At 40.0% G+C, this 576,716-nt stretch overlaps 1 protein-coding gene and 2 pseudogenes across 1 annotated transcript; 1 reads left to right on the top strand and 2 right to left on the bottom strand.

Moving 5' to 3' along the window:
• Positions 1 to 169,723: 169,723 nt before the first annotated feature.
• On the top strand, positions 169,724 to 499,042 carry CPA6 (carboxypeptidase A6). The gene is made up of 11 exons (XM_033202682.1): positions 169,724 to 170,092; positions 289,984 to 290,059; positions 394,030 to 394,154; positions 400,701 to 400,815; positions 402,713 to 402,814; positions 405,419 to 405,520; positions 430,401 to 430,511; positions 431,022 to 431,112; positions 486,865 to 487,067; positions 493,111 to 493,195; positions 498,523 to 499,042. Exons 1-11 carry the CDS (start codon positions 169,977 to 169,979, stop codon positions 498,708 to 498,710), a joined length of 1,314 nt encoding a protein of 437 aa, XP_033058573.1. The 5' UTR covers positions 169,724 to 169,976; the 3' UTR covers positions 498,711 to 499,042.
• Positions 342,313 to 343,877, bottom strand: LOC117079036 (annotated as a pseudogene).
• A 15,599-nt stretch (positions 499,043 to 514,641) lies between the features above and the next one.
• On the bottom strand, positions 514,642 to 515,187 carry LOC117079627 (annotated as a pseudogene).
• Between the last annotated feature and the right edge of the window lie 61,529 nt (positions 515,188 to 576,716).

Genomic DNA, 576,716 nt, shown 5'->3' with positions numbered 1-576,716 from the left:
GTGATAAAATAGAAGCAGGGAACATAGAGGATGTTTTGTTAAGTTTGGCTGTGAAAAGTCAGACAAACATACAAAGGTTGCAGGAAGGGAGTGTGGAGCTGAGGTGTTTTGGTTCTTTTTTAATAGGAAAGGTTAGAGCATATTTAAATGCTGATGGGATGGGTCAAAACTGAAAATATAAGAGAAGGAGGAAACAATGCATATAATAAATTGTTTTAGAAGGTGAGAGAGGATGGTATCCCAACCACACATGGAGGTGCCCTGATGAGAAAAGGAGCACGAGGACAGGAGAGGCTGCAGGCAGAGGCAGATGGGTCTGTTGCTGGTAGAGGGAAAGCAGCAAGTTTCCTCAGGTAGCTTCTGCTTTTTAATCAGGAAAGTGGAGAGTATATCTGTCAAGAATACAGGAGCTAGAAGAGAATTAATTGTTTATTTTATTTATTCTTTATCACTGATTATCCCGACTATGTGCAGATTCCAACAATTAACTGTGCTATTTAATAACATTTCCTGGTGATGCTTTAGTGAAATTTTTGTATTCTTTTCTCTCTCTCTCTCTCTTTTTTTTTCCAAATGGATAAATCTTAAAATAGGGAGACTAGAAACTATGTTTGAAATAGCTCATTCTGCCTTATGAATAGATTTACTAACAGAGTCTAACTTCCAAGTCAAAAATTCAGACAGGGATCTTCAAAATAAATGGTGGGTTAGTTAAGAAAAGAGAATGTCCATTTGTTTGTGTCCTCTTTGATTTCACTGAGCAGTGGTTTGTAGTTCTCCTTGAAGAGGTCCTTTACATCCCTTGTAAGCTGGATTCCTAGGTATTTTATTCTCTTTGAAGCAATTGTGAATGGAAGTTGATTCCTGATTTGGCTCTCTGCTTGTCTGTTACTGGTGTATAAGAATGCTTGGGATTTTTGCACATTAATTTTGTATCCTGAGACTTTGCTGAAGTTGCTTATCAGCTTAAGGAGATTTTGGGCTGAGACAATATCAAACACCGCATGTTCTCACTTATAGGTGGGAACTGAACGATGAGATCACTTGGACTCGGGAAGGGGAACATCACACACTGGGGCCTATCAGGGGGAGGGGGGAGGAGGGAGGGATTGCATTGGGGAGTTATACATGATATAAACGTTATGCACATGTACCCTAGAACTTAAAGTATAATTAAAAAAAAATAATAAATAAAAAAATTAAAAAAAAGAAAAAAAAAACAAAAAAGAAAAAAAAAAAAAAGAAAAGAGAATGTCAATTAGCATAGACTTGGCCTGATAAATGCAGTGAGAAGAATCAGATCATTAAAAGAACATTCTGTAACACAGAAGATATAGAAAAGTAAAATTATGCCTTCTGTTTTTTTTTTTTTTTTAAATCAGCAAATGTCAACAGACATGAGTTACATTATGGAGACCGATTTGATCAGAAGCAGAGGGAAGCAATGTTAACTTTGGAAAATCTCTGAACTAGCACAGAGGAACCTTTTAAATTAATCTATGACAGTCAACAGAAAAAGAAAAAAGTCTAGTGAAAAAAAAATGACAGTAAAGAATAAGAAGTAGGAAAAGGAAATCGCCCATCAGTTAAGGTATAATTTTGTTCTCTGTTATGAGGGCTAGCTGCCAAGAGATGAAATTTCTAGCTGAGAAAAAGAGAAACTAGATAATAAACAGGTAGAGAACAAAACATATGTATGCAAACATATACATATACAAATAATTATATATATGAGAAGAAAAAATATAAAACTATATATAGTATGGAGTGGACAGAGGAACAAATCTAACACACATGTGTTATACAACACCAGTGTTTTTAAGTGATACTAAACATCATCACAAATAAGGAAACAATACACATTGTGCATAATAGAATCAGATTTTTCAAAAGCCTTATTTAATAAGGAACTGGTTTCATTTTTCAAAACATGGAAACTCACACACAAAAAAATACCATTCATTAGATGTCATTAATTTCACACGAAGTTTCCTGAAAGTAACTAAAGGAAAACCAAGCTGTGGCTTATATTGAACATGCTTAGGTTAAAATAATGAGAAAAAACAGCCACTAAAGAAAAAGAAAAGATACACTCAAATATTTGTCATGTTAGCTATGTGTTGTTACAGGTGTAATCTACACATCAGTTGTGTTCTCCTGCACTCTTGAAATCTCAGCTGGTCTAGACTTGAACTCTCAGTTTGCACAGTATGGAAATCCAAAGCCTTCTCATCCTTGAGGTCCAATCTGTTTCTGGGTTTATACCTCTGGGTGTATACCTGATGTCTCTATTTAACATTAAGTTAATTAAGATGTAAAAATCATATCTGCCTTCAAGTCCACTTGCACATATATTTGTGAGTGTGATATACTTTGGCATTTGGTACTGGATGGGCCATCTCACTGTAGCCACTGAGTGTTCAACAGCCCTCCTTGGAAACCTTTCAGTCACCCCATATTTTCCACTGGCTGCTCTGCTTCCGGTCATCCAGCATGTCAGAATTTCCTTTTTATAACCCCTTCTCTCCTCTTTCTCCTCTTGGCTTCCCTCTCTACTCTACCCCTCCTTCTCAGAAACAAAAGAAATTCCTTTATAATTCTGATAGGAGCAATTTGACCATTCTCTTTTGTGGCTTTGGCTTTGTCAAACATCACACCCGACAGGGTCCCACCTTCTACCTAGTGTCTAATCAAGACATTTCCTCAAACAAAAATAGTTGCCTCCCCAAAAGCCATTCTGGTGCCAATTGTCAAAAAAAAAAAAAAATACATTCAATACCTAAATTACACAAATGCTTTAAAGAGTAGATTTAGCACAAGAGAAAACAATATATTGATTGAAAAATCCATTTCATGTTATAGTAATGTACAATGTTACCTGCAATTATTGAGACTAAAATCTTTCCTAGAATAGGTAGTGCCTATAAGAATTTTTCTGTTTTAGGAAATTCTCAGTGAGATTGGCAGTCATGTACAAGAAAGCGTTCAAAAAATTACATGAAACTTGAGGGAAGACTCCATGTTGTGAGTGGGGCTAACTTCCATTGAGCATACACTTCTGTCAGCTAGGAGTCCTCCTCCATCTGCCTCAGTAGAGCTTCAGAAACAAACAGCAACTTCCCCCACACCTGTGGGCTAAGGCAGGACCATAGCAAATTGCCTACCTTCCTGTTGTGGTGAGTTCTTCATGCCTTTTAATCCTGTTTGTCTCAGGTTTCCCAGCAGTCAAGGCACCTGACTCACTCCACATCCTGGCTTTGCTTGCTACATAATCAGGGCTTTCTCTTCGTCCCCTGGGTCAGCTCTCCCCCGTAAGAGATGTGTTCTTCCCTAGATCCCAAGGCTTTCTAATGCTGTTTATAGTTTCCATGAATGCCACTCTGAGTCTAGCTTTTGTATATGACCGGATTTTTCTCTCTAGAATCATCTGGGATGATGATGATGATGATGATGATTTTTCGGGAGGTGGAGGGACCTTATTTGCCTTTCTTTTCATTTGTCTGGCTGTACATCCAGTGGGTCATTTTAATCTACAAACTCATGACCTTTAATCCTAGGAATTTTTAAATGTTATTTCCTTCACATATTCTTTTCTCTGTTTTCTTTCTGGGACTATTATTATTTAGAAGATGGATATCCTACCCTGATCTTCGAAAATGGTTTTACCTTTCTTCTCTTATTTTCCGTTTCTTTTCCATCCATTTTCAGAATTTTCTTGACTTTACCTTTCAGTGCTCCTGTTGATTCTTTTAGTTCCCCTTCAGTTTGACTGTCCAAGAACCCACTCTTGTGCTTTGATAATTCACTTTTTTTATCACATTCTATTCTTGTTTTGTGGGTGTGATATCTCCTAACTCTTTGAGAATATTATTAAAAGATTTTTGGAGTTTATTGCTCTTGTAGTTTCTATTTTCTCTGAGTTTTTATGTGTTTTTCTTTCTGTATTTTATGTGAAAAGCTCTATTTGCATGAAGAGGATTTGTCAATGGCAAATATCACTTGATGGTAAGCTAGCTTTTTCATTAGGGATAAGCAAATATCCCAATCTTTTTGTCTTTTCCACAGATCAGTCAGTTTTTCCTGAAAGGCATCTTCTGTTCTTCAACCTGGGTAGTATAAATGAGGCTGGAAGTATTCTCATTATTGTTTGGTAGAGAAATTTAACCTTTCGAGAGAGTAAAATTCCAGCCTTCTGTGGCGTGAAGATGGGCTACCCACTGGCTGAAGATTGGAGGACAAGATGCAAAGACCTGTTCATAGACACATTTTCACGGGTCTGGTACCCTGATACCATCAGTTTTCAAGTCCTTCCAGGGTTCTGAGACATAAATCATCTTTCTTTTTCTCTACCTGCCCATAACACTACAGTCTTCCCTTTTACCTTTTTCTAGACTGCTAATTAGTTACCCCTGGTCCCTTCATTTTCCATCTTTCAAAAGCTTGTTGAAATCTCTCATCTACTGTTCTCTTCCACTCAGTTCTTGTGAGCTCCTGCATTCGTCCCTTAAAAAAAAAACCCTCCATTACTTTTTTTTTTTTTTTTTTTTTTTGAGATGGATTCTCACTCTCTCGCCCAGGCTGGAGTGCAGTGGTACAATCTTGGCTCACTGCAAGCTCCACCTCCCAGGTTCACGCCATTCTCCTGCCTTAGCCTCCCGAGTAGCTGGGACTACAGGTGCCCACCACCACACCCAACTAATGTTTTGTATTTTTAGTAGAGACAAGGTTTCACCGTGTTAGCCAGGATGGTCTCGATCTCCTGACCTTGTGATCTGCCTGCCTCAGCCTCCCAAAGTGCTGGGATTACAGGCATGAGCCACCATGCCCAGCCAGTTACTGTCTTTTCAATGGTATTATGAAAGGAATCTGAAGTGACCACTTGTACTCAATATACCTTGTTAATCAGAAGTACAATTCTCTCTTTAATTTTTATAATCTGGCTTCTATTCTTACCACTTCAGTGAAATTACTCCTGCCAAGGTCACAACCAAGTTCCTTATTGCTAAATACATTGGAAATTGCCTTGATCCCATCCTTCTTGATGTTTTAGCATTTAATCAACTGATGACTTCTTGAAACTCTTTTTGGGGGTTGACTGATGCTTTCCTCTGACGTCATCCTCTGATCCTCAGTCTTCTTTGCTAGATCTTCCTCTTTTGTCTTCTCTTAAATGTCTTAAGTTCCTAAAATTTGTTCCTGGACTCCCTGTACATATTTTCCTCTGCTCTCTTCTTAAGATGTCTCATGTTGACCCTTTGCTTTCAGTACCATTTATTAGGCTGATGATTCCCAAATGTGTAGGTCCACTTCAGCCTGCCTCATGGGCTCCAACTCATGTAGAACAATAGACACCACAACTAATGACTACTGTATATTTGCTATATATCAAGCACTGTTCTGATGTTTTATGAGCTATTTTAGTTGATTCTATCAATGACTTGATTTTGAAGTTCTTATTAATATCCTCATTTTAGTAGATGGGGAAACAAGACATGAGGAGGTTCAATAAATGCCCATGGTAGTTGAGTCAATGTTCAACTTCAGAAAGTCTGACCCTGAAATTACCTCATTGTAACTATACTCTGCTGCCTAACAGTTCTCTCCAACTGCCTGGTTAACAGGCATCCAAAGTGTATCTACTAAAAGTTAACCTCCTCATGCCCCCCTCTCTAAATAACTCTCTACTGCTGTTCTCTACCTTGTAGTAGTGGTTCATGCTAAAAACCTAAGAGCCTTTTCTAATTTCTCCCTTCTTTGTCTTCATTTCCACTGAATCCATCATACAAGTCCTACTGATTATATTCTTCAAAATGCCTCATATTGGCTCCCTCCTTTGTTTCCATAGTCATAACACACATCCATCTACCCTGCTGCCATAGTCTTCTGACAAGTTTCTTCTCCTGCGTTCTTAAATTTATTCTCTATACAACCTACAGAATTATCTTTACAATCCCAAATTAAATCACACTTCAGCTTTCCAGCGCCTTCCCAGTGCTTATAATAAAATCCCAAGCCATTATCATGACCTACAGCACTCTACACAGTCTGATTTCCACCTATATTAGAACCCTAACTGATGCAATTGTCCTTCCTTCTGGTTCACCATGGTGTAGTCACATAGCCCTTCCTCAAGTAAGCTCACTCACTACTTTACATGCTTTCTTTCCCTTACCAGCTAATCTAGTTTCCCCCCTTACCCACCCTGCCCACTTCACTTTTCTAATATTTTATTAACAGTAATTACAAATAGTAATTATCTCATTCAGTTGCTTGATTACTTGACTGTCTTCCCCCACAAGAATGTAAGGTCTATGAGGAAAGAATTTTAATTTTTTTTAAAAAAAAGACTGTTAGAATAAAAATGGACACTTTAATAAAATAGCATATGAGTTTATTCTTGGGATGCCAAAGGGTGTATCTCAGAGAGGCTAGAATGAGAGTTAAAGTTTTCAAATTACATATTTGAAGGCAATCAAAACCTGAGGAAAGAGACTTTGTCTGTGCCACTCAGTCAATTCTAGAAATTGCCCTAGACTGTGTCTAGGAATATCCTAGACCATGACAAAACAAGATTCATTAGATTTTGTAGAAGTCCTCTTATCTAATATGAACTATACCAGTACATGCAAAACTAACAGATGTTTTTATATAGATACAAAAATATTTGTTATAAGCAATGTGTTTATATAATTATGAAGGCTGAGATATCCCAAGATCTGCAATTGGCAAGCTGAAGACCCAGGAGAACTGATGATGTAGTTCCAATCCAAAAATCAGCAGAGTTCTATTGTTTCCCCTGGAGTCCAAAGGCAGGAAAAAACCAATGTCCCAGCTCAGTCAGGCAAGAGGAGTCTCCTCTTACTCACAGAAGAGTCAGCCTTTATGTTCTATTCAAACCTTGAATAAGGCCACACACATTAGGAAAGGCAATTTACTCAGTTTGATTCAGATATTCATCTCGTCTAAAAACACCCTCACCAAAACACCCAGAATAATGTTTGACCAAATATCTGGGCACCCCAAAACTCAGTCAATTTGACACATAAAATCAACCATCGGCCGGGCGCGGTGGTTCAAGCCTGTAATCCCAGCACTTTGGGAGGCCGAGACGGGCGGATCACGAGGTCAGGAGATCGAGACCATCCTGGCTAACACAGTGAAACCCCGTCTCTACTAAAAATACAAAAAACTAGCCGGGCGAGGTGGCGGGCGCCTGTAGTCCCAGCTACTCGGGAGGCTGAGGCAGGAGAATGGCGTAAACCCGGGAGGCGGAGCTTGCAGTGAGCTGAGGTCCGGCCACTGTACTCCAGCCTGGGCGAGAGAGCGAGACTCTGTCTCAAAAAAAAAAAAAAAAAAAAAAAAAATCAACCATCACAGTTGGTTAATCAAAAAATGTCCATCATATTAGACAATCATGAAAGAGACACATAGAGAACTTTAACTTTTTATTTTACTTCAAACATTTAAATGCAAATTCATTTTCCAGTCATTTATAGCAGGCCCAAAGCCTTTTCTTTGAGCATGAATCTAGTAATTGGAGTTCCAGATCGTCTTGCCACAAAACTATACTCGTAATTCATCTTCTACATTTCTAGTGTCTGTTTCCTTACATGAAAAAAGAACTTAGAGACAATTATAATACAATCTAAGAGCACAAGTCGATCTAGGTTTTTAAAGTTATTTTTTTCCAATTTCTTAATAGTTATTTGATTTGATTTCATTTTTAAAACACAATTTGCTTTCTCAAGTATTTAATTTGGTTTTCACAGTGACAGCATTTTAAAAAACTTGACATAGTAGGTAGTTGTTAAATTATTATAAGGACAAAGTTTGGGGTCAAACATGGCTGAATCTAGGGAATCATACAACTCAGCTTGTGGGAGCACAGCGCATGCGCAGAATAGGGAATTAGTGTACAATGGTGAAGGTTCAGTTTTCTGTGGGGAAAAACAGTTATGATTCACAGAGAGATGGGGTCGAGTCAGTTAGTCAGGACAATCAGCTCAGTGGAGCCTGCTCAAAGAGTTGCTCCCAATAATAGCCAAGCTAAAAGGATGTTAAATATTAACATCTGTTTGCCTCAAATTTATTCAGGAGTCCCCAAAGGACGCAGATTATCATGAAAACTAAAATAAACAAGAAGAGGAAGAGAAGAACCTTCTAGAGGCTTTCTCTGTTCTATTTGGCTATATTTGCCACTTCCTATTTCCATGATTGCCTTCCAGTATGTAATTTGAAAACTTTAACTCTCATTCTAGCCTCTCTGAGATATACCTTTTGGCATCCCAAGAATAAACTCATATGTTATTTTATTAAAGTATCCATTTTTATTCTAACAGTCTTTTAAAAAAATTAAAATTCTCCTTTACTTAGATGATAAAATAATCTGTGCTGCTGTGTGAAAACAATTTATAAATGACCTGTTTGGTTAATAACATCATGCCAAGGCAAGTCCCATTTTTCACTTCTCTGTAATGATAAAATGTAATTTAACAATTTCATGTAATGAGATGATACTATAAAGAAATTTTATTACTTTTGTTAATTACCTCCATGACTTATTTGTAAATGTAAGTGACAAAAGCCTGTAAAAATTAAACTTCAAGAGACGTAAAAACTGATTATTTAGTAACTTTATTTCTGAATAACTAAAAAGATAATAATGGTCTGCCATTATTATCTAACCCAAGCCATCAGGGACTGCACTAAATGCTCTAATGACCAAGCAGTAACATTTGTGCTGGGTAATTTGTTGCATTTTCCTTTGGAAGTTGTAGTGCATTGGAGGCAAAATAATGTGCTGTCTATGAAAGGGCTCTAGGGCCAAATTACCTGGGTTTGAATTTCAACTCTGCTTCTTCATATTTCAATATGTGGAAATTATTTATTTAAGTTCCATAGGTATGTCTTGTCAAATGCTGGATCCTTGAAAATATCACTAGAATAATGTATTTATAAGGTAAATCTGAGTTTATTGTTTACCTCAGTAAGGCAGAATGCTACTTTGACAATGAATTAGTGGCATCTTGGAAAGAAGACAGGAAAGTTGTGATATTTATATGGTTTTGGGGTTTAAGACAGGTCTTTCAATGCAAGGGGTATATGGGCTTGTTGGGAATTGAGTAAAAATCATGATAGAATGCTTTAGGATTGGTGGGTGCTACAAAATGAGGGCTTGGAGGTGAGGGTATGGAAGAGTCTTAGAGAGTACAGAGTAGTTTGATCGTATTTGTTGAAAAGTCAGCCAGGCGTGGTGGCTCATACCTACAATCCCAGCACTTTGGGAGCTGATGTGGGACGATCACTTGAACCCAGGAGTTCGAGACCAGGCTGGGTAACATGGAGAGATCCAATCTCTACAAAAAAATACAAATATTAGCCAGACATGGTTGTGTGCCCCTGTAGTCCCAGCTACTCGGGGGGTTGAGGTGGGAGGATTGCCTGAGCCCAGGAGGTGGAGGCTGCAGTGAGCTGTGATTGTGCCACCGCATTCCGGCCTGGGTGACAGAGTGAAACCCTTTCTCAAAGAAGAAAAAAAAGAGAAAAGTCAACCAGTCCTGTGTTCATTAAAAATGATTTTTTTTCAGATGTTCCTGAAAGGAACATTAAAGTTATTTTTAGTTTTTATCTCCCTGGACAAATACTTCCTGGAATAGGAAAGTCATAGCAGTGAAGATAGTGGTGGAATACAATCATGATAATGTGGACAGTGAGCTCTGCTTGTTGGGGGAGAGGGAGGGGGAGATGATTTTGATTCTCTGTTTCTCATTTGCAAATGGGAATAATACCAGTGCATTTATGGGTGATGGTACTAATAGAGAAGTACTAGCAAACCTTACAGAAGGAAAGTACATACAGTGGAAGGAGCAAGGGTTTGGAGTCAGTCAAATCTAAATATAAATCAGAGCTACAACTCAGCCACAAAGAAGAATGAAATCGTGTCTTTTGCAGCAATATGGATGAAACTGGAGGTGATTATCCTAAGTGAAATGATTGATAGACGCAGAAAGTGAAATATTGCATGTTCTCACTTGTAAGTGGTAACCACATAATATGTGCATATGAACATAGAAAGTAGAATAATAGACACTGGAGACTCAGAAAGATGGGGTTGGAAAGGGGGTGAGAGATGAGAAATTACCTTTTGGGTCCAATGTACATTATTCAGATGATGATTACACTGAAAGCCCAGACTTCACTATTATGCAATATATCCATGTAATAAAATTGTACTCGTACCCCCTTAAATCTATACAAATTAAAAATAAAAAAATAAATCTGAGCTACAATTTTTTAGTAAGTATCTTCCTGTTTTGTGACCTCTAGAATGAGAGCTCTTTCACAGGGGTACTGCGAAAATTAATAAAATAGTGAATGAGAAAATAATCTATGGGAGATACGTGTTTCAGCAAGATACCTACAGCTCATTCCAATGGGGGACTTGAAGAGGGTTTGAGGAAGGGACTAATTGCATAGGTTAAGGAACCAACAGAGAGGATGCGGAGGCGAAGCAGGAAGACCTGTTACTATTCCTAGGCCAGAAGGAGCAAGGGAAGGAACTGTCCGGGAGCCTGGTAAGAGCTGTAACACTGGATGGGAAGCCACTTGACTACCTGACAAAACCCGAGATCACAGGTAAAGGAATGTGCACACTGCCAAACCAGGAAGGGAGCAGCAGGAATAAATACCCTGGCCTCTTCCTCCTCCTGCTTTCCAATCGCCTGCATTGCGTTTATCAAACCCAACTAAAAGCTGAGGGCAGATGAGCCTGGGTGACACACTCCTTCCGGATCAGCCTCCTGGGGCGGGGAGAATCACAAAGAGTACATCAGGAGACACACACTGAGGATGACCCCATCTCATAAGTACTTTTAAAGTCTTAGTTGCCTACTGTGATTAATTCAAGAATGAGGATACAGCTGAAATAGAGTATGCCAGTATAGTGCTGAGGACACCTCTATATGTCTTTTTGGAGGTGGAAGGCAGGGGGTTTTTAAGCACTAACCACGTAGAGTCTGTGGTGTAATAAGAGTGGCTAATGCAAGAATGTTGACTAACTGGGCTTGTTCACTCTAAAAGAGCACCAACATTATATCTGCTTCTTAGCATATTAGGATGTAAGAATATACAATGCCCGTTAGGTTCAGAAACACAAAGTCCATTCATAATGTCCATTCAGTTCTAGAAACTCCCCTTAACAAAATATGCAGATGTTTCTTTTCACTTGGAACAAAAATGAATTGGTTGAATAGAAGGTAACTCACATTGTGGAATAAATTATATGTTTATGTATAATTTTTATATATAATTTTATTAGCTATAATATATAATTTTATTATATGTGATTTATATTATATTATATATGTAAATATATATATAATTTAAGTAATCTATGAGTACTTCTATACATGGCAGTGATGTTAACCACCAATCTGTCATCATAGGACAAGCTGAAAGGCTTGGCCAGAAGCAGAGTAGAGGGCCTTTCTGGAGCCTCTTCCTTATGTCCGGGTTCTGTGGTAGCCTCAATCTCATTTATTTTGAACTTTAACCTGGTTCCCATTGAGTGGCCTTTTACTGATGCCAATGCTTATGTTTGAATGCAGGTCCTTCTCAAAGACATGGAGTGGATAAGCCTTACTTCTCTTGCCATCTAAATTTCTTTTGAATGTCCTAGAATGCTCACAAATGTCTTCCCCGTATGCTTGTTTTTGCCGGATAGCAAAGTATTAGACCACTACTCACTCCCACCACCCTGACAGCTTTAAGCAGGGAGAGGAATATCTTCCAGAATGAGTCCTATCTGATGGCCTTTCCCCTGTTATTAAAATTTGCTTCCTTTTGTGGTTGGCTGTTTCTCATTGCAGAAATATCCCACACTCTGGGATCAGAGCTTGACCTAACCCTCTGAACTGGGATGTTACTAATCAAATGCTCCCCTTGAATCAGCTATTATTAACCTTGTGATTGTCTCACATAGAAAATGTTGAATGGAGGATGTTCCCTATTAAGTAGATGATGGAATGGGTTCCTTATGGATTATCACCCCTTTCAGAAACCAATCATGTACTTTTAGGGCATTTTACATCCCAGTGCTTCTCAGTGATACCTTTCCCATTACTTTATCCTCGAAACTCATTCTTTAATTAAACAACTTTTGAAAAATGACAATGAGTACTTTCCAGGGAACCCCTTTAAAAAGACAATACCAATTTGGGTGTGTAATTTCAGGTATGCTTATTTTAAAGAACAAGTCCTATTTCTTTACAGTACTCCTGAGTTTCATATCCTGCACTCTCTTTTCCACAGATCTATTCATCTTCTCTAAAGGATTGCAAACTCCTTCAAGCCTGGGGCTATACCTCATTTATTCCTTTTATTCTACCAATGTATTCCTTTCCTTAATAACTTTAATTGATTTGCAAAATGCTGCCGCCAAGTGAAGAGTCATTAAATGGGGAAAAAATTCCATTAAATTTAATGGGAAAAACTGTGGTGCTTGTCATCAGAGCCCAAGATACCCAGACAATTTTCTTAGACAGAAAAATATATGAATTGGACAATAAAAACAAAGCCTTGCAATTAATAAATATTTTAAAGTAAATAAATACACATTGCATTTAAAATGTGGTGAAGGTTATTTGCTGATATGGTTTAACTGTGTCCCCACCCAAATCTCATCTTGAATTGTAATAATCCCTACTTGTCAAGGGCAGGGCCAGGTGGAGATAATTGAATCATGGGAATAATTTCCCTCATACTGTTCCTGTGGTAGTGAATAAGTCTCACAAGATCTGATGGTTTTATAAATGGGGAGTTCCCCTGCCCAAGCTCTCTTCCCTGCCACCATGTAAGTCGTGACTTTGCTCCTCCTTTGCCTTCCACCATGCTTGTGAGGCCTCCCCAGTCATGTGGAACTGTGAGTCAATTAAACCTCTCTCCTTTATAAATTACCCAGTCTTGGGTCTGTCTTTATTAGCAGTGTGAAAACAGACTAATACATTTGCCAAAGAAGATAAAAGACTTACAGTGGGTGGCAGGGTGGTGAAGGAGGGGTGTCAGAAAGATATTCTTTGGAGGATGAATTCTTACTTGTGTATCATTCTCTTCACCAATTTTTCAGCATTATCCAGGCTCATGGTTGCCTTGCGTTCAAGTCTACACTTATAATTAGTTACAGCACAGAAACATATCTTTAGTGCAAACTAAAGTCTAACTAACCATGACAATGCTTTAAAATACTTCAAAGTAGCCCACACAAACAACATGCTGAAGAAGCTGCCTTCCCATCCCGTTTACTTGTCTCATGTACACAAAGGAAAACATTTTGGGTGCATCCATCGTGGTGTGCAAAGTAAATTTGTTCCATATGCTATTTACTGACTAAAATGTTGTTCTGAATGAATTTTAAATGTGTTATTGCCTGAAATTATAATGTTGAAATACCACTTATAGCATATTTATTCATTTTGCTTCAGGGTAAAAATCTCTTTATCCTGGAAAAAATAAAGTCATCGTCTGAAAAGTAGTATAACTTTTCAAGACACTTTTTGTTGAAAAGTCACTAAGCACTCATTAGGTAAACTAAGTTGTAGCATATTACAAGCCAGATACTCAAATCGATGAATGGATGAATCAAGAATAAAACACCATTATTTTAGTTTTTTTTTTTCTAAGACATCTTGTTATAGCATAAAACACTATTCTTCTAATAACCTTATTAGAAGATCATTTAAATCAATGGCTTAACTAGTCAGTTGCCTGTAATGAAGAAGTTGTTTTGGCTGCAACCGTCAAAATGTCTTCAAAATTTTTGACTTGCTATGTAGGCTATTTATCCCCATGAATTGAGGTGTTTTAGATTTCTAAGACTAGAGTGGAGCCCTCACATTGGTTTTCAGCAATTTTGAAGCAGAAACTAGAGCAGCATAACATGAATACTTATAGATTTTGGAGAGTGAGGAGGGTCCTTATTTTATGAAGAAGTCAGGGCAAAGAAACAGCCTTGAAGAGCAAAAGACCCTCATAATCCAGCACACCACCATGCTCTGGCCACTTGAAATCATGTGAGAAGGGCACCAGCACCCACTCCCACCCATTCCATGTCAATCTTTGAAGAGCCCCTACTTTTTTGTACTCATTTATCTTTCTTTAGCTGTCCTTCTTTTATGCTCACCTGTTGTGCTGAACTAGAAGTCACCAGGTTCAAGAGACAGAAGAGACCCAGAGCCAGCAAACAAAACATGGGGTTTCACTGGGAACTTACATACAGAGGAGAGAGTCCAGTGGCGGTGAGCTGGACAAGATACCGTCACACCCAGTGGTGGCAAGCTGGGCAGGAAAACCACACCTGCATACAGTTTACGTGGCATTTTTACTTACCAGCCTCCTCTTAATGACCTCCACCTGGCAACCTTCATTTGACCCAAAACACATTTGACTCATCTGCTATACAGCCTGAGTTCCACGGGACAAGCTGGGGGCTAAGATGCTCATCATAGACAAGGAACAAATCTCTAGGCTGGTCACTCCCAGATTCCCTAGCTCAGAGCACACATTCAGGTGCATCGACCATACAGAGTTATTCTCAGGCCATGCTTAAATTATTGCTATCAGGTGCGTTTACTTCATCACCCTAGCTGTTTTCCTCCTAACACTAATCAAAGTCACCTTCCTTTATGTATGCTCGCCTAATTTCTCACATCATCAGTACTTTATTCTACTTGGCAGGTCTCTCTTCCTTTCTTTCCTTCAGGCCCTCGTCATGCCCCTTTCCAAGACCATGGCAGGAAGACAAGCCTGTGAGACTACCTGGCATTGTGACATGCCTATATGTGTTTCTCTGCATACACTTTTATCTCTAATGTACCACTTTGTATTTATGAGGCCTTTATGTGATCACTCAGACCTGAACTTATAGATTCTTATTTCCAGCAAGAACGTTATTGCAAATGGCAAATAAGGATTTGTTAGCACCAAGAAGCACAGTCCCAGAGATTTTTTGAATGTCTGATCAATTGCCATGTAGACCGAGAAAAACTTTAGCTATTGGCTATTTCTTACTACTTCTCCCACTTCCATAACCTTCCTTATCCTCCCCCAAGGTTATGATTACAAGACAAATTGAAACAAAGAAATCCAAGGATTTCAAATTTCCCTGAGGAAAGGCATTATAGATTTATGAAGGTTTAATCCTAATCTGAATGGTCATCCAAACACAAAGTAGTTATTTGAAAGTAGTAGATCCTGTCACTGATTTCATACAGAAAAAAAGGAAGAAAAGTTGATCTAAGATTTTTGCCTCCATGAGAGCTATTGTATTTTATGAATATTGACTTGTTAACAAAGACAATAAACTTTAGAATCTAATAAAAGCATAAATAAACATTTGTAAAGGGATTTAAAATTTTTCCTGTAGAATAACTTACATGAGGTTGATAGAAACCTTCTATCATCCCAAGTACCCTCTAGTGTGCATATCTTAATCAGCTGTCGTATCAACAGGGCTCAAGTGAACCTTCTATGCCTCTTTCAGATAAGTCTCTTTTAAGAACAGAAACCTACTAAACAAAGAATAAAATACTTCTTTCCTCTCCTGGTTCTTATAAAGTACTGATGTTTCTATTTTGCCTATTGCAATCACTCTTGCTAGGTGTGGTGGCTCATGCCTGTAATCCCAGTACTTTGAGGGGGCGATGTGGGTAGATCACTTGAGGTCAGGAGTTCAAGACCAGCCTAGGCAACATGGCAAAACCCCATCTCTACAAAAAATACAAAAATTTGCTGGGCATGGTGGTGCATGCCTGTAGTCTTAGCTACTCCAGAGGCTGAGGTGGGAGGATGGCTTGAGCCTGGGAGATGGAGGCTGCAATAAGCTGAGATTGCACCACTGCACTCCAGCCTGGGCGACAGAATGAGACCCTGTCTCAAAAAAAAAAAAAAAAAATCACTCTCAAATTATTTTTCTGAGAATAGATACTCATTTCTGCTAGGCTTTAACTAAAACTCAAACCCACTTTTCAAATCCTGCTAGTCTACTTGGTATAGGTGAATGAAGTCACCTATTTATCTAGTACTTACTGCCATTTTACCCATTTTCAAGTGTACAATTCAGTGGTATTAACTACATCCATGATGTTGTGCAACCATCACCATTATCACTGTATTTCCAAACATTTTCTTTACTCCAAACAGAGATTCTGTAACCATTAGGTAATAACTCCCCATTTTTCACTCATACCAGCTCCTGGTAACCTCTAATTTACTTTCTGTCTCAAAGAATTTGCCTATTCTAGATATTTCATGTAAGTGGAATATTTAGCTTTTTGAGAAATCATCAAACTCTTTTCCACAAAAGCTATGCCATTTTACATTCTTATTAGCAACATAGGGTTCCAATTGTTTCACATGCTTGTCAACACTTATAATTTTCCATTTCTTTGAAGTTATAGCCATCCTGGTAGGTATGAATTGGCATCACAAGGTGGTTTTGATTTTATATTTTTCTAATAATTGGTGATGTTGAGGGTCTTTTTATGTGCTTATTTCCCATTTGTATATATTATTTCAAGAAATGTCTATTCAAGTCCTTCATCCATTTTTAATTGGGTTGTCTTCCCATCATTGAGTTTTGGGAGTTCTTTACATATTCTAGATATTAAACCCTTATAAGATAAATAATTTGAAAATATTTTCTCCCATTCTGTAGGTTATAGTTTCACTTTTTTGATAATGACTTTTGATGCACAAAAGTTTTAAATGTATCTATTTTTTTCTTGCTTATGCTGTTAATGTCAGATCTAAAAATCCATTGTCAAAATCTAAGGTCATGACGATTTATTTACTCCTATGTTTTCTTCTAAGAGTTTCTGATTTTAGCTGTTATATTACCATTGTTGGTCCACTGTTTGTTAACTTCATGTAAGTTGACAATAATGAGTTATTGTTTTTTAATAGACAGGGTTTCACTCTCATCCAGGCTGGAGTGCAGTGGTACAATCACAACTCACTGCAACCTCACAGTGATCCTCTGCCTCAGTGTCCTGAGTAGCGAGGACTACAGGTCAACAACATCACACCTGACTAATTTTTAGAAGAAAAATTTTTTTAGAGATGAAATTTGCTATATTGTCCAGGCTGGCCTCAAACTCCAGGCCTCAAGTGATCCTTCTACCTCAGCTTCCCAAAGGACTGAGATTACAGGAATGAGCCATCATGTACATTCAGCTGTTTTGAGTTAATTTTTGTATATGTTATGAATTGCCTATTTATTTTTGAAGATCATGTCTTAATATAGGTGGCTTGCTGACATGTGGAATATTGTAAGAATCTTCCAAACACATACAAATTTATCTCCATTCAGTGGAGTATCAATGTTTGCTCTGAATAGGAATAATAAAAGAAGTAGAGAACAAAATTAGTATTTCTTTTAATGTTTTAATGCAGAATACTAGATTCCTATGTAAAATAAGAAAAAACATGGAAGTTTCAATCAGGTAAAATTTGTATTCCCTGTCATCTACAACACACTGCTTCTCCATATATAAAATGCTTCCAGCTGGATAAAGGAAGAGAATTAGAGACGAGAGTTTAGATAAGACAGACTCTAGAGAAAAATCTATGCTTACTTCCCAGACAGATTCATATCAAGAGGAAGAGAGGAAGAGATAGAATCCCATATTTAGGGGATCTGAAAGCAGAGGGGTGACTGTTATGCTTTTTACCTGGCTATACACGGAGGCTGTAAACCCCACTGACCAGTCCCTGCATCCTTGTGATGAAAAATGCTGGTGGAACTGGCCCCATAAGGCACCATATATATAGCCATATAGAGACAAATGAGCCAGAGAGGAACCTCAGAAATATTTGCATCATTTTACTCCCAGTGCTTGAGGAGCTGCCAAACTTCTCATATGAAACATTGTAAATTGCCCTAAGACTAGAGAGTTTCTGCTGCCATGACTTTAAAATCAAGGTCAAATCATAGTCAATTATATCTAGTACAATTATATATATCCAACAGAGAGATAATATATTTTGCAGGAATAAAGAAGACACGGTGAGGCCTATGTTCAGCCCTGCCTCACCTTACGGCTCACCAAAATTCACCACTCCACCAGAATTTGGGGGATTTTCCAATTTAAATAATTCTGTAGCAACTAGCAACTACATACAGTTGGATTTGTTTATAGGAAGTTGTATCAAGATGTTTTAAAAGAACACCAATATTTTATATGCTGCTTTTAGGAAGCTTTAAAATGATCATTTGAGACACTGTTGCATGCAGATAAATTCTCTAGTCTGCTTGTGTATCTCCAGTGCAATTTAAAACACAGATGCAGGCAAGAGAGAAGGGCTGGAGGCTAACAGAATTTGGCAGCAGCCATAAGTCTCTCTTTTCCTGTAATAGCTTTGTAGATGTCAGCATGAAAGGACAAGACCTGGTCTCTGCTCTCACTTCAAAGGAGTCTAGGCATTAAATCTCCAAAAGTCTCATGCCTTTAGCAGAAGGCTTGTGAAGACAGGGGCAACTGATGTGAATCCCTGGGGAGGAAAAGGTGATTTTCTAACAGACAAACACAAATCATCCCGATGGATCCTAATAAGTTAAGTATGAGGGGAAAGATGCTAAGATAATGTAGAAAATGCTACAACATATTGAGAAGGAGAATGGAATGTGGAGTTCAGTATTCCCTTTGGATGGAACTCCAGGGAAAACTCATAGGTAATATTTGTTTCTGTGCACAGAGCCTAGAGTTATACTTTTAGGTTCAAAGACTCAGTTGACTAATCTTAAATCATTAATGGTTGCCTTTTTTAAAAGTACAGAAAATTACACAGTATTATAATAGTATTTGTTGGCAGTCAAGAAAAGGCAAAAGAGCTAAAGCAATCTCCACTGGTAGACTCTCACTTGAGCTTCCCCATTGAATAGTCAGCAATGGAGAAAGCAGTTGACATTCAGCTCAATGAACACACATTGAGTATGTAGCATGATCTAGGCACTGATTAGTTTCTTTGAAAGGGAAGGGACCTACATATCCATAAAACACAGACCTTCCCCCAAGTGACAAATCAAGAAGTCTAGAAGCATCTTAGACTTATGAGTACTTGTAAGTAAAGTTCCACAAGGCTGTTGGGGAGTCCTCAACCAAAGTCACCCATCAGAGGAGTCCCACATGTCCCAGGAATGTGGGATTTCTTATCATACCCAGTCTCTGATGGAGAGCAGCACATGGGAAGTGTGGCTGTTGTGCAAATGTGGTGATGGATTTCGGAGCCAGGTAGAAGGTATCTTGGTCAATTACACTCCCTGCTCTGACAGGCAAGTTCCCATCATGGCCTCACCAGTGAGTCAGCTCCCTGGAAATGTCAGTATAACACATGTATGTTGGTGCATCATTTAGTATTATAAATTTGTTTGTTTAAATAAGAAGAAAATTAGTTCATATATTTACTTGATAGAGAAATGAATGTTTTCGACCTCAAAAAGATGAAGTAATTTATTACTCAGAGAATCTTTGCACCTACTGGACTCCTTTAACAACCACTGGATGGCTTTTAGTTCACAGAAAGCTGCCACTTCTCGGAAAATGGTAAAGGGGGAGAGAAAGATTTGCTGTTGTACTAATACAAAGAAGTAGCAGCTCTGTTTATTTCTTTTAATTTTCTCTGAAGTGAGCTTTTCTTCTTCATGGCAAATGATTGTTCTGCCTGAAGCTATTTGACACTAGGATGGGAACAGAAGGGTGGAGTAGCCATGTATGCAATATTCTTAGCATCTCTTTATTATAGTCTAATTCTTCACATCTGTCTCCTACAGAGAAACCTCTCCTTAAAATGGTAGCATCCACTTTACAAGTTAGGAAGAGTAAGAAGTGAGCAACACTTGGCATTCTATTACGGCTTTGCAAGTTGCGGCAATGATTTCTTTGCTGTCTTGATATCAAAATTTCACTCTGTCATGGTATAAACTGATCTTATCATTGTGACCCATGAACTCTTACTGAATATTTATGATATGTTTACCAATGAGCATGCAAAGAGGTCTCAGACTCTTTATCTCAAGAGACTTATCTATTTAGGGGGAAAACGCATGTGTATGAAAGCTCTCCAGATAGTATAGTCTATCAAGCCTGGATTTTATTTATTTCACTTATAAGCTATAGAATTAACCTGTAATGCTTTACTTGAAGCGTAGCAGAAGACACAAGATCCCAGGTCAGAAATGAAGGACTTTGTGATTTACAGCACAGCAAGCAGCAGTGGAGCTTGGGGAACCCACTGCTTTTCCCACAAGCAGAAAGTTAGCCTGATCTTTGTTGAAGGCGGATACATTACCTCATCTTGCAGGTAACCAGCTGCATAAATGAATATGAGAAATGACCTGAGTATCAGGGCCTTGCAGCCTTGGCTTACCCAGCAGGACGTGGAGGAACTCAAGAAGCATAAGGAAGGCTGCCTCCTCCAACACAGGCAGAAAGTCAAATAACCAATACCAGTGACAGCACCACTGAAGTTTGGAAATCAGAAATAACAGGATGCTCATGACATAGGAGAAATGGATGGTTTTGTTGGTGAATATAAACCAAAAATAAAATTCTAAGCCCCTCAACCATCTGAATGGACCCCCTCCTTTTGACCAGAGCACTCCAAAGTTAATCTGAAAAACTAATTCAGGTCATGATAGGAAGTGGAGGTCAGACATGCCTCATTAAACTCTCCTCCCTTTTGGAATTCAGGAAAAACTGGACCAGCATTAACATCAACACAGACCTTAAGTCTGATAAACATTTACAGTCTGTTCTCTCTGAAGCCCTACTACCTGGAGGCTTCATCTGTATAGTAAAACCTTGATCTCAACAACCCCTTATCATAACCCAGACATTCCTTTCTATTGATAATAATTCTTTCAACCAATTGCCAATCAGAAAATTTAAAAATCTCTCCAGGATCTGGAACCCCCACCGCCACCTCCTCATGCTTTGAGTTGTCCTACCTTTCCAGGTCAAACCAATGTACATCTTACATGTATTGATTGATGACTTGTGTCTCCCTAAAATGCACAAAAGCAAGCTGTACCCTTACCATCTTGGGCACATGTCATCAGGACCTCCTGAGGTTGTGTCACAGTTGCATCCTTAACCTTGGCAAAATAAACTTTCTAAATTGATTGAGACCTGCCTCAGATACTTTTGGGTTCACGCTACAAAAAAGAAGAAAAGATTACTGCCTATAGTAAAATATTTGTTATTAACTTTCCTCAATAGGCAGCAGTGGTTTGCTTATAAAAAAGAAAACACTAGGGTAGAAAGAGAGGGAACAGGCCTTTGGGAGTTTTAATACTTATTAACAATGATGAGGCCGGGCGCGGTGGCTCAAGCCTGTAATCCCAGCACTTTGGGAGGCCGAGACGGGCGGATCACGAGGTCAGGAGATCGAGACCATCCTGGCGAACACAGTGAAACCCCGTCTCTACTAAAAATACAAAAAACTAGCCGGGCGAGATGGCGGGCGCCTGTAGTCCCAGCTACTCGGGAGGCTGAGGCAGGAGAATGGCGTAAACCCGGGAGGCGGAGCTTGCAGTGAGCTGAGATCCGGCCACTGCACTCCAGCCTGGGCGACAGAGCAAGACTCCGTCTCAACAAAAAAAAAAAAAAAAAAAAAAAAAAAAAAAAAAAACAATGATGAGACTGGATGAACTGCATTGCAAAGCACAATGTAAAACTATCATTCATTGTCAATGATTTTTTTTTTTTTTTTTTTTTTTTTTTTTTTTTTTGAGACGGAGTCTCGCTCTGTCGCCCAGGCTGGAGTGCAGTGGCCGGATCTCAGCTCACTACAAGCTCCGCCTCCGGGTTCACGCCATTCTCCTGCCTCAGCCTCCCGAGTAGCTGGGACTACAGGCGCCCGCCACCTCGCCCGGCTAGTTTTTTTGTATTTTTTAGTAGAGACGGGGTTTCACCGTGTTAGCCAGGATGGTCTCGATCTCCTGACCTCGTGATCCGCCCGTCTCGGCCTCCCAAAGTGCTGGGATTACAGGCTTGAGCCACCGCGCCCGGCCATTGTCAATGATTTAAGGAAGGAATGTTAGATGCAGGAATCTGATTATAATCAAGTGAATTGAAATGTTATCTCCACCCAGAAATTTCTACATGTTTTCTATTGAATGCCCCTCCTAAGCCACAATAGAAATAGTAGAAACAATGCCCAGCATTTTAAGCTTCAATTAGCTGCATAGTGGTTGATGGGAGTATGGGGATTTAAAATCCTTTATGCTTCCATTAGATAAAAATCTGTGACATGTAAATCATGATTATTCATCAGCATGGGGCCAAGCCCTGCTCCACACCCTTGTCTGCTTGGCCCATTTTCCTTCATGAGCTCCAGAGCCACACAAGAGGTTGTACAGCCAATAGTGACCTTTTGTACCAGAAGCTTCACTGATTCTAGCAGGAAACTGAATTTCCTCCACTTGGTTCCAGAGGACACTGTACATGACCTTGAAGTATTTTGTGATCCTATTGTGTGGCCAACAGCAATGAAGCAGCAACATTTCCCAGAACGAAAGTAGATGACCTCAGGCAGAAACAAGACTGATGGGCAGTTGGGAAGCGGGCCTGGCCTCCCTGCTTTAGAGAAGAGAAATGGAGCCATTATTACAGACACAGACTCTCTAAACTTATCAATTCCTGGAAAAAGAACATTAAAAAGTAGAAGTTATTGGCTAGCCCTGAAGTACTATTTAATATGGAAAAGAGGCCCAAGTAAAATATGTAAAAGTCAATGTTTTTTTCAAAGGTAGTGTCAGTCAACTTTCTTATTCATAGTTTACTTACAGTGTCTTTGATTATGAAAAAGGCTCTGTGCATGTGTGTGTGTGTGCGTGTGTATGTAATTCTAGAATCCATTTGTAACTTTTTACATTAAAATCCCATTTTAGGAGGAGAAAATATAAACTTTCTTCTCCATACAAAAGAAAAGAGCTTTGGGAGATCTCTGTTACTTAATTTGAGTAGATTTTTTCCATTCTCTAAAATTGCCTCTTCCTTCCTCATATTTTCTCTAATTATCCCGGTTCCTGGTTTACAACCTGTGCTAGCTTACCTAAACACCTTCTTCTTCAGGGATTTGCAAGTATCTAATGATAAAATATTGTGACCCCTCTCAGCCACATTTACACTTTAAAAGGGAAATTTTGTTTTCAAAATACAAAGGGGTCTATTATTAACAGTGGATTTTTTAGGAATGAATGGATGACATTTTCAGCAACCTAGATGAGATTGGAGAATATTTTTCTAAGTGAAGTAACTCAAGAATGGAAAACCAAACATTGTATGTTCTCACTCATAAGTAGGAGCTAAGCTATGAGGATGCAAAGGCATAAGAATGATACAATGGACTTTGGGGACTCAGGGGAAAAGGGTGGGAAGGGGGTGATGGATAAAAGACTACAAATTGGGTTCAATATACACGCTCAGGTGACAGGTGCACCAAAATCTCACAAATCACCACTAAAGAACTTACTCATGTTACCAACCACCATCTTTTCCTCAATAACCTATGGAAATAAAAAATTTAAAATAAAAATAAAAGCTGTCCTTCCCAGGTTAAAACACACACACATGCGCATGCACACACACACACACACACACACACACACACCAAAAAAACCCCAAACAAACAAACAAAAACCAGTGGATTATTTTAAGGGTTATCTTTTGGGACAAAGAGAATGTTCTCCCATTTCTGGGGCTACAAAACATTTAACAAAATATCTAGTTTGCTTCTGTGTAAGTCTATCTCTGGTTCCCTTCACCAAACAAAGTATTTCTATGTCCAAACTCAGACTGTATTCTTGACTTTAGGCCTATTTGTGGACAACGCTAAATGCCCAGTGAGCAGTTTCCAGTCTCAGCAATAAACCAGATGTTTTGTCTGATATCAAACAACCAGAATTTATGTGAGAACACATAGATGTTTGATTGAATTTTTCATTTGTCATCCAGATATTTGGCACTAAATACAAACAGTCTTTAGAAATCACAGAAGGAATTCATCCCCAGGCATTTCATATAATCTGCCCTACAATGTCGTCTTTCTGTTCTAAAAGAGTTTCTATGTCCATCGAAAGTGTCAGTAGCGTGGAGATCTGTCATAGTAGAGGCATTAGATATTTGGAAGGCTGCTTTGCTCTTTTGGGAAGTCAGTGCCAGTCAGGAGCTGGAGTTGCTCACTGCGCCACTCAGGGTAGGCTAGGTTGGCAGTGGTCACCAAAAATGTCCCAAATCTTAGTGGCTGAAGCAGTAAGGGTTTATTTTTCACTTATGTTCCTGTCTGATGTGGGTATGGGGTAGTAGTAGGTAGGATGGAGGGATGGAGGGTGAGTCTCTGCTCAGTAGTTACTCTGGAACCCAGACTGAAGAAGCTTTGCTCTCAGCATAAATGGATTTCTGCATTTGCCCAGCAGGGGAAGAGCAGAGCTGGTGGGTGTCCTTCAGGCATTTTGTAAAACCTTGAGTTGGAAAGTTTTCTCACCAGAGCTAGTCACATGGACACATCTAACTTCAAGCAGTCAGGACAGCACCGTCCCCCAGAGTGTGCCCCAGCAGGGGAATGGGGACCAAAGAGGGGTACACAGCAGTAATGTCTATCACACACCCATGCATGTCTCAAGAGGAGAAAGCCACCAAAACAGAATTTCCTCAAAGCTAGGTTTCTTCTTAGGGCAAAATCAAACATTCCTTGGTTTACTCAGCCTAAATACAGGGTCAAAATTTTTTTTTTTTTTTTTTTTTTTTTTTTTGAGACGGAGTCTCACTCTAGCCCGGGCTGGAGTGCAGTGGCCGGATCTCAGCTCACTGCAAGCTCCGCCTCCCGGGTTTACGCCATTCTCCTGCCTCAGCCTCCGGAGTAGCTGGGACTACAGGCGCCCGCCACCTCGCCCGGCTAGTTTTTTGTATTTTTTAGTAGAGACGGGGTTTCACCGTGTTAGCCAGGATGGTCTCGATCTCCTGACCTCGTGATCCGCCCGTCTTGGCCTCCCAAAGTGCTGGGATTACAGGCTTGAGCCACCGCGCCCGGCCAAAATTTATTAATATTTTATTATATGTAATTATCTATGTTTTCACATTACATACATTTTATTATTACATTGCTAGAGTCACTGAAAGTATGTGCTTTTTTTTTTTTTTTTTTTTGGAATTTAAAAGTTTATTATCTCCTTCCCTTTGGGAAAAGCAAATACCTAAAGTTAAGGTGTCCCAGAAAGTTCTGCAAAATAGACACAGAGACAAATAAGTAACATGTATAGTTGATACACAAACTCCATGAGAGAAGAAACAATATTTATTTTGTTTACCTCACACTGAGGTTTATAATGCCCACCCCTCAGAGGTCCACACAATGCCAGTAACCCACATGCAATAAATATTTGTTATATATGAAACAATATATATTAAATCAAATAAAATGGAGATCTGTAATAAACAAGACAATGATTTAGGTCCCAGGACACCAGACAGAGGGTCTACCCAACACATCAACCGTACAATTTGAGGGGTGACAATTTCATGTCTTCCAAAACATTTCCCCACAAATAACTACTGATAAAGTATTCATCTTTCACTAGACCTAAAATTTTCAACTGTTAGTACAATTCCCATGAATTTGATAACAAAGATGGGGAAATCATCTGCATTCTACGTTGGCTTGAAATATTTATTAGTTTAAAAAAATACCTAAAAAATACTGGCTGCATAAGTGTTCTAACAGTAACAAATACTTCTGCGGTACGGATTTTGTGCAATGCACTCTTCTGAATACTTAACCTTACCCTACGTTAAATACTTTGAGACATCAGAACCCTTTGAGGTAAGTACTATTATTATTATTTTCATTTTAAAGATAAGGAAGCCGAGACAAGTGAGTGCAATTAACTTGTCCAGGATCACACAGCTAAGATGTGATGCAGTGATGCAGCTCTGATTAGAACCCAGACCCTCCAACTTCAAACTAAACTGTTGCCCTCGATTCTGTGTGGTGGCAATAAAGATGAAAAAGATCCTACCCTTGTCTCTGGAATAAACTCACATTAGAGCCATGGTGTGCAGGAACAAAACAAAGGTGCCTGCTTTTGTCACTTCCATTCAGCATAGTGTTGGAAATTCTAGAGAGGGTGGTAAGCACTAGACTCTCCCCCACACTGATCCCACGCTATTACCCATCTTGTCCCCTAAATTTTTTCCCAACCTGTCCTCCACATGATTCACACATATGGTCCCCTACACTGTCTCCCCCACTCTCCCCTACAATGTGACTCCACACTGTCCCCTACTTTGTGTAACCAATCTCCAGAACTCCTTTTATCTTGCAAATCTGAAACTCCTTGTCTATTTGGTTCTTTTTATCCTTTCCATTTCTCTATTGACTTTGTTCATTTATTCTGAACGTGTTTTCCTTGACCCCCATGAACATATTTATAATAGCTGCTTTCAAAGCTTTGTCTGCTAATTACAACATCTTGGAACGTTTTGAGATTAGTTTCTACTGCCTGCTTACTGTCTTGTGTATGGATTACATTTTCCTGTAGCTTCATACATCTCCTGATATTTATTTATTTATTTATTTATTTTTATTTATTTATTTTTGAGATGGAGTCTTGCTCTGTCGCCCAGGCTGGAGTGCAGTGGCGCGATCTCGGCTCACTGCAAGCTCCGCCTCTTGGGTTCAAGCCATTCTCCTGCCTCAGCCTCCTGGGTAGCTGGGACTACAGGTGCCCACCACCACCACGCCTGGCTAAGTTTTTTGTATTTTTAGTAGAGACAGGGTTTCACCATGTTAGCCAGGATGGTCTGTATCTTCCGACCTCTTGATCTGCCCGCCTCAGCCTCCCAAAGTGCTGGAATTACAGGCGTGAGCAACCGCGCCCGGCCACATCTCCTGATTTTTTTAAGTGTGTGCTAGACCCTATGAATGACAGCTACAGAGACTGGATTCTGTTGTATTTTTTTGAATAGGGTTGATTTTTTCTAACAGTGAATTAACTTGGCTGGACTCAAACCCCAATCTCCAGCTTTCCTACAGTGGGCACAACTGAAATCCGCATTCGGTTCATTCAGAGTCCAACGATTGTTTTTATGCTTGTCCCCTGGGTTCTGCCCTGGATATATGTAGCTCAAAGATTCATCAATCATTTGCAGGCAGCTTAACATACATATTTTGGGATTCACCCCTTCGTGTTTCCCTCCCCTCCAAAATATCTCCCCTAAACCTCCAGCAAGACCCAAAAATCCTCTGACACAACAAGTAAGACTCTGGTTTTCTGCCTTCCTGGACCACATACAGATTGTCAAGTATTTTGAAGCAAAAATTCAAATTTGTAAATATTTTCTGTTCTAATTCTCATCTCTCAAGGTTAGACTCCTTCACAATTTTATTTGTTTTTTGGAGATCAAAAAGCAATGATATATTGTATATATAAATTATATTTAATATAAAACAGAATCATAATATATAATTATATAAATTATATATAATATGTAATTTCATATATAATATATGCAAGATAGAATTTCATATATATAATATATACAGATACATCTCTGCATAGATACACAGAATGACTACAGATACAGACATATTATTTGTCAACATTTTATCACCGTTATCTGTAGGAGTGTTAGTTCATCAAGCTACATCACCATTGTTGTGTTCAACAGGACACCACAACCTGTTTCCTTTGATTTCTGGATTTTACATAATTTGAATTATGTAATAAGTATACTTTTGCATCTGGCTTTATTTACACATTATGTTTGTGATAGTCATCAATGACACTAATGTAGGTATTGTTTGATCATTTTAATTGCTGCATAGTATTCTATTATATGAACGTACTACACTTTATTCATTCTACTCTTGATAATCATCATTTGGATGCTTTAAATTAATAGGTTACTTTTAGAGCACTTTTAGATTTACAGAAAAAATGAGTGGAAAGTACAAAGGGTTCTCATATGCTTCTTCTCATTCCTCCTGTGGGTTCACTGTCATTAACATCTTGCAAAATATAGTAGATTTGTTACAGCTGATTAACAAATGTTAATGCATTATTATTAACCAAAACCCATGGTTTACATTAGAGTTCACTCCTTGCATTGTACATTCTACGAACTTTGAAAAATGTGCAATGACATGTATCCACCATTGCAGTATCATACAATATAGTTCCACTGATTTAAATGTCCTGCGTGCTCCACCATTGGTCTTTCTTTTCCTCCCTCCGAACTTCTGGCAACCACTGATCTTTTTACCATCTCCATAGTTTTGCCTTTTACAAAATATCAAATAGTTGGAATTATATACTATATAGCTTGTCCAGGTTTGGGTAAATACTGAGGAGTACAGCTGCTGGATCATATGATGAGAATATAGTTACTTTTGTAAGAAACTGCCAAACTGTCCTCCAAGTGGGTATACCATTTTTGTATTCCCATCAGTAATACATGAGAGTTCCTGTTGTTCCACATACTTGCCAACATTTAGTGTTGTCAGTGCTTTGGATTTTACCCATTTTCATAAGCACATGGTGATAGCTCATTGTTGTTTTAATTTGCAATTCCCTAGTGACATACCACCTTGAGCATTTTCATACATTGATTTGTCATCCATATGTCTTTGGTGAGGTATTAGTTCAGAACTTCTGTTCATTTTATAATTGGGTTTTCAATTTTCTTTTTCTTTTTTTTTTTTTGGAGATGAAGTCTTGCTCTGCTACCCAGGCTGGAGTGCAGTTGCATGATCTCTGCTCACTGCAACCTCTGCCTCCCAGGTTCAAGCGATTCTCCTGCCTCAGCCTCCCAAGTAACTGAGATTACAGGCATGTGCCATCACACCTGGCTAATTTTTGTATTTTTAGTAGAGACAGGGTTTCACCATGTTGACCAGGCTGGTCTCGAACTCCTGACCTCAGGTAATCTGCCCACCTCAGCCTCCCAAAGTGTTGGGATTACCGAAGTGAGCCACTGCGCCCTGCCCCATTTTCTTATTGTTTCATTTTAACAGTTCTTTGTATATTTTGGATCCTGGTCTGTCTTATCAGTTTGGACTATAATAAACATACCAGGTCAATAAGCATTTATTTCTAACAGTTCTGGATACTGGGAAGTCCAAGATCAAGGAGTCAGCAGAGCTAGTGTCTGGCAAGAGCCTGCTTCCTGGTTTGCAGTTAACTGTCTTCTTTTGGCAGATAGCAGAGAGAGAAAAATGCATACTCTTGTGTCTCTTCTTATAATGGCACTAATCTCTCTTCATGAGGGCTCCATCCTCATGACCTAAGAACCCCACCAAAAGCTCCTCGCCTAAAACCATCACAGTGGGATGAAGACTTCAACATACGAACTTTTGAAGGACACAAACATTCAGTCTACAACATTCCACCTCTAGCCCTCCAAAATTCATGACTTTCTCACTTTTAAAATACATTCTTTCCATCCCAACAACCCCAAAAGTCTTAATTCATTTCAACATCAACTCTAAATTGCAAAGTCGATTGTAAATATCATCTAAACTAGAGATTTGTGATACTTAAGCTACACTCATCCTGTTGCAAAATTCCTCTCCATCTGTGGACCTGTGAAACCAAACAAGTTATGTGCCTCCAAGATACAGTGATGAGACAGGCATAGAATAAACATTCCATTCTCATTCTCATTTCAAAATGGAAAAATATGAAAGAAGGAAGTAGTGACAGGTCCCAAGCAAATCCAAAACCTACCAAGGCAAATCCCATGAGATCTTAAAAAAAAAGTCAAGAATAATTCTCTTTGGCTCAATACTCTGCCCTCCAAGCCTAGTAGGACAGTGATCCTGCCCCCAGAGACCCACTGGGACAGCAGTAACACCCCATGGCTCTGTCAGGTGCCCTCATGACTCTCTTAGGTCGCAGTGCCACTCTTGGAAACCAAGGTGGATACAGCCTATTTCCATAGATCCACGCATTCTGGACTTGTGGTGGGAGTGGCAGCCCCATTGACCCCTGAATTACCTTGGAGGTTCTTTTTTAAAAAATTACAGATTCAAGGAGTACATATGCAAGTTTGTTACATAGGTATATTGCAGAACACTGGGATTTGGACTTCTAATCAATGCATTACCCAAATAGTGAAAAGAGTACCCAATAGGTAGTTTTTCAACCCTTGCCATTCTCCCATCCTTCCCCCTTTTTGGAGGCTCCAGCGTCTATTATTTCTATCTTTATTACCATATGTACTCATTGTTTAGCTCCCACTTATAAGTGAGAACATTCAGTATTTGATTTTCAGTTTCTGAGTCATTTCATTTAGGATAATGGCCTCCAGCTTCATCTGTGTTGCTGTGAATGATGTTATCTCTTCCTTTCTTTATATACATTTTTTTCAACTTTTATTTTAGAATTTTATTACCTATGTAATAAACGTAGGTATGTTGTGTGATGTTAAGTCTGGAGTATGAATGCATCCATCACCTAGGTTGTGAGCATAGTACCTGATAGTTTCTTTCAACCGATATCCTCCTTCCTCCCTCCTCCTTCTTGTATTCCCCAGTGTCTGTTGTTCCTATTTTTATGACCATGTGTACCTAATGTTTAGCTCCCACTTATAAGTGAGAACACGCAGTGTTTGGTTTTCTGTTTCTGTGTTAGTTTGCTTAGCATAATGGTTTCCAGCTGCATTCACGTTGCTGCAAAGGACATAATTTCATACTTTTGTTGCTGCATAGTATTCCATGGTGCAATGAAAGGAAAATGAAGTCTCAGGACCCCAATTTACTATGCCTACAGAAAAAAATTAAGCTGAAAGATGAATCATGCAAGAGACTGCCTTTCCTTTTGTTCTTAAGAAGATAACTGCAGATAAAAGGCCAGATGCATTTTCTTAAAGGTCAGATACATGCTTATACCTAGGCAGATACCTACAGGTAAAAGGTCAGATACAGATATGTTCATTTTACCTTATGTGAAGTGCCAATTTACTGAGCATGAGATGAATACATAACTGACTATTCCCCTACCTTCTTTTCTCTTGCAACATGTGGATTCAGTAATGTGACCCTACCCTCCTCTTTCCCCTCTACCCTGATTTTCCTCTTGAAATACTGAAGCTCTCAAATCATCCTTGGAAAAAGGCATGGACCACAGACTGGTCCTGTGGTTTTATGTTCCTTTTTTTTTTGGAAGAGGGGAGGGGGGTAATGTCCTTAACTTTGGCTAAATAAACCTCTAACTTGATCGAGAACTGTTCCATATACTTTTTAGTTTACAGTGTATATATAACTCGTTTTCTTTATCCAGTCCACCATGGATGGGCACCTGGATTGATTCCATGACTTCTCTATTGTGAATAGTGCTGCAATAAACATGAGTGCCAGTGTCTTTTATAAAATTATTTCTTTTCCTTTGGGTAGATACCCAGTAGTGGGATTGCTGGATTGAATGGCAGTTCTATTTTTAGTTCTTTGAAAAATCCCCAAACAGTTTTCCACTGTGGTTGAACTAATTTACATTCCCACCAACAGTGTATAAGTGTTCCTTTTTCTCTGCAGCCTTGCTACCATCTGTTGTTTTTTGACTTTTTAATAAAAGCCATTCTCACTGGTGTGAGATGGTATCTCAGTGTGGTTTTAATTTGCATTTCTCTGATGATTAGTGATTCTGAGCATTTTTTCAAATGTTTGTTGGCTGCTTGTATGTCTTCTTTTATTAAGTGTCTGTTTGCGTCCTTTGCCCACTTTTTAATGGGGTTATTTTGTTTTATTTCCTGTTGATTTGTTTAAGTTTCTTGTAGATTCTGGGTATTAGTCACTTGTGAGATGCATAGTTTGCATATATTCTCTCCTATTCTGTAGCTTGTCTGTCTACCCTTCTTGGTTGTTCTTTTTGCTATGCAGAAGCTATTTAGTTTAATGAAGTCTTATTTTTCTATTTTTTGTTTTGTTACAATTGCTTTTGAGGTGTTAATCACAAATTTTTTATCTAGGCCAATGTCTGGAGATTTTTCCCAGGTTTTCTTCTAGGACTTTTATAATTTCTGGTCTTACAGTTAAACCTTTAATCCATATTGAGTTAATTTTTATATGTTGAAAGTAAGGGGTCCAGTTTCATTCTTCTGTGTATAGCTAGCCAGTTTTCCCAGCAACATTCATTGAATATGGTGTCCTTTCCCCACTGTTTCTTTTGACTTTGTTGATGATCAGTTGGTTGTACAACTGTGGTTTTATTTCTGACTTCTCTACTCTGTTCCATTGATCTATGTGTCTGTTTTTGTACCATGCTGTTTGGGTTACTATAGCCTTGAAGTGTAGTTTGAAGTTGGGTGATGTGATGCCTTTGACTTCGTTTTTTGTGCTTAGGATTGCTCTGTCTGTTCTGACTCTTAGTTTGAGGTTGGGTAATGCATACCTCTGGCTTTGTTCTTTGTGCTTAGGATTGCTCTCCCTGTTCTGGCTCTCTTTTTATTCCATGTACATTTTAGAATGGTTTTTCTAATTCCGTGGAAAGTGATGTTGGTGATTTGATAGAATTTTCATTGAAGTTGTAGATTGCTTTGGGAAGTATAGTCATTTTAATTATATTAATTCTTCCTATCCATGAACATGGTATGTTTTTCCATTCATTTGTGTCATCTACATCAGTATTTTGTAGTTCTCCTTGTAGAGCTCTTTCACCTTCTCAGTTAAATATATTCCCAGGGTTTTTTATTTGTGTGTGTGACAATTGTAAATGGGGTTGAGTTCTTGATTTCATTCTTAGAGGGTTGTTGGTATATAAAAATGCAACTGATTTTTGTGCAGTAATTTTGAATCCTGAAACTTTACTCAAGTTGTGAGGGTTCTTCTTCTCTGTCCTTTAAGGGTAGTTCACATTCACATCCTTCCTTCATTCCATCCCATTTTCTCTCTTTCCTTTAGTCCCAGCTTACAGTCTTTCTTCTGGCATACTTCCATCTCTATTTCTGACTTCTGTTGCAATGGCTGATTAAGTTCATGGTTCACAGATATGCTAATTGTATCAAATCATTGATCATCTTGGTGTTCCCTTCCAAACACACTTCCTTTTTTTTTTTTTTTTTTTTTTTTTTTTTTTGATGGAGTTTCACTCTTGTTGCCCAGGCTGGAGTGCAATGGCACAATCTCAGTTCACTACAACCTCCACCTCCCGGGTTCAAGCAATTCTCTAGCCTCTGCCTCCCGAGTAGCTGGGATTACAGGCACCTGCCACCACACCCAGTTAATTTTTGTGTTTTTAGTAGACACAGGGTTTCACCACGTTGGCCAAGCTAGTCTTGAACTCCTGACTTCAGGTGATCTGCCTGCCTCGGCCTCCCAAAATGCTGGGAATACAGGCATAAGCCACAGCACCTGGCCCCAAACACATTTTTAAAATTTTTTCTTTCTTTTTTTTGCAATATGAACATGGTGAAAATTTGCTTAATTTTTAAGTTCTACTTCCTTTGCTTTAGCAATTTTGTCTTCAATTCATGTATCTTTTCTCACATTTTACTACAAGTAGCCAGGAGAAACTAAGCCACTCTTGCAACACTTTGCTTATAAATCTCCTTAGCTAAATGTCCAATTTCATCACTCAAAAATTCTACTTTCCTCAAAACACTAGAACATGAAGCCAATTTAACCAAGTGTTTGCCAGTTTATGACAAGGGTCATCTTTTTTCCATTATCCAATAATATGTTCTTCATTGATTGATGAGTTCCATGTGAGACCTCATCAGAATCACCCTTAATGTTCATATTTCTGCCAACATTCTGTACATGATTATCTATGTATTCTCTAAGTACCCATTTTCCCACCAATAAGTGTGATGTTAGCTGAAGTCTTTTTGTAGACATTCTTTATGACATTGAGGAAATTTTCCTTTTATTTCTTATTTGATGAAAGCCTTTTTAAATCATAAATCCGGGTTGAATTTTGTCAAACACTTTTTCTGCATCTATTGATGTGATTGTGTGATTTTCTTCGTTAGCCTATTGATATTATGGGTTACATTAATTGATTTTTGAATAATGATTCAGCCTTGTAGGCCTGAGATAAACCCCAACTGGTGTTGGCGTATAAGTCTTTTTATACATTGTTGGATTTAATTTGCTGTAATAATATTTTGTTGAGGATTTTTGTATCTGTGTTCATGAAAGGCACTGGTCTGTACTTTTTTATGATATCATCTTTGTCTAATTTTGGTATTGGTATAATGCTCCCCTCATTGAATGAGTTAGAAAGTGTTTACTTTGCTTTTGTTTTCTGGCAGAGATTGTTGAGAATTCAGATAATTTCTTCCTGAAATGTCTGGTAAAATTCACCAATGAACCCATGTGGGGCTTGTGTTTTTTATTTGGGAAGGGTATTAATTTGATTTCTTTCATAGACACAGGTCTATTCAGGTTATCTATTTCTTCTGATGTGAATTTTGGTAGATTATGTTGTTCAAATAATTGATCGATTTCAGATAGTTATCAATTTTTTTATCCTTTTAACATCCATGGGATTAGCAGTAATCGTTTCTTTTTCATTTCTGACCTTGGTATTTGTGTCTTTTCTCTTTTTTTAGTTATCCTGATTAGAAGTTTATCAACTTTATTAATATTTTCAAAGAGTCAGCTTTTGCTTTCCTTGATTTTTAATTTCCTATTTTCAATTTTACTGATGACTGCTCTAATTTTTATTATTTATTTTCTTCTGTTTATTTTGGTTTTAACTTGCTCTTCTTTTTCTAGTTTCTTGAGGTAGAAGGCTAGATTATCGATTTTAGATTCTTTTCTAATATATGCTTTCAATGTGATGTACTTTCATTTTCATCTAGTTCAAGATAATTTTTAATTCTTCTTGATACTTCTTTGATCCATGTGTTATTTATGAGATCTCAAGTATCTGAGGATTTTCCAGCTCTCTTTCTGTTTTTTAATATCTACTTCAATTTCATTGAGATCTGAGAGTATATCTTGTATGCTTACTATTTGTTTAAATTTGTTGGCCAGATGCAGTGCCTCATGCCTGTAATCCCAGCACTTTGGGAAGCCAAGGCAGGTGGATTACCTGAGATCAGGAGTTCACGACCAGCCCAGTCAACATGGTAAAACTAGTCTCTACTGAAAATACAGAAATTAGCAGAAGAATTGCTTGAACCTGGGAGGCAGTGGGAGAAACTGCCTCTTATGTGGACACATAAAAATGAGCCAAATGGTGTTGCCAGTACAGATGCAGCATAAGCTACATCTTCTTCCCTCATGGGGCCTAAAACCTAATTCAGGATTAACTGAAAAAAAAATCAGTGGGACAAGACAGTGCCTAATCAAGTAGGCCCAAAACATGTGCAAAGAAGGGGAAATCACAGAAGTAAACAAATGAGAACCTAGTGGATGAATAAGATTTAGTAGAGCAGAGGACATGATGGCACCCCAACCATGGCAGGGCAATGAGCAGAGTCAATCAGAGACACTAGTGAGTTCATTCTAGACTTCACTCATGTTCATAATTTTGAACTATCACTCTGATGTTGGCAGAAATTGAGCTAAGATAGGGCACATGACTTATTTAAAAAATCAGTATGCTATAGTAACTCTGTAAAAGTATTTGATAGCACAACAGGGTGACTATAGTCAATAATTTAATTGTACATTTTAAAATAATTTAAAGAGTATAATTGGATTGTTTGTACCTCAAAGGATAAATGCTTGAGGGGATGGATACCCCATTCTCTATGATATGCTTATTTTACATCGCATGCCTGTATCAAAACATCTCACATACGCCATAAATACATACACCTATGTACCCAAAATTTTTTTAACTTTAAAAATAAAAGACTAATATTGCACTAGGTAGTGTACCCTAAAGTGTAAAAAATTACCTTCCATCAACTTATTTATGGGTTGTTTAGCAGTCATACATTTTATATAGAAACAATGTTCATCAGAGTATTGGATTTAGAAATTCAGATTAGGCCAAATAAAGAGATCAGGCTGTCATGTAATGGAAACACAGCACTCTGTTACCACAGAACTTTCCCACCACATAGAGTGGGACCATTTTGGAAAGGTATGTTCTGACCTTGGAGTCTAGATAGCTGCACTAGAGACTTTCCCTCACTTTGACTTCTTAGCCAGGGCTCTCTCTCTGTCTAAGGCCAAGAGTGGTGAATTTTTACCATGGCTGCCCTTCATTGTAAAATTTGGCTGGTAAAGATTTATTAGCTCATTTCCTGGGAGGACTAGTGGGAAAAAAAAAAAAAGAGTTCTTTACTGCAGAACTGAACTCATTTGCAATAAGTAAACTTCCCCATTATTGACAGGTTCACAGCAGATTGTTCTAGACCCTAAGACTACAATAGCAAAGCACCCCAGGGCAATGATTCAGAAGTTGTTCTTACTACAAAAGGATTCCATAATACTGTGAAAGCCACCCAGGTGGAGTGGCTCACACCAGTGCTTCAGGAGGCTGAGGCAGGAGGATTGCTTGAGACCAGGTGTTTGAGATGAGCTTGGACAACATAGCAAGACCCCAACTCTAAAAAAAAAAAAAAAAATTTTAATTAGCCAGGCTTGGTGGTGCAAGCCTGTAGTCCTAGCTACCCAGAAGGCTGGGGCAGATGGATTGCTTGAGCCCAGGAGGTCAGGCTGCAATGAATTATGATTGGGTCACTGCACTCCAGCCTGGGTGACAAAGTGAGACCCTGTCTCTTAAAAGAAAAAAGTAGACTTAGTATATGTCATAGGTATGACTAAGAAATGGAGGCAGAGAATGCAAATTGTCATATGGGAACTCTTGGGAACAGAGCTCAGTTAAAACCTGGGTCTCCTGATTTCAAGATGTTAATCTTTCTTGGCATGGTATTGCCAATGAAGAGGCTGATTCAAGGCCCCCGATTAGTTTTGAAAAAGAGAGGGATGCTCCTTTCTTTATATCACTCATTTTTCCTGTCCGGCTTCATTCTGCAGCACTTTCACATCACCGCATATACCACTCCCCAACTGAACTACTTTTTTAGTTTTTCAAATAATTCATGCTTTGTCTCCCTGGAAACATCCCACATGTTACCTCAGCATGACTTTCTTGCTCCTGACCTCTGTCCTTCACCACCACTCCCCACACACCAGAAATACAGACTTCAAATATATCATTCATGCTCCAAACTGATGGGGCAGCAGAACTGCTCTGCAAGACCACACTATTATTTCCTAAACAGTCCTCAAATAGCTGTGCCTACACTGGACTGGATGGCTGAGAGGAAGGGAGACAGAACAGTTTCTGCTGTTATGGACTGAAAGTTTGTGTCTCCCCAAAATTCATATCTTGAAACCCCAACCCCCAGGGTTGATGTATTTAAAAATGGAGCCTCAAAGGGAGTAATTAAAGTTAAATGAGGTCATAAGGCTGGTGCTCAATCCCATAGGGTTGGTATCTTTATTAGAAGAGATATCAGGGACCTCTTGCTCACTGCCCCCACCGCCCCACATTCACTGAGCAAAGGCCACATGAAGACATAGTGAGAAGGCAGCCATCAGCTCACCAGGAACCTACTCTGCAGTACTTTGATCTGGAACTTTTAGCCTCCAGAACTGTGAGAAATACATTTCCATTCTTTAAGCAACCCAGCCTCTAGTATTTTGTTATGGCAGCCCAAGTAGACTAATACTCCTGCTAAAATTAAAATTTGTTTTCTTCTTAATTTATTCTCCCACAGTTTCCAGGGAAAGAGGAACTTATGAATGCTGACCTGTGCTGGACTCCAGTATAAATGGGTATGTAATTTAACTGCAACAAAAACAAAAGCTAATCATTTAGTTATTTTAGTACCTATTAAGACCAGTATTTTCAGGTGACCAAAAAGGACTAGCATGAATTTTAAGAATTATTTGACTGCTTGAGAACATATTCCTTCTACTCACTGATCTCTGAAGAGGGTAAATTTCTCACTGAGGGTGGGGAAATTCAAAGCTCTAGCATCAGTTATGCATCTTGTACCCTGAAAACCCTAAGAGCTGCTCTTAACATAATCTGCAGTGGGACCTTCTCTGTGTGTTTCTTCTTTTCATTAACCAACTTCACTACATCAATTTCTTATTAGACAATAAAATAAATGTGAAATAATAACTATGGCACCATTAACACAGTGGCTGTTAAATGAAAGACAGTCAATAGTTTCTTTTCCTTGTTTTGAACTCAGCTGACTATTAAGCAGGCATAGTTTGGGAGAGTTTGTTAACTGAGATTATCACTCCAACATGAGGAATCAGAGCTATGGAGCAGCTAATGCCACCTGCATTTGGCCTGAGCTCATTCACCATTATGATGATTATGTTTCTGTAAATCTATTTAGTATTTCATGTGTGTAATGCCCTTAATACCGGGTTTGGCTGCAACAGTGGTTAGCCACATTAATTAGCTGAATTCAGAGAAGAGCACTTGGAGTGAGTTGTTTGAGGTTTATATGTAAATTAGTGCAAAGTGTATGTAAGCAGGTTTCTAATCCCAAATGCAGCCTCTTGAAAAAAAGTCCACAACACAACTATGTGATCCCCACATTCACTGCTCTGACCATTTAATGACATTTGCACATGGAGACACCATTAATCATTACAGATCGAAGCACTGCTGCTATGAGGGCACACACAGGGTCTCCCATGTGGCAAACATGCTCAGTCACGTGCTTCTAAAGGGAATGGAAGCTCTGACAACAATGGCAGGGTAGGGAGAAAAAAACAGGAGTCTGGCTGTTTCCTCAGCAACCCAACACCCATCCAACCTCTAGTCCCTAGTGCCAGTCAGAGAGGGAGAAACCCAACCTGTCCTAGATAAGGACCTACACCCACGTTGAGCCCTGGGGAAAGCTGCCACTTGGGTGAGGCTTCATCTGGAGACCATTATCCCAACTGCCATGTGCAAGATGTTAATGATTTAAATCAGGTTGCAGGAAATGAAAAGTGGCTCTTTCAAAAAATTGGAGGGGGTGGTGCACCAGCTTCAGAATCTGTATGATCATTCTGTCAGGAATATATAAAATGTCTTTTCAGTTGCCAGCACAGTAAGATGGGCTTACTTTGGGACTAAGCCCTGAATCTAGTGAGCTACACATCAGAAGAAATGGGAGGCAGAGTAAGCTCACCACTGAGAGTCACAAGAAAATAATACTGTACTTGATAATCTCAGATCATTCCCCTTTGGTTGTTCATTTATATTAGGATGAGTTAGGAGATAGGAAATTATGTCAAAAAATGTGAATGTGTAACCAGTCATAATGCATTACCAAATTGCCTTTAAAAACCTTGTCCTTATGAATGTTCCTATTGGTATATGAGAAGTATTGAGAAGGCATTTCTCTCATTTCCTCACTGACACTGGGTATTGTGAGTTTTAAAAAAATCTTTGCTAATTTCATGCTTAAAAATGTATATTTTGTGGTCATTACTTTCTTTGTTGTGTTAAAAGAGAAATGAAAGCATGTGAAAATGTTAGAGTTTATTAGAGCAAACTCTTCATGAATCAGGCAGCACAACACTGCAGGCGGTTCAGGGTTCCAATGAAAGGGTGGGGGCCAGGGGGCTTTTTTGGGGTGAATGCAGAAGCAAGGTAAAGAAAATATTTGATTGATTGAAGAGAAGTAGTGGCCTTATTTAGTAAAGTCCCTGGTTAGGGGTTAGTTGGTAATTTCTAATTGGCCTAGAATATGACGATTTACTGAGTTGGGTTCGGTTTGCTTACCTAGGAACCCAGGGTGCTGGAGGACCCCTCAGCCTGATGGCATCCCAATTAATTTTTTAAAAATATTAGTGATGTTTAGGATCTTTAATAATAAAAGATGAATAAAATCTTTAATCTAATAAAAATATATTAGACATTTGTACTTCTTTTTGTAAATTGCCTATTCTTGACATTTTACGACTAGGATGTTCCTTGTTTTCTTACTAACTTGTCCATCACATGTATTGCAAATATTGGTTGATTTGTCTTTTATCCTTGCTTACAGTGTTTAATAATTAAAGAAAAGTAACCATTTAAAAAATTGTATTGCAAAGCACAAATCATGGCACCTTTCTAAGCAAGTGGACAATTTTTTCATGGCTATCCTGAAAATGTATGCAAAATAGTTCTCCCTGATACTCACTTTTCAGGAAGCTCTTGCTTGAGTTGTAGGAGTGCTGCACCTATAATAAGCTATAAGAGGAGTTCCTGCCCTTCAGCAACTGTGGTATCCTTTGTAGTCTTAAAGCTTGGAGCCTGGACACAGCCAAAACCAGCCCTGCACACAGTAGGCAGGCCAAGCAGTTGGAACTATTCTAGTCCCTGCCTGCTGCTGGATGACAGAGAAGATGTAGCACTCAGCAAACCCACTAGGTGTACTCAGCATCAGGGAGCAAAAAAATTAGTAACATATTACTCTGAAAGTTTCCTTAGCTTTGATATTCAACCTGGAAACAGATTTGCTTCAAGTGCTCCGGCATCTAGTATATCAGCAATTTCTCTTCCGTTCGCCTGAGGAAAGCAAAACATTTAAAAAGCATCCACCGGACCTGCCATCTTACAAGGAGATGAGATATCCAAAAGGAACTGCTATGTTATATATCAGTGGAGAAATCAGGCAACATTTCTTCCCCTCAATTATTCCTAAAAAAATGTAGTGATCACCAGGTAAGGGAAGAGAAAGGTAGAATAGAGTATGTATTAGTTAGTAAAGAGGAAAAAAATCCCAGAAGTAAAGTGTCAACCAGTTTCAAGCAGGCATAATGTATGCATTATCCGTGCTCTTTTCTGAATAATTTTACAGCCCTGTACAATAGGAGCTGCTGTCATTGCAGAACGAGGGTCAGCTGTGGAAAGTCCTTGGTGCAGCCAGCTTCCTCCCAGCTCTTCCCTAAGGCCCAGCAGTAATTAGCCCTTCTTCCACTGGGTCATTGTACTCTGCCTTCTCATTTGACTGGCAGAAAAATCCTGGTAAGATTCCAGGTGGTAGCTGTTTTCCATCGTGGATGTTTGTATCTTAATAGGAACTCATTATGAATAGTCTCCAAGACTTAAAAGGATAAGTCTCTAATGGTATAATCTGGGTATGAGGAAAGCAGTAACAGGTATTTTCAGCATCTCTAAAATCACAATGCGAAAATAGCCTCATCTTCATAAGGCCAGCCCTTGGTATCTCTATTGTGCAAAGTAGGGTAAGTCCAAGATGGCATAAAAGATGGTTTATATGCAACACTATCTTCAGTTCAACTGCCTCACTTTAAGTGACCCAGTGAGTCTTTAAAATAAGTATAGAACACAGAAAAGGAAAAAAAAATTATCAGATACAAAATTTTACAGATCAGAGGAAAATCTTCTAGAATTTTCACATCTTATATGTCCTGTTCTATTTATATGGCTATGTTATCAGCACTTCTATAATAAAGTTAATTTCCAGCTTGAAAACCTTCAGCTACTTACATAAACAAGCAAATTCTAGAAACAGAATTTATTTTTAGCTGATAAAAGTAATAACACATCAATGGCTTCCAAGGGAAAAGCTTTCAAACAAACCATTTTGGGTTGAGATTATAGAAGATGGTAGGTATCACCCTGAAATAGTAGAACTAATCCAGAACACTCCAGACTTTGATGAATGATATAGGAGTTTAATCAGATGCCCAGGAATCAAACTCCCATCATCATCCCTGGAAGCATTTCTGAAACTTTCCCTTTGGACACCAAATGCCAGGCAAAAAATAAAAAATAAACAGCAGAGAAAGATTAATCCTGCTTGGGCAGACACTTAAAGCAAATTAGTGCCCATACCTCACATCTCTCAGAGCCGTACTATGAAGTTTTCACCAGAACCTTCCTTTGTCCCACTCAACAGGAGCCTTCTCCTTACTCCCCACCTCATTAAAACAAAAATGAAACAGCCCAAGGACAGAGAAAGAATCAATGTGAAAACTTTAGTTCCTCATTTAAAACATGTAAAGGATTTAACTGGAAATTCAAACAAATACACTTACCTCCTGGTAAAAACACTATGCTTAAGAGAACATGCTCTATGCTTTATAGTCTCGTCACCAGCAAGAGCCATTGTTTAATGTGGTATATAATCACTTTTCCTATACCTACATAAGCATTATTTGTTTTATAAAATATAAATTATATTCTATATTTTCTACCCTACTTTTAAAATTATGTTATTATAATTATTTAACAATTCTTTGAAATAATTTTGATGGCTACAAAATATTAAATGAAACAAACATATGATTTATTTCACCATTTTCCTTTTGGACATTTTAGTTATTCCCATGTAAGTTTACATTTATACAACTATTTGATGAATGTTTGTTTACCTCACCAGATTGCAAACCTTTTGTGTGTGTGGTCACCATTATATTCTCATTCCATAGGAGTACTTGAAGTAGTCAGTAAGATATAGCGTCAGCATCTGTAGAACAGATGCATTCTTGGCTCAAATCAGCCTCATCCACAAAACACTTGTAACCTCAGCCATACATAGTACTTCTTCTGTCTTCTAAAATTTCACTCTAATTCTTTTATTTACAACTCCTTTACTGGAAAAGAGGAAACAAAATATTTATTGAGCACTTTTTTTTTTTTAGCTTTTAAATTTATACTAAATTTATTAAAGTATTAAACCCGAAATCTTGTTTTTCTTAAGCTTTTAATTTTCTTTGTTTGTTTATTTATTTATTTATTTTCCCATCAATTCATCATTTATATCAGGTATAACTCCCAATGCAATCCCTCCCCCCGGCCCCCTCCCCATGATAGGCCCCGATGTGTGATGTTCCCCTTCCCGAGTCCAAGTGATCTCATTGTTCAGTTCCCACCTATGAGTGAGAACATGCGGTGTTTGGTTTTCTCTTCTTGTGATAGTTTGCTAAGAATGATCGTTTCCAGCTGCATCCATGTCCCTACAAAGGACGCAAACTCATCCATTTTTATGGCTGCATAGTATTCCATGGTGTATATGTGCCACATTTTCTTAATCCAGTCTGTCACAGATGGGCATTTGGGTTGATTCCAAGTCTTTGCTATTGTGAATAATGCCGCAGTAAACATACGTGTGCATGTGTCTTTATAGCAGCATGATTTATAATCCTTTGGGTATATACCCAGTAGTGGGATGGCTGGGTCATATGGTACATCTAGATCTAGATCCTTGAGGAATCACCATACTGTTTTCCATAATGGTTGAACTAGTTTACAATCCCACCAACAGTGTAAAAGTGTTCCTATTTCTCCACATCCTCTCCAACACCTGTTGTTTCCTGACTTTTGAATGATTGCCATTCTAACTGGTGTGAGATGGTATCTCATTATGGTTTTGATTTGCATTTCTCTGATGGCCAGTGATGATGAGCATTTTTTCATGTGTCTGTTGGCTGTATGAATGTCTTCTTTTGAGAAATGTCTGTTCATATTCTTTGCCCACTTTTTGATGGGGTTGTTTGTTTTTTTTCTTATAAATTTGTTTGAGTTCTTTGTAGATTCTGGATATTAGCCCTTTGTCAGATGAGTAGATTGCAAAAATTTTCTCCCATTCTGTAGGTTGCCTGTTCACTCTGATGGTAGTTTCTTTTGCTGTGCAGAAGCTCTTTAGTTTAATTAGATCCCATTTGTCAATTTTGGCTTTTGCTGCCGTTGCTTTTGGTGTTTTAGACATGAAGTCCTTGCCCATGCCTATGTCCTGAATGGTGCTACCTAGGTTTTCTTCTAGGGTTTTTATGGTATTAGGTCTAACATTTAAGTGTCTAATCCATCTTGGATAAATTTTCGTATAAGGAGTAAGGAAAGGATCCAGTTTCAGCTTTCTACTTATGGCTAGCCAATTTTCCCAGCACCATTTATTAAATAGGGAGTCCTTTCCCCATTTCTTGTTTCTCTCAGGTTTGTCAAAGATCAGATGGCTGTAGATGTGTGGTATTATTTCTGAGGACTCTGTTCTGTTCCATTGGTCTATATCTCTGTTTTAGTACCAGTACCATGCTGTTTTGGTTACTGTAGCCTTGTAGTATAGTTTGAAGTCAGGTAACGTGATGCCTCTAGCTTTGTTCTTTTGACTTAGGATTGTCTTGGCAATGCGGGCTCTTTTTTGGTTCCATGTGAACTTTAAAGCCATTTTTTCCAATTCTGTGAAGAAAGTCATTGGTAGCTTGATGGGGATGGCATTGAATCTATAAATAACCTTGGCCATTTTCACGATATTGATTCTTCCTATTCATGAGCATGGTATGTTCTTCCATTTGTTTGTGTCCTCTTTGATTTCACTGAGCAGTGGTTTGTAGTTCTCCTTGAAGAGGTCCTTGACATCCCTTGTAAGTTGGATTCCTAGGTATTTTATTCTCTTTGAAGCAATTGTGAATGGAAGTTCATTCCTGATTTGGCTGTCTGTTTGTCTGTTACTGGTATATAAGAATGCTTGTGATTTTTGCACATTAATTTTGTATCCTGAGACTTTGCTGAAGTTGCTTATCAGCTTAAGGAGATTTTGGGCTGAGACAATGGGGTTTTCTAAATATACAATCATGTCATCTGCAAACAGGGACAATTTGACTTCTTCTTTTCCTAACTGAATACCCTTGATTTCTTTCTCTTGCCTGATTGCCCTAGCCAGAACTTCCAACACTATGTTGAATAGGAGTGGTGAGAGAGGGCATCCCTGTCTTGTGCCAGTTTTCAAAGGGAATTTTTCCAGTTTTTGCCCATTCAGTATGATATTGGCTGTGGGTTTGTCATAAATAGCTCTTATTATTTTGAGGTACGTTCCATCAATACCGAATTTATTGAGCGTTTTTAGCATGAAGGGCTGTTGAATTGTGTCAAAAGCCTTTTCTGCATCTATTGAGATAATCATGTGGCTCTTGTCTTTGGTTCTGTTTACATGCTGGATTACGTTTATTGATTTGCGAACGTTGAACCAGCCTTGCATCCCAGGGATGAAGCCCACTTGATCATGGTGGATAAGCTTTTTGCTGTGCTGCTGAATCCGGTTTGCCAGTATTTTATTGAGGATTTTTGCATCGATGTTCATCAGGGATATTGGTCTAAAATTCTGTTTTTTTGTTGTGTCTCTGCCAGGCTTTGGTATCAGGATGATTTTGGCCTCATAAAATGAGTTAGGGAGGATTCCCTCTTTTTCTATTGATTGGAATAGTTTCAGAAGGAATGGTACCAGCTCCTCCTTGTACCTCTGGTAGAATTCAGCTGTGAATCCATCTGGTCCTGGACTTTTTTTGGTTGGTAGGCTATTAATTGTTGCCTCAATTTCAGAGCCTGCTATTGGTCTATTCCGGGATTCAACTTCTTCCTGGTTTAGTCTTGGAAGAGTGTAAATGTCCAGGAAATTATCCATTTCTTCTAGATTTTCTAGTTGATTTGCGTAGAGGTTTTATAGTATTCTCTGATGGTAGTTTGTATTTCTGTGGGGTCGGTGGTGATATCCCCTTTATCATTTTTTATTGCATCTATTTGATTCCTCTCTCTTTTCTTCTTTATTAGTCTTGCTAGCGGTCTGTCAATTTTGTTGATCTTTTCAAAAAACCAACTCCTGGATTCATTGATTTTTTGGAGTGTTTTTTGTGTCTCTATCTCCTTCAGTTCTGCTCTGATCTTAGTTATTTCTTGCCTTCTGCTAGCTTTTGAATGTATTTGCTCTTGCTTCTCTAGTTCTTTTAATTGTGATGTTAGAGTGTCAATTTTAGATCTTTCCTGCTTTCTCTTGTGGACATTTAGTGCTATAAATTTCCCTTTACACACTGCTTTAAATGTGTCCCAGAAATTCTGGTATGTTGTATCTTTGTTCTCATTGGTTTCAAAGAACATCTTTATTTCTGCCTCCATTTCGTTATGTACCCAGTAGTCATTCAGGAGCAGGTTATTCAGTTTCCATGTAGTTGAGCTGTTTTGATTGAGTTTCTTAGTCCTGAGTTCTAGTTTGATTGCACTGTGGTCTGAGAGACAGTTTGTTATAATTTCTGTTCTTTGACATTTGCTAAGGAGTGCTTTACTTCCAATTATGTGGTCAATTTTGGAATAAGTGCGATGTGGTGCTGAGAAGAATGTATATTCTGTTGATTTGGGGTGGAGAGTTCTATAGATGTCTATTAGGTCCGCTTTGTGCAGAGATGAGTTCAATTCCTGGATATCCTTGTTAACTTTCTGTCTCGTCGATCTGTCTAATGTTGACAGTGGAGTGTTGAAGTCTCCCATTATTATTGTATGGGAGTCTAAGTCTCTTTGTAAGTCTCTAAGGACATGCTTTATGAATCTGGGTGCTCCTGTATTGGGTGCATATATATTTAGGATAGTTAGCTCTTCCTGTTGAATTGATCCCTTTACCATTATGTACTGGCCTTCTTTGTCTCTTTTGATCTTTGATGGTTTAAAGTCTGTTTTATCAGAGACTAGGATTGCAACCCCTGCTTTTTTTTTTGTTCTCCATTTGCTTGATAGATCTTCCTCCATCCCTTTATTTTGAGCCTATGTATGTCTCTGCATGTGAGATGGGTCTCCTGAATACAGCAGACTGATGGGTCTTGACTCTTTATCCAGTTTGCCAGTCTGTGTCTTTTAATTGGAGCATTTAGTCCATTAACATTTAAGGTTAATATTGTTATGTGTGAACTTGATCCTGTCATTATGATATTAACTGGTTATTTTGCTCGTTAGTTGATGCAGTTTCTTCCTAGCCTCGATGGTCTTTACATTTTGGCATGTTTTTGCAATGGCTGGTACCGGTTGTTCCTTTCCATGTTTAGGGCTTCCTTCAGGGTCTCTTGTAAGGCAGGCCTGGTAGTGACAAAATCTCTAAGCATTTGCTTATCTGTAAAGGATTTTATTTCTCCTTCACTGATGAAATTTGGTTTGGCTGGATATGAAATTCTGGGTTGAAAATTCTTTTCTCTAAGAATGTTGGATATTGGCCCCCACTCTCTTCTGGCTTGTAGAGTTTCTGCTGAGAGGTCTGCTGTTAGTCTGATGGGCTTCCCTTTGTGGGTAACCCAACCTTTCTCTCCGGCTGCCCTTAAGATTCTTTCCTTCATTTCAACTTTGGTGAATCTGGCAATTATGTGTCTTGGAGTTGCACTTCTCGAGGAGTATCTTTGTGGCATTCTCTGTATTTCCTGAATTTGAATGTTGGCCTGCCCTCCTAGGTTGGGGAAGTTCTCCTGGATGATATCCTGAAGAGTGTTTTCCAACTTGGTTCCATTTTCCCCCTCACTTTCAGGCACCCCAATCAGACGTAGATTTGGTCTTTTTACATAATCCCATACTTCTTGCAGGCTTTGTTCATTTCTTTTTCTTCTTTTTTCTTTTAGTTTCTCTTCTTGCTTCATTTCATTCATTTGATCCTCAATCGCTGATACTCTTTCTTCCAGTTGATCAAGTCGGTTACTGAAGCTTGTGGATTTGTCACGTATTTCTCGTGTCATGGTTTTCATCTCTGTCATTTCATTTATGACCTTCTCTGCATTAATTATTCTAGCTATCAATTCTTCCACTCTTTTTTCAAGATTTTTAGTTTCTTTGCACTGGGTAAGTAATTCCTCCTTTAGCTCTGAGAAGTTTGATGGACTGAAGCCTTCTTCTCTCATCTCGTCAAAGTCATTCTCTGACCAGCTTTGATCCGTTGCTGGCGATGGGCTGTGCTCCTTTGCGGGGGGAGATGCGCTCTTATTTTTTGAATTTCCAGCTTTTCTGCCCTGCTTCTTCCCCATCTTTGTGGTTTTATCTGCCTCTGGTCTTTGATGATGGTGACGTACTGATGGGGTTTTGGTATAGGTGTTCTTCCTGTTTGGTAGTTTTCCTTCTAATAGTCAGGACTCTCAGCTGTAGGTCTGTTGGAGATTGCTTGAGGTCCACTCCAGACCCTGTTTGCCTGGGTATCAGCAGCAGAGGTTGCAGAAGATAGAATATTGCTGAACAGCAAGTGTACCTGTCTGATTCTTCCTTTGGAAGCTTCCTCTCAGGGGTGTACTCCACCCTGTGAGGTGTGGGGTGTCAGACTGCCCCTAGTGGGGGATGTCTCCCAGTTAGGCTACTCAGGGGTCAGGGACCCACTTGAGCAGGCAGTCTGTCCGTTCTCAGATCTCAACCTCCATGTTGGGAGATCCACTGCTCTCTTCAATCTATCAGACAGAGTCATTCGGGTCTGCACAGGCCTCTGCTGCTTCCCCTGTTGTTTTTTATCTGTGCCCTGTCCCCAGAGGTGGAGTTTACAGAGACAAGCAGGTTTCCTTGAGCTGCTGTGAGCTCCACCCAGTTGGAGCTTCCCAGTGGCTTTTTTTTACCTACTTAAGCCTCAGCAATGGCAGGCGCCCCTCCCCCAGCCTTGCTGCTGCCTTGCGGTTAGATCGCAGACTGCTGTGCTAGCAATGAGGGAGGCTCCGTGGCCGTAAGACCCTCCCGGCCAGGTGTGGGTATAATCTCCTGTTGTGCCCGTTTGCTTAAAGCGCAGTATTGGGGTGGGAATTACCCTATTTTCCAGGTGTTGTGTGTCTCAGTTCGCCTGGCTAGGAAAGGGGATTCCCTTCCCCCTTGCACTTCCCAGGTGAGGCAATGCCTCACCCTCCTTCAGCTCTCGCTGGTCGGGCTGCAGCAGCTGACGAGCACCGATTGTCCGTCACTCCCTAGTGAGACGACCCCAGTACCTCAGTTGAAAATGCAGAAATCACCGGTCTTCTGTGTTGCTCGCACCGAGAGTTGGAGACTGGAGCTGTTCCTATTCGGCCATCTTGCTCCGCCCTCCTATTGAGCACTCTTATGTGCCAGGCACTGTGCTAAACATATTCGAGAAAAAGTCCACACCAAAAAGGTGTACTTCAACTTTAAAGGATATAAGAAATTTCATGCCATGAAATTTTCAATCAAGAAACCTTTCAGAACTCTTCAGTAACCTCACTAATCTGGAAAGAGCTTCAGATTCCCGCCCCCCAAAAAAGTATCTCAGCCTCTATACCTGGGGACTGTCTGAGAGGACAGAAGCACCGAACATACTGCAGCTTGGAGGACCTGACATACAGGCTGATCCCGGCACAGAAGGTGTGACCCAGCAGCTCAGGAGTTAGTGCCCTAAAGTGAATTGTGAAGAGTTCTGATTATCAAAGAGGGTGTCACCAGGACTTTATGACATTATCTGCAAAGAGATGGGGAAAAAGTGTAAAGGAGAAAGCCTAAAGGATAAGCCATTAACTCATTCTGAAACTAATGAGGAAGGGAAAAGGAAGTAACATTGTAAGATGTTCCTGCCTTGTTAACCTATTGCACTTATTTTCTGAGATTCATATCTAAAATAAAGACATCATTCCCCTAAACTCTCAAATTGCAAGCCAGAAATAAAAGTGTAAATAATCATTTGCTCAAGTAAACAGAGGTCTCTATTTTCTTCTCTTTTGAATGATACTTTAAAAACTAATGAATGTCTCAGAAAGATTTTTACCTCCCTTATGGGAGACACAAAAACTGCAATCCTTCAACCTTAAGAGTTAAAAAAAATAATGTAAAACATTTACCCTCCTTCCCACCATAAATTTTGAGTAGCTCTATTTTTTGAGTATCATAACACACATGTTTAAGCAACTGAGCAGGTGTTTAATTAATCTTTACTAATGACTCCAGGTAAATGCAACGTCACTTTCTAAGGATAAGTGAATGTGTCTGAGGGATTTAGAGAGTGAGGGAGGAAAGCATGGTATCTGAGGTTCCAACATCCAATCAGATTTGATTTTAGAGACAACATAACCTTTCAAAAGTTAAGCAATTTATGGGCTGGGAGAGGTGGTTCATGCCTGTAATCCCAGCACTTTGGGAGGCCAAGGCGGGTAGGTAAGTTCAAGACCACCCTGGCCAACATGGTGAAACCCTGTCTCTACTAAAAGCAATAAAAAATACAAAAGTTAGCCAGGCATGGTGGCATGCACCTGTAATCCCAGCTACTTAGGAGGCTGAGGCAGGAGAATCGCTTGAACCCGGGAGTCAGAGGTTGCAGTGAATGGAGATCACGCCACTGCACTCCAGCCTGGGCGACGAGAGCAAAACTCTGCCTCTAATAATAAAAAAAGGTAATCAATTTATATGATACGTTACTATATGGATGAAAATGTGATACTAGGATATAAGCTAAACAAGGCAGGGACATAGCCAAATGGAGGTGAAATAGATACAACAAATCTTAGTACATTTTGCTCTCTATTCATTCCCCTATCTGAATACTCTCACCCCATCCTCCCTGCTCTGGTCTAACCTCCTCTCCTACAAGGCATAGAGGCCATGGTCAATGCTGCTTGGAGAGAAAAATAAATATAAGAACTACTCTCTTCAACACATCCCACATGCCAACCCCATCTCTCTTCTCAATCAGTTTTTTTCCCTCTTCGTACATCTGAGTCCTACCCATCCTGGTAGATGTACCTTAAAGGTAACTTCTACAGACAATGCAAGAACACACTCAAACTGAATGCACTATCCTACATGATCTGTGAAGACTCTTCTACATATAGGATTTTAAATGTATATGATCATCATAAAAACTACAAATCAAATAGCTTTTAACACTTGGGAGATATATATTGACGTCAGGGTAGCAACTGGGGCAATTGCCACTTTGTACAGTGACTCAAGGGCAGAGGCTCTATGGAATCAGGAGAAATCTATTACTTTCTTTCCTTTTGATGTCCATGAGTAAGTCAGTTCCTCTCTGAATGACCAGCACTGATGATCCTGGCATTTGTAATGTAAATGAGAGATGACACTTACGTAGCTTTCACTTTAAAACTTCAGCTCCCTTCTTTTGACTCTACAATCCAAAATTCTGAGAAGGCACAATTTTCTCAAGTGTCAAGGGACCAAAATAGGTCAAATTCTTTTCCAACCAACCTCTTCTATCTCAATCAAGAATTCCTGTTTTCTCCCAATCAATAGCCCAGCAATAAAGATAGCTGTTACCTTTAATATCCATGTGAGTCATTGTACTGCCTTAAGAGGTTAAAAGAATACAAAGAAATCAGAGAAGAAAAAGGCACATGCTTTTTTTAGCTACAGCATGAAGCTGATACTTTGAAGAGCTGGAGGGCTTACAATTCCCAGCACAGAACAGATGAGTAAGTTAAAAGTTAAACAGATGGCTTAAGTTAAAGGTCAACTAGAAAACTTTTACTCTCCATTTTTGCATCTTCCCATCAGCATATCTGCAACTGCCTCTTTCTAGCCTGCCTCTGGCTTGCGTTGATCTCTGGGAAGAATCAACATAACTTCAGGGAGAGTTGGACCTATTAAACCAACCAGGCAGCATCCATGCTACATAAGTGCTGACATGGCATTTCTGAGCACTAGTTTCTCAAGATACCCAGGTGAAAACCTGCTCAAACCTTCCAGAAAACTGTGGACTTTGTGCCTTCTTACTATTCACAATGGATACATGTATTTTCTGTATTAATTTGACCTTGGGATCTATTTATCAAGCTGCACTAATTAATATCCCAAGCATTTGAGTTCTACAGAGCATTTTCTGACAAACACTGCTTTCTGCCTCTGTTGGCTGCCAACAGCCCAGAACATATTTCTTCTGCCCTACTTTCCAGATGAAAGGAATGCTGTTTTTGTCATATACACAGCTCTTTGTTCATTGCTGAAATGTACTCCTGAAATGTATATTCTACTGTCTTTCTCAGTGCCAGGTCACTAAAGATCTGCCTCACTCTTATCCTTTCTTGGCCAGCCAACTTCCACTTATCCATTAAGACCATTCAATTATCACTTTCTTTAGTGATACTTTCCACCGTCTACTTTCCACCAACCTAACCTCCCTCCTCTCCAGGCTGGATTAAGTGCCCCTCCTATTTACATATCACCACTAGTCATCAAATTAAAGAAATACATCTTTGTCGTTGGCTTGGTGCTAAGCACTTAAAGGTGCTCAATAAATACTTGTGAATAAATCTCCAACTAGTATATTTGCTCCTTGAAGACAAGTATTATAGTTTACCCACCTTTCTGGCTCTAGCACCATGCAAGCAGATAGTGGCTGCCAATAAATACATTTGTTTGACAAACATTTATTATTCATATTATACACTCATACAGCTCCTAACATCTCAAGAGTCAAAATACTGACTACTTGAATAAATTAATTTGTTCATTAATAGAAAAGGATTGGAATAAGGAAAAGAACTCTTCCAGTTTAGTGGGTAGAGATGAACAAGAGATGCCCATTCTGAAGACATTGCTCTGTGTTTGCTATTTAACTCTTAAGAATTTTTGACACGAGGTAGGAGAGGAGTGAAGAGGCCACTTTGCTAGCCACCATCCTCTGGTTTATATTTAAATTGGGTTCCTTCTAAAGCTGTAATACTAGAGGGGTCAAGGTGTGTGCCAAAGACCTACAGACACCAAAATCCAGGCTATATAGTATTAACATATAACGTTCCATTCACCAGTAGCATTTTCAGCACTCTGGACAGCATCATTTTTCTTTCATGTTTTTGAGATAGAATTTGTACTTCAGAACTATGACCTGATTATGCAGAGAAGGACTTAGGGGACAGCACACAAAGTAATTCACAAGGACCAAGGAAAAGTTCTACACAAAGCAGTTGGTTGTGTCATCTCTTTTATGACTTTGAATTATCCATTTAACAGTCACAGTAAACCAACCTCAAAAGGATGCATAAACAAAACAAAACAAAAATAGGACTCTAGGGGCCCATACACCTGAACCAAGGGAGGTCTGATAGCACTGAGGTTGAGAGCACAAGCTCACAACATAAGCTCTGCCATTCACCAGTTCAGTGATTTTCAACAAGCTCCTTAACCTCCCTCACCATTCATTTTCAAATCTGTTAAGCGGCCTTGTGTGACTAAACATAAGCAGAATGGTATAGAAAGACTTTGGCCAGTAGTAGATGCTAGTTTGTTGGTTTTAATATCATTGTGATAAAGCCAGCTGAAGGGAGTGACAACCTTATGTTCCCTATGATCAACATAAATAAGAACCATTCAAATCAATAATTACCTCCCACAATCCACATTAAATATAGCTCAGAAAATAAGATATTAAATACTTCCCCATTAAAATTTTTATTGTGTTTATTTCTACAGAACCACCTCCCTCCCCAACAAACATGGAATAAAAGAAAGAGAGGATCAGAGTATGGGAGAAGTGCCTCAGGAAATAGTCTATTCTCTTTCAGTTTCACCCAGGCTGGAGTGGAGGGGTGAGCCTGTACTTTCTAGCAAGCCTCTCCTCATGTCTCCCATGTGGCTCGTGGCACTCTTTTAAACTTAAACCCCCAGTTATTTTGGACACAATGCTATTGAATGCCATGGGGATGCCAAATACTTTGAACCCGTGGAGGGAATGCCACAACAGTTTGCACACCATCATCCTCCACTGCTGGGATCCTCTTGGCCGGGCATGCCATGCACACACAGCTGATGGACTTCCTGCACAGCTCTTTTCCACGTTTGTCTCCATCCAGCACTTGGCCCTTCTAGACTTTGTGGAACAGTCTCAGAGCCTAGATGCATTCTGCTGACTTGTGTTAATGATCTGCACAGCCCCCATTTTTGAAGTGCCAGGCCATCTTTACCTTGATAAAGATACTCTTGCTGTCTTGAGGAGCTGGTCATGGCCAATATGGGTCTCCTCCTGAGCAGAGATGGCTGGGAGGCCCTGCAGCATGGTGAACTTACTGCTAACAATACTAACAAACTAACAAAAGAAGAAAATGAGAACAAAGAACAAAGAAAAAAGTGAGAAAACAAAAGAAAAGAAAAAATATGAAAAAGATAAACTGAGAAAAAAAGAATAAAGAAAAAAATGAGTAGGCATTTGTATTCAATGACATGAGTAGGGTGGTCAAGTTTCAGGGAATGGTGCTAGTACTTCAAGGAGGGAACAGAGAAGCCTTTCAGTTATTCCTCCTCTAACACTCGTTCTTTCTTTATGTAAATCCAAATTTCTGGCCTACGTCACTTTCCTCCCTCTCGGAAGAACTTTTTTTAACCTTTTTTATTTGTGACGCAGATTGGTGGGTGACATATTCCCCTACTATTTCTTTGTCTAGGAAAGTTTTTATATCTTGTTCACTTTTGAAGCATAATTTTGCTGGATACAGAATTCTAGGTTGGTGGATTTTTTTTCTTGCTTGTCTGCATGGATTCAGAAAAAAGTCTGATATAATTCTTATCTTTGCCCCTGTACAGGTGAAGTATTTTTTCCTCCCTCTGGTTTCTTTCAAGATTTTCTCTTGAAAGAAAATCTTTCAATTTTCAATCAAAGAAAATTTCTTTGATTTTCTGTACTTTGACTGTGACTAACTGTAGAGTGTTTTAGTATTTTCCGGTTTAATGTTCTTTCAGATTCCTGGGCCTGTGATTTTGTGTCTGTCATTAATTCTAGAACATTGTAGCCATTGTTACTTCAAATAATTCTTCTGTTTCTTTCTCTCTTCTGCTTTTAATATTGTCATTATGAATATGTTACACCTTTAAAATTGTCCCACATTTCTTGGATATTCTGTTCTGTCTCTTCCATTCTTCTTTCTCTTTGCTTTTCAATTTGGGGAAGTTCCTATTGATGTATCTTTGAGCTCACTAATTCTTTCCTCAGCTGTGTTCCATCTACTCATGAACCCATTAAAGGCATTCTTCGTTTCTGTTACACTGTTTTTGGTTTCTACCATTTCCTTTTGGTGCTTTCTTGGAGTTTCCGTCTCTCTGTTTACATTATTTATCTGTTTTTGCATGTTGTGCACTTTTTCCTTTCAAGCCCTTAGTATATTAATCACAGCTATTTTAAATTCTCAGCCTGATAATTCCAAAATTACAGCTATGTCTGAGTCTGATTCTGATTTCTCTGTCTTGTTGAGCTGTGTTTTTGCCTTGGATATTTTTGTTGAAAGCTGTTCATGACATACTATTTTATGCTTCTTCAGCTAGGAGTTAAACTGTGTTGATTCTTTGTCATAACTATGAATGTTAAAGACCAGCATTTTCTTTGGTGTCCTTATTTTTTCCTCCTCTGTTGTCTTTGGGTTCTCCCTTGAGACTTCTTAAATAAGGACTGAGGCTTGCAGTTCTTTCAGTTCAATCTGCTATTATACAGAAGCCCTATTGATGTGGTAGAAGGGTGAGGGGGAGGGAAAGCGTGATGCCGTCCTATGATTAGGTTTCAGTCTTTTATGGAGCCTGTGTCCCTGTGACCTGCACAAATGCTTTATAGTCATGCTGTACTCTTACAACAAGGCTTAGGTGAGACAGGAAGGCTAGAAGGGACTGGAGTTGGATGTTTTCTCTTCCTTTCTCTTTCTGTTAGGTTCTGATAAAACCCAAGGTGGTTAGGCTCTGCTAAAGTGGTTTTCCTTAAGGGCACATTTTTGTTAAACTGAACATCGGATGTATTTCGGAATGGTTACTTTTTTTTATTTCCTGCAGGAAGCAAGAGGGAGTTTTCCTTTGATCTTTACCCTGAGCATCTGATGGGGCTGTTGGTGATAAAACTCATGAAAGTATGGGGCCCCCAAAGACTGGGCATACCCACCTCCCTGAATTTCCAACTCTCAAGCTTAGGCACACTGAGCTCTAGCAATCTATTGATTGCTAGTTAAGCTTTTATACCCTAGTACCAGCTCCAGTAGTGGTTTTTGCTCCTGGGCTTACATTCCTAGTAAACTATGATTCTCTGTACTCACCCATCTCTCTGATTTTGGGGGCAGTGGTTTGCCTTGTGACCTCAATCCTCTGATGGAGCTGAGAAAAGATGTTGGCTTTCAGTTTGTTCATCATTTTTCTTGTTCTAAGAATGGGAATGATTACTTCCAAGCTGGAAACCAGAAGTCTCATACAGATTTCTTCAAGGTTTTTTTTTTTCTATGAAAAATAACAATGCTTCACACATTCTTTTATGTCTTTTGCTGTACATATACATGCATTTCAGTTACACCAAGAGTTAAATATCTGGGTCCTAGGATATGCTAATTTTTAGATCTAGTGTACAATACCAAACAAAATATACTCCCTTCTACAGTAAATGACAGCTCTCATTGCTCTATATCTTCACCAACACTTGGTATTGTCAGACTTTTAAGTTTTAGCTATTCTGTTCCATGTATGGTGGTATCTTATTGTGATTTTAATTTGCATTGGCATGATTATTAATGAAGTTGAAAACCATTTGGAGATCTTCTTTTGTAAATTACCTGTTCAAGTCTTCTACCTATTTTCTGTAGATATCTTTTGCTAATTGATTTATAGAAGTTCTTTACATATTCTGAATGTGAGCCCTTTACTTTTGTAACCAAATTATATATTTTTATGCCCCAAATTGCAAGAAGACAAGTCAGAGAAAGTGACAGGTAAATTTCTCGATGTATCCACATCAAGAGCCACAGATTCACCAGAAACTTGTAAACATCAATTCACCTAGTTGACTTGAAATAACTACTGGAAAAGGGCTTTAAGTTGCTCATTGGTTTATTTTACGTATCAGTACACTGTAGAATCACTTACCACACTCTGATGATAATTGACATTATTATTTTTAAATATGAGGACAGATTGCCACAATGAGAGTGAATATGCCTTTAGAAAATCTACTTCAGTCTTACAAATTAATAGTATGACAAATGTTTTCATTTCATTTCATAATGAATGTGTGATCCTGAGGCTGAATTCAATAACCAAAGCATGCCTGAAGTTGCTCAGACACTTCACTACACCTGTTTTAACAGTGAGATAAATCTAATATAGCTGACTCCATCTTGCTTCTAACCTTACAAGCTGTCTTTGCTCATTCCTGCACATAGGCCAAGGTAAGAATTCAGTTTACCATGTAACTTTAAAGCAAGGATAAAAATAGTTGCTTCCCAAAACTAACCCCCAGGAGATAAGGAAGTATGCCCACAAATAACTGTGCTATCTTAAAGATTTATAGGAACAAGGTGGATCTGAAAAACAGTTAACCACAAACAAAGAAGTTCTGCAACCTCCTCAGATCCTTGCTGATGCCCAGATGGGTGTGGTCACCAGTCACCTATGGACCTTAACCCCTCTCTGTTTTCCCTTCCCCTGACATAAAAGGAGCCTAAAATCCTATCAACTTAAGTTGGTTCTTTAGGACTTTAGTTTGCCATCTTCTTGGTTTGCTGGCTCCCTGAAATAAAGATGCCATCCTTTCCTTAACACCTTATCTGTTGACTTATGAGAGCCCTCATGCAGTGAGCAATATGAGCTTTGGACTCAATAACACTGTAAGTCAATCAATGTCTAAGGTTGAACTATCCATCAGACAATGGAACATATGGGTGGCTTCTAGGTGAATGTGACTATTGGTTCATTTTCCAGGGAAAGAGAAGGTCAGAAGTGCCTTCCTCCTGGCGAAACTGCCCAAATATCACAGGGCACTCACATTCACTATTGGAGATTATAATACCATCTAAATTGGGAACAGTTAGGGGGTGTGTGTGTTTGTGTGTGTGTGTGCGTGTGTTGACTAATTCTGTGGAAAAATGGTTGTGGGGCCAACGATGCGGGGATAATTTGGTGGAGGCAGCAGAATATACACATTGTGTCAGAATACAGAAGCAGAGTTGGATGATAGCTCAAAGGCTGTAATTCCATCTCCCGTTGTATTTATTAATTAATATATTTTATTATTTTTTAAAATTTTGTGGGTACATAGTAGGTTTACATATTTATGGGGTACATGAGATATTTTGATACAGACACGCAATGTGAAATAAGCACATCATGGGGAATGGGGCATCCATACCCTGAAACATGTATACTTTGAGTTACAAACAATCCAATTACATTGTTTGAGTTATTTAACCATATACAATTAAGTTACTATTGACTATTGTCACCCTATTGCGCTATCAAATAATAGGTCTTATTCATTCTTTCTATTCTTTTGGTACCCATTAACCATCCTCACCTTCCCCTGAACCCTCCACTACCCTTCCCAGCCTCTGGTAACCATCCTTCTGCTGCATCTCCCATTTTAAATAAGGTGATAGTGCATGAATAGAAACTGTTCAGGTGGGGTCCAAGGTTTGACTTTTGGGCGTAGTATCCTTTTGATTTCAAGATTAACGTGGTCTTCATCAGTTGTCCCTGATGCTCATTTGATGCTCTGGGTAATGGAATCTCCCCATAGGAATCTAAGCCATTGCTAGTTTTAAGGGATGAGCAGTAGATGTGGAGTAATATCTGCCATGCTTTCCAGAGATCTCCTGCTGAGGCTCCACTGCTTGAAGCACACCCTCCCTGGTGCCAAGTAACAACAGGATGGAGCATCCATTCACGGGCCTGTACTTTGGGTGTTTTAATGGGTCACGAAAAAACTGTTTTGTGAGCAGAAATCAATCTGCTACAAAAAAAAGTAAGTCAAAGCTGGAAGCAGGGCGTGTCCTTTCATGCTAGTCTGGGGCTGAATAACTGGGAAGGACACAGGCTGAGTCTTTTGTTATGGAAACTGGTAACTACTCAGGCTTATAGGGCCTGAGGCTTCATCATACACCATGGGGTTTACAAAAGCTTGACATCAAACCTAATAATAAAGATGTGGACTGCTAGTTATTTGCTGGTTTTTTTTTTTTTTTAATCTTTTTATTCAGGGGAAATGACAGTGTGGGGAGGAGGAAAAGGAAGAAACCCCAATGGGCAACAAGACCATTTGTTATTAAAAGCATTCTTATGGCATTATTCTGACTCACAGCTTGCTTGAAGTTGGAGTTAAATTGCCTTTTTGTTTGTTTGTTTGAGACAGGGTCTCACTCTATCCCCCAGGCTGGAATGCAGTGGCACAGTAACAGCTCGCTGAAGCCTCGACCTCCTGAGCTCAAGCAGTGCTCCTACCTCAGCCTCCTGAGTGGCTGGGACTACAGCCACACAGCACCATACCCAGCTATTTTTTTTTTTTTTTTTTTTTTTGTAGAGATGGAGTCTCACTATGTTGCCTAGGCTGTTCTCAAACTCCTGGCCTCAATTGATCCCCCAACCTTGGCTTCCTCAAACACTGGGATTACAGGAATGAGCCACTACATCCAACCAAATTGCCATTTGTAATGTTCAAATTACTTATTTGGTTGCAAAAAGTCTTTCATTTATACTTCATTTAGAAAACATTGAGGCAGGGTTTTAAGACTTAGTTTTAACCCCTGAATCTACCCCTTGCCCTACTCTTCATCATCCTAAAAACATGGGAAACCGAAGTCAATAGAGTACATACTATTTAAGTTCCATGAGAGCAGAGACTACATTTCCCTTGTTCACTGCTATATTTCCAGGGCTTAGTGCAGTGTCTCACACATAGTTGGTTCTTGATAAACATCAACTGAATAAATTTCTATTTTCCCTATTCCCTTATGTCAAACTTCTAAAACAAAGTAATACTAATAGCTTCTAAATAACTACAGATTCTGGTAAGCTTCGTGCCCATTTCCCTTGCAATGTTACATATTTGCTTATAAAGCAGCAACTCATCTGTTTAGATTAAGGAAAACAAATGAAAATTATCTGCTGTGGGCCTATTTATTCATGTTCCAATGATATCAGACATCCTTATTTTGTAATCATAAATAATTCCGATAAAAGACACAGGGGCAGTATAGTCAGAGGCATGTGAACCAGAGCAACTCCATCTTGAATAGGGGACTGAAATAAAGCTGAGACCTGTTGGGTCATATTCCTAGGAGGTTAGACGTTCTTAGTTACAGCATGAGACAGGAGGTTGGCAGGAGTGGTATCACAAGCTACAGGTCATAAAGACCCTGCTGATAAAATAGGATGCAGTAAAGAAGCTAGCCAAAACCCACCAAAACCAAGATGGCCACAAAAGTGACATCTGGTCATCCTCACTGCTCATTATATGTTAATTATAATGCATTGGCATGCTAAAAGACACTCCCACAAGCACCATAACAGTTTACAAACACCATAGTAATGTGGGGAAGTTACCCTATATGATCTAAAAAGGGGAGGAACCCTCAGTTCCTGAGTAGAAATGAGTGTACTCAGTCCAGCAGCCCATGCTGCTACTCTGACTATGGAGTAGCAATTCCTTTGTTTCTTTACTTTCTTTATAAACTTGTTTTCACTTTATAGATTCACTCCAAATTCTTTCTTGCATAAGATCTAAGAACCCTCTCTTGGGTCTGGATGTGTTTGTTAATGCAGCCTTTAAAGATTTAACCAAAACATTTGTAGTGGGTCAAAAGGAACAAACCAGAGACCAAGTTTCTGAATATTGGGGTTATGATGTGCTTCAGAGACCTAGATCAGAGTGGGCTTTAAAAAGAAAACTCCTTGGAAAGGTCCACCTAACCTTTCAGGCTTCACTTTCTGCTTCTTGAATCAGGGAGGAGTGCCCAGTGGTGTGACTTGCATGCATTCTACCCACACAGGCCTTCTAAGAAGGTGGACCATGTCTTCTCACCATCCTGGCTCAAGGAGGAGGTGCTTGCTTCAAGGACAGCTAATTTGTAAGGGGGTCACCATCTTAGCACGTGGACTAGGGTCAGATCTCTGCCTGCCAGGAAGGAGATTAACTGTCTGAAAACTTCAGAGCCTATCTTTGTAGAGGTTTGAAATCAAGACCTAGAGAGACCATCAGCAGTTGCTGGTCTGGGCAGAGAATAAGCAGGCAGACAGAATAATGGCAGAAGTAATGAGTCAAGACAAGCCATGAACAAGCAGAGGCTGGAGTAGCCCATTTTCCATAACAGCAGCCTTAGTTCCAGAAGTAGTCAATGTCTACTCATAAGGAGACAGCTAGGAGTTGTTCAATCACAGAGCTGCTGTCAGAATGCTGGACCCAGGTCTCCTTGAATGATCTTCCTTTAAGGCCCCAGAAGGTCTGATAAGGAGTATTCCTGTTCTTTTCCCCTCCTATCTCTTTAGCTAACCTTGAAGAGCCTAAGTAACACTTGTATAAGTGGGGATCTCTTCTGGCTTTAATATTCTAGAATTGCACTGAGTACAGTAAAAAACTCATTAATTGAGATGGCACAGTACGAATTCCTAATTAGTCTATTTGGACCAAGCTGAAGTTTACTTTTTGCTCAGCAAAATTGTATTAAGTTAGTTCAAACGACAAAGAAAGGGGTAGAGAAATTGTTTAGAATGATTAATTTGCTGGTTTAAAATTATTTTATCTTTTTATTAAAAATGTATGACCCCAGGAACTTTAATTGGGTAGAACAAATAAATATTCTTAACCTTCATGCTTTGTTCCAAATATTTATTGAACCTCTCTGTGGGCCAGACACTGTGCTAAGTTACCAGAGCATAGAAATATGGAATCAATTATATATGGCATGCTATTGTATGTTAATTTTAAAAATAAAGTAAAAGGGCGACAGAAGAAATATCTTGGAATGTTGGTATTTGCCACCCACCAAATTGTGTGTGTATGTGTGTGTAATGGGCTTTGTCCTCAAGCAGCTTAGAGACTAGTGGGAATGCAGAAAAACCAATACATTCGTGTGATAAATGCTGAGACAGGGGTACATACATGGTGTGTTAACAAGCATAGATGATGACTATTTCAGTCACCCTCATGGTGGGGGCACAGAGAAATTTCCTGGGGATGACTGGGGCTGAGACTTGAAGGATGAAGAGGAGAAAGCATCTCAGGAAAAGCATTTTCAGGCAACTACAAATAGGTCCATGAGGCTAAAACCTGTGCTGCAGGAAGCACAGTGAACTCTCATTATTCATGGTAGCTACATCTTATAAACTTGCCGTGAGCACTAGGTGATCAGATACTGAACCATTGCTCCCAGAGGCCATGCAGCATTAGATTCCTATAAGCCTCTGGTTACAGCTTTATTAATCAAAATACCATGTGTGTTTTATAGGCTACTTTGCCAGAGTCCTTGAAAAAAAGCCAGTCTCATCAGTATTGCAAACCTGTTCCACATGACACTTAGCAGTATTTTTAAAAGGCTTCTGCAGCCTCCTGATTCCTTTGGCCAAACTTACATCTGATGTGTATAACATGGAAATGGTATTCTATTTAACACAGTGCTGGAAGTCCTAGCCAGAGCAACTAAGCAAGAAAAAGAAATAAAAGGATCCAAATTGGAAAGGAATAAGTAAAATTATGTGTGCCCAGATAACATGACTTTATATATGTATAGAAAATGCTAAAAGTCTCACAAAAAAAATTAGAAATAAAAAACAAATTCAGCCATGTTACAAGTTACAAAATTAACATGAAAAAGTTATTTGCAGTTTTATATACTAATAATGAACAATCCAGGAAGGAAATTAAGAAACAATCCTACTTAAAATAGCATCATAAAAATAAAATACTTAGGAATAATGTTAATTAAGGAGATAAAAGACTTCTACACTGAAAACTACAAAATGTTGTTGGAAAAAAATAAAGAGGACATAAATAAATGGAAAAATAACCGGTGTTCATGGATTGAACAGCTTAATATTTGTAAGATGTCAATACTACCCAAAGTGATCTACAAATTTAATGCAATCCCTATAAAATCCCAATGACAATTTTTTGCAGAAATAGAAAAATCCATTCTAAATTTATGTGGAATCTCAAAAGACCCTAAATGGTCAAAACACTCTTGAAAAAGAACACAGTTGGAGGTCTTACAATTCCTAATTTCAAAACTTATTACAACTCTACAGTAATCAAAATAGTGTCATACCGGTATAAAGATAGACATATCGACCAACAGAATAGAATAGAAAACCTGGAAATAAGTGTCACATATATGGTCAAATGATTTTTGACAGGGGAGCCAAGACTATTCAATGGGAAAACATTCTGCAAACATGGATGAATCTTGAAGACATTATGCTCACTAAGCCAGTCACAAAAGGACAAATATTGTATGTTTCTACTTATAGGGGGTACCTAGAATAGCCAAATTCATAGAGATGGAAAGTGGAATAGTAGTTACCAGGGGCTAGGGGGAAAGGGGATGGTTATTGCTTAATGAGTACAACATTTCAGTTTTGGATGATGAAAAAGTACTGGAGATGGATGGATAGTGGTGATGGTTGCACAGTATGAATGTACTTAATTCCACTGAACCTCTTAAAAGTGGTTAAAATGGTAAGTGTTATGTTATACATATTTTGCCACAATAAACAAACAAACAAATAAAAGACAATTGTCCATGTACATGATAGCGGCTCTCAAAGAATATTATTAATCAGAATTTATGTGTACACAGGTCCTTTCATTAATACCGTGTGGGATGGTTAGTTCTGGGTGTCAACTTAGCTGGATACCTAAGTAGCTGGTAAAGCACTATTTCTTACTAATACACCACATAATGCTTTTTGCTACAGGAAAAGAGTATCATGAAATCCAAAGTTATGTTTTATTTATGTATTTATTGATTTATTTATTTTAGGATGAAGCAAACCTTTACTTTTACACACTTTGACAAATAGCTTTCATTAAACAATCTTTCCAGTAGAGAATAGAGAACATGAAATTTAGCCTCCAGACATCAGCAGTGGCTCTGCTCAGGGCCTAGGATCCCCCTTGCCCAAGCAGTGAGGGGGAAGGGTGTACTTCCCTTCCTTTATTAGCTTATCCCACAACTTCTTTATGGCTCTCACACGTCCCATCATTTTCTGCTGAAGCATGCACTCTATGAAATCATCAGATTCTGTCTCACATTCTTTCTCTTCTCCGATACTACCTATTCCATGTTCACATTCTATCCATTTTTTTTCCCAAAAACATGGCACTGAGCAGGAATCTTTCAGGGTTTTGGATTTTCACCCATGGATCTATGCCAAGGCCCATCCTTTTTTGCACATCAAAGAAAGGCATGGTGTTCCACCGCAGTGCCCTTCATTCTTCTCTGGTTGCTGCTTCAGGATGACTCCAAAGCTATATTTTAGAATCTTCTATTTCTTTGTTTTAAAAAAATGAGTATTTTATACTTTAGTTTTTTTCCCCAGAAATTCCAAACTTTTAAGATAGTAAACCTTTATACAATATAAAATTCCCATACAAATAGATTTTAAAAACTAAAATATATAGTATGTATGTAAATATATTTAAAAGGTAAATATTTACCTCCCTTCCCACCATTGAAGTCTTTATCCACCCTATTTGTAGATGTCTAAACAGTCCTCACATTCACTGGAAAAGTAAAAATCAATATGAATATTTTTCCTCCTGCTGGATCCAGAATTGAAATTCATTTTCTTTTTTCTGTAATATGATAGAAAACTCTCACTAGCACACAAAGCTACAATGGAAGTTCATTGAAATGATAATCCCCTCTTAAGACATCAGAATAAGAAACCACCTCAAAATTCAACTCAAAATCAAAATATCCTGTTGTGCCAAACCCAAACTATACCGAGAAGGATGTTCAAAAGTTTAGATGATGTTCTATAGTCTTATTTTTATGTTCTTTGGTTATTGCTATTTTTACTCTGTGAGAGCTATTTTTCTGTACTCCCACACAGTTCAATTTTCAGCGACATTTCTAATCAAACCAAACTCAAGACAGGAAAACTTATATTAAGGTGTTCATTCTTGGGACTCCACACTACAAACCAAAATGGAGAACTAAATAAATAACAGAAAGTTGGTTCTAACTCATGCAAGCCAACTGGGCTTTAAAACATTTGGATTTCCTTGAATATTTGCACTGAGCATGAGTTAGATACTGAAATAATTAATTAGTAGGAAAGGGCAGCAATACAGAGTTAACCATTTCTACTTTATATAGAAAAGTATGAGTCAGAGGAGCTGCCACACAACTTTCTTAATATCTTAACAGCATAATAATAGATGCAATCATCTCTGTAAACTGTCATCCTTAGATAACCCAAATAAGTTATTTCCCAGACATCTTTTTTCTTCACTTATTTCTGGAGCTCATCAAATGTGCAAAAAAAAAAAATAAGGGTGTGCATCATAGGCTGGGTGCAGTGGCTTATATCTGTAATCCCACCACTTTGGGAGGCCAAGGTGGGTAGACTGCTTGAGGCCAGGGGATCAAGACCAGTCTGGCCAATATGGCGAAATCCTGTCTCTACTAGAAATACAAAAATTAGCCAGGCACAGTGGTGCACACTTGTAATCCCAACTACTCAGGAGTTTGAGGCATGAGAACTGTTTGAACCTGGAAGGCTGAGTTTGCAGCGAGCCAAGATCATGCCACTGCATCTAGCCTGGGTGACAGAGCGAGACTTTGTTAAAAAAAAAAAAAAAAGCAGGCATCAAAATGATTACTCATTTAAGACAATTTAGGAAAAAAGTATAGGTTCTTCTTCATACTGTGCAAGATTAATTGATCATAAGTGAAAGAGTTAAAGCTAAAATGAAATTATAGGGCCGGGCACGGTGGCTCACGCCTGTAATTCCTGCACTTTGGGAGGCCAAGGTGGGTGGATCACGAGGTCAGGAGATCGAGACCATCCTGGCTAACACGGTGAAACCCCATCTCTACGAAAAGTACAAAAACTTAGCCAGGCGTGGTGGCAGGTGCCTGTAGTCCCAGCTACTCAGGAGGCTGAGGCAGAAGAATGGTGTGAACCCAGGAGGCGGAGCTTGCAGTGAGCCAAGATTGTGCCACTGCACTCGAGCCTGGGCGAGACTCCGTCTCAAAAAAAAAAAAAAATGAAATTACAAAGGCACTATAGGACAACAAATACTCATGCATTGAGAACTGGCTAAGTATTGAAAGCAGAAATTTAAAACCACCACCACAACAACAAAATCATAGATTTTTACTAGGAAGCACTAAAGTTAAAAAAAATAAATAACAACAAAAAAATATAAACAGTGACCTTTGTGGGCTAAGCCCAGAGGAGGAAAAGGGTGCTGAGATTGTGGCTTGTAACCAAAATTTCTAGAGTCAGTTCCTGAAGTACTCACATTAAAATGTTTTAAATGCTATTACTCAGAAATTTTACCTTATGCTCAGAAAAATATTCATTCAAGAAAAATTTATTACATGCTAATTACATGCCAGACACTTGTGATAGACACAGAGTTGAGCTGCCAAGATGCCCCTGCAGGAGAGGACTTGTTGCCTCCAGCTGTCAGCCCCTGCAGGGGTGGCCTCAGCTGTAGAGCCACCCTGCCCAGCTCAGGCGACCTCAATATCTGATATAGGTGGGTGGGAAACTTCTGAACACTCATGCAGGATGATGCTGCCATGTTATTTTATGTCAAGAGCTAAGGCACTGAGGTAAGCACTGCAGCTCCACTCCTGACTTGGCTTGATTTTGCTTTTGCCTCTTCCCTTCCACTGGTGTTGATCCAAAGGGCTTGATCTACTGAGCAACCTGCACAGAAACTCCCTCCAGCATCTGCTCCCTGACAACCCTGCTAGCAACAGTTCCATTCTAGATGTTGGGGATGCTATAGTGAACAAGATAAAGACCTCTCATCTTAAGCACTTACACCTGGTGTAGAGGAAACATAAAATAAAAAAATGGACAAGAAAAATGAACAGAATCATTGCAGAGAGTAATTGTATAGAGAAGAAAATAAAAGAGCATAATTCGAGAGAATAGCTAGGATTATATGGGGACTATTTTTTTATTGAGAGGCCAGATAAGGAGGTAACATTTGAACCGAAAGCTGATGGGAAAGAAAGAGTCAGCCAGGAAGAGATACAGCGGCAATATTAGAGGAAGTTGTAAGGACAAAGACACTACCATCCAAAAAACTAAAAATTTAAAGTTATTGGGAGAAAATGTCAAAAAATGTCTGTATGACCTTGAAATTGGAAAGGATGTTTTTAAACAAGTAATAAAAATTTTAAACCACACACAAAAAAATTAACTGCATTAAATTTTAAAACATCTTGTGAACCCCAAATATCTGAGACAGGTCTCAGTTAATTTAGAAAGTTTATTCTGCCAAGGTTGAGGACAAGCACCCTTCACACAGCTTCAGGAGGTCCTGATGACATGTGCCCAAGGTGATCAGAGCACAATTTGGTTTTATACATTTGAAGGAGACATGAGACATCAATCAATATATGTCATATGTCCATTGGTTCCTGGAAAGGTGGGACAACTCAATCAGGTGACAGGTAGGTGACAGACAAACAGTTGCATTCTTTTGAGTTTTTGATTAGAATTTCCAAAACAGGAAATCAGATATTCAGTTAGTTCAGTGAGCAAAGGGATGACTTTGAGTAGAATGGGAGGCAGGTTTGCCCTAAGCAGTTCCCAGCTTGACTTTTCTCTTTAGCTTAGTGATTTGGGGGCTCCTAGATTTTCCTTTCACATTTCCCCCCTTTTCTTTTTAAAAATTCTTTTGGAGAAAGCATTTTAGAAGAAAATGAGTCTCTGATCTCAGGTTTCATCTGATCCTTTATGGCTAGGATGAGTTATTCCTAGATGGGTAGATCCTGAGTTACTAGGAAAGCTCATTTTTAGCAAGTTGAGAAATCTCATGTCCTGTGAAGAGAAAACAGGGGAATAAAGGGAGAACAACAACAACAAACAAAAGAATAATCCTGGAAAATCAATACAGGCCACGTTACTCTGAACTCCATACATCAGTAGGCAGGTTCAAAAGTGGCCCATGTATGTAAATAGGTTGCTGTCATTTTCTTCTGAAGTTTGAGTTGTCTAGATTTAGTTTGCAGGGGAAAAAAGGAAAAGGAACAAGAAAAAAAAAGTGAAAACATTACTTTGAAAACCTGTAGCCAGGAAAAATTAGAATTCAGTGCAAACCATAGAAAATAATAAAAACTGAAAATATTAGGCCAAACTAGAATCTAAAAATAGGTATACTGTACTTTTGGAAACATAATTTTTCTCTCTCCAGTTTCCCATTTTTACTAAAGACACATCATGATAGACTGATTTGCTTTATTATACTTGGCCAGATTATTTGTATAAAGTGCAGCAAGAATAATTATTTTTCACATAGGCTTTATAAAGTGGCTTTGATGGAACTTTGTTCCATAAAAGAAATCTCAGATAAGACTCTTCAAAAGCCAAGCCCAGCTATGGATTTGTTACCATCAAATACCAGGGAGTTTGGTGAATTCTTCTCAAGATAACTTGGAGTTCCTGCACTTGTCAGGAAGTGATATTCTTTGCTTACTACAGGTCAGGAACCCTGTACAGAGACTGTATAGACAAGGTATGAGGCCAGTTTTCCTACTTATTGGCTCTATAAGTCAGGTTTGATTCCTTAAAGGAAAGCACGTCATTCCAGTCAAAGTCTTGGTAAAATAACCAGTTTCTCCAACTGTGTCATGTTACAAATGAAAACAGATTCCTATTGCACTTATGCAAATAACTATATTGCCATAAATTAAGAATATTCACAAATAATTTCCAAATTCTGGAGAAATCAGGTAGAGAGAAACAAATATGCTCCAAATTTTGCTCATAGGAGCATACTTAATTGTTAAAAAGCTGTTAATAGCTCAAAAAAAAAGTTTCCTTCACTCTAAAAAACAAAACAAAGGATCAGCAACGTTTTAAGCAAAAAGTCAAAAAGATCACTTCAATCTTCTATTAGTTCAGTCCATGAAGCTAATTACTGTTCTGATATTCATGAACATTTCAGCTGTCCATGAATCCTGAAACTTTTTTCCTCTATTCTGCCATCACAATTTCCAAAGTTATCAGAAACCTGCATTCAAGAGCACCTGTTAGGGTTTTATACCGTATGTAAGATCATCTTCTAAACAGGACCAAAACAAGACAACAATTTTCTGTGGATGACAAAACGTTTTAGACACAATTGACAAGGAGATTTGTTACCTCTGTGGCACACAATAATTTAACATAACAATTATAATTTTTACTGATAATGTACACTAAGTCATATCAGAATTATAGGAGTTTACCATAATTTTAGAAAACATACCAAATAACATATGTATTTAAATACAGCCCAAAGAAAACCAAACACCATTTCATGTTTGACAATGCTTCCTGTATAACTTTTATCCCAAATAAGCCAAATATGTCATCTTTGGACTATAGGAAACCGATTAATAATATCTTAAAGGATTAATTAGGTCAGGAAAAGACATAATTTATCATTTGATTTTGGAACATTTGTCAAATATCAAAGGTTTATCATACTTGATGTCACAAAATAGGATCACAGATCATTGTAAAATAAACCATTCACTTAACCAAAGTGATAACTCAAGGATTTCAAAAAAAGATGAAAACCTTCATTCTTTGAAAAGACAGACTTAATTTTCCAAACAATAAGCCCTAAAAAATGTATAAAGCCAATTAAATTTTTTTCCAGAATTGTATAAACAATTTATAAAATTTTAATCTTGATCATAAGATATAACTTTCATAACCTTTATTAAGGAGTCAGTTAATGCTTCGAGACACCTTGTTAATCTAATACAGGGGTCCATATGCTTGTCTTGCATCGGTGTGTTTTTGACATTAATGGTTAATTTATAAAGAAACTGAACTTGCTTTATCTTTAAAAACATGCCCTTTCAATCTCACATGCACAATAGTCCCTGGGCCTGAGGAGTTGAATAGCTTTAATTTCTGGCCCTGTGTCTCAGGAATGCAGTTTATTTTGATTGGCATCTTCTACCAGGCCTGAAGATGAAGCTTTAATTACTGTCAGTGTTTAAGATTTAGCAGGACTTGGTGTCCTTTATAGACGTAGGAGTCAAAGCCCTGCAACTTAGTGTCACAAGGACTTTACAGGAAGATACAAAGATGTAATAACCTTAATTTTTAAAAAAAGGTTTTGTTGTTGTTGTTGTTTTGTGTTTTTTTGAGATGGAGTTTCACTCTTTCTGTCCAGGCTGGAGTGCAATGGTGGACTCTTGGCTCACTGCGACCTCCGCCTCCCAGGTTCAAATGATTCTCCTACCTCAGCCTCCCAAGTAGCTGGGATTACAGGCAAAATAAAATCTTTTTTCATCTCTGTTTTTTCTAAGCAATGCAAGCTTAATAATAATGGCATAGGAATTATTTTTGATAGAATGTAAAACCTGTTAGGCCAGTTACCAAAAGGCAAAAGAAAAGACCTTCTGCAGTGCACAGAATATTATGTCAGAAGAAAGTATTTCCTTTAGACCCTCAAGAAAACATTGCTAGCATCAGGCCACAACAAACAGAACCTGAGAAAAAAAAACGTGTGTGAGCTGAAAATTAGTTAAAGGAGAGCATTACTATTTCATGCCTTTTAAAAGGGAAAAGAAAACCGATGCTTCTAATCCCAACACTTTGGGAGACCGAGGGAGGTGGACTCCTTGAGCTCAGGAGTTCAAAATCAGCCTGGGCAACATGGTGAAACCCTGTCTCTATCAAAAGAGAAAAGTCAGGCATGGCAGCGTGTGCCTGTATTCCCAGCTACTTGGGAGGCTGAGGCAGGAGGATAACTTGAGCCCAGGAGGTTGAGGCTGCAGTGAGTCATGATTGTGCCACTACACTCCAGCCTGGGTGACAGAGAGAGAGAGAAACAAACAAACAAACTCCCTGAAATAACTTTTTACTTACAAAGTTCTGCATGATATCATTTCAGAAGAATAAATATGCCACTAGGAGAATATTATGGCATATTTTGACAATATTATAAGAATTTTGAGTATAAAAATTATATTTTATTGTTTAATGTTATTCATTTAAATGTTAATCTGTTTCTTCTCTGTTTGAATAGCATTAAAAATAAAATTTACCTCCTACATTCTCTGCTGAGCAGATCTTTTAGAGCCACTTTTTCACCTCCTCCATTCAAACATGATTCAATCCATTTCCTGAAATTGAAAATGGCTTCCAAATACCACTATCATTTCCCTAGTCTAATTTTCATAGGCACTTCACAGAATGCTAATTAAGTCCCACTTACAATTTTTGTATTTATTTCATTCATTAAGGCAGCCATACAATTTGTATTTGACCAAGTAACTGACAGACAAGAAGAGATGATTTCTTTTTTTTTTTTTTTTTTTTTTTTTTTGAGACGGAGTCTCGCTCTGCCGCCCAGGCTGGAGTGCAGTGGCCGGGTCTCAGCTCACTGCAAGCTCCGCCTCCTGGGTTTACGCCATTCTCCTGCCTCAGCCTCCCAAGCAGCTGGGACTACAGGCGCCCACCATGTCGCCCGGCTAGTTTTTTGTATTTTTTTTTTTTAGTAGAGACGGGGTTTCACCATGTTAGCCAGGATGGTCTCGATCTCCTGACCTCGTGATCCGCCCGTCTCGGCCTCCCAAAGTGCTGGGATTACAGGCTTGAGCCACCGCGCCCTGCCTTTTTTTTTTTTATACTTTAAGTTCTAGGGTACATGTGCATGACGTTTATATCATGTATAACTCCCCAATGCAATCCCTCCCTCCTCCCCCCTCCCCATGATAGGCCCCAGTGTGTGATGTTCCCCTTCCCGAGTCCAAGTGATCTCATTGTTCAGTTCCCACCTATGAGTGAGAACATGCGGTGTTTGGTTTTCTCTTCTTGTGATAGTTTGCTAAGAATGATGGTTTCCAGCTGCATCCATGTCCCTACAAAGGACGCAATCTCATCCTTTTTTATGGCTGCATAGTATTCCATGGTGTATATGTGCCACATTTTCTTAATCCAGTCTGTCACAGATGGACATTTGGGTTGATTCCAAGTCTTTGCTATTGTGAATAGTGCCGCAATAAACATACGTGTGCATGTGTCTTTGTAGTAGAGTAATTTATAATCCTTTGGGTATATACCCAGTAGTGGGATGGCTGGGTCATATGGTACATCTAGTTCTAGATCCTTGAGGAATCGCCATACTGTTTTCCATAATGGTTGAACTAGTTTACAATCCCACCAACAGTGTAAAAGTGTTCCTATTTCTCCACATCCTCTCCAACACCTGTTGTTTCCTGACTTCTTAATGATTGCCATTCTAACTGGTGTGAGATGGTATCTCATTGTGGTTTTGATTTGCATTTCTCTGATGGCGAGTGATGATGAGCATTTTTTCATGTGTCTGTTGGCTGTATGGATGTCTTCTTTTGAGAAATGTCTGTTCATATCCTTTGCCCACTTTTTGATGGGGTTGTTTGTTTTTTTCTTGTATATTTGTTTGAGTTCTTTGTAGATTCTGGATATTAGCCCTTTGTCAGATGAGTAGGTTGCAAAAATTTTTTCCCATTCTGTAGGTTGCCTGTTCACTCTGATGGTAGTTTCTTTAGCTGTGCAAAAGCTCTTTAGTTTAATTAGATCCCATGAGATGATTTCTTAATATATTATACCACAAATGTTTTTGTGAATTTTACTTTTTTATAATGATGGAAAGTTATTTCTGTGAAGTTCAGAAATTTGATAACAGTCATATTTGAAAATACATAAATGAATTATCTATGTGATGGGTGGGGGTGTTTTAGTGGCCAAGTTTTATACCACTGCTAAATCCTAACTGAATACATTATACATTATCATGTTGGGTTGCCTAACATCAACCCCTCTATCCTTCTGGTGAAGCAGAATTGATGAATCTATCAAGACAAGATGCTTTGCCCTTCTCAACTTGTTATATTCTGAATATTTGTGTCCCTGCCCCCAAATTTATTTGTTGAAACTTAATCACCAATGTGATAGTATTAAGAGGTGAGGCCTTTAGAAACTGGTGACTTCATTAAAGAGCTGTGCCCTTCCTGCCATGCAAGAGTGCAGTATGAGGTACCATGTCTGGTGAGCACCCCTCACCAGACACTAAATGTGCTGGTGCCTTGACCTTGGACTTCCCAGCCTCTAGAACTATGAGCAAGAAGTTTCTATTATTTATGAACTACCCGGTCTAAGATATTTTGTTATAGCCACAGAAACAGACTAAGACACTGCCCAAGGCTTTTTATTTCCTAGGACTTCACATTTTTAGTAGAGAGACAAAAGGATTTGAAAAACTGTGGCTCTGACTTACTGAAATAATAGATGAGTCACTGCTACTAGATGCCCAGAGCATCCCTACTTCCTGCCCTTTCCGGCCCAGCTCTTCAGCAAAGCTTTTGTTTAGTAAGTCATGCCAGATCCTTCCAAAGGTTAACTTTTCTTTATCAAAGTCAGTTTTTCCTGCTTTCCACCAAAAGCCCTAACTGGCACATACGTTTCAACATGAGTGAGCTATCTAGGGTTACATAAAATGTCACCACTCCCTAAATAACCACAGTAGTCTTTGAGGGTGGGAATGGTGTTTCTCATTCATGTATACTTAGTGCCTGAAACAAACTCCTGGAACCTCTATAATTTATTTTTTCCAGATTTCCATGCCGACCTTCTGGCTTCTCTCAATTAAAGGTGATACATGTCTCCCACCTCCACCCTACCTTCATGCTTCAACTTCCCTGAATTCAGCAATTTTTAAACTGAGAAGTTTAAGAACCCAGACTGTTTCTCAGCAAATATTTGTTCATCAAAATTATTCTATGGGGGCCATATTAAACTTATGGCCTTGTATTAATAAAATACATACCAACTAATTGAAAGAAAGTTGTCCCAGAAGAAAAACGTGTGCCAAAGTTCTTTTCACCTAGGATGGAAATCTATACAGAATGATAAATATTGACCTAGACAAAGAAAAGTGAGTCTTTCTTAAATCTAAGCTAGCTTAAAAGAAAGTAAGAGGATTATTCTAAAATCATCATGGGTATTGTCCACTACCAAAACAGCTTGAACAAGATTTAGGAATAAATTGTTTCTTTAAGAGAATATATTATTTATCTGCAAAGTAAAAGTAAATATTCAGATGCAACATAAAGAAAAAAACAAAATTTCTCAACACCCCAAATAAGGAAAATAAGTCATCAGTATCATCTTGGAGAACTGAAAACAATTTTGCAACATTTATTGGGGAGTGGGGATGGGATTTTGTTTGTGGTCATTATATTCATTATAGAAAAAAATGAAAAATATAGTAAAATACTAAGGACATAATCATCCATGATTCGTAAATGGTTAAGACTCTCTTTCTACTGCAGGCAGCCGTAAAACCCAATTCAAATTGCTTTAGCATGAAGGGAATCTCTTGGCTCCTAGAACTGAAAAGAGCAGGTTTTGAACTAACTTCAGGTGCCACTTGATCTGAGGTCAAATGGTGTCACCAGCTCCAGATTTCTATCTTGCCTCCTCTGACTCTGATGTCCATGAGGCTGGTTCCATTCCCAGTCAGACTGTTTCTTCAGGGTGGCTGGGCTCAGGACACATTAACCCAAAATATGGCACATTGGCATTTGAGAAAACAGCAGAAGCAGAAAGGTTTCTTTCATTTTCCCCTTGTTCTTCTCCTCTGAAGCAGATCATAAGACCCTCATTCTAGGGTTGCCCTCCCTATACCTGGAGGAAACACACATCCTCACCTCTGAAGACATAGGGACACAAAGAAGAATCTGAGTAAGCAGGCCTTGCTAAGTCCCCCCAGTTTATTACCATTAGATCACATTTCGTTGATCCACTCATACTTCACCACTGTGCACCTCTTTATTCAACCAAAGCATAAAAATACACAGGTTTTCCTAACTCTTTGTGTCTTCATTTCTAAATGTTCTCATAAAGCTTATATTAAATAAATTTGTACGCTTTTCTCTTGTTAATCTTTTTTATAGGTGCCTCATCCGTGAACCTAGTAATGGGTGAGGAAAGAAATATTTTCTCCCTGACAGAGACTACAGTGTGACTCTACTGCAACAATGCCAGTACTGCCTTACCTCCAGCTCCACATCCCATGGGAAAGGCTCTACAGCCTTGATGGCTGAAACCAAAGCTTTGGCAATGAGATATGTTGGTTCAGGGCCTGGCCCTGAATCCTCCCCTAGCTCAGTATGCCAACAACACACTGGGGGATCTGGGGGTGGAACCCACATCCCAGACCACAAGGGCTGTAAGTAGTGGAGACCTTGATACCATTAGTGAGACTGGGGGCTAAAACCTGAAGGAGAAGGAATGGGGATGGGAGCCAAACCACAAATGTCTGCTACTATACCACCATCACTGGAGGATAACAACCATTGACATGTTGTTACATGTATGTGCATAAGAAATTAGAGCATTTATGTGCCCACCAAAAATGTACAACTATGGCATATCAATTTTAAAATGTTTGAAAGAAATTAGAGCATTTAAAAATGGATGTACAGTCTTCTCCTTTTACTTTATAATGTGCAAAAGCCATCATTATGTGAGAAGAAAGTACCTTTAATTTGACAATTAGCACATAGTCCAAATTTCATAGATTCAGTAGAGCTAAGTTAAAATTTAAAATCAAGGTTGGGAACATGTGAAAGACTTAGGAAAAAAAGTTTAAAAAAAGAATTCGAGTTCACGAATTTTGCATCTGAGAGTCAGAGCTACTAATCTATCAAATACTTTGTTTATAGCATCGGAGCAAACTGTTCATGAGTAATTTTAACAAGTTTTTCTTCATTCAAGGGGTCAGTATAATGAAAACTAAAGTAGGGTTACAGACAGGCCAGAATGGAATGACAGAATGAGCGTGATAAGTTATCTGTATTCATTTTACATGACTGATACATTGAAAATTTTCCTCAGTCAAAAACAAATTCCATATGATATCATACTGGTCAGGGATGGTGGCAACCGCTACTAAGTATTACAGGAAACAAGTTGGTTAGAAAAGTCAGTTTCACATTAAAATGGCAGTGTAGCAAACATACATGCATCTGGTTAAGATTTATTAAGAATAAAATATCTAACATAAGAGGAAGTTTCCACCACTGCTATTAACTATGCATATTTGATTTCATCTTCAATGCCATGACTGTCACACTGCATTTATTACTTAGAGGATCTCATTATTTTTTCTACACTTCCTTCCTTTAATTGAATTTTGTGATCTTATAACCCATGACATGTAGCACTCACACCATACTACAGTGATATGTGCTAGACATATATGTATGACAAAGCTCTGTGATCAAAGAATAACAAGATCTGTCATCCTCTAGATACTGCAGTCAGGGTCAGTTCTCAACTGTTTCTCCTTGGGAACAGGGGTATGTTTACTGTTGCTATTACTAAGTGTTTATGTGACAAATGAGATGCTCAAAAGTCTCCAAATTTTTTGTGTCATCTTCTCAAAGGCTTGCCTTGATGGAATGCATTCCTATGCACATTTTGCAAAAGGACGGCTAAGTCAACATCAATGGGCACATCAAAACCAGGAGGCAGCCATGACTTCAGGAGAAGGATCATGATTCCTTCCAAGAAATAGAAAACCATTGTGGACTTTGAGCAGGAGAGGGAGTTCTTAGCAGAAAACATGTTTGTTTTTGTTTCTGTTTTCTTTTAGAGAGATAACTTTGACAAAGTATCAGGGTGAATAGGTGTGTGAAGAGAGTAGATATAAACAAAGCAGACAAAACAGTTGGCGTGAACTACAATAGGTTAGGTTTGAGGGGACAAGGGCCAGATAACGGATTTAGCATTTGCAAGTATAGATGTAAAGCAAAATGGTGAAGAGAAACATGGTCTGGAAGCATCAATGTACACAAAGGTTTGAGCCTCTTCTTCCTGCCCAGTGAATCAGGGCAAGAGTCGCAACTGAGTGGGACAAAGCAATGGCATCACCATGGGGAAGCCAGGATTCAGGTATGGGGATGGGGAATGAGGTCAAGAGCTTGAACATCTTATTTCAATAGATTGGATAGAACAGAAAAGTCAAGGTCTGGAGCTAGAAATACCTACTTGGTGGCCAGACCGACTTTCCAAAATGGTAGTAAGTTTATTTAGGTAGATGGATTCCAGACAAGGTAATGACAATCAACAGATGGAAAGCTAGGCCAGGAGCTGACATTAGGCTGGCCTAAAGAAGTAAAAGAATATTATCAAAATTGGATGACCCAAAGGGCGAATGTGAGCCAGCAATCTGTAGAGATCCAGGCAACAGACAGCATTATGCACATCTGATGTTGCCCCTTCCAAGGAGTGAGAATTGACCGGGATGAGGCATAACCTGTTCCAGGTGACCAGCACATTAGACAGGTATTTGATACAGGGGCTCCAGCAAGAGGAACGGGTCATGAGGCTGCTGGAATGAGAGGACAAACAGAGAGCTGGGTATTAACGCCCAACTATGAAAATTTAGACACAAAGTCAGAGTGAGGTTGACGTAGAGCAGAAGCACTTGAATATTGAAGACTAAGGACAAAAATTGGCCACAGTCTCCAGAGCCAGTGGTCTCTTCCATGGAGCGAGAAAGTAGTACAAAGCTAAAGAGACGCTAGGGTGTTTTTTGAAGTATTTGAAGGAGTAGTTAAGATAAAGTATAGTTTGTTCAAGACGGATTGGGCCTCCTAGGCACACTGAAAAGAATCAGATGTGACAAATGTCTACAGAGTAATTTGTGAAGAAAATATCATTTTCCCAATAGACACCTAAAAAGAAACTTCTCTTTTTCCCTTGGTCCATAATATAGCAAGCAAAAATAAGAAAGGAAGGAAGGAAGGGAGGGAGGAAGGAAGGCAAAAGGGGAGGAAGGGAGGAGAGGAGGAAGGGAGGAAGGAAGGAATGGAGGTAGGGAGGAAAGAAGGGAGGGAAAGAAAAGAAGAGAAGAGAGGGGAGGAGAGGGGAGGAAGGGAGAAGAGAGAAAAAAAGGAGGGGAGGGGAGGGGAGGAAAGGGATTCTCCAAGTAAGAGGCTCAAGGAACTTCATCCTTGACGTTATTATGTTATTACAATTATTGGTAGTAGTATATGGTGTCATTGGTATCATATTATTTTTCCTTATCACCAGGATTGCCCAGTTTTTTAATTGTACAATTGTTGTCATGTATAATCTTCTTGAAGACACTCATTAAAAGTTTCCATTTTAATTTGGACCAGTGATTTCCAGGCTTGCTGCACAGTAGCTGTCCTCCTAGCTTTCTTTTTGTTGTACTTCTGGCTTACACCCAGTAACTTGGATCCCTTGTCTTTTTTTTTTTTTTTTTTTGCATACATTTTTCATTTTTCTGGTAAATATCACTTTTCTAAGAGTAGGTGTATCAGTACTAAATTCTGAATTATTACAAATACAAAACTGTTTCATTTTGCCCTCACCTTTGATTGGTGATTTGGTTAGAAACAAAAGATGGTATTAAAATAATTTCCCCTTGGCATTTGCATGGCATTACTACATGTTTTTAGTGTCACTAGTTCTTTCCAACAGGTCTCACTTTGAAGATATTACTCCATTTTCTATAGAATCTAGTGGTAATGATGACAAGTTTGATGCTGATATGATTCTTGTTCCTTTATAAATCACGTGTGTTTTGCTCCAAAACCTTTCATATGTTCATTTTACATTTCATGTGCTGGAATTTCACAAGGGTGGAGTTGAATGTGGCTCCTTCAAAATAATTATTATTATTTGTATTATTCATTCTTCCTGATGTTCAGGGGGTCCTTTCCACCTGCATGTGGGTCTTCATCTCTTGGAACGCATGCTCCTATAATTTATTTGAATTTTCTCTCCTTTTTCTGGAACTAATTAAATGGATTATTTAGACTCAACCACTTTCTCATCTTTTCTCTCTCATTTTCTATCACTTGGTCATTTTGCTCTAAAATCTGAGATTTTCTAGACTTTTTCTGATGGTTCTTTGTGGTAATTTGTGTCTTTCTTATCTTTCTTTTAAGAAATAATTTCAAACTTAACAGAAAAGTTTGCGAGAACAGTATAAAAAACACCTGCCTGTCCTTTATCCAGCTTCACCAATTGTTAACATTTTGTCCCATTTGTTTTATCATTTGCATGTATGGACACTTGGTCTCTGTGTGCATGTATACATGTATGTATAAGTCAAGGAGAAAAGCCTGGGATACAGATCTTTCCCCGACAGCTCTCCAAAGGAACCAAGCTTACCCACACTTTGATCTTGGACTTCCTGCCTCCAGAACTGTGAGAAAGTAAATTTCTGTTGTTTACATCACCTAGTTTGTGGTACTTTGTTACAGCAGCCCCCACAAACTGACAAAGCACTCAGTGCTCATTTGCCCTTCTATGGTAGTCACTTTTGATCAAAAGTAATCAAAAGTGGAGATATATGGGTTCTTCACTGTATAATCTCTGTTTCTCTCTGGCAACTAATAAGCCACATGTGGGGAGATAAATTTAACATCACATAAGCATCCTGTTCTTTGTTACAGCTGCATAGTACTCCACAGTGTTTATTCAAACAATCTTCTACGTTTAGAATGCAAAGAATTCTCAATATTTACTGGAATTTTTTTGGTTATCCACTCACATGCAATTTGACAACCATAATATTCTCTGTCACCTTGAAATGCTGAAATTATGAGTCTGTGTGATTTTATTTATTTTCATTGTTGATTTTATGTCATCTAGGGAAGGTATGGGAAAATTCAAAATTGGGTGGCCACACTTTAAAAACACACTAGTTGTGTTTTTAAATTTCAAATTTTTTTTAAAATTCTTTTTTATAAAACCTATTCCTATTTTAAGGATCAATATCTCTCCAAGTCTCTCAGAAGATATTACTAGCATATATGTTTTAATTTCCCTTCTGATTCTTTAATCCCATTTTCTCCAGGGTCAATTATCTTTTCCTTTTGTACCTTTTTTTGCCCTTGAAAAAGGATGGTTGTTGATTGTCCATTCCCATTCGTAGATAAAGGACTGAGTTGCTTAATGGGTATATGGCCTGGATGTCCTATGAATACATAAAGTCTCATTTCCCTACTAAGTCCCTCATCTGAATGGAAAGGTTGGCTGTAGTTTCTGTGTACATGGTGCACCCATCAACTGGCAAGGCCTGCTTTAGGGTACACAGTGGCCACCCCAACTCCTATCCCTACCAACTCTAACAAAGAGGGTTTTCTTTAGGGGGGGTGCCATACCCACACTCTGAACCCTAGGATTCCTCACTTATATTAGCTGACCTATTTTAGAGGCCATTGCTCCAGTTTTATCCTAGAAATAAACATCATAATTCATTGAGGAGAAGATGGTGAGGGGTGGGAGTGAGAGCCCAAGCTCAAAACCAGTCTAGAAACACTGTCTAGATAACTCCTGAGTTAATCACCTACCAATTCTTATTCTCTATTCTCATCACTCTTAGTCTGTAGTCTTCCTATGATCATGTCACCAGCTTCTGCTTCCACTGTAGACACTTTGATGACGATTCTTTTGGAATTTGGCTCCTGCTTTAGTTTATCTTTCAGTATTGTCCATTTGGTTTTCCATCTTCAGGAAACTGGTTGCAATCTCTGATCTCCACTATTCTCACATCTCAGGGCTATCATGATTAATTCTGCTTTAAATTTCCTTGTAATCATTTCAGTGGAACATGTGAAGGGAGGAGAAGTCAATGTGGATATTCAGTTAGACAAGTTTGACTAATGCTCTTTGTTAGAGCATGGATAGCACCATGAACTCCACATAGATTGTATAGGGTGAGACTGAACTGCATATGGCAAGGGTTAAAAAGTATGAGGTTTGCACCCTGGGTAGGAACTGTGGTCAGTTGCCCTGGTCAGTCCAGAGGATCCCAGTGAAACGTTTTGCATTCCAGCAAATTTACCCTATGCATATTACAACGATTAAAAACCACCATCCTAGAACAATAAAGGCTTAATATAATGATAGATCCGTAAGTAGATAAAAGGAAATCAGTCTGCTAATCTTCTCATTTTCTGATGCTTCAGTACACAGAGAACATCTGAAAATCTGCTTATCTCACTACACTAATAATATCCATCCTCCATCCTTGACCATTTCAGACACAGAGTCACCTGGACTGAATCAGCCTCAGGATTTATATACCAGGAAACACTAGGCTGCCTCTCCTATTTCTATACTACTTCTGCACATTTATTTTATAACAGTAGCAATACTAATCCACTTTTAACATCTTTATTAGGTTAAAGAGAAGGCTATTTCTCAAAGAGCATTCATGGTAATGGCATTCTACTTTTTGAAGTAAACTTTAAGGATTTCACCTGAAATCACTTCCACTTTTCAGCATTAGCTGTGAAAACAGAAAGATCCTAGAAGATGAATGTTGTTTTTCTTAACACACCCAGAAAGGCAAGGAATTTTAACATTTGATAATGACCAACATTCATTTCATTACTGAACTTTCTTGCATTCATTCTACAAAAAGAACTGGAGAGACTGATCCCTCCTCCTCAGGTTCTCCCGCAGGATTTTTGACTCTCCCTGTTGCATTGTGCCTATTATAGTGATTGATCACCAATATTTTTCATTCTCTAGTTCACATTTTCATTTTCATATCCCTATATGAAGTTTCTAACTATTCGGTTCATTTTCTCCTTTCTTCCTGAAGCTGGCCTTCTCTTGCTTTATAGATTTCTCATTAATGATCACATGTAAAAAGTTTGCTGCAGGGAATCTGAGCTCAGATTAAGGATGATTTTCTTTCTCACGAATCTGGTTCACATTCTCCTTAGCTGATGTCTTCTTTTTGATCTGTGATGTGTCATGTATTAACTTGGATTCACATTCATAGAGAAAAGACTTGTCACTATCATCATCATGCTTTCAAAAATATGCAAAGGGAAGGAAATCAAGCATGGGTTTCTAATGCCATCTAAAATTCTGTCTGATTTCTCAGCTCTCTTGTCTTGCATACCTGTTCATCTGTCAGAGAGCATACTTTAAAGGTAAGTTTTCAAAAAGGCTTAAAGAACAGATTTAGAGATAAAGTTGATGGGAGCTTGCCAAACCCCAGCAAAGACTTTGATATAAATAGAGTTTTCAAAATAATAAGAAAGGGTATTTAGAATTTCAACAGCAAAGTCTTATCACCATATCCCTAGAAGTAAAATCAAAGATTAAAAAAGTAGTAGCTCATGACGATGAAGACTTTTAAGAAGATTACTTTATTGAGTCTAGAGCCACCCACTCATTCTATTTGCACTCAATTTTATACTAGAGTGGTTAAGAATGTGGGTTTTATATTCAGAGAAACTTGATTTCAAATACACCTCTAACACACTAATTATATGATTTGTAGCATGTTAATATTTCTGAGCTTCATTTTTCTAAGGTATAAAAGGGGGATGATAATATCTACTTCATGGAGTGGATACAATGATTGAATTAGATAACTATGCAAAGTGCTTAGCAGAGAGTCTGACCTATAGGAAATAGAGAAAAATATTAGAAGGTGCAAAGAAATACTGTTTGAATAGTATTTCTATCATATTACAAAATATAACTTGGAAATTGCTACCCTTATTATTTGCCATTGCAACATCTTTATTTTATGAATGGAATGTATACCCTCCCCTAATGTAACTTCCTTTTTTTTTTTTTTTTTTTTTTGAGACGGTATCTCGCTCTGTTGCCCAGGCTGGAGTGTGGTGGTGTGATCTCTGCTCACTGCAAGCTCCGTCTCCCGGGTTCAAGTCATTCTCCTGCCTCAGCCTCCCAAGTAGCTGGGACTACAGGCACCCGCCACCACGCCTGGCTAATTTTTTGTATTTTTAGTAGAGACGGGGTTTCACCATGTTAGCCAGGATGGTCTCCATCTCCTGACCTCGTGATCTGCCCGCCTAGGCCTCCCAAAGTGCTGGGATTACAGGCGTGAGTCACCGCACCTGGCCCCCTAATGTAACTTCTAAAAATTATGTCTATTTGCCCTTTTGAAAGATTGACTATGCCTGTGAGAAAGTGTGGGGGGACATCTCAGAGAAGAGGAGCAAAGCGGAAGCATGTGAGGAGAAGAGCGAGTGAGCCCGAAATCTGCAGAATGCTCTGGCATTGCCCCCACCCTTCTGAAGCCTGGAGTGTCAGTACACAGGGAGTCCAGGGACAAAGCCTTGGGCCTTTGTAGAGAAGGGAGCTGGATCAAAGTTCATCTCACTTAATGTCAGGATCTTGGAGAAACATTCTCTCAGAAACAGGGCAAACTAGGAAAATAATATCCTTTCCACAAAAGCAGTTGGCAAGAAAATTTTCTGTGTTGGCCTTGCTTCGAGGTAGAGGTTAAAAGACAAATCTTTCCTGAGTGTTCTTGATTACCAGCCAGATCTCCTGTGGGTGTAGAACCTGATTTACAGTATTTTCATGGCCCTAAAAACTACAAGCCAAAAATTATAAAGTTTATAATGTTTGCAAGTTTATAATGCCCCCAGGTACTGGTAGGAGTAAAAATAAATACTCCCTGACCTTTCCCACATGTTCGTGCCCAGATTTAAAGACTTCTCAGAAACATTTCCAACAAATATAAATTCACAATAAAAATAATAATAAAATACACAAGAAAATATATCACTACAAGTGAGGGATAGAAAAAACAACCAGCAACAGAATCGGACACCCAGAAACCTAAGACACTATAATTTCCAGGTGCAGAATATAAAATACAAAATAATAATATATATATATATATATATCATATATATCTATAAAACAGGAGCAAGAGATTATAAAAAATGAACTGGCAAATTTTTTTAAAGAACCAAAGAGATGTTTTAGATATATATAACATAATAATGTAAATTTTAGAACTATTTGGAATGGTTAAACAGCATACATAAGAATGAGTACATTTCAAGATGTTGGACAAAACTACACAGCATGCAGAAAACACAGAAAGTAAATAAATGGAAAATACTAAAGGTATTGGATTGGTGCAAAAGTAATTGCGGTTTTGGCTATTTTTTTTTTAATGGCCAAAATCGCAATTACTTTTTTGTTGTTGTTTTTTGTTTTTTGAGATGGAGTCTTGCTGTCACCGAGGCTGGAGTGCAGTGGGATGATCTCGGCTCACTGCAAGCTCCACCCCCCGGGTTCATGCCCTTCTCCTGCCTCAGCCTCCCAAGTAGCTGGGACTGCAGGTGCCCACCACCATGCTCAGCTAATTTTTTTGTATTTTTAGTAGAGACGGGGTTTCACCATGTTAGCCAGGATCGTCTTGATCCCCTGACCTCAAAACTGCAATTACTTTTGCACCAACCTGATAGGTACCTAGGAATTGGAAACCTAGCAAGCAGATATAATATTTATATCATTTGCACTACTCTTCCCATTACGTTCCAACTTTGATACAGAAGCAACTTCTTGCTGGTGCTCGGTGCTACGTTGCCATCCTCCCTACAGCTTAGCATTCCATCACTTCTGTAACCAATTCCCTATATTAAATTCTTTGTAGTAAAAGATTAAAAGTGATTTCTTTTTTCCTTGTTGGACCCAGAATGATTAAAATGGCATTTTTATTTTAATTTTCAAATTTTAACTTTCTATATTAAGTATGTCTATTATAGAAGTTTAAGAGCAAGTGGAAGGAAGGAAATAAATAGCTCCCAATCAATTGAAAAAATGGGCAAGCAATGTAGAGAAAAAAGAAACAGAAATACCAAAATACAATAAAAATCACAAAATAAAATGGTAGGGATAAATAAGTATATATTAAGTATTTTCAATAAATTGAAGTAGATTAATGGAAATAGTTGAAATCTTCAGTTAAATGGCACAAATGTTCATAAGGGTGTCAGAATTCAGCTACATGCAAAGAGGAAGAGATACATAAGGTACCCCAAAAAGGGTTTTAAAAAAAAAAGATGGAAGTAGCTATAAAAGTCAAATGCCAGCCAAAAGAAAATTTGGGTATACCAAACTAACATCATACAAAACAGAAATTAAGGCAAAAATACTTTTACTCTTTATGATAAAAGTCTCAGCTCACTGGAAAGATGAAACAATTCTAAATTTACGTATTTGTACTTAGTAGCACAACTTGAAAAATATAAGCAGAAAATGACAGGAGAAACAGGCAAATTCACCATCACAGAAGGAAATGTATTGACAAATCTTTCCTAATGGATAGAACCAGAAGATTTTTCAAAAGGTAAAAATCACCATTGACCATCATGATTAACAAGCATAACCTCATAGATGTACACAGAACCTTAAACCAGTAAGTGTATAATATTCTTTTCTTTCAAATATACATCAAACATTCCCAAAACTCCTACTAATAGAGAACTCTTCCTTGAGTTGTTATGTTGCAGCAGAAACACAGCTCTGGCCAGGATCCTATGGTTTCTACCAGCTTGCCTAGCTACTCTTGTACTCTGCAGACTGAAATGGCAATGCCACCCTGGAGCAGTCTAACTCGTTGAGCGTTTTTCAAAACTGTTATTCATATCTATTTTCCCTGGGTCTCTGGTGTTCTCACAGGTGCCAAACAAAGCCTGCATCTGCCCCTGCATCCTCAAATCTCCGCTTCAGAAAAGGCTAAAATTGCCCATTGTAGGAGATACCCAGGTGTCCTGGCCAGTGATCTCTTAATCATGGCAGACATTTCTAGAATGTGTCTACTTGTCCTTAAAATCATTTAAATTCCCTAACTTAAAAGTTCAGTGGGAAAATAAGTTAAAGTCTGGTTTTCTGGTTAGTAATTTACTTTTCATACTGTCTCTAAAAATGTTTGCAAGCAGCAAATGAGGTTTTCTCTTTAAAAATTTAAATACATATGGTATTAGGTCTAACATTTAAGTCTCTAATCCATCTTGAATTAATCTTCGTATAAGGAGTAAGGAAAGGATCCAGTTTCAGCTTTCTACTTATGGCTAGCCAATTTTCCCAGCACCATTTATTAAATAGGGAATCCTTTCCCCATTTCTTGTTTCTCTCAGGTTTGTCAAAGATCAGATGGCTGTAGATGTGTGGTATTATTTCTGAGGACTCTGTTCTGTTCCATTGGTCTATATCTCTGTTTTGGTACCAGTACCATGCTGTTTTGGTTACTGTAGCTTGTAGTATAGTTTGAAGTCAGGTAGCGTGACGCCTCCAGCTTTGTCCTTTTGACTTAGGATTGTCTTGGCAATGCGGGCTCTTTTTGGTTCCATATGAACTTTAAAGCAGTTTTTTCCAATTCTGTGAAGAAACTCATTGGTAGCTTGATGGGGATGGCATTGAATCTATAAATCACCTTGGGCAGTATGGCCATTTTCACAATATTGATTCCTCCTATCCATGAGCATGGTATGTTCTTCCATTTGTTTGTGTCCTCTTTGATTTCACTGAGCAGTGGTTTGTAGTTCTCCTTGAAGAGGGAACTTACATCCCTTGTAAGTTGGATTCCTAGGTATTTTATTCTCTTTGAAGCAATTGTGAATGGAAGTTCATTCCTGATTTGGCTGTCTGTTTGTCTGTTACTGGTATATAAGAATGCTTGTGATTTTTGCACATTAATTTTGTATCCTGAGACTTTGCTGAAGTTGCTTATCAGCTTAAGGAGATTTTGGGCTGAGACAATGGGGTTTTCTAAATATACAATCATGTCATCTGCAAACAGGGACAATTTGACTTCTTCTTTTCCTATCTGGATACCCTTGATTTCTTTCTCTTGCCTGATTGCCCTAGCCAGAACTTCCAACACTATGTTGAATAGGAGTGGTGAGAGAGGGCATCCCTGTCTTGTGCCAGTTTTCAAAGGGAATTTTTCCAGTTTTTGCCCATTCAGTATGATATTAGCTGTGGGTTTGTCATAAATAGCTCCCTAGAAGAAAATCTAGGTAGTACCATTCGGGACATAGGCATGGGCAAGGACTTCATGTCTAAAACACCAAAGCAACGGCAGCAAAAGCCAAAATTGACAAATGGGATCTAATTAAACTAAAGAGCTTCTGCACAGCAAAGAAATACCATCAGAGTGAACAGGCAACTACAGAATGGGAGAAAATTTTTGCAACCTACTCATCTGACAAAGGGCTAATATCCAGAATCTACAAAGAACTCAAACAAATATACAAGAAAAAAACAAACAACCCCATCAAAAAGTGGGCAAAGGATATGAACAGACATTTCTCAAAAGAAGACATTCATACAGCCAACAGACACATGAAAAAATGCTCATCATCACTCGCCATCAGAGAAATGCAAATCAAAACCACAATGAGATACCATCTCACACCAGTTAGATTGGCAATCATTAAGAAGTCAGGAAACAACAGGGTTGGACAGGATGTGGAGAAATAGGAACACTTTTACACTGTTGGTGGGATTGTAAACTAGTTCAACCATTATGGAAAACAGTATGGCAATTCCTCAAGGATCTAGAACTAAATGTACCATATGACCCAGCCATCCCACTACTGGGTATTACCCAAAGGATTATAAATTATTCTACTACAAAGACACATGCACACATATGTTTATTGCGGCACTATTCACAATAGCAAAGACTTGGAATCAACCCAAATGTCCATCTGTGACAGACTGGATTAAGAAAATGTGGCACATATACACCATGGAATACTATGCAGCCATAAAAAAGGATGAGTTTGCGTCCTTTGTAGGGACATGGATGCAGCTGGAAACCATCATTCTTAGCAAACTATCACAAGAACAGAAAACCAAACACCGCATGTTCTCACTCATAGGTGGGAACTGAACAATGAGATCACTTGGACTCGGGAAGGGGAACATCACACACTGGGGCCTATCATGGGGAGGGGGGAGGAGGGAGGGATTGCATTGGAGAGTTATACATGATGTAAATGATGAGTTGATGGGTGCTGACGAGTTGACAGGTGCAGCACACCAACATGGTATAAGTATACATATGTAACAAACCTGCACGTTATGCACATGTACCCTAGAACTTAAAGTATAATTTAAAAAAAAGAAAAAGAAAAAGAAAAAAAAAATTTAAATACATAAAGGCATGCAGTGCATTTTAAATTGTTTTAAAGACTACAAAAATGTCCATATACTACCTGATGTTACAAGACATAAAAAGCCCTCCCAAGGATACTATGATCTGCTTGTGTGAATCAGGTTTTCATGGTCAAGGAAGTGATAAAGCCAAGAGCTTATTATAAAATGACAGACAATGTTGAACTTCACCTGATCCCTCACCTTATGGAAAATAATTGAGACAGTTGAGAAACGCTCCACCCTTTGTGATCCTTTTATGTTGTTAGAAACAGCAAAATGATTAAGCAGCTGACCAGCCAACTCCAAAGAGCCACCATGTCCTCATGTATTTCTGGATTAGACTTAACCTCCACTCCACTCTTCCTCAATGACTCCATTTCATAAAACCCCAAGTTTTCTTTCTCTTCTTTGACACAGTCATCATGAATCAATGTTTTCCCTGTTGCAATAGCCTGAGTGAAATCATTCTTTAAATTGTCTAGTGCATTTTGTCTTTCACGGTTTGGTGCCATGACTCAGATAGGATTGGTCCTCGCCTTCAGATCTCTGTCTGCTCTCACCAGGAAATAAGGTTTTTAAGAGCCCTGTGTGCTCTGTTCCTGAGTGGTGATCCAGGGACCCCAAAGTGAGTGAAGCTCTTGGTCCTGTCTTCTGAACTCTTGTCCATCTGTAGCATTACAAGAATTCAATTTAACTCCTCTTGAGTATTCATTTTAAATCTGGTGCCAGCTTCTTTAGCATTGTGATCACTTGGTGATTTCTATAAATGTATTAATCATTTATAGGGATCCTGTTTCTCTTGGTTGAAAGGCAACAGAGAATCTCGTTTGTTAACTTTTTCTGTTTATCTTTTTGTCTGTTAGAGCTCAAATTAAGAATTTGTAGCCAGTGGGAAAAAACAGCTCAACAGATATGGACAAGTAAGATGTGTACTTTTGTGTTTATACTTGACAGATGACTAAATTTTAAAAAATAAAGCTATAAACTTTCTATTTGTGTCGTCTGCATGTTTATGTCTGTCATTCAGTAAGGCTGTTGTGTCTCATTGCACAAGTATGTAATATTTTATTCATCTGATGGTAATAAATTAGACTATAAACTCTTGAAAGAGCCCTATTCTAATTAACTTAAAGATTTAAAAAACACTTATTAATGGGACATTCCTAAAATTACCATAAATTAAGAAAATTCACCCTCAAATATTTTCAGTGTAAATAAAAAAGAACTGAAATTCCAGCTACTCCAGAGGCTGAGATGGGGGATTGCTTGAGTCCAGGAGTTCAAGACCAGTCTGGGCAACAGAGTGAGACCCCATCTCTCTATAAAAAAGAAAAGAAATGAAGTATCCTTATAAAAATGAACTCAGAAATTTTTTAAGAATTCAAATTCATATAATTCACATAAATATTTGGCAAACAAGACTGCTTTAATTGTTTTGAGTTAATTAAAAACAGCTGTATATTATCCAATAGACCAGGTCGAAGGATAATATACATGCAGACCCTTGTCTACTTAGGTATGTTTTTCCAAAACATGTAGTTTACTGATTGAATAATGTAGCATTACTTCTACTGAATGTTTAGGATTAAAAAATGTAAACTGAATCACTATTTTGACAGATTGTATTTCAACAGTGTTGTGGACACACTGCAGGACACCCACCCAAAATGTGGTTCAGATCGCAGACTGATGATGTCACACAAACACCAAGAAGGTATCAGAAGGTTTATTACTCATATAAAGAGGCTTTCTGGAGACAACAAGGAGGGAAGCCCTTCCAAATAGGCCTAAACTGACTTGGCAGAGGGCAAGGAAAGGAGACCAGTTTGAGGTTTTGATGGTGGTTAGGGGGTGGGCATGGAGCGATGTTTCCCATTTGCAAGCAGGGGCTTCCTGGGCTTGAACTTCCCATCAGCGCCAAGGAAGGAAGAACACAAGTTTTCTCTTCAGTTTGCTCACATGTGAGACAGAAGAGGGAAAGGTGAGGCTTAAAAGCTGTCAGCTGACCAGGTGCAGTGGCTCATCCCTGTAATCCCAGCAGGACTTTGGGTGGCCAAGGTGGGTGGATCACTTGAGGTCAGGAGTTCAAGACCAGCCCGGCCAACATGGTGAAACACCATCTCTGCTACAAATACAAAAATTAGCCGGGTGTGGTGGCGGGTGCCTGTCATCCCAGCTACTCAGGAGGCTGAGGCAGGAGAATTGCTTGAACCCAGGAGGCAGAAGTTATAATGAGCCAAGGCCATGCCACTGCACTCCAGCCTGGGGGCAGAAAAAAAAAGAAAAGCTGTCAGCAGTCAAATATTAATGTAGGCAGTCTCTTTATTACAAATAGCACTATGTTTTGTAGTATGTCAACTTGAAGATGATTTCCAAGGTGTTTAGGTAACAAAATTTTGCATTGATACTACATTGAGTTAATCAATATTCACTAGAAGCCTAGGTCATTTTTAAGTAAGATAAAATGCTGAAATGTTAGTTACTAAGCACAATTTAAATGTATGTATTTTTGTCTCTTATTTTTGTGATACATAAAGGGTATGTATTTGGATCTATTAAAGAGAAGGTTCATTTTTGCTACTTTGAGAAGTTGTAGTGTAAGAGATACATTTGTGTTAAGGAAATGAGCATGGTTCTGTCCTAAGTTCTGTTCAAGAAATGACCGGCTAATAGCAGAGGGCCACCCTGTGCTTGCAGGGTTAGAGATAGGACCTACTTCCTCCTTTCCTCAATGACTCCCTTGTTTTATAAAATTCAAAGTTCTTTCTCTCTTCTGTGAGGTGTTCATTACTGAACATTCTCCCTGGTGCAATAGCCTGAGTAAAGCATTTCCTTAATGTCTAGTACATTTTATCCTTCAGAAAAACAAAGTCATCCTGTAATTACTTGTTTTCTCAACTAACATTTGCTTCACTTGAAACCACTGCTCCTCAAGAGCTTTGTTAGTATTCTGGAGCATGAGGTCTGGTGTGAGCCTCAAACTCTGGCTCTACTGTTCATACTGTGTAACCATGGGCAAGGGATATGACCTCTTTGTCTTAACCCACTCACCTATAAATGGGAATGATGGTGCTGGTGGTGGTGGAGACTACATCAGAGGGTTGTTATGTAAAATTCATAACAAGTGCCCCATTGTTATTATTTGAAAAACACCTTAGGCTCATCAAGTCCTGATATTCTGAAGAGAGTTTATTTCTTATTCCATATCTCTAAACTGAAATTTCACACTCATTTTTTTAACCCCAGAGCTTGCACAATGGCATACATCCTTGACCAATAATAAATATTGAACAAATCAATGGATAGATGCATGAATAGATGGATGGATGGATAGATGGATGGATGGATGGATGGATGGATAGATGGATGAAGGAAGAAACTTTGGGAGAGGAGGCAACCATTATTATAAGCAAAAAAAAAAAAAAGAAAGATTGTTTTTAATCAAAGGTAGAATTTCCTTCCACAGTTAAATGAACAAGTTGAATTCCAAGATGTATCTCACAGATGTTCATTAATAGTCAGACATCAAATCAAATACATTTTATTAGGTATGTGTGATAGCACTACACTGGCAGCTGATGTGATCCAGAACATTGCATCCAGTGTTCTGTGGTTAAGGAATGTGAGGCAGTGTGATCTAACTTCAATCAGTGACAGCTATCTCTGGAAACTTGGTTTCTTTCCTTGGGGAAATAGAGTACAAATTAAACTCTAGCCAGATTGAAATGCATCACTGTTCAACCAAGTGCAGAAACTTGAATTCACACTTTTTGATTTGTCAGTAAGACAGAAACACTTTCAACATACAATCAGCTCCATCATGCCTCACAGCAAATGGAAACACATAGACTTATCCAGACACTAAATGTGAGAAATCTTTTTAAACTTTAAAACAGACAGTAGAACTGTATGTCACTTTTAAAAATTAAGCTGTAATGTGATATTGGGCTTATGTTCTGAAACAAATCAGTATTTCAGGCAACCAGCCATAATTCTTACGATATACTGCCCTCCAGTGGACTCCTGTCAGACATAACCTCTGAAAATTATTTTAAATAACCTTTACCTAAGCTTTCTTTTAGCTGTGATATTTAATCTTTGACATAAACTTTAAAAATCCGCTTGCAAATACTAAGCAATAATCTTCAAATCTTTTTTTCAAGAACAGTTTTGCATTTAAATTACCAGATGTCAAGTGGAATAACAGACACTGGAGACTCGAAAAGTGGAAGGGAGGTGAGAGATGAAAAATTGCCTACTGGGTGCAATGTTCACTATTCAGGTGATGAGAGTGCACTAAAAGCCCAGACTTCACCACGATGCAATATATGCATGTAAGAAATTGGCACTTCTACCCTCTAAATCTATCAAAATAAAAAATAAAATAAAATAAATTCCCTCATGTTAAGGTAAAATACCTTGTTAATTTCCCCCACAGCTTGACTCCCTCATTAGCTTGCCATAGTGCGTTTTTGTTTGTTTACTTGCTTGCTTGCTTGTTTTTGCACCCCTCTCATCAGTGGATTCAGAGCCTATGACTACTTTTTCTTCTTCTTTTTTTTTTTTTTTTTTTTTTTTTGACATGGTCTCACTTTGTCGTCCAGGCTGTAATGCATTGGCAGTCTTGGCTCACTGCAACCTCTGCCTCCCAGGCTCAGGTGATCCCACCTTAGCCCCCTAAGTAGCTGAGATTACAAGTGCATGGCACCACACCTGGCTAATTTTTGTTTGCTTGTTTGTTTGGTTTGGTTTTTTGTTTTTGAGATGGAGTCTTGCTCCATCCCCCAGGGGGGAATACAATGAGGAGATCTTGGCTCACTGTAGTCTCCACCTCCTGGGTTTAAGGGATTCTCCTGCCTCAGCCTCCCCAGTAGCTGGGATTACAGGCGCGTGCCATCATGCCTGGCTAATTTTTGTATTTTTGTAGAGATGGGGTCTCACCATGTTGCCCAGGCTGGTCTCAAACTTCTGACCTCAAGTGATCTTCCCGCCTTGGCTGCCCAAAGTGCTGGGATTACAGGCCTGAGCCACCATGCCCTGCCTGGAGCCTACTGCTACTTCTAACTAAATTCACTGTGTAAGAGAGAAATAATTTTGTGCCTCTACTGCCTTTCTTATTAGAAGAAACTCAAATAGCTTCTTTAAGTGCTACCTTGATACTCCAAGGTAAGCAAACAACAATTTCTTCTCATTTGATAAATGACAGTCACAGATCAATGGTAAAGTTTAGAGCAAAACTTAGATGTTCCTATTTCTGGTAAGCCCTAGATATGTAAGTTTCTGTGAACAGCAAGATGACTTCTGGCACACCATGATTCTGACCTGCGCTACTCAGAATTTGGTTTGGTGAATTTTTTCCTGTCTTTTGTTGTCTACCTAGTTTCTTAACACCTCCATTTTAGTATTTGAACACCACAACATTTTCTGTTGTTTTAAAGCAATACGTCTTGGCTGAACACGGTGGCTCACCCCTGTAATCCCAGCACTTTGGGAGGCTGACATGAAAGGATCACTTGACCCCAGGAGTTCTAGACAATCCTGGGCAATATGGCAAAATTCCATCTCTACAAAAAATACAAAAATTAGCCGGGCATAGTGGCACATGCCTGTAGTTCCAGCTACTTGGGAGACTGAGGTGGTAGGACCACCTGAACCCAGGAGATGAGGCTGTGGTGAGCTGTGTTCATGCCATTGCACTCCAGCCTGGGTGACAGAGTAAGACCCAGTCTCAATAAAATAAAATAAAATAAAATAGTACCTCAGTCTAGGGCTGTTCCTCCTCAGATAATTATCGTTTCCATTGTTCTCTGATGGACATTGTACGACAAACATTCCATAAGGAATTGGAAATTTAGTGCATGTGATTTTTTTTCAGGGCAAGTATTTATAATAAATACTAACCAAACAACAGAACTCTTCTAGGTAACTAATTAGATAAAAAAGAAAATGACCAGAAAGACATTTCCGGAAGAAGGTTACTGTTTTTTTCCTTAAAATAAGCATGACTGAAGTGAAGTTCAATTTAGTTCTCTTAAATGTACATATAAAGTATTAAATCATTCAGTGGAAACTAGCCTTTTCCTAGGTAGTAGAAGATATTTTTAGAAGTGGGATTTTGAAATATTGTTCTAGCAGTAATTCACCATCAGATTATTAGAAAATGAAAATGTGCTTACTAGCTAATGAAATTTTGAAGTCCTTCAGTACTTCAAGTCACACTGTTTATTTTGAATGCACTTCTAAAATATTCCCTACATAGTCACAAAAATGAACACGGGGAATTGTTCATATTTGTTCCTTCACACTCATGAAAATGAACATGGGAAATTATCTGTTTAATGTATAATAAAATTAAAATTATAAAAATATAATTTTATTATAAAATATATAATTTTTATATTATATAAATAATTATAATTATATATTGATAACATAATAATTATGGATAATATAAATATATGTAATATTATATATTATGCATAATATATAATATATAATATATATTATACAATATATAATTTTATATAATTGAAATTATAAAATTTCAATTACATTTTAAATATGCCCCAACTGAACTTTGAGATAAATCTCCTTTACAGAATGCTTTAATGAAAAAGACTAAGTTAATCAAGAGGAGCTTTAGAAAGTGATGAATTAAATTTGACTTTAGTGTAATTTTTATGTATTCAACATGTTTTCACTTATTCATTCTCTTGCTCTAAAAATATTCCTTGAGCATACCAGAAAGTATATAATATGTGATGAATTCAAACACGAACATAATAAGGTCCTGCTAAGCGTAAGTCCCACATTTAGTGGGAAAGTCAAATGAGTAGATAGATCATTAGAGGGCAGGTAAGTGTTGCAGGAAAGGCACACAGAGGTCACTGTGAGAACGTAGAAGGAGCATGTAACTGAAAGTGGGGAAGCTTCAGAGAAGTAGCATTACTCGTGTCTTAACAGATGAATGAATAACATTCCATTGTGTATATAGTCCACATTTTCTTTATCTGTTCATCTGTTGTTGGACACTTTTGAATGTTCTCAACACAAACAAATGAAAAATGTATGAGGCGGTGGGTAAGCTAACTACCCTGAATTAATCATTATACAGCATAGACTACATCGAGACATCACATTGTACCCCATAAATATATACAATTACAATGTGCCAGTTATATTTTTCTTCGTTTTTAAAGATGGAGAAAAAAAAAGATAAGTGAGTCTACTGAGTACACAAGCTACAATGAGGCTTTCTCGAATGCAGGTGCCACCAGGCACTAAAAAGGCTGGCTTGTGAGGAAAACTGCAAATCCTTTCATTTGGCCTGAGCCTGGGCAGCCTATAGAGGGAGGTGGAGCTTCCAGGGTGGGCAGGGGCCAGACGTGAAGGGTCTTAGGTGTTTCCACAGCCACTTTGGAAAGTAATAGAAACAGTTGAAGAATCTTAAGCAGGATAATGGCATGGTCAGATTTAAATTTTAGAAAGCATACTCTGATAGTAATGTGGAAAAAAAAAAAAAATGCCAGGGACATTTATTTCATTACTGGCAAGAAGCCAGTTAAGAGGCTATTGGGAGTAATCCAAGTAAAAGATGATGAGAAGTGCAAGGTCAAGAAGACAATATATGCAGTGAAATGTCTTCAGATACATACATTAAATCCCTTTCCACATATATAAATTTTCTAAAGTGTTTGTATGAATCACATCAAATTGTGTCGCAGATGAAAAATTTTGCAAAAGTGAATTTCTAATCCGAAACACAACCACACATCATTAATAGAAGCAGTTGCTACTCACATTTGCTTAATTTTTCTTTCACTTTAGAGTATCATCCTGCATACCTATTTGTTTCTGCACATGTCTCTAACTCTTCTAATCTATTATACAATCAAATCTGAATCTTGCCTTCTCAAGTATATCCCATCCCCTCCCAGGTTATTTTAGTCACTTAAAAGCATTATTCATGGGCCAAAAGTAATCTCTACAATAAAAATTAGTGAGAGAAAGAGTTGATAGAAAAAGTGACAAGCGACAATGACAGACACTTAGGATAATATGCTGGTACTTCCACAATGACTGAAGATGTTCTAGAACACAACACACTTGTTCTATATTAGACGGAGCTAATCAGAAAATCATTTATTAAAAACACCCCAATCTTGGGCCAAAAATAAAGTGAAAATGAGCCCAGTTTCAATGCTTAGATGAAGTTGTATTGAAAAAGAAAAGCCAAGCTCTTTGTGTTCTCCACCGCAGCTGAACTCCATTCTAGTGGGGGTAAAACTAAACAAGAGCACTCAGTTTACAGGAAAAAAGAGGCTACGCCTGGTTGTGTTATCATGACCTAGGTGCACTGAGGGCCTGTTTTACAGACTGGATGAGGAAGGCTGTCTATCCAGACACCCCTGGATGCAGAGTGCTGCTCAGCCACTTGCTGGCTTTGGGGACTTGGACACTACATAGCTCATCCAGGCCAAATTGCTTCATCTGTAGCAGAGCTGCTCAACCTCGGCACTATTGACATTTTGGGCTGGATAATTCTTATCATGCGGCATAATCTGGAACATAATCCCAGGTGAAGTCTATGCAGGAGATTCTCAGCATATTTTCTCTAGCGTAAGGTAAAGCTCCTGCCTGCACTCAGCCTCACCTCCACAGGTGACTGCTACACACACAGTTCCATGAAAACAAGCCAAATTTTGCAGGTAGACACCCTGCATCCAGACTACATGTGTGCCATAAAGAACAATATTTCCCAAAAAAGTAAAGTCTGCAAGAATGGCACTCTGGCCAAAACAAAAGGAATTCATATTACAAAGAGAACTTCTAGGTTTTTACTCTAAAACGTCTGCATTCAAGCCACTTCATAATTTTCCCAAAGAATAGTAGAGTGGATTATTTATATTTGTGTAACCAAAGAGTCTTATTTATTTTTGTCCACACAAAAAAGCACAGTCCGAATTCAAGCTTTTCTCTTTCACTAGACAAAACTGCTTGTCAGCAGGTTTGAAATCAGAGTTTGCCAGAGCTTCTAGTCATCAACTTTTCTCTGTGTTCATTTGGTTCATTGGTTGATTTTTAGGAACTGACTTTTCATCTGGGCATCTGACTACAAATGTGAATTTTATCTTTTTTGATTTATTTCTAAAGTATGTATTTATTCACTTATTTATTTTAATTAACAAAAATTACATGTATTTATGGTGTATAATATGTTTTAAAATACGTATACACTATGCTGAAGCCAAATCAAGCTAATTAACATATGCATTATTTCACACACTCATTTTTTGCAGCGAAAGCACAAAATCTATTCACTTAGCAATTTTCAAGAATGCAATCCGTTAACTACAGTCACCATATTGTACAATAGATCTCTGGAACTTACCTCTTAATTGCAATTTTGTGTTCTTTGTCCAATATCTCCCCATTCCCACCCCACTCCCTGCACCAGCTCCTGGCAGTCACCACTCTACTCTCTAATTGTGAGTTCAATATTTTTAGATTTCACATATAAGTAAAATCATGCAGTATTTGTCTTTCTGTGACTGGCTTGTTTTACTCAACATAATCCTCTATGTTCATCCATGTTATCACAAATGACAGCATTCCCTTCTTTTCTAAGGCTGAATAGTACTCCATTCTGTACACATACCACATTTTCTTTATCCATTCATCCTTTGATAGATACTTAGATTGATTTTATATCTTAACTATTGTGAATAATGCTGCAGTCAACAGGGGAATGCAGATATATCTTTGACATACTGATTTAATTTCCTTTAGATACATACCTAGTAGTAGGATTGCTGGATCACATGATAGTTCTATTTTTAATTTGCTGAGGAACCCCTCTACTCCTTTCCACAATGGCTGTACTAATTTATATTCCCACCAACAATGTGCCAGTGTTCCCTTTTCTCCACATCTTTGTCAACACTTGTTATGTTTCATCTTTTTGACAATAACCATTCTAGCAGGTGTGAGATGATAGTTTGTTTTAATTTACATTACCCTGATGATTAGTGATGTTTAGCATTATTTTTAATATACCTGTTGGCCATGTTTACTTCTGTTGAGATGTGTCTATTCAGGTCTTTTACCCATTTTTAATCAAGTTATTTGTTATCTTGCTATTTAGTTATTTGTGTTCCTTATGTATTTTGGATATTAACCCCTTGCCCAACATATGGTTTGCAAGTATTTTCTCCCATTCCTTATAGTTTCCTCTACAGAGCAGAGCTTTTCGTCTGATGTAATTCTATTTGTCTTTTTATTTTCTTTTTTTTTTTTTTTTTTTTTTTTTTTTGCTTTTGTTGCCTATGCTTTTGGGGTCACATACAAAAAAATCATTGCCCAGACCAGTGTAATGAATTTTTCTTTCTATGTTTTCTTCTAGTAGTTTTACAGTTTCAGCCCTTACATTAAAGTCTTTTATTCACTTCGAATTGACTTTTGTGTATCTTGAGAGATAGGGGGTCTAATTTCATTCTTCTGCATGTTGATATCCAGCTTTCCCAACACCGTTTATCAAAAAGAGTGTCTTTCCCCATTATGTGTTCTTGGCACTTCTGTTAAAAATCAATTGATCATAAGTTTGTGAATTTATGTTAGGGTTCTCTATTCTATTCTGTTGGTCTTTGTGCCTGTTTTTATGCCAGTGCCATGTTATTTTGATTACCATGATTTTGTAGTCTACTGTGAAGTCAGATAATATGATGCCTCCAGTTTAGTTCTTTTTCACAAGATTATTTTGGCTATTTGGGGTCTTTTGTGATTCCATATAAGTTTTTAGGATAGTTTTTTTCTATTTCTATGAAAAATGTCATCGAAATTTTGATAGAGATTGAATCTGTAGGTCACTTAGGGTAGCGTGAACATTTTAATAATATTACTTCTTCCAATCCATAATTATGGGATTTCTTACCATTTATTTGTGTTCTTCAGTTTCTTTCATCAATGTTTTATAATTTTCAGTGTACAGCTCTTTCACCTCCTGAGGGACTTATTCCTAAGTATCTTATTTTTTTGTAGCTATTGTAAATGGGATTGTTTTCTTGATTTCCTTCTTGGATAGAAACACTGTGGGGTGTTCTATGTTTATGTTTTCAATAACAAAATGTCTGGTTGTTTAATAAAATGTTTTTAGAAACTTACAATATAATTTTCAAAACCAAAGAATAAAAATATTAAATATATCACTTCATGGCACAGGACAACATAAATTTATTTCTGCAACACAGCAGGCAAACTTTTGTGCTAGAAACAGAGTAGAGAAAAATCTAAATTAAAGCAAAAAATCAGGAAATGAGTGTTCATAAATTTCTGGTTAACTCAGGCTCGCTGTTTATTGTAAGAAACGGGGCTTTGAACATCAGATTTTGTTTGTAAAAATAAAAACTTCCTCAAATATCAGATATTTTCATCTCAGCAAATATTTTTTCCTTTGATAATTTATAATCCTGCTGTTCATTTGACACATTTATGAATATCTGGTATGTTTATTTTATATCCTGCAAATTTACTAAATTTGTTTATTAGTTTTAACAGTTTTTTGGTGGACATTTTAGGGGTTTCTCTATATAAGATTATGTCACCTGCAAATAAAGACAATTTAACTTCTTTCTTTTCAATTTGGATGCCTTTTATATCTTCCTCTTGCCTAATTGCTCTCAATGTGACTTCCAGTACTGTGTTGAATTAACGTGGCAAGTGTGGGCATCCTTGTTTGTTCATTTTAAAATGTGAACTACTAATTTTAGCTTCTTTTTCAGTGTCGCAAGGTACAAAGCCAATTTCAATGGCCAATTGAATGTAAGAAAGCTTCAAGCTCCACTGTTAGGTGATTTGTCCCTTACAGTCATATTTATCCCACTTTTGCACAATTTGAAAACATCTTGAGCTTTTCTTTCTTTCTTTCTTTTTTTTTTTTTTTTTTTTCCAAGATGGGTTCTCACTAGGCTGGAGTGCAGTGCTGCAAGCACAGCTCACTGCAGCCTTAATATCTCAATCTCAAGCAATCCTCCCACTTCAGCCTCCCAAGCAGCTGGGACTATAGCCATGTGTCACCACACCCAGCTAATTTTTTGTGTTGTTTGTAGAGAAGAGTATCACCATATTGCCTAGGCTGGTCTTGAATTCCTGGAGTCAAGCAATCCACCCACCTTGGCCTCTCAAAGTGTTAGTATTATAGGCATGAGCCACGGTGCCTGGCTGAGCTTTTCTTTTATTAACACATCTTCTCTATCACTACCTTCCCTGGGAGAAAAGTTGAACTACTGGAGCTACAAGATAACAAGACATATCTATATATGATTTTTTATCAAGAAAATATTTTATGATTTTTAATACTTAGCAATACTCTCAATTTCCAGTGTAAATTAGTTCAACCATTGTGAAAGACAGTGTGGTGATTCCTCAAAGACCTAAAGACAGAAATACTATTCAAATCAGCAATCTCATTACCTGGTGTATACTCAAAGGAATAACTTTCTGTCATAAAGGTACATGCATGCCTATGTTCATTGCAGCACTATTCACAATAGCAAAGACATGGAATCAACCTAAATGCCCATCAATTGTAGACTGGATACAGAAAATGTGGCACATATATACCATGGAATACTATGCAGCCACAAAATAGAATGAATCATGTCCTTTGCAGGAACATGGATGAAGCTGAAGGCCATTTTCCTTAGCAAACTTAGCAAATGCAGGAACAGAAAACCAAATACCACATGTTCTCACTTACAAGTGGAAGCTAAATGATGAGAACACATAGACACACACAGGGGAATAACACACATGGGGACCTATCAGATGGTGAAGAGTGGGAAGAGGGAGAGGATCAGGAAAAGAATGGCCACTAGGCTTAAAAACTGGATGACAAAATAATCTGTACAACAAACCCCCATGACACAAGTTTGCCTATATAACAAACCTGCTCATGTACCCCTGAACTTAAAATAAAGGTTGTTACAAAACAAATAAAATGCATTTTTAAATAAAATACACAAAATTTAAAGCAAAAAAAAAATGACTTGTGTGGTCAAAAATACAGCTGAGGGATTCCAAAACTCCCCAAAAATGTTATCTGCTGTCAACTCTCAGTTTTTCAGATATTGCTTCAAGTATCAGGACAAAAGAAGTCAGCCCGAGCCCACTTAAAAAAAAGCTAAGCCATGTGGGAAGGAGGGAAGGTATTTAAACATCTCCTTTAGTGACATGCACCATTTCTCTAGGCAGAGCAACCTCAAACAGCTCCATATGGTGTAATCAATTATGTAAATAAAAATTATTCAGAGAAGAATGGCTATACTTCTATCTGTACTCATCAAGAATAACAGTATTAATAATTATAACTCAAAGCCCACTCCAAACTTCACAAAACATTCTAATAGTCTCAGTAATTGTGATAGTCTCAAGGCCAACTAATCCTTGCCTCCTTCCTTGTTCTCATAACCATGTGCTGATTTTGCCAAAAATGGAAATGCTTCTTTTCCAACAAATCTAACCAATGCCCACCTTTGTGTATGAGCAATCAGCTGCCAACATGGTAGGAATTTATGGGTACAAAGAAAAGTCTCCTCTTCCAAATCTTTCTGGTACCCTTGTCCCAGGAATTTAGGTTCTATTTCTTTGGCATAAGGGGTTTCTTCATAAACAAAGTGATGGTAACAATAGGTACTCACTCTGCCAACAAGAGAGAGTTGAGATGCATTCAGAGGAGCAGAAACTTAATGGTGCTGGCCAGTGACAAGAGAAGGAAGAATAAAACCTAAAAAGAATGTGGACAAATGTTCAAGAACAGCTTGCTCACTACACAATTTTTCCAAGGGCCAACTCGTTTCAAATCCTATAATTTACCTCTTCTTACCTATTGAAGTGAACATTGTGAGATTTTAAAAGATCTTGGATAAGTAAACAGGCCACTCACCATATTAACCATATTTACCCATCAGGTAAATTGCCAACTCTTCTATTCATTGCTTGTGAAGAATAATTAGAAAAATATTATAGCCACTAGCAGCATTAAGGGCTTGAATATTCTGCAAAAGTAAACATGCCACTTGAAATGCCATAGAGCTTGGAGTATGTGCGATACCCTGATAAGGTTTCTAAATGTCATTATTTATTACTGTTTTTCTACAAGGCAATATAGAAACAAAAAAATCCTTTTATAAATATAAATGTACTTTCTCTAGGGATTTGGTTCAGAATCTATTTCACATTGAAGCTTGATTCGGAGACAGATATTGCTTCCTAAAATTTTCAAGTAACGTGATCCCCAAATATTTTACTTTTCAATCAAAATTTCCAAAATTTACTCCTATTGTGTGTAGGAGATAAAAGACCCTAAGCCAATAAGATGGAGGATGTCAGTAGTAATGCATATCAGCATTGTTCATCTACCAAGTGCTTTGTCATCATATCTGTGGCAGAGACTTTAGTTGTTTCTAATATTCATGATATCCTTCTTATATAGTATTAATAAAATAACAAGTATTTTTAACTGAAGTCATAACTGCCCAGCAGAAGGTTATGTTTTTAAGGCTGCACTTGCAGCAAAAGTATGGGAACCTGGCTAACTTCTAGACATGGGAGCATGAATGGAAATGAGGTGTACAACTCCAGGTCTGGCCCTTAAAGGAAAAGCCACACCGCTCACTTCCCCTCATCCAGTTCCCACTGACTTGGATTTGGAAATACTCATCTTAGGCTCCATGTGGAAGCTGAATGTTGAAAACTGTCATGCAACAAGGTAGGAGTCTGGACTCTGAGGAAGGTAGACCCACCATGCCAAGCCTGAACTGCACATTAGGACTCTTGCATTACAAAGAAATCAACTTTAATCTTGCTTAAGTGGCAATTATTTTGGATCTGCCGTTAGCATTAACCCAAATTTCTCAATCCATCTTCACAGCAATCCTAAAAGGAAAATGTTATTTCCACCTTACAAATCAGGAAAAATTTAAAAGCCTGTTCTACTGCCAGAACCATTAGCTGACAATCCTAAGTTGAAAACTCAAAACCAACTTTCCACTATACCACTGAAACCTTTACTGGGCTGAAACAGTCTAAGTCTAGGCCTAGGTTTTTATGACCTGAGAACATCTGTGTTTCTCTCATTTCAGCCTCAATTTTGTCACCTGTAAAGTCTTGTGCCACTCTAGGAATTTAGAGTAAAATGGGATTAATACAGAAATGATCATTCTTACAAAAGTCTGAAAGCTCTGAAATTGCTGCCACTGGATTTTGGGTTTTAAGGTCACATCACCTTAGACGTCATCAGGAAATTGCTGCTCCTACTGTTAACCCTGCCGCCACCAAAACTTCACATCCATGGAGATGATTTGAAGGCAGCGTCCACCTAGAACTGCAGCTGCAAAAGAAGCTGGGATATGTCATTTTTACCCTTCTAACTCCTTCATACAGGCGGAGATGTACAGGGAAATGACGATGAATGTGCAGAGAGGATTGGAAAAGGCAATCTGTAAGAATCCTGGCCCCACTTCTTACTTGCTGTGTGTCCTTAAGTAAGTAACTTAACCTATCTGTGCCTCAATTTCCTCATCTAAAAATAAGGATAGTGTGGTGTGCTCCTGTAGTCCCAGCTTCTTGGAAGTCTGAGGTGGGAAGATCACCTGAGCCTGGGAGGTCAAGACTGCAGTGAGCTGTGATCGCGCTACTGCACTCCAGCCTCAGTGACAGAGTGAGAACTTGTCTCAAAATAAATAAATAAATAAGGATAATAATAGTACCTACTGCACAGGGTTGTGGTGAAGATTAAAGGAGCATAAAAATATGTGAAGTGTTTAGACAGTGACTGGCACATAGTATTACAAGTGTTATCTGTTATAATTATTATCATTAACATTATTAAGCCTCTTCTAATTCCAAAATTCTCTTTGTTTTCCAGTGAGTCCAAAGGGTGAAGTACCTAGGCGATGCACTTCAAACAACCTGAGCTAAAAGAATAAATGGCTACTGCTACATTTACCTTCAGCTGAAGAAACTGTAAGAACAATCACCCAGCATCTCCTGGGGTGTCATCTGCATAGGGAATTCTTGACTGTCGGAGGAAGTCTGTGACTTATCTCTCTTTATTTATTACCTTCTCGATGCTGAGGTTTCTAAGAGCCTCTCCGATAAAATTCACTCTCATTTTTCTAGTTATTTTTTAAATAAAATTGTGGCAGAGACTAGATAACTTTCAAGCACTAAACATTCTCTCTCTCTTTCTCCTGGTGAGAAATTCCCTGGTATTGTGGCTGGATACATGGCTGTTGAGAATGAACACTGTAGTTCCGCCTCCCCTGTAGCTAAGGTGAACGTGGGACTAAGTTTTGGCCAGTGAGGCTGAAGAGAAGTGAAATGTCATTTTGTCCTTCAACAAAAGGTTGTATCTTTTCCTTCCTGTTCTCTGTCAATATGCTGCAGCCCACTAATACTGTCTTACAAGGGACAAATGGTAAATATTCAGAAATTTTATAAGCCAGCTGTTAAACTGTTGGCAGTTTCACATCAGCCATGGCAGGAGTATTTAAAACATGAGAATCTGCAAACACTACAAATCTGGGCTTTTAAAAAATGTTCTTTTCTTTTTTTTTTTCCAGAGTCTGTTTACCAGTCCACCGTTGTCTGTACCCTCCTAGAATTGAGACTCTTGAGTGAGATGTAGGTGTCCAGGTGATGAGGGCACCTCGTACGATTTGCAAAGTAAGGAGGAGCCTGGGATCCCAGAGCACAGCAGAGCCACCAAGCCAGCTTGGACTCTCCATGTGTGAGATGTAAGTTTCTATCTAGCCCAGTGGTACTTCCATGGGGACAATTTTGCCCTCTAAGGAGCGTTTGACAATGTCAGGAGATATTTTTGGTTGTCAAAACCAGAGAGTGTGGTTGTTACTTGCATCTGTTGTCACCTCTGGAGGGTATCATTGCTTCTGGAGGGTACAGCAGCTACATACTTACATATATATACACACATATATACATATACATATATATATGGCTGCATTTAATAATAATGTATTAATACACTATTTAATAATGTATGGCTGTATTTAATAATATGTGGCTGTATTTAAAATAAAATTGGAAAGAAATCATTTATATGATGGTGTTTCTTAGCATTTTCCGACTTTTAAAGCATTCATTCCTTGGAATCTCTGAGGCACTCTTCTGGGCAGTGGTAGAGTTAATTTACCAAGTGACTTGAGGAGTCCAAAGAGTTACTGCTCCTTCAGAAAATGAGTAACTCACTCCTGCCCACCACCTAATATTGGCAGCAAGAGGTGAGAGTGTTAATATTTCCCCTCCAAGAAAGTGATGGACTTCAATTGCTCCCTGTAATTTCCTCCGAAATTATGCCGAGGGTGTTATTGAACTTGACCAACAAGAGTTTCTCTGGTAACAAAGAAATAAAAATAAATTTTGCAGAAATGTCCACTGGGGAAATACAAATGTTGACAAACAGAAGGAAGTAAATTTTAGCTATCCACGGATATTCTGTTGAAATAAAAATGAAAATGCATATTCTGAGACCACAGTAAGCCCAAGAAAGAGAAAGCAATCGTACTCTCTAGTTTTTATGTAGGAGAAATGGACAGAGTTCTGATCTCTCCAAGGTAAATGAATTATTTTAGCATTAAGTATAAACAAAAGTTTATCTCTCAGTTATTTTTATAATATATAATATGAATAATATACTTATAAATTATGTAGATATGTATGTACATGTTTGTTTATACCTACTGATGAATTCTAAAATTTTAAATGTAATTATAATAAATCAATTTAAACCTGATTTGTGTCTCTGATATTTTACCTAATCAAAGGATCATACTTTTGCACATAACAATAATTTTTCTTTCCAGCATTCCAGATTCACCCAGATTTCTAGCTCTTAAGTCTGATTTTCTTTTTCTGTCTGATTTTTTTTCTTTCTTCATCCTTTTCTTTATTTCCCTCTAAAATTCATTCAGGTTTATGACTTTGTCTACCCCTTACCTCTAGAACAATATGACTCCTGATGGTTCTCCCTTGGATTCATTCTGACATTTTATAAACACTTTATTTGTGTTCTACCAGATACTCAAAATTATCAAGAATGCTCCCCCTCAAAAAATGTTTAATATTTATCATCATGATCATTTTTAACTGGAAAACTTTTTTCCCTGCCCCTCAATTCAAATAATTTACCAATTCATCAAGTTTTAATACTATTATTAACCTAATCATCACCAAACATTTATTTGCTGAATACATTCTATATGCAACTGCTCTTGAGGAAACAAAAATGAATCAGACAGCTCCTCCCCTAAAGAGACTTACTGTCTGGTAAGGGAATATAGACATTTAAAGAAATCATATATTATTTATATTATGTTTCAAGAGGAAGTTGTTATGGTTTAATAAATCAGCGTAATATTAAAGCAACACATGTGAGTCCATTATCCCTATCATATAGTCATATATCCTCTTTTTATAGCTGAGTTCTTTTGTTGAAAGAGTTACTCATTTCTCATCTCTGTAAGTGGCTTTGTCTATGGAGACAAATCAAGCACCACTAGCAGGAAATCCCCAATTAGGGCTGCTGTTCTGCCATCCTGAAGCCCAATGGGTGTGATTAGGATGCCTTGGTCACTCAGAATCTTGCATAAAAATATAACTGGAGAGACTGATGGTGGGAGAAAAGTGTCCATGGATACAGCCTAGAGCTTCATAAAGAAGCACCTCTCCAACACTCTGATGTATCCTCCAAGGGTGCTGACTCTTCAAGGCACATCCTCTGCTCCCTCACCGCTGTTTGCATTGCCAATCCCACCTCCAGAATACCAGCTTATATTTGTGTCAGTCCCTTCTAGGGCTTCTGCAGGCTATGTGGCTCAGTCTCCACCCTCAGATGAAAGCCTCTATCTCTTCCTGGCTATTCATGCTGGGGAACATGGAATCAGATTTGTAAATTTAAAATGACATTATAGGCTGGGCGCAGTGGCTCATGCCTATAATCTCAGCACTTTGAGAGGCCAAGGTAGGCAAATCACCTGAGGTCAGGAGTTCAAGACCAGCCTGACCAACATAGTGGAACCCCATCTCTACTGAAAATACAAAAATTAGCCAGGCATTGTGGCACACACCTGTAATCCCAGCTACTTGGGAGGCTGAGGCAGGAGACTCGCTTGAACCTGGTAGGCAGAGGTTGCAGTGAGCCAAGATCATGTCACTACACTCAGCCTGGGCAACAAAGCAAGATTCCATCTCAAAAAATAAAATAAAATGACACTATAAAGTTATATCAAGTGAACATTTTATTAATAATTTGATATGTAGTATAATTGTTGTGTAGTGTGCAGTTACAACATCTAAGATCAATAACATCTATAGTTTACAAATATTCACAAAATTTGCTCAGATGGCTAACTTCTTTTAAGACCTTGTTTTCTTCACTTCTTGTCTTTAGATTCTCTTCCATAATCAAGAGTATGACTGACCATGTGAACCTAAAGCCTGCTCTGACAGTCTTGTATTTCTGAATTAAGAAATGTACATCTCAGTCACAATAGCTTTTCTCAAACTGTGAAGAATGAAATATGCATTACTTCCCTAGAACGGAAATAATCACCGCCCCCAGGTTCCCACAAATGTTCAGACTATCTTACTTTTATGGCACCACTTTATCTTTCCAGCGTTTTACATGAGAAAAAAGTTTTCTATTGCTGTAGGAAAAAAACTCTTGTGTTTTTCCCTTTCATTTTTGCATTAATTTAAAATCCTAATTGGAATTTAAAAGAAGAATATGGTTTCAATATTGAAAATTGGATTCCAAATATGGCCACTGAAAAGGTCTGGGAATTCAAGAGTAGCCCAACGTGCCAAGCCTGGATGTGGGTCAGAATCATCTAGGAGGTTGGTTAAACTGTGCCTCGTCCTCCTAGGTTCTGACTCAGTAGATTCAGGGACTGATCCAGCATCTGTCTGATAAAGGATGGTGTCCTCAGCACATACTCAGATGGCACAGTGACAGAAGAATCAGTACGGGGATCAGTGAGCCCACAGGTGGTTCAAGCCACTCACATTCAACTAGTACCCACGGTGAAAGATCACCAGCCAGTGGGATGAGTCATCTGAAGGGTGTGCACTGTAAATACATCTTTATCTGCTTCTGGAATCACTGCTATTCCATTTCCCAATTTAAATGAGGAATGAGGTCTTCATGCAGAAGAATACCGTCTTGCTATAGACCAAATGGGTTCTCGCTAAATTTGTATGTTGAAACCCTAATCCCCAATGTGATAGTATTTGGAGGTGGGATTTTGGGGGGTGTAGCTGAGGTCATGAAGGTAGAGGCTTCAGGATGGGATTAGTACCTTTATAAAAAAAAAAGAACAGAGAGCTAGCTCACTCTCTCCACCACGGGAGAACAGGGTAAGAAGGCAGACATCTGTAACCAGGAAGAGGGTTCTCACCAGAACTTGACCATGTGGGCATACTGATCTCTGACTTCCAGGCTTTAGAACTGTGAAAAATAAATGTTTCTTGTTTAAGCCACCCAGGTATCTTGTGATAATATCTCAAAATAACTAAGACACCCCTGATTGTGTCAGGGGTCTGCAGGAACCAGATGGCCACACTCAAACTGGGCAGTTGAGTTTAATAAAGGAATTATTTACAAAGGAATGGTCAGGATCTAGGGTGGTTACAAGGGATGGTGGTGAACAAAGGAACAACAAAATAATAAAGGAGAGCATGGAACTAGGTCTGTAGGGACAGGGGAGAGAGAGGTATGAAAAAGGCCACCTACTAAGAACCATGGCTTTCAGTAGAGAAATGCTACTCTCTACTGAAGGAGGGAGCCAAGGGGATCAAATCTATCTCATTCTTTGCAGAGATTATAATCCAAAAAGACTGAGATTCAATCATTAGCAAATATTTATATAGCACCAACTAGATGTCAGGCTCTGTTCTAGGTGTGTGGAAGATATTAATGAACAAAGATGACAAAGATTTATGTTCTTGGGAAGTTCAATTCTTATGAGTACAATTCATGTAAAGGTAAATGAATTTTATTATATGATAGAGGGCAATAAATGCCATAGAAAAAAGTGGACGGGACGGGCACAGTGGGTCATGCCTGTAATCCCAGCACTTTGGGAGGCCGAGGTGGGTGGATCACCTGGAGTCAGGAGTGATGACCAACCTGACCAACATGGTTAAACCCCTCTCTACAAAAAATACTAAAAAATACCACTAGGGGAAGCCGAGGCCTCTTTCTGATCTCCACTGTCACCTTCCAGAAGCCGAACCCAGCAGGAAGCCAGAGAACGAGGGAGCTCATTGATGCAGTCCACACTCATCTCATGTCCTTATCCTCAGGCAATTCCTTCATTTAATTATCAGATTTCATTCTCTCTAGTCTATCCAAGGAAATTATTTCAATAACTCTTCCATAAGTTTTTTACTCCCTCCTAGATCATCTCATGAGAAAACAAACATGAATAACTTTTCCAAGCATAAAAAATAATTTTTCTCTTGACTTACCTTCTCCCATCAGCTGCACACTACAGTTCCGTTCCCGTTTGCAGCAAAACTTTGTTGAAGAATTATCAATACCTGTTGCTTCCAATGCCTGTTCACTTTGAACCCATTTCAATCAGGCTTTTGCGTCCCATGTTTCCATTAAAGTTTCTTTTTCCAGCTGGGGGCGGTGGCGCACGCCTATAATCCCAGCACTTTGGGAGGCCAAGGAAGGTGGATCATTTGAGGTCAGGAGTTCACGACCAGCCTGGCCAACACAGTGAAACCCCATCTCTACTAAAAGTCCAAAAAATAGCTGGGCCTGGTGATGCATGCTACTCAGGAGGCTGAGGCAGGAGAATTGCTTAAACCTGGCAGATGGAGGCTGCAGTGAGCTGAGATTGCACCACTCTTTGCCAGCCTGGAAGACAGAGTGAGACTCTGTCTCAAAAAAATCAAAAATAAAAACAAAACTTCTTTTTCCATTGGCCACTGGTTTTCATCTCATGTAACCTATTAGCAGTATTTCACACAGTTGATTACTCTCATTTTTGAAACACCCTTTTTCACTCGTCTTCCAGGACATCACATTCTCTTCCTTTCTTTTCAACACCCTTGGTTGCTTCTCATTAGTCTTCTTTGCTGTTTCCGAGTCTTCTCCTTTGTCTTTTAATGGTGCAATCACCCAGGACTCAATCTTTAGTCTTCTTTTCTTCTCAGTCTGCATTTGTTTCCTTGGAGATTCCATTCAGCTTATGGTGTTCAATGCTATCTGTACGCTGAGAGTTCCCACATTCAAATTTCTCACCAGACTCCTCTTTCTAACTCCAGACTCATATATAAGACTGTGCTATAGGCATCTCAGTCTCAATATACCCCATATTGAACTTCTGATCTTCATTCTCTCAAACCTGGCACAGCATTCCATGTCTCCCTTGATAAGAATTCCATTCTTCTCATTGATCTGGACAATATTCTTAAAGCATCCTTGACTCTTTTCTTCCTTCACTCAACTGGATCTATTAAGAATTCATATTGGTTCTATCTGCAAAAATAGATATATCACTTTTCTACCTTCTCACTGCCTCCTCTGCTACCACTCTGATAAGAAACACCATAATCTCTTGCTGGATTATCCCAGTAACCTCCTAACTGGTCTCTCCCTAGACCTTATTTTATGTTATTTTATGTTTTTGGGGACAGCAGCTCACTCTGTTGCTCAGGCTGGAGTGCAGTGATACAATCAAAGCTCACTGCAGCCTTGACCTCCCAGGCTCAAGTGGTCCGACCACCTCAGCCTGCCAAGCAGCTGGGACTACAGGCATGCACCACCAAGCTCAGCTAATTTTTAAATTTCTTTGTAAAGAGGGGATCTGGTTTTATTGTTCAGGCTGCTCTCAAATTCCTGGTCTCCAGAGATCCTCCCACCTCAGCCTTTCAAAGTGCTGGGATTATAGGCGTGAGCCACGGCACCTAGCCTTCCTGTTTCTATTCTCCTGCTCTACAGTCTATCTTCAACATACTATCTAGAATGTATCTCACATCTCTGTAATATGTGTCCATTTCAAAAAACTCTTCACAGTGCCCTGCAAAACCCCAAAGAGCTACTACCCTATTCCCAACATTTCTCTTACCTCTTCCTACCAACTCCCTGCCACTCATTGGTCTCTTTGCTATTTCTCAAACAAGCCAGGCACAAACCCCGTGAGACCGTGAAGATATTAGCATCAGCTGTTCCTTCCACCTAGAATGTTCTTCCTCAGGTGTGTGCTTGGTGCCTATTTCAAGATGTTAATCAAACCTTACTTCTTCAATGAGGCCTACCCTAAATACTCATTTAATACCACAAACTGCCTCCTGTTGGCATCCCTGAACTGCTTTATCTCCCTCTACATTTTTTTTTTTTTTTTTTGAGATGGAGTTTCGCTCTTGTCACCCAGGCTCGAGTGCAGTGGTGTGATCTCGGCTCACTTCAACCTCCTGCTCCTGGGTTCCAGCAACTCTCCTGCCTCAGCCTCCCAGTAGCTGGGATAACAGGTGCTCACTACCACACCTGGTGGTATTTTTTAGGGTTTTTTTTGTAGAGACGGGTTTCACCATGTTTGTCAGGCTGGTCTTGAACTCCTGGCTCCAGGTGATCCACCCACCTCAGCCTCCCAAATTGCTGGGATTACAGACATGACCCACCGCGCCCGGCCTGTCTACTTTTTCCTATAGCATTTATTGTCCTCTATCATATAGTAGAATTCATTTACCTTTACATGAATTGTGTTCACAAGAATTTAACTTTCCAAGAATATAAATCTTTGCCATCTTTGTTAACTAATATATTCCACACACCTAGAACAGTGCCTGGCATCTAGTTGGTGCTGTGTAAATATTTGCTAACGATTGAATCTCAGTCTTTTTGGACTACAATCTCTGTAGTTAATTTAACTATTTTATACCTGGTTGGGAAAACCTGTCCCCACCTTACCAAACAATTACCAATTAATTATCACCAAAATAAAGCACCATCCTTTTTCTATTGGTTAATGTAAGCCTCTGAATTTCTTTTCTCACAAACTCGGCTTTTCAAGTTTGCAGAAGTTGGCGGCATCACATAGTATTCTAGGCCACAGGTACAACTGTTTTAGGCTTTGGAGTTCTCCTTGCATTCTCACGTGTCTCCCCAGCCTTAACTTAAAAATCCAATGTAACAACGCGTCTTCAGGTGCTTTGGGACTGTCCTAACCTAGAGTGAGAATATCATCTTCTACTTGTGAGGTATTCACATTAACATTCCTATCCAAGAATAAGTGAGGAGCAGGTGGCCTAGCAAGAAAGGCATCATCCACACCACTGGAGCCTGCCTCATATGAGCAAAATAGTCAGGAAGTTTTGCAGATGCCAAGTTCACTTGGGAAACTACAGTGGGTTTAGGGCCCAAAGCCTCAATGAAGAATCAAATGTTCCCCTGTGCATATCTTCCCTCAAGGACCCAGAAGAGGTGGCAGCAAACACTCTTGTCTCTTGATCCTGGTCACTGCCCAAAGGTGTCCTCTCTGCCTTTCTCCCCTTTTTGTTTGTTTGTTTACCTGTTTGTTTGTTTGTTTTTGAGATGGAGTCTCCCTCTGTCACCTAGGCTGGAGTGAAGTGGCGCAATCTTAGCTCACTGCAGCCTCCACCTCCAGGGTTTAAGCATTCAAGCGATTCTCCTGCCTCAGTCTCCCAAGTAGCTGGGATGACAGGCGCGCACCACCATGCCCAGCTAATTTTTGTATTTTTAGTAAAGACGGGGTTTCACCATGTTGGCCAAGCTGGTCTCAAACTCCTGAACTCAAGTGATCCACCCACCTTGGTCCCTTTTAAACCTACTAGTGCATTGAGAGGCCAGGGCAGAACCAGGGCATTCTGGATTTGGGCATTCTGGATTCTGGATTCTCTCACTCTCTTCACTTGGGTTCCCTTCGGACTTGTGCTAACACATATTACTGCACAGTTTTTGAGAGCTGAATTGGAATGAAGGTAAGAATAGGAAACTATTAGCTAATTTGGAATGTGAGATTATCTTCAGATTTCAGTAACATGTGCTTGTTCTCTCCTGTTTTTGCATTGGGCTTTACTATGGTTGGTTACAATTGGGAAATTGTATTAGACTGGTAGGGGAGAAAAAATGTTAACCATTAAAATATCTATAATTTTCTGCTGAGACAACACCAAAATCTTATTTCAGCTTTGAAAAAACAAGATCTCTAGTCCTGCCTGATACTGATCTTTCTGTTGAGAACGTAGGTTCACACAACTTACTCTGGGTCAGCCATTAATAATGTTTGTACTTATCTCCATCGACCTTTCACTTATTGTCCCCAGCAAGTTGTGACTTGGAAGCCACTAATTTCCATCTCCACCCAGTCAATAAGAACCCCACTGCCCAAAGATAAAGATTCAAAACCAGGTACTATGTCCTGTATCAAAGATGTAACCAGGGCACTCAACTTAAAAGGTTTCATGAAATATCCATGCATAAAAATGCACAGCTAAGGCTTAAAGGAATAAGGGGGGCTACTGGTATTAAAAAAACTTGTCCCCCTGGTATTAAAAACCCTAAAGGACTCCCACACAGCCAAGTTCAAGAAAGCATTTTTCAATGTGTGCTTAGTATAGAGACATTTAAAGCATCTATGTCATGCTATAATGCTCAACAGCTGCAGCAGTAACCTTCCATGTGTTCCATATGGAGCTGGGGTTATAATCAACTCCTTTTGGAAAGGCTCCCTCGGACTTCTTCTTTAATTAGGATTAAAATGTGCTGAAGGCCTACAGGAGATGCAAGAGACGCCTTTTATTTTAGTCATGATCATTTCTCTCAGGCAAGATCACCTTTCAGAAAAAGATGTTTAGACTCTCTCTAATCTTCACAAAAAGAGGTCCAGCCTGTTAAACTAATTTCCCTCTTTTTTTTTTGTCATCTGAAAATAACTTTAAGGCAGTGAACTTCAGCAGACTGGCGATTGTTCACTGCTGCACTAAAAGATAATGCTGGGATCAGTAGTGAGTGGTTTGGGGTATTTGTGAAAAAAAATCAAAGCATACTTCATTAGGAAAGGCAGACACAGGAACTTGAGAAGGAAAAGTGACAGGTCATTTTAATGAGACAATGTTCCCCCAAATGGACACAAGGCAATTATGTAAATTAATATACATTGAAGGCTTGAAAGATATCAGCAAGAAAGCTCCCAGAAATCAGGTATGCATGCAAAAGCAGAATTCATAAAAGGAACACATAGATTAATTGACTACTATATATATAAACCTTTTATATGACAGAGCACTATAAGCAAATTTATAAGGCAAACAACAAACGTGGTGGGGAGACTGCAATATACCTGTCAAACTGAGGGTTAATATTCTCAACATAGAAAAAGTTCTTAGAACTCAATAAGGAGAAAAATATATAAAACACCTCAAGGCCGGGTGCGGTGGTTCACACCTGTAATCCCAGCACTTTGGGAGGCTGACGTGGACGGATCACTTGAGGTCAGGAGTTCATGACCAGTCTGGCCATGATGGTGAAAGCTTGTCTCTACTGAAAATGCAAACATTAGCTAGGTGTGGCGGTGGGCATCTGTAATTCTATCTACTCAGGAGGCTGAGGCAGGAGAATCGCTTGAACCTGGGAGGTGGAGGTTGCAGTGAACTAAGATCACACCACTGCACTCCAGCCTGGGTGATAGAGTGAGACTTCATCTCAAAAAAATAAAGAAATAAAACACCTCAAAAGAAAACTTAGGAAAGCCAAAGAACAAAAACTTTACAAAAGAACAAACACCAATTGTATTACTCAGGGTTCCCTAGAGGAACAGAACTAATAGAATTTATATACATATATATACACACACGGGAGTATATATATATATGAGTATATATACACACACACAGGAGTGTATGTATATATATATATGGGAGTATACATATATATAGGAGTATGTATAGATATATGGGAGTGTATATATATATGAGAGTGTGCCTGTGGGTGTGTGTATGTATATATATATATATGGGAGTTTATTAAGTTTTAACTTACATGATCACAAGGTCCCACAATAGACTGTCTGCAAGCTTGAGGAGCAAGGGGAGCCAGTCCGAGTCCCAAAACTGAAGAATTTGGAGTCTGATGTTTGAGGGCAGGAAGCATCTAAGACGGGAGAAAGATGTAGGCTGGGAGGCTGGGCCCGTCTCACTTTTTCACATTTTTCTGACGATTTTATATTCGCTGGCAGCTGACTAGATGGTGCCCACCAGATTAAGGGTGAGTCTGCCTTCCCCAGCCCACTGACTCAAATGTTAATCTCCTTTGACAACATCTACACAGACACACCCAGGATCAAGAGTTTGTATCCTTCAATCCAATCAAGTTGACACTCAGTATTAACCATCACACCAATACATACAACAAAAAAGATAGACTTCATAATTAAAGAAACTCAAAGCAACAAGGAGAGATCAGTTGCTGCTATTAAATGCATGCAAAATTCAACACTTTTTTAAAATACAGATACTTTGAGAAAATTTTTTAAAGAAGAGTTACTTCCAACTTGGCAAGAGTATCAGGAAGAAAAAGTAGAGGGAAAATAAATTGTTACAAAAATGTAGAACAATCAGGCAGTAAATATTTATATGCAATAAATATTGCCAGATATCTCAAAAGTTTCACTGTTAGGAGTAATTCCCCCAGAGGTGTATTAATTCATTCATTCACCTTGCAGAGGTGAGACAGAGCTATTTTTTAAATTTTATTATTTTTTTATTATACTTTAAGTTCTAGGGTACATGTGCATAATGTGCAGGTTTGTTACATATGTATACTTGTGCCATGTTGGTGTGCTGCACCCATCAACTCGTCAGCACCCATCAATTCATCATTTATATCAGGTACAACTCCCAATGCAATCCCTCCCCCCACCCCCCTCCCCATGATAGGCCCCGATGTGTGATGTTCCCCTTCCCGAGTCCAAGTGATCTCATTGTTCAGTTCCCACGTATGAGTGAGAACATGCGGTGTTTGGTTTCTCTTCTTGTGATAGTTTGCTAAGAATGATGGTTTCCAGCTGCATCCATGTCCCTACAAAGGACACAAACTCATCCTTTTTTATGGCTGCATAGTATTCCATGGTGTATATGTGCCACATTTTCTGAATCCAGTCTGTCACAGATGGACATTTGGGTTGATTCCAAGTCTTTGCTATTGTGAATAGTGCCGCAATAAACATATATGTGCATGTGTCTTTATAGCAGCATGATTTATAATCCTTTGGTATATACCCAGTAGTGGGATGGCTGGGTCATATGGTACATCTAGTTCTAGATCCTTGAGAATTGCCATACTGTTTTCCATAATGGTTGAACTAGTTTACAATCCCACCAACAGTGTAAAAGTGTTCCTATTTCTCCACATCCTCTCCAACACCTGTTGTTTCCTGACTTTTTAATGATTGCCATTCTAACTGGTGTGAGATGATATCTCATTGTGGTTTTGATTTGCATTTCTCTAATGGCAAGTGATGATGAGCATTTTTTCATGTGTCTGTTGGCTGTATGAATGTCTTCTTTTGAGAAATGTCTGTTCATATCCTTTGCCCACTTTTTGATGGGGTTGTTTGTTTTTTTCTTGTATGTTTGTTTGAGTTCTTTGTAGATTCTGGATATTAGCCCTTTGTCAGATGAGTAGATTGCAAAAATTTTCTCCCATTCTGTAGGTTGCCTGTTCACTCTGATGGTAGTTTCTTTTGCTGTGCAGAAGCTCTTTAGTTTAATTAGATCTCATTTGTCAATTTTGGCTTTTGCTGCCGTTGCTTTTGGTGTTTTAGACATGAAGTCCTTGCCCATGCCTATGTCCTGAATGGTACTACCTAGGTTTCTTCTAGGGTTTTTATGGTATTAGGTCTAACATTTAATCTCTAATCCATCTTGAATAAATTTTCGTATAAGGAGTAAGGAAAGGATCCAGTTTCAGCTTTCTACTTATGGCTAGCCAATTTTCCCAGCACCATTTATTAAATAGGGAATCCTTTCCCCATTTCTTGTTTCTCTCAGGTTTGTCAAAGATCAGATGGCTGTAGATGTGTGGTATTATTTCTGAGGACTCTGTTCTGTTCCATTGGTCTATATCTCTGTTTTGGTACCAGTACCATGCTGTTTTGGTTACTGTAGCCTTGTAGTATAGTTTGAAGTCAGGTAGCGTGACGCCTCCAGCTTTGTCCTTTTGACTTAGGATTGTCTTGGCAATGCGGGCTCTTTTTTGGTTCCATATGAACTTTAAAGCAGTTTTTTCCAATTCTGTGAAGAAACTCATTGGTAGCTTGATGGGGATGGCATGGAATCTATAAATCACCTTGGGCAGTATGGCCATTTTCACGATATTGATTCCTCCTATCCATGAGCATGGTATGTTCTTCCATTTGTTTGTGTCCTCTTTGATTTCACTGAGCAGTGGTTTGTAGTTCTCCTTGAAGAGGTCCTTGACATCCCTTGTAAGTTGGATTCCTAGGTATTTTATTCCCTTTGAAGCAATTGTGAATGGAAGTTCATTTATGATTTGGCTCTCTGTTTGTCTGTTACTGGTGTATAAGAATGCTTGTGATTTTTGCAAATTAATTTTGTATCCTGAGACTTTGCTGAAGTTGCTTATCAGCTTAAGGAGATTTTGGGCTGAGACAATGGGGTTTTCTAAATATACAATCATGTCATCTGCAAACAGGGACAATTTGACTTCTTCTTTTCCTAACTGAATACCCTTGATTTCTTTCTCTTGTCTGATTGCCCTAGCCAGAACTTCCAACACTATGTTGAATAGGAGTGGTGAGAGAGGACATCCCTGTCTTGTGCCAGTTTTCAAAGGGAATTTTTCCAGTTTTTGCCCATTCAGTATGATATTGGCTGTGGGTTTGTCATAAATAGCTCTTATTATTTTGAGGTACGTTCCATCAATACCGAATTTATTGAGCGTTTTTAGCATGAAGGGCTGTTGAATTGTGTCAAAAGCCTTTTCTGCATCTATTGAGATAATCATGTGGCTCTTGTCTTTGGTTCTGTTTACATGCTGGATTACGTTTATTGATTTGTGAATGTTGAACCAGCCTTGCATCCCAGGGATGACGCCCACTTGATAATGGTGGATAAGCTTTTTGATGTGCTGCTGAATCTGGTTTGCCAGTATTTTATTGAGGATTTTTGCATCGATGTTCATCAGGGATATTGGTCTAAAATTCTCTTTTTGTGTTGTGTCTCTGCCAGGCTTTGGTATCAGGATGATGTTGGCCTCATAAAATGAGTTAGGGAGGATTCCCTCTTTTTCTATTGATTGGAATAGTTTCAGAAGGAATGGTACCAGGTCCTCCTTGTACCTCTGGTAGAATTCAGCTGTGAATCCATCTGGTCCTGGACTTTTTTTGGTTGGTAGGCTATTATATATTGCCTCAATTTCAGAGCCTGCTATTGGTCTATTCAGGGATTCAACCTCTTCCTGGTTTAGTCTTGGGAGAGTGTAAGTGTCCAGGAAATTATCCATTTCTTCTAGATTTTCTAGTTGATTTGTGTAGAGGTGTTTATAGTATTCTCTGATGGTAGTTTGTATTTCTGTGGGGTCCGTGGTGATATCCCCTTTATCATTTTTTATTGTGTCTATTTGATTCCTCTCTCTTTTCTTCTTTATTAGTCTTGCTAGCGGTCTGTCAATTTTGTTGATCTTTTCAAAAAACCAACTCCTGGATTCATTGATTTTTTGGAGTGTTTTTTGTGTCTCTATCTCCTTCAGTTCTGCTCTGATTTTAGTTATTTCTTGCCTTCTGCTAGCTTTTGAATGTGTTTGCTCTTGCCTCTCTAGTTCTTTTAATTGTGATGTTAGAGTGTCAATTTTAGATCTTTCCTGCTTTCTCTTGTGGACATTTAGTGCTATAAATTTCCCTCTACACACTGCTTTAAATGTGTCCCAGAGATTCTGGTATGTTGTATCTTTGTTCTCATTGGTTTCAAAGAACATCTTTATTTCTGCCTTCATTTCGTTATGTACCCAGTAGTCATTCAGGAACAGGTTGTTCAGTTTCCATGTAGTTGAGCGGTTTTGATTGAGTTTCTTAATCCTGAGTTCTAGTTTGATTGCACTGTGATCTGAGAGACAGTTTGTTTTAATTTCTGTTCTTGTACATTTGCTGAGGAGTGCTTTACTTCCAATTATGTGGTCAATTTTGGAATAAGTGTGATGTGGTGCTGAGAAGAATGTATATTCTGTTGATTTGGGGTGGAGAGTTCTATAGATGTCTATTAAGTCCGCTTGGTGCAGAGATGAGTTCAATTCCTGGATATCCTTGTTAACTTTCTGTCTCGTTGATCTGTCTAATGTTGACAGTGGAGTGTTGAAGTCTCCCATTATTATTGTATGGGAGTCTAAGTCTCTTTGTAAGTCTCTAAGGACTTGCTTTATGAATTTGGGTGCTCCTGTATTGGGTGCATATATATTTAGGAGAGTTAGCTCTTCCTGTTGAATTGATCCCTTTACCATTATGTAATGGCCTTTTTTGTCTCTTTTGATCTTTGATGGTTTAAAGTCTGTTTTATCAGAGACTAGGATTGCAACCCCTGCTTTTTTTTGTTCTCCATTTGCTTGGTAGATCTTCCTCCATCCCTTTATTTTGAGCCTATGTATGTCTCTGCATGTGAGATGGGTCTCCTGAATACAGCAGACTGATGGGTCTTGACTCTTTATCCAGTTTGCCAGTCTGTGTCTTCTAATTGGAGCATTTAGTCCATTTACATTTAAGATTAATATTGTTATGTGTGAACTTGATCCTGCCATTATGATATTAACTGGTTATTTTGCTCGTTAGTTGATGCAGTTTCTTCCTAGCCTCGATGGTCTTTACATTTTGGCATGTTTTTGCAATGGCTGGTACCAGTTGTTCCTTTCCATGTTTAGGGCTTCCTTCAGGGTCTCTTGTAAGGCAGGCCTGGTGGTGACAAAATCTCTAAGCATTTGCTTATCTGTAAAGGATTTTATTTCTCCTTCACTGATGAAACTTAGTTTGGCTGGATATGAAATTCTGGGTTGAAAATTCTTTTCTTTAAGAATGTTGAATATTGGCCCCCACTCTCTTCTGGCTTATAGAGTTTCTGCCGAGAGATCTGCTGTTAGTCTGATGGACTTCCCTTTGTGGGTAACCCGACCTTTCTCTCTGGCTGCCCTTAAGATTCTTTCCTTCATTTCAACTTTGGTGAATCTGGCAATTATGTGTCTTGGGGTAGCTCTTCTGGAGGAGTATCTTTGTGGCGTTCTCTGTATTTCCTGAATTTGAATGTTGGCCTGCCCTACTAGGTTGGGGAAGTTCTCCTGGATGATATCCTGAAGAGTGTTTTCCCACTTGGTTCCATTTTCCCCCTCACTTTCAGGCACCCCAATCAGACGTAGATTTGGTCTTTTTACATAATCCCATACTTCTTGCAGGCTTTGTTCATTTCTTTTTCTTCTTTTTTCTTTTGGTTTCTCTTCTCGCTTCATTTCATTCATTTGATCCTCAATCACTGATACTCTTTCTTCCAGTTGATCGGTCGGTTACTGAAGCTTGTGCATTTGTCACGTATTTCTCGTGTCATGGTTTTCATCTCTGTCATTTCATTTATGACCTTCTCTGCATTAATTAGTTTAGCTGTCAATTCTTCCACTCTTTTTTCAAGATTTTTAGTTTCTTTGCGCTGGGTACGTAATTCCTCCTTTAGCTCTGAGAAGTTTGATGGACTGAAGTCTTCTTCTCTCATCTCGTCAAAGTCATTCTCTGACCAGCTTTGATCCGTTGCTGGCGATGGGCTACACTCCTTTGCAGGGGGAGATGCGCTCTTATTTTTTGAATTTCCAGCTTTTCTGCCCTGCTTTTTCCCCATCTTTGTGGTTTTATCTGCCTCTGGTCTTTGATGATGGTGATGTACTGATGGGGTTTTGGTATAGGTGTCCTTCCTGTTTGATAGTTTTCCTTCTAACAGTCAGGACCCTCAGCTGTAGGTCTGTTGGAGATTGCTTGAGGTCCACTCCAGACCCTGTTTGCCTGGGTATTAGCAGCAGAGGTTGCAGAAGATAGAATATTGCTGAACAGCAAGTGTACCTGTCTGATTCTTCCTTTGGAAGCTTCCTCTCAGGGTTGTACTCCACCCTGTGAGGTGTGGGGTGTCAGACTGCCCCTAGTGGGGGATGTCTCCCAGTTAGGCTACTCAGGGGTCAGGGACCCACTTGAGCAGGCAGTCTGTCACTTCTCAGATCTCAACCTCTGTGTTGGGAGATCCACTGCTCTCTTCAAAGCTGTCAGACAGAGTCATTTGCGTCTGCAGAGGTTCCTGCTGCTTTTGTTGTTGTTGTTGTTAACTGTGCCCTGTCCCCAGAGGTGGCGTCTACAGAGACAGGCAGGTTTCCTTGAGCTGCTGTGAGCTCCACCCAGTTCGAGCTTCCCAGCAGCTTTGTTTACCTACTTAAGCCTCAGCAATGGCGGGCACCCCTCCCCCAGCCTCGCTGCTGCCTTGCGGTTAGATCGCAGACTGCTGTGTTAGCAATGAGGGAGGCTCCGTGGGCGTGAGACCCTCCTGGCCAGGTGTGGGATATATTCTCCTGGTGTGCCCGTTTGCTTAAAGCGCAGTATTGGGGTGGGAGTCACCAGATTTTCCAGGTGTTGTGTGTCTCAGTTCCCCTGGCTAGGAAAAGGGATTCCCTTCCCCCTTGTGCTTCCCAGGTGAGGCGATGCCTTGCCCTGCTTCAGCTCTCACTGGTCGGGCTGCAGCAGCTGACCAGCACCAATTGTCCAGCACTCCCTAGTGAGATGACCCCAGTACCTCAGTTGAAAATGCAGAAATCACCGGTCTTCTGTGTCGCTCTCGCTGGGAGTTGGAGACTGGAGCTGTTCCTATTCGGCCATCTTGCTCCGCCCTCCCAGAGCTATTTTTTATATGTGATGAATCCGATTTTGATTTTTTGTTTGTTTGTTTTTTGAGATGGGGTCTCCTTGTGTCACCCAGGCTGGAGTGCAGCGGCACCATCACAGCTCACTGCAACCTCCACCTCCTGGGCTCAAGCAATCCTCCCACCTCAGCCTCCTGAGTAGCTGGGACTACACGTGTGTGCCACCACTGCTGGCTAATTTTTGTACTTTTTATAGAGATGAGGTTTCACCACATTGCCCAGGCTGGTCTCAAACTCCTGGACTCAAGCAATCCACCCACTTTGGCCTCCCAAAGTGCTGGGATTACAAGTGTGGGTCAGAATTTTAATATTACATTAGCAGCAATGGAAATTTAGACACCCACATTTAAGGCATCAATAGGCAGTAAAGTAGAAAGACATGAATAATGTTTATTTATAAATATTTTGTGTAAGGATTACCCTTATTAAGTGTTTAGGATGAGGCAGGGCCTGTACTAAAAATGCAGAGAAGAAAGCACACCCTCTTACAACAAGCACCCTCAGAATCCAGGGTCATCCTTTCACAGCTGCTTGTGATGAAGGCCACAGAACATCTCTAGGTCCGTAGAGAAAGTGTAATATTCTGCAAACTCAGGAAGGTAGAAAACATCACATTTTTCCCCAACACAAAAAGTCAGAATCAGGAAGCTCTGGATTAAAGCTTCTGAGTCAGAAATATGGGTTAGGGCCCAGCAATCTGTGTTTTTACTAGTCTTCCAGGTTATTCTGATGCCCTAAAGTTTGAGAACTACTGATCTATCCCATTATAATTTTTTTCTCCATCTTCAGCTGAGTCTGAGATATGTTCACAAGGACATCATCTCACCAGCAACTTACAAAGAGCTCCCTACTTGTTTTTCTCTATTACATCTGTCTATGAGAGGCTCTATCTCACCTAAATAATATAATACGTTAAGTTACAGTAATGTTTATTCTGCCACGGTTGTGTGTGTGTGTGTGTGTGTGTGTGTGTGCGTGTCTACCCAAACATAGGGGAGTCAGCTGGAAAACTGAAGCCTGAGGCCCCTGAAATTTTAAAAGTGCCTTCTAACAACAAAAACGTGTGTTCTAATATAATGAGCATCTGATCAAGGAGTTACCACGTTGCATCAACACCATCTGTATGATTCTTCCCTACAGCTTATTCTTGTAGTCATACTTCATTCCAATTTTATAATCCCTAGTAATAATTCACGCAGCATCCATTTCTTTATATCTTTTTTTAATAGTACATAAAATGCATTCTCAAGCATTTGGTGTCAAGGTCTAGCTGCTCGATCTGGCCAGTGCTAGTCAAGCTTAGGTGTAATTTCCCAATCATCCCAAGTGTATTTATTTTTTGAGAGCCTAGTAACTAAAAGTCAGAAAGGTAAATGACCTTTGGGTCTTCATCCCACCATTGTGGCTGAATAGCATTTTCTAACGGGTTCTGCTGTAACGTTTGTATATGATACAGTCTTAGATATCCTGGCTGCCATTCAAAGCACTTTCTTTGTTCAGGGAGAAGAGCCCACATTTAATAGGAGTTGAAATAGTTTTCAAAAGGAGCTAACACCAAGACTGATACAACTTTGAGCTGCTGAAGTCTGCTTTTATCAAATGAATGCTATACAGTCTTTGCAATTACATTCACAGGAAAATGAATTTATCCATGAGGTTTTTTGCTTCCTTTCTAATGGCATTCTATCCAGTAAGCAATTTCCAATTGAGCTCCATAGCAAGTTGCCAGGGATGACATAACTCACGCCTGGGACTGTGGTGGCTGGCGCTCTGTCCTCAGCAAAGCACACACTGCTTCTTCAGCACAGGTGTGCTTTCTGTTTCAACCTAGGAGCAAAGCCTGTGTCTCTGTGTGCTTTCCTCCCCAGGTCATAGAACCCGGAGCCATGGGGCTGCTTTCCAAACAGCTCTCTCATCGCAAGAACTAAAATATTAGGCTTAAAAAATTATCCACAATCTCTAAAGAATAGAATAGAATAGAATAGAATAGACATGCTTTGCAATAATGGACCAAATAATCCATTATTCAACAGATCAGTGGCTGAATAACACAGCTCAATCTGGCAATGTCTACAGTGCAGCCACCAGGACTGCCAACAAGATGGTGGTTCAATGACTTCCATGGCTACTTGGCATCATTTGGTGGTTAAACTGCTGCACCCACGCAGTGTATTGAAATCTAGGCCATTTTCATGGTGTCCCCAGAATCCGCTATTCTTCCTCACCCCATTTCTCCGATGGTCCAGCCACATCTCGCTGAGATTCCACAGGCTGGAATTCAATGGACTGCTGCTTTCACTTCCCCAAGCCTCAGTAGTAGAATTCCACAGATCAGAGATTACATGGGAGGAAGTTCAGAGGCTGGGCTTGTTCTCTGCCCCATTTGAAGCCAGCCTGGCAATTTTCAGTGTACCCTAATGTTCAGCCTTCACCCTCTAACCTTCCCATTGACCACACAGTCACATAACAAGTAGGTGTATCTGACCCTAGGGCTTCAAATTCACAATAAAACATGGTAAGAATCTATATGCCTGAATGTGCTCCAAGTCCAGCATTTTCTTGCATATGGACTCAGTGCGCTTTGGCATTCACTGTTGTATGTGGTGTCATTACATTCCTGCTCTCGACCTACACTAAGGCATCCTCCGTGGCACTATTTTCCCACCTTTGTCACACCATGACATCTTGCCAGGTGGAGGAGGGCAGCCCAAGCCCACCTCCTAGTGGTCATTCAAGGGTCGAGCCATCTGTCCCGGCATCTTGCCTTCCACCTCCAGTTTCTTTATTTGAACACATACAATTCCAGACACCAGCTGTCCTCATCTTCTGTGGTTTTCTAACCAACCATACCGGGAGACAAAACTTGGCAAAGAAAAAAGAAAGACTTCAGGCAGAACAGGACCATATCGAGATAAAGTTGTGAGGTTGACAAGGTCTCCCTTGGCTGCCTTTGCATTTCAGAATTCTCCTTCCATCCGGGCTGCCCACACAGCCTTGTGCTATTCTCCGGTAGCTGCAGGTTACCACTGTGGGGTCCTGCCTGCACTTGGCCTTCCTGAATAGCACCTGGTTCTCTGAATAATCCTCTTGTCTTCTCATAAACACAATGAAATGTTACGCATTCTATTTCATTCTTATCCCCGAGAATCTTGGTATCTTCTAGCTTCTCTCAGAAAAAAATCTATAATGCAATTAAGAAGTATTAATGAACGAATGTTATGTCTCCCTGGAGAAGAGTTCATTTTCTTTTCCCATTTTTCTTAACTAACATCTACTAAGTACTTACTGTGAAGGAAACTCAATTTTACAAAAATGAGTAAGACAGGATCTCTGCATTTAAAGAGTTTACACTATGGCTAAAAGGAAGGGTGCTAACCAAAAACACTATTAAATAAACTGTAACACAAGGTCATTAAGTGCTGTAATAAAAGTGTACAAAAACTAATATGCAGACTCTGAACAGGAAAAAGAATGAGGAGAAGGGACAAGAGCATTTGGAAGTGAAGCTAAAAATATATATATCTAAAGAACAGTTGTAAAAATCTTTGTGTCATTCTAATAAGTTAGACCTTTCTCTCTTCCTGTGAGTGTAAAATGTAAACAATCATTTTCTGAGGATAACTTGGGCTATGAGGTGACTGTAAGAGAAAGGTTTTAGGCATCTCGCTGGTGGAGAATATGCTTTGGGTCAGGGAGTTCTGGCAGAGACCCCTATAGCACTGGTCTGGTTCCTCTACTATCCTGACACTGTTTGGGAAGGATTTTATTGTTTGGTTGGTTGTTTTTTAGAAATGGGGTCTCACTCTGACACCCAGGCTGGAGTACAGTGGCACAATCAGGTCACTGCAGCCTTGAGCTCCTGATCTCAAGTAATCCTCCCAGCTCAGTCTCCCGGTAGCTGGGACTAGAGGTGTGCACCATGGCTCCTGGCTAAATTTTTATTTTGTATTTTGTAGAGACAGAGTCTGGCTATGTTGGTCTCAAATTCCTGGCCTCAAGTGGTCCTTCCACCTTGGCCTCCCAAAGTGCTGGGATGACAGAAGGAAGTCTTTTTTTTTTCAATATCATTTTAAAATATCTTTCACTCTGTGTAGCCCTTTCCTCTCATCTGATTTTAAGAAAAAGACCAAATAAACATCAAGAAGAATGAGGGGCAATGTTATCTAAAAGAAGTTTGGGAGCACAATATTCTAACTTGTTTGGAAACAGCAATATCAAAATCCATCAATAACAATACTAAAAAAATAGAAATCTCAAATTAAATTGACAGATTATTAGCAGAGATCACATGAAAAATAATAAAAAATGCATGGAATAAAAGGTATGCAATAAAAACTATAATTTAGAAATTAGTAATAGGTCTTTCTGTTTTCTTAATATAATGCTTGGAAACCCAGCATGTAAATGCGATAAAACATAGCATTTAACATTGTACATTTCCTTGTGAATTTTTAAAACCACTACCCACAATTTTGACAACCACAGCTATGCACTATGGGAAAATCTGAGCCAAAACATATGGAAATGTGAGCCAATAAGAGGGGGACAGACACAGAGAGATTGGTGTATGTTAAAGTCGTGAAGGAAAAAAAAATTGAGGATTTTCCAAAAGTGTGGAACTAAATTCAGTCCTACAGCTACACAAGGAAACTCTTAACTATAATAGATATACCATCCGGTATTTTGAAACCCTAAGTGGCCTCTCAGCATTATTTTGCATTTAGTCTCCTTTAACTATTAATCTGGAAATACCGGCCTCTACCAATGTGCCTTACCTGTGCCCTCATTACTTTCTTTAATATACATGAATTTCAAATTTTTGCTGAATGACTTCAAGTGCATTCTAAATAGGGTTGTATGCATTTGCACACACAAGAATGCTAGTAAGCAGCCATGGACAGTTCCCAATTTAAAACATGATTGCCTCCCAAAAATGTATTTGAAAGTTGGCTAACTGGGACTCAAAAGGTATTTTCTTATGGAAATACCATTTGAGAGATCAAATTGTCATTGACAGCATTAGATACACATTTACAGTTAGTTCCAGTTATATTAGAAGCAGCTATTGCTCTAATTGCTTCTTCTGGCTTTTGAGAGATCAAATTGTCATTAAGAAAAAAAAATCAATACATTATTTGGTGCTAATGGTAAACAGTTTCCTGGACTGCCCACCAGAGTAAAGCCAGGCCACAACACACCTCAGCCATAGTTCCAACAGCACAGTCGAAATTCTGGCTCCAGGGATCAGAGCCTTTTTGGTAGAGTGGGAGGAAAGGTCTGTTGAGACAGGAAGACACGGGAAGGTCTGCTCCTCGCTCCTAGTCTCTTAAGTCTCTTATGGTATTTTGCAAAACAAAATACCATACACTGAGTGGTTTATACACAACAGAAATGTCTGTTGCACAGTTCTGGGACATCCAAAACCAAGTCACCAGCAGATTCGGTGTCTGGTGAGGGCCCTCTTCCTCACAGACAGTTACCTTCTTACTCCAACCTCACATGGTTGAAGGAACTAGGGACCTCTCTCAGGCCTCTTTTATTTATTTATTTTTACATTTATTTTTATTGCATATCTTTGAGGTGTACATGTCTTAATAAACATGCTGAAATGACTATTATAGTCAAACAAATTACATGTCCATGCCCTTCCGCAGTTACGTGTGTGTGTGTGTGTGTGTGTGTGTGTGTATCATAGGAACACCTAAAAAAAGTCTAATGTCTTCGCAAACGTTCAGTATACAATATCATTAACTATAAAGCTCATGCTGTCCATTAGATCTCTAGACTTATTCATCCCACAGATCTGCATTTATACCCTTTGATCTACTTTTCCCCATTTTCTCCCCCTGGTAGCAAACATGGTTTTATTCTGTTTCTATTTATTCCACTTTTCAAGATTCCAAATATAAGGGAAATCATACAGTATTTTTCTTTCTGTGCCTGGCTTATTTCACTTAGCATAATGTCCCCTAGATTCATTCATGTTGTCATAAATGGCAGGATCTCCATTTTTAAGGATGAATCTATTATATATATAAACATTTGTTGGCTGGGCATGGTGGCTTACGCCTGTAATCTCAACACTTTGGGAGGCCGAGGTGGGCGGATCTTTTGAGGTCAGCAGTTCAAAGTCAGCCTGGCCAACATGGTGAAAACCCGTCTCTACTAAAAATACAAAAATTAGCCAGACATGGTGGTACATGCCTCTAATCCCAGCTACTCGGAAGGCTGAGGCAGGAGAATTGTTTGAACTGGGAGGCAGAAGTTGCAGTGAGCTGAGATTGCACCACTGCACTTAGCCTGGGTGATAGAGCAAGATTCCGTCTCAAAAAAAAAATTTGTTAACCTGCTCATCTATTGATGGACACTTAGGCTGTTTCCATAACTTGGCTATTGTGAAGTACTGCAATGAATATGGGGGTGCAGCTATCTCTTCCATATGCTAATTTCATTTTCTTTGGTCATGTACCAAGCAGAAGAATTGCTGGGTTATATAACAGTTTCTATTTTTAATCTTCGAAGGAACCTCTATAGTGTTTTCCATAATGAATGCTCCAATTTACAGTCCCACTAACAGTCTACAAGTGTTCCCTTTTCTCCACACCATTGTGGACACTTGTGATCTCTTGACTTTTTGACAATAGACATTCTAACAGGTATGAAATAATATCCCATTATGGTTTTGATTTGCATTTCCATGATGACTGGTGACGTTGAGCACATTAATATAGTATGTGTTGGACATTTTTAATCTTCTGGAAAAATGTCTATTCAGGTCTTTTGCTCATTTTATTAATTGGGTTACCCATTCATGACCTTATCACCTTCCAAAGGCCTCACCTCTTATTGTAATCACCTTGGGGGTGAGGATTTCAATATGGATTTTGGAGGGACATAAACATTCAGACCATAGTATCTAGGATTCTTATATTACATATGAAATAGATTGAGTGTTTTGGCCATTCTCTTGCCTCTCATTTAGTATTCCCGCTCCTTGCTAGGGATCCTCTCCTCTGAGCCACCATGGGTCACCAGCTAGCTTCTATGGCACTCCCAGACACCCCTCCCTGCCAGAAAAGTGCTCCAAGTTTCAAAAGTACCTTCGTTGCCTTCACCCCAACCCAACCCTCTGTATGAATGCCGAGACCTTAGCAGGATCGGGGACAGCATTAGAGACACATTTACAGTTAGTTCCAGTTATATTAGGAGCAGCTATTCCTCTAATTACTTCTTCTGCCTTTTGAGACATCAAATTGTCATTAAGAAAAAAATCAATACATTATCAAGTTCTTTTCAGTAAAATGACCCTGGCAGGTGTCTAGATAGCAAAGTCCCTGTAGCCATTATTTCTTGTTCCTGTGCCACCTTTAACACTTGTAAAAGCTGTCTATGGCTTGTCTCTCCTTTTGTCTTTCCTTAAATGTTCTTCAGCATATTCTCTCTAAATACACAGTGCTTTTTAAAAATGAGATCTTCCTTCAGAGGAGGTGTCATTTGTCACTGTCCTATTCTAATCATGATGCTCATTGCATGAGTCCATGCTGCATGCTGTCCTTGAAACAGGGTCGCACTCAGGCTGGAGTACAGTGGTGTGATCACAGCTCACTGCAGCCTCCACCTCCTGGACTCAGGTGATCCTCCCACCTCAGCCTCCTGAGCAGCTGGGACTACAGGCAGGCACCACCACACCCAGCTAATTTTTTAAATTTTTTTTTTGTAGAGATGGGGTCTCACTTTGTTGCTCAGGCTGGTCTCAAACTCCTGGGTTCAAGTGGTCCTCCCACCTGATTGCATGCAGGGTGAACTTAGGTCGAGAGAAGCAGGTGAAGAACATGGATAGCAAGGAAGGCTCAGCTTAGTGGAAAGTCTGACTGATTGGTGGTGCAGGCTGGAGGATTGGCCAGCAGGTAAGACCTCACACACTCATGTGCACTCTCATTGTGCAGTCAGATGGACCTGGGTTCAAATCTGAATTTTTCCACTTACTAGCTGTGGTCTTGGGCAAGTTACTTTAACTTTAGTTTCTTTGCTTGAAAATAGAGAAAAAAATCTTCATTAAAAAATCCTTGTGAAATAAAAAGAGAATCTATGACCATAGACATGAAAAAAAATCCTTGTGATAAAGTTGACTTTTGTAAGGATATTAAAATGCCTATTAATTCTCATACCCTTCTTACACACGGTCTGCCTTTGTCTGTTCATCAGCTGAGTTCACAAGGATTGGTCCCAGCCCTTTTTTGTTGTTATTTTCTCTCAAATGTGTGACATTTTTTGTTACTTAAATTTTAACAAATGTATTTTTATCTCTACAATGATTATTTGGAGCACACCATATGTCTTTCTTTCACATAATCCCTTACTTCTAACATGGCGCTCATTGTAAAATGTCTTGAATTAAGTTTATAACAGTTTTTTGATGGGGATGGGAATGCACACATTCAGAAGATATAATGTATACCTTATCTGTACATTAAAAATTCCTAATTTTCAGAAAGGCTAAAAGTGAGATTTCTAAAACTCGAGTAAATCAATTTGTTTCTTCTCTATTTTGTTACCTATCAAGAAACAAGTTATATAAAGCAATGCAATGCTAGCCGAGTCCCTTTGCTCTTCAAATGTTTAAGTGAAACTGCAACTGCACAAATTTGAGAATTTGTACAAATCCAGATTCCCCTAAATTTTTGCAAATTCTCAACTTCGGGCTCAACAGTCCTAAGAATTCTATATGGCTTGGATCTGTGTTAGATTGTAATCCCCAATATTGAACGGAGGTGGGAACCTGATGGGAGGTGATTGGATCATGGGGGCAGTTTCTCACGAATGGTTTAGTACCATTCCTTGGTACTGCCCTCACAATAGTGAGTTCTGAGATCTGGTTGTTTGGAAGTGTGCAGCACCTCCCATCCTCACTCTTGGGTCCCATCCTCACTCTTGCTCCTGCCCTCACAATGTGATATGAAAGCTCCCGCTTTATCTTCCATCATGATTGTAAGCTTCCTGAGGCCTCTCCAACAGCACATGTCGCCATGCTTCCTGTACAGCCTGCAGAACTGTGAGCCAATTAAATCTCTTTTCTTATAAATTGCCCAGTCTCAGATCTTTCTTTATGGTCATGCAAGAACAGTCTGACACAAATTCCACTCTGCAAGCATGAGCAGCCCCCAAAGTTTCCCAAGCACATACAAAAATCATGTCACTATGCACCATAGGCATCCTTGTTTTCAAAATATCTGTCAGGCAGCCACGACTCTGGAGCTTCCCTTGTCCCAGACTTATCAACTCCACAGGCTTCCTCCTGTTCTCCCTCTCTCCTCCTCCCTTCCACCAGTGAGGCTGTAGAATTCCTGCTGAGACTCAGGAGAGCATGTCCACTCTCCTGTTCAGGCTTGGTCCTGCCATTACTGGGACTGTCCTCTGTACCCAGCTCTTATTAAGACCTTCCAAGAAAGAATGATGTGCTCCCTAAGAAGTAATGCTCCTCTTCCCAGAAGCCTCCTAACCAAAAGGCCCATTGTGCCAAGAGGTGGCCCCAGTCTTTAAAACATGATCATGAAAATTGTTCGGAGACAGTGGATTCTCAAGTCCCAGATATCTAAAAAACTTCACATATTTTGCTCTTTAAAATTGTACTGAAAATTATTCTGTCTTTTTATATATTCTAGACATTAGGTGACTCTACTTACTATGGCTATTTCAGATACAATTACATGTGAAGTTGTAGAAATGATGTGGATTTGGTCAAACCTGTGTTGGGTCCCAGTTCTGCCATTTAGCAAGTGACTCTAGTAGGTTTTTTAACTTTTTGGGGGGAGGGCTCGTTTTAAAATTATTATTCTGAGCCTGAGTTTCCTTATCTCTTAAGTGGGAATAATAAATGTGGCCTCAGGTGGGTTTTTCCCTGGTTGTTTTTATTTTTTATTTGTTTTGTTTGTGGGGAGAATGTTAGCCTTATTCCCTTGCTTCTCTCTTGTCATGTATTCTTCCCTATGTACTAAATGTAACAATATTGAAATTGTCTGTTCCTAAAGCCTAAATGGAAGCTATCAGTCCTTTTTATTTTCTAAAAAAATTAATAAAATCAACATTAAATGATAGAAAGATGACAAGCCTAGGAGCCAGACAGAGGGCCATGGGTTCTTTTTTTTCTTTAGATCTTTTTTCTTTTTGGCAAATAAAAATTGTATACATTTGTGGTATACAATGTGATATTTTGATACATGTATACATTGTGGAATGGTTAAATCAAGCTAACATATCCATCACCTCACACACTTACCATTTTTTGAGGTGAGAACATTTACAATCTACTCTCAACAGCTTTCAAAGATACAATCTTTTTAAAGATACAATCTATTATCATTACCTCTAGTCACCATGTTGGCCAGATGTGGGTTCAGAAGGTACCTTGGATAGAGTCTTCTCTCTGTCAGTTTCTCCTCTATAAGTGGGGTTGATAACAGCCCTTGCCAAGCGGGTGTAAGGAGTGGAGATGCTGACATGGAACTCCAGCACACACTGAATGACTGAGAGCCCAGAGATGGAGTGTGCCAGTCCCCAGCTCACTTCCTGTCACATTCGGATGGAATGCCAACCCCCCTCCTCTGCCATTCATGCAGGGACCATCACAGGGATGCCAGTGGGTAACTCACGTACTTCTAAGGGACCCTCTGACTGTGCTTGGTAAAGAGAGGCACTGTGTCAACCACTGTGCTTGTCAATAAGGAGGAGCCACAGAAACAGCTGGCTCCGGAGCTTGCCTTTCTAAGTAGGCCCTCCATCTGCAACCAAACATGTTTCTGTCCTCAGTCCTAACCCACGTGTCCCATGAGGCAGGGTCATGTGTTTCAAAGGATCCCTGCAGATGAGAGTCAGTGACCCAGTCTGCACTGTATCTGGTGTTATTTCCATCTCAGCATTCAGGAAGCCAGAGCTCCAGCCACGCCTGAGCAGTGTGGTGTGTGGAATGAGCTCCTCCACCTTTAAGTTCAGTAATTTAGCACCAACCACAGCGTCTAGCACAGAGTAGACACTCAATGATGTGTCTATAAATTAATGGCACAAGCACCACCGACTCCTGATTATGTTCCCCAGGAATGCCAAAATGTTCAGAAAGTGAAAGCAGTGAAGCAGTCAGTAATTAGAATTCCAAAAACTTTTAATGCCACACTTAAGCAAATCGAGCAGTTCCTCCTTATTTAGTCCTATTAAAACCATCAACCACTTTGGTTATTTTTGTCTCTGGCTTAAACTCCCAGGCTGGTTATCCCACCAACTATCAGCTAAATTTAAAGATTCAACTGCGTACAATATTTAGGGGTCGTTTTTTAGAAGTAGTGAATTTCTTTCAATTATGATATTTGATTAAAGATATTAAAATTATCCATTTTCTGGCTGTTACCAGAGTTTTCTATAGTATACATCTTATAATTTTAAATATATCGGCCATATATAGCCAAGTGAAAGCTAGAAGCAATATGCTGACTTTTAATTAAGTAACAATTTTAAAGTCATACATAAGACTCCAAATAAAATGCTTTCTCCAAATAAAAATGGTATATATTATACTAAAGTTCAAACTTTAGAGCATTAGTAATAGCCAGACTTTCTCATCTTTCTTGTCTCCAAATTCTCTAATATAATTATTTGCTGATACTAAAGCATACAGAATTTATTCAATATAAAGGCGTGAGTGCATTATTTTTGTCACTAGAGGGCAGGAAATTAAAGTACATTATTTCCAAAACCTCTTAGAGATAAAAATGCTGTATTCAGGGAATCGTGATGATTTTCTAAAAGAAGGAAAGAATTCAGAAAATAAATATTATCCTAGTGAATAATTCATGAGCACTAATAAATGTAACAAATGATCAACTCAATTGGCTTTGCCTTAATAATTTTTATAGGAAAGAAATATGAATTTTTATTGGAGGATAATCTTAAGAATAAATATTTTCCTAACACACAATACATCTCTTGTTTAATAGTTTCAATTTGCTGTAAAAGAAAAACTCTCTTCTTGCTTTCTTCTGTGGCTATTCATGTGGGGTTTCTCAAAAATTTAACTGATCTGTTAACTCTTTAGCTAATTGTTTAAATTTTAAATAATGGAACTCCTTCTATTGACTTTCAGTTACTTTCTAAGCAGCTTTCCAAGTGTTCTTCCATAACTGGCGCTCGATGCATGCCTCCTTGCCCTAGATCTCCAGTTAAACCTCCTAAGAAGTTTTTCACATCTAACATTTCTGGAAGCATCCACTAAATGAACCAGATGGGGCTCAGTGGCTTTCTATACTCCTTGGATCCCAAACACATAGCTAAAATTAGACATTTAAATAACAAAATAATACAAAGAAAAATGACCAAAGGTTAATGCTGCGGACAGAGAATTCAAAGCAAGTAATCTTGGGCGTTAATGGTCCTTTTGTCTCAATGCTAGTGGGGTAGGCAGAATAATGTCCTCCTAGAACCCGTGAATATGTTACTTACATGGCAAAGGGATGTGCAGAGATGATTAAGGTGAAAAATCTGGAGAGATGGGAAGCATTTCTTCCGGATTGTCCAGGTGGACCTAATGAAATCACACAGCTCATAAAATTAGATGAAGGAAGCAGAAGAGGAGATAGATGAGATGGAAGAAGAAGAGATTGGAAGCATAAGAGGGAACTGACCCACCCTTCCTGGCTTTATAGATGTGGAAGTGTGGTTACCCTCAAGGAATGTGGGTGGCCTCTAGGACCTGTAAGGGGCCCACAGCTGATGACAGCAAGAAAATGAGGACCAGGATTCCACGGCTGTAAGGAACAGAATACTTCCAATGACCTGAATGAGCAAGGAAATAGATTCTTCCTTAGGGCCCCAGAGAGGGGCACAGCCTGCCCACACCTTGATTTTAGCCCTGTGAGATCCGTGTTGGACTTCTGGCCTGCAGAACTTCAGGACAATATTTTTGTGTTATTTAAGCAGCTAAATTTTGTGTTATGATACTCTAGGAAATGAATGTGCCTGACCATTAATGATGGGATGGGAGTTTCCCTTGCCTGTTCTCACCCACAACCTTGGCTTTGCATGCTGTTCCCAGCGTCTGGAACATATCCCCAAGTTTTTCTGTTTACCCGTGACTCCACTAAGCTTTCCTGTAAACAATAGTGCATGAACTGAGTCCTGTGGGAGGAGTTAGCCAGAAGAAATGGGAGCTGTTCTGATCCTGCCCTACCTAGGCTTTGAGGGCAGGGGGGCTGTTATCTAGAGAAATGCCCTCAAAGGGCAACCAGTAGGTGTGACATAGAGTTGGCCAGTGTTAGCGTCTATGGCCATCACCAAGAAATGTATCCACTGCCATTGCCTGCCCAAGGGCCTTCTAAGGTTGCAGAGGGTATCAGGAGGGAGGCCGCCCAGGCTGTTTTCCAGGAGAGGCCACAGAAGAAAGGGAGCCTATTCAGGGGCATTTAAAGAAATATTTTGTGCCCAGGGGCTTCTTTTCATTACAGCAGGGAAGTATATTTCGATGACTTCTCAACCATTCACTGGACAGATTTGAGTGTGAGGGAGGTTTTAAGCCAGGCAGAAAGTTAATTTCAAATACTAGTTAATAAATCTATTTTTTATTTTCTTTTATTGCACGGAAGCTGGTAATCTAGGACCTACATGTGAACAACTTTATATGAATATTTTTTCTACTTGGTTTACTTGGGTTGGTACGATATATTATATGTAAGCTCCTTGAACACTGTGGATCACCCCTAATGTGTATGAATGTCTGAGGTTTTGTAAATTAAGGGATGTTTGTGTGAATAAAGTTACTTGATAGGGTCAAAAGAGCAAAAAAAGAAATAAAAGAAAGAGAAAAAAAGAAATAGCTGTCTCAGGCAGAAGAGTCAGTGTTAATAAAGGCACAGAGACAAGAAATTGTATGATGTGTGTGAAGGAACTGAAGGCTGCTTGCATGTTGAACCGTAAAGTAAGACAGGGAGCAAAAAGAATGAAACTGAATGAACCAAACCAAAAACAAATAGCATGTTCAATGGCACCTCAACCTGTAAGCAATAAGGAGTGATATGGTTTGGCTGTGTTCCCACCCAAATCTCATCTTGAATTGTAGTTCCCATAATCCCCAACTGTAGTGGGAGGGACCAGGTGGGGGTGATTGAATCATGGGCATGGTTTTCCCCATCCTGTTCTCGTGATAGTGAGTTAGTGCTCATGAGATCTGATGGTTTTATAAGGGGCTTCTGCCTTCACTGGACAGTCATTCTTTTCCTTGCTGCAGCCATGTGATAAAGGATGTGTTTGCTTCCCCTTCTGCCATAACTGTAAGTTTCCTGAGGCCTCCCAGCCCTGCAGAACTGTGATTCAATTAAACATCTTTCCTTTATAATTTACCCAGTCTCGGATATATCTTGTTAGCAGCATGAGAACAGACTAATACAGGGAGCTGCTCATGGACTTTTAGGCAGAGTTAAACAGGGTTTAAGCATGATGATCATAGGCAATCATTCTTGTAGCTGTAAGGAAGACAGAGGCATTGGAATGTTCTTGTAAAAGGCCAGGTAAGATAAGACAATGGTAGTAAGGATAAGGACAGCTGTTTGAGGATGAATCCAACTAGTATCTAGTTCATGAAATCAACAGAATAGTTAGTTATTATTATAGTCTCCATTTCTTTTTTCAAGTGAAGAAAACAAAGCCAGACAAATTATGTAACTTTCCCAAGATTGCCCACAAATATTCATGTAAGAGTTCAAATTCAGGAGATCTGGCTCCAGATTGTATGCATTTTACTATGACATACAACAATAAGGAATGGTGTAATAGAATAGGGGTCAGGAGAGAGAAACCATGAAGCACTTTGGGCATTCAGAGTGGAGAGAAAATAACTTTTGCTGATGGAATCAAAAAAGGGTTCTTGAGGAGGTAGCATTAGGTTAAGCCATAGTGGACACAAGAAGCCTGGAACATTGACAGAAAGGGGACAACGCTGAAGGAGGGAGGTGACTGAAGGTCCAGGGGTGAGCTTGTACATGGGAGGCACAAGGAAGAGCTGTGTCTGGTTTGGTGTAAAAGGAACAACAGCATGTGATAGGGCTGAAAGGGAGGTGTGGCCAGAATTTGGAGGAAGCTAATTAGGCCTTTTTTAAGTAATCAAAAAAAATCTGCAGAGGATTTTGAGCAGGGTTAAGATTATGATCAATGGTGTGTTTTTAGGGGGAATTCATTCAGCAGCAGTGTTTAGGGAGAGTTAAAATAGCATCTCCAGGCCAGGTGCAGTAGCTCACACCCATAATCCCAACATTTTGGGAGGTCAAGGTGGAAGGATTTTTTGAGGCCAGGAGTTTGAGAACAGCCTGGACAACATAGCAAGATCCCATCGCTACCAAAAATTAAAAATGTAGCCAGACATGGTGGCACTCACTTGTAGTCTTAGCTACTTGGGAGGCTGAGGCAGGAAGAGTGCTTGAGCCCAGGAATTTGAGGTGACAGTGAGCTGTAATGGTGCCATCTCATTCCAACCTGGGTGACAGAGTGAGACCCTGTCCGCAAATAATAATCATCTCTCTTTAATGCTACCTGCCTCCCAACATTGCCCTGTCAGAAGTTATCCAAGAATTCTATATTGGTTTCCTATGGCGTTATAACTAATTACTACAGACTTGGTAGCTTAGACAACACACATTTACTCTGTTAGAGTTCTTGAGGCTAGTAAGTCCAAAATCAAAGTGCCACCACATTCAGTATCTGGTGAAGACCTGATTTCTGGTTCATATATGGCACCTTCTTGCTGTATCCTCACATGGTAGAAGGGGCAAAGAAGCTCTCTAGGGCCTGTTTTATCAGGGCACCAATCCCATTCATCCCTTTAATCCCTGTCACCTCCTAAAGGCCTCACCTCCTAATAGCATCACACTGGGGATTAGCAACATATAAACTTGGGGGGACACAAACATTCAGTTCATAGAAGCTACCATATTGATAAATCTCAGAAATGGAAAGGCAATTATCTAGCTTGGAAACCCAACTATCTGTCTATGAAGAGGTCTACAACTAGATGCCTTGAAGTCCTGAAATAAAACAGATGGCATCATCAGCTGGGGTTTTGAAGGAGATCGTTTTGGTGAAGGAATTGGTGTAGATAGGGTTAAGGGAATCACCAGGGGTGTTGAAGCACACTCAATGGCTATCTATGACTGGAAACCATTACTACTGGTAGGCCTGAGGGAAGAAGGGGAGAAAGATAGGCCAGGTTGGTAGCTCACACCTGTAATCCCAGCAATTTAGGAGGCTGAGGTGGTAAGATCACTTGAGATCAGGAGTTAGAGACCAGGCTGGGCAACATGGTGAGACTCCATCTCTACAAAAAAGTTAAAAATTAGCTGAGTGTGGTGGCATGTGCTTGTAGTCCCAGCTACTCAGAAAGCTGAAGTGGGAGGATCACCTGAGCTTAGGGAGGTTGAGGCTGCAGTAAACCATGATCGCACCACTGCACTCCAGCCTTGGTGACAGAGTGAGACCTTGTCTCAAAAAAAAAAAAAAAAAATGTTGAAGAGGGAGGCTTTTCTGGAATCAGGCATGACCAAGCCCTTGGGAGAACAGAGAATAATAATCATGCTCACCAATAACATACATTTTCTTAAGGCTTGGAGATGTCAAGAACTAAAACTAAGCCACATCACCCCTTTTCCCACCAGCCATAATATATAATATCCTGCTTTGATCTCTAAGAGTTGGCTACAACCCCAAACACAGATGTTTTCTGGAGATCACTTTTGAAAGACTGTGTGCAGTAACACCTCAATTTCATCCAAATGAATCAAGGTGTCTCTTAGCAGCCTTATGTTCATCAGAGCTCTGAGCTGCTTTGATACAAACTGGATAAGGTTAGAGGAACCTGAAACGTGTACAGTTCCATCTTGTCACCAACCCTATATGAAATGCTGATCCTCCTGTAGGCCCTGAGCAACAGTCTCACTCTATCTAGTGAGGATGAGAAATGTACCTTATGTCTCATTTCCAGGCCACAATGTCACGAGATTTTGTACAGTGTGCTGTCAAAGGTGAGTCTTGAATGCAAAGACTGGGAGGAGGCTGGTCACTCCTCAGTGCAGCAGACAATTCCTGCAGGATTCAAACCCCAAAGAGACTTCCCTGAAAGGTGATAGAAAAGCTGTAAACAGGAAACCAACACTTACACAAAAGGATTCCACATATTCTAAAAGCCTAAAATATTGTTTTTATTGTCATTATTGTTACCTTCACTGAAACTCTTACAAGAAAATCATCGCACATGAACTTCACAGCTGAACAATTTTTTTTTCTGTTTTTCAGTTCCTCTGTAGGGCCCAAAATAGGTAATTACAGAGGCAAAAGAAACTCTTTGTACAATCCAAAGGTTTTGAGGGAGCCACCACCACCTACACACCAGGCAGCAGGTCCCATGGGAAACATTAAGTGTGAACCACATCTGAATGAAAGTGGAAACCGCCAACTTTAGTTCTGGCTTTGAAACATATGGTGCAATATATTATCAGTGTGCAGACTATAATTAAGGACACAGTCTCTCAATAATAATGCCTAAATGTGCATGTCCTCGGCTATATACTGCCTTCTGGAATGGAATCGGATATGGTCAAGCTTTGGTCTTGGGGCAACACTGAAGTTTGTTGACTGCAGTGATCAGGCTCCAAGTGATATGTGCCTCCCTCAGCCACTGCCACCAGCCTTCAAGCAGCCAGCAGTATTTCCTTGCCAATGAGTTTCATATTTTGTGTTATATGACCCCATTATCTTGATCCCAAGCAAATGGGTTCAGGGCCTGGAGTCTGAGTCAGTGACTTTTTTGTGGTCAGTAGCCTATGAGGTAGTATAGCCTGAGAATTTCTGAGAGGCACTCTGCACTGAGAGTGTCAACCCCATGCAATTAAATATTCTCTCTAGAGAAATCTCAATGGCGGCAGAAGCCGGGTAGCAGAAGCACCCAGGAGTAGGCACAAGCCGTGATGTAAAGAATAGTCGTGAAGAAGGCAGTGGGAAGTGGCAGAGAAGCTGTAGCTTGGCATGAAGCACTGCCATGGAAGCTGAGGCTCCAAATAATTCTGTAAGCAGAAAAGAGAGTAGGGAGCTGTGGATGCCCAATGCTGATGCAGCTACTGCAGCACTCTGAACAGCCATGAATGACATTTCACCTCCTTAGTCCCTCTCTGTGAAATTGTGTTTCCCTATGTATCCTGATAAAAACTCCTCTCACTGAGGTAGCATGTACACATCTCCATGCCTTGCAACTGGGAAAAAATTAAATGAACACGGAAGACTTGGTGTTGAAACCACATTTGTACACATGAAAGTCATTCCCATCAGGAACATTCTTTTGGCACACATAGGACAGTGGGTAAGTACAGGGCTTGGAGAAATAAAGCAGCAAGCACCATGCTACAGTTTTGCCAAAGCAGTCAAATGCCTCCCGTGTGCCAGAAACTCTACCAGGACAAAACTGGTCACAATTTGGGGAAATTATTGCAAGTAATTTGAAAGAAACATTAACTATTAAAGATTTTAATTCCTACTGAGCATAACACTACAATATTTGTAGCAACACAACTACATTGTGGGCTCCCTTAGTGTCAGAAATGCATCCTATTGTTTATGCATGACCTTGCATACCTATTGGACTGTGTGAGGCTGGTCACTGCTTCTTACATCTAGGTCGTCAAGGCACCTGGTCCAACATTTAGGTAGACATAGCCATGAAACAGCAATGCCTTGGGTTTATGGCTGTGTAGAATTCCCCACCTGGAAACCAATGAAAGGACAAAGAGTAATCTCTTTCTATTACAAATGTTAACATATATCTTATTATTAAGAGCAGCAAAAGATAGCTTCCACCAATTTCTTCATAGGAATAGCAATGTGGCTTGCAGTGGAGATAGTTCTTTCTCAGAAGGCTGGCTAGTTGACTGGCTGCTTCCAAATGGCAGTCAATCCTAATTAATTCCCCAACAGCACAAGATCTCGTCCTCAGTTTCGCAGACTCACATAGATGGACGTATAGAAACTAGAATGTCAGCTTATTAATTCACATTGGCAATGTAACCACCAGATGGTGGACATTTACATCTGCCTGAGCATGGTCTCCAAATGACAGGTATATAGAAAGCCATATTCCAGGCAGTTCCTTAGTTTGAACAGATTGAAGGAACCATGGTACATTATACCTTCATGTTTTATGACATCTGTCGTCTCATCGCAGTCATACCCACAATGGGAAGGTCTTTACCAGGTATACACTGGACTCACACTGGCACCATGGGGCACACTTTCTTCTAAGCAGGGCTTGGATGAGCATGGCCACCACGTTCTAGCCTTTTGAGGTCTCTTTTTATGTTATAGAGCCTGGAATTATTCACTTTGATGGCCACCTACCTCTTTGGCAGTCTGACAAAGCCCATAAATACCTGCTTAGAATAATACTTTTAAATGCTTAAAATAATATGTAAGGTTGCAAATGAAACCAATCATAATGAAATGGTTCTATCCACTCGGTTTAAGGTCCCCTGAAAACTGGCCCATTCACACAGTCTCTCTCCAAATCAGGTATAATAAAATCAATCACATTTTTCTTACTAAATTAAACTCACATTTTTGCCTGGCCTCTTGGAGATTATTTCTAGATTGCCTTGGTTAGAGTTTGGGAAATTTCCAATTCTTCTGTTCTGCCGCATAATCACAAACTGTTTCCTGATCATGCCAACACATGGCTCACACCAACACATGGCTGACAAAAACCACCATTTCTTCTATCTTCAATTCTTAGGTTCCTCACTACCATTCCCAAGTACTGATACACAGTAGAAAAAAATTAAGAAGCAATGCTGTACAGTGATAACGGTCCAGATGGAACCCTCTCATCTTAGCTTACCTAATATTTACTAAATACCAACTGTATATTGAACATGACAGAGATCTACCACTTGTTCTCTGGAGTGTCCGGAGTCCAGAGAGCGCTTCTTCAATTCAATCTCATCCCCCAAGAGACTCTAGGCAAATCACTTAATGCTCTGGGCTTCAATTTTCTCCCGTGTAAAATATGTAAATAACAGTAATATCTCTACAGATGGTTGTGAATGAGATAAATGGAAGAATGTATGTGAAAATTGTGTGTATTACCAAATAGGACATTGAAAAATACAAACACCTAGATACTTTGAGAACATTTATCACACCTAACTTCAACTCCTGCTAATTACCACTAAGCAGACCCCACCTCCCCAACATTCTTCAAGGTAAAAGGTGTCAGGGTCTTATCCTCTTTCAATATATCATACCATTTTTTCTGTTTTATGTATTAAAGTACAATTTGCCATTAAAATAGCAGCATCTTAAAATATCCTTGGTCCTCCTAAGATATTTTAGACCAGAAAACCACTGTGGGTGGTTAAGCTCCATGACTTTAACTACCTGCTATTGACTTCTCAGAAACTGAGCTCCCCATTCTTAGAAGTGATCAGGCAGGAGCTTACAGCATTCCCTGGGAGGGTCTGATCTGTGTGCCCTGCTTGCCAGGAAGCCAACAACCTACACTGTCTTTGTTTTACTGATCTCCTAATGAGGACTTCTGAAACAGTCTGCCCGCCCTCTCTCCACAAAGCTGGTGTTAGACATTTTCCTCTTAGGTATCCTTTCAGATTGCCTCTTTACTCAATCTGTTGGTGTCACAGATAGGTTACAAGCTGCACTCACATATACAAGGACAGGCAAAATATCCCAAGAACATTTCTTCCTATAAAACTGCTGAACATATACCAACTGTGTAAAAAATCATCACTGAAACCTAAGTCTTGATAAGCTCAGAAAGGCCTGTGAGTCTCTTCCTATGCTCTCCATTTCAGACTTTTTTCTTTTACACCAGAAAAAGCTGGTTTTTCTCCCTCTCTCTAAAACATAAGAGAAAACTTATGTTTACACCTCATAGACATGGCAATCATCATACAGTCCTCACCACTGTCTTACTCATGGTGAGGAAAATCTCCCCTATTTGAAATAAATTCTGCTAGCTACAACATCAGATTCCCAGAAATGTCACATTTTCTAGAAATGTTGTTTAAAAGTTTTTTAAAAAATAGCTTTTTTTTTTTTCATGAGACCTTGAATACAACAGATCAGCACTTATGTCATGTTTCTTCACATTTTTATTGCTGAGCTCCAACCTTTTGGTTACCTCACTGGCAGGTGTGTGCTATGCTGGCCATGCAACCATGAGGAAGATGTGATCCCTACCCTCAGGGAACTTACTATCTATCTGTGGCTTCCAACATTGACATCATTGCACACCCATTAAGAGGTAATTTGTTACCATCAATAGTACCATTACTAATCTACTGAAGTTAGTGCATGATTTTACTTTCCTCTTTGTAAATTGGATCACATTTTAAATTATCCCTAAAATACATGCAATCATTCTGATTTGCTTTCTTGAGTGGGAGACAATGGGGAGAGTTACAGTGACACCCAGATTTTGCTCAAGAGATATGTGAACATCACCTTTCATGAGTGTCACAGAAGAGGAAGAGGGATTGAGAACAGCTTGCCTGGCACGTCCAATCATGTGTTGGCCTTGACAATCATAAGATTAAGATGTAGCTCCTACTCTTAAGGAGCTTATAATATAACTGGCAAGATAATTTAAACACAAATCTATCCGATACCCAATGGGTTAGATATAATTCAGAGCTAAATTATGGAATTTGGGTGATGGAAATGAAAGAAAGCAGAACTCAGTGAGGAATGACTTCATGTAGGTCTTGGCACATTTTGTGAAGGTAGAGAGACTTTAAGGATGGGAAGACTTTGACTGGGCCATAGGCTCAACAGGTGAGAGTCACAGAGAAAAGAATGTTGAAGAGGCGTGGGCTTCCTCCAAAGTGAGAATGACTGAGCCTACTCTTGCTGCTTTCAATAGTCTTTCCACATCTCCCACTAATCCACTCAGAGCTACAGCTCTCATTAGGTCAAATCTCAAATCTATCCATTTCTCCTCAACCCCACAGCCTTCACCTTAACTCAAGAATTCTTCAGGGCTCACCTCTTTTCCTGTAACAACTTCCTAATGGCTCTCCCTGACTCTACTCTTGGCTGGCTCATCCTCTACAGAATGACCCTCCTAATATCAAATTGACCACGAAACTAACTCCTCTACGTAAAACTGCTCCATGACACTCCTTTTGCCTCTGGAGAAAGCTCAACATGAGGCTTACTATAGTGTAGTTTTCACTCACCTCTTCAGCCTCATCTCTTGCCATTCTCCCCTCTGCATTCTCCTCCCCAACCACAGACTTATTTGACATTTTCTGAGTGCACCATGTTTCCCACAAAACTCTACGCCTTTATATAAAGTACCTAGGTGTTTGTATTTCTCAGTGTATAAGCTGTTACTCCTACTTGGCATGCTCTTCTCTGAATCACTCCTCAACCTCCCATCTGCCACCTCACCCACCTGTTGTCTTTGTTTGGCCAATTCCTTTCTATGTCTTGAGTTCAGGTTGGGCTAGGTGTTCCTCCTATGGCTTCCCATGAAGCCTTGTGTGCTCAGCACTATCCTGTACCTGTTTGATAAAAGGATTATAATTTCCCTCTGGGCAGGAACAATGTCGTATCTATCATCATATCCCTATTGCTTTGCACAAAGCTTGTTACATGTTTGTTGCATGAATGAATGAAAGGAAAGGAAATGAAAGGCCCTGATATGGGAAAAAATGAAGCAGAAAATCGAGGCTCAATTAAATAAGTAGCATGAAGTCCTTAAATATTCTTCAGGAGAAAAATATGATTCAAGCAGTTTTAGAAGGATGATTAGAAGGTTCATTCAAGAAAAATAGGTGACGCATAAGAAGACTAGCTAGGAGAACATCATAATAATTGCATATTGATGTAATGACATTGGAAGTAATAATAGTAACAATCATGTCTAACATTTACTCAGCACTCAATAAATGCCAGGTACTGCTGTGTCTTAAATGTATTAACTTATGCTCACAACAACCCCTGCCTAGAAGATAAAGGGAGATTTCCAAGAAAGAAAAAAAACATATTTTTTATCTCATTCTACACTTGAGGAAGACTAGGTATGGAGGGGTTAAGTAACTCACCCAAGATAGTAAAGCCACAAAGTGGTAGAGATTAGAAGCAACTTATAAAAATTATTTCAAAGGGAGAAGAAACACAACTTGAGAGCCAGGCTATTAGAAGATAATGGCATAGGAGAATCAAAAATAACTTTCAGGTTTCTAACCTAGAAAAACATGGAAGAAGTTGGGAAGATAAGTCAACTTGTTGGGAGATACTGTGATCTTTTGGGATAGACTGGACTTAATGTCATGGCTAGACATCCTGGTCAAAATGAGCCATAAACAGTGATAATTACTCACAGCAGCCCCACACAAGCTTCCTGCAAGCCTATTGCCTTACACTTGCATGGGTTTGAGGAGATGCAAACATGAACTTGAAATGATATTTTTTAAAGTATTGACTTAATGATGTTCAGTAGGTAAAGAGGAGTCAGTGAAGGGTTTTAAATAGCAGGGTGACATGGTTTTAGTTCGCTTGGGTGACCAAGCGAAAGGTGGCTTTGAGGAGGACTTTCTGAAGTCAGGAGCACAGGTTAAGAGCTGAAAAGCTTTGTACACTTAAAAATGGCTAAAATGGTAAATTAAAAGTATATTCATTTAACCATGATTTTTAAAAAAAAGACTTGAGAGGTTGTTTCAGGGGTCCAGATAAGAAAGAATAAAGGCAGGAACTGGGACAAGGTCAAGGGAAACTTAAAGATTTATTTTGTCATGAATCCTCCCAGTTATTCTAGCTAGAAATATAGGAGTGATTTATTATTTAATACTTATTGACCTAGTGCTACATGCCTGGCACTGTGCTAGGACACAAAGATGGATAACAATCTGTGCTTAGATTGCATAATGCAGTCAATTGTCTAGTGAAGTAAACAGATCTATATATATATACAATATTCAGAATACACCATGTCAGGGCAGCATTTGAGACAAGTAAAACCCATTATGGAAGCACGGTGGAGGGCACCCAACCCCTATAAGTTGGGAAAATAGTTGTGGAAATGTTCTGAGACATAGTGGTCCCTGACTTGGATCTTAAACAGTGAAGAAGACCTTACCAAGTAAAGTAGAAGTGGAGAGATAAAAGGCATTCCAAGTTTTTTTAAAAAGAGAGAGAAAAGAAAAGAAAAAAGAGCACATGAGGTATTGTTAAGGCATTTTCTGGTAGGCATGGGGGTAAAGGAAGAGACTGAGAGGTCTGGCTCCTGAAGGTTCCAGCATAGTTGCTGTTCTCATGACACAGCCATTCCCTTTTCCTGCTGTATTAGTTCGTTCTTGGGCTGCTAATAAAGACATAACTGACACTGGATAATTTATCAAGGAAAGAGGTTTAATTGACTCACAGTCCCACATGGCAGGGGAGGCCTCACAATTGTGGCAGAAGGCGAAGGGGAAGCAAGACACGTCTACACAGCAGCAGGCAAGAAAACCTTGTATAGGGGAACTCCCCTTTCTAAAGCCATCAGATCTCAGGAGACTTATTCACTGCCACAAGAATAGCATGGGAAAGAATGCCCCCATGATTCAATGATCTCCCAACAGGTCCCTCCCATGACACATGGGAATTATGAGAGCTACAATTCAAGATGAGATTTGGGGGAGGACACAGCCAAACCGTATCACCTGCATAGGTGGTGATGGTGCCCAGAACCCTCACGACTCTGATGGAGAGGGCAGCACCATCAGGCGGGGTAGACAGCTTGTACCTTTGGGAAGTATTAGGAGACAGCCCCTATGACGTGCTTTCATCCTCCCTCCAGAAGAGGGAGCAGGGAGGAGGCTTCTTAAGAAGATTCTGAGGATGGAGCAGGCCTTGGCAATAGTCATCACTGAGATAAGATTGAGTAAGAGTGGAGAAATGGAAGTTTCCCAGAGCTAACTGTAGAGTTATGAATGAGTAACCATGAGGCGCATCTTAGAGACTCCCAGGACAAACTAGGAGTCACCACCTGCAGGGGAAATGAAGTTCTAGGGATGTCTTCGATGGTGGCAAAAGTCAGAAAAATGTATTACATAGCACTTAAGAGCAGGTATCTGAAGTCAGACACTTATTTTAATATTCAGACTTTATCAGTTGATAACTGTCTGAGCTTGGCAGTGCTGTTAACCTCTCTGATCCTATGCTTCTTTTTCTACAAAATGGTGATAAAAATAGCACCTGCTTCATGGTGCTGCCACAAAGACTGAATGTGATGATACCATGTGCTTTGTCCAGTCCCTGACACATAAGAAGATGTCCAGGATTTGTTACTACAACCATTACTACTCAAGATACCCCCATTTTATCCTCCCCAGGCAGAAGGACAAGACACTCAGAAATGTAGATCCCACTGGTATCATTTTCAAATTGATCATGTAAATCAGTATTTTTTTAAGAGTTAGTTTTCTAGAAGTTTTTCTTCCATAGAGTGAAGGACACCCACTAGTTACTCTTATATAGCTGAGTATCTCTACATAAAGCAAAAAATAGGAAAAAATGCTTACTATTTACTGGTAATGCAAAATAAAATATGCCAAATATGGCTTCTTATCACTAATTTTAGAGTGAACTAATTAATGAGAATTTCTCTCTTTCTGTCCTATAGTTTCCTTGTTTAGTAAAAAATTAAGCAGTCTTGTTATAAAATTAGTTCAATAGACAGAGTTGATTGTCCTTGGAGATGACTTCAGGGGAAGGTCTGGTATTTCACACACAAGATGAAAGAGCACATAGTAGCTATTTCTGGAACTGACAAAGGGGCCATTAACACATTTCAGTGAGTTTTTCCCTTGGGAAATTGTGCCAGGTACACATTTTACATTTTCACTTACTAAGAAAATGAGTATCTTAAAATACAAGAACGAATTTAACTCCAGTGTCATACACTAACAATCCCAAGTCACCCTTATCATAGGAATGATTCAAAAGTTAAGTGAAATGAAGATTTCTACATTTTTTAAAAATAATTTCAAGGCAGAAAAATGTTACTTGCCATCAGAAATGTATGAACCTTAATGAATAAAAATATAATTGACAGGGAAAACACAAAATTTGTCTAAGTGAAATTGAATCTGGTAATCATATTGCCAAACAATACTCCAAATTTTATATAGCAACTGATGCCTTAAAACAATTGAGAGTACAAAACTATCTGGCAATGTTAACTTCTGAAATGATCTTCAAACTGTGTAGAAAGGACTAACGTTGTTAAGCAGGAACTGAATCCCAAGATACAGAGGAAAGTAAAGTACTTGGTCACAGTAGATGGTATCAAACTTTCAGACCAAGATATATTATATCTCAGGATACAAAGGGAATGTGCAGGTGCTATCAGGGACCCAAATAGACTCCCCAGGAGAAATCAGAGAAATGAAAACAATATTAAGACTTGGAGTAAAATGCCTGTCTCTTCCAAAAGAAAAGCTGTAGAAAATGCCAAAGAATAAACTTTATATCTATATCTAGAAAAATTCTAAAATGGTTTATAGCTAGCCAATATTTAGTAAAAAAAAAAAAAAAAGAGGTGGTCAAGAGGTTCCATATGTCCCAAGTGGGTTCACTAAGAAAAGGAATTGCCCAACTAACCATCAGTTTAGGGAGTTGTCATAGATACCACATAGAATTTTAGCAAAACAGTTTAAAAGCTTTCAAAAGCTTTTCTACATGATCCAAGGATAAATATACTATATGAATCAAGGCCATATTTGCATGCCCATTGTAACCAGATTTGTAGATGGTTGGACAATGTTAAATATGGATAAGAACCCACCTGGAAGAAGGTCTCTAGGGTTTTGTATCTGGTCTTGTTATTTCTTATAATGTTGTCAATGGCCTAAATCAATACCTAAAAAGGTACATAAATATCCACTGAATTTTAGAATAAAGATTTTAGTAGATTTTGCCTTTTCTTTCCCCAGACTGGGAAAAAATGGGGCCAAAATGAATAAGAGGAAATTTGTGAAATTTACATAGAAACTTTTATGTATTGATTCAAAACACAAATACACAAGGCATTTTATTTCAGAATGACCCTGTGATGTGGGTATTATACTTGCATGTTGTAGGTGATAAAACTGAGGTTTGCCAAGTTAGTAACTTTCCCAAGTCACTTTATAATCTCTTGCTTCCATCATCACATCTCTTTCTACACAATCTGATCCTCCTGCATCCCTCTTATAAGGAAACTTGTGATTACTTCAGGCCCACTATTATAAACTAAATGTGTGTATCCCCCCAGAATCCATATGTTGAAGATTAAATCCCTCAATGTTATGGTATTTAAAAGTGGAACCTTTGAGGACAATTAGGTTATGAGGGTAGAGCCCTCTTGAATGGTATTAGTGCCCTTGTAAAAAGAAACAAGAGAGGTAATCTTTACTTTTCCACCATGTGAGGACAGAACAAGAAAACAGCCATTTACACACCAGGAATAGTGTCTTCATCAAACACCAAATCTGCTGGCACCTTGATCTTGGACTCCCCAGCCATCATAACTGTAAAATATTAATTTCTGTTTTTTAAGCCACCCAGTCTACAGGATTGGATTATAGCAGCCCAAACTTAGTAAGATGTCCACGCAAATAAATCAGGATGACCTCCCTACTCAAAATATTTAACTTAATCCCATCTGATATGGGTTGGATCTGTGTCCCTGTCCAAATCTCATGTCGAATTGTAATCCCCAATGTTGGAGATGGGGCCTGATGGAAGGTGATTGGATCATGGGGACAGTTTCTCATGGTTTAACACCATCCCCCATGATGCTGTCATCACAATAGTGAGTTCTCATGAGATCCGGTCATTTAAAAGTGTGTGGCATCTCCTCCTTCTTGCTCTTGCTCCTATTCCAGTCATGGATGTGCCTGCTTCCCTTTCACCTTCTGCCATGATTGTAAGTTGCCTGAAGCCTCCCCAGAAGTCAAGCAGATGCCAGCATCATGCTTCCTGTATAGCCTTTGTAACTCTAGCCAATTAAACCTCTTTTCTTTATAAATAACTCAGTCTTAGTTATTTCTTTACAGCAGTATGAGAATGGACTAATATATAATAGGCAAATTTCCTTTTGTTATGTAAGGTCACATTCACAGGTCCCAGGAATTTGGACATGAACATCATTGGGAGACATTATTCAGCCAATCATACTGGTACAGAATGATCAGGCGTGTAAGTATTACAGATGAGGTCAGAGAAGTGACTAGGAACTCAACCACATGGGCCCTGAAGGTCACTGTAAGAATCTTGGGTTTTATCATGAGTTAAGTGGAAAGACATGCAGAGAAATGGCACAACTGAACTTGCATCTTTAAAGGACCACTCTAGCCAATGCATTGAGAGAGGTCTACAGATAGCCATGATATATGTAGGAAAAACAGTAAGAAGGCACCTGCAGTGATCTAGGTGAGAAACGAAGGCAACTCGCACCAGGGTGGTATCAGTAGAGGTAGTCAGAAATCATTGGGTTTGGAGATACCTTGAAGAGTAGAGCCAAAAGCATATTTTGGCAGATTCAATGTGCTCAGAGAAAAAGTGGTCAAGGATGATTTCTTTTTAATCAGAGCAATTAATATAATGGAATTGCCACCAACTCAAATGGAAACTTCTGTAGAAAGAGTAGGTTTAGAGGCAGATGTTAGGATAGAACTGTGCATTCTGTTTGGGATATGTTAATGTTATCATTACTATCAGACATCAAAGTAGAGCTATCAAATAGGAAGTTAGATTTAGGAATCTGGCGTTTAGGAAAAAATCATGAGCTAGAAATATAAATATGGGAACTGGGAATTGTCAGCATATCAGTGGTATTTTCAGCTATGAGACTGGATGAGATCATCAAGGGGATACATGTAAAAATAAATAAGAGATGATTAAGAACTGAGTTCTGGAGCATGTCCATGTTCAGAGGACAGGCAGAAGAAGGGGAGCTATAAATAGGGACCAAAAGAAAGTGACTGTGCAAGAGCAGTTTCCTGGAAGACAAGTGAAAAAGTATACTAAGGATGATGAGTTATCTTCTCCAACACATGGGGTGAGCACTGAGAACTGGACTGACCAATCTCTGTGACCTGGAATAGTCTGATAACTCTGAGTAGTAAAAGCCAAGATAGCTTTGCCACTGCTTCAGCTGGGGTCAAACCAGCTACAAGCAACACAATCTACATGCCATACGGGGCTTTACATAATCCATAAGCTGGGTTCCTTTACTTTCAGTCTACTGAAACCAATGGGCTATTTTCAGGGTTTATCTTATTTGGATTCTCAGTAAGGAAAATTTTAGTTGACCACTCCCACCTTGAAATGCTCTCTCCCTTGGTGCTACCATTCTCTTTGTTAGAGAACCATGGTTTGGGCTGGGTGCAGTGGTTCATGCCTGTAATCCCAGCAATTTGGGAAGCTGAGGCGGGTAGATCACAAGGTCAGGAGACGGAGACCATCCTGGCCAACATGGTGAAACATGGTGATGCATGCCTATAGTTCCAGCTACTCAGGAGGCTGAGGCAGGAGAATTGCTTGAACCCAGGAAGCGGAGGTTGCAGTGAACCTAGATTGCACCAACACAGCAAGACTCCTTCTAAAAAAAAAAAAAAAAAAAACATGGTGATGGTTTGGGAAAATTACTAGAGCATTTTAGGCAAAGAAATGATATGACAGTATTTTACACTTTGGAAAAACATCACTCTGAAGGTATGTTGAGCCATGCAGAGAAGTAGAGAAGTAGTACAGGAGGATCTCAGGGAAGAGACTGAAAGAAAGCAAGGCATGTGAGAGCTAGCTGCATGGAGATGGTTCAAGGATGAGAAGAAAAACAGTAGGTAAATGTATTGGAAGTAGAGGGGATTAGACCAGAAAACCTAGTTTGATGTGATGACAGTGGAGGATGTGAGTTCAAAGATTACTACTAAATATATGAATAAATAGCAGATGATTGCATCCATGGGAAACATTTTTAAGAAATAAGATTTCTGTGCCCCATTTTCAGAGACTCTGATTCAGTAGGTCTGAGGTGGAGCCTGGGATTCTACATTTGTAGTGAACATCCCAAGTTAACCTGATCCAGACATCTGTGCAACATACTCTGAGAAATACTAATACAGGCAATGCTTGAATCCATGATAGGATGTGCAATGCTCATTCTCTTAAGACATATTTACTAGGCTGGGTGTAGTGGCTCATCACACCTGTAATCCCAGCACTTTGGGAGGCCGAGGCGGGTGGATTGCCTGAGGTCAGGAGTTTGAGACCAACTTGGCCAACATGGTGAAACCCCATCTCTACTAAAAACACAAAAATCAGCTGGGTGTGGTGGCACGTGCCTGTAGTCCCAGCTGCTTGGGAGGCTGAAGCAGCAGGATTGCTTGAACCCAGGAGGCGAAGGTTGCAGTGAGCTGAGATTGCACCATTGCACTCCAGCTTGAGCGACAAGAGAAAAACTCCATCTCCAAAACAAAAAAAAAGAAAGAAAGAAAAGAAAAAGAGAAAAAGACATATTTATTAAGCTCCTATAAGGTAGCACATGCGGTGCTAATTGATGGAGATGCAAAAATAAAAACAAAAATGGACAAGGCACCTGTACTATAGACTGGTGGAAGGGACAGACATACAAATTTATCATTACAGACTCTGAGAAGTGCTTTAAGAAAAAGCAACAAGCCTTGTGGGAATATAGAACAGGAGAACCAGAGATAGTTTCAGGAAATTAGGAAAAGCCTTTCAGAGGAGGCAGCATTTGGGCTGAGATCAAACAAACACCTAGGAGTTAACTTGGAAATTAAGTGGGCAAGGAGGTAAGATTATAAAGAGTGAGAAGGAAAGAGGGCTGAGGCAGAACTTCGGGAAAGCTATTATCAGAAGTCAGGCAGCAGAAAAGGATAATGAGAAGGAACAACCAGAGAGATAGGAGGATAACAGGGAGAGAATGATGTCACGGGACCTGCAGCAGAACATATAGAAAAAGAAAGGAGTGGCCAATAGTGTCTAGTTCCAAGGAGAGTCCAGTGAAGTCAGGACTGAAGAGTGACCTTATGCCAGGACACTGTGGGACTACAGAAGAGAGGCAGGAAGGTGTGGAGGCTAGGAGAGTGGATTCTGAGGTCACCTGCCTCCAAATCCCAGCCCTACCACTTACAATCAGTGAGAACTTTAGGAAGTCTCCTCACATTTCTAGTTTCAGTGATCCCATCTGTAAAATCTAATATGGTAGGAGGCTCATTAGAACAGAGCTATTTATCTGGCTTATTCATTGGAGTATCTCCAATACCTAGTATATGCCCAATATATTGAAGATAACAAATATTTATTGAATGAATAAGTATAGTAATAGTAATACCTCACAGTGTAGCATTCAGTGAGTTAGTATGGATAAATCACTTAGAACAATGGTTTCCAAACTTTGCTATATTTGGGGATCATCTAAGAATCTTTACAACACAATGATACCTGGCTCCCTCCCTACACACTGATTAAGAGTTCAAAAAACCTCTCAGGTGAATTCAATGTGCAGCAAACTTTGGGATCCATTAGTTTAGAGCAATGCCCAGCATATAGAAAGCATTTTCCAAATAAACTTAAGTTGAGGAAGCTTGCAGGAAGAGACAGAATTCAGGGGGAGGGTGGAAATCAGTGTGCAACTGACAAATTACATGTACAACGTAATTGTGAACTGGGTGCTCATTATCCAAGGGTTACCCCTGCTAGTGTAATTGCAGACTTTTCCCCACTTGGTGCATTGAATTCTTTGGTCTTTCTACCAAAATTAAGTAGGTATTATTTCTGCTCAGCATCTGTTGGAAAGAAGCAAAGAAAGTGTCTGTAAGAGTGAGACCTGTCTCTCCAAAAGGTGGGTAAGGCCAAAATGCACACTGTAAAAAAAAAAGAAAAGAAAAAGCCTGTGAAGTCACCTGCAGTCCCAATGGTGATATGTACCAATGTTTCCCAAGCAGTTTTGAAAACTATTCCTACCAGCTGAAGAATTCATATCACAGATAGGTGATCTGAATTATGTTTTCTGTAGCAGATGTAACCCTATCCAGACTGTATTTTCTCCCTTCTAGAAATCTTGCAGCTGTGAGATTAATGCCAAGTTGTGTGTTTCAAATACAATTCAATAAAGAAGGCTTCACTCAGATAACAAGAGGCTCTCTGAGATTATTTATACAACAGCTGTTAACTTTTGTCTTGAATTCTGCTTGGATATTTGATGCTTTCCTTTAACTCAGAAAAGCACTTAAAGCACTTAGAAAGGCACTGAATTGATTTTCAGTTTGGGAGTCTCATGTTGGCAGAGCAAGTTAGACATAGTTCGATAAAATTTTGGGAGCAAATTTTCTGCTCTAGCAAGCAGGTAAAAAATGGAGTTAGAAATGCATTCTGGACAAACAAGAGTTTGCTTATGATGGAATAAGGAGTTCACACTGAAGGAAATGTGGACAAAACTGAGAGGGAAGTCAGATGGAAGTAGAGATAGAGGATTTCAAGGTTAGTGGAGAAGGTCAAAGACGAGGAATTAAGGTGGCATTTGCAAAGGAAAAGTCCTGGAAAAAGGAGGAGAGAGGATGAGGAGGGTCACAGATCAGGGAGAAGGGGTAGATAAAATACTTGAAAATTATTCATTGGGAACATGAGAGAGAAGAAATGAAAGAAACAGGCAAAGAAGAGGCTTCCCAAACAAGGGAGAAAATGAATAAGTAGGCCAGTTAACATGAAAAAGTCTGGGGCAGGGGCCAGGCACGGTGGTGTTAGGATTACACACCTGTAATCCCAACATTTTGGGAGGCCAAGGTGGGCGGATCACATGAGCCCAGGAGCTGGAGACCAGACTGGGTAACATGGTGAAATCCTGTTTCTAAAAAATAAAAAAAAAAAAAAATGCAATAATTAGCCTAGTGTAGTGACACACACTTGTAGTCCCAGCTATTTGGGAGGCTGAGGCGGGAGGATCACCTGAGCCTGGGAGGCGAAGATTTCAGTAAACTGAGATGGCGCCACTGTACCCCAGCCTGGGCAACAGAGCAAGACCCTGTCAGAGAAGAGAAGAGAAGAGAAGAGAAGAGAAGAGAAGAGAAGAAGCGAAGCTATTAGCATAGAACGCTTTTATCATTGCTACCTTTGAACAAATCTCTAAGTAAGCATTTTCAAAAGTTCTTAGTTTCAATTTCCAATAGAGTCAATATCAGTAGGTGTAACCCACATAAAAGAAAAGAAAAGAAGGGAGGAGGGAGGGAGAGAGAGAGAGAGAAAGAGAAAGGAAGGAAGAAAGAAATGTTGATGTGTAAACAAGATGATAAGGGCAGTTAAGTCAGGAGCCTAGGAGAGCCTGGGTCATGTTCTGATTTGAAGGAGGAAGGAGAAGGAGGAAAGAGAATCGAACTCACTGTTCTCTGCCACCGTTGATGACTTTTCCATTTGTCCTGCCTGCAGCAAAAAGCAGAGTAAAACGAAAGCTATCTGTGGATGACAGATTTAAATAGTTGTGGTTAATTTATTACTGATAATTTTCAAATGTGAAAGTTCTGATAAGTGCTCATACAAGAATAATACAACTGACAAGCAAATTTGGTGGCATGAAAAACGAGGTAATAAAACCATTCCAATAAACTTAAATGCCTTAAAGGACCGTGATTAAACCTATTTTCAAAGAAGTCAGCGAAAGTTAATCTTAATTTATAAAATTAGATGAACATACCGTTTTTGTACTTTTTTCTTTTTTTTTATTACACTTTAAGTTCTGGGGTACATGTGCAAAACGTGCAGTTTTGTTATATAGGTATACATGTGCCATGGTGGTTTGCTGCACCCATCAACCTGTCATCTACAGTAGGTATTTCTCCTAATGCTATCCCTCCCCTATCCTCCCACCCCCGACAGGCCCCAGTGTGTGATGTTCCCCTCCCTGTGTCCTTGTGTTCAACTCCCACTTATGAGTGAGGACATGTGGTGTTTGGTTTTCTGTTCCTGTGTTACCTTGCTGAGAATTATGGTTTCCCACTTCATCCATGTCCCTGCAAAGTACATGAACTCATCCTTTTTTATGGCTTCATAGTATTCCATGGTGTATATGTGCCACATTTTCTTAATCCAGTCTATCATTGATGGACATTTGGGTTGGTTCAAAGTCTTTGCTATTGTGAATAGTGCTGCAATAAACATACGTGTGCATGTGTTTTTATAGCAGAATGATTTATAATCCTTTGGGTATACACCCAGTAATGGGATGGCTGGGTCAAATGGTATTTCTAGTTCTAGATCCTTGAGGAATTGCCACACTGTCTTCCATAATGGTTGAGCTAATTTACACTCCCACCAACAGTGTAAAAGTGTTCCTATTTCTCCACATCCTCTCCAACATCTGTTGTTTCCTGATGTTTTAATGATCGCCATTCTAACTGGTGTGAGATGGTATCTCATTGTGATTTTGATTTGCATTTCTCTGATGACCAGTGATGATGAGCATTTTTTCATGTGTCTGTTGGATGCATTAATGTCTTCTTTTGAGAAGTGTCTGTATATATCCTTTGCCCACTTTTTGATGGAGTTGTTTATTTTTTCTTGTAAATTTGTTTAAGTTCTTTGTAGATTCTGGATATTAGCCTTTGTCAGATGAATGGATTGCAAAAATTTTCTCCCATTCTGTAGGTTGCCTGTTCACTCTGATGAGGTCCACTCCAGACCCTGTTTGCCTGGGTATCACCAGTGGAGGCTGCAGAACAGCAAAGATTGTTCTTTCTTCTGGAAGCTTTGTCCCTGAGGGACACCTGCCAGATACCAGCCAGAGCTCTCCTGTCTGAGGTGTCTGTCGGCGCCTACTGGGAGGTGTCTCCCAGTCAGGATATATGGGGGTCAGGGACCCACTTGAGGAGGCAGTCTGATCCTTAGCAGAGCTCGGATGCTGTGCTGGGAAGTTCACTGCTCTCTTCAGAGCGGTCAGGCAGGGACGTTTAAGTCTGCTGAAGCTGCACCCACAGCTGTCCTTTCCCCAAGGTGCTCTGTCCCAGGGAGATGGGGGTTTTATCTGTAAGTCCCCGACTGGGGCTGCTGCCTTTTTTTCAGAGATGCCCTGCCCAGAGAGGAGAAATCTGGCAATCTGGCCACAGTGGCCTTGCGGAGATGCCATGGGCTCCCCCCAGTTCTTACTTCCTGGTGGCTTTGTTTACACTGTTAGGTAAAACCGCCTACTCAAGCCTCAGCAATGGGGAATGCCCCTCCCCACACCAAGCTCAAGTGTCCCAGGTCGATCGCAGACTGCTGCGGTGCTGGCAGCGAGAATTTCAAGTCAGTGGATCTTAGTTTGCTGGGCTCCATGGGGATGGGACCCACCAAGCCAGACCCCTTGGCTCCCTGGCTTTAGCCCCTTTCCAAGGGGGTGAACGGTACTGTCTCGCTGGCATTCCAGGTGCCACTGGGGTATGGAAAAAGAACTCCTGCAGCTAGTTTAGTGTCTGCCCAAATGGCCACCCAGTTTTGTGCTTGAAACGCAGGGCCCTGGTGGGGTAGGCACCAGAGGGGATCTCCTGGTCTGCAGGTTGTAAAGACTGTGGGAAAAGTGCAGTATCTGGGCTGGAGTGCACAGTTCCTCAGGCTGAATCACTCAGGGCTTCCCTTGGGTAGGGGAGAAAATTTCCCAAACCCTTGAGCTTCCCTGGTGAGGCAATGCCCCACCCTGCTCTGGCTCGCCCTCCTTGGGCTGCACCCACTGTCCAACCAGTCCCAGTGAGATGAACCGGGTACCTCAGTTGGAAATGCAGAAATCACCTGTCTTCTGTGTCGATCACGCTGGAAGCTGCAGACCAGAGCTGTTCCTATTCAGCCATCTTGCCAGAAATCTCCTCAAACAGGAGAGCTCTGGCTTGCATCTGGCAGGTGCCCCTCTGGGAGGAAGCTGCCATTGGAAAGAACAGGCAGCAATCTTTGCTGTTCTGCAGCTTCCGCTGGTGATACCCAGGCAAACAGGGTCTGGAGTGGACCTCCAGCAAACTCCAGCAGACCTGCAGCAGAGAGGCCTGACTGTTAGAAGGAAAACTAATAAAACAGAATGGAAGAGCACGTTCACTTTATTCGTAGGTCACCAACATCAAAGACCAAAGGTAGATAAATCCACAAAGATAGGGAGAAACCAGCACAAAAAGGCTGAAAATTCCAAAAACCAGAACGCCTCTTCTCCAAAGGATGACAATTCCTCGCCAGCAAGGGAACAAAACTGGATGGAGAATGAGTTTGACGAATTGACAGAAATAGCCTTCAGAAGGTGGGTAATAACAAACTCCTCCAAGCTAAAGGGACATGTTCTAACCCAATGCAAGGAAGTTAAGAACCTTGAAAAAGGGTTAGACTAATTGATAACTAGAATACCCAGTTTAGAGAAGGACACAAATGACCTGATGGAGCTGAAAAACACAGCACGAGAACTTCGTGAAGCATACACAGGTATCAATAGCCAAATTGATCAAGTGGAAGAAAGAATATCAGAGATTGAAGATCAACTTAATGAAATAAAGTATGAAGACAACATTAGAGAAAAAAGAATAAAAAGGAACAAACAAAGCCTCCAAGAAATATGGGACTATGTGAAAAGACTAAATCTACATTTGATTGGTATACCTGAAAGTGACAGGGAGAATGGAACCAAGTTGGAAAACACTCTTCAGGATATTATCCAGGAGAACTTCCCCAACCTAGCAAAGACAGGCCAACATTCAAATTCAGGAAATACAGAGAACACCACAAAGATACTCCTTGAGAAGAGCAACCCCAAGACACATAACTGTCAGATTCACCAAGGTTGAAATGAAGGAAAAAATGCTAAGGGCAGCCGGAGAGAAAGGTCGCATAACCCACGAAGGGAAGCCCATCAGACTCACAGCGGATTTCTCTGCAGAAACCCTACAAGCCGGAAGAGAGTGGGGGCCAGTATTCAACATTCTTAAAGAAAAGAATTTTCAACCCAGAATTTCATATCCAGGTGAACATACTTTTTACAGAGGAAATAATTTTGATATATAACATAATTCTGAGACATAATTCATAAAATATAGCAACAATTTACAAAGCATAGGCTAAGAGCATCCCAAGGTTGTCAAGTAAAGAGATTTGGTAAGTTTGGATTACAGTTTGGATATCTATATTTTTATAAAACTTTATGTATGCATCTGAGGTTCATCCCCATCTGAGAACCTCTGACCTAAACAATAGCAGACTTAAATTAAGAATAAGCTTGTAGCCAATAAGCATTTAAACAATAACTAAAATTCATGACTGATAACACTTTACTATTGATGCCCAGTATCATCAGGCAAAATAGCACTAAGGCTCTGATAAATAGAAACATATCAGGGACATCAAGAGCTTTGAAAAATCCCTTGGAACTTCACATGCAGAATTTCCACAATTTCCACAATTTCTGAAATATTTATGTTGACAACATTTTACTTATGAGAATTCCACCTGGGAAGGAGAAGCATCTCTTTTGATTTGACAACTCTTCTCATGCAATACATCATAGCAGTGTAGATTTTAAAAAACAAAAACAAAAACAAACTAATTATTTCTAGTACTTTTCAAGGTGAAGAAACAAATCTTTGTGATTTTGCAGGGGTCCTCTGGGAAATCACAAATATTGTTTTAAGTACAATTCTGAAAGTTTTACTTTACAGTTTTTTCTATAATTGAGGGTCTAATTTTAGGGAGACAAAGATAAAAATATTATCAGAGGAAATTAGGCACTTGATTAAGGTTAGATCATAAATGCCTGAAAAGTAATTATTACCTATTTAATTGAAAGAACAAAAAATTCAAAAATAAGCATTGATGGTAACATAATCATCAAAATATCAGTTATTATAGAAGTGAGGATTCTTTGGTTTTATCTTTTTTGTTGTTTTCTTAAGTAACGTAGGATGTAATAAAGTCAAGTTAAAGCACAGAAAGGCATTCTGATAAGACACAGAATCTTTGCTTTGTAGGAGGATGACACAAGAAGATTAACCCTTCATACTGTAAGCAAAAGCAAGAAGCAGTAAATCAGGGAAGCAAGCCCATCAACGCTGAACAAACTTTGCTAAACCACTAACACATTCCCTAACTTTTCAGATGCAGGGATTATAAACCAAGGCAAAGAAAATTTACATTCCAAGCTTTGCCTTTCATTGTGCTCTTTAATATTCTGGAACAAACTGGTGCTTTAAGACAGATCTCACAAGACCACAAGAACTAATTTAATAAGATGCTATTAGCATAGAATGCTTTTATCATTGCTACCTTTGAACAAATCCCTAAGTAAGCATTTTCAAAAGTTCTTAGTTTCAATTTCCAAGAGTCAGTATTAGTAGCTGTAACCCACATGAACAAAACTCCTCGGGGTCACCCGTCAATAAGTTTTAAGAGTATAAATGGGTCTGAAGAACAGAAAAAAGAAAAAGAGAAAAGAAAAAATAACAGAGAAGTACTGTTTCAGGAGAAAACTATTCTTTTTCTTAAAAAACAGAAGTACATACAGAGTCATATTTTCTCTGTCATTATTGCTCCTAGTATATTCTCAACCACCAATACTAATTACAACTTAAGCAAAGTAAATAATTATTATTTCACAGATAACACTTGGGAGTAGATAAGAGAACAGTCTGTAACAAGCGTTCATTTTAGCAACAAGCAGAACTCATAAACACACATAACACAATTTTCTATGGCCACATACTTGCTGTAGCCCTACATGCCCTCTGAAATTGGCAAAAATTAACCAACGAGATAGCCTATCTGTAGTACATAAAAAGCAAAAGCCTGTAAACATAAAATTATGTTCATTAATCAATGTTTCAGTGTTCTATCTTACTTAGATGTAATTTAGGTATCCAGTGATCATTCATTAATCAATTTAAGGCTCTAAATTCCCTAAAGAACTTTTTTGATTTGAGATATAATTCACCTACCATAAAAGTCACTATTTTAATGTGTACAATTCATTGGTTTTTAGTATATTCATAAGATTAGGCAACCACCACCATTATCCAATTCCAGAATATTTACATCACCCCAAAGGGAAACCCTGTATTCATTATCAGTCACTCCCCATCCCTCCTTTCCCCTTGGCAACTGCTAATATATTTTGTTTCTATATATATGTTTTTAACTATTCTAGACATTTTATGTCAAATCATATAATATGTGACCTTATGTCTGGCTTTTTGCACTCAGCATTTTTTCAAGGTTTATTCATGCTGCTGCAAGTGTCAATACTTCATTCCTTTTTCTAGCCAAATAATATTCCATTGCATGGATATGCCACTTTTATCTATTCATCAATTGATGGACATTTTGGTTTACTTCCACTCTTAGGCCATTATGAATAATGCTGCTATGAACATTTGTGTGCAAGTTGCGATATAAACATATGTTTTGAATTTTCTTGGTGGAAGCTAGAAATGAAATTTCTAGATCATATGGCAACTCTACATTTAATTTTTGAAGAATTATAAGACTGCTTTTCACAAAAGCTACATCAGTTTATTTTCATATCAACAATGTCTGATTTCTCCACATTCTTGCTAACACTTGTTATTGTCTGTCTTTGATTGTAGCCATCTTAGTGTGTGTGAAGTGGCATCTCATTGTGGTTTTGGTTTGCATTTCTCTAATGACTAATTTTGTTGAGCATCTTTTCATGTGCTTATTGGATAATTTGTATATTATCTTTGGAGAAATGTCTGTGTAGATACTTTGCCCACTTTTAAATTGGGTTATTTGTCTTCTTATTGTTAAGCTCCCTAAAGGTCTTAGAAATTATCTTCAAGCTGACATATGATAAAATATGACTCCTGCTGAAATAAAGTGTTTTTCAGAATAAGGTTTCAATTAGTAATACACGTATTTATATTGTTTGAAACCAGTCAGGGCACCTATATGAGTTTAGGAAAAGCATGCCCAAACAAGATTTTTTTAAATGTAACTCTTATATTATTGGTAAACTAGTGGAAATTTTGCTATTTTTTATTATATAAAAATTATTAAACTCGTCGTATTTGCCAAAGACTTCCCTTAACTGGATGAACTTGGATTCATAAAATATTTTTGAGTTATTTCCTACAAGAGTACTTTTTTAAAAATTATAGCACATTGAAAGTAGTCTTGGTTCAAATTCCCTATTTTCTTGGAATTTTAGGGATATTCAGTGTACATTTATTTATCTCTATAGGACCATTGGAACACAGCTCCTTCAGTAAGAGTCTCTTACATCTCATTTATTAGAACTCCCTGGGGAGAGAAAACCATTGCACAGTCAATGAGAGATAAAATCCTTTCCAGATTACAAACATATATCACACAGACCCACAGATACCTTAAAGCTTCAATTCTGCCATTTTAGTCATAGATGAGGAGTAAATACAGAAATACAGAAACTCACTAGTACAGATATCAAAAAGCTGTTCTCCTTTGTAGACGTGATATTCTGAAATAATCTGAATTCAAAATAGGCAAATAGACAAATACAAGAGAAACAATCAAGATTTCTATCATCTCTCACTCAAGAGAGAATAGATCTCTATAAACCATAAATCCATTTAGAGAGCTTACCAAATGGTTAGATCATAAACCAAATTCACAAGCACTGCTTCCATCAATGGAGAATAATTTATTAGCTGTACACAAAGAGATAACAAAAACAGAAGACAAATTAGTGGAGAGGAAAATTTAAATTAGAAAACAGAAAATAAGCAAAGTTCTATTACCCCTTCAGATTCACCTCTATAAACCAAGAAAAGACGTCCCTGGGGAAAGGGAGCCTCTGACTTGCCCCGTTTCTAGTGATGACTTTCATCCAACTCTGTCAGAGTAGGGCATCTCAGTGGAACCTCCAAAATGACTAAAGAATCTTTGTTTTAAGGTTCTCATACAAACAGAAAATGAACAGGCATCAAAGATTTTGTCTAACTATTAATTAAATGAGATAACTGGGGAAGATGTTACTACTAGTTCAAAAGAGAAGTCAAAGAACCGCAAATTTATATGGAGTAAAGAAATGGTGGAATTATTTTACAAATGGAAGCAAAACTGACTTTTTTCATAAGGCAGTGGGGGAAGGTCATCCCTCTACCAGTCAGAAGTTATTTGGATGTCTATAAAAACCAATAATCATTTAAAATGGGCAAGAATTACTTACATTCTAACTGGTTTCTTAAATTTATAGGACTGTAAAATAGTCTAGTCGAGAAAAAGTTGCAGACAATCTCCATAGACTCCAGCATTCCATTGAAAAACAGGTTTGGTAATTTTGTTTGTTTGTTTGTTTGTTTGCTTATTTCAAAGTCTTAAATCTCTCCTTACAAGATCAAATACAAATACAAGTTCTTAAAAGAATCTGGTAAATTCTTCTTCTACAGTCTTGAGAAGCATTTGACCTTTGACAGCAAATAAAATCTTTGCATTATATTAAATAATTGTGCTGTCTCCATCATGTGTTTTCTCATGTGGCCCTTTATGAAACTTACTTAATCACCTCCTCCTATGAGTGTTTTTCAATGTTAATTTGTGTCTAAGATTTCTACAAGCTACACCATTCTTCCAATTGGTACTTTTGCATAAAAAAAAATTCCTGTGTTTATTTTGTCTGTTTATATTCAATATAATTATGATCCACAGTTCCTAAAATTATCTTTTGAATGTAAATACATTCCTTTAGCTATTGACTTTGTCATTTTATTATGTCTCTAAAAGTCAGCAAATTCTTTAGAAAAATTTAGTTTTGTATTTCTCCTTCATTTTCAATAAACTAATACCTCCTTGTGATACCTTACAGCCATTCTCAATGTCTTCTACCGTGTATTCTTCAGTTCAGACTGCAACAAATTCTCACATGATTTTTATTTTTCTATGTACTTTTGGGGATGTAGAAATGGATGTCCCTCAGCACCAAGAGAACTTTTTCCTCCTTCCACCTTTATGATTGTCCACGGTGAAACATTTCTTCTTGTCTGACTTCCCTCATTCTTGATAACAGCTTTACTCTGTAAGGCAAATTTTCTCACCTATTCTTTTCATTCTTGTTATATCTGAAATTTCCCCTCTACTTACTCTTTTTTGCTTACAATTGAATCTTTTCTATCATTAAACTGTTTCCGTTCTTATTTGGTATTTTTCGCCATCATCTCTCACTGCCCTAGGTATGAATAAGAAAGTACTTTTTCATTCATTTGCTTGAATAGTGTTTTTGACTTTAATCAAACTTTTAAAATCTCTGTCTTCTGCTCCATGCCTCTCAAATTTCTCTTAATTTGCATTAAAATATTTAATATCACAAGTGGTAAAACATATACATCCTTTCCCTGTCACTAGATACAGTAATTTTTAAAAGCAATTTAAAAATTTTTAAGATATTTTTATCCATTATGTTTTCCCTATTTATTCCTTTATAAGAGTCTTGGGACCAGGTATCAGGAAAGATGGGAAAGTAGGAGGTAGAATGTGAGACAAAGGAGAAGGGAAAGAAGAAAAAACAAGTGATATAGACAGGAGACAGGGAAATACTGGAAGAGGGTGGTTCCCCAGCAAAGGCCCTATCCTCAAGCCTGGAGACCCAGGGCCCTAAATGGGGACAGGCATTCCTGTTTGCAGGCCCAAAAGTTGCCTTTCTGCCCACCATGCCCCTATCCTGTACCCATATAAACCGTGAACCCCAGGTTCTAGAAGCAGACAAGCAGACGAGGAGATGAGACAAACAGACTAACAGTGGAATGTTTCAGCAGAGAAAGAGAGGAGGAACATCTGAACACTGTTGGGTGTCTTGTTCCAGTGTCTTCAGGGGAAGATCATCTTTCCATTCCATCCCCGCTTCCGGCTCCCATCCATCCCACTGAGAGCCACCTCTACCACTCAATAAAACTCTACATTCATCCTTCAAGCCCATGCATAACCCAATTCTTCTGGGACGCTGGGTAAGAGTTCAGGATACAGAAAGCTGCCACACTGGCCCTCTGCCCTTGCAAAAAGTCAGAGGGTCCATTGAGCTGGTTAACACTTAAACCATCTGCGGATGGCAAGGCTAAGAGGGCGCTGTAACACTGAGGTCACAGGCACCCACCCCTAGACACTACCGTGGGGCCAGAGCCAAAGCACTTGCCCTGGCTCCTGCACCTGCACGTCTGCGTGCTCCCCCTGCCATCAGGGTTTTAAGGAGCAGTGACAGAACAAGCAGGCCACACCCCTGTCACATGTCCTGTGAGACGGATCAAGGAACTCTCCCATTTCACAAGGACAGAGAGAAGATGGAAGCCTCCTGCTGCTTTGAGTCAGCAGGTAGATCTCTTTATTCCCACCGTCCTAAATTAAAGTACTTTAGTTTTGCTCTATAAATTCTATAAAACTTCATCGTAACCTAATTATAAGGACGTAAATGTATAATAATTGGCTTGCCCATTAACAAGACTTACTCTTCCAATTGCTTTTACATCAGAGTGAGCCGAACTCTTCTTGTGAGACACCTGGCTGAAGACAAAGGTGCAGACCGGGGCTCTGGATGAGAGCTCCCAGAAAGGGAAGAAGTCCTAGCAACTCTGGGCTGAAAGGTATGCCAAGGCTTTGTTAGCAGATGTCTGCCCCAGGCACTGTGGAGTACAAAGGACTGTAGAGTACAAAGGACCCAGCACTGCCCCAGGCACTATGGAGTACAAAGACGTACATAATCCAGTGCTTGGCATGGAGGAGTTTTTCATAAATGGTAATACTGAGTTGTGTCAACACAGTCAAACACAAGGGTGTATATGAATAAATGCTGTCCACTCAGAGAAGGGGTGACCATTGCAGATGGAAACGGACTGGAAGAGCTTCATGGGAGAGACTGACTTGAGCTGGGTCTGGCAGGGATGGAAGGATTTGGCCAGATAAAGACAGGAAGACTGGATGGAGATGGCCACTGGTATCAAGGAAACACTGTAAACAAACACAGAGGAAGGACACAGGTGGAGAGGATACAGATTCTTTAGAGAATATTGAGGAAGATAAAAATGAAAATGTTTTCGGGGGCCTCAAATGCCAAGGTGAGGAGCCCGAATGCCACTCTTCATCCTTTCGAGATTCACTGGCAGACAGCTCCTGCTGTTCCCTGTGCCTGCAATGGTCTCATCCCATCCCTCACTGTCTGTATACCACCATCCTCCTCTGGGCATGACTGGCTTCTTCTCATCCTTGGTTTAGACATCCACTTCCTCCAAACACCCTACACATGCAATCCATACCTGCCCTCTTAACTTTCTATCACAGCATCTCCTATTTGTTCCTATAGGTTAATGGAATCACCAAATGTAACAAGGAGTTTATGTATCTACCCAGCCCCTCCACCAGCACTGAGTGTCACAAAGTCAGAAACCATATCTGCAGCAATGGATCAAGAAGAGGAGAAGGCAGGCAGAGGCCTCATAAAATGTCTACTATTTAAGCAGACAGAAATTAGAGAGGAACCCCAGGAAGGACAGGAACAGAAGAGAATCTCGGAGCCCAAGGGAGAAGAGAGTTTCAAACAGCAACTGGCAAGCAGCCTCAGAAGCCATGCAGATGTGGAGTGGGGTGAGAACAAAGCATTTTTCCACTTAGAAATCACCACTGATATTTGAGAGAAAGTTTCAGCGGGGTGGTAGGGAGGCAAAGCCATGGTCAGGGTTCAAGAGTGCACTTCTGAGAAGCCTGGGAAAAGAAAAAGAAAAAATAAGACAAATGGCTTGTGTTTAAGGATGGAAGAACTGTGGCTATCTGACGAGAGACAGACTAAAGACACGGGATTGAGATGGGGTAGCTGATGGTGCCGAAGACAGTTGCGAGGGAATAGTCAGTAAGGTGTTGTTAAGGGAAGCTTGCCGAGACCGCATAGGGCAGTAGCCTACCTTCACATTTGCTGTTTCCTCACCTGTTGGAATAGTGGCAGAAAGCCATAAAAGAGAAGTGACAGGTGATAAGGTCTATGCAAATAGGACGTTGAGGAATGATCACGAACTGCAACAGGAAGGTTGTCTGTACAACTTTTGTCTGAAGAAAGTGCTACCACACTGTTTATGTTCTCCAGATAACTTTAACAACATAAATCTAAGTAGCTCTGACTCATATACCTGAGAAAAGAAATTGCAAAATCTTCCTCCATGGTATCATAGAATTTCAGATCTAGAAGAGACATTAAAAATTTATCATCAACAATGGACTCAAATCAAGGATGATATTTTCTTTTCCCAATTGTAGTTTCATTTCTTTCTGTGCATGGTAATACTTCTTTTAATAAAGTTCACTCTTCCACTCAACTATGACAAAGGCATAGCCAATAAATAGAACTTCTTGTCTTCCCATCTCCAAATCCCTAACTGGTTTAATAATTCACTCCCTCTCAATGCCTTAAAAATGGAACTTTTATCTTTGAATTCATCTATAAAACTGTTCTCTCCTCCTCCCATTTGCTAAATGGACTCCATTTATCTCTCATTTTATGGGAGCTTATCTACTCCAAGAGAAGTTTGATCAGATAACCTGGTCCTTAGTAAAACAGAGTATGATTGCTAGGAATGGCTTCTATTGCTTGAGAACCTCTCTTTGATCTGAAATTTTTAGGACGGTTACAGGATGTCACCGGCATTTCTGGCATTTTTGATGGTCCAGGAAATGATTCCTTTGGTCTCAGCATCTGGAGAGCCTCTGCTGAACATGCTTGCAGGATCCAATCCTTCAGAATGATTTGAGGATGAGTTTAATTCCCAGTCAGAGACTGAACATTCCTACTTTAATGTTGTGATATAATATGACAGATTTATACATTGTTCTGACATAGCGAAATGCAGAGAGATGAAGTGTTTTATTTACACAGTAACCTCTTGTTTCCACAGATCATTGGCTTTCCTGGGCTCATCTAAAAGGCCTGTGAGTACTGCTGTGAGTCTTGCAGAGCAGCCTGACCAGTTTAGGAAGACCAAAGTACAAGGCCAGGAAGTCAGGAAAGAAGGCAACATAAAAAAGAAACAAAAACAGACATGATCACCTGGGGAACTTCCACTCTCCAAAAGTGCCCATAGTGTTCTCTTCTCCCAAGTTGCTCTCTCCTCTATCCGGACATAGAAGCATCTATGTTAATATTTGTTGAATGAATTTCTTCCCTGGTTCAACGTTCATTCAACAGACATTGTTGATCACTCCTTCAGTAAATATTGTATTCCCTCGAGGAGGTATAAGGAAGTGCACAGGAAGACCAAAAGGATACGGTCTGTATTCAAGGAGAAAGCAGCCTCATGAGGAAACCAGACAAGAAATTCGATGTGGTAATTCCTGAAGTAGAGGACATGCCAGGACTTGTGAAGGACACAGACAAGGCATTAACCAGACTGATGCTGAGAAAGTTGCAGGAAACTTCAGAGCATCATTTCAAATGAAAACCATTTCAGCTGTGTCATGAACCTGACATTGAATCTGTCAAAGGAGTTTTGGTTCAACTCCCCAGGTAGAGAAGATGGGAAAGATTGGGTGCTCTCTCTTCTAACAGGGACTCTGGCTATATAATATTAGAGGGTACAGGAGTTCTTGGCCATGACTCTTCAGGAAACCTGAAAAGTTTTGTGAGTGTGATGAAGAAATAGTGGCTCACTCTCTCTTTTAGATCACAACCAGGACTCGGCAGAGAGGATAACAGGAGACACCCTAGGTAACACTATGTTTATTTAATAGGGCAAGGCACATTCCCCGTAATAGGTTTGGTGGCGTATTCGAATAGGAGCAAGTGGATGCAAATAATAATTTTGAAAAGCTTTCATTATCAACAGGGGAAAAAAGAAAAGGAAATGGTTTTCTCTAAGATTTGCTTGGAAGAAAAAGCACACCTCATTCTAACGTGAAGTCTTGCTACTCCAAGTGTGGCTGAAGAGCCAGCAGCATCACCATCACCTGGAAGCTTCTTTAGAAATGCAGACTCTTGGCCAGGTGCAGTGGCTCACACCTATAATCCCAACACTTTGGGAGGCCGAGGTGAGCAGATTGCCTGAGGTCAGGAGTTCAAGACCAGCCTGACTGACATGGTGAAACCTCATCTCTGCTAAAAATACAAAACTTAGCCAGGCATGATAGCAGGCACCTGTAATCCCAGTTACTCAGGAGGCTGAGGCAGGAGAATCGCTTGAACCCAGGAGGCGGAGGTTGCAGTGAGCCGAGATGGGGCCTTGGCACTCCATCCAGCCTGGGTAACAAGAGCGAAACTCTGTCAAAAAGGAAGGAAGGAAGGAAGGAGGGAAGGAGGGAAGGAGGGAAGGAGGGAAGGAAGGAAGGAAGGAAGGAAGGAAGGAAGGAAGGAAGGAAGGAAGACCCTAAGGCCTCTGTTGCCACCTACTGCGTCAGAGCTGCAGTTTAATGAGATCCCCAGGTGACTTCTATGCATGTGGAGCTCTGAGAAGCCCTGCTCCAGACCAGCATGGTGGTTGAATATTGGAATCACCTGAGGAGCTTTTTAAACCACTCACTGATCCTGCCGCCACAGTTTCTATTTTCAAGGTCTGGCTCCCTAAATGATTCTAAATGTGCAGCCAAGGTGGCAAAGCACTCGAAGGCCTCCTATTCCCCATGAGAACCTCTGAAACAGCAGCAGGTCTGGGTGCTGCTGATGCAGAATGAGTACCAAGAGCTCCCTGAAGCCTAGTAAAGCCGCTGCCCACTCCTGTAGGTCAGGAGCAGGGAACTGAAGCCAGCTGTTTGGGTCTAGGTGCTATAGGTACCCCTGCGCACATTCTCATCAAGATTATTCACTGTACATTTCATTAGGTGGGATCCATTTAGGAATCTGTCATGGGAGATCAAAATATTAAGCTTGGAATGATCCGTGTCTGCTTGGTTAGCCCATCAGACAAACTGTTTGCAATTAGGTAGGATCCTCATGCTGAAGAAGGTAGTAGAGAAAGCAAGCTTGCAGAGAAAAGTTAGGGGCCTCAAGTTGGGAAAGCAAACAAACCAAAAGCAGAGAGGAGTCACCCAAAGGAAGCAGCACCCAGTGAATCCCTGCTGTGAGTCAGCACCAGGGAGGCCCAGCCCTTTCTAGGGGAACTTGATTAAAGATCAGGCTCAGCTGCTGCTGCTGCTGCTGCTTGTCCCAAGACCAAGCCGTAATAGCAACTTCCCTTCCTCAGCTGCCTAAACTTTTTTTTCTCTTGTAGCTGGAGAGAAGTGACACATTTTGCTCACTCTTCAGCCTTCCTCACCCACCCCCTTCCCAGAGAACGTGTGTGGTGTGTAGGGGGTGCTGCGAGCCACCTCCAGCCTCGGGTGGCTGCTTAAGTAACTTTCAACTCCTCTCTTCCTAACACTATGAAGTGTCTCGGGAAGCACAGGGGCTGGGCAGCTGCTTTCCTGCCTCTTTGCTGGCTCTTTTTGAAGATTCTGCAACCAGGGCACAGCCACCTTTATAACAACCGCTATGCTGGGTAAGTGGAGCGACATTCATGCCCTACACAGCTTTGATTTGGATCTGGGGGCTGGTTTGTTCCAGAGTGTGCCTCACTTTTTCTGACTTGGGGGTCTCTGAGTGAATCTGCACACTTTCCCGGTCCCCTATGTAAAATGTACTCTCTGCTCTTGGCTGTAGCTCACCGAGAGAATGTGGTGGGCTCCAGCCTGGCTTTTTATACTTCTTATCATCTGCCAACCTCAGCTGTGGACCCAGGTTGAATGGGATTCTGTCTTTGGAGTAGCCGTGGTCAGTATTTGCAGTGTTTGCCTTGGTTGATGCTTGGTGATGCTGTTGTCCCACATGAATTATGACCTGAAAACTAAGCCTTTCCTTTACAACTGTATGTAGGAACAGTGGGTTGAAATTCATCAGTGATTAAGAACTGAGTGTGATTTTTTTTTTTTAGGCTGTGCTTATTAGTCTGTAGAGTGGTTATTAGATTTTTAAATCTGAGCAATGCAAATGATTCAACTCAAAATAAGCAGAATAAAAGTAGTCAACTGTAAAATTATGGGTAGTTTTTCTGAAGGAAAAAACATAGGAGTAAAACAATCAGTTTTGTCTCCCCTCTGTAGGTTAGCATGCTTTCTATATGCCTTTCTTCAGGAGGCAGAGGGCTGGAAGCCGTGTGTTACTATGCACATTCTTATTATCCTGAAGGCTTGCTGTGGTATAGACAGCGTGTGATTTGCTCACATATGCAGGGGGTCGTTCTTCGAATCTGGAAATTATGGCTTGCCTGCATTTTAGAGCTAGAAAAGCCTTAAATAGTTCCTCGAGTTCAATTCCTTTTTACAGAGGAGTAAACTCAGTGTCTTAAATATTTTTAAATAGCCTGCTATCATTCAGGCATCACCACCTGAGAAAAGTTTTCATGTAGATCTGGATGATGACAAGGTAGTGTACAGTGTCTTAAAACCAAGCTGTCCTTCTTAGAAATAGTGTAAAAGAATTTATAAGTGTGACCCTGGTAAGAGAATTGCATTTCTCTTTCTCTCCCAAAGAATCTTGGCACTGCCTTTAGGGTTCCCCTGAATACAGTGCTTACAGAGGAAATTTTTCAAACATGTCCTCAGTTTTAGGGGAGGCAGGATGGGATGGAGATGCTGGTTGAGTTAGGGGCTATAGATGGTAATGTGGTCATGGATTTTTCCACCCCAGTATTTCTGGGAGGAAATAGAAAGGAGTTAACATCCCAGGGCTGCCTTTTGGCCTGGACATACAAGATCTCAGCTTTACCTCCGATAATTTGTGACCCCTTTAGAGATCTGGAAAAAAGAAGCTCGTGTTTAAAGACTGATGACGTAGGCTTGGGTTATTGGGGAGTTAATTCTGACACTCCTGGCTGATGTCATGTCAGATGATAAACATATATCACAGATTTAGACACGTCTGTGTGACCTAGGACCTCACTCCTCCACTCAGCTGTGGCTCTGTGCATAATTATTTCAGCGTGTGGCACTCCTCCGTGGTAAGTTACCAGGCCTGCTTCAGCTGAGCAGGTGTGCACCCTTCCCTAAGCACCACTTTGTAGAGGAAATGAGGCCAATGGTGGCACCCTTTTCGTATAGAATTTGTAGCGACTGGAACCCTTCAGGAAAAAGTTTCATTACCTTCTCTGTTTTCAGCAGTGGATGTAATAATTGCTATTTTCTCTTCAGTTGCTACATAAGTTAATCCCAAGTGTATAAATTACCAGATGTCTAAAAGTAGGAGGGAAGAAAAAGATGAAAGAATGAAAAGAAGTGAGTCTCACTCAACCATTGCAATAGAAGCCTAGAGCTTCTTTAAAAGCAAAAATATTTCTGAGCATATTCACTGTTAAAAATGGGGAATTTTAACCTACCTTCGTTAGATATCATTTTCTCATCACTAAAGACAGAAATGCTGCTCAGCTTTGAGAATGTTTTGCTTTGTTTACTCCAAAACTACTTTCTGCAAGTTTAGCCTTCTGGTGAACGAGAATCTGGTGGGAGGACATGGTAGAAGAGTATTTAGCACTTTTTTTGGGCTGGTTTCATCCATCCAAAGTTATTCTGAGCCACTTCATTTTTATTCCTTAATAATTTTTCTCTTTTTTGTTACTAATGAAGGGGCAGCCCTATTTCTTGCATTCATGTAAAAATATTTTTGTAGGTCTTTGTAGAATCTAATATGTGATTATCATTTACAGGACCCTGAGCATGAATAAAAAATAGAACACACAGGGCAGACCAGCATGCCTCCTGAGAGCAGCTAATGAGGCCAGTCCTCTTTAGACACAAACTAGTAACAATTGGATAGTGCCAAGTGTGTAACAGATGCTTAGTAAATGGCAAATGTAAGTGTCTCAGAAAAAAAAAAAAAATGCCTTGGAATGGGTAGTGGGAGATTCAGGGGGAGACAGGGATGATTAATGGTCATTTAAAAAGGTTAGAAAGAGTAAGAGCTACTATTTGGTTGCACAACAGGGTAATTATAGTCAATAATAAACTAATTGTACATTTTGAAATGACTAACAGTGTAACTGAATTGTTGTAACACACAGAATAAACGTTTGAGGGGATAGATACCCCATTCTCTATGATATGCTTATTTCACATTGCATGCCGGTGCCAAAACATCTCATGTACCCCATAAATATATATGAGGTATATAGAAGTATATACATACTATGTACTCACAAAAATTAAAAACTTAAAAGTGAAGAAAGACTACAAGAAAAATCTGATGACAAAAGTTAGTGCCTTTTTTGATAACTATATTAAACACTTACAAGACAGATCTTTAAATGCATAGAAAAGGAATGAAACAAAGTGGAAAATAACAACTTCAATTATATTTATTGGTACTTTATGTCAAGGCTTCAGGGGTTACAAATGCCAAGTCAGACGTTTTGGGGATAAATAAATGTCCGTCAGTAAGTGAGACCCCCGTACAAGCAAACATCATTCTGTGTTCTTTCTTTCTCCCTCATCTCCCTGTTTTCCCAAAAGCAGACCTGGTTATTATACTATGATATTGAAACCAAAAAAAAGAAAAAAAACTTCTGCATCACAGAAAATTAGGGTAGATTTTTTAAACAATGGTAAAAGAGAGATCTCAGACAGTAACAATAAATTCTGGCAAAACTGTAGAATTAACATAGCTATGATTTTTGAAAACTACTTATTGAGTGCCTTCTTCATGTGTCAACGTAGCATAAGTCTGAAGTTTAACTGCCCGGGTCTCATTTTTCGCTTTTCCACATTTAATACCTCTGTTATCTTAGACAAGTTATTTAACTTCTTTGAACCTCAGTTTCCTTATCTGGGACAATGGAGGTAATATTAGACCTTCCTAACCAAGTTGCTGGGAGGATTCAAGAATAGCATGGATATTGCATGGTTCTTGGCACTTAGTAAGAACTTAACAGGATGGTAAAATACTTACCAAGACTTAATATAAACATTTATAAAAATATTTATTATAAGAACAACTTTATGCATTTGTTATCTTCATTTTACACATAGGCTAAATGAAGTACAGTCTGGGTAGCCCAAGTTCAGGGCTAACTAACTCAAGAACACACTTGAGATTCTCACCCAGCTCTGCCTGACTCCACCACTGTACTTCTCACTCTGCTACTTATTCAGGCATAGAGAATTGCTTTTAAGAAAAACTGGAAGATTTAATCTTGTTTGGGGAACTGATAGTTTCAGAACAATAAAGGAAAAGAGATTATATAGGTAAAATTGGAGGTTTAATCTTGGTTACCTTCTCTAGGGTGATGATGAGTAACCGATAGCGAATCATTATTAGGAAAGCATGCACAGCCCATAAGGGACAGAAAACAGAAGATGAAAGAACTTTCTATTGTCACATACACACACACAGAAAACAAAAGTAGCACAGAAAGTAGCTGTGATCGTGTGCCTTTGTTCATGCAAGTATTTGGATGCTCATTGTGTGCTGAGAACTTGACCAACAGAGTGCATTCCCTCTGATAGCTTGCCATATAGTAGAGAAAATTGCCCACACATCAAATTACTATATAATGTGTAAGTGCTGTATGGTAACAGTCCCCGACATTTTTGGCACCAGGGACTGGTTTTGTGGAAGGTAATTTTTCTACGGACAGTGGCGGGGGGTGGTTTCAGAATGATTCAAGCACATTACATTTATTGCACACTTTATTTCTATTGTTATTATATTGTAATAGGTGATGAAATAATTATAGGACTCCCCATAACAAACAATCAGTGGAAGCCCTGAGCTTCTTTTCCTGCAACTAGGCAGACCCATCTGGGGCTGATGGGAGACAGTGACAGATCATCAGGCATTAGATTTTTATAAGGAGCATGCAACCTAGATCCCTCACGTGGGCAGTTCACCATAGGATTCTCGCTCCTGTGAGAATCTAATGCTGCTGGTAATCGACAGGAGGCAGAGCTCAGGCAGAAATGCAAGCAATGGGTAGCAGCTGCAAATACAGATGAAGCTTTGCTGGATAGCCTGCTACTCACCTCCTGCTGTGTGACCCGGTTTCTAACAGGCCACCAACTGGAATCGGTCTGTGGCCAGGGGTTTTGGGACCCCTGCTGTATGGGATGAGCAGATTCCTGAGGGCTGGCAGAAGAGCTCACTGAACCAAGAAGGAGAGGTGAACATCCTTTCTAGGTCTTTGCCAATTCTGATTATCTAGCCCTGCTATATGTAGGCTGAGGGTGCAGAGAGAACTGGCGGCCTACCATCATGACGGCTTCTTGGAACCAAGTAATGCACTCGTATTAATCTACTTGTACTGCATCTGCTTGCAAAATTCCATGGACTCCTTTTTTCTCACGACAGCCCTGCATTTATTGAAGATGTCTCTTAGGTCTTGGGAGAGTTTCTTCGCCTTCTTCTTTGTGTCTCAGGGAAGCCACTTTGATGAATGGCAGATGCTTTTTTCCCATGACCATATGTATGAGCAGGGCTGGGTATCACCCACTTATGGTTATTTGTCCACAAGTCAATAGTCATCCATGGAAACAGGATACGACTATTCACAGAAGTAGACTTGTAAGATTTTTTTTGAAAAGTAGTTTGGGGCCAGGCATGGTGGCTCACGTCTGTAATCCCAGCACTTTTGGAGGCTGAGGCGGGTGAATCACCTGAGGTCAAGAGTTCGAGACCATCCTGGCCAACATGGCAAAACCCTGTCTCTACTAAAAATACAAAAATTAGCCGGGCATGGTAGCATGCACCTGTAGTCCCCGCTACTCAGGAGGCTGTGGCAGGAGAATCACTTGAACCTGGGAGGTGGCAGTTGCAGTGAGCCAAGATCATGTCATTGCACTCCAGCCTGGGCAACAGAGCAAGACTCCATCTCAAGAAAAAAGAAAAAAAGTAGTTTGGTCCTTGAAATCCTATAAGCAAAGAGACTGCACATTGGATGTGCCATACTGAAGACAAAAGCATTGTGAGAAATAGTGACTCAGTAGAGCAGTTTCAACCCCAGAGACATCATACTTGTTTTCTACCCTACCTCTCTGGCTATTCCCCACCTTTCTCTCAAGAGCAGTTTTTTGTTCTTTTATGTCCTGATGTTGGCTTCCTTTGAATGTTCTCTGAGCTTTAGAAACCTAGGTCTAGAGCACAAGAAATCAGAGCCAATCATGTGAATCTGAGTTGCCTTCTACACTGGTAGTTAAGGATCTTTTCAGATTTGAAGGACATAAGTCCCCCTTTTCCCAGGACTGGCCCGGGATTGCCAGGGATTGTCTCAGTTTGCACGTGCTGTTCTGGTGTAGCCATCAGCAGTACCTCCTTCCCAGCTGAGAAGGGTCCTGATTTGATGGTAAATTGTTGACTTGACTTTTTATACTCTTCACTAAGTTTGCATCCTTAATGAGTTTTATTCCATGTCTTCAAATATGCCTCTTGTCTCACTCCTAAGGGAGAAATGCATCTCTAGTTCCTTCTGTTCCTACAAAAAGTATCCCATTTGTACTCTCCTCTCCCTTGTAAAGACCACCAGCCACATATAGGACTTTTTGTTTTAATCTCAGTCTAGGTTAAGGTAGTTTTCTCCTAACTGATCTGCCATTCTCTAATCCTTTCTTATACTGATGAGCTTATTAAAATAAGACTTTTTATCATGTCACTCCCTTGCTCAAAGACCTACTTTGGCTCCCCATTGTCAACTACATCAAAGGCAGAATCCTCTGCATGGCTTTAAAGGCCTCTATCATCAAACTCTGGTTTTCCTGCCCCTCTCTAATGTATCCTCAGCCCTGAAACCAGATCTAGTCAGATCAGTGAAGTAGAGAGCTTCATTCAGCATTGCACACATTGAATAAACAAAGCAAGCAGGCCCCATTCATAGTAAGAGCCTAAAGCAGGAAAGGACTATGTCAGCTCATGAATGATAGGCTGAAATATGTGCTCTACATTTGGGGGCATTAGGAACTATAAAGGACGTGTCCTTGGTTCTAAGGTTGGTTATGAACGTTTCCCCATAAGTTAGTGTGTAGTCAATGAAGTAGTTCTCCAGTGTCTTCTGGAACTTCCTTCTAGCTCTTGCCCCCTGTTAATGGTAGAATATTTTTAGTTTTCCTTATCCACTAGCTCAAAGTACAGCCCCTAAGTGCTGATTGTTTATCAGCTCATTATACCCAAAGCTTTCTTCCCTGCAGTATGTTCCGCGTATTGGGGTCTCCTGCTTTGCTTGTTAAAGACATGCAATACTGCAGTCCTCTATCCCTCTGACCCAAATTCACAGATAGACAGTACTCCATGGGGGTTAGCATTTCCTCTGCCCACTGAGCTGATGGAAGGAGGATTGTTGCAAATGCTTCTGGGCTCCACTCTCCTTGAAGCCCAATCTTATAATGGACCCTTTATTTTATAGCATCAAGGTACTTTCTGGGTAATACCATTAAGCATAATCACTTCCAACCCCTGAAAAGCAGCAAAGGATGTTAATGTTTCATAACTTCACAGCCTATATTGTGTGAGCTACAAAAGCATTATTTTTTTGTCTTTGTAAATGGAATGAATGAACAGAAAAGAAAAATGCTTTTGGTGACTTGTTTTAGAGTTTTCATTATGATCAATCAGTAGATAACTGGTTTATTTGATTAGAATTTGCTTTGCTAGATTAATGGCTTCTCAACCTGCTTCTAGGCGTTAACTTCTTTATGATACAGTGGAATGCGGAATACAAAGCTTTAGGATCTTGTGCTGGGTAGCGTTGTAAATTTCCTAAAAGATTATTTTATGAAAAGTTGAAGCAAACTTCTAAGAGTTTTTCTTCAACATAATTATAACCTTTGTTCTTTTTTTTCCCCAGTGTACTTTGAAAATAGTAAAACATTTTAGTATCAATTTTAGTAAGGCTACTATTGGGTTGTTTTGTTGTGTTTTGTTCTGTATTTTCTGTTTTTTTGTTTCTTAGATTTGCGATGACAAAGAATCCTAAACCTCCATGGCTTAAACAAGAAATCCATTTCTCTCTCATGTAAAACTCCAGAACAGCTATAGCTGGTTGTTGGTGCCAGAGAACCAGGCTGTTTCTGTCTTGTAGCTCTGCCATACTCAACATTCAACTTCCAAAGGAGGAGTCTTCCATTTCTCACAGTCCAGCCAGCAGGAAAGTGGAAAGAAAAGTCACTCTCCTGTAATGCCACAGACCAGAAATTCAAACATCATTTCCTGCAGGCCAGAATCAACTAGACAGCCCTAGCTGCAAGGGAGGCTGTGAAATATAGCCTTTAGCCAGGGGGCCAGATCCAGGAGAACATATTAGAGATAACTACAGCAGTCTCTCTGAGTGATTACACTGATAACCAATGACTACCCTTCCACTTGTTGTTTTTTTGAAATAACAGTCTCTCCAAGTAGATGTTTAGAATTTTGGACTTCCAGCTAATTAAAAGTGTGCATTTTTCTTCTATAAATGGCATTTTTTAAAGTCATAGAATGTCAGGACTGGAAGGGACAAAAAAATGTATCAATCCCTTTGTATAATATATGAGGAAGCAGAACTCCATAAAGGTAAAAGGATTGGCAGAGCTAGCATTAGAGTTGAGACTAAAACCCAGGCCACCTGAGTTCACAGCATCCTTTACAGTCGACAACACCACCTTTGATGACTCCAGAAATCTTCTTACCCTTTCCTATTCTCTAGAGTCACTGTGAATGAAGTAAAGTGATTTGGCAAGGCTGAGAAGTGTTTAACAAGGGAGGATTTCATTTCATATCTATAAATATTTACAGGGTGTCTGGCCGGCTGCTAGTCTAGGACTACAGAGATGAAAGAGAAGCCCATGTGCACAGCATAATGAGTAACTTAGGCAGGTAAACAGTTCCAACCCTGGGATCCTTGTGCCTCCAGAGAAAACTCTTGATACCAGATATCAAGTGAGTGTAGGAGAGGGTCACCTAACCCAGACTGAAGAGTGGACAGAAGGCTAGAGAAGTCATCTTAGATGTGACGATTCCAAAGGAAAAAAAATTTGAGTGGTTTATTAAATATGCAAGATATTTTGACTTTTTCTTTTAAATGGCTGGTACTGAAAGGACATGGTCCTGATCTCAGTCATCAAGAACAACTAGAAATTAGGTTAAGGCTTTCCAGACACAGGAATATATTGGTTCAAAGAACTACAGGTGAGAGAGCTTGATCAAGTCTAGAAAATCAGGGCAATTGAGTATGGTTATAATAGAAGGCATCCTTCTCTGAGGAAGTCAGGAGCAGGGAGGGAAGGCTGCAGAGGTAGGTGAGGTCCCATAACACATGGTTCAGATTTCTCCCAAAGTCAACAGCATGCTCATGAACAATTTTAAGCAGAGAATTTAGTTGATTCAATTTTTAAGAGAAAGTTCCCTCTGCCATCATTGAAATGGGAAGACTAGAGGGCTAAAGACTGGTGTCAAGATGACTGGGATGTTATGGTGACCTTAGTAATATGAGGTAGGGCCTGGTTAATGGCAGTGACACCGCAAGGAAAAGGAGGGAACCAATCAAATATTTAGGAGGTAGAATTTTCACAATTTTTCCACTATTTCACAGAGGGAATAGTGTAAATTGAATCTCAGAATCGAGTAAGTAGACTGAGCTCTTTGCAGAGAAGATAAGCACTTTTTTGGATATGTATTTGAGGTGCCTATAAAGTGCCCAGTTGGATAGATGGGTCTGAAGATCAAGAGAGACCTCCAGGCTATGAAATAGATTCCAGAAACTGATGTGTCAATATGTCAATAGAATTTCTTGAAACCTTTGGTATAGGATGGAGTACCCTGGAAGAACTCATTACATGAAAAGAGGGCCAAAGATTCAATAGAGCAGGAGGGGAAAGGCAGAGAAGAAAGTAGCAGAAAGGTCTAGAAACAGAGTAAGAAACACAGGAGATGTCAGTTAAAGGAAAATAAAAGATCCAAGAAGGGAGAGATTAGTCATATCAAGTGCTGCAGAGTCGTATCCATTGGGTAGGCCATTCAGGACATCATTCGTATCATCAAAGGTGCTTTTGGTGGAGTGGTGAATGGAAACTAGAGCAGGTAGGTTGAGAAGGAATGGGATGTCACAAAATTAGCAGTGAAAGGAGACCATAATTTCAAGAAGCTTGTCCATGAAGTGGGGGTGAGGGCAGTATGAGGAGGTGATAGATTTAAAGGAGTATTTTGCCGTTTTGCTTTTACTCCTTAAGATAGGAAAGATATGCTCATATTTTACACCAGGTGATAGAAATAAAGAAAGGGAAAGACCAGTGATAAAGGAGAGACCACAGGAAAGTGATGGAGTCAGGTCTCCACAGACACTGAAAGCTGGCTGGCCTCACCATTCTCTGTAAAGTAGGAGGTGGGTCCTGGTCCTATGAAAAGAGAGGGGAGATGACTTGGGACCCTCCGAGGGATCACCAGCATCACTGAGGGGCCAGCTGATGATAAGGATGATGAGCCCATAAAGGAACCATAAACCCAGCTCCATGGGTTTTCTCCAGGATCATTTTTGAAGACAATTACCTGGAATGTGCCCCTGGAGGGAAAGGGGAGGAAAGGCTGCAGAGGAAGATGAGGTCCCATAACATGTGCTTCTGATTTCTCCCAAAGGTGACGGCATGCTCATGAACAACTTTAGCCAAGAACTTAGTTGATTCAATTTTTAAGAGAAAGTTCCCTCAGCCATCATTGAGAAAGGAAGAGCAATTTCTGGAGCTCTAAAAGGAAAGAGGGCAGAAATGTAGTAGCAATAGAAGAAAGAAAAGAAAGAGGCTGCCACTAATTTGTATTCTCTAACATTTAATAAGATCATATAGTACTTTGCAAATCAGAATACAATACAAGGTATTAGGTAATTTATGCTATTAGTGGGAAAGTCTCTCATGTAGACACGTCCTGTCACAAAGTCAATAATTTTTTTCATTACCTTCTATCTTCTAAGGAATTAAGTAAAAGACTGAAAATGTCTTAGTGTCTTCTTAGCTAAATGAATGGGTCTATTCTCTTCCTCATTAAGTTATCAAAAAACTGGAGGTGCCATCTCCTCATCCATCTTCCCAGTTCCTTCATCCTTCCTCATTCCACAAACACTTACCCAATACCAGGAAAGTAGCAATTATCACATCCTGTCATTTCTTATCCCCAGGGATGGTTAAGAATCTTCAAAGTAGCTGTACCAGGCAGGGTCTTGCAGAGGAAACGACAGTCTGTGTCTCCCAAGGGCTTATGTTTTAATCCACAGTCTAAACTGAAAAGGAGAGATTTTAAAAAATGAAACAAGTATTTAAAACCAATAAAAATGCAAGTATATTAGGTCAAAACATTCTTCCTGCTTTTTTCTACCTTTGTTTTCTTAACACACACTTCATGTATTTTTATAGCATTTCAATCTCAGCAACTGATAAAAGATGAAAGTTCTAGGGTACCACACTCTTTATCACTAGATGAGAACCCTGGTCTATGTTTGCACTTACAGAAGCTGGAACCGTTTGCACATGTGACCTCATTGGTCATATTTTCATTTCCCCTATCTCCCTTTCAGAATGTCTTTATCTTACCAGACTAATTCATGAATCACCAACATATCAACTAGGTTCCTTTTTCTGATTTTGTGACTGTAATGAGAACACAAGATTTATAATGCGATGATTGGGGTCTTATTATAACCTCTCCATCATGTTTGCATGGGATGTCTGATGATGTGATAGCAATATATTTGGCATCAAAACTGCTAAACATATTGAAGGTTGGAGGCATTTGGGATGAGTCTCTATAGCAAAGTATTTGGAGTAGTTAAAAATTTGCTGCAGAAAAAAATATTCTAAGCCCTCGACTTACAGGGCAGAAAAAAGGATACATATGAGGGAGTCCAGTTCTCCCTAAGTTTTCAGACCTCTTTGTGGAAGCAAAGGAAAATGTAAGTCATTTTAATGTAATATCTGACAGAAATCTTCTTAATGTAATATCTTACATCTTAATGTAATATCTGACAGAAAAAATTACTTCAGTGTTTTGGAGAGAAATGTAGTCTGCTTTCTTTTTCTCTGCCTAAAATAAGGGTTTTCTTTTTCTTTTTCCATGGGGCCCTGGTTTGCTGAGGTCATGCACCCTCCACACTACCATTCTAAAAACTCTCCAACTACTTCAAGCACCGACACACACACCTGTACTCTCTCTTCCTCCCAATGCCTGACACCACACCTTTCACAATAAGAGCAAATAAATGTATCTTTCTTGATAAGAGGGAGGCTGGTGGCTCACACTTGTAATCCCAGTACTTATAGGGACACCAAGGTGGGAGGATCACTTGAGCCCAGGAGAATGAAGCTGCAGTGAGCCATGATAGCACCACTGCACTCTAGCCTGTGTGACAGAGGGTGCCACTGCACTCCAGCCTGGGCGACAGAGGGCACCACTGCACTCCAGCCTGTGTGACAGAGGGTGCCACTGCACTCCAGCCTGGGCGACAACCTGTCTCAAAAAAAAAAAAAAAAAAAAAAATGGATGCAGCATTTGACCTGAGTTATCTCAGCTTCCATCCTTCCTACCACCAACTCTACAGGTTCCTGATCCACCCCTCCTTTCCAAGGCAATACTTTGTGTATTGTCAGCACTATTCATTGAGTGCCTACCATGTGTCCATTTTAAGGCCCAGGCATATAGCACTGTAGGTTCTAAGAATACAGCATTTCTTTAAGTCCTAGTGAATAAAACAAAGTATCTGGTGAAGTTTATATTCTAATGGAATGACAGAAAATTAATATGCCGTAGTAGTGAGTTCTGATAAGGACTCCGAACGGAGATAAAATGTAGAAAGGTGATAGAGTGTCAGGAGAGGAGATGAGAAGAATAAAGTGAGACTCCTAATTATGTGAAGATCTGAGGGTAGAAACCTCCATGCATGGGAAACAGCACATGAGGTGGAAGCTCGTGTGGCATGTGGCTGGACAGCAGGTCTCAGACCAGCAACATCAGCACCACCTGGGCACTTGTGAGAACCTAAAACTTCTCAGGCCACCTCCCCCTCCCAAATCAGGAGTTCTGGGGGTGGGGCCCAGCAATTGGGTTTAACAAGTCCACCAGGTGACAGAAGCTAAAATTTGAGAACTGTTGAGGACAAGCAGCAGGGTGACATGGCTGGAGCCTATGGATCGATGGAACAGTCGTCACTCACGCTTGGCTCCTGCTGCTCTGGTCCAGACAGTGTTCAATTTCCTTTTGCTTATCACTGTGAAACGTCTCAAAATCACCTACAGCTTTCTTCCTCTGTCCTTTGTCTATTCTGTGCTTGTTCCTCCACATCTGCCCACCTTTATCAAACCATTTCAAACTCGTACCTCCTCCAGCGTGAGTTCCCAGATTCCACCATCAGCCGTGACCACGCCCTCCTCTGAGAGCCCATGCCACTCTGTCATTTATAACACTAAGCACGTGCAGGTCGGTATTACAGTTGTATGTGGATGTCCTATCTTTCAGGAAATAAGTAAGTTGAGAGTAAGATGTTGTATCTTCTTATCTATATTCTTACAGTCCCCAAAGAATGTTTGGCATATTCAGTAAAGACTTTCAAAGGAAAAAGGAGGGAGGAAGAGGAAGAAGAAATGAGAGCAAGGAAGCAATGGGGGGCAGGAAACTAACAAACTAGGAATCGAATTGCTGACACCTGCAGGCAGTTTTATCACACTGGATTTCATCAATGACAAGCAGTGAAAAACAGGAACCATTTGCCCTTATGGCTTTCGGAGAAATGTGGGGATCCCACAGCTGCCACCTGTATGTGCTTAAGGGCGATATTCCCACCGTCCTGCTGATTTCTCCCTGTTCAATGTGTTTTGGATATCACTCGCACCATTACCCAAATTTGGTCTCAGATATTTTATTTATACAGGCTCCTAAAAGTGACTGGACCAGCATTCTGCTTGGGGGAGGAGATCTCTGAGGCAAAACTGCTGTTTCCTGGCTAGCCTAGAATGGCCACCAGCTGGTCAATACATTTCTTAGCCATTACCTTTTACCAAATTTAGAGAAGCGACCCTTGCCTTTTTGTCATTGCTGCTTTATCCTCTAAGGAATAGACAGGAAGTCATCTGACATTATAGATCACTCCTCAATCATTCATTTTGAGCCTAACATCCTCTCTAGTTTTTGACTAATTTTTACAAACCAAAGAACTTCCAGTGTATCTTTCAGAACTTTATTGGTCGTGTTCTTCCTTTAACTCATCTTTTTCTATCTCTTTAGATGCCGTGATTCAATAAGAAGAAAATTTGCTTGCAATTACTATACTTGGTTCCCCTACTCATATGCCCATACAAATTCCAAGTACCACAGAAACAGAATGGTCCTGGAGAGTACAGTCAGGCTTCCTTTAAAATAAGGCAACAATAAAAATTCAAACACAGAGAGTTGATCAAATAGAGTGCTATGTGGTTTGAAGAGTCGTCAGAATGGGGGCATTTTCTGAGTCAAGCTCAGCATGCTACGCAGACAGCAGTCCAGCTTGAGGGAAAGCAGGAAATATTCAGACAGAGGTGGTGTGAAATCAGGTAGTCCCTATGAGAAAGGCTTAAAGCCTTAGCCTTGAGTTAAGGAGCTGTGGAAGAAGTGAGAGGATGGGCACTAGCTGAGAAATAGCAAAAAGGAAGGAACTCTCCAAGGGTGAAACAACACTGCATAGTTTCTCAAGAAAAAGCATGGCATGCCAAAGGACTTGCCACCATCTTGGCCTCTTTTTGTGTGTGTGAAAAAACATTTGCTTTTTTCCTTCAAATGCAACTTGTATAGACAGCATTTAATTACAGGGTGAATAGCTCACCATGGACCCAACTATTGGTAGCTTGGTTCTTTCTAAGAAAGGAATCTTAATAAGAAAATAGTTAGATGAAGTGGTAAAGTAGAATTATCGCCAATTCAAAGATTCAACCAACTATCCCCAAATTAGGTATTCTAAACCAACTAGTGGAAAGATGCAAAATCAACATGGTCACCCAGTCTCATTTCTATAATAGCAGGATTGCAAATACTTAATGATTTCCTAAGAATGGATAATTTTTATGGTGACTACTTAGCAAGAATTTTGTGCCCTTGAACATACAGTATAATTTATAGTTATTATACATAGCTTCTGGTAAACATATTGTATTTTTAAGTATTAATCACTCCAAAGATTTTCTGTTCATTACATGGGACAATGGAAAGCCAATTACTCATTTCACTCAATCTAAAGATATCAACTATGATATTCTCATAGTAGAAATAAATATATTTAGTCTTCATCCCCATTTTCTGGCAAACAGCTCCTAAAATCCTTGACTCTCCAAAATGATGTGTCTTTTTGTATGCTAATGAGATGACTGGTGATGGGGGCTTCTGGATAGCCTTAGGATGGATGGGAGCTGGTTGCCAGGGAAACCCACCATGTGATTAGAGGGCTGGGACTTTCAGCCCCATCCCCCAACCTCCAGGGAAGTAAAAGGGACTGCAGGTTGAGCTAATCACCAGTGGTCAATGATTTAATCAATTGTGCCCTCATAACCCTTCATAAAAATCCAAAATGGACAGGGTTCAGAGAGCTTCCAGGTTGCTGAACATATGGAAGTGCGGGAGGTTGGTATGCCCAGAGAGGGTCTGGAAGTTCTGGGACCCCTCCTACTTACCTTGCTCTATGCCTCTCTTCCGTCTGGCTCTGTATCTGTATCTTTTATAATAAATGGGTAAACATAAGTGTTTTCCTAAGTTCTGTGAGCCATCCTAGCAAATGACCAAACCCAAGAGAGGGGATTATGGGAACCCCTAATTTAAAGCTGGTTGCTCAGAATTTCCAACACCTGAGCTTGAGATTGGCATGTGAAGTAGGAGGTAGTTATGTGGGACTGGGCCACTAACCTATGAGATCTGGTGCTAGTTCTGGTTAATGTCAGAATTGAATTGAGTTATAGGACACCCAGCTGGTGTGAGAGAATTGCTCCCTGGGGGAATCCTCCCCCACCCTACATCTGCTAGCAGAAGTGTTCTGTGTTGAATGTTGAGTGTAGCAGGAGAAAAGAGTTCTTTTCCAACATCACATCTGCTGATTTCAAAAAATAGAAATGGCCAAATTGGGGCCGGTGAGAATAGCACACCATAAGTCCTAAGCCCTGTAACTTTCTTTACCTGCTATCGCCATTAAGAACCATATAGCTGTTTTGCTTAGGCAGTCCAAGTGATTTATATCGCCTATATTTACATCTCCTATATTTTATAATCTTAAACTATTTGTTTCATCAGGCGCTGAGTGGCTTACAGGGATATTTATTTAATAATTTGACTAAGCCTTGCATACCCATCTTCGTTGCCATTAATAGAAGATAGTAACTGTTTTCTTCCATCGCTCTTGTTTTCCAGAACATCACTTAACTTCCTCCTGAGCACTCAGAATGCTCTACAGTAGCACTTATTATTTTGTACTTTGTTTAATTGTTTATTCTTCATGACTAAGCTGTACTCTCTTTGGGGGAAGGAACTTCATCTTATTCTTCAAGTCCAGTGTCTACAGAGATTAACAGACACACAGAAGTTTTGTTATCGTTACTCCTGTAGCCACTGAAGTTGAACCACAATAAATTGCCAGTACATGACAGTTTTTAAATCTTAAAATAGCAGTAATTTCAGATGGCTCAATTTAATATAAACTTCAACTCTGAAAAATTAGGGCTTTTTTTCTTGCTATAAATATACGAGCAGCTTATGTGCAGATTTTCCATTAACGTATCATCAAAGCTTTATCAACTTTACAGAGAATATTGCCAGAGCTAATGAATTTTAATGTGCAAATAAAACATTAGGTGATCTTATTGACAATGCAGATTCAGCTGCAGTCCCAGGTAGGGCCTGGGACTCTGCATTTCTAATGGGCTTCCAGGTGATGCTGACACTATGGCTCAGGGTAGTAGCAAGTTACTGAATTGCAGGATAAGGAGTCAGGTGATATGTTAAGTACTAGATCTGCTACTAGCTATCTGTGCTACTTTAGTAAAGTCACTTCATCTTTCTGGGCCTTGCTTTCTGTGATGTCCAAGAATTGGGTGGTCTCTTCCTTCTAAGTCCCAGGTTTATGATCCACTGGGGTCACATCTACACATGTGGTTAGAAAGTCCATACAAAATGCAGGTTTGGACCACCAGCTCCATCCTCAGCCTGCCTGGTTTCATATCCTAGTTCTTCCACTTACTAGTGATGTGATAATTGGAAGGAGTTACTTAATATCCCTGTGCCTCAATTTTCTCATCTCTAAAATTGAACTAATATTGAATTAGTTTGTATATGTAAAATGCTTAGGCAGAGCCTAGGACAAATAAACTCAATAAATGTAAGCTATTTGCAGTATTAATATTCTCTGCAGTTTCATTTCTAAAAAGCTTTCCTAAGGGGATTATCTGAAATGTAGACAAAGATTTAGAGTGCATGGAAAGATGTTTATTACCAATTTATTTCACCTATCAAAATGTGGAATGCTACCTATGTGTTCAACAATGAGAAAGGCTAATTATAGTCCAAATTATAGACCCTTTTGTGCCTGCTGTAAATGTCTATAAATAATTTTTAATGCTCAAGATTCTATAGAAGTAAAGTAAACTTCTCACTCCCCCTCCGAAGGTTGGCAAATGCTGAAAAAAAAGGTATACAAATGTATTAATGTGCATAAACACAGGGGAATCACAGGAGAATGATAACCCAATTCCCCAATGAAGTTTAGAAGTTCATACACTCTTCTGCATAGAGAAGGGGTTAAGTGGGGAGTGTAGGAAATTTTAAGGGGTAGGTTTTAGGGGAATTGAATGGGCCCAAAGGATAGATAATAGGTTTTTTGTTTTGTTTTGTGTTTTGTTGGGTTTTTTTTTTTTTTTTTTTTGAGACAGAGTCTCGCTCTGCCACCCAGGCTGGTGTGCAGTGGTGCAATCTCAGCTCACTGCAAGCTCTGCCTCCTGGGTTCACGCTATTCTCTTGCCTTAGCCTCCCGAGTAGCTGGGACTACAGGCGCCCACCCCCATGCCCGGCTAATTTTTTTTTTTTTTGTATTTTTAGTAGAGATGGGGTTTCACTGTGTTAGCTAGGGTGGTCTTGATCTGCTGACCTCGTGATCCACCCGCCTCAGCCTCCCAAAGTGCTGGGATTACAGGCGTGAGCCACCATGCCTGGCCAGATAATAGTTTTTAAATGATTCTAATGGGATGAAGAACAGACAATAGTTTGTGGACAAGTCCCAGGAAGGTGAGGGGCATAACTGCCCTGTGAACAAAGGTTTTCTTATTATGCAGATAAATTCTCCCAGGTAATCTCTCAGAGCAGACCTCAAAAGAATAGATGCAAAGTCTGTCTGGGCATGATGAGAAAGACTTTTAGTCTTTCCTTTTCTCTGGTGATTAATCCTTCCTGGTTAGTCGAGATGCCTAGGGGAGAGGATTTCAAGACAATTGCACTTCTTTTGGAAGAAGTTTTCTGAGTCAGATAAGGGAAGTTCCAGAGACAGCCCCTCCCTGTGGGGGTTAAGGGGGGCAGTGGGGAGCTGCAGATGACAGAGTTAGAAAGTTCTTGGTTCTGAGGCAGCCACTAAGGTCTTCCAATTTCCTTTAATTCAAAAGTGCTCAGCATGCCAAAGCACCATACTTTGGGGTATTCTGTGAGCCCCAACAATACAATAAAAAAAGAGAAAATAGGATACAAAGGTATCAATAGTTTCCGTTTCGCTATATGATATAGTTAACTATATCTGGGGGGAAAAGCCACAAAATAACAAGTGGTTACTATGTCCAAGTGACACTGTAACATAGGGATTTTTTTTTCTTTCTCCCTATACCTTTATCTCTATTTACTAATTCTTCTGCATGAAGCATGAACAACTTTTATATTCAGATTAAAAGTAATTTTAAGCATGTGTAAATTCTCAAAAAGTTTTTTTTAAATGAACCCTATAGCAAGAATTTCAGCTTCTGTGGTGCCTTGTGCCAAAACCATTCTAGAATCATTGCAAATAAGAATCAGAAGTTAGTAAATTTAACAATACAACACTCAGTGCCAAACTAATGACTGAAAAGAAAAACAAGCATGTTCCTCCTTTATTTCTAACTGAGAACGAGATTGTTGAATATTCCAATGAAGCATTAAATGGCCAAAGTGGCTGTCTTGCTGAGTGTCACATAGATACTGGAGAGATGTGAAACAGAGGAGCAGGGCTCGAGGCCTTTCAGCTTAGAATAATGCCAGAACCTCCCTGCATCATGCTGATATATGCATTTGAGTAAATGGATTTTCAAATAGATATTCTTCAGTGGTCTCAATATCACAGTATGATTAAATCTGTATTTAGATTTTTATTTAAAAGTTAGGAAAAAAGCATTTGAAATGACTGGAGGGATAATTCATTACATTTTCATATGTATTCCACTATAAACATGTATTTTTCCAAGCCTGAACAAGCCCATTTTAAGAAGACTTTCTGAAAAAAATATTTGCCAGCAGTTTCTTGCGCCATCAATTACTTTTTAAAACTACAACAATAGCGATCGTTAGAACCTAGTCCAGGTTAACCGTCTTCATTTGCCAAAGAAGGCTAGGGGCTATTTTTTCTTGCCTCTGTGAGGCATGGATTGAGAGGAAAGTTTGTCTGCATAATAAACTTTCTACTGCTACTCCACTGCTTGATAAAATTCCTCTTCCTTAATCTTTTCTGACTTTTCATCACTTTGAACTTCTCGCTGTTTGAGTAGACATCACCAGTGATCTATATATACTTCATTATCTCCCTAACCAGTAACCTCAACCTGAAAACTATAAGAAAAAGAATTTCTGAATAAAAATTATTTTTCAATCACAAGTCATTTTTCTTGGCCTCTCTCTTGCTCTCATGAATTCTAGAACCTTGATTAAAGAGGCTTTTGTCTTAAAACTCAGGCTTTTGGTTAAAGAATGTTGAAAAATCTTAAATTTGCAGCTTAGTGACAGATCATAGCATAAATCTGAGGGTACCCACTGTCATCCAGAAAAAAAAATTATCTCCAAAGTAGAATGGTCAAAAAAACATTACATATCTAAAATTTATTTTATCTCATTCTTACATACATTTTAATTTTTCGTGTTTTATAATATAAATAGGCCAAGCATGGTGGCTTATGCATGTAATCCCAGCACTTTGGGAGGCTGAGGCACGAGGATTGCTGAACCAGGAGGATTGCTTGAGGCCAAGATTGCTTGAGACCAGCCATAAGCGACACAGCAAGACCTTGTCTCTACAAAAACAATTTTAAAATAAAACCCAGGCACAGTGGCACAAGCCTGTGGTCCTAGCTACTCTAGAGGCAGAGGTGAGAGGATCTCTTGAGCCCAGGAGTTCAAGGCTGCAGTGAGCTATGGTTGTGCCACTGCACTCCAGCCTGGGTGACAAAGTGACTCCCTCTCTAAAAAAAACAAAATGTAAAATACTGGTACACTTAAAGTCTATGGAGATTGAAGTTGCTCACAATTTTCAGTCATGAAGTTTTGAAAACGGAGGTGATGATGATCTCAAAGTTCTCTTTGTTCGCCAACAACAGCATATACTGAGGCCTATATTCATTTACTTGTTAAATTTGTATTGAGTACCTATATGTCCCAAATTGTTATAGATATTAGGAATATAAAGGGCTCACACTAAGGCAGAAAAAAAGCACCTGTTTTGTGAAGCCCATAATTTCATGAGGAAAACAAACAATGCACAAGTAAACAGTTATAAACTCTTACAACAGCTATGATGTAAATGAGATACTGTGGCTTTTATTTACTCATTCAACAAATGTTTATTGATCATCCAATACATACCTGGAACCATGCTAAGCACTCTACACAAAATGGACATGATCCTTGCTCTCACTGAATTTCCACTGTAGCCCAGGTAGCAGACAATTCTAGCCCAGGTAACTCAGATTAATTACAACTGTGATTGAAGTTATAAAGGAGTTCTCCTTCTGAGCTAACAACTCAGAAGGAACTGATGACCAAAAAATTGGGGGATGAGTCTAAGATGGAAGAGGCCTTCCTGAAGATGTTATCCTTGAAGCAGGGCCTTGAATGATGAGGAATTTGTTGGGCATGGCTGTGAGAACAGATCAGAGTTGTTGAGAGAAGTGTAGTCTCCAACTTGGGAAAAGGAAGCGAGGGGTACATGATTGCTCCCGTTGTTTATTGATTATTTTTAATTGTGTGGTTTTAAGGGAAACTGGGCCCAATGGCTTACTGTCAGTTGTATACAGGACTTTAGACTTTGCAAAGCACTTTCTCTTGGGTTGTCTCAGTCATTCCTCATCTATGTGTGTGGTATGCAAGTAGTTGCTTTCAATTCTCATAGATATAAGTGCTACACAGGTGCCTTCTCAAAACTTATTTCTAAATTCTGCAAGTAGATGTGTCCTTCTGTTGTAGGGCACACCTGAAACTGGTGAAGTGGTGCTCAGCGGGGCCTTTTGCTTTGTGTACAGAGCTTTCTGAATAGAAGCTTTTGGCTTCAAGAAGCATTGAGCTGCTGTAGGTTGGCTGCAGAGTTGAAAGGGGACAGTGGGGGCACATGTCAAAAGGACTACTCAGCTGTGATTAGAAGGTACATGACATTTGCCAAAGGCAACACACCACATGAGGAAATCAGACCCTGGTGCCAAGAGGCCCTACAGCTAGAGAAAGGAGGTGGGTGTGAGAAGGCCATATAGGAGGAGAGACACCTACTCATTGATGTATCTGATGTAAACAAACACAGGGTCTACATTTTAAACACAGGTGGCTTCAGAAGCAGTGTGTCAGAGAGGGGAAAAGGTCAGTGAATTTGTATCCTTTGCTCATTTTTTTTATTTTTAATTTTGCATTTTCTTACCAGTTTTTGAGAGAACCATGTATTAGAGGTATTAATCCTTCGTGTTATCATATCTGTAACACATGCTTCTTTACCAATCTGTCATTTGTCTTTTGACTTTTTCTGTAAGGAAAAGAGCAATGAAACCATCTTAATGGTTATAATTCAAATCTACCGTTAGTTTTTCTTTCTTTGTGTTATTTAGTTTTAGCTTGTTCAAAAAGATCAAATATTGCTCCCATTCAAAACTATATAAATATTCTAGGATTGTTTTCCTGCTGATTTTGCATGATTTTTCTTTTTTATGTTTAGATCTTTATATGGAATTATTTTTTTGTACACAGTGTAAGAAAGAATATAACTTAATTTTATCCTAGAGGGCCATTTACAGAAAAGAATATGTAAAGAAAAACTAACTTACATAAAAAGGCACATTTCACTCACAAGGGAATGCAAATTAAAACAATTAAGTGTTTTAATTTTTCCCATAGATAAAAAATGCTTAGTGCTGATGAGGATGAGGAAGCAACTGGAACTGTAGTGCCAGAGAGAAGGTGAAATTGGTATAACCGCTTCAGAAAGTAATCAGCTGAATCTAATAAAAGTTATGATCCTCCACTGCACACAGTTACTCAAGCCTGTAATCCTAACACTTTGGGAGGCCAAAGAGGGTGGATTCTTTGAGCCTAGGGGGTCGAGACAAGTCTAGGCAACGTGGTGAGACCTTCGTCTCTATTTAAATAAAATGTTCTATATGTAAAAAAAAAGTTTTAAGAGTTAAGATCCTCACACCCTTTTGATAAATCCTGTTAGAAAATACCTGCTAAAATAATTAGCTTGTGTGTTAAAATTGTAGCACTGTATGTGGTGATTTTTTTAAAAGCTGAAAACAGAGTCCATCAATAAGGGAACAATAGAAAAATCATGATATATCTGTAATATGGAATGTTATGAGGCTGTTACAAAGAATGAGTTATGGCATATATTGAACAAGGGGTGTGAGTGATATACTTTTAAATGAAAATAGAGTTTGAGAGTAATATGTATGATTCTATTTTGGAAATGTGCTGATTTTTAGAGTGTAGGGAAGTTTTAGGGGATGTTTAGGTTTTTCTTTTGGTGGGGAGGAAATGGTGGCAGTGGTAATTTGTGAGTGTACATCAACTTCCCCCTTTAACATTAAAATGGTCTGGTATACCAACATGAGAGATTTAATTTTATTACATAGTGATGTATTTCATAAGAACTGAACTAAGAAGAAACCTGGGTTCCATTTTGATTTGCATGTCTTGGACATGTCATTGTGTTCCTGGCATCTCTTCTTCCCAACACATGATGAGGAAATAAAGAAAAAATATCAAGTGCTCCAAATGTCCCTGAAATAAGGGTATCATAGGGCAAGAGGATAATCTTTACCCTACAATTTGTAAGCTCTGATTAAAGGCCAAGATTTCCAAGTTTATAAATTAGTATCTCAGTTTCAGCCCACCAGGGAAGGACCATCATTTTTTTCATTTGAGCAAGATTTGGTACCATGATGCTTATACTTAGCATATAGGAAATGTAAGCTCAGACCAGGTCACAGCCTGGTTTACTTCACCGAACACATCTAGAAGGAACTGAGCAGCTCTCAAAGCTGATTTTTTTATAGAATTACCTGCAGAAAAAATGCAACTGCAAGCACCCTGGGCTTGCCCCAGATGTACTGAATTGGAGTATCCAGAAATTGGACCCACGAATTTATTTTTTAAGTGATTACCAGGTGGTTCTGGTGCATCTCATCTATAGATAATTTGGGAACTATTGATGAAATCTAGTAAATGAAGTCAAGCTGCCTGCCGAAGGTAAAATATAGGCTGTGATAGCAATGTTAAAAGATAAACCTTAGACAAATTTAACAGAGTTTAGCTGAGCAAAGAATGATTCCAAAATCAGGCAGTTTCAGAAACAGAATAGATTCAGAGAGGCTCCAAGGCTACCTCATGGTCCAAGATTTATGAGCAGAGAAAGGAATATGGCATACAAAAAATATAAGCGAGGTACAGAAACATTCAGATTGGTTACAGCTTGGCATTTGCCTTACTTGAACCCAGTTTGAACAATTGGCTTCCACTGACTGGCCAAAACTACTACTTTGGCCATTGACTGGCCAAAACTACTCTTGGCACAAGAGTAGGCTACAGTCCAATTACATCTCTAGTTAAGTTATGGTTCCCTATGTTTGGAGAAACCTTTAAGATATGTAAATAGGCAGGTTTAGGCTAAACATAATGGCAACAAGCATTTTGAAAGCCCCTACCATAAAAAAGTACGTTTTAGTGCTAAATCCCCCTGTACAGCAGGCAAAATTTGTAAAATTCAAACATGCAAAATTTCTGGGGTTTTTTTTTTCCCCCACTTTGGAGAAGCCATTGATCTGTGATAGGGGTTTTTTGTTAAAGTAACATACCAGCCTTGCCATAGAAAGTATAACCCTGCACCTCTATCATTCATCTGCACCTGACTTTCCCTGTCAGTGTCCTGATACTAGTTATATTGTGGTGTCCAGCCTATACTTTGTTTCAAAAACTCAGTCATCTGGGGGACAAGGTACTTCAAAAATTTTGCAAAAGTAAAGCTAGTATACAAATCCTAGTTGTATATTCCCCTGCTTCTTCTCTGAGTAGTGGATGTGTGACTTATTTAAAAGTCAAAAGAAAATCTGTTAACACCAGACTTTCAATATCCGAAACCCTTAAAGACTATTACCACTAACAGAGAAAGACCAAGTTGAAAGGGAACCTTTTAGAAAGACTGTGACAAAGCAAATGGCACGCATGGTATTTCTCTTTAGCCTCTAAGGCAGTAAAGTACCAGATGTCATACAACAAAGTCCAAGAAGACCTTGTAACCTAATGGGCGTAGCCAGAGTAGTCAGCTTTAAAAAGCTCTTGTGCTTATAAAAGGAAGCAAGTTGGCACCATTAACTCCGTATATTAGACTGAGGAATTTTTTGGCCAGCCTGCTTTGATTTATTCGAACAGTTGTAATGTTTAACCTTTATATTAAAATGGAGAGTGTAAGTAAATGTTTGTTCAACCCCTAATATGGAATTTCTCACATAGTGGGTTGCTTAGTAAATATTTGGTAACAGTATTATGTGGTGCCTCCCAATTGTGCAGTTGGAAGAGGAGAGATCAACTCAAGTTGATCTTTCTTAGGTTGAATAAGCTATGCGAAGTATACATTGACTGCGTCTCTAGCGGAGGCAGCCGGGAAGTGATCAACATGGTAAAGAGACTCTGGAGCAGAACTGTATCTGAACGCACAGCCCCTCATTCAAAGAAGTTAAAAGTGAGCCATTTGTCAAGGTTCAGGGTACACAGTGCAGCGATATAAAATTACCCAAGGGCCTATCCATTTTGACCACTCTTTACTTTTGTTAAATTCTGTTTCCTTGAAGTCTGTGGACTAATGTAAATAAATGTGGCCCTCACACTTTTCTGACCACTTCTCCTTTTTCTCCATCACTGGATCCCATCCCCTCCCGCCCCTTTCTGATGCTTAGGTGACCATTTGGGGCTCAGCGTCTGTGAGCACTGAGTTCTCTGTCTCAGGGTCATTGGTCATTTTCATGACTTAGCTATTGCCTGTGTTCCGATGACTCTCGAGCTTGCATTTCCTGCCCTGGCTTCTTACCCACAACTCAGTACTATATGTCCAGTTGGTTGCTGGACACTCATGTGGATGCATGGACGCCAACTTCTCTAAAATAGTTCATCATTTTATTCCACATACAATCTTCCCTTCCCCGTTTCCTTATTCTCATTCAATTGAGAGAAACCCAGCCACCCAGAATCAAAACCTCATTTTTCTTTCTCCCCTAGTTCAGTCGCTTACTGAGTCTTGTCAATCCTGTCACAGTCTTTTCCCAGGGCTTCGTTTCTCTCATGCCGCCGTCATTATTTCATGTCTGCATGGCTGTCACAGCCTCCTACCTTGCCTCTCTGCTTCCAGTTTCACCTCCTCCAATCCACTGTGCACATCAGTACCAACTTAATCTTCTGAAAGTGCCTTTTTGTTATGTCGCTCTGCTGATCCAAAACACTTCAGTGGATCATGACAACTCAAGAATCAAGTCCAAACTCATTTGTCTGACATCCAAGGCCCTCCATAACTTGGCCCACTGCAGTCCTTGACTTTCCCCTTTAATTTTTTTTTCCCTGAAATAAATCCTGTTCTGGTCAGAGTGGTCCTTCCCCAGTACTGACCACAGCATGCCCACACCCCATTCCCTCCATCTGTATCCACTCGGGATGCTACCCTCATTCTTTCCTCCTGAGTTGTCCCTGACCTTCAGCCACTCATTTTAAGTTTCACTTCTACCATTGGCCAAACAAGCCTACAGAGACATCTCTCCCCTAGCAGCTGTTTGTTCCCCCAATTCTAAGCACCTCAAGTATAAAGTTCATGTCTTCAACTACTTTATATGCCTTTCATAGGGCTTCATAAATAGTAAATGCTCCAAAAAGATGTATTGCTTTGACTAGATTTGGAGCCTAGCTTGTTGTCTTGATCATGATTTTCAATTCAACTTGCCCAAAAGAATAAGAGGAAAAAAAACATATTGGCAGCAAGACTCAGCTTTTTCCCCTACCTAAGGTTCAAACAGCGAGATAGATCCATGAATTAAATTTAACCCTTGGCCAGGTGTGGTGGCTCACGCCTGTAATCCCTGCACTTTGGGAGGCCAAGGTAGGCAGATCACAAGGTCAGGAGATTGAGACCTGGCCAATATGGTGAAACCCCGTCTCTACTAAAACTACAAAAATTAGCTGGGCATGGTGATGCATGCCTGTAATCCCAGCTACTCAGGAAGTTGAGGCAGGAGAATCACTTGAACCCAGGAGTTGGAGGTTGCAGTGAGCCGAGATCATGCCACTGCACTCCAGCCTGGTGACGGAGTGACACTCCATCTCAAAAACAAAAAACCTTCAACTGTCTATGCGCAGATAACCCATATCTCCTACAATGGGGAAATCTGTACTTGGGGAAAGGTATCAGTCCAGATTAAGATGTGGAGAAGAGACTCTTGGCAGAGAAACACTTTCTGAGTCACTAAATGAAAAAATGCCTATATGGGTATTATCTGACATGCACATGTACCTTTCTCCACAGCCGGTACATAACCCATAGTCCTAGCCTAAGTGAATGAGGCAACAGGCATAGACCTGAAAGATTTTCATAAGATTTTGCAAATTCTGTGCTCCTGACCCTTATCCAGAAAAGTAACTTCTTTTTTTCTCTGGCTATAATTTTCTTAACCCAAACTGGCTTTTAAAACATTAAAAAAAAAAAACCTCATAATTCTTAAAACCCTTGCATGAGTTTCTGGATAGTTACCTTGTTTTCTCAATTGTGACAACCAGGAGTCATTAAGACTTAAAATATTTTGTTGTGTGAGTTGGGGGATCTTTAAGAATAAGTTAGGTATTCTAGAAAATGGTGGACCCAGAGAATGAACCAAGGTAGGCTGGCTTAGGAGAGGACAATTGTAGCTCTTCTAAGAGGCAAAACATAATGAATGTCACACACACACACGTCTGTGGTCTTTTAGTGTTATAGACTTAGCCGCAAAGGTGTTTATCTCCCGAGAGCCTGCTTCCGCTAACAGTATACCCACTAGACTAGAATCAAGGTGTTAACAGGGCCATATTCCCATTGAACTCTCAGGGAGAATCAGGCCCTTGCCTCTTCCACTTTCTGGTAACAGCCAGTTTATGGCCAACTTCCTCCTGGCTCTTCCTCCATGGTCCTATTGCCCTCCCTTCTCTTATGTATCAAATCTCCCTCAGCCTCTCTCTTAAAAGTACACTAGCAATTGCACCGAAGGCCCACTAGGACACTCCAGAGTCATCTCCCATTTCAAAATCTTTAACTTAATCGCATCTGCAAGTGTCCTCTCTTTTGCCACATAAGGTAATATTTACAGATCCCAGGGATATCTTTTGGGAGGCCATTCTTTAGCCTACCACAATGATGAACTATTATTATTTTGTCTAGCTCAAATACCACATAGTTAAGCTCTTAAATCATAAAGCAGCAAGATGTCAAAGAATATACACCATATGGGTAACAGTGGTTATCTCTTGGGAGTGCTTGGTGGGGGATTTTCATTTTCAATACGTGTTTTTGAAGAATTTTACTTTTATAGAGAGTGTGTGATTGGTATGTCTGTATTTGGGGATAAAACAGTAAGGATTAAAGCAGAGAAAAGATACTTCCGGCAATTCTAAAGGAAGCCAACAATGTCCCAATTGGGTACCTCCACTCTTGATGTCATAGCACTTATTTCCAGCTGTCTCTCCCTCCCCTCCCCTGTACAGCTGTGCTCCTTTCTCTCATCTGTACAGTTTGGATTGAAAACACACTTCAGGCAATTACATCCAAACTCGGTGTGCTTGGCCTCAGAGTCCCTGCTATTCCCTCTGTTGCAGGCTATTTTTCCTAATTTCCTCCTTCGAAGACCAAAGAAGTGTACAGAAGGAAGGGGATGAGGAGAATAATTAGAAGAAATAAGAAATTTCTTTTTTTATACACACACTGTGAGATCTCATCATTCTGTTATTGTGTTTTTTTTTTTTCTTCCCTCAACAAGGGCTGCAATATCCTACTACATAGAAACAAACATACTCCTCCCTCATTTCCAAAAGCCCTACCATTTGTGGAATGGTATGCTGCTAACTATATATCATTATTCATTTTCTCAACCTGTATTTGTGGAGCAGTTGGCTATTTTTCAGGTGCTATGAACAGCTGGCTGAACATACAGTGATGAATAAGATAAAGACTGCAAAAGGAAAATAAATCTGGGTGCCCCAAAATCACTAAGCCAAAAGGAAAAGTCAAACTGGGAACAGCATCAGGCAAACCTGCCTCCCACTTTATTCCTAAATAAGATAGCTACAAATATTTAAAAATAAAAGAAGCTACACACCTCCCTTGCAATGTGCCTACAAGGAAATTCCTCCTGGACAAAGGACAGAAATCACAGCCGTTCTTCTGTTCACCTTTGACAAATTCATGTCTGATTGCTTCCTCTGCCCTATTGTTGCACTAAGACAGACTCTGAGGCATAAGTGAGTATTCCTCTACCCTCCTCTTGCATGTAAATTGTGTATTCAGTGAAAAGCTCATCAGAGACTCATAAGTATGTAACATTTGTTGCTTATCTACCTCTGACCTGGAAACCGCCTTCCCTGCCTTTCCAGACCAAATCAATGTACACCTTACATGTATTGATTGATGTCTCATCTCTCCCTAAAATGTATAGGACCCATATCTTGTGCTGACCTATCTCATCCTATGACTTAGAATGTCTAACCTCCTGGGAATGCAACCCAGTAGGTCTTGGACTCATTTTACCCAGCACCTATTCAAGGTGGAGTTGCTTTGGCTCAAGTGCCTCTGACACTTCTCTCTCTCTCTCTCTTTTTTTTTTTTTTTTTTTTTTGAGACAGAGTCTCACTCTGTCACCCAGGCTGGAGTACAATGGCATGAGCTCACTGCAACCTCCACCTCCCGGGTTCAAGTGATTCTCCTGCCTCGGCCTTTTGAGTAGCTGGAATTGCAGGTGCCTGCCACCATACCCAGCTAATTTTTGTATTTTTAGTAGAGATGGGGTTTCACCATGTTGGTCCGGCTGATCTTGAACTCCTGACTTCAGGTGATCCAGCTGCCTTGGGATCCCAAAGTGTTGGGATGACAGGCCTGAGCCACCATACCCGGCCCACTGCTATTTCTTTAACATCCAGTTTCTTTTCAAGTGCCTTAGAAAGTCTGAAGGGTCCATATGTCTGATAACCCAAGTATACATTTTGAATTACAAATGTTGTTTCCTTCTAAAGGAGATTTTGTTATGCTAATGGACAAATGTGTAAACCCCATAATTAGTCTATAAATTCGTTAAAGAACTATAGTCACTATTATGTTATGACCATTTGGCCATACCGAAAAGGCATTTGTACTTATGAGCAACAGAGGACATTTTCCACTGTTTTGGAAATAACCGAGTGTTTTTACTTGTATGTGTAATCAGACTTTTAATTAAATCAGCTTGGTTTATCACTAGGTGCAATCACAGAGGTAAACACAGCTGGTGTGGGCATGTGGCTGGAATACACTGGAAAATGGAAGTGGGAGATCTGTTAAAAAACTGCCAATAAATCTTCCTTTTACTCACTTCAAACATTGCAGAGAGGGGCTAGTTTTCACTAAATGAAGGCAGCAGTAAAGTGACTTCCTGAGTGGCATGAGCCATCTAGCAAATTATGGAACCTGAGAAGGGGGTCATGGGAACCCCCAGTTTATAGCCAATTGGTCAGAAATATGGGAGGCCCAGAACTTAGAATTGGCACTGGAAGTAGAGGCAGGCTTGTGAGGCTGAGCCCTTAATCTGCAGCAGGGTCTGTGCTAACTCTGGGTAGTCAGCATCAGACTGGAATTTAATCATAGGACACCCAGTTGGTAGCAGTTGCATTAGAGAATTGGTTGGTATGGAGAAAAAAAAAAAAAAAGCCCACATTTGGTGTCAGAAATATTGTGGGTAAAAATGGCTAAGCTGCCAAAGAGTAGTTCTCTTATCAGTGACTTAAGGAGGATCTCATCCCAAGGGAGGTGCCTTTTCTAATACTGGAAGCCTATGATAGCTTCTTTCTTCTTTTAGTTGCTTAGTTTAGTCTGGGCTTTAAAAATGTATGTATTTTTAAATTCTCAAATGACACTATAAGCTCAATGAGAGTAGAAAAGGATCCCAACAGTATTGGATGCAACATAAAGTTTTCATCATACTTGTCTCTAATTGAGTGTTACGACTCCTGTTTCTACGAAGTCTATTTCCAGTAAGCCCAGTCTGAGCTGTCACTTTGCCAATAAAACAACTGAGAGAGCTAAGGAGGGCACATAATTCTGAGCTTTATTTATTTATTTACTCACTTTACTTACTCTATCACCCAGACCAGAGTGCAGTGGTGCTATCATGGCTGACTGTAGCCTCCGACCTCAGCCTTCCAAGTAGCTGGGACTACAGATGCATACCACCACACCTGGCTAATTTTTTTTTTAACCTTTCTAGAGACAGGTTCTCCCTATGTTGCCCAAATTGGGCTCATGTGAACCTCCTGCCTCTGCCTCCCAAAGTGCTGGGATTGCAATTTAAGCTTTAAACATTAATGAATGAAGGCAGACTTTAGCTCAGAATTAGGATACTAGGAGATACCCTAAGATCTTTGGGGAATCATCACCACCTGAACACAGTTTTCTCTATCTTCAGTCATTTCTCCTCAGTTGGGGCAAATTCTCCTTTTTAGTCACTTTCCACTCTGATTTTGAGTATCCCTAATACCCCAGGGATTTCATTACTGGAATAATCCTCTATATCTTTAGAGTGGAGACAGGGTGAAGAAATAATGTGTAACTTATGTACCCCATAATATATTTTGTTTGGGTGTAATAAATAGATGTATTTATGATCAGAATTCAAACTTATGGATACTTGGAACATTTAAATGCAACCTTCTTTTTTTTATTATTATACTTTAAGTTCTAGGGTATATATGCATAACGTGCAGGTTTGTTACATATGTATACTTATGCCATGTTGGTGTGCTGCACCCATCAACTCGTCAGCACCCATCAATTTGTCATTTATATCAGGTATAACTCCCAATGCAATCCCTCCCCCCTCCCCTCTCCCCATGATAGGCCCCGGTGTGTGATGTTCCCCTTCCCGAGTCCAAGTGATCTCATTGTTCAGTTCCCACCTATGAGTGAGAACATGCGGTGTTTGGTTTTCTCTTCTTGTGATAGTTTGCTAAGAATGATGGTTTCCAGCTGCATCCATGTCCCTACAAAGGACGCAAACTCATCCTTTTTGATGGCTGCATAGTATTCCATGGTGTATATGTGCCACATTTTCTTAATCCAGTCTGTCACAGATGGACATTTGGGTTGATTCCAAGTCTTTGCTATTGTGAATAGTGCCGCAATAAACATACGTGTGCATGTGTCTTTATAGCAGCATGATTTATAATCCTTTGGGTATATACCCAGTAGTGGGATGGCTGGGTCATATGGTACATCTAGTTCTAGATCCTTGAGGAATTGCCATACTGTTTTCCATAATGGTTGAACTAGTTTACAATCCCACCAACAGTGTAATAGTGTTCCTATTTCTCCACATCCTCTCCAACACCTGTTGTTTCCTGACTTTTGAATGATTGCCATTCTAACTGGTGTGAGATGGTATCTCATTGTGGTTTTGATTTGCTTAAATGCAACCTTCTAAAGAACCCTGTTTCCAGGCAAAAATTTTAACCTTGATATCAAAAAAAATTTTTAAACATGGCATTTATTTTAATTTGGTGCTGATGTAAAACCAGAGGAATTAAAATTCATATGTAGCTGGCTTTTAACAGTCACCAGAGCACCTGAATTTCAGCTTAGTCCCTGTGCTAAGAAAGAAAAGCGGAAAGTAAATAGCAATTGAATGCTGCTATAAATCAGAAATGTATGCAACAGTTAATTTAAGGTAGAAAACTAAAGCAGTGCTTCCACTGGCCAGTATATTGTAAAATCTGTCTTCTCTTAGAATTAAAGGAAAACTAAATGAGGCCATTTGGAGGCTGGAAACACTTTAGAAATGTTCACTGTGTCAAATGCTATGATGGAAACTGCAATTATAAATCTGAGTGACTCAGAAACAATGGATGAAATATTCCCAGGCTGCCTATAAACTACCCAGGGCATTTACTGTCTACTACTTGTTACACAAAATGTGTGTGTTCCAAGTTCTACCAAGCTTAATTGCTAGCGCAGGGAGAGGTTTCTCCCCACTCTTTTTTACTAAAGCAGAGCCACCAGCTGATTACATGGAATACATGGCTTGTTAGGACCAATGATAAAACCCAAAACAAAGAAATGATATAGCTAAATATCCATGCAGACCCGCTACTTAATCGGGTTCTCTCTATTTAGGCTTCATCCTCTACCAAAACAAAACTTCAGGTATGGTAGTCACCCCTACTTATCCACGGTTTCACTTTGTTTGTTACCTGAGATCAACTGGTTTCAGTTTGTTACCTGAGATTGACTGTGGTCTGAAAATATTAAATGCTGATCATTTTAATAGACAAAAGGTACAGTAGTCCTCCCTTGTTCATGGGGGATATGTTCCAGAATCCCCAGTGGATGCCTGAAACTGAGGCTAGTACTGAACCTTGTTTATACATATACACACACACACACGCCTATAAAGTTTAATGTGTACATTACAAAGAGATTAATGACTAATAATAAATAGAACAATTTATTATTTTAATCATGACTCTTTGCACTTTGGGGCCATGATTGAGTGAAATAAGGGTTCCTGGAACCCAAGGACTGCAATACTGTGACAGTGTACCTGATAACCAAGAGGGCGGCTAAGTGACTCCCTGGCGGGTCCATGAACAGTGTGGGGATGCTGGACAAAGGAATGATTCACATCACAGGTGGGACAGAGCAGGACGGCATGAAATTTCTTCACACTACTGAGAACAGCATGAAATTTAAAACTTAGGAATGGTTTATTTCTGGAATTTTCCATTCATGGCTATTGAAAACTTAGGTGTTCCTAGAGAAGGAGCTAGTTTTTTAACCAATTTGCTTTTATGTGAGATGGCTTTCTGAGCATCCCAAATCTCTGTCCCCACATGTAGGCCCCATCTCTGACCTTCTGGAAGGAATTCTCATATCCCTTATGAGGATTCATGCTCCCAGTTTAAGCTTTCCCAAAACAGGTTCAGAGATTGCTCTTTGGTGGATCTTTATCTTGCTGCTTTTGTGCAAATACTGTCCTACCCCGCGGCAGATCCACAGGCACTTGAAATAGGTTCCATGTGCCTCTGTACCTTGTGGCAGCATGGGAAGCTGTGTTGATTCGTGTGATTTGCTGATTTTAGTCCCTGATGAAATTCTCTGTTACCACCCCAGTATGGCTGACAGTTCCCTGAGGGTGCAGATGTATATCCACGAATTGGTCTGGTGGTTCTCCTGACAGTGCCAGACCCTCCAAGACATAAGGTTGTAGCTCCAATGGCCCCAACACAATATTTCTGTCTACCCAATCTGAACCGAGGCCTCCATGGGCTAGAGCTTTGTCCACGCTGTGTCCCGCTTTGGCCATGGAAGATTGCTATTCCCTGGGACTGAGCCATCCCTCCTGCACAGGTCGAGCTGGCTGGCACAAGCGCACATGTCAGTGTGGGTCACTGCAGACCTAGGCCAAATGGACTCAAGGGAGGTGGGGGAGGCGGCAGATAGGAGGGGTAACTCTTCTTATGTGGATCTGGGATCTGTCCCAGTGCAGGTCGGCTTGGACCTCAAAGTATTGCATGGCTCTGTGGATTTGACCCACAGCTCTGTTTCTCCTTGGGGCAACAGTGCCACCAGGGTATTGACTGGTGTAGAACCAGACTGTCTTCCTTCAACCACCGCCTTCCACTTGGTGTTTAAAACTTACAATGCTGAATGGCTCATGATTAGACTCCCTCTTTATCCTGAATTCTCTCATATAAGCTGTAACACCCCTCTCTGAGGAATGGCTTATGTAAGGTGCCCTTCCATCTTTCAGACAAGTTGTGTGTATGTTTGTACACAGGCATACATATCCCACATGCATACATATACCACACACATACATATACCACACACATACATATACCACACACATATACCACATGCATACATATACCACACACATACATATACCACACACATACATATACCACATGCATACATATACCACATGCATATATATGCACACTGCCCTTGGGGACAGGGTTCAGATCATGCCTGTCATCCCACCCAAACCAAGAGCCACCTCAGGCTGTCAATGAGCTCATGTAGATAGACAAGAGGAGGGCTAGTGCCCACTCCACAAACTGGATCTATCTAAATTTCATCACCAGACAAAACAGGGAAATCAGTACCATGACTTCTAACAAGCTTGTTTCAAATGCTGTGTGGAAACCCTGACAAATCTGATATTTTCTGTACTATTTACCAAAGATAGTCTGAGTTTTCTAGCAAATTAACATCTGAATTGTGCATTTGTTAAGGGTTTATTGGGTGCATGTAACGAAAACCAGTTCCAGCCACTTTAGACCAAAATGGGTAATTTGTTGTAAGGTTTCAAGCCCAGGCTCTGGGAATTTCAAAGTAGGATTGTGGATCTTTCCTCAAGAACCCTGTGCTTAACTGAACTCTCTGCAGTTTCTTTGTGTGACAGTTCAAGTCCTAAACTCTGAGCAGAAAGAATTGGGTGTCTGCTTATTCATGCTCCAGTCAGCTAAGACCAAGAATGTAGTCCCAGGTAACTCAAACCAGGCACTTGGGACCTAGCCCTCTAAGCAAGATGCAAAGATAGGAATCTCTGTGGTCTGGGCTACAAAAAGTATATACTACGGAGAGCATTACTTTGTATTATTTTTACTACTAAGACAACAGTCATTACTAAATGATTACAACTCTATCTTATGATTCATATGGGACTATCTTACATTTTTTGTAAAGGAAAGTGATCTTGAAAATAAATCCATTTCTTCTCAACTTGAGAGACCTAAGCCCCTAAAGGTGTACACAAGGGGTTTCTTAACCAAAAATAAAATTCTAAGCCCCCCAACAGACTAAACAGACCCCCTAAGGGCCAGTGGGACCCTAGAGAAAACTGAAAAATTAAATTCCCCTCCAAAACAGGAAGGGAGGTCGAACATGCTTCATTATACCCCCTCCCTTTTAAAGTTTAGGCACAGCTAATCAGCATTAATATTAAAACAGAGATCATAAGACTGACAAAACAGACTCTTTTTGGCAATAAGATGCAAATTCCAACCTGACTCTGGTATAACATCACATGCCAGATAGCGGACTGAAAAAAATAAAAATATTTTACCCCAAAATATATTTCTCTGACATGTTTTGAAATGGCCCTACAAAGCCGTCTTTCAAGGGGGAAATTTGCACCTGCAGAGAATCTACATTGATGCAGCTGGGGCTTTCCCAGATCTAAGAGAGATTAACTAACATGATGACACCTTTTATGCTCTGGTAAGAAACATTTACCAATTATTCTCTCTGGTGGTTACCTAGAGGCTTCATCTACATAACAAGAACTTTGGGTCCACAACCTCCTTTATCTTAAGCATTTCTTTCTACTGATTTCAAGTCTTTAGACAAAGCTTAATTCTTTTAACAAATTTCCAATCAGAATATCTTTTTTATATTTTTGAGACAGAGTCTTGCTCTGCCACCCAGGCTGAGGTGCAGTGGTGCGTTCTCAGCTCACTGCAACCTCTGCCTCCTGGGTTCCCAGCTACTCCTGCTTCCTCAGCCTCCTGAGTAGCTGGGATTACAGGCATGCACCACCATGCCCAGCTAATGTTTGTATGTTTTTAGTAGAGAAAGGGTTTCACCATTGGCCAGGCTGGTCTCAAACTCCTGACCTCAGGTCATCCACCTGCCTCAGCCTCCCAAAGTGCTAGGATTACAGGTGTGAGCCACCACACCAAGCCAGAAAATCTTGTAACCCACCTATGACCTGTATGAGCTCCCCACCCACACTTCAAGATGTCCTGCCCTTTTGGGCTGAACCAATGTATATCTTCCACATATGGATTTATGAGTTTTACTTGCAATTCCTGTTTCCCTGGAATGTCTAAAACCAAATTATGACTTGACCACTTCAGGTTCACTTTCTCAAGACATATTCAGATTGTTCCCTGGACCATGGTCACTCATATTGGCTCCGAATCAAACTCTAAATATTTTAGAGTTTGATTTTGTTCATCAACAGGTTTTAAATATTCAACTGCTCACTAATTCAGAAAGGCCCTGCTTTATTTATCATTGTTAGTAGTGACAAAACCATATGAGTATGCAGCAACTTGATTCTTGCCTCCTCACAGGAAAGAATTCATCCAAGGGCAGAAGGCAGAGTGAGAGACTGAGGCAGGTTTTGGAGCAGGAGTAAAAGTTTATTAAAAAGTTTTAGAGCATGAATGAAAGGAGGTAAAGTACACTTGAGAGATCCTAGTGTACTGTTCAGCCCTTGACTTGGGGTTTTATACATTGACATGATTCCAGGATCTGTGTTTCTTCTCCCCTGATTCTTCCCTTGGTGTGGGCTGCCCACATGCACAGTGGCCTGCTAGCATGTGAGAGGGGCCACATACGCAGTGTGCTTACTGAGGGTGTGCACATGCTCATTTGAGGTGTTTTTCCCTTATCAGTTGAGTGTTCCTAGAGGAAGGTTATGTACCACTTAAATGCCACCATTTTGCCTCTTAGTGTGCATGCTTGAGCCCAGTTTCCCAGCTCCTGAGAGCTTATCAGGAAGGTGCTGATCACTAGATTCAGGTGTTTTCTAACTATTGGGAGACTGCCTTTCCCTGGAACCAGCCACAACCAATTAGTATTTTAGAGAGACATTTTAAAAACCACCTGACCGTCTCCTGATGTTTCTGGTGTGGGGTTGGGCATCCTCTCCTGCTTTGCTCATCTGCCTAGCTCCCTACTCTAATATTTCCTCCCTCAGGAGTCCAAGACCCAATTCTTTGGGAACCTGTATGAAGATTAGTCATCTGTAACTGTTTCCTGCTGGCAGAGGGGCATTGGTGATTGTTCTGTGGGTCTTGGCCTCTTACTAGCTCTCAGGGCAGGGTGGCTCCATGGGTTGGTGAAAGTAGTATCCCGCCAGTTCTAAGGGAGACACAGGCAAGATTTCACCTCTGTTGTGCTCCTCTGATGGGCAGTCTATGGGTCTTCTGTAGAAGGGTGATTCTTGAATATTGAGAGGATAGTACCCTTACTGAGGATCAGCTGGAGTTTGATGGCCCATCCCTCTTCTTTCTCCTGAGCTGCAGCCAGAGATCACTAGTTAGTTCAAAGGAATAAGTAGGGTCATTCTAAATTGCAGACAAAAACTCAAAAACAATTTTATTAGATTTATTAGAATCTAATAAAAGGTATACCATTATTGTAGAAACATAAATTTTTTCTCTCCTGCTCTCATTTTTATTAAAAACAAATTCATGATAGGCCTCATTTGTTTGCAGAATAAACTTCAGCTGTATGAACCTTCACCTGATTATTTGCATAAAGCACAGCAAGAGTAATTATTTGCCACATGGGCTTCTTTTTAAATTGGCTTTCATGAAACTTTGTTCCCTAAGGAATCTCAGATAAGACTTTTTAAAGCCATAAGCTTTGCCATGGGTTTTTGCCATCAAAAACCTGTATGAGTTGGGTAAATTCCTCTCCTCATGAGGTCCCAAGATTAGTTGGGGCTCCTGAGCCTGTCAGAAAGTAACATTCTTGGCCGAGCGCGGTGGCTCAAGCCTGTAATCCCAGCACTTTGGGAGGCGGAGACAGGCAGATCACGAGGTCAGGAGTTCGAGACCATCCTGGCTAACACAGTGAAACCCCGTCTCTACTAAAAAATACAAAAAGCTAGCCGGGTGAGGTGGCTGGCGCCTGTAGTCCCAGCTACTCGGGAGGCTGAGGCAGGAGAATGGCGTAAACCCGGGAGGCGGAGCTTGCAGTGAGCTGAGATCCGGCCACTGCACTCCAGCCCGGGCGACAGAGCGAGACTCCATCTCAAAAAAAAAAAAAAAAGAAAGTAACATTCTTTATTGTCACAGGTCAGAAACCTTGTACAGGGACTGTGTAGACAAGGTATGAGGTTGGCTTTCCCAAGGGTCTTTTATTGGCTCTATAAGTCAAATTTGAATTTTTTTTTTTTTGAGATGGAGTCTCGCCCTGTAGCCCAGGCTGGAGTGCAGTGGCATGATCTCAACTCACTGCCACTGCTTCCTCCCAGGTCCCAGTTCAAGCAATTCTCCTGCATCAGCCTCCCAAGTAGCTGGGACTACATGAACATGCCACAATGCCCAGCTAATTTTTGTATTTTTTTAGCACAGATGGGGTTTCACCATGTTGGCCAGGCTGGTCTTGAACTCCTGACTTTGTGATCCACCTGCCTCAGCCTCCCAATCATGCTGGGATTATAGGCATGAGCCACCACACCCAGCCTCAAGTTTGATTTTTTAAAGGAAAGCACACCATTCTAGTCAAAGCCTTGTTAAAATAACCAGTTTCTCTAATTGTGTCCTACTGCAAAGAAAACATTTTTATTGCACTTATGCAAATAACTATATTTCCATAAGTTAAGAATACTCACAAATAGTTTCTACATTTTAGAGAAATAAGGTAGAGAGGAATATGCTCAAAATTTTGTTTATAGGAGTATACTTAATTGCTAAAAGCTGTAAATAGCTTAAAAGAAAAGTTTCCTTGACTTTGAAAAAGAATCAGCAATATTTTAAGCAAAAAGTCGTGAAAGGATTATGTCAGTCTTCTCTTAGTTCAGTCCATGCAGTTAACTCCTGTTCTGCTTAGTATTCATGAATGTTTCAGCTCTCCATGAGAGTCCTGAAAGTTTTTTCACCTACTCTAATGTCACAATCTCTAAAGTTATCAGAAATCTGCATTTAAGAGCACCTGTTAGGGTCCTATAGCTGATTTTAAAGCCATCTTTTGAAGAGGATCAAAACAAGACAATAATTATCTGTGGATGACAAAAAGTCTTAGGCAAGCCACAGTCAAAGAACAATTGACAAGGAAATATGTTACCTCTGAGGCATACAATAATTTAACATAACAATGATTATTAGTGATAACATATACTAAATTATATCAGAATTATAGGAATTTTGCATGATTTTGGAACACATACCAATAACACATTTATACAGATTCAGTGCAAAGAAAACCAAACTTTACATTTGCATTAGTGTACTATTGATGTCAGACCCAATTCTTAATAAATCCTATAGACAAATCTATGCAATCTTAATCAGTTTGACTGTAAGGTAAGATTTTCATAAACCTTTTATAACCCTTTGCAATTTTTTGTTAAAGAGTAGAACATTCATCTAAGAAAACCATGTTGTGCTTTTATTCCAATGTTCAATTACAGATAAACTGTAAATACTAGGTATACTTAGTAATAATCCTTTAATTTTCGCTAATATGTTCACACAGAATTTCTTTTACAAATTAATTTTTCACAAACCTTCCACAACTTGCTCAAACCTTTGACTTAACCCTAACTTAAAATGATATTTTAACCCTCTAGGCCAAAAAAAAAATACACATTCCCATGTCTGGGAATCCTTTACCACCAGAAGCACAGTCTACTTTCTTCACATGCCTTTCATGTGAAACTGTGTTTTCAGTGGTCTTACATACAAATTACACTGTCAACTCTTAGCAACTTTTACTTTTGGTGAAAAACCTGGTAGAAGATTCTGATTATGTCCTAGATTTGCAGCCTAGGACATCAGACAGAAGTGCAGATAAGGTTTTACTCTTACCAGCACAGCTTCGGGGCATGGCAAACTCTGTATGTCCACAGGCCTTACCTAGAATTAAATGGCTTTACAGCAGACAAGTTGTACAATTAAAAGTCATAGTAGTTGTTTATTAAGCCTTTAGTAGGCCTAATAACCTTTAAAATTGTATAACACTGTTTTCATAAATTCCTTTCATGAATCTTTTTGTGACTCACAGAGACCATTACAATATGTTTGGACTTTTTTGGTCCTAAGCATTCCTCTTTTTAAACAACCAGTTATTTTACTTTAGGACAAGAATTTACCGTAAAAGATCCTTTTTCATACAAAATTTTTCTTTATAACTTTTCTTACCAAAAATACCTCTTTACCTTTATAACTTTTGAATTAGACAAAATTCATTTTCCTTCTGTTAGGAAGTTATGGTTTGTCCTGCATATTGCCATGTGAGCCCTGTGAAAGGGGAGCATATAAGGAGGTTATTCACGTACTGTAGAAGTTATGCCCACCTCAAGAGATTGCTCAGTTAGATTTTTGCTAGAGCTTGTCTGAATAAATGTGGGCAATTTCTGAGCCCCTCAGTTAGGACTGACCAGGTTGAAATTATTGGATAAAGATTTAGGTAGCTTTCCCAGGAGAAACAGAGCTATTAAAGGCAAAGATGAATTCAGAGATCATGTGAATATTAAGCAGATACCCATCTTGGAAAGTATATTTTTGCACCAAAGAGGTGTCGGGTATTTAGATATTCATTACACAGGGACAGATAGGAGAATGGTAATTGGTCCCTTAAGTAATATAAAGCAGTGTGAATCTTTTCTTTTGGAGGGAAGTGGTGCCATTTGCCCCCATTACCTGGCGGGATTCGGAGGAGAGTTGTTTAGAAAAGATTAGCACAGAGTAGGCAGCTCTTGAACCCAAAGGGAAATTTATAATTTACTTGCCACCTCCAGAGTTGCCCTTGGCTTTGTTCTGTTGATGATGAGGTCTGATTTGGAAGCCAGCCAGAGCAGAGAGCTCCTTCAGCTCAAGGTCACTAGGGATTTGGATTCTGTCCTAGGCAACCTTCAGCCCTCAAGGCAGCCCCATTTCTAGTGCCCAAGCTTGTGGCAGAGGTGGCAAGCCGTGCGGACCTTTTTCCCACTTACCCATTGGGACACATTGCCTTCCAGTGGCCTGGCTTCCCACACCAATGGCAGTTACCTGGGAGGGTATTCTGGGGGCAACCTGGAGGGGCCGGAGGACTTGTAAAACAGCCAATAGTTGAGCCTATTTCTTATTTCTCCTTCTCCTTAGCCCTGCCCTCCTAATTCTACTCTCATTTATAAAATACTGAAGAGGCTAAATTGAGGATTTCCTGCATAGGGGCACTGGGTTCTAAACCTTTTGTAATTTTCTCCCACTTCTTGAGGATGCATCCAAGGAGCATGTTATGTGGTATGGAGACACGATTACCCATCTGCAAAGAGAGAACAGAGAAGAAAACAAAGGAAAAAAGATGTTGACTGTTATCTACCTATTATCCTTTCCTGAACATGGTGACCCTCGTTCATCCTTAGGGTTCCAGAATGAACCAGTCTTACCGTATACCTTAACTTTGGTCCCATCTCATCACAATTACCCACTTGAGAACAGAGGAGACACTGGAATGAGAAGGAGCCCCCTATTCATCCTTGGGGTTCCAGAATGAACCAGTCTTACCAGGTACCCCTAACCTTGCCTTCATCTCTGTTCTAATAGTAATCTGTCCTTGGACTAGCCTTCATCTCCATCCTGTGGGAACTTTTTATTCTCTTGTACCTGCAGCCTTCAGCTGGCCTATACTCTTGTCCTCATGAACTTATAGTGACTCTCATTCACAGCATTTTAGCACAAAATGATTCTCTTTTCTTATAATTCCATTTCCCTTGTTTTTTTAAGCAGACAAGAAGCCTGTTTTTCAGCTAACTGCTGCAAGGGGCTGGACTTCCCTCCCTTCAAATATGACCTTGAAGGTCTTGATGCGTATTGAGAAGGGCATGGAACTGATTAGAGAAATGGAGGAAAATTTGTATTTGGGGTTCCTTGTCCTCACCAAGGTAACATGCAGAACAAATGCTTGAAAAGACAGGTTAATCCCTCTGCTACAGGAGGAAGTGGGAAGAAGCCATAGGAATACTCATGGAAAGCCTTCATTTGTTTGCCAAAACAGTAGTTCTTGGATTTGAGAGGGCAATGTTGATTTGCCCACCTGACGTAAAGGAGGAACCTCTGGAGAGAGGATAAGGGGCCTGGGATAAGGGCTAGCAAATGGTAAAGAAAGAATTTCCCTTCCTCCCAAAGTGGGTGGTAACTCAAAACAAACAAACAAACAAAAAACAGCATGTAAGTAGGGTCCTTAAAGGGCCGCAGAGTGAGACCCTATGCAGGCAGACAAACTGCTTCAAAAGCAAAAAATCTTGGCCCTGGAGCATAACAGGGATGAAAAGAAAAGTGTATGGAAAGTCATAAGGAGCTGGCAGAGCTGGGGTTATGATTAGTGTCTATCCTAGCAATGAGCCAAGAGACAGGGAAAGAGTTGGAGGTCATCTGAGCTGGTAGAGTAAAAACAAGTATAAATCTCAGGGGATATCTCCAAGGGAGTCCATGTCTTCACTGCCAGACAAATGCAGCAATAGCTGTGGATGCACAAATAGTGGGGAGTGTATTTAAGACAAAGAAGGAAGTCATGCAGTATGCAAAGTAAAAGCAGAGAAGACGCAGACTTGCCCCCAAGGCAGATGATCTGGCAGGTGCACAAGGCCAGTTCTGAATACCCACAGAGAAAACAAGAGAATAAGTGGTGTTAATTTTGGGGAAAGAGCCAATTTTAATTGAAAAAGCAGAGGAAACCCCAAATATTGCATGGTCTTAGGCTTTAGCCTCGCCACTCTTGCTGTCCTCCTGTCTAGGAGGGCCACTAGGGCCTCAGAGCTATGCAGTGTGGACTCCAAAGTCCTTTCCACCCCCACAAGCCACTTATCAGGGTGAGCTGAGAGATCAGCTTGAGGGGAGCAGAGCCAATGAGACTAAGACAAATTGTCCTGGGGACTGGTTAATAAGCAGGAAAGTGACAGGCAAGAAAGAAACTGAGTACAGGGATTGAACACCTCCAGCCAAAGGAGGGGAGAGGGATAGAGGCATCTCACCACTGGGGAACATATCCAAGTCACATGGCACCAAAATATGTTAGCAATAGTAAATCTGCCCAGGTCCTCAGCAACTTGACTCTTGCCTCCTCAGAGGAAAGAATTCATCCAAGGGGCATAAGGCAGAGTGAGAGACTGAGGCAGGTTTTGGAGTAGCAGTGAAAGTTTACTAAAAAGTTTTAGAGAAGGAATGAAAGGAAGTAAAGTACACTTGGAAGAGGGCCAAGCAGGCAACTTGAGAGATTCAAGTGCACTGTTCAGCCTTTGACTTGGGATTTTATACATCGGCATAATTCTGGGATTTGTGTCTCTTCTCCCCTGATTCTTCCTTTGAGGTGGGCTGTCCACATGCACGGTGGCCTGCTGGCACCTGAGAGGGGCCGCATGTGCAGTGTGCTTATTGAAGTTGTATTTGTACTCACTTGAGGCGTTTTTCCCTTACTATTCAAGTATTCTTGGAAGAAGGCCATATACCAGTTAAACACCACCATTTTGCCTTAGTGTGCATGCTTGAGCCCACTCGCCCAACTTCTAAGATCTTGTTGGGAAGATACTGATCACCAGCTTCAAGTGTTTTCTACCTATTGGGAGATTGCCCTTTTCTGGTGCTGGCAGCAACCAATTATTATTTTTCAGAGACGTTTTAACAACCACCTGACCATCTTCCAATGATTGCCTGACATTCCTGGTTGTGGGTGGGAGCCCTCTCCTGCCCTGCTCATGTCTGCCTAGCTACCTACTCTAACATGATAAAGCTACATGGAATCATGAGGACCTTAAGTTTCTTTGTTTTTGACTACAAGGGTATTATCTCCATATAGTAATGCTGGTTTTGTCCTCGAGGAATATTCATTCTTTATAATTTTCTTGAATAAATACTCGAGAAATTATTTAAATTTAGCATGGTACAGATAGCAAATATGCATGCAGTGTTTTCTGTGTCATTATTTTGTCTCAGTGTGCATGTCTGAGCCCACTCATCCAAGTCCTAAGATCATATTGGGAAGCTGCTGATCACCAAACTCAGGTGTTTTCTATCTGTTGGGAGCCTACCTGTTCCCTGGAGCCAGCTGCAATCAATTATTCTTTTAGCGAGACAGTTTAACAACCACTTGAGAGTAGGAGAGCCCCTACTCTCCTGAGCACCGCACACCCCATCTTCCCAAACCTAGGGTTCATGGGGGGTGAATACAAAAGGGGTCCTTGGGTGGAAATGAGGATTGGGAGCCACTGCATTGTAAGCGACTGCATTTAGGGTTTAGCCTCTGCAGTAGTCTTAATGCAGACATAAAAACTTCATAAATGAGCCTTCTCTTGTTTGGCACCCTGAGGTTGGTTCCAGCCAGTTTCACACATTCCTAAGTTGCAGTTTTGGTCTGTGCATAAAGTAATTCTTCAGTGATTTGCGTTTCTCTTATAGGACATCTGAATAATCACACAGAACTTTCACTATAGTTCTCTGTTGTGTTGATGAAAGGGATGGCTGTCAGGTTAGATGCAGTTTAGCAAAATAAAATAATCACTAGATTATAGAACACTTTCATTAAGTCATCATGTGGGACGGTTGTGTACTTTTGTTCTCTAAAGATTTTGAAATGTGTTCCTTTACCTCTCACACAGTTCCACAGTCACAGTGTATCTGTCCCTTCAAAACTAAGAAATGACTGTCTAGTAATAATTCAGATTTAAATATTACTTATTAGATGTAGAACCAGTCACTTTTTCATATATACTCTTCATGACACCCTGAGAGATGAGTGCTATCACCTTCTTTTACAAATGAGGCAACTGAGGCTTAACAAGATTCCCTTGATTCATGAGTGCTCAGTAGCACCCTAAAATTGAAGCTACAAAGTTCCAGGCAGCAAGGATTGTATCTATCAGTTTCTTCTTGTATTCTCAGTACTTAGCCCAAAACAGGCCTGTAATAAATATATAAGTAAGATTAAGTGAATGAATCTATCTTCAAACTGCCTGCTGTTTCTACTATACGGTGTTTCCTCTGAGATGGTACTGGGATGTACTTTGCCCTGCAGTGAAGAAACAATTGTATCTATCTGTAGTAATTATATATTATGTATATGATTATGTCTATAATATTCTAAAGTCATAGAATATAGGTATATTCCCAGCCATTGTCATATCTTTATGTGTTGCTGGCATAAAGAAGGTTAGTTGGCGAATATGAAAATAAATCATCAAAAATCAATGATTGAGGATTATTATTTTATGTTTGAATGCTAGCATGTTATTATTGGACTTACCAAAATAGAACTGTGAATGCTGGGATATTTTTCTTCACTCCTAGCAATGTATAAAATGCAACTCCCCTGAAGCAAAATTATTTTACGTTTTCTTTTGTCAATATGTTTAGTCATTGATGTTTTACAGCAGTAAAAATATACTTATTGCAAACCTCAACTAAAGTTGCTGGAAGGAAAGATGAAGACAGATCACCCAGGCTAGAAAAATTATCCTTAAGGGAAAATTGCTCTACCTTTATATATTTGTTGATTATACATTTTTTTAAACCTGTATTCTAGCTCAAATGATTGACTTGTCTCCCCAAAATACCGAAAGAATTACAACAACTATTAACTTACAAGTCCTTTGCGAACCCCAAGTTGCAAAAGACTTTCTTTGTCTGAGGAAATGCCACCAGTAATTATTGGAGAAAATTGACTTAGAACAATGATTCACATTAGCTTAGCAAATACAGTTTGGGGTCAATTACCAGACAGTAGTTTTTCTTTTAGAGTTTATAACTCCTAAGTATGTATAAAACTGAAAGAATGTGTGCTATTCAACTTGTAACCATTATTATTCTGTAAGCCACTTTAAGTAAACACATAAACATAAACCATAGAACAGAAGACATCAGAGCTGCAGGCCTGTACATAGTGCCTCTCTATTAAAGCTGTCTATGCAAGTGTTTAAAACAATGTTGCTTAGAGAAGTATGTTTTAAAAAACACAGTTTTATAAACTTCACAATCATATGAGGCAAATTAATAGAGTTTGATAAACTCCTTTTGAGTTGTGGATCTCTTTGTGATTCTAATGAATATTAGGTACCTATTTCCCCCAAGTGGAAATGCATACAGAATTTTATGTACAATTTTAGAGGATTCCCTAATTTCTGAAACTCTTCCATCTCAGTTCAGAATATAAATCATGGCCGGGCGCGGTGGCTCACGCCTGTAACCCTAATGCTATGGGAGGCTGAGGCAGGTGGATCACATGAGGTCAGGAGTTTGAGACCAGCCTGGCCAACATGGTGAAACCTCATCTCTACTAAAAATACAACAAATTAGCTGGGCATGGTGGTGCACACCTGTAATCCCAGCTATTCAGGAGGCTGAGACAGGAGAATTGCTTGAACCTGGAAGGTGGAGATTGCAGTGAGCCCAGATCGTGACATTGCACTCCAACCTGGGCAACAGGAGTAAAACTCTGTCTCAAAAAAGAAGAAAAAATAATAAATCACCTCAATTTTTAGGTCACAAGTTTACGTGGACTTAAAATTGTATGTAAATGTTATTTATTTATTTATTTATCTGCCAGTTTTTCTATGTAACAACCTCCGTTTTGTTTTGTTTTGAGAGAGGGTCTGGCTCTGTCACCCAGACTAGAGTGCAGTGGGGTGATCTGGGCTCACTGCAACCTCCACCTCCTGGGTTCGGGCCATCCTCCCACCTCAGCCTTCCAAGTAGCTGGGACTATAGGTGCATGCCACCACACCTGGATAATTTTTTTATATTTGGTAGACAGGACTTCACCACATTGCCCAGGCTGGTCTCAAACTCCTGAGGTCAAGTAATCCACCCATCTCGGCCTCCCAAAGTGCTGGGATTAAAGGCATGAGCCACTGCACCAGGCCAGTAACACTTTTTCATTATATTTGTTTGGCTCGAAGTGCCCAGAAGTCATAATAATGTAGCATTTGGGGAAGTTATTCTAGCAACGTGGCATTAGAGACCATCCCATTCTTCCAGGCCTTTTTCCTTCCAACTCTGCAGTGGATTGCACTGCTGACCTTGTGCAGAGTGGCCTGCCATGTGCTTCTGGACTTTCCAGCGTATAGTTTCCTCTGGACCTTATTTGAAGCCACATTCAGGAAACAAGATGGAACTAGACTCAGAATAGTAATAGAACTTCTGGGCACCATTCTTGCCTCAGTTAATTTCACTGTGATATCCATTAGTTAAAATAGTATAGGGGTGTCATTGCCTTTCCCAAGCACTAACAGTGATCAAGTAGGCCCTATGTGACAAAAAGGGTTTTAAAAATACATAGCTGTCTCGAGGATCTTATAAATCCAGTCGGGGAGAGGAGACCTCATGAAACAGGCAATAAAATAAGAAAATGCTGTATTATTCAGTATAGACATAGAACAGGAAGACATATCGACTTATATTGATTGATGCTGACAGCAAATAGAAAACTAGAAGATAATTACAGACGAAGTGAGTATTTCTTAGAATGTGTTCCCAAACTTTCTTGGTCACAAAGCCTGTTTTATAGCACAAAATAATATCCCAAAGAGCACACTGGAGAATCCCTACTGGAATAATCATAGGAAATTCTCCTGGAAAAAAGAGGGCCTTGAGAAGTAGGATATAAGTTAAGTAAGGTCTAGAATCACCTTCACTAGAATCACCAGGGGTTGTTTAAAAGAAAAAACACCAGTTACTGAGCCCTACCCTTGCCCTATGAAATCGTCATTTCTGGTGTGAGAGCCCTGGAAATCAGAATTTTTATACCAGGTTATTTTTATGCAGTCAGGTATAAGAACCCCCATCTGGACAGACACAGTGAAGAGGGAAGGCTTTTCATTACTACCTAGTCAAAGACTCTTCGTTACTACCTAGTCAAATAATTATATACAATGCTTTGGGCTCTTTGAGTTTAATCGCAAACTTTGATAAAATTTCTTAAAAGTTGTAAGATTTTGCATATAGTGACAGCTACCAGGTTCTCATTTCCTGGACCTAATAGAATAAACACCTGATACTTCTGATGTAGTCATTTAGGATTCCATTGTACAGTTTTTAACATTTACTTGCTGCCATACAACCATGATTCAAATAATGCACTTTTTTTTGTGTGCATGAAAGTTATACACGCATACATACTTTTTAATATTTTTATTGACACACGTACAAATGTTCACAGTTTAATAAACATACCAGTCTTCATAGAAACAAAGGAAGGGAAGGAAATAATTATAAAATTAATGAGGTTTTTTTTTCCTGCAACTGCAACATTCTGAGTAGAATTTGAGGGCCAGGTAACTCTAATGCCTGGGAGAGTACCCGATGAAAGATTTCTGTTTATATTTCCTCAGTAAAAAACAATTTTTAAAAGGCAATCTCATTCTCTCTGGTTATTAAACAGTGGATGAGACTGAGTGCCTTTTCCCTCAAGAGGTGAAGCGGAAGAGAATTTACTTTTACTAAGTATTTCCTAAGGCACAGGTCCTTTATAGCATATATTTCCTTTACTATACAAAACAATTCAGTAAGAAAGGTGGTTCATCTTTGAGTCACTTTCAGAGATTAAGAAACCCAAGCTGAAAGAAGTCAGATGGCCTCCTTAAGGTCTTATGACTATTGAGTGGGAAAGTCAGAAGTTCAACCTCTATCTGCCTTCTTTTTCACATGTGAGCACATTGTCTCCGAGAACAGCAGAAGTCTAGACAGCATTTGTAACCCAGGACTCACTCCAGTCTTCCTAGCAACAACCTACTACTTTGGAGAGCAGCAGCCCCCAGTGGCTTTAGCTCAGTGGAGTTTGCCATCCCTGGGAGCTCCCACTGCCCTCGTGGTGTTCCCAGGGTCTCCCATACCCCCACAAGTACGACAGAGCAGTGACTACCAACATGGATTGGGTTTGACAGTGGCTATCTGCTTAACCTTAAGCATATTACCCAATCTCTCTCAGACTATTTCCTGAGGAACAAAATGGGAGTAATGTCCACCTTATAGAATGGTGTAGGAGTCTTTAACAGCTTTAATGAAATATAATTTACATATAATAAAATCACTCAAGTATGCAGTTCAGTGAGCTAGACTAATGTATTTAGTTGGGCAACTGCTTCCAAAGTCTAGTTTTAGGACATTTCCATGACCCCATAAAGTATCACAGGGCCCTCTTCCAGTCAATCCCCAGGTCTACCCTTCTTGATCCCAGCAATAATTTAATCTTTCTAACAACAGGTTTACCTTTTCTAGGATATGGTATAAATGGAAACATGTAGTCTTGTCTGTCTACTATCTTTCACTTAGTTTGATGGTTTGTAGCTCATGTATTTGTAGCTTATTCAATCCTTTTATTGCTGAGTGGTATTCCATGTATGGATATACCACATTGTTTTCATCTCTTCACCATTTGATGGACATTTGGGTTGTTTCCATTTTTGGCTATTATGAATAATGCTGCTTGAGTATTATGCACACTTCTGTGGACATAGGCTTTCATTTCTCTTGGGTAGACACCTCGAAGTAGAATTGCTAGACCATATAGTAAATTTATGTTGAACATAAGATGCAATCAAACTGTCCAAAGTAGCTGTACCATTTTGAATTCCCACAATGCTCCATGACCTTGCAATACTTGATATTGTCAATCTTTTTAATATTTGCTATTCTAGTGAATGTACTATGGCTTCTCAGTGTGGCTTTAATTTGCATTTCCCTAATGATTAATGATTTTGAACTTCATTGTACATGCATTTGTATATTCTTTATGGAGTCCATGTTCAAATTATCTATATTATGAGTATTTATTCAAATCATACATCTTTTTTGTGGTTGTTTTATAGCCCAGCATATGGTTATCCTGGTGAATATCCCATGTGACTTCAAAAGAATGAATATTGTTGCCTCTATTGTGGAACAGTAGTCCAACTTCCCCTCGGTGGTCAGGATCCATCACTTCAGCCAAAACTGTAACTCCCTTTTTGGCCTGTTGATTCAGAGGCACCAGGAACCCAAAATGGTCAGATGGCAGTCTTAACTTCCAGTTCAATAGAGTTATTGTTATCCTCTGGTGGGAGCCCTCCTCCCTCTGGAACTATCACCTCTAAGCCAGAAGACCATAAAGTAAGGGGAAGAGGAAGCAAATATTTTGCTAGTGAGCCACTAGGGGTACTAGTGAATGGTGCCCCTTCCAACTGCACCCCTTAATTCCTGGACCTGTAAATCCTGGCTATGAGAGAAACAGCACCATATATTGAACACTGATTTAAAACATGTAGAACCTTCTGGAGAACCTTGCCTCAGCCCTGCAAGGTATTATCACATAGCTGGCATTGTAACTGAATCTTCAAAATGCCGTTTCACCATTTATTAAGCCAGCTGCTTCAAGATGGTGGGGAACATGGTAAGACCAATGAATTCCATGAGCATGAGCCAGTTGCCACACTTATTTTGCTGTGAAGTGAATTCCTTGAGCAGAAGTAATGCTATGTAGAATACCATGACAGTGGATAAAGCATTCCGTAAGTCCAACGATGGTAGTTTTGGCAGAAGCACTGTGTGCACGGAAGGCAAATTTATATCCAAAGTAAGTGTCTATTTGGGTAATAACAAAATGTTGTCCCTTCCATGATGTAAGAGGTCCAGTATAATCAACTTGCCACCAGGGAGCTGGCTGATCATCCCAGGGAATGATGCCTTACTGGGGACTCAGTGTTGGTCTCTGCTGCTGGCATATTGGGCACTCAGTGGTGGCCATAGCTAGGCCAGCCTTGGTGAGTGGAAGTCCGTGTTACTGAGCCCATGCCTAGCCTGCATCCCTGCCACAATGGCCCATTTTGTTCATGAGCTCATTGGATGATAACAGGAGTGGCTAGGGAAAGAGGTTGAGTGGTATCTAATGAATGGGTCATTTTATCCAAACCCTGATGAGGTCACCGTTTGGTAAGCATTCACAAGGGATATAAATATCTTCGCATTTCTTTGCCCATTCAGAGAGGTCTATCCCCATATGTCTTCTCCAAATTTTTTGTTCACTAATTTTCCAATCATATTCCTTCCAAGCTTCTAATCATCCAGCCAAGCCACTGGGTACAGCTCATGAATCAGTATATAATCACACGTCTGGACATCTGGACATTTCTCTCCAAGCAAAGTGAATAACCAGATGCACTGCTCGAAGTTCTCCCCACTGGGAAGATTTTCCTTCACTACTGTCTTTCAAGGATGTCCTAGACAGGGGCTGTAGTGCTACAGCTGTCCACTTTCAGATAGTGCCCGCGTATCGTACAGAATCATCTGTAAACCAGGCCCTAGTCTTCTCTTCCTCTGTAAACTGATTTTAGAGAACTCCCCATGAGGCCATAGGTGCGGGCTGGGAGAGAGATGGCATATAGCAGGAGTGGAGACCATGGGCATTTAAGCCACTTCTTCATGTAACTTAATTGTGCCTTCAGGGCCTGCTCAGGCCCAATGTTATATATGCCACTTCGATTTGATGATGGAGGGTTGGCTGTGCACACTAAACTTTATGGCTTGGTGGATCAGATAACACTCAGTTCATGATGGGAAGCTCAGGCCGCGTGGTAACTTGGTGGCACATGGTCAATGTTCAGTGTCTACTAAGGCCCAGTAGCAGGCCAAGAGCTGTCTCTCAGAAGGAAAGTAGTTATCTGCAGATAATGGCAAGGCCTTTCTCTAAAACCCTAAAAGCCTATGCTGTGATTTACCTATTCAGGGCTGCCAAAGGCTCCAAGCAGCATTCCTATCTGCCACTGACACTTCAAGCACCATTGGATCTGCTGCATCACACGGTCCAAGTGGCAGAGCAGTTTGCACAGCTGCCTGGCCTGTTACAGAGCCTTCTCTCGTTCTGGGCCTCACTCAAAACTAGCAGCTTTTTAGATCACTCAGTAAATGGGTCAGAGTAATACACCCAAATGAAAAATACGTTGCTACCAAAATCCAGAGGTCCATTAAGCATTTTGCCTCTTTCTTTGTTATAGGAGGGGCCAAATGCAATAACTTATCCTTCATTTTAGAAGGGATACCTTGATCTGCTCCACACCACTGGATCCCTAGAAATTTCACTGAGGCAGAAGGCCCCTGGATTTTAGTTGGGTTTATTTCCCACCCTCTGACACACAAATGTCTTACCCGTAAGTCTAGAGTAGTTGCTACTTCTTGGTTCCATCTGAGTCCGTTCAGGCTTCTATAACAAACTATCATTAAACAACAGAACTGTATCTCTCGCAGTTCTGGAGGCTGGAAAGTATGAGACGAAAGGACCAGCAGATTTGGGGTCTGGTGAGGACCCACCTCCTGGTTCATAGGTGGCAGTCTTCCACTCCATCCTCACATGGCAGAAGTGAGGGAGCTCTCCAGGGCCTCTTTCATGAGGGCACTAATCCCATTCGTGGGGCTCTGCCTTTATAACCTAACCACTTCCCCAAAAGTCCCATTTCCTAATACCTTCACATTGGGATTAGGATTTTAGCATATGAAATTTACAGGGACAAAAACATTCAGTTTATGGCACCATCCATTCCACAAATAATTTTTGATGTTTGCAATGTGCCAGCCTCTTCTCCCACATTTCACTAAGTAAATTCTGACTCCAACGTGGTCAACCCAAGTGCGTTCCACATCCCGTGAGTGCCCTGTTCTTCCTGGTAGCTTATACACTTAGGGATTGAAAACAGCCCAGTTAAGCTCATTTGCCTTTCCAAAGACATTTGCATGAGGAGAACCCTAGTAATAGCTCTGAGTAGGCTAGCATTTGTTCCCCAAGATAGGGCTACAGAATAAAGAAACAGTGGTCCTAGGTCACACAGTCTACTAATGCTGAATGGAAAACAGAAGGAATTTCATTTCATAGCTATTTTCCTATTTGGAATGAGTCTTTTCACATTTGCCAAGGCTTTGATATTGTGCAGTCATCAGCCTTAATAACTAGTGACGTACAATAGCTAGAGACGGCAGTGTTCTGAGTCATCATTGGAATTTTTATTCAGATTTCTCTTCCTGCTTGCATGAGTAAGTTCCCTGCCAGTGTCCTTTGTGCCTTAGGTCTATGGGTCTCTGCTAATGGGTATGACTCTTAGTGAATGTATGTCTACATGTAAACTCTGTATATCATCGGCTTAAAATGTTTACACATGAGCTACCTTGGGTATTAATTTGCACTCATTATCTGTGCCCCAATTTGAAGCGAAGAGGTCAACACTTTCACAGAGACCTGTGATATAATGGTGAAGAAATAATACTAACTTCCCACTAATAGGACAGTTTTTGCTGTTGCCACTTCATAAACCCAGCAGTTAAAGGACAGCACTTCTGTGTGATTCTAGTTTTAATGAAAAATAGTTTATCCTGCACACTTTTGATATAATACAGCTTAGGAAGACATGATTTACGCATAATAGATTATAGCAAGAAAGATAAGCTTCACTGTTAAAAATCTTAATTGGGAAAAAATGCTTACTATTGATCATTAAAACATTTTATAGAGAATCTTCAATAAAATAAAATAGTATGGTGGTGAAATGTATTATGTTAGACTCATGGAAAGAAATTATGTTCAAGCAGCTGCCAGCACATAGTTCACACTTTAGGAAGTGAGATATGCCTTCCTCACACTCAAGTTTTACCAATCTCTTGTTCTTTTTTTTTTTTTTTTTTGAGATGGAGTTTTGCTCTTGTTGCCCAGGCTGGAATGCAATCTCGGCTCACTGCAACCTCCGCCTCCCAGATTCAAGTGATTCTCCTGCCTCAGCCACCCGAGTAGCTGGGATTACAGGTGTACACCACCACACCCGGCTAATTTTGTATTTTTAGTAGAGACGAGGTTTCTCCATGTTGGTCAGGCTGGTCTCGAACTCCCAACCTCAGGTGATCCGCTGGCCTCAACCTCCCAAAGTGCTGGGATTACAGGCTTGAGCCACCGCACCCAGCCCAATCTCTTGTTCTTTAAGATTGTTTTTCATCTCTGCATGGGCAACTACCAGGACAAAAAGATAACATGTTAATTAAACAACTCCAGCATGGTTCATAAGGAAGTTATTCTCTATCAGCCAAAAAAGGATCTAGGTTGGTATTAAATGTTTGGTGTTTAGTCTTAATTTATTGATTCACGTTGTGGTCTCAAACAAATAACACTTCCAGGTACTATCGCCCTTCTAAAATGAGCCTGTACTGATATAGTACTTCATTATTTTTACTAAAAGCCAATTCCCTGAAATCTACTCAGCATTTCAAAGTGCTGTGTAGACATAAGATATATATTTAATATGTCTGTGAAGAAACTTGATAAGGTGTTTTACAGAGATATTCACATCTTGAATTTGAATATCACAAACCAACATAGTCACAGAAATATATGAGGAGCACTAAAAGCATGTTTATTGTTCCTGACAATGTGATGGGGGCTGGGCGGGCTCAGCTCCCACAGACACTCAGGGATCCAGGCTCTTTTTGCTTCCCACCATCTTCTCAGGCCTCAGTCTCGCAGTGGATCCTCTGCACCCATCAGCAAATGAGGAAAGAGAAAGGCAAAGATTATTTCAAGGGCAGTTCTGGGGGTCAGGCCTGAAAGATACATAAATCACTTTCTAGCCACGTGCCAGTGACAAGACTGTGTTTCCTTTTGTGTTACTAAGTGAAGGGGAAAAAGAAAAGTAACAAATGCTTGTAGTTACTAGAATGTAATTTTCAAGTTAATGTTCAGAATTTTTTCCTTCAGGGAATGCCATTTATTTAGGTGTTAGTCACTCATTGTTTATTATTGTGTTTATACAAAAACTGATTTGTACACTAAACTTACTATAGATGAACTTGTACCATGCTAACTTGGTAGAAAAGTTGTATTTGTCATCTCAAGTTTGTATTCATTGACATTTCATTGTTTCTTGAAATACATCCCACACTTGAATATGGAGTATGACATATTTCCTGCAATCTAGCCAAAAATTAAATATGTACTGAAGTTGAAATTTTAAAATCTGTTGATTCACTATTTCTGACTTGTATTTTTTTTAGCTGATAAGAGTTTCCTTCTCATGCTTCCTCTTCTAATATTCTTTTCTAATATTTCCTCTTCTAATGTGTCTTATATCAGCTCCTCCAGTTGATGTAGCTGTTTGTATTGCTTTTCAGAGTTTAATAGGGGTCCAAATTTCAGGAGTTCTGACTCTGAACACTAATATTGCTTCCCACAGCATTTATGGTTTAAATAACATACCTTAGAACAAGCACTGATGTGCTGATTTGAATGTGTGACTGAAAATATCACACGTCTCAAGTAGATTGCTAGAACCAAATTTCTCAACAAATTTATTTGATGTGCTGAGAATTAGTCATATAGATCTTTAAACTTCTAATTTGTAATAGTAATTAATATTCATTAACTCTATTTCTGTTGCCATCGACATCTTCAAAATATTAACTTCTGATATATCAAAAATTGATTCTAAAAAATGAGAATTCTATGCAGACCAGTCCACTTAGCTACCAGATGAAATGTTATAGAATTTGATTAACATTAATTGAACCACCTATAAGATACAGAACTGAGTAACACACAGTTCCTCTGCATGAGAAGCTTATATCTTCAGAAAAACAACCCTATTAAAGAGTGGGCAAAGGACATACACAGACATTTCTCTAAAAAAGACATAAAAGCAGCCAACAAACATATAAAAAAATTCATTGTCATTAATTATCAGAGAAATGCAAATCAAAACCACAATGAGATACCATCTCACATCAGTCAGAATGGCTATTACGAAAAAGTAAAAAAACCAACAATCTTGGCAAGGCTGTAGAGAAAAGGCAATGCTTATTCACTGTTGGTGGGAATGTAAATTAGTTCAGCCAATGTGGAAAGCAGTTTGGAGTTTTCTTGAAGAACTTAAAACGGAACTACCATTCAACCTAGTGATCCCATTACTGGATATATACTCAAAGGAAAAGAAATCATTCTACCAAAAAGACACATGCACTTGTATGTTCATCGCAGCACTATTATCAATAGCAAAGACATGTACTCAAGCTTGGTGCCCATTAACAGTGGATTGGATGAAGAAAATGTGGTACACATATACCTTGGAATACTATGCAGCTATATAAAAGAATGAAATCATATCCTTTGCAGCAACATGGATGCAGCTGGAGGTCATTATCCTAAACAAATTAATGCTGGAACAGAAAACCAAATATCACATGTTCTCACTTATCAGTGGGAGCTAAACACTGGGTACTCATGGCCATAAAGATGGGAACAATAGACACTGAGAACTACTAGAGTGTGGAGGTAGGGGTGGGCTGAAAAGCTACTTGTTGGGCACTGTGCCCACTACCTGGGTGACAGAATCATCTGTACCCCAAACCTCAGTATCACACAATATACCCATGTAACAAACCTGCATGTGTACCCACTGAATCTAAAATAAAAGTAGAATTTTTTTTTGAAAGAAGCTTATATCTGAAGTTCTATGTGGGTGTGTATGCTAATATGTACATGTCTATAACTAGAGAGCCAGGAGTAAAAGTAACTTCCAAAACAGAAAGTTACGGGAGTCCATCGAGTCATCTGTGGGTTTTAGTAGATTGAATTATGAAATACTACACAGAGGAGCTGAGGCTGAGGCAGGAGAATTGCTCAAACCCAGAAGGCAGAGGTTAGATTGAGCCGAGATTGCACCACTGCATTCCAGCCTGGGCAATAGAGTGAGACTCCATCTCAAAAAATAATAATAATAATAATAATAGGATTACAACAAATGGGATGGTATATTCAAATCTGAGAAAACTATACTAGTCTATGGGAGCCTTTTAAATACTAGATCTTCTTTATCTCTCTAAATTTTATAAAAATAGGATGAGTAAGTTGTTCTTTGTCAATGTGCAGCATACTGCCAGGATCATAAGAGCTGCTTCTAGGGATAAGGGGATGGGTGGATAGAAAAAGAAATAAAGGAATGTTAAAATCATTTGTTCTCTTATTCACTTGTTCATTCAAACAAAACACAAACCAAAACTAGGAGAGAAGTGTGCAATGTCATGAAAAATGAGGCAGAAAAGAATTTTAAGGTTGGGGCACTCTCTGAAGTTGATGTCACAAAAGTGTTGTCTTTGACACAAACCTCATGGTTAATGACACAGCCTGAAATATAATTCCCTTAATAAACATGTGCATGGACGGTCCACAGCAAGGCAGCTAGAACTTTGTGCAGTTGTTTATGTTTCTAAGCTTTCGATTTTGGGTAAATGAGTCCTGTGAGTTAATTACTGAAGTAATAAGGAGTGTTCCCTTTGTATTTGCCCTAAAACTTGTCCCGTTCAAGAATCGAGGGGTGTTCCCTTTTCTTGACCTTCTCAAACATTCATTATTTCTTAAACTTGAATCTTCTGGTCATCCTGCATCTCATCTGTCCCCTAGGTCATTTGAGTTACCCTTCTCTAGACTCTATTTAAATCTGTTTTGTCTTTCTTGAAGTGAAACAACCAAAACCACACACAGTATCCTCAGTGATGATTTTTTGTTTTTCAGATTTTGGTTTTTGAGACATGTTCTCACACTGATGCCCAGGCTGGAGTTCAGTGATGTGATTTCAGCTCAATGCAGCCTCATATTCCGGTGATCCTCCCACCTCAGCCTCTTAAGTAGCTGGGACTATAGGCATGTGTCACCATGCTGGGCTAACTTTTGTATTTTTTGTAGGAACGGGGTTTTGCCATGTTTCCCAGGTTCAAATGATCATTTTTAATAAATGTAACTGCTATTATCTATTTCAAACCAGGAGTTCCAGTTCCTTATTTAGGACTGACTGTAGTATTAAATCTTAAAAAAAACCTTGCATTTGAATCTTGCTTTGGTTTACATTGTTCCTTAAAACTGCATCATCTCATTTACTATAATCCTCTGGGACAAAGACAGCTGCTATTCTTATCTTCATTTTATAGACAAGGAAACTGAGGCTTAGAGAAGTGAACTGACTTGCCTAGGGTCACAACAATAAGTAATGAAAGAGCCAGAAACTGAATCGCTGACCCTGAAACCCGCCGTGATGATGATGAGCATCTATTGCAACTCATTAGGTACATGCTTCCTAAATACGAGGCACAGCACTAAGTATATTCCATGTTTCTATACTTAATTCATACAACCAACAATCCCATTAGCAGAGGCTCAGAACAGTTAAATGATTTGCGAAAGGTCACAGGACTGATAAACAGCAAAAATTGCATATGACTCCATGTCTGCCTGACCCCAAAGCTCTTGCTTTTAATAGCCCTTCCCCCATCCTGCCCAGATCCTCTCACCACAAGTCCACTGCTCTGCTCTTGGTACATCAGATAATGACTTCACACAATTCAGAAAACAGTCCTGGGTCATATCTCACAACTTAAGGCTTATCATCCTGTAAGAAGGTATCTCAAGGGAGACCAACCATTCTGGTTGGCTCAGGGCTCAGGACCAAGGCCCTTCCCTGCTCATGGGACTTTCAGTGCTAAAATTGGAAAGTCCTGAGTAAATATCTGGGTTTTTTTCTGTGAGATTCCTGTTATTTATTGCAATTAATTTGCTATTTTATTTCCTGGAAATGCTAACTTATCACTGGAGTTAAGATGTTGCTTCTAAGAAGCCATCAGAAAGGAACTTGAGCCCTGACAGGTGCAGGTGGCTTTGAGGAGGCCGGGAGATTATCTTGGCCTCTGAAGACCTCGAGTAAATACTGCATGTGGGTATCCATTACCTGGCATAATTTAGTTTAACTGAATTTCATTCTTGAGAATTCTGTTTCTGAACTCTCCCATGCTGAACATATAAAAATCAGTTCTATGTATTTTTCCCATCCCCTAACCTCTAAAATTTTATTTCTTTTATCTCTTTCAGAAGCCACTCCCAACCTCTCCCCTCTTGTATTTAACTTGTGTTCATAAATCTGTTCCTTAGCTGACATGTACCCTAAGAACAACCTCAGCTTGTAAACTGTTCTTTCATACAGTTTGAAATAGCAAAATCCCAGCTTGGAGCACAACCATTAAACATGTAAACACAAAATTGAATGATGTTCTGTTTTGTTTTAGTGAGGAACCCACATACTAAGGCAAGTCGTTTTCTTTTGCAATATAGAATGGGTTTGCGGTCAGCTGGGGCAGAAGCCCTAGGCCCAGAAGTTATAATTTCTGCTATCACCACTAGCCTCCTCCCCAGTTATATGTGGGCAATTCTTACTTCCTTTTTGGCTACAAGCATATATGTACATGTAAATAAAAGAGGTGTTTGTTAATGTTTATGCGGAACCAGGTTTTATATGAAAGTTGAGTAATTTACTGACAGATGGGTGACAGCAGCCCACCAAGGGGAATATATGATGAAAAAATTAAGACCCTAATGGCTTGGTTTTCCGTCTTGGTGATGTCTCTCAAACAGATAGTTGAGCTGAGCCAAGGCACTGCTTGATGACAGAGGTCAGCGATTAGAAGGAAGTTATGTAATCCTCTGCTGGTGCCAAAGAGATTGTGTGTTGCTCAGAACATGAAAGAATTTTGCCTAAACAAAAATGACCAAGGAAAACAGGGTTCTGGTCATTCATTTATTTAATCAGTATTTTTTGAACACCTACTATATGCTATGCATTATTCTAGTCACATAGGCCCTACCTATGACAGCAGAAAAGAAGCAAATTACAAATGGCAGTGAGTGCTGTGATGAAACCTAACAGGGTAAGGAGATAGAAATTGAAAGGTAGGATGGAGTGCTGTCTAGTGTGGTTGGGGAAGCCCTCTCCAATCATATAGTGACAGATTGGAGATATGAATGAAATAAGAGAGCAAACCGTGTCTATATCTGGGAGAACATTCCAGGCAGAAACAATGGTCAAGATAAAGACCAGCACCTTTGGTGGCCTCGTAATAACGTAATAATTCAGGGAGATGATGTGGTAATATGCCACAAAGACACATAGCTAAGAGTTGATCATGAGAATGACAACCGTGAATTTTTTACAGGCACGATGAGCTGGTTCATGCCATTCTCCTGCCTCAGCCTCTGGAGTAGCTGGGACTACAGGCGCCCGCCACCATGCCTGGCTAATTTTTTTGTATTTTTAGTAGAGACAGGTTCACCGTGTTAGCCAGGATGGTCTTGATCTCCTGACCTCATGATCCACCTGCCTCTGCCTCCCAAAGTGCTGGGATTACAGGCATGAGCCACCGCGCCCGACCAGCAATTCTAGTCTTTAAATGTGTGACACACATACAAAAAGTTAAGATCCTCTGGGCTAGCAACATCAGGAGGATGGCTGAGAATCTCAGAAGATAGAGAAAATAATTATCTTAAGAGTTTCAGAAGCTGTTTGATTTATCTGGATTCCCAGCCAAAAAGCACACAGCTTCTTGGGCATCAATAGCTCCTGAGAATGTTAAGGAAAAAATTATTCGATGATACTTGTTGTAGGATGGTAAGAAAGACTGTATTTAGGGCCATTGATATAGGGTATAGGTATAGGGACTATTGCAATGAGGCCTTGCAATGGGGAGAGAAATTGGGCTCAACTCTGAACACAGCATGGGCAAGTGGGAATGTATAGCCAAGGAGCAGGGCAGGGTAAGTGGGTGGAAAATTACTAAGAGGAAACATCAGGGGGAAGGGAGGATTCTGGCTAAATGGACCTAATGAGATTCTTGCTGAAGACAGGCCCAGGTGGTCAGACCTCACCTAGGGGATGATAGAGAATAAGAAGCCTGATAGGATATAGAAGGTGATCAGATACTGAGGATGGCAGGTTCTTCGCTAAAACTGGATTTTACAAGGAAATGGACAGATGAGCCTAAGAGAAGGCTCAGGGGCCTGACTACACTTTGGCCAAGCAGAGAATCTTTGTCAGAAGAGGGTGAGCAAGCCCCGCTTCTCTAGGTTTAAAGTTCACTGGAGTCTGTATGGAAGCCCAGGTTTCCAGGCATCAGGCCAGTCTCGAGCTGGAGAGAGGCCGGGTGTGCATGTTCTGTTTCATTGTCATTCCTCAGCCTGTGGTGAAACCATTCCACATGTGGGCTCCTGGGGACTGTTTCTGAGAGGGAGATGGCAAGGGAAGGGAGAACTTAAGGGAAGAGGTTCTACACCCCATCATCTCGAAGCTGTGTGGAACTGGCAGGTTGTCAGGAATAGGAAACTTGTGTTTGCTTTTTTAGTAAAAGAACATGGACAGGATAGAGAATGACCGTGAAATATTTATTAAACTCCTACAAGGCACATGACAGACAATAATCTGTGGCTGCTGATGTGCAAGACAAGCTCCTAACATCAAGAGAAATGTCATCTGGTGAGGAAACTAAGACTTGCCTAGGAAAAATTAAATTTTAAGAATATAAAGAGGCTGGGCACAATGGCTCATGCCTTTAACCCCAGTACTTTGCAGGGGCTAAGGCAGGAGGATCACTTGAGGCCAGGAGTTTGAGACCAGCCTGGGCAACATAGCAAAACCCCATCTCTACAAAAAATATATATATAATATATAATATATAATAAATATATAATATAGTATATATTTTATTATATAAAATAACATAAATAAATATATATTAATAATGTATAATATATTGCATATATTATGTATATGTATGCATATAATGTATGTGTATATATTATGTATATACTGTATGTATAGTCTGTATTATGTACATGTATACATATATGTATATATATATATGTATAATATACATACAATATATTACATATATGTGTATATTATATATAATATATATTACATATATTGTATACTATATAATATATGGTATATGATATACATATATACACATATATATATGTGTGTATATATTATATTTAAAATTCAGCCAGACATAACAGCATGTGCCTCTAGTCCCAGCTACTCAAGAAGCTGAGGTGGGAGGATGGCTTAAGCCCAGAAGTTTTAGGTCACAGTGAGCCATGATCGCACCACAGCACTCCAGCCTGGGCAACAGAGCAAGACCCTGTCCCTTCCCCCTAAGATAAAGAATAGAAAAAAGGAAATTGGTAAATAAATCAGTAATCTGGGTAATAAGAACAAAAATATATAGACGTGTCATAAACTACAGTATTAAAGGATCTGTAGAGAAAGTAGGCCTTACTGAAAATAGAATTTGAATAGGCAAAAGGGAGAGGGTTTCTGTTGGACCAAATAAATATAATGCAAAGAGACTGTGATATACAAATAACATTGATGAGTCCTTTTTAGTTCAGCTTAGCTGAACTAAAAAAAGTAAGTTCGTATAGATAAATGGTGGTCAGATTGTAGAGGATCTCGTATGTCAGAGTAGGAGTTTGAATTTCATCCTGTGGCCGAAGGGGAGCCTTCACTGGTTTTGAAGAAAACCAAGCTGTGTAAAAATTACTGTGACTAAATTAGAGCAAATGAATTGCAAATAGCAGAGCCTGAGGATAGGGAGAATAGATAGAAAAAATTCCAGTAGTTCAAATGTCAAGTGATATGATGAGACAAATTAAGTGAGTGGTGCAAAGATTGACATAAGAGGCTTAAAAAGTCATGGCAACTTCTGCTTCTGACCAAGAAGGAGTAGTAGGGATTGGAGACACCCTCCTGCCTAAAACAACTAAGAGAACACATGAAACAATGGTTTCAAATATGGAACATCAGGTACGACAGGACAGTGATCCCACGGCGGGGAAGAAGCAAATAGCACTAAGATTGCTCCAGCTACTGCTAGAGGGACTCTCCAGGAAGCAGCAGAGGGAGGGGAGCCCGTGTGGACCAGACGTCACCCTGAGTTGAGGAAATGAAATTGAAAGTCCAAGAACTTACAAGGCAGAGTACAAGAAAACAAAGAGCATTCTGCAGGTCTGTAGGTGATCACCCAGGTCTTCCAGCTAAGCATCCATCAACAAATATATGTGAAGAAAGAACCCAAACCAGCAGAAAGAACCACCAAAAAGGCTAGAAGGAATACTCTAGGGAATATCCCATGTAGGGAAGGAGTACTTTATGTTCCCAAAGGCCTGACTAGAAAATCCTCATAATTCACAGGCTCTCAGGGAGAGCACTCAGAAGGATCTACCTTCAGTGGAACAAAAGTAGCCATAGAAAAGAGGCTGCTCTAATAAATCCTGGAAAACTTTTAAGCAAGCCTTAAAGGAGTCACATTGTTTTCAAGTAACTTTGGTTCTGCAAAAAAACTCAGAAATATAAGAATACACACACAAAAAAAATGTCCAAGACCAACAAAGTCAAATTCCCATCAAATATTAGCATCCCATCAAATATTAGCAGGAATGCAAAAGTGTAGGAAAATATGAGCTGTAATAAGAAAGTTCAATAGAAACAGTCTCACAAATGCCACCAATGATAGAATAAGTAGACAAGAACATTAACCCAGTCATTATAGCAGTACAACAATGTTCAAGAAGATAGAAGAGTAAACGTGTAAGTAGAAACATAGAAAATACGAAAAAGACACAAATTGAAATTAAAGAGATAATTACAGTTTCAAAAATGGAAAACATAGTGAATGGGGTGAATAGCAGATTAGACAAGGCAGAATAAAAGACTAGTGAGCTTGAAGAAGCCATGGCAATAGAAACAATCCTACCCGAAATACACAGAGAAAAAGAAAGACCAAATAATTAGGTAACGGCCAGAAACTCTACAAATTAGATCAAAACTTAAAGCCACAGATCCAAGAAGTTCAATAAACCTGGAGTACAAGAAACTTGAAAAAAAACACTAAGGTCAAACATTATCAAATTACTTAAAACCACAAATAAAGAGAAAAATCTTAAAAGAAGCTGGAGGGAAAAAAGGCACGTTATGTACAGAGAAACAAAATAACACATTTCCCCCACCCCCCAAATTATTGATCTATAGATTCAATGCAATTCCAGTTAAAATCCCAGAAACCATTTTTTCTTTTTTTTTTTTTGTAGAAATTGACATACTGATTTTAAAATTCATATGGAAATGAAAGAGCCTGGAAAAGCCAAACAACTCTGAAAAAAAACAAAGTTGAAGGATTTATTGATACCTGATTTTGAGACTGTTTATAAAGTTGTAGTAATGAAGATGGTGTGTTATTGGCAAAAGACAATACAATAATGATATAGATAATTCAGAAATGGAAACACATGTATATGGCCAATTGGTTCTTCTCTAAGGTGCAAGGATAATGAAGTAAAAAAAGGATAGTTTTTCAACAAATGGTGTTGAATATCTGTATTCCAGGAGAAAGCCCCAAAAGCTTACATGTATACCTTGTACCATTTTGAAAAAAAAATAAGTCACAATGAATTGTAAGCAAAACTTAAAACTATAGGACTTCTAGACAACATAAAAGAAAATCTTTGTGACCTTGGGTTAAGCAAAGATTTCTTAGATATGACACCAAAAGCATGATCTATAAAGGAAAAAGGGAAGATAAATTGACTTCAGAAAATTAAAACTTCTGCTCTTGGACAGACATTGTTAAGTGAATAAAAGGACAAGCCACAAATGAAGAGAATATATTTATGAAGCATATATTTGATAAAAGACTTGCTTCCAGAATATAAAAAGAACTCTTGAAACTCAAGAAAACATTCAATCCAGCCCAAAAGAAAACAAAAATGAGCAAAGTATTTCAACAGACACTTCACCAAATTAGCATATGAAAGGTATTCAATATAATTAGTCATTAGAGAAATGCAAATTATAACAACAATGAGAATAAAAGTTAATTTCAAGCTTTGAACTTTGGGTAACTGGAGAATTGAGGTTATCTATGATTGTTAAAACCAGAAAGCCAGTCAGGGCTGGAGGTAAAGAACTGAGTTTTAGACATGTTCCTTTTGAGGTAATAGACATTCAGAGTGGAAATATCTAGCAGACAGATGAAGATTTAAGGCTAACACTAGGAAGGCGGGTCATGTCTGAATACCTGATTGTTAAAAATAATCTATACCCGAATGATGTATCTCCTTGATGATAGTTGTTTCTGTGTATGTTTGTCTGTGTGTTTTGTGTATGTTCACATGTATAATCATGAGAAAAGGGAAAAGCATTTTTTTTTTTAACAGAGGGTCTCACTCTGTTGCCCAGGCAGCTGGAATGCAGTGGCACTTCCCTGGCTCATGGCAGCCTTGACGTCCCACCTCAGCCTCCTAAATAGCTGGGACTACAGATACACACCACCACACCTAGCTAATTTCTTTATTTTTTTGTAGATATGTTGCCCAATGTTGCCCCGGCTGTTCTTGAACTCCTAGGCTCAAGCAATCCATGCACCTCAGCCTCCCAAAGTGCTGGAATTACAGACATGACCCATTGAGTCCAGCCGAAAAGCTTATACAGTTACTTCATTGCCTTGGAAGTAGTAAGCACTCAATAAATGTTTGTAAATTATTACATTTAGTTTGAATAGAAAACCAATGGCGTTTTCACCTCTAACCTACTCCCCTGTTTAGAGTAATATAAAGATAGGAATCCTGGGGAAAATGCGTTTTAAGACTAATCTTCAGAAAAGACAATAGACAACTTTAAGTCCAAGCTACATGCAAGTCAGTTTTTTATGTGTGCCTCATCCTCCATGACTACCATCAAAAACAATACACAGCTCCTAATACACCATGTCTCCAAGTCTATGTCATGATCACCATTAACAGTTGTAGCCAGGTAACAACATGCTGTACCACTAACAGAGGAAGTGAGACAATCAAGTCCTAACATCCTTGAATCTAAGCCTTAATGTTAAGGTGAACTATGGAAATGCTCTCTAAGTAGCAGACAGGCATTTCCACCGGAACAAACTGAAAGAACCCAATAGCACGCTGTTTAACTTGGTGAGGGTGTTTTGGCCAAGCAGTTCCCCTTGGTTATGGCTTCCTGTGCACCTAAAGCACGACAGCTATGGATACCCCTGGGGATTATACAGCTTGACTACTTTATCTAGTCAAACAGATTTCCACTCTGGCATCCCAAATACAAACTGACTAGCATAAGCATTTTAGCTATCTTTGAGTAGTAACAAGCATAGTAATATTTGAGTCAATTATACGAAACTGAAAACTTGTAGCTTACTACATTATCAATAAAAAGAGTTTCAGAGGCATTAAAATCCATTCAAATTAGAAGCCGACAAGAATTTTGCCTCAATAGTGTTTTCTCTTCCAAATATCAAGTAAGGTTTTTTAACACAAAAGCATATGTTTTATCTGAGCAAAAAATATCCTTTTTTCAAAAACCCGGGTAACACCAGAGACTGTTTAATCCATAAACTGTGATAGAGAGAACACATATAAAATGCTTTTTGTTTTCAGAATGTTTGGGGCTTTTGTTTTGTAATGTGAACTTTTTATGAGTATAACATACAAAAGTGCACAAATTATGTGTGTTCTGTTAAATGACTCCTCAGAAAGTATACACAATTATATAATTGATAACCAAACCACAGAACATTACCAGTACCCAGAGGTTTCTTTGAGTCTCCTCCCAGTCATTGCCCCTTCCCCCAAGGTTAACCACATCCTGACTTTTAACACCATACCTTAATTTTACCTCTGTCGGAATTGTTATATCAATGGAAACAAACTCTTTCTGTCTGAGTTTTTTCCCTCAACAGGAGATGTGTCCACATATGCCTATGACTTGTAGTTCATTCATTCTCATATCACAATATACCTATTCTAATCTTGGTAGACATTGGGTTATATCTGGTTTGAAGCTATGGCACATATTACTGCTATAAATATTCCTGTACATATCTACTGGTAATTATATGTATGTGTTTCTTTTGGGTATATGGTGGGAATTGCTGAGTCATCAGGTAGCTCTACTAGATGTTACCACCAACAGCTTTCTAAAATGGTTGTACCAATTTACACTTCCACCAGCAAGCACTCTAGTTGTTGAACAACTTAACTAATTCTTGGTATTATCTGCCTTTCATTTGAGCCATTCCTCTGAATACATGATGGTATTGCACTGAGTATTAATTTGCATATCTCTGATAGCTAATGACATTGTGCCATTTTGTTATGTTTAGTGGCCATTTTATTATCTCTTTTCATAAAATGCCCATTCAAGTTCTTTGCTTATATTTTTACTGGGTTATTTTTTCTTGTTGCGCTATAGAAGTCCTTTATATATTTTGGATATCAGGCCTCATAGGATATATGTTATATAATTATAATTATTTGTAACAAATTGTGAATATTCTCTCACTCTATAGTATATTTTGATGATCAGAATTTCTGAATTTTAATGTGCCTTATTTCATCAGGATTTTTTGTGTGTGTGTGTGAGATGGAGTTTTACAATTATCACCCAGGCTGTAGAGCAATGGTGTGATCTCGGCTTATTGCAACCTCTGCCTCCCAGGTTCAAGAGATTCTCCTGCCTCAGCCTCCTAAGTAGCAAGGATTACAGGCACATGCCTCTACACCCAGCTAATTATTGTATTTTTAGTAGAGACAGGGTTTTGGCCAGGCCAGTCCTGAACCCCTAATCTCAGGTGATCTGCCTGCCTCACTCCCAAAGTGCTGGGATTACAAGCACGAGCTTATCAGGGTTTTTTATGGTCAGCTTTTTTTGTTGTTGTTGTTCTTTTTAAGAAATCTTTGCCTGCTCTGGGGAGTTGAAGATTTTTTTTTTTTAAGCTTTATTGTTTTACTTTTCCCATTTAGACCTACAATCTACCTGGAATTTATTTTTGTAGACTGTGTGAAAGAGAGAGTCAATATTTATTTTTCTCTGATAGCCATCCACTCTTGCCTAGATTTTTTTACCACCCTGGGTATTTGAAAGATTTGATTATTTCTATCTAGTGGAGCAAGAATAATAACTCCCAGAAAATAACATCTGTATCTTTACACTTATATCTATGTCTCTTTTGATCTATATCAATATCTCACATATATATGGCACACATCTCACATACACACATATACAGAGAGGTGTGCAGACTGTGCGCTGAACATTCATTTGTGAGTTGGCTTTTTAAACTGTATACATCCAGTTTTGTTACTGATGGTTGACCCCAGGACAGCTTATAAGGGCTCCTTGATAACTACTGTTCTAAGTATACTATACCCTATATGGAAAAATGAAGTCAACTTCCAATCCTGGATCCCAGAACAATATCTTCCCCTTTTCCAGCAGTAGGATTAAAAAAAAAAAAAAAAAAGGTGTTTTGAAAATGAATAAAGAAATGGATTTTCAGCAGAAATGACTAGGCAGTGGAGTAGCTGCTGTGGAACAGATAGAAATCATTCACTGATAATATATGGAAGTCTTCATCTCTTTCCAAATATTTTGAATTGAGAAATAGTATATAAACCTCCTGTGACGTGGCAAGAACTATATTGGCAGATTCCAGAACCTCTGGGTAAACTGCGAAGGTTGTACCCTATGCAACTCCTGAGGGATGAGTCAGTATTAACAGATGACCTCAATGTGAATGATGTCCCTGGAGGTGTGCAGCACAGTTCAGGGAAGTAATCCTACTAGCATGCATACACAGACACACATGGCACATACGCAAACACAGTGTGTATATATATACATATAAGTACATACACGTATGCACACATTTTTTCCCAAGTTTTGAGGAAGAATTGTTGCTAGAATTGGAATGTCAAAATTGTAGTTATTATATCCATATTAAATAGTTATAAGTAAAGACTTCAGCGTTTAAAGGCTTTTATACTGGATACATTTTAAACAGCAGTGCACTTTTATAAATGAATGGGGTTTGTAATATACTATAACTCTTCAAATTAACATAAACTTCTTCCTTTTACTGTTTCTGGTGGTAAAGTTCAGTCCTCTGAAGGAATGTCCACTAGGCATGTAAAAGCCTGTCTAGAGAAAGAAAAGAAAATGAACCTATTACAGTCGGTGCCAGTTATTTCTGTGCAATTAATCTATAAAAGTTTTATAGTGCAACTGAGTGTCCAAGTTGAAAGCTAAATGGCAATGCAGTAACCCTCTTCCCAAAACAGAGTGGTCTGACACAAGCTACGCCTTTTGAAGTTACTGCAGAGTTACTATCATCAGCTTAAAACATAAAATAATATCTGACATGTCCAAACAGTCGCAGGGAGTAATTAAAACTAAGGGGATTTAAAGAAGATGAAGACTTGCCAGAGCTTGGTACTTTAGTAAATGAGATCTGATTTCTTTTAAGCCCTATTTGAACGTGGGTTAAACCTTACAAATGCAGACTCTGTTGGATGCCACTTGCTGGGAAGTGAAAGCGCAGCTGCCTCTCCATGTTTATGAACTGTCCCAAAGATCCATATCTGTGCAGATGAAATAATAAATGTTCTTACATCTCCCTGCCAATACTTCCTTAACCCCACTAAAAAGCAAAAGACCAAGAAAATACTCAACTAGTGACACCTTTGATATAGGTATAGTGTGTGACATCCTAACTAAAGCACTGTAATTTAGAAATGTGATTGTTAGCAGAAAAATAAGATTTTGCTGATTTAAAAACATACAGGTTGGTCATGGTAGTGTACACCTGTAATCCCAGCTACGTGGGAGGCTGAGACTAGAGGATGGCTTTAGCCCAAGGTTTAGGGCTGCAGTGCACTTTGATCACACCTGTGAATAGTCACAGCACTCCAGCCTGGGCTGGGCAATGTAGTGAGACTCCATCTCTTAAAAAACCTACAGAAAGACCTTGAGCTCCGCACTGTCCTCCAAAGGAGCAAATGTGCTTCAGATCAAGAGTGTCCTGCAGCATGAGGCCTATAAGTAGATAATGCACAGGCAGTGCGATTTGAGGGCTTGCAAAAGCCCCCTCCACAGCCCACAAATGACTCTCACATCAAATCAGACTGGCCCAAATGTCATTCCAGTGTGTTGAGGGATTATCCTCTTTTAAAAGGCAAATGCCTAAGAGAAGGGTCCCATGGAAATGCTGAGTGCCTCAGGCAATAGGGGCCTCTCTACGCAAAATTAGTGGGTCAGTGAGTCAGTTTTGATGGGCAAGGGGAGGGGTGGAAGGACAAGGTACCAGAGTGGTAAGAAATGAATTAGAAAAATTCATTTTCTTAATGAAAATAAATTGTGGGGGATTGTGGGATGAATAAAAAGGTGGTAAAACCACCTCAGGCAGGTGCAGATCCACCAGCACAGCTTCCAGAGTCACAGGCGGGCAGCCCCTTGATTGTGAAGACAGGAGGAGAATCACAGCAGCAATGCCAAGAGCAACCAGCCCAGCGTTGGGACAGGTCTGTGTCTGGTGGGAAAAGGTGCCGAGAGCCAGTACTGCTATCGTTGTATCTTTGTTTAGGAGATTTTTTTTAGAATGTCAACTCTTTATTTAAGATACAGGGAGTACCTGTGCAGGTTTGTTACATGAGTATATCGCATGATGCTGAATCTCATCATGGGGTATGGATCCCATCACCCAGGTAGTGAGCATGGTACCTAATAGATATAGGTACTTTTTCAACCCATGCCCCCACTGCCTCCCTCTAGTAATCTGCAGTGTCTGTTATTCCCATGTTTATGTTCATGTGTACCCAGTGTTTAGCTCCTACTTATAAGTGAGAACATGCAGTATTTGGTTTTCTGTTCCAGTGTAAATTCACTTAGAATTATGGCCTCCAGCTCCATCCATGTTGCTGCAAAAGACATTTTTTTCGTTTTTTTCATGGCTGTGTAGTATTCCATGGTGTATATGTTCCACATTTTCTTTATCTAATCCATCATTAATGGACACCTAGCTTGATTTCATGTCTTTGCCATTGTAAATTGCATTGCGACAAACATATGAGTACATGTGTCTTTTTGGCATATGATCTATTTTCCTTTAGGTATATGCCCAATAATGAAATTTCTGGGTCAAAGGATAGCTCTGTTTTCAGTTCTTCCAGAAATCTCCAAGCTGCTTTCCACAGTGACTTTACTAACTTACATTCCCACCAACAGTGTATAAATGTTCCCTTTTCTCTACAGCCTCGCCGGCATCTGTTGTTTGGGAAATTTAATTTTTCAGTGAATCCACAAAAAGAATCCATCATACAGTTTCTATTCCTATTCAGAAGACTTTATGTAGTCATATTCCTGCTATGGATATGAAGCTGGACAAAAGCAGTTTTTCATTTGTGGTCCTTTGACAAATAACCAGCTTGCCTTATTACAGCTAAGGGGCTTTAGCACTAAAGCAATCTTGGAGTCGTAACATAACTTTGCACCCACGGCAGGCATTTTCTCTACATCATTTCTTGCAAATGCTCAGGTGGTCTCTGCAGTACAGCCTGACTCCTAAGCCTGAGCCCTGAAATCAGACTTCAGTTCAAATCCTGACTCTACCACTCACTAGCCGTATGACGTTAGGCTTACTCTCTCTGTCATGTCATCACAACTGTAGAATGGAGAGAATAGTTCCAGCTATTTCACAACTGTAGAATGGAGAGAATAGTTCCAGCCTCATAGGATTGTTCTATGATGGTAACACGGTACATATAAAATGGCACAGAATATGGCATATAGTAAATGTGCAATAAATGGTGGCTATGATTGTCATCAACTCAAACAGCCTCCCTTTATTCATCTTTACCTCATAAAGCAACTCTTGCTAGAATGTTCTATAAATAACAATTGTATTAAAGCCTTCTTGAGGGAGAAGCCATTTGTTTGTGTCTTTGTTCAACACCAGGCTCCTGATGCTTTGAGTAGTGCCTGGTGCACAGCAGGCATTTAAAATATATTTGTTAAATGAATTTTATAGAGTTGAATCTATCCCACTCTTTTGAGTACTAAAATGCTATTATATTCTGTGGATAAAAATAATAAAACAAGGCCGGGCATGGTGGCTTACACCTGTAATCCCAGCACTTTGGGAGGCCAAGGCGGGTAGATCGTGAGGTCAGAAGATCGGGACCATCTTGGCTAACACAGTGAAACACTGTCTCTACTAAAAAAAAAAAAAAAAAAGCCAGCCGTGGTGGTGGGCACCTGTAGTCCCAGCTACTCGGGAGGCTGAGGCAGGAGAATGACATGAACCTGGGAGGCAGAGCTTGCAGTGAGCCGGGATCGTGCCACTGCACTCCAGCCTGGGTGACAGAGCGAGACTCAGTCTCAAAAGAAAATTAATAATAGTAATAATAATAATAAAACAATTGAAAGATTACAAAATAAAAATCATGCAACACTGAACACTGAAATCCAAATTTAAAATCATTGTATATCATAGTATCCAATGTGAATATCCTTTATTTTGCCCCTTCAGGATGCAGTTTGAATGAATGCTGCCAAATACAGTCAGAGAAGAGAGGTGGATGTAAGAAAAACAAGATCCAAAGAATTTAGACCTACCGTGGGATCTCTGTCTCTTTCATTGAGCAAGGAGGTTTTGTCTCCTTTTTTCTTTTCCACAGTTCATCTTTGTATATTTCTCTCTGGGCTACATTTGATTAGCTGCCCAGTGTACCAGTCCTTTCAAATCACACCTAGCTGCATTGTTCCTTACAGCAGAATTTGCTATTGCTCCCAAGTTTCTATCATCCATAATTTTTGAAACTCACTTGGCTACATAAAAAATTGATTTAAAAAAAAAAAACTTAGTGAAATAATACCTTCCTCTGTAATGCCTACACCATCCTAGAAGCTTAAAGCTAATGAGGCAGTTAGGGCTTATTTGTTCCAGGAAGACTCTGATTTGGCATTTCATCCATTTTAAAAGAAAAACATCATTTTGTGGGACTTAGAATAAAACATCTTGATTGTGTTCCAAGCAGGACTTTAGACCGGTTTGATGCCTAGGTTAATGGCATTTCAATTATACTGTTTCCAAAATGAAACATAAATTGTTCCAAGTTTTTGCCCCTATGTGTTCATATTGGGCCTGAGCTCTCTGAGAAACCTCCTCCCAAGTATTCTGGAAGACCCTGGGGTGCTGGAGAGACATGGTTGGATTTGACTTGACATGGGAGGGTGCAGTAAAAGGACTCGATGATGGATTGGCTGAGTGAGGAGGAGAAGGAGAGGAGGACTTATAGGTTACTGGCTTGAGGAGTGGGATAGATAGTGGTGCCTTTTAGTGGGATGAGGGGAAGAAATGGGAAGAGGAACTGATTTGGGTTGCACAGGAATATAGTGACAATCTAGAAAGTTTGTAGGCATTGGAATAATATTTTACACAAGGAGTGGAATGAAAATATGAGTTCAAAGACAAAACTATGACATAAAATGTTCCAGTTTTATGATATTTAGACTCCTTTGGATACACTGAAAACTGTGATATATTTTTAAATGTTAATATTTACAATATACTGAAATACTTTGTTACTGCCATTAAACTGATAATGAAAAATATTAAAGCCAAGTTAAAAATGCATGAGAAGGCTGGGTGTGGTGGCTCACGCCTACAATCCCAGCACTTTATGAGGCTGAGGCGGGTGGATCACCTGAAGTCAGGAGTTCGAGACCAGCCTGGCCAATATGGTGAAACCCCATCTCTACTAAAAATACAAAAATTAACCAGTTGTGGTGGTGTGCACCTGTAATCCCAGCTACTCGGGAGGCTGAGGCAGGAGAATCTCTTGGACCTGGGAGACAGAATTTGCAGTGAGCCAAGATTGCACCACTGCACTCTAGCCTAGGCAATAGAGTGAAATCCCTTCTAAAAAACATAAAATAAAATTTAATTTAAAATAATAAAATAATAAAATAAAATGCTGGTTCTCCAAAGTTATTTTGGGAGTACATAAGCAAAAGTGTTTGAAGACCACTGCAAAAGAAAACCTAGGAAACATCCTAGCCTGCACAAAGGAGTTCTAATGTTAAATGTTTTCTTAGCAATAGAGAAGTAAAAGCATTTTTCAGAAGCCTCCTGCTTCTGAAGCAAACTATACATTAGTGTCAGATTTGAGGACAGCAAGCCCTTTAGTCAAGTAGCAGAATGGGCACACAGGTATAGACAATATAAGGCCAGAATCATACAGAAGCAGTATTTTATCTTGGTTCAGGTATTTTTATAGCGTAGGTATCTCAGCCTGATTCTTAACTATTTCCATTAGCATCACAAATGAACCCTACTGAACACTGCAGCAAGGTGATCCTGCTGAAGACGAGCTTGGTGAAGAGCCACTCCTGCTGAGTGGGCTGCAGTAGGGGTGGGGAGGAGTACAATGATAGAAAATAAAAGGATGGCAAAGCCTAGGATAGGGGAGGTGGTACCACAGCTGCAGACAACTTAAAGACGAGTGTGCCAGCAGATTTTAATTTCAGCAGATATTTAATGAGCCCCTAATCTGAGATAGACACCACTGCGGGGTATCAGCAAGATTGAGGTGATTGTTCTCAAGGCTGACGACATGACAGATCATTTTTTAAAACAGCTCTGGGCTCCCTGTCAACTGCAGTAAACCAGCCAGAATAAGAACTCCAATCAGTGGATAGAAAAATACTATTTTCCATCACCAAACAAAACTGAAGATACCTCCAGATCTATCATCTTGAATTGTCCAGAGGACAAAGATGATAGAATGTATGTGAGTTTATGTGTTTGTGTCTATAGATTAATTATTAACACTCAGAATCATGACAATGATGCAGAGGAAATGTGTATACTAAAATTGGTATTTGATGTTTCATTTCTGGTATCCCCTACTGGGTTTTCTTGCAACTTCCCCTTCCTTTATTTCTGCGTCCTCTGGATCACCTTCCAGCCCACAAAGCATTTCACCTAATTGGAAGAAAATGCTGGGTAAAGACACGTACTTGATGTTGATTTGCGTCTTTGTACACACCGTTGCTAGTAGGCCCAACCATTAATAGATACTATAATTTTTACTGGTTTTCTTAGTAATTATGATAAACTGTTTTTTCTGTTATTCCCTCAGACTATCCCTATTGAGCTCCCAGGTACTAGAAAACACTGGATATGAGGAGAGTAAGGTTTGCCTACACCAGTAATAAATGGCTTGTCAGTGATGTAATCTGTAAATAGCCTTCACTTTAAGAGCAGTTTGAGATTAGCACTAACTGTGCTGCTATGGTTTGGATCTGTGTCGCCGTCCAAATCTCATGGTGAACTGTAATCCCCCGAGTGTTGGAGGCGACTGGCTCATTGGGGCGGATATTTCCCTCGGTGCTGCTCTCGTGATAGTAAGTGCTCACGAGATCTGGTTGTTTAAAAGTGGGTGGTACGCTATTAACTGTTGCCTCGATTTCAGAGCCTGCTATTGGTCTATTCAGGGATTCAACTTCTTCCTGGTTTAGTCTTGGGAGAGTGTAAGTGTCCAGGAAATTATCCATTTCTTCTAGATTGTCTAGTTGATTTGCGTAGAGGCATTTATAGTATTCTCTGATGGTTGTTTGTATTTCTGTGGGGTCGGTGGTGATATCCCCTTTATCATTTTTTATTGCGTCTATTTGATTCCTCTCTCTTTTCTTCTTTATTAGTCTTGCTAGCGGTCTGTCAATTTTGTTGATCTTTTCAAAAAACCAACTCCTGGATTCATTGATTTTTTGGAGGGTTTTTTGTGTCTCTGTCTCCTTCAGTTCTGCTCTGATCTTAGTTACTATTTCTTGCTTTCTGCTAGCTTTTGAATGTGTTTGCTCTTGCCTCTCTAGTTCTTTTAATTGTGATGTTAGAGTGTCAATTTTAGATCTTTCCTGCTTTCTCTTGTGGGCATTTAGTGCTATAAATTTCCCTCTACACACTGCTTTAAATGTGTCCCAGAGATTCTGGTATGTTGTATCTTTGTTCTCATTGGTTTCAAAGAACATCTTTATTTCTGCTTTCATTTCGTTATGTACCCAGTAGTCATTCAGGAGCAGGTTGTTCAGTTTCCATGTATTTGAGCGGTTTTGATTGAGTTTCTTAGTCCTGAGTTCTAGTTTGATTGCACTGTGGTCTGAGAGACAGTTTGTTATAATTTCTGTTCTTGTACATTTGCTGAGGAGTGCTTTACTTCCAATTATGTGGTCAATTTTGGAATAAGTGCGGTGTGGTGCTGGGAAGAATGTATATTCTATTGATTTGGGGTGGAGAGTTCTATAGATGTCTATTAGGTCTGCTTGGTGCAGAGATGAGTTCAATTCCTGGATATCCTTGTTAACTTTCTGTCTTGTTGATCTGTCTAATGTTGACAGTGGAGTGTTGAAGTCTCCCATTATTATTGTATGGGAGTCTAAGTCTCTTTGTAAGTCTCTAAGGACTTGCTTTATGAATCTGGGTGCTCCTGTATTGGGTGCATATATATTTAGGAGAGTTAGCTCTTCCTGTTGAATTGATCCCTTTACCATTATGTAATGGCCTTCTTTGTCTCTTTTGATCTTTGATGGTTTAAAGTCTGTTTTATCAGAGACTAGGATTGCAACCCCTGCTTTTTTTTGTTCTCCATTTGCTTGGTAGATCTTCCTCCATCCCTTTATTTTGAGCCTATGTATGTCTCTGCATGTGAGATGGGTCTCCTGAATACAGCAGACTGATGGGTCTTGACTCTTGATCCAGTTTGCCAGTCTGTGTCTTTTAATTGGAGCATTTAGTCCATTGACATTTAAGGTTAATATTGTTATGTGTGAACTTGATCCTGTCATTATGATATTAACTGGTTATTTTGCTCGTTAGTTGATGCAGTTTCTTCCTAGCCTCGATGGTCTTTACATTTTGGCATGTTTTTGCAATGGCTGGTACCGGTTGTTCCTTTCCATGTTTAGGGCTTCCTTCAGGGTTAAATGTTAGACCTAATACCATAAAAACCCTAGAAGAAAATCTAGGTGGTACCATTCAGGACATAGGCATGGGCAAGGACTTCATGTCTAAAACACCAAAAGCAACGGCAGCAAAAGCAAAAATTGACACATGGGATCTAATTAAACTAAAGAGCTTTTGCACAGCTAAAGAAACTACCATCAGAGTGAACAGGCAACCTACAGAATGGGAGAAAATTTTTGCAACCTACTCATCTGACAAAGGGCTAATATCCAGAATCTACAAAGAACTCAAACAAATATACAAGAAAAAAACAAACAACCCCATCAAAAAGTGGGGAAAGGATATGAACAGACATTTCTCAAAAGAAGACATCCATACAGCCAACAGACACATGAAAAAATGCTCATCATCACTCGCCATCAGAGAAATGCAAATCAAAACCACAATGAGATACCATCTCACACCAGTTAGAATGGCAATCATTAAAAAGTCAGGAAACAACAGGTGTTGGAGAGGATGTGGAGAAATAGGAACACTTTTACACTGTTGGTGGGATTGTAAACTAGTTCAACCATTATGGAAAACAGTAGGGCGATTCCTCAAGGATCTAGAACTAGATGTACCATATGACCCAGCCATCCCACTACTGGGTATATACCCAAAGGATTATAAATTACTCTACTACAAAGACACATGCACACATATGTTTATTGCGGCACTATTCACAATAGCAAAGACTTGGAATCAACCCAAATGTCCATCTGTGACAGACTGGATTAAGAAAATGTGGCACATATACACCATGGAATACTATGCAGCCATCAAAAAGGATGAGTTTGCGTCCTTTGTAGGGACATGGATGCAGCTGGAAACCATCATTCTTAGCAAACTATCACAAGAAGAGAAAACCAAACACCACATGTTCTCACTCATAGGTGGGAACTGAACAATGAGATCACTTGGACTCGGGAAGGGGAACATCACACACTGGGGCCTATCATGGGGATGGGGGAGGAGGGAGGGATTGCATGGGGAGTTATACATGATATAAACGTCATGCACATGTACCCTAGAACTTAAAGTATAATAAAATAAATAAATAAATAAATAATAAATAAAAGTGGGTGGTACCTTCCACCTGCCGCCTCCTGCTCTGGCCAGGTAAGACCTGCCTGCTTCCGCTTCTCCTTCCTCCATGATGGAAAGTATCCTGAGGTCTCCCCAGAAGCCATTATGTTTCCTGTACAGCCTGCAGAACCGTAAGCCAATTAAACCTCTTTTCTTTATAAATTACATAGTCTCGTGTATTTCTTTATAGCAGTGTGACAATGGACTAATATGTGTGCTAATAGGCATGTGTTCTACATCTTCGATGGGTAATTGGAGAGATTTTTACACCTCTCAAAGGAGTACTATTCTATATAGATTAGTTTAACCAGAAAGTGAAAACAATAGAAATATTTTAATTTTAACTTATTGTAGTAGGAAATCACCCTAAATGTAAATACATTCTAACTGAACACAAGGCTGATATTTAACCTTTTGTGACCTAGAGTGATTATAATCATCATCAGTTGTTATTTACAGATACTGAAGTGCTGGGTCTTCTTGATTTTTCCATGTCCTATGGCTCCCAGATGCTCTGTTTTGGGGGATTTTTTTTTTTTTTTGGTCTTTAGATCATTTTTCATATTTCCTTTTGCTCTTAGTTACATGATACATTTAAGAAGCATCAGACGTCTGTGGTGAAATCTTTACTACCTTCGGAAGATCTGCCCTTCAAGTTACTGTAACACAATGATAGGAAAGTATAGACCTTCATTAGGAAAGGAAGAGGAGAGGTGAGGAAGTTGTTACCTAAGAAACTAGATTATAACACTAATTAATAGGATAATTTCTAAATTAAACATAAATAAATTCCCGAAGAATTGGATTACTTCAGCTTAAAGTGTGTAGCATTGCTCTTGGCAACCTGGAAATGCTTTTGCTTACCTTTTGCTGGTGGGATGGGTTATAGAAAGACTGTGTGTCTACAGGTGTGCGTGTATAATTTGATCAAATCAACCATCAAACCACTTTTAAAACTCACCTCTTACTCTCTTCAGTCCACATGGAAAGAAATATGGAAAGAAACTTCTGAAATAATAATCAGTTGCCTGGTGTACTGCTCAATGATATTGCCACACTTAAGAACAAGCATACAGATAAGGGACTAGTTACAGTCTCTGGTAATAAAAGCACTCACTTAGGACTGTTGCCATGAGTAGTCAGTTTGAGATTAGCACTGAACAAATAGTAACTCACATTATCTTTCCTGTGTAATTTTGACAATAGATCTTTGTCTGCCACAGGAGAAACACTGAATGATAACTGTACTGCATTTCTAGGATCTGTCCCAGTCCATCCTTTCATTGACCCGTGAGTGATTCTTCCTACATGCAAGCTGACTATGGATCCTGCCTTACTCAACATTCTCCCATGACTTCCTTCACCTGCAGCTGCCCCTTTCTTTAGCTACCTGCAGGCAAGCATTCACCTCTCATTGAAGCCTTAGGTCAAACTCTGCCTTTTTTAAGAAACTTCCTCCCAGGAAGATTTGGGTGTTCTTCTCTCTTTGCTGTCATGGTACTCCATATACATTTGTAATATAGTTGTGAATTTGAATGTCAGTTTCCTCTCTTCATTATGTGTTTCTTGATTGAGGCTTTCATTTTTGCATACCTAATACATAGTATAATCCTGGGGGCCCAGAAGGCATTTAAAAATGCTTTTTAATGGCTGAATATCCAGATTTTTTTTATCATTAGAACTCCAGATGAACCTCTGAAATCAATCTATCACCATCCAACAGGTATCCTTTGTTCCTACTAGAGCACATTTTTTGTAGGGTATGTGCTATATATCACTGAGATATATTAATTTTGAAATAAGTAACTGGAGAGCAGCTATTAAACTATGAAAAAAGAGCTGGCTCTGCATTTATAAATAATTCTAACTATCATAACTTGGAAAAGTTGCTTAACTCATTCTAATTGAAGTAACTATTTCACACTAGCAAAGCAGTAGAGAACTGCCTGTGTGTGTAACTAATGGACAACAGATAAGGAACTGTGATGCAGAAGCTTTTATTGAGGGTGAATATATTTTGATTCTGACTATATTAACTGTTTACGTAGGTGTAGAAAATATAGATGTTTAATTCACTGGAAGCTATCAAAGTTACTTTGATAAAGTATGTTTTATCAGTTTATTGCAACAAAAACAATCTCCTAGCCATAAAAGGAATAATTTTAAATTTCATAATTTGGAGGCAAAGCATGTTGAGCAAAGCCTTTTTAACCAGATTAATGATGTCATCTTGTGCATATACACATAAAGTCTTCTGTTCAAACAGGACACTTTTAGTAATATGTAAATATGGCTCTTTTTTAAACCCCATGTGTGTGACCAGCCCCAGCCCAAGTCAAATATTGACGAGCCTCCTGTACACAGAATAGATGTGTGGCCGTGGCTACTGCTGGCTAGACATGTTGGCATTTGAGAAGCTCGCTTCTTCCCAGCAGCCTGGAAGACTAGAAGCATCCTGTTCATCTTTCTGTCCCTGGTGCCCCACACCCCTTGAGGTCTTCCTAAGGGTGAGCAGCCCAGTCTTGGCAGCCGTTGGGACTGGGCACACAGTAATCTCCTATTCCATGCTGTGCCACATCCACTGAAGCTAAGAAATATCTTGTATTCAGTTGAGATTAAACTGATTTCAGATACTCATACTGAAAGAAATCAGGTGGAAAGTCAGTGGGTTAGAAATTGAATTTCAATTTCACTCCTAACTCTGAGATCCCCCCTCAGATGTCACCTTACCTTGCCAATCCTCCCTTTAAATCTGCAAAATGAGAGGAAAGGAGAAGATTGGACCCAAAATCCTCTAAGCTTTAACATTAGCAGCTTTAAAATTTTTTTGTCTCTAACTTTTAGTGGGGAAGTTGTAAAAAGATTTGGATGATGTTGGCATGGGGATCTTTCCAGTAGGCTGAGAGTTAGGACATCCAGGCCCTGGTTTTGGCTCTGATATTAGTTCTGTGGCACTGGCCTACTCAGCCTGTTCTTGGGGAAACTTGGAGGCTAACAGGCTAAACTGGTGATCTCTGAGGTCCTTTTCAGATCTAAGAGGCAAAGACCCAGTCAGCAAGCTGCCTGTGGCATCGTTAAACATAAAGCTTTCACCCCAATCTGAAATGGCATTGGGCTCCATCAACCTTTTCTTGACATGCTGAACCAGTGATTTATTTCTCAAAGGTCATCAAAGCAGCAGTGGGAGTCCACCAGCAAGTTTCAATGTTTTAAAATACCTGAGTCTGTGTAGATGCCAGATGATAAGTTTTTTGGTTGCAGGTAATTAAAGAAACATTTATTGAACATCTGTGGGCGAGGTTCTACCCAACACTGAAGACAGTAATAACCACATGCCTATGTGATTTAAGGAGTCCTAAAGAAAAGGGAATGCAGATATGTAAACCTTGTGCATAGCAGGTTTTTCCCCAGGCTTGCCATTCTGGACATAGCGATAACAAATATTTCTCAGGCCTAAGGCCCAACCGGTGAAATGCTTAGGGGGCACTCAAGAATGATCAAGAATGTCAACCATTCTTGTCAACCCATAGATTCTGCCATCCTGTCACCTGGTTTTGGCCCTTCCCTTTCCGCCAGTGCCCCAGAGAAGAGGCTCAGGGCCATTGTGTCATGAGCCTGTATCACGGTCACACCACCAAGCAGCCCCTGTTCCCATCAGTGCTGCACGGAGACCCTGATCTCCAGGCACCTTGCCTGGAGATTTTTTGAGAATCCTTCCAAGACCTGCCTGTCATTGGGCTGCTATTCCACATGCTTCCTCCTTCCCGTTCCCATTAGCAAAGAGGAACCAAGGGGGGCTTTCTGTTTGGGTTCCAGGACTATAAGTTCCCAGACCATGTTTCCCTCCTGCCTAGTTTTACTGGCTGCTACCAGAGCCCTCACTGGTAAGAGTGCCCCTCCAACCCTCTATCAGTGAATTCTTGACCCTGAGATCTCCTTGGACCTGTTTTCCCAAAAGGAATGGGTAGCACTGTACACTGGAGAGCTTGCTGCAAGTCTTCTGCCCACTTCTGTGATTCTATTTACCAGGCAAGGCCTCAGGTTACCATCAATTGTGCATCTTCTACATAAGTTCCCACAGTGGGGAAGAGTAGTAAAATAGATGTAGAAGTAGCACCAAGGAAGAAGAGAAAGGGGTCATCACCTGTGTCTCAGCAAGGAGGAGAACTCTTGAAGAGGTCATGTCTCTGCTCAGTTCTTTACATGTGAGTAGAGTCTGCCATCCTACCAGAAGGAACAGTGGAGCATGTTCATAAAACTCTAAATAGTTCCGTAGTTCTGAAATGCAAATGATAAGCCTGGAATAGCAAGAGATGAGCCTATAGAGATGGAAGAGAGGCATGGACTCTAAGAGGACATGTATATTTTATTAACTACCTATTGAAGGTTTAACATTTGTCAGGAACTGCACTAAACCTTCACCTTTAATTCATCTAATCTGCACCACAACCCAGTGTGACAGGCCCATTTTACTGATGAGGAAACTAGAGACTAGAGAGGTTAAGTAGCTTGTCAGTGGAAGAACTAGAACTTATTATGCCCAGAGCTTTTGGATTCCAAAGCTCATGCTCAAACTTTATTGCCTGCATGCTTGAGAATCATTTACATAGCAAACAAATCATTGCTGTCCCACTGGAAGGTCTAGGACAAAGGAAACGGTACAATTAAAGCAAAACCATAAAAAGAAAAATGCCATACATGGGGGAGTCTAGAAAGAAGCAAGAAGACGAGGAAAATTGACATAAAGTTGGACTTTATTCTTTAGCCATGATTAACTTGAACAGGTTTCCTACTTATTTTTAAAGAATTTTCAAAATAGTTATGCCCAAACAGTACGTTTCATCTTTTGTTGTCAGTCCTTGTACTTGGAGATACTTACACTGACCATTTCCTGAGAGATGTGCTCCTATGCCATTTTCCCATTCTGTTGGTGTCATACTAGTCAATTTCAGCACTGGAAATTGAGGTTAGCAAATGGGAAATTACCACTTCATGAAGAAACTCGGTCATGCAAGGTCCTAAATATCATTGTTGCATATAGATGTACCTGCTAGGGAACTCAGAAGACAAACGTAATGAAACAAAAGTTTAGCAGACTTTTAACCTGAATGCTTTTTGGATGTTGTTGGTGTTTTGTTTTGTTTTTCCTGTGAAGAAATAGAAATCTTGTAGAACAAAGCTACAAAATAGGCATTTAAAAGTGAAATGCCTACTTGGAAATGTCTACTTGGCCTTTAAAAGTGAAAACTTTGCCAATTTTTTTTTTTCAGAAGCATAAGCAGTTTTAACTTCAGAAGTAAGAAGTAAAGTCGCCTGGGATTTTCTAGGTTACTGTAACCATTGCTTTCTGCCTCGCCCTTTCCTAGGTAGTACCTAGGTAATTTTGATCTCTTTTGGTTTAGTGTATAGGTAAACTGTCTGAGTATAAGCTTCCTTTTCTATTGCTTAATACATTAAACTTGCCTTGTAATAACATGATACATGATTGCCCAAGTACAACCAGAGTAACAGTTTTTCCTAGTATCACAGGTTAATTCCTGGGTGAGACAGACCCATGCCCTTTGTGTCATGCTCTGCCCTCCTCCACTTGAACCCAATCCTACTCAAAGTGTACCCTTTCCATTGACTGTTTTGGAAATTTGAGGCCCTGAAACCCACACCCAAACAACTTCAAACCCACTTCTAGAGCCCACATGAGCCTTGCAGTCTTAGGCCAAATGGTTAAAAGAAAAAATGTCGGCTGGGCACGGTGGCTCACGCCTGTAATCCCAGCACTTTGGGAGCCTGAGGCAGGTGGATCACGAGGCCAGGAGATCGAGACCATCCTGGCTAACACAGTGAAACCCCATCTCTACTAAAAAATACAAAAAAAATTAGCCGGGCGTGGTGGTGGGCGCCTGTAGTCCCAGCTACTTGGGAGACTGAGGCAGGAGAATGGCATGAACCTGGGAGGTAGAGCTTGCAGTGAGCCGAGATCGCACCACTGCACTCCAGCCTGGGCAACAGAGTGAGACTCTGGCTCAAAAAAAAAAAAAAGAAAAGAAAAAAGAAAAAAAAGGCAGGGTGCAGGAGATTTGAGGGGCTGTTTCTGGAGCTTGGATATATAAAGTGCATAAGCCAGGTGTGGGGGAAGGCAGCAGGTGGGCAGTGGGCTAGAGGCCAGCCCTCTCTCTGTGTTGCTACATTTGGGCACAGTACCCCATGGAATCCAAAGATTCTAAATTTGAACCTGGACTCCCAGGCTGTTAGGAAAGTATACCTGTCAAAAGAATAGAACATTTTGTCATCTTATTGCGAGATGGGTGGATCACGAGGTCAGGAGATCGAGACCATCCTGGCTAACGTGGTGAAACCCCGTCTCTACTAAAAAATACAAAAAAACTAGCCGGGCGAGGTGGCGGGCGCCTGTAGTCCCAGCTACTCGGGAGGCTGAGGCAGGAGAATGGCGTGAACCCGGGAGGCGGAGCTTGCAGTGAGCTGAGATCCGGCCACTGCACTCCAGTCTGGGGGACAGAGCGAGACTCTGTCTCAAAAAACAAAAAAAAAAAAAACGAAAATCTCCAATTACACTCTTGATCCAGCTCCTACAAATGCTAGGGGTAGGTCTGGGTGATCCCTGTCCCTGAACCATCGAATCAAAGTCTCTCACCTTGCAAGGTGGAATTTAAGAATGGCAATCTTAGTTTCTGCTAGTCACTTGAATGGAAAATGTCTAAACTTAGGAACTGAGTCCCATCATTTGTGAGACCACCACAATGAATGAATGTCTCTAAACTTTAAGATGAGAACTTTAAAACTTTAAAATGAGAACCTTCATTTCTGTTCTGTCCAAGACTTAGTTGCTCAACTTTTCCTTAAATTCTCTAAGATGCCCCTGTATCTTTCCTGTAAAGGCCCTGTCCTGCTTCACTATCTTGGAAGGGGTTTCCATTACTTACATCATGTAACCTATGTTTCCATCTAGTTAGCAAGAATTAAGTAATTCATTGTCTAGTAGCCCAAAACATTATGCTGGAGGCTTTCAATGTTGTCCATAAAATTTGTGCTCACCTATTCACAATATCCAAGACGTGGAATCAACCCAAATGCCCATCAGTGATAGACTGGACAAAGAAAATATGGTACATATACACCATGGAATCCTATGCAGTCATAAAAAAGGAATGAGATCATGTCCTTTGCGGGAACATTGATGGAGCTGGAAGCCATTATCCTCAGCCAACTAACACAGGAACAGAAAACCAAACACCTCATGTTCTCACTTATAAGTGGGAGCTGAATAGTGAGAACACATGGACACAAGGAAGGGAACAACACACACTGAGGCCTCTTGGGGAGTGGGGTGGGGGGAATGAGAGTATTAGGAAAAATCGCTAATGCGTGTTGGGCTTAATACTTAAGTGATGGGTTGATAGGTTCAGCAAACCACCATGGCACACATTTAACTATGTAACAAACCTGCATATCCTGCACATGCACCCCAGAACTTAAAAATTTTTTAAAAAGTAACCAAATCCATGATACCTACACATTATAAATTTTGAAAGCTCTTTACTGGTTGTCAGTTATTTCATCTCTGTTTTATATTTGCCTTGAGGTTTAGAGCTGTTTTTCTCTGAGTTAGTTAATGCAGCGCATACATTTAGTTTTTATTTTTCAAGTCCTGAGAAGAGAACTCTTCATAGAAAGGACATGTAGTAGGTAGAGAATTGCCGAGACGTCTTCTGGAGAGTTGTCAGGGAATGGGCTCTGTCACCAACAGTGGCCCACAGCCTCACTTGCCTGTTTCTTAGAGAAGAGACTTTGACTGCACCAGTTCTTCTTTTTCCTCTCATCTGTCTTTTCCTGCTTCCTCTCACCTCAGTGTGATTCAGCTCTAATTGAGGTTGTTAAGAAACTGCTTTGTTCAGAGAGTTAGTGGTGGAGAGGAGAGATCTGCCTCCGTATTCCTGACATCAAATAACTTTCTAAGGTGCTCCTGCAGCACATTGTGTCCCTTTGAGACATATGTTAAAACAACACAATAATAAAGTGCTTTATCATAAAGACCAAATAAGCAATAAATCATTAATCACAGGAGTAGTATTCCCTATTTTAGAATATATATGTAGTCTGAGATCTCATTTTCTAGAATAACATCACTGTTTATGACCTTGTTCCACAAAACTGGAAGAACAGGGCTGGTACTCAAGATGGAGACAGAATTGGGATGGACTGTCCTGGGAGATTGTAGGTTTCTTGTCACCTGGTGCATTCTTTGTAAATTAACTTCTTCCTCCAAGAAGAAATAGAAGCCTTCAGGAGATAACACTCTCACATGCTACTCTCTCTAACTCTAAAACTTATATCCAGTGCCATCCATCCTGAATGCTTTCCTTCTTTCCCCTGATTTCAACTACCTGCCTCCCCCAGAACCTGCACCAAAATCATGGTCTTAGGAGGGGGTGGTGGTGAATGGATGAAGGAAACTTCAAGATGGTGTTGCTGGACTGAAGGAGTAGACTTTCAAAAAGCTTAGGTGTATCCATGCAATGGAATATGACTCAGCCTTAGAAAGGAAGGAAATTCTTACACACGCTGCAACATGGATGAACCATAAAGATATTATGCTACGTGAAGTAAACTAGACACAGAAAAACAAAGATTATATGATTCCACTTATATGAGGTACCCAGAGTAGTCAAGTTCATAGAGACAGACAGTAGAATAGTGGTTGCCAGGGCCTGGGAGGAAGGGGAATGAGGAGTTACTGTTTATTCTCTCTATCCCTGCTTGCTCTGTTTAAGATTTCCCATTTCTCAAAAAGTTCTAGAACATATGCTGTGGAACTGACTTGACTATTCTAGCTTTTACCCTCAATTCTCTTGCACTATAATAGAGCAGTCTCTGGGTTGAGATGGCTTTATAGTGACCCACAGTTTGCATGGGATCCAAAGGACTCATTGGATACTTGAGCTTTGAGGGAACCTGCTGAGGGGCCAGCCCTGAAGGCAGACTGCAGAAACTGCAGGCGCAAGATGCTTCCTGCTGCCTGAGAAGGCTAGCCTTCCTGAAGTTCCTTTGTTCCAGTCAGATCACATAGCGGCTTCCTCGGTCCCTTGGATTAAAGCCACAGTCCTTGCAACAGCCTTCCAGGCCTGCCTCCCTCCTCCCCCTGCACCACTCTGCCACCCTACTCCACTCCATTCCAGCCACAATGGCCACCTCCTCAATCACCAGCTGTGTTCCCATACCTTGGCCTCTGCATTTGCTCTTCTCCCTGCCTGAAATATTCCTCCCCCAGAGGTCCATATGGCTTTCCTCTGATACCTTCTTAATTACACCTTCCTCGACCACCATATTTAAAATTAGAAGACCCCCACCTGGCACTCTGTGTTCTCCTCCCCTGCTTTGTTCTTCACCATCTTTCACTCTGTATATTTTACTTATTATGTGTGAGCGTTTCCTTAGAACAATATGTGGTGTGTGTTACACATTCAATAAATACTTGAATAAATGACTAAAGGGATGAACTAGTACTTTGCTTTCCAGAAAGGCCAGAAATCATATAGTTACACAAAAAGTTCTGTCCCTTTAGAATGAAATTATAAATGGAAGCCATATGGGTCAGCAGTAATCCCAGAATTCTGTGACAACCAGGGGATGTTAATCCGGATTACTCTCAGTAGTCCTAAGGCCAAAGTCACTATACTTTCAAGTGAACTATAACAAAATAAACCTGTCCTTTCCAGAAAATTCACATCTTTTGGGGAACCAACGGAATTAATCACCACATCAACTGTAACTACTCAGTCTGTAACTACTCAGTGATATGAATACCAAAGGCTGCTTGGCATTTTCCTTAGCAAACAGGATTAGGAGAAGGTGGAAAGCACTCTTATAATTCATTAAAACTGTAATACAGGCCAGGCATGGATGTTCGTGCCTGTAATCCTTCCTAGCCTTGTGGGAGCCTGAGGCAGGCACATCACTTGAGCCCAGGAGTTCAAGACCAGCCTGGGCAATACAGTGAAACCTCATCTCTACAAAAAATACAAAAATGATCCAGGCGTGGTGCCATGTGCCTGCAGTCCCAGCTATTCAGAAGCCTGAGGTGGGAGGATCACTTGAGCCTGAGAGGTCAAGGCTGCAGTGAGCCAAGATTGAGCCACTGTGCTCCATCCTGGGTAACAGAGTGAGACTCTGTCTCAAGGAAAAAAAAAAAAAAAAAAACTGTAATAATTAACTTTTACCATGTGCCAAATACTACATTGGTGGATAAGGTCATTTAATTCTCACTATTTTACTAGCAGATATAATAATCTCCAGAGAAACCTGGGGCACAAAAAAATCTGCCCAAATTTATGCTGCCATAAGTGAATCAGACTTAGGTTTTCTGAATCCAAAATCTAAAGCCTTTCTGTTATGCTACACTGCCTCTCTTACATAATAAAATCCGACCACTTGGAAGTTACTTTTGCTGATTCTAAACTAGATTTGAAATTACCATGCCTCTATAACTGCTTTCAACCTAGATTATTAAAACACTGACTGCAGCAATGAAACTTTTATACAGTAGAGGGAAATAATATTTTAAAGGTTGCTATCTTATCCAATTCATTTTTTGAAAATCATTTTGCCTTATCACTGGGTAAAATCTCTAAGCAATAAAAGAAATGCAATGAAGGGAATAGGCAACGTTTTATAAAATGTGCTTTGCATCTTGATAACAACGTGTGATTTATTTATTACTTATGATAAATGTGAAAATATATTGCATTGGTGGAATTCATGAATAGGACAGTTTGGGGACTGTTAAGTTTTGCTTCTAGCATTCAGCTGATTGACTACCTTGTTGAAATGTAGAGTAGGACCTCAGGGCAGTTTTGCAAATGTAATTAGGTTTGTGGTTTATTAAAGCATAGCCTTTCTCCAACATATAATATATTTTCAATAATAATCCAAGCACCAGGAGACTCCAAAAGAGATTGGAAAGAAAGTGATAATATTTTATTAGTGTGCATCAGAGGAGAAAGACTTATCTATCTTAGAGCAGCCAATGTTATAACTTAATCCCATTTTTTTCCAAGATAAATTATATCCAAAATGACTCTAGCTAATTTTAACTCAAATAGGTTGGTAAATTCCTTTCCCACTTTACATATAGTGCTGAGTTGCGCATATATAGCATTGCTTTGTCTCTTAATTAGCAATTTCTCTAGTATGCATGATGACTGGCAGCCATGATTTAATCAAGTGAATCTCAGCATCCCCTGATGACTGGTATAATCTGAATTTGAACTCTATTAAGTATCTGCTTCCATTTGAAAAGGAGAATCCAGGCCCTTTATAGAGCAAAAAGAAGCCTGTCTATCTGGAGCATAAAGAGAGCAGTGGGAGGGGAACAAGAAACGCTTGGAGAAGAAGGCAGGGGCAGCCAGCATCGGGCTTGCAGCCCAAGCTAAGAATTTGAGAAGAGTTTTATCTTTCATGAATGGCAATATACTGAAGAAATTTAATCCAAAGGGATAGGGTGCCATTTGTAGTTTTTAAAAATACAATTTTCCTGCTTGTGGAGAGCAGATTGAAAGGGGCAAGATAATATCAGAGAGACCAATTAGGAGGCTGCTGTGTAGTCCAGACAAGAGAGAATGGGAGAGGAGCAGCAGAGGGGGAGAGGAGGAAAAAAGACTCAAGTTCTGTGTGACAAGCAGAATGTCCTAGATTTGGTGATGGATGAGATGTTGGGTTGAAAGAGAAGGAACTTTCAAAGACAGGACCTCACTTTCTGGCTTAGGGGTCTGGATTTTTAGTAACAAAATGGAAAAGTGGGTTTTAAGGGAAGATTAACTTCATTGTTGGCCATTCTGTTTGAGATGTCTGGGAGATATCAGGAAGAGATGAGCAGTTAGACATACACTTGAATATGTGAGCGGGAACTAGGAAGAGAGGTTTGATGCAGAGATAAATGATGGGGCGTTATCAACATAAAGAGTGTTGAAGTAATGAGATTAGATTGAGACACCCTAGGAAGAGAGTCGTGGAGTGAAAAGAGAATGAGGCCCTGAGAAATGACGTTCAGAGGTAGGTACAGGAGAGGATCCACAGGGAAGCTGATTTTGTAAATTACATCTGTGCAGCTATTCATTTAACAAATGTATATGACATACCTTATTACGTACCACTGAAGGTTCTGGGCACACCAAGGTGCATGAGAACTAACCCCTGACCTAAGAAAGTTTGTGCTGCAGCCAGGGAGACAGTCATAAAAAGAAAGCATTATAATCAGTATGATACATGTTGCAGCACTTATGATACACAAAGCAGTGGCGAACCTCAGATGGAGTTAGATAGGAAGAAAGATCAAGAAGCCTTTTAAAAAATTCTGTTAGGTGGATGTTACAAGATGAATAGGAATTCTTCAGACCAGTATGGTGGGGAAGAGTATTCGCTGTAGAGGGAACAACAAAGACAAGACTGAGTCAGCATACCACTCTCAGGAAGTGAAAAGCACGCCAGTGTGGCTGAAAAACCAGCATGTGGGATGGGTGAGGAAGGCAGGAGAGGAGGTTGGTAACAGGATCTTCAGAACCTAGAGTCGCGGCTGGCAGGAGGCAGGAACTCAGGAAATATTTATTTAGTGAATACATGATCAAATGTGCATCTCACAAAGCCTGTCCTGGTGGCTGCAGGGAGAATACACTGGCACAAGGAGAAAGTAGAGTAGGGAGTCCACTTGGCAGATCCTGCAGAACCAGTGGAGTCATTAGAGCTTGCGTGGAGGGAGGACAAAAAGACAGGAGAAAGAGAAGATAAGGTATTGGAAGAGCATTCCACTATCCTGAGTATCAGTATTCTACGTACAAAAAGTAGTTTAGTACCTTCTAGGTTTAAAGAAACTTTGATTCAACAGACATTTGCTGAAAGCCTATCAGGAAGCAAGAGCTGGGCTGGTTGCTGGAGATACCAGTGAACACAACACGTCAGGTGTGGAGAGAGCATACCCTTAGCAAGGAGGATGGGTTGAACAATTTATCGTTGCTATTGACTTACAAAACCTCTTCTTCTGATACTTCTCATCTTTTAGATAAAGTAAAGGGTGTTTTTTAAACTGCTAGGTTTATAACGCAGATATTTGTTGGTTTGTGTGTTTACTCCTTTGTCCTAGTTAAGAATTATATAGTTACATTTTCTTTATTCTCCAGCAACATGGGATTATTTTCCAGAGATATGCAATAGTTGATTCCTATTCACAATCACAAGTCTGTTGTAATCACGAAGGACTTCCTATCAAGTATTTTTAAAGTTACCTTTTTAATATTTTTATCACTATTTTTCTGGTTGAAAATAGAAGAAGAAGAAAGAATTTGTAATCAAATATTTCACAGTTTGTATCTTCCTCACCCTAGTTGAGATTTGCAACCATACTCTTCTGAGCCATTGCTCTGGTTCCTGCCAGTCCTGAATCCGCAGATACCATGTGTTTAAGCAAAATAAATTGAAAGATTAAGGGTAGGGATATGGGAGGTAGAAATAAAACAGAGGATCATATTCTTCATTGTTTGGTTTTATACTTTGGAAAAAATGGCATCGTACTACCTCAGCTCCCTTAGGTGAGTCAGGCTTTGATGCCAAATTACTTGGAAAGACTTTGCCTAGATCCAAAGGCCTAGCCCCAGAGACACATCCATTTGGCTCCAGCACTCTGTTCTTCTGGACCACTAAGAAACTCCACCAAACTCACAAATACCATCCTTAAAATCCCATGGGTTTTAGACCCATACAGCTCCTCATTTTCATATAGCATATAACTTCTTTACAAGGAGCCTTCATTTCTATTCTCATTGAATCCTTCCAAGGCTCTCTGACAGAGGTGAGTTTACACCCTTTTATAGATAACCAGACATTGGGGGAGGTTAAAGACTGAGCCAGCCTTTAACCCCACATTGATGACATGAACTTGAGAACTCCTTCCACCTCAATGTGGTCATAAGGTCAGACTCACAACCTGGCATCACATGGGGATATCACATCACCAAGAGTCCTCTGAGTTCTTTGTCATGATCTGTGCTCCATGACTCTTAAATTAGAAGTGACCGAGGTCTGGAGCTAACCAGTCATTGCTATGCTCATCCATGTTTCCAGCCCTGTAACATTTGTGGGAATAGTTGAAGAGAATAGAATGGGATATTGGAAAAAGAAATGTCTCAAACAGAAACTACTTTAAATCAACAGTGTTTACAATTATGGGTTTCATGGGAAAGTAGAATGGTTTCTGAACTCAGGGATGTGAGAAAGTCAGTTGTGACTTTGGTTGATGAGATTAAATGACCCAGGCCAGGAGAGGACACCCAGCCAGCTCTTTCTTCTCCAGAATTCTTTTCTCACACAACTCTGTTTAGAGTCTGGGCAAAGGAGGCAAAAACAAAAACAAAGCAAAAGAAAAACCCCAACTTCTCCAATTGCCTGTCCTTCTTTGTTTCTCTGCTTCCACAGAGACTGGAAGAAGATTACAACACACACCAAAATTCATAAAGCCCATAAGCCTCATGGTGATAGCAACACCAAGTATTTTATGTCGAGGTAGGGAGATGGGTAAGATGTAACCTTGGGAAAAACAGAACCAGAGATGAATGAAGGGAAAAATTCTATACAAAGACACTTTCTTTTTAAAATCCTTTCAGATACTGTCTTCCATCTTTCACCTCCTCAGTGTTGTGTCTCTCTGCCTTCCAATTTACACAGTGGTGGTAGTTTTAAAATCAGGGATTGCAGAGATTAAACATTCCTTTTTAATGATGCCCTTAGAGTCACACAGGGGCCTCTTGGCTATTTCCAGCTGAGCTCATCCCTCCTCTTTTCCTGGAACTTCTGAAAGGGCCCCAGAATCAGCCTATGTGATCTGCTGCAGCATTAGATTGAGAGGAGGGTTTGCTTTGTCCATAGATCCTGATTAATGCGGGACAAAAGAATTCCACCAGAATAAAATGTTATTTTTTAGCAGTTTTGAGTAAGGACTTTAAATGGTTTTCATGACAAACCACATTAGAGGTTTAGAATTAATCTCAAGAAGGACATAGTTCCTCATTTCTTTCCATCAAAATCCTTTTCTCCTGATTCCTAAGTTTTGTACGTCACAGTAGGCATTCTCTCTCCCCAGCTCATTAGAGCACATGACATCAGACACTGTGCTAATGGTAGCTGGATCTCTGTTATGAGATTTTACTGCTATTCTATTTATAAAATGACAGCCAAAAGACTTGCATATGCTTTTTTCCCCAGTATATAAATTTATACAGTAGAAACATGTTAGTACTGTCTTTTTATTAGAATGATCAAAGTGTATCAATAAGAATTATATCAAGGATTCAATAAGAATCCCTGTTATAACAAAGAAACCCCAGGTGCATTCAAGGACTGCCTGGTTGAAACACTCCAGACCATTTTACATGTTTGAGAGATTAAATAATTATCTTTCATTGTGTAACCCTGTAACATTCAAAGAATGCCTGTATGCTAAATAATTTTATTCTACTGATTATACTGTAATGAAGGGGCAACATTATCTGTGTCTTATAGAAAGAGTACAAAAATTAAATCATTTGCCTCAAGTTTCACAGCGAGCAATAGAAAGCTAGTACTAAATCCAAAGAGCAGAAACAGAAAATTAGACAAATCTGGCCACCTATCATCGTAAGCCCTTGAGGCCTGGGGCAGTGTAGAAAAAGAAGAGACCAGTTTAAGTATGTTAGAATGATTTCACGATGCCTGCAGAACCACGTTTTCATCCTCACTTGGAGAAGGACATTTTCACAGAGATTTTGCAGATCGGCACCATCCTGTACAAAACTCTCTTCATCAGTTGCCCTAAATTCTGCTCCAACTCATGTCATGTTATACAAGGAAGAGGCGTGTGGTGTGAGGCAGAAGAGAAACCAGAATAGGGGCCAAGGTTTCTGATGTTTGCCATCAGGCAATTCCATGCTGCATAATACAAATAAAGCCATTTCTACTAAAAAATCTCTCACTGTTCTAGACTTCCAGAATCTCAGAGCATTTAAATCAGTGCTTCAGGATTTGGTACTTAAAATTAAAAAGTCCTACAACACATAAATTTTATTCACCAAATGAGAAAAATTACCTAGTAAGAAAGCCCTAAAAAAATGCAACCTGAAGGAAAGCAAACATCTTCATATAATCACAAAGCCATTAAGTTTCATGTAAATTCCTCATGGAGAGACAAGGAAAAGAAACATATTAGTTTTTACCTTTGAACATAGCTTACAACAATTCTTTGATTCTTTGGTTTCTCAGTGGTTAATTTTAGACTGCTACTATTAACATCCCCTCACTGATTATTCCTAAACTTCTGAGCCGCTGTTAAAGGCCAAAAATCTGCAGCCTCAGAATATTCTTCCAGAAGGCTTTGGCTTGTAGGAGCCTGACAAGATTATTCCCTACTCCCACTCCTGCAGTCCCTGTACATTAAAACCTACCAAGTGGTCCCCCACAGGCAAACCATCAATCCTCTGTGCAATTTGTGAAAGAAAATCAGACAATAGTATAGTGCATGTGGGATCAGGTCTTGATTTTTATATATGAACATCGTAGACAGTCTCCCATCCCTCTTTCCTCATCGTGAAGCTGCCATGAATTTTTAAGGTGTATCCCTCCACTACCACCACCTCCGCAGCTACAATGCAGAAGTGAGCCTCAACAGACATGAATCAGTTAGCACATGGCATTTCTCTGGCACCATGATTGATTCAAGGATGTCCATGGCACCTTATTTGGTCCAAGGAGGGTGACGTTCAAGGCTTTTGCTTTTAGTAATTGGAATAGTACCTCCCACTCCTTGACAGTGGGGTGTATGGATGTGAGGCCTAGAACTGCTGCAGCCCTTTTGTGACAAAAAGGGAAGCCTGCTTAAATGAACAGATGAACATAGAGCTGAGAGAATTGCAGAGAAATGAGCTGGAGTCCTGATGGAACCCTACTGACCTACTGCTGGCCCTTTCATCTATATACAAATAATTTTCTATTGTAATTTCATCCAATTTGAGGTGGTTTTCTGTTCATTTGGAACCAAAAGCATGCTAGCTGATATGATTACACAATCATATTTCTTAACCACTGAAGAACTTATTCCAGAATTGGTTACATTGATACAGCCAGCAGTCCCACCACCCAAAAAGAAAAGTAAGGTCAATCTTTCCTCCAGGAAAGGGTCTCAAAGGCCCAAACCCCATACAGCCCCCATATAAATTTAATAGAGGAAATAATAAAGGAAAAAGGAAGGACAGATCCAGGTTTTGGAGACTTTCCATGAGAAAATGACAGTCTGACTTCCTCAGTCTCAGCCTCACTCTTTAGACTTTACTTATTCTTTGTCCTCATTTCCCTTCAACTGGTGTTGTTACTTCTCCATAGGCTGCTTGCAGTGTTGTCACTTTGCCACATTCCCTTTCCTTTTCCTTAAGTCTTCATTCACAGCATCCGCCACCATTCAAGGAGCATTTTTTTGGTCAGACTGAGCTTAAATTTCAAGATTGTTTTTGTTTCCTAGAAATTTCCAGATTCAAAAGAACAAGTCACAGGCAGTCATAGCTATACAGTTCTCATGCCAACCATGGCTTATAAACATAATGAACAATTTGGTACAAACTACTGACCATCCTTCTAAAACATTGACCCCTCACAAAATTCAACCTTAGTTCTCAATGCTTTTATGTATATACAAATAATCATTGCCTTAGTTTACTATTTCGTCAAATCCTTAAAAGTAGAAAGAATCAAAAAATTCTTGCCAAAAAAATGTAGCCAAAACATTGCCAAAAAAATGTAGCCAATTGTTAAAAAATCATAAGAGGACCAAATGAGATAATACATGGAAAGTCTTTAGAAAAAGCTTAAAAATAGTAAGAAAGAAAGTAACTATTGGGCATCATTGTAATTTATTACTGTTGAATATCCTATTCTATTGTTAGGATTAAAGTAAAAACATCAAACATTACAATGAGACAAGTTCCCTGCAGACTCTTTAGTTAGGTCAGTTGTCACTAATAAGCCTAATTATTCTTTATTTAAAAAAAAAAAACAGATAATTCCAGATTCACGTTGCATGCAGATGTTTCCAATATCATTTGAAATAAATTCTAGACACTTTTGTCAACATGCCAAGGATTTTTAAGCAGAGAAAATGTAGGAATTTAGAGAGATTAAGGTTTTGTGCAGTTATCTTCATCTTTGCATGAAAAAAAATCCAATGCCTTACACTGCTCTTTTGCATTCTGTGTGAAATGTGCATCCATCAAGAGGTAAAAAACAATCACCTCCAAAGAGGTAAAGATCATTCACATATTGCAATATGTGTGTGTTTACCATTAAAAAAATAGCTAGCCCTCCCCAAACCAAACTAAAATCATCAAAAAAGAAAATCCCCATACTGAGGAACACATTTGGCAAGAACATAAACAGAGCCTGGTTTGTTTTCCCAGTTTCATTGATGATACTCCCCAGTTCTGTTCTAACAAGTCATTTCAACCAACTCTTATTTTTGGTTAACAAATAAAAGGCTAGTTTGGAAATCTGGCTCACGGCTTCCAGTGGAGCTTTTCTACAGCTTTCTGTGGCTGCTTTCTCCCTTTAACACACCAAAAGAAAAACAAAATCCTGCATGAAGTTTCAAATAAAAATTCTTAAAATCTCTGGTAGAGTTAAAGCCTCATAGAAATTAGTACTCCCATTTTTCTCACTGATGTGGCAGACCCTGGATTGGGTTACTCAGAGTCTATACCAACCTCTTCCTTCTGGGCCTTTCTTGCCTGCAGAGGCTACCATAACCCAAGCTCCCTTGCAGTGAGGGTTCCAGATGTGACTTATGTTTCATTTGCTCAAGACTTGAATGTGGAGCTAAGTCTGGAGCTGGCAATGTGATACCAGCACAGCCTTCTATGTTGCGCCTAAAGGCTTAGCAATGCCGTTATCTACCCCCTCTCTCTCATTCCTCAAAAGATTTCGACTGAAAATGTAAATCCTAATTTTATACATGGAATGAAAGAATAATTAAGAAAAGAGAAGCCCTAGCAAAACAAACAAACAAAAAAACAAAAAAACCCTATTCTAATCTAGGAAATTTGAATTTCTGATCTTTCATCTATTCTCTAAACAGTCTCTGCAGTTCATAGGCAGAGTAGAAAAGTGAAATGAGTATCATGGTTTTAAATACTAATTATATGTTGATGACTCCTCAATTTATATCTCCAGCCCTAACTTCCACCTAAACCCCCTGTAGGGTCCAAAGGAACTTCCCCTTTGTCCTCTGAAAATTCTCTGAAAAAAAATCAACTGATAAAAGTCAAATTAATAGGAGAAAAAGTATACAAATTTATTAGCATGCACAGGGGAAAATCATAGAGTGATACCCAGTATCCCAACGGAGTACAGATGCTTATATACCCTACTTCTTAGGGAAAAGGGAGATAGGTGTAGATGATTTTAGGGGGGTAGTAAATGGTTTTTAGGGGGATCCAGTGGGCTCGAAGAACATATAATGGCCTGGAACATACTCTGTTGGGCCTATAGAGCAGACAGTGGTTTGTGACAAAAGTCTGTCCGGGTACATTGACAGACTTCAGCCTTTCTTCCTGTAATGTAAGGTCAGTTATTGAAAACTCAGGGAAAGAACCAGAGGAAATTGTTTTCTTCTTTGGTGCATCCGGACTTTAGGCAGATAAGGGAACTTCAGAGAACAATTTCATTACATTCCTTGGAAGACGATTGAGAGACAGAAGTCAGGGAAGGTCAGAGAGACCTTGAGGCTGCTTCTTCAGTTCAGCATATCAAGCATTATACATTGTGGCATTAGTTTCTGAGCCGCAACACCTCAAATTCACATATCCAAGATTATCCTGTCAAATCCAGGCATGGTGTTATGCACTTGTAATCCCTGCTACTTGGGAGGCTCAGGCAAGAGGATCGCTTGAACTCAGGAGTTCAAGGCCAGCCTGGGCAACATAGTGAGGCCCTGTCTCAATAAAAAATAAAAAAAAAAGATTATCCTATCATTGTCTAATAGCATCTCAAACTTAACATACCCAAAAAGGAAAAGGAGATTGATATTTGCTGTCAAACCTGGCTCCAGTGTTCTCAAACTCATTTAATAGCCAAAACATATACATCCTCTGTAACTCCTCTTTTCCTCCCTCTCCCGTGGTCATGTAAATTCAGCAGTGGGCTCTGTTGGTTCTCCCTCTGATAGATCCTAGATCTTGCCTCCTCGTTTACTTCTTCTTTAGATAAGCCATTTTCCTCCTAGGCCGTGTCAATTGTCTCCTAACTGCTCATCCCTTCTCTCCCCTTTCTCTTCCCTTTCCCTGTAATCCATTTTCCACATAGCAGCCAGAGTGAGCTTAAAACTGTAAATTAGATATTATTCTGATTTAAACCCTCTAAGAGCTTTCCTATAGGGCCTGCCTCCCTCCCTAACACTGCCTCTTTCCAGTCCCAGCTGCAGAAACAGACTGTCTCCCTGTCCTCCAACACGCCCAGCCTGTTCCATCTGAGGGCCTTGGTACTTGTGTTTCCTTTGCCTGGAGCCCTCTTCCCTCAAATCTTCCCCTGCTCGCTCCTCCCCATCCATGTTTTAATTCAAAAGTTGATCCATGGGATCCTTCCTTGGCCACCCAATTTGAATTAGCACATCTGCCCCCGCTCCAGTTACAATCAAATTACCTCTTATTCGTGACCCTCATCACTATCGAAAATGATATTGTTTTAATTGTTATTCATTATCTCACCCGTTAACAGTAATGTCTTTTTTCTCTCCCAAGATCTTCTCCTTAATGACTCCACAGCACCTCCAGAGAGGTTTGCTCAGGTGGAGTGTTACCAACAAAGTCAGCCCCCCACCAAAACTGGGGTATTTCCCTGTTCAATCCCGTGAAGCCAACAGGCAAAACCAAAAGTGAATGTCTAGCAGTGCAGGCTTTATTCGATGGCCATAGTATTGAGAAGCAGAAGCTTGGTTCAAAAATCAACTTTCTCAGCCCATGAGAGCCAGGAATCTGCAGATACAGGTCATCTTTAATGAAGAAGTTGAGCATTAAAAAGGGGAGGAATCTTCTTGTTTTTTCTGAGAGTTGGTAGAGAACTCCTAGAAACTGGAGTGCTGCCTGCCTTTTGGTCCTTTTATGGTTTCTTCCAGTCATTGTCATGGTGATTGTCACCTGCCATGGTGCTGGTTGGAGTGTTACATAGCATGGAGATTAGACTGTAATGAAATTAGAGGTCCTTCAGAGATCAAGTGAGCTGCCATCTTGGATCCCACCAGTCTCTCTCCACCATTTTGGTCAGGAGAGAGAACTTTTTATTTCAGGCATTTTCTTTCCTAAAGATAAGCAGAGTTAAGGCAGGGTAGATATGCGCCTAGGTCATGTAGGCATCACCCTGGGTAACATGAGGAGTTACCATCTTCTCAAAGAAAGAACTGGAAACCAGTACAGATAGCTAAGAAAGTGGTTTCTCAACTTCTCTACTCATGTCCACCAAGAAGAAATCTGGAAAGCAATGTATCCCTTATCCATTTTTGTTTAACTTGATAAGATCAGAAGACCTGGGAAAATTAAAATGTTGTTGACATCATTATATTTGTTCTAACACAGTAACATTTGACAAAAAAGTATTATATTCTTTAAAAAATAATTTTTTTCTAAACCTTGAAGCTGCAAATATAGCTTATTTAGGAGACCATGTGTTATATTGTTTAATTGGCAAAGGCAAACTTCATTATTATACTAGTCAGCCCAATTGCTTACTTTCTGGCAGGAAAATTGGCCTTCATCTTTCAATTTATACTTTTCTGTTTAATACACAGTCCCATTCACAACCCTTTTCCTTCTTAAACTGAATTCTAGGATATGCTGGTAGACAAGATACAAAGCTCTGTCCTGTGTTTGTTGCCTGAATGAAATTTATGCTGTGATCTTCAATATTTTTTTTACTGATTCTCTGATTCACTCTTAGGGGACTCACCTTCAGGAGCAAGGCATTTTGTTATTAATAGGTGACAGAAAAAGTGAGGTTGTTAGATATAAATTATCAAGTCCCACTCCTCTCAACATGATATATTTGAATATAGACTTTCCCATCCCATTTTTAACACCATACTTACCCTTATGATCTGATGTGATATATGATACAATATGATGTGATGACAGAGAAAGACATGAAGTCCTGCCTCGGGCTTGCAGTGCCTCATTTAATTATTACTTTTTTTGATACCCCTGAGAATTTTTCACCCGCAGAGCAAGGCACTACAGTAATATATAGGATAGAGGAAAGTTTTGCCTTTATTCTGAAAAGTATTAGGGGTGTGATTGTAAAGGATAGTGATAGGGTGGTAGGAGAAGTAGAGTAACAAAACCTCATCTATTGATGCATTCTGAGATAGGTGTGTTTTAGGCAAGAGAACATGTGAATGCTAAAGAACTGGAAATTCACTGCCTTTAAAAGATCAGTTTCCTTATTCCCCTTGGAAAGTCTCCACATACCCCAAGGGGTGTGAATACCACAGCTTAATGACAGCTGGGCCAAGAAGCCTGGTTCCTCTTGGCCGTTGTTGCTGTTAGGGCCATGTGGTATTGCTCCTGACATGTATGTGCAAGCCAGCAAGAGTCTGCCCCCCTTCTTCACTGCTCATCAATCTGGGAAAATACTACTCCCAAATCCTAAAAGTCCCCACAGTCTGCAATCCCTCTTCAAGTTCCGGTGCACAGACCTGAATGTATATCTAGCAGCAAGAACATGCTTGTAAGAGCTCTGCCTGTGCAAAAAGTCTGGAATTTGCCTCTATTCACACAGAACCCAGGATTTCACATGTTAAGAGTTACTGTGCTTTTGGGGTTGTGCAAGCTCTCACACACCCTGCCATTTTACCCAGGGCATCCCTGCAAGCCAAGACAGCCATAATGAAATGAGTTTACAATGGCCCCCATGCAGTCTTTAAGGTACTGCCAACCCCCTCAATCTGCACTGTGATATGAAGAGTGGAAGATGTCTCTTTTTCTCCGTTGCTCAACTGAGTCTCATTTTCTTTCTCAGGATACGTGTTAATTCTTTCGGTGTAGTAAATCCACGTTGTTATAATAAGCCAGTATCTATTTCTATGTGATCTATAGACATTCCTACCTCAGAGTCACCTGGGATGCTTATCAGACCTACTGAATTCAAATGTATGGGATGGGACCTGAGAATCTACATTTTCTATCAGTACTAGGTCAGTCTCTTTGATGAAATATCATATGTAAATAAGTACATATAAACATATATGCAAGTTTTAACAAATAATTATGCAACAAACACCTTTATGTCCACCACTCAGCTAAAAATGTGAAACATTGCCAATGTATTTGAATCCTCCCATGTGTACTTCCTTCTTAATCACATCTCTCTCCCTCTCCCTTTCCTTCTGAGGTTACCTATAACCTTGTTTTTATTGTTCAGTTGATTTAAAAAAAATTACCATATATACTTGTATTCCTAAAATCTTATAGTCACTTCTGAAATCTATAAAACTGTAATTATACATTATGTATTCCTCTGTGACTTGTTTTAATCATCAGTAGGATGACTGCAAGATTCATCCTTGTTGATATATGATAGCTGTGGTTCATCTATTTTCACTGCTATATAGTATTCCACTTTGTGGAGAGGTACAATTTAATTTTCTACTGTTGATAGAAGTTTGGGTTGTTTCTAGTGTGGTTTTGTGATTATGACATAAAGCTGCTATTCCCACATGACTCTCCTGGGACCCATGTGCATGAGCATTTTCAGGAGTAGAATTGTTCAGACATTAGGTGTGAACATGTTGAAGTTTTACCGGTTAACACCAAATTGTTTTCTTCCAAAGTGCTACAGTAGTTTATATTCTATTGAGCAAAGATGTGAGTTTCCATAGCTACCACTTGGTGCTATGGAAATTTCATTGAGAAACTGGTAGTTGTGAAATGATGTCTCCCTGTGGTTTTAATTTGCATCTTCCTGCTTATTAAGAATGATATGCATCTTTGGGAGGCTGAGGCAGGCAGATCATGAGGTCAGGAGATCGAGACCATTCTGGCTAATACAGTGAAACCCCGTCTCTACTACAAATACAAAAAATTCAGCCAGGCATGGCGGTGGGCACCTGTAGTGCCAGCTACTCGGGAGGCTGAGGCAGGAGAATGGCGTGAACCCAGGAGGCAGAGCTTGCAATGAGTCGAGATCGCACCACTGCACTCCAGCCTGGGCAACAGAGTAAGAATTCGTCTCATAAAAAAAAAAAAGAGTGATATGCATCTATTCATATTTTCATTCATTTGCTTCCTGTTAATTTCATGTTTATATATTTTGCACTTTTTTTAGGTAATGCATCTTTTTCATATTGATACTAATCTTCTGCTTTTATGTTTTTGTTTTTGTTTTTTTTTTTTTTTTTTTTTTGAGGCGGAGTCTCGCTCTGTCGCCCAGGCTGGAGTGCAGTGGCGGATCTCAGCTCACTGCAAGCTCCGCCTCCCGGGTTTACGCCATTCTCCTGCCTCAGCCTCCGAGTAGCTGGGACTACAGGCGCCCGCCACCTCGCCCGGCTAGTTTTTGTATTTTAGTAGAGACGGGGTTTCACTGTATTAGCCAGGAGGGTCTCGATCTCCTGACCTCGTGATCCGCCGTCTCGGCCTCCAAAGTGCTGGGATTACAGGCTTGAGCCACCGCGCCCGGCCGCTTTTATGTTTTAAATATCTCCTCTCTATGGCTTGCCTTTTGACTTTATGGAATATTTTGATGAAAAGTTCCTAATTTTAATATAATTGAATTAATCTTTATGGTTTTTCCATCTTGTTTTATAAATACTACCCTATCCTATCCCAGAGTCATAAAGATAATTTATGTTTTCTTCTTAATCTTTAAAGGTTTTGCCTCTCAGTTGAATTCTTAATTCATTTTGACGTGGGGTGTGTGTGTGTGTGTGTGTGTGTGTGTGTGTGTGTGTGTTTGTGTGTGATAAAGGCCTAAGTTAATTATTTTCCCACATGGATAACTAGTTGTTCCAGTTCTATTTATGAAAGGGTTCATCCTTTCCCTGTTGATCTGCCATACCACCTCTGTCATGGATCATGTTTCTCTATACGTAAGGATCTGCTTCTCATATATTGGACTACCGTCCTGTCAATTCCACAGTCCTAATTACTGTAACTTTACACTAAGTCTTGATATTTGGTTGCTCACCTTCTTCACAAGTGCGTTGCCTGTTTCTGATTCTTTGTTCTTCTATTATGGTTTCACTTCAGCTTGTCCAATTCCACGAAAAAAAGTTGAAATTTTGTTTGGAGTTGCATAGAATCTATAGATAAATTTGAGGAAAACTGACATCTTTACAATATTGTCTTCTAAAATGTGAATATGGTGTGTCTCTGTTTACATCGCCTTTAATGTCTTTTAATCAATTTTTTTTTTTTTTTTTTTTTTTTTGAGACGGAGTCACGCTCTGTCGCCCAGGCTGATCTCAGCTCACTGCAACCTCTGCCTCCCAGGTTCAAGTGATTCTCCTGCCTCAGCCTCCCAAATAGCTGGGATTTGGGAGTGCAGTGCAGTGGCATGATCTCAGCTCACTGCAACCTCTGCCTCCCAGGTTCAAGTGATTCTCCTGCCTCAGCCTCCCAAATAGCTGGGATTACAGGCGCCCGCCACCACACCCAGCTAATTCTTGTATTTTTAGTACAGTTGGAGTTTCACCATGTTGGCCAGACTGGTTTCAAGCTCCTGACCTCATCTGCCTACTTCGGCCTCCAAAGTGCTGGGATTACAGGCGTGAGCCACCATTCTCGACCTAATGTCCTTTAATCAAATTTTATAATTTCCTCCCTAAATAACTTGTGTATCTTTTGTTATATGAATTGGTAGGTACCTTATATTTTAGAGAATTATATATTTGTATATAATCTCTGTATGTTGCTAATGTATAGAAATTCAAATGATGTAAATTTTAATTATATATTAGTTTGCCGTGCTAAATTCTCTCACTAGTTTTATAACTGTTAGTTTTTTTTTTTTTAAGTTTGCTATGTGGTTAATTGTATCATCTATGAAAACTGGCTGTTTGGTTCCTTCTTTCCAATTCCACTAGTTTTTATGTTTTGTTCTTATTTGCACTGATTCTGTTGAATACAAACAATGGTCATAGCATCCTTTTCTTATTCTTGACTTTGAAGAAAAGTGTTGAGCACTTTGCTGCTGAACATGATGTTTGCAGATTAGAAACAGAATAGACGCTCTCTAGCTTACATGACACTTCGCTCTTTTCTAGCTTATACCTTTGTTACACTCCGTACTGTATTTTCAGTAATTTTTAAAGATATACTTTCTGGTTCACTAATCCTTGTCTGGGTACATCTAATCTGCTATTTAACCTGTCCATCAAGTTTCTAGTTTTATTTATTGTATAATTTAATTCTAGAAATTTAATCTGGTCATTTTATAGCTCCTTGATTATTAGTAACATTTTGGATCCCCTCCTTCATTTTCTAAGAATATTACAGGATATATGTATACTCCATCTCAGGGTGTTTGTTAGCTATGGCCCACAGGCCAAGGCCAGCCCAACCAAATCCAATCCAACCTGTTTTTGTAAACAATGTTTTATTGAAACCCAGCCAAAGCTGTCTGTTTAATATTATCTTGGTAGGTTCACTCTGTAATGGCAGAATTGAGAAGTAGTGATGGCAGTGGCAGGCCATCTGGAACATCCGCTGCCGTCATGCCAGCTGCAACAGAAAGACATGAGTGGTGGCAGCAGGAGCAGCTGCACAAGCAGCAGTGGCAGCGGTGTGTCCCCTGTGCCCTGCATCCCTGAGGCAGCCAACTGCATGACCCCACCCTTGCATGGCTGGGCAGGATGTGCTTCCAGGCCCAGAGCCTCAGTCACTACCTCAGCCTCACTCCCTGCCACATCCCATGAGCACCCTGCTGAAGACACAGCCAGAATTCACAGGGCTGGCCCCAGGAGTGTCGGGTTCTCTCCTGTGGGGTTGGTCAGGGGCTGCCACTGCTGTTGCTGGGGAAAATGTGGAGAGGAGGTAGGGCTGGGACTGCACACTCCACAGAGCAGGCAGGAGCTGTGGACAAGCGGGAGCCCAGGACAAGCTGAAGGGCCGCCCCTTCCAAGTTGGTGGGGCAGGAGCTCCCCAGGCACAGCTATAGCTGCCCAAGCTGAGGCTGAGACCCAGGCACCCCTGTGCTCTTGGGAGACAGGAGCAGGCAGGAGTCCCACCCTCCCAGGCACAGCTACAGTTGCCCAACCCGCAGGTGCAGACCCAGGCATCTCTACAGTCCTGGGGGCCTGCTCCTATTGTCTGGCTTCTCCCCATTGTTAGTTCTTGCTCCAATCATGGAGCAAAGTTGAAGCCGAGCCCGAGCAATTCTGAAACCCGGCCAGATGTGTACACACTCAGGGCAGCGCTGACACGCCAGCTCCCTGCCACCTCGACCCCCTCTGGATTTTGGGCACCAACAAGCACTGGAGGAAGGCCAAAGGGGTGCTGAGGGCAGCTCAGTGCTGACCTGCAAGCACCCCTTGGCACAAATAGTCTGGGTGCCATAAATGGCAGCAGGAGGCAGACAGGCTCCTGGGCAGAAGGGGGCCAGTCCTGGTGAAGCCCCACCTCCAAGCTGGGGAGGCCTGAAGCCTGGGGGCCAGGCTACCAGTCTCGAAGACCAGAGTGGGAACTTGTGGTGCCTTTTCCAGGCCCACCCATGGCTGTCCATGGACCAACTGGCACAGGGTACTTTCCCTCAGGCCCATAAAAGCCCCAGACTCAAGGAGATGATGGGATGACCAGCTACAGAGAGAAGCTACCCACCCCAGGGTCTCCTCTCTGCTGAGAGCTGAAGAGACAGGATGACCAGCTGCAGAGAGGAGCTACCCTCTCTGCTGAGAGCTGAACACTTGTCAGGACAGCCTGGCTACAGAGAGGAACTACCAACTATAGGTCTCCTCTGAGCTATTCTATCACTCAATAAAGCTCCTCTTCATCTTACCCTACACTTGTCTGTGTACCTCATCCTTCCTGGACACAGGACAAGAACTCGGGACCTGCCAAATGGTGGAGCTAAAAGAACTGTAACACAAATAGGGCGGAAACACACTCCTTGCCCACCATGCTGTGGGTGACAAGAAAGAAGGAGAGAAGAGCTGCAGCCCTTCAGGGAGCCCAGACCTAGGAGCTCCCCAAGCCAGGGCTGTGATACCCTCTTTAGGGCTCTGCAGTTTCTGGCATCCCAAGCTTCCAGACACCACATCATGTTCCCTGGTGTCAGCTGTGGAAGCTGCTTATGGTACACCTTGTCCAGCCACAGCCTTGCAGGGAGCTGGTGCCCATACCAGCGTCTGTAGCTGCCTGACCTGCTGCAGTCAGTGTGCCTAGGTGTGTACAGTAGCTGGACCCCACATTCACTCGCATACCCCTTGTAGCTCCGTGTCTGGCTCACCCTTGGCAGGCATGGGATCCAGCCCAGTAGTGAGAGCTGAGCACAGCCTGCCAGGCTGAGAGGACAGAAGGAGCCCAGCAGGCCAAAACAAAACTTAGGCAAAGGCACCATTGGCCACAGAGGCTTCCAGCTGGTGAAGCAACACTCCAAGAATCCCATAACAGTAGCAATAGAGACTGAATGGCCAGCAAACCTAAAATATTTACCATGGGGCTCTTTACAGAAAAATGTTCCAACCCCTGCACTATCTGACAATTTCAACATCAGTAGGCTCTGCAGGCCTAATTCTGCTGTTTGTTGTTTCTACTGGCTTTTGCTCTTGTTGGCTTATTTTCTGATGTGCTTTGTAATTTTTGATAGTAGCTCCTATTTGTTGGAACTTTATGGGAGTTCTTTGAGACCTGGTTTTAAGATAGATTCCTCCAGAAATGATCTGCATTTGTTTTGGGACCCTAGGGACAGGGCACATCACAGACTAAGGTCCCCCAGGAAGTAGACTCTGAGAGAGAGGATTGCATGGAGTCACTTGATTAGGGAGTACTCTCACAAACAACATCTGCAAGGAAATGAAAGAAACTGAGCACAGAGGGAGATTTGAACTGAAATGTCTTCTCAACAGTTTTCATGGGGAAATCTAAAGCTGGATTGGTCCTTCAGTAACGTCTCAAATTGAGGAAAGGGGGCCAGGCCTTTGCACCTCAGCATACACTGCCCCTGGGGGAGTGGTCTTCTTCCTAGATGAAGGACTTCCTTTCAGCCAAAGGCAATTGCTTAAGAAGGACTCAGCTGTGAGCCATCAGCAGGCAACACTTTGCAGCTAGGACGATGAATACCTCTGTTCTGTAGGGGTTATTTGAGCAGCACACCACAGTAAGGACTACAAGGAACTTCTAACCAGAAGACTACTTTAACACGAATTCTTAGTTTGGAGATTTTTGGACCATATAGATTTAAATTTCATTAGGTTTATTAGGTTTATTTTTTAGATTGAATTTCATTCCTAATCCTGCTGGAGGGCTAGCTATGGTTTTAAATTCTCACTATTGACTGTATTTTTCCTACCTAGAGCCAAGTTCAAGACAAACACATTTTCCTCCTTTCTCCTGTCACAAGGCTTTTTTTTTTTTCTAGTCATCTTTTCACTAAGGTTGTTATCTTTAAGGCTTTATATGGGAGTCTGTGGTCTGAATTCCCACCTTGCTCAAACTCTAGGGCATCCAGGGGCTACCAAGGTGCTCCTCAGTCAGGATAACCACTGGCCCCAGTGTTAGCGTCACTCATCGTGTTGGGCATCTTAGAATTTCTCTTACTGTATTGCCACTCATGCATATTAAGTGATATACCACATACACACACAAACATGCATGCTTGCATGCACGTGCACGCGCGCGCACACACACACAATTTCTAGCATTACTAAGGGCTTTCTTCTGGAAGGATATTTCAGGGTATGGAGCCCAACAAATTATGCTGGCAGATAAATTCCTAAGTGAATCTTACATAGGCTCTAGTTTCAAAACCACTAAACTAATGTATTGCTGATGGCCATCAATCTACTAAGCCCCCAAATCTTCTTAGTTTTAAGTATCAAATCTTTTCATATGGTTTTCTCTGATCACTGCAGCTAAGCCTTTTTACTGCATATTTTCTATGTAGTTTATGAAACATTTGCCACGTTACCTTATAATAATAAGGTATTATTTGTCTTATGTACCCAATTAGATTATATATCTTTGAAAAATTTTCCCCTGTGCTTTGTAACTCCTTTCCCTTTTCCTCACACCAGAAACTTGCATGGAATAATTTGCTGCATGGATAACTATTGAATAAATAGTTTGTTCTCCACTGTGGTAACATTTTTCTCAGACTGAGTCCCATCCTTAAATACAACAAGAAAGAACTAAATTGAAGTGTGATACAATGATCTCACACGATATACAGCAAGTCCTTGAGACATAGTGAAGATCATATCTTATTATAAGAAATTAATTTCATGACATTATTATATTTTATTGCTTTTTCTCCTCTCTGATTTATGCTAATGGGAGAATAAATTCTCAAAGCATATAATGGAAGCCCATTTCAGGCATTTAAAAGATGATGTGGTTTACAAAAAGCCAATTTCAATTCAACTCAACAAATATTTATTGATCAACCATTACATGTGAGATACCATGAGAAAATTTCTGTTATAAAGTGAAATGCATCTGTGAGGCTTCTGAAGACTGTGTGTTTTTCTTTTCTCTGCTGTTAAATTAACTGCAACAACAACCACCACCAAAAATAAAGTCATTACTTCTGCCTAACTTTAATCCAAGAGTGAAGTCTAAATCTTCATGTCCTAAGCAAACTGCCACAGGGAGATTCTTCATGTTCCAAGTACTTTATATTGCCACTATAAACCATAACCGAAGAAGGGAGAATCCATTTAGCTCTCTAGAGCATGCTCTGCCAAGTTGTCTCTTATTTATTGCTTTTTAATGAAATTTTTCATGTGCATCAAAACATAATCTTTCAACAAAGGAAATGCAGCTCTGAGACCCAAGCACTTTATAATAGAGAATCTGCATGTGAACATTAATTTTTCTAGGTGGAATTACCTAATGGATTTCTTTGTGCTTGGGGATGACATTATTTTTAAGTAAGTGAACATCCTATTATTAACTTTCCACAGGATACAAGCTTTCATAAAGTTCATCAAATATTTTAAACTGTCCTATTTTCCTTGAGAATACGAGATGAGCCTTAGTTTTGGAGCGCCCTAAATCTTTCCTTCTGAAAACACATGGTATTTTTAAGCTGCCATCAAAATTAAAGGGATGTTTTAGAGAGAGGGACTTGGGGAGGAAATAGAGAGTGCCAATATGTATATTCTCACCTGTGAAGACTGATTTAACAGTGAATTAATTATTCCATTGGTTTTTCTTATTCCTCTAAAAATGTCCAAAGTAAACTTACTGTTTTACAGGGTGCTTTTGGTTACAAGTAAGAAAAAATCTGACTCAAACTGCCCTACGTAATTTTAAAATGTATTATACAACAGGAAGTCCAGTAGCAGAACAAGCTTAAAAGTTGGTTGATTCAACAAGATCATTGCAGACCCAGATTCATTTTGTCTCTCCACTCGAGGGTCCACAGTGAACTTAGGGTGAATCTGCCTCATAACTGTAGGCTACCAATGTCATGCAGAATTGCATATTTGCTTGTTTACATTCAACGAGAGACAATCCTTCCACCCTCTTTGAATAATCCTTCCCTTAAATCTGATTGGGCCAATTTATACCACACATCTACCGCCAAACTAACAAAAGTTGCCAAGGGATATCCAAGCTCTGAGTGGCTAATCGGCACTCAGTCCTGATATGGGGATAGGGTGAATATCTGAGCAGAATCAGAGTCCTTTTAGGGTTTCAGACGGGAAAGTAGATTTGGAGGAGCAGCCAAAAACATCACTGCAGTCATCTATTCTGGTCCCTTGTGAAGGCCAACATTAGAAATCCTTTACTACATCTAGGTAAGTTTGGTCTTTGGAAGTATTGAAAAATTGAACATGTGTGACTTATACCAATAGAGAAAACCTCTCTACAGGACTTTGTCTGACATTATTTTTCCTTTTTCTTTTGAGTTTCACTCTTTGTTGCCCAGGCTGGGGTGCAGTGGCATGATCTCAGCTCACTGCAACCTCCACCTCCCAGGTTCAAGTGATTCTTCTGCCTCAGCCTCCCGAGTAGCTGGGATTACAGGCATGCACCACCACGCCCGGCTAATTTTGTGTTTTTAGTAGAGATGGGGTTTCGTCATGTTGGTCAGGCTGGTCTCAAACTCCTGACCTCAGGTGATCCCCTACTCCTTGGCCTCCCAAAGTGCTGGGATTACAGGAGTGAGCCACCATGCCCGGCCCCTTTTTCTTTATATAAAGTGTTCCATATACCCAGTTATCATTGTAGAAAATGAGACCATCCAATATGTGCATCTCTCAGATGCCAAAGAGCTGCCTGAGCAGAGAGAAAACAGTAAATCCCAAATTAAGGCACTGATCAGAGATTAATGCAAATATCCATGCAAAGGGCAAGAAAAAATGCCAGCAGCAACAACAAAAATGTTGAATGTATTCAGAATCAAATTGTGTCATGTTTTTTGTGGTGTTCACAGTGGAGCAAACTTGGAAAAGCATCTTATTTCAGTGCATTAAGTTCTAGGCTGGGTGCACTGGCTTATGCCTGTAAACTCAACACTTTGAGAGGCCGAGGTGAAAGGATCAGTTGAGTGCAAGAGAACAGCCTGGGCAACGTAACAAGACCCTGTCCACAAAAAAAAAATTTTTTTAATAGCAGGGCATAGTGGTTCACACCTGTTGTTCTAGCTACCTGGGAGGCTGAGATGGGAGGATGCTTGAGCCTGAAAGGTTGAGGCTGCAGTGAGTCATGATGGTGCCACTGTACTCCAGCCTGGGCAACAGAGTGAGACCATTTCTAAAAAAGAACTAGAAGAATATTTTCCCATAGAAGTAATGACAGTAGCTACTATGTAGTGAGAGGCTACAAATTAGGTATTTCCCAGACGATATCTCACAGGGAGTGTGATTATAAACTCATCTTCAGCAGTTCCTGCTGTCTCCCTGGCATCTACCACTGTGCCTGGAACATAATGTAACCTTCATAAATGTGCTGGATGAAATAATTTTCACAAAAACCTATGCAATGGTACATTGGTGCTTCCCCTCAATTTAAGGATTAGGACTCATTGGCTCTAAGTGTTTAAGCATTTTGGTCAAGGGCACACATCAAGTGGTGGAGCCCAGATTTGTAATCTAACCTTACTCTCTTTCTCCCCCAAAGTGAAGAAGGAAGTGGATCCTAAAAAATAAATCCAGTGTGGCTCACACCTGTAGCCCCAGCTACTCCGGAGGCTGAGGCAAGAGAATAGCGAGAACCCAGGAGGCGGAGCTTGCAGTGAGCTGAGATCGTGCCACTGCACTCTAGCCTGGGCGATAGAGCGAGACTCTGTCTCAAATATAATAATAAATTCAGTGACTCGGAGAAAAGAATGAAAAAAATGAAATATCTGAAGTTTAAGTGTTTTTAATACTATAGTGGATTAGGAAAAACACCCTAATGGTGTCATTTTAATTCAATTCCCTCTTTAAAGACCCTATCTTCAAATGTAGTCACATTCTTGGATTGAGGGAATTAGGACTTCAACATATGAACTTCAAAGGGAAACAACTCACATATCTGCACTTAATATGCAACAAAAATTCCAGAGGATTTTGACAAAACATGGAGCAAAGAAGGAGGAAAACATTTGAGGGGAGAAGGATAGAGAAAAAAAGATTCTTAAGGTCTTATCTTGTTCAAGGGGACAAATTACAGAGACATTCTAGACATGAAGAAAAAGGTATCTCAAAGTAAGTTTGTAAAATATGAAAAAAATCACTAATACATAGAAGATGCATAACTTGCAAACCACTAGATAAGAAAAAGCTGACAAAGAAAATTGGTTAATCCAAGAAAGAGGAAGAAAAGGGCAAATAAGAACCTACAACAAGCAAAAAGATAAAAATTGTAAGGATAAAGTCACATATATTATGTATTACAATTAATGTGAATAAGCAAAATTTCCAATTAAAAATGCCAGGCAAACAAAAAGCAGGAGTGGCAATTCTATGGGGAAAAAATGGAATTCATGATAAAGAGCATAAAATAAACCAAAGAAGAGTTTTTCTAAGGAAACTTTATAGGAGTAAAAGTTTTATTCTATCCAGAAGATGTAGTAGTCGTGAGCTTATATACAGTTACACACATCAAAATACATGAATCAAAAGTTTTTATATTCAAAAGTAAATTGACAAATCCAAAATTATAGTAGGTATATTGAGTAAAATTGGCTCAAATTGTCAAATTCAGTGGAAAACTAAAGACAGAAAATAAAAATCATATAATTAATATGCTTAATAGGTGTATATATAGAACTTTATAAGAACTTTTCAAATATTTGTGCACTATTTGTAGAACTTGAATACATATTAGGCCATAAATACCAATGCAATGAAGTCTACAAAGTGGGTATCATAATGGGCCACCTTCTCTTACTTCAAGATAATAAAACAGCAACAAAAATAAATCTTCCCACCCAAAATACATCTAAGTGCTTGATATATTTTTTAACATTCTTCAAAATAGCTCTTTAGTAAAGAAGGACTAAAAACTCAGTTGTCAACTATTAGATCTGAACATCAATGAGAACATCACATATTAAAATATGAGGCTTGCTACAGTGGTTCATGCCTGTAAGTCGAGCACTTTGGGAAGCCAAGGTAGGAGGATTACTTGAGTCCAGGAGTTCAAGAGTAGCCGGGGCAACATACTGAGACCCCATCTCTAAAAAAAAAGTTTTTTAATTAGCTGGGCATGGTGGCACACACCTGTAGTCCCAGCTACTCAGGAGGCTGAGGTGGGAGGATCACTTGAGTCCAGGAGTTTGAGAGTAGCCTGGGCAACATAGTAAGACCTCATTTCTAAAAAATGAAAAAAAAGTTTTTAATTAGCTGGGCATGGTGGTGCACACCTGTAGTGCCACCTACTTGGGAGGCTCAGATAGGATGATCACTTGAGCACAGAAGTTCGAGATTACAGTGAGCTGTGATCATGCCACTCCACTCCAGCCTGTATGACAGAGCGAGACTGTCTCTGAGAAAACACACACACACACAGAGCATCATTTTTTAAAGGTTTATAAAAAGTTTATTTAAAAAAAAAGCCTTCCTTATGAATATAGTTATAAAACTCTGAAATAAAATATCAGCGTATAAAATCCAGCCATTTATTTAAAAGGTGGTACAGCAGGTCCTAGAATAACATTGTTTTTTCATTCAACATCATTTTGCTGTAACTTTGACAAGAAAAAAAAAAAAATCAATTCCCACCAGGTCCACTGTCTGTGAGGAATTGGCATGTTCTCCTCATGTCTGTGTGGGTTTTCTCTAGGTACTCAGTTTCCCACCCCCATCCCAAAGCTGCTCCTGTTAGGTTCATCAGCATGTCTACATGGTCCCAGGCTGAGTGAGCATGGGTGTGTGAGTGCACCCTGCAATGGATGGCGTCCTATCCAGAGTCAGTTTCTACTTTGTGTCCTGAGCTGCAGGGAAAAGCTCCAGCCACCCACAACTCTGAACTAGAATAAGTGGGTTGGAAAATGAATTAAGGAATGAATACAAATTAGTATTATTATTATTAATTGAGACGGAGTCTCACTCTGTTGCCCAGGCTGGAGTGCAGTGGTGCAATCTCGGCTCACTACAAGTTCTGCCTCCCGGGTTCACGCCATTCTCCTGCCTCAGCCTCCTGAGTAGCTGGGATTACAGTTGCCCGCCACTACGCCTGGCTAATTTTTGTATTTTTAGTAGAGACGGGGTTTTACCATGTTGGCCAGGATGGTCTCAATCCCTTGACCTTGTGATCCAACCACCTCGGCCTCCCAAAGTGCTGGGATTACAGGCGTGAGCCACAGCGCCCAGCCAGGAATGAATACAAATTATTTTAAAATAAAAACTCAGGCCGGGCGTGGTGGCTCAAGCCTGTAATCCCAGCACTTTGAGAGGCCGAGACGGGTGGATCACGAGGTCAGGAGATCAAGACCATCCTGGCTAACCGGGTGAAACCCCATCTCTACTAAAAAATACAAAAAACTAGCCGGGCGAGGTGGCAGGCGCCTGTAGTCCCAGCTACTCGGGAGGCTGAGGCAGGAGAATGGCGTAAATCCGGGAGGCGGAGCTTGCAGTGAGCTGAGATCCGGCCACTGCACTCCAGCCCGGGCGACAGAGCAAGACTCCGTCTCAAAAAAAATAAAAAATAAAAATAAAAACTCACAGACAAAATCATACAAAGGCATGACAATAAATGATGCAGTACAAAAGCCCTCAGCAAACCCATTGTATTTGTTATTGTTTATTTGAACTGCACATTGGGAAGAGGTATTCATATTTTAGCTTTGCAAACATTTATTCCTTGATTTAACCCACCACTGCAACAACCACTATCCCTCTCATATTCGCCAAAAATTGAGTACATAATCTTGTCTTTATTAATTTTTCTTAAATGTATATATAGTTCACATGTATTTCAATGTTTAATATTAGAAGTACTTCGAGTCTTTTGTTTGTTTGTTTGTTTGTTTGTTTTTGTTTTTTGAGACAGGGTCTCATTTTGTCACCCAGACTGGACAAAATGCCTTGATCATAGCTCACTGCAGCCTCCAACTCCTTAGCTTGAATGATCCTCCTGCCTCAGCCTCCCAAGTAGCTGGGACTATATGTGTGTGCCACGATGCCCAGCTAGTTATTTATTTATTTATTTATTTTTGCAGAGACAGGGTCTCACTGTGTTATCCAAGCTGGTTTCAAACTCCTAGCCTCAAGCTATTCTCCTACCTCAGCCTCCCAAGTCCTGGAATTGCAGGTATGAGTCACGCCCAGCTATGGGTCTTTATTTAGAAATGTGGTGTTTTTTTGTTTTGTTTTGTTTTTTGAGATGGAGTCTCACTCTGTCGTCAGGCTGGAGTGCAGTGGCACAATCTCGGCTCACTGCAACCTCTGCCTGCCACATTCAAGTGATTCCCCTGCCTCAGCCTCCAGAGTAGCCAGGACCACAGGCATGTGCCACCACACCCAGATAATTTTTGTATTTTTAGTAGACATGGGGTTTTACCATGTTGGCCAGGATGGTCTCAATCTCTTGACCTCATGATCCACCCGCCTCGGCCTCCCAAAGTACTGGGATTACAGGCATGAGCCACCGCGCCCTGCCTGGTGATATTTTCATGACCAGAAATATGCCCATAGGAACTTAACTTGCTTATATCAGTTAGTTTATGTAAAATCAGTTTTGTTATACACTGTTTCACATAAAGTCACAGTTTTCAAGAACTTATCATTGATGTTAATCAAGGACTTATTATATTTTAAAACCAACATATGAAGTAAAAGATAAAAGCAAACTAGTGTTACAAAACGCTGTAAAACAAACACTGCGTGTATGTGGATTAATGCAGAAAAGAGTTCAGAGTGATACACAAGTAACTATTAACAGTGGCTACAAAGGGAAGATAGAAGGCTTAGGGTTGGAAGAGAACTTTCTCATTTCATATGCTATATAATATTTTAATTTTTCAAGTGTAGGTTCATAAATTCTGTAGCATACAAAGAAGTTTAGGATTTTATAATGGAATCAGTTGTGAAAGGTCATGTCAGGAGCCACAAGGAAACATCTGAAGCTTCGTATCTCTGTCTTTCAACAGGACTTTCGGGTTGCCTAGAGGACAGAGATACTCTTCCTTAGCTGCTGCACAGTCAAGGCACAGCAGAATGGCAATCAATATGGGAGGTGTCAAACCCAGGAAACACAGTCTTAGAACTTTTATTTTTCTTTGAGACAGAGTCTCGCTCTGTTGCCCAGGCTGGAGTGCAGTGGCACAATCTTGGCTCACTGCAATCTCCGCCTCCCAGATTCAAGCAATTCTCCTGCCTCAGCCTCCTAAGTAGCTGGGACTATAGGCACATGCCACCATGCCCAGCTAGTTTTTGTATTTTTAGTAGAGACGGGTTTTCACTATGTTGGAAGGCAGCTAGGAGATCATCCCTCACTCCTCCAGTGAAGAAACTGAGACCCACATGTAGTATAGAGTTGGAGATTGTGTTTCCTTTCTGAATTTTCTCTCAGTGCATACATGCTCAGGAGGCGTTCAGTAATACTTTTTGAACTGATTACATTTATTTACTATTGTCTTATTCATGTGGTTGCTACTGTACAGCAGAATTATTAGTCAAACTCACAGCCAAACTCAATGTGGGCTTTATAGCTACATAACCTCATTTGTCTTGTAGGGCAAAGGAACAAAATGTGAGCATATCATGGATTAATAAGTATTAGTGATTTCTGAGAGACTAGATATCTGGAATATCCTGCTTCCTCTATAAGACATCCTTAAACTAAAATTAAAAATGCATATGCTGTCTTTCTTTGGACAACTTTATATAGGCTAAGTTAGAAATATATGTGCATGCGAGCAGCTGCTTGCCCAGTAGTCTTTCTAACCTCAACCCATATTCAATTCTGTCATTCCCTCATCTTAACCCCAAAGGGTAGCCAAAGGGTCTTAAGTTGATGTTGCCACCTAACAGTGAAAAAAAAAAAAAAAAAAAAAAAAAACCTGATAAGTTATAAGGAAAAGCCTCTAAGGTCACCTCCTGTGATAGTTTTGCATGGTTAGTTTTTCTAAGTTCCAGTAAACTACCTGAAACTTCCCTGTTCTAGCACCAAATTATTCCCCACTTCAAAAAACACTAGCTATCAGATTTAGGGAGAGTAAGCTTTTTGTTTGGTGAAACAAACAGGGCATTTGGGGGTCGTGTGGTTTTCACTTGCTGAATAAAGAGCTCTTGTTGGGCTTTGGTTACCCATCATTCCATCAATATAATTTACTGGTTCACAAAAGAGTATGACATTTCATGGGTCTTTCTACATTGCCTTCCTTATTCTCTGTCCTTTGATAAGTTATCAAACAGTAATAAACTCATTTCTAAAGTCACACCTGAGAATTTCTAAAGGCTAGGATGAAGTGAACTTTTTGTAACAAAAATGAGAAAACTGGGTTTGAGCAATCACGTTCAGGGTGAAATAATCCCAAGGGTAGTTTCTTTGTATCCTGTACTTATTTGCAGAAGACGAACTGATTGCCAGGTTGAATTATCCAGTTTAAAAAAAAAAAAAAAAGTTCTTCTTATGGCTGTAAAACAGCTACAGATTGCCTTTCTTGCACTCTTGAGGAGCTGACAAGGCCCCAGATGGAGGTGTTTTTCAGCAAGCTGTCAACTGATCCATCCATCAAAAACAGCCATATCACCCAGCCGAGCTTGCTTTCTCTGCCAAGAATTGTATTGGGTCAGATGAGAAAGGCCAGGGTATGATGAATCCAGGAAAAACACAGGTCAGAGAAATGTATACCAGAAAAGAGAAGAGATGTAGTTACATTTAAATTCCAAAAGTTATATTTAGATTTGTTTTACAGTGACTTGATCATTTTTTCCCAGTACTTTCTTTTATTCTTTCCAGAAATATGAACTTCATGACATTGATACTGAGAGGTGGTTTGTGTGATTTTGAGAAAATCAAAGCTGTAAAGCTCTATTAGAGTAGCAGTCCATAAAACACAGTAATTTATCATCAGCAAGCCAAGAGCCGTTTTATTCATAGGCCTAAAGGAGCTATTACAGGATCATTTGAAATAATAAAGCTATTGTGATTGGAAATAAACACAAAGCCCTAAAAATCATTGCCCAGCAAGTCCAGAAGTATCCCCAGGGATCTGATGCCCTCTATATTAGCCTTACTTCGTCTTGGAAACTGCTATCCCTCTGTATTAGTGCTCTCTCACACCACTATAAAGAAATACTTGAGACTGGTAATTTATGAAGAAAATAGATTTAATCGACTCACAATTCCACAGGCTTAACAGAAATCATGCCTGGGAGGCCTCAGGAAACTTACAATCATAGCAGAAGAGGAAGCAGGGACCTCCACATGGTGGCAGGAGAATGCGAGAGCAAAGAAGGAGGTGACACACTTTTAAACCATCAGATCTTGTGAGAACTCACTATCATGAGAACAAGAAGGGGAAAATATGCCACCATGAACCAATCACCTCCCACAAAGCCCCTACTCCAATTCAACATGAGATTTGGGTGGGGACACAATCCAAATCGTATCATCATCTAAGAAGTAAAATGACAGAAAATTATGCAAATTCCATTCTTATTCCTGGTGCATCTTTGGGGTTGGAGAGACAAGTTGTGGGTAAACTAGTAGAGTTTTTGTTTTCTGCTTTATATTCTATTAATAATATTCTACCTTATCTTTAATCATTGTAAAATGCCATAGAGAGTTATGAAAAATATTAATTCCTACTGTGCTTTATTTACTTAGTTTTTCCTTTATATTTCCTCTGGAAGCCAATTACTCTCAGCAATCTCCTTTATGCCAATCCATTAATATTTAATAAGCATCTACTCTATGCAAAAAACACTGGAGAGTTGTGATTATTATGGGCTAGAGCTGGGCTTCCCAACCTGTCCTCATCATGACACACCTAGAAATTGATAGGCGACTTTTCTGGCACACCTGGGAGACAAGGCCCCCAAAGAGAAACTTTCGGAAAGACACAGCAACACCTTAAGTCATCTTAGGTAATTCGGGACCTTTACAGAAAGAACCTTAAAGTGTGTTCAAATATAATTTTTTTTTTTTTTTTTTTGAGATGGAGTCTCGCTCTGTTGCCCAGGCTGGAGTGCAGTGGCATGATCTCGACTCACTGCAAGCTCTGCCTCCCTGGTTAACACCCTTCTCCTGCCTCAGCCTTCCAAGTAGCTGGGATTACAGGCACCCACCACCATGTCCGGCTAATTTTTTGTATTTTTAGTAGAGACGGGGTTTCACTGTGTTAGCCGGAATAGCCAGGATTGTCTCGATCTCCTGACCTCATGATCCACCCACCTCGGCCTCCCAAAGTGCTAGGATTACAGGTGCGAGCCACCGTGCCCGGCCCAAATATAATTTCAACTGTGGTAAAACCTTTGTGGTTGTGAAACTGACCCAGTAGTCCTATAGAGAGATTTTTTGATAAGCACAGATGGATTCTTCTGGTCTTAAAGATTGAAACTTATATTCATTTTATCTGTGTTCCTTCCTCAGAAAGCGACCTTCAGGCCTATCAAAAAGTATCAAAGAACTAAAACTCACCAGATCACCACATTCTGACAGTGAGATGCAAGACCCCTCATTCATTATGATTGCTTCCTTGCTCCTCCCTAGTTTCTGTTTTGTACACATTGCCACATTTCTTCCCTGCTATATACACCTCTAGTTTTTGTCCATCAGGGAGATGGATTTGAGACTGAGCTCCCATCTCCCTGGTTGCAGCACCTGATTAAAGCCTTCTTTCTTAGTAATAATCACCTTCTCAGTGATTGCTTTATGTGCGAAAGCAGCAGGACCTAGACCAAACCCCTGGTGTTTCTGTTAACAGTTGTAAACATTGATTTTTAATTTGTATCACTAAAAAATTTACAGCCATCAGTGTCTAACACTGATGGCCCTCTTGTTTGGCCCCACAAGCCAGGCAGGAAGCTCTGTACCACATAAATGAGATGACTGCACCATAGAGATGGGCCTCTCCTTACTGTTCTCCGTGTGGGAAGAATTCAAACGAGAAGCTTTCCCTAGTGTATGGATTTCACATCCTCTCACTGAAAGACATATTCCTTTTCAGCATTATGTTTTAAAAAAGAATGACTTTTCTTTCTTCTGTCATCAGAAATTTTCCTTCTTGGTATCTGCTCTGAGCAGCTCATGAAAGTTTCTTTCTCTTGTTGCCACCACTCTTCCTGTGTTTTTGGCCTTTTTCTGCATTTATAACATTAAATGTGAGTTTGTAATCTTCAAAAGCTGATTAAATACCAAATAGCTTTAAGACAAGAAGAAAAGAGCAATGCAATCAGAGAATAAACTGGATAAAATACTGGGCCAGTGAAAAGTTTTACTGTTTTCCTTCTTAAAAGCAGAGGCAGTTTTTTAAGAGGTAAGAAAGAGATGACTAACATCTTTATTTTTGAAAAGTAATTATCATCTTTCTTTTCTTATTTTATAGTGATAAAGTGATAAGATTTATTCCCAAAACAGAAGAGGAAGTATACGCACTGAAGAAAATATCCCATCAACTTAAGGTAATAGAGCATCTACTCACTTATGGTGGAATTGTGCTTGTGCTGTGTTTACAGGGATTTGCTGACTGGAGTTGAATAATTGGAATTTATTAACCAAGAAAGTAAAGGCTAAGGACATAACTTGAAAGGCTTTTATTTTATTTTATTTTATTTGAGATGAAGTCTCACTCTGTTGTCCAAGCTGGGGTGCAGTGGTGCGACCTCGGCTTCTGTGTTCAAGCAGTTCTCCTGCCTCTTAGTAGAGACGGGGTTTCACTGTGTTGGCCAGGCTGGTCTCAAACTCCTGACCTCGTGATCCACCTGCCTTGGCCTCTCAAAGTGCTGGTATTACAGGCATGAGTCACTGCACCCAACCGAAAGAGCTTTTAAAGGATATTTAAGGCTACTCAAAAATTTTCTGGCTGTGTGCAGTGGCTCATGCCTGTAACCTCAGCACTTTGGGAGGCTGAAGCAGGCAGATCACTTGAGCCCAGGAGTTCAAGGCCAGCCTTGGCAACATGGTGAAACCCCATCTCTACAAAAAAATATAAAAATTTAACCACGTGTGGTGTCACATGCCTGTAGTCCCAGCTACTAGAGAGGCTGAGATGGGAGGATCACTTGAGCTTAGAAGGTTGCAGTGAGCTCTAGTGTCTCTTTTTTTTGAGACAGGGCCTTATTCTGTCGCCATGGCTCTCTAGCCTGGGCAACAGAGTGAAACCCTGTCTCAAAAAAAAAAAAAGAAAAGAAAAGAAAAAAGATAGCTTTCTATCTGACACATTATCTATTCATTACCCATCTCCAAGGTAGAATATAAATTTCATGAGATAGTTTATCTATTTTTTGTTCATTGCTGTATTTCTAGTTAGTGTCTGGAATATCCTAGAAGTTCAATACATGGTTTTATCGTTATTTTTCCTTAATGAGTGAATGAATTCAGTTTCCTGTTTTCTAGAACTTCTCTGTTTCTTCTTGAATCTTCCTACTGATCATCTAGGCACTTTCCTCTTAATTAAAACTTTAAGCAGAAGTGAGTTGAGGAAAAATTAAAGCCAGAAATTCAAGTTAATTAGTTTTGCTATGTTTCAGTGGGTCTGATAAGAGAATTTTCTTGGCAAAGGTTGAAGGCTCTGATTATTCAATCTTTGATAAACTTTATGAATTTTAGAGTTAGAGCATTTCTCTAACTCCATCAGTGCGTATAATTGTTAACTTTTACCTGAAAGTTATGATGAGAAGTATGGTGTGACTGGTTCTTTTCCATGCCTACCAAAATACAAGCAAGTCCAAAAACTATGTGGTGGTTTAGGGTTCATTTTAGTGGACAACAAAGCAGATTACCAAACAGGCCTCATTATTCTTTACTATGAAATAGAAAAATGTTTTTCCTATATGACTGAAGTGCAGTCCTACCTGTAGGAGTGTTAGGGAATGAGGAAGGAAGGAGACATTGTAGCTTCTGGAGATACTTGTAATTAACAAACTTTTTTTCTTTTATTTATGGTTTGATTTTTCTCTTTGGCATGTTCCTCTTCAAATATTGAATTTATTTGCAAATGATGTCTTGAACATCGAGTTTATTGATTCCCTGTCTTCTCCTCATTCCCAGCCACTACACAAACAGTACTGAGTTCAAGCATGGTGTCTCATTACAAGGGCCCAGGGTGAGGATGCAGGAACCCATCCCCAAATTGTGGTTGTTTTATGCAATACCAGAGAGACCATGCTCACTGGGCATTTCCTAAACCTCCTTTTCTTCTCGCAGGAATCTGCTTCTAGGAGGCTATCGTTAACCTCTTCTGGTCACATATGTACATACACCCCACAACATCCTTTCAGCAGTTGTAGCTGAACACTTTCTGAATAGTCCACCAGGAACTTAATAATTGCAAAGAAGCAAAGAAAGTTTTGAGTGGAAGTTTCCGTCTCCACTGAAATCGTGTTTTCATATACCACCAGAAAAAGAGCCACTTTTCACTTTGGAGTTCAGTGTTTTAGGGAACAGATATTCTGAACCAAATATTGGAGCAAAATATTTCTCAAAGGATGTTTCTCCCATTAGTGAATCGATTTACATATTAGGCCTTACAAAGTAATGAACTCTCACTGTTATATTTGTGATAATCACTTACCATTATCAAAAGCAATAAAATTACATCTGTGAGGACTGTAGGGGTTACTTATAAACTCTCAGAAATCGTCATAGATGGAACCAAAAGCTATAGACCGTAAATAGGGCTGCTGGCACTGATGACCACACATTTACATTGGGCCCTTTTCGGTAAGCATTTAAAGAAAATCATTCCTGCAGATTGTTTTCATTTAGTCCTCAAGGAAAGGTAGCCACCTGGGGGAGGAAATGGTTTGGATGTAAAGGAGCTTAGGGGACAACTGAGAGAATGGAGGGAAAGGGATCTGATGAGGAAAGGGGAGCAGAGTGAAGGGGAGAAAGAAGCTTAATATTAGGATATCAACTGTGCTCTAGTGATTCCACTCCACACCGAGTCACATCCAGCTCCTCTCAGCCACAGTGCTACATGCTTCTACAAATTGCCTCATTTTAACAATCCCATGAAGTGAGTATATTGTTATTGCTGTTTTACAGACGAAGAAACTGAGAGAGACAGAGTTAAGTAACTTGTCCCCAGGCCACAGTATGGGATTGGAACATGGATCTAGTCAGTGTCAAGCCCTCTAGGACCCAAATGAGGCCCGCCTCTTGCCTCTAGTCAGTTTATTCTGATTATCTTCACAATGGAGAGTATTGAAGCCAAGTTTGCAGGGCAGTGGAGCCTAGACTTAGAATGTGAGCATTATCATTATCATTTACTTTAACCCTAGAATCAGGGGTCACCAAGACCATCCCTGCATTCAATGGGTTGCAAAAGGACTTACCCAACTCAGCATATAGTCTGACTAACAGCTATGATTGGTCACAGCCAAAGGATACAAAGCAAAATCAGCAAAGGGAAAAGGAGCATTGGGTGAAGTCCAGGGAAAATGAGGCACAAGCTTCTAAGAGGCCTCTCCCAATAGAGTCACACAGGATGTGCTCAATTCCATCAGTAACAACTTGTGACAACAAACATACAGTGTTGTCTACCAGGGAAATTCATTAAAGACTCAATGCCCAAGGTTTTTATTGGAGTAAAGTTACGTAGATACCCTCTGTCTGGCACATACCCAAATTTCAGACTCCCAGAAAAAAGTAGGTGTTCAGCATGAACTACATTATTTGCATAATCTAAGCATGTTGAGTCACTCTTATTAGTTAGGGTGGTGGTAATCCTCTTGATATCCAACTTTCCAAATGCCAGCCAAAGGGCCAATTTTACAAGCAGGCCTTTCTAAAGATAATATTTTTCAGGCCTGCTCTATTAAATCTTTTTTGCACATTTCTTCATTTCCTTTCACTAAAGAAATAGTTTTATTGGATTGAAGTTGGAGGTGTTGAGGTTAGATAAATTTCTACCTAAAAGCATCGTGTTACCTTGATGTCATTTTAAATTCGAATGATTTCAACCAAGCAAACCATTTGTACTATGGAAAGCAGCAATTCTAGCCAGGCAGAGAAAGCAGCCTGCAGAGAAAAAAGAATATGACTGTGTGTCATCTTCTGGCCTGTGGAGCTAATGGGACAGAATTATGGGCATTGCTAACAGCTTCTTTGCATTCCCTGTGCATTGCCTCTAGAAGGGAAGAAGGAGGGTTTGCCAGGAAACCTTTAGTTGCCTTCCTTCCCTAAATCACACTGTGTTAGACAGAATTCTAAGACAGCCCCCAAGACTTCTATCCCCCCAGTGTACATGCCCTGAATAATCACTTCCCTGAGGATGAGGAGGGGCCTGTGAATATGATGGGACAGCCATTCCTTTGATGATGCTACATTATATGGCAGAAGGGAAATGACATAGGGCAGACCTGACCTAATCAGATGAGGATTTTAAAAGCAAAGAGTTTCCTCTAGCTGTTCACAGAAGACATCAGAGAAGTGCTCCTGCTGGTCTCAGGACAGCAGTTCATAAACTACAACGTTGTGAACTATCCATGAGAGTCACATGCTAAGGAATTCCAGTGGCCCCTAGGAAGTGAGAATGGTTTTCAGCTGATAGGCAGCAAGGAAATTGAGATATCAGTCCTCTAACCACAAGGAACTGGATTCTGGCACATAAGCCTGGAAGAGGCAGCCCAGCGGATACTGTTGTAGGACCACTAGGTTTGATTGCCCATTGTGTAGTAACAAACCAATACACTGAGACAACAAGAGTTGCAGCAGAGAAATGGTTTGATAATTGTAGGGCAGCCAAGCAAGGAGATGGGAGGAAACCTCAAATCTGCCTCCCCAAGGAGGTTGCGTTGGGGTCTGAACAGGTAATGGGCTGAACAGGAGTTGGGATCACAGATTGATTGAGAAGTGAGGAGTGAAGTCATGGGACAGGGAGATGAAAAAACATTTCCTACACTTCTTTGCGGGGTTTGTTTCTTGGTGAAGGTCTTCAGACTAGTTGGTGTCAGCTATTCTGCTGGAATTCAAGCTCTGAAAAACACTTGAAGCAATTCTTGAATAGGAAAGGTCCAGTGCCAGAGATTCCATCTATAGGAACAATGCAGGGAGCAGGTGCTCAGGTGCTCCCCACAACGTGGCTCTCAGTTAGCAGCCTCAGGGACTTGGGTAGACGTACACCAGCACACCCTGGTCAATGCACAACTATAACTCTGCCTAAAGTCTGACTTGTAATTCTCACGAGGGCTGTTTTAACAGCTTGATTTTAGCCCATTGATACCTGAAGAGAGAATCCAGGCAGCCATGTTGGGACTTCTGACCTACAGAACTGTGAGGTGATAAATAGGTATTGTTTTAAGCTGCTAAGTTTGTGGTAATCTATTCTGCAGTAGGAGAAACCTCACACACACAGCGAACTAACAACCTACATTTTGGCCTTTGGCTCTCAGATTCATATATGAATCTTTGTTAATTTTCCTGATTTCACTAGCTGTAACCAAGCATCTTAGGGAAAGTGGAAAGTAATTGGACTACACGCATAGGCTATAAATTCACAATGTCTTCTCTGAAACATGAACAAATGCAAAATGCATGTGCAATGTTGAACGGAGTCTGAGAAGAGACGGTCAAAGCATAGTTAATTAGACATAGAACTGCTGTTACAAAGCTGGTTACTTTCCTAATTAAATTTTATGGTTTTGCTGAAGAATTAAAACAAGAAAGTTAAACAGAAAACCATGCCCCCAGAGAACTGGATTGAGAAAGCACCAACCAATTAAATTGTTAATTAAGAGCATAACCATGATTTAAATAAAGTTATGATGGAAAGGGAACAGTCTGCAGGTAAGTAAATTAAATTCCCAACACCACATTCTGCCTATATCTCTTTGCAAATTCTTTGTACTCTGAAGTAATAGAAATGGCTTTATGTAGGATCACAAAGTTTCCATTATAGAATTGACACACTCTTGTATAAAGAACAATTAATGACATTTCTGTTTCCAATTTTCTCATCAGAGAGCTGTAGGATAGGAAACTGTCCTATTTGACCGAAAGTTTGTCATTTTTTTCAAAATGAAGCACAATCTCATAAATATTAGTTGGTTCGTCAGGTGTCATTGAATGACATGTCAAAAGTCGTAAAATCACATGGGGAAAACTGTCCTTGCTAGGAGGAAGGCTTCATCTCTCTTCCCTTGCTTTGTACATGAAATGTGCTGCTTCTGTCCCAGGTATGGCCTCCCTCCCTCACACCCCAGTATTGTGCTGTAGTTGACTGCTGTCTTCTCTAATCCTCCTTGGAGCACTCCCAAGTCATACACCAGACCTACAGGAGCTCTAGAACACCTGTGATTGCAGGAGTTTATGAAGTCAAACACCCAACTGGACAGTTTAATCAACTGGAAAACTCATGAGGAGAAAATGGATGGTAGAATTCATGCTGTGGAAGATATTTGTTCCCAACTTAATTAGAATCTGATCATGTGATTGTAGGATCCCTTAGTCATGGCTATGGTAGGCAGAATTCTAGAATGGCCCCCAGGACTCCTGGCCCTGGTGCACACACATCTCTCCTGACACGCTAATCTAGGCACGATTGTAAAAGGATTTTGCAGATGTAATTAGGGTCCCAAATCAGTTAACCTCAAAATAGAGAGATTGCACAAGTGGGTCTGATCTAGTCAAGTGAGCCCTTTAAAATCGGTCTTTCCTCCAGCTGATTGCAGAAGAGGCACTCAGACTACTCCTGCTAGCCTGCAAAAACAAACAGCCATGCTGTGAACTGCCCCGTGGCAAGAAATTGCGGGTGGCCTCTAGCTGCTGAGAACTATCTAAAGCCTACTAAAAGGAAAATAGGGGCCTCAGTCCCTCAGCCACAAGGAAATAAATTTTACCAACAGTGAGAATCTAAGCACATATAAACCCCAAATGAAACTATAGCCCAACTGACACCTTGATTTCAGCCTAGTAACACCCTGAGCACAGAATCCACACCATGCCCATACTTCAAACAACAAAATAATAAAATTGAGCTGCTAACCTTGTGGTAATTTAGCAATAAAAATCTAATACCTTAAATACCCAGTGGCTTGGTAGGCTGGCTGAAGATACACAGGAGCATTATGAATGATACTTTGTAAAAGGTAAAAGTGAGGAAGAGACCAAGAATTTGGCCTGTCAGTATGTTTTGGGTAGGAAATTACATTTCCACTTTTTTGTTAAAGGCTTTGTAAAGTAATGAAAGAACACTGACTTTTGCTTTCTGTGGCATGATTTTTGAGAGAAAAAGCTGCTTATTATCCAGGCAGATGTCCAAATGCAGTTATGGGTTAAATTTCAGGAATATAATTTTCAAGCATGGCTTGCATTTATCTCCATGTGTACATTGATGATTAATAAACTCAATAACAAAAACCTATTAAGAGAAACAATATAGTATGTTTTAAAAAAGAAATACATTAGAAACATTCTTTCAAAAGCAAAAAAAAAAAAAAACCTCTACCATGTTATGATGATGATGATCTACCCCAGTGATCCTTTATTTAATTTACTCAACTGAGTTGACATGACCTTGGGCTTATGCTGTAGTATTTTAAGCAGATTGTGTTTCCTTTCTATTATAAGAATTTCTAAGTTTTGACATTTAAACAATCTGTTTTGAAACTAATTTTTAAACTTCAAGAGGAATTGTTCTTGCCGGATGTAGTATTGGCCATTCCTAAGAGGACAGCTGAAGATTGGGTCTAGCACAGTCTTTTATAGAAAGTAATCTCCACTGGGCTCTTTCATGTACCTGCCATCACCTGTGATTGCCTCCTTTGCATGTCTAGTGGTTGGCAGGCTGTAGGCTGGGATGACAGACAACTGGACCATGTGTCTCTCGTTGTCTAGCTGTCTAGGATAGGCTTATTTACTTGGGAGTCACAGGGTTCTAAGAGTGAGAGAGAACAAACTTACAAAACTCCTTGAACCTAAGCTTAGAGTGCTCAGCAAATGTCACTTCTGCCACATTATCCTAGCCAAAGAAAGTCACAGCTCAGATTCAGGAAGTGGAAAAACAGATTCTAATGCCTAGTGAGAGAATGGTAAGGTATGTACAGGAGAGTCTGTGGTCATTTTTGTAATCCACCACATCGTCTATTCCCCACCACCCCCGCAACACACACACACATACTCAATTTGCCAGCAAATCCCAGATGGAAGATGACAGCTACCTAACTTCTCTGCAGTCTCAAGGCCACTTCCATAGTTCCGGCCCTGATATCTTTAACCTGAACTGCACTAGCCTCCCCAGTGTCTTTTCTGCAGCCCTCACACGAGGTTCTTATTTGTTCTCCATACTGTGGTGAGAGTGATCTTTCTGAAATGAGAAACTGACCAAGTCACATCTCTACTTAAAACCTTTTAAGTGTTCACCATAGTCAACAGCAGTAATTCCCAACCCAGGATACACATAGGAAGCTTTTTATAAAAGGCTGACATCTAACCCCACTGCTAGAGATTCTGACTCAGTTGCTCAGGTGAGACTTGGTGGTTAAAATTTCTTTAAGCTCCCTACGGGATTCTGGATGTAGCCAAAGGAGTACGCCACTGGCCTAGGGTATAGACTTCAAACTCTTTGGTGTGACCTATAGGGCCTGTCAAGATTGCACCTCCCTGCCTAAGACTTCTCAGCCTCTGTTACTGTCCTTGGCTTAGTGTCCATCACCCGAACCATACTGAACCAGTTGTAGTTCCTCACCTAAGTGCCTTTGCTCAAGCTGTTCCTGTTGTCTGGAATGCTATTCTCTTCTTTGACTACCTACTGAACAGCACTTATCTTTGAAACTAGGCTAAAACACTGGATTCTGCTTGAGTTATTTGACCCTCACTGAATTCTATAGACTGTTATACTCTAACATCAATATCCCTTTGTGCTTTCTGCACCCACCCATCCCCAGGAGGCTTTCTTACAGATCTGAAATGTCATTAATTCTCTGAATTGCATATGGTGGATAGGGAGGCACTGATGGAAAAGAAAGGACTGGTGACTCTTCAGCTGGTACTAAGAGGCTTATGTGCACAGTCAGGCCACTACCTTCAGGAACACAGCCCAGCAAAGGCTTAAAAGAGACCTTTACTCTTTTTTACCCACCCCTCTGGTCTCTTTTTATTTCCTGTTTTTTTAATAGGTCACCTTTTATATTTATCCTTGTAATTTCACCTGAAAATTACAAATATTGGAGGGAATGATTTGTGCTTTGTTAAATGTGAATCTAACCATTTCCACTTTTAAAGGACATTAACACGTGATCAAAGATACAGGAATAGACAAAGTTCGTTTTTCAAGGGCAAGGATGGCACTTCTTGGTGAGTGAGAGGTTTTCTATCAAGTGTACAGACAATACTTTGGTGCCATTTCTTAGACCTACAGCTCCAAAGACAAAAGTTTAAGTGAAGATTCTTTTAATTAAAGTTTCCTATTTTCAACCATTTCATTTTTCTAGCTGTATAAATGTGCAGAGATTTCCCCTGCCTTGCTTGGTTTTAGAGGTTAATGTTGCTGAGAAGTGTGGAACCTGGACCCCACAACCCTTTTTAGAGAAGTGCACCATTGTCCTGATCACTGGCATCAGGGCACAGCCATATAAACAAGTATCAATAACCTAAAAGAATTCATTAACACCAATCAAATTTATTTATTAAATATTCAACCATGTGAGGTCTTGTACAGGGCAAATATGGAAAGCAGTTAGCATGGGTGCTTAAGACTAAGACCCCTGGAGACATAATGTCACTGGTCAATTGTGTTCTTTGCCTACTTCACATTGGCTGCAAAGAAAGAACATACAATTGGGAAGTCAATCAGGTTTTTATTCAGTGGCCAAAGAATGGAGAAGGGGAACTCATGTTCCAAAGGCACCATCTTCCTGGAGGCATGAGAGTTTTAGAGAGTTGGGTGCAAGCCTGGGGAAGTATGTAGGCATGCACTGGATGGAGTTGCAAACAGGCACAGTACATGAACATGTTTCTACACACATTGCATGTAGACAAAATGGGGACAATTTTCTCTTAGGGGAAAGTTTTGTAGTATTATAATGGTATGTTCATTAACATATCTTAAAGGTAACTGGAGACTTAAAGGTAGCTGGAGGTCACCTGCTCTGGTCTACACCGGTTTCATGTGGGTCTGAACTTCCTTGGTTATTCAGCAGGGGGTCTCAAGGGAGCTACTTGTGGCATCCAGACCATCTGGTTTCTTTAAACAGCTGTGCCTATAAACAGACTTAAAAAATAAAAACAGTTTTCCCACTGTCAGTAGGGGCCATCCTGGTGACAATACTTCTTGGGTTCATATCCAGACTCTTCCATGTACCGATGAAATGAGAGAGTTCCCTGATCCCCCTCGCAGAAGTTGCAACAGGTATGTCTCACCTGTTCAATCGCCCCACTGCTCAAACCCCATGTGGGATGGGGAGCATGCAGATAGGCAAGTGCAGAGGCTGGGGTGAGTGCTTTGGGCTCTGGCCTGTGGTAGTGTCTAGGAGTTACAAAGCTCTTTCAGCTTTGCCATCTGCAGCTCAATGGTCCCTCTGTCTTTTTGCAAGGGCAGAGGGCCAGTGTGACAGCTTTCTGTATCTCGAGCTCTTGCCCAGCATCCCAGAAAAATCGGGTCACACACGGACTTGAAGGATGAATGCAAGGTTTTATTGAGTGGTGGAGGTGGCTTTCAGTGGGATGGATAGGGAGCGGGACTAGGCCCGACTCCTCTCCGACCACCCCACAGCCAAACTCCTTTTGGAGTTCAGATGTTCCTCCTCTTCTCTCTCTCTCTCTCTCTCTCTCTCTGCCGCATCGTTCTGCCATCTGTCTGCTGGTCTGTTTCTGAAGCCTGGTGTTCAGGGTTTATATGGGTGCAGGATAGGGGGCATTGCAGGCCAAAAGGCAACTTTTTGGGCACAAAAACAGGAATGCCTGATCTCATTTAGGGCCATGGGTATACAGGCTTGAGGGTGGGGCCTTTGCCTAGGAACTGCTCTCTTCTACCCAGTATTTCCAGGTCTCCTGTCCGTATCACTAGTTGTATGAGTGTCAGCAAGTTACCTAATTTCTCGGTGCTTCCGTTTCCTGATCTGTAAAGTAGGGAACCACAGAAAGAGTCAATCATTTCCACATTTGTACTAACCTGCAGCTGGCATGTACATATATATCTCTATATACACTGTAGCAATTTGTCCACATATTGTGTCTCCCTTACCAGATTGAGAACTCCCTGAGAGAAGGATGACTTACCATTCTTCTTTGGATAGGACTGGTGTCTGACTCATCTTTGTTTCCCTGGTGCCTGGCAATAGTAGGCAGTCAACAAATATTGCTTGAATTAATGAGCATATGTAGTTCATTCATCCATCTATTTGCCTATTAATTATAATACAAACAACACTAACTTGGATTCTCATCAGGAACATGTGCATAATTTTCAACAGATTAAAAAAAAAGGTAGGTATAAATAAAAACTATTGTAAAATGATGGAGCAAGCGGGTATCATGAAATAAGCAAGAGTATGAGGTAGGGGAAATTATCCATTTCCTCAATTACTAAGGAAGTTTTATGGAGGAAGTGGATTTCTGTAATAGCTTGATGATAAACTTCTTAGAGAACTATCTTTGAGATCTGCAATCTTCCATTAGAGTCTCACCTAATGTTAAGATTTTTGCCTTTGGGTGTTGACTAACTCAATGAATACAGCAATGCTGATTATCAGAAACATTTGAATTTGAAAGTCAGAGCTCAGGTGTCTGCTTGGAGTCAATTTGTGATTTTGTATAATCAAAAATATCTGTATCTCTTTAAGCCTCTGGCATACTTGATTAGCAAACTCATTCCTTTCTAATAACCTAAAAACAGCTATTAGGGATGCATATGTGGCAATACTTTGTGCCCTAAAAAAATTCAGAGCAGCTTTTGCATATTCATCAGCCATAACCACAAAGACTTTGCTTGATTAAAGAAGTTTCCTGTTTTCTACCATTTTGTTTTTCTAGTTGTATGAATGTGGAATGATTAAAATTCCCATGGTCCCACAAATACATCTCTTAGACGTTTTGCTGATAATTGGATTTGCTTTGAGACTATCTGATCATCAGTGTTTCCTCTACTCTTTCACATTCCAGTTACATTTTGAATATGGACCATGATCTGGGTCCATATTCAAATCAGCATCATATTGAGAAAGAAGAAAGGAAAAGGTACTCCAGCATGGAGCATAAGGGAAAAGACATTGACCCAGTACAGGGATTATGATCTTTGAGAAGCTGCATCACAAGGATTGTTTACTCCCTTAGAGGGATGATATTGGGAGCACAGGCAGAAGATGCCTCTGTTTATGGGGCCAGCCTGAGCCTTTTGATAATACAGATACATAGCCTTTTGAGCATATATGGAAGAAGCAACCTTTGGGCTTTCAGACAAGGAGAGAACAGGTGGGAGGATAAACAATGGAATGGCAGGATATACTTTTCTTTCCTCCTTCCCTTCTTCCATATCCCTCTCTGCCCTAAAACTTCAGCCACCATATCTAGGGCCATACTTAGACAGTCCATTCATTTTGTCAATGAATTTGTATTGTGCAACCAAGATTAGTCAAGGTCCAGTCAGGAGACAGAAACCACACCAATAATTTGAACAGAAAATTTTTAGTATAAAGTAATATTGGCTAGTAAATGGCAACTAATTACTAAAAGACATAAGACAGGAAATATAAATGCAGAGAACTACTGCTCTTTGGCATTAGGAAGATTGTCCAAGGAAGGGAATAGGAACTTGATGGAGCATCTTCCCCTTCATTAGAAGGGTGAGATTCAGGCCTTCTTGGAATCCATGGACCATAAAGTGAGACATCTGCTGTGCTGCCAGCAGGCTAGGGCTGGCCTCTTGCTTTGGTATCAGCAAAACTTGCCAGAGAGTAAGTGTCACTGTGCCTTTCACACAGTACCAGTTGCCATCTCATAAGAAAGATAAAAAGAATATCAGAACTAGGAAAAGAATTTCCTTCCTTCCCAGTGTCTTGCAAAGTCCTCTCTTGATGAAGCCTAACATTGACCAGCTATCAAAGGAGAAATATTTATGGAGTCTAGCTTGAGTTTCACAAGGCAAGACAAAAAGAGGGTAGATCTGGAATTGAGAGGCAGTCTATTGGTACCTGGAATAACACCTTGCTGGCCCAGAGGTATGGTGATTAACAAGATAAAGTAAAGTTCTCGTCGGGTGATTAACAAGATAAAGTAAGGTTCTCCTTGTCACCCTACCATCTAAAGTGAATATAGAGAAGTGAAAAGGTGAGGCCAGGCGTGGTGTAATCCCTCACACCTATAATCCCAGCACTTTGGGAGGCTGAGGCAGGCAGATCACCTGAGGTCAAGTGTTTGAGACCAGCCTGGCCAACATGGCAAAACCCTGTCTCTACTAAAAATATAAAAAATTAGCCAGGCATGGTGGTGTGTGCCTGTAATCCCAGCTACTAGAGAAGCTGAGGCAGGAGAATCACTTGAACCTGGGAGGCAGAGGATGCAGTGAGCCAACATTGCGCCATCCAGGCAGCAGAGCAAGACTCCATCTCAAAAAAAAAAGGAGAAGTGAAAAGGCCATGGCCAAGGTAGGTATTAAGGGATAACATAAAATCCTTCTACCTACCAAGAAAAGGTATTTATAATAACAATTATATACTACTGTCTGCTAAGTACTCTGCTAAATGCCAAATATATATTATTTAATGTAATCCTCATAGTTCAAAGAGAGATTGGCATCCCAGTTTTATAGATGAAAAAAATTAAAGCACTCTGTTTTTCTACTCTGCAGAAGACTTTTCCAATTCGAATTCCTTTCTAACATGACTTAGCAAGAAGTTTCACCTGAAATCTTTATCAAGCTAAAAAAAAAAAAAAATGTTTTTGGTGAGATTATTTGGTGGCCAGCTGAGAGTTAGAAAAGACACTAGAAATATACATGTGCTGAGGAAGGGAGCCTGGATGGGGAAGCTGGAACTTCGCCATAGACAAACATGGTTCCTTTCATGAGGTTACCTGAAAATGGCATGACCCTGGGAAGTCAGCCATGTCTCCTGTCACCTCCAGCAACCTGCTTAGCTTTCTTATTTCTGCCTTGATTAATAATGTGTTTAAGCCAACTAAGCATGTTTCATCTTAGTATATTTAGATAATTGACAGCAAACATTAAAAAGTCATAGAATAATGTGGATAATTGAGGAGGTGCTGAGAGACTGCAAGGGAAATGGTAACAATGAGTATGGTATTTTTTTTCTCTCTCCTTTTTTTTCTTAAAAAGAGAAAGAGTCTCAGTCTGTCACCCAAGCTGGAGTCTGGAATGCAGTGGTGCAATCATAGTTCATTGCAGCCTCTGACTCCTGGGCTCAAGCGATCCTCCTGAGTAGCTGGAACTACAGGGGCATACCACCATACCCAGATAAATTTCTAAAAAGTTTTTTGTAGAGTCAGAGTCTTGCCATGTTGCCCAGGTTGGTCTCGAAATTCTGGGCTCAAGCAGTCCTCCTACCTCAGCCTCCTGAAGCACTGGGATTACACGTGTGAGCCACTGTGACTGGCCTAAGTATGGCTTTTGGGTTTTTCGGGGGGGGTGTTTTGTTTTTTTGAGACAGAGTCTCACTCTGTCACCCAGGCTGGAGTGCAGTGGTGCAGTGTTGGCTCACTGCAACCTCCACCTCCCAGGTTCAAGCGATTCTCCTGTCACAGCCTCCCGAGTAGCTGGGATTACAGGCATACACCACCATGCCCAACTAAGTTTTGTATTTTTAGTAGAGACAGGGTTTCACTGTATTGACCAGGTTGGTCTCAAACTCCTGACCTCAAGTGATCCACTTGCCTTGGTCTCCCAAAGTTCTGGGATTACAGGCATGAGCCACTGTGCCTGGCCAGTATTTCTATTTTAACAAATCTAAGACTGACTCTACCTATCACAGATCTAATTGTTTATCATAAGTATTTGAAAATACTGGGGAGAACAATTGATAGATTATAAATAAAACACAACATTGTTTCTGGAATAGTAAAATCTCTCAGGGTTACCTAATTTGTTTCAGGAACATAAGAGCCCATATGAATCAGGAGACCACTTGGACAAGGTTGGTCAAGGAAAATAATGTATATTCAATGTTGACTTTCACAGGACTTGGGATATTGCTTAGCATAATTTATTATTTAATAACTTGTAAAAATAAGGCCTATATCACACAACCATAAGTGAATTCAGTTTCAGGTCAGGAATATAAGAAACAGTCATTAAAGTTAATTCTCCTACCAGTAATATTTAGCCTCTTTTTCATAATCAAATCCTGAATAATGTTCTCTACAGGAGGTCCATGAAATGGGAAGGTGGCATCAATGAATATTAAGTAAGCAGTTATTTGACAGTGTTGTAATCAGGATTCCAGGTAACTTTAATAAAACAGTAGAAGGTTCAGAAACGCAGAAATTAAGGTTATCTCAAGGACCAATACAAAGTGATGCTTGCAAACGTTTAGACTACAAGCCACACAGAAGGGAAGAATCAAAGGACACGGTGCGATGTGAGTCTAGGGTGAACAGATACCATAGAGTGACACATGTACAAGCTGGCATACTCATTGGGACGGGAGGACTCTGGGCTTTCAGAGCTTCCCAAAATGGTCTTTGTATGGCAGACTATTAGTAACTCAACAAAATTCTGTCTTCTCTTTCACATGGGTGCTGTATTTCACAACCTTCCCTACAGTTAGTTAAGTGGGGCCATACAACTGATCATGACCAGTGGAATTGAGATGGCACAATTCCCTTGGCCCCTTCATGGGACCCCTCACAAAGGGGATGGCTCATTTACTCAGCAACCATGTGCTCAAACCCCTTACAGGAAGGAGAGCGTGCAGGTGAGCTGGGGTGAGTGCTGTTGGCTCCGGCCCCATGGCAGTGTCTAGGGGTGTTACAGTGCTCCTTTAGCTTTGCCATCCATGGACAGCTAAGTGTTAACCAGCTCAGTGGAGAGTCAGGGTGACAGCTTTTTACACCTTGCACTCTTGGTACCTGGGTCCTTGTCCAGCATCCAGGAAGAATCAGGTCACACAGACTTAAAGGATGGTGAATGCAGAAATTGAATTGAGTGATGGAGGTGGCTGTCAGCAAGGTGGACAGGGAGCTGGAAAGGGGATGGAGTGGGAAGATGATCTTCCCCTGGAGTTTGACCATCATGTGGCCAATCTCCCCTATGACCACTCCCCAGCCGAACTCCTCTCAATGTTCAGATGTTCCTCTTCTTCTCTGCCATGTCATTCTGCTGTTCTTCTGCTCATGGAGCCTGGGGCTTGGCTTTTATATGGACACAGGATAGAGGGGCATGGTGGGCCAAAAAGCAACAGTTTGGCATGAAAACAGCAATGCCTGTTCTCATTTAGGGCTGTGGGTCCAGGCTTGAAGGTAAAGCCCTTGCCAGAGACCCTACTCTCCTGCCTCCTGTCTGTATCAGAATGTACACAAAAGTGATGTGGGCTTTTTCTCAGCAGAAACTTTAAAGAATGAAAGTTCTTCCTCCATTCCTTCCTTCCTCTTCTGCAACCTGGATAACAATAAAAACAGGACCCAAGAGGATGAAAGAGCCAGACATGGAAAATTTCTGGATCCTCAAATCACTCCATAGAAGAAAGCTGCCCGCTCACAAGAAATAACCACCTTTGTGTGTTATGTGACCAAGAAATAAACGTCTCTTATATTTGAGTCATTATATTGTTTTTGAGAATCACTACAACTAGAAGAGAAAATGGTACATTGAAGTAGAGTGCTATCTTAACAGAAACGAAAATAGTGTATAGCCTGAGCTTAGCAAATTGGGCAGTAGACAAAGGAACACAGATACCGCAATGTGGAAAGAAAGATTACCAGTGTGAAGTAGTGACGAAACATTTGATAAAGCTATCAGTTGAACTTGGAAGATAAGGCAAGTGTCTGTTGATGCTACAGCTCTAAGGAAAGTAGTTGGAAATACCTGGGATGTTAGTATATCTTGGTCCTTCTCACTCGTAGAAAGGTATTACAAGACATAGCTGAATTCAGGAAGAAATAGACAGGTTTACAAGCAGAAATAAAAAGGAATCTGGGGTCTGAAAGGACAGGAAAATCAGGCTGATTCTAGATCCTAAACACAAACAGAAAAAGACTAAAGATGGTTTCAAGCAAAGAAGATCCATTAAGATTTCTCAGGTTTGCAAAGTGGTTTAGATCAGGGAGTTACTTTTCTACCTTTCCACCCCAGCCTACTCTTTCAGATGTCCTCAAAGTAGTTTCCATTAAGTTGAAGAGAGGGGGAAAGCCATGGGGGCCAGGAAGCAAAATAATAATAATAATAATACAGATTTGAGAATTACATCTAGGAAAGAACTTAGAGTGTGGTTACTTAATGAAACTTCCTAGGAGAAAATAAACCAGAAGCCCATATAGTTTCTGAGACGTGGCCCACAATATCACAGACCTGACCAAAATACAAATAAAATAAAATTTTGCAAGATAAAGCATTATACAACCATCAGGACCTCAAATCTGAACAAACCAGAAGTTGACTACAAAAGCTGCTTGCCTCCAAGGAGTGCATACTCACCTATATCCACTTCAGATGTGGCCAGGAAGATTAATGAGCAAAGGAGAACCTCCTAGAGAAAACCAGAGAACAGGACAGTTAGTTCCAGAGATACCAGAGAGCAGATGCTGGGTCCAACTAAGAACCTTTCTCCACTGCCAAAGCAGGGAGTCTTTGCCATGCCCACAGAGACAGGTGTCATCATGACCTGAGTCTGTGATCGCACACCTCTGCGTTCCTCCTGTTCTGAAAGGGAGATGTTATTGTGGATATCCTGTCTCTGCTGAGCACCATAAATGGTAAAAGGGAGGGTGCAGGGGGCAGGTAATCTGCTTGTTCGTTTGTTTGCCTTAGAGCATAAAGAGCCATACCTGGACTTATTGGAGAAAACAGCTTCTGAAGAGCCTTTGGGTGGTCCCCTCAAGCAGATATATAGTGAGTAAAAGAGCATAGTGACTAGTCATCAAAAATTGAATTCTTCTGGACCCATATCCCATAGGCTTTTTACAGGTAGGAGTGACGCTGTGTATAAGAGACAGCCAGTGGAGAGGAAGCAGAATTGATGAGTGCCCCCTATAGTCCAAGGCTTTGTAACCCTCCTTCCTATCTACTGGCTGTGCATGACTATGACAAAGCCTTAGGGTATAGTGGATCTGTAAACTGAACAGGGCCTGGTCTTCAAATCACCACATGGTGCAAAATCATCCACCAGCAAGGAATATTGACCTCAGAAATGAGGGAAAACTATTTAGTTTGAGCTGATATACATTCTGGTCTATCTGTTGCCATAGCTGGTGTTACTTTAATAGAACCAGTATCTCTAAAACTGACCCTTTTTGTGGGACTTCTAGCCATAAACCTTGTGGATTCACTGACTATCACAGATCAGTAGGTCCCCACATCCATGGGTTCCATATTCACATATTCAAACAACCATGGATGGAAAACATGCAAAAAAAAAAAAGCAATACCATAATACAAAAATACAAATTTTTAAAATATAACAGCTATACAGCATTTACATTGTATTAGGCATTATAAGGACTCTAGAGATGTTTTAAGGTATACAGGAGAACATGTGTATTAGGCATTATAAGGAATCTAGAGATGTTTTAAGGTATACAGGAGAATGTGTGTAGGTTGTATGCAAATACTAGTCCATTTTATATCAGGAACTTGAGCATCTGCAAATTTTGGTATCCATGCGGATCCTGGAACCAATCCCCCTTCGATACCAAGGGATGACTGTAGTTTATATTTTAGAAAAGCTAACGCAGACTGAGAACTTAACAAGCATACTCATTCCACAAACAGATCTAAATGGAATACTCTATGTTGGGCATTGGATGAATCACACATGGCATTGTGAGGACACAACCATGAGTAGAAACTGGACCTTCAGACAAGGAGCTTAGAGAGGTTTATGAGGTCATCCGGAGCAAAAAAAAGAAAAGAGAGAGCAAAAAACGCACCTGGGCGTGGTGGCTCACGGCTGTAATCCCAACACTTTTGGAGGCCAAGGAGGGTGGATCACCTGAGGTCAGGAGTTCGAGAGCAGCCCAGCCAACATGGTGAAACCCTGTCTCTACTAAAAATACAAAAAAAATTAGGCGTAGTGGCAGGTGCCTGTAATCCCAAGCTATTTGGGAGGCTGAGGCAGGAGAAGCGCTTGAACCCAGGAGGTGGAGGCTGCAGTGAGCCGAGACCGCACCATTGCACTCCAGTCTGGGCAAAAAGAGTGAAACTCAATCTCAAAAATAAATAAATAAAAAGTAAAAATTAAAAAAAAAAAAAAACGCAAAGTTGATAGAACCTCTCTACAGATTTTTCTCTAATCTCCAAATATGTCCTATGTTTCCCAGTCTCTGAGCCTTGTATGTACATATGTAGAAACAAATTCCACAAATGTTTGTTAAGGGATTCTTTGCCTGTTCTAGATGCTGAGGGATACAGCAGGAAACACAGCGAACAATCCCTGTCCTTAAGAAACTTCATATTGTAGTGGAGGGAGATTAACAAAAAATAAGTAAAAAATATAGTATATCAGTTGGTCATAGTTGTAGAGAAAAGTAAAGCAGGGGAAAAGGTGAGGGACCTAGAATGTGATTTTAAATGGAATGAATAGTCAGGGAAGACAACATTGGAAAGGTGGCATTTGAGCAAAGCTCTGAAGGAGGCAAGGGTGAGCTGTTATTGCCACATCTTTGGGAATAACCACCCCTTCCTTCCTTTACCAGGCAGAAGGGCCAGTCTCGGACACTAGCTCATCAGAAAGCTTTTGCTAACTGCTACAACCAGATGTGTTCCTTCTATTTTTTCGAGTCCTTGAAGATCTTTGTTATTCTCTCACACAATCTGTTCTCAGATTCTGGTTGCCTTACTGAAACACATGTTCTCGTTCACTCCAGTGTTTTGAGGAACAACAAACCAATTTGATTAGGATAACCCAAGGTTAATAAGTTGTAGCTCTATTTACCTTAACCCCACACAACCTCCATCACCAGCTGACATATTTTGAAATTGACAATTGACATTTTCTGAACATCGTTTCACCTTTTCCAATCAAATTACTGTTCACACACCCTTTCCACATACAAATTCTGCCTTTCATGCCTAATATACAAAGGAAACTTTTTTTAAAAGATGTAAGCTTTTTAATCAGAAGGACAAAAAATGTTAATAACACCATATGAAAAAGACTGGAGGCAAAAGTAAAGCAAAACCAAACTACTGCAGAACTGCAGTTTCAGTTTGATCTGAGATTAGCAAAGAGAAGTTTTAGAAATAACCTAGCACTGAGTGATTCAGTGTTTTGGCTACTCTCAAAAGGAAGGTAGAAGGGAAAAATCTAATTTGTCTGGGTACTTTTTTCAGACTATCTTACCAAATATATACTACCACAACCCCAGGTGATCATAAAGGAATACTTAGTAAATACTGATTATAGATCTGAGGGTTTCCAATACTGTTCAAAGAATCCACAGTTATCTATGTTAAACTTTTTTCAACAAAAATCTATGGACATGCTTTAGGGACTATGAGTTTCACTTAGTAGCCATTTTAAATGTATAGATCCTTTCTTCCATTTAATAACATTCTTCATTCCACTTAGAAAATCATAATCCTGAAAGAAGTATAATAAAGTACTGGCCGGGCGCGGTGGCTCAAGCCTGTAATCCCAGCACTTTGGGAGGCCGAGACGGGCGGATCACGAGGTCAGGAGATCGAGACCATCCTGGCTAACACGGTGAAACCCCGTCTCTACTAAAATATACAAAAAATTAGCCGGGCGAGATGGCGGGCGCCTGTAGTCCCAGCTACTCGGGAGGCTGAGGCGAGAGAATGGCGTAAACCCGGGAGGCGGAGCTTGCAGTGAGCTGAGATCCGGCCACTGCACTCCAGCCTGGGCGACAGAGCGAGACTCCGTCTCAAAAAAAAAAAAAATAAATAAAATAAAGTACAGATCTCTTTAAAGAATAAATGTGTTTGTAATTTAATGAGAAGTTAAATACATTTCTAAATGTTTCACTCAAAGAGTTTTGTTTAAAAAAAAAACATTGTTAAAATTGAAACAGTTTGTGACAAACCCTGCATCCATCTCCACTTGGGAGGTAAAGAGTACATGTATGTTACTGAAAGCTGAAAGTAACCTCCTGTACTTAATTTGAAAACATTTCAAGAATATAATTCTTGTGCCATATAGAAGCATTATCCATAAAAACAAAATGACCCTTGGAACCAAAAGCATTTTCTTAAAGTAATAGGTCAGATTGAACCTCAAAAATAAGAACTTACTTCTTTTCAGTATGGTCACACAAAAATCATTTTTGTCACACTTAGCTTCTTGCTTATAATGGAACCATTGGCTTTTGGGCTCTTTTTTTTTCTTCTTCTTCTTTTTTTTCTTTTTTAAGGAAGATAGAGAAAGCACAGAATTATAAAACTCTACTTATGTAACACTTTTCTATCAAGGGGTTCCAAATTATTTATAAAATGTTAGCTCATTTAATTCTCACAGCTCCCAAGCAGGTTCAGAAATGACATGTGGTATTTATGATGGGCTTTGTCTCAGTTTCTGCTGGGGAACATGAGTCACTTCTACTCTTGCAGCGGAAATGAAGCTATAATTTCCTGACATCCGGTCGAGGCGCTAACCTGACCTCATTCCAACTCTCCAAGTTCAGCAGTTGGGTTCCAATTTTGGTTTTATTTATATTTCTCTAAGATCTGGCAGTGAACTGTCATAAATCATGCCTTCATGCAGGACTTGATGAGATGAGGGACAAGAAGGAAGCCTTTTAGTAGATATCAGCTTTTGTTTCTATTTCAAGGGAAGTAAACATTTAGGGTGCTTCACTCTCAGCACATCAGTTACTCCTCCAATGAGTAACTCCTTTGTGTTCTGACATAGGTAGGATTCAAATGGACTTACAAAAAGTTGGGCATATTTATTTTTGAATAGGTAACAATGTATTGATGTTCACAATTCAAGATGTTCAAAGGATATACAATTATTAAAACCCCCTCCTATTCGTCTTCTCCAGTCACCCAATTCCTTTTGTAGAGGCAAGCAGTGTTACTAGCTTCTTACAGAGGTATTCTACACAAATCCAAGAAGATAACAGATAGACACAAATATGTATCTCTGCATAAATATGTAGGTATATACATAATACATTAATATGTTATTATACTTATATATCCCTATGTATTAATGTATATCTTTAGATATATTTCTCTTCTCCTTTTTTCCATAAATTGTAACAAACTATACACACAGTTTTACTACTTGCTTTCTTCACTTAACATGTCTATGATAATTCATAACAGAATCTAAAAAGCTTCTTCCTTTTTACAACTGCATGTTCTTCTGTTGCCATAGATATACCAAATTTCCTTAACCAGTCTTCTACTGGTATTAGATTTCAAATCTTACGCTGTTATAAACATTGTTGCAAGGAAGAACCTGATAGAAAGTTGTTTCACATATGTACAAATAAAATAAGTTCTCAGAAATAGAATTTTTTGGCCAAAGAGGATATGTACTTTCTTTTATAGATATATTTCAAATTGCCCTCCATAGAAGTTTTGTCAGTTCACACTCCCACCAGAAATGTATGAAAATTCCTATTTCGCTACTCCCTTGCCAACATATGGTACAATCAAGCTATTTAACTCAGAGACAAAATACACTGAATAATGAGTTTTCCAGTTCTTGAAAAGGATATGTGATGTATCAAATGATTTATATTTTCACAGATCTACAAGTTTAAAATAATTTGTGCATTATCTTCAAAAACCCCACAATTTTTAGAATATTACTAACCTTAATTTAAAAGTGCTTAAAAGTATGGATCATTTCCCGTTAGCGATGACCATAGCTTTGCCAAAACGATTCTGTGTGGCACATTTCTAAACCTCAGCCAGCTGATAGGTGGTTTCAGTAAATACTTGATACTGAATGTTTCCAGTGCTGTCAAAGAACCTGAACAATACTGGAGCTTCTTAGACTGAGATTTGGTTGCTATCAAGAAAGTTTGAAAATAATTATTTTCTATGTTGTTTTTTTAAAGTATATATCTATAGCAGGGTTAAGGATTTCAAAAGGATGTGTGGGTTGATGTTTGTGATATTACGGGTTGAGCCGGAGAGTTCTGCCAAGTGAGAAAGTAGCTTTTATGAGATGTTTAAATGTATGTTGCATATGCCAGCACAGCTATTCTACTACACATTATTTATGTAGCATTTATAAAAGCGTAATCAAGACATCTGATATTACAAATGAGGATTTGTACCTAACTATAAATTATGTCACAGATGTCTTATAATAGTTCTTTCCATTTTCAGCAATTACAGGAAATGCTCAAGATTTTATTATATACATGCATGTACACGTATGCCCAGAGCTTTGCTGCTCTCCATAGAGTAGTGTTTTCACAAAGTTCTGAAGTATTAGGCCTTATTCAGTTATATAAAATATTTGATTAATATTGCAATCTTAGCTTCTGCATTTATGAAAAAGTATTCATCACCTTCTCTTGTGAACCTTTGTTCTTACAAAATGAGGTTCATTGAGAAAACATTTTTTGTTATATTCAACTGGAACGATTAAAAACGCATCTAAATTGGTATCAGTAGACATTCATGTGGTATAAACACTGCTTCTCACTTGTACCCTTTTAACACAAGACACCAATTGATACTATTTGACTTGGCTACTAAGAGAAAATGGTTCTTTTTTAAAAAAATTTTTTTCTTGGCTGGGCGCGGTGGCTCAAGCCTGTAATCCCAGCACTTTGGGAGGCCGAGGCGGGCGGATCACAAGGTCAGGAGATCGAGACCATCCTGGCTAACATGGTGAAACCTCGTCTCTACTAAAAAATACAAAAAACTAGCCGGGCGAGGTGGAGGGCGCCTGTAGTCCCAGCTACTCGGGAGGCTGAGGCAGGAGAATGGCGTGAACCCGGGAGGCGGAGCTTGCAGTGAGCTGAGATCTGGCCAGTGCACTCCAGCTTGGGTGACAGAGCGAGATTCCGTCTCAAAAAAAAAAAAAAAATTTTTTTTCTTTTATTTTTTTTTTTTTGAGAAGGAGTCTCGCTCTGTCGCCCAGGCTGGAGTGTAGTGGCACGATCTCAGGTCACTGCAAGCTCTGCCTCCCAGGTTCAAACCATTCTCCTGGCTCAGCCCCCCAAATAGCTGGGACTACAGGCACCCGCCACCACGTCCAGCTAATTTTTTTGTATTTTTAGTAGAGATGGGGTTTCACCACGTTAGCCACGATGGTCTCAGGATCACGATCTCCTGACCTTGTGATCTGCCTGCCTCGGCTTCAGCGTCCCAAAGTGCTGGGACTACAGGCTTGAGCCACCATGCCCGGCCTTTAAAAATTATTTTTAATTGACAAAAAATTATATAGAAATCATATACAACACGATGTTTTGAGAAATGGCTCATTCAAGCTAATTAACATACGTGTTACCTTGCATACTTATTTTTTGTAGTGAGAACACTTAACATCTACTCTCTCAGTGATTTTCAGGAATACAATATGCTATTAACTATAATCATCACACTGTACAGTAGACCTTTTGAACTTATTTCTCCTAACTGAATTTTGTATCTTTTGACCAACATCTCTCCATCTACCCACCCCCAGGCCCTAGTAACTACCATTCTACTCTCTGCTTTATGAATTCAACTTTTTTAAATTCCACATATAAGTGACAGCATGCAGTATTTGTCTTTTTGTGCCTGGTTTATTTCACTTAATATAATGTCCTCCAGGAAAATGGTTCTTTGATGCTCTTAAGTGTCCTTAAAAGTATTGCCTTGGGCCATTACTAATTCATTTCAGTTAGCCAGGGTTTGATAACTGTTGTTACCAAAATGTGGTGTCAGAAGAAATCTAGTTTCTACCATCTTTCTGAAGTCAGTCCCTTTGTTAAACCTAAGATTAAGAAATATTTTATACTAGACATACTACTGTATTTAGTAATGACTATGAATTATTATTTTCCTCTGGCAGATTTTTGCAGAGGCACTTCCCTCTAGCTGAGCATTTCTCCACTGTCAGAACCTCCAAAGTATCATCATGGCATTCTTCAGATTGCAGTTTGTTCCTCATGGCAATGGCATCTATTGCTAAATGCTATAAAAGAAAATAACATAAACCTTTAAACACTCTTTACTTCAAATGGGACAGTTTTAGAGCTTTCAAATTCTTGCCAAATCAGCATGGGCTCATACTTGTTTTAATCGATTCTATTATTATTCAGGTATGGTAAGGCCAACAGATCAGGAGACAGCTGCCATTGAAACAATAGTTGATTATTCTCAGGGACCTCAAGAGAGGGAGTATCTATTAGGCCATAAGGGGAAGCACATGGGGAATCACCAAGACTCTGGTGTGGCGGGTTTGTATTTGGCCGGCAACCCCAGGGAAGAGGATTCTTCCAGAGGGGAGTTGGGCAACCAGGGAGGCAGGAAGCAAGGCTAAAATGATTCAGGCTTTTTATGTGATTGTCCAGAACACAGAACACGTCCGCCATGTGCATGCAAGGTGGAAGTGGAAGCATCAAGTTTACAGAAGCATGGTAAAAGCATCGAGTTTATATAAAGATATAAATGCACTAACGTAGTCAGTTTTAGGCGAGCACTACTAGCTCTTTGCTATGGCTGTTTGATCATTGTGGCAGTTATCAGCTACTCTCAGTGCTTTAGCATACAATTATTTATGTATGCGTGATTGAAAAAATTACATTTTGACATCATGTCATTCGTTCCATAATGAATCCTTAAACCAAATAGCTTAAAGTACACTGATGTTAAAATACCATGTTAATATTGAGTATTATAATGATAATTCAGCAAATTCTTTTGAAGAAATTTTTTACCAGATTTATAAATTGCTCAAATCTGGTTTTTAAATACTATATAATATTTTTAGATGGGCCTAGTATTTTAAAAAAAAAAAACAGTTAAAAGAATTATCACAATATCTTCTACTTTTTCTTTATTGGTAATATGGTTATATACATGATATGTTAAATGTAGGAGTCTGAAACCTCACTTAGCTCATTATCTAGAGAAAAATGTATTTGTTTAGAAACAAAAGGTTTTTTGGGTTTTTTTTGTTGTTTTTTTTTTTTGAAACTGAGCCTCACTCTGTTGCCCAGGCTGGGGTGCAGTGGCGCGAACTCGGCTCACTGCAAGCTCCGCCTCCCGGGTTCACACCATTCTCCTGCCTTAGCCTCCCGAGTAGCTGGGACTACAGGCTCCCGCTACCATGCCCGGCTGATTTTTTTGTATTTTTAGTAGAGACGGGCTTTCACCATGTTAGCCAGGATGGTCTCCATCTCCTGACCTCGTGATCTGCCTGCCTCGGCCTCCCAAAGTGCTGGGATTACAGGCGGGAGCCACTGCGCCGGGCCGAAACAAAAGTTATTTTTAAGAAAGTAAATATGTTGCTTTTTTAAGTGCAAAATTCAAGAATCCCAAACATCTAAACATGAAAGAAGTCTGTGTCTATTTTTGATGCCATAACAGGAAGACGAATTTTCATCTACATTTTAACATGCGTTTGGTCCCCAAATCAAACTCAATACAATGTTATTTTAAAACATATGTCAGTAAATTTTGTTGCCCTTAAATTAAGTAGCGGTTATTACTTGCTAAATAGGAAAAGTAAAAATTTTGTTTTTCCATGTTACCGAAAGCTGAATTTAAAACTCATTTTACAATACATAAACTTTAATGTTATGATCCATAATGAACTATTTAACAAAGAAAATACTTAAGTAATGCAGACCAGGTGTTTTGAACCAAAACTCGCATTCAAGACAACTAAATCTGCATTAAAAATATTTTCTTTAAAACATCAAAAAGCAAACAAGGTGATGAGAATTACTGGGTGAAAGTCCAAAAGATAAAGATCCAGAGAGATAAACCCAAAGTTTGTAGCTACTTTTGCTCTGGAGGTGTTTGCTGACCTAAAAATGACAGCTAAAATGTTAAGTGGCCATTTTGTCAGCCTCACAGGGATTGCCAGGGTGGAGACTCTGGTAAGTCAGCCTAGGCTTTGGGTTGGGATGCTAAAAGATTGCATTCTAGAAGTAAGGGTGGACCAAAAATAAGTATCCCTGCTTTGAAACATCTCAATGGTCCAGAAAAATCTCACATTCTAAAATTAGTTTAAGGTGATTTCAGATAGCTAGTGGCCCCAGAAAACAAAAGTCTTCTCTGAAAGATACCACCATTATAGGTCACAAATTATTTCTACAAATAACTTTTGAAATGCGATGTCCACACATAAAGAGAGCCAAATATATAAGGCAATAAGATAACATGAACAAAGGAACAAAAATCTGCCTGGTTCCAGAGAGTAGAGTTAAAGACATTGTACAGCATTTAAGCTTACTAAGCTACTGGAGATAAAAAGAATGGCAGCAAGAATAGTTTTCATAACCAAAAACTATACAAAGTGATATTGCAGAATTAAAACAAAAGTAGAAAATATAGAACTGAAAAACACAATAACTGAAATTAAGAACTCAGTATATAGGTTTAACAGCATATTAGACATAGCTGAAGAAAGAAATGGTGAAATGAAGGGCAGAAGAAAATACCCAGAAAGAAGCATAAATAAAACTGAAAATTAAAAATGCAAGACAAAAGACACAGAGGGGACAGGCGCTGTGGCTCATGCACTAGACATACTACTGTATTTATACTAGACATACTACTGTATTTAGTAATGACTATGAATTATTATTTTCCTCTGGCAGATTTTTGCAGAGGCACTTCCCTCTAGCTGAACATTTTGCCACTGTGAGAACCTCCAAAGTATCATCATGGCATTCTTCAGATTGCAGTTTGTTCCTTATGGCGATGGCATCTATTGCTAAATGCTATAGAATAAAATAACATAAACCTTTAAACACTCTTTACTTCAAATGGGATAGTTTTAGAGCTTTCAAATTCTTACCAAATCAGCATGGGCTCATACTTCTTTTAATAGGTTTTATTTTTTTTCAGGTATGGTGAGGCCAACAGATCAGGAGACAGCTGCCATTGAAACAATAGTTGATTATACTCAGGCTCATGCCTGTAATCCCAGCACTTTGGGAGGCCGAGGCGGGTAGATCACGAGGTCAAGAGATCAAGACTCTCCTGGTCAACATGGTGAAACCCCATCTCCAAAAATACAAAAATTAGCTGGGTTTGGTGGTATGTGCTTGTAGTCCCAGCTACTCAGGAGGCTGAGGCAGGAGAATTGCTTGAACCTGGGAGGCGGAGGTTGCAGTGAGCCAAGATTTTGCCACTGCACTCCAGTCTGGGCAACAGACTCTGTCTCAAAAAAAAAAAAAAAAAAAAAGCACACAGAGGATACAATAAAAAGACATAATTGGAGTTTCAGAAGGGAAGGAAAAAAGAAAAAGTATGTGAAGAAGTAATGCATAGTCACAAATTATGCTACCACAATATATTTATTGATTACAAAGGCAATACCGCGTAAACCAAGTGATCAAGGTTAACATCACCAATAATAGGATAAGTCAATATCATGTGCCTCCTGAAATGATGCACTGAGAAGGACATATCACTTTGTAATATTCCTGCCAAAAATGCTTAATCAGCATCTAATCATGAGGAAAATATGAGATAAACCCAATTTTTTTTAAATATTTGACCTGTATGCTTCCACAATGTTAAGGTCATGAAACACAAAGACTAAGGCACTGTTTTAAATTAAAGGAGACCAAAGACAGATGTCCACTGAATAAAACTGTGATTCTGAGTTGAATCCTGTACCAGAAAAAGAACATTAGTGGTATAACTTGCAAAATCTGAATCTGAATATGGTCTATAGATTTAGAGTGTACTATTGAATAGCCTTTATTCTGATTTTTGTGATTGTGCTATGGTTATATAAGAGAATACCCTTGATTTTGTGAAATACAGCCTACATTATGAGATAATTGGGTTTCACGTCTGCAACCTGAAATTTCAAAGTAGGGTAAAAAAGTAAATTAATACCCAAATATAGTGAAACTACAGAGAGGCAATGACAGAAAATGTTTAAAGACGGAAGGGAACAATAGGAATGAAATGGGGAATGTAATCTGTTTTCATTCACTAAAACAAACAGATTAATAGCTAATTTCTCAGCAGAAGCAATGGACACCAGAAGTCTGTGGAATGGTAGTTTTAATTGCAAAAAAATAAGAATAGGTACAATAATAAATGCCAACTTTAAGTATATATACCCAGTAAACAATATCTTTCAAGAAGACAGTGAAATAAAGATATGTTTAGACAAAACTGGGAGAGTTTATCAATAACAGACACTCACTAAAGGAAATGTTAAAAGGTGTTCCTCAGGAGAAGCTATAACTTCCAAACCAATGGAGAAAAAAAATAGAACATAAAAGATCAATTCCCAAAAATTAAAGAATGTTGAGAAAAAGCATCAAAGGGTAGATGATAACATTTAGAAAGCACTTAGCAATCAACACTACACAGAATAGACACACAACAAAGCAATTGCTATAAAAATCAGGAGAATGATCTTCTTTAGGGATGACAAGGAGAGGATGCCTAGGGGGAAGGGCATAGGGAAGCTTTCTAGTGATATTTTGCTTCTTGACCTAGGTGTGGTTACATAGTTTTTCACTTTATAATAATACCTTAAGATGTAAACTTGATTCAACATGATTATTTATAGCAAGGATGTTTATAAAACTTGACAATTCTATATCAGTATCTCCTTACCATACACCACATAAAAATGATGATAAGGCCCCTATAACTTCTGAAGGAGCTCACAAAATTAGACATATTTGAGGTTTAGAAATGGTCTTACCTGTCCCCCAGTAAAGAGCAACCCTGATCATCTAGCCAGCTGCTTTCAGAGGTTCATAAAATCTGATTTCCTGTAAACAAAGATTTTGCTCTGATATTAAATGTCTGTCTATATTTCCTTCTCCATCCCATAGCCAATAAACCTTTGAAGATTCTTCCACAAAGTATATTGTTCATTAGCCAGTGTATTACTTCATTTGCACAAAGTTCTTTTGAAGAGGAACTCTTTATCAAGGTAGTTTTGATCAAATCCTTTTTAAGAAATAAATTGATTTATAGAAATCTTGAAATAGCCTAATATTATAAAACTACAACATTCTTAGCTACCACCTGAAGGTTTTCTTTCTTTTCTTTATGGCATCTCAACATCAATTTTCTTTTTTTTAAGACAGAGTCTTGCTCTGTCACTCATGCTGGAGTTCAATGGCACAATCTTGGCTCACTGCAACCTCTGCCTCCTGGGCTCTGGTGATCCTCCTACCTCAGCCTCTTGAGTTTCTGGTATTACAGGCATGCACCACCATGCCCAGCTTATTTTTGTATTTTTAATAGAAACAGGGTTTCACCATATTGGCCTGGCTGGTCTCAAACCCCTGGGCTCAAGTGAGTGCTGGGATTACACGCATGAGCCACCATCCCTGGCCCCACATCAATCTTTAATGTAAACCTGGCTTCTAGTCTCCATCACTCGTGATCTTGATAAATAAATCACACTTTGGGGCTGGGCCCAAATGAAAGCAAAATGTAAGAAACACCACATTCTGACTCAGCAAAGTGCTGTCATTTTGTTCGAGAACAGTTTGCTATTACAAGGCATTTAGAGTTGCCTTTTCATTGAGCATTTCTCTTTTTAAAACAGATATAGCTATTTTTAAAGTGTAGTTTATATAAGCCATGGAAGAGCTATAGAATTTCTGCCATGCTTTCAGCGTAGTAATTAGGGATTACATTTATTTTAGCCCTCAGGTGATTTTCCCTCTCTGTACAAATTTTGCCCTCTCCTAATATGTTTGCCTCCTTCCTTCTCTATTGCAAGAGACCCAAAATAACCCAAAAATAATCAAAACACAAAAACAAAACCCCTTGAGAATTAAAACGAACAAAAATCTATTCACCTCTTTTATTACCCCAACAATTCTAGTCCTACCCGCAGTAGTATTAATCATTTTATTTCCCACCATACTGTTTCCAACCTCCAGTTATCAGTAACCGACTGACTTCCATTCAACAGTGACTAATTCAACTTGTGCTAAAACAAATAATAATAATCCATAATGTTAAACAGCAAACCTGATCCCTTATACTGATCTCCCCAATTCTCTTCATTGCTTCAACCAGTCTCCTCAGGCTCCTACCCCATTCATTACACCAACTACCCAGTTATCAATAAATCTAGGAATAGCAATCTCCCTATGAGCTTGGTGCAGTAATTACAGGCTTCCGCTTTAAGACGAAAGCTTCTTTAGCTTACTTTTTACCACAAGGCACACCTATACCACTTCTCCCTATGCTAGTGATCATTGAAACTATTAGCCTATTCATTCAACCAATGGCACTAGCTGTGCGATTAACAGCCAGCATTACAGCTGGACACCTACTAATGCGTTTAATTGGAGGAGCCACACTAGTACTATCAACTCATTCTTCCCACAGCTTCAGTCGCTCTCATCATTCTAATCCTACAAACCATCCTCGAATTTGCCGTAGCCCTTATTCAGGCCTATGTCTTTACATGACTAGTAGGCCTTTACCTACACAACACCAAACACACACCTACCACATAGTTAAACCCAGCCCCGACCACTAACAGGAACTCTCTCATAACTTCTGGCCTGTGATTTCACTTTATTACCGTCTTAACCCTAGGCCTACTGACCAATAAACTAACCATATGCCAATGATGATGTGACATTACCTGAGAAAGTACATTTCAAGGCCACCTCGCATCAATCATCCAAAACAAAGGCCACCTCACATCAATCGTCAATCATTCCTCTGATACGGAATAATTCTATTTATTATCTCAGAGGTATTCTTTTTTGCTGGTTTCTTCTGGGCATTCTACTACTCCAGTCTAGCCCCGACTCCAGAATTAGGAGGATACTGACCCCCAACAGGCATTTTTCCCCTCAGCCCCTTAGAAGTCCCCTTCCTAAGTACATCTGTATTACTCACATCAGGTGTGTCAATTACTTGGGCTCACTACAGCCTAATAGAAGGTAGTCGAAAGGAGATACTTCAAGCACTGTCCATCACAATTACCTTAGGTATTTACCCTTCTACAAGCCTCAGAATATTTCGAGGCCTCCTTTACTATCTCTGATGGAATGTACGCCTCCACATTCTTTATAGCCACAGGCTTTCAAGGACTTCACGTTACTGTTGGATCAACATTTCTCACCATCTGCCTCCTCCGCTGATTAAAATTCTACTTTACATTCGACCACCACTTTGGCTTTGAAGACGCCACCTGGTATTGACATTTTGTAGATGTGGTATGACTATTCTTATACGTCTCTATCTATTGATGAGGGTCTTACTCTTTTAGTATAAACAGTACCATTGACTTCCAATCAATTAGTTTCAATAATACCTGAAAGAGAGCAGTCAACCTGACACTAGCCCTAGTAACCAATGCCTTACTGGCTGTCTTACTAATAATAATCGCAGTTTGGCTCCCACAGCTTAATATCTATGTAGAAAAATCCAGCCCCTTTGAATGTGGATTTGACCCAATAGCCTCTGCTCGCCTCCCCTTTTCCATAAAATTCTTCCTAGTAGCCATCACATTCCTCCTCTTCGTCTTAGAGATCGCTTTACTACTGCCCCTGCCTTGAACGCTTCTAACAACCAACCTGACACTAATAATCAGTACAGCCTTTATACTAGTTACCATTTTAATCCTAGGCTTGGTTTATGAATGAGCCCAAAAAGGATTACACTCGGTCGAATTGGTAAATAGTTTAAGTCAAAATAAATGATTTTGACTCATTAGATTATGGTAGACCATAATTACCAAATGCCCTATATTTATATTAACATTATATTAGCATTTACCATATCATTGCTAGGAGTATTAGTCTATCATTCCCACCTAATATCATCCCTATTATGCCTAGAAGGCATAAACTATCAATATTTATCATAAATACTCATAAGTTTAAATATACATTTCGCTCTACCAAACATAATACCAATTAGCCTCCTAGTATTTGCTGCCTGCAAAGCCGCAGTGGCCCTTGCCTTACTAGTTTCAATCTCCAGTACATATGGCCTAGATTACATACAAAATCTAAATTTACTTCAGTGCTAAAAGTTAGTATTCCAACAATCATACTATTACCAATAACATGGTTCTCTAAAAATTCTATAATCTGAATCAACATGGTTACCCACAGCCTACTCATCAGCCTAACTATTTTTTAACCAACTCAATAACTCATTCAACTTTTCATTAATCTCTCCTGACCCACTGACATCACCCCTTCTAATCTTAACAACCTGACTGCTACCTCTTATACTTCTAGCAAGCCAATATCACCTGTCTAATGAGTCACGTCCATGAAAAAAGCTCTATATTTCTATGCTGATCTCCCTACAGACTTTTTAAATCATAATATTTACAGCCACAGAGCTAACTATATTCTATATCCTCTTTGAAGCCATGCTAGTTCCTACCCTCATTATCATTACCCACTGAGGTAATCAAACAGAACACTTTAATGCAGGCTCATACTTCATATTTTACACACTAGTAGGATCCCTACCTCCACTCGTAGCACTTATTTATACTCAAAATACCTCAGGTTCACTAAACATACTAGTAGTAATACTTACTACCCAAGAGCTGTTAACCTCCTGATCCAACAATCTTCTATGACTACCATGTATCATGGCTTTTATAGTAAAAATACCTCTATATGGACTTCACCTATGACTCCCCAAAGCCCATGTAGAAGCCCCTATTGCTGGCTCAATAGTACTTGCAGCAGAACTCCTAAAGCTAGGCAGTTACGGAATAATACGACTTACTCTCATCCTCAATCCACTAGCAGAACATATAGCCTACCCTTTCCTCATGCTTTCCCTATGAGAAATAATCATACAAGTTCTATTTGTCTACGACAAACCAATTTAAAATCACTTACTGCCTACTCCTCCGTAAGCCGCATAGCACTTGTCATTATGGCTATTCTCATCCAGACCCCTTGGAGTTTTACAGGTGTGGTCACCCCTATAATTGCTCACAGACTCACTTCATCCCTACTATTCTGCCTAGCAAACTCAAACTACGAGCAAGCCCATAGCTGAACCATATTACTTACCCAGGTCTTCAGACACTACTCCCACTAATAGCCTCATGATGACTTCTAGCAAATCTGCCTAACCTTGCCTTATCCCCTACCATTAATCTAGTAGGGGAACTCTTTGTGTCTGTGGCCTCATTCTCCTGATCAAATATCACTATTATGCTTATAGGACTTAATATACTAATTACACCCCTTAATTCCCTGTATATGCTAATCACAACACAATGAGGGACACTTACATATCATATCAATGTATCAAACCTTCCTTTACACGAGAAAAACACATTAATGCTTATACATCTAGCACCTATCTTCCTACTATCCTTAGACCCTAAAATTATTTTGGGGTTTGCATGCTGTAGCTGTAGTTTAAGCAAACCATTAGATTGTGGATCTAACAATAAAAGTCTGCAACTTCTTATCTACAGAGAAAGTATGCAAGAACGGCTAACTCATGCCCCCATGTCTAACAACATGGCTTTCTCAACTTTTAAAGGATGAGAGTCGTCCATTGGTCTTAGGAACCAAAAACACTGGTGCAACTCCAAATAAAAGTAACAAGCATGTATTCTTCCACAGCTACAACAGCCCTAGTCCCCTTAATCCTACCAATTACTGATACCTTAACCAACACCTGCAAAAGAGGTTCATACCCAAATTAAGTAAAAGCATCCATCACATGTGCCTTCATCATTAGCCTCATCCCTGCAACAACGTTTATATGCACAGACCAAGAAGTCATTATCTCAAACTGACATTGAATGATGATCCAGAACCTCAAACTCTCACTAAGCTTCAAACTAGACTACTTCTCTACAATATTTATCCCAGTAGCACTATTCATTACCTGATCTATTATAGAATTCTCAATATGATATATAAACTCAGACCCTAACATGAATCAATTTTTCAGATGTTTACTTATTTCCCTTACCACAATATTCCAGTTACTGCCAACAACCTCTTTCAGCTCTTTATCAGATGAGAAGGCATAGGTATCATATCCTTCTTGCTAATCGGCTGATGGTACGGCCGAGCAGATGCTAAAACAGCAGCCCTCCAGGAAGTCCTGTACAACTGCATCGGCGATATTGGCTTTATCTTAGCTATGGCACAGTTCCTCCCGTCCTCCAACACATGAGAATTTCAGCAAATGTTTATTCTAGATCCTACCTCCAACTCCCTTCCATTGATTAGCCTTCTCTTAGCAGCAGTGGGAAAGTCAGCTCAATTCAGCCTCCATCCCTGACTTCCATCGCCATAGAAGGTCCAACCCCAGTCTCAGCCCTTCTCCACTCCAGCACTATAGTCGGAGGAGGAGTTTTTCTGCTAATCCGCTTCTACCCTTTAATAGAAAATAATTTATCAATCCAAACCCTTACATTAGGTCTGGGGGCTGTTACTACCTTATTCCCAGCAATCTGCGCTCTGACACAAAACAATATCAAAAAAATCATAGCATTCTCCATCAAGTCAGCTAGGCCTTGTAATAGTCACAATTAGCATTAGTCAGCCACACCTAGCATTCCTTCACATCTGCACCCACGCCTTTTTTAAAGCTATATTATTTATATGTTCAGAATCCATCATCCACAACCTCAATGATGAACAAGACATTCGAAAAATAGAAGGGCTAGTCAAGATTTTGTCCCTCACCTCCTCCTCCCTTATTATCGGCAGATTCTCACTTACAAGTATACCTTTCCTCGCAGGCTTCTACTCTAAAGACCTCCTCATTGAAACTGCAAACACGTCACACACCAACGCCTGAGCCCTTTTTGTTTGTGTTTTTTTGTTTTGAGACTGAGTCTTGCACTGTCTCCTGGGCTAGAGTGCTGTGATGCAATCTCAGCTCACTGCAACCTCTGACTCCCTGGTTCAAGCAATTCTCCTGCCTCAGCCTCCCAAGTAGCTGGGATTATAGGCACATGCCACCATGCCCAGCTAATTTTTTTGTATTTTTGGTAGAGACTGGATTTCACCATGTTGGCCAGGATGGTCTTGATCTCCTGACCTCATGATCCTCCTGCTTTGGCCTCCCAAAATGCTGGGATTACAGGCATAAGCCACCACTCCCAGTCATGAGCCCTTTTTATTACCCTGTTGCCACTTCCTTGACAGCTGTCTATAGTACCCGTATTATTTTCTTCGTGCACTAATAGGACAACCTCGCTTCACGATTCTAATTACTATTAACGAAAATAACCTCTTCCTAATTAACTCAATCAAGCACCTAACAATCGGTAGCATCTTCACCAGATTCCTCATCACCAGCGGTACCATTCCTGTTTCATCCCCACAAACAACCATGCCACTCCACCTGAAATTCACCATGCCACTCCACCTGAAATTCACCATGCCACTCCACCTGAAATTCACCATGCCACTCCACCTGAAATTCACCATGCCACTCCACCTGAAATTCACCATGCCACTCCACCTGAAATTCACCATGCCACTCCACCTGAAATTCACAGCCCTCGGTGTGACCATCTTAGGTTTCTCGCTAGCAGTGGAACTTAATTTTATAACTAATAATCTTAAACTAAAATGCCCCCTATAGATATTCAACTTCTCCAGCATACTACGATTTTATTCAGCCACAATTCACTGTACAATCCCCCACTTAGGTCTATTCACAAGCCAAAATCTGGCCTCACTTCTACTAGACCCAATTTGACAAGAAAAATCTATACCAAAGACCATCACACAAACCCAAATTTCACCCTCCATTATGGTATCTACTCAGAAAAGCCTAATTAAACTCTACTTTGTCTCCTTTTTTATTTCATCCCTTCTGACCCTGATCCTAATTATCTATTACCCTGAGTAATTTCAATCAGTACATGAATACTAACAAATAATGATCAACCAGCAACTACCGCTAACCAACACCTATAGCTGCACAAGGCAGCTGCACCCACAGAATCTTCATGCAACTACCCAGCCCCCTTGCCCTAAAAAATCATCCAACTCTCTACACTATTGAAATCAATCGTGATCCCCACTTCATCGTGCTCAACTATTCACCAAACCAGCATCAACTCCATTAACAACCTAATAAACCCCTCAGATATCAATACTTGATCCTCATGTTTCAGGATACTACTCAGTAACCATCGCTGTAGTATAACCAAAAACAACCATCATGCCACCCAAATAAATAAAAAAGACTATCAACCCCACAGAAGCCCCACCAAAATTCAACACAATACCACAACCCACAGCACCACTGATAATTAGCCCTAGACCTTCATAAATAAGAGAAGGTTTTGGAGAGAAACCTACAAACCCTATAACCAAAAGGACACTTAATAAAAATGCAGTATATGCCATTATTCCCACGTGGACTATTACCAATACCCTTTTATCACCATCGGACAGACAGCATCTGTTGTGTACTTCTCTATCATCCTTACCCTTATGCCACTCACTGGCCTAATTGAAAATAAACTGCTTAAATGTAGATGCCCTTGTAGTATAATTCAATACTCTGGTCTTGTAAACCAGAAATGGAGGATTCTTCCCCAGAACAACTCAGGGAAAAAACATCCCGCTTCACCGTCAACACCCAAAGCTGAAATTCTAATTAAACAATTCCCTGAATTCTTTCTTAGCATATACTTTGACTAGTATATCAGTATTAATCAACTAGCACTATTATAATAGTGTTTTTATGTACTTCGTGCATTACTGATAGTCCCCATGAATAATATATAGTACTATAGATGTTTAACAGTACATAGCACATTCATGTAAAGTAATACATTAAAAATCCAGTCCACATGCATATAACCATGTACCAATAATCCCTTAATCAACTGTCGCACATCCACTGTCATTAACCATGCAATAAAACCTACCCCACATGGATATTGATCAGTTCTGTAAATCCTTAATATGACATAGTACACATACTCGCTCATCAGACACCACATTTCAGTCAAGACATCCCTCGTCAACATGGATATCTCCTACCAGTTTTTGGTCTCTTAATCTACCAACCTCGGAGAAATCATCATCCCACTCGGGAGTGCTACCCTGCTCACTCTGGGCCCATAACACTTGGGTGTGACTATACTGAAACTATACCTGGCATTTGGTTCTTACTTCAGGGCCATAAAACTAAGACCGCCAACACGTTCCCCTTAAATAAGATGTCTTGATGGACTAATGACTACCACCCTATTAACCAATCATGGGAGCACTGTCATGCATTTGGTATTTTTTAACTTTGGGGGTGCTGCGACTCAGCATGGCCGGAGCCTGATTCCTGCTAAATCCATTGTAGCTGAACTTACCTTGAATATTCCAGGCTGGTATGGTAACCACAAGGTGCTAATTAATTCATGCTTGAAGGACACAACAGTCAATAGATGCTCACACACACATATACGTACGCTCACTCAATTTCAAGAACTATTTCCAATTAAATCTTCAAGCCCCCATCTCTGACTTTATTATCAACTTAGGTAAACATACTCTTGCCAAACCCCAAAAACAAGAGACTAAAATGCAACCCCGTTTTGATTATTTTTTTCTTACTTTAAAGACGTTAAAACTTCTAAAATAGGAAAACTGGACCTTGAATAATAGTCTTTTCATGAGGTTACTGAAAGGCAAAGCTAATGGCAACCAAAGGGTCAGAACTTTCTTCTCACCTAAATGATGCTATCGCAACTTGTGTTGGTAGAAAGATTAGGGAAACCACCCTTTCGTACCACTTCCTCCTAAGCATGCTATGAGAAGCACCCCCACAGCTTAACAGCTGCCAGTGGGCTCTAAACTGCTCAGAAACGTATCACTTGCAGTGGAGGAGGGGGAGGGTAGGTGGCCATATGGGGGGAGGGGATCTCTTTTTTACGCCAAAAGAGAGTTTTTCTTCCCTCTTTCCTGTCCTCAACCTCTGTTGTTAGTTTTCTGGGTAAGAGGAGGAAGGTGGACAATAAACAAGCTTCTGAAAGACACTCTCTGCCTTTAGTCTCAAATTCCTTTCAGGCAAAAGTTTCTGTTGCAATGATCCTTTATTTAGGTTTCTTCTAAATAAAAAAAGAGGATTAACAAACTTTCTGTAAAGATACAGAGAGTAAATATTTTCTGTTTGAGGGCCATATGCGTCTCTGTGTTAACCACTCAACTCTGATGTTGTAGCCCCAAAGCAGCCATAGGCAATATGGAAATGAATGAGCATAGCTGTGTTCCTATAAAACTTTATGGGTGTTGAAATCATCTTCTTTTACTTTTCTTTCTTAACTATTTAAAACTGCAGAAACCATTCTTAGCTTGGGGTCTTAGAAAAACAGGCAGCAGGCCAGATATGGCAGGTCAGTTTGCTGACCCCTGACTTAAAAGTCTTTCTACCCTAGAATGTTTAAAACTTAGTGAAGGTAATTTGACCCATATTATTTGTATTTGGGGGATTAAGGTTAAGTGTAGGTTTTATAATCACTGGAACAATCTATGTATTTGGTATTTATTATGCTTATAATGTTTAAGAGAATTTGACATGATAATCTGATGGATTAGTTGGGGGATTTCACTTTAAAATATGTGATTATAAACTTATGATTTTTTTTTTTTTTTTTTTTTGAGACGGAGTCCCACTCTGTCACCCAGGCTGGAGTGCAGTGGCACAATCTCAGCTCACTGCAACCTCCAACTCCCAGGTTCAAGCAATTCTTTTGCCTCAGCCTCCCGAGCAGCTGGGATTACAGGCACCCAAGACCATGCCCGGCTAATTTTTTTGTCTGTTTAGTAGAGATGGGGCTTGGCCATGCTGGCCGGGCTGGTCTCGAACTCCTGACCTCAGGTGATCCGCCTGCTTCCACCTCCTAAAGTGCTGGGATTACAGGCGTGAACCACCGTGCCCAGCCTAAATTTATGATTTTTAAGTTGAAAGTTGGAATGCTTAAAAGAACTATTGGGTTTCTATATTTATACATTTAATTTATATTCTTTAAATACATTAAAGGTTTTATTGTTTGGGTGGTAGGCTTGCCTGGTCAGGCATTTGAAGTAAAAGTCATTGAATAAATTTACAAATGTAATATAAAATGCTTGAGGGAATTTGATAAACTACAGGCTGATTATTTAAGGATGTTTATCCTGTGTTACTTAAAGTAATCAAACATTAATCAAAGAGCAAGGAAAGGTAAAATTCTTATTTTAGATATAGATTTATAAATGGAATTAAGATTTATATGCTGAACTTAAGTTAATGAAAATGATGTTTTTAATTATGTAACATGTTTTTCATTATGTAAATGATGTTTTTAATTATTCCTAAATTGATGTTTCTTGAAAATGCAAGTAACTGGAACCAATCCTTTCTGTGCAAAAGCTTCTTGAACTTCAAAACTCATTCTAGTAAGAGGGACCCATAAGGAGCACAGTGGCAGGAAGAGGACACCAGATACAGACAGGGTGGCCAGTCCATCTTGGTAATCAAGGTGCTACCCACTTGGCTGCCAGGGATCTTGTTTCAAATTGGGTTGTGCCCATGGTGCTGCATTGGTACCGTGTCTCTATAAGATACACTATTAATTCAAACCAATAGCCACGACAAGCCAAATCACCAACAGCCAATCAAAAGTCATGGGTTAGGAAGGTGATTGTGTTGCATTTGAGCACTTTGAGGGAGGAGATCCACATCATTCATTTTAGATCTTCAGCATGGCAACTACCAAACAGCTGATATAGAGCATTATTTATAATTTGAGAAATATCTTCTGCATAGAAATGAACAACAGAAAAGTGGTGTTCTTCTAAACCTGCCATCAGCTTTAATCCCAAATCCTTTCTCTGCGTATTTTAGAACAAAGGTCAGTAAACAACAGTCCAGGGAAAAATCTGACATGCCACCTGTTTTTGTACAGCCTTTAAACTAAAACATTGTTTACATTTTTTAATAGTTAAAAACATCAAAATAAAAATATTTTGTGACACATGAAATTGTTATGCAATTCTAATGTTAGCCTCCATAAATATTTGAAATATTTACTATATTTGGTTCTTTATAGACAATGTTTGCTAAATCCTAGTCTAAGGGAACAATTTTATCATCTCACGTGAGTTGATGTACTGGGTAGACAATTCATAGACTGCAACATATTTCTTATCCCACATGACCCGAAATTACTTATCAGCAAGAGGCTTGAGGTCAGGATACAGCCCCTGAGCTGCAAACATCCAGGGTGGTTGTGCCTGACACACAGGTACTCCTCATTCATATTATTTAAATGACATTTATTTCTTCTGGGAGTGAGTTACTCTCTTATGGAATTATTTTTACTGCTTAATTTAGGTAGCAGGTTACAGCTAACTCATGCTTTCCTTTTGCTTTCAAGAAATATTAATATCACATCTGATACAAAAGACAATATAATATTACCTTTTTGGATCCCGACTATTTCTTACACCTTTGTCATCTTCAAAGAACATAAGAATGATGCCTATTCTGCAATCAGTATAAGGGAATAGCGAATCTTCCCTATTAGGAAACTCCAGATTACATGCTAGGCAAGCTTTTCAAGCCAAAATGGAGAGATGAATTTACTACAAAGCTAATGAAGGTTAAGCTTTAGGACCCCTCCCTGGACAGGCCCTTCCCATGTGTTCACATGCTCACATATAAAAGTAAAATGTTTAATCTGTTTAGACTGGTGTCTCATTCCACTTAGAGTTACCATCTATCACTCATACCTTCATGTCTTTGAAATGGTCATGGTACTGGGGGGATTCAGCTAAAGTGGAATTTGGGATATAATTAGTTTGGGTTAAATGGGATAAAGTTTAAATGACTTAGGCTGGGCTTGGTGGCTCACGCCTATAATTCCAGCACTTGGGAGTCCGAGGCAGGTGGATCCCTTGAGGCCAGGAGTTTGCGACCAGCCTGGCCAACATGGTGAAACCCAGTCTCTACTAAAATTAGCCAGGCGTGGTGGCAGGCACCTGTAATCCCAGCTACTGGGGAGGCTAAGGCAGGAGAATTGCTTGAACCCCGGAGGTGGAAGGTTGCAGTGAGCTGAGATTGTGCCACTGCATTCCAGCCTGGGCAACAGAGCAAGACTGTCTCAAAAAAAAAAAGTTTCTATGACTTGAAGTCCCTTGGTCTATAGTTATACTACCTGTCTCCTTTCATGCACCATGCCAACACACAACACGGGGGCTTTATGTTAGGGGAAACATTGTAAAGTGATAAGAATGCATCCTATAGCACCCAGTACCATAAGCAGGGTTAAAGAAGCAAGATTTGAAATTTATGAAGCCAGAAGCTACTCTGTAGAATGTTTTTCATATCATCAGATATGTATAATTGTAAGAAAAAGATTTGTTTCTCATCACCATCTTGTCAAAATGAACATTCCCTGCTGTCAGAAATATGCTTAATAGTGGAGCACATATGATTAAATGCTCCATATATTTTATGGAAATTATGTCAAATTAAATTTCTACACTTTTAGCGCATACACCTATAGCACTTCTACTAGCAGTGGGATTTATATCTATGTGAGAGGTCATATGTTTTATACATCCCAATGTATCAAATCAGATCTTAGTGTGCAGCTAGCACATCTTGACCTCATTAAGTCTGGTGGTTCCAGATAAAATTTTTTTAAATTATATACATATAGACAAATTATAGTTGTATATATTTATGGAGTATAAAGTTATGCTAGGATTTTCTTTATACAATGGAATGGTTAAATGAAGCTAATAAACTTATCCATCACCTCAAATATTTGAAATGTTTGTGACGACAGCATTTGACATTTATTGTCTTAAGTGATGTTAAAATGTACAGTACTCAATTACTAGCTGTATTTACCATGCTGTGCAGTACACCTCAAAAAAATCCAACGTATTGCTACTATGTAACTGAGGTTTTGATTATCATCTCCCCATTCTCCCAACCTTCAGCCTCTGGTAACCACCATATTCTACTCTCAGTTCCCATGAATTCAATTGTTTTTGATACCAAAATCAAGTGAGAACATGTATTATTTGTCTTGTGTTATTTGTTTTTCTGTGTTTGGTTTATTTCACTTCACATGATTTTTTCCAATTCCATCCATGTTGACAAAATTTCTTCCTTTTTTTTTGAGACTCAGTCTCACTCTGTTGCTCAGGCTGGAGCGGCTCACTGCAACTTCCACCTCCAGGATTCAAGCGATTCTCCTGCCTCAGCCTCCCAAGTAGCTGGGATTACAGGCGCCCACCAGCATGCCTGGCTAATTTTTTGTATTTTTAGTAGTGACGGGGTTTCACCATGTTGGCCAGGCCAGGCTGGTCTCAAACTCTTGACCTCAGGTGATCCTCTCACCTTGGCCTCCCAAAGTGCTGGGATTACAGGCGTGACCACTGCACCCAGCCCAGAATTTCTTCCTTTTTTAAAGCTGAGTAGGTTAGTATTCCATTGTGTATATATACATTTTCTTTATCCATTCATCAGTGATGGACACTTAGGTTGATTCCGTATCTTGACTGTGGTGAATACGGCTGCAGTGAACATAGGAGTGTAGACATGTCTTTGACATATTGATTTCAAATATCTCAGGGAAACACCCATATGTGGCATTGCTGGATCATATGGTAGATCTGTTTTCAGATTTTAAAGGAAGCACCATACAGTTTGGTCTCAATCTCCTGACCTCATGATCCGCCTTCCTCGGCCTCCCAAAGTGCTGGGATTATAGGCGTGAGCCACCGCACCCTGCCTCTTTCCTTGATATTTTATAGTTTTTTGTGTACAGTTCTTTCACTTTCTTGGTTAAATTTATTTCTAAGTGTTTCATTTTTTGTAACTATTGTAAATGGGATTGTTCTCTTGATTTCTTTTTCAGAAAGTTTGTTGTGAATGTAGAGAAATGCCACTGATTTTTGTGTGTTAATTTTATATTCTGCAACTTTACTGAATTAGTATATCAGTTCTAACAGATTTTTGGTGGAATCTATAGGATTTTCTATGTATAAGATCATGTTGTCAGCCAACAGTGACAATTTCACTTCTTCTTTCCTGTTTGGATGCTTTTTATTTCTTTCTCTTGACCGAGTGCTCTGGCAAGGACTTTCAATACTAAGTTAAATAGAGGTGGCATGAATGAACATTCTTGCCTTGTTCAGCGTCTCTGAGGAAGGTTTCTAATTTTTCACCATTGTGTATAATGTTAGCTGTGGGCTTGTTGCTTATTGTGTTGAAGTACATTTTATCTATACCTAATTTGTTGAGTGGTTTTATCATGAAAAGATGTTGAATTTAGTCAAATGCATTTTTTTTGCATTTAATGAAATAATCATGCTTTTTCCTTGATTATGTTAATGTGGTATCTTTCATTTATTGATCTGTGAATGTTGAACCATCCTTGCATCCCAGGAATAAATCCCACTTGATGGTGATTGATCTTTCTAATGCATTGTTGAGTTTTCTAGCATTTTGTTGAGGATTTCTGCATCTATATTCATCAAAGATATTGGTCTGTAGTTTTCTTATTTTGTGATTTTATTGTCTGGCTTTGGTGTCAGGTTATTGCTGGCCTTGCAAAAAGAATTTGGAAGTATTCTCTCCTCTTCAATTTTTTTTTTGGAAGTCTGTAGATAATTAGTGTTAGTTTTTATTTAAACATTTGGTAGAATTCGGTCATGAAGGCATCAGGTTCTGGATTTTTTCTTTGATGGGTGTCTTAGTCCATTTTGTGTTGCTATAAAAGAATACCTGAGACTGGGTAATTTATATACAAAAGAGGTTATTTAGTTCACACTTCTGCAGGCTGAGAAGTTTAAGGGCATGCATGGCCCTGGCCTCTAGAGAGGGCTTTCATGCTGCATCACAACATGGCAGAGAAGATCAAAGAAAAAGCAGACATGGGCACAGAGCCGGGAACTTGAGGGGCATTCTGGCTTTACAATAGCCTCCTCTCATAGGAATGAATCCATTCTTGTGGAAATTAGCCTAGTCTTTCAAAAGCAAGAACTTACTCACTACTAGGAGAATGGCACCAAGCCATTCATGAGGGATCTGCCTCCATATCCCCAGCACCTGCCATTGAGCCCCACATCCCAACACCACCACATTAGGGATCAAATTTCAGCATGAGTTTTGGTGAGAATAAACAAACCATATTCAAATGATAGCAGTGGGAGACTTTTTATTGCTGATTCAGTCTCCTCACTCCATTATCAGTCTGTTCAGATTTTCTACTTCTTGTGATTCAGGTTGTATCACAGCAGGTTGTATATGTTTAGGAATTTATCTATTTCCTCTAAGTTTCTCCATTGCTTGTCCTATAATTTTTCATAATAGTCTCTTATTTTTCTTTGTATTTCTGTAGTGTCAGTTGTAATGTTTCCACTTTCATTTCTGATTTTATTTTAGTCTTTTTTCTTTTTTCTCGGTTAGTCTAGTTAAAGGTTTGTCAATTTTGTTCATCTTTTTAAAAAACCAACTCTTAGTTTCATCAATCTTCCATATTGTTTTTCTAGTCTCTATTTAATTTATTTGTCCTGATCTTTACTCTTTACTTCTGCTAGCATTGGGCTTAGTTTGTTCTTCTTTTTGTATTTCCTTTAGATGTGATATTAGATTGTTTATTTGCAATCTTTCTTCTCTTTTGATGTAGGCATTTATTGCTACAAACTTTCCTTTTACAACTGCTTTTGCTGCATTACACAAGTTTTGGTATGCTGTTTCCATTTTCATTTCTCTCAAGATATTTTTTAATATCCTAATTTCTATATTGACCTTGACTGCTAAGTTGTATCATTTTTGACATTTATTTGTGAATTTTCTGAAATTCCTCCTGTTATTAATTTTTAGTTTCATACCACTATGGTTGAAAGAATATTTGATATTATTTCAGTCTTCTTAAATTTGCTAAGATTTGTCTTGTGGCCTAATAAATGATCTTCCCTAGAGAATGTTCTCTGTGTTCTTAAAATGAATATGTATTCTGTTGCTGTTGGCTGGAATGTTCTGCATATGTCTGTTAGGTCCATTTGGTCTAAAGAGTTCTTCAAGTCCATTGGTTCCTCAATAACTTTCTGTCTACATGATCTGTTCTATATTGAAAGCACTGTATTGAAGTCCTCTACTGTTATTGAATGGCACTCTCTTCTCTCCCTTCAGATTCCTTAATATTTGCTTTATATATTTAGGTGCTCCACTGTGGGGTGCGTATGTGTTTATAATTTTTACATCCTCTTGATGTAGTGACTTCTTTTTCATTATAGAATGTCATTATTTGTCTCTTTGTATAATTTTCTACTTAAAATCTATTTTGTCTGGCACAAGCAAGTATCGCTACCTCTGCTCTCTTTTGGTTTCCTTTTTTTGAAAGATATTTCATTGAAAAAAGAAATATCTTTTTTCATCCCTTCTCTTTCAGTCTATGTGTGTCCTTAAAAATGAAGTGAATCTCTTGTAGGTAGCATATAGTTGTCTCTTGTTTCTTTTTTTTTTTTTTTTTTTTTTAATTATACTTTAAGTTCTAGGGTACATGTGCATAACGTTTATATCATGTATAACTCCCCAATGCAATCCCTCCCTCCTCCCCCCTCCCCATGATAGGCCCCAGTGTGTGATGTTCCCCTTCCCGAGTCCAAGTGATCTCATTGTTCAGTTCCCACCTATGAGTGAGAACATGCGGTGTTTGGTTTCTCTTCTTGTGATAGTTTGCTAAGAATGATGGTTTCCAGCTGCATCCATGTCCCTACAAAGGACGCAAACTCATCCTTTTTGATGGCTGCATAGTATTCCATGGTGTATATGTGCCACATTTTCTTAATCCAGTCTGTCACAGATGGACATTTGGGTTGATTCCAAGTCTTTGCTATTGTGAATAGTGCCGCAATAAACATACGTGTGCATGTGTCTTTGTAGTAGAGTAATTTATAATCCTTTGGGTATATACCCAGTAGTGGGATGGCTGGGTCATATGGTACATCTAGTTCTAGATCCTTGAGGAATCGCCATACTGTTTTCCATAATGGTTGAACTAGTTTACAATCCCACCAACAGTGTAAAAGTGTTCCTATTTCTCCACATCCTCTCCAACATCTATTGTTTCCTGACTTCTTAATGATTGCCATTCTAACTGGTGTGAGATGGTATCTCATTGTGGTTTTGATTTGCATTTCTCTGATGGCGAGTGATGACGAGCATTTTTTCATGTGTCTGTTGGCTGTATGGATGTCTTCTTTTGAGAAATGTCTGTTCATATCCTTTCCCCACTTTTTGATGGGGTTGTTTGTTTTTTTCTTGTATATTGTTTGAGTTCTTTGTAGATTCTGGATATTAGCCCTTTGTCAGATGAGTAGGTTGCAAAAATTTTCTCCCATTCTGTAGGTTGCCTGTTCACTCTGATGGTAGTTTCTTTTGCTGTGCAAAAGCTCTTTAGTTTAATGAGATCCCATTTGTCAATTTTGGCTTTTGCTGCCGTTGCTTTTGGTGTTTTAGACATGAAGTCCTTGCCCATGCCTATGTCCTGAATGGTACTACCTAGATTTTCTTCTAGGTTTTTATGGTATTAGGTCTAACATTTAAGTCTCTAATCCATCTTGAATTAATTTTCGTATAAGGGGTAAGGAAAGGATCCAGTTTCAGCTTTCTACTTATGGCTAGCCAATTTTCCCAGCACCATTTATTAAATAGGGAATCCTTTCCCCATTTCTTGTTTTTGTCAGGTTTGTCAAAGATCAGATGGCTGTAGATGTGTGGTATTATTTCTGAGGACTCTGTTCTGTTCCACTGGTCTATTTCTCTGTTGTGGTACCAGTACCATGCTGTTTTGGTTACTGTAGCCTTGTAGTATAGTTTGAAGTCAGGTAGCGTGACGCCTCCAGCTTTGTCCTTTTGACCTAGGATTGTCTTGGCAATGCGGGCTCTTTTTTGGTTCCATATGAACTTTAAAGCCGTTTTTTCCAATTCTGTGAAGAAAGTCATTGGTAGCTTGATGGGGATGGCATTGAATCTATAAATCACCTTGGGCAGTATGGCCATTTTCACGATATTGATTCTTCCTATCCATGAGCATGGTATGTTCTTCCATTTGTTTGTGTCCTCTTTGATTTCACTGAGCAGTGGTTTGTAGTTCTCCTTGAAGAGGTCCTTTACATCCCTTGTAAGCTGGATTCCTAGGTATTTTATTCTCTTTGAAGCAATTGTGAATGGAAGTTCATTCCTGATTTGGCGCTCTGCTTGTCTGTTACTGGTGTATAAGAATGCTTGGGATTTTTGCACATTAATTTTGTATCCTGAGACTTTGCTGAAGTTGCTTATCAGCTTAAGGAGATTTTGGGCTGAGACGATGGGGTTTTCTAAATATACAATCATGTCATCTGCAAACAGGGACAATTTGACTTCTTCTTTTCCTAACTGGATACCCTTGATTTCTTTCTCTTGCCTGATTGCCCTAGCCAGAACTTCCAACACTATGTTGAATAGGAGTGGTGAGAGAGGGCATCCCTGTCTTGTGCCAGTTTTCAAAGGGAATTTTTCCAGTTTTTGCCCATTCAGTATGATATTAGCTGTGGGTTTGTCGTAAATAGCTCTTATTATTTTGAGGTACGTTCCATCAATACCGAATTTATTGAGCGTTTTTAGCATAAAGGGCTGTTGAATTTTGTCAAAAGCCTTTTCTGCATCTATTGAGATAATCATGTGGTTCTTGTCTTTGGTTCTGTTTATATGCTGGATTACGTTTATTGATTTGCGAATGTTGAACCAGCCTTGCATCCCAGGGATGAAGCCCACTTGATCATGGTGGATAAGCTTTTTGATGTGCTGCTGAATCCGGTTTGCCAGTATTTTATTGAGGATTTTTGCATCGATGTTCATCAGGGATATTGGTCTAAAATTCTCTTTTTTTGTTGTGTCTCTGCCAGGCTTTGGTATCAGGATGATGTTGGCCTCATAAAATGAGTTAGGGAGGATTCCCTCTTTTTCTATTGATTGGAATAGTTTCAGAAGGAATGGTACCAGCTCCTCCTTGTACCTCTGGTAGAATTCAGCTGTGAATCCATCTGGTCCTGGACTTTTTTTCGTGGTAGGCTATTAATTGTTGCCTCAATTTCAGAGCCTGTTATTGGTCTATTCAGGGATTCAACTTCTTCCTGGTTCAGTCTTGGGAGAGTGTAAGTGTCCAGGAAATTATCCATTTCTTCTAGATTTTCTAGTTGATTTGCATAGAGGCATTTATAGTATTCTCTGATGGTTGTTTGTATTTCTGTGGGGTCGGTGGTGATATCCCCTTTATCATTTTTTATTGCATCTATTTGATTCCTCTCTCTTTTCTTCTTTATTAGTCTTGCAAGCGGTCTGTCAATTTTGTTGATCTTTTCAAAAAACCAACTCCTGGATTCATTGATTTTTTGGAGGGTTTTTTGTGACTCTATCTCCTTCAGTTCTGCTCTGATCTTAGTTATTTCTTGCCTTCTGCTAGCTTTTGAATGTGTTTGCTCTTGCCTCTCTAGTTCTTTTAATTGTGATGTTAAAGTGTCAATTTTAGATCTTTCCTGCTTTCTCTTGTGGGCATTTAGTGCTATAAATTTCCCTCTACACACTGCTTTAAATGTGTCCCAGAGATTCTGGTATGTTGTATCTTTGTTCTCATTGGTTTCAAAGAACATCTTTATTTCTGCTTTCATTTCGTTATGTACCCAGTAGTCATTCAGGAGCAGGTTATTCAGTTTCCATGTAGTTGAGCGGTTTTGATTGAGTTTCTTAGTCCTGAGTTCTAGTTTGATTGCACTGTGGTCTGAGAGACAGTTTGTTATAATTTCTGTTCTTTTACATTTGCTGAGGAGTGCTTTACTTCCAATTATGTGGTCAATTTTGGAATAAGTGCGATGTGGTGCTGAGAAGAATGTATATTCTGTTGATTTGGGGTGGAGAGTTCTATAGATGTCTATTAGGTCCGCTTGGTGCAGAGATGAGTTCAATTCCTGGATATCCTTGTTAACTTTCTGTCTCGTTGATCTGTCTAATGTTGACAGTGGAGTGTTGAAATCTCCCATTATTATTGTATGGGAGTCTAAGTCTCTTTGTAGGTCTCTAAGGACTTGCTTTATGAATCTGGGTGCTCCTGTATTGGGTGCATATATATTTAGGAGAGTTAGCTCTTCCTGTTGAATTGATCCCTTTACCATTATGTAATGGCCTTCTTTGTCTCTTTTGATCTTTGATGGTTTAAAGTCTGTTTTATCAGAGACTAGCATTGCAACCCCTGCTTTTTTTTGTTCTCCATTTGCTTGGTAGATCTTTCTCCATCCCTTTATTTTGAGCCTATGTATGTCTCTGCATGTGAGATGGGTCTCCTGAATACAGCAGACTGATGGGTCTTGACTCTTTATCCAGTTTGCCAGTCTGTGTCTTTTAATTGGAGCATTTAGTCCATTGACATTTAAGGTTAATATTGTTATGTGTGAACTTGATCCTGTCATTATGATATTAACTGGTTATTTTGCTCGTTAGTTGATGCAATTTCTTCCTAGCCTCGATGGTCTTTACATTTTGGCATGTTTTTGCAATGGCTGGTACCGGTTGTTCCTTTCCATGTTTAGGGCTTCCTTCAGGGTCTCTTGTAAGGCAGGCCTGGTGGTGACAAAATCTCTAAGCATTTGCTTATCTGAAAAGGATTTTCTTTCTCCTTCACTGATGAAGCTTAATTTGGCTGGATATGAAATTCTGGGTTGAAAATTCTTTTCTTTAAGAACGTTGAATATTGGCCCCCACTCTCTTCTGGCTTGTAGAGTTTCTGCCGAGAGATCTGCTGTTAGTCTGATGGGCTTCCCTTTGTGGGTAACCCGACCTTTCTCTCTGGCTGCCCTTAAGATTTTTTCCTTCATTTCAACTTTGGTGAATCTGGCAATTATGTGTCTTGGAGTTGCTCTTCTGGAGGAGTATCTTTGTGGCGTTCTCTGTATTTCCTGAATTTGAATGTTGGCCTGCCCTACTAGGTTGGGGAAGTTCTCCTGGATGATATCCTGAAGAGTGTTTTCCAACTTGGTTCCATTTTCCCCCTCACTTTCAGGCACCCCAATCAGACGTAGATTTGGTCTTTTTACATAATCCCATACTTCTTGCAGGCTTTGTTCATTTCTTTTTCTTCTTTTTTCTTTTGGTTTCTCTTCTCGCTTCATTTCATTCATTTGATCCTCAATCGCTGATACTCTTTCTTCCAGTTGATCGAGTCGGTTACTGAAGCTTGTGCATTTGTCACGTATTTCTCGTGTCATGGTTTTCATCTCTGTCATTTCGTTTATGATCTTCTCTGCATTAATTAGTCTAGCTGTCAATTCTTCCACTTTTTTTCAAGATTTTTAGTTTCTTTGCGCTGGGTACGTAATTCCTCCTTTAGCTCTGAGAAGTTTGATGGACTGAAGCCTTCTTCTCTCATCTCGTCAAAGTCATTCTCTGACCAGCTTTGATCCGTTGCTGGCGATGGGCTGCGCTCCTTTGCAGGGGGAGATGCGCTCTTATTTTTTGAATTTCCAGCTTTTCTGCCCTGCTTCTTCCCCATCTTTGTGGTTTTATCTGTCTCTGGTCTTTGATGATGGTGACGTACTGATGGGGTTTTGGTATAGGTGTCCTTCCTGTTTGATAGTTTTCCGTCTGACAGTCAGAAGGACTGTCTGTTGGTCTGTTGGAGATTGCTTGAGGTCCACTCCAGACCCTGTTTGCCTGGGTATCAGCAGCAGAGGTTGCCAAAGATAGAATATTGCTGAGCAGCGAGTGTACCTGTCTGATTCTTCCTTTGGAAGTTTCCTCTCAGGGATGACTCCACCCTGTGAGGTGTGGGGTGTCAGACTGCCCCTAGTGGGGGATGTCTCCCAGCTAGGCTACTCAGGGGTCAGGGACCCACCTGAGCAGGCAGTCTGTCCGTTCTCGGATCTCAACCTCCGCGTTGGGAGATCCACGGCTCTCCCCAAAGCTGTCAGACAGAGTCGTTTGCCTCTGCACCGCCCCCGCTGCTTTCCCTATTGGACCTCAGCTGTGGGCTGTCCCCAGAGGTGGAGTCTACAGAGACAGGCAGGTTTCCTTGAGCTGCTGTGAGCTCCACCCAGTTCGAGCTTCCCAGCGGCTTTGTTTACCTACTTAAGCCTCAGCAATGGCGGGCGCCCCTCCCCCAGCCTCGCTGCTGCCTTGCGGATAGATCGCCGCAGACTGCTGTGTTAGCAGTGAGGGAGGCTCCGTGGGCGTGGGACCCTCCCGGCCAGGTGTGGGATATATTCTCCTGGTGTGCCTGTTTCCTTAAAGCGCAGTATTGGGGTGGGAGTTACGCGATTTTCCAGGTGTTATGTGTCTCAGTTCCCCTGGCTAGGAAAACGGATTTCCTTCCCCCTTGCGCTTCCAGGTGAGGCGATGCCTCGCCCTGCTTCAGCTCACGCTGGTCAGGCTGCAGCAGCTGACCAGCACCGATTGTCCGGCACTCCCTAGAGAGATGACCCCAGTACCTCAGTTGAAAATGCAGAAATCACCGGTCTTCTGTGTTACTCGCGCTGGGAGTTGGAGACTGGAGCTGTTCCTATTCGGCCATCTTGCCATCTGACCGTCTCTTGTTTCTTTATCCATTCATTCACTCTGTGTCTTTGAATTGGAGAATTTAATACAGATACATTCAAGGTAATTAATGCTAGGTAAGAACTTAACAATTACCATTTTGTTCATTGTTTTCTGGTCGTTTTATAGATACTTTGTTTCCTTCTTCCTCTCTTGATGTCTTCCTTTGTGATTTGATGGTTTTCTGTAGTGGTATGTTCTGAATCTTTTTAAATTTTGTTTTTTCCATCTCTTATTTACTTTTGCTTTTTGATTATCATGAAGTTTACACAGAATATCTTATAACAGTCTATTTCAAGCTGATAACAGCTTAACTTTTATTGCATACAACTCTAAACTCTTACTCTCCTCCCACATTTTATGTTTTTGATGTCTGAATTTATATCATTTTGTGATATGTATCCCTTGATAATTTATTTTAGCTGTAGTTGTTATTAACAATTTTGCCCTTTAACCCTCATACTAGGAATATAATTATATGTCACTATTACAGTACTAGAGTATTCTGATTATTGCTCTGTATTACCTACACCATTAGGTTTTGTGCTTTCATATGTTTAACGTTATTATTTAGCAGCCTTTTGTTTCCGTTTAAAGAACTTCCTTTAGCAATTCCTATAAAGGTAAGTCTAGTGGTGATAAACTTCTTTAGCTTTTGTTTGGGAAAACTTCAATTTCTTCTTCACTTCTGAAAGACAGCTTTGCTGGATAAAATATTCCTTTTTATCTAACAAGAAACTATAACTTTATTAATGATAGAAAGAGTATAAATTTCAAGTCAAGCTGCAGTTACTCTTTTGAAACACCAAAAAAAAAAAAAAGTTCTTGTTTTCAGATGGTTACATTGCTAATTCCATAATCACATTAACCATATCATTACTTTGTTCTTCAGGGCTTGAACTGCCATTGTTCTTATTACATTTGCTTGCAACATGACCAATTCTGTATTCTTAATTTTCACACCTGTTTCATCAACTTCCTCACCTGTTTCATCAACTTCCTCTTTACTCTCCTCTTGTAAAGTTAGAAGAGGCTATATGTTTCCTTGAATGTTTGAGAGAGCTTTGCCTTGAAGTTTGAATTTCTCAGTAGCTGCTAGCTGTGCTTGCTGAGATAAATCCTCAATCTCAGCTTCCCTTAAAAACCATGTTGGTATTTGAAACTGGGATCCTACAGACATCTAGTTTTGTGATGACAGAGTATTCTTAGATTTCCAAATAGTGTCTCTAGTAACCCCTGTAACCTGCTTAAAACCCAGTTTGGACATAACCTACTGTGCCTTCTTTTCACTCCAACTCTGTTTTGCTTTAATGACTGGTTCTTCATCAATTTCAGCTGCTGCTGACAACTGGGCTTGTTGTGTGGTTGTTGCCTGTGTGGAATTTTGTTCCTCAAGCTCTGGTACTGTTAGATTCTGTTACAGACCCTGTCTCAGCCTGTGGCTCTGGCTAGTCATGCTCCGTAGCAGAGATGACTTCTGTGTCTTTATTGGGCATTTTGTCGGGGGGAATATGGAACCAAGATGGTGGCAGAAAGTAATGAATAAAGTATTCCTGGTTGGCAGTCTTTTTTTTCTTCAACACTTTGAATATGTCATCCTACTGTCTCCTGGCCTGCAAGACTTCTGCTGAGACGTCCATCTATAGTCATATTAGGACTTCATGGTATATAATATATTTCTTATCTCTTTCTGCTCTCAGAACTCTGTCTTTAATTTTTGACAGTTTGGTTATTATGTATCTTGGTAAACTCCTCTTTGGGTAGAATTTAATTGGGACTTCTGTGCTTCCTGTACCTGGTTGTTACCTTCTTTCCTCAGATTAGGAAAGTTTTCATTCATTGTTTTTCAAAAAATACTCTTCCTGCCAGGCACAGTGGCTCACACCTGTAATCCCAGCACTTTGAGAGGCCAAAGCGGGTGGATCACCTGAGGTCAGGAGTTCGAGACCAGCCTGGTCAACATGGTGAAACCCCTTCTCTACTAAAAATACAAAAATTAGCTGGGCATGGTGGTGGGTGCCTGTAATCCCAGCCACTAGGGAGGCTGAGGCAGGAGAATCACTTGAACCCAGGAAGCAGAGGTTACAGTGAGCCAAGATCGTGCCACTGCACCAGCCTGGGCAACAAGAGCAAAACTCTGCCTCTAAATAAATAGATAATAAAAACTCTTCTTGGCCCCTTTTCTCTTTCTTCTGTTTCTTGAATGCCTATTATGCATAGGTTAGGTCTCTTGATGGTGTCACGTAATTCCCATAGGCTTTCTTCATCTTTTTCATTCTCGTTTCTTTTTGCTTCTCTGATTAAGTAGTTAAAATGTTCTGTCTCTGAGTTCACTGATTCTTCAACTTGATGAGCCAGCTGTTGAAGCTTCCTATTACATTTTTCAGTGCAGTCATTGTAATCTTCATCTCTAAGATTTCTATTTATTTCTTTGCATATTGTCTCTATTTGTCAGATTTCTGGTATTGGTTGTGTATTTTCCTAATTTCATTTAATTTTTTATCTGTATTTTCTTGAAGTTTACTGAACTTTTAAAAGTAGATTATTCTCCATTTTTTCTGTCATTTCATAGATCTACCTTTCTCTAGGGTCCATTGCTGGAGCTTTCTCATTGTTTTTTCTTTGTTTGTTTTGGAGGTATCATGATTTCTTAAATCTTTGTAATCCTTATGTCTTTGTATTGGTGTTTATGCCTTTATAGAGAGAGCCAACTTTCCTGGCTTTTACAGGAGTTCTTTGGCAGGGATAGACCTTCGCTAGTCAGTCTAGCCTATGATTTTGGATGGGCCAGCTGGTAATGACCCCGAGCAGACAGAGTTTGCTTTCAGGTTATCTAGAAGCCTGAGCTGCTCCCTTTGCCCTGAATTCAGGTGAGGCATCTGGCTAGGCCCTTCTATCCAGCAAGACAGGTACATTCACAAAACTCTGTGTGCTGATCTCTGTGGGCCCCACCTCCTTGCTTTGTTTCTGCCTGACCCCAGGTGGCCTAACTGCACTGTTTCCCCCTATGTTCCTCAGTCCCCATGAGGTAAGGACAGAGTGGGCTTCCTGGGAAGCATCTCAGAATGCTAGGGAAGCTGGCTGTCCACTTCCCTGGTTCTCTTTTCTTACTATAGAAACCATGAGCCCTGGGGAGTACCCTGTGTGGCATCACGCCAACTTATGGAAGGCAGAGGGGTAACATAGTCAAAGTGAAACTGATTCTCCTGCCTTTTCAATGTAGATGTTTATTCAATTCCATGGAACACACAAGTGGCTCAGGTTTATTCTCATGTTTTGGGGTTTTCACCAAGGTGTTTTTGTCTATGGATAGTTCTAGTTGATTTTCCTGTGGAGGGGAATGAAACCCACGACTTTCTTTTCCACCATCTTGCTGACCTCCAGACAAAAAGTGTTGCAAAACTGCCACTGACCCAGTTAAATGTCCTGAGGAAAGCAATGTTTTGGTGGCAAAACTCCTATGTTTATTCATTGGTAAGTCAATGATTGCCATATAAGAGTAATTTGATTACACTATTATGTAGCTCAATACAAAGTAGCAGCAATTTTTAAACGCATTTGATTGCCTTTGTGCCTGTGTTAAATTTGTATTCTTTTTTAAGAGGACATCTCAAAACTGTATGAACTTCAGGTCTCACAAGACCTAAATCTGCCCTGGCCAGGCCCATGCATCTCATATCCCATAAGAGAGAGGAGTTGCACAGGTTTGTCTATTCTCTTGAACCTATTGTCCAAATAATCATACACATTTAAGAAGAAAGAGGTGGGTAAGGTAGAGGCTCTCCTCTACCATTACTGTAAGTCTGCTACTCTCTACATGTCTGCTTCTCTTTCAAAGTGCCAACTGATAAATTTTTTCCATTCTTATAGTTCAGATTGCTAGTGCAGGGTGTCCAACTTGCCTTTTCATGCCAGGTCACAGTTTAGGTTATATACTGTGGCCTAAAGAGTGGCCACCTTTCTACTCCAAACAATGGCCATTCTTATGTAAAGCACAACCTTCTACTTTCCCACCATTCCTGGGCATATCATTTGATTATCTGCAGTACATGAACATTAAGTATCCTGAAGAGGTTAGAGATCACGCAATGGAACCAATCTACACATTCCCTGTGCTTCTCCAGCAGGTCCTGCTTTCTGGGCATAGGGATGCAAAGGGTGAATTGGTGTACTGATCTAGGGTTAGGGTTTGGTGGTGAGGGTGCAGCATGCAGCTAGACCATGAGATAGTTGTACATATTATCAACCAAAATGTCCACTTTGGGCAGAGAAAGAATGAAGGCTAAGAGGGAATGGAAGTCAGGAAACAGCAGAAGTATCTAGGGACTAGATATCTAAATGATATTAAAAATCAGAAAGGTGAAAACATAGCCAGGAACTTGTGGTCCAAGAGTGAAAAATTAAAATTTAAGGTTTTAGAGGTGACACAAGATATTATCCTTAAAGTGGATTGATAAAGTGGACTGGAGATTCATTCCATTGGCGTTGAGAAGGTAGAGGCTCAGGTGTCAGACATGGACATTGACAGCTTCCTGGGTATTGCCTGCTGGTGGGGCACTGTCTGTACACTATGAGGAGATGCCCATCCCAGTGCAAGAGGGAAGGTCACTACAAGGTCAGAACAGGGCAGCAATGAGTCAGAACCAATAGTGTTATATCCAAACAGCATTATCTTTGGAGGAAGATGTTCTTCTGAAGGAAAACGAATGACTAATACTATTGAAACAACAATGGGGAGAGAGGAGAATGCCAAACAAGAGAACACTGGAGAATTGGTTGTTATCTCCTCTGAGATTCGAGCTATTTATCCAGAGGTGAGGATTTGCTTTTGCCTTGGAAGGCCCTTCAAAAACCATTTGAGTGTCTGGCAAAGAAATGAAAATCATGAATCAGCTGTAACCATTTAGGAGTGAAATTCTCTCTGAAAATTTAATTTGGTCTTGGCAACAGAAAGGAAGTTTCCCTTGTTATCCAAGTATTTGCAGGAGGCATTCTCCAAAGTGGCACATGAGGAGCCTTGTATTTTTTGAAAACTTTGTCAAGGTGAAGATGACATCTCAGAGAAATCTTATCTTCCTGAGAGTCAGGGTGCTGAGACAAACTGACATTAGAAATCAAGCCACATTTCAGAGTAGAAATTGATCCATACCAACTAATGACTTGCTCATTCTATTTTCTCTTGGGAAAAAAACTAAACAGTTTGGCAAGGAACTATCCTTGACTATGCAGTCCTAAAGGTCTTTTTCAAAGTAGTTTATCCTGTAAGAAGTGAAAGAAGTGGTATTTTGTGATGGTGATTTGGCTGCATGTCCATAGCCTGCTCTGTTGTTCTGTGTCTGTAGTGGCTTGTGCTAGTCATGCACCTCAGACAGTGCAAGGTGCTTCCTTTGGTCTATCATGTCAGCAGTGGAAGAGGTCCTTAACCTAATGGAGGTCTGACTAAAAGAACAGCCTTCAAAGTGAGTGTCATTTTCAGAAATAACCATGCTCTGCCTGATCTGTATGGGGTTTTTTCATCGCATGCTGCTGACAGAATGTTTCTTGTCATTTTTGTTTTTCTACATCCCATTATCCTCTTTGTCTTTCTCCTTTGAAGTATTTACACACAGTCCCAATCTCTACATCTGGATTTTGAGGATTCTGCAGCAGTTTACAACATACCTAATGACAGAGCAAGATCCTAAAAAACAACAACAACAGCAACAACAAAAATACGCCATGGCATAGTCCCAGTTCTTTCTCTCTCATTGCCTCCCAACTGCTCTCCATTATCCAATATATTTGTTTTGGGGTCATGCTGATTTAGATAGCCATCTCTAGCTTTCATTCAGATGGTGTAACTGATCTGACCACATGTTATGTACTAAATGATTTAGAAGACCAGGCTGTGGTTCTCAGTTCATCTTTCAGTAAGCATGTTTTGACATTGAGTCAAATAATCCTATGAAAATCCTTTCATAAGGATTGTTTGTCATGACGACAGTGTTATCCTTTGTTGTTTGCAGCTGATTGTTCTGATCATCATTTAATTGAGATAGGCATATTGTCACATTACAGATCATTTTACATAAAAAGAAACCACAGAAATCTATCAGCAATATTAATCCCTAATTAAAATACACTGACATCATACTTAATGTATGAAAAGAGCTGAATTAAGCCTTTTTAAATTAGAAAATTCACTTTAGGCAGAAATAGTGACTGGAAACATAGACGTTTTTCTCTTCTAGTGGACAATGATGAGTATACTTTTACTGGTGTGACAGCTACAAGAACATTCTGTGCCTTCAATTCATCTCTGTACTGTTCTTCCTATGACCTTGAGAACTCACTTGTGTAAGAGAATTCAGTTTGTAAAAGGATATATTCTTGAGTCACAAGTAGGAGGCCTGAATTAAATAAGCTAACACCTTAGATGTAGTTCTCTATCTCCAAAACATAAAAAAAAAAAAAAAAAAAAGGAATACTTTTAATCGTCACTGCTCAGCTTGCATCCCAGAGAAAGAAACAGAAGCACGGGCTGTCAAAAAGAAACCCCAAGCAAACAAACAAAAAAAGCTTTAGAAGCATCACAGACAGAGACTAGAGAGAAAAATCTGGGTTTTACCATGATAGACCTCTCCAGGAAATGGCAAACTTTAATCTTAGAACCAGAGACCAGTTGCATAGTGTTTTCTGTTTCCTATTCATGGATTTTGTCTTGCCAGCAAGATGATAAACTCCTCTGGGGAAGTGATGTCATTTTTGCAATGCTAAGCACCTATCATGTGGCAGGCGTCCTTCTACATCCTGGATATACAGCTGTGAACAATTTGTGCAAAGTCCCTTCCCCAGGACCTCCTAACATCCATTCAGTTTGAAGTATATTAGGATCAGTATAAAGCACTATGAAATGTTCTTCCATATTGAAACCTTTGAAGAGGCAACTTATCAATGAGCTGCTCATACCCCAAAGTATGGAATAGCCTTGCAGCCTAAGATGACTGTTTCGGTCATGGGAGTGAGGGAAGGTAGATAAATCATTCTGTGACTCATAGAATGTGGTAGAAATCAGTAAAATTAGTATCAAGGACAGCCTTGAAGGACATGGACTAAACATGCAGATTTGCAGATTTAAAGAGAAAGCATGGGAAAAGCAGTTGGAGGGAAGTGGCCTTCCTAGGACAAAGGAGTGAGATTTTAAGGCTACAAAATATCAGATCTTTTTGTACCAATCAGTCATCCCTGAGCCCCACAGCCTACTTTGTGTAAAGGTAGTCAGAAGGAGCTGGATATGAGATTCCTTCTCCCTACCCAAACTCTGGATGGGTTGTTCCAACAGCAGGTTTCCCAGCTGAGGCCTCTTAAAGAATGACCTCCCTGAAAGAATTTCAGAGCTGTGCCTTCTCATTTTCTGTCCAAGATTTTTAGGAAAAAAGGTGATGTTTAGCTAATCTTCCTAAGTTGTTACAATTTGCCAATCACTCATGTTCTTTACATATATGATCTCACTTAATACAAAAACCTCAGGCAGTAAATGATGCTGATAATCCCAGGAAGGTAGAGCTCATAAGAAGCAGAGCCATCAGTCAAATGCAACCCAGGCAGCTGTCTCCAGGTCTGTGTTCTCGATTAGCATGCTTAATTTACTCAGGAACAGTTACTTTGTATTTTAGTTAACACACCAAAACATACATTTTTATGGTTCCTATTTTAATTAAATAAGTAAAGCATGTTGTCACATCCTATTTGGCCCTGGTTGTGCCGTTTTTTTCTCTCTTCATTCTAATTTTCGATTCAGTTTAGTTCTACAAACATTCATTGAGCAACTACTCCATGCTCATCACAGTGATAATTGCTGTGGAGACCCATTATCTGCCCTGGAAGAGCTTGCCATCTTTTAGGGGAGACAAAACGTATACAGAGAAAACAGAGGGTCATACCATTGCAATATAGTATATCAGGAAATACAAGAATGTGTAATATCAACTGTCTTAGTCCATTGGGGCTGCTCTAACAAAAATACCACAAAGGGTAGGTGGCTTAAACAATAAGCATTTATTTCTCACAGTTCTGGATTCAGGGTAATCCAAGATCAAGGTGCCAACAGATTTGATGTCTGTTGAGTGAGGGCTTTTTCCAGGGTGAGAGACGGCATCTTCCCACTGTGTCCTTACATGGTAGAAGTTACATGAGAGCTCCTCAGGGTCTCTTTTATAAGAGCACTAATCCAATTCATGAGGGCTCCACACTCTTGACCTAATCACCTCCCAAAAGCATCACCTCCTAAAAGCCTCACCTCCTAATACCATCACCTTGGGGATTAGGATTCAACATATGAAGTTGGGAGGACACAGTCAGACATAGCACCAACTGTATGTAGAACTACAAAACGAATGCAGAGTAAGGAACTGCATTGGTAATAGCATCTGCCTTACAACAGCCACCGGGAGGGCTTAGCGCTTTCAACCACCAAATACTTGCTGTGTGCTTGCGTCAGACATTCTATCAGAGCCAGCAAGGGAGCAAATCTTAACCAAAACCTGAACAAAATATAGGACTGTGAGTGCCCAAGTAGACTGTGAAGGGAGGAAGTGACAGAGACATAGAGAGTTGATAAAGGTACAGCAAGAGAAGACAAAATAAGCCAAAAAGTACATGTTTATGTATTTGAGGTTAGAAGGGCCTAGATGGGAAAAATTGGACTTAAAGCTCTTCTTAAGGAGCTATCAGCTTCTGGTTCCCCTCATCGTATTGACACTGCTCTTCTCTGTGCGGGAAGCCGCATCTCAGAACAGTCTGTAACTTCCCAGAGATAATCCTGAGCTCTAATTTTCTGTTTTAAACCTGTAGAATTCACCATTATAAACTCTTATGGGTTCACGTCCTTCCACTCCAACAGCCATTGCTCTACTGTCATCTAGACAATTGCTAATAGTGTCCTAGCTGCCCAGCCTTCTTTCATTATGTAGAAGCAGAATAGTAAATGAAAAGCATATCTCTTTAATAGCTTCTTATCTTGAAATAAACTTACAGAAAATTTGGAAGTATAGTATAAAGAAATTTTGTCCTGGACCACTGAAAAGTAAGATGCCCCATCATGCTGAATTCTTTAGAGTACACTTCCTTTAAACAAGGGCATTCTCCTAATAATCACAATAGGACCCTCAAAATCAGAAATTAACATTGCTGTATTACTTAATCCTCAGACCCTACTCAACCTTCACCAGTTCTCCTAATAATGGCCTTTATGGTAAAAGCATCTAATACAGAATCACATGATGGGATTAAGTTGTCATATCTCTTTAGTTTCCCTCAGTCTTTCCTTGATTTTCATGATCTTGATACTTTTGAAGATTTCATGCCAGCTCTTTTAAAGTATGTTTCTTGGTTGGGCTTTGTCCGACGTTTCCTTATGACTAGAATCTTGTTATGCTGCTCTGGCAGGAACACAAGAAAATCATGCTATGTTTTCATCTCATCCAATCAAGTAGCATGAGTGTCTATGTGTGCCATGACTGATGATGCTCACTGTGATTACTTGATTGAAAAGGTGTCTGCCAAGCCAGGGTTCTTTGCTGTTTTTCCTTTAAGTGTTTTATGGGGAGGTACTTTGAAACCAAATTTTGTCCTGTTCCTCATTTGTATTCTTAGCAATGCCTAGTGGAGTTCCTGGCATCCAGTTTTTTAACTAAATTAATGGAGAGCTTCAAATCACCAAGATTAAAATTTTGAAGTTTGTTCTATAAGCAATTTGTGGTAATTATAAATTTGGGGAGTATGGTAGAGACACTGAAAGTGGTTGTAATAGAATGATTAATTGGACTGCTCCGTGTAAGATGAATTAGAATAGGAATTTTAAAAGGAGATTTTGTTGTCTTTATTTGGTTAACTAGACAGAATCATCGACATTTTTGTTTATAATATGATTTCAAATAATCAGGGTTGGGTAGGCCAAGCACCATTTACTCTCCAAATGATAATTATTTGTTTTAAATGTGGGTGGGGAAAATGACTTTGGTTATAATGTCCACATAAACAGAAATAGGGATGGGGCTGAGCAGGAGAGAGTATAAAGATGATGAATCACAGAACAGGTGGGAAAAGGACTATGAAAGGAAATGGGAGGTGGCCTAGCGACCCATTTCCATTTTTTTCAAGGCCCTAGTGTCAGCTGCTATCCCACATAGCATGCAAATACCCAAGTTTAAAAGGCAGAAACAGTTGGAAAGGCAGCAATCCTCAGCTTCCTCCAATTCAGCCCTTTCCCTGCTTTTCCAGCCACTTCTAGAAGGAAGAGAAAAGAATGAGAATGAGCAATGATTCTACAGTCCCTCACCCTTGTGCCTCTGCTCCGTACCTCCCTTATTTACACAGTTTATTGCTTTATACAAAGGCTTTCCCTGTCCCAGGAACCAGTGCTCCGTGCCTCTGTGATCAAAGGATTTGCAGAAGACTGTTAACTTATTTCCTACCTTGGAAAGCTTTGTATTTCTTCCTTGCTCCTGTGTGTACTAAAGGATAGGAAGTTTGAGAAGGTGTAGCTTTGTCCCACTGAGGAAGAGTTTAAATCAAGTTAACAATGCCCAGTGTCATAAATTATGATAATGTCTAGCAAGCGCTTTGGGAGATGCAGTGTTTCCTTTATAATTAGGGTATTCTCTCCATTTCCTTGCACTGTTTTTTGCAACCATAGCCCTGCCAAAAGTACATCTGGAATATATATCTATCAGGAAATACAAGAAGGTATAATACCAGCTGTCTTAGTCCACTGGGGCTGCTCTAACAAAAATACCAAAGGGTAGGTAACTTAAACAATAAACATTTATTTCTCCCAGTTCTGGATTCAGGGTAATCCAAGATCAAGGTACCAACAGATTTGATGTCTGTTGAGTGAGGGCTTTTTCCAGGTTGAGAGATGGCATCTTCCCACTCATGTCCCTCTACCTGTGGTAGAAGTTACATGAGAGCTCCTTGGGGCCTCTCTTATAAGAGCACTATACACACACACACACACACACACACACATATATATTGTCCAACGCATTAGCAGTAGAAAGCCCAAGTGTACAGAATCCTGTGGATGAGGCTACAAATTTCCCATCTTGTTGCCTTCTCTGAATGGCTCAGAGCATGATGCCTACAATTGCGTGCTGTGGTATGGAAAGGTTTTGTACTAAGGTTTGTCAAAGCCTTAAAAGGACAAACAGAGTAGAATAAGAAAGAAAGTTTGCCTGTATCTTCACACATGCAAAACTTGAGTGGGCTTGGGATATTGGCAATAGACTGTCAGGTCTCCTTTTCCTTTAAAACTATAATGAGAGAACATGGGTAAAAATCTGAAGATTGTATATTTCTAAATCTAAATCCTATACCCCAGAAAGGACAGACGGTAGGATATCATGGCCATGGAGTAGTGCAGGGGTGTGTGGCAGGCTAGTGTCATTGTCCTAAGGCTGAATTCACAAATAAGACTTGTCTGGGTCTCTTCTTCCACCTGTTCTCCTATGTGTGTGTGTGTGTGTTTGTCGGAGAGGAGTAATTAATGCTTTCATTGGTAGAAGTATAAGACCTGGATAATCTATCCGTGGAAAATCATTCCCTGAACAGTCTAGATAAAATTTGATACTGATCTTATTAGGTCACATATATAAAAATATTAAATGGTTTAGAAACAAATATTGATGGTATAGTTAAGTTAGAACAAGAGTGGGACAAAGAGAAATTTCAGTGGACTCTTATGAAATACAACATCCCAAAAGTCTGAACGTTTTAAACAAAACCCCAAACACTGGTGCCCTGACACTCTAATAGTCAACCCTCTGGTTCACATGGGCCCCAAGACATATTTTGAAAAGCAACATGAGTTGACATTAGACAGGGTAGTAAAATTTGGGGGCCAATGTAATTTGCCAGGGCTTTGTTAAAAGAAGATTTCACCAATTTCACTGACATGTGCACTTTGCCTTAAATTTTTGCTTATTTGACAAGATTATACCTTTTTTCTTTTGAGTTAGTACTCAGGGCTTATTTATGGGTACCCTCAGGTTCATGACAGAATGTGACCAGATGGGATGAGCAGACATAATCCTGCAAGATTTGTGATGTGCATTTGCCTGGTTCAAACACATCAGTGAATGGTTTGCAGCAGTCTTTCTCCAGTCTGACAGTCTCTTGTATTGACAGTGTTTTCCATCAAAACTATGCTTAACCCTCTTGCTGCCAAGCCCTTTTCCCCAGATGACTTACTGTAATGTATGAATGGTTCATCCAATGAAAACAGTTGCCCACTTGTTCTGAGTAGGCTTAGAACAATGGAAGTTATATATTTAGGTACTTTGAGTTTCTGGGTTCATTTGTAGGATAAAAGTAATAGATTTACATTATTTTTCACATTTTAGATAGCACTGAAAACTAAATGTATTCTTTGTTCAATAAAAAAGAGGTAGAGTAGAAAATAAGATGGATGCCCTCATGGAGTTTATATTGTTCTCCTCATAGAGAATAAAATCAGCAAGTAAAAAAGTAAAAAAGATAGCTACAGATTGTGATAAAGGCTATGAAAGAAATAAACAGGATTATGTAGAAGAAATGCAATTATTTGAGTGTTCAGAAAAGACCTCTCTAGAAAGGTGATAATGAGCTTATTAGTTGAAGAATAAGAAATTAGCCATGCAAAGATCTCAAGAGAGAACATTCCAGGCAAAAATCATAGCAAGTGCAAAGGCGAATTTGCCAAGCTGAGCTTAGCTGATTGATGGAAATAAATAAAGCTGTTCTGGCTGGAGTGAAGAGAATGGAAGGGGGAAAAGTAAGATATGCAGTCTGAGAGCTACAGCTGGGGCCAGCTCATACAGTGGTTTAGAGGACAGAAGAAAAATGTAGGGCTTTGTTCTAAGGGCAATGGGAAGCCATCAGAACTCTTGTTTTTAAGCAGAGATGTGGTGTGATCTAAACACTCTTGCCTCTAGGGACTGGGAGAGTCTCAGCCATGACACAAAATCAATATTGAAAATGCTCTACCCCAAGGCTCAATAGCTTTGACTAGAAGCCTAGTTTCTCCTGAAAATTTAATACAACTAGTGTTTAGTGTCTATTCCTTACTTAATGCTTAACTTATGACCAAAGGCAATAGGCTAGGATTATTACAATTTAGAAGTTTGCAGGAAGGCTCCTATGGAGCCAGAATTCAGACCTCTGAGGGGGGCACTGGCTGATATTGGTGCCCCAGGAGCTCTGAGCAGACACCCTGCATAACTGAGATCAGACCTCAGAAAATTGGTGGTGGAGGAGGTTTGCTGGCCAGATGGTGCTGATCTCTCGGAAGTTGTACAGTGTTGCTGGTTCAGATAGGGTAAGAAAAACTGCAGATTGCATCCAACTGCTGCTACTAGAGCCAACTGATGCAATCACAGATATGTAAGAGGCAGCAGCAAAGCAGACTTCATTTTCAAGGAGTGAAATGGAAGCTGCATGCATCACTTTCATTCATATCCTATGGTTCTTACAGGCATAAACACAACTAACTCTTGGTAAACATGCAACTCAATGGGTGGGAGCAGAGATGCACAGATGTTCAATAGAGAATAACCTGCAGGCTTCACCTTCCACTAGTCAGTTTCCTTTATATTGAGAACATGCAGAGTGTCCATTAGTCTGGCAAACTGATTACATGTGGTACAATTAAATCTGTTCAGGACATTCTCTAATCTCTGTGGCACTCAAGCCTCATCACTCAGCTCTGTTTCCAAAAACAAAGAATCCTATTATATAAACCAAAGATAAAATGTAGCCCGCAAAGAGGTACAAAGTTAGATGGGGTGTTCAGAACCATAAATGCAGTTTACTAGGAATAAAACTCCTTTTTATTATCATCTCCCCCAACCATGGCAAGGTCTGGGAGGACCAGGGCAAGAAGACATGGAAAGAGGTGGCTCAGTGAAGCTCAGCCTCAGGCCTTAGGAGGAAAGAGTCCTATTCTCCTCACGGTCCAAGTGCTAATCTCAAGGGCCAAGGTCAGGTACGTTCCTAGATAAAAAGCCTATGCAGCAAACCCTTAGCCCTGCTCTTGTCTATGTTTTGGCCTAAAGGAAGCAAGAGGATCTTGACATTCACAAATAGTCCCTCTCAGTTCACCAAAGTCTGAGTCCAGATAGGGGTTTGGGAGCAGAGCTCTAACTGATAATAGAATAGCATTTTTTCCTGGAGTGTGCTCATAGCTGGGGTGCTTTCGTATGCATCAGTGTAGCTAAGCTGAAAGTAGACTTCCCATAATTCCCATCCACTCTGAGTGAGGGTTGGCCCCAGGAGAAATTGCTGGAGATTTGGAAGGCAGAGGTAAAGGGATAGCAAGTCCTCTCTAAGGTCTGAGCCAGGGGCCAAGTACCCGCAGGTCACACACATGATTACTGACCTCCAAGCTGAATCTCCTCATTCACCTTCTTCAAGTTCTGTGTAGGCATGTGTGTGGAAGTGCAGGATGTCAGCTGCTTCTACAGGTAGCCACACGCTGGAGGTCGAGGCAGTGAGACAGGCAGTTCTACTCCTTCCTTTCCCCTCCTGAAGCCCAGAGGATCTACAGGGACTCCAGCCCCAGACCAGAGGCAACACTCTTTCCTAAACTTGTTCCCAAGTTCCCATGAATATGGCAACCCCATCTCCCATAATAAATCCCTTATTCCATATCACCTGAACCTTAACTAATATAATCTAGGTCATGTTATGAAATCAAGTTATGCCTAAACCTTAACAATGTTTGATTCTTGCTCATGATCCATCTACATCTCTGTTCTGCATGGTGCTCACTCTGGGGCCCAGGCTGAAGGAACAGCCTCTGTTTAGAACATTGCCAGTTACCATGGCAGATGGAAGCAAGATGGAACTGCACACTGCTTCAGGCTCTGACTTGCAGGGACTCATAGTTCCTTGCATAGTTCTTGGCAAAAGCAATTCCAACAAAAATGCTTGGATTCAACAGAAAAATGGGTGAATGTAATGTAATATGTGTATGGGCTTTCCTGACACCAAATATGTGTGATTTTTCCATGCCAGTTCTGCAGATCTCTAACACCAGCTGCATGTCCAACAATCCAATTCAATTCTGACACTAACACCCAGAGTTAGCAGAGACCTCACAAGTTAAGGGCTCAGTCCTGCAATTCTGCCCCACTTCAGACTCCAGCTACAAATGGGATACTTCTGCCTGGCTGGCTACAAATTCAGAGGTTTCCTCGACCCCCTCCTTAGGTTCAGTAATTTGCTAGAATGACTCATAGAACTCAGGAAAGTGCTTTACTTAAAATTACTAGTTTAATTTAAAGACTACAACTCAGGAACAGCCAGATGGAGAGATGCATAGGGCAAGGTACGGCGATGAGGGGGACTTCCATGTCTTCTTTGGGTGCCACCTTCCCAGCTCCTCCATATGTTCATCAACTCTAAACTCCCCAAATGCCATCATTTAGGGGTCTTTGTAAAGGTTTCATTATGCAGACATGATTGATCAAATCATTGGCCATCAATGACTGAACTCAATCTCTGGCCCCTCTCCCTTTCTTGGAAGTTAGAGGACAAAGCTGAAAGTTTCAACCTCCAGTCACACGGTTGGTTTTTCTGGTGACCAGTCACCATATTGAAGCTATCTAGGGTCCTCCCCAACTCCGAGAGTTAGCATATGTAAGATAATAAATTGCAAGGGTTTAAGAAGCTCTGTACCAGGAACTGGGGACAAAAAACAAATATTTTTTGTGGGTTTATTTGGGGTTGTCGACTTGACCAAATTAAGGGATACTAGCTGGTATAGCATTGTTTATTCTCAGTGCTTCAGTAGGCACTGAGCCCATCCCTCTTCTGCTGATAGCAAAAAACTAAGTGTTTTTGCTTGTGATTCGGATGACTGGACCGCCCCAGGTGTGCCTGTGAGGGTGTTTCTGGAGATTGGCATGTGAGTCAGTGGACTGAGTGGAGAAGATCTACCCTCAGTGCAGGCAAGGGCCATCCAGCAGGCTGGTGCCAAATGGAACAAAAAGGCAGAGGAAGGGTGAATTTGGGCACTCTCTCCCAGAGCTGGGTCACTCCTCTTCTACCCTCGGATGGAAGAACTCCAGATTCTTCAGCCTTTGACCTCTGTGACTCACACCAACAGCCCCCAGACTCTCAGGCCTTGAGCTCGGACTGAGAATTACAGCATCGGCTTCCTTGGTTCAGAGGCCTTTGGACTTGGACTGAGTCATGCTAAGGGCTTTCCTGGTTCTCCAGCTTGCAGACAGCCTATCATGGGACTTCTCAGCCTCCCTGATACAGTTTGAATATATGTCCCTGCCAAATCTTATGTTGAATTTTAATCCCCAGTATTGGAGGTGAAACCTAGTAGGAGGTGACTGGACCATGGTGGCGGATTTCTCATGAATGGTTTAGCTGTTTCTTCTTGGTGCTGCCCTCATGACACTGAGTGACTTTTCATGAAACCTGGTTGTTTAGAATTGTGTGGCACCTCTCTTATTCTCTCTTGCTCCCATTCTTGACATGTGAGACACCAGCTCCCCCTTCACCTTCTACCATGAGTAAAAGCTCCCTGAGGCCTCCCTAGAAGCCCAGCAGATGCTGGTCCATGCTTCCTGTACAACCTGCAGAATCCTAAGCCAATTAAATCTCTTTTCTTTATAAATTACCCAGTCTCAGGTATCTGTATAGCAGTGCAAGAATGACCTATTACACTCCCTAATCAAGAGAGCCACTTCCTCTACATTCTTTTTAATGTATCTCTCCATATGCTGTATCAGTTCTGTCTCTCTGGAGAACCTTTACTAAAACATTTATTTTTCATTATACTACAATATGTCACAGTAATAGGTAAGTAGACAGACACACAAGCGCATATACATACATCCTTCAGGAATAGCACATGGTTTGCTGCAAGCCAAAAATTCAAGTTTGAAAATCACCACTGTCTTTCTCTCTCCATCACAAATAGCTAACTATATTGTTCATTCAGCAATATTTTGGGGACCTAAATTAGGCATAAGCATGGTATTTGGTGTTGTTTTAAGACTAAGTCATTCATGTTGTTTATTTTTATTATTTTTTAGTAGTTCTCATTTGAGACTAAAATGCCACATTTTATTTCAGCTACAAGATGAGAAAATATTTATTGGAAAAATGCTTGAGTTAAGTATTAGGTCACTTCTGAATCTTGAGACTCAAGAGGAAAATGATTATTTTTTCCACTCTAATGTCTCAAAAGTAGACAAATACTGAAGTGGCTATGAGGAATTGATATTATAAGCCCTTGAGAAATGAAGGACTATATGCTCATAAAACTACTTCTAGTTTATAGCTATGGTATAATCAATACCCCTTATGTAATTATATTACCAGTAGGTTTCTCTGTGTATTTCAAACAAACAGAAAGTTAGCTTGAGAACTTACAGGATCATTACTCTTTACCATAAAATTGTTGATCTGTTTTTCTCCTACTAGGCAACAAGCTTGCTGAATTGATGGGCTGCATCATGTTCATTTCTGTATCTCCAGCAGTTATCATGGCACTTGGTATAGAATAGATGCTCAACAAATGTTTTACCAATTTTAAGATGCACACATTTTTATATTTTAACACCTCTCTGAAATTGGGATGCACCTTACAATTGATGGTGGCTTAAGTCACTGTCAGCCAAGTGTGAAAATCTTTAATTTATAACTCCTGATAAAAATCAAGAAAGCATCGACTTCACAGCATACTCAATTTGATAACATATGGGTAATCAATAAATGATTAAAAGGTTAACTTCCTAGAGTTGTTTATTATAATATTGTTTCAAACATATTTTAAAAGGGGATGTCATGAGTATGACATTAGCATTTTGTAATTTCACAGACTCATAAATTATACAGTTTAAATCAAAATCTACTTATTGTCATCCTTTTTTGAAACTAATTCAAACAAAAATGCAACTCTACAAATGGAACTTATTGTAACCAAATTGATTGCCTTTATCCTTTATGTAACCATGTAATTAAGAAACAGGCCCTTCTCTTCAGAGATTTTATATTGTTCTTTTCTTTTCTTTTTTTCTTTTCTTTTGAGACGGAGTCTCGCTGTCACTCAGGCTGGAGTGCAGTGGTGCCATCTTGGTTTACTGCAAGCTCCACCTCCCGGGTTCACGCCATTCTCCTGCCTCAGCCTCCCGAGTAGCTGGGACTCCAAGCGCGTGCCACAATGCCCAGCTAATTTTTTGTATTTTTAGTAGAGGCAGGGTTTCACTGTGTTAGCCAGGATGGTCTTGATCTCCTGCTCTTGTGATCTGCCCGCCTCAGCCTTCCAAAGTGCTGGAATTACAGGCATGAGCCACCGCACCCAGCCATCATTTTTTATAATATGCTCAAAAGTACTAAGATGTGTTTCACGTTAATTTGTGTTTTGTATTAACCCCATTGATATATATTGAGCACCTATACTCAGCACATAGTCTGCTAAAAGCCATGAAGGCAAAAGTTATTTTTCTATCTCCATGACATCTGAGGCCCTTAAGCCACAGGCAAAACTTCCACTGGGCAAATAGCATTTTGTCTCCCAAGCTTTAGTAGGTAACCTGCTACTGCTCCTATTCCGTTTATGAATTTCAATCTACTTAGATAGGTATGCTGCCATTTCTCTGTTTCTTCACTTTTAAGCTTGGTTGTTTTAGTAGGTGGGGGGCAAGGGACAGATTTTATTATAAACTCCATGACCGTGTTTGTTTAATTTGGAAGGATTTGAAAGAAAGAGAACCAAGAGAATTTTTTTTAACAGTGTGTTTACATATTTTGTATAAAGTATTGAGATAAAAAGGAGAAAAGTCTGATTTTAAAGCAGCAATCCTCTTATTACATCAGATGATCAGAAATGCCAGCTTGAGTTCTTCACTGCCCATTTCATCAGCTGCAGTCATTGTAGGCTTTAATATAATTCCAGTAGTCTGTAAATTGACACCAAGGCAACTCCTCATATAATATATAAAAAGAATATTCAAATGTGCCCACTCTTTTCCAATATTTTAGTAAAAATCAAGAATGCAATCCCATTTCCAATAGCCACACACACAAAAATAAAATACCTAGAATTACATCTAACCAAGGAGGTGAAAGTTCTGTGCAAGAGGAACTATAAAACACTGCTAAAAGAAATCATAGATGATATAAACAAATGGAAAAACATTCCATGCTCAAGGATCGGAAGAATCAATTTCATTAAAACAGCCACACTGCCCAAAGCAGTCTACAGATTCCATGTGATTCCTATCAAACTGCCAACATCATTTTTCACAGAACTAGGCAAACTATTCTAAAATTTATATGGAACCATAAAAGAGCCTGAATAACCAAAGCAATCCTAAGCAAAAAGAACAAAGCTGGTAGCTTCACATTACCTGATTTCAAACTATACTATAAGGCTACTGTGGCCAAAACAGCATGGTACTGGTACAAAACAGACACATAGACCAATGGAACACAATAGAGAGCCAAGAAATAAAGCAGCACACATACAGCCATCTCATCTTCGATAAAAAATAAGCAATGGAGAAAGGACTCCCTATTCAATAAATGGTGCTGGGATCGCTGGCTAGCCATATGCAGAAGAATGAAACTGGACCCCTACCTTTCACCATATTAAAAATTAGCTCAAGAGGGAATAAAGATTTCAATGTAAGACCTCCAACTATAAGAATTCTGGAAGAAAACCTAGGAAACACCATTCTGGACATTAGTCTTAGGAAAGAGGTTGTGACTAAGCCCGCAAAAGCAATTACAACAAAAATAAAACTTGATGAGTGGAACCTAATTAAAGAGCTCCTGCATAGCAAAATAAACTATCAACAGAGTAAACAGACAACTTACAGAATGGAAGAAAATATTCACAAAGTATGCATTTGACAAAGGTCTAAATATCCAGGCTCTATAAGAAACGTAATTCAACAAGCAAAAAACAACCCCATTAAAAATGGGCAAAAGACATGAACAGACATTTCTCAAAAGAAGATATACAAGTGGCCAACAAACATGTGAAAAAATGTTCCACATCACTAATCATCAGAGAAATGCAAATCAAAACCACATGAGATATCATCTCACACCAGTCAGAATGGCTATTATTAAAAAGTCAAAAAATAATGATGCTGGCAAGGCTGAGGAGAAAAACTAATGCTTATACCCTGCTGGTGGGAATATAAATTAGTGCAGCCACTGTGGAAAGCAGTTTTAAGATTTCTCAGAGAACTAGGGTGAATGGTTCTCAGGGATCCCATTACTGGGTATATATCCCAAAGAAAACAAATTGTTTTACCAAAAAGACACATGCACTCACATATTCACTGTAGCACTATTCACAATAGCAAAGTCATGGAATCAACCTAGATGCCCATCAATGGTGGACTGAATAAAGAAAATGTGGTACATATATGCCATGGAATACTATGCAACCATAAAAAATAATTGAAATAATGTCCTCTGCAGCAACATAGATGCAGCTGGAGGCCAGTATCCTAAGCAAATTAACACAGGAACAGAAAACCAAACCTCATGTTCTCACTTATAAGTGGGAGCTAAACATCAAGTACTCATGGACATAAATATGGTAACAATGGACACTAGGGACTAACAAAAAGGGGAGAAAGGGAGGGGGAAAGGGTTGAAAAACTAACGGTTGGATACTATGCCCAATACCTGGGTGATGGGATCATTCATACCCTAAACCTCAACATCAAACAATATACCCAGGTAACAAACCTGCGCATGTACCCCCGAATCTAAAATAAAAGTTGAAAAAGAAAAAAATAGAGCTATCAAACGATCCAGCAATTTCACTTCTGAGTATTTATCCAATAGAATTGAAATCAGGATCTCAAAGAGATATTTGCACTCCTGTATTCATGGCAGCATTATTTACAATAGCCACAACATGGAAGCAACTTAAATGTCCATTGATGGAATAATGGATATAGAAAACGTGGTTTATATATGTACAATGGAATATTATTCTACCTTCACAAGGAAGGAAATCCTACCATTTAGGACACCATGGATGAACACTGAGGACATTATGCTAAGTGAAATAAACCAGACACAGAGGAAAAAATACTATGTGATACCACTTATGTGAGGAATCTAAAATAGTCAAATTTACAGAAGCAGAGAATAAAATGGTGGTTTCCAGGGGCTGGAGAGATGGGGGGAAATGGAGATCATTAGTCAAAAGGTACAAAGCTTCAACTGTATATGATGAATAAGTCCTAGGGATCTACCATATAGCATAGGGCCTATAGTTAGTGATACTGTATTGTATACTTAAAATTTTTCTGAGAGGGTAAATTTTATATTAAGTGTTTCTGTCACAAAACAAGAGTAGGAGGAAACTTCAGAAGGTGATGAACATGTTTATGGCATAGATTGTGGTGATAGTTTCACAGATGTATAGTGTACAGCTTTTGTATGTCAATCATACCTCAATAATGTGGTTTAAAAGGAAAATAAATGATACTACAAGTAAGACTGCCTAGGCTTCATGATCTTTTAAACACTCTTGTTACTTTAGTCTTGCTCCCTCCTTATCTCCTTATTTTCTTCCTTTTACCTCTCAAAAAATTATCTAAATCCTTAGATAAGCAAAATCATTATATTTCTGATTATTTCTGTAGGCATAAATATGATTGCTCTACATTTTTAAAAGCCTTCTCTTCTTAATTTTCTTATTCATAACATTTTCTTAACATTATGCTCCACTTCATTTTCTTTTGCTGTTTCAAAATTATAATATATTAGTCTCAATATCATTATGTAGGTCCTAAACACCATGCAATTTTTAAATTAAATTTCAGACAGCTGTAAATTCTTTTCTGTCTCACAAAGCACTGCATCCTTTGGACCCCACAGGGATGCACAGACCCTGGTCCCCTGACATGAGGGTCACAGGACCCAAACCTACAGATGACTCTAACTCGACTAATCTCTGGAACCTCAGTATCCAGGACCTCACCTCAGTTGGTGTTTCTGCACAGAGATGCCAACTACAGAGTGGACACAGAGGCAGTGGGAAATCCCTCAAACCTTGCCCACCACCCCTGTTCCTGAGCTGAATTTACCTCCCCTCCCCAAAGACAGGCATGTGGCATTAGCAGCATGGAATTTAATATTTTGTTTCCCTATAGAACATTTTTCTTACATTAAAAACATATTCTGGATATAATTTTAGTCACGTACCATCTCATAGGTGTTCTTCCTTTTTTTTTTTTTTTTTTTTGGTTGTTATCTTTCTTATAAGAAAAATAATATTCTACTGGGCACAGTGGCTCATGCCTGTAATCCCAGCACTTCGGGAGGCTGAGATGAGCAGATCACCTGAGGAAAAAGACCAGCCTGGCCAACATGGTGAAACCCTGTCTCTTCTGAAAATACAAAATAAATTAGCCGCGTATGGTGGCACGTACCTGTAGTCCCAGCTGCTCAGGAGGCTGAGGCAGGAGAAGTGTTTGGACTCAGGAGGTGAAGGTTGCAGTAAGCAGAGATCATGCCTCTGTGCTCCAGGCTGGGCAATAGAGTGAGACTCTGTCTCAAAAAAAAAAAAAAAAAAAGGAGATAGGAGAAAGAAGAGAGGAGAGGAGAGGGGAGGGGAGGGGGAAGAAAGGAAAGGGAAAGAAAGGAAAGGAAGGAAGAGAGACGGGGAGAGAGAGAAAGGAAGGAAAAGGAGAGAGAGAAAAGGGAAAGGAGAGAAGGAAGGAAGGGAGGGAGGGAGGGAAACCTTGAGGGACAGTAAGGTTTTATTCTTTAACAACAAATCTTTAATGAGCATATGCTATCCTAGTCACTCAGCCAGACTGAGAAAGCTTAATAAACAATCATTTCATAAAACTCATTGAGCAATAACTCAGGGGCAGATTAACCAGGAAGCTAACCAAGCTTCAGGTTCTCTCACTTGCCTGGAGCCCTTCCAATCTTATTTATATTTTTGTAATCATAATTGTGTACTCTCTTTCTTACATTAGACCCCACATTGTATAAGCCTCAGGTTTCCACAAAACCCAAAACCACCTCACTCTTGACATGTTTTGGGGTGGGAGGGGTATAGTAAGGAAGCAAGCAAGACCTTCCAGCAAAGAAATTCATCCTGCCAGGGGATGGAGCCAGAGGGGGATGAGTCTGTGGGACTGGGAGAGGAGACGATGAAAAGGTGCATGACCAGAGAGCTCAGATGTGCTGTCAAGGAGTTTGGACTTTATCTTCTACCTGATGGATGACAGATTTTTCAGTAGGTGGCTGCATTTTAAAAAGATAACGGTAGGCCAGGCGAGGTGGCTCACGCCTGTAATGCCAGCACTTTGGGAGGCCAAGGTGGGTGGATCACCTGATGTCAGGAATTCGAGACCAGCCTGACCAACATGGAGAAACCCCGTCTCTACTAAAAATACAAACATTAGCTGGGCCTAGTGGCACATGCCTGTAGTTCCAGCTACTTGGGAAGCTCAGGCAGGAGAATTGCTTGAACCCAGGAGGCGGAGTGCAGTGAGCCAAGATCGCACCATTGTACTCTAGCCTGTGCAACAAGAGCAAAACTCCATCTCAAAAAAAATAAAAAGTAATGGTAGCAACTGTGTAAGGAAACAGATTAATGAAAGACTAGAGCCAGGGTCATGAGTTCAGCAGCATAATGAAAGAGACCAGCAAGAAAACATTGAAGGTGTAGGTTCAGGCAATGGGGCTGAATGTGAGGGACATTTCAGAGGGAGAATCTACCTGGGAACCCACTGGAAGGTAGACCAGGAAGTAGCATTAAAAGTAGTCTTTAGATTTATAGTTTGGGTGCATTATAACGTGGATAACAAATCTCTCGACTCAAAGAAAAATATGGGAGGAGCATTGGGGTTTGTGGAGAAATTAATGAGCTGTATTCTAGATAAGGTGAATTTTTCTACATTATTCTTCCGTCATTCTGGAAACATATAAAATTCTAATTTAACTCCTTTTTAAAAGAGCTGCTACACATTTGAAAGAAAAATCACTTCTACATAACCTGGTGCTTTATAATTATAAAATATCATTATTCCAAAAATCTTTATACTCTAGAGTCATTAATTAAATCAAAATTTCTTTCTAAAAATATAAAATGGAATTTAAGTATACAGGCAAAACTCTTCTTGATAAATTATGAATCAAATAGGCTTTAAAATAATTTGGCATCCTCTTTGATGACCCCCAAAAAATTGGATCTAAAATATCTGCAAATAGCTTCTAGGATGAAAAAGGGCAGAAGACTCCCCACGTATATCATTAAGTGAAAAGCAGCTGAGTGGGTAAGGAGGGGGAGTAACAGTAAGCTCTGCTTGCATCCTGGTGGAAGTTGGGGATTAAGGGAAGAAAGTTTAAGTTGCACGAAAGATATATATATGGCAGAAGCAGTGAATTACATCTGCAATCCACATCAAAGAACAAGAAACAGATTTGGTGCCTTGATAAAATTACATGAATTAGACATTTAGCAAAGCATAAAGCAGCATGATGTCTCAAGAAAAAGGTCATCTAAATGTTCCTAAAGGACTGTTCACTGAGATTATTCAGAAAGACTCAACTCTTCGAGGATGAGGGACATCTGTTTTTGGTGCAAGAGCTTTTACAGTGCCCATTAGACTTCATGACTTATTCATTGCCATTTAACAGGAAAACGATTGCCAGGGTGCCCCACTCCTAATTTAGTGCTCTGTTTGCTGGGCCATGACACTGCTGTACACAACAGAAAGAAGCAATGGGTGCTCCAGAGTTACCATGAAAGTCATCAGGTCAGCTTAACATCCATGGAACATTCCTTCCTGTAACTATGAATTGGTACACTGGGATTCTGACAGTACACTCTAACCACATTTCTGCTCTTAGGATTAGGTGTTACCCCCTTTTCCTGGATTTATCTCAAACCTGATTAAAGTTAATTCTCCTGGTTCTCTGAGATTTTTAATAATCCTGCAAGCTAAAGGTTATTTTAGATATTCATAGAGTCACCACCCGCTCAATCAAATGGTCAGGAATTTTTTAAAATAATAGTGGAGGCCGGGTGCCATGGCTCATATCTATAATTCCAACACTTTGGGGGTCCTAGGCAGCATGATCACTTGACACCAGGAGTTCAAGACTACCTTGGCAACATAGCAAGACTCCATCTCTACAAGAAAACATTTTTTTAATCAGCCAAGCATGGTGGCGTGCACCTGAAGTCTCAGCTACTCAAGAGGCTGAGTCAGGAGGATCACTTGAATTTAGGAGTTGGAGGCTGCAGTGAGCTATGATCACACTACTGCACTCCAGCCTGAGCAACACAGCAAGACTCTGTCTCTTAATAATAATAATAATAGTGGGGGGGAAGGGAATTGTTGTTTGATGGGTATAAATGAAAAAGGTCTGGAGATGTGTTTCACAACAATGTGAATATATACATACATAGTACTGAACTGTATACTGAAAATGGTCCATGGTAAAAATAACATTAGGGCAAAAGTTCTCATTATTTATCATGTATTTTGCCACAAGAAACCCCCAGGCCCTTAATGGATGCCTCAGAACCACAAGCTCTCCCAAGGAAATCTGTCTTCCCATTGCTATTTTTGTGTAGTTTCTGGTCTGATTGTTGAATCTTTAACTGTGTATTTGTCAAACAGAAATTGAGCAGTACATTCAACTGATAGCATATAATCTGAAGCTACATTAAAAAGAATTATGTTTCTGCTGCTGTAAGAAGTTGTGTGATTCATAAACCAAGCCCCTTGATATCGTGCTGCAAAGCAGGGGTTGTTGATTCCAAAATCAAAGCCAAAAACTGTCTATTCTTCAGCAGTCCTCATCACAGAGGAAAATAAAAACGTAAGTGACTGAAATAGCATGAAGATAGACAATCATTTCTATTTTGCTTGAGAATATAAGTGGCTTTGCTGTAATGAAGTATATGCATCCCAGAAAATCTTGTCTTCTATAACATTATACATTAAAAATAGCAGGGCTTTCTAGAAAAATTGGATTAGCCACAGACTACTCAAACCTATGGCAGAATACTAACAAGAAGAAGAAGAAATCCTAATAAAATACTAGCACAGTTTAAAAGATGTGTCAAGTTCCTAACAAATACTACAAATACTAAATAATTAATATAGATGTGGTTAATATGCGTTCTTATTCTAGTAAATAGCAATTTGATGGAAAGGGGTGATGGAGGGCTGGGGCCACTGAGCTTTGTAGAAACAAGGACAATATTCAGAAGGATCAGGGAAAACCAAGCAAAGGGGACTTCCAAGGCAGAGCAGTGGCCAAGCTGAGCCTAGAGTGAGAATATGGGTTGAATAGGGATCAAGAAATGCCTGTCTTCCTCTGTACCTTGCTGGGCTCTACTGCATCAGTACATCTTATGTTCAGCTGCTGTTATCTGGCAGTGTAAAAGATTAGTATGCTGGGTGGATCATGTATGAAGCAATGCAAATTTGGTATTCTTTTGATATTACCCTAAATTACCAATCATGGCAAAGCTCCTTTGAGTTACAGAAATACATATTCTACCAGAATAGACTGTACCTGCATTTGAACATTTTCTGACAAAGCATTTGAACAGATTTGACTCAGGACAAATTAGGAATCGACTCGGTTCCAATCTCTGCATCAATACCTGTCCACAAATCCTTCTCTGCAGCCAAATAAGTGAATTTTCATCTAAAACTGGTGGAAGACTTAACCTTTCTCAAACAGCCACTGAAACTGAGTAGCTGGTTTAGTGCTATTAAGAGCATCTGATATACAAAGTAAGCAGAGAAAATTTTAATGTCTTCAAAACTGTTGTTAAATTTGATGTTAATTTGTCAGTAATGACTACTGGAAAAGAACAGTCATTAAATGCAGAGGACTTTCATAAAGTGTGGTCCTCAGGCCAATGACTGTAGAGCTGCCTACTGGACTTGTTAAAAAGGTAGATTCGTGGGCCCAACCCAGGGCCCTTGACATCAGGTGAGCTGGCAGTAAGTAGGTAATAGGTGCCGAAATCTTAACTTTGTTGAGATACCCAAATGAGTCTGGTGCTCTCTAAAGTTTGAGAAGAAATATTTTACTGGTTTCTTGCCAGATAATACAAATGGACATAGTGGATAATCATTGTCTCATAAGACATTTTTCAGGTCGAACGGGGCAAGATGCCCCAATAGGAACAGCTCCGGTCTACAGCTCCCAGTGAGACTAAGGCAGAAGGCAGGTGATTTCTGCATTTCCAACTGAGGTTCCCAGTTCTTCTCATTGGGACTGGTTAGACAGAGGGTGCAGCCCACAGAGAGTGAGCCAAAGCGGGGTGGGCTGTTGCCTTACCAGGGAAGTGCAAGGGGTTCAGGAACTCCCTCCCCTAGCCAAGGGAAGCCCTCAGGGACTGTGGCATTGTAGCAGGACAAGCCGCAGACAAAACCCCTCAGACACTGAGTTCAAGAAGGAAGGGCTTTATTCAGCCAGGAGCTTTAGCAAGACTCTCATATCCAACAACTGAGCTCCGCAAGTGAGCAATTCCTGTCCCTTCTAAGGGCTCACAACTCTAAGGGGGTCCGCCTAACTCCAGCAGACCTGCAGAAGAGAGACCTGACTGTTGGGAAAAAAAACTAACAAATGAAAAGCAAGAGCATCAACATCAAGAAAAAGGACACCCACAGAAAAAAAAAAAACCCCATCTGAAGGTCACCAACATCAAAGACCAAAGGCAGATAAATCCATGAAAATGAGGAAAAACCAGTGCAAAAAGGCTGAAAATTCCAAAACCTAGAATGCCTCTTCTCCTCCAAAGAATCACAACTCCTCACCAGCAAGGTAACAAAACTGGACGGAGAATGAGTTTGATGAATTGGCAGAAGTAGGCTTCAGAAGGTGGGTAATAACAAACTCCTCCAAACAAAAGGAGCATGTTCTAACCCAATGCAAGGAAGCTAAGAACCTTGAGGAAAAGTTACAGGAACTGCTAACTAGAAAAACCATTTTAGAGAAGAACATAAATGACCTGATGGAAATGAAAAAACACAGCACAAGAACTTCATGACATATACACAGCTATCAATAGCTGAATTGATCAAGCGGAAGAAAGGATACCAGAGATTGAAGATCAACTTAATGAAATAAAACATGAAGACAATATTAGAGAAAAAAGAATGAAAAGGAATGAACAAAGCCTCCAAGAAATATGGGACTATGTGAAAAGACCAAACCTACGTTTGAGTGGTGTACCTGAAAGTGATGGGGAGAATGGGACCAAGTTGGAAAGCACTCTTCAGGATATTATCCAGGAGAACTTCCCCAACCTAGCAAGAGAGGCCAACACTGAAATTCAGGAAATGCAGAGAACTCCACAAAGATACTCCTTCAGAAGAGCTACCCCAAGACACATAATTGCCAGATTCACCAAGGTTGAAATGAAGGAAAAAATGTTAAGGGCAGCCAGACAGAAAAGTCGGGTTGCCCACAAAGGGAAGCCCATCAGACTAACAGCAGATCTCTCTGCAGAAACCCTACAAGCCAGAAGAGAGTAGAGGCCAATATTCAACATTCTTAAAGAAAAGAATTTTCAACCCAGAATTTCATATCCAGCCAAACTAAGCTTCATAAGTGAAGGAGAAATAAAATCCTTTACAGACAAGTAAATGCTGGAGGACTTTGTCACCACCAGGCCTGCCTTACAAGAGCTCCTGAAGGAAGCACTAAATACGGAAAGGAAAAACCAGTACCAGCCACTGCAAAAGCATACCAAAATGTAAAGACCATCGACACTATGAAGAAACTGCATCAACTAATAGGCAAAATAACCAGCTAGCATCATAATGACAGGATCAAATTCACACATAGCATTATTAACCATAAATGTAAATGGACCAAATGCTCCAATTAAAAGACACAGACTGGGCTGGGCGTGGTGGCTGATGCCTATAATCCCAGCAGTTGGGGAGGCCAAGGCAGGCATATCACAAGGTCAGGAGATCAAGACCATCCTGGCTAACACGGTGAAACCCCATCTCTACTAAAAATACAAAAAAATTAGCCAGGCATAGTGGCAGACGCCTGTAGTCCCAGCTACTTGGGAGGCTGAGGCAGGAGAATGGCATGAACCTGAGAGATGGAGCTTGCAGTGAGCGAGATCGTGCCACTGTGCTCCAGCCTGGGCAACAGAGCAAGACTCTACCTTAAAAACACACATACACACACACACACACACACACACACAGACTGACAAATTGGATAAAGACTCAAGACCCATTGGTGTGCTGTATTCAGGAGACCCATCTCACGTGCAAAGACACACACAGGCTCCAAGTAAAGGGGATGGAGGAATGTTTACCAAGCAAATGGAAAAAAAAAATGGGTTGCAATCCTAGTCTCTGATAAAACAGACTTTACACCAACAAAGATCAAAAGAGACAAAGATGGGCATTACATAATGGTAAAGGGATCAATGCAACAAGAAGAGAAAATATCCTAAATACATATGCACCCAATACAGGAGCACCCAGATTCATAAAGCAAGTTCTTAGAGACCTACAAAGAGACTTAGACTCCCACACAATAATAGTGGGAGACTTTAACACCCCACTGTCAACATTAGATAGATCAACAAGACAGAAAATTAGCAAAGATATTCCGGATTTGAACTCAACTCTGGAAAAAGCAGACCTAATAAACATCTATAGAACTCTCTACCATGAATCAACAGAATATACATTCTTCTCAGCACCACATCACATTTATTCTAAAATTGACCACATAATTGGAAGTAAAACATTCCTCAGCAAATGCAAAAGAATGGAAATCATAACAAACAGTCTCTCAGACCACAGTGTAATCAAATTAGAACTCAGGATTAAGAAACTCACTCAAAACTACACAACTACATGGAAACTGAAGAGCTTGCTTCTGAATGACTATGGGTAAATAATGAAATTAAGGCAGAAATAGATAAAGTATTTGAAACCTATGAGAACAAAGACACAATGTGCCAGAATCTCTGGGACACAGTTAAGCAGTGTTTAGAGGGAAATTTACAGCACTAAATGTCCACAAGAGAAAGCGGGAAAGATCTAAATTCGACACCCTAACATCACAATTTAAAAAACTAGAGAAGCAAGAGCAAACAAATTCAAACACTAGCAGAAGACAAGGAATAACTAAGATCAGAGAAGAACTGAAGGAGATAGAGACATGAAAAATCCTTCAAAAAATCAGTGAATCCAGGAGCTGGTTTTTTGAAAAGATTAACAAAACAGACCGTTAGCCAGACTAATAAGAGAGAAGAATCAAACAGAAGCAATAAAAAATGACAAAGGGATATCACCACTGATCCCACAGAAATACCAACTACCATCAGAGAATACTATAAACACCTCTACGCAAATAAACTAGAAAATCTAGAAGAAATGGATAAATTCCTGGACCCATACACTCTCCCAAGACTAAACCAGGAAGAAGGCAAATCCCTGAATAGACCAATAACAAGTTCTGAAATTGAGGCAGTAATTAATAGGCTACTAACCAAAAAAATCCCAGGACCAAATGGATTCACGCCTAATTCTACCAGAGGTACAAAGAGGAGTTGGCACCATTCCTTCTGAAACTATTCAAAACAATAGAAAAAGAGAGACTCCTCCCTAACTCATTTTATGAGGCCAGCATCATCCTGATACCAAAACCTGGCAGAGTCACAACAAAACAAGAAAATTTCAGGCCAATATCCCTGATGAACATCAATGTGAAGGTCCTCAATAAAATACAGGTAAACAGAATCCAGCAGCACATCAAAAAGCTTATCCACCATGATCAAGTCGGCTTCATCCCTGGGATGAAGGTCTGGTTTAACATACACAAATCAGTAAATGTAATTCATCACATAAACAGAAACAATGACAAAAACCACATGATTATCAATAAATGCAGAAAACTCCTTCAATAAAATTCAACACCCCTTCATGCTAAAAACACTAAATAAACTAGGTATTGATGGAATGTATCTCAAAATAATAAGAGCTATTTATGACAAACCCACAGCGAATATCATATTGAATGGGCAAAAGCTGGAAGCATTCCCTTTGAAAACCGGCACAAGACGAGGATGCCCTCTCATCAATCCTATTCAACATAGTATTGGAAGTTCTAGCCAGGGCAACTAGGCAAGAGAAAGAAATAAATGGTATTCAAATAGGAAGCGAGGAAGTCATGTTGTCTCTGTTTGCAGATGACTGGATTGTATATTTAGAAAATGCCATCGTCTCAGCCCCAAAACTCCTTAAACTGATAAGCAACTTCAGCAAAGTCTCAGGATACAAAATCAATATGCAAAAATCACAAGCATTCCTATACACCAATAATAGACCAACAGAGAGCCAAATTATGAGTGAGTTCCCATTCACAATTGCTACAAAGAGAATAAAATACCTAAGAATACAACTTACAAGGGATATGAAGGACCTCTTCAAGGAGAACTACAAACCAATGCTCAAGGAAATAAGAGAGGACACAAACAAATGGAAAAAGATTCCATGCTCATGGATAGGAAGAATCAATATGGTGAAAATAGCCATACTGCCCAAAGTAATGTATAGATTCAATGCTATTCCCATCAAGCTACCATTGACTTTCTTCACAGAATTGGATGAAACTACTTTAAATTTCATATGGAACCAAAAAACAGCCCACACAGCCAAGACAATCCTAAGCAAAAACAACAAAGCTGGAGGCATCATGCTACCTGACTTCAAACTATACTACAAGGCTACAGTAACCAAAACAGCATGGTACTGGTACCAAAACAGATATATAGACCAATGGAACAGAACAGAGGCCTCAGAAATAACACCACACATCTACAACCATCTGATCTTCGACAAATCTGACAAAAACAAGTGATGGGGAAATGATTCCCTATTTAATAAATGGTGTTGGAAAAACTGGCTAGCCATATGCAGAAAACTGAAATTGGACCCTTTCCTTACACTTTATACAAAAATTAACTCAGGATGGCTTAAAGATTTAAAAGTAAGACCTAAAACCATAAAAACCCTAGAAGAAAACCTAGGCAATACCATTCAGGACATAGGCATGGGCAAATACTTCATGACTAAAACACCAAAATTAATTGCAACAAAAGTCAAAATTGACAAATGAGATCTAATTAAACTAAAGAGCTTCTGCACAGCAAAAGAAACTATCATCAGAATGAACAGGCAACCTACAGAATGGAGAAAATGTTTGCAAATCTACAAAGAACTTAAACAAATTTACAAGAAAAAAAAAAAATCCAAAAGTGGGCAAAGGATATGAACAGACACTTCTCAATAGAAGACATTTATGCAGCCAACAAACACATGAAAAAAGCTCAGCTCATCATCACTGGTCACCAGAGAAATGCAAATCAAAACCACAATCTCACACCAGTTAGAATGGTGATCATTAAAAAGTCAAGAAACAACAGATGCTGGAGAGAATGTGGAGAAATAGAAACGCTTTTACACTGTTGGTGGAAGTGTAAATTAGTTCAATCATTGTGAAAGACAGTGTGGTGATTCCTCAAGGATCTAGAACCAGAAATACCATTTGACCCAGCAATCCCATTACTGGGTATATATCCAAAGGATTATAAATCATTCTACTATAAAGACACATGCACACCTATGTTTATTGCAGCACTATTCCCAATAGCAACCCAACCAACCCAAATGCCCATCAATGATAGACTGGATAAAGAAAGTATGGCACATATACACCATGGAGTACTATGCAGCCATGAAAAAGAATGAGTTCATGTCCTTTGCAGGGAGATGAAGCTGGAAACCATCATTCTCAGCAATCTAATGCAGGAGCAGAAAACCAAACACCACATGTTCTCATAAGTGGGAGGTGAATAAGGAAAGCATATGGGCACAGGGCAGGGAACATCACCAGGGACTGTGGGGGGTGAGGGGGGCAAGGGGAGGGACAGCATTTGGAGAAATATCTAATGTAGATGACGGGTTGATGGGTGCAGCAAACCACCATGGCATGTGTATACCTATGTAACAAACCTGCACATTTTACACGTGTATCTTAGAACTTAAAGTATAATTTTAAAAAATTTTCAAAGCATGTGCTACTAATTATCTGATACAACCTCATAACAGACACTGGATAAGGGGAAGGCAGTGCAAGAATAGACTTAGACAAGCACTGCCTGATACTGCCAAAGGATATTACACATGAGACATTAACCTTCAATGTGCATCTATTCTATGAGTGAACATTCAGGAAAGTACAGGTTATTCACATATTGGATATAGGTAGGTTGATAACCAATCTACAACAGTCGGGAGGTGTCAGGAAAAGAATTGTATATGTACTTTAAACCTACATATACCTGTACAACTAGAATAGTTTCATAAATACTAAACTGCTTGCCTATTGGATGGTGATTAGCCACTGGCCCTGCCACCTTGATCCCTTCTCTGAGCTCTCCCACCAAGAGCTAAAAGCCCAGAACACAAGGGGCTTCCACAACCCTATTCCAGGCCATGGCCAGCATGTGCTATGATTGGACAGTGTCCATGACATGTTCATTATTTTTTAAAATATCCCCCTTACCCATGAGATCCCTGAAGAACACCTATGTGCAAGGTCTTGAGCCTGGCAGGACCTTCACTCTGTGCACCTGATGTCATTGGCAGCTTTCCATTCATTCCAAGAGGAACACCAGGGAATCTACAAGCTTCAGTATCCAGCAGAGAGCATGCTCTGTTGTCTTCTGGTCCCCGTAGCCATCTCTGCCCAGAGAAACCTGAATTCCTTACCATTTAAGAACTGTTTTGTCTTTACCTATTGGCACCTTTTCGTCAACCACATCATTGTCCTACTGTGGCTTGCCCTACATAGGATGAGACCCACTTGGTGCAGAAAAGACTGATAAACTTCTTTAAGACAAAGTAAAACTCTTCAGGCTTTGGTACCCTGGGTCAGTGCTTCAGAGTAAGAAGGGAAACATTCTACTTAGGAAAATAGTGAGGAGTTGAGGTTCCCTGGGAAAAATCCCAGAAAGATCAGGGAGCAGAAGAGGGATTTGGGAGAAGAACACTATTGAAAGAGGTTTGTTTGCCATGAAGAATGCAACATAAATGCCCTACTTTTCTCCTTATAAATCTTTTACTGTATAGTAAAGTCTATATTGCTCACTAATGCTTGTGCAATAAACTTAGTTCTGCAATCAGAGTAGGTACCAGTAAAAAGTAGAGGCTATCTGTGTGGATACTGTACCAACTGGGAGATGATAGGACAGCTGATATCCAAACTACAGTGCCTGAATTCATTTAGAAATTCACTCATTCATTAGTTATTTGTTTATAACTTTCTCATACTATCTGGAGGTACAGTCATGCCAATCAGGCTATAGCATCAAGAATGAATGTTCTTTGTTATATAAAACTCTTAATCAGCTGAACATATGGAAATTTTTCATCTCTTAACAGTTAACAATTATCAATCTAAAATAACTGTACTTGCCTTTGAGTGTGTCCAATCATCCTCATTCTTCCCTTCTTACCGCCACAGCAATTCAGCCATTTCCTTGCCAGGCAGATGATGATCTGACTCCCGGATATAGAGGTGGAGGTGAGATTGTGAGGTCAAAAGGTCCCTCTGCTGTCCCATTCCAGATGTGCTAAATTCCATGATCGAATGGTTTTTCTTCCAGTTAAACTAGAAATTAGAGTAACAAAGGACCATTTTATTACTTACTAAAGAAACTCTTACCTATACAATGCCCCATTCCTAGTGAGCCTGGAATAAGTCATTGTTTGGCTAGAAAGAGCATTCAAGAGGACTGGCACTTATATTTACAAGTATACATCTAAAACACCTACTAGGTTTATTGTACTTAGCCTCAAAAACTTTCAAATGTCCCATGCGTTGTTCTAATCAATGCCCATCTTTCTTCACTCATGAAATTTAGAAATAAAAAGAGCAATAAAAAGTGAATTTTATGATACCCATTTGGCAACCACCAGATATTGGAAGGAGTACAGTAAAGTATTAATATAATGACGGCCAATTTTGTAGGTTATATTTTGGTCAATTATGTTTTCCTAGGAAATTATTCCTTTTATTTACATTTTTTGTTATTTGTTTGCTTGTTGACACAGGGTCTTGGTCTGTTGCCCAGGCTAGAGTGCTCACTGCAGCCTTGAACTCCCAAGGACAAGCGATCCTCCCACCTCTCAGCCTCCCAAGTAGCAGGGTCTATAGATACTTGCCACCAAGCCTGGCTAATTTTTGTATTTTTTGTTTTGTAGAGATAGGGTTTTGCCATGTTTCCCAGGCTAGTCTCAAACTCCTGGGCTCAAGCAATTGCCTGCCTCAGCCTCCCAAATTGTTGGGACTACAGACGTGAGCCATTGCACCTGGTCATTTAAGTTTTCAATTACATTGGCTTAAGGTCATTTATGGTATTCTCTATTTTTCTTTTATTTGATGAATCTACATTTATGTCACTTTCTCATTGCTAACATTGGTCATTTGAATCTTCATTCTTTTGTCCTTAAGCAGATTTGCTAACAATTTTTCTATTTTAAATATACTTCAAAAACCAATTTTTTTGTTTGGTTGGTCTGTACCAATACTTTTGTTTTCTATTTCATCAATTTATCCTCTCATCTTTATTATGACTTGCCTTCTACTTCTTTGTTCTTATTACTTTTTGGTAGTTGTTCTTTTTCTAATTTCTTGGTTTAGACATATATAACTCATCAAGTTTTCATATTTACCCTTTTGCAACATGAGCATTTAAGGTCAGGAATGTCTCTCTTTGAAATGTTACATTTAATTTTGATCTGGGTCTAATTTCTCTACACTGACTCCTTTAATCTGCAAGTTATTTAAAAGTCTGTTTTTAATTTCTAAATATAGATAGTCATTGATTTCTAAATTTAATTACATCGTAATCAGAGATCATTTGACATCAATTCTCTGACATTTGTTGAAGCTTGTTTTGTAACCTCATATTGGGTCAATTTTTGTAAGCATTCTACGTATGCTTGGGAAGAAAGAAAGTCTGTTAAGACTTTCAGTTATTGAGATGTAATTGAATATTTATCATTTACAATCCTTATGATATTGTCAATTTTGCCATATATATTTTGATGCTGTTGTATCAACGTTGGATGTGTTCAGATTATTAGTATTTATATCTTCCTGGTAAATGGAATGGTTTATCAGTGTATGTAAATGTACACAGGTGCATACATATGTATATATGAATACATTTATATTCATATATGTTCGCTGTAGATAGTGATATATACTGCTATATTATTCTTAAAAAATGGTTTTGTCCTAACATTTTGCTGCTATTAATATAGCTGCAACAGCTTTTTTCTTTAGTATTTGAATGATTTATATTTTTTCATTATTTCATTTTTAGCCATTCTAGTTTTATGTGTCTCTGGTAACCAGCATGTAAGAGGATATTTTTATTCAACATACATGTTATTTTACCTAGAGAATGTAATCCCTGTTTATTTACTGTGCTTACTGATATATTTCCTTATTTCTTTTTGATGCTTTTTTCTTTTCTGCTTTGTAGATACCTTACATCCCTTTAAGTCCCTTTACCCTTCCCCTGTTGATACTATAATTGTCTTCAATATTTTATCTACATACATTGAAAACCACATCAAGATATCTTCAACTATTCCAAGATGTCCTCATTTCCTTTTTTTTTTGGAAACTTCCTCTAGCAATTTTTTAAGATACCATAAAACTAGTATCTGAAAATCTCAGGTTTATAATCCTGCTACGTGTTGAATCTGTTAGCTTTCGCATATAGTGGCTTGAATGCTCATGTGTTTTGTAATTTTTTTTATCATGAACTCTTCTTTTGCAAGGTTAGATATAAGAACTATGAGCACCCTGGCTTGAGGGTGTATATTTCTCTATCTGGAGAGGTTTTGCATTTGCATTTGTTACTACAAATTGCATCCTTATCAAATTTTCCTGGTGTGTAGACTTTTTTTCCATCCCTACTCTTTAGCTGAGGCTATTGCCCTTTGAAGGTTTTAGTTTTATGCTAGAATGGCAGTTCCAGCTGCCAACTTTGGGCCCAAAATCTTGATCCTGCTCCTTGTGTGGTTATGATAGACATCTACAACTTTTAACCAGGACTGCCATCATATCACCTCACATGCTTACAGCTTTCGTTGGCATTTTGTTTATTTCAGACTCCTGGGGATTTCCTTGTATTTCTGGGCACTCCACTCTACTGTCGAAGGGGTGTTTGTTTTATTTTATTCAGCATTTTCTAGCTATATTAGAGTGGGAGAGTGTTCCAGTTACCTAGTTCTCTGTATTGCTAGAAATGTAAATCCCAGGACTAGTTTATCATTACTCCTCTGAAATTTTATAATGATGTAATTTGGTATGGGTCTATTTTCATTCATTGTGAATTCAGCAGCCCCTTTCAATTTGGAAATTCATGTTCTTCAGTTCCAAAAATTTTTCTTGTATTAATTTTCTGATAATGTTCTCTCTTCTTTTTCTGTTCTATCTGTATGATTTTTTCCATTTATCAGATGTTGGACTGCACACCTTTTTTCCTCTATTTCCTGTCTTTTTACCATTTAGTTCTACTCTCTGGAAAATGTCCTCAACTTTGTTTTCCAATTATTCTATGGATTTTAAATTTCTGCTCTTTTAAATGTTCTAATTGTTCCTTTATTAGGGCATTCTGCTCTTCTTTCTTGAATATATCCTCTCTTACCTGAGAAACATCAATTGTGCTTATTAATTACAGTTTCTTTAAAAATCATCTTCTGCTCTCCAGCATGCATTATGTCTATTTCTACAAAACTCTTTTCTGTTTTCTGGTGCCTGTGTCTGGTTGGAAGATTCTAGGAAATATCTGGTGAGCCTCGACTGCCCATTCACAGTAGAGTTGGGCATTGAAAAGCTGATAGGAAGACTGGCATACATGGCTGGAACTTGCCAAAGAGTGGACTTCGTGGGTTATGATTGGATCATTGGGCCACCCCTGTGACACTAGTGAGTTATTTTTCTTCTTTGGGGGGAGTTGTTTTCTCCAATTTCCTACCTGGAGTGTATATCCCTGGCTTTCATGCCCTTGCTTTAGTTGAGAAAAATAGCCAATCAGTGTGTTTGTTTTCACTTGACCTACTTATTTTCTATTCTATAGATCCCAGCCTCTTCTGTGTCCTGTGTCACTACTTGAAAATCCCTCTGTTTTAATTTCTCCAGAAAATATATTTCTCTGGGGATATTGGAGTGACCATTATCTAAGAGTGGGGTTGGTACCTAGACAATTTAGAGTCCTTACTCAGATTTTCATATTGTCTCTTTGTTTTCTTATTACCTTCCATACTCCTCAGTGATACTGATTCCTGAGCCTGTGTAGGGCTTCTGTGAAGCTAATCAACTTGCTTTTCTTTGATATCCCACCTTTCATCGCTAACTGGTTAGGTTTAAACTCTCTCTGATCAACCAAGTCATTTCTCATTCTCCTATTTGCTTTTTATCTTTATATTTTATTGCTCAGGTCTACAGCTTGTTTCATCAAAGATAAAGTAAGAATTTCTCTTTTGAGGTCTCCTTGTTATTTTGGAGCAAGAGGCATTCTCCTTATTCCAGCATTTTTTTTTTTTAAATAGGAAGTTTTGTCAATAGAGAAGAACATCAAGTTGGGATCCATTAAGTAGAAGTTGGTTAAAAGAACTTCTGTACTTACAACTCTCCAAATCATGAGCATGCTCTTGTAGTGTCAAATAAAAAACAAATCTGGACTTATGTAAGGAGAGACTGTTGAAAAGGATTATTGCAAGAGAAGGGAATAGACTCCCCTCTCTTGCAATAATCCTTTTCAACAGTCTCTCCTTAGACTTTTCAATAGTCTCTCCTGTCCTTGGCAGAACAGGCCAGACTTAAGATCTACATATCTTAAAGATCGGGCAGAAAAGTACTTTAACAGGGAAGAATAATAAAGCTAGAAAGTGCCAGGTGTTGGCCAGGTGCAGTGGCTCATGCCTGTAATCCCAGCACTTTGGGAGGCCGAGGTGGGTGGATCATGAGGTCAGGAGTTCGAGACCAGCCTGGCCAAGATGGTGAAACCCCCGTCTCTACTAAAAAATACAAAAATTAGCTGGGTGCGGTGGCGGACACCTGTAATCCCAGCTACTGGGAGGTGGAGGCAGGAGAATTGCTTGAACCCGGGAGGCAGAGTCTGCAGTGAGCCAGGATCATGCCACTGCACTCTAGCCTAGGCGACACAGCAAGACTCCATCTCAAAAAAAAAAAGAAAAAGAAAAAGAAAAAGTGCCAGGTGTCGTGAAGTGGGATGAACAAGTGGTGGTAGTTTTATTGGACAGTGGATCAGAAAATGTTTTACCCTGAGGTCAGCTGACACTCAGGATAGGGCATTACAGAGAGGCTGAAATGCCAGCTCAGGCTGAGGATGGGTAAAAGTTTAGGGATGTGGAGGAAAGAGAGAAGCTTAACTCAAGTTTGATCAAGTCATGGTAGTATTATCCAGATTGGTTTATGAGGCAAAGAATGGGAATTTGGAGGGTCTGTGTCTAGACTGGTCATAGGAAAACAAGGGAGGAATCAGCAGTCTTTCCTGAGTCCTAGGGGAAATGATGGCCCCTGAAGAAAGCCATTTCTGGGACACAATGGAGCAGTGGAATTCATATAACTGCCTTTGTCTTTTATGATCACAGGGCTCAGGTAAATGCCAACACTCCTAGTCCATTCTCTCTCTCCTCCCTTCTATCCCTGACCCAACCAGCCTCTGCATGGAAGCCTCTGAATGGAGCCTCTCACTCCCACTCCCTTCACCTTTGCCTGGCCGACTCCTGCTCATCATTTGGTCATATGCATAGGCAACGCCTCTCCTGGGAAGGTGTCCCAAACTACCTCTCAAAATACATCTGAACAGTAGTGTGTCCTCTCTGTAGATTAATCACACTGCACGCCATATCTGCTTAGTCCTTGAGGACAGAGCTGTCTTGCTCACTGTTGTACCCTCAGCACTTAGCTCAATGGCTGAAGTTCTTCAGGCTTTCAATAAACAGTGAATAAAAGCTTGTTGGGGGAGGTGGGAGAGTTACCAAAGCTGTGACTTTTGGAAGTCAGCCTGTTCTCTCAGACAGCTGAGAGACAGAATCATCTCCAGATCCTCCGCACGTTCACAGAGTGATGATTCAGCGGCTTGATCAGCCAGCCCTCCACCCTGGGGATTCTTCACTGGCTTTTCACATCAGCTGACAATTAATGTGAAGGAAAATGGAAGAAAAAACAATGTACTGATTTCCATTTCATCTTCTTAGCTGTTATGAAAAAGTGCTTTCAGCAAAGGGGTTGAAATTAACTTTTTAAAAATGGAATAGTTATCTGGTTTAATATAACTGATCACTGAATGATGATTCTGGCGCTATATTATTGAGAGTCTTTTTTCTGACCTTCAAAGTAGGGAGAAAAATATGGGTGAACTTGAGAAATATTTTCCAAGGGAAATGTAAACTTTTATACTCAAAAAAGCACATGGAGTCTAGCATGATTATAGAGTTTAAGGGGTACATGGGAATCATGTAGGTCAACCCCTTTATTTGTAATTAAGAAAATTAAGGCTCTGAGATGTAACATATCAGTGTTTACATAGGACCAGGAAGAAACCATGTCTTTTGTTTCCCAAGTTGGGAATATTTTTTCACTAAACCAAAGATGAGCTTTATTTGATTTATTTGGTTAATTCACAGAAGAATTCTTAAGCTGACAGCTGAAAGAGGAAATGCATAACAAAACCTAAAGTAATTCAGGTTTTCATTTCATCAAATATTAGACCCCAGAAAAGGGCCAGAATTTTTAAGTGTAAATGCAATATCATACTGTTGTTGAGAACACCAAATGGAATACTTCTGAATGTAGTGATCAAATATCACGGAGAGATCATCAGTGTTAAGATTATAAGTCATCAAAAGAGAGTAGAGGAAAATCTCTGTTACTTGATGAGATACAGCCCAGGGGCTCTTGTCTTCCAATGTACTTCTTAATGGGTCATGCCAGGTGATCGCTGATTATTTCCATCTATTCTACCTCAGAGCCAGGCTGAAAATGCTAACTCGAATTTCAGGTAGAGGATTATTTTAAACTAGCAAAACATAGTGAACTATTTTTTCCCTTATCTAATAGGTTTCCTGAGGGGTTGCTAAGTTCTCAAAACCTCTAACGTAGGAGTCAGAAACCTTTCGTTAGTACTTATAAGTCATCTAATGTTCACTTAGAGGGCAGAAAGTAAGGTGGTATTGGCTTTTTTATATGAAAAGGGTAGTGGTGTGTTGATGCTACAGAAAGATGCAGGGTGCCAACGTCAGGGGTCTTTGAGTCTGTAATTTCTCCTGGGTGGACCAGCACAGGCCTGCATCTTCCTCCTGTAGCCCCTAAATCACCTCCCAACCACCTGGCCTGATAGTGCTGGGAGTTCCCACCCATCCTGTCGTACCATTAATTGTCACACAGCCTCAGGAGAATGGTGATTACCCTGAAAAAAGGAAGAGCCAGCCTGGCATTAACACCTGAACTTTGGTGCTCCTAGGAGGCAACCCAGCTCCCACAGCAAGACTATAATGTTCCTCTGTTGAACATAAACCATTTCACAGGACACCAACATTAGACAGGGCCACCCTATGTTCACCATGAAATAAGATAAGAACAAGACTATTGTGATCATGTCTAAACACAGACCAAAAAAGAAAAAAGACATTGTCTATTTCAGAAAAATCACTAAGCTTACCCTTTTTCTGGCTAATGTCAGTGACCACTGCTCCTTTATCAATTATGGTTTTAGACCCATTTTGTTTCTCCCACCTTCTAGATAAAAGAAATAAAATATCAAATGACAGAATTACTCTCCTTCCTCACAGCATTCAGTCCACAGAAAAACCTCAGTTCCTTAAGCCCTTCACAAATCTCCTAAAGTAAATCCAAATTCCGTAATAAGTCCTTTCTAAGTCTCTCTTACTGAGATTGTCTGTTGTTTCCCCTGCTGTGTTGCCCCCACTCATTGCAACAAGCTAATGAGCGAGGCGAGGGGGAGGGGGGTCGCATAAATTTAAGGGATATAATTACAGTTTTGTTACATGGATATATTGCATTGTGGTGAAATCTGGACTTTCAGTGTTAACATCACCCAAATAATATACATTGTACCCATTAAGTAATTTCTCATGCCTCACCCCACCACTCCTCTGCCTTTCTGGGTTTCCAGTGTCTATTATTTCACACACTATGTTCTGTGTACACATTATTTAGCTCCCACTTATAAGCGAGAACATGCAATATTTAACTTTCTGTTTGAGATGTTTCACTTAAGATAATGACCTGTCTTGACAGTCTTTGATTGATGGGCTTCAACAATCATTTCAGATTGGTGATGTATCAATTAGTAGTTCAGAAAAATGTTAAGAGTCTTTTTCTTTTCCAACACATGTGCTTTGTTTTGATAAATGAGAGATACTATCCCATTATGGCAATCAGCATTCAGCCTTGAAGAGAATTAAGGGGAAAACGGGCACCAAAAGAGAGTTTTACCAGAACTTCTACCTTTACTAATGCTGTAGGAATAATGCTTGACTTATAACTAGTACTCAGGCTGGGGGCATTAATTTCTATTATATTGAAATTTATATTCTTAAACAATGCTTTCATTTGGACTAGTCTAATTTTATTTCACTGTTGGGCCCCCACCAATTTTTTATAATTTCAATGCCTAGTTAGTTGTTAGTTGCAATATTTTCATTTTTCTTTAATGACAAAACAGAGCTTTAGTTTCCCTAAATTTCCAGGGTCTTTTGTTGGAATTATTGGGGCTATGCTTTAGGAAAGTGATTTGCAAATTACTTCTGTGGTTGGAAAGAAAGGATGGGCCTAAGTAAAATTAGTGCCAGAATTTCAATAACCTAACCTGAACCTTTGGTTCATAGGAGACCATAATCTTTGGCCAAGTTTCCCTGTCAGCAGCCCACCAATATTTGAAATGTTGGCAAGTCATAATGAGAGGTGACAATGTGCTAACAGCCCTCACTCTCAGCGCTCTTTGGCCTCCGCTTCCACTCTGGCAGCGCTTGAGGAGCCCTTCAGCACACCACTGCACAGTGGGAGCCCCTCTCTGGGCTGGCGAAGGCTGGAGCCAGCTCCCTCTGCTTGTGGGGAGGTGTGGAGGGAGAGGTGCAGGTGGGAACCAGGGCTGTGTGCAGCGCTCACAGGCAAGCACCAGCTGGTGCAGGTTTGGCCGGCTCCACACTCAAAGCGGCCTGCCGGCACCGCCGGCCCAGGACAGTGAGGGGCTTACCACCTGGGCCAGGAGCTGCGGAGGTTACTCCGGGTTCCCCAGCACTGCCCACCCGCATGCACTGCACTCAAATTTCGCGGGGCCTCAGCTGCCTCCCCGCTGGGCAGGGCTGGGGACCTGAAGCCCGCCATGTCCGAGCCCTCCCTCCGCAGTGGGCTCCCGGGTGGCCCGAGCCTCCCTGACGGGCGCCGCTCCCTGCGCCATGGCCCCCAGTCCCATCTACCAACCAAGGGCTGAGGAATGCAGGGCAGCTCCACCTGCAGCCTCAGTGCGGGATCCATTAGGTGAAGCCAGCTGGGCTCCTGAGTCTAGTGGGGACTTGGAGAACTTTTATGTCTAGCTAAAGGATTGTAAATACAGCAATCAGCACCCTGTGTCTAGCTCAAGGTTTGTAAATACACCAATCAGTACTCTGTATTTAGCTAACCTAGTAGGGACTTGGAGAACTCTTCTGTGTAGCACTCTGTGTCTAGCTAAAGGATTGTAAACGCACCAATCAGCACTCTGTCAAAACGGACCAATCAGCTCTCTGTAAAATGGACCAATCAGCAGGATGTGGGTGGGGTCAGATAAGGGAATAAATGCAGGCTGCCCTGATTAACCAGCGGCAAGCCGCTCAGGTCCCAGTCTGTGGTGTGGAGTGTGTTCTTTTGCTCTTTGTAATAGATTTTGCTGCTGTTCACTCTTTGGGTCCATGCAGCCTTTATGAGCTGTAACACTTACAGTAAAGGTCTGCAGCTTCACTCATGAAGCCAGCGAGACCACGAACCCATCAGGAAGAATGAACAAGTCCAGATGCACTGCTTTTAAGAGCTGTAGCACCGCAAGGGTCTGTAGCTTCACTCCTGAAGTCAGCAAGACCACGAACCCACCCTGAAGGAAGAAACTGCAGACACATCTGGATATCTGAAGAAACAAACTCCGGACACACCATCTTTCAGAACTGTAACACTCACTGCAAGGGTCCGCAGCTTGGTTGTTGAAGTCAGTGAGAGCAAGAACCCACCAATTCCAGACACAATAAGTAGAGCAAGGAAAAATAATTCAGTGAAAAATAAGCATTTTTTTAACTGTATGACTACAGTGGCTGTTGCAGTCCTTAGAAGATAGTACAGTACTGTGACCTATGAAGCAGTATAGTCTAGGATTATATCTAAATGTAATAAAAATTCAAAATTAAGGACATGTAAGTTGAGAAATGGGATGAGTGGGTGAAATTCAAATGGACTACCTTGTCAGTTCCCTGGTAAGGGGAAGTAGGATTCAGAATCTAGAAATGCTCTAGAGAAATCTTGGGGAGAGGATATATTTAAAGAAAATATATCAGTCCATACTGTCATAGAGAATGGGGGAAACAAATATTAACATGACAATTGTAGTAGGTTGAATAGTGTCCTCAAAAAAGACATGTCTGTGTCCTGATCACATTCAGGACCTGTGAATGTGACCTAATTTGCAAAAAAAAAAAAAAAGGATTTTCAAATGTACTTAAGAATCTGGAGATAAGGTCATCCTTGGCAAGTGACAGAAGAGGAGAAGACACAGAAGAGAAGACCATGGGAAGATGGAGACATAAATTGGAGTGATGTGGCCACAAGCCAAGGAATGCCTAGAACCACCAGAAGCTGGAAACAGCTAGTGAGAAATTGCCTCTGGAGCCTCTGGGGAAGCACAGCCTGGCCAACAACTTGATTTTGGACTTCTGGACTCTAAAACTGTGAGAGAATAGATTTATATTGTTTTAAACCATACCCGTCTTTTGCAATTTGTTATGGCGGCCCCTAGGAAACTCATAACAATTACTCATGCAAATAAGACATAATTAAAAGTTGTGGACTGTGAAAAAAAAAAAATTCTATGAAAGCAGACAGCAAACATACCTTGACCCAAACTTGGAGGGCAGAGAAGCTCTCCAAAAATCCATAGCAAAAGATCCTAAAAGATCATCCAAGAAAGCTAAATGGGTGCAGACACAAAAGAATTTTAAGAGTAAATAAGGTACTTTGCAGGATATTAAGATTTTGTGTAAACTAATATTGAATTGGTATGATTATGTAAATTAAACACTAGTCAAAGACAAACTTGATATGAAGTTTTCTTACTCAGAATCCTATGACATGGCACATAAGTGCCATGCCTAACCCTTTGCCAAACCAACAAAAAAATAAGAATAAATATAGGACAGGAAAGTCCGCCTCTGTGCTATTTTGGGCAGCTAGGAAGCCAGCCATCTGTTACCAAGTTTATAGAGCACCTTCTGCATCTTCCCACATCCACGTATAGGACTGAACACTGAAGCTGCTGGAGGACACTGAGAGCCCCCATCCCGTGCTACCTGAACCAGGTGTGTAATTAGCCCTGGACTAAAAGATAGGCAGGTGCTTCTCAGAAGTAGGCCAGGCCAATAAGTAAGCACAGCACAAGAACCAGAAAGAGCCGTGACACTGGTGCTCAGTGGAATTATGACTTCATTGCAAAGAAAATTTTTTTGAATTTTGAATTATTTATCATTTAATGAATGCTCCAAGTCACCAGGACTTTTTTTTTTTTTTTTTTTTTTTTTTGGAGATGGAATCTCGCTCTGTCCCCTAGTCTGGAGTGCAGTGGCGTCATCTCAGCTCACTGCAAGCTCCACCTCCCCAGTTCATGCTATTCTCCTGCCTCAGCCTCCCGAATAGCTGGGACTACAGGCGCTAGCCACCACGCTCGGCTGATTTTTTTGTATTTTTAGTACAGACAGAGTTTCACTGTGTTAGCCAGGATGGTCTCGATCTCCTGACCTCGTATTCTGTCCACCTCGGCCTCCCAAAGTGCTGGGATTACAGGCGTGAGCTAACGCGGCCAGCCCATCAGGACTATTTTAAGTACTTTGTGTGTATGTATTCATTTAAGCCTAACAAATATATTTAAAATATGCTAGTTATAGTCCCATTTCATAAATGAGGAAACTGAAGTGCTGAGAGCTAAGTAGATTGCCTGCAGTCAAACAGCCTACAAGTGGCAGAACTGGGATTCAAACCCAGGCTGCCTAGCTATAGCATTCACACTCCTAATCACTGTATTTTGTATAATCTCTCTAATCTCCGTGATCATAGTAACAAAAATAACTACCACTATCATAGGATTCCTTCGGTGCCACTTTGTCAGCCAGAAATCTCTGCAGCCACTATGACCTCTGCCCGAGGTCTCAGGCCGCCAGGCCCACTCCACCCACTCAGCCCAGTAGGTTATGCTCAGCTTGTCCCCCAGCCTGGATCCCGTGCCCGCCCGCTGCATCTGCCACAGCCCACGTCTGGACCAGGCATGTTGCAGCAGGCTTCCACCTTGGGTGCCAGCATCTGGATGACAGGAATGCAGTGGCACCCAAAAACTGGGAGATGCCAGCAAGTGCCAAGCCCCAGGGATGTTACAGCTGTCGCCCAGGGAGTCCCAAGGTCTGAGCCCCCAAGAAATGGGGTCTTTCTCTTTTTCCTGCCCTTGGTAGCTTGGTGAATGAGAGTGTGTCACAGCTCGTTCATTCCCACCGCCTCGCAGTTCAGAGAACAGAGGCATGTCACAGCTTGTTCAGTCCTGTGCCTGCAACTTGGCGAATGGGGGCATGTAACAGCCAGCATTTTTTCTCACTCCTGTAGCTCAGTGAGCAGGAGCACATGTTACAGTAGTTTGGTGGGTTCCAGCTTCTTGTCCCACAACTAAGAGGAATGAGGTACACAGACAGTGGAGAGTGAGCAAGGCAGAGAAAAATTGTGTTGAGCCACAGGAAACTCCAAACACCAGAGGGGACCCGAAGTGGGTAGCCCACTGTGTGAGAGGGGGCCTGAAAGTGGGTAGCCATCTGTGAGACTGAGTCCAGTGTTTATATGGGCTCAGAATGGGGGACCAATCATGCTGATTGGTCCATGGGCGGGCCTGAAAAAAACACCATTTAATTAGCTAAAAAGACATCAAGGAAGTTCTCACTCAGCTCATGGAGTCCACCCAGAACTGGCAGCTCAGTTTTCAGGCTTCAGGCTGTCTTTGGCATGAAGGTCGGGTTTCACCAGGTACCTATCCCTGTCTGCCTAGGAATATGTCTGTCTTCTGCTGCTATCACTACTAACATTATTAAATATTGACCAATAAGGAAGATATAATTATCACCTTCAATTTACCAAAGAAGAAAGCAAGGCCCAGAAAGTTGACAAACCTGCCCAAAATCACACAGAGACTAAATGGGAGACTGCATCAGATCCTAGGGAGTCAGATTCCAGGGCCTATGGAATTTACCACCACTATAGTGGCTTCCAATTCAGGCATTTGACTTTGTGCTAGGAAACATTCCTGCATTGTTTATATTTTTCATTTATTTATTGCTTCCTGCCCCCACACGCCATCTCTAGGTTTTAATCTCTGAGTAGGGACACAGTCTCACCACGTTCTTCATCTTAACCACACAAAGTTGAACTCTGTCCTTATTCCAGCCAGTCCTTCTTTTCATATGCTTTTCAAATAGCAATAATAATAAGCACTGGTTGTCTTTTGAGCTCCTACTATGTGACAGACCCTCTGCTATTTTGCTTCTATGATTCCAATTAATCCTCCAAGAAAGCCTGTTGGGTATGTTTTTAAGATTATCTTCACAGTACACATGAGGATACTGAGGCTCAGAAATGTTAAAAGCCTCCTGTAAGTCACACAGCCGATGCTGCCAGAGCTAGAATTCCAGCCTATGGCTGTCAGATTGAGCATGACACTGAAATACCTCAGCCTCTTAAACAAGTCTGTATATATGCGACTAGTAATCATGTGAGGAAAGGAACACATGGGAGCAGTCACCAGGTTCCTAGGCCAGAAGGCTGTACAAAGGGGAGTATCCTTTCCTGTGGAGTATCAGGTGGCTGCTTGCAGCAAAGACCTGGAATGGTTGGCAAACAGCCTTGGACCACCCTGCTAAGGTTCTTGATACTTTTGTTATGTTGTAGCCCAAAATCACACAGCTTTGCAGTTCAGAACTACTAACTATCTCATCCAGATGTGATCAGGCCCTAAGGAAATGATTGATAGGAACCTACACACAGGGGGCTGATTGGAACCTTGAAATACCTGCATATGAATTTACAGGACAAATAACCCCACAGGAAAGACCAGAATGTGAGACCTACTGACCAGACCTCCCCAAATGCTAGATCAGGAAGTTGGAAGATGTTTATTTTTCTGGCATATTCTCGGAAGATCCTGAAGACAAGAACCGGGTCAGTAAATTAGGGGCACTGCTGTTAAGCCTGTCCTGTATCAGCCATTTTGTACCTGTGCAACCTTGGGGAAATGACTTAGCCTCTATGAACCTGAATCTTCTCCTTCATTAAATGTATCTACAATTAATTCTTCCTCAAAGTGTTATTGGAAAGATTAGAGATTTCTATAAAGTAGATGAAACATTATAAATCTCAGATGGTAATTGCTGTCCCATATGTCTTCTATAGGCACCTGCCTGCCACCACCCCGACTGAAATATCCATGCTGCTTATTCAGATACCCTTTCTTTAAAATATTATTGGAGAAAACCTAATAATTCATTTTCATTTACTTTCATAATATCACACCAAAATAGAATTCCTGATTTTGCAAGTTCTTTTTTATCAGTTGTCCTTTAGGCCAACAGCTTTCTGAGCACATTTCTTTTTTTTTTTTTTGAGACGGAGTCTCGCTCTGTCGCCCAGGCTGGAGTGCAGTGGCCGGATCTCAGCTCACTGCAAGCTCCGCCTCGCGGGTTCACGCCATTCTCCTGGCTCAGCCTCCGGAGTAGCTGGGACTACAGGCGCCCGCCACCGCGCCTGGCTAGTTTTTTGTATTTTTTTTTTAGTAGAGACGGGGTTTCACCGTGTTAGCCAGGATGGTCTCGATCTCCTGACCTCGTGATCCGCCCGTCTCGGCCTCCCAAAGTGCTGGGATTACAGGCTTGAGCCACCGCGCCCGGCCTTCTGAGCACATTTCTAAGCACACTTTCTGAGAAGGTTTCCCAGGAAGCCTTCTCCAAGCTTTGCTGTAGGGTCCTTTCATGGAACTTTCCTGTGGAGAAGCTGCTCTCTTCTGTGGGATGAGGATTCTTATTTCAGCATGGACCCCCAGAAAATAGCACTTACAGACTCATCTCCAGAGTGGTAATTCATATTATTTTAGCTACCTGTGCCTCTCTATCCTCTGAATACAGCACAATTTCATCATATCCACTGGCATTAAGGGGTGGCAGCAAACTGTTATCCTTAATATCAAAAATCTGTCTCTGTAATGGGTTTAGAGGCAAGTCCCAAAGATTCAATCTTCTAAAGGATTAGAAAATCTAATATATAAAGAAAAGTGAAAGATACCAACATGCTTTTCCTTATAAAGGCAAGAAACCAGCTATTCCTCACTGAAGAACAGAACACCAAAAAGAAAAAAATGAAACTATGCTGCAATCAAAGGGATTAAGAAAAATGTCTGACAATCTTGTTAAATGTGAATGAGTTCAATTAGGATATTGTCGACTCTCCTCTATTTGGAGACTTACAAGATTTGGTTTAGACACACCTACTGGGGACAGTTTGGTGCAGTCCTAGATGTGTCCTTGCCCAAGGGCTGACAGATGGATTGAATGACCTCTCAGCATCCCTTCCAACCTCACACTTCTGTTGTGCACTGATTGTTGGACTGGCATGTTAGCTGAGTCAGATTTGCCCTTGCAAGCCAGTGGAGGAGTCAGCTGCATGAAAGAAAACAGGTAGACTCTTTGTCCCCAAAATAAAAGCCTCTCTACCCTATTCCAGACTAAATTGTATCATTAGAGGTTTATTTTTCTGAGTCACAAAGTATTTTTGATCTTCTAGAGTTCCTCACAGAATGCAGGCACTGACACTTAAGTGAAGATAAAGTCACTAAACCTTATCAGAGAAGGGCTTAGCAGAGATCAAGGCCCTGCAGCATCCTCCAAGACTGGAGATGCAGGAAGAGGGAGGCCCAGAGCAGTCAGGGGTAGACAGAGGCAGAACTGTGAAGACAAACTGTGCCTAATTAGAAATGATGCTCCAGGCTCCTGCAGAGATAGGGCTTTCCTCCCTTCCATCTGCGTTCCATCATGCCTTTGATGAAGGCCAAGCTCCTACCAGGTACAGAGCACTGGCTAAGGCACTGGGGACACTATAGTAAGGAAACAGATGTGGCTTCTGCTTTCCTGCAAAATACTGAACATGTAGTGAATTACTACACAGGGGGAGGTCTACACTCATGCAACAAATACTGAGTGGCTAATTTACGTAAGGCACTGTTCCAGGATGGGTGGCAACCAAATAGGCAAACCCTTCGCCCTCCCAGAGTTTACTTTCTGGCAAGAGGAAGTTACATCATGAAAGAAGCACCAGGTTCTCTAAGAGCTACAACAAGGAGACCTACCCTAGCAGCCAAGTCTTCCTTGAAAAGGGACGTTTATGTTGACAAGTGAAGGCTGAGTAGGAATTGGAGAAAGGCATGTGTCGGAGGAAGAATAGGCATCTAGAGAATGTTCCATCTAGGCGGAGCGCCGTGGCTCACGTGTTTAATCCCAGCACTTCGGGAGGCCAAGGAAGGCGGATCACTTGAGGTCAGGAGTTCAAGACAAGTCTGGCCAATATGATGAAACCCTGTCTCTACTAAAAAAAAAAAAAAAAGAAAAAGAAAAATACAAAAATTAGCTGGACCTGGTGGCATGCACCTATAATCCCAGCTACTTGGGAAGCTGAGACAGGAGAATCGCTTAAACCCGGGAGGCGGAGATTGTGGGGAACTGAGATCACGCCACTGTACTCCACCCTGGGTGACAGAGAAAGACTCTGTCTCAAAAAAAAAAGAAAAAAGAAAGAAAAGAAAAAGACCAAGAATGAGAGAACGTTCCATTTGAAATCACCCCAGCTACCACAGTGTTTTTGTGTGGCAGGATGAAGGGTGATTTATATCTTTTTTTCTTGCAGTTTTTCAAGTATTTGCGTGGCAAATAATTTTAAAACAGTATCAAAATTATACCTAAAACTATTTTATCTCATTTTTACCTTGTAGCTTTAATATATTGGTCTTCAAACTATTACTTGCCAATTATGATCAAATTCTATATGGATATGATGTAATTTGGAAACTCAAACTCAAGATAAAATAGTTTTACCCTGATGATGAAAGCGTTAAGTCTAATTCCAAAATATGTTTGGTTACTATATGCAAACAAAAGAATGTGTTTGACATCGTGACACAGATTTCCCCCCACTACGTTGGACATGAATTACAGGTCGGTTCCTGCACTACAGGTGGACCTGTGGCAGCCCAGCAGTATCTCCTGTGTATCAGAGGGAACAGTTACTGATGTCCATATCCCCCAAAACGGTTCCCGAGCCCTGTTAGCCTTCTTACAGGAAGCCAACATCGAGTACAAGTAAGCATTCCTTTTCACTTGCTATAAAATGTATTTGTACTAAACTGAACCAAATGGTAGTTATATGTAAGTTATTTATCAAGTGCTTATGACAGTGTGTTTGGTACAATTTTTCATATGGGGAAAACTGACGTGAATATATTCACCTTGAAGAACTTCTTAGTCCAATGGGGGATGGGAGCAACCACATGGACCTTTCATTTCACTATTCACTGTTACCACTAAGTGATCAGTGAAACAACAGACATTTTTCTGTGAAGAAAGGAGAGCAGCCTAGCAAGGCCTAGAGAGTGGATGAGAAGGCAGGAGTGGAAAAGGCTTTCTGCAGGAGCTATGCCAGCGAGGCAGAGGCAGAGGGAACCACACAAGCAAAGGAAGAAGCAGCATATGAGTGCAGAGTGGTTAGTGTATGAAGTGCAAGTCAAAGGGCAGAAAGAAATGATGCTGGAGAAACAGGGAGTTCCAATGGTGGGAAATCTTATGTGCAGGGGCAGCAACTCAGACCTTGTCTTGTGGGTGGTGCTGCCCCATTCCAAAGGAGGTGCATGCCAGTGGGGTCAGGTGGAGGGGATAGGAAGCACTAGTCCAGGGAAGAGGGAGTGAGGCTCTGAGTAGGACCATAGTAGTAGGATCATGAGAGCATTAAAAAAATATGTCAGAGCAGACTCTCCTCATGTTGGATGGTAAGTAGGAAAGGAAGAAGTGAAAGGATGACTCCAAGTTTTCTAGCTTGGGTAACTGAGTAGACAAACTTGAACAGATTTAGATATTTTGAGGGTTAGTTTAAAAAAAAAAAAATGTTTAGAGGAGTAAGAAAAGAGCAGGTGGGGCTGGGTGCAGTGGCTCTGACACCTGTAATCCCAGACTTTGGGAGGCTGAGGCGGTCGGATCACCTGAGGTCAGGAGTTCAAGACCAGCCTGACCAACATAGTGAAACCCTGTCTCTGCTAAAAATACAAAAATTAGCCAGGCATGGTGGTGCATGCCTGTAATCCCAGCTACTCGGGGGGCTGAGCAGAAGAATCACTTGAACCCAGGAGGCGGAGGTTGCAGTGAGCTGAGATCACACCACTACACTCCAACCTGGGCAACAGAGTGAGACCCTGTCTCAAAAAAAAAAAGAGCAAGTGGAAGATAGAGGAGTTGAAGAAGAAAAGCAAGACTTTAAAGAAAGAGATGGGTCCAGAGTACCAAGTGCTGCAGTGATATCAAGCAAGCAAAGGACCAACCAGTTTCCTTTGGATCTGGCAATAGAAAGAACATTGATGACTCTAAAGGTGGATTAGAATGTTCGCACTAGAAGACACAGATGTGAACAGGAGGTAAGAACACACAGCAGCAGAGTCTATTCCTGTTCTTAGCAGTTAGAATGAGAGAAGCAGAGAATGAGAACTGACTGGGAAGAGATGCATTGCTGATGCCTACCTGGTAGATTTGGGATTTGTTTGTGTTGAGGGGGAAGTCTTGATGTATTTATAGGCTGAAGGAAGAGCCTGTAGGGAGGAAGACGTCGATGATGCCAGAGAGAATGTGCAGAAAGAAAAGTGTCTGAACAGCAGGAAGGATACTTCATTTTCTAAAACTAAAGAGATAAATGTGGTGGATCTACTTAAGATTGTAGAGAGGAAAGTGGATTAAAAGATTACAGCCAATGGCTAAATTTTCTGGATGAATGAAGAAGCAAAATTATCTACTGAAAGTAAGGAAAGAGGGGTTAAAGGGTACTACCAAAAGAAAAACTGGGCCGGGCACGGTGGCTCAAGCCTGTAATCCCAGCACTTTGGGAGGCCGAGACGTGCGGATCACGAGGTCAGGAGATCGAGACCATCCTGGCTAACACAGTGAAACCCCGTCTCTACTAAAAAATACAAAAAAACTAGCCGGGCGAGGTGGCGGGCACCTGTAGTCCCAGCTACTCGGGAGGCTGAGGCAGGAGAATGGCGTGAACCCGGGAGGCGGAGCTTGTAGTGAGCTGAGATCCGGCCACTGCACTCCAGCCCCGGGGACAGAGTGAGACTCCATCTCAAAAAAAAAGAAAAAAGAAAAACTGGGGTATGAACAAAGAGAAGTGGTTGTTGCAGAGAAGAGAGATTGTAACACTGATACAGAGTGGAAGTTCTGTTGGATAGGACCATGGAAAGGTCAGGGTGGCAAGAAAGTTAAGGTCCTTAGTGAGATACTAGTTCAAGTATTCATCCCTGGGTCTAATATGGATTGGAAGGCAGGAGCATCTAGGAGGGATAAGGGGACCAAATGGAAGAATCAGGGAAGATATTAAGGTCTTTGTATTGAAAACAATGTAGTGTTACTGAGGGAAACAAATGGGAAAGAAAGAAGTTCTGACAAAATGTGAGTAGTTGGATGCTCAGAGTCCTAGGGTAGAATGTATATGGCTGGTGACAAGATCCACAAGGTAGCCATAGAGATTATTGAAGGGGAGTGTTGCGTGGATATCTTTGAGGCTGGTGCAGTCAAGAACAGGTGGCCTAAATCACCAGAGAATTATCTTGAATCTCCTTGGCTGATGGCAAGATTAGAGGAGGAGGGAGAAAATGTACTTCTGGGGCAGGAACATCAAGGCAAAGCCAAGAGTTTGAGGAAAGCAGCAACAAGTGACATGATGTTGCAGAGAGGATGAGCGTTCCCTGGAAGCCAGAAGATTCATGGCATACAGGAGAATATGCTGACCTTCCTCTCTTCTACCCCACGGTAGGCAGGTGGAGAGGGAGACTGGGAATAGAAAGCCACAAAAGAATGTGTATCCTTTAAAGAGTCAAATGTCTGATGAGAAAAAAAGAGTTCCCTGAAGAGGCTAGAGAATGCAGGAAGTTAATTTACAAAGGAAGGGAGACTCCAGCAGGCACAGGGAAAAGCAGGTGGAGAAGAGAAGGGACGTCAGTGGAAGATCTAGGAGAAGTGCAGTGTGGTGACTTAATGAGATGAGACAGAGAGGAAGGGTGTCACTTACCCTTTGCTGGGAATCCTAAGATTTGGGGGTTGAGAGGCATGAACGTAAGTGACTACTCCACCTACCCAAACTTTTTAGCAAGTTGTTGTACTGTCAAAACTGGCACAGAATTTGGGGGTCTGGGAGGGCCTGGGACCTAGGGTGGGCTGATGGCTCTGTGAGTTAATAGTGAGGGCCCAGGCTCTCTGGAGGGCTGAGCCAAGAGGTGCCAAATGGCAGGGACATCTCTGGTCCACACAGAGACTGCCCTGCCAGAAGGATATTTACAGCTTTATTAAAGTACTGATATGCTTTTTACAGAAAGGTATTTTATCTGTGCTTCTAGAACAGAATCACAGCTGTGTATAAAACTATTGTTCATACTGGACACATTTTAGTCATTGCTCTAGCTTTGAAGGCCTACTCTGATTCTCTGAATGTCTGACAGGAAACAGCTTGGCAATTATATCTATAGGTGCTCAGTAACTACTCACATGCTTCATTAATTACTATTCAGTAGAAAAGAATATACCAGTTAGTTTAACAAGTCTCTATTTCCTGTCATTAAATATAGGTCATGTGGAACTGATATAGAATAAAATGTCACACTTCATGTCACAGAGAATAAAGTCTAAAAAATGAGTGTTTTAAATCAGTTGCCTCTTCATGGAGAACAGTCATTTAGAATTATTCATTTCGTTGGTCCCAAGATAATAACATATGAGTCAATTAAATTCCATGGGCCCAGTAGGTAGAGATCATTTTAATTGACTTTTAGTATTGTAGCCTGGAGTATTTTCAAAAGATTGTCATTTACTCTGTACAAGAATACGTAATGTATAGCTATTGTGATTTTTAAAGTGGATGTCATGTGACTCCATGTGTCTGGCCCCTAGGTGATCAATTCCCCTCTAAGAAATGATTCATTCTACCATAAAACATTTTGGTCATTCTATAAAGTAAATACCTATAAAAGTTGGTGATGAAATTTCTATTTTTTGGCCAGGTGTGGTGGTTCACACCTGTAATCCCAGCACTTTGGGAGGCTGAGCTGGTGGATTACCTAAGGTCAGAAGTTTAAGACCAGCTTGGCCAACATGGTGAAACCCAGTCTCTACTGAAAATACAATTAGCCGGGCATGGTGCGTGGCTGTAATCCCAGCTACTCGGGAGGCTGAGACACGAGAATCACTTGAACTTGGGAGGTGGAGTTGCAGTGAGCCAAGTTCACACCACTGCACTCCAGCCTGGGTGACAGAGCAAGACTCCTCAAAAAAAAAAAAAAAAATTCTATTTTTTGAGGGTCCCTCCCCATCCTGGAAACTTTGAGGAGGTGGTTTTGTACTGAGTAATGGCATCACTCAGAAAGTTTATAATAGTTCTAGTCACCATTACAGGAATATACACAACTGGGGTAGGAATCATCACAGGCTGTGAAGAAGTAAGAAACTGCAACAGTTTACAAAGACCATTCTGAGACTCCATTTCATAGCTTTGTCATGGATGTGCTAGTTTCTAGTCAACTACTTAACAAGGAAAATGGGTCTTGACCTCCAGTGTCACAATTATTTTTTAATTTAAGGCTGATCTCCTAGGGCCTGCATTTGGGTGCAATGTAAGTTACTGAACAGAGACCTGGGTTGGTTTGCTGGGGCCACCATAACAAAGTACCACAGAATTTAACAATTGGAAATTCAGAAGGAGATTCTAGAATAGATTTCTGCCTTTGGCAAATCCATCTACATTTTTTTTTCCTTAGTTTCTTGGGATCGAAAAAAGTAGCCAGGAGAAATAATAGATGATCTTGGTGAGGGAAACATACCTGAAGGTTCCCTGCAGTATTGGAATATGTTGACAATTTATAACTACCCCAGCCCTAGTCAAACTCGCATCCCTCTTGACCATCGCAGATTCTCTCCTAACACAAGGAAGTTAGAAAATTGACATGGAGGTTCATTTGGCTCAAGACTTACCTTAGCAATATTGTAAAATTCTTTAACCCATACAAGCCTAATCATCTGTAACTTCTTACTTTAAGGATAAAAAAGAAAGCACTAATACGGATGGTGTTCAAACCAACAACAACCTCCCACTCACAATTGAGCCACTGCAAGCAGCTGTCAGGGACTTAACCAAGCTTTGAGCCTCCTCACCTTACCTTGATTTCTAAAATGTTTTCCATTTTAAAATCAAAAATAGAAACAAAAAAAGAAGTAAGCCAATGATCAATTCCTGATTAAGTGCTTTGTCCATAGTAGGTGCTCAATAAATAACAAATAAGTAAATGAAAAAGAATGTCCTATACCCAGTATGACCCTAAGTTAATTTACTTTCTTCATAGAATGGAAAATATTTCTTTAGGTGATTCAAGATACTTTTTTTAAATAATTTTTAAAACTTAAAGGCTTTAAATAACTTTCAGCCTTGAAAGTTATTTAAAGATGCCATTATATGTTCTTTTAATAGCACTTAAACCACTAAACAACAGGTTCTTTTGGAAAATAAAATATGAAAGCAAGGCTTTTTAGCCACCTGCTAGGCCCAGTAAAATCACTGGGAGGCTTTCTAACATCTTTAAGTAATGCAAATGACTGAAGTGCTTTGCTACTGTGTAGAACTCTAGTTAGTGGAGGCTGGTGAGCATTGAGAAGACAGGCCTGTATTTATATAACTCACATGTCACATCAAGAACACTAATGACTCCACCTGGAGCTGGTTCCACAAAGCCTGGAATCTCCCGCCCTGGCCTCAGCCTTTAATTTCCAAATGCATTCACTGTAATTGGCTGAGCTTCTCTTCTCTTGGCATTCTTGACACTGGCAGGTAGTGAAATCACTTTTTCCAACTCTGGGTATTTCTTCAGTTTCCTCTTGAGGACTGTAGCTTCTTTTCCCCTTTCCCTTTTCTCTCTGTCTTGGGTCAGGGGTAGTGACCCAAGTGTCAGGTAGTGACATGACCACAGTCTCTTGGTGATGGAAGGGATGTGCGCAGGAAGAAGCAGCAGGAAAAAGAAGGTGGTAAGGGCACGAAAGAGAAGCCTAGGCTCAGTTTTTATGAAATGACCCTGGACCTAGAATCTCAAGATTGGAATTTGAGTTCATCTTCCAAGTTCAAATTCTGGCTTGGCACTGACCAGAAAAGTGATATTGGTGAATTCTTAACCCTTTTGAGACTCAGTTTCCCCATTTTAAAAATACCAATAACACGAGAATCTACCACATAGATTGTAGGGCTATTAACTAAGATTTTGTACATAAAATACATAGCACAGTGCCTGGCTGCTAGTAGGTAAGTAGTACTCAGTAAATCTAAGCGCTCGTAGCCATCATCGGTTGTTGTGGCTGCGAATCAACAGCTATTGTTACTACTACTGTCACTGGAGGACATCTGCCTATAATTTTATACTTTAAATTCATTACACCACGTATTTAACAGTTTTCGTTTCCTGAAAAATAACATTTTCCCAACATTTGGTATTTTTAGAAATATTGATCACCACAGTCTTTCTTTACATAGATGCATATGATTTTCTTTGGATGTTGCCTGATTTTTGCAATATCTCAATTTATTTTTCATCATGTCTGTTGTTCCAAATCCAGGATCCTCATAGAAGATCTTCAGAAAACACTAGAGAAGGGAAGCAACTTGCAAACCCAGAGAAACCGAAGATCCCTCTCTGGATATAATTATGAAGTTTATCACTCCTTAGAAGAAGTATGTAATCAAAAGAGCTTTTTCGGTTTTTTACAGAGGCGTCTTTATCATTTAGGTCTAAGGGAGAAAATGATGTGCTTTATGCTTCTGGGGGAGAAGCATAAAGACAGAGAAGGTACTATGTGAAGAATATGTGTAGCTTTTAAATGGCCCAGGCACCTTATCTCTTCTATTAAGTCTTTGATGGTATCTAAGAAGTATCAAAATAATTTTAATTTCACTTGCTTTACCCACACCACTTTTACATAGGATGTAGGAAGTGCAATGAAAGAGTGGGGAAATGTTGCTATAATTATAGCTATAGTGGCCTCCACTAAGAAGTCAAGAAATATAAAGCTAACCAGAGTTTGAGAAAATGATGAGTAGAGTGGACCTTACTTGCACCCTCTGCAAAGTTGAGACCTCTCAAAGGCAAAGCTTCATTTGTGGCACCTCTGCACCTTTGAACATGCATTTTTATCCTACCTGGAGAACTGACAGCCACCTCATCCACACTGCCTCATCCTTTACTATTCACCTGGACAGCTTGTTGTTCTGCACATCTCAGCTTAAGCAAAAAGGTAGCTGTTCCTATTCTCCCATATTGAATTTAAACCCCTCCTCCGCCAACACCTAGTGAATTACATGCCCCCGTAGCACAGGGAAAGGCATTAATAAAATAATCACATAATTACATATTTATGTGATTATTTTATTAATGCCTTTCCCCCCTAATAAGCTACAAGTTCCATGAAGGCAGGCCATTTCTTTCTTATTCACCACTATAACCCCAGTGGCAGGCAAATAGAGACCTCCAAATACGTACTTGTTGACAGAGGGATAAATGAATGAATCATACATTTTCTATGCTTCCTCTGAATTGAACAAAGAAATGCCAGACATAAAATAAATGAGATGCTGCTCTATTCTGAAGACGATTTTTGGTTCTCTTGATGACAACTCTCCTTTCAAAATTATCTCCACATATTTCATGTCTCAACATGTTTTGAAGCTTAGAAGCAATAGAAAAGTTTTAGATAACTTTGCACACAGAAGTACTGCTAACATGCACTAAAAAAAGTCAAATTTTACAAATATAATATAGATATGCATAATGTATGTGTATATACACACACACAAACATCCTGCTCATTAGATTAAATACGAATAGAAAGAAAAGAAATGTATGGGTACTTTCCTGAATATATTTAGCTATTTTTTTCAACATTGATCCTTTTATACCATAAAATGGTAGGACACTTTTGTGTTATTTTTTTACACCTTATAAGGCTTTTAAGTCAGGAATGAAGCACCTTATTCATTCAAATGTATCTTTTCCTGATGACAGGTAAGTGTATATGAATGGATCAATGCAAATGTGTCACTATCACTGGAGAAATTATTCAGAGTTTGCCCTCTGATGTGTAGCTCAGTAGAAGAACCTTTAAATGAAAAAAGATAATGCCTTTTTCTTAGTATCCCCTGTTCAGTGGCAAATTGTAATATATGGGACTTTAAGAAACACTTCCAAGTAATTTGGACAGTTTTCCTAAAGTTGACTTCTTTCTTTCCCTCTTAAATACTTGTGGAAAATAGAAATAAATTCTGATTTTCAAAAAGAAACCAGAACACATCAATTTTTAATAAAAATCTGTAACTAGTATATTAATGATATATGATAGATAATGGAAGAACAATATAAAGACATAAGCTACTATCTGTAAAGGCAGAAAATTAAATGTAATTTTAAGTATCCCAAAGAAAATTAAAAATAGAAAGTACGTTTTTGTTCAATTTTATATTCCATGTGCACTCCTTGAATTCTAAGACCTACTATTGTCTTTTTGTTTCCTTTTGTTCTCTAGAAGCTCCATTATTGTGAGAGAGTCTAACACAGTTTTTATTTATTTGCTCTTAGATTCAAAATTGGATGCATCATCTGAATAAAACTCACTCAGGCCTCATTCACATGTTCTCTATTGGAAGATCATATGAGGGAAGATCTCTTTTTATTTTAAAGGTAAAAATAAGCAATTGCTATGTAAATACATGTTTACCAAATATTCATCTTTTTCAACTTTGACTTATGGGGAAAAGAAATGAAATGATCTTTTATAGAGTCTCATATTTAACATCATCTGATAATCTCAGAAATATTTTCCCTTAGGTTTCTGAGCCATATTTCATTTTTGCCATTGGATATTCCAGAGAATACTGTTGCTAACATTTTCAGTTATCGATGCGAAGTATTTGTGAGTTGGTGCTGCTTAAGATGAACCAATGCAAAACTATATAAATGTGTAGGAAACTGATATGGTTTGGCTCTGTGTCCCCACCCAAATCTCACATCAAATTGTAATTTCCAATGTTGCGGGAGGAACCTGGTGGGAGGTGATTGAATCATGAGGGCAGATTTCCCCCTTGCTGTTCTTGTGATAGTGAGTGAGTTTTCATGAGATCTGGTTGTTTAAAAGTGTGTAGCCCTTCCCCCTTCACTCTCTTCCTCCTGCTCCACCATGTGAGATGTGCCTCCTTCCTCTCCGCCTTCCACCATGACTCTAAGTTCCCTGAGGCCTCCCCAGCCATGCTTCCTATACAGCCTGCAGAACTGTGAGCCAATCAAACCTCTTTTATTTGTAACTACCTAGTTTCAGGTAGTTCTCTATGGCGACGTGAGAACTAACTAATGCAGAAGCTACGCATTATTCTCATTCATCTTTTGACCCTGCATTCTCTTCCGTCTACTGACCTATAGCTCTCCATTCTTTCTCAGCCAAACTTCTAAAAAGACTGACCTCTAGTCACCATCTCTACTTCCTCTCCTGTCATTCAGACTTTGACTCACCAGCCTTTGCCCCCACAAGTCTTCTAAAACTTCTTTCCAAGGCCAGCAACCACTCCTAGTTGATTCTCCTCCTGTCTCTCTGACCATCTTGGTCTCACTCACTGGCTCCTTTCTCCTTGTTCTTTCTTAGGTTCAGGTAATCCCTGAGACTCTATCCTCAGCCCTACTTTCATACCACAAACACTCTCTAGATAGACACAGCTAGCCCATCATTTCAGCAGTCATCCCAGACCTCTGTATCCATTGCAGTCCACCCTCTGGAACCTTAAATTCACCCCCATTGCCTACTTGACACTCTTCCCTGGATATTCAGAAAAGCACCTCAGATTCAGAATGGCATCCCTCTCCTCCCAATTCAGAAACATGGGCATCATCCTAAAATCCTCTCCTTTAACCATTCACTTTAAATTACCACCAAAAGCTGACCATTTTTTCTTCTGAATATTTCAGATCTGCCCCAGTTGCTTCTCTTGTCCTCATAGCTATTACCCTGACTTCTCTCTGTGTCTGTTCTCCCTGGACTATTGCAGTGGTTGCCTCACTGCTGAGCTTCCTTGGAGCCCCCATTCTTGACCCTCTCATGCTCTAATCCATCCTCCACACTGCTGCCAATATGAGCCCTCAAACATGAGCAAGCAGACACACACACACACACACACACACACACACAGCCCCCCATAGAATACAGGAGGAAGCTCATCTCTTTTATTTAGTATCCAGGGAATCCACGTTGAGCTTTATCTGCTGTTCCTTCCTCAAACTGCAGGCACAGTTCCTCCAATATGGTATGCTCAGATTCTCTTCCGGGATTGACATGCCTTCCTCCAACTTGTCTGCCAAACAAGCTTTATGTCTTGCTGAAGTACTCAAGTGCTCCTCTTCTGAGAAGCCACCTTGTATTACTTAGGAAAATTCAACATAACACTCTTATGTTCCCATGGTAACTTATAGATATTCACATCATAATTGTTGATTGATTGCTTATGTGTTTGCCCTCCCCACTAGCATATAAATTCCTTGTCTGTTCATGTTTGAATCTTCAGTACTGAGCACAATGTCTGACATTAAAAAGGATTTCCTGAAATATTTGTGGAGTGAATTAATGAATGAATGAAAATTAGATCCCCTGTAATTATAATGACAGGAGCTCCTATTGATTTCTCAGCTAGCAACCAGGTTAAAAGTAATATTGATATAGTTGGATTGTAAAGAAAAATCTGCCACTTGATTCTAGAAATCAAGTTGTTTTATGTTTTCATTTCATGTTATAATAAAATTTAACTTTATCCACCTATAAAATATAGCCATTATTTAAGAACTATTCCTTGGGATGGAGAGAGAAAAGGCATGAGGGAGGACTTAGCTTTTTACTTAACAGTAACATACTATATTACAATGAAGAAGCAGGCTGAGCCAGGAGGATTGCAAGAGACCAGGAGTTCAAGACCAGCCTTGGCAACATAGCAAGAACTCATCTCTTAAAAATGAATTAATTAATTAAAATAAAAAATTTTAAAAAATAAAGCAGCAACCTATTTTAGGGATTTTCCTTTTCCTTTTGTGCTTTCTAGTTCTTTTATTATAATTAGGACAATAAATGTATTGTTTCTGCATAAATAAGCCTGGACTTTCGAGATAGATAGGAACTCCCTTTGTCCTTTTTATGCGTTACCTAATGAACCACACTATAATGAAGAATTATGCTGAAGCCTTATTAAATTATGCTGGTCAGTGAATCTAAAAGCCTGAGTTGGTTACTGTGAATGCTCTTGTTTTCAGCTGGGCAGACGTTCACGACTCAAAAGAGCTGTTTGGATAGACTGTGGTATTCATGCCAGAGAATGGATCGGTCCTGCCTTTTGTCAGTGGTTTGTAAAAGAAGTAAGTTAAACCCTTTACATGATGTCCATTTCAGCTAGTCAGTGCTTCCCTGTATTTTTATTCTGCTTAACAAATGAAGTGGGAATTTGAAACCAATGATACCTGATTGAATAACAGTAACACCTTGATTCCATGGGCTGCTTTCATGTTTATGAAGACCTCTTGTAACCCTGGCTCAGCTTATCCTCACCTTTGCCCTTGAAAGTGGGAATTGGCAGCTCTCATTACAGAGAAAGAAACTGAAGTTCAGAGCCTTTTTGAATTTGTGACAAATTAGGAACTAACCTAGCAATGCATATATGGCACAGCTAAAAACCCAATCTGTGGTGTTCCAAATAATTTCTTACAACATATCCAGCTCAAAAAGTTCTACATTACTTGACTTCCTCCTCAAAATCATTCCACATATGCTCTAACAATAAAGAGAGAACAAGGGGTTGCTTGTGCCCTCCTGCTATAGGTCTGTAATTTAGATACCAGAAGACCTTTAGCATCTGTGGATTTAACATTCTTAGTTTCAGTTATTTTTCAGTAACCCTAATCGTTGATGACTCATAGTGATTTCTCATTTTCTTAATGCTTCATTTGAGTCACAAGCCCTCTGAGCTAGTGCGTTGAGTGGGTCCCTATCCCAAGAGTGGGCCAGCCTTTTGTGCCAACACTTTTGTATGTTCTGATGCTTTTCTATTCATTGTCAAGAATGTAGTATCTTTCATGGTTTTTTTTTTTTTTAACCTTGACTTTTAGTTTTGGGAGTTGAGGGGTGACTAATACTGGTAATGAAAGTGAAAGTCGAAGGATATGAAGGGTCTTAGCCACAAAACAACTCGACAGATTTTTTAGCCCTGTACTTACAGAAAACCATTAAAGACACAAAGGATATTTAAATGTATCAGTGATATTTTACCGTGTTTTATGGGGAAATTATGTGCTGTAGTGGAATTTGTAACTTTGAAAACTCTCCTAGGTCTTAGAAAACATAGCTCACAAATGTCAAGAATGTACTGAATTTACAAAATGTCTCTCTGCCACTACCAAAACCACAAAAGTATGCTTAATCTTATAAGTATTGAGTAATAAAATTTTCTAAACATTCCTACTCAGTTTATTGAGTAATTTGCATTCTCTTAAAACCCTATTTCATCCTGCTAGGACAAATGCAAAAGCTAATAAGAAATTAACTCTATTACATTGCATCAAATACCCAATATATACATATCAACATGTTGTCTGCTATTTCAGGTTTAAAAAAAAAAAAAGAAATAGTTAAGTACGGAACATCTGTTGTTGACAGGATATGGTTGTATATATTATTGAAGAACATGAGAATGTATCTCCCTAGCATTCCAGCTAAAGTTTTCCCTCACCCCCAACATATGCAACCTTTTCTTTATAACATCTAAATTTACTTTGTCTATTATATGGTTATCATCTTATTCCTGTACCAACTCCAACAAGAGAAACTGCATCCATCTTGTTCACTGCTAAATCCCCAACATGTAGAACAACACTTGGCACTTGATAGGTGTTCAAATATTTGTTAATGCACTGAAATGATGAGAATTCAGTGGTAATAATGTGGAAAGATTTCTGGATGATGACTTGTCAGATCTTCTCATAGGATATGAATGGTTCCATCTGGGTTTTTATAGCATACAATCTGTGGAGCCATATACAGCAGCACTGTAACCTGGGCTAAATTTCCAAGGAAGAGAAGGACAGTGTAACCACAGGTACACAGGAAAAGGTAGAGGCATGTGCAATGACTGTCAGCTGAGGGCAGTTGATTTTGGAGCAAGAGCAAGAAGCAACTGAGATTAGGCTCCATTTCCACCAATACATTGTTGGGAGGAGAGGCTTTCCTCTCCATCCTCCTCCCTCCTGCACAGGGCCATCACGCGTGCAGAAGAGTGAGGCCATTCCTGTGCCCCTGCTACCCTCCCAACACCTCTTTCACTCCTCCAGATTATGGCTGCCATTTGCTCCTCCACTTTACCACTCCATTTTCTGTCTGAGCCATGGAAGCAACCAGAAATGAAACAAAGGAGGCCTAGAGGTCATTCACCCCAGTGTCACAGTCAAGGTGTCAGCTGGAGCCCTGGGCATGGAGATGTGTGGCTTCCCTGGGGGATGATGTGCTTCCAAGCTCACTCACATGGCTGGTGGTAAGCCTTAGGTCCTCACTGGCTGTGGGCCAGAGATATCAGCTCCTTGCCACATAAACTTCTTCCTAGACCAGCTCAAAACATGGCACCTGGCTTCACTCAAAGCAGGTGAGAGTGAAAGCAAGAGAAAACAGGCCCCAGATGGAAACTATGGTTCTTTTGTAACCTAGTCTTGGAAGTGACCTCATATCACTTTTGCCATATTTTCTTCATTAGAAGTGAGTCATTTGGTCCAGCCCATACTCAAGAGGAGGGAATTATGCAGGGACAGATACTAAGAAGCAGGAATTGTTGGGGATCACATTAAAGTCTGCCTACCACTCCTTCATGAGATTTCCCCCATAACCACTTACATCCTTATGCAAATGTGAACTGGAAGAAAACTTAGCCCTTCTAGGATCCTGATAGAACCTCAGATTGCATAGGTGTTATGTGCACACAGTTGGAAGTCAGGCAACCCCACACTGATGTCAGGGTAATGTCAGCTCTACCACTTACTGTCTGTATTATCTTGGTATCAAGTCACTTAACCTTTCTGAGCCTCAGCAAAATGACAATAATGATAGTATGTAACACATTGGCTTATTGGGAGGATTAAATAATATAATGCATGTGTTCTCTCATAAGTGGGAGTTGAACAATGAGAACACATGGACACAGGGAGGGGAACATCACACACCGGGGCCTGTCGGGGGATGTTGGAAAAGAGGAGGGAGAGCATTAGAACAAACACCTAATGCATGCGGAGCTTAAACCTAGATGATTGGTTGATAGGCACAGCAAATCACCGTGGCACGTGTAAACCTATGTAACAAACCTGCACGTTCAGCACATGTGTCCCAGAACTTAAAATAATAATAATATAATGCATGCAAAAGACTTAACAGAATGTTTGGCATACAATAAACACTTAATAAAATCAATTATTATGACTATTATATCAGCAATTTGGTATTTTTAATAACTAATGGAAAGGGAACAATTAAAAAGAAAATCAAGCCAGGCATGGTGGCTCACACCTGTAATTCCAGCACTTTGGGAGGCCGAGGCAGGAGGATCACTTGAGCCCAGGAATTTGAGATCAGCCTGGGCAACACAGTGAGAGCCTGTCTCTACCAAAAAAAAAAAAAAAAAAATTTAGCTCGGTGTAGTGGTGCATGCCTATAGTCCCAGCTACTCCAAAGGCTGAGGAGGGAGAACCTGTTGAAGTCAGGAGGTCAAGGCTGCAGTGAGCTGTGATGGTGCCACTGCACTCCAGCCTGGGCAACAGAACGAGACCCTGTCTCCATCAATAAATAAATAAAAAGACTCTGGGAGGCCTAGGCAGGTGGGTCACTTGAGGTCAGGAGTTCAAGACCAGCCTGACCAATATGGTAAAACCCTGTCTCTACTAAAATTACAAAAATTAGCTGGGTGTGGTGGTGCACACCTGTAGTCCCAGCTTCTCACGAAGCTGAAGCAGGAGAATTCCTTGAACCTAGGGGGCAGAGGTTGCAGTGAGCCAAGATCATGCCACTACACTCCAGCCTGGGCAACAAAGCGAGACTCCATCTCAAAAATAAACAAATAAATAAATAAATAGAAATTTAAAAATCAAAGATATAAAGGAACTCAACACTATCAACCAACAGGATCTAATAGACTGTACCCAACAACAGCAGAATACACTTTCAAGTGCCTGTAGAACATATTCTAAAATATACCATATCCTCTTCCAAAACATAGACCTTAACAAGTACAAAATAATTGAATTCATAAGATGTGTTCTGTAACCACAATGAAACCAAACTAGTAATTGATGGCAGAAAGATAACAGGAAAATCTCCAAACACTTGGAAATTAAACACATTTCTAAATGATCTATGGGTCAAAGATAAAATCTCATGGGAAGTTTTGATAATACCTTGAACTGGATAAAAGTGAAAATACAACATATCAAAATGTGTGGGGCATAGCTAAAGCAGTGCTGAGAGGGAAATGTGTAGCAGTAAAGGTATACATTAGAAAAGAGAGAAAGTCTCAAAACAAGAAGCTCTTCCTTCATTGACCTAGAAAAATAGAAAATAAACCCAAAGCATGCAGAAGGAAGGAAATAATAGAAATAAGAGCAAAAATCAATGAAATTGAAAACAAAGTTATTAGAGAAAATCAATAACACAATAAGCTGACTGGAGAGCAGTAGCATGATCATGGCTCAATGCAGCCTTGATTTCCCAGGCCCAAGCAAACCTCTCACCTCAGCCTCCATAGTATTGGGACCACAGGTGTGTGCCATCAATTCAGGCTAACATTTTTAAATTACTTTTTGTATAGACAGGGTCTCCCTATGTTTCCCAGGGTTATCTCGAACTCCTAGGCTCAACTCCCACCTCAGCCTCCCAGAGTCCTGGGATTATAGGCATGAGCCATGCACCTGGCCTAGTTCTTTTAAAAGATAGATAAAATTGGCAAAGCTCTAGCATGAGAGACAAAGAAAATAAGAAGATGTAAATTAACAATATCAGGAATGAAATGGAATATCACTACAAACTCTGAAGATATAAAAAAGGTTAATAAGGGAATACTGGGAATAATTCTACCCTTGTAAATTTGACAATGTAGACAAAATGAACCAATTAATTGAAAAACACTAACAACTACAACTTACCTGTTAGAAAGTAGAGAATTTGAATATCCCTATAACTATTACAAATTTTAATTTATGATTTTTAAATGCTCCAAAAAGGAAATTTCAAGACACAGAAGCTTTCACTGGAGAATTCTACCAAATGTTTAAAGAAGAATTAACACCAATTCAACACAGTCTTTTCAGAAAATAGAAGAAGTTGGAACACTTCCAATTCTTTTTATGAAGCCTGATACCAAAACCAGAGACAGCACATGAAAAAGAAACTCAGACCAATATCCTTCTTGAAAATAGATACAGAAATCCTGAATAAAGTATTAACAGAATTTAGCAATCAAGAGAAACAATTATATACCATAGCTAAGTGAGATTTACTTCAGGGATGCAATCCCAGTTTAATACTCAAAAGTTAATCATTGTAATCCACTGTATTAAAAGCTAAAGAAGAAAAAGTATATAATTTTATCAATTGATGTAGAGAAAGCATTTGACAAAATTTAAGATATATCCATGATAAAACTCTTAAAGAAAGGGGAAATTTTTCAACAGGATACAAGATAAACATACAAAATCAATTTTATTTCCATACACATAATAGCAATGAACACATGGACACTGGAATTTTTAAAATACAAGATTATATACAATTACTCAAAAAACTGTAATACTTTTAGGTGTAAATCCAACAAAACATGTACAGGACTTACATGCTGAAAACTACAAAATGCTGGTGAAATAAAGAAAATTGAAGTGGAGAGACATACCACATTCATGGATTGGGAGATTTCAAAATAGTAAAGATGGCAATTCTACTCAAATTGATATAGAGATTTAACACAATTCCTATCAAAATTTCAGCAAGACTTTTTGTAGCTGTAGATAAGATTATTCTTAAAAGTGTATGAAATGGCAAAGGAAGTAGGAGAGCTAAAACTTTTTTGAAAAAGAAGAATGAAATGGGAGGGAGGATTCATTCTGTCTAATTTCAAGACATACCATATACCTATAATAATTAAGAGTGTGTGGTATTGGTGAAGGGATAGACATAGATAAATGGAACAGAATAGAAACCCAAAAATAGATCCACACAAATATTTCCAACTGACTTTTGACAAAAATGCAAAACCAATTCAAGGGAGGAAAGACAGCCTTTTCAACAAACGGTGCTGGAGCAATTGGATATTCATTGCAAAAAAAAATGAGTCTTTTTTTGTATATGGTATGAGTCTAAAGTCTCATACCATATACAAAAAATTAACTCAAAATTGATCATGAATTTAAATGTAAAATGATAAAACTTTTAGGGGAAAAAAGCGTAGAAGAAAATCTTGAGGATCTAAAACCAAGGCAAAGAGTTCTTTGATTTGACACCAAAAACATACTCCATAAAAGGAAAAGTAGATACATTGTACATTATCAAACTTAATCAAAATTTTAAACTTTTGCCTATGAAAAACTGTTAAGAGGATAAAAATGATAAGCTGCAGACTGAGAAAAGATATGCAAATCACATATCTAATAAAAGACTCATTTGGAATATATAAACTCAAAACTTGACAGTAAAAAGCAAGCAATCCAGTGAGAAAATGGGCAAAAGACAAGAAGAGACATTTAACCAAAGTGTATACATACAGATGGCAAATAAGCACATACAAAAAAGATGTTGGGAAAATTAAAGCCAGAGTGAGCTATCACTACACACCTATCTGAATGGCTAAAAACAGATAGATAGATTTATATCTATAGATGTATAGGTAGATCTATACATCTACAGATATATACCACCAATATCACCAAATGCCAGGGAGGATGCAGGAAACTAGAGCACTCATATGTTGCAGGTGCAAATGTAAAACGGTAGAGCTATTCTTGAAAACAGTTGGCAGTCTCTTTTCAAACTAGGCATGGAACTACCATATGACCCAGTAATTGCACTCCTGGCATTTATCCCAGAGAAATTAAAACTTATGTTTGCTCAAAAACCCATGCACAAATGTTTATAGCAGCTTTATTTATAATAGCCCAAAACTGGAAACAACCCAGGTGTCCATCAACAGGCAAATGGTTAAACAAACTGTAGTACATCCATACCATGGAAAACTACTCAACAATTAAGAGGAACAGATTCTTGATAAACGCAGCAACCTGGATGAATCTCCAGAGAATTATGCTGAATGAAAAAGTCCATCTTAAATACCTATTGTATTATTTCATTTATATATTGCTCTCTAAATGACAAAATTATGGAAATGGAGAACAGACAAGTGACTGCTCAGGGTTAGGGAAGGGGTGGAGTTGGAAGGAAAGTGGATGTGGCTGTAAAAGGGCAACATGAGGAATGTGTGTGAGGATGGAAATGTTCTGTATCTTGCCCGTATCGATGCCAATATCGTAATGGTAATATTATACTACAGTTTGGCAAGATATTACCAATGGGGAAAAATAGGTAAAGGGTATATGGTATCTATCCGTATTCTTATAATTACATGTGGACCCTCGTTTATCTCCAAATCAGAAGTTTATTATAAAAATAATAGCCAGGCTGCATACCCCTGGTTTCCATTCTCTTTGGAACCAGGTGCTATCTTTTGCCTAGAGAAACAGTCAATTTCATCTCTGCTCTCTCTTCCCTGCTGTGTAATCCTCATCAGCTGGCCCTGACTCTCTCTGCCATGGAAACCAGAAGTATCAAGGGGGGCTCTGGCTCTGTAAGTTTGTCTCCTCTTTGGCCAGCAGTACTGTACCATGCCATGCCCTGAGAGCCACTTCCACTTCTGCCTCCATTCCAATTTAGTGGATTGATCTGTGGATGTCTATTTTGAAAACACAAAGCTCAGAAAACAGTGATACAGAAGCAAACTACAATAATTAAATGACTGGTAAATTGGGCTTCATTATCTTGTTATTTTGAAAATTGCATAAATGAATTCATTATCTCAACAAATAATTTCTAGTTCCTAGTTGACAGACATTTTTTAAATGCCAGATATACCACAAAACTTATGGGCTTTAGTCTTTTAAGTTGATAGTCATTTAATTCTGTTGGAAAATGTAGAGCCATCACCTTTCTGTTTGCAGTACATGCTACCTCTCTTTCTTTCCTAATATTCACATAGCACAAATTTTTTTAATCTCGTAAGTAGAATTAAGAAAACAAATGGTGGGTACACTTAGATTGCAAAATCTCTCTCTCTTGCTGAATGCTTGCTTATACCAGGTTAGCAAAACCATTGACAATATCATATGATAGTTATGGTGCCATGGGACTTTGAGGGGAGAGGAAAAAGATGAGCACAGACAAGCTGGACTTACTGTTGAAATGGATACTACAGATGCTCCCTTCATCACAAAATTAAAAAGGAGTTTTAAGAAATCTTCCTTTTTGATGTTAAAATTTTCTTTTTTTTTTTTTTTTGAGATGGAGTCTCACTCTGTCACCCAGGTTGGAGTGTAGTGGCGCGATCTTGGCTCACTGCAAACTCTGCCTTCCGGGTTCAAGCGATACTCTTGCCTCAGCCTCCTGAGTAGCTGGGATTACAGGTGTGCACCACCACACACTGCTAATTTTTGTATTTTTAGTAGAGACAGGGTTTCACCATGTTGGCCAGGCTGGTCCCGAACTCCTGACCTCAAGTGATCCAACCACCTCAGCCTCCCAAAGGGCTGGGATTACAGACATGAGCCACCATGCCCAGCCTAAAGTTTTTTTAAATTTGTCGTGGGCCAAGAGGGATGATACAGACACTAAATTCATCAAAGAAAGAAAACTAGAATAGATGCATAAGGAGAAATAAGCAGAGATACACATACAGAACTTGGAAGTTATCTTTCTGCAAACGTGAACAGATATCTACAGAAGAGCAAGAGACTTACCAGGGAACAAAGAGAATAGATAGCAAGGAGATACTTGTAAAGAGAGACACTTACAAAACTTAAAAGCAATGGGCTTGAAAATTAAATTTAAAAATAGAGGATGGCTCACACCTGAGGCAGATGGATCACTTGAGGCCAGGAGTTCAAGACCAGCCTGGACAACATGGCAAAACCCCTTCTCTACTAAAAATACAAAAATTAGCTGGCCATGGTGGTACATGCCTATAACCCAGCTATTCGGGAGACTGAGGCGGGAGAATTGCTTGAACCCAGGAGGCGGAGGTTGCAGTGAGCCGAGATCGCACCACTGCACTCCAGCCTGGGTGACAGAGCAAGACTCCATTTCAAAAAAAAAGAAGTAGAAGAAATCACCAAGTTAAAATAGGGTTGAAAACAGTATGGCAGTTCTTCCAAAAGTTAAACATAGAGTTAAGACGTGATCCCAAAATTCCACTCCTATGTGTGTACCCAAGAGAACTGAAAACATATCCACACAGAAACTTGTACATGAATGCTCATAGCAGCATTATTCGTAATAGCCAAAAAGTGGCCATCAACTGATGAATAGTTTTTTATTGGTATAACCGTACAACAGGGCATTATGCAGCCATAAAAGGAATGAAGATTTTAAGATACAGCAGTGATGGATCTTGAAGACATTGTGCTAAATGAAATGAGGCAGACACAAAGGCTCATATGTTGTATCACTCCGTTTATATGAAATGTTCAGAGAATAGGCAAATCCACAAAAACAGGAAGCAGATTAGTACTTGCAAGGGGATGGGGTAAGAGGGAATTGGAACTAACAACTACCAGGTTCTTTTTGGAGTGATGGAAATGTCCTAGAATTCAATAGTGATGGTGATTGTACAGCACTGCAAGATATTACCAGTGGGGACTAAAAACCACTGAATTGTGCACTGTAAAATGGTGAATTTTATGTTCTGTGAATCATATCTCAATAAGAAGTAAATGAAGTGCTGACACATGCTACAACATACTTGAATCTTGAAAACATGCTAAATGAAAGAAGTCGATCACAAAATATTACGTATTACCTGATTCCATACATATGCAGTGCCCCATATCGGTAAATTTCTGGAAAAAGAAAGTAGATTAGTGTTTGCCTGTGGTGAGGGAAGAGGATAGGATTATCGGGTTGATAGCTAAAGCGTATGGGCTTCCTTTTTGGATAATGAAAGTATAAGGCCAGGCACTGTGGCTCTTGCCTGTAATCCTAGCACTTTAGGAGGTCAAGGTGAGCAGATCATGAGGTCAGGAGTTCAAGACCAACCTGGCCAACATGGTGAAACCCCATTTCTACTAAAAATACAAAAATTAGCCAGGCATGGTGGTGCATGCCTGTAATCCCAGCTGTTGGAGAGGCTGAGGCAGGAGAATTGCTTGAACTGGGGAGGTGGAGGTTGCAGTGTGCCTAGATTGTGCCACTGCACTCTAATCTGGGTGACAGACACTCCATCTCAAAAAAAAAAAGGAAAATATAAAACTATGTAGTAGTGATGGTTGCACAACTCTGTAAATATACTAAAACACACTAAATTGCACACTATAAAAGGATGAATTGTAAGGTGTGTGAATTATATCCCAATAAAGCTGTTATTTTTTAAATTAGGGTTAAATAGCATTCCCCCAGAAGATATTTGTATTAATCAGTTCAACAAATTATTGTTGATCACCACATTTTTAGCACTCTGCTTATATTATGGCCATCAACAGAAGTATAAATCATGGTCCCTGCACTCAAGGGGTCTGCATTCTATTTGAGGAGGAATATTTATGTGCAGGAAACAACATAAAATAGTATGTCTTTGGAGGCCTAAGTGTACTGATTATAGTACCTGAAGGAATTAAGGAATCAGAAAAATCCATTAAGGCTAAAAAGACAAGATTTGGGGAAGCTTTGTGGAGGAAATGATTCTCAAGCCTTGACTTGGAAGTTGGAATTTGATCAGAGAAATGAAAGGATTCCAAGAAAGAGAAAAGATTAATGTTGAGAATGAACATGATATGTGTGTCATTGTAGATTTAGTGAGGCAACAACCTATAGTTTGTGTGTGTAGACTCTAATGCCATATAATACTGCTTGAAAAATTATAGTAAGCCTTGGAAGCCAAGCAAAGTTTGGTCCAATAAAGTGAAATGAGAAAACACTGGCCAGGTGCAGTGACTCACACCGGTGATCCCAGCACTTTGGGAGGCCAAGGTGGGAGGATCACTTGAGCCCAGGAGGTCAAGGCTGCAGTGAGCTGTGATCGCACCACTGTGCTCCAGCCTGGGTGACAGAGTGAGATCTTGTCTCAAAAAAAAAAAGAAAGAAAGAAAAAGAAAACACTGATAAGGAGCAAAAAGCACGTCCCATTGTCAGAGAGCTTAAAGATGAAAGGCAATGAATGATATATGGATGAAAGGAAGGAGAAAGAACCCAGAGTGAGGGCGACTAACTAGAAATTTCTAGGACAGGAATCTACACATAGACAGGAAGAGTGGATGTAGGAATGGAAAGTGAAAAAAACCATGTAAGAAAGTTCAAAGAGGCTGGGCGCGGTGGCTGAAGCCTGTAATCCCAGCACTTTGGGAGGCTGAGGCGGGCGGATCACAAGGTCAGCAGATCGAGACCATCCTGGTTAACACGGTGAAACCCCGTCTCTACTAAAAATACAAAAAATTAGCCGGGCGTGGTGGCGGGCGCCTGTAGTCCCAGCTACTCGGGAGGCTGAGGCAGGAGAATGGCGTGAACCCGGGAGGCAGAGCTTGCAGTGAGCCGAGATCGCGCCACTGCACTCCAGCCTGGGCGACAGAGCGAGACTCCCTCAAAAAAAAAAAAGAAAAAGAAAGTTCAAAGAAAATATTCATTCATTCTATCAAAAGCTTATTGAGCACTTCCTTTTATATGAAAGCAGCATGCGGCCCGGCGCGGTGGCTCAAGCCTGTAATCCCAGCACTTTGGGAGGCCGAGGCGGGCGGATCACGAGGTCAGGAGATCGAGACCATCCTGGCTAACACAGTGAAACCCCGTCTCTACTAAAAATACAAAAACTAGCCGGGCGAGGTGGCGGGCGCCTGTAGTCCCAGCTACTCGGGAGGCTGAGGCAGGAGAATGGCGTAAACCCGGGAGGCGGAGCTTGCAGTGAGCTGAGATCCGGCCACTGCACTCCAGCCCGGGCGACAGAGCAAGACTCCGCCTCAAAAAAAAAAAAAAAAAAAAGAAAGCAGCTTGCTAAGTCCTGTAATGGCACAAGTACTGTCCTACAGTGCACAAAACATTAACCCTTTCCTCAGTGCATTTGCAGTTCTTCTTGGGAGAAGAGACACAGACACAAAAGAAGGCAGCGATAAAGAAAGTCTTTAGGAATTTAGGAATTGATGATTGGCTTGATATGGGAATGGAAGAGGAGAATGGGTCAAAGATAAGATGCCCAAGAGATTAGTGGTGTCATTGAAGTTGGGGGAGTATCAGTTGAAGTGTTGGCAGGACCATTAGTCTGAAGGGAAGTACCCAACACAATACTACACTAAGCTGGTGGAATGATTAATTTGTTCAGCAAGTAATTATCAAGTGTTTACTACTATGCATCAGGCCAGGCCCTGTTAAGACACTGGATACTGGATAATGGGGAGGTAAAATCAAAAGCTCTGCTGTTATCCAACTCATGGATTCTCATGGACCAAAAGAATGAATGCTGTTTGACAAGAGGTGAAAGATAAAGCAAGCTGTCAAAATGAATGAATACCTGATTCACAGGTCTAATTTGGGCAGCAGTCAACCAAGAATAAATTCCAGTGATTTTGTCCACCATAACAAAGTTGTGTGTAAGTACTTTTCTTGTCTGTATTACATAAGCTGATAAGAAGAGACAAGCAAAGGGATGGAAGATTGTAGAAGTACACCATTGAGGTCCTGGTACAAATTCAGGGCAACTAATACCTATATTTAGAATCGCCTAGTAATTTTCAGTGGCAGCTCATTTTTACATCTTTTTGTCTTTTTAATTGTGGAAAGGCCACTTTAATTATTTGTTGCCAATGCAAGTGGAATAGCATTTGCTTCATTTTTCAGAATAACCTCCAACCGAATGAGGCAATTTGGGCTTTGTTCGCTTTTGCTAGTTTGAGATTGTCAACCTCCCAGATTGAGTATCTCAAGCCATGGTTGGTGCTTGCTGGCCCAGAGTTCTGCATAGCACTTCAGTTTTTTCCTCAAATAATTCTACATCGCTGGGATGAATTTGACCAGAGTCATTATTTGTATAATATTGAGAAAGTAACTCAGGGAAATACTTGTTTGACTTCTAAATGAGGAAGACATTTCCAAGCATAAAAGCAAAGAAAGAAGGCATAAAGGAATGACTGATAGCCCTGACTATGTAAAAATATTTTAGTGTAATATTTATTGATGAAGGAAACCCTTCATGACACGTTGCTATGTTTTAAAAAAAACAAGCATGGACAATATAATTTCAATTTTGCAAAATCTATGTCTGAGAGTTATATAGCTATATATCTGAAAAATGTGCCAAACGTTAAAAGAGGATAGGATTATGGGTAATTTTTATTTTATTCTTTATGCATTTCTGAATTTCTCAAAATTTTCTGTATAAAACAGGACAAAAACTGACTATATTTTTAAAATAAATTTTACTCAGACAAAACAGAATGCATTTCATTCTCACACTAAACTCAGTTATGTTTGAGTCATGTATTTCTACAGGTATTTTAGAATCAGCAGTTGAATTATATTTAACTCAGTGGAAGACCAAAGATAAAGCAAGGGTTTGCAAAAAAATGTTTGGGACTAAAATGACCTGAAATGGAAAGTTCTCCCAGACATTGAAGCTGTATAATATACAGGTGGATCTAATTTGATCCTGTTACAGAAAGGCAGCAGTACAAAAAAAGAAAGGAAAAGCAATAAAACATCCTTAATTCTCCAAGTGAGCCACAATATTCATCTGCTGTCTATGTAATGTGAAACCTCGCCCTTCCAGGCCCAGTTTGATTATTGGAAAACCATCTCCATTGTGCATTCCCACCCATCTACACTCGGCACTGCAGTGATGGCTAATCCTAGTGCCAACATCTGGCATGTGATTCAGATGTACTATGCAGATGATTCAAATAAAAATAAGAATAGGAGACTTTCAGGGAAGCAGGTTATTTTCCAGGCAGAGTATGTAGTAATATGTGAGGGCTATGGTGGGTTGTGTGTTTAGGACAGAGCTCTAAGAACGACTTAGAGCTGTGGTTGTAGGAGAAGTCCTCCAACTGGGAAGTCTTTCCAGAAGGGGAAGGCTCTTCTCCTAGGATCCAAAAGTTCTCCAGGGAATAGTCCTTTTGGATAATCATCTCTTTCAGTCTCATTATGTCTTGCTGCTCATTAAAGGTAAAATATAAGCCCTCAGTCATAGGCATGAAACACCAAGGTCTTGGTTAAAAAATAGATCACTAAAAATAAACCTTTTTAAGAAGAGAACTTAAATTGCATGTATGTACCAAAAAACAGGGAATAAATGAGACAACTACTAAGCCCGAATCAAGTGTCTAATGAGTTCCGCTGAGTAAGCAAACACATCTTTGTTCTTAATTACATAATGGAAAACAGCTCACCATATGAAAATGATCTTCATTTTTTAAATTGTCTGACTTTGGCTCACTGCCATTCTGAGTAATTACAATATTTTGGTTTGCTTTTTCCTGGCCTTCAGTACCGTTAGTTCCCCATGTTCTCCCGTGCTCACTCTCCCCAATCTCCTTCATTCTTCACATCCTCCAACCTATCTCTTTCTCCCCTTCTATCCAATTTATAGTGCCTTGAACATAGCAGAGTTTTTATTTAATATTTGTTTAGTTTCAGTTTAACTAAACTGAAATCCATTGCATCAGTTGTACTCCACTACTTAATAATAGCGAGTGTTCTGGCCATTGTGAGGACAGACAATGCTCGCTTTCCACCAGTAGCACCGAACTATAAAAGTGGCCACACAGGCTGAAGCCAGACAGAGCAGTCTTCATAATCAATGAGAGAAATTGTTTGCTCTGTGATCCTAAGAGCTTTTGTCAAAATATTTAAAACTCTCTTACTTTGTTATACATGTATTGGGAAATGATTTTAAGTGGTAAAACTAGTATGCTGTGTTTTAAATCATGAGAAATACTGAGAATTAAAACATCTTATTTCTTTGTTAAAAAAAAAACCTTATAAAGGGTAGTTTGGATTGTGCTCATTGTCTTCTCTCTGTATAGCTTGCAATATGAAATGAGCGTCTTTCATAAAAAAATTTGCCTTGGCAGATTGTCATACTCCTTTCTTCACTGAATCAGCTTCCAGTACTTTTTTTTCCTTTATACTTTCAATGTCACTAAATATCTTAGGGTTCCTTTAATGTGAAATGTTGCCAGGTCACTTCTTCTGGAATATCATCATCCCTTTCATCCCAACCACTTGTCTCATCTGTATTGGTAAATTGGTCCTCACTGTATTCCTGTGGCTGCATATCTAGAGCTGAATGGTGCAGTGTCAACATTTCTAGTCAGCTATTTGTTCTAAGCTCCATTTATATTTGGTTCAGATCTCACCTCCAGCATTAGCACTTTTCATTTCTTTGCTGCACTTTCACCTTTGTTGGACAATTTCCTCCTTCCCCCATCCATTATTGTAAATTACCTTGTAGATTTATCACTGGGAAACAAGGGCACAACACAACTACACACTTTGCTGTCTGTGTGTAAACTGATTATGAGTTGCGCAGTAGTAACCAATCACCCACCCACTGACAGAATTTCAAAGAAATGGTATAATGGATCACAGATCTTGATGCTCATTTTTACTTATATAGTGATTTGTAGACTGGAGATCTAGCAGTGGTAACCAAAACTCACACTTCTGTGGGAGGACTAGTGTTATTTAACTAAAGTGTAGTAACAAATTTGTGTATATAAGAGCCATGCAAAGTGAAGACACCTGTACTTTCTTTTTTGGTAGGTAAAATATAGAGTAGATCTTCATAATACCAAAGTTGTCCTGGCTTCTTCTCATGAGCAAATACAACCACTGAACCACTGTTTTTAGGCTATCTCTGTGTGAAATGTGAAGTGGCATTAGGAAAAAGAATAGACATGTATCTAGCAGTATATTCTTCCTGGTGACACAAAACATTTCAAATATTTATGTCTCTTATTAGAAAATGTAGAATAATTGACAACATTTTCTAGTCTTCACCCTTCCTATTAGATTAGTCACTCTGGGTGGTTCTAAGTATAAGTGTAAAAATAACTAGAATATACAAGATTAGGAGATGATTTTCAGTTTTTCACCCTTCATTTATGGAGCCTTTTCTTCTTGTTACTTTCAAACTGTTATCTGATTGACCATTTTGTATTTAATGAATATCATGTAGTGTGATGTCAGCTATTTTTATAGATTAAGATCCCCTAAAAAAAAAAAAAAAAAAAATCTTCCCTGTAAACTCTCCCCCACTCTAATTAATTCTCCTGGTGTTGAATTTTAAATACCTCCTTTGTGTTGAGATGCACCCACTTTGGTGCCGCAGTGTTTACCTGTCCTAAGTGATATTCCTGTCCAGTCCAGTTGAGGCTGGTCTTCAGCTTGATGGTGGCTGTGCCCCTTTCTTTGGCCTTAGCTGTAACAGGCTTCGTTCTGCCAGTGTGTCCTGCATTGGATGTGTAGTTATTTTTAGGTCCTCTGCAGTGATTCTAAAATAAAAATAGAGGAAAGTTTTAAAGCTACCTTTTTAAAAGCTATTAACACCAATCCTCAAAAAAATGATCTCCATATTCCTTGCTGTCATGAGCTCTAAGAAAGCAACATCCAACCACATAAATCCAAAAACATTGAAAAGGAGGGAAACCCTTTACCTCACTTTGTCATGCCACACAAAGGCATTAGTCATGGCAAAATTTGTCTTTGATTTTAACCAAAGTGTGTTTGGTGAATTCCGATATATAACATGTACATCAGTATGTAGAGGCCAAAATAGTCTTGACAGATGGTGAATACCAAATAGATTCATTCTATGTCTTTCTTAATTAACTTCAGAAATGCCCAATCAGTTCCAAACTTATCATTTGCCTGGCAGAAGATAATACTAAAAACTTTCTTTAATATCTTTTAATTGAACAAATCAGTTTGGTGAAGCCTCTTTAAAATAAATTGAAGTGAGGTGATGCAGTACCTAGGGGCCGCCACACTGAGGCGTATGGTGCATTGTTTTGCAACAGGCTTTCGGATCGCGACAACTTAAGTCTTCCTCATAAGCAACAATAGTAATAAAGAAATTAGACTTTGTAGGTCCAGATGCAACTTGATTATTGGGCATCTCCTTTTCAATGTGTATGGGGGATATCTATTGATTGCTAAAAATAGTTCTACACATTAGAAGAAAAGCACACCCCTGTGTTCTTCATGGTTATCATATGTTAGAATAATAGGAAATAGAGACACATGGTCATGTTTCTTCTAGAAACCGCCACCTAAATGATCTGTGTCCTATTATTTAAGGCACTCAAGCAAGGAGTTCTCCTAAACGTCCTGTTCAGTATTTAACAGTCATCACATCGTGATGATTCTTGCTTTGTGTGACCAGATGGAGAATAGCTGAAATTCTTAGAGAGTTAGAAAAATCACGAATATAGCATATGCAATACAATGACACCCTGCTTGTTTGTCAGAGGAAGAACACGTTCTGACAAGTCTTGGAAATTAAACTGTTTCCAGAATAGAATACTACAGAACAGCTTCTTTGATTAATATATTACTTAGAAATGAAAAAATTATAAATGATGTTAATGGCCTCAAAATATATAAAACAAAAATTGATAGCATGTAAGAGAAGCCAATAAGGCCAAAATAACAATATGAGGTTTTAACACAATTCTCAGTAGTTAAAATAGCAGACAAATATTTAGTAAGAATATAGGTGATACAAACAGTAATAACATAATCCAATGAACACATATAGTATTTTTACCCAATCATTAGAGAATGTATATTTTTTTCAAGCACAACTGGAACATTCACAAAAATTGATTATATTCTAGTCCACGAAGCAAGTATCAACAAATACCAAATAATCTGTTAAAAATACCACGCTCTCTAACTGTAATGCAGTTGTCAGAAATCACTTATTTAAAAAAAAAGATTAGCATATTTAGAAACAAAAACATTTATAAATAAAATTTAAATCAAGGAAATTCAGTATTTAGAAATGAATGGTAACAAAACTACTATATATCATAGGCAATTTCATCTTGATAGATATATAGAATGCAACTAAAATAGTATTAAAGGGAAATTTATAATTTTAAATCAATATATTAGAAAAGAATAGTCTCCGAGTTAGTGAGCTGATCTATACACTCAAGAAATTAGAAAAAGAACAAAAGTGTCAATGACAGGTCAGGTCTGGTAGCTCATGCCTGTAATCCCAACACTTTAGGAATCTGAGAAGGGAGGATTGCTTGAGCCCAGGAGTCTGAGACCAGCCTGAGCAACATAGGGAGACCCTGTCTCTACCAAAAATAAAAATAAAAAACCACTCCTATTCAACATAGTGTTGGAAGTTTTGCCCAGGGCAATCAGGCAGGAGAAAGAAATAAAGGGTATTCAATTAGGAAAAGAGGAAGTCAAATTGTCCCTGTTTGCAGATGACATGATTGTATATTTAGAAAACCCCATCGTCTCAGCCCAAAATCTCCTAAGCAACTTCTACAGTGTCTCAGGATACAAAACCAATGCGCAAAATCACAAGGATTCCTATACACCATTAACAGACAGAGAGCCAAATCGTGAATGAACTCCCTTTCACAATTACTACAGAGAGAATAAAATACCTAGGAATACAACTTATAAGGGATGTGAAGGACCTCTTCAAGGAGAACTGCAAACCGCTGCTCAACAAAATAAAAGAGGACACAAACAGATGGAAGAACATTCCATGCTCATGGATAGGAATAATCAATATCATGAAAATGGCCATACTGCCCAATGTAATTTATAGATTTAATGCCATCCCCATCAAGCTACCAGTGACTTTCTTCCCAGAATTGGAAAAACGTCTTTAAAGTTCATATGGAACCAAAAAGAGCCCACATTGCCAAGACAATACTAAACAAAAACAACAAAGCTGGAGACATCACGCTACCTGACTTCAAACTATATTACAAGGCTGCAGTAATCAAAACAGCATAGTACTGGTACCAAAACAGATATATACACCAAAGGAACAGAACTAGAGGCGTCAGAAATAACACCACACATCTATAACCATCTGATCTTTGACAAACCTGACAGAAACAAGAAATGGGGAAAAGATTCCCTATTTAATAAATGGTGCTGGGAAAACGGCTAGCCATATGTAGAAAGCTGAAACTGGATCCCTTCCTTACACCTTATACAAAAATTAATTCAAGATGGATTAAAGACTTAAATGTTAAACCTAAAACCATAAAAACCCTAGGAGAAAACCTAGGCAATACCATTCAGGACATAGGCATGGGCAAGGACTTCATGACTATAACACCAAAAGCAATGGCAACAAAAGCTAAAATTGACAAATGGGATCTAATTAAACTAAAGAGCTTCTGCACAGCAAAAGAAACTACCATCAGAGTGAACAGGCAACCTACAGAATGGGAGAAACGTTTTGCAATCTACCCATCTGGCAAAGGGCTAATATCCAGAATCTACAAAGAACTCAAACAAATTTACAAGAAAAAAACAAACCCCATCAAAAAGTGGATATGAACAGACATTTCTCAAAAGAAGACATTTATGCAGCCAACAGACATATGAAAAAATAGTCATCATCACTAGTCATCAGAGAAATGCAAATCAAAACCACAGTGAGATACCATCTCATGCGAGTTAGAATGGCTATCATTACAGTCAGGAAACAGTAGATGCTGGAGAGGATGGGGAGAAATAGGAACACTTTTACGCTGTTGGTGGGAGTGTAAACTAGTTCAACCATTGTGGAAGACAGTGTGGTGATTCCTCAAGGATCTAGAATTAGAAACACCATTTGACCCCAGCGATCCCATTACTGGGTATGTACCCAAAGCATTATAAATCATGCTACTATGAAGACACAAGCACACGTATGTTTATTGTGGCACCATTCACAATAGCAAAGACTTGGAACCAACCCAAATGTCCATCAATGATAGACTGGATTAAGAAAATGTGGCACATATGCCCCATGGAATACTATGCAGCCATAAAAAAAAGTATGAGTTCATGTCCTTTGCAGGGACTTGGATGAAGCTGGAAACCGTCATTCTGAGCAAACTATCACAAGGACAGAAAACCAAACACTGCATGTTCTCACTCATAGGTGGGAATTGAACAATGAGATCAGTTGGACACAGGGTGGGGAATATCACACACCAGAGCCTGTCTTGAGGTGAGGGTCAAGGGGAGGGATAGCATTAGGAGAAATACCTAATGTAAATGATGAGTTAATGGGTACAGCAAACCAACATGGCACACGTATACCTATGTAACAAACCTGCACTTTGTGTACATGTACCCTAGAACAAGTATAATTTTTAAAAAAAAGATTCAGAAAAAAAAATTAAATATTTAGCTGAGTGCCTCCTGCCTGTAGTCCCAGCTACTTGAGAGGCTGTGGCAGGAGGATCACTTGAGCCCAGGAGTTTGAGAGTGCAGGGAACTATGATTGTACCACTGAACTCCAGCCTGGGTGACAGAGCAAGACATCTCTTAAAAAAAAAAAAAAATTGTTAAGTCAACAACAAAATGATAAAGAGCAGAAGTCAATAAAACAGAAAACAAGGATATATCTTTCTTAGTGTATCTTCATTTTATATTTCATTAACTTCTGCTCTAGACCTAAATGATCTTAGAACTGAGTTCTACCATTCAGGGAACTAATAATTCAAATATATTAAAAAATATTCTACAAATATAATTTTTAGATACCCCCAAATCACAATAGGGTGATATAACGCTTGTAGCAAAACCAGACAAGGACAAAATACGAAAGAAAATCATACACTTAGCTCATGTAGAAATGCGGATGTTAATACAGTCATGCATTGCTTGACAACGAGGATACATTCTGAGAAATGTGTCATTAGGCAATTTCATCATTGTGTGAACATCATAGAGTGTACTTAGGCAAACCTAGATGGTATTTTATTTATGTGTATTTTTTCATGTGGAAAACCAAATGCCCCAGCATCACTAGTGAATTTCAGCCATTTTCCCTATTGATCTGCAGTGCAAATATCAAGTGTCACATAGCAGATTTCTCTACATGTTCCATTGCAATCTTGTGGATCCACAGTGGCATATGCAATCCATTGTTGACCAAAACATCGTTATATAGTGTATGATTGCATTAGCAACCTGAATCCAGCCAACATATTAAAAATACACATCATAACCAAATGGGCTTATCCCAGGAATACAAGGATGGTTTAACAGAAAATTAATTCTTGACATATCATAACAACCAAATGATTATGACAATACAGGAAGAAAAATCATTTGCTAAAATTCAACAAACATTAGTGACAAAAACAACTTGAGTACAAAACAGAACCTCCTTAATGTGTTCAACCTTGATTTCAAAATTAATGTGAACAGAGAAGAGTCAAAAATAGCCAAGATAATTTTAAACTCAAAAAACGTGAGGAGACACATCCTCCCAGACTCATCAGATTCTATATAATCCATGGTGTGGGGTTGGTGAACTGATATAGACCAGAGTGCATTAATGCAATTCCATCTACAAATGGAAACTTGTTCCCTGGCACAGGTAGCCTGTGCACTCACTGCAGATAGGAGTGTTTACTGATTTAATAAAATATGGCAACATTTAGTAAAATTGAAAACATGTAAATTCATGACCCAACAAATCCATTCCTGGCTATATGTTATAAACAAACTCTCACATGTCTAGGAGAAATAATCAAGAATATTTATTGCAATATTATAACCGTGAAATACCAAACTCAATCTAACTGTCCATCCACAAAATAAGTTGTGTATTTACCTATAATGGAATACCATTTAACAGTTAAAATGAAGAAGTCCTCAACTTAGTAAACGTCAACATTATATTGGGAGGAAAGCAGATCACAGATTAACATATCTCACATATAATGTTAAGGCATACACACAATATCATACATTGTTCTCATGCTACATATATATGTAGCAATACATACAATCATGCATGGAAAGGATAATGTCAAACTTAGGATAGGAATTACCTTGGTGGAGGGAAAGAAAATGGAATCAGGAAGCAATAAAAAGGGAGTTTTTGTTTATAATACCTCCATTTTTTAAAAGCTTTCATAAATATGGCAAGATGTATTGGTGGGCTCATAGGTGCAATAGACGTCTCTTTATTTTTTCTATTTGCTTAAAATATGTCATAGTTTTTCAAAGGGAAGTTAGCAGTTTGTTTTAAATATAAAGTCATGGAGGTCACCTGCACTGGAGAGGACAGAATAAGATGCAAGCATTGCCATGCAGTTCTCTAGACCAGTTACCCATGTAAGTACTAACATCCATGCTTGGGAAAGATGAGACTTCCTCAGTTTGGACTGAGACAAAAGAGCTGTGGTCCCCAATGGTAGAAGAGGAGGGAGAGAAGTTACCATAGCTTTTTTCTACCCCTTTTTTCCTGCCTTGTTGCCCCAGCTCCTTTCTTCTGCCATCTCTTTTTCTCTTCCTCTCTAGAGTGACATGGAAAGTCATAGCTAAGGAAGAATATAGCCAATCACATAGCTCTGTCCCTGCCATCCCAGCAGGAGACTTCATCCAAGCATTGAGGAATCTCTATTTATCTGGGGGGAAAAAATCTACCATTTTACAGCTGATTGCATACTAGGGATTTCTCCCTAGTTCGAGGCTTCAGATAATAGAAATTCAAGCACATAGGAAAGTCCCATTGAAGTTAGTTGCCCAACAAATTATTATTGAGTCTCAAACAAAAGGACAAGAGAGAAAGGGTATTAATGTTTATAAACTTGTGTTACCTTCATAGATATTTAGATTATATATAAGATTATATTTAACTCATGTTCTTGAGTGTATCCCTATATTTTCAGTATTATTTCTAATATAGTGATAGTTTCTAACAACTTGTATCATTAGATTTCCTCTCGATGAATAGAATTCTTATGTAAATACAGAATGCTGCTTATGTGGGTTGAGAAATCCTACTTAACTAGATGTTAAAGAAGATTGAAATTTCAAAGATTTAATTTTGCAAGGCAGTTTATACATAATTTTAGAATTCTTTTATTTGGGGAGGGGGAAACAGGGTTTTTGTTATATGAGTTGAATAAGTCCTGGAGATCGACTGTACAGCATAGTGCCTATAGTTAAAAATACTGTATTATATACTTAAAAACTTCCTAAGAGGGTAGAGCTTATGTTAAGTGTTCTTATCACAAAAAAAAATAATGATAATCTATAAAGAGAGCAGGAGAGCAGGAGGAAACTATTAAAGTGACGGATATGTTTATGGCATAAATTATGGTGATGGTTTATGGGTATATACTTATCTCAAGATGCATCAAGTTGTATACATTAATTACCTATGTACGAGTCTTTGTATGTCAGCAATACCCCAATAAAGTGGGAGTTGTTGTTGTTGTTGTTGTTGTTGTTGTTGTTGTTTTGAGACAGAGTCTCGCTCTGCCGCCCAGGCTGGAGTGCAGTGGCCGGATCTCAGCTCACTGCAAGCCCCGTCTCCTGGGTTTACGCCATTCTCCTGCCTCAGCCTCCCGAGTAGCTGGGACTACAGGCGCCCGCCACCTCGCCCGGCTAGTTTTTTGTATTTCTAGTAGAGACAGGGTTTCACCTTGTTAGCCAGGATGGTCTCGATCTCCTAACCTCGTGATCCACCCACATCGGCCTTCCCAAGTATTGGGATTACAGGCGTGAGCCACTGCGCCCAGCCACGTGGGGTTTTTTTAAACAAATTCATTTATCTGAATTGTGTTTTTAATATGGTAAAAATGCAAACAATCCAAATAAGTGTAAAATGAAAGATAGGCCGGGCGTGGTGTCTCATGCCTGTAATCCCAGCACTTTGGGAGGCTGGGGCGGATGGATCACGAGGTCAGAAGTTTGGGACCAGTCTGGCCAACATAGTGAAACCCTGTCTCTACTAAAAATACAAAAAATTAGCCCAGTGTGGTGGTGTGCGTGCTTGTAATCCCAGCTTCTCTGGAGGCTGAGGCAGGAGAATTGTGTGAACCTGGGAGGCAGAGGTTGCAGTGAGTCAAGATTGCGCCATTGTACTCCAGCCCAGGCAACGCTGCAAGACTCCATCTCAAAAAAAAAAAAAAATAGAGAGAGAAAGAAAAATAATTCTCCTTCCCACACATTGTCCCCCAGTCACCCTCCACAAAGACAACCACTGTTATAAATGGCCTGTGTGCTCCTCCAAGATATTCTATACATAGACAAACATGCATCATAAAGAACTTTTTAAAAGGTTCATTCCATAAGAATGGTATTTCAAAATGTCTATCTTCTTGAAAGCACATATAATATTTTTCTATTTGAGGCCAATCTGTAGAGCAGCTTCTTCAGACTTGGGGCCAGGCACCATATAAGTAAAACCCAATCACAAGAGCAAGACTTCAAAGGAGCCACAATAAAGATGGCAAAGATGTTGTATTGTTCATTAAATTCTTTATAGAAAAGTAAGAAGAAAAGAATAGAGTCTCAATGCAGTAAGTTCCAAGGTTTGAGGCTGCTACCAATTAGACAATTAAATGACATGCAGCTGGTCTGTGTTATGATCTATCGGGTAAACCTATCAAATAGATTTAGGTAATGATTTAGTCCACAATTGAATGGAATCTAAAAACAGATGGTTATACAAAAGCCTATCTATGTTGTTGCTTTCTTAATCAGCCTAAAACTTTAACCAGATCTTAAATACAATTAAGAGGCTACCCAATTGATCTTTTTTAACAGCTCTGCTAAAAGATTATTGGTAATAAAGAGTTTAATTCAGACAGAAGTCTTAACAGAGAATTTATGATGTCGAAGAGTAAAGTTCATGTTAGTTTATTACTTTTTAAACCACAGTATTTGGTATTTCTCATGGGTACAAAGGATATCTCACACTCTTTTTTCCTCCTTTTTTGGGAACCAATTTAAAAGAAAAATCTCACCTTTGTCTTTTAGGCTCTTCTAACATATAAGAGTGACCCAACCATGAGAAAAATGTTGAATCATCTATATTTCTATATCATGCCTGTGTTTAACGTCGATGGATACCATTTTAGTTGGACCAATGTAAGTCACTTTGCCTATCCAGTTGAAAAGATGACTAAATAAATCTTAGAAAACAGAGTCACAAACTTCCAGGACAGGAAGGAAGCTGGACAGACAGTCAGCTGAGTGATTCTCGAGACGCAAAAGAGACCTTCACTCTTTCCCCAATCAGAGCACCAACAATTTGATTTCATTTTCACATCTAGATTTTGTAGAGATTTCACATAAATAAAGATTTCTTCTTCCAAATAAATAGTGAAAAATCACTGGTCTAGTCCAGCCTATTCAATTTTGCCTATAAAGAAATGGGGCCAAGAGAAGGCAAAATACAGAAAGTTTGTAGCAGAAACTGGAGCATGAACCTGGGTCTCCACTACTAATCCAGTCTTCTTTTTCACTCCCCTGGCTTGTCTATTCACAGGAGAACTCTCTCCTCAGTGGTATGACTTGTTCATTGATTGAGCTATTAAAATGCATGCGAATAACCTTTTAAGTATTTTTCTCTACACCTGTTTTCTTAATTATGTCTAGGATCGATTTTGGAGAAAAACAAGGTCAAGGAACTCAAGGTTTCGCTGCCGTGGAGTGGATGCCAATCGGAACTGGAAAGTGAAGTGGTGTGGTAAGTTTGGGACCAACTGGGATCCCGATCCAAAGTTTTCTGCAGGTTTTACTCTGCAAAATATGAGCCCAGAGGATGCTCATGGGAGACTGATGTTTTTCTCTATGTAAAAACCTGGTAGAGAAAGGTACAGACACATACTTGATAGCTATAATTGGCAAAAGAAAATGAAAGAATTCTTTTTTAATATATAAAAATCAAGGATTTTAAATCTGTCAACTCAGTCCTGAAAACTGAAAATTTAAATACATATGTAAAAGCAGAAAACTGAGGAATATTTGTCATTCCCCAAATTAAAACATGAACCGTGGTGTAGTATAATTCTGGTTAAATCTTTTTATCCTTTTCGTACAAGCACCACCGATCCTCCCTTCGTCTGTCTGTTGTGGTCAAAGCTGTCACAACCTTGTCTATACCCTACCACTCTGCCGGTCATACATGGATTGACCACACATGTCGGGAATGTGTTTCTGCTGCATTCCATGTTTCATTAATAATCACCTTTAAAATAAAAGGAAGATGTCATTTTAAGGAAGGAAATCCTTTTACTGAAGAAAGGAGCAGGCAAGTATCAGGGAGAAATGAGAAAATTAGTCATGGCTAGTTTAGTTGCAGCAAAAAAAGGAGAGGATGGAAAACTATTATCAAAATGCAGTTGTTAGGAGCTGCTTTTTTATTGAGACTTTCTGTAGGTCCCTCAAAATATAGACCCTTGTTTAATGGAAATCCTTCCTTTAGTCCCTTAGAAATGAGGCCTATTCCACATTCACTCATTCTACAATGAGGGTTAGGTTCTATGTGAGATGCCAATCCTCCCATCCCACTAGCATCAGCTAGAATAACTGGGCGTGGGCTTTGATTCCTTCCACACATCCCTCCAAGCAAGAGGCTTCAGTCGATTAGAATTGGCAAATAAGAACATGACATAGCTAACAGAATATGGCTCTAAAATAAGACAAATGTAGTCTGATTCTACCATTATTAGCTCAGTGATCTGAGCAATTTTATTTAATCTATGAAATTATAATGCCAATCACCTCGTGGGGTTCTTATAGGGACTAAAGAAATTTATATATGTGAAATGTCTAATGTAGTTCCTAGCTCCAAACTGGAATCTAAGTATCAGTAACCCATTCCTCGTTCCCTGACCTCCAAAACAGAGTCAGTTCTCCTCTAAGCCTCACATCAATTGGTGAAACAACCTCTTATCTTCATGGGAATGTTGTGATGATGAGCAATAATGTATACTTAAAAGCACTTGCATTTATGAAGGGAAAAAAAAGCATTGTATAAATACTGTGATGTGGTGTTATAGATGGCTATTTCTATTTAGAAACTGTTTTCTCCAACCTATACTAAGACAACAAGTATGTTAACTACTGAAATCCACTAATTTAAAGAAAACTTTTCACTTTCCCTTCTCTCTGATGGGGCCATTTTCCATACTCATAACCACAGGGATGTTTCCCTTGTTAGCGGAGACTCGCATCCACATATGTGTCGTGTGCACGCCTACAGGCATCTACATGAGTGCTCTGGATGGGTAATTGAGCTGAGTAACTCTAGCAGCAGTCGGTTCTGCCTGTGTAAACTTAGACTCCTGTTTATATCGGGTTGCAAGTAAGGTCTTGCTTCCCTTTGTTGTTCTTCCTTTACCCAGCTTGCTTCCTTCATACACATGCCTTCTTTGGTTTTTCAGTTTCAGCTGCAGCCCCAGCTAGAATTCCTTTGATTCTTCCCAGTTACTATATAAGAAAACCTAGGAAGTATTTAGAGACTCATCTTCTTGTGATCTTTTTGCATATGTCTGTGTATACATATACATGGGCAGATACATGTATGGCATACACAGAGAGGCAGAACAAAGAGAACATGGGTCTTGCTGACAAGGCGATGAGGTCTTCACAATGAGATTAGAATCAAATAGAGAAACAAAGTCCAGGTAAAACATAACAAAAATAATAGAAGGCAATGGGTGTTACTATTAAAGGACATATTAAGAAATTAGAAAAGAAAGAGGTGTGTGAGAATGCTGAATCATTCTGATTTTTGCTGTGAGCCAACACTCAAGATATACAAGGGATTATGTCAAATGCAGTTGCAAAATGATCTTGATAGACTGTTGGGAGTGATGGGGAAGTGCAGGCAGCCTGGCTGGTACTGTGTCAGCTGCAGGGTCTCCAGAGTGGATTCAGCTGATCCGATAGGCAGGCAGCCAAGTGTGACCTGCCTCCCTCCCAGGGTCAGGTCCATCCCCCCACAGCTATGGGCTACATGAAGAGGACAGGGAACTACAATGTAGGAATCACTCTGAGGTCAGGGATATTGAGGTAAGTATGAAATTCCCTAAAGTGAACCTCCAAATAAACATCCCTAGCATAAATGACATAGAAATACCCAGACCATTGAAAATACTGTAGGGTCAGCATGGAAGTGACAAAAACAGCTGTTTCTTTCTCTTAAGTCAGTGATTCTTGAAATTAAAGAGCAGAACATGAAACTGCTTTTTACCGTGAAGAATCTGTGGATCCCCATGCGATAGTGGTTATGCTTTAGTGTGTGCATGTGGAATAGTCCAGCATGCACGTAGAGACAGGCATACTTTTTGAATACTTCAAAGCTCTCCTGAGGGTGTTTCACCCATAAGATGAATATCACTCTTCTGAAAGTCCCCCTGAGGGACTCGACAAGTCAGAGTAGTGGTAGGAACCAGGAATAAATGCATAAATTTCATTCATTCATTTGCCAAAGTTAATCAAGCACATTCTCTCTGTGAAGCGCTGTGCTTTTTTCTTTCCTCTGTTGCACTGTTTTTAAAATATGCTGGAAGCACTGATTTTCCAAATTGGAACAAATCCAGGAGAAAGGTAAAGGGTTTGGATAATGTCCATACTTAATCTTTAACTTCTGAATAATTCAAGTGTTGCCTAAATACAAATTACTATTTAGAAAAGCCTATGGAACATAAGACAGTTTCGCAAATCATATATCTACTAAGAGACTTGTATTCAAAACATAGAAAGAATTCTCTCAACTCACAATAAAAACACAAGTAACCCAATTTAAAAGTGCACAAATGATTTGAACAGATACTCTCCAAAGAAGACATATAAAAGGGAATAAGCACATGAAAATATGCTCAGCATCATTAGCCAACAGAGAAATGTACATCAAAACCACAATAGGAATAGGTGCCACTTCACACCCACTAAGATGGCTGTAATAAAAAGACACTAATGTGTTTGTGAGGGTGTAAAAAAACTGGGACATTCATACTTGCTGGTGAGAATGTAAAATGGTACAGCCACTTTGGAAAACAGTTTGGCATTTCCCTAAAAAGTTAAACGTATGACCCAGCAACTCCACTCTTAGATATATATACCCAAGAGAAATGAAAACATTTGCCCACATAATGACTTGTACATGAATGTTCATAGCAGCATTATTCCTAATAGCCAAAAAGTGGAAACAACCCAAATGTCCATCAACTGATGAACAGATAAAATGTGGTATATTTATAGAATTGAATATTATTTGGGCATAAAAAGAATGAAGTATTGATACATTCTGCAACATAGATGATACTTAAAAATATTATGCTAAGTGAAAGAAGTCACAACAGAGCAAATGAAATGTCCAGAACGGGCAAATCTATATAGAGCGTAGATTAGTGGTTGCCACTGGCTGAGGAGAGGGGAAAATTAGGGAGTGACTGCTAAGGGGCAAGGGGTTTCTTTTGGAGGTGATGAAAATATTCTAGAATGAGATGTGACAATTGTGAATATCCTGAAAGTCATTGAATTATACATTTTAAAAGGGTAGATTTCATAATATGTGAATTATAGCTGATTATAAAACAAAGCTATTATAAAAATGTTTTTGTTTCTATTTAGGAGCAAGTTAGGCACTTATTGAAATATAATAACTCTTTTAGAACACTCAGTTACCTAATATTATAAATTAGATGTAATATGGAGAAAACTATATGATTTTTTTAGCAGCCGAACCACATGTGCCCCTCTCTATCTATGCCCTTCTCTGACCACCACCCTCCCACTCTATCCAGAAAAAAAAGGTGGAGCAGGGGGCTGTTCTGCTTGGGCAATCATTTGGGTAGATCATCTGGGGTGAAGAGAGAAACCATTACAAATTGGTGGTTTTCAGCCAATCCCTATGAAATAAACAATAGATGGCCACTGGCCTGCTTTCTACAACGATGAGTTCCTCCGGCTGAGTGGCTTTTGTTTGGAGAGAGCTATATTAGCTAAGGGCCTAAACTGAATTATTCTGAAAATATAGAGAATTTCAGAGCCTAAATTTGGGGCAAGGAGAGCAATAAAAAGAGGTAATGTTGCTAGACTGTATGGAAAGAGACTTTAGTACTCAAAAATGCCTATAGAGGATTGCAATTAAATTTTGCCATGAAGTATGCAAATTCTCCAGCATTTCACAACCACCACCACAGGTAATATTCAGTACAATCTACTTCACTAAGTGTAGAGTCAAGCGACAACTCTCCCTTCGCCCTCTGAAGGTTTGCTGAAAATCAGCTGACAAAAGGCAGATTCATAGGATGAAAGGCATACAAATTTTATTTTAACATGCATAGCATGAGGGAATCACAGAAGGATGATTACCCAATAATCCAATGGGGTACAGATGTTTATAAACCCTTCTTTATAGGGGTAGGGAGAAATGTGGCAATTTGAGGCATGGTGAAATATTTTTAAGGGAATTCAATGGGCTTGTAGAACATGCAGTAGATAATAGTTGATGACAAATGTTTGTCCAGGTGTGTTGACAAACCTCAGTCTCTTCCTGCAATATGAGTTAAATTAATGAAAACTCAGAGAAAGGACTACAGATAACTGTTTTCTTCTTTGGCAGGTCTGGACTTGAGCTAGATAAGGAAATATCAGCATAAAGCTTCTTCCAGGATCTGCTGTTCTTCAAGGGCCATTAATCGAAAATAATTAGCATGCCAGGGTGCTATATTGGGGATGTCAATTTCTTTCTTTCTTTTCTTTTCTTTTAGACAGAGTCTTACTCTGTCGCCCAGGCTGGAGTGCAGTGACGTGATCTCAGTTTACTGCAGCCTCCGCCTTCCGGGTTCAAGCGATTGTCCTGACTCAGCCTCCTAAACTGGGATTACAGGCACCCGCCACCACACCTGGCTAATTTTTGTATTTTTAGTAGAGATGTGGTTTCACCACGTTGGCCAGGCTGGTCTCAAACTCCTGACCTCAAGTGATCCACCTGCCTCAGCCTCCCAAAGTGCTGGGATTGCAAGTGTAAGCCACCACACCCAGGCAGAGGTGTCAATTTCTAAGCCCCAACATAAGGATTTGTGGAATTGGATCTGTCCTCTGGGTAAGGAATGATCAGAAAAACCCAAATTGTTTTTACTTTTCTTAGTACAACACTCCTGACACCAGATGTTTGAGGTTTTCTTGCTAAACCCCAAGCAGCTCTGCAGTGGACACCAGCTGGGTGTCTTATTATTCAATTCAATTCTGACACTGTCCACTTAAAGGGAGTGTCTGATTCCTCAGGTTAAAGGCTCAGTCCCACAAGATTGCCCCCCACCTCAAATACCAGTCACAAATGTCAGCTTGCGAACTGTACTTCTGATTGACTGGTTATAAATCAGGGTTCCCAAGACCCCCTCTTTCAGTTCGATCTGCTACAATGATTCACAGAAACACTTTATATATGTTTATCAGTTTATTATAAAGGATACAGACAAACAGCCAGATGAAAGAGATGCATAGAGCAAGGTACGTGGGAAGGGCATGAAAGCTCCATGCCCTTTCCATAGGCACCACCCTCCGTGAACCTCCATGTGTCCAGCTATCCAGAGCTCTCTGAATCCAATTCTTTTGGTTTTTTACAGAGGCTTGATCATGTGGACATGCTTGATTAAATCACCGGCCATTAGTGATCGGCTCAACCTTAAGCCTTCCCAAGAGGTTGGGGAGGTGGCACTGAAAGTCCCAACCCTCTCATGCCTTGGTCTTTCAGTGACCTGTCCCCATTCTGAAGCTGCCTAGGGACTCCCAGCCTCCAGTCATCCTATTAGCATACAAAGATACTCATCACTCCAGAGAGTCTAAAGATTTTAGGAGCTGTATATATTCCAGGAAACAGGATGAAGACCAAATATATATTTCACAATATCACCCTGGGGATGTGATGAAGTGCTGAGTCTGGCTTCAAGGTAAGCTGAGGGAGAGAACTAATCCACATCAAATTTCAGAGGCATGGAACAGCAAGAATGCACTGCCTTAGAAGAGTTAATTTCTGTCACTGGAGATTAATAGACAAGCTCTGATCCAGATAACTTCTGGCTGAGAATGACATGTTGATGGGGATTAAACATCAACTAACTGGTCAGACTAGGCCCTTAAGATTTCTGCCACCACTGTTAGTGATGACTCTAACATATATTAATCCACTTTTGTATCCAAACAAATGTATTGAGCCCCTTCTATATTGCAAAGTGCTAGAAATTATATAAGAAAGTCTCAAAAGATTTAATGAGTTCACATCCTACTCCTAAGAAATTATTTGGGATCCTGGAGAAATACAAAGTGAAAAGATCTGTTGGCTTATCGTATTCTTTGCTTAACAACCAATTTAATATGAAAAGATATAAATCATCTAATATCTATCAAAGTTGGTAGAAAATTTTAAAACTAGAAGATCAATGAGCTAAACCGTAATGCTTAGTTATGCTTTTTATAAGGGAAGTTAAGGACCTACAATCCTGGATATTTAGAAATTTAGGTCATAAGGATTTGCACAGCATTGTTGATACATGGCTGGCATTTCTTAAGGACTCATTATGTGCCAAGTAAGTGCTAAATGCTCAACATGAACTTCTCACTGGTAGATGCTATTATTATCCCTATTTGGCTGATGAAACGAAGAGAGAAGTTACGGAACTTGCTCAAGATTATGAATTGAGCTCAAATGAAAAGTCAAATCTGACTGATTTTAGTGTCTGTTTCTAACCATAGTCTGACTCCTTAGGGATCAAGTTGCCATGAATGATTCCTGTTACTCATTTGGTTAAAGAGTTAAACAATGTGTAACTGCAGAGGAGTAGTTTAGGTATCAGAATAACAATATGAATGGAACTGTTTTATCCAAAATGAAATAGATTAAAAAAAAAAAAATGAGAGATTGGGAATGTATGGTAAGAGGGAAGTAGAGGAAGATCCCCCAGGAACTATTTCTGATCTTGGACCACCACACACCATGCAAATAGTTTGAATTTGCAAACCCATGAGATGTCAGGCATATGGTTATGAATTCTCCAGGAAGACTTTTTTCTTTCCCAGCCAGAGTTTGGCATCTTCCCATGAAGGCCGATTTTTTGTAGCCCACATTTTCATGGAAAGTGTCCTACTTTGGGGCAGGCACGGTGGCTCACACCTGTAATCCCAGCACTTTGGGAGGCTGAGTTGGGCAGATCACTTGAGGCCAGGAGTTCGAGACCAGCCTGGCCAACATGGTGAAACCCCATATCTACTAAATATATGAATATTAGCCAGGTGTGGTGGCACATGTCTATAATCCCAGCTACTTGGGAGGCTGAGGCACAGGAATGGCTTGAACAGTTGCAGTGAGCCAAGATCACACCACTGCACTCCAACCTGGGCAACAGAGCAAGACTCTGTATTTAAAAAAAAAGAAGAAGAAGAAGAAGAAGAAGAAAGAAAGAAAGTGTCCTACTCTGAGACTCCCAAGTGTATGTCTGGGTCTTGCTCCCTTTTCCTGCATACTGAGAACCCAAATGTTGATCCCCTGCCTCCACCACTTGTGGCCACTGAAACAAGTCTCCAGGTCAGAGACCAGCAAACACCCCAAGCATGCCTGCAGCTTTTGCTTCAGCTTCAGCCATTATTCCAGCTCCCTCTTCACACTTGTACCCTCAGGAACATTTTTGAGAACTTTGCCATGTATTTACATTGTTTTATTGATCATTTAGATGTGTTTGTAGCAGGAGCTTTTATCACAGTATCTGCCACAATTCCATCATATTGCTGGAAAACCCAGTTATCATTTTAGACATTAACACAATTAGAATTAGTGCTGGCCTGACTTCTTGATGATGGTTTTAGGGCCTTTTATCCTCATCATAGTATATCTAAAACAATCTTATCTGCACTTGGTTCTCCAGAACTTACCAATGCCAGACAACTTACTTTCTTCTTTGCCACCTCCTACAAGTAACAGTGTCACAGTAGTATCACAGTTTCCAAATGAAAGTGTGTAGCTTGAAGGTATTTCTTATTTTAAATGTTGTCTTTCAAATCCTGTATAACAGTCCTTTTGATACTTAAGGAGAGCTAACAATGAATGCTGAAACTTAGGAAGAACTGGTTTTTTGGGATTTTTTGTTTTTCTTTTTGAGATAGGATCTAGCTTTGTTTTTCTTTTGAGATAGGAGTGCAGTAGTGTAATCCTGGCTCACTGCAACCTCTACTAAAAGCCTCAACATCTTGGGTTCAATCAATCCTTCTGCCTCAGCCTTCTGAGAGTAGCTGGGATTACCAGTGTGAGCCACCACACCTGGCTAATTTACTTTTTATTTTTCATAGAGAAAAATCTCTCACTATATTGCCCAAGCTGGTCTCAAGTTCCTGTGCTTAAACAATCTTTCCAACTCAGCCTCCCAAAGTGCTAGAATTACTGACATGAGCCACCATGTCCAACCAGAAGAACTGATTCTTAATGATCTTTCTGATTTTGTTATTTTAGGTGTTTTCCTTACAGTTTCTCTAAGAATGAAGTCAGTAGTGTGCATTATGGGTATGGGCACTCTCCATCCATTCCAAACTCTTTCTAAGTGCCTTCCTGTACTGCTGAGGCCAAAAAGATAAAAGCTGCAGCCAGACGTGGTGGCTCACGTCTGTAATCCCAGCACTTTGGGAGGCCGAGGTGGGCAGATCACGAGGTCAGGAATTTGAGACCAGCCTGGCCAATATGGTGAAACCCCATCTCTACTAAAAATACAAAAAATTAGCCGGGCGTGGTGGCCCACACCTGTAGTCCCAACTACTCAGGAGGCTGAGGCAGGAGAATCGCTTGAACCCGGGAGGTGGAGGTTGTAGTAAGCCAAGATCGCACCACTGCACTCAAGCCTGGGCAGCAGAGCAAGACTCCATCTCAAAAAAAAAAAAAAAAAAATTAAAATTAAAATTAAAATAAATAAAAGCTGCATTTCTAGAACTCCTTAAGCTAGGGATCTGGGTGTGACTTAGGTTCTAGCTCTTTGGTGCGCTCACCTCGGCTTAAAGCATGGAAGAAAGATGGAAGTTGCTTTTCTGTGCCTTCCATGGTCCTACTGTCTGCTACCATTATGGAAGTGTGTGGTTCATCCAAAGCAGCTCACCTTCTTGGCTCTCTCCTGAATGTGCTGCTTCCTCATCTTGGAAGAGACAGTAGCCTTCTTGGTCAAGTCTTCCAAGAAGGCTCTGAAAAATGTTTTATACTTTTTTTTTTTTAATATCCTCTGCTAACAGTCATGGTGGCTCAAGCGTGTAATCCCAGCACTTTGGGAGGCCTAGGCAGGCAGATCACTTGAGCCCGGGAGTTCGAGACCAGCTGGGCAACAATAGTGAAACCCCATCTCGACAAAAAAAAAATACAAAAATTAGCCAGGCATGGTGGCATGTGCCTGTAATCCCAGTTACTCGGAGGATAAGGCAGAAGGATTGCCTGAGCCTGGGAGGTGGAGGTTGCAGTCAGCCAAGATAAAACCACTATACTCCAGCCTGGGTGACAGAGTGAGACCTTGTCTCAAAAAATAAAAATAAAAATAAAATCCCCTCTGCTTAAAACTAGCCATAGTGGATTCTGTGCCCTTTCATGAAACTCTGACCAGTACAGAGTCTTTTATAAACATTTCATTTCCTACTTTGTATCTATTACTTTGACCAAGAATTATTTCATAAGCTTTGTCTAACATTCAGCTCAATTTTTCTTTTTCCTTGTATTCATTACTGCTACTATCTTACCTTTTCATATTTCATTGCCATCTACCATGCTAATTTGTCCTTTTAAAACAATGTATCTACTAAGAATATTAGTAAGCTATTATCTCCCTCCTTAGCACTACTCAACTAGGGAATATATTAATCCCTTTCAGCACTCCTCTCTCATCCACCTTAAACATATTTTTGCTAACTTCATTCTTTCTAGGATAGAAGATCACAGGCTAACTGGAAATCTTTTGTTTCTAAGATTTAAAGAAAATACGAAAAGCTTTCCTTTTCTTCTCTTCCTATTCAAACCTATTTTCTAGCTAATACACTGCTAAAAAGAGCTATTCTATCTTTTGTGAAGTTGCTCTTAAGTTGTTCTTTTCCTGATCTAAAACACTGATTATATGCAAAAATCATTTCCTCTCCCTGTTTTATATTTCATGATCCTTAGGCAGAACATGCCCAAAAGCTTTTTAAAATGAATTTTTTGTAAGAACAGATTATAAATAATGCTTGGGACTCATTTTGTGTGTATACACAATACACTATATTGTTGTTTTATATCTCTGATTATTCTTGTGGGTAAATATGTAAGAATTTGCATTTGAAGGACAATATCTAGTTATTTATAACATCTATTGCAACATCATGAATAAATATATTTGCTGAAGTTTTTGATAATGACATTACAAACAACGTTTAAAAACCTTTTACAGGCCAGGTGCAATGGTTCATGCCTGTACTCCCAGCATTTGGGGAGGCCAGGGCAAGCAGATCACTTGAGCTCAGGAGGTTGAGACCAGCCTGGGCAACATGACAAAACCCTGTCTGTACCAAAAAAAATACAAAAATTAGTTGGGCATAGTGACGTGTGCCTATAGTCCCAGCTACTTGGAAGGCTGAGGTGGTTAGGATTGCTTGAGCCTGGGAGGCGGAGGTTGCAGTGAGCCCAGACTGTGCCACTGCACTCCAGCCTGGGTGACAGAGCCAGACCCTGTCTCAATAAAATAAAATAAAATAAAAATATTTTACAAATAACAGTTTTGAAAGTCAATGAGTGAGCAGCACAGAAAAATGCTATTTTTGAAGTAAGACATGGGGGAGGTGGCAGAATCACTCCCTTGGCTCTTGGGACACTAAGCTACCGATTTTTTATTTGGTACTGATTATTAAGTCCAGTAATTTTATTGTCCCTGTTTCAGCAGGTAACGCTCCCATGCTGCTCAATCTTTAGGAGGCCTCCAGTCTTTCCATCAGCATATGAGTAAGGTTTTCAAAAAACCTTTACCTACTAATTCCTTTTCCACTATACTGGCCGCTTTTCAGTGTTTTTGCATTTCTGATTTCACTGATAACAAACTATATCTCTCTGATAATTTTCCTCCAGCTGTATCATTTGCATTTGAGAAGTCATGCTGTTTTTTATTTTCATAAATTTCATACCTATAGAACTGCTTTGATTTTTGGGGCCCTTATTACCTTTTTATCATTTCATAAGCATTATAGCATTATATTCCTCCTGGGTCACTAATGTTATTAAATATTTTCCTTATTTTCAGATTCCCAATTCTCTTTCAATTTATATTCTTGTTTTTAATCCAAGCTCCTTATGATGTAACTTTTCTGTTATTAAAACCATCTCTTCTGAATGCTATTCTCAAACACAGATGTAGGTAAATGATGATATTCTTTTTGTCTACCACCTTTTGTAATTGTTTGAAAAGCTGAGGTATGCTGAATAATGACAAGAGACAGAAAGGCAGTCACCTTGCCTTTATTCTGTCTTCCAGAAGAGCATTTCCCAAGCTCCACAAAACTCTAGTGAACTGTAGAACACAGAAGGTGCCAAAAAACAAAACAAACAAACAAAAAAACCAACACTAATGTTAGGAGTGTTTTTAATATGTAAGAAAAAAGGATTTCTTTTTACAATACAAGAAATACCAAATGCATTTTATATAGTTGTCACCTCAGAGGTTATCAGATGCATCCTTGAATTTAGTCATTCATGTATTTAACTAGCTGAGTATTGGGAAAACAGCAATGAAGAAAACAAAGAAAGTCAGGTTGTTACACATGCTAGACAGTGTAGGGTGGGAGTTGGTGAGTTATTTTAGGTGGCCTAGGGAAGCCCACTCTGATGATACTTGGGAGGAGAGGAGGTCTAGCGAAAGCAGAGTGCACATAGAAGGAACAGTCATGTAAAGGTCCACGATGGGAGCATCTTTGCTGGGTTTCAGGGAGAGCCAGGAGGGTGTCTGGCTAGAGCTGAGGGAGGAAGAGAGAGAGGAGTAGGAGAAGAGGCAGACGTGGTCAGAGGCAAGATAATGGAGGTTCTGTGTCGAAGGAACACCTTGGATTTTACTCTGCACGAGATGGGAGAGCACTGCAGAGTTTTGAACCAAGGAACAACATGACCTTACTTTTTAAGAGACTCCTTCTGGCTATTGCATACCAAATGGATCATCGAGGGCAGATATTTGGATTCTAATTAAACCTTCCCATTTGAATGCACTGCTTTCAAAATATAATAAAAGCCTAATCTATGAATATTATTATCTGCATCTTTAGAGAATCATGCATATACCACATTGAATTATACATATAAATATACCTTTATTATGTGAAGAATTGTTATTTTTAAAAGGTACCAAAATGGAGATAAGCAACCATGTGAAAAAAAGTATTTGCAGCAAATACAGCAGAGAATGTTTTATTATCGTTTTTATATAAACACTTCAGAATCAAACATTACATAAAAATAATTTTAACAGTCCACACAAAATATGAAGAAAATCTCCAAGACTCTGGTAAAGAACTTTAAAAAGTATAGAGTCTCAATTCATGAAAATAAACAAACATGAGAAAATGAGCAGCCTCCTCATAATCAAAAATATATTAAAATAAAACAGTATAACATTTATCTATTAGCTTATTGCCCAAAATGTTTGATGTGATCATCTAAGCTGGACACTATGAGTGGGATGGCATATACCTCTTGGGGCATGAGAAAGCAACTTGGTGAGGCACATCAGAAACACAATCCAGGGCTGGATGTGGCTCACACCTGTAATCCCAGCACTTCAAGAGGCTGAGGCCGGTGGATCACTTGAGGTCAGGAGTTTGAGACCAGCCTGACCAATATGGGGAATCCCCGTCTCTACTGAAAATACAAAAATTAGCCAGGCATGGTGGTGCATGCCTGTAATCCCAGATACTCAGGAGACTGAGATGGGAGAAGTGCTTGAAACCGGAGCGGGTGGAGGTTGCAGTGAGCTGAGATCATGCTCCAGCCTGACTGACAGAGTGAGACTCTGCCTCAAAAAAAAAAAGGAAACATGATCCATTCCTCCATTTATTCAAAAATATGGAATGAATGCCTTCTATCTGCCACATTGTGAGCTAGGTACTTGGGAAGCAGAGACAGATGCCACAGATTCCGTGTCTTCATGGGGCTTCAAATCACTGAGGTTAGAATGAGTGAAGGGAAGGGGAAAAAAAAGACAGAGGGAGTGGAGAAGGGAAAAGAGACAAACAGTACCAACAGGATGTATAGAGAGAGACAGCGTTTGTTTGTTTTTTTTTTTTTTTTTTATACTTTAAGTTCTAGGGTACATGTGCATAACGTGCAGGTTTGTTACATATGTATACTTGTGCCATGTTGGTGTGCTGCACCCATTAACTCGTCAGCACCCATCAATTCATCATTTATATCAGGTATAACTCCCAATGCAATCCCTCCCCCCTCCCCCCTCCCCATGATAGGCCCCGGTGTGTGATGTTCCCCTTCCCGAGTCCAAGTGATCTCATTGTTCAGTTCCCACCTATGAGTGAGAACATGCGGTGTTTGGTTTTCTCTTCTTGTGATAGTTTGCTAAGAATGATGGTTTCCAGCTGCATCCATATCCCTACAAAGGACGCAAACTCATCCTTTTTTATGGCTGCATAGTATTCCATGGTGTATATGTGCCACATTTTCTTAATCCAGTCTGTCACAGGTGGACATTTGGGTTGATTCCAAGTCTTTGCTATTGTGAATAGTGCCGCAATAAACATACGTGTGCATGTGTCTTTATAGCAGCATGATTTATAATCCTTTGGGTATATACCCAGTAGTGGGATGGCTGGGTCATATGGTACATCTAGTTCTAGATCCTTGAGGAATCGCCATACTGTTTTCCATAATGGTTGAACTAGTTTACAATCCCACCAACAGTGTAAAAGTGTTCCTATTTCTCCACATCCTCTCCAACACCTGTTGTTTCCTGACTTTTGAATGATTGCCATTCTAACTGGTGTGAGATGGTATCTCATTGTGGTTTTGATTTGCATTTCTCTGATGGCGAGTGATGATGAGCATTTTTTCATGTGTCTGTTGGCTGTATGGATGTCTTCTTTTGAGAAATGTCTGTTCATATCCTTTGCCCACTTTTTGATGGGGTTGTTTGTTTTTTTCTTGTATATTTGTTTGAGTTCTTTGTAGATTCTGGATATTAGCCCTTTGTCGGATGAGTAGATTGTAAAAATTTTCTCCCATTCTGTAGGTTGCCTGTTCACTCTGATGGTAGTTTCTTTTGCTGTGCAGAAGCTCTTTAGTTTAATTAGACCCCATCTGTCAATTTTGGCTTTTGCTGCCGTTGCTTTTGGTGTTTTAGACATGAAGTCCTTGCCCATGCCTATGTCCTGAATGGTATTACGTAGGTTTTCTTCTAGGGTTTTTATGGTATTAGGTCTAACATTTAAGTCTCTAATCCATCTTGAATAATCTTCGTATAAGAGTAAGGAAAGGAGCCAGTTTCAGCTTTCTACTTATGGCTAGCCAATTTTCCCAGCACCATTTATTAAATAGGGAATCCTTTCCCCATTTCTTGTTTCTCTCAGGTTTGTCAAAGATCAGATGGCTGTAGATGTGTGGTATTATTTCTGAGGACTCTGTTCTGTTCCATTGGTTTATATCTCGGTTTTGGTACCAGTACCATGCTGTTTTGGTTGCTGTAGCCTTGTGGTATAGTTTGAAGTCAGGTAGCATGATGCCTCCAGCTTTGTCCTTTTGACTTAGGATTGTCTTGGCAATGCGGGCTCTTTTTTGGTTCCATATGAACTTTAAAGCCGTTTTTTCCAATTCTGTGAAGGTCATTGGTAGCTTGATGGGGATGGCATTGAATCTATAAATAACCTTGGGCAGTATGGCCATTTTCACGATATTGATTCTTCCTATCCATGAGCATGGTATGTTCTTCCATTTGTTTGTGTCCTCTTTGATTTCACTGAGCAGTGGTTTGTAGTTCTTCTTGAAGAGGTCCTTGACATCCCTTGTAAGTTGGATTCCTAGGTATTTTATTCTCTTTGAAGCAATTGTGAATGGAAGTTCATTCCTGATTTGGCTCTCTGCTTGTCTGTTACTGGTGTATAAGAATGCTTGTGATTTTTGCACATTAATTTTGTATCCTGAGACTTTGCTGAAGTTGCTTATCAGCTTAAGGAGATTTTGGGCTGAGACAATGGGGTTTTCTAAATATACAATCACGTCATCTGCAAACAGGGACAATTTGACTTCTTCTTTTCCTAACCGATACCCTTGATTTCTTTCTCTTGCCTGATTGCCCTAGCCAGAACTTCCAACACTATGTTGAATAGGAGTGGTGAGAGAGGGCATCCCTGTCTTGTGCCAGTTTTCAAAGGGAATTTTTCCAGTTTTTGCCCATTCAGTATGATATTAGCTGTGGGTTTGTCATAAATAGCTCTTATTATTTTGAGGTACGTTCCATCAATACTGAATTTATTGAGCGTTTTTAGCATGAAGGGCTGTTGAATTTTGTCAAAAGCCTTTTCTGCATCTATTGAGATAATCATGTGGCTCTTGTCTTTGGTTCTGTTTATATGCTGGATTACGTTTATTGATTTGCGAATGTTGAACCAGCCTTGCATCCCAGGGATGAAGCCCACTTGATCATGGTGGATAAGCTTTTTGATGTGCTGCTGAATCCGGTTTGCCAGTATTTTATTGAGGATTTTTGCATCGATGTTCATCAGGGATATTGGTCTAAAATTCTCTTTTTTTGTTGTGTCTCTGCCAGGCTTTGGTATCAGGATGATGTTGGCCTCATAAAATGAGTTAGGGAGGATTCCCTCTTTTTCTATTGATTGGAATAGTTTCAGAAGGAATGGTACCAGCTCCTCCTTGTACCTCTGGTAGAATTCAGCTGTGAATCCATCTGGTCCTGGACTTTTTTTGGTTGGTAGGCTATTAATTATTGCCTCAATTTCAGAGCCTGCTATTGGTCTATTCAGGGATTCAACTTCTTCCTGGCTTAGTCTTGGGAGAGTGTAAGTGTCCAGGAAATTACCCATTTCTTCTAGATTTTCTAGTTGATTTGCGTAGAGGTGTTTATAATATTCTCTGATGGTAGTTTGTATTTCTGTGGGGTCCGTGGTGATATCCCCTTTATCATTTTTTATTGCATCTATTTGATTCCTCTCTCTTTTCTTCTTTATTAGTCTTGCTAGTGGTCTGTCAATTTTGTTGATCTTTTCCAAAAACCAACTCCTGGATTCATTGATTTTTTGAGGGTTTTTTGTGTCTCTATGTCCTTCAGTTCTGCTCTGATCTTAGTTATTTCTTGCCTTCTGCTAGCTTTTGAATGTGTTTGCTCTTGCCTCTCTAGTTCTTTTAATTGTGATGTTAGAGTGTCAATTTTGGATTTTTCCTGCTTTCTCTTGTGGGCATTTAGTGCTATAAATTTCCCTCTACACACTGCTTTAAATGTGTCCCAGAGATTCTGGTATGTTGTATCTTTGTTCTCATTGGTTTCAAAGAACATCTTTATTTCTGCCTTCATTTCGTTATGTACCCAGTAGTCATTCAGGAACAGGTTGTTCAGTTTCCATGTAGTTGAGCGGTTTTGATTGAGTTTCTTAGTCCTGAGTTCTAGTTTGATTGCACTGTGGTCTGAGAGACAGTTTGTTATAATTTCTGTTCTTTTACATTTGCTGAGGAGTGCTTTACTTCCAATTATGTGGTCAATTTTGGAAAAAGTGCGATGTGGTGCTGAGAAGAATGTATATTCTGTTGATTTGGGGTGGAGAGTTCTATAGATGTCTATTAGGTCCGCTTGGTGCAGAGATGAGTTCAATTCCTGGATATCCTTGTTAACTTTCTGTCTCGTTGATCTGTCTAATGTTGACAGTGGAGTGTTGAAGTCTCCCATTATTATTGTATGGGAGTCTAAGTCTCTTTGTAAGTCTCTCAGGACTTGCTTTAAGAATCTGGGTGCTCCTGTGTTGGGTGCATATATATTTAGGATAGTTAGCTCTTCCTGTTGAATTGATCCCTTTACCATTATGTAATGTCCTTCTTTGTCTCTTTTGATCTTTGATGGTTTAAAGTCTGTTTTATCAGAGACTAGTATTGTAACCCCTGCTTTTTTTTTGTTCTCCATTTGCTTGGTAGATCTTCCTCCATCCCTTTATTTGGAGCCTATGTATGTCTCTGCATGTGAGATGGGTCTCCTGAATACAGCAGACTGATGGGTCTTGACTCTTTATCCAGTTTGCCAGTCTGTGTCTTTTAATTGGAGCATTTAGTCCATTACATTTAAGGTTAATATTGTTATGTGTGACCTTGATCCAGCCATTATGATATTAACTGGTTATTTTGCTCGTTAGTTGATGCAGTTTCTTCCTAGCCTTGATGGTCTTTACATTTTGGCATGTTTTTGCAATGGCTGGTACTGGTTGTTCCTTTCCATGTTTAGGGCTTCCTTCAGGGTCTCTTGTAAGGCAGGCCTGGTGGTGACAAAATCTCTAAGCATTTGCTTATCTGTAAAGGATTTTCTTTCTCCTTCACTTATGAAACTTAGTTTGGCTGGATATGAAATTCTGGGTTGAAAATTCTTTTCTTTAAGAATGTTGAATATTGGCCCCCACTCTCTTCTGGCTTGTAGAGTTTCTGCCGAGAGATCTGCTGTTAGTCTGATGGGCTTCCCTTTGTGGGTAACCCGACCTTTCTCTCTGGCTGCCCTTAAGATTCTTTCCTTCATTTCAACTTTGGTGAATCTGGCAATTATGTGTCTTGGAGTTGCTCTTCTCGAGGAGTATCTCTGTGGCGTTCTCTGTATTTCCTGAATTTGAATGTTGGCCTGCCCTACTAGGTTGGGGAAGTTCTCCTGGATGATATCCTGAAGAGTGTTTTCCAACTTGGGTCCATTTTCCCCCTCACTTTCAGGCACCCCAATCAGACGTAGATTTGGTCTTTTTACATCATCCCATACTTCTTGCAGGCTTTGTTCATTTCTTTTTCTCTTTTTCTTTTGGTTTCTCTTCTCGCTTCATTTCATTCATTTGATCCTCAATCACTGATACTCTTTCTTCCAGTTGATCGAGTCGGTTACTGAAGCTTGGGCATTTGTCACGTATTTCTCGTGTCATGGTTTTCATCTCTGTCATTTCGTTTATGACCTTCTCTGCATTAATTAGTCTAACTGTCAATTCTTCCACTCTTTTTTCAAGATTTTTAGTTTCTTTGCGCTGGGTATGTAATTCCTCCTTTAGCTCTGAGAAGTTTGATGGACTGAAGCCGTCTTCTCTCATCTCGTCAAAGTCATTCTCTGACCAGCTTTGATCCATTGCTGGCGATGGGCTGCGCTCCTTTGCAGGGGGAGATGCGCTCTTATTTTTTGAATTTCCAGCTTTTCTGCCCTGCTTTTTCCCCATCTTTGTGGTTTTATCTGCCTCTGGTCTTTGATGATGGTGATGTACTGATGGGGTTTTGGTATAGGTGTCCTTCCTGTTTGATAGTTTTCCTTCTAACAGTCAGGACCCTCAGCTGTAGGTCTGTTGGAGATTGCTTGAGGTCCACTCCAGACCCTGTTTGCCTGGGTATCAGCAGCAGAAGTTGCAGAAGATAGAATATTGCTGAACAGCGAGTGTACTTGTCTGATTCTTACTTTGGAAGCTTCCTCTCGGGGGTGTACTCCACCCTGTGAGGTGTGGGGTGTCAGACTGCCCCTAGTGGGGGATGTCTCCCAGTTAGGCTACTCAGGGGTCAGAGACCCACTTGAGCAGGCAGTCTGTCCGTTCTCACTTCTCAACCTCCATGTTAGGAGATCCACTGCTCTCTTCAAAGCTGTCAGACAGAGTCATTTGCGTATGCAAAGGTTTCTGCTGCGTTTGTTGTTGTTGTTGTTGTTAACTGTGCCCTGTCCCCAGAGGTGGAGTCTACAGAGACAGGCAGGTTTCCTTGAGCTGCTGTGAGCTCCACCCAGTTCGAGCTTCCCAGCGGCTTTGTTTACCTACTTAAGCCTCAGCAATGGCGGGCACCCCTCCCCCAGACTCGCTGCTGCCTTGTGGTTAGATCACAGACTGCTGTGTTAGCAATGAGGGAGGCTCCATGGGCATGGGACCCTCCTGGCCAGGTATGGGATATATTCTCCTGGTGTGCCCGTTTGCTTAAAGTGCAGTATTGGGGTGGGAGTTAAACGATTTCCCAGGTGTTGTGTGTCTCAGTTCCCCTGGCTAGGAAAAGGGATTCCCTTCCCCCTTGTGCTTCCCAAGTAAGGCGATGCCTCGCCCTGCTTCAGCTCTCGCTGGTCAGGCTGCAGCAATTGACCAGCACCGATTGTCCGGCACTCCCTAGTGAGATGACCCCAGTACCTCAGTTGAAAATGCAGAAATCACCAGTCTTCTGTGTCGCTCGCTCTGGGAGTTGGAGACTGGAGCTGTTCCTATTCGGCCATCTTGCTCCGCCCCTGACAGCGTTGTTAAGGCATTGGTTCACACAATTGCAGAGGTTGGCAAGTCCAAAATATACAGGGTAGGCCAGCAGGCTGGAAACTCAGGGATGTACCCACATTGCAGTTCACATCTGAAGGCAGAATTGGCAGAATTCACTCTTGCTAAGTAGAAGAGCAGGAGGGTTGGGGGCTGGCATTCCTTCTTTTTTTTTTTTTTTTTTTTTGAGACAGTCTCACTCTGTCACCCAGGCTAGAGTACAGTGGCACAATCTCACCTCACTGCAATCTCTGCCTCCTGGATTCAAGCGCCTCTCCTGCCTTAGCCTCCCGAGTAGCTGGGATTACAGGCATGCACCACCATGCCCAACTAATTTTCATATTTTTAGTACAGATGGGGTTTCACCATGTTGACCAGGCTGTTCTTGAACTCCTGACCTCAGGTGGTCTCCCTGCCTCAGCTGCCCACAGTGCTGGGATTACAGGCATGAGTAACCGTGCCCAGCCTCTTTTTGTTCTATTCAGGCCTTTAACTGATTGGATAAGGCCCACCCACTTATGGAGGGTAATCTGCCTTACCCAAAGCCCCCTGATTTAAATGTTAATCTCATCCATAAGTACCCTCACAAAACATTAAGAGTAACGTTTGATCAAATATTATATGGGTGCTGTGGCCTAGCCAAATTGACACATAAAATTAACCATCACAGATACTATAACAGAAATAGATATATATAAATACATACAAATATATTCACACTTGGTAAAGTCAGAAAAGTCTTCATAGGGGAAAGAAGTGCAAATTTGAATATTAAGAATGTATTTGACACCAGGGTAGACTAAACTGTAGGGCAGAAGGTAAATAAAGGATGCAAGGTCAAGAGGGTATTCTTGGTAAGGGACACAGGTGGAGACCTGAGGAAAATACGTGGCATATCAACAGGATGGAACATGGTGAGGACAGCAAGAGGCCCTGTGTGGCTCTGATGAAGGATAACAGGAGGCAGTAGTGAGACGTGAGGACCCAGAGATACAGTATATGCTGAGGTTCCATGCCATGCTGAGCTATGAAGATTTTATTCTAGAAGCCATGTTATTCAAACTGGTATGTTTGCAAGTGGGGTTATGTCACAGAGAAAGTCATAAAAGGTTATTGCCCACTTATAGGACACATGAATTTCTTTTTCTTTACCTTTTTTTTTTTTTTTTTTTTTTTAGACAGAGTCTCGCTCTTGTCACCCAGGCTAGAGTGCAATGACATGCTCTCGGCTCACTGCAACCTCCACCTCCCAGGTTCAAGTGATTCTCCTGCCTCAGCCTCCCAAGTAGCTGGGATTACAGGCCCCTGCCACCACACCCAGTGGTATTTTTTAGTATTTTTAGAGACAGGGTTTCGCCATTTGGCCAGTTTGGTCTTGAACTCCTGACCTCAAGCGATCTGCCTGCTTCAGTCCCCCAAAGTACTGGGATTACAGGCGTGAGCCACTGCACCCAGCCAGGGAGCATCAATTTCACTGAAAGATTTTGGAAGCAGAATTATTTTATGTGGAGATAAACCCAAACATATAATCAAATAAACCTTACAGTTCACGTTAATTTTTAAGATAAAACAAGGATTTCAAAGGAGTTCTTAACTAACAGTCTATGTTGGCACTGCCTGTTAAGGGGTATTTTAGTGGAAATGTTTGACAAACACAAAATAATTGGGAGCCCTTAGAGATTGTTTTTCGGGGTTGTTTGTTTGAGACAGCATCTCACTCTGTCGCCAAGGCTGGAGTGCAGTGGCACGATCTCAGCTCCACTGCAACCTCCACCTTCCGGGTTCAAGTGATTCTCCTGCCTCAGCCTCCCAACTAACTGGGATTACAGGAGCATGCCACCATACCAGACTAATTTTTTTTTTTTTTTTGAGAAGGAGTTTCACTCTTGTTGCCCAGGCTCAATTTTTGTATTTTTAGTAGAGATGGGTTTTCACCATGTTGGCCAGACTGGTCTCGAAATCTTGACCTCAAGTGATTTGCCCGCCTCGGCCTCCAAAAGTCCTGGGATTACAGGCATGAACCACCATGCCTGGTCGCCCTTACAGATTTTAAAGCTGGAAGAAAACAACTGATCCCTGAGTATCACTTGAGTGACAGTGTCAACCAAAGGACTGGTTAGGAAACTACAGTAGGACCATAAGCCATGATACAACTGTGCTCACAAGGAATGTGGAAGCAGCACTTATTAAGACACCAGCAAGACAGAGAAGCAGAGGGAAAGGGAGGTATCGAGGATGACTCTGTTTTTGGTTAGAGGTTAGAGTACCTGGTGGATAGAGGCACTACTTACCAAGATTTGGCAGCTAGTAGAAGGTTAGAATCTGGTGGAAAACATGAGTCCAATTGTGAGTAGTGGATTTGAGGTGCTTGTGGGAATGGAGTGGAGGGGAAAGATAGACAATGGTAACTATATATAGATCTGGAGAATTATAAAAGGTCTAGCCTAAACAGATAGACTTGTGGGTCCTCAGCACAAAGGGAGTGATTGAAGCTTTGCGGGCAGATTGGATTGCCCAGGTACACATGAATAGTGAACAGAGGAGAGACTCGAGGCAGAACCTTGAGCCTGTTTGTACCCTTTGTTCTAAATTTTCTGTTTTGAAAATATATTATAAGGAAACAGAAAAAGATGCTGACTATAATGTCATTTATAGGAAGAAGAGTGACCCAAATGTTGAACAAGGCAATGTTCAAATAAATTAATATATATTCAGCTGATAAAGTTTTAGGAAGCCATAAAAATTGATAAGAAGTTTATTTTAAAATAATAAAAGAACGTATATTATTGAGCCTAATGCTGGCAATGTAATTATTTTTTCACTGGTGTTAATTCTATAAAATACATAATGATGAATCTATATGTATATGTGACAGATATGTGTATATGATACATACACATTACATAGAAACATAGGGAGTGAAAAGACTGAGGAAAAATATACTAAAATGCCAGAATTGGAGGACTAGTGTTGTTTTTCCTTCTTTCAAATGTTTTCTCAACCACACAGTTACATGGAAATTAACCAACTTGTTCTTGAATGATTTTTGGGTAAACAACAAAATTAACACAGAAATCACAAAATTCTTTAAAATAAATGAAAACAGGAAGAGAACATACAGAATCTCTGGGATGCAGCAAAGGCAGTGTTAAGAGGAAAGTTTATAGTGCTAAATGCATACCTTAAAAACTTAGAAAGCCCAAATTAATGATCTAACATAACACCTACAGCAACTAGAAAAACAAGATAAAACTAACTTCAAAGCTAGCAGACGAAATTTAAAATCTAAAATCAGAGCAGAACTGAATGAAATTGAGACCCAAACATTCATACAAACAACAAACAAAACAAAAAAATGGATTCCTTGATAGGATAAACCAGATCGATAGACTGCTAGCTAGATTAACAAAGAAAAAAAGATGATCCAAATAAGTACAATCAGAAACAACAGAAGTGACATTACAAGTGATCTCACAGAAATACAAAAGATCCTCAGAGACTGTAATGAGCACCTCTATGCACACAAACTAGGAAATCTAGAGGAAGTGGATAAATTCCTAGAAATACACAATCTCCCAAGATTGAATCAGTAAGAAATTGAAACCCTGAACAGACCAATATGGAATTCCAAACTTGAAGCAGTAATTAAAAACCTACCAACCAAAAAAAAAAAAAAAAAAGCCTCAAACCAGATGAATCCATAGCTAAATTCTGCCAGAAGAAGAGCTGGTACCAATTCTACTGAAACGTTTCCAAAAAATTAAGGAGGTAGAATTCCTCTCTAACTTACTCTATGAAGCCAGCATCACCCTGATATCAAATTCTGGCAGAGACACAATGAAAAAGAAAACTACAGGCCAATATCCCTGATGAACATAGATGCAAAAATCCTTAACAAAATACTAGCAAACAAAACCCAACAGCACATTAAAAAGTTAATTCATCATCATCAAGTAGGCTTCATTCATGGGATGCAAGTTTGGTTCAACATATACAAATCAATAAATGTGATTCACCACATAAACAATTAAAACTGTATGTGTATCTTAATAAACATAGGAAAAGCTTTTAATAAAATCCAGCACTCCCCTTGTGAACTGGAACAAGACAGGAATGCCCATCTCACCACTCCTATTCAACATAGTACTGGAAGTGCTAGCCAGAGCAAGCAAGTGAGAGAAAGAAATAAAAGGCATCCAAATACAAAAAGAAGCTAAACTAGCTCTCTTTGCAAATAATGTGATTCTATACCTAGAAAACTCTAAAGACTCTACCAAAAGCATCCTGGAACTGATAAATGACTTCAGTAAAGTTTCAAGATACAAAATTGATGCACAAAACACTGCTAAAAGAAATATTACATGACACAAAAAAATGGAAAAACATTCCATGCTCATGGATTAGAAAACTTAATATTAAAATGGCCATACTGCCCAAAGCATTTTACAGATTCCATACTATTCTTATCAAACTACCAACATCATTTTTCACAGAATTAGAAAAAAACTATTCTAAAATTCATATGGAACCCAAAAGGAGCCTGAATAGCCACAGCAATTCTAAGCAGAAAGAACAAAGCTGGAGCCTTCACATTACCTGACTTCAAACTATACTATGAGGCTACAGTAACCAAAACAGTATGGTACTGGTACAAAAACAGATGTATCAACCAATGGAAGAAAATAGAGAACTCAGAATAAAGCCACACACCTACAGCCATCTGATCTTCAACTAAGTCGACAGAAATAAGCAATGCGGATAGGACTCCCTATTCAATAAATGGTGCTAAGGTAGCTGACTAGCCATATGCAGAAGAATATGGACCTCTATCTGTCACCATATACAAAAATTAAGTTGCATTAAGTGTTTAAATGTAAGACCTCAAACTATAAAAATTCTAGAAGAAAACCTAGGAAACACCATTCTGGATGGACATGGGCTGTGGGATAGAATTTGTGACTAAGTCCTCAAAAGCAATTGCAATGAAAACAAAAATTGACAAGTGTGACCTGATTAAAGAACTTCTGCACAGCAAAAGAAACTGTCAATACAGTAAACAGACAATCTACAAAGTGGGAGAAAATATTCACAAACTACGTATCTGACAAAGATCTAATGTGTAGAATCTATAGAACTTAAACAACTCGACAAGCAAAAACCAAATAACCTCATTTTTTAAAAATGGGCAAAAGACATGAACAGATATTTCTACATTTCTCAAAAAAAGATATATAAGCAGCCAACAAGCATGTGAAAAAAATGCTCCACATCACTAATCATCAGAGTAATGCAAATCAAAACTACAACGAGATATGATCTCACACCAATCAAAATGGCTATTAAAAAATAATAAAAATAATATGCTGGCAAGGCTGCAGTGTAAAAGGAATGCTAATACACTGCTGGTGGGAATGTAAATTAGTTCAGCCACTGTGGAAAGCAGTTTTGCAATTTCTCAAAGAACTTACAACTAGCATTTGACCCAGCAATGCCATTATTGGATATAGATCCAAAAGAAAACAAATTGCTTTGCCAAAAAGACACATGCACTCGCATGTTCACTGAAGCACTATTCACAATAACAAAGTTAAGGAATCATCCTAGATGCCTATCAACAGTGAACTGGATTAAAAAAATGTGGTACATATACACCATGAAATATTATGCAGCCATAAAAAAGAATGAAATCAAGTCCTTTGCAGCAATATGGATTAGGTTGGAGGCCATTATCCTAAGCAAATTAATGCAGGAACAGAAACCCAAGTACCACATGTTCTCACTTATAAGTGGGAGCTAAATATTGGGTACTCAGAGACATAAAGATTGCAACAATAGAAATGGAAACAACTAGAGGTGGGAGGGAAGGAGAGGGACAAGAGTTGAAAAACTAACTGTTGGGTCCTTTGCTCAGTATGTGGGGGATGGTATCATTCATACTCCAAACCTTAGAATGATGCAACATAGGTAGCAAACCTGCACATATATCTCCAAATTTAAAATAAAAGTTGGAGAAAAAAGTTTTCTAAACTTCTAAACTTAGTTTTAGGATTCTTCTCTTTTTTTTTTTTTTTTTTTTTTTTTGAAAGAGAGTTTTACTCTGTCACCCAGGCTGGAGTGCTGTGGTGCAATCTCGGCTCACTGCAACCTCTGCCTCCTGGGTTCAAGAAATCCTCCTGCCTCAGCCTCCCAAGCGGCTAGGTTGTGCCACCACACCTGGCTAATGTTTTTATTTTTAGTGGAGACGGGGTTTCACCATGTTGGCCAGGCTGGTCTTGAATTCCTGACCTCAAGTGATCCACCTACCTCGATCTCCCAAAGTGCTGGGATTACAGCCATGAGCCACTGTGCCCAGCCAGAATGCTTCTTTAAAGAACAAATTTGCCTTTAATAGTATGTTTTCTGCATTTATTTTTCCCATACAACCTACAAGTGGTTAGCCAAATAACCAATTAAGCTAAATAATTCTTAAAAGATGCATATATTAAAATGAATTCCAGAGATAAATATAATTTAAATGTAAAATCTTGTTACCGCTATGAGACTTTAAGTTAGGTCATTCGACTACACCTCTCCAAGAATTTATCAAAAGTCAATAGAGCCACAGGAGTCATTCTACAAATACTTATTGAGCACCATCTATATGCAGGCACTCTGCTTGAATGCTACTCTGGAATGTTTCTTCAGTCAGTACTGAGATCTTCACTGTATTTTTCTCTACCTATCTATATGCAAATGATACTTAAAAACACCATTTCTTACAAGCTAACTTGGATGTATTGATACTCTTACAATTTCCTGATACAGCACAGCTCTATATGTTTGTTAAAAGAGAAAGAGACAAGAGAATTGGAATGATGTGGGAAAACAGGCAATATTACATATTGCTTTTGAGTGTGAATGGGTCTTTGGCAATGTCCATCCAAAACGAAATACTTGTACCTTTTGAATAATTAAGTGATTCTTTTAGGAATATGTCCTACTACTATACTCACATATGTGGGAAATAATATATGCACAAGGATATTCATTGCAGTCCTCTGCATAATAGCAAGAGATTAGAAGCATTCCAAATGCTCAACAGAGGACTAGTTAAGTAAATTAGGCTCCAATTATATAGTAAAATACTGTATTTAGCCAGAATGAGACTGGCTAAATATATTTTATGCACTGACATGGAAATTCTCCAGGATTGCATACACACACACAGTTGAACAAAGCAAGGTAAGATCAATAGATGTAAAAAAATACTGCTACTTGTATAGAAAAGATTTTTTTTCACAGATGGATATAATAAAACTGGCTTTTTGCTTAAAAACACAGACTATCCCTGGATTTATACCCAAAAAAGCGGTGAACGTGGTTGCTTCTGGGGAAAAAAAAATAGATGGCTAGACAGACGAAGGCGAAAGCAATCTGTGTGGCATACCATGTACGTCCATTGGCCATTGAAAAAAATATTTTAAACAGTAAAAATAAGTCAGTGTTCTTTAAAAAAAAAAAAAAACCTGAAAATTTTAACTAAAGCCTCTAGAATGCATAACCACTATTCAAAACACTTTTCCTTGCATATTAGCTTTTGTTATTCAGCTTAATTTGTTTGTGTTGGTTAAACAGGGAGGAGGCAAAAAGAGGCCTCATGGGCCTATAAAGAAACCGTATTATGCTCCTTCCACCACCATTCCTCATCTCCGCTCACTACCCCCACCAAATGGGAAAGGGGTGGGGAAGAACAAAATAGAGTTCCCACTGAGTTATATTTAATCTAGTCTAATCAACACCAAGTCACTGCTTCCTGTGCCTGTGGCCTCTCCCATTTTCTCTCCTGGTACTTCCCTAGAGATGCTGACTGTGAAATAGATTGAGAGAAAGTGAACAGTTTTACACTGATTCAAAACATTTCACAAAAATATATTATTTTAATATATACATAAATAGAACAAGCATATCAGCACAAACAATTTCTTTAGTGTGATATATTTTATTAGAATGCAATAAATTTGTTTTATTATACTGGCATCTATTTAAAATGAGGTTTTGGCATGTCATTCTAGCCCACATAATTCTGAGAGAAAGATTCCAGAATGGCCTTCCAGCAAATTGCACAATTAAGAAATAAGCTAGCACTAATTCATCTCATCCACTACTCCTAGATTGGGAGTGTAGATTGGTGACAACCAAAGACAAAGTAATAATATGATTCAAAACTATTGATTCCCTTTCCTTATTATTCATTCATATTTGCTGGTATCTCTACCTTTATTTGCACATATTTTCAGGTTATGCCATAATGGTAGAAAACAGCATCATTGTTCAGGCTCTTATGCAATCTCTTACCTTTTATTATAACCTTATATTATAATAACTGAGCTTCGAATGTAAAACACAAATGGAATTTTTATGTGATAGACTAAGAGGGACCTTGCTGTGGGGCAGATTGATTCACTCAGTAAGCATCTATTGAGCCCCTGCTATGAGCAAGGCACAATGCTGGGCCAGTACGAATAATACTCAGTTCTTGTTCTTAGCGATAGTCTAGTGAGGTTGACAAGCCAGCTGCATTTCAAGGCTGAGCATTAATAAAAGCCAAGAAATAGAGACACCCAGGTCACACTCCCAGAGGAAGCAGAAATTCTGACGGGGTGAGAGTGGGAAAGCTGCAGGCAAGTGCCTTTTTTTCCCCCAAGACTTTATTTCTTTAGAGCAGTTTTTGGTTCACAGCAAAATTAAAAGGAAGATAGGGAGATTTTCCATGTACCTACTGCCCCTACACATGCATAGCCTCCCCCATTGTCAACTACCCCCACCAGGATGGTACATTTATTACAATGGATAAAAATCTATATTGACAATCATTACCCAAAGTTCGTAGTTTACATTGGAATTCATGCGTGCAATAAATACTTTGGAATTGGAATGTATTACATTGGAATGTTGGACTGCATAGTTTACATTGGAATTCGTTCTATGGGTTTGGTCAAATGGATAATGACATGTATCCCTCACTATAGTATCTTACAGAGTATCTTCATTGCCCTAAAAACCTTCTGTACTCTGCCTACTCATCCCTCCCTCCACCAACCCCATGACAACCATGAATCCTTTTACTTCCCCGATGGTTTTACCTTTTCCAGAGTGTCATCTAGTTGGAACCACAGTAGGTAACCTTTTCGGATTGGCTTCTTTCGCTTAGTAACACGTGTTTACGTTTCTTCCATGTCTTTTTATTGCTCGATAGCTCATTCCTTTTCAGTGCTGAATAATACCCCATTCCCTGCATGTACCACAGTTCATTCATCTGTTCATCTACTAAAGGACATCTTGGTTGCTTCCAAATTTTGTCAATTATAAAGAAAGCTGTCGGCTGGGTGTGGTGGCACACACCTATAATCCCAGCACTTTGGGAGGCCAAGGCAGGCAAATCGCTTGAGCCCAGGAGTTTGAGACCAGCCTGGGCAACATGGCGAAACCCCACCTCTACCAAAAGTACAAAAATTACCCAGTCTCATAACTGGGTCTCAAAATAAATCAATAGATAAAAATTTTTAAATAAAATAATTTTTTTAAATAGGAAAGCTGTTGTAAACATCCATGTGCATGCTTGTGTGGGTATAAGTTTTCAGCTCCTTTAAATAAATTGCAAGGAGCATAATTGCTGGATCATATGGCAAGAGTATGTTTAGTTTTGTATAAAATTGCCAAACTCTCTTTCAGAGTGGCTGCACAATTTCGTATTACCACAGTCAATGAATGAAAGTTCCTGTTGCTCCACATCTTCACCACCATTTGCTGTTGTCAGTGTTCTGGATTTTGACCACTCAAATTGGTGTGTAGTGGCATCTCATTGTTGTTTTAATTGGAATTTCCCTGGTGACATATGATGTGGGGCATCTTTTCATTTGCTTATTTGCATTTTGTGCTTTCTTTGGTGATCTGTCTGTTAAGATCTTTAGCCCATTTTTAAATTGTTTTCTTATTGCTGAGTTTTAAGAGCTCTTTGTATATTTTTGATAACAATAATTTAAAAGATGTGTCTTTTGCAAATGTTCTCTCCCATTCTGTGGCCTGTGTTTTCATTCTGTCGACATTGTCTTTCACAGAACAGAAGTTTTTAATTTGAAAGTCCCACTTATCAATTATTTCTTTCAAGGATTGTGCCTTTTGTGTAGTATTTTAAAAGTGATTGCTGGCCAGGCGTGGTGGCTCACTCCTGTAATCCCAGCACTTTGGGAGGCCGAGGCAGGTGGATCACCTGAACTGAGGAGTTCAAGATCAGCCTGGCCAAGATGGTGAAACCCCATTTCTACTAAAAATACAGAAAGTAGCCAGGTGTGCTGGTGGGTGCCTATAATTCCAGCTACTCAGGGAGGCTGAGGCACGAGAATCACCTGAACCCAGAAAGTGGAGGTTGCAGTGAGCCGAGATTGCACCACTGCACTCCAACCTAGGCAACAGAGTGAGACTCAATCTCAAAAAAAAAAAAAAAAAGTGGTTGCCATAGCTAACATTGTCTAGATTTTCTCCTACATTATTTTCTACGAGTTTTAGAGTTTTGCTTTTTCATTTAGGTCTATGATCCATTTTAAGTTATTTTTGAGAAGGGTGTAAGCTCTGTGTCTAGATTCACTTTTTCGTATGTGGATGTTCAGCTGGTCCAGCATCATTTGTTAAAAAGACTACCTTGGCCAGGCGCGGTGGCTCAAGCCTGTAATCCCAGCACTTTGGGAGGCCGAGACGGGCGGATCACGAGGTCAGGAGATCGAGACCATCCTGGCGAACATGGTGAAACCCCATCTCTACTAAAAAATACAAAAACTAGCCGGGCGAGGTGGCAGGCGCCTGTAGTCCCAGCTACTCAGGAGGCTGAGGCAGGAGAATGGCGTAAACCCGGGAGGCGGAGCTTGCAGTGAGCTGAGATCCAGCCACTGCACTCCAGCCCCGGCGACAGAGCAAGACTCCGTCTCAAAAAAAAAAAAAAAAAAAAAAAACTACCTTTGCTCCATTGTATTGCCTGCCAAGTAGCTTTTCAGCTGACCCTTCCCAGTGTGGAAGGATTTCAACAGGTTTCAAGAGAGGAAATGAACAGCCTGAGCTGACAGAAGAACAGGAACAAAGGCAAAGAGATGGGGAGGGAATGGCAGAGCAGGAATTGGCAAGTGAAGGGTGGGGCTGTGGCTGTTTGTAGGGTCTGCAGAAGAGAACATGAGCCTAGAAATGTTCAATCAATAGGGGCTTGGACACCATGGTAAGGAACTGACACTGATGTTGCCCACAAGGAGCCAGTGAGCATTTTTTTTTTCTGAGGTTGGGGAAATAACATGATCTATTTTGGTTATAGAAAAGTGCTCTGAGAGCAAGATGAAGGATGGATTAAAGTGTGAGGGGAACCAGTTTAGAGGCCATGGCGCTATCCAGGTGAGACGTGATGAAACCAGGATAGAAGCAGAGAGGACGGAAAGAAGATGGCATTGGGAAGGTAGAATGATGGAACTCAGTGACTGACTGAAGGAAAGAGGAAGGGATCAGATTGCTGTAGAGCTGAAGATCTTCAGCCAAAAAAATAAGTCCCCCATATATCCAGTTAAAGGGCTTTGGCCAAAAACCAAAGAATGTTAATAGACAGGAAAAAATGAGAATTTTGGAGGGCATCCTCTAGTCTGAATCATGTTAATAAATTCATTCATTTACTTAATAAATTTTTAAGAACAGTATACTAGGCACAGGAGATAAAAACATGAAAAGCAGATAATTCCTGCCCTCAAGATTGACAGCTTAGTAAAAATGTTATGCTGTGCTAAATGCTGTGTAGGGATAAAGAGTGCTTGTGAAAGCTTATTAGTGCCCCACTGCTGCTGTAACAAATTACAAACTTGGTGACCTAAAACATGACAAATGTGTTCTTTTACAGTTCTGGAGGCCAGAGTCCAAAGTGGGTTTTGCCAGGCCGAAGGCGTAGCAAGGCCACACTCCCTCAGGCAGTTCTTGAGAGAATCTCTTTCCTTCCCTTTTCCAGCTCCTAGAGGCCACTATTTTCCTTGCCCTGAGAGCTTTTCCTCCACAGTCAAAGCCTGTGGCGCGCCATCTTGTCTCTCTGAATCCGTCCCCTCTTCTGCTGTCTCATAGCCTTCTCTTCTGCTGGTATTCAAATCTCTCTCTTATAAGGGCACTTGTAATTACATATAGGGCCTATCCACATAATCCAGAATAATCTCCTCATCTCAAGATCCTTAATGTATCACATCTACAGAGGCCCTTTTCCACATAAGGTAACATTCATCGTTTCCATGGATTAGGACCTGGTGATTTGGGGGGCCATTATTTCACCTACCACAGAGGTATAGAGCAAAGACCCCTCATCTAGCCCCTTTATCTTGAAGGCTGTGGTGAACCATTATAAAGTTTAAGCAGAGGAATTACATGGTAAGATTTGCATTTTAGCAAAATTAACTTGTGACTTCTAAGGATATAGACTGATAAAGAGCCTGGGGTCACAGGACCCCTACAATAATTCAGAAAAGGTTTGACTGCTCATAGGAGTTAGGCTGAGTGTATTGAAGGGAAATTGAGACAATGTACCAACTGCTCTTTGCAAATTGTTGGATGTAGTAGATGATTTCTGGTTTGGGCAATCAGTTGCCATACACCATATTTTGTAATAAAAGATAAGCCAGTTTGAGAGCAATTTGGGAGACCTTGAACAAGGAAGAAAGTTTTATCCAAGGAAAAGTGCATTCTGAGAATTAGATATTTGCTAACTACATTTTAGAATGCAATCCATCCTCAGAGACTGCCTCTAAGAACAAAACCAGAAATCAATTAAGTTACACAACTGTTATTACTAAATTTTGTCCTCAGATCTTTAAGACAGAATCTAAGCATGCTGAGGAAAAGTAAGTATGTAATTACCTTAAAATTTTTTTTTCACCTGGACTAGAACCATAAACTGTCAATGCTGTAAAGAATCTTAAGGCTGAGGACAGTCACAGTGGCTCATGCTTATAATCCTAGCACTTTGGGATGCTGAGGCAAGAGGATCACCTGAGGCCAGGAGGTCAAGATCAACTCAGATAATATGGCAAGACCGCATCTTTACAAAACCTTCAAAAAGTAGCTGAACATTCTAGTGCATGCCTGTAGTCTCAGCTATTCAAGAGACTGAGGTGGGAGGATCACCTAAGCCCAGGAGTTGATGTCTACAGATTACACCACTGCACTCCAGCCTGGCAACAAAATGAGACCCTATCTTTTAAAAAGCAAAAAACAAACAAACAAACAAACAAACAGTCTAGGCAATCATTTTCTTTCTTCTTCTTTTTTTTTGCTTTTGTAGAGAAGGGGCCTCACTATGTTTTCCAGGCTGGTCTCAAACTCCTGGCCTCCTTAGCATTCATTTTCTAATCCAACAATTTTCAACCTTTTTTTTCTGTGCTACACACCCTGTTAATGATGAAAGCATAGTCCTGTGGTCAATTTCAAGCACACCCGTACTAATTTCACCTTTTTTACCTCCTTCTTTACAAAAGTATATTAAAGTAAGAGTTATTTATCAGGATAACCAAACCCATTTTTTTAGTCAAGTAATTTTATAACATGTAACAAATTACTGTGAGACATCCCCCACTACTGATAGCAACACATTTTTCCAACACCACAGTGAGAACCCTGGATTCGGTTCTCAAGTCCACCCAGGACAAATGCAGCCAGAGTAGTGGAATGCCTGTCACTGAGCTGACTAGTGATGCAGTTGTAACTAGAGCCCAGCCTCATGATTTTTTAGCCCATTGCACCTTCTGGTACCCCTCCGTTCTTTGTTTCTCCTCTAAAGCCTAGTTTACATCTTATTTTATCATCCAGAAAAGCTAGGGTTCACAGAAGCAACAAAACCTTTTCTTTGTTGTCCTTTATTTCTTAAGTAAAATCATATTCTTTTGAGCTCCCTCCATCTTGAGCTCCACTGAGTCTCTTCTTTGCCACTGTAGTTACCCCAGGGCTCCTAATCTTCCCTGCTCTCTCCCCTCCTCGGTGCTCTGTGCACTTAGAGTCTGCACTGCACACTTTACGATTATATCCCGCATTGTCGTGTTCTCTAATTTTCTCATGTGTGCATGTCTTGTCTCCTTTCTACATTTATGAGGTCCTTGTAGAGTTTTACGTCTCAATACTCAAAAACTAAAAAGGTGATGTATGGTATGGAAGTTAAATCGCTGAAGTGTTCAGAACAGAGATGTATGCCGTTTTATTAGACAAGACTAAAATCTCCTCTCCGCTCTGCACTGCAGAAATCTGTTATATATTCTGCAGTTGTTCTGCATGTGAAAATGAGAAAGAGAATTTTGTCTCTTTCAGAAACAATATATTGGTTCCCGTAAACTAAGGGAAAACTAATAACTTTTAGATTCTCATATTCCTAAAACATTAAGAAAGATGGGTTTGATGCTGCTTGCTCCTTTTCCCTAGAAGAAGTCTATTTTATCACATTTGCTGTTGTTTTTTGCTTGTTTCCTTGAAATGCTATGTCCTGATGCTTTGGCTTTCTGCTATCTTGATCTTTCATAGTACTGTAGACATTTCTCACCAGAATCTGCATAACTGAGGCCAGATCTGGACAGGACTCTTAAAATAATGTGTCCATCCAACACAACTACATAAAATCCAGAAAGCACTTAATATTCAACAGTATTTGTGAGCTGTTTCTTTGCATTTTAGTAAAACCTAGATAGTGCCCCCAGAAGGCTATAAATAAAAATAGATGGTTTTAGTGATCTTCTTTCCACCCAAATTAATTTATTTCCATGTTAGAGACATAACCATTCAGAATTCTGATTTTATTTTGTAAAGACAGTGTTGGTATAGAAGATGAGTAAGGCAACATTTCAGAAATAAACACTGGCAAAAAGAATTTTGGATATGATATCCCATTCTGCTGAATCAATACTTAATCTGCAGTAAATAACATTGGCAGGAAGCCAATCCATAAAATCAACCATAAAATGCTGTAGAATATTCCAGTGTCTAATGTGCTTCTCAGGCAAATAGCATCAACTCAAGGCACAGTCCTTCTGAATATTACACCGTTTAGCTCATGTATGATAATAATGAAATAAAATGCTTTCTCATTTTATTATGTCTCTAATATTAGTCAAATACTAGGCCCAATCAAGTAGAGAAATGGGTATATATACAATTTTAATGCAGGATACTACATTTTTGACAAATGCAGTTAAAGGGCCTTATAAGCACATTTAGGAAAAGCACCTAACCCAGCCTGGGGGTGTTAGAGAAGACGCCAAATCTATTTTGTTGGTCCTGTTCTTTTCCCTACACTCTTAATGTTGGAATGCCCAGGGTTCAGCCTTTGTCTTTTCCTCTTCTCTATCTACATTCATTCCCTTAGACATGTCATCATTCTCTACTGTGTGCCTGTGACCCCCCAAATAGCATCTTCGCTGGGGGTATCTAATAGACATCTCAACTCAAAATATCCAGAAATGAACTCCTGACCTGCACTCTGCCAAATCTGGTCTTCCCATAGCCATTCTCAGCTCAGTTGGTGGCAGCTCCATCCTTCCAGTTGCTCAGGCCTTAAACCCATGGATCAATCTTTAACATTGCTCTTTCTCCTACACCATACATCCAACCAATTATGAAATCCCTTTGGTTTTACCTTAAGAATCCTCCGGTTTCCAACCCTTTCTGACCACTTCTGTTACTACCAACCCAGTCTAAGTTACCATCTTCTCTCGTGGGTTACTGCAGGAGCCTTCTAACTACTCTCACAGCTGCTACACTTGCCTCTCTGCCACCCACACAAACACATCAACACTCTCTATCCTCAGCCACCATGAACCTTTTAAAATATAAGTTAGATGATGTTAACTGCTGAAAATGCTGCAGTGGCTCCAAATTTTACTTGCCTAAGGGACTTAATATAGCCTATAAACTTCACATAATCTGGTCTCCCATTGATTGATCTCATCTATTTCTATCCTCGTTTCCCACTTGGCTCCAGCCACATTGGCCTCAGGGTCTTTGCACTGGCTGTTCCCTCTGCTTAAAACTCTTCCCTGGATGCCATAGCTGACTCCTTGAATTCTACAAGTCTGCTCAAAAGCCAGCATCTGGGAACAACGTCATCACCATCTCTATCATTGCAACCCAGCTCCCCAGTACTCCTAATCTTTCTCACACTGTTCTTTTTCTTGTTTCCATGGCACTTTTCTCCTATACAGTAGAATTCTCCCTCTCACTGTGTCTAGTGTTTATTGTCTCGCCACCACCACTGGAATGGAAGTTCTCTACAAGGCAAAAACCTTTGGTTCATGATGTATCCCAGTGCATGAGGCATGGTGTGTACATAGTAAAGACGTGTTGAATACATGAAAGTATCTACATGTAAGTAATAGTTGAGGCTGCCATGCTCAAATGAAGAGAGTGACCACTGAAGAACATGGCTAAGAGCAGAACAATTGGATTCCCCTTCATTTAAGGGACTAATAGAAGAAGAGAACCCCATAAAGGGGGTTGAGAAGGAAAGAACAGAAAGACTGGAAGAAAAGCTTGAGGGAACAGTGTGTTAAAAGCCAAGGGAGGAGAATATTTCAAGTAGGAGGTCAAGTCCTATGAAAAGCCAGGTAAAATAGATCCCCTGGCCCTCTTGAAGTCATTGCCCTGTTTCCCTGCTCTACATCCCAGCCTGTCCCTTTTGTGGCCCTGCCCATCTTTCCCACACTTCTGCTCTCTCTGCATGTTCCTTAAAACCTTCCTGTTGTAAATGACCCTCTCCAATTGCACATCTCCCTCCATTGATTCTTTGGAGGAAAGCTCATCAGCACACAATTACAGTTTTTATACAGTCTGGGAAGAAATTTAATGGTCCTATTTTTCTCTATGAAAATGCTTAGTCATGAAGTTATCACTCTGTATTTTGTTGATCATAAGCATTGATTTGTACCCATGTACACAAACAACTTGGGACTTACTGCCCATATACAAAGATTGTTTATGTATCTCATTTTCTTTTGGAAACATTTTTTAAAGTACCTACAATTTAGGAAAAACTCAGTGTTTCAGATTTTAAGTTATTAAAGAAATATTTAGGTGATGATAATATTCTCATCGACCAACAGGCTTATTTGAAAATATTTTGTGGTGGTGGTGGTGATATCCCTGGTGTGTCCTCAGCCCTCCATAGAGATGAACTGGAGTTTAGTTGTCTAATCAAAGCCTAAATATTAATTAAATAGTCTAAGGCAGCAGTCCCCAACCTTTGTGGCACCAAGGACCAGTTTCATGGAAGACAATTTTTCCACAGACAGGAGAGGGGGGAGGGGATGGTTTCAGGATGATGCAAGCACTTTATATTTATTGTGCACTTTATTTATATTGTTACTACATTGTGATATATAATGAAATAATTATACAGCTCACCATAATGTAGAGTCAGTGGGAGCCCTGAACTTGTTTCCTGAAACTAGACAGTCCCATCTCGGGGTGATGGGAGACAGTGACAGATCATCAGGCATCATTAGATTCTCATAAGGAGCACACAACCTAGATCCCTCGCATGCGCAGTTCACAATAAGGTTCGCACTCCTATGAGAATCTAATGTTGCCACTGATCTGATGGGAGGCAGAGCTCACCTAGTGATGTGGACAATGGGAAGCAGCTATAAATACAGATGAAGCTTTGCTTGCTCACATGCCACTTACCTTCTGCTATGTGGCCCAGTTCCTAATAAGCCATGGACTAGTACCAGTTCGTGGCCCAGAGATTAGGGATCCCTGTTCTAAGGTACAAGCACCTTCCCTGCGCAGGGTCAGCTCCACTTATTCATTTAAGTAACATTTAAAGGGTAGTGAGGGTGTCTGTTTTGCTAAGTCCTGGGAAACTGTAGTCCATGACCTCTGTCCTCAGGGAGCTCACCCTCTAAAGGAGAGGAGAGTCTATATAAATAAATAGCTTCAGTGCAACATAAGTGCTATCATTTTTACAGCCTTCTACGGCCAAACACAGCTACTTCTAAGATTAGTCTATATTCTCTACTCTGCCACTCTTCACACATCATGTTGGGTCTGTACTGTACCACCTGAGCTAGTATGGGATGTTATAAAGACCCCAAGTTTACCTAGAGAAAGTTGGTGTTGGTTGGATCTAGTGAGGATTCTATGGATAAAGCAAGTAGCCTCAGGTCAAGAGGAATGCTCCTCTGTGGCTATACAGCCAATAGATACAAGGCAAAATTGTCACCACTCACATCTTCACCTGTAGCCTGATTGCCTTCCACTCCAGAAAGGAACAATAGCACTGGTCCTGTTTTCAGTACAAAATAGTTACCCTTTTTTTACTCAATCTTGAAGGAGAAAATTAATGTTTGTTTTTTTTCTCCTTAAAAAGGATAAAAGGTAGCAATTCCTATCCTTTGTTAATTGACATGAGTCTCTAGACTCTTCAGGAGTGGCTTAGAAATAGTTACAAATCTACAGAGAAGATGGAAATTAAATTACTCGATCTTTGCCTTCTTCTTTGAACTTTGAATAAAGCAACTAATTTATCTTTAGTAACTTAGAATGTTTAGTTGTTTACAAGAGGGTCTGATTTTCTAAGGAAACATCAATAGAGAGCCATTACTTGTTATTCCCAATATAAAGTAAGCATATTACCTATAAGTAAAGTTATCAGGAATTTTTGTAACTCTCAGAACACTATGTTTACAGGGTTATATTTTTATTTTGATATCACATAAGCCTCCAAAATGAAGTTTAAAGAGATGGCTTGGGTGACTGATTCCCCAGATTGCATTTGATGGAGGTGGAGGTGGAGGACAGGAAGGCAGAACATGAGAGAAACATTGATGGCATCGTGAAGTGGCTTCTACCTCACTGTTCTGAGAAGAGCATCTGAAAAGTGGCTGTCTAGTCACAATAATGACAACAGCAACAACAGTCAAGAATCTGAACAAATGGAACAGCATATAACTGTCCTTGGAAGGATGACTCAATGTAATAAAATCCTCCCCAAATCAGTACAAATTGAATGCAATTCCAATTAGAATCTCAAGGTTTTTTTAATTTTGTATTCTGCTTTTAGGAATTGGATAAAATGATCATAAAGTTTACATGGAAAAATAAGTAGACAAAAAAGCCGATAAAACTGTAAAAGAATAGTGAGGGGACTGTCTCTTGCCTGTGTCAGAGCATACTTTAATGCTGCTATAGATTTAGGGTAACAACATGAGAATAGACACATAGAACAGCAGAACAGAACAGAGAGTCCAAGAATTGATCCACACATGTGTTACACTTTTATTTTGCTTTTTTGAGACAGTCTTGCTGTGTTGCCCAGGCTGGAGTGCAGTGGCATGATCTTGGCTTGATGCAACTTCTGCCTCCCGGGTTCAAGTAATTCTCATGCCTCAGCCTCTTTGAGTAGCTGGTATTACAAGCATGCACCACCACACCTGGCTAATATTTGTACTTGTAGTAGAGATGGAGTTTTACCTTGGCCAGACTGGTCTCGAACTCCTGGCCTCAAGTGATCCTCCCTCCTCAGCCTCCCAAAGTGCTGCGATTACAGGCATGAGCCACCATCCCTGGCTGCATTACACTTTAGTATATAACAAAAGTAATGTTGTAATTCGGTTGGAAAACGACAGGATATTTAATAAATGATGCTGACAGAATTGGCTATTCCTCTAGAAAAACTGAAGGGATAACGTTACATATGTACAAAAATAAATCCAGAAGGATTAAAGACTTCCATGGAAAAAAAAAAAGTGATAAAATTCTTAGAAGAAAATCTAGAAAGCACCTATAATCTTTCAGGATAGGGAAAACTTTCTTTTTCTTTCTTTTTTTTTTAGTCTTTTTTGAGATAGGGTCTCACTCTGTCACCCAGGCTGGAATGCAGTGGCACAATCATAGCCCACAATAACCTCGACTTTCTGGTCTGAGGTGATACACCCACCTCAGCCTACCAAGTAGCTGGGACCACGGGTGCACACCATCACAACCAGCTAATTTTTTGTATTTTTAGCAGAGACATGTTTCGCCATGTTGCCCAGGCTGGTCTCAAACTCCTAAATGGAAGTGATCTGCCCACCTCAGCCTCCCAAGGGAAAACTTTCTTAACCAAGACCAAAAAAAAAAAAAAAAAAATCCATTTTTTACAAAGACATAGTGATTATATGAAATGTAAAATGTCTAAAATGATAAAGTTTCCATAAATGATTAAATAGAAAAATTGCAGATTTGAGGATAAAATGCAATGCAACTGACAGTCTTTACAAAGTACTTTCTACATGGGTAAGGAAAAGATAAATAGCCCAGCAGAAAACAAAATGAGCTAAGAACACGATTAAGCAATTCAGAGTCCAGTCTAAAGTATGAACACAAACACACTGCCAGTAAGGAAGGCAAATTGGCCGGGCACGGTGGCTCACGCTTGTAATCCCAGCACTTTGGGAGGCTGAGGCGGGTGGATCACCTGAGGTTGGGAGTTCGAGACCAGCCTGGCCGACATGGTGAAACCCTGTCTCTACTAAAAATACAAAAATTAGCCTGGCATAGTGGCACACATCTATAATCCCAGCTACTCAGGAGGCTGAGGCAGGAGAATTGCTTAAACCCAGGAGGTGATGGTCGCGGTAAACTGAGATCGTGCCACTGCACTCCAGCCTGGGTGACAGAGCAAGACTCTGTCTCAAAAGAAAAAAGAAAAAAAAGGAAGTAAAATTAATTTTTGCCATCAAACTGGCAAAAATCAAAAGGTGATACACTTGTAGAGTATTGCTAGTAGGGATGAAGGAGAGATGGTACTCTTACATACTACTTGTGGAAATATAAATAGTAGCAATCTTAGTAAGCAATCTGGCAAAAAAATCTATGAGAATTAAAAATATCCTTTTATAACTTTAAATATTTGAATCATGTGAATTTATCATCTTTTTAAAATGTGTGTGTGTGTGTGTGTGTGTGTGTGTGTATACACACATATCTCCTTTGACCCAAGGCCCTATTCCTGTAAGTCTGTCCCATAGAAATAAAACACTCAGATGTAAGGATACATATACTTTGATGCTTATTGCATTATTGTTTCTTTCAGGTCAGTAGTAATGTCTCCACCTTCTTTATTGTGGTATTGTTTCATCATGGTAAAGAGAGAGAAATAAGCATGATTCCCAACAATAGACAGGCAGGAGACTAAATTATGTTACAATAGAATGAATTTAAAAGAATGAATTCAAATCTGTATGGAAGACGTTCCACAAAATATCATTGAAGAAAAAAGCAAGAGGCAAAAAAATTGTATGATTATGATCTTGTTTTGTGAGTAAAAATAGCTCATATATATATGTGTGTGTATATATATATAAACGTGTAATTTATACCTATATAGCTATATCAAGATACATATATGCACGGTGTATGAGTACATATATGCACACCAGTGTGTGTATTTGTAAACTATATTAACTACGCTCAGTTTTTAACATGGGTCATTCCAGGATAAGTTGACAGTGGGAGATGCAAGTGAAAAAGAAATCTTTTAAAAGATGACAATTTTTAAATTAGCATTGTGATTCCATTTATGAGAAATTTAAAAGCTATAAATGAAAAGCATTGAAAGTGATAATATAACAATGAAAACATGTCACAATAACCATGACTTCCCAATACTGCTTACTAGAGGATTCAGCTGCAACTGTCAAGTCAATTTCCACAGGGACCAGTTGCTGTCAAATGTAAAATAAAACCAAATATTCCTGCTGCTTTTCTGTTTTTACTTATTTTCCTTTAAAAACTTTTAATTTTTTTAAAAATATATTTCAGATCTCTATTTTTCTTTTCTAATTTTTTTACTTATGAATTGAGATAATATGACAGAAATAAAAATTAGGCTAGACGTGATGACTTACACCTGTAACCCCAGTACTTTGGAAGGCCGAGGACCAGGCTGGATGATATATCGAGACTGTAAAAAAAAAAAAAAGAAAAAAAGAAATAATATCATTATTGCCAGCCTAGCAAATGACTATTAATCTTTACTTCTTTTATTTTTTCCTTTGTTTTTAACCATCTCATTTATACAATTGCATGCTCTTTTTTCCATTAAATATTTAATTCTAATCATTTTTTCCAGGTATTTATTGAATTCACTCTCCAATGTTTATTTTTAGAGAAATAAAAAGATGTTTTGAATGTACAGAGAGACAACAGATTGCAATACACATACTTTTGCCAGTTAGGAGATCAACCAAGAACTTTATGTTCTCACATTCTTTTACATCATCATTTACATCATGAATTCATTGAAGAAAAACAACAGGTAGACACTGCTAAGGTATTTAAGTTAGATTTCATCTATCTTTCTGATCCTTATTTTAAGAGAATTAAAATACAATTAATTTAAAAATTATATTTTCAATTTCTATACAATTAATTTAAAAATTAAAAATAGTTTAATTATAGTTTAATTCATCTCTAAACATTCTAAATATTATTTTGGTATGTTTTATATGATATTAGACTACAAATAAGACATATAAATTAAAAATATATATCAGGGATATGCAAAAAGTTTCTTACTGATGGGATGAGGAATCAAAGACATTTGAAGAAAACAGGAAATCCAAAGCCCCATCTCCTATTCAAGGCCTGTCACTCCACCTGGTTGCTGATTCCACCCATTCACATCTTTTCTAGAACTTTCTCCTATCAAATAATCTCTCTTTTTCTTTTTTCATCTATACTTTTCCCCTTTCTTTCTTTAGATATGCTTGTCCTCCCTAAAAAAAGAAAACTTAAATCTGCTTCTTATCCCCAAGGTTACCTCTAGCTATCATTGTATATATTTTCTTCCCTTGTACACCAAGCTTCCCAAAAAAGATAGTCTATACTTACTATCTCCTTCTCCTTTCTTCACATTCATTCCTCTAAGTGCCTATAACATCTGGCTTTTGCCCTACCACTCCACTAATTTTTCTTTTTTTTTTTTTTTTTTTTTTTTTTTTTTTTTTTTTTGAGGCGGAGTCTCGCTCTGTCGCCCGGACTGGAGTGCAGTGGCCAGATCTCAGCTCACTGCAAGCTCCGCCTCCCGGGTTTCCGCCATTCTCCTGCCTCAGCCTCCCGAGTAGCTGGGACTACAGGCGCCCGCCACCTCGCCCGGCTAGTTTTTGTATTTTTAGTAGAGACGGGGTTTCACCGTATTAGCCAGGATGGTCTCGATCTCCTGACCTCGTGATCCGCCCGTCTCGGCCTCCCAAAGTGCTGGGATTACAGGCTTGAGCCACCGCGCCCGGCCTCCACTAATTTTTCTAAAGCAAAAGTCCCCAGTTACTTTGTTACTATAAAATTAAATGAAATTCTTTTCTGCATTTTACAGGCTAACCACACTCTCCTTGAAACATCAAACCCCTGGATTCCTTGACATCAGCATCTTGTGGTCCTCCTGCTTTCCTCACAGTTCCTCCCTAGTGTGAATGACAGAGTCCTCTTATACTCTTTGTGTCTTTTAAATACTGATATTCCCCACAGTTTGAAGCTTTGTATTCATTTTGAATGATTTCACTTTTTTTTTTTTTTTGAAACGGAGTCTCACTCTGTTGCCCAGAGTGGGGTGCAGTGGCTCACTGCAACCTCTGCCTCCTGGGTTCAAGGGATTCTTCTGCCTCAGCCTCCCAAGTAGCTGGAATTGCAGGCACCCACCACAGCACCCAGCTAATTTTTGTATTTTTACTAGAGACAGGGTTTTATCATGTTGGTCAGACTGATCTCAAACTCCTGATCTCAAGTGATCCACCTACCTCGGCCTCCCAAAGTGCTGGGATTGCAGTCATGAGCAGCCGATTTTACTTTCACAAAATGATAATGACCCCCAAATCTTTTTCTCTAGCCTAGTATTTCCTTTGAGCTTCATATTTATCTTCAGTACCCCATTAGAAATATCTATTGGCAGCCAAACTTAACATGTCCAAAATGAAATAAACATCTTCCTTTTCTCCCTATATGTCCACATCCCTTCTCATCTATTCAACGTTTCATTCAAAACAACTACTGTCGGCCGGGCATGGTGGCTCACGCCTGTAATCCCAGCACTTTGGGAGGCCGAGGCGGGTGGATCACGAGGTCAGGAGATCGAGGCCATCCTGGCTAACACGGTGAAACCTCATCTCTACTAAAAATACAAAAAAAAAAAAAAAAAAAAAATTAGCCAGGCGTGGTGGCGGGCGTCTGTAGTCCCAGCTACTCGGGAGGCTGAGGCAGGAGAATGGCGTGAACCCGGGAGGCGGAGCTTGCAGTGAGCTGAGATCGCGCCACTGCCCTCCAGCCTGGGCGACAGAGAGAGACGCCGTCTCAAAAAAAAAAAAAAAAAATACTGTCGACTAAGTTGACCAAGCCAGAGAGGTAAGATGTTATCAAACCCCACCTCATTGTCCTGCATATTCAACCAATCACCAAGTCCAATTAGTTAATCTTCCAAATATTTCTTTAATGCACCCCCTTGGTACTGTTCCTAATACCACAGCCCTAACTCCAGCTGTCAATATCTCTGGCCCAGATTGTTGTAGTTGTGTCTTGATTTGGTCTCCCTGATTATAGACTTGCCTCTTACAAATCTATCCTATAAACTTTTACAAGATAAATCTAAAATAAAAATCTGACCATGCCTTAAAATCCTTCATGGTTAAGAGACTAAGAGGAAGAGAAATGTGAATTGACTGCTAAAAAGTGTGGGATTTCTTTTTGGAATTGAACATTATAAAATTAGATAATGGTGATGGTTGCACAGCTCGGTAAATATACTAAAAACTTCTGAATTATCCACTTTAAAGAGGTGAATTTATTGTATGTAAATTATATCTCAATAAAGTGGTGATTAAAAAATAACTTCAGTTATGGTAGCTCAAGACCTCCAGGAAGCAGGAATCAACTCAGGATTAGATGACAAGAGATGTATTTGAAGGAAACACCTTTCAAAAATAAAGAAGAGGAAGCAAGAATAGCTAGGACACGGGCCGGGAGGAATGGCTCATGCCTGTAATCCCAGAACTTTGGGAGGCTAAGGGGGGTGGATCACTTGATGTCAGGAGTTGGAGACCAGCCTGGCCAGCATGGTGAAACCCCGTCTCTACTAAAAATACAAAATTAGCCAGGCATGGTGGTGCGCACCTATAATCTCAGCTACTCGGGAGACTGAGGCAGGAGAATCATTTGAATACAGGAGGTGGAGGTTCCAGTGAGCCAAGATCGTGCCACCGCACTCCTGCCTGGGTGACAGAGCAAGACTCCGTCTCAAAAAAAAAAAGAATAGACTAGGAGAGCTTTTTTGCCATGATGTAGGTCAGAAACCTATGAAAGGAGAGGGGAGAAAAGAATGGGGCTGGAAGAGTCTCAGACTAACATGCAACTCTAAGAAAGGCTTTGGCAGGCCTATGGGGATGCATCAAGCCAAAGTTGCCTTGTAAAGAATACCTGCATCTGGCAAGAATGGGCCTGCACTAATGCCTCTACTATGATCAGTCATTGGCAAAGAGCAACTGTAGGGAAATGTGGGCTTGATGAGAATGTAGTGATGGATCCAGAGGGTAGCAAGTGGAGCTGTCAGTCAACTATGCTCACGGCAGCAAGAGGTCTCAGTAGTGTATTTTCTGGGCACCACAGAGGTTCTTCACTGCCTAGAGGACACTACAAGCTCCTTTGCATAATATATAAGATGTTCCATGAACTAGTTCCTAATTACTACTCTACTCTAGGCGCATCCACCAGAATTCTCTGACTCACATTTTATGTTGAATCTTACTACCAAATGTCTCTTGCCTTTACACCGTTGTTGATACTGTTCTTACTACCTGAAATTATCTTCTAACTCCTATCTATCCCTCTAGATTTGTCTCTTCCAGGGGACATTATCTTCTCTAAGAAGATTTTCCTGAACACTCACACAGGATGATTGCCTCTTTGCCCTGTCTTCTAAGTATATCATAGCATTTACCACATTATATTGATTTTTTCTGTTACCTTTATGTGTTCCAGCATAATCTTTATGTTCGTCAACTCAGGGTCTGTGGCTTCTTTATATTTGATTCCCAGTATATAACATAGTGTCTAGAACAGAAGTATTCAAAAAATTTTGTTAAGTTGAATTCAACATCAGGTTGTAATTTTAAAATACAAGCCCTTTATATTATTACATTATTACACATAGTCTGACTTATGTTGTCATGTATATTTGTGTTACTTTATATTTCCTTGCTCTTTTTGGTGAAATTGTAACTATAATACTAAAAGCTTCTTAATTCATTCTACATTCATTATATATGACCAAACATACATAAGGTCCTTTTTCCCCACTGTTCACCCGGCATATAATCTTGTGGAAAAACTTAGTTATTAAAGAGCATCTCTTTTGTATATTCATCCCCACATTCTGTAAGTCCATCCAGAAGGATGATATGAAGGAAAAGGGTTAAGGAAAGCCCCTAACAACAACCAAACCCTTATATTTTTTTCTGCTTACCATGTCTTATTTTTGCTATTTAAATTATTAAACCATTTAGAATTTACTTTTGTACATTTATGTGCTAAGGATTCAACTCTGGTTTCTCCATATTATGTGCTAGTTTCTCAACATCATTTACTGAACAATCATTTTCCTGGTGATTCTGTTCCATTGGTCTACTAGCTTATTTCTGACTTTATATCATATTGTTTCTATAATTATACCTATGTATGTTTTAATGCCTGATAGGATAAGCCCTTCTCTACTCTTCTTTTCCAAGATTTTCTGAGCTATTTATTCTCCCTCAAAACTTTCAGAGTTCTTTAGTTGAGTTTTCTCCCAAAATCCTGCTGCTGATATTTTTGTCAAAATTGAATTGAACAAAATAACTAAACAAATAGGGAAGAATGAATATCTTTACACTACCAAGTCATCATATTCATGAACATAGTATAGTTCTCTAATTCAATTCTGAAATTATAGATCTTTTAGTAGAGTTTTAACATTTTCTTTCTAATAGTCAGGCATTATTTAATAGCTTAATTCCTAGATATTGTGAATAATACCTTATTTTCTACTACACATTCTTATAAGTAATATTGTCAAGAGTAGAATTACACTATTGAATTTTTTTTTTTCTTTTTTTATTTTTTATTATACTTTAAGTTCTAGGGTACATGTGCATAACGTTTATATCATGTATAACTCCCCAATGCAATCCCTCCCTCCTCCCCCCTCCCCATGATAGGCCCCAGTGTGTGATGTTCCCCTTCCCGAGTCCAAGTGATCTCATTGTTCAGTTCCCACCTATGAGTGAGAACATGCGGTGTTTGGTTTTCTCTTCTTGTGATAGTTTGCTAAGAATGATGGTTTCCAGCTGCATCCATGTCCCTACAAAGGACGCAAACTCATCCTTTTTGATGGCTGCATAGTATTCCATGGTGTATATGTGCCACATTTTCTTAATCCAGTCTGTCACAGATGGACATTTGGGTTGATTCCAAGTCTTTGCTATTGTGAATAGTGCCGCAATAAACATACGTGTGCATGTGTCTTTGTAGTAGAGTAATTATAATCCTTTGGGTATATACCCAGTAGTGGGATGGCTGGGTCATATGGTACATCTAGTTCTAGATCCTTGAGGAATCGCCATACTGTTTTCCATAATGGTTGAACTAGTTTACAATCCCACCAACAGTGTAAAAGTGTTCCTATTTCTCCACATCCTCTCCAACATCTATTGTTTCCTGACTTCTTAATGATTGCCATTCTAACTGGTGTGAGATGGTATCTCATTGTGGTTTTGATTTGCATTTCTCTGATGGCGAGTGATGATGAGCATTTTTTCATGTGTCTGTTGGCTGTATGGATGTCTTCTTTTGAGAAATGTCTGTTCATATCCTTCCCCACTTTTTGATGGGGTTGTTTGTTTTTTTCTTGTATATTTGTTTGAGTTCTTTGTAGATTCTGGATATTAGCCCTTTGTCAGATGAGTAGGTTGCAAAAATTTTCTCCCATTCTGTAGGTTGCCTGTTCACTCTGTAGTTTCTTTTGCCGTGCAAAAGCTCTTTAGTTTAATGAGATCCCATTTGTCAATTTTGGCTTTTGCTGCCGTTGCTTTTGGTGTTTTAGACATGAAGTCCTTGCCCATGCCTATGTCCTGAATGGTACTACCTAGATTTTCTTCTAGGGTTTTTATGGTATTAGGTCTAACATTTAAGTCTCTAATCCATCTTGAATTAATTTTCGTATAAGGGGTAAGGAAAGGATCCAGTTTCAGCTTTCTACTTGTGGCTAGCCAATTTTCCCAGCACCATTTATTAAATAGGGAATCCTTTCCCCATTTCTTGTTTTTGTCAGGTTTGTCAAAGATCAGATGGCTGTAGATGTGTGGTATCATTTCTGAGGACTCTGTTCTGTTCCACTGGTCTATTTCTCTGTTGTGGTACCAGTACCATGCTGTTTTGGTTACTGTAGCCTTGTAGTATAGTTTGAAGTCAGGTAGCGTGACGCCTCCAGCTTTGTCCTTTTGACCTAGGATTGTCTTGGCAATGCGGGCTCTTTTTTGGTTCCATATGAACTTTAAAGCCGTTTTTTCCAATTCTGTGAAGAAACTCATTGGTAGCTTGATGGGGATGGCATTGAATCTATAAATCACCTTGGGCAGTATGGCCATTTTCACGATATTGATTCTTCCTATCCATGAGCATGGTATGTTCTTCCATTTGTTTGTGTCCTCTTTGATTTCACTGAGCAGTGGTTTGTAGTTCTCCTTGAAGAGGTCCTTTACATCCCTTGTAAGCTGGATTCCTAGGTATTTTATTCTCTTTGAAGCAATTGTGAATGGAAGTTCATTCCTGACTTGGCTCTCTGCTTGTCTGTTACTGGTGTATAAGAATGCTTGTAATTTTTGCACATTAATTTTGTATCCTGAGACTTTGCTGAAGTTGCTTATCAGCTTAAGGAGATTTTGGGCTGAGACGATGACAAATGCACAAGCTTCAGTAACCGACTCGATCAACTGGAAGAAAGAGTATCAGCGATTGAGGATCAAATGAATGAAATGAAGCGAGAAGAGAAACCAAAAGAAAAAAGAAGAAAAAGAAATGAACAAAGCCTGCAAGAAGTATGGGATTATGTAAAAAGACCAAATCTACGTCTGATTGGGGTGCCTGAAAGTGAGGGGGAAAATGGAACCAAGTTGGAAAACACTCTTCAGGATATCATCCAGGAGAACTTCCCCAACCTAGTAGGGCAGGCCAACATTCAAATTCAGGAAATACAGAGAACGCCACAAAGATACTCCTCCAGAAGAGCAACTCCAAGACACATAATTGCCAGATTCACCAAAGTTGAAATGAAGGAAAGAATCTTAAGGGCAGCCAGAGAGAAAGGTCGGGTTACCCACAAAGGGAAGCCCATCAGACTAACAGCAGATCTCTCGGCAGAAACTCTACAAGCCAGAAGAGAGTGGGGGCCAATATTCAACGTTCTTAAAGAAAAGAATTTTCAACCCAGAATTTCATATCCAGCCAAACTAAGTTTCATCAGTGAAGGAGAAATAAAATCCTTTACAGATAAGCAAATGCTTAGAGATTTTGTCACCACCAGGCCTGCCTTACAAGAGACCCTGAAGGAAGCCCTAAACATGGAAAGGAACAACCGGTACCAGCCATTGCAAAAACATGCCAAAATGTAAAGACCATCGAGGCTAGGAAGAAACTGCATCAACTAATGAGCAAAATAACCAGTTAAATATCATAATGACAGGATCAAGTTCACACATAACAATATTAACCTTAAATGTCAATGGACTAAATGCTCCAATTAAAAGACACAGACTGGCAAACTGGATAAAGAGTCAAGACCCATCAGTCTGCTGTATTCAGGAGACCCATCTCACATGCAGAGACATACATAGGCTCAAAATAAAGGGATGGAGAAAGATCTACCAAGCAAATGGAGAACAAAAAAAAGCAGGGGTTGCAATGCTAGTCTCTGATAAAACAGACTTTAAACCATCAAAGATCAAAAGAGACAAAGAAGGCCATTACATAATGGTAAAGGGATCAATTCAACAGGAAGAGCTAACTCTCCTAAATATATATGCACCCAATACAGGAGCACCCAGATTCATAAAGCAAGTCCTTAGAGACCTACAAAGAGACTTAGACTCCCATACAATAATAATGGGAGATTTCAACACTCCACTGTCAACATTAGACAGATCAACGAGACAGAAAGTTAACAAGGATATCCAGGAATTGAACTCATCTCTGCACCAAGCGGACCTAATAGACATCTATAGAACTCTCCACCCCAAATCAACAGAATATACATTCTTCTCAGCACCACATCGCACTTATTCCAAAATTGACCACATAATTGGAAGTAAAGCACTCCTCAGCAAATGTACAAGAACAGAAATTATAACAAACTGTCTCTCAGACCACAGTGCAATCAAACTAGAACTCAGGACTAAGAAACTCAATCAAAACCGCTCAACTACATGGAAACTGAATAACCTGCTCCTGAATGACTACTGGGTACATAACGAAATGAAAGCAGAAATAAAGATGTTCTTTGAAACCAATGAGAACAAAGATACAACATACCAGAATCTCTGGGACACATTGAATTTTTTAATTGATCTTTTATCCAGGTGTCTTGGAGACTCCTCTACTTCTTGTAAGATAAACAGTGTCTCAGAGAAAGTATCCTATGCAGGATCTAGTTTTTCTGCAATAGGATAATTCCTCAAAACTGTGGTGGGATAGTGTTCCCTGCAAATTCATGTCCACTGAAACCTTGGAATATGACCTTATTTGGAAAAAGTTTATTTGTGGAAGTAATTAGTTAAATTCAGTGAGTTGTCCCTATAATAAGAAGAGAGAACACACAGAGAAACACACAGGGAAGAAAGCCACGTGAACATACAAGAAGAGACTGGAGTATAGTCATGCACCACATGACAATGTTTTGGTCAACAGTGATTGTATATATGACAGAGGTCCCATAAGATTATAATACTGAATTTTTACTTCACTGTTTCCATGTTTAGATACACAAATATTTATCATCTTGTTATAATTGCCTACAGTATTCAGTAGAATGATATACTGCATAGGTTTACAGCCTAGAGCAATGGGCTACACCGTCTACATTTGCATAAGTACATTCTATGATGTTCGCTCACTGATGAAATTGTCTAATGATGTATTTCTTAGAACATATTATTTTTTATTTATTTATTTGTTTTTGAGATAGGATCTTTCTCTGTCACCCAGGCTAGAGTACAGTGGCACGATCTTGGCTCACTGCAAACTCCACCCCCTGGGTTCAAGTGATTCTCACGCCTCAGCCTCCTGAGTAGCTGGGATTACAGGTGCATGCCACCACGCCCGGCCAATTTTTGTATTTTCAATAGAGACAGAGTTTCACCATGTTGGCCAGCCTGGTCTCAACTCCTGACCTCAAGTGATCCACCCACCTCAGCTTCCCAAAGTGTTGTGATTACAGGCGTGAGCCACCATACCTGGCATGTCTTTCTATAAGTGATACATGGCTGGAATGCATCCACAAACCAAGAAATACCAAGGATTGCCAAGAACCACCAGAAGCTGGGAAGAGGCTTCTGTAGATAGGAAGGATTCTTCCGTAGATAATTCAGAAGGTGGATGGCCCTGCTGACACCTTGGTTTCAGACTTTTAGCCTCAAGAACTGTAAGAGAATAAATTTCTGTTGTTTTAAGTGGCTTACTTTGTAGTAATGTGTTATGGCAGCCTTAGGAAACTAATACAAATACCAAGGCTGCCACAGTACTAAAAGTAGACATCTGGTATATCTACTTACACCACATGTTTTTCTATGGATCTTCTTTATTTTTCTGTATGAAAACATCAGTCCAGGCACTATGGCTCATGCCTGTAATCTCAATATTTTGGGAATCCAGGGTGGAAGGATTGCTTGAGCTCAGGAATTCAACACCAGCCTGGGCAACATAGCAAGACCTCATCTCTATTAAAAATAAAGTTTAAATCATTTTCTGCAGGATTGGAGATAAAAAATAAATAAAATAAAATCAGTCATTTGATCAGTTAGTTCACCTATTAGCATTCTTCATAATCACTGTTACTTTAAGACTTATTTCTGCCGTCTTAATTCCTGTATTCCTGTTCTCTGTTTTCCAGAGTTTCTTTTCTTTCTTTTTTTTTTGAGATGGAGTCTCGTTCTTGTCACCCAGGCTGGAGTGCGATGGCGTGATCTCAGTTCACTTAAATCTCTGCCTCCCAGGTTCAAGTGATTCTCCTTCCTCAGCCTTCCAAGTAACTGGGGTTACACACATGCGCCACCACACCTGGCTAATTTTTTTGTGTTTTTAGAAGAAATGGGGTTTCACCATGTTGACCAGGCAGGTCTCAAGCTCCTTACCTCAGGTGATCCACCCGCCCTGGCTCCCGAAGTGCTGGGATTACACGCGTGAGCCACCACACTCAGCCTCTTTTCTTTTAAGACGCAGGGTATTGCTCTGTCACCCAGACTAGAGTGCAATGTCACCATCACAACTCACTATAACTTCAAACTCCTGGGCTCAGGCGATCCTGCCTCTGCCTTTCAAGTAACTAGGACTACAGGTGTGTGCCACCATACCTGGCTAACTTTTTTTAATTTTTGTAGAGATGAGATCTCACTATGTTGGCCAGGCTGGTCTCAAACTCCTGATCTCAAGCAGTCCTCCAACCTTAGCCTCCCAAAGTGCTGGGATTAAGGTGTAAGCCATTGCAGCCGGCCCTGTTTCTTCTTTTTTTCTTTTTTCCTTCTTTACTACTTTCAATTAAATGGTTCAAAGTTAATTCCATTAGTTATGAAGTCTGTGTTCTATTTTTCTTATTCTGGTGGTTATTCCTAATTTAATACCCATACTTAGGTTTGTTTTTTTCCATCAATTTCTAAATTTAATCAATATCTATATCTCCTTTTCAAAACAGACCAACAATTTAGCATGCTTTTGCCTTCCCTGCCCACCCACCTCTTTATTTTTCCATCAATTTGTTGTTTCCTAGGATTTGATACCTAGATCATTATACTTTCCACCCCTCCACCCTTTCGCTATTGCTTATTTAGATAGCAATGTTACTAAGCTACTTATTAACCTGCAATTCTCATATCAAATAGGCTCTCTGGAGTTACTCATTATTTTGTTGGAATACTTTCTTCAGGGGTGTTTTCAAAGTATGTCAGTGTATGGTATATTCTTTTGAGGCCTTTTAGATGCTAGAGAACATCGTTATTTCACTCTCACATTGCAGTGAGAATCCAGCTAGATATAGAGGCCTAGATTCAAAATTCCTTTTTAATAAATACATTGGACTTATTACTCTAATGTTGCTGTTGAAAAGTCAAATGTGAAAGGAATTCTTGTTCCTGTCTAAATGACTTGCTTTTTCTCTCTAGAATTGTTTTCTTTTCTTAAATTGCACTATAATTTGTCAAAGTGTTTATATTTTCCTCTCTATCTCTTTTGTTTGGTGCACAATAAGTCTGTTCAATCTTTCCTTAATTGTGGAGACATTTTTAGCTGGGCATGGTGGCTCATGCCTGTAATCCCAGCACTTTCAGAGGCCAAGGCGGGCAGATCACTTGAGGTCAGGAGTTCAAGACCAGCCTGGCCAGCATGGTGAAACCCCGTCTCTACCAAAAATACAAAAACTAGCCAGGTGTGGTGGCAGGGCGCCTGTAATCTCAGGTACTCAGGAGGCTGAGGCAAGAGAATCACTTGAACCCAAGGAGGCAGAGAGTTTGCAGTGAGCTGAGATTGCACCACTGCACGCCAGCCTGAGTGACAAAGCGAGACTCCATCCCCCCCCAAAAAAAAAAATTGTGGAGAAATTTTAATTTGCAGTTATTCAAATATTTAACTTTATTTTTTCCTTTCATTCTAGGGCTCCCATTAATCACATATTGATATTTATTTTATTTTTCATGCCCTTTCATTTTTCTCTCATTTTTCTTATTCTTTACTCTTCCCGATGCCTTCTGGGAATGTTTCAAACCACTCTCCATCTCGTTAATTCATTCATCAACTGTATTCATTCAACCCTGAATTAAATTGTTTGTTTCTACTATATCTGATTGGTCCTTTTTTTTATAACTCCTTGTCCCTATTTGTTTCCAGTGCCCTCCTACATGCCCTTGAGAATGTTTATTAGGATTATTGTAAATTCTTGTTTTCTCTGGCTCATCAGTTCTGCTCCCTCCAGAATTAGTTGTTTAGTTTGTGATCTTGCCTTTCCAGTGCTTTAGGTCTGTATTCCATAGATCTCTCTTTATTTTTCCCATTCCCTCCAGAGTATCAGCTATAGTATTTTTTGTTTTGTTTTGTTTTGAGACGGAGTCTCACTCTGTAGCCCAGCAATGGCACAAGCTCCGCTCACTGAGAGCTCCGCCTCCTAGGTTCACACCATTCTACTGCCTCAGCCTCCCGAGTAGCTGGGACTACAGGTGCCTGCCACCATGCCCGACTAATTTTTTTGTATTTTTAGTAGAGACGGGGTTTCGCCATGTTAGCCAGGATGGTCTCCTGACCTTGTGATCCACCCGCCTCGGCCTCCCAAAGTGCTGGGATTACAAGCCTAAGCAACCACACCCTGCCCAGCTATAGTTTTTATGTTACATTCTGAGTTCCACCTATAGCCCACTTGCTTCTGAGGCATCTCCAGGATGAGATTCAAAGGAGGAAAACCCCAATTGCTGTAAGTTCCCCATCTTGACTCTTGTCTTCACTGCAGCATAAGCTACACTTATGGTCCTCAAGATTTAGTCCAATTTGACTGGGCTGTCTTTTTATGTTCAGTAGAATTTGACTACATCACAGAACCACCAAACATTTTCTACTAGTTTGTGGAGAGAATTATCATTTTCTAGAGGTAGGGAAGAGACATCAGTGGCCTCATATGGCAAATAACTATGGAAAATGTAATTATTTCCAAATTTTCTTAGAACCATAATACTTTGTGATTGTTCTAGTGATTCTTATTTTCCTTCCTTCCTTCCTTAAACCTCTTAAGTATACTCTATATAATTTGATTTTTAATTCAAAAGTTATTAAAATTTTGTTTTGAAGATTTCATAACTAAAGTCTAACCAAGATAACTAGCAAAGCCTCCTGGTTTTACAAAACTAGTTTGGATAGTGCTGTTCTAAAAGTATAATAGAAATTGGTGAAATTATTTCTGGCCTGTCTTTATGTTCTTGCTATATCAGTATTTGTATCTTATCAGATACCTTTACATATGTCTAGCCTTTTCTTTCTAACTGACATTAACTTATTCAACAAAATATTTGTTGAACACTTGCTGTACTATTTTTTTTTTTTTTTTTTTTTTTTTTTTTTTTTTTTGAGACGGAGTCTTGCTCTGTCGCCCAGGCTGGAGTGCAGTGGCCGGCTCTCAGCTCACTGCAAGCTCCGCCTCCCGGGTTCACGCCATTCTCCTGTCTCAGCCTCCCGAGTAGCTGGGACTACAGGCGCCCGCCTCGTCGCCCGGCTAGTTTTTTGTATTTTTTAGTAGAGACGGGGTTTCACCATATTAGCCAGGATGGTCTCGATCTCCTGACCTCGTGATCCGCCCGTCTCGGCCTCCCAAAGTGCTGGGATTACAGGCTTGAGCCACCGCGCCCGGCCGCTGTACTATTTTTCAAGCTGCTAGGTGCAGCTAGAAGTGACAGCTGATAGAGCGATTTCTTTAGAGTAGTTTGTGCAGGTTCAAACTTGAAAAATCAGTACCTGGTTTCCATTCAGGCCCTCCTATTGTGCATGGGAACTTGAATCACCTTGGAACTTTTGTATTGATTTCCATAAATGAGAAGTTAGATGAATTGCTTAATAATACCATATGTTTGCAGAAATAAAAGAAAAATCACAGCTTAACAGTGCTGATTTGTGTTTCTTGTTTCTTCCCTGCCTACTTCCTTACCCCATTTTCTTTTCTGACTTGCAGATGAAGGAGCTTCTATGCACCCTTGTGATGATACATACTGTGGCCCTTTTCCAGAATCTGAGCCGGAAGTGAAGGCTGTAGCTAACTTCCTTCGAAAACACAGAAAGCACATTAGGGCTTATCTCTCCTTTCATGCATATGCTCAGATGTTGCTGTATCCCTATTCTTACAAATATGCAACGATTCCCAATTTTAGCTGTGTGGTAAGTATTTGACCCTGTGCATATGCATCAGGCTTCATGCTGCTTTTCTGAAGCTAAGATAGTTCTAAGTACTAATGATGATGGCAAACAAATGTTTGTGTTATCCTAATAAGTATTTTACATGTATTGACTCATTTATTCTTCATAACAATCATATGAGGCAGCTTTTATTATCCCCACTTTATAGATAAAGAAGCTAGAAGCTGGCCGGGCGCGGTGGCTCAAGCCTGTAATCCCAGCACTTTGGGAGGCCGAGACGGGCGGATCACGAGGTCAGGAGATCGAGACCATCCTGGCTAACACGGTGAAACCCCGTCTCTACTAAAAAAAATACAAAAAACCAGCCGGGCGAGGTGGGGGTGCCTGTAGTCCCATCTACTCAGGAGGCTGAGGCAGGAGAATGGCGTGAACCCGGGAGGCGGAGCTTGCAGTGAGCTGAGATCTGGCCACTGCACTCCAGCCTGGGTGACAGAGCGAGACTCCGTCTCAAAAAAAAAAAAAAAAAAAAAAAAAGAAGCTAGAAGCTAAGAGATTAAGTAATTAGATGGAGAACACACAACTATTAAGTCTCATAGCCAGGATTCAGCCCCAACTCTAGTTCCATAGCTGTTGCTTTTAACCGTAGTGCTGCTTCTCAAATACAATCCTTTCAAACCTATTTGTATTCTTACCACAGGTTACACAGAAAAGGTCAGGGTGGATTTGATTAGTATCATAGCTCTGGTCATGTATGCAAGGCTGTAATTAATTTTATTGAGTAAACGATTGTTCATAAATTATAGATTGACTCTCATTAGTTAAAAGCAGGTTTTAATTTATAAGTGCTGTTTGCTTAATGCTACTAAGTCTTTGGGTATGTATCTGACAAGTTAGTACTTGTCTAACAGAATGAACAGACTTTCAGGCTTAAGATTACTTAAAAATGAAAAAGCAGAGTTTCTTTCTCTCCTTATATCAGAAACCCAACAAGCTATTCACTATGGGGCATCATTCATCACTAAGTGAGTCATTTCAGAGCCTATAGCGTCTAAAAGCTTATGAAGTTCAAAAACCAAGAAAAACTAATATACAGTGCTAGAAGTCAGGTGGCACTTACCTTTGGGGAAAAAGGAAGGGGTACAGTGATTGAGAGGAAATTGGGTTGCTGCTGAAGTTCTATTCCTTGACCTGGGTGGTGGTTACATGAATGTGTTCAATTTGTGATCATTTGTTGAGCAATCAGCTCAAAAACGATGTACTCTTCTACATGTATATTTTAGGGCTTTTTTGGCCTCTTGACACCAAATGTGTAATGTCTTTTCCCAGCACCACTTCTCCAACACCACTTGGGTGTCCAACAATTCAATTCCATTTGGTCACTCACTACCCAGAGTTAGCATCAGACACCACAGGTTTAAGGACTCAGTCCCACACGACTGCCTTCACTTCAGACACCAGTAGCAAGCAGGGGGTTCCCAAGTTAACCACATTCCTGTCTGACTTGGCTGCAGAGTTGCAGGTTCCTACCAGCCCACCTCTCGTTTGATAATTCACTAGAATGACTCACAGAGCTCAGGAAAGACTTTACATACTATCACCTGTTTATTTAAGATACACAATTGGCTGGATACAGTGGCTCACTCCTATAATCCCAGTACTTTGGGAGGCCCAGGCAGGTGTATCATTTGAGCCCAGACATTTGAGACCAGCCTGCACAACATGGTGAGACCCCCATGTCTACAAAAAAAATTAAAAATTAGCCAGGCATGGTGATGGCACATACCTGTGGTCCCAGCTACTCAGGAGGCTGGAACAGGAGGATCACTTGAGCTCAGGAGGTCAGGGCTGCAGTGAGTCATGTTCATGCCACTGCCCTGCAGCCAGGGAGACAGAGTGAGACCCTGTCTTATCAATCCATCAATCACACCACTCAGGAACCGCCAAATGGAAGAGATGCATAAGGCAAGGTACAGGGGAAGGGGCTGAAGGCTTCCGTGCCTTCTCTCGGTGCATCAAACTCCCAGCACATCCAGTGCTCATTAACCCAAACGCTCTCCAAACCCCGCTGGTTAGGGGTATTCATGGCGATTTCATTATAGAGGTCTAATTGATTAAGTCATTAGCCATTGGAGTTTTTACTCAATCTCTGGCCCCTCTCTTCTCCTCAGAGGGTGAAGGATGGAGCTAAAAGTTCCAACTCTCTAATCACAAAGTTTGGTCTTTCTGGCAGCACCCTGCATCCTGAAGCTACTTAGGGGCCTCCAGCCACAAGTCATCTCATTACCATCCAAAAGACACCCTTAGCACTCTGGAGACTCCAGGAGTTTTTAGAAACTGTGTGCCAAGAACCAGGGACAAGGACCAAATATTTATTTTTTTATTATACCACGATATTATACTTGAATTTAAAATTTTATTGAAGAGAATCATTCCCTTTCTCCCTACACCTTAAACTCCAAATCCTGCACCAATTGCTTGGGGTTTTAGGAATTTCTGATCTAGATGTCGAAGACTTTAGGAGGGCCTGGGGAAGACTTATTCTGTCCAAAAACAGAATTTTGTTCTTGGCCTTCCAAGAATTCTGAGCAAATTCTCCCTCTTTAGAACTATTGTAAAAGTGATAATTATATTCTATACTGCTATTCTTTAGCTGCTCTGTGGGTCAAATATACTTTGTTTTTGTTGCTGCTGCTGCTATAGCTGTTGTTTTTGTTGACCTGACATCCTAACAATTTGTATCACAGTATTCCTATAGGCAAATGTTCAACTTTTCTTACGTGGGCACTGTGTCTGTTTATATTCATACAACAGATGATGTGAACTACATAATATATAAAAATTATTGTATGAGGGCCGGGCACAGTGGCTGACACCTGTAATCCCAGCACTTTGCGAGGCCAAGCCGCCAGGAATTTGAGAGCAGCCTGGGCAACATGGTGAAACCCCATCTCTAAAATAAAAAAATATAAAAATTAGCCGGGCCTGGTGGCAGACACCTGTAGTCCCAGCTACTTGGGAGGCTGAGGCAGGAGAATCACTTGAACCTGGGAGGTGGAGGTTTGCAGTGAGCCGAGATAGCACCACTGCATTCCAGCCTGGGCAACAGAGTAAGACTCCGTCTGAAAAAAAAAAAAATTATCATATGAGAGTGTTCTTCGTATTTTAAGTTTATCTTCCCACTTTAAGTTAAGTCTATTTTCCTTTGTCTTGGATTGGAAGATGTGGCATAAAATAGATCATTAGTGCCTGTAATCCCAGCACTTTGGGAGGCCCAGGCTGGAGGATTGCTTGGGCCCAGGAGTTCAAGAATAGCCTGGTTAATGTAGTGAGACTTCATCTCTACAAAGTATTTTTAAAAATTAGCCAGGCATAGTGGTGCATACCTGTAGTTCCAGCAACTCAGGAGGCAGAGGTGAGAGGATTGCTTGAGTCCAGGAGGCAGAGGTTACAGTAAGCTAAGGTTATGCTACTGCACTCCAGCCTGGGTGATAGAGTGAGACCCTGTCTCAAAGAAAGGAAAAAAAAAAAAAAGGATGAATTTGCCTCTCCGTGGACATCTGGCAATGTCTAGAGACATGTTTCATTGGCACAACAGGGTTGGGGGATGCTACTGGCATCTAGCAGGTATAGGCCAAGGATGCTGCTAAACACCCTACAGTGCACAGGACAGAACCCACAGCAAAGAATTATTCAGTCTAAGATGTCAACAATGCCATTGTTGAGAAATCCTGGAGAGAGTTAATCATAAGCTTGGTCACTAAAATCATGATTATAATTCTCAGTAACTAGACAATCCCTGAATGTTAAGCAGAAACCATTAAATTTGATTGAAATTGTTTAAAAATATTCCATCAATATGTAAAATTCGGTATTTCTGGCAATGTTTTTTAAGTCATTAAGTTGCTTTAAATATGGAAATATTTAAATAAAAATGTATACCATTATGGGAGGCCAAGGCAGGCAGATCAACTGAAGTCAGGAGTTTGAAACCAGCCTGGCCAACATGGTGAAACCCCACCTCTACTAAAAATACAAAAATTAGCCAGGCGTGGTCACGGGTACCTGTAATCCCAGCTACAGGATTAGCTGAGGCAGGAGAATTGCTTGAACCTGGTAGGCAGAGGTTGCAGTAAGCTGAGATCACGCCATTTTACTCCAGCCTGGGCGACAAGAGCAAAACTCTGTCTAAAATATATATTATATATATCATATATATGTATGTATATATACATACACACACACACACACACACACACCATTTACTTAGCTGAAGTCCAATAACTGATGTCTTTTTGACAATTGGAAACAGGATAGAGTAGAGAAAAGAGGGATCACTTAAGTCAGTCCTTTCAAATAGGTGTCTAGCTGTGGCCCCCTGTAAAATAATTCTTTGAAAAAATGATGGAGTTTTGTTTTTGTGGAGAGATGACATCTAAACCCTAGTCAACATGCACCAGTACCCAAGTAGCAGAGGTGCAGTGAGCTCAAAAGCCTAAAACTGTGCCTCTCCTTCGTGTAAATAGGCAAAGTGATTTTTTTTTTCTTAGATTTGTTTGCCCTTGGGTTTAGTCAGCCTAAATAATGAGAAGCAAGGTTCCCTCACTAGCAGAATGCAATAATCTTCTAAATGTAGAAATATCTGTCCTTGCCATGGAATATTGCTGAGACTATTGGAGAAGATGTTAAAATCTTAGAACAATCTCCATAAAGTTATTTAATTATGGTGTTTATATTCCTATTCTGTTGGCTCCCATGAGAAGAATGTCGTCATCAGTGAGATCAATAGTAAATAGTCTGCCAGCTTCTGGAGACTGGTCCCTGAATATCCACAAATGGTGACATTTGCTGCAAATACTGCCTCATGCATTTCTGAGCTGAATGAGGACAGCAACCTGAAACTCAGTCCAGTACACACCACCATGTTATCCGGAGTGCTCCAATTTAAGTATTAAATTATTCATAAGCAAGTTGAAATGGGAGAGTTGTATTCTGGTTTCAACATACTTCTTTTCCTCTCACTTGTCATATAATACTTCTCTAACTCCTTGTTGAAACCAGTGTTTTTATACCATATTTAAAGGATAGTGAGGATCATTCTAGTTCATGTTAGAATATGCATCTTTTAGTATTTCGATTGTGTTGAATATTTTTCCTAATTTTTTCCATTGGTAGGAAAAGTTCCACCTTAGACTTTCTGCCTCTTAGCAGTACTTGTCTAACCTCTGTGGGAAGCATATGTAACCTTTTAAGTCATGAGCATTCTGAAGTTGTTTCCATTCCCAGTGAGGATAAGCACATAGCATAAGAGAAGTCATTCTTATTGAATTAAAGGGTTTCTTAATTGATTCAGATGTGTTCTAAATACCTTGTACATACCCAGTGAAATGTACACTTATCTTAATACTCTTTCAGATTTATGCTTATTCAACATTCATATAAGAAATATTGATCAAGCATCTGTTGTATACAGGCATATTGCTAAGTACTGATTGTGAGCTATGACTGAGACTGACATGGTCCCTGCCCTGCCAAGTATTTTGTAACTTATACAAATAGGTGTCCCTGGCCGGGTGCAGTGACTCATGTCTGTAATACCAGCACTTTGGGAGGCCAAGATGGGCCGATCACAAGGCCAGGAGATCTAGACCATCCTGGCTAGCACGGTGAAACTCCATCTATACTAAGAATACAGAAAATTAGCCAGGCATGGTGGCACATGCCTGTAGTCCCAGCGACTTAGAACACTAAGTCAGCCTTAGAAAATATGAGTACTTAGCTCAACCACTCTGCATATTCATTTAACCTTGCTGAGCCTTCCTTCTCTCAACTATAAAATAGAAATATTATTGATCACTGGTTTGTTGTGAGATCAATGAAATGATGTGTTCTGAAACATGTTGCAAAATGTAGCGTGTGACATAAGCGTAATATAATATTATTAATGAATATAGATCTTAACCAATGAAGCCATCTGTTGATGACCGATAAGGCTCAAACAACATAGCAGTGTATGTAAAAAGTTTCAATGCAACGATATATAAAATGTCTCCATTTTCCCTCATAGGAATCTGCAGCTTATAAAGCTGTGAATGCACTTCAGTCAGTATACGGGGTACGATACAGATATGGACCAGCCTCCACAACATTGTGTAAGTTTCCTGCGTACATTGTGTTAGAATCCTCTCTCTTGAACCAATATCCTGTATCATGACTTCCTTTTAGAAGGGAGAAAGTGTGTTCTCCCTAAAGTAAAATTTTGACTATCCAAATAGCTGAGGAAAATAGGAGTTTATATCTGATTAGTTTTACACAGCTTGACAGAAATCACCCTACCCATTTAAACAAATTCAAAGCAGAGACTATGCTAAGCGTGCAGTAATGACTACAAACTCAATGGAGATCTTATGACAGTAGAACATACCAAAATGGGCTCCTTAAGCAATTCTAACTACTACAAGGGTGGAAACGGGCCTTGGGAAGATAATGAAGTAAATGTTTCAGCCCTACAACTGCTTCCCTTTTACTCCTTTCTGCCACTGTTCTTGTTATGAAATGCTGTTTCTTATGTAGCACCTTCCATTGAATTATCCCTTAAAAGGTGATTTTAAAGTATTTCTTTTTTTACATGGAGAAAAATGTATAGTGGTGCCAGAGATCACTTCCAATCCCCCGTCACCTCCCATCTTTCACTCCAAGTAGGCCCCGCAGCTGGATCTAGAAACCAAATTGACACCACGCAGGTTAAACAAGAGAAAAGCATACAAATTTTATTACTTCTATGTGTACAGGATCTTCACAACAGAGTGAAGTCCAAAGAGGTGGCCAAAGCAAGATGATTTTACACTTTTTGGACAAGGAATGATAAATTTGAGAATAGATAACAGGACAAAAAAAAATCTGGCTAAGGGCAGTAAATTTTCTAGGGAAATAGGAAATAAATAGGGGGTATGTAAAACCAATGGAAGATAGGGGTTACTTTGTTGAGTATATTTAGGCCCACTGCAGCCTTGAATTCCAAGTCTATGGTGAGAATACCCTTCTTATAGTGATAATACCCCTCCTAGAGGACTCTTTACTGTTTGCTGCGTGCAGGAAGAAACACGTCGGCTTACCCTTTCTGTAACTACAATCTCCAATGTTTTCAACAATTAATATACCGATCTGGCTTATTTCAGGATGGCATGTCCTTCCAAATGGGTATATGGCAAGAACTTAGACAAAGAATCATAATATATGCATTCTAGTCCTAATTCTGCCAGGTCTGTCAACCAGGCCAAGGTATTTATTAATCTTGGGCCTCAGTTTCCACAACTGTAACAAGAATTGGATTCAGGGCCTTTTAAACTGTAAAATGTATTCACTATATGACTTGGAAAATCTCGTGAGAAATCATGTATATATGAATGTGTATGCAAATGAAGGTAAACACACACATGTTGTATGTATATGTGTAGGTAGTGACATCTGATTATGCTTCTGAGTAAAGTAGCAAAATTCTCCTTGACTTCTTTAATCTACCTATCATTGTATTCCTAATATTTTACCACTCACTTTCTTCAGCCTTCAGAGTAAACACTTGGTTTGTCGATTAACATTGACAAATAAGTTTATTCTAATAATGAGAATGTCAGGAGTATCAATAGTTTTATTTATTTTTTCAAAGTCCATGTTCATTGGTCTCATGTTGACCTTTTTAAAACTGTTTTTCAGTGGCCACCTTCAAAGGGAAAAAAACTGTATTTAAAAAATCATATTACCAATTAATGCCAACATAATATATGTAAACAATTTTTAAACATTAATTTTTTTAGATCTTACTGTTTACCTTTTCAACTTTGTATAGAGGCACAGTCAGAGTATTATATTTACTGAGAACAATCTATTACCATAGGAATGAGGTAGTTGGCCGGGTTCTGTGGCTCATGCCTGTAATCCTAGCACTTTGGAAGGCCAAAGCGGGTGCATCATCTGAGGTCAGGAGTTCGAGACCAGCCTGGTCAACATGGCAAAACCCCTTCTCTACTAAAAAGACAAAAATTAACCGGGCATGGAGGCATATGCCTGTAATCCCAGCTACACAGTTGGCTGAGGCGGGAGAATCGCTTGAACCAGGGAAGCAGAGGTAGGGGGCACCTGTAATCACAGCTAATTGGAAGGCTGAGGCAGGAGAATCTCTTGAACCCCAGGAGCAGAGATTGCAGTGAGCCAAGATGGTGCCATTGCGCTCCAGCCTGAGTGACAGAGCGAGACTCCGTTTCAAAAAAAAAAAAAAAAGAAATGAGGCTGTCACATCACCGTGACGTAACTGTTGGCACATATTGTCTCTGACTTGGCTACTATGACTACTATTTGTAGTTCCAATGTACCCTAGCCAGAGGGACACTGAAGCCACAGCCTATTTTCTGTCCTTAACTGAAGCAAAGGGAATCTGAGAAACAGTCATTTTAATTGTCATCTTTATATAATAATTCCATCTCTGGCCTGGCACGGTGGCTCACGCCTATAATCCCAGCACTTTGGAAGGTCGAGATGGGTGAATCACCTGAGCAGGAGTTCAAGACCAGCCTGGCCAACGTGGTGAAACCCCATCTCTACTAAAAATACAAAAAATTAGCTTGGCATGGTGAGGGACGCCTGTAATCCCAGCTACTCAGTTGACTGAGGCAGGAAAATCACTTGAACCAGGGGGACAGAGGTTGCAGTGAGTCAAGATCGCACCACTGCACTCCAACCTGGGTGACAGAGGGAGACTCTGGCTCAAGAAAAAATAACAATAATAATAATAATTCCATCTCTAACTTGTCCTAGGAAAAATAGCATAAAAGCAATATTTTTTGAGTAAATGACCATGCTTTGAAAATTTAATGATAATAATGATAGGATTATCTCAAGCTAGATTATATAAATTTCAGGAAAAATGTATACAAAAATTTTTCCATGAAACATTTATCATTTAATGAATTATTATTAAAAGCCTGTTAGACTAAAAACTACATATGCACTTGGGGGTATAAAGAGACAAAATAATAACAGTTAATATATCTTGAGTACTTTCAAGTGATTTATTACTTTATTTAATTTTCCCCACAACCCTATGCTATGCAGGTACTGTATTATCATCAGTCTCTTTTTCAAAAAGGGAAACTGAGGCACAGAGAAGTTACCCACTATGTGGTGGGATCAGATACAGCCCAGGCTGCAGGCTACGTCTAGTTCCCTGCTTTCAACTCTGTGCTGAAAAGCTAAAGAGTGTGAGGTCACAGGAGCCAGAAGGAGAGAGTAGCCAGAGGGCTTGTCAGCTGTGTTAAAGGCTGTGGAGACACTGAAAGTGGGATCTGCGGGGAAAACAAAAAAACAGAAAAAGAGGCTAGACCTGCGGTCATTGGTAATCTTCAAAAAGAAAGTTTAATACACGGGTAGAGGCAATAGCCAGATTGAAAGTGGCTGAGGATGTAGACACAGTATATGTAGGTTCTCCCTCGAGTTCTAAAGCAAAAGAAAGAGGAAAAAGAAGAGGGTAACCAAGGGCATATGGCAGGGTAATGTGAAGGAAGTGCTGTAGGAAAGGGGTCCTTGAGTACTTGGACCAATGCAGATGCATAATTAATAACACAAAGTCATGGAGAAGGGCCTTTTACTACCAGAGTCGACAATAACCAACAGTATCAAGGGGTGACACATGTGAAAGACAGGGAGCATTTCTTCCTCTGAGCTCAAAGGGGGAAAGTCAGAGGGCTCTAATGTCAGTAGAGGAGGCAATGGGGCAATCATCTACAGCTGCAGTCCCCAACCTTTTTGGCACCAGGGACTGGTTTCATGGAAGACAATTATTCCACTGACAGGGGTGGGGTGGGGGAGGGATGGTTTTGGGATGATTCAAGTGCATTACATTTGTTGCGCACTTTATTTCCATTATTATTACATTGTAATATATAATGAAATAATTATATAATTCACCATAATGTAGAATCACTGGGAGCCCTGAGCTTGTTTTCCTGCAACTAGACGGTCCCATCTAGGGGTGATGGGAGACAGTGACAGATCATCAGGCATAAGATTCTTAAAAGTAGCACACAACCTAGATCCCTCACATGTGCAATTCAGGATAGGGCTCATGCTCTTATGAGAATCTAATGCTGCCACTGATCTGACAAGAGGCAGAGCTCAGGCAGTAATGCAAGTGATAGTGAGTGGCTGTAAATACAGGTGAAGTTTCACTGGCTCACCCACCACTCATCTCCCACTGTGCAGCCCAAGTTCTAACAGGCCACGGACCAGGACCAGTGCATGGAACTTATAGAGCATACCAGTGCCGGTCTGTGGCCTGGGGGTTGGGGACCCCTGATCTAGAGTAGTGGGGACAGTGTAGAGTGAAGATGAGAAGAGAATGGGAAAGTTTCAGTAAACGAACTAGAAAAGGAACCTAGAGCAGCATAGGGGCAGAAAGAGACTTCAGTAATGAGGTAGTGTGACTTCATAGGATCTCTGCTCAGCAAAGACTTTCTCTAGCTCCCTCACCTAGCGGAAGCAGAGAAACTGGGCCAGGGATTGAGAATGAGCCAAACAAAGGCAGAAAAAGGACAGGAATCAGGCATGTTGAGGGTCTGGAGAGAAATTCAGTGAAATAATTGACCATGAGCAACTAGAGAATTAAATGAAACTACAAGAAAACAGGGAGGAATCTGGAAACTACCAATCTAAGTAAAGGCACAGAATAGGTTAGGCTGGAATGGAAACACAGGGAGGTGGAAGAAATAAGGAGGTTTTTTGGGGCCAGGAGCAGTGGCTCACACCTGTAATCCCAGCACTTTGGGAGGCCAAGGTGGGAGGATCAGTTGAGCCCAGGAGTTCAAGACCAACGTGGCCAACATGGTAAAACCCTGTCTCTACTACAAATACAAAAATTAGCTGGGCATGGTGGTGAGTTCCTGTAATCCCAGATACTTGGGAGGCTGAGGCAGGAGAATCACTTGAACCCAGGAAGCAGAGGTTGCAGTGAGCCAAGATGGTGACGCTGCACTCCAGCCTGGGTGACAGAGTGAGACTCCATCTCAAAAAAAAAAAAAAAAAAAAAAAGGACATTTCTGGGAACACAATTTCAGTATTCTAGACATTGAAGTAGAGAAGAACTGAGTGATAACTAAAAACAAAAAGAGTTCCCAGTATAGGTTGTTTATAGGTGAATAAAGTGGGGATGAACATAAACATTTTTGGAATTGAGGTTGAGAAATTTTGAGATCTTCATGCTGGTAAGGCATTCACACGTAGACTGGATCCTTAAAGATGGTTGAAGGGATGATTTATAAGTTCCATGCACCAGATGCCAAGGAACTCCTGTTAAATCATTCTTATTAAAACAGTGTTTAATTGGAAGGATTTAGTAAAGCTTAATAAGCAGATACTATACAGTATATACATTTAGAAAATTATACGAACTCTTTAGTGAGGCTGATCTTTTTTTTGTTTTAACTTTTAGATGTGAGCTCTGGTAGCTCAATGGATTGGGCCTACAAAAATGGAATACCTTATGCATTTGCTTTCGAACTGCGTGACACTGGGCATTTTGGATTTTTACTTCCAGAGATGCTCATCAAACCCACCTGTACAGAAACTATGCTGGCTGTGAAAAATATCACAATGCACCTGCTAAAGAAATGTCCCTGAGACAGCCCAGGGCTCAGGTCAACTGCCATAGGATTCTGAGCAAGGCCTACTTGGCCCTGGATAGAAACTGTTTTCAAAGAGAAGGGCAGCTGCTTAGAGCGAACATATCTATGGACTTTAAAAAGACCCCATGCAATTTGACTTTGTGGCAATAGAAAACAGAAAAAAATAGGGCATAGCCTAGTTTATTATAAGAAAAAATACCCATTTTTCTATCCCTTTAGAGCCTTATTTGATTATGGTGGGAGGGAATGTTTTCAAATTTCCCATTTCTCAAGAATTGTACAAATTAATTGAGGATTTCCCTTCAATAAATTTCATGTTCTCAATTAAGATCTAGGCTAGTAATGATGTTTAATTACTTGGTTCTCATTGGAAATGGAAAATTATGAAATGGAAAAAGCCAACTATGTTTCTTAATATAATAAACATAGGCCGGGAGCAGTGGCTCACGCCTGTAATCCCAGCAATTTGGGCTGAGGCGGGCAGATGACGAGGTCAAGAGATCAGGACCATCCTGGCCAACATGGTGAAACCCCGTCTCTACTAAAAATACAAAAATTAGCTGGGCATGGTGGCGCTTGCCTGTAGTCCCAGCTACTTGGGAAACTGAGGCAGGAGATTCGCTTGAACCCAGGAGGCGGAGGCTGCAGTGAGCTGAGATCGCACGACAGAGTGATACTCTATCTCATATATATATATATATAACATAAAATTTATTAGAACCTTAGATTATTCACATCTTCATTTCCTTGGTATTAGGTGCACCATATATGAATAAAAATATAGCAAGATAGAGCAATGTATGTTTAGACTCTGAGAATGCCATTTAAAAAAAAATAAGTAAACATTAATTGAAGTGCAGGCACAGAATTAAGAGCTTTACACTAATCATCTCACTTATTCCCCACAATAGTACAATACTATGAGGTATAAACTATCCTCATTTTTCAATTGAGGAAATTGAGGCTTAGAAATATATTTAAAATCATGGACTTCCATTTCTAGGGCAATGACAAGATAGGTATCTGGACTGCTGGAAATAACTAAAACTTCTAGACAAAATATCATATTTTAGGCCAGGCACAGTGGCTCATACCTATGATTCCAACACTTTGGGAGGCCAAGGTGGGAAGATCACTTGAGCCCAGGAATTCAAGATCAGCCTGGGCAACATGGTGAAACCCCATCACTACACGATATAGAAGAAAAAAATAAAATCAGTCAGGCATGAATATGCCTGCAGTCCCAGCTACCTGGGAGGCTGAGGTGGGAGGATCACTTGAGCCTGGAGAGGCTGAGGCTGCAGTGAGTTATGATTGCACCATTGCACTCCAACCTGGGCAACAGAGTGAGACCCTGTCTCAAAAAAAGGGAAGAAAAAATATATATAATTTTTTTAAAATCATCTTAAAGTTATCAGACAAAAAAGAAAATCCACGCCAGCCAGCTATCGAGTGAAAAAATCTAGAAAGGCAAGTGCACCACTGTTATCCTGAGAGTGTTTGTCAAACCAGCTGAGTGTGGGCATTTTGAGGAATGGAGCCAGAGAGCCAAGCCCAGGGCTACTGCAAGTTGGGAAGTCTAATAGATTCTCCTTCTACCAGAATTCTGGGATTCCAAAGAATGATACCTTCAGTGTAAGGGTAAATTAGAAATAAGCCTCCATAGTACTTCTAACGGGCCACAAGAAAAATTGACCATTTCAAATTTTGGCAAGAGTGGAGAAGAAAGAAATTGCCACTGAGAATTTGGAACCATGAGGCAGCCTCACACAAGTTTGTGGTCCAAAATCAGACTATCTAAATGGTCTGATAAACCTCTAGCCAAGAATTTAATTCAGTTTAATCCCAGACTGGCAATACCCCCCAAGCATTTGGTACAAGCAAATACAAATCCTCTTAGAGGATTTGCCTGACCAGGGCATATCATGAACACCAGGATAAAGAGATGAGTCTAAAAACTTCTAGGGTGTTGGGGTGTGGGGGACACAGACAACATAATGAGGACTAGAGTAGCCTGCAGCTGCTCAACAGCACCATTATAGCTGAAAGACAATGGAGAAATGCCTTCAGAGTTTTTGAGGAAAAATTAGACCAAAAAAAAAATCTAAACTTAGAAAAATTGTCATTGAATTGTAAGGGTAGAATCTCAACATTTTCATAGAAGTGAGGCCCTAAGTTACTTACCTTTCTCAGGAAAACCCTGGAGAATGTGATCTACCAAAAAGAGGGAGGATAGCAAGAGAAAGACAAAGGATTTAGGAACACAGGGAAACCAATAAAAATATCTGAAGATCGTGGTGAACGGATCTGCAGGTAGTAGCTATATGTCAAACTTACAGAACAACTAACTTGGGGTAGGAGGAGGAGAACTGAAGACTTCAGATGAAATTCTTCAAGATAAATATGCAACAGATAGAACATTTAAACATGTTCAAAGGCCATTTTTACTTACATTAGAGAACCATGGTATGAATGAGTAATAAAAGCACATAAAACCAAGCAAATAAAAAAATGTATTTATTAACTAGTGGAAACAATGAGTTATACAAGAGAAGAAATAGAATCATGATATACTCTGTGACTTAGCTATAAATAATACTTATATAATCAAAATAATATGAGCCCTAGATATTAATTTAACCAAAAATTATGATATAAATATATCAGAAGGATAGGAGGAACTGAAATGTATGCAAGAATGCAGGAAGAGGAGGTATAGGAGGGTCAATCCTCATCTTCCATAGAAGGAAGTCAATAGACAAAAAAAAAAGGAAGTCAATGGACAAAAAGACTAAAAAATCAGGAAGTATCTATATATGTATGTTATTTAGAAATAAGAAAGAAAATACTAGAAGAAATAACTAAAAAGATCTAAAATACCAGGCAATGAGAGGGAATAAGTAAGGAGTAAATAATTGTAATTAGTAAGACGAGATGAAACAAAATACTTGTTTTAAGTATTAGCCTTACCATATTATTTAACTTTTTTGTAATATTGTTTTTATTTTGTAATATTGACATATACATACCAAAGAGTATATTCCTTTCAAAGGAAAATAATTTTTAAAAGCCAGTTCCCAACAACTCACCACTCAATTGTTCTGATGTTTATAAAATATATCAAAATTAAATTGAAAAGAAATATTAAGTGATACTATATGCGGAGTGCTTAGCACAGAAACTAGAATATTGTAGTCAGTATATCTTAGTTTGTCTATGTTTTATCAATCTTAGTTATCTTTTTATTTTGTAGTCCTCGTTATATATCTGTAGGAATGGATCTCAGGCAGTTTTGAGGCTTGGTCCTGCTAAGGAGTACTACACCTGGGAATTTAAACTTCAATTCATTCCATCTGTGGAATTCATTCTTCCATCTCAAATGATCTGGGGTGGGGGGTTGTATTATATTAGCTATTTCTACCAGTGTAATAGGCAAAAACCAAAATGTCCAGAACAATCCCAAGGGCTGGAGGCTTGTGAAGACCTTGAAGAATGGAAAGGTGCTGCTCCTCAATGGACCTGACCAGATGCACAGCAATTCAGCTAGTGCCTGGTGGCCTTCCGGGACACTTGATGTCAGGAGATTTTCCCCTCTGGTTGGGAGCGTGCTGCCGTAGTCCCTGCTCTGAGAGCTGCCTGCTTCCAGATCCTTTGCAGGTATCCACTAATGTCTTTCCAGCAAATGTCATCACTCTTGTGACAACAAAACAGTAGTCAACTCGGGTATTCAGGGGAAACAAAAATCAAAGAATTTACAAATGATACCACCAAATTTTTTTTTTTTTTTTTTTTTTTTTTTTTTTTTTTGAGACAGAGTCTTGCTCTGTCGCCCAGGCTGGAGTGCAGTGGCACGATCTTGGCTCACTGCAACCTCTGCCTCCCGGGTTCAAGCTATTCTCCTGCCTCAGCCTCCCAAGTAGCTGTGACTACAGGCATGCGTCACTACGCCTGGCTAATTTTTGGGGTTTTTTTTAGTAGAGACAGGGTTTTGCCATATCAGCCAGGCTGGTCTCAAACTCCTGGCCTCAAGTGATCCACCTACCTCGGCCTCCCAAAATGCTGGGATTACAGGCATGAGTCACTATACCCAGCCCCAAATTTGTTTTTCATTATATTTTTAATTTTCATCCATACCAAATCTATGTAATAAGGTCTGTTAGCAAGTTAATGCCAAAAACTAAAATGTATATTCTTTTATTTGGCCCTGCACATCACATAGTATTAGTGCTAAGAGTATTTTTTTCAAAGCCAAAATAAGGCAACAGAAAATATAGAATCTGAATAATCCACAAACTGCAGGGCATATAGTTTCTTTATTATTCATACATACATTCAAGATGAAATTTTGCCTTGACGAACCTCATGCAAATTCTTTTCAATGATTACTCTCACGTTTCAGTAGTTCTGTATGTATTTTATGGCTCATATTCTATAAGAGAGTATTTTAGTATTTATGGGCTATTTTCATTTTTAATCTTTTTAAATGAAGCTGCAAAATATACTGTGGAATGATTTATGTTTCAGGCATTCTGCTAGTTGCTGTGTCTGAGGAACGAAAGTGTTATATTTATGTCAATACTTAAGAATAAAAAGGTTTACTTCAACTAAAAACAGCATATGCACTTTTAAAAATAGTTCAGCAAGATACTTTTTTCTCACTATTATAAAAAAGTAATTTCATAAATTCGGGTTATATTGAGTTTAAATTCTCAGCTTCTTCAGTTTTAGCAAGTATTTTAGTTTCTTAGGGCCGCTGTAACCAAGGACCACAAATTGGATGACTTAAAACAACACAAATTTGGCCAAGCATGGTGGCTCACACCTGTAATTCCAGCACTTTGAGGAGCTGAGGCAGGAGGATTGCATGAAGCCAGGAGTTTGAGACCAGCCTGGGCAACATAGTGAGACCCTGTGTCTGCAAAAGCTAAAAATAAAAAAATTAGCCAGGTGTGGTGGCATGCACCTGTAGTCCCAGCTACTCACAAGGCTGAAGCGGAACAATTGCTTGACACCAGGAATTCAAGGCTGCAGTAAGCTATGATTACAACACTGTACTCCAGCCTGGGTGACAGAGTGAGACCCTGTCTCTAAAACCAAACCAGACCAAACCAAACCAAATACACATTTTGTCTCTCACAGTTCTGGAGCCTGGAAGTCCAAAATCAAGATGTCAGTGGGGCCATGTTTGCTGTGAAACCTGTAGGAGAACCCCTCCCTTGCCTCTTCCTAGCTTCTGGTTGGTTACCAGCAGTCCTTAGCATTCCTTGGCTTGCAGCTACAAAACACTAAGCTCTGCCTTGAACTTCTATGTCCTTCTCTTTGTGTGTTTCTGACATCACATTTATCTTAGAAAGACAACAGTCATATTGGATCAGGGTCCCACCTTATTCCAGTATGACCTCATCCTGACTATATCTGCAATGACCCTACATTCCGAGGTAGTGGAAGTTAAAACTTCAACGTATCTCTTTGCGGGGAAGGGGGAGATAAAATTTAACCTATAACATTGAGAAACATCATGAGATACTGATGTTAATGAGACTATTGACCGTGCACGGTGGCTCAAGCCTGTAATCCCAGCACTTTGGGAGGCCGAGGCGGGCGGATCATGAGGTCAGGAGATGGAGACCATCCTGGCTAACACGGTGAAACCCCGTCTCTACTAAAAATACAAAAAATTAGCCAGGCGTGGTAGGCGCCTGTAGTCCTAGCTACTCGGGAGGCTGAGGCAGGAGAATGGCGTAAACCCAGGAGGTGGAGCCTGCAGTGAGCCGAGATCACGCCAGTGTACCCCAGCCTGGGTGACAGAGTAAGACTCCGTCTCAAAAAAAAAAAAAAAAAAAAAGACTATTTACACAGCCAGAAAGCAGTGACTCTTGCTTGAGTTTAATCTTTAAAAAATAAAACATATTTTTTAAGGTCTAACACTCCCAATGAGATTTTTTTTAATAGGCTATTAGTGGAAATGGAATGATCTACTCTTTGTAGTTTACTTTTGTAAATAATAAAATTATAGTTCAAATTATGATGCGCTCTTCTCAACATTGGAAATGTGTTAGTTTTAGAGTTGTATATTACCCTAGGTCTCAATAATTATTTTGGGCAGCTGCATCATAAAAAGTATTTACAGCTAAGTTGCACTAGATCAAATCTAATTGATTAAATCAGAATTCTGTGCAGTGTCAATTAAAGTATGCTGTAGATTAAGCACAGTAATTACATGAGCGATTGTATTTAATGCAATATTTTCATGAATCAGAATCAGAATATTGCATAATAAACCTGGAAACAGCTACACAGAATGCCTAATATATTTCACAAAACACATTGCACCAGGAACTGCTAAGACGTCTGAATAATGCACGTGAAAATAAGGCAGCTTGAAGATCTTTTAAGGCAGACCCTAATTACGTCCTCATTTTCCACCCTCTGACTCTGTTTCTGCAGTTATGACTTCTAGGACTATTTCCTCTTTCCCCAGTGGATGCCCAACAGGAGTCTCTACCCAGGGCATCTATCCTTGTTTTACTAGCCCAGGCTAGGCAAGGCAAGCACATCCAATTACAACTTAGGATGTTATAGCATATACACTGAGTATTATTAACCTTACAATTTAGTTATGAGTTAAACTAAGAGGCTAGCTTCATGACCTATCCATGACACTGAAACACTATGTTTTAAGTTTCAAACTGACTGAACACCCAATGCTTCCCCAGTTGGGAAGAACTGAAAGGTAGCAGCAATACCTAGCCCTTCCATGAATGTGAGCCAGCAGTCCAGTGGAAGAAATTATTTGCAATAACCAAATGACTGATGTTAGGTTCAGTTCTTGTGTTTCTGTGACAGCTATCCTTTGGCAGAGACAAAAATCCCTACTATCCTAGATGGAATTCTTCAGTAATTTGGAGCTGTATTCAGTGTTCTAAGGGAAACAATCTGATATCTGCTAAGCAGAAATGGTGTTGCTGGATGTATTTAGATGCAGCTATCTATCTCAAGCAATGCTGATCAGAAATATTGTGTAAAGTTTTCATTTGATGGAGCAGTAAACATGAGTAGACAGTTTAATAGCTTTGTGTCAGGGACAAGAAAATGTCATAAAGGAATGAATATTTGAAGTGTCATTGTGCTTGTCACAAACTATCAAGGAAGACCCATGAGAATATCCTAAAGAGGTAGCACTGAGCTCACTAGGAGCATCTGAGAATCACCTAATTATCTATGACAATAATTTATAGTAACTCTTAGTAGAATTTACTGCTAAAGAATTAATTCTGTACTGGGAACCTGAAATCAAATTAATGTTCTTTTTAGACTCATAAATGTGAACACAAGTCTTTATCTTTCCTTTAAAATAGCTGCGAGTCTGCTCCTTTTAATTTATTATCTTTAGCCAAGCTGCTTTCCTATAGAAGACACTTGGAACTACGATCAACATTCAACCCCAGATCTGACAGCATTCTGCATGTTTTAAGACCAGTCAATTGGCCGGGCGCGGTGGCTCAAGCCTGTAATCCCAGCACTTTGGGAGGCCGAGACGGGCGGATCACGAGGTCAGGAGATCGAGACCATCCTGGCTAACACGGTGAAACCTCGTCTCTACTAAAAAATACAAAAAGCTAGCCGGGCGAGGTGGCGGGCACCTGTAGTCCCAGCTACTGGGGAGGCTGAGGCAGGAGAATGGTGTAAACCCGGGAGGTGGAGCTTGCAGTGAGCTGAGATCCGGCCACTGCAAGCCAGCCCGGGTGACAGAGCAAGACTCTGTCTCAAAAAAAAAAAAAAAAAAAAAAAAAAGACCAGTCAATTATTCCAAGTAGTGCTTAAGGATCACTAATAAAAGTGTCCATCCTATGACTGGTTACAAGCTTTTAGTGTACCAGTGTCTCTCCCTTTCCCATCCCTTCTCTTAAAGAGAATTCTAGTTTTGCCAGCCTTAATCTCTTTCCTCTGCCTCCCTCCAAGGCGGCTTCTGTCTTACTAGACCAGTTCTTGAGCTTTTGCCATGGGAAACTGGGAGGAGGGCTGAGGAAAGCAGGAGGGAAAGAAGAGAGTCTTTAGACAAGGAATGGGAGCTTTCTCAGGGACTTTGAGGGGAGGAGGCACAGGCAGCTGCAGTTTGTAGGATACTGGATAGGAGTGTAAAAAAAAGGGAATTTTTAGGACTCATTGCTAAAGATTATATATTGCTTTTACAGTGTTCAAATCAATAATTTGAAATTTTGAAATTACTAGTCATTGTTATTTTGGGATGAACCATTTGGATTCCAGTTTTGTCAATTAAAATCTGTAGTGGACATTTGCACTAATTTCTGTGTGGCTAGCACCTTTGGATGCTTTTGTCATGTATAAGAATGTGAAGCTTTAAGAATCCTGCCTTGCTAAGATAGAACCCAAAAAATGTAGTTCTGTGATCTGTTTTACAAAATATAGGCAGATGACTTAGGCTGTCCCAGTAAGAATCTGTTCCAGAGTGATGGTTGCTACTCAATGGGTCAAATTTTCAACTATGCAAGATGAATAAGTTCTAGAGATCCACTGTACAATATCGTGCCTGTAGTTAATAATACTGGATTGTATGCTTAAAAATACTTGAGAGTAGATCTCATGTTAAATGTTCTTACCACAATAAAAAGATATCAATATAGGGTTTTAAAAAAAAATCAGTATAGGAAATTTCAGGGAAACAAAGTGGAGCAACTTGAGGAAGGAAATGTCATACAGAATCCTTATGATGGCAAAAATGGTGGCCAAGTTGCTGCTGTGGAAATGGCAGTGTTGGGTGGGGGTACCAGCAGTGTCCCTCAGTGCTTGTAGGACAGTCGTGGGGGCCATGGTTAAACACCTCAGGCCAGTTCTGCAGCCTGTAGTTGGGTGTTATTCCTAACCTCTAAGGCTTGAGCTCGTTCTCTCCTAAATATCCACATAATAAACTCCTTTTCTGCTTAATCAGCTAGCACCAACTTTTGGTACGGGTTGAGCAACACTATTCTGAAAATTCAAAATCCAAACTGCGCCAAAATTTGAAACTTTGTGAGAACTGACATGACACCACAAGTGGAAAATTCCACATCTGACCTCATGTGACAAGTTGCAGTCAAAACACAGTCAAAACTTTGTGTCATGCATAAAAGTATTTAAAATATTGTATAGGTTTACCTCCATATAAGGTATATAAGAAATACACATAAATTTTGCATTTAGACTTTGGTCTCATCCTCCAAGATATTTTATTATGTATATGCAAACATCCCAAAATCCAAGAAAACCCAAAATCTGAAACACTTCTGCATCCCAAGCATTTTGGATAAGGGATACTCAACCTGTATCTATCTATCTATCTATCTATCTATCTATCTATCTATATGTATGTATTTTTTTTTTTGAGATGGAGTCTCACTCTGTCACCCAGGCTAGAGTGCAGTGGTGGCATCTTGGCTAACTGCAACCTCCACCTCCCAGGTTTGAGCAATTCTTCTGCCTTAGCCGCCTGAGTAGCTGGGATTACAGGCATGCGCCACTACACCCAGCTGATTTTTAATTTTTGTATTTTTAGTAGAGGGGGGTTTCACCATGTTGGCCAAATTGGTCTCGAATTCCTGACCTCAAGCCATCCATCCACTTCAGTCTCCCAAAGTGCTGAAATTACAGGCATGAGCTACCTTGCCTGGCCCCCGTGTGTGTGTGTGTGTGTGTGTGTGTGTGTGTGTGTGTGTGTATATATATTTTTTTTTTTTTGAGACAGAGTTTTGCTCTTGTTGCCCAGGCGGCAGTGCAATGGCGTGATCTCAGTTCCCTGCAACCTCCGTCTCCCAGGTTCAAGTGATTCTCCTGCCTCAGGCTCCTGAGTAGCTGGGATTACAGGTGCCTGCCACCATGCCCAGATAATTTTTGTATTTTTAGTAGAGACGGGGTTTTACCAGGTTGGCCAGGCTGGTCACGAACTCCTGACCTTGTGATTCGCCTGCCTTGACCTCCCAAAGTGCTGGGATTACAGGCGTGAGCCACACGCCAGGCCCTTTCAATATATTTTATTAAAAACCTTTAGTGGTTGAATATGAACATAATGGCTCAGTTTTCCATACTATCTAATTTTATATTTAGCCCAATCATTCTTTGCAGGATCACATAGATTTTAATCTGTGCCTTTAGTTCTAGAACACTAAGGGGAAAGAAGAAGTAAGATTTTGTTTCCAAAAGATCAATGAAAATGGCTAGAGTAAACCATGGAATTAGACGTTTTCAAAATTTCAAAGTAATTCCTCTTGTAAAAGTAGAGCAGAATAAGACAAGTGTATGTTTGGCTTTTCATGTAGAAAAAAGAAAATGTTCTGATTATCAGGCCTTGCTCTCTAACTTGCCCTCCAGAGGAGACCTCCTTTGGTTTTTATCTGCAAAATGGGAATAACAAGACCTATATCACAGATGTATTATAAGGATTAAAGGAGGTAACATGGAAAACAGTAGCAAAGAACCTGAGCTCAGATTGTTCATACCACGCAAGGTTTTCTAAATTTTACAAATATTTAAGAATATAAGGTAGAGAATTCAGGTAAGCCCTGTCACTGGAGGAAAAAAATACTAGTCTAGTAAAAGTTTGCAGATCAGATGAGACACCACTGAGTTAGAAAAAATTTTTTTAATATGCAGTGATCTTCAGTGATTATGATCTTTATTGACGATGGGGAAATCGTTAAGTTTCCACCTTGATCTACTTTTCTCACACTCAAACGACTAGACACACAAGCTACTTGTCTAATTAGGAAGTTCATTTTTTTTCTATAGCCCACTGTTAACAAATTTGTCAACTTGGAGAAAAACTGTTTCAATAAATATCTCCTTTAAAGGTCATTTAAATACAGGCTTCCATGGGAAAAAAATATCCCTATTTGGCACTCTGGAATAATAAGGGTTTTATTCTTATAAGTCTAAAGTATCAAAACTAGGGCTGGGTGTGGTGTAATCCCAGCACTTTGGGAGACCAAGGCAAGAGGATCACTTGAGCCTGGGAGGTAAAGGCTGCAGTTAGCTATGATCACGCCACTGCAGTGGGCGACAGAGCAAGACCCTGTCTCAAATATAAATAAAGTAACAAAACTAAAATAGTTTATGGATATACTTACCAGTCTGAGTATATAACAATCTGCCAGAGAAAAATTCACATCCCAAAGGAATTTGTGCATTTGTTCAGTAAGTGTTTATTGAGTAACTACAGTGTGATTGATACTGCCTCCTGTCAAGGTAATCTACAGGCAAAATTGTAAAGAAGGTAAGCTTTGCATCGATATTTAGCAACTTCTCTCTTAGCAACTTCTCTGTTGCCTCTGAATAACCAGCACCCTCTCTTGCCTTCCACTGCTCAGAAAACTCCCCCACCTCCATCACCATCCCCAGCTGAAGCCCTCCCATCCTGCCTGCCATTCCAGGTAGGTCTCAAACTGGATATGTCTCCACTCTTCCTTCTAAAACTAACCCTTCTAGTATGCTCTCATCTGTGGAAAGGGACAGGCAGCTCAGACATGCCACATCATGAAAGAATTTTAACCCTCTGCACTGAACGCACCTTCGAGCGGGGGATAATTGCTTAACAACCACAGGAAACGATTTCTAACTATTCAGGAGGATTAGTACACCCTACACTTATCATTTCATACCCGTGTCTACCCATTCTCTACTGATGTGCAAGGCACGTCTCATCCTTGTTTGCCATCGTTTTGCTTTTCCTGCTTCTTCAGCACCAGTCAGGGACATGCAGTCTACCAGTCCACTAAAGGCCAGGTGTGTGACCATGCACTCATTTTCCAGGTCCTCAGGTGGCGGGTCATTCTGGACCTCAACCATACCCATGGCTTCAAGCCTATAAATAGGAAAAGGGATGTTATGTTTCCTATTCTGGCAGTGTGCCACACAGTCACACCTGGACTGTAGTCCAAAATTTTTAAATCGTTTATGCTTGTGCACACATACAGCAACAGACATGCATATTTTTACCCTTTAAGTTTTTCCTTTGATATTTACCTGCCTTTTGGGGAACTGATCACAAAAAAAAGTCCAAATTAAATAATATAATGTTATTTACACAGTAATATAACCATGTAGTAGATACAGATGGTATTAGAAATCTTAAAGGTTGCTTTGCTTTTTCCTCGGAAGCATAAAAGGAGCCAAGATGTGTAACATAATATTTTTTTTTTTCTGTCCTATTCTCAACGTAGGAGTCTGAGCAGCTGCTATCTCAACAAATACCTAACCTAAATAACTATTTTTAAGCATGAAAAAGAGAAGCTTTCAGGAACCTTCATTTACTGACGATCTGTGCTCCAAGCATTTGTACTCAAATAATTTCAATGTGGATAATAATACATAAAAAGTGGTTTAAATTTTTTAAAGTACATTACACTTTTCAGTTATCTAACAACATACCTGGGAATTTAGGTAGCAACATCAGAATGCTCCCTACACAGTAAGCCGAGCTCAATACCTATGCTGATTGAATAATTGCTATACAATCATTTGTAAAAATTGAGACACAGTATATCTATGTGATTCGAGTATGGTTTCTTGTCCCATTAGTGACAGCGGTAAGAATACATGCCGAGCTTTACACTTTTTTTAACATATTGAAATTTTCAAATATATACAAAAGTAGTACATCATCATAAACCCCATCATAGTTTCAACAATTACTAACATTTTATTTTGCCAAACTTATTTCATCTTTCCTCTTTCAACTTTTTGCTTGTTTCAGTATTTTACTTTTTATTTTATTTTTTTCTTTTTTCTTTTTCTTTTTTTCTTTTCTTTTTTTTTTTTCTTTCAGCCTCCCTACTAGCTGGGACCAGAGGCTGGTGCTACCACACCTGGCTAATTTTTTATTTTTTGTAGGAATGGGGTTTTGCCATGTTGCCCAGGCTGGCTTGTTCATTTTTAGAGACAGGGTCTTGCTGTGTTACTCAGGCTAGTCTTCAGTGACATGATCATAGCTCACTGTAACCTCTAACTCCTGGGCTCAAGGGATTCTCCTGTCTCAGCCTCCTGAGTAGCCGGGATTACAGGCACACACCACCATGTCCAGCTAATTTAAAAAAAAAAAAGGCCGGGCGCGGTGGCTCAAGCCTGTAATCCCAGCACTTTGGGAGGCCGAGACGGGCGGATCACGAGGTCAGGAGATCGAGACCATCCTGGCTAACATGGTGAAACCCTGTCTCTACTAAAAATACAAAAAACTAGCCGGGCGACGTGGCGGGCGCCTGTAGTCCCAGCTACTGGGGAGGCTGAGGCAGGAGAATGGCGTGAACCCGGGAGGCGGAGCTTGCAGTGAGCTGAGATCCGGCCACTGCACTCCAGCCTGGGCGGCAGAGCGAAACTCCGTCTCAAAAAAAAAAAAAAAAATTTGTGGAGACAGAGTCTCGCTATATTGCCCCAGCTGGTCTCAAATTCCTGGGCTTAAAGTAATCCTCCCACCTGGCCTCCCAAAGCCCTGGGATTACAGGCATGAGCCACTATGCCCAGCTGCATGTTGCAGTATTTTAAAGCAAATCACAGATGTCTCATTTCATCCATAAATTATTCAGTATACATATATCTCTTAAAGTAGTCCTTGCATTCTATGTGTATTTGTGGTCAATGATCTCCCAACAGTGGCCAAAGGACTCAGACACTCAGCAAAAATTTCTAGTACTTTATTTTATTCTTTTCCTATATATGTCTCTCCTGTGTATCATTCTCCCAAAAAGGGAAAATCCAAATCAGTAGGCCAAGAAATAGAAAAGTTTAAAAAAAAAAAAAAAGAAAGAAAGAAAAAATAGCCAGGCGCAGTAGCTCACGCCTGTAATCCCAGCACTTTGGGAGGCCGAGGCGGGCAGATCACGAGGTTAGGAGATCAAGACCATCTTGGCTAACACGGTGAAACCCCGTCTCTACTAAAAAATACAAAAAGCTAGCCGGGCGAGGTGGCGGGCGCCTGTAGTCCCAGCTACTGGGGAGGCTGAGGCAGGAGAATTGCTTGAACCCAGGAGGCGGAGGTTGCAGTGAGCCAAGATCATGCCACTGTACTCCAGCCTGGTGACAGAGTGAGATCCAGTCTCAAAAAAAAAAAAAGAAAAAAGAAGTGCAAAAGTTTTGATGGTGGAAATATGAAATGTCAGCTTCAAAGTTACTTTAGAACATTTCAGTATTTTTCAGTTCTATGGATAGCACAAGCAAACGTCTCTTAGATCTTTCTCCAACAAGACCAGGTCCCTGGAGAAGTCATGGTCTAGAAACTCCATCCCAGGTACTCCAAAAATCCTGAGGTTGTATAGTCACTCTGTGTATAAATAATATGTTGTAGAAATTGTGGTGTTTAATAAAATATAAATAAAATTCCTGAGTGTCACACCTTGTTAAATATTTATTTGGTATATAATTTAACAAAGGTTTTCTGATATTACTATTTTATGGGTTTATCGAAGTTTGGGTTCTATTCTAATTTTAACATGGAATTTTAATTTCACACTCATTAAAAGGCAATCCTTTCACTACAGAGGCAAATAGCTTCCCTACAGAGTGGCCACAAAGTCTGGAAACATAGGCAACTATGCATAATAAATGGTTTATTGATATTACATTACAGTATATTTTATGTTTGATATGTTGTCCCTCATTAGCAATGCATAGTTCAATGTGCTAGGCAGAATCACAATGAACAGGATACATTAACATGGCATTTCTAGCAATCCCTGCACATGCATCTGTAATGCATCACCTCAGATCAGTAGTTCTCAGATATGACCCCTGGAATCAGCAGGATCAGCAATGCCTGGGAATGTTAAGAAATGCAAATTTTCAGGGCCTCACCCCAGACCTACTGAATCAGAAACTCTGACTAATAATCTGGGTTTTAACAAGCTCTACAAGTGATTCTGATGCAAGCTAAAGTTTGAAAACCACTGAGTCAGATTTTTGTCTCTGGTTTTCATGGTGGGTGGCAAGGAGGAACCTGCCTTTTTAAGGTACCTCATGCTTACCAGACTTCGCACATAAAAATGCAGGAGGACACTCAATTAAACTTATTTTTTTTATTTATATATATATTTTTTTTTTGAAACAGTGTTTTTGCTCTTGTTGCCCAGGCTGGAGTGTAGTGGTGTGATCTCAGCTCACTGCAGCCTCCACCTCCCTGGTTCAAGAAAATCTCCTGCCTCTGTCTCCCAAGTAGCTGGGATTATAAGCGCCCGCCACCATGCCCAGCTAATTTTTGATATTTTTAGTAGAGACAGGGTTTCACCATGTTGGCCAGGCTGGTCTCAAACTCTGGTCTCAGGTGATCCACCCTCCTCAGGCTCCCAAAGTGCTAGGATTACAGGCATGAGCCACTGCACCCAGTCACAATTAAATTTAAGTTTCAGATTAAAAACCAGATACGTTTTTAGTATAATTATGTCCCTTGCAAGTATGTCCATGCGTATACATCCGAAATATGCAAGGGATATATAAGTATTCCTTGCATACTTATACAAAAAGTTATTTGTTGCTTATCCAGTATTCAAATTCAACTTTTCATTCCGTGTCCTAATTTTTTCTGGCTTACCCGATACCCAAGGGTGGTCTGATCTGGCCATAATGCAGCATACTCCACAGGGCTACATCATCCAATCTAATTTTAGGTATGATCATCCTACCAGTTCCTCACCACCCTGGGGGTCATGTGGTGGTGCTCTCCAGGTGACCTTTCCTCCTGTGTTAAGTGCAGGCACTAATTGGTGGTCACTTAACATAGTGAGATAGGGCAGAGAGCCACCTATATTTCTAAACTTAGTGACCACTCTGTAGGTAGAAACATTGGGGGTCAGCTATTGACAAAAGCTACAGAAACATATACTGAATCTCGTCTAGTAAAACCTTTTTTTTTTTTTTTTTTTTACCTTTTGTCTTTATTTGTGGTGAATTTATTCCCATGTCATATGTTTTTGCCTCTTCAGTTTCTACTGGGATATCTTTTTTTTCTGTGCAACCTCCTCTTCTGGTTCCATGTGTTCCTTTTCAGCAAAGATCATCTCGATGTGGCAGGGAGAGCTCACGTATGGGTTGATCTGACCATGAGCTCTGTAAGTCCGATGGCGCATCTTAGGTGCTTTGTTCACCTGGCTGTGCTCAATGACCAGAGAATCTACATCTAAACCCTGAAGTTCAGCATTACTGTCTGCATTTTAAAGCACGTGCAGCAAAAATTCAAGACTCTTTGGGCCACCAGCCGTGTGCCCAGCCACAGTGTTTGGCCTGGGAGCACCTACTAACTGCACAATTGTAACTTTGGAACAGTACACAGTTTCTGTAAAGTGACATCTTTCAGATACTTGGTTGCTTTCCGTATAGGCATAGCCTTCATGGCCTTGGCAGTTTCACAAGTGGTGAACATGAAGATTTGAACCTCTTGATTTTCATGATTTCGTGGAGTTTTCTGGGTCAAGTGAGCGGCAAACCGTTTTCACAGATCACCTCAGGCCACTTAGGGGAAGAGGAAGAGCGATGAGTTCTAGCTAACTTTTAAACATATGCAATGTGCAGACATTTCTCCTCTATTTAAAGAGCTTGACTAATAAGAAATCATTGCCTGTGGATAAAAATGTTGTTATATCCCTTAGCAGAGCTACATGCTGCTAGTGGGGCCTTTCCTGTAAATGGCCCTAATAAAGTCAGAAATTTAAAACCAAACCATTTTGACATCTAAATGTTTGCTGAATTATTCTCACATGGACATTTCTCTTTCATTTTTGAACTATTTGTCATCCTGCTTTATCTGTTTAAATGTACATAAAATAAATGCATAGTTTAAATATATAGTTCAATAAATTTTCACAAACATATACCCCCACTCCCATCAAGAACATTTCCTTCATTCTAGAAAAGATCCTCATGCCTCTTTCCAGTCAATACTCCCTCCAGAGGCAACCACTATTCTGATATTCATCATCACAGAGAGGTTTTGTTCGTTCTAGAACTTCATGTAAATGGAATTGCTTTCATTTTTTACATATTCAAACCATATATTGCTATATGGCAGGAAATTTAAACTATATATTGTTTTCCTCTGAAATCACCTAGAAAGTGCTAAAGAGAGTGATAGTCCTTTCAATCTCAAGGAGAAAGGAGGGTATTTGACTATAATCTGGCCTGAGGGGAGGCATCAAAACCTGAGGAAGTGACTAGAGGAAGGGAAAAAGAGAGCTTTGGGTCAGAGATCCCTGGACTGCCTTCAAAGAGGAGTCCCCAAATCAGGGTGCACTTGAGCCAGGGAACCCAGGAAGGGATGTCTGTGAGGAGCTGCGCCAGATGGGGATACTTCCAGCACTTCAGCAGGGTCTGCAGAGCAACTGCTCAGTTGCCTGGGTAGCAACACCCATCACTAACCCTCTGGCTTTCAGAAACTGGAATCACACCATCTACCATGTCCTCCAAGATACCTGTAATAAGGACAGGTATCTATAGCATCTCAGGACCATTAGCAGGGGGAAGGAGCTTCTGTATCTGTATTTTGGGGGCAGACTGGATCGTAGTAGTACACCTTACAGTAAGGACAGAGGAATGTAGTTACCCTCATTCCAGCTAAGTTAAACATTCATCAAGTTATTTAATATTTTAATGCTTTATAAAGTACCCACTGGAGTAGCATCTAATTATATTTTTAAAAGTCTACTGCCCAGACAGAACATAAAATTTTAAATGCCAGCAGTATGGAATCTGATATTATCCTCTATGGAAAAAGTATTTCTGTGATGTTCCCTTTTGCTCACAGTCCTGGGAGATCCTGTGGATAAAAGAACATATAAATCCAAATAGCCAGATTACTAATATAGTTAATTTATATAACCATATACAAATGGTATCACTTGAGACAAATTTAGAAAAATACATACAAAGAATAAAAAGCCTTTTTTTTTTTTTTTTTTTTTTTGTGACAGAGTCTCACTCTGTCACCCAGCCTGGAGTGCAGTGATGCGATCTTGGCTCACTGCAACCTTTGTCTCCCAAGTTCAAGCAATTCTCCTGCCTCAGCCTCCCACATAGCTGAGATTATAGGTGCGTGCCACCACACCCAGCTAATTTAATAAAAAGCATTTTAAATGTACCCCCAAAATGTTTATGCTCTTCAGAAATCCTTACTCCCCCTGAATTCTCTGAATTCCAAAATCTCTCAACTTACATGTTGCAAACTTATGTGTCAATCCTTCAGTGAGGACTCCGAAGTTGTTCTTGCTCCCCGAAAGTATAGTCCATCCCTCTCAGGACACAAGAGCCCTCACCTTCGTTGTGTTTTAGGAGATACTTGGTAATATTATCACCCATGATACAAAGCCTTCTTGTTTCGCTGCTATGGGACGTAGAGTTCTCTGGGAGTAAGTTCCAACAGTTTGAGGCAAGATGTTTATCAAGAATCAACACCTGCAAAGGGGAGTAGGCCAAAGCAGGACTGGACTGAGGAAGTAATTCAACTGTGTTGCAGACCCAGCAAACTCAGCCAGGAGCTCTGGGTTGACTATTGCCGGTCAGAATGTCCCTCGCAAGGGGAATATTCACAAACTATGCATCCAGCAAAGGACTAATAACCAGAATCCACAAGGAACTCAAAGAAATCAGCAAGAAACAAACAAATAATCCCATCAAAAAGTGGGCAAAGGACATGAATAGGCAATTCTCAAAACAAGATATACAAATGGCCAACAAACATGAAAAAAAGCTCAACATCACTAATTATCGGGGAAATACAAATCAAAACCACAAAGCAATACCACTTTACTCCTGCAAGAATGGTCACAATTAAAAAAAATCAAAAAATACTACATGTTGGCATGGATGTGGTGAAAAGGGAGCACTTTTACACTGCTAGTGGGAATGTAAACAAGTACAACCACTATGGAAAACAGTATGGAGATTCCTTAAAGAACTAAAAATAGATTTACCATTTGATCCAGCAATCCCACTACTGGGTATCTACCCAGAGGAAAAGAAGTCATTATATGAGAAAAACACTTGCACACACACATTTATTGCAGCACATTTGCAATTGCAAAATATGGAACCAGCCTAAATGCCCATCAATCAATGAGTGGATTAAAAAAATGTGGTATGTGTATATATTATATATAATATATACCATGATATATATGTTACATATATAACATATATGCCATGGTATATATATTATATACATTATATACACCATGATGTATATATATTATATATACACACACCATGGCATATATTATATATATATATAAACACCATGGTATATATTATATATATATATAGTGTATATATATCATGGTGTATATATATAATATATACCACGGAATATTACTCAACCATAAAAAGGAACAAAATAACGGCATTCGCAGCAACCTGGATGGAATTGGAGACCATTATTCTAAGTGAAGTAACTCAGGAATGGAAAACCAAATATCTCATATCCTCACTTAACAGTGGAAGCTAAGCTATGAGGTTGCAAAGGCATAAGAATGATACAATGGACTTTTGGGACTTGGGGAAAGGGCTGGGAATGGGGAGAAGGATAAAAGACTATATATTGGGTACAGTGGACACTGCTCAAGTGACAGGTGCATAAAATCTCAGAAATTACCACTAAAGGCCAGTCACGGTGGCTCACACCTGTAATCCCAGCACTTTGGGAGGTTGAGGCAGGCAGATCACCTGAGGTCAGGAGTTCGAGACCAGCCTGGCCAACATGGTGAAACTCCGTCTCTACTAAAAATACAAAAATTAGCCAGTGATGCACACCTGTAATCCTAGCTATTGGGGAGGCTAAGCCAGGAGAATCGTTTGAACCCAGGAGGTGGAGCTTGCAGTGAGCCGAGATCCTGCCATTGCACTCCAGCCTGGGAGACAAGAGCAAAACTCCGTCCCCAAAAAAAAGAAAAAAGAAAAGAAAAGAAATTACCATTAAAGAACTTGTGTATGTAATCAAAAACCACCTGTTCCCCAAAAACTACTGAAAGAAAAAAATGGAAATACAGTATGTTAACCAATTTTTCTTCTTAAATTTTAGTATGTAATATATTAATGCCTAAAATTTTTAAAGAAGAATGTCCCCCACAAGGCCAGACAGCTGGGCCTCTATATCCCAATCTTGCTTGGTCACCAGATGCAGGCTGCTCCAGAAAGGGCGTGACCTTGGTCAAGGCAGCTCTCAGGCGCTGAGGCCGACCTGAACCAGCTAACAGCTGTAGACTGTCTGCCGACCATGCGCTCCACAGCTGGACATCAAGTCTTTCCTTGAAGGTAAAGTATCTACTTCAGCTATTTTCCTCCAACTCTTTCTGCAAGAGCCATATGGTTTTCTCATGATCTCCCAAAGCACCAGGTTCACCCTTATCTGGAAGTGGGTTTGTGTACCTGGAAAATTTTCCCCACCCTCTTCTCCAGGAAAACTGCTTCCCATTCTTCAGGTCTCATTCTTAATTAAGAAGGCCTTCCCTCACCCACTTCTTTGTAACACTCATCTCTCTTGTAATTTGCTTGATGCCTTTATTACCTGCTTCAACACCCTCCATGAGAACAGAAAGGATGCCTAACTTGTTTGCGCTGAATCTTCAGCATTGAACAATGTGCCAAGCACAGAGTAAATATTCAGTGTATATTTGATGAATTGATTAATTAGCTAGATATGCTTAGTATTTTTGTTTGGGTTCCCCAAGAAGCAGATTCCAAAGCAAGGATTCTAGTACAAGCACTTTCTTTGAGAGGTGATCCCAGAAACACCAGCAGATAAACAGGGAAGTGAGGCAGGAAAGGAAGGGCAGCCAATTCACTGCCCAGTGCCACTATGGGCAACTGGAGCTTAATCATGCTGGGGAAATCAGACAACCAGCCTGAACTTGTGTCTTGATGATATCCATCTAAGAAATGAGGAACCACATGTTGTTTGGTTCCATTTTTTGTGTTAGTGCTTTGCAGTACTATAAAGGAACACGTGAGACTGGGTAGTTTATAAAGAAAAGAGGTGTGAGTGGATCACTGTTCTGCAGGGTGTACAGGAAATGTGGTGCTGGCATTTGCTTCTGGTGAGGGCCTCAGAAGTTTTCAATTGTGGAAACTGAAGTTTTCAGTGGTGAAAAGTGAAGGGGGAGCAGGTGCATCACATGGCAACAGCAGGAGCAAGAGAGATAGGTGGGGTGGGGAGTGGGGAAACAGACTGGTTTTGTTTTGTTTTGTTTTATTATTTTTTTGAGACAGGGTCTCACTCTGTCACCCAGGCTGAAGTGCAGTGACATGATCTCAACTTACTGCAACCTCCACCTCTCAGATTCAAGCGATTCTCGTGCCTCAGCCTCCGGAGTAGCTGGGATTACAGGTGCCTGCCTGTAAGCTGGACCACACCTGGCTAATTTTTGTATTTTTAGTAGAAATGCGGTTTCACCATGTTGGCCAGGCTGAACTCCTGACCTCCAGTGATCCACCCACCTCAACCTCCCAAAGTGCTAGGGTACAGGTGTCAGCCACCGCGCCCGGTTGGGAACCAGGCTTTTAAACAACTGGATTTCACATGAACTGAGCAAGAACTTACTTATCATTAATGGGATGGTGCTAAACCATTCATGAGGACTCTGGCCATGGTCTATTCACCTCCTACCAGGTGCCACCTCCAACACTGGGAATCATATTTCAACGTGAGATCTGGAGGGGACAAGCATCCAAACTATATCACATTTCTATGAAGTGTCCAGGATAGGCCAATTCATAGAGACAGAAAGTAGGGAAAAAGGATGGTACTAACAGGTATGGGCTTCTTTGGAGGGATAGAAACATTCTGGAAGTCGATAGTAGTGAAGGTTGTACAACATTGTGAATATACTAAAAACCACTGAACAGTATTCTTTAATATGGTATGTTTTTTTGTTTTTTTTGAGACGGGGTCTCACTCTGTTACCTAGGCTGGAGTGCAGAGGCACAATCTTGGCTCACTGCAACCTCTGCCTCCCAGGTTCAAGTGATTCTCCTGCCCCAGCCTCCTAAGTAGCTGGGACTACAGGCACCCGCCACCACGCCTGGCTAATTTTTTTTTTTTTTTTTTTTTTGTATTTTTAATAGAGACGAGGTTTCACTTTTGTTGGCCAGGCTGATCTCGAACTCCTGACCTCGTGATCCGCCCGCCTCGGCCTCCCAAAGTGCTAGGATTACAGGCGTGAGCCACCACGCCCGGCCTAATATGATGAGTTTTATGTTATGTGAATTATATCTCAGTAAAACAAATGGCAAAAATGAAATGAGGGGGGCTGGGATATTTATACACTACTTCATTCATGATTGTAGGCTACTGGGGGATATAGGTATTAATTCCCATAGCATTTCTAGTCTTTTCTAAGCTCAGATGGAACAGGCTCCAGAGACTACGGTAAACCTTGCAGCAGAAAGATGCAGATACCAGCCATTTGCAGTGTGAAAGCATGATGCACTGAAGTGAGAAGGCTGAGGCGTCCAGATAGGGCAGAGACAGGGATTGCAAGTGAGAGATGGAGATAGTGAACCTGCCTGGCGTATTCAAAGATGAGTCATTCTGTGGAGAAGAAGGATTCCCTCAGAAGCCTACAGTTCCAAGAACTTACTATTCTAAACTTATTCTAAAACAGATGAATACACGGATGACATGTCTAGGGAGCCCAATTATCTCAGCTGTAACCCCAAATCAAGTAATTCTGTAGAAAGAAAAAAAGCACTAATTTCAGTAGGAGGAGGAATTGGGGTAGGCTGGATAATGAAGCCCCACCGCATATGTCTTTCTTCTAATCCTCAGAACCTGTGAATGTTTCCCTCTAAGCAAAAGAGAATTTGCAGTTGTGATTAGGTTAAGGATCTTGAAATTGGGAGGTTATTCTGGATTATCTGGGTAGGCCTGTTGTAATAATATGATCTTTAGAAGAAGAGTGAAGAAAGAGCCAGAGTCAGAGAAAGATGTGATGAAGGAAAGAGACTGGAATGATGTTCTTTGAAGACTGAGAAAGAGAGCTGGGTGCAGTGGCTCACACCTGTAATCTCAACACAGCGTGGCCAACATGGGGAAACCTCCCCCCTCTACTAAAATTACAAAAATTAGCCGGGAGTGGTGGCAGTGCCTGTAATCCCTGCTTCTCAGGAGACTGAGGCAGGAGAATCACTTGAACCCAGGAGGCAGAGGTTGCAGTGAGCTGAGATTGCACCACTGCACTCCAGCCTGGGTGACAGAGCAAGCCTCCATCTCAAAAAAAAGAAGAAAAAAAGATTGACAAAGAGACCACAAGCTAAGGAATACAGGCAGTCACTAACAGCTAAAAAAGGCAAGGACACAGATCCTTCCCCTCAGGGCTTCCAAAAGGAAACAGTCCTGCCAACATTTTGACTTTTCCCAGTGAAAATGACTGCATACTTCTGCCCTCCAAAATGTAGAAGAAATGTGTGTTGTTTTCCGCCAGGCACGATGGCTCATGCCTGTAATCCCAGCACTTTTGGAGACTGAGGTGGGCAGATCACATGAGGTCAGGAGTTTAAGACCAGCCTGGCCAACATGGTGAAACCCTGTCTCTACTAAGACACAAAAATTAGCTGGATGTGGGGGCACACACCTGTAATCCCAGTTACTCAGGAGGATGAGTCAGGAGAATTGCTTGAACCTGGGAGGCAGAGGTTGCAGTGAGCCAAGATGGCGCTACTGCACTCCAGCCTGGGCTACAAGCATGAAACTGTCTCAAAAAAGAAAAAAAAAAAAAAGGCCAGGCACGATGGCTCACGCCTGTAAACCCAGCACTTTGGGAGGCCAAGGCAGGCAGATCACAAGGTCAAGAGATGGAGACCATCCTGGCCAACATGGTGAAACCCCGTCTCTATTAAAAGTACAAAAATTAGCTGGGCATGGTGGCATGCGCCTGTAATCCCAGCTACTCAGGAGGCTGAGACAGGAGAATTGCTTGAACCAGGGAGGCAGAAGTTGCAGTCAGCCAAGATCGCACCACTGCACTGCAGGCGACAGAGCAAGACTCCTTCTCAAAAAAAAAAAAAAAAAGATTGTGTTGTTTTAAACCACTAAATGGGCTTTAAAAATCATCACTTCTGTCCCAGAATACATTGCAAAATTTGGAAGTGTCTTGAAATCATAAAGAAAATAAATATTTTGTATTTTGACTTTGTTATGTTCAATGTAGTCCATTTCTATCTTTTAATCTCTTAAAATATCATACTCATACTTGTCTTCATATCCTTTTTAGAATAAATACTATTTGGAATAGAGTGTGTGTGTGTGTTTATTTTAATAAATTGAATGTTACAATTTACCTCTTAGACTTGAATTTATAAATTATGTTATGCCAAGTAAAAATTCTTACTAGAATATTGGCATATGGAAAAAAAAGTAGATAAATTCTCAGAAAATAACATGTTTACAACTCTAAAAATACTGAGAAATTCAGTAAGTTAAATAGAAATATTTCTACTCTGTATCAGTTCATATCAGCATATTCAACGTGAGTTGAAGGGAGAGGGCTGCCAGGCATGAAGGTAAGTGTGTGAGGTCCTTGAAGGTGAAAATGAGACATAGGGTAGGATAAGGTAGTGAAGTCTTAGAAAAATAGGAAAAAAATGCAAAGGGTTTAAAAAACACTTAAAAAGCAAGGTGTTCCAAGGACACTTGGTAAAAGGCCCATAGAGCTTATCTCTGATTAGCTATTATCCAGTCTCTTCTCTACACTATATCACCAGATAATAGCAAATAAAATTCAGGCTGGGCATGGTGGCTCACACCTATAATCCCAGCACTTTGGGAGGCCGAGGCAGGCAGATCATTTGAGGCCAGAAGTTCAAGAGCAGCCTGGTCAACACGGTGAAACCCCCCTCTCTACTAAAAACACAAAAATTAGCCAGGTTTGGTGGTGGGCACCTGTAATCCAGTTACTCATGAGGCTGAGGCAGGAGAATCCCTTGAACCCAGGAGGCAGAGGTTGCAGTGAGCCAAGATCACACCACTGGCTCTCCAGCCTGGGCAACAAGAACAAAACTCCATCTCAAAAAATAATAATAATAATAAAATAAAATTCAATCATGGCATTCCTCTGCTTAAAATGTTCTGAAATTTGTTGGGTCGAAATAAAACAAAAAGCCATACACCATAATCTCAATGGCATGCAAAGCCCTTGATGAATGGTTGCTAGCCTACTTGTCTAACCTTAAGATTATCATCCCAATCATGCCAGATAGTCCGTTGTTCCCTGAAACAGCTCAGTGTCCCTCATGCCTCAGGGCCTTTGCAAATCCTGTTTCCTCTGACTGCAATGAGTCCTCTTTGCTCTCATCAAGTGTCTATTCATCCCAGCCTATGTGTCTTCTCAGTGACGTGTTTGCTGGAAGAAGCAATTCCTTGTGAGCTTTAAGCATCCATCCCTGCACGTTCTTGCCAGGTATACCAAGAACACAAGGCCCTGACTGCTCTTCACCAGGGCTGTTGTTCAGCTCTGTGGCACTAGGGGGATGGGGGTGGGAAATGGGGACCCGGCTCCAATGTCATGCTCATGCTGCTCACAGTACTATCATTCACAGTCATTTGTCCCTGACCTAGAGTTCTTATGTCTTCTGCCAGCATCCATTAAACATTACCAAGTGTATTAGTCTGTTCTCACACTGCTACAAAGAAATACCTAAGTCGGGCCCGGTGGCTCATGCCTGTAATGCACTTTGGGAGGCTGAGGCGGGTATATCACCTGAGGTCAGGAATTCGAGGCCAGCCTGGCCAACATAGCAAAACCTCATCTCTACTAAAACTACAAAATTTAGCCAGGTGTGGTGGCACATGCCTGTAGTCCCAGTTACTGGGGAGGGTGAGGCAGGAAAATCACTTCAACCCAGGAAGCAGAGGTTGCAGTGAGCCGACACCACACCGCCGCACTCCAGCCTGGGTGACAGAGTGAGACTCTGTCTCAAAAAATAAAAGAAAATAACAAAGACCAGCTAATTTATAAAGGAAAGAGGTTTAATTGATTCACAGTTCTGCATGACTGGGGTGACCTCAGGAAACTTACAATCATGACGGAAGGGGAAGAGGTACATCTTACATGAACACAGGCAAGAGAGAGTGGTACACAAAGGGGAAGAGCCCCTTATAAAACCATCAGATCTTGTGAGAACTCACTCATTATCACGAGGACAGCAAGGGTGAGACCACCTCAATGATCCAATCACCTCCCACCAGTTCTCTCCCTAGACATGTGGGGATTATGGGGATTACAATTTAAGATGAGATTTGGGTAGGGACACAAAGCCTAACCATATCCCCAGTATAGCTGGTTAGCTCGCAAGTAGGGTAAAATCCCAGATTCTTCACAGTCCTTAACAGTTCTCTAACTCTCCACACAGGGTTTGTGGCCTTTTCTATCTGTGATCCCACAATATTTGCTCAAATAAAGTAAGTTATGTTATTATAATAGGGCATAGGATATGGCCCACAAGAGATATATGGAAAAATGTTTGTCAAAGAAACAAAATAAAATATTTCCAGTTCAGTAAAGGTCTCTGCTCTGTTAGTGGTGTCATTTGTCCCTAATTAAAACTCAACCCATTTAAATGGAACAGACAAGATGAGAATACCCTTTTGTTGTCAGAAGAGATCCTAAAATGACTAATGCTCTGAAGACCTTGGAGAATCTAAAACTGGCAGTATTAGGCTCTTACAGTCTCTCTTCATGTCAATTAAATTTGGCTGGCATGATCCTCTTAATAATGCCTAGACTTTTGAAAAAAACCCATTTTTAAAGCATTCTTTCTGTAGTCCAGAGAACCGTATGTTTCCTGTCCTTAAGAGTTGAAGGTTATATCTACATTCTAAGATTTTTTAATAAGGTTTTCTTTTCTGAATGTTGTAAACTGAGAGAGAAAAACTCATTAATTATTGAATTCTTTTCCCAATGATTTTATCATATTTTTGCAGCCAGGAGGCATGGCAGTATATTAATAAGCTGAAAAAAAAAAAGGATAAATAGAATCTCACTTGGTTATGAGATTGTGAAGAGAAATTGGGAAAATGCAAAACAGCAAACAGAAGCAGCTGTTAGAAAGTCCCAGAAATGAGGATAGTATAAAATAACAAACATCTCTCTAGCTGAGGGCAACAGTTTGGCTTACAAGATGGAAGCCAGAGTTACCCCACTAATGAGCTATACAAAAAAACTCATACTTCCTCTTGTCCAAGTGGTAGGGATAGAAGGAATAACATTTCAATTCAAAATTAGTAAAAACAGCTGTATTTAAATGAAGAACTGAACTCAAAAGCTCTAATAATTGAAATCAGATTTATATTGATGAAATGTGCATTTTGTGTTTCAGGTATCTATGGGAGGGACTGAATTACTACTGAAAATGAACCCTGGCTAAATGGAGGAGGCTGATCCAGCCTCTCCATCCCTGCTGGCACAGTTACCTGCAAGGACACACCAAGGTTAAGGTAACTGAGGTTTATGCTCCAAGCAGTGCCATGGACCTCACATCCTGGCTCCAGGGCTTGATCTGTGCAGAAAGTTAAAAAGCCAGTTAGATGTTTTGCCAAAACCTTCCAATATTTGGAATGACTTAAGAGAACACTGCACATGTCATTCAATCTTAATCTACTTTCCTTAATTTTATCCTACATTTGAAGGTGTGAAACTGACCCTATGGAAACATCATTAATCAAAGCAACATGAGTAAAGGAGAGATGAGTCTCCTAACATTCAGAGAAAAGGATTATACGTAGCCTCATAATTTTGTCAGCTGTGCTGAACTGCCCTTATTGTGGCTCAAGTCAGAATGCTCAGGCTGTATCTTGGGGCTGTAAAAGGAGGTTAGATAATTCCCACTAGCTTTACCCAGGCATTCGATACTTCTATGAATACAACTGGCACAGAAGAGGGGGAAAAGCAGAAATGATCAAGACCCAGTCCTTACTTCAGCCATTGCCAATGTGCACCAATGGCCCCCACCTGCCTTTTCACTGCAAAGCCAGAAAACCACAGTGCCTTCTACTTTAAAGTTCCATGTGCCAGCTATTTCTCTCTTCACCAACACCTTCATTACCGATCAGGGGCTGGGAAAAGTGAAACCTTGTTGCACCATTATTCTTTGATAATTAAATAGTTCATTTGGAGAACTCCTCTGGGTTCAGTAGTGGATGAAGTGGGGGGAAATGCCGTGGAAAACAAAACAGCTTGGAAAACAAAACAGCTTGTTGCTAGTCTCAACACCCCTTCTCCACCCTTTTGCCTTGCCTCTCCTGTGAGGGAGAGGCCTTTATCTCAAACTCCAAATTCCTCTCACCCTGTAGATTCCCACTGGCAGCTCCTGCAGGGAATGCAGCTAAGGTTCAAGACTGCCAAGGATGTGGATTTTTTGTTGTTGCTTTTGTTTTTAGAGACAGGGTCTCACTCTGTCACCCAGACTGCAGTGCAGTGGTGCAATCATAGTTCACTGAAGCGTTGACTTCCTGGGCTCAGGTCATCCTCCCACCTCAGCCTTCCTAGTAGCTAGGACAACAGGCGTATGCCTCCATGCCCAGCTATTTTTTTTTCCTTTTTCTTATCTTTTTTTTTTTTAGAGGCAAGATCTTGCTATGTTGCCCAGGCTAGTCTCAAACTCCTGACCTCAAGCAATCCTCCTGCCTCAGGCTCCCAAAGTGCTGGGATTACAGGCATGAGGCACCACACCTGGCCCAAGGATGTGTGTTTCGATATGTTCTGTGTTGCAAACTGATCTAGTAATATGAATGCCAATGAAACCATCTCCTGTACCATTTTGGGTACCTGCGTAATAAGATGAGCACCACTGACAAAGACATCATCGGGGCACCCCAGGGAAATCTGGAGCTCTTGGTTCTGGTTTGCAAATCATAAGAAAAGGCTTTTTGACCCAATCACTCAAATTTGTGCTTGGGTTCACTAAACTGTGGGTTTGGGTTACTCGGGTGGTTTTGTTTCCGTTTTTTCAAACTGGGGAAATAACTAACTAGTAAAAGTTGTTTTTCACTTCCTCATTTGTAGTAAGAGAACAACAGAGCTCAAAATTAGAGTCGCCTAGTTACAACTCTGCTTAAAGATTGCCTACAACCTACTAGAGGCTGGTCCTTTTGTGCGTTTTGTACTGCAGGAATCTGCATATGCCCCAGCCCCAAGGTGGAAAGGTGGAGACCACGGAAACAGCCTACAGACATATTTCCCCAGAGAAATGAGCTTACCGGAATCCCTAGACTGGCAAGTAGTTTACAGCCAGTAAGCTATCAGCAATATCTCAGTTCCCAGAGGTGTAGCCCCCAGAATACTCCTTCTTCTTAAGGCCTATATCTGTTGGGAATGTTCTTATATTAATGGATTCCACAAAAATGGTAAGTAAATCAGCTTTTCAAAAACAAAATTGCATTTAAAGGCAATTATAGGCTGGGTGTGGCTCACACCAGTAATCCCAGCACTTTGGAAGGCCGAGGTGGGTGGATCACCTGAGGTCAGGAGTTCAAGACCAACCTGACCAACATGGTGAAACTCCATCTCTACTAAAATTACAAAAAATTAGCCAGACATGGTGGCACATGCCTGTAATCCCAGCTACTTGGGAGGTTGAAGCATGAGTATCACTTGAACTCGGGAGGTGAGCCAAGATTGTGCCACTGTACTCCAGCCTGGGCAAGAAGAGTGAAACTCCATCTCAAAAAATAAATTAATTAATTAAAGGCAATTATATATGGGACACTATAAACAAAAAGTCAAAACACACCGAACTGCTATATGGGCAATATCCACTTTCCCCAGGATTTTGTTAGAACCATAAGAATATTCTAAAAGACGTCACTAATCTTGGCTAATTTAAAACTCAATTACCCTGAGCCACATTTCTCATATAATCCAAAATAGCTGTTATTCCTGATTATCCTATTCCTTGTAATGGCACCAGTATTCTTCCATTCAACCAGGCATAAAATGTCAGATCCATCTTTTACCCCTTTTCATGACACCCCTTCCCCATATGCTCAATTGCCAAATCCCATACTTCCTTAATAAAGTGGCCCCTAATCTCCCTTTCTACTGAAACCCTAGTTCTGGTCCTCGTTCTGGCTTTAAGTGGCCACATCAGCTCCCAGCCTCTCCATTCTTCAACCCATTTTGCACATGGCATTTTGATTAATATACTCATATCATCGCTTTGGTTTTAGGATCCAGCCATTTAAACATCTTTCAGGACTCTATTGCCTACAGCAATGGTTTTCATCTGGTAAGACACAGCACTTTGTGTCTTACCTTGTGTTATACCTTGCATGCTTTGCAAACATCCTACCACCTTTTGATCAATAGGTAGCACGCATTCAATTTTCTTTTTTTTTTTTTTTTTTGAAATGGAGTGTTGCTCTTATTTCCCAGGCGGGATTGCAATGGCACAGTCTCCGCTCCCTGCAACCTCCACCTCCAGGGTTCAAGCGATTCCCCTGCCTCAGCCTCCCGAGTAGCTGGGATTACAGGGGCCCACCACCACGTCCAACTAATTTTGTATTTTTACTAGAGACAAGGTTTTGCCATGTTGGCCAGGCTGGTCTCGAACTCCTGACCTCAGTTGATCCATTTGCCTCCAAAGTACGGGGATTACAGGCATGAGCCACCGCGCCCGGCCAGCATTCAAACTTTTAAGAGCAATTTCTGTCAAACAATGCTGATCTGAGAAACTTGTGGAGTATTAAACAGAGTACAACTTGCTATAAGTAAGAGGAAGGAGGCTTAGAGTAACATCAAGTCTATGCCAAGGGAATGATCTGGTGCTTACTGGAACTTGTGAGAACATCGCCTCTGAGTATTCAAAAGTGCACACTGCCTGGGAATAAACAGCTCTGCTCCAAAAGAAACATAGTGCTGAAGGCCAACCAAGTGAATAGTGTAGTAACTATGGATGCTTTTATAGACACTGTGAGACCATAACTACACTATACTATGGTTTGTGCTGTAATTGCTGCTGGCTTGTTTAGTGTATCCAGATTTTTTTTTTTTTAAGAGAGGGTCTTGCTCTGTCACCCAGGCTGGGGTGCAGTGGCACAATAATAGCTCACTGCAGCCTTTAACTCCTGGGCTCAAGCAATCCTCCTGCCTCAGCCTCCCTAGTAGCTGGGACTACAGGCACATGCCACCAAGCCTGGCTAAAGTTTCTGGACTTTTAATCCTTTCCACTAGCCTACCAAAAATTCTAGCATTTAAAATACTGAAAATCACAAGCTGAAAAGACTTAAGTCCAACGTTCCTTAGCACAATGCATGAGGCCCTTCTCATTTTGACCCTGACCTCTCTTTACAGCCTTAATTCCCAATACTTCCCCCTTGAGTCACATTGGATCACAGTTTGTTCTTTGATTAAGCCAGCTCTTCCATGTCTCTGGGACTTTGTATGCAGAAGAAACATTATGTCCTTGTTTTTTCTGCACTCATTTATCAAGACCCAATTGCAATAGCATTTCCTCTCTGATGTCTTTTCTAACTCCTCCAGCGAGAGGTAATTGCTCCCACAGTCCTTTGTACGTATCTTCATTAGAGCACAGACCCTCCGGTTTTGTAATTATTATTCTACACTTATCTCTAAGACATTCGGAATAGTACATCTGAGTTGCCAAGGACAGAGACTTCATTTTATTAATCTGTGAATTCTCAACTCCTGGGCTATTATAAGCCCTCAATAAATGTTGGTAGAATTGTTCGGGTTTTTTCCTAAGGTTCAGGCCACTATGACCTATCGCTAATTAATCCTTCAAAAATTATCTCCCACAACTCTGCTTTATGTTCCTTATACTCAAACCAAGTTAGAATATTTGCTGTTGCTATGCTCATATGATTCAAAGGATTCTTTTATCTGGAACATTTACCCTGTCTCCATGATAGCCACCTGCAATAAACCTACCCATTCCTGATGACCCAGTTCAAATTCATGTTCTTCCAAAAAGTCATCCCTCATACCCAGGCTAAGCATTTTCTCTAAACTCTTTCATATTTTAGTTATATAGCTCTCAGGACACTGGGCACAAACTGCTCTGGATTGTAGTCACTTTAGCATATTTTACTTCCCTTACAAGGTTATTATCTCCTTGAGGCAGGAATGATGCCTTCATAATCTGTTTCCTCATTGGTACCTACACAATATGTTGCACATGAAGCTTTTCCAAATGCGTGAAAGAATAAAATGATATACATATGTCTAGTATATCATTTATTCACAGTAGTCTGTTTACACATGCTATCATACAATTAAATTAAAGAATGGCTTAATTAATAGGGTAGTTTCAGCACTTCCTTGGTACATTATGCAACTGTTATTCTGTGTTGCAGATTCTTGTATCACACTCTCAATACTATTGCAGGCCTATTTGCTTAATGAGATAAATTTTTTTAAATGTATATGTGTGTGTGTGTGTGTGTGTGTGTGTGTATTTTTTTTTTTTTTTTTTGAGACAGAGTCTCGCTCTGTCACCCAGGCTAGAGTGCAGTGGTGCTATCTCTGCTCACTGCAACCTTTGCCTCCTGGGTTCAAGTGATTCTCCTGCCTCAGCCTCCTAAGTAGCTGGGATTACAGGCACGTGCCACCACACCCGGCTAATTTTTTGTATTTTTGGTAGAGATGGAGTTTCACCATGTTAGCCAGGATGGTCTGGATCTCCTGACCTCGTGATCCACCCACCTCGGCCCCCCAGAGTGCTGGGATTACAGGCACCCGGCCAAGGTGAATTTTTAAAACCTTATACAGATGTTCCCCTCTTACGTTGGAATGTGAAAATTGTGATTTATAAAATAGAGTAATAATAAGTCTCAATATAAGTTAATTCCTTTTTTTCTCTTCTGGGCAAAGTTAGTTTCTCCACTTTGCTTCAGTTCACATGTCCATTATGGCAATTATTTCTATTGCTTTGTAATGATATGTTTTCACTTTTATCTCCCCTCCTAGATTTTAAACTTCTGAAGGCTAAGAATCATGTCTTATATATCTATCTCTATCTCCCTGCTGATTGTTCTATAGTAATTAGTTTACATATATAAATATATGTATAGATATTTTACTGACTTTATACTTAAACATGTATTTAATATCTATATTAGTCTATTATTTTCCCATTGCTCTAAAAAAATACCTGAGACTGGGTAATTTATAAAGAAAAGAGGTTTAATTGGCTTATGGTTCCACATGTTTCACAGGAAGCATGGCAGCATCTGTTTCTAGGGAGGCTTCAGGGAGCTTTTACTCATGGCAAAAGGCAGCAAGAGCAGGCATCTTACATGGCAGGAGCAGGAGGAGGAGGGAGCGGGGGAGGTACCACACACTTTTTTTTTCTTGAGACGGAGTCTCGTTCTGTCACCCAGGCTGGAGTCCGGTGGCACAATCTCGCCTCACTGCAACCTCAGCCTCCTGGGTTCAAGCGATTCTCCTGCCTCAGCCTCCCGAGTAGCTGGGGTTATAGGCGCCCACCACCTCGCCTGGCTAATTTTTATATTTTTATTAGAGACGGGGTTTCACCATGTTGGCCAGGCTGCTCTTGAACTGTGACCTCAAGTGATCCGCCCTCCTCGGCCTCCCAAAATGCTGGGATTACAGGCGTGAGTCACCGCGCCCGGTCACTTAGCACTTTTAAAAGCATTGATAAGAGTGCAGCATTCTGTATGTGAACCTGTGTTTCTTCCACCGTGGATTGCTTCTCTCTCTTCTGTCCTCCTCCACTTCTCAATTCAGCCTACTTTCTTTACCCCCTGGTTTATCTATTCTTCTCTCTTCCAACTTTCGTGTTTCTTCTCTTTTTGTATTCTCTCTTTGAACTGGACATTAGATAAAATTGAAGTATACTTCCAGATTATTTTAGACACTCTCTTTACTTTTGATTGATTCTGTAAGGAGTACTAGCCATGAATAGGAAAAAAAAAAAAAAAAGAATGTTTTCCCATCCCTGGTGGCATGGTGAGATGCAAAGTATCTAACATCAAGGGTGAGTGGCTTATGTTCTGATCCCAGTTTCCCAGTTTCCACAAGTGCCACTCTGGGAAGACTGGGTTGTTTTAATTTTATATTTAAAAAAAAACAAAAAGCAAAAACAAATCTCTTCCATTTTTTTCCATGCAGCAATGTTTAATGGAAATGGCTGAAATCTCTACTTACTTGTTACTGAAGATCCTTATCTTATCCAGAACAAAATATTTCCTCTTAAGACAGGCCTGCTGTATTCAAACCAATAATGGTTTCTGCACTTCTACAGGTCATTTAGGCTCAGTGGCAGACGAAAAATCTCCCTTAGACAGACATCTGCAAATTCCCAGAAACATTGTTCCTTTCTCCATCTCTCCACGGACTACAAAGAAATGGGGGTGAGGCTAGAGTGTCTGGGCATCCTCCAAGCCCTAGTCCTCTGAAAGGAGAAATGCTTTCTGCTTGAACTGACTGGAGAGCCATCTACTAAAAAATCAAAGTGTGACTGCAGTGAAATGGGGTTGATTACCCTGTGATGCAAAATAGAATCCAGACGTAATTTCTAAAATATTTTGCACATCAGCCCCATCAGTGGAATGAAAACACACCTTCCTAAGCAGATATCTTTGAAAGACAATGCTGGTAATTTCTTTTTTTAAAAGATTCTTCTTGATAGGACTTAAATCAAATGCCACTTCTTTTTAAAGCTTTCCTTGATCTTTCTTATCAAAATTCATTGTTCTCTCCTTTTTACTTCCATAAATACACTTCTACTGAAGAATAGCCTCTGGAAATTGGCAGTTAACTTTAATCATATTTGTATACCTGAGGTTCTGTGCTGGTGCCTACAAATAGCAGGTGTTCCATGCCTGCTTGTTGATCGGACTAAAAATCTGCTAAGTTGTTATTTTGGCCATTAACAATTACAGTACAAGGGTTGTGAGTCTATGTCACATGGTCATTAAAACTAGCTGTGTTCGCTGAAAAGTTAAGCTTTCAAAACAGAATACGCAACAACTTGCTTATTATTTTTTTTTTTACACATCGACCACCTAAGATTTTAGGACATCTTTGGAAGCCATAGAATGTTATATAAATGCTAGTGTAACTGTCAGGCTCAGAGATGAACAGAAGGTATAGTGTTTCTGTGGCTATGCAGTCTAGAAATGTATTTTTGTTAAATGTAGTTATTTAAAATAAAATGTAGTACAATAAAACTTCATTGCTATCATTAATACGTCCTCTACTAAAATCAGAATTCATCGTTAGGATTAACTGTTTGGTAGGGCAAGGTGGGCAGATCACTTGCGCCCAGGAGTTCAAGACCAGCCTGAGCAACATGGTGAAACCCTGCCTCTACAAAAAAAAGAAAAAAAAACTAGCTGGGCGTGGTGGCATGTGCCTGTGGTCCTAATTACTCGGGAGGCTGAAGTAGGAGGTTTGCTTGAGCCTGGGGGTCGGAGGTTACAGTGAGCCAAGATTGCGAGATTGTGCCACTGCACTCCAGCCTGGGTGATAAAGCAAGACCCTGTCTCAAAAAAAAAAAAAAGAAAAGAAAAGAAAAAAGGATTATATGAACTTAAGTGTATGCTTGCTCTACCAATAAAAAATTGTTTTGCTAAAAAAAAAGAAAAAGAAAAAAAGGAAGAAGAACAAGAAAGCAAGCTGTCTTGAAAGAATTTTGTAGGTTTCAAATACAAATAACAGCACAGCAATGGCTGTGTTGTAAAAAACTGTTTTTCCAAAGTAGGTATCAATGATTTTTTTTTTTTTTTTTTTTTTTTGAGACAGAGTCTCACTCTGTCACGCAGGCTGGACTGTATTGGCATGATCTCGGCTCACTACAACCACCTCTCGGGTTCAAGCAGTTCTCCTGCCTCAGCTTCCCGAGTAGCTCGGACTACGGGCACGTGCCACCATGCCTGGCTAATTTTTTTGTATTTTTAGTAGATACGGGGTTTCACTGTTTTAGCAAGGATGGTTGCAATCTCCTGACCTCGTGATCCACCCATCTTGACCTCCCAAAGTGCTGGGATTACAGGCGTGAGCCACTGTGCCCGGCCCAATGATTTCTTGCCAACACCTTGGCCCAATGAAGGGGTATCTCTATGGCTACTCTGTCTGAAAGTATTAAAGCTGCCTAGTTGTAAAAATACCTTTTATTTTATTTTATTTTATTTTTGTAAAGGAGTCTCGCTCTGTGGCCCAGGCTGGAGTACAGTGGTGCGATCTCAGCTCATTACAACCTTTGCCTCCCTGGTTCAAGCAATTCTCCTTCCTCAGTCTCCTGAGTAGCTGGAATTATAGGCACCCACCACCATGCTTGGCTAATTTTTTTGTATTTTTAGTAGAGACAGGGTTTCACCATGTTGGTCTGGCTAGTCTCGAACTCCTGACCTCAAGTGATCTGCCCACCTGGGCCTCCCAAAGTGCTGGGATTACAGGTGTGAGCCACTGCGCTCGGCCTAAAAATAGCTTTTATTCACACTTTTCCTTTAGCATAATTAGTAAGGTATATATTTTCTACACAGTTTATTTAAAATTGTTTTGGACATGGATCATCAGAGGACCTAGGAAATCTAAGCTATTTAATACAATAGTGACAGAAAATCATTCTGAAAAATAGACAGTAATAAACAAGGGGAAAAATCTTCAGTTTTTGCAAGCATACAAGTAAAAAGACTGATTACATTTATAGCAATCTACTGTCGTAAAATATGACATGAAATTTAAAATTCAAAGGATTCCTTTAAATTAACAAAGGGGCTGGGCGCAGTGGCTCAAGCCTGTAATCCCAGCACTTTGGGAGGCCGAGGTGGGTGGATCACAAGGTCAGGAGTTCCAGACCAGCCTGGCCAAGATGGTGAAACCCCGTCTCTATTAAAAATACAAAAATTAGCTAGGCGCGGTAGCATGTGCCTGTATTCCCAGCTACTCGGGAGGCTGAGGCAGGAGAATCACTTGAACCTGGGAGGCAGAGGCTGCAGTGAGCTGAGATCGTGCCACTGCACTCTAGCCTGGGTGACAAAGCGAGACTCCATCTAAAATAAATAAATAAATAAATAAATAAATATTAACAAAAGAAGTTCAGAAAGACCAAGATTTCAGAGAACTTAAAAGCTGCACTGCTATAGTCAGAAAATCACAAATACTGGTCCATCGACATTTGATCAGATATGCTATTGTTATCGAAAAGCTAATATTTGAGGGACTTAACGCTTCACCCAATGGTCAAAGCCTTGAACTAAGTGTAAGTCTAGAATTGTGCAATGCTTTCAGAGCACAAATAGAGGAACAATAACCATAGAAAGATATCTGGAGCTCAGCTATATTCCACTGAATCTTAGTTCCCATTCTTTAAGTTGGTTTCATTGGAACTTTTAAGTGAAATGATCATAAAATGAATTTTCCAATCCTAATTCAAAAAAATGAGGCAAGGTAACACAGTCGGAAGCACTCCCCAAGTGGGCACTCTAGAGGGAGATACTCTCACATTGAGTCTGAGAAAATGTTTGATTAAAGACATTGATACATTCGGGGAAAAGAGAAATACTGTGAACGTTGTTTTAAGGAATACTATCTAAGTGATCACACTATTGGTTTTTCATTACAAATTTTATGGAATAACATTTGAAATGTGCTGCAAAGTATTCATGTTTTTTTGGTTTTTTCTTGAGACAGAATCTTGTACTGTTGCCCAGGCTGGAGTGCAGTGGTGCGATCTCGGCTCACCACAAACTTCGTCTCCCAGGTTCAAGCGATTCTCCTGCCTCAGCCTCCCGAGTAGCTGGGATTACAGGCATGCGCCACCACACCCGGTTAATTTTGTATTTTTAGTGGAGACAGGGTTTCTCCATATTGGTCAGGCTGGTCTTGAACTCCTGACCTCAGAGGATTAGCCCGCCTCGGCCTCCCAGAGTGCTGGGATTACAGATGTGAGCCACTGCACCCAGCAGTATTCATGTTTTGAAGTAAGCAATAGGTATAACTCTTGGTAAATGAAATGCCACATTTCTGTATTTAAATGTTTTCTCTGTCAGGCCATATTCTAATCTTATGTCTGGTGAACTTATTTTTACATGCCTTTTTTATTATTCAAGTAGAAAAACTAAAAAAAAGTAAGTAAGAAAAAAGGTGGGAAAAAGTCTATATTGCTACCACCAGGAGATAGACAATATAAACATTTTAGTTTATATACTTTAAGACTTTTTTGAAAAGAACAGCACAGACATTATGTTGTAACTTGACTCTCACTCCTCTCCCTCAAATTACTTGTTGACCTAAAAGGAAAAAGCTGAGGCAAAATTAATATAGGTAGAAAGATTATGGCTGGGCACAGTGGCTCACGCCTGTAATCCCAATACTCTGGGAGGCTGAGGTGGGAGGATCACCTAAGGTCAGGAGTTTGAGACCAGCCTGGCCAACATGGTGAAACCCCATTTCTACTAAAAATACAAAAAAGTAGCCGGGGGTAGTGGTAGGCGCCTATAATCCCAGCTACTCAGGAGGCTGAGGCAGAAGAATCACTTGAACCCGGGAGGTGGAGGTTGCAGTGAGCCGAGATCGTGCCACTGCACTCCAGCCCAGGCAAGAAGAGCTAAACTTCATTAAAAAAAAAAAAAAAAAAGCGATTATTTAGGGTAAACTTGAGGATTGCAACCCAATATCATAAATTCAAGTTGCCCTGAATATACACTCCAATTAGCCCCAGTTACAAGTAAATTTATTTATTTTATTTATTTTTTCTTATTTAGACAGCATCTCCCTCTGTCACCCAGGCTGGAGTTCACTGGAGGAATACAAGTGGATTTTTTTTTTTTTGAGACAGAGTCTTACTCTGTCGCCTAGGCTGGAGTGCAGTGGTGTGATCTCAGCTCACTTCAAACTCTGCCTCCTGGGTTCACACCATTCTCCTGCCTCAGTCTCCCGAGTAGCTGGGACAACAGGCACACAACACCACGCCCGGCTAACTTTTGTATTTTTAGTAGAGACGGGGTGTTTTACCATGTTGGCTAGGCTGGTCTCGAACTCCTGACCTCAGCCTCCTAAAGTGCTGGGATTATAGGCATGAGCCACCAGGGCCAGCCTACAAGTGGATTTTTTTTTTTTTTAATTTTATTTTTGAGACGGAGTCTCCCTGTGTCGCCCAGGCTGGAGTGCAGTGGCGGGATCTCGGCTCACTGCAAGCTCCGCCTCCTGGGTTCACGCCATTCTCACGCCTCAGCCTCCGAGTAGCTGGGACTACAGGTGCCCGCCACCACGCCCGGCTAGTTTTTTGTATTTTTAGTAGAGACGGGGTTTCACCATGTTAGCCAGGATGGTGTTGATCTCCTGACCTCGTGATCCACCCGCCTCGGCCTCCCAAAGTGCTGGGATTACAGGCTCGAGCCACCGCGCCCGGCCACAAGTGGATTTTTAAAGGCAAAAAAAGGGGGATGGCAAGTCGACTGACAAAGTTGTTTGTCAGGAATTCTCATTGGTTTACAGAAATAGCAATGATTAGTTACTGGCTATATATTGATAACCTATAGGGTGTGGTTATAGTGCCCAGTGTGACATAATTAGGTTAACTTATAATAGCTTGTGGCAATAGCAAGCAGTTTAATGGGATGAATACATAGCTCAAAGTGGGGAGAAGGATGTGGTTGATGGCTCATTTTAATGTCTCTTTGGGCCTGATAATTAAAAGGGCTTGCATTCCTCAGATAAAAGGTTGTTTTTTTCCTCTTACTATAATGTGGACATCTGTCCATGCCAACACATATTCATCTCACCATTTGTAATGGCTTTGGGGTAATTTCATTGCATGAAAATATACCATAATTTACTTAACCAATTCTGCATCTGTAGATGTTTAAGTTGTTTATTATACAACACTGGAATGCATAAGCAATCTATCCTCTATTCTGCACCTACAATAATCTTTTTTTTTTTTTTTTTTTTTTTTTTTTTTTTTGAGACGGAGTTTCGCTCTGTGGCCCAGGCTGGAGTGCAGTGGCCAGATCTCAGCTCACTGCAAGCTCCACCTCCCAGGTTTACGCCATTCTCCTGCCTCAGCCTCCCGAGTAGCTGGGACTACAGGCGCCCGCCACCTCGCCCGGCTAGTTTTTTTTTTGTATTTTTTTTTTTTTTAGTAGAGACGGGGTTTCACCGTGTTAGCCAGGATGGTCTCGATCTCCTGACCTCGTGATCCGCCCGTCTCGGCCTCCCAAAGTGCTGGGATTACAGGCTTGAGCCACCGCGCCCGGCCTGTAATCTTTTAAAACATAAATCAAGTAAGTCACTTCCCTATCGGTCCTTATCGGTATCCTAACTCCTCACCATGGCCTATTAGACTCTACCTAAAAAGGGTCCTGGCTCCACACCAAGAACTTCTCACCCCTCTTCCTCTCACTTACTTGCTGAAACCCCACTTGCCTCTTTCTGTGGTCAGACAAACCAGCAACATTGTTTCTGTCTCAGGGCCTTTGAACATACCTTTCCATTGATTAAACACATTCTTTAGCAAACTCCACACCATCCCATCCTCCACTCAGGAGCCCCTTCTTTGGCAAGACCTTCCCTGACCACCCACCCTGCCACCCTCCACACCTTTTCAGCTAGTATTCAGAAATTTTCCTTTGTGGCATGTAGCGCATTTGTTAATAAATTATTTGCAGCTGAGCAGAGTGGCTCATTCCTGTAATCCCAGCATTTTGGGAGGCGGAGGCGGGAGGATCACTTGGGGCTAGGAATTTGGAACCAGCATAGCTAGGATGGCAAAACCTCGTCTCTACCAAAAATACAAAAATTAGCCAGATGTGGTGGTGCACCCTGTGGTCCCAGCTACTCAGGGGCTGAGGCATAAGAACAACTTGAACCTGGGAGGCAGAGGTTGCAGTGAGCCGAGATGACACCACTGCACCCCAGCCTGGGCCACAGAGCAAGACTCTGTCTCTAAATAAACAAACAAACAAATAAATAAATAATTTGCATCATTATTTGTTTAGAATATTTCTCCTCCAGGAGACAGAAACTCCATGAGGGCCAGGATTGTGTCTAATTCCCACCGTGTTCTCAGCTCCAGCAATAAAGTCTGACATAAAATAAACACACCAAAACATATTTGTCAAATAAAAGAAATACTAATTTTCTCTGTCCTGAAAACACTGGAGTTTAAAAATAAATTTTGGCCGGGCGCGGTGGCTCAAGCCTGTAATCCCAGCACTTTGGGAGGCCGAGACGGGTGGATCACGAAGTCAGGAGATCGAGACCCTCCTGGCTAACACGGTGAAACCCCGTCTCTACTAAAAATACAAAAAAACAATTAGCTGGGCGAGGTGGCGGCGCCTGTAGTCCCAGCTACTCGGGAGGCTGAGGCAGGAGAATGGCGGGAACCCGGGAGGCAGAGCTTGCAGTGAGCTGAGATCCGGCCACTGCATTCCAGCCTGGGCCACAGAGCAAGACTCCGTCTCAAAAAAAAATAAAATAGCCGGGCGCGGTGGCTCAAGCCTGTAATCCCAGCACTTTGGGAGGCCGAGACGGGTGGATCACGAGGTCAGGAGATCGAGACCATCCTGGCTAACACGGTGAAACCCCGCCTCTACTAAAAAATACAAAAAACTAGCCGGGCGAGATGGCGGGCGCCTGTAGTCCCAGCTACTCGGGAGGCTGAGGCAGGAGAATGGCGGGAACCCGGGAGGCGGAGCTTGCAGTGAGCCGAGATCGCGCCACTGCACTCCAGCCTGGGCTACAGAGCGAGACTCCGTCTCAAAAAAAAAAAAAATAAAATAAAATAAAATAAAATAAAATAAAATAAAATAAAATAAAATAAAATAAAATAAAAAAATTAAAAAAATTGTACAGGGTTTAAATTTTTATTTTTATTTTATTTATTTATTTATTTATTTATTTTTTTGAGACAGAGTCTCCCTCTGTCGCCCAGGCTGGAGTGCAGTGGTGCAGTCTCGGCTCACTGCAAGCTCCGCCTCCCAGGTTCACGCCATTCTCCTGCCTCAGCCTCCCAAGTAGCTGGGACTACAGGCACCTGCCACCAGGCCCAGCTAATTTTTTTATATTTTCAGTAGAGACAGGGTTCATCGTGTTAGGCAGGATGGTCTCAATCTCCTGACCTCGTGATCCGCCTGCCTCGGCCTCCCATAGTGCTGGGATTACAGGCGTGAGCCACCGCGCCCGGCCCGAAATTTTTATTATCTTAACAGCTGGCACCAGAACTCTCCTTAGGAAGGGAACAGTGCCTGGGGAAATACCTTGAAAAGCCATTTGGGGAAAGGAGCGCCCTGCCCCCAGGACTGTGGCAAAGAAAGAAAAGGCAGGTCAGTTCTGCATGACAAAACAAGAGGAATTTTTTGGCCTTGCAGAGGAAGGAGGGGCACCAGGTGAGGTAGAGAGAGACTGAGTGAAAATTCCTTTGGTGAAGTTGCCACTTTTCACGTGTTAGTGATGGTAAATCCATACGGGTCTACAGCAACCTCATTCCTTGCCTCCTCAGAAGAAAGAATTCCACCAAGGGGCATAAGGCAGAGTGAGAGACCCAGGCAAATTTTACAGCAGGAGTGGAAGTTTATTAAAAAGCATTAGAGCAGGAATGAAAGGAAGTAAAGTACACTTGGAAGAGGGCCAAGCGGGTGACTTGAGAGATTCCAATGCATGGTTCGACCTTTGACTTGGGGACTTATATGTTGGCATGCTTCCGGGATTGCATTACTCCTCCCCTTTCTTCCCTTGGGGTGGGCTGACCCCATGTGCAGGGCCTGTCAGTATGGGGGAGGGGCTGCACGCACAGTGTGTTTACTGGAGTTGTACATATGCTCACTTGAGGCGTTCTTCCCTTACCAGTGGAGTGTTCCTAGAAGGTCATATACCAGTTAAACTCCACCACTTTGCCTCTTAATGTGCATACTGGAGCCCACTCATCTCACTCCTAAGATCTTATTGGGAAGCTGCTGATCACCAGTTTCAGGTGTTTTCTATGCATTGGGAGCCTGCCTTTCCCTGGCACTGGCTGTGACCAATTATTATTTTAGAGAGACAGTTAACAACCGCCTGACCATCACCTGATGGTTGCCTGACGTTTCTGGTGAGTAGGGGTCCCTCTCCTGCCCTACTCATGTCTGCCTAACTACTTACTGTAACACATGTCTGTCTCTCAAATAGTCAGTTAAGTCCACTTACCACACAGACGGCCTCTTGGGAGGTGTGTGTGTGTGTGTGTGCTTACACATAGACTGGGAAAGAGCCTGAATATGATATCTGAGTCAATGCATTGCTGAGCAGAAGAAGCAGGCCAGTGGAATTCCAGCACTTTGGGAGGCCGAGGCAGACAGATCACTTTTGTGAGCTCAGGAGTTCGAGACCAGCCACAGCAATATGGCGAAACCCCGTCTCTACAAAATATACAAAAATTAGCCAAGCGTTGGTGGCTCCCATCTGTAACCCCAGCTACTGGGGAAGCTGAGGCGGGAGGATCATTTGAGCCAGGTTGCAGGGAGCCGAGATCATGCCACCACCCTTCAGCCTGGGAGACAGAGCAAGACTCTGTCTAAAAAAAAAAGAAAAAAATTAGGAAGAACAAGGAGAAGGAAGAAGGAGAAGAAGGAGGAAGAAGGAGGAGAAGGAAAAGAAGAGAAGAAAGAGAAAGATGAGAAGGGAGAGGGGGAGGGGGAGGGGGAAGAGGGGAGGGGGGAGTGGGGGAGAAGAAGAAAGAAAATGAAAAGACACTGAAATAATCCATAAACTGAGGAAACAAGTTTGGAGCCAGAGGTGACTTTGAGAATGTAAACTGTGGCCGGGCGCGGTGGCTCAAGCCTGTAATCCCAGCACTTTGGGAGGCCGAGACGGGCGGATCACGAGGTCAGGAGATCGAGACCATCCTGGCTAACATGGTGAAACCCCGTCTCTACTAAAAAAAATACAAAAAGCTAGCCGGGCGAGGTGGCTGGCGCCTGTAGTCCCAGCTCCTCGGGAGGCTGAGGCAGGAGAATGGCGTGAACCCGGGAGGCGGAGCTTGCAGTGAGCTGAGATCCGGCCACTGCACTCCAGCCTGGGCGACAGAGCGAGACTCCGCCTCAAAAAAAAAAAAAAAAAAAAAAAAAAAAAGAGAATGTAAACTGCTTAGGAATTTCTAGAAATCAACCACAAGCCTTGAAGTGGGGGGCAATGGGGTATTGATTTTACTTTATCTAGACCTCAAGGGACCTCACATCAAACCTGGATTAAAACATCAATGAGTTTTTGCCTCTGAAAGAATCTATAGTTGGGAGCAAATGACACATTTAACTCCTCGCCCCATCTGGCCTTAACTGCTGCCCATCCTTTCGCCAGTTTAAAATTTTGGGTCTAAAGAGATGAGAAAAATGGAGAAGGAAAAAGGGGGAAAGTTGGACCAACAGACTCTTCTCCCTTATCACCAGACAAGATAAACTTTACCAAAATGTCTCTTCCTACCTGTCTTTTACAATAACATAGTAATTTAGTGATTTAGAGTCTTTCAGGCAAGACATGACCTGGCTGTGGGAGGCCAAGACAGGCAGATCACTTGAGCCAAGCAGTTTGAGGCCAGCCTGGGCAACATGGCAAAAACCCAACTCTACAAAAAATAACAAATTATCCAGGTGTGGTGACATATGCCTTTGGTCCCAGGTACTCAGGAGGCTGAGGCAGGAGGATCCCTTGAGTCCAGGAGGTCAAATCTGCAATGAGCCATAATCATGCCACTGGACTTCAGCCAGAGAAAGACCTTGTCTCAAACAAAAAAAAATATATTTTGGGGAAAGGTACTCTATAAATAAACAGCATATCCCTTTGCAATTATAATTGCAAATGGTTTTCTTGATTTTTATTTGACCTACTCAAACAGATTTTACCATTTTGAAATATCTTCTGAGCATGAATTGCTTTACTATTTGCAACTCCCTACCTAGAGAATAGCCTGTGAGTACAATTATATAAAAAAAATTTGATGATGACTCATGAGTGTCCTGCTAGGAGAAAAAAATCCGATATCAAATGTACTATTTGTCATGCACGTCTGTGTGAAGAGAGTCCACCAACAGGCTTTGCGTGAGCAACAAGACTGCTTATTTCACCTGCGTGCAGGCAGGCTGAGTATGAAAAGAGAGTCAGCAAATGGTGGTGGGATTATCATTAGTTCTTATAGGTTTTGGGATAGGCGGTGGAGTTGGCAGCAATGTATTGTGGGCAGGGGGTGGATCTCACAAAATACATTCTCAAGGGTGGGGAGAATTACAAAGAACCTTCTTAAGGGTGGGGGAGATTACAAAGTACATTGATCAGTTAGGGTGGGGCAGAAACAAATCACAATGGTGGACTGTCATCAGTTAAGGCTGTTTTCACTTCTTTTGTGGATCTTCAGTTGCTTCGGGCCATCTGGATGTATACCTGCAGGGCACAGGGGATATAATGGCTTAACTTGGCCTCAGAGGCCTGACACTATTGTTTACATTTGTGTAATCTTAGAACACTGAAGAGGGAACAAAGGAGTTGCCAGGTCAGACCCAAATTATTAGACTATATGTATGAAACAAGTTCTCTTTTTCACATAACTCAGTAGGCTGAAGCATGATTAATACAAGTGTGAACACTTCCAGGCTTTGTGACTGCCAGTGACTCGTTTTCATTGGAACACTCTCTGATTCTTCCCATAAACAAAGCTTTCACTTTCTGGCCAAATTTGGTCAACTCATGAATCAGCACACACTAATACATTTACTCCACTTCCACAGGCAATTTGAATGGGAAATAGAGGAACCTTCACTGGCTTTTCAGTAGCCAATTATTATATTCAAAGTAGCCTTGTTGATTATTAGCTGATCTAAAAGTAGAGCATGTCTTACAGGTCTATAGTTATCCAGAAAACTCCACTCCCTATATGCATATTATCCCACTTTAAAGTGGAGGAACAGCCTATTACATGTACAGCCACTTGCCAAACAACAACATTTGGGTCAACGGCATATAAGTAATCCCATCAGATAAAAAGTCCTATTGCCTAGTGACATTATAGCCATCATAGCCATCACAGCCTTCACAGCCAGTGATGTAGCACAAGGCATTACTCACCTGTTTCTATAGATGGTGTAAACAAACCTACTGCGCTGCCAGTTGTATAAAAGTGTATCACATACAATTATGCACAGTACTTCATACTTGCTAGTGATAATAAATGACTGTTACTGGTTTACATATTTCAGGGTCCTTTAGGTGGTATTCTGAAAGAAGACATTGTTGTCATAGGAGATGACAGCTCCATGCATGTTATTGCCCCTGAAGACCTTCCAGTGGGACAAAATGTGGAGGTGTGGCATTGATGAGGAATCCTGGCCCAGTGTAGTCATAGGCTAATGTGTGTGCTTGTGTTTTCGTTTTTAACAAAAAAGCCTAAAAAGTAAAAATTAAAATAAAAAAATTTAAAAATAGATAAAGGTGTATTATAGATTCAAGATGTAAAGAAAGAAAATATTTTGTACAGCTGTATAATGTGTGTTTTAAGCTAAGTTTTATTATAAATGAGTGAAAAAGTTTTTCAAAATTTGAAAGTTTATAAAGCAAAAAAGTTATAGTAGGCAAAAAGTACACTAACAGTACACTTCTCAGAATGTATCCCAAAAGTTTATTATTGAAGAAAGACAAATATATTTTTAATAAATTGAGTGTACAGTGTTTATGAAGTCTACAGTAGTGTGCAGTAATATCCTAGGCCTTCACATTCACTCACCACTCACTCACTGACTAACCCAGAGCAACTTCCAGTCCTGCAGGCTCCATTCATGGTATGTGCCCTATATAAGAGAACCATTTGAAAAATCTTTTATATCATATTTTTACTGTACCTTTTCTATGTTTAGATATATTTAGATACATAAATCCTAACCATTGTGTTAAGTTGCCCACAGTTTTCAGTACAGTAACGTGCTGTGCAGGTGCGTAGCTATACTAACTAGCCTAGGTGTGTAAGGCTATACCATCTAGGTTTATGTAAGTACTCTCTATGATGTTCACACAGTGACAAAACTGCCTAATGGTGTATTTTTCAGAATGTAACCTCATGGTTAAGAGACACATGACTGCATTACATATTTGCATATATGTGAACCTTAAAAAGAACAGAAAGTCACATAATAAAATGTTTGTGATTACCATTTCTGAATACAGGGATTATTAGTGCCAACGACACCCCAAAGATGTTTGTGTCCTAATCCTTAGAATCTGTGAATTTGTTACTTCACATGGCAAAGAAGAATTAAGGTTACACATGATAATCAGCAAACTGATAATCCTAGATTATCCTGGATCATTCATGTTGGCCCAATGTAATTGCAAGGGTCCTTAAAAGTGAAAGAGGGAGGCAGAAGAGAGTCAGAGGAAGATGTGACTAATGATCAAAGAGACACAAAGTTGCTGGCTTTGAAGATGAATGAAGGGGCCACAAGCTAAAGAATGTGGGTAGGCTGGGCATGGTGGCTCATGCCCGTAATCCCAACACTTTGGGAGGGCAAGGTGGGCAGATTGCTTGAGCCTAGGAGTTTGAGCCCAGTCTGGGCAACATGGCAAAACCCTGCCTCTACAAAAAATTAAAGAAAAAAAAAAATTAGCCAGGAGTGGCGACACACCTGTGTCCCAGCTACCCAGGAGGCTGAGGCAGAAGGATCACCTGAGCCCAGGAAATTGAGGCTGTAATGATATAATTGCACTCCAGCCTGGGCAACAGAACAAGACCCTGTCTCAAAAAAAAAAAAAAAAGAGTGTAGGCACCCCCCATGAGCAGGAAAAGGCAAAGAAACACATTCTCCAGCAGAGTCTCCAGAATGAACACAGCCCCGCTGATGCCTTGATTTTAGCTCAGTAAGACCTAGGTCAGACTTCTGACCTCCAGAACTGTAAGATGAATTTATGTTTGTTTTAAGCCATTAAATGTGTGGTAATTTGTGGCAGCAGCAGTAGGAAATGACTGCAATAGCTGATTCTGGTTGTTGTTTTTCTGGGGAACTTAAAAGCAAGATAGTTTGATATGTTCCAAATTTTATAGAATGTATATGTATTATCTTTATAACTGGGGAAATCTAATGCTTATTTTTGAATATAATACTAAAATGGTAGTGAGGGCTGCGGTAGAAAGTATTGAACTTTTAGGATCACATTTAACAGCACCACAGTTGCTCCTTGATGTCTAACTCCATTTATTGAGAAATTGGACTTATTATAATCAATAACTCACAGAGAATTAAGACCCAGTTTAACAGAAAGTTATTGAGGACCTGCAGAGTACCAGCCACCATCTGGATCTGTCCACTGACATGGATCTTTTCCATGGAATTCCTTAGTGGCAGAGGATGGCATTCCCTAGTGGGATAGTGTGCAGCCACTTCCTAGCACACTTTCCTTGTGCAAGCTTGCTCTGCTGTGCTGGGTGGCTGTGGTGTTGTTCTGGCAGTAGGGGCTGCTGCTGGTCCAGATTGAAGAGGAGGAGCTGATGGTTTGAGGGATGATGTCAGACAGAGTAGAAGTGGAGTTAATACTATGGGGATTGGTGGAAGAGGTAGTGGTGCTGATAGGAGAGGGGTCTGGGTGAGTAGAGATGATGAACTGTTTCACAATTCGTCACAATTAGGACACTGCAGTGCTACAAAGATGTCCTTGTTGTTGCAACACATTGATTTCTGCATCCTTCTTTGGTTATTTCTGACCAGTTCAGGTGGACCAGAGAGAAGGTGGCGGTAATGTGTCTGAATGCAGAGGTTGAATAACCACCTTCTTCTTTTCTTCATTTCCTCCCAGCTCCGCAGCATGTTACACAAAGCTCCTGGTGCTTTGTCTAGCATAACTTTCAGACTCCTGTTTTCTCTCTCCAGGCACTGTTTACTAGCACACCATCAACTCTTCATTCCCCACCTTACTCCCGAGACTCAAACTGTCAACTCTGTCTCTACCTTGTTTCCTCAGACTGGAACACCCTTCTCCCCACTTAAAATTATTTTGTCCTTCAGAGCTCAAATCAAATGCTAACTGCTTCTTACAACAATAAGTGAAGCCATCTGCCAGGACTTTCGTATGTATTATCTAATCCATTCCATTTTGAGTCTTAAGCTTTCTCATCGTCCTGTTGTGTGTGCGTTTGAACCCGGAATCTGTATGGTACTTGGTGCTGCTGTATAAAACCTTCCCTCAGCCAGAACCCGTTACTCTTGCCTCTTTGTTATCACTTATTTCATCCTGCTTCACAATTAGTTACTGTTTTATGTGTTTGCATACTCCTTCTGCCTCTGCTGTCAGCTTTTTGAGGACCGGTACCTTGGCTTAGCCTGCTGTGAGATGCGTCTCTGTGGCATGTAGGATGTCGTGCTTTATAACAGGCAGGTAGGCAGGCCAATATGTACACATAAAATATACACATATATTAAGTTACAGATCAAGGATTTCTTCTCCAGCTTCTTCTCCCAGCCAGGAATTTTTATAGAGTCCCAAGGTTTCGAAAAAGTTAGAATTTTCCACCCTACCACTTCCTCTTAATATGGAAAGTTCATGGGTGTGTCACAGACTGGAGTTAGGAAATGTTGCTAAAACTGTCACTTGCTACTACTTTTTTTTTTTTTTTTTAAAGACTTTAGCTAGCAGGACCTGTTGCTTAATGAAGTGGAGTAATGAACCTTGTAGAAATGGCTCTAGGATTTCAAGGTGGGGTGGATAATGTCACTGGAAAGGAAGCATGAGAAAATAATTAACTCCAACACACAAGAGACCACCCCTTCCCCTCCCAGCTGAAGTCACCTTTGACTTATAAACATGTTTTTCGGTAGAGGTGGGAGGTGGGCAGACAGGATGTGGGAGACTGGTTTGACTTGTTGGCTCTAATGCTCTGACCAATTAGGCAAGAGTAGTTGAAGCCAGATTTGAGACTCTTTGCAGGAGGTTATTGAAGAGTTTCTAACCCATTAAAAGAAGCATGGATAGAAATGAAAGCTAGGTAAATTTCACAGAAACGTTTTTGGTCATTGGAAGAGCAAGTGGGTCTGAATGAAACTTTTTTTTTTTTTGAGACAGAGTCTTGCTCTGTCACCCAGGCTGGAGTGCAGTGGCGCAATCTTGGCTCACTGCAATCTCCGCCTCCCAGGCTCAAGCGATACTCCTGCCTCAGCCTCCTGAGTAGCTGGGATTACAGGCATGCGCCACCACGGAGTTTCTCCATGTTGATCAGGCTGGTCTCGAACTCCTGACCTTGTGATCTTCCTGCCTCGGCCTCCCAAAGTGCTGGGATTACAGGCGTGAGCCACTGCACCTGACCTTTTTTTTTTTTTTTTTTTTCTGAGAGACAGTCTTGCTCTGTCGCCCAGGCTGGAGTGCAGTGGCACCATCTCAGCTCACTGCACTCTGCCTCCCTGGTTCAAGCAATTCTCCTGCCTCAGCTTCAGCTTCCCAAGTAGCTGGGACTACAGACATGTGCCACCACACCCGGCTAATTTTTGTATTTTTTAGTAAAGATGGGATTTCACTATATGTTGGCCAGGCTGGTCTTGAACTCCTGACCTCAGGTGATCCACCCATCTGGGCCTCCCAAAGTGCTGTGATTACAAGTGTGAGCCACCGCACACGGCCCTGAATAATTAAAGCAAATAAATATTTGATGTCCTTCAGCAATGGCATCTCTTCAAAATACACTGTTAGTTTGCCCCTAAGTGAGGCAAGACTAGTGTGTGCTTACAAAATAATCCTAATGTGAGAAATACAAAGATATACCTCTCTTGCCAAAATCTACATATTTCCAAAGTTCAGGATTATTTTTATGTCTCTATGCTTTGAAAGAATACTGTGTGTATGCATATGTGTAAATATTTTTTCATTTATTTCACTATATCATGTGTTTCACAAAATGACATAAGCATTTAACAAAGAAAAACAAGATAATATCTTTCCCCAAAATAAAGCTTTCCTCATACCTTTTTTGTTTTTTTCTAAAACAAGTGTTTCCAGAAACAAAGACTTCTTTTTGTGGAATGTGTTTTTCTGTTTACAAATGAGATGAAGGGATGAGTTAAAAGAGCCATAACTGTTTGGCACTGACTAGAATAGAAAGCAGTAGAACACTTCGATTGTTTTTCCTCCCCTCTCTCCTAATGACCTTCTCTTCTCCATCCAGGGAGTGAATGATTGTCCACTTCCCCAGCACACCTCCTCCTACTCTCTGGGAATAAGAACAGGCTGGGCCAAGCGTGGTGGCTTACTCCTGTAATGCCAGCACTTTGAGAGGCCAAGGTGGGCGGATCACTTGAGGTCAGGAGTTCGAGACCAGCCTGGCCAACATGGTGAAACCCCGTCTCTACTAAAAATACAAAATTAGCCGGGCATGGTGGTGCATGCCACCAGCTACTCGGGAGGCTGAGGCAGGAGAATCACTTGAACCCAGGAGGTTGCAGTGAGTTGAGATCGTGCCACTGCCCTCAGCCTGGGCAACAAAGCGAGACTCTGTCAAAAAAAAAAAAAAAGAAAAAAGGAAGAGTCTGACAAAAGTCCGGGTTACATATTCTGGAACAAAACACACTTAATCTTCAACTATCAAAGTAGAAAGGAAAAGCAATAATTTATAAATTCCATCATTTTTCTTACCCAGACTTTCTCTCTGAAACATACATCTGGTTACAAAAAATGTTAGCCAAAGGGCATATTTTAGGATATTTAAGAATTTCTAAAGGGGGAAGAGTCTTGGATTCTACCCACCCTTTCCAATGGCCAGTGTTGTCACTGAAGTTTAGCAACAGTGTTACAGTTTCAAAGATAAATGGTGATTTCCAAGACTATTAGTGACCCAGGATCCTTCTAGTTCTCGTTTCAGAGAAAATATAGTGGGGGAACAAAAGCAGGGAAAGGGAGTGGAACAGGAGTAGGAAATTTTGCAGACACATTCTTCAGGTTAATGTTTATTGACATAACCAGGCTTCAAGTCACAGTTAACAACTATCAAAGTCCTAATTATATTACACAGAACAAATCTAACCTCCTCTAGCAGTGGTTCTCAAAGTTTAGTGCATCCAAATTACCATAAAGACTTGCTGAGACAGATTGCTGGCCCCACCCCCAAAATGTCAGATTCAGTAGGCAAGTTGGGGTGTGGGGGACAAGTATTTTTTTTTTTTTTTTTTGAGACAGTGTCTGGCTCTGTCACCCAGGCTGAAGTGCAGTGGCATGATCTGGGCTCGCTGCAAGCTTCACCTCCCGGATTCAAGCCATTCTCCTGCCTCAGCCTCCCGAGTAGCTGGGACTACAGGCGCCCACCACTATGCCCCGCTAATTTTTTGTATTTTTAGTAGAGACGGGGTTTCACTGTGTTAGCCAGGATGGTCTGGATCTCCTGACCTCGTGATCCGCCCGTCTTGGCCTCCCAGAGTGCTGGGATTACAGGCGTGAGCCACCGCACCAGGCCAAGTTTTTGCATTTCTGAGAAGTTCCCAGGTGATAACGATGCTGCTGGCCTATAATCCCCACTTTGAGGACTGCTGTCCTATAGTAGTTATTCTCAATTCTGATTCTGCATCAGAATACTCTTCTTGTGAGGTTTTTAATAAAATCTTAATACCTCGGCACCACCCCAGACCCACCAAGACAGAACCTCTGGGGTTGGTCTTGCCAAAGATAAAAAAAAAAAAAAAAGCTGGTCACTAGTGAAAGTGGATAATTAATAGAGAGTTAAAAGGTGGGGTGAAGTCTGTGCATTGTAACTACTGCAGTAGGAAAGAGGGGGCAATGTGAAGCCTCACTGGGGCATAAGGCAGACTTTTTTTTTTTTCTTTTTTTTGAGACAGAGTCGCTCTGTTGCCCAGACTGGAGTGCAATGGCGCGATCTCAGTTCACTGCAACCTCCACCTCCAGGGTTCAAGCAATTGTCCTGCCTCAGCCTCCCCAGTAGCTGGAACTACAGGTGTGCACCACCATGCCCGGCTAATTTTTTGTATTTTTAGTAGAAATGGGGTTTCATCATTTTAGCCAGGATGGTCTCGATCTCCTGACCTCGTGATCTACCTGCTGCAGCCTCCCAGGGGTGCTGGGATTACAGGCATAAGGCACTACATCCAGCCAGGCAGGAGAGTTTTTAAAGGCTGGCGGTGCTGAAGGCAAAGTGCTGAAGGGTGTGAATGGGGCACTGGTGCATGTGACTAGGCCATCTGGTGGTTTGTTAATTGGCACTACCTGCAGAAGAAACAAACGTCTGGTAGCTTCATGATAGAAGAGGCAGCGGTGTAAGTTAGAATACCGCATCTACCAAGGTTAGGCCCTTCCCATCCACAGGGACAAGACCAAGAGTGAGAATTACCTCCTTGAAGGGCCTGAGAGCTTGAGAAGACAGTGCTGGGTGGTAGATTTACATTTCAAAGGGTCAGAGGAAGGATTTATAATTGCAGGCTTTCTAAAGTAACTGTTCTAAGAGGGGGTCCAGGGATCTATATGCCTGTCACCACGTTTTGGCTGGAGCAAACAGTAAGTAATTCTCCTTGCAGCATGGAGCTTTCTCGTAGGCAGGAACTTAAGGGAGCTGGAGTTGTCATGCTAAGGATGTGGACTTGAGCTGTTAGAAACTATACTACTATCTGTTCCAGTCTCTTAGTGCATGTGTGGTGGGGGTGGAAGGTAAATAGGGAGTGGGCAAAATCATTTGTACATAGAGTCAGCAGTTTCTACAGGCCAAGCTTGTGGTTCAGTTAAGAAGAGGGTTCAGAGGAACCTGGCTAGAGTTTGGGTAAGGAGAGAGTTTTTGTCCATCTGGTTATCTGTGTGTTGAAATAAGTCTATGGATGATTCTAGTAGTAACTGCCCAATGGGTTCACCTTGCCCACTGCCTAGAGAAAGCTGATTTATCAAGACAAGGAAATTGCAATAGAGAAAGTAATTCACGTAGAGCAGCTGTGCAGGAGACCGGAGTTTTATAGTTACTCAAATCAGTCTCCCCAAGCACTGGGGAGCAGAGTTTTCAAGGACAACTTAGTGGGTTGGGGGAAGCCAGTGAGCCAGGAGTGCTGATAGGTCCGAGATGAAATCATAGGAAGTCGAAGCTGTCTTCTTATGCTGAGTGGGGGCCACAAGATCAGATGAGCCAGTTAAGCGATCCAGGTGGTGCCAGCTAATTCATCAAGTGCAGGGTTTGCAAATATCTCAAGCACTGATTTTCGAAGCAGTTTAGGGAGGGTCAGAATCTTATAGCCTCCAGCTTCATGACTCCTAAACCACAATTTCTAATCTTATGGCTCATTTCTTAGCCCTACAAAGGCAGCCTAGTCCCTAGGCAAGGAGGTTTGTTTTGGGAAAGGGCTATTATTGTCTTTGTTTTTCTTTGTTTTTGAGACAGAGTCTCAGTCTCGCCCTGTAGCCCAGGTTGGAGTGCAGTGGTGTGATCTCGGCTCACTGCAACCTCCACCTCCTGGGTTCTAGTGATTCTCCTGCCTCAGCCTCCCAAGTAGCTGGGATTACAGGGATGCGCCACTACGCCCAGCTAAATTTTGTATTTTTAGTAGAGATAGGGTTTCGCCATGTTGGCCAGGATGGTCTCAAACTCCTGACCTCAAGTGATGTACCCACCTCGGCCTCCCAAAGTTCTGGGATTACAGGTGTGAGCCACTGCACCCAGCTATCTTTGTTTTAAACTATTAACTATAAACTAAGTTTTTCCCAAGGTTAGTTCAGCCATTACGTCCAGTAATGAACAAGGACAGCATGGAGGTTAGAAGCAAGATGGAGTGGTTAGGTTAGATCTCTTTCACTGTCTCAGTCAAAATTTTGCAAAGGCAGTTTCACAGTGATCAGGGTTGAAAACCAATTCCTATACAGTACTAGTATAGAGGTAAACTTTGCTAAAATGCATTTATTTTATAAGTTGTTCCCGATACTTACACAACTGTAGATGCAATTAGCAAACAGGAAGGTTTTCTGCACTACAGTATGGTGTGGACATGTATGGAGGGTTTCAAAGCAGCTACAGTTACCTTGTATTTTATAAAGTGGCATTTTAGTCAAGTTCCAAATCAAGGAAGATAAGGGACTGAGCAGTAATTTTAACAAACACTCTGAGTTCAGTTTTCTTCCGCCTCAATATTTAAAAATGTATATTCAGGAACATCTGACTATTGACTATGAGAGACCTACTGCAAGCCTCCAGACCACCCCCCTTCAAAAAAACAAAAACAAAAACCACACATATCTCCAGGGCAAATCATATCAAATGATAAACCCTTGGTTTAAGCATTTTTCTTTAGGGGAAATTAAATTAAAATAAACACCAAATAGAGCCTTGAAAGAGACAAAAATTAAAAAGAAAATGCCTGAGGGGAGAATTTCTTTGACGATGATAGGGCTGAGCTGGTTATGAGATCTGCTATCACCTGAACTGTGTTCCTGCAATCCCAAATTCATGTGTTGAAGCCCTACCCTGCAATGTGATGGTATTTGGAGACAGGGCTTTTAGGAGATAATTCAGATTAAATGTGATCATGTTACTGGAAAGGGGTCCCGATCCAGACCCCAACAGAGGTCTCCTGGATCTCATGCAAGAAAGAATTCAAGGCAGGTCTATAAAGTGAAAGCAAGTTTATTAAGAAAGTAAAGGAATAACAGAATGGCTACTCCATAGGCAGAGCAGCAGCATGGGCCACTGGTTGCCCATTTTTATGGTTATTTCTTGATTGTATGCTAAACAAGGGGGTGGATTATTCATGAATTTTCTGGGAAAGGGGTGGGCAACTCCAGGAACTGAGAGTTCCTCCCCATTTTGGACCATATAGGGTAACTTCGTGATGTTGCCATGGCATTTGTAAACTGTCATGGTGCTGGTAGGAATGTCTCTTAGCAAGCTAATGTACTATAATTAGTGTATAATGAGCAGTGAGGATGATCAGAGGTCACTTTTGTCACCATCTTGGTTTTGGTGGGTTTTGGCCAGCCTCTTTTTAAATTTATTATTATTTATTTATTTTTTGAGACGGAGTCTCGCTCTGTCACCCAGGCTGGAGTGCAGTGGCCGGATCTCAGCTCACTGCAAGCTCCGCCTCCCCGGTTTACGCCATTCTCCTGCCTCAGCCTCCCGAGTAGCTGGGACTACAGGCGCCCGCCACCTCGCCCGGCTAGTTTTTTTGTATTTTTTTAAGTAGAGACGGGGTTTCACCGTGTTAGCCAGGATGGTCTCCATCTCCTGACCTCGTGTCCGCCCATCTCGGCCTCCCAAAATGCTGGGATTACAGGCTTGAGCCACCGCACCCGGCCTCTTTTTTTATTTTTTTAGATGGAGTCTTGCTCTGTCACCCAGGCTGGAGTGCAGTGGAGCAATCTTGGCTCACTGCAACCTCTGCCTCCCAGGTTCAAGCGATTCTCCTGCCTCAGCCTTCTGAGTAGCTGGGACTACAGGTGTGTGCCACCACACCCAGCTATTTTTTTACATTTTTTGTAGAGATAGGGTTTCACCATGTTGGCCAGGCTGGTCTCAAACTCCTGACCTCAAGTGATCTGCCCACCTCGGCCTCACAAAGCGCTGGATCACAGGGGTGAGCCCCCGCATCCATTGGCCGGCTTCTTTACTGCAACCTGTTTTATCAGCAAGGTCTTTATGACCTGTATCTTGTGGTGACCTCCTATCTCCTCCTGTGACTCAGAATGCCTTAACCTCCTAAGAATGCAGCCCAGAAGGTCTCAGCCTTATTTTACCCAGCCCCTATTCAAGATGGAGTCCCTTTGGTTTAAATGCCTCTGACAGTCATACATGTGGGATCCTAATGCAATGGGATTGGTGGCCTTATAAGAAGAGGAAGAGAGAGAAATCTTTCTCTCCATTGAGCATGACTGAGAACAGGCCATGTGAGGACACAGTGAGAAGGCATCTGCAAGCCAGCAAGACAGCCCTCACCAGAAACCGAGTCAGCCAGCATTTGATCTTGAACTTCTCAACCTCCAGATCTGTGAGAAATACATTTCTATCATTTAAGCTACCCAGGCTATGGTACTTTGATATGGCATCCTTCACAAATTAAGACAGGATAATTTCTTCGTTCATTAACTTCATTCATTAACCGTCCCTTTTTTAGGCACTAGAGATATGGCAATGACCAAAATAAAGCTCCAGTCTTTGAGGAGCTTATATTCTAGTAGGAAAAAAAACAAGCAAGTCAACAAATAAAATAGTATTGTGTGAGAAATGATAAGTGATGGGGAGAAATAAAGCAGGGTAAGGAGGATGGAGGGGTGGGGAGCAGCTATTTTATGTAGAGTGGTCAAGGAAGGCCTCGCTTATGAGATGATACTTAAGCAGAGACCTGAAGGACATGAACTTTGGGTTATCTGGAGGAACAGAATCCTGAGCAGAATCCTTTCCACAAGTGCAAAGGTCTGGAAACAGAGCATGCTAAGTTCAGGGAATATCAAGGAGGCCAGTGTGTCTGGGGCTGAGCAAGCCAGGTGGAGAGTAGTAGCAGTTGAGTGACCATGGCAGGAGCTGTGTTGTGTAGAGTCTTACAGGCCTGTGTTAGGGCTCTGGCTCTAATTCTGAGTAAAATGAGAAGCCACTTGTCTTAATCCATTTTGTGTTGTCATAACAGAACACAGACTAGCTAACTTATAAAGAAAATAAATGTATTTCTTATAGTTCTAGAGGCTGAGAAATCCAAGAGCATGGTGCCAGCACCTAGCGAGGGCCTTCTTGCTGCATCATCCCATGGCAGAAGACATACAGCAAGAGCGCCCTGTGTGAGAGAGAGCAAAAGAGAAAGGGGGCCTGAATTTTTCTTTTTTTTTTTTTTGAGACAAAGTCTCGTTCTTTCACCCAGGCTGGAGTGCAGTGGCGTGATCTCAGCTCACTGCAACTTGTGCCTCCTGGGTTCAAGCGATTCTCATGCCTCAGCCTCCAGAGTAGCTGGGACTACAGGCACATGTCACCACCCCCGGGTAATTTTTGTATTTTTAGTAGAGACAGGGTTTCACTATGTTGGCCAGGCTGGTCTCAAACTCCTGACCTCAAGTGATCTGCTTGCCTCGGCCTCACAAAGGGCTGGGATTACAGGCATGAACCACTGTACCCGGCCTTGAATTCACTTTTATAACAAGTCTACTCCCATGATAACTAATTTACTCTTGCAATAACGACATTAATCCACTCTTGACCTAATCACCTCTTATTAGGCCCCACTCCGAATACTGCTGCAGTGGGGATTAAGTTTCCAATGCGTGAATTTTGAGAGACGTATTCAAATCACAGCACCACTGAAGGGTGTAGAAGTCATGAGTGACATGATTTGACTTCCATTTAGAAGATACATTCTTATTGTTGGATAAACGGTGGTGGGATGGGGGAAAAAGTAGAAGCAGAGAGACTTGATTGAAAGTGGATAGATGGCTGTCGAGAGTTTTAGTCTATTTTGGTTTGATTTTTGAGACAGCTAATGGTTTTATCTTTTTGCAGGCCTCAAACGATTTTGTTCATATTACTGGGTTATTTAAAAATTAAACAGAAAATATATTACATTTTTATTTATGCTCAGGAGCTATGATATCTCTTTGACTTTAGGTTCTAGGGTATTTGTAAGATTTCCATCAGTTCTCAACCTCATGGAAGCCTACTCGGTGCCCTTTTGCTCTCTATCCTGAAAAACCATCAATTTGCCTAATATCCTAGGGCTACTGGCATTGTCTTTATCCAACTCCATCCTGCCTGTTGGAGCAGTACTTCTCATACTTTCAAGTGCATGTAAATCCTCTGGGAGAACCTTGTTAAAGTACTGATTGTGATTCTATAGGTCTAGGGTGGGACACAATGATTCTGCATTTCTAGCCAGCTTCTGATTCTATTGATCCTTGGACAACACTTTGAGTAGCAGTATCAGAGTATTGGAAGGATCCTACACACTTTAGGCATTCTTTTAGTGAAGAAAAAAATCAGACAAATGTGTACAATGAGAAATTTATTTTTCTGTGCATTTCTACTGGGAATGTTGGACCCCAAGAAGAAAATGTAGTTATTGTTTCTTTTTTTCCCAGGCAGTTAATTTTTTTTTAAATGTAGACACTCTTTGTTGAAAAAATAGAAAGTAATTTTAAGTTTTAGTTTGTTTTTTTAATAGGTAAAGCATTCACAGGGTTCAATATGTAACATATATAAAATGGCCACCAGTGATACATCCCAATTCTTATCCCTGAATAATGTAATTACTCATTCTTCTGTTCCTTTGTATTCTTTAAGGGTCTTTTTTTTGTCTTGCTCTGTTGCCCAGGCTGGAGTGCTGAAGGGCAGTGGCACAATCATGGCTCACTGCAGCCTCAAACTCCTGGCTCAAGCAATCCTCCCACCTCAGCCTCCAGAGTAGTTGGGACTACAGGCACACGCCACCCTGCCTGGTTAATTTTTTCACTTTTTTTGTATATACAAGGTCTTGCTATGTTGCCCAGGCTGGCCTGGAACTCCAGACCTCAAGAGATCCTCCCACCTTAGCCTCCCAAAGTGCTGGGATTACAGGTGTGAGCCACCTTGCCCAGATGATAGTCTAAGTGTTTTTTTTTGTTGTTTGTTTTTGTTTTTTGAGACGTAGTTTTGCTCTTGTTGCCCAGGCTGGACTGCAATGGTGTGACCTTGGCTCACTGTAACCTCCACCTCCTGGGTTCAAGCAATTCTCCTGCCTCAGCCTCCTGAGTAGCTGGGATTACAGGCGTGCACCAGGACGCCTGGCTAATTTTTTGTATTTTTAGTAGAAACGGGCTTTCACCATGTTGGCCAGGCTGGTCGGGAACTCCTGACCTCAGGTGATCCACCCGCCTCGACCTCCCAAAGTGCGGGGATTACAGGCGTGAGCCACAGCGCCTGACCGATAGTCTAAGTCTTATAAGTAAATACACATGTATGTATCTACGTGTGTATGCGTAAGTATAAAATTTTCCCTTTTGCATAAATAATAGCATGTTTTGCCTACTATTCTCAAGTTTGCTTTATACACCTGATATATTAAGATATTTGAGACCATTCCATACCAGTACATTAAAAGCATCTTCATTCTTTATTACAGCTACATAGTATTCCATTAGATGGATGTACCATAATTAATTTTACTAGTCTCAAAATATAGTTTTAAATTAATATAATTGCAATTGAGAACTCTAAAAACAAATTATAATCCAGTTGTCCAACCACAGAGGAAACATATTTATAAACAAGATAAATACTAAATTATTATTTCTTATAATGAATTTAGTATTTTCTTAAATATTTAAAAAACTTAAGACTTAGCTGCTCATCAGTGGTGATATTTTAAAAAAGAAAACAATATTGACTTATTTCAGTATGTAAAGGATTCCGTTGGGGTTATGAATGGTATGTTAGGAAATTTCAGAAACTCTTCAGGGTGAAACGATGATAAATCACCAAAAAGAGCTTTGAATGTATGTGTTAATAGAGTTCCAAAAAATGTAACTTATTGCAGTGGAATCATTTATATGCCTCAAGAGCCTTACTTGCTTATACGTGAGTGGAATTGTATATAATTGTCCAGAAAATTCAGTGCATGTCGTAGCTGGATACTTTAGCCTCTTTACTAACAGACCTTCCTCTCCTCAGTACTGCTTATATTTTTCTACTGCTTGATGTAGCAAACCTGTTTCTTTTAAATTATAAAATAAAAACCTCTAGAATTAATCATCTCTCTCTGCCTTATATTCAGTGAGTTCTGATTTAGTAGTCCCATATAAATGAAAGTGATATTTAGTGGTATTGAAAGTAAAGTTTAAAAATATATTATCATAGAGTAAAACTGATGTATTTTTGTGAACAGGTCTATGAATTTACACACACGGATGTGTAGATTTCTACACCATCACAATCAGAATAGAGAATGTGTGGTCGGGCGCAGTGGCTCACGCCTGTAATCCCAGCACTTTGAGAGGCCGAGGCGGGCAGATCACGAGGTCAGGAGATAGAGACCAGCCTGGACAACACAGTGAAACCCCGTCTCTACTAAAAATACAAAAATTAGCCGGGCGTGGTGGCAGGCTTCTGTAGTCCCAGCTACTTGGGAGGCTGAAGCAGGAGAATCGCTTGAACTCAGGAGGCAGAGGCTGCAGTGAGCTGAGATTTCGCCACTGCATTCCAGCCTAGGCAACAGAGCGAGACTCTGTCTCAAAAAAGAAAAAGAAAAAAATAGAGAATATGCTCATCACTCCCAGTCCCCTAAATTACATCTCTTTATACACACCTCCTACCTCCACATATGATAGGTGATAACCACTGATGTTTTCATCTCTATAGTTTGGCCTTTTTCAGAATATCATAGAAATGAATAATATAGTATAAAACCTTTTGAAATTATATTCTTTCACTCAGCAAAATGCTTTTGAGATTCATCCAAGTTGTTGCATGTATCAATAATTTGTCCTTTTATATTGCTGAGCACTAGAACATTGTATAGATATGCCAGTGTTTGTTTATCCATTTACCCAAAGAAAGACAAAATTTGAATTGTTTCCAATTTTTAGTGAGTATGAACAGAGTTACACATATGTGCACATGTTTTTGGGTGAATGTAAGTTTTAATTTCCCTAGGTTACGTAAATATCTAGCAGTAGGAATGCTGGGACACGGGTTAAGTGTTAGTTTAACTTTATAAGCAAGTGCCAAAATTGTTTTCCCAACTTGTTATACCATTCTGCATTTCTGCCAGCAATGTATGAGAGTTCAGATTGATCTACATCCCCTCTGGCACTTGATATTGCAGCATTTTTTATTTCAGCCATTTTAATAGGTGTATAGTAGTAACTCATTGTGGTTTTATTTTGCATTTCCTTAATAGGTAATGATGTTGAACATTTTTTTTTTTGGCTTGTTTACCATTGTACATCCCCTTTACTGAAGTGTCCAAGTATTCTACCAATTTTTAAGTTGGGTTGCTTGATATTTTTATTGTTGATTTTTGAGAATTTTAAAAAATATGTATTCTAAATACAAGCCATTTGTCAAATATGTGATTTTCAAAATTTTCTTCCATTTTATAACTTGTCTTTTTTTGCTCTTAACACTTTACAGAGCAAAAGTTTTAAATTTTGTGAAGTCCAGTGTATCAGTTTTTTTCTTTTATAGATCATGCTTTGGTGTTAACCCCACAAACTTTCTGCCTAACACCAGCTCATGAAGATTTTCTCCTATGTTTATTCATCAAAGTTTTATAGATTTACATTTAGCTCTATGATCTATTTTTTTTTGTATAAAATGTGATAGTTAGATTGAGGCCCTTTCTTTCACATATAGATATCTAATGGTTTCAATATCGTTTCTTGAGAAGATTATCCTGTCTTCACATAATTGACTTTGAATCTTTGTCAAAAATCAGCTGACTACACAAACACACACACACACACACACACACACACACATATATATACATATATATATATATTTTTTTTTTTTTTGAGAGAGGGTCTCGTTCCCATCGCCCACACTGGAGTGCAGTGGTGCAATCATGGCTCACTGCAGCCTAGACTTCCATGGCTCAGGTGATCCTCCCACCTCAGCCTCTCAAGTAGCTGGACTATAGGTACTCATCACTGTGTGTGGCTAATTTTTTGTATTTTTTATAGAGAGGGGGTTTTGCCATGTTTCCTAGCCTGGTCTCAAACTCCTGGGCTCAGGTGATCCTGCCTGCCTTGGCCTCCCAAAGTGCTGGGATTACCAGCATGAGCCACTGCACCTGGCCACAACTGGCTATATTTCTGTGGGTTTGTATCTGGACTTCCTATTCTGTGATCGATGTGTCTATCCCTCAGCCAATACCCTAATGTCTTATTATAACTTTATGTTGTCTCAACAGTGGGTATTGTCATTCCTCCAATTTTATTCTTTTTAAAAATTGTATGACTTTTCTAGTTACACTGCCTTTCCATGTATACTTTAGAATCAGCTTGTGTATAACCACATAATTGGAATTCTGCTAAACCTACAGACCAACTGACATCTTCCAATCCATGAACATATGTCTTCCTGTTTATTTAAGCTTTTATTCCCTTCATCGATGTATTTTGAAAATAATTATTTTAATTTTTGTGGGTACATAGTAAGTGTAAATATTTATGTGGTACATGAGATGTTTTGATACAGAGATGCAATGCATGATAATCGCATCATGTAAAATAGGGTATCCATTCCCTCAAGCATTTACCTTTTGTGTTACAAACAATCCAATTATACTATTTTAGTTATTTTTAAATGCACAATTAAATTATTAGACTGTAGTCACCCTGTTATCGAATACTAGGTAACATTTTGTATTCAGCATATGGCTTGTATATATGTTTTGCAGATTTATAATCAAATATTTCATTTTTTGGCTTTAGTGTAAATAGAGTTTTTAAAATTTTAGTTTCCAGTTGTACATGACAATATATAAAAACAGTCAGGCGCAGTGGCTCACACCTGTAATCCCAGCACTTTGGGAAGCTGAGGCAGGCAGATCATGAGGTCAGGAATTCGAGACCAGCCTGACCAACATGGTGAAATCTGTCTCTACTAAAAAAAATACAAAAAATTAGCTGGGCATAGTGGTGGGCGCCTGTAATCCCAGCTACTTGGGAGGCTGAGGCAGGAGAACTGCATGAACCCCGGAGGCGTAGGTTGCAGTGAGCCAAGATTGCGCCACTGCACTCCAGCCCAGGTGACAGAGCAAGACTCCGTCTCAAAAAAAAACAAAAACAAACAAACCAAAAAAAACCCCAGGACTTCACCAAGATGACCAAATAGGAACAGCTCTGGTCTGCAGCTCCCAGCATGATTGATACAGAAGACGGGTGATTTCTGCATTTCCAACTCAGGCACCTGGTTCATCTCAGTGGGACTGGCTGGACAGTGGGTGCAGCCCACGGAGGGTGATCTGAAGCAGGGCAGGGCGTCGCCTCACCTGGGAAGCACAAGGGGTTGGGGGATTTCCCTTTCCTAGCCAAGGGAAGCTGGGACAGACTACCTGGAAAAACGGGGTACTCCTGCCCAAATACTGCACTTTTCCCAAGGTGTTAGCAACTGACAGACAAGGTGATTCTCTCCCATGCCTGGCTCAGCGGGTCCCACGTCCATGGAGCCTTGCTCACTACTAGCTCAGCAGTCTGAGATTGATCTGTGAGATGGCAGCCTGGCTGGGGGAAGGGCATCCACCATTGCTGAGGCTTGAGTAGGTAAACAAAGTGGCCAGGAAGCTCTAACTGGGCAGAGCCCACCACAGCTCAACAAGGCCTACTGCCTCTAGACTCCACCTCTGTGGGCTGAACAAAAGGAGCAGGAAACTTTTGCAGACTTAAACGTCCCTGTCTGACAGCTCTGAAGAGAGTAGCAGTTCTCCCACCATGGCGTTTGAGCTCTGAGAATGGACAAACTGCCTCAAGTGGGTCCCTGAGCCCCGTGTAGCCTAACTGGAAGACACCTCCCAATAGGGGCCGACAGATACCTCATACAGGCGGCTGCCCCTCTGGGGCGAAGCTTCCAGAGGAAGGATCAGGCAGCAATATTTGCTGTTCTGCCGGGCGTGGTGGCTCAAGCCTGTAATCCCAGCACTTTGGGAGGCCGAGACGGGCGGATCACGAGGTCAGGAGATTGAGACCATCCTGGCCAACACGATGAAACCCCATCTCTACTAAAAAATACAAAAAAACTAGCCAGGCGAGGTGGCGGGTGCCTGTAGTCCCAGCTACTCGGGAGGCTGAGGCAGGAGAATGGCGTAAACCCGGGAGGCGGAGCTTGTCGTGAGCTGAGATCCTGCCACTGCACTCCAGCCTGGGCGACAGAGCGAGACTCCATCTCAAAAAAAAAAAAAAAAAAAAGAAAGAAAGAAAAAATATTTGCTGTTCTGCAATATTTGCTGTTCTGCAGCCTCCACTGGTGATACACAGGCAAACAGGGTCTGGAGTGGAACTCCAGCAAATTCCAACAGACCTGCAGCTGAGGGACCTAACTGTTAGAAGGAACAGTTAGGTTAGTTAGGTTAGAAGGAACTAACAAACAGAAAGGAATAGCATCAACATCAACAAAAAGGTCATCTACACCAAAACCCCATCTGTAGGTCACCATCATCAAAGACCAAAGGTAGATAAAACCACAAAGATGGGAGAAACCAAAGCAGAAAAGCTGAAAATTCTAAAAATCAGAGCGCCTCTTCTCCTCTAAAGGATCATAACTCCTCACCAGCAACAGAACAAAGCTGAACAGAGAATGACTTTGACGAGTTGACAGAAGTAGGCTTCAGAAGGTTGGTAATAACAAACTTCTCCAAGCTAAAGGAGGATGTTTGAACCCATCGCAAGGAAGCTAAAAACCTTGAAAAAAGATTAGATGAATGGCTAACTAGAATAAACAGTGTAGAGAAGACCTTAAATGACTTGATGGAGTTGAAAACCACAGAACGAGAACTTTGTGATGCATGCACAAGCTTCAGTAGCCGATTCGATCAAGTGGAAAAAAGGGTATCAGCGACTGAAGATCAAATTAATGAAATAAAGCGAGTAGACAAGGTTAGAGAAAAAAGAGTAAAAAGAAGTTAACAAAGCCTCCAAGAAATATGGGACTATGTGAAAAGACCAAATCTACGTCTGATTGGTATACCTGAAAGTGATGGGGAGAATGGAACCAAGTTGGAAAACACTCTTCAGGATATTATCCAGGAGAACTTCCCCAACCTAGCAAGGCAGGCCAACATTCAAATTCAGGAAATACAGAGAACATCACAAAGATACTCCTCGAGAAGAGCAACTCAAAGACACATACTTGTCATATTCACCAAGGTTGAAATGAAGGAAAAAGTGTTAAGGGCAGCCAGAGAGAAAGGTCGAGCTACCCACAAAGGGAAGCCCAGCAGACTAACAGTGGATCTCTTGGCAGAAACCCTACAAGCCAGAAGAGAGTGGGGTCCAATATTCAACATTCTTAAAGAAAAGAAGTTTCAACCCAGAATTTCATATCCAGCCAAACTAAGCTTCATAAGTGAAGGAGAAATAAAATCCTTTATAGACAAACAAATGCTGAGAGATTTTGTCACCACCAGGCCTGCCTTACAAGAGTTCCTGAAGGAAGCACTAAACAACCAGTACCAGCCACTGCAAAAACATGCGAAACTGTAAAGACCATTGATGCTATGAAGAAACTGCATCAATTAACAGGCAAATTAACCAGCGAGCATCATAATGACAGGATCAAATTCACACATAACAATATTAACCTTAAATGTAAATGGGCTAAATGCCCCAATTAAAAGACACAGACTGACACATTGGATAAACAGTCAAGACTCATCAGTGTGCTGTATTCAGGAGACCCATCTCACATGCAAAGACACACACAGGCTCAAAATAAAGGGATGGAGGAAGATCTACTAAGTAAATGGAAAGCAAAAAGCAAAAATGCAGGGGTTGCAATCCTAGTCTCTGATAAAATAGACTTTAAACCAACAAAGATCAAAAGAGACAAAGAAGGCCATTACATAATGGTAAAGGGATCAATGCAACATGAAGAGTTAACTGTCCTAAATATATATGCACCCAATACAGGAGCACCCAGATTCATAAAGCGAGTCCTTAGAGACCTACAAAGAGACTTAGGCTCCCATACAATAATAATGGGAGACTTTAACACCCCACTGTCAATATTAGACAGATCAATGGGACAGAAGGTTAACAAGGATATCCAGGACCTGAACTCAGCTCTGCAAAAAGCAGACCTAATAGACATCTACATAACTCTCCACCCCAAATCAACAGAATATACATTCTTCTCAGCACCACATCACATTTATTCTAAAATTGATCACATAATTGGAAGTAAAGCACTCCTCAGGAAATGTAAAAGAACAGAAATCACAACAAACTGTCTCTCAGACCACAGTGCAATAAAATTAGAACTCAGGATTAAGAAACTCACTCAAAACTGCACAACTATGTGGAAACCGAACAACTTGCTCCTGAATGACTACTGGGTAAATAACGAAATGAAGGCAGAAATAAAGATGTTCTTTGAAACCAATGAGAATAAAGACACAACATACCAGAATCTCTGGGACACATTTAACACATTGTGTAGACGGAAATTTACAGAACTGAATGCCCATGAGAGAAAGCAGGAAAGATCTAAAATCGACATCCTAACATCACAATTAAAAGAACTAGAGAACCAAGAGCAAACAAATTCAAAAGCTAGCAGAAGACAAGAAATAACCAAGATCAGAGCAGAACTGAAAGAGATAGAGACACAAAAACTCTTCAAAAAATCAATGAATCCAGGAGCTGGTGTTTTGAAAAGCTCAACAAAATTGATAGACTGCTAGCAAGACTAATAAAGAAGAAAAGAGAGAAGAATCAAATAGACACAATAAAAAATGATAAAGGGGATATCACCACCGATCCCACAGAAATACAAACTACCACCAGAGAATACTATAAACACCTCTACGCAAATAAACTAGAAAATCTAGAAGAAATGGATAAATTCCTGGACACATACAACCTACCAAGACTAAATCAGGAAGAAGTTGAATCTCTGAATAGACCAAGAACAGGCTCTGAAATTGAGGCAATAATTAATAGCCTAGCAACCAAAACAATCCAGGACCAGACGGATTCACATCCAAATTCTACCAGAGGTACAAAGAGGAGCTGGTACCATTCCTTCTGAAACTATTCCAATCAATGGAAAAAGAGGGAATCCTCCCTAACTCATTTTATAAGGCCAACATCATCCTAATACCAAAGACACAACAAAAAAAGAGAATTTTAGACCAATATCCCTGATGAACATCGATGCGAAAATCCTTAATAAAATACTGGCAAACTGAATCCATCAGCACATCAAAAAGCTTATCCACCACGATCAAGTCAGCTTCATCCCTGGGATGCAAGGCTGGTTCAACACATGCAAATCAATAAACGTAATCCAGCATATAAACAGAACCAAAGACAAAAACCACATGATTATCTCAATAGACGCAGAAAAGGCCTTCGACAAAATTCAACAGCCCTTCATGCTAAAACTCTCAATAAACTAGGTATTGATGGAATGTATCTCAAAATAATAAGACTTATTTATGACAAACCCACAGCCAGTATTATACTGAATGGGCAAAAACTGGAAGCATTCCCTTTGAAAACTGGCACAAGACAAAGATGCCCTGTCTCACTACTCCTATTCGACATAGTGTTGGAAGTTCTGGCCAGGGCAGTCATGCAAGAGAAAGAAATAAAGGGTATTCAATTAGGAAATGAGGAAGTCAAATTGTCCCTGTTTGCAGATAACATGATTGTATATTTAGAAAACCTCATCGTCTCAGCCCAAAATCTCCTCAAGCTGATAAGCAACTTCGGCAAAGTCTCAGGATACAAATTCAATGTGCAAAAATCACCAGCATTCCTATACACCATTAACAGAAAAACAGAGATCCAAATCATGAGTGAACTCCCATTCACAATTGCTACAAAGATAATAAAATACTTAGGAATCTAACTTACAAGGGTTGTGAAGGACCTCTTCAAGGAGAACTACGAACCACTGCTCAACAAAATAAAAGAGGACACAAATAAATAGAATATTCCATGCTCATGGATAGTAAGAATCAATATCGTGAAAATGACCATACTGCCCAAAGTAATGTATAGGTTCAATGCCATCCCCATCAAGCTACCAATTACTTTCTTCACAGAATTGGAAAAAACTACTTTAAAGTTCATATGAAACCAAAAAGAGCCGGCATTGCCAAGACAATCCTAAGCAAAAAGAATAAAGCTGGAGGCATCATGCTACCTGACTTCAAACTATACTACAAGGCTACAGTAACCAAAAGAGCATGGTACTGGTACCAAAACAGAGATATAGACCGATGGAAGAGAACAGAAGCCTCAGAAATAACACCAGACATCTACAACCATCTGATCTTTGACAAACCTGACAAAAACAATAAATAGGGAAAGGATTCCCTATTTAATAAATGGTGCTGGGAAAACTGACTAGCCATAAGTAGAAAGCTGACTGGATCAATCTCTTCCTTACACCTTATACAAAAATTAATTCAAGATGGATTAAAGACTTAAATGTTAGACCTAAAACCATAAAAACCCTAGAAGAAAACCTAGGCAATACCATTCAGGACATCGGCATGGGCAAGGACTTCATGACTATAACACCAAAAGCAATGGCACAAAAGCCAAAATAGACAAATGGGATCTACTTAAACTAAATAGCTTCTGCACAGCAAAAGAAACTACCATCAGAGTGAACAGGCAACCTACAGAATGGGAGAAAATTTTTGCAATCTACCCATCTGACAAAGGGTTAATATCCAGACTCTACTAAGAACTCAAACAAATTTACAGAAAAAAACAAACGATCCCCTCAAAAAGTGGGCAAAGGATATAAACAGACACTTCTCAAAAGAAGACATCTATGCAGCCAACAGACAAATGAAAAAATGCTCATTATCACTGGTCATCAGAGAAATGCAAATCAAAACCACAATGAGATACCATCTCACGTCAGTTAGAATGGCCATCATTAAACAGTCAGGAAACAACAGGTGCTGGAGAGGATGTGGAGAAATAGGAACGCTTTTACACTGTTAGTGGGAGTGTAAATTAGTTCAACTATTGCGGAAGCCAGTGTGGCGATTCCTCAAGGATCTAGAACTAGAATTACCATTTGACCCAGCAATCCCATTACTGGGTATATACCCAAAGGATTATAAATCATGCTACTATAAAGACACATGCACACCTATGTTTATTGCAGCACTATTCCCAATAGCAAAGACTTGGAACCAACCCAAATGTCTATCAATGATAGACTGGATTAAGAAAATGTGGTACATATGCATCCTTTTCTATGTAGCCATAAAAAAGGATGAGTTCATGTCCTTTGCAGGAACATGGATGAAGCTGGAAACCATCATTCTCAGCAAACTATCACAAGGACAGAAAACCAAACATTGCATGTTCTCACTCATAGGTGGGAATTGAACAATGAGATCAGTTGGACATAGTGTGGGGAACATCACACACCGGGGCCTGTCGGGGGCTGGGGGCTGGGGGAGGGATAGCATTAGGAGAAATACCTAATGTAAATGATGAGTTGATGGGTACAGCAAACCAACATGGCACATGTATACCTATGTATCAAACCTGCACGTTGTGCACATGTACCGTAGAACTTAAAGTATAATGATAATTTAAAAAAAAATAGAATTCATTTTCATTCACTGACTTCGTATCCTGTGAAGTTGTTAAACTCAATTGTAAGTTCTAGGAGGTTTTTTTTTTGTAGGTTCCTACATATATAATTATGCTGACTGAGTAAGGACAGTTTGTTTCTTCCATTCCAGCCTGTGTGTCTTTCTTTTCCTTGCCTGATTATACTGGTTAGGACTTCCAGTATACTGTTGAATAGGAGTCTTGAGAGTAAACATCCTTGCCTTCTTTCCATTCACGGCATTCAGGTTTTTGCCATTAAGTATAATGTTCCCTGTGGTTGGTCTTTTTAAAGATATTCTTTATCAGGTTGAGTATGTTTGCTGAGAGTTTTCAGCATAAGTGGATGCTGAATTTTATTAAATTCTATTAAATTTTATTAAATGCTTATTCTGCATCAAATGACGTTATCAGGTTGTTTTTATTTTTATTTTTTTTGAGACAGAGTCTCAGCTCACTGCAACCTCCCCCTCCTCGGTTCAAGTGACTGTCTTTCCTCAACCTCCTGAGTAGCTGGGATTACAGGCACGTGCCACCATGCCCCGCTAATTTTTGTGTTTTTGGTAGTGACGGGGTTTCACCCTGTTGCTCAGGCTGGTCTCAAACTCCTGACCTTGTGATCTGCCTGCCTTGGCTTCCCAAAGTGCTGGGATTACAGGCGTGAGCCACCGCGCCAGGCCCAGGTAGTTTTTCTCCTAGTCTGCTAGTGTGGTCAATAACCTTACTTGCTTTTCCTTTTTCTTTTCTTTTTTTTTTTTTGAGACAGAGACTTGCTCTCTGGCCAGGCTAGAGTGCAGTGGCATGATCGCGGCTCACTGCAACCTCTGCCTCCCGGGTTCAAGTGATTCTCCTGCCTCAGCCTCCTGAGTAGCTGGGACTACAGGTGCATGCCACCATGCCCAGCTAATTTTTATATTTTTAGTAGAGACGGGGTTTCACCATGTTGATGGTCTCGATCTCTTTACCTTGTGATCCTCCTGCCTCAGCTTCTAAAGTGTTGGGATTACAGGCGTGAGCCACTGTGCCCGGCCCCTTACTTGCTTTTCTAATAGTTACCCAGCTGGCATTTCCAGCATGAACCTCCTGTTGGTTGTGGTGTATTATTATTTTAACATTTTGCTGATTTTTATTTGCTAATATTTTGTTGAGGACCTTTGCATCTATATTCAGGAAGGATATGAATCGGTAGTTCTGTCCTGTTTTTATTTGATTTTGCTGGCCTCATACAATAAGCTGAAAAGTGTTCTCTTTTTTCTGAAAGAGATGGTGTTATTTCTTCTCTAAATGTTTGATAGAATTCAGCAATGAAACCATTTGGGCCTGGAAATTTCTTTTTCCAGGTTTTAAACTAAACTAAAAATTCAATTTCTTTAAAAGGCAGGCTTTTAATAAAAAATTCCCATTAAAACTTTTTTGGAAAACCTGACCTCATTAGAAAGGTTAATGTCCACTTATTCATTAACATTTAAAATTCATTTCAGTGTACTAGCTGTTGAGGGTAGTTCCAAAAGAAAGAGATAATGTGGTCCTGCCTTAAAATAATTATGGCACAATACTGGTGAGAAGTCATCTCAAAAGGATATTTAGAAATACGTGACTAAGAAAGAAATAGGATGAAACAATGGTTAAGAGCATCCATGGATTTTGGCAAATGACAAACTTAGATTTGTATTTGGTTCTGCCACACTGTAACTTTGGGCAATTAACTTGTTGAACTTTTCTCCTTCTCAACTATAAAAAAATACAAATATATATTTTTGATATATATATCTCATAAACATATGAGAGAGATATATATATCTCACTGAGTTGTGGATTAAGGATTGACTTAATGCTTGTCAAGAGCTTCATACAAAGTAAATATCCAATAAGTAGTAGCTATCATTGGTGTGACTTTCCAGGAAAAATTACAACTGTGTAGAGAAGAGTAGAGTATAGTGCTATAGATTGAAAGTAAGTACCTTTCATCATGCTAGAGAATTGTGAAATCAAACATTCTAGGAAAATTTAAGAGTTTATGCTTTCAATTTCATTATTCTGTAAAAGATTAGCATTGGATGGTTTTAAATTCTCAGAAAGCCATATGGCTCTAGATTTGTATTTATTTACTTTTGCAACCACATTCTAACTTTTTGGAATGTTCTCTTTATCAAATACCACTTTATAGTCACTTATTCTATAAAAATTTGCTGTCTTTTCTTTCTAAATCAAATTATTTAATATACCATGTTCTCCCTCTGTCTGCCCTGTCTAATGTCTTGATACCTTACCTGTAGGACAACAAGTAGAATCGCCCAGTTTAAAGATACACTATATTTTTTTATTTTTTTGGAGACTGAGTTTCACTCTTGTCACCCAGGCTGGAGTGCAGTGGCGCAATTTCGGCTCACTGCAACCTTCGCCTCCCAAGTTCAAGCAATTCTCCTGCCTCAGCCTTCCAAGTGGCTGGGATTACAGGCATGAGCCATCAGGCCCCGCTGATTTTTTTTTTTTTTTCCGCAGAGACCGGGTTTCACCACGTTGGCCAGGTCGGTTTCAAACTCCTGAACTCAGGTGATCTGCTCCCCTGGGCCTCCCAAAGTGCTGCGATTATAGGAATGAGCCACTGCGCCTGGCTAAGGATACATTATATCCATTTATTGTCTTAATAAATGAGGTAAAAACAAGCACACTAGTGAAAGTGGAATATCAAGTTAGTTTACATGAAAAGCAAGAAAGCAGACGATTTATTTTGGAGTGGCCTTTCTTCTATTAGTCATGCCATTACTGTGGTTTCAGCAAAACTGATTGTTTCTGTTTAATCAATGTTTCTCATCTTTTGCTAAGTTGGCTGCCTCATCTTTTTGTGTATGCCTAGTCTTCAAAAACTTAAAAGTAGAAAATTAAACACTACTGGGGACAGTTAGGCATAAAGTGTGAGGTAGATAATGCTGTAAGACATAGAAGGGAAAGAATAGTGTTAATGCAGGTAGAAGAAAGAACTTTTAGGAGAGGATGGAATTTCAAAGAGACTTTGAAGGTTGGGAAGCCTTTGAGGAGAACAAATAAAAGAAAGGTGGCAGTGAGCACTCTGGATCATCTGAAAGATGAATAAAGGAACACAGGTGTGAATGAACTTGGTGTTTACATGAGTACGTTGCATGGGGATAAAAGGTAGAGGGTGATTTGGAGAAGGGAATGCGCTGGAACATGAGTGCCTACATGTGTATAACTGAGGAAGAGGGACTGAGGCATTACCATAAAAGACAAACTAAACTGTTACAGAGGCGACATAGTTATTTAGAATATGGGCTCTGGAGCTAGACTTGCCAAACTGTAACCCTGGCTTTGTAAAGGTGTCTCCTCCCCGTCCACTCCCACACCCCCACCCCTTTACCAGGAAGGACAGAAGTTAATCACTGGAGACACCTGTGGACCCTTAGGATTCAATAATACATAACAAATTTTATTACCTAGCTTTCATCTTCTGCTAGTTCTCTCATATATTTACCTTCCCAAATTTGCTATGCTAGAAACTCAGTCCTTTCCTTTGTAGGATTTTTCTAAAAATTTATTATTTTGTTAAGAAGCTGTGTAAGAACAAGTTCTAACCACCACACTTTTGAGTTACTCATCACCGAGAACTCCCATAACTGTGTCACGCAGAGGTTAATAAATCTTGCTTTTATTAATCTGTCTTTTGTCCATCTAATTTGCAGAGCCCCAGTCAATGAACTAACTTAATACAGGTAGAGGGAAAATAATTTTTTTCCCACTTCTACCAATGTCAGGAGTCAGATTATGGAATGTTTTAAAAATTAACAGAATTCTGAGATTATGTGAGAAAGACTACTGGAGGCATCATATAGTTTTTTTTTAGTCAAGTAAACATGATGTTATTTTTTATATTAACTAATATTGGCTTTTAACATCAATCAAATATGCTCCACATTAATTAAAATTTTACTCAGATTTTAATCTTTGTGTTCCACTGAATGTATATCTATATTTAAAAGGACTATGATAAAGCACACCAACAAAGATGCTAAAACCCAGATCAAAGTCTTTTATTGCTTGATATTATTTGACTCTTTGGAAACAAGTGGGAAAATTATCCAAGAAGAAAAGCCAAAGCAGCCAGTACGCAGCAAACTAACAGATGGAAGGGAAAATGATGAGGGGGAATTAGGTAATAGGAAGGTGAGAGTGCAAACTGAGAGGCAAAATGGACTCAGGAAAGCAATTATGTATAAGAAAAATATATAGCTGGGTTTAGCAGTGGGCGCCTGTAATCCCAGCTACTCGGGAGACTGAGGCAGGAGAATTGCTTGAACTCCAGAGGCGGAGGTTGCAGTGAGCTGAGATTGCTCCACTGCATTCCAACCCAGGCAACAAAGTAAGACTCTGTCTCAAAAAACAAAATAATAACAAGAAACAACAAATAAAACAAAAAAAGGAAAAATATATTTCAAAATTTAGAGGATAGATATTTTAGAAATTCAGAAATAGAACTTGGATGTTTCGAAAACTGCAAGGAGCCAAGTACAAGTGAATACTGAGATTGATTTATTAGCACCAAACAACATTAATGATAAAAAGTAAAAGAACCATATATACAGGGGAATGTACTCATAATTTCTTTTCTTTCTTTCTTTCTTTCTTTTTTTTTTATTGAGACCGAGTCTCACTCTGTTGCTCTGGCTGGAGTGCAACCGTGTGATCTTGGCTCACTGCAACCTCTGCCTCCCGGGTTCAAGCGATTCTCCTACCGCAGCCTCCTGAGTAGCTGGGATTACAGGCACCTGCCACCACGCCTGCCTAATTTTGTAAATTTATTAGAGACGGGGTTTCACCATGTTGGCCAGGCTGGTCTTGAACTCCTGACCTCAGGAGATTCACCTGCCTCAGCCTCCCAAAGTGCTGGGTTTACAGGAGTGAGCCACCGTGCCTTGCCTGTACTCATAATTCCATGTAAAAATCTCCGTTGCCACTCCCTGTGTACCTGTCAATAAAAGATTGAAAATAGGCCAGGTGCGGTGGCTCAGCCTGTAATCCCAGCACTTTGGGAGGCCGAGGCGGGTGGATCACAAGGTCAGGAGATCGAGACCATCCTGGCGAACACAGTGAAACCCCGTTTCTACTAAAAATACAAAAAATAAGTCGGGCGTGGTGGCAGGCGCCTGTAGTCCCAGCTACTTGAGAGGCTGAGGCAGGAGAATGGTGTGAACCCAGGAGGTGGAGGTTGCAGTGAGCCGAGATCGCGCCACTGCACTCCAGCCTGGGTGACAGAGCCAGACCTTGTCTCAAAAAAAAAAAAAAAGAAAGAAAGAAAGAAAGAAAATATCCAAGAGCATCAGCTTTATTCTAGAGTCTTACTCTATTTTTGCTATAGATCTGAGTTAATATCTTGAGTTTCAAGTGGATAGGAGTGCCCATCTCCTAAGACTACTCCTACACCACTCCACCCTCAAGCACCACCACCTTTTGGGTAAGCCCAGCAAGGGAAGAGGATGAGTTGTCCTCTCAAAGGAAGATGCAAATCATTCATTCTGGGAGGGTTAGGTCATATCTCAGAGGAGTTTATTCTTCTGAAACTGATAACTGCACTTTACCTTCAAATCTTCCGTCTAGCCTATCTCTACAAATGGCATTTCCAACTGTTCACTGGTTCCCAGCAGAAACCTGGTATGCATTTGTGACCTCTTTCTCCCTCTAACCTGCACTCCAGTTACCTAAGTCCGATTTATTCTGCCACCAAAGTATATCCCAAATCTGTCTACTTTGCTCCATCTCCATGCCACCACTGTCATTTCTGGGCTAACCTTTATGCAAATTAGAGAAAGAAGCCTCTTCTTTTGGGCAGATAGTGGGGCTGGATTTCAGCCACACTTGCTCCCTTGTGCAGGGCATGATCTCCACAACCTGGCTTGGTGGCCCTGGACCCGACCAAGCCATCCTGCACTGTTGTAATAAATTCCTTAATGTTTTGCCACATCCTCACTTGTCCCCCTCTAATCCATTCTCCATGTAACAGAGGGATTATTTTTAAATCACCAATTGGATCACTTTATCCCCTACTTTTAAAACCTTTCAATGAATTTCCATTGCTATTAGGATGAAATTGCAACCCCCTAACATGCCTACAAGATTCTGAATGATCTGGTTCCTAGCTCCCTCTTCATCCTGCCTGGCACCATTCCCCTTGATCCTAACTTTCAGCCACACTGCCTTGTTTTGTTTCCTGAAACTTGCCAAGCTTCCCCCTACCCCAAGAGACTTTGCCTGGAAAGTTCTTCATGACTTAGTTTGGCTAATGTCTACTCTTCTCTCAGGTCTCAATTTAAATGTTACTTCTTCAGGGAAGCCACCCGTGAATCTATAATCCAAAGTAGATTCCCTCACAGCACTCTATTCTTTAATCATACTTAACAGATTTGTAATTGTATATTCACTACTGACTTAATATCTTTTCCCTGCTCTATACTGTAAGGTTCAAAAGGGCAGGTATCATGCTTGTCTTAGCATGGTGCCTTTCATTTATCCAAGTTTCTGTAAGTTTATAGCAAATGCCTTCTCTATGCCAGCAATATAATAGATGATGGGCACATAGAAGTGAATAGACAGAGATGAGGTCCCTGCAATTATGAGAGAAACACGCAACCAATCAACAAGCAAAGCAAGCAGATGAGATGATTATGAATGCTGTGGCACTATCATCTCATAGTTCACTGCAGCCTTGAACTCCTGAGCTCAAGCGATCCTTCCACCTCAGTCTCCTGAGCAGCTGCAACTACAGGTGGATGCCACCATGCCTGGCTAATTTTTCTCTGTTTTTTGTAGAGACAGCGTCTTGCTATGTTGCCCAGTTTCATCTGGAACTCCTGGCCTCAAGTCATTCTCTTGCCTTAGCCTCCCAAAGTGCTGGGACTACAGGTGCCAGCTTGTCTTGTTCATCAGTGAATCCCAAGTATGTTGTTACGATAAAGCTGACAGCTAAACGTAACTGAAGAGTCTGCTTCGTTCATGTAAAGTCCAAAATAGGTATTCCTAATGTGTAGATGGTTCTTCTCCAAGAGTTCCAGTTCAGGAACTAAGACTCCTAACTTGTGGTTCTGCCATCTTCAGCATGTGGCCATAGAAGGGAAAAGAGAGGCTGAGCATGGTGGCTTATGTCTTTATTCTCAGCACTGGGAGGCTGAGGCAGGAGGATCGCTTGAGGCCAGGAGTTCAACATGGTGAGATGCCATCTCTACCAAAAGAAAAAAAAAAAAGAAGGGAAAGAGCATTAAAGATTGTGGGAGTTTCTTGTTTTTTTAATAATAGATTAAGCCTGGATGGCTACACCTAACTTCAAGTGAGGCTGGACAATGCAATTCTATACTAAGAAAGAAGAGTAAATGGGTTTGGTGATCAGCTAGTACCCTCAACAGTACCTGGCACAACACTCCATTATGAAGAAACAAAGATGAATTAGAAATGGATCATACATCTGTGAAAGAAGGGAAGAAAAAAATAAAAGAAATGGAACTTGTTCTAAAAAAGTTTATTAACATATACACAGAAATCAGTATTATACCTGATCTAAGAGTATAATGAATCCTTTATTTCCAGTAATCTAGAGATAGTCTCTAAAATAAAATTAATTTATAGATTTGTTTCTCAGGACAATAAAGTTTAAAAAAATTAATCTATTTTTCCACTTTAATTTGTCATCTTCAAGTTTTCCATTTTATTTCCTCTGGGTTTTAGCCTTTCCAAATCCAGTCACTTCACTAAGTTCACAAAGTCACTTAAGTTTCTCCTTCCTTAGGTTTGGATGGTTGCGTTAGGAGAAGCCTACAGTTAGGCAACGTAAA

Source organism: Trachypithecus francoisi, unplaced genomic scaffold, assembly GCF_009764315.1.
Source record: "Trachypithecus francoisi isolate TF-2019V2 unplaced genomic scaffold, Tfra_2.0 Lachesis_group7, whole genome shotgun sequence".
In the NCBI taxonomy this organism is placed as follows: domain Eukaryota; kingdom Metazoa; phylum Chordata; class Mammalia; order Primates; family Cercopithecidae; genus Trachypithecus; species Trachypithecus francoisi.
This window is presented reverse-complemented; position numbering and strand designations above follow the sequence as displayed.

What these genes read in the sequence shown, in the direction of transcription:
- CPA6 (XM_033202682.1), top strand. Translation starts at nt 169,977, where the DNA reads ATGAAGTGTCTCGGGAAGCACAGGGGCTGGGCAGCTGCTTTCCTGCCT. An exon ending in AAATATCCCATCAACTTAAG is followed by an intron (nt 290,060 to 394,029) that starts GTAATAGAGCAT and finishes CCTGCACTACAG; the next exon opens with GTGGACCTGTGGCAGCCCAG. An exon ending in GAAGCCAACATCGAGTACAA is followed by an intron (nt 394,155 to 400,700) that starts GTAAGCATTCCT and finishes TTCCAAATCCAG; the next exon opens with GATCCTCATAGAAGATCTTC.